The 455,099-nt window shown below is 42.1% G+C and overlaps 3 protein-coding genes across 11 annotated transcripts; 1 reads left to right on the plus strand and 2 right to left on the minus strand.

The window, feature by feature from the left end:
* The first annotated feature begins 58,440 nt into the window (after positions 1–58,440).
* Positions 58,441–341,541, plus strand: myrf (myelin regulatory factor). 7 transcript variants are annotated; one of them, XM_072272390.1, is made up of 27 exons: positions 58,441–58,885; positions 67,194–67,256; positions 190,626–190,713; positions 207,778–208,113; positions 239,554–239,615; positions 258,356–258,626; positions 259,707–259,807; positions 267,913–268,036; positions 278,893–279,088; positions 282,120–282,196; positions 283,878–283,988; positions 289,940–290,030; positions 303,595–303,795; positions 305,772–305,880; positions 306,414–306,523; positions 312,234–312,394; positions 318,303–318,375; positions 319,135–319,223; positions 320,946–321,011; positions 324,600–324,694; positions 325,874–326,059; positions 326,162–326,431; positions 328,069–328,156; positions 328,986–329,060; positions 332,246–332,348; positions 337,501–337,575; positions 340,397–341,541. In XM_072272390.1, exons 1-27 carry the CDS (start codon positions 58,840–58,842, stop codon positions 340,481–340,483), a joined length of 3,354 nt encoding a protein of 1,117 aa, XP_072128491.1. In that variant the 5' UTR covers positions 58,441–58,839; the 3' UTR covers positions 340,484–341,541. The 7 variants fall into 7 exon arrangements, with proteins under 7 accessions (XP_072128491.1, XP_072128492.1, XP_072128497.1 ...); XM_072272391.1 differs by having other exon boundaries at positions 258,359–258,626; XM_072272393.1 differs by lacking the exon at positions 58,441–58,885 and adding an exon at positions 127,162–127,212 and having other exon boundaries at positions 67,208–67,256.
* A 10,761-nt stretch (positions 341,542–352,302) lies between these two features.
* tmem258 (transmembrane protein 258) lies at positions 352,303–356,914 on the minus strand. Its single transcript, XM_072272400.1, has 4 exons — positions 356,836–356,914; positions 354,604–354,713; positions 352,959–353,109; positions 352,303–352,476 (listed from the first exon to the last, which is right to left on the minus strand). The coding sequence occupies exons 1-3, from the start codon at positions 356,836–356,838 to the stop codon at positions 352,983–352,985; spliced, it is 240 nt and encodes a 79-aa protein (XP_072128501.1). The 5' UTR covers positions 356,839–356,914; the 3' UTR covers positions 352,303–352,476; positions 352,959–352,982.
* On the minus strand, positions 356,840–425,042 carry LOC140205142 (acyl-CoA (8-3)-desaturase-like). Of its 3 annotated transcripts, XR_011887762.1 has the most exons (13): positions 424,683–425,042; positions 402,610–402,720; positions 399,991–400,188; positions 399,440–399,541; positions 396,909–397,037; positions 394,937–394,997; positions 388,320–388,396; positions 386,754–386,851; positions 380,743–380,839; positions 377,063–377,142; positions 374,849–374,974; positions 360,821–361,059; positions 356,840–356,923 (listed from the first exon to the last, which is right to left on the minus strand). XR_011887762.1 is itself a non-coding variant. In XM_072272398.1 (12 exons), exons 1-12 carry the CDS (start codon positions 424,863–424,865, stop codon positions 360,987–360,989), a joined length of 1,335 nt encoding a protein of 444 aa, XP_072128499.1. In that variant the 5' UTR covers positions 424,866–425,042; the 3' UTR covers positions 360,413–360,986. The 3 variants fall into 3 exon arrangements, 2 of the variants coding, with proteins under 2 accessions (XP_072128499.1, XP_072128500.1); XM_072272398.1 differs by lacking the exon at positions 356,840–356,923 and having other exon boundaries at positions 360,413–361,059; XM_072272399.1 differs by lacking the exons at positions 356,840–356,923; positions 360,821–361,059 and adding an exon at positions 362,713–366,307.
* Positions 425,043–455,099: the final 30,057 nt, after the last annotated feature.

A 455,099-nucleotide genomic window follows, 5' to 3' on the forward strand; every position in this document is an offset into this window, starting at 1 on the left:
AGAGATATCTCAGCCCGAAACATCGACTGTACTTCTTCCTATAGATGCAGCCTGGCCTGCGGCGTTCCACCAGCATTTTGTATGTGTTGCTTGAATTTCCAGCATCTGCCGTTTTCCTCGTGATGGGAGAGAGGTCTTGACTTTTGGATCACTGGGACTATATCTGGGGAAGTTTTTAACTTGCATGGGCTGCTGTGGAACTGAAACATACCCAGCGTCTGTATGGGGGGATTTGGGGAGGCATGCAGTTAAATATAAAAGGAAAACAAAAGAGCATAAAGACAATAAAGAACACGGGAAGAATGTCTGAGGGTAGATGAATATTAGGAATGGGGGATTTCAAGTTTACCAACGTTAACTGAGATTGTGTTCGTTTGAAAGGCGCAGAGGGCGTGGAATTTCAAAGTACATTCATGTATTTTAGGAGGACTTGTACGGGTAGGACAGACACAATGGACTCTGGGGAATATTGAGGGATGTAATTGCACTGGAGAGGAATGAGAGGAAATTCACCCCCAATGCTGCCAGTGAGCATTTCAGTTGTGAAGACAGATCGAGCAGGTTGGGTTTATTTTCCTTGATACTGAGGTGGGGGGGGGGGCTGAATTGTGAGTGGCATACATAGTAGGAGACCTTTCCCCATAGGCAGAGATGCTTAGACCCAAGATAAGGGGTAGGAGGTTATAAAAAAATGTACGTTTTTTTACATTCAGAGGGTGGCTGGACCACATAGAATGGAGCAGAATTAGATCATTTGACCCATTGAGTTTGATCCACCATTCCATCATGGCCCTCAGCCACACTCTCCTGCCTTCATCCTGTAACCTTCGACGCCCTCACTAATCAAAAACTGTTTTATCAACCTCTGTTTTAAATATATCCAATGACTTGCCATCCACTTGGCCTCCTCTGTGGCAACGAACGCCACATATCGCCATCCTCTGGCTAAAGAAGTTCCTCATTTCTATTCTAAAGGGACATCCCTATATTCGGAAGCTGTGCCCTCTGGTCTTAGACTACCCCACTACAAGAAAATCCTCTCCACATTCTCTCTATCGAGGCCTTTCAATATTCAATAAGTTTCAATGAGATCCCTCTTCAATCTTCTAAACTCCAGTGTGTACAGGCCCAGAGCCGTCAAAACGCTCCTCATATGTTAACCCTGGGATCATTCTCATGAACCTCCTTTGGACCCTGTCCAATGCCAGTACATTGTTTCTAAGTTAATGGACTCCTCACAATACTCCAAGTGCAATCTGACCAATGTCTTATTAAATCTCAGCATACATCCTTGGTTTTATATTCTCGTCCTCTTGAAATGAATGCTAACATTGCATTTGCTTTCCTTACCACCATGTCAACCTGCAATTAACTTTCATGAAATCCTGTATGAGGACTCCCAAGTCCCTTTGCACATGTAATTTCTGAATTTGCCCCCTGTTTAGAAAATAGTTTATACCTTTATTCCTTCTACTAAAGTGCATGACCATACAATTCCCCACTTTGTATTTCATCTGCCACTTCTTTGCCCTAATCTGCCGAAGTCCTGTGGCAGACTCCCTACTTCCAGAGCAGTCCCTGCCCCTCCACCTAGCTTTGTATCATCTGCAAACCTGGCCTCAAAGCCATCAATTCCATCATCCAAACCATTGATATAGAATATAATGTGAAAAGAAATGGTCCCAACACCGAACCCTGTAGAACTCCACTAATCACCGGCAGCCAGCCAAAAGAGTCTCCCTTTACCCAGGACACACTGCTGGCATAGTTGTTTAAATTACTTGCTTCAAGGAACTGGGCACAATTAATATATTGCTTTGACATATACACCTTAGACTGATAAGGAATTGAAGACTATGGACCAAGAGCTGGGGAATGGCACTTGTACAGGTGGTACCATTGGTCGACATGGAGACGATAGGAGGAAAGGCCTGTTTCCATCCTGTAGGACTCTATGGTTTTTCATGACACTTGAGGTGAGCTTGGTGGTTGCTGGGAAGGTCACAGTGGATCAATTGTGCCCGCTTTTTGCAAAAACATCACCCTCAGAGAACAAAGGTTCATGGTGAGACCCTACAAATGTGAACCACATTCCATATCTGGGGATTCACCTCTCAGGAAAAGCGGAAGTTGATGATGAAATTCATCACTGCCTTGGGAGAACCAGCACAGGATTTGATTGATTGGAGTAAAGAGTTCATTGAAAATGAAGACCTTGGCCTGCAATAAAACTCGAGGTCTAGCTGATCCCTGCCATCCTCTACGCTTCTGAGACACAGCAGGTGTCTCATAGCAATAGAAAAGCACCAGCGATGGTGTCTTCACAACATCCTCCAAAGGTCAAGAGAACCAATGTCAGCATCTTCTTCTGGAATAATATCTCCACGGTGAGGTTCGAATGGTACTCAGTCATCCAATGGAAAGATTACCAGAAGGGCAGAGAAAACAGTCAAAGGATGTGCTGGATTCCTCTTAAGAAAACGAAACATCTCCAGACTCCTCAGAATCCCTACCCCATAACTACTCAACATGGAGAAGCTGCATTCAAGATGGTATTGAGAACCTATAGAGAGCACACAACATTGCAAACAAACCGACTACTATCTTATCAGGCACCTCCTGCCTCTCTGAGTAGGAGTCTAATGTTTCCCACATTATCTTTAGCAGCCTTACCCACAAAACTGGAGTAGAAGCAAGTTACCCTCAGTCCTGAGGGGCTCTCTGTAAAGAATGACAGAGAACTGTAGAAAGGTTTGCCCTGGAGCTTCAGGCTTATGTTTCACACAGGTCATGACCACAGCTCTGCATTCCAAGTTGACTGTTGGTTTAAGAAGGTGACAACCACCCTGCCCTATATTAGATTAGATTATGAGGACATGCAGTCCTCTTTTATTGTCATTTAGTAATGCATGCATCAAAAAATGATACAATTTGTTCCTCCAGAATGATATCACAGAAACACAAGACAAACCAAGACAGAAAAAACTGACAAAAACCCCCCACATAATTATAACATTTAGTTACGACAGTGCAAGCAATACTGTAATTTGATAGAAGAACAGACCATGGGTACGGTAAAAAGTCTCAAAGTCTCTCGAAAGTCCCATCATCTCACGCAGACGGTAGAAGAGAGAAACTCTCCCTGCCTTGAGCTTCCAGCGCCGCAAACTTGCCGATGCAGCATCTTGGAAGCACCCGACCACAGTCCGACTCCGAGTCCATCCGAAAACTTCAAGCCTCCGACCAGCTCTCCGACACCGAGCACCGAGCACCATCTCTGCCAAGCGCTTTTACCCTGGCCCTGGCAACAGGCAATAGGCAAAGCCAAGGATTTGGGGCCTTCCCCTCCGGAGATTCTCGATCGCACAGTAGCAGCGGCAGTGAAGCAGGCATTTCAGAAGTTTATCCAGATGTTCCTCTGTGCTTCTCACGTCCGTCTCCATCAAATCAGGATTGTGCACGGCATCCTAGTTCACAAATACGATATCATTTGGAGCGGCCGCGCGCACTGCGTCGTGCAGCCATCTTCTCCTCCCCCTTGAAACAATATCAACAATTACCACAAAGCCGCTCAGTGTTGCTGGTACAGGGGGAGTTGGAACTTACAAACTAGAAATCCTACTTCCCACATTGCCTCCACTACACCTCGTTTTTCCTATTTCACTCCTGGCCAGGATTTAACACACAGAATTATCTCCTGTTGGCCGGGCCTGCTTTGAACAGGAACAATTTTTGACGTGAAAATCAAGCCTGCAACCACAGATGGTATTGGGCAGGAACACCTCAGCAGTCACTTATGCAGCCTGCCTCTCCTTTTACCGAACCCACACAAAAAGAACTGCATAGGTGCAGTGGGAACAGCAAATTGGAGAAATTCTAATCTGCTGGCTGAAGGCATATGACTGTTTGACCAATTCTTGTGTCTCATAGCTAATTGAACAGAATTTTAACACACCAACAGACTGTTCACACTACTTGATCTCTGCTTGTGTTCAATGCAGATTTCTTTCCAAACCTCGTTCATCTACTCCTATCTCCACATCATCCTGCATAATAAAGATATGGAAGTGACTTGTGAGAACATACTGAATATTGTGAAGGTTGTTCACATATACAGGAGGCTGCCTGAAATATGAGATATAAAGGGAAGATGCCAGCGGCAGAGTTATTCTCCTGACATGCTGTTTATTTTTCTTTGCTTTTCTCTCCGACTCAAATGCCAACTCTTGGGGCTAGCTACCAGACATCTGCTGATAACTTGCCCAGTGATTATTGCTCAAATGTGAGCTTGAAGAGAGCATTAGCTATCTGTTTGCCTACGTGCGGTTAGGTAACAATACAAATATTCAATATCAAAACTGTTTAACTAGTGACTTATTGCAACACACTCACTGTAATATTGTTCTGGAAGGAAAGAAAAAGCCCTTGTTTTCTCTAGTAGCAACTCTTGCTTAGAAATTGGATCACAATTTTACCCAAAGTAAATCAAATTAAAAGTGAAATTTAACTGGGATGCACATCAGCTCTGGTAGAGTTTGCAGGCCATTACTTGCTACAAGGTGAAACCTAACACCAGGAATGGCTGTGATACACCCTCTCCCAAAAGGGATCAACACCTGTTACGCACAATTTGAAAGGGAGAATACAACAACACCTGTGTAAGCCCCTGCAGCACCTGCTGACCCTGTGATCTCTGTCTCAGGGGCTGATGTCAGAAATCTTTCAAGAGGGTGAACCCTCACAAGGTGTCAAGGCCTGATGGTGAACCTGGTAGAGAACTGAAGACCTGTGCCAATCAACTGGTGGGAATATTCAAGGACATCTTCAATCTCTCACTGCTGCTGTCAGAGTTTCCCACCTGTTTCAAGAGGACAACAATCACAATGCCAGTGCTCAAGAAAAGCAGGGCAAGTTGCCTCAATGGCTATTACCCAGTTGCACTCAGATTTACCATGATTAAGTGCTTTGAGAGGTTGGTCACGGCCAGAATCAACTCCTGTCTAAGCAAGGATCTGGACCAGATGGAATGTACTTATCAGAATAATAGGTCTACAGCAAGTACAACCTCACTGGCTCTCCCCACGGCCTTGGATAACCTGGACTATAGCAATGCCTATGTCAGGCTGCTGTTTATTGATTACAGCTCACTGTTCAACACCATCATACCCTCAGTACTAATCAACAAGCTTCAAAACCTGGGCCTGTGTACCTCCCTCTGCAACTGAATCCTTAACTTCCTCATTGGGAGACCACAGTCATTGAGTTTTGGAAATAACATCTCCTCCTCACTGACATTCACACTGGAGCACCTCAAGGATGTGTGCTTAGCCCACTGCTCCTCTCTCTCTACACTCACGACTGTGTGGCTAGGCACAGCTCAAGTGCCATCTGTAGATTTGCTGATGACACAGCAGAACTGCAGAACTGGCAGAATTTCAGATGGTGAAGGAGATTTTCAGAAGAGAGATTGGCTGGTTAAATGGTGTCGCAACAACAACCTTGCACTCAACGTCAGTAAGAGCAAGGAATTGTTTGTGGACTTGAGGAACATACACCAGTCCTCAATGAGGAATCAGCAGTGGAAAGAGAAAACAGTTTCACGTTCCTGGGTGTCAATGCCTCTGAAGATCTGGGCCCAATGATTACAAAGAAGGTTCGACGGTGCCTATGTTTCATTTGAGGAAACTTGATATGTCACCAAAGACTCTCGCAAATTTCTACAGGTGTACAGTGGAGAGCATTCTAACTGGTAGCATCACTTCTGGTATGGATGGGCCACACCACAGGATGAGAAAAAGTTGCAGAACGTTGTAAACTCAGCCAGCCTGACCATGGGCACTACCCTCCCAACAGCAAGAACATCTTCAAAAGGCGATGCCTCAGAAAGACAGTATCAATCATTAACACCCAGATACTATCAAGGTCAAGGTACAGGAGCCTAAATCACACACTGGACAATTCAGGAACAGCTTCTTTCCCTCCGCCATCAGATTTCTGAATGGACAATGACCTCAGTGTCAGAATCAGGTTTGATATCACTAACACATGTCGTGAAATGTACACCATCTCACTATTTTGTTTTCTTTTTTGATCTCCTTTCATACAACTTATTTAATTTATTTTTTATATACATTTCTTATTGCAATCTATAGCTTTTAAATTATTATTTATTGCAATGTACTGCCGCCGTAAAACAACAAATTTCACGGCATATGCCAGTTGTATTAAACCTAATTCTGATTTTGATTCTGAAGATACTACAGGTTTCCTCAAAGTCAGACTCTGAGGTCCAAGGGTGTCATTTCATACACTAGAGGGAGATGGGAAGACTTCAAAGTGGAGCAAACTGATGACAGCAGCTGTTTCAGAAGAAGAGTGGCTAGGTTACCTGGAGCCTAAGGGTCCTGAAGTGAGTCCTGAAGATCAGTGGGAGCAAGAAGAAGAATGTTACTAGGGAGATGTCCCTGCTCAACATGCACAGCCTTATCTCCCAACTGAGCAGAGGAAACAGCTTTGGTCCACACTGGATATCTCCTCAGGAGTCTACAAACTCATACTTCGTGATACAAACAAAGTGCCACTTTCCACACTTGAATTGTAGTACACCAGTTCAAAGCTCAAAGTAAAATTATCATCAAAGTATATAAATGTCACTATCTACAACCCTGAGATTAATTTTCTTGTGGACATATTCAATATATGAGGTGTATATATTTCAATGTTAGGAGTATTGCGGGGAAGGCGGATGAGTTGAGGGCGTGGATTGACGTGGAATTATGACATTGTAGCAATTAGTGAAACTTGGCTACAGGAGGGGCAGGACTGGCAGCTTAATATTCCAGGGTTCCGATGTTTCAGATGTGATGGAGGCAGAGGAATGAAAGGTGGGGGAGTGGCATTGCTTGTTAGGGAAAATATTACAGCAGTGCTCAGGCAGGACAGATTAGAGGGCTTGTCTACTGAGTCCTTATGGGTGGAGCTGAGAAACAGGAAAGGTATGGCCACATTAGTGGGATTGTATTACAGACCACCCAATAGTCAACGAGACTTGGAAGAGCAAATCTGCAGAGAGATAGCAGACAACTGCAGGAAACATAAAGTTGTGGTGGTAGGGGATTTTAATTTTCCATATATTGATTGGGTCTCCCATACTGTTAGGGGTCTAGATGGCTTAGAGTTTGTAAAATGTGTTCAGGAAAGTTTTCTAAATCAATATATAGAGGGACCAACTAGATGGGATGCAATATTGGATCTCCTGTTAGGAAACGAGTTAGGACAAGTGACAGAAGTCTGTGTAGGGGAGCACTTTGGTTCCAGTGATCATAACACCATTAGTTTCAACTTGATCATGGACAAGGATAGATCTGGTCCTAGGGTTGAGGTTCTTAACTGGAAGAAGGCCAAATTTGAAGAAATGAGAAAGGATCTAAAAAGCGTGGATTGGGATAGGTTGTTCTCTAGCATGGATGTGATCGGTAGTTGGGAAGCCTTCAAAGCAGAAATTTTGAGAGTGCAGAATTTGTATGTTCCTGTCAGGATTAAAGGCAAGGTGAATAGGAATAAGGAACCTTGGTTCTCAAGGGATATTGCAACTCTGATAAAGAAGAGGGAGTTGTATGACATATATCGGAAGCAGGGAGTAAATAAGGTGCTTGAGGAGTATAAGAAGTGCAAGAAAGTACTTAAGAAAGAAATCAGGAGGGCTAAAAGAAGACATGAGGTTGCCTTGGCAGTCAAAGTGAAGGATAATCCAAAGATATATTAAGAGCAAAAGGATTGTAAGGGAAAAAATTGGTCCTCTTGAAGATCAGAGTGGTCGGCTATGTGTGGAACCAAAGGAAATGGGGGAGATCTTAAATAGGTTTTTTGCGTCTGTGTTTACTAAGGAAACTGGCATGAAGTCTATGGAATTAAGGGACACAAGTAGTGAGATCATGGAAACTGTACAGATCGAAAAGGAGGAGGTCCTTGCTGTCTTGAGGAAAATTAAAGTGGATAAATCCCCGGGACCTGACAGGGTGTTCCCTCAGACCTTAAAGAAGACTGGTGTTGAAATTGCAGGGGCCCTGGCAGAAATATTTAAAATGTCGCTGTCTACAGGTGAGGTGCCGGAGGATTGGAGAGTGTCTCATGTTGTTCCGTTGTTTAAAAAAGGATCGAAAAGTAATCTGGGAAATTATAGGCCAGTAAGTTTAACGTCGGTAGTAGGTAAGTTATTGGAGGGAGTACTAAGAGACAGAATCTACAAGCATTTGGATAGACTGGGACTTATTAGGGAGGTCAACATGGCTTTGTGCATGGTAGGTCATGTTTGACCAATCTATTGGAGTTTTTCGAGGAGGTTACCAGGAAAGTGGATGAAGGGAAGGCAGTGGATATTGTCTACATGGATTTCAGTAAGGCCTTTGACAAGGTCCCGCATGGGAGATTAGTTAGGAAAATTCAGTCACTAGATATACATGGAGAGGTGGTAAATTGGATTAGACATTGGCTCGATGGAAGAAGCCAGAGAGCAGTGGTAGAGAATTGCTTCTCTGAGTGGAGGCCTGTGACTAGTGGTGTGCCACAGGGATCAGTGCTGGGTCCATTTTTATTTGTCATCTATATCAATGATCTGGATGATAATGTGGTAAATTGGATCAGCAAGTTTGCTGATGATACAAAGATTGGAGGTGTAGTAGACAGTGAGGAAGGTTTTCAGAGCCTGCAGAAGGACTTGGACCAGCTGGAAAAATGGGCTAAAAAATGGCAGATGGAGTTTAATACAGACAAGTGTGAGGTATTGCATGTTGGAAGGACAAACCAACGTAGAACATACAGGGTTAATGGTAAGGCACTGAGGAGTGCAGTGGAACAAAGGGATCTGGGAATACAGATACAAAATTCCCTAAAAGTGGCGTCACAGGTAGATAGGGTCATAAAGAGAGCTTTTGGTACATTAGCCTTTATTAATCAAAGTATTGAGTATAAGAGCTGGAATGTTATGATGAGGTTGTATAAGGCATTGGTGAGGCTGAATCTGGAGTATTGTGTTCAGTTTTGGTCACCAAATTACAGGAAGGATATAAATAAGGTTGAAAGAGTGCAGAGAAGGTTTACAAGAATGTTGCCGGGACTTGAGAAACTCAGTTACAGAGAAAAGTTGAATAGGTTGGGACTTTATTCCCTGGAGCGTAGAAGAATGAGGGGAGATTTGATAGAGGTATATAAAATTATGATGGGTATAGATAGAGTGAATGCAAGCAGGCTTTTTCCACTGAGGCAAGGGGAGAAAAAAACCAGAGGACATGGGTTTAGGGTGAGGGGGGAGAAGTTTAAAGGGAACATTGGGGGGGGCTTCTTCACACAGAGAGTGGTGGGAGTATGGAATGAGCTGCCAGACAAGGTGGTAAATGTGGGTTCTTTTTTAACATTTAAGAATAAATTGGACAGATACATGGATGGGAGGTGTATGGAGGGATATGGTCCGTGTGCAGGTCAGTGGGACTAGGCAGAAAATGGTTCGGCACAGCCAAGAAGGGCCAAAAGGCCTGTTTCTGTGTTGTAGTTTCTATGGTTTCTATGGTTATGTCTATCAAATAAAAACCATAAGAGAATCAGTGAAAGACGCCCAACTACAATGTTCAACCAGAGTGCAGAAGACAACAAACTGTGCAAATAGAAAAAGAAAGAAATAATAATAAATATTGAGAACATAAAATAAGCTGAATGGTTTTCATGGGTTCACCATTCTGATGGCTGCTCACCTGTTGGCCTCAGAGACAAAAACCATAAGATCATTAAGGGATTTGGTAGGCTGAGAAATAACATTTTCTCACATGCTGCTTTGTAAGTCCACCTACACTGAATACGGTACATGAATAGATGATCCAATTACTTAAATATATTGTTACAATAAATCAGTATTTCCTGAATGGCGTGTTGCTCTAAGAATTCTGAGTTCAACTCAGGATTCACTTCTCTCAAAGGACCTCCGTTCTCCAGGTGTAACCGGTGGTCAAAACAAGTCAACATCAATAATGGTTATTTGACAATGGAGTCAATGTGTATGAAGATGCATCTGAATCACTGGAGCAGAGTCTCTTGCAGTGCATTGGGAAATGGATTGAAGGGATAACATTTCTCTCTCTCTCTCTCTCTGTCTCTCCCCAGCACCCATTTTTCCAACACAGCCATAGAGTGCCTTACTGCTCTCTAACTGCCATGTGGTTTTTGACATCGATGCCCATTTGAGATTGCTGGGCTGCAAAGTTTAACCTGCTCCCACTGGAAAATGTTCTGGTCTTGTCCATTCTATCTTTATTGGTGTTAAACACCCTGAACACTATTCTAGACTTGATTTTTTTTAGATTATGAAGACACATAGTCCCCTTTTATTGTCATTTAGTAATGCATGCATTAAGAAATGATACATTATTTCCTCTGGTGTGATATCACAAAACACAGGACAAACCAAGACTGAAAAAAACTGACAAAACCACATAATTATACATATAGTTACAACAGTGCAACAATACCATAACTTGATGAAGAAGTCCATGAGCACAGTAAAGTTCAAAGTTTCTCAAATGTCCCACATCTCACACAGACAGGAGAGGGAGGAAAAACTCTCCCTACCATGCCGACCACAGTCGGGCTCTGAGTCACCCGAAAACTTCGAGCTCTGATCAGCTCTCCGACACTGAGTACTGAGTGCCATCTCTGTCCGAGTGATTTGACCTCTTTCTCAGTCACCAAAAGCAGGCAAGGCTGGGGATTTTGAGGCCTACCCTCCGAAAGATTCCCGACCACACAGTAACGACAGCAGCGAATGGGCGTTTCAGAAATTTCTCCAGATGTTCCTCTATGGTTTCACGTCCATTCTCCATCAAATCAGAATTGCCCACAGCCTCTATTTAGCGGATATGATATCATTTTCACTGGAGAGCTGCGCACGCGCGGTGTGCTGCCATCTTCTCCTCCCGCCTTTTGGTCAATTGTATATTTTTTCAATAGGGCATCCAACTTATAAAGCCAAATAAAGCGATCAAATACAGTCTCTTCAAATCACCTTCATCACACCCTCAATGAACCATATATCTTTAGGTTTTAAAACATGATAGTAAGGTACTAAACCTCTCTTAACCTCACCTTTCCCCTCCTATTTACTTCATACAACGCCCAGAGCTCTCCTGTAATTCTGACCTCTAACACATTCCTTTGTCCCCCATTGATCGTATTGGCAGCAGACATAAGTACCTTGGAATTTTCTTTCCAAACACCTTGGCCTCACGTATATCTTAAGATCCTTCTTTAAAAATTACCCAACTATTTGCTGTCAATTGGGCATTTTTTTTAAAATGGGGCACCCAATTTAGAAACACAAATAAAGAGATCAAATACAACCTCTGGGCACCTCTCTTCAAATCTCCCTCATCAGCCTCTCAATGAACTATAAGTCACAAAATCTTAAAGCATATATAGTAAGGTACAAAACCTCTCTTAACTGCACCCTTACCATGATAGCACAACGCTATTACAGCTCAGAGCACTGAGGAGTTTAATTCCGTAAGGCATCTCAGTACGTCCTTCCTGTGAAATGCTTGGGTTTTCCATGGGTGCTCCAGTTTCCTCCCACAGTCCAAAGACCTGCTAGGTTAATTGGTATTGTAAATTGATCCATGATTAGGTTGGGGTTAATCGTGGTTGTGGGGTTGCTGGGGCTACCTGGCTGTAAGGCAGGGGGAAGGACCTACTCCATGGTAAATGGTGAAATAAATAAATAATATTTCCCACCAAGAATAGTTGATTGTTGCTGTATCATCAAGAGTAGTTGATTGTCTGAAAAGTCAACAATAAGCCCAGCGAAAAAACAGACTAGCCTCCGAGGCATTTTGAAGTTTATTGCACCACATCTTTTCTTCACCCACTAGCCCTCCTGCCCCTTCTGAAAATAAAATCTCATTAACCTTTGGATGAGCTGGGTGAGTCATATTGTTTTAATCGATGAGAATATTTTTGGATGAACATTAATACAAGCTCAAAATTCCAGCAACTCCTACCTGACAGTTCTCGGCAAGCATTCACATTTTTGATAGAGCACTGATATATATATATATATATATAAAATGAGATGAATGCTTTGAATAAATTATGTTAGAATAGACAGAAACCATGTCTAAACTATATACAAGGCTATAGACAGTAAAACATAGCATGAAGTAAGTCTATCGAGAAGGTGAAAATTAGTTCATAATTTTATTTTGCTTTGTTTTCCTCAAGGTGTCAAGTGATGCAGGGATTCAGTGCTTTATATCTGCTGTAGTTTGGTTAAGGCACCATCAGACAGGTTCAATGGTGAATGGCAACAGCTTAGTCAACTGTAGCAGATATCAAAGCCAGAGTTAACTCTCATGTCTATGCCATATCATCTGACATACTCACACACAGTCGCTCACTTGTGGCAAGACTCCCATGCATGTGCTTCACTCTTCCCCAGCCACACATAATTTTTTCTGGTATGGACACACACCATGTTCTCTTCCCACCTACACACACACACACACACACACACACACACACACACACCTACACACACACACACACACACACACACACACACACCTACACGCACACACACACATACACACACACACACACACACACACCTACACGCACGCACACACACACACACACACACACCTACACGCACACACACACATACACACACACATACACACACACACACACACACACCTACACGCACACACACACACACACCTACACGCACACACACACACACACATACACACACACGCACACACACACTCTTTGACCACAAACTTTCCTTGTATGTATGATCACTCACTTGCTCAGTCCTTTACGCACAATTCAGTGGAAATCATCTGACACTAATCTGGAACCTGGAATCTGGCAAAATGACGTACGCTGATTTATTGAAACAGTTTGATTAATTATGACCAATAGTCACTGTTTAAAATGAGCCAATCTAAGCATCTTACAGAGATTCAACCTTTGTGCCCATTATAACTGGCTCAGTATTATTTCCTAAAGCTTTTTCTGAAAATCGATTTGCAGAACTATGATGTTAGGATGTGCAGAGTACAAAGGTGTAGAAATTAAGGTTTCAACACAATAGTACATTTTGGTAGTTACATCCACTGACAAGACTAAAGTATTTCTTGCACAAATTCTTTGGTTGAGGTAGAAGTGGTGATTAATAGCATTTATAGAAATTCAGGAAAGTGGTGAACCTGGGATCTGCAGACTGTTGTGATACTAGGAATATTTATGAAGGAATTAAATAGAGTGCGGCCTGGACATATTGTCAGGCTGTCACTTTGTCTTTAAAATATCCTTCTGGTTCACCCTAACACAATATGTAAAAGAGACAAACAGGAACTTCAATTGCAAAGTTCACGGATCATTTTTGGTAGGTTTCCCCTATAACTCCATGCCGAAGCTGATATTAGCTTCTGGCTACATGGAATGTGGATATTGTATGAATGGATACTGCAATGATAGATGGGAACTGCAGAGTGATTCCAGGGTGGCTGGAAGTACCTGTACTAACTGACAAAGGAGGTATGTTCTTTTGTAAGCTCTCCAAAGCCACAGACAGGTGCTCCTGTCAGGATGATGCCAGGGAGAGCTAAGTTAGTTCTTAACATTAGAAATTAATATCTGCACTTAGGGAAAACTTACAATGCAAGCAAAACTCTGTGTCCTTATTGCCTGCTTTTGTGGGCTGAGGGAAAGGCAGATGAAATTTCCTGAACTTAATTCTGGATCATGAGTGCAACCTCCCTCATGCAGCAGTGAGTAGCAAACTGCGAGAGGTAGCACAATCAGCAGCAGACTGTAATGGTTCTGAGGACAAAACATCGAGAGTGGGCAAGATCTCTGGAGGCTTATAAGGCATACATGAGGTTGCAACTGAAGACCTCAAAGGTCACAGATCTCATTGAGGACAAACAAGGCACTGAATGGTGGTCCCTTAAATAGCATATTTTCAGGGGAAACATGATTAATTAAAGTAGGTTGTTCTGAGGATAAATAATTGTCATTTTTCGGAACAGTGGAGTTGAAGATCTCACAGTAGATGAATTTTGCATTTTGCATACCCGAGACTGCAAGGGAACAATTTTCCTACAGGAAACAGCAGGTAACAGTACCTGCTAAGGTACCCAGAAATAAGTATAATTGTTCTCTACCTTGGGTTAAGCTGATTTTTGAATATATTTTCTTTGGAGTTGTTTGATGGAATTTATCATCCTCTGTGTTCAGGCATTTATCTGTAATATGTTCCTTCCTTAATTTGACTTTGAGTTTGTAGCTCCAAATCCCCTCTTCACATGAAGTAGATTCAATGTACGCTTCTACCTGCATTTCATCAACTTTTGGGAGCCTGGACTGATGAACACTCTGAAAGTTAAGGTGTTATAACTCAACAAAATCAAAAAACACAGGATACGATGTTAATATCCCTCGTGCCAATGGGTCATGAGCACTTGCTTGAGACTGCCTTGATGTTGGGACTGGCACAGGGTTGACACATAGGTGTTTTCAAGTGGGCACCCTACTTACTCGATGTTTCGTCAATTAACCCACTACATCCCCGGAAGGCTTGACGATGACTTCTGGTGTCCCAGAGTCACCCCCCTGTTGTGTCTTCCCACTTCCCTGATGCTATCTTGGAGCCCAGGAGTGTCTTTTTGCTTGATCCAAGGCCATTGACTGCTTCTTTCTGCTGTCTCTGATGTGGCTCTGATGGTTTGCCGTAGAGTCTGACCATGGATCCCTAGCTTCTTCAGCAATTTGATGGTGGATGTGGCTATAATTCCCCCATAGCCCACTTCCATGGGACAAACTTTGTTTTCCAGCCCTGTTACTGAGCTTCAACTGCTAGATCTACATAGCATGTCTTCTTATGCTCATATGCTTCAGCCACTGAATCCCCCCACGGGACTGTGAGTTCCATGATGTAGACGATCTGTAATGAATTGGACAAGAGAACCAGGTCTGGCCCAAGGTTGGTGGTAGCAATTTCTGGTGGATGTTCATCTGTCCTGTTTCAGATTTAGGAGTGAGATTTGTTGGTCTTTTCGCTCTCTCCCAGACAAATGCTGCTGGTGTCAGAGTGTTGGTCGTTCTGGGGGCAAGGAGGTGGTTGCTGTCCTCTTGGTCTTGATTGCCACTGCTAGACTTTTCAAGACCTGGTTGTGACGCCATATGTATCTACCTTGTGTGAGGCTGGTTTTTCAGCTTGCCAGGATATGCTGGAGGGTTGCCAGAATTGCACACAGGGCACAAGTTAGTTCCTCAAGAAACCACTGGTGGAGGTTTCTTTGTGAGGGAAGCACATCATATGTAACTCTGATGAGAAAGCTAAGTCTGTTTGCTTCCATCTCCCATATGTCCTTCCAGCTGATTTTCTTCCTCTCCGTGTTTTCTCTCACATCCATTGGCCCTGCTTTCCATCAGCTTCTGGGAGCAGGGACTCTGTTAAGGAGAGGTGAGTTATAAACCAACATAGTTATTTTACATGTAATAAGTGAATAAGTAGAGTAATATTTACAGTGAGTGTTAATCTTCCTACTACATGGATTGTAAAAGAATCTATTCATTCTGCCTGTTGGTGGACTGAATCCAGAACTCTGACAGTCATGGAGCAAGAATGGCTGCCATAGATGTGGAGCAAATGTACAACACTGGTACAAATTTTTGATGCATGTCTAGTCGCTACCCTGTCTGCCTTCACAGTTCAAGCTCCATGCTAGAAGTGGGCAAGTTCCATTGCTAATTTCATTGGAAGAGATTTCAATATGTACATCTATGGTTCAAAATATTGTCAGAATGCAATGAGTAATAGAACTCTGAGGATTTGTTGAGCTGGGGGTATCAGCTGTAGAGAACTGTGGAAAAGTGAGCACCCTAGAAGTCTCCTCTCTTTGATCATCAGTTGCTTGGCTATTTTGTGAATTTTTAAAACCACTTCTAGTCCACACCTCTGTAAGTAAATGTAGAGATGGGCTCTTCACACCGGATATGTGCTTGATATGAAGCAAAGTTCAGATGCATTAATGCAAATTGCATCATTAGGCCATTTTCCTGATGGCTATTAATTCAGAAGTGATGATTCATGCAAACTAATATATGTGAAATGGTTTTACATGCAAATTGCCCATAAAAACATGCAAATAGATCCACTTGTGGATGGATGGACTAGGCAGCTTGACAAGTAATCCATCAGTCACTGCATCATGCATTTCTACACAGCCTTCACCTGCATTTGTCTTCCAAGGCAGTAAAATTGAGGTTACTGATAACTATCTTAGCAAAGGCCAAATAAATCTTCCTTGAGCAGGATGCAACTGCCTGCTGCTGCCAGATGTGATAATAATTAAGGTTTTTCCAAGAGATGGAAGGAATTGAGTCTGTCTGTTCACTTTGTTAATTGGATCGTGCTTTCTTTGACCTTGACCTTACAGCTCCTCCCCTCTCAGCTGCTCATGACCTTCTGCAAGTTGCTGATGTTACTGCTACTCGTGATCTATTGTATCCTTATTTGTGGTCTAATCGAAAGGAATTATGGTGGTAAATATCTTAATGCTTAGCATATCAGTCTGATTGCTCTCAACCAAATCTTCCCAGTGGGAGACCAGAAAGAAACTATATATTTACTGATGTTCATAATTCTGATTAATTGTTATACAGTGCAAACAAGTTTTCTTCATTTTAGTGGGAACTATCAGGAAATTAGGGAAAGCATATATATGATATTAAATTTAAATGCCGATCAATATTTCTTGAAATTGCTTCATTCAGATAGTATGAGCAACGATCCGCCCCAGTGAAGGTGGAATTACATGCACATGATGAAATGCAGAGAGATTATGCATAGATAACAAAATGCCCCTGACTCATATGTGAAAGTCGATAGACAACATTTGTTGCTGTCATTGTAAGCTTATTTATTCAAGCCAGCTCTGGGGAGTACTACCATTTCCCTCAACTGAATCCCAACCTCTTCTCGTAAAATTACTTCAACAGTGTCTGAATTTTTGTCATATTTCTGCAGAGTATTTTCTTTGATGGATTTAACTCCTTTCCCCACTATTAGTGTCCAAGAATTCAGCTGATGAACCACAAAGAACTAAGCTTCAGTCAAGTACACCTGCTAACATATTAATACCTGAGTATTTACTGGAGGATCTTAATGGACTTTCATTGCCTTGAGCTGCTGTAATGTATTGGAAACACAATCCTGGGCAACCTAACCACCTCCCCGAAAGATTTCTGTGTTCACAATTTTCCCACTTTAGTTTGCTGAATTTAGACAGGATTTGAAATTTCACTTATGTGGAATAAATCTCAAAATGCAAAGTGATACATTCTAGATTCTAAATTCAAGTTTATTTATCACATGTACATCAAGACGTACAGTAGATGAAATGCATTGTTTGCATTAACAACCAACGCACCCAGGGGTGTGCTGGAGGCATCCCACAGGTGTCCCCACACTTTTCAGCAGCAACATAGAATGTCCACAATGCAGAGCAGAATACAGCAAGCAACAAAACAACAACAGCAAAACGAGTTCTATTCCTCCCTCCCACCTGTGCAGATACACAGTCCTCTAACTCTAAGTCTTCTTTGGTATCCAGCCCAGAATTCAGACTCAGATTTCATACGTTTATAATATCCCAGTTCAAGCTGGGCGACTGAAGTACAAACATACAGATTCAAAACAGAAATAAGACACAGCACCTCAAGCCTGTTCTGTCACTTAATAAACCATGGCCAATCTGACGACAGTGCCAACTATCCATGCCGTTATAAGACTATTGAACGGTCCCCTATTACGATGAGATGGACACCTGCTCCCACAGTTCACCTTGCCATGGCCCCCATTGTCTGCCTGCACTGCAACCTCCCTGCAGATGCAACACTCCACTCCGCATTGCCATTGTCTTCCCCTGAGCTATCTGAAAGCACTGTTGTAATGAGGTGATCTGTATGGATGCCATACAAAGCAATGCTCTCCTGTGTATCTCAGTACATGTGACAATAGCAAATCAATTTACCAACTTACCCCTTTCCTTACCAGGAATCTTTCTACTTCTGTCATAATACTATCCAAGACTGTATCCACTGCTCATTCAGGAAGAGAGTGGCAAAAATTTGCAAACCTCTGAAAAACCCAAAACATCCACCATTCACCCCCCCTCCACAGATGCCACCCGACCTGTTGAGCTCCTCCTGCACCCCGACTGGGCTGCTCTTGAGCCAGAGCATCCACAGAGTCTCCCGTGAATTTTTACCATAAGAACTTTACTGATGGTTGACAGCTTTCTATCAAATTACAAATTCACAATCGCTAGTAACTGCATTTAGCTGTCAAAGTAATTTCACATTCGACCCTTTCATTCATGGGTAAATTCAATACCCAGGATTCCAAAATCAATAGTAATGCTAAAACCAAATGAGAAACCCAATCACAATTATTTTATTTTTCTCAGTAAATCATTAACTCCAAAAATAGTTGTATTGTACAAGAGTGAACTTTTTTGTAGCCCAAGAAATCAAGTGGGAGATCACCAAATATACCAGAACATTGTCTGAAGAGTTCATGTGCAAATTTTGTAAGAGTTTCATTTAAGTGATGAGCCAAATACAAATCAATGCAACTGCAACTTTATAGAAGTTTTCACTGGGAAATCCCTCTGCACTCAGTTTGTCAGCCGTGATATAGATGATAAAGGATACTTGTGCACTAGTCTTTCAGCAAGTCACTACTTAAAGTTGTATTCTTTATTGTTACTACCTAATTTCTGAATATGGATATTGTCATAGGAAGAGTAAACAAAAAAAATATCAAAGATGTGCTCAAAACTCACTAAAAAGATGCAATGCCCCAGTTGAACACAAGGAAACTCAAGCCCATGGCTAAGTGAGGGAAGCAGCATTTGGAATTGTACTGAGATTCTCACCCATGCATTAGGAACACGAAAGGGCCGTGTATAGGCAGGGGATAGAACGATGAGTTCTCAACTACTCAGCTGGTGCTCCCCTCAGTCTGTGATAAACTCCACATTGCCCTCATCAATCACCTTAGTTCCCATGGAACTAGGGCCAAGGCTGGTCATCCTTGAGATCAAGGGACAATGTAAGAAGGAGAAGGTGACAATCAGGATGGGAAGATGGGAAAATTAAAATGGCGTACAAATTGAAGAATAGAAACCAGAGATGGGGAAAATTTGGTTTTGTTAGTAGCTGATGCTATCTCGCTGAAATTCTACCAAGAGTTGATAGTAACACTTGGGTCCTCTCTAACCAATACTAATAAAAATAAGTTCCTGATAGTCTACGTGTAACTGATTGTAATGTCTTGGTAACTTTCCTGTAATTAATCTCATCGTACAATAAATGATGTTCACCATATAACTAAACCCAGAGCAGTTGACAGGTCAAAACCGTTAAATAGACATCATCTTTTAGCACAGGGGTCCCCAACCTTTTTTGCACCGCAGACCAGTTTAATATTGACAATATTCTTGCGGACCGGCCGACCGGTGTGGGTGGCGGCGGGGGGGGGGGGGGTTGTTAATCACGACCAGAATATAGGTGATAAGTCAACTATAAGTCACTTGTAAGTGGCAAATACACTCGATACACTCAATTTCATTCCTAAAAGGGTTTATCTAATGAATTTAATATTAAACACACAGCACATATTTTCCCCGTATGAACATATAAAATCATTGCAACACACCAATATCGCTGAATCAGTGGGAGCCCTGGGCTTGTTTTCCTGCAACAAGACGGTCCCATCAAAGGGTGATGGGAGACAGCGATACTCGAAGGGGGTTCCTTGTGTCCAGTCTATTCTGCAATTTAATTTTCGTTGCATTCATTGCAGAAAACTCCGCTTCACAGCGATATGATTTTGGAAATGGAAGCAATGTTTTCCGTGCTTTCATGGCTATCTTAGGATACTAAGCCTTGACTTTGATCCAGAATGCCGACAGAGATGTTATGTCAAACATGTTTTTCAGCTCACCGTCATTTGCAAGCTCAAGGAGTTGATCTTCCTCCTGTGCTGACATGGATGATTCACCGGGGACATTCACAAATGGGTCACGGACCCACTCCTTTGCATGTCTTGGGTCACTGATGGCTTCACGTGCGTTCAAGTTCAACAGTGGGCGTGACAGGGAATGAGGAAAGGTGCAGCTGATTCATATCATTTCATATCGCCAAATCATATCATTTCCTCGCTGCCCAGTACTGGTCCACGGCTCAGTAGTTGGGGATTACTGTTTTAGCACATCTGCTTAGAGTTATGGACTTAAGAATGAAGATAACTCTAGCTGTATTTGGAATTTGCATGTCAAAATTATGAAAAATCAATGGGGAGACAACACAAAAACTAGTAAACTCAGTGTTAAGAGACTGGTCATCATCTTTCCTAAAAATCTACCTGGAAATTGCAGTAGGGAAGCCATATAATTGTATGTGCAGATGCCCTCTCACATAAAATACTCTGTTTTATATTTGCCCACTTCAGAAATCAATTCCACTTCTCACTGTTATCTTCTAACACAGTGTCAAAGATCGGAGAATCCAGTTAGAATCTTTGGAGTTTCCAACCAGACTATAGTAAACAGAACAGAGGCACCAGGGTACAAGGGAAAAGGTGATATTCGCAAGAACAGTGGGTGATGCATGAGGTGGTGGCATTCCATCTTTGTCCTTTTTATGTGATAGAAGTTACATAGTTCGGAAATGCTGTTAGAGAAGCCTTAGCAGTGCATTTTGTACATGGTATACACTGGTGGGGAAAGAAATAAATGTTCAAGTCTGAGGACAGTGTGGTCATCAAGAGTGCCACTTTACACTGTATAGGTTTAAGTTTATTTAAAAAATAATCAGGACCAGTATATTATGTCACACTACTGATCTTCTCCTCGCAGGTGATGGGAAGGTGATTCCAGAGCTACAGGATAGCCCAACTCTGATTTGCTCTTGCGGCTGTGGCATGGGTGTGTCTGGCTCAGTCAAGTTTCCAATCAGTGGTAATTCTCAGGATACTGATGGCAGGAAATTGGGTGATGATACTGCTATTGAGAGTAAAGGGTAGGTGATTGGGTGCTCTTTTAACAGAGGTGGTCATTGTCCAGATGATGATCCATTATGTAATCTGGGTCTTGCCATGATCAAAAGTAGGCAGCCTCGTTATCTGAGGAACTGCAAAAAGGAATTGAAATATGTCCAGTCTACAGCAGGTGAGCACAATTCTGACCTTGTCATGGTGGGAAGTTAATTAATGAAGGAGATGGAAATAATTGGGATTAGGACTACCCTGTAATTACCTTCAGTAATTTCATGGGACTGAGATGAGCAAACTGTCAGGAAATACAGAGGAGGCTTGACCCAAAAGCAGAGCAGTGGAGATGATTTAGCAGTAATTGATATTTTACTAATAAACTGTAAAATAACAAGCTGGCAGGGCCACAAAACAAGAGAGAACAGATACTAAGTATGACAAGGCTACAGGGTAACTGAAGGCACGGAGGCTGGCTGGTTCGATGAGTGAACAAAGGGCAGTGGATGAGAGCTGGGTTTAAATAGGCTGCAGGTGATGAGATGGAAACAAGTGTCAGGTGATTCCTGTTAGTTGTGTGGAGAATGGGATGTGCCTGCCTGTGCAGGCCTGACAGGACTCCCCCCCACCTCCCCAAAGACAAGCAGTCGACGGCCCAGGACAAGCTGGATGGGTCTGGTGGAACTCCTCGATGAGCAATGGATCCAAGATGAAACTGGATGGCACCAAAGGCCTTTCCTCTGAGCCCTATCCTTTTCAATCGACCAGATACTGCACACCCTGTCCACGACAACGCAAATCCATCAACCCACGAGCCATGTACACTGGGTCACCCTACACGAACCTTGGTTGCAGACGTGCAGGCTCAGGTGGGTTAAATGGTCTATCAGCAATGGGCTTGAGGTAGGACATATCAAAGGTAGGTGCAATCTATCTGGATAGTGGCAGCTGGAGATATTAAATGGCTGGGTTGATATGATGCGTAGTCTTCAAAGGACAAGTAAATGGGGGCAAGAACTTGTGGGAGTTGGTGCACAGAAGCATTCCAAAATCGGTGAACCATGGCCCAGGTGGATGGGACCTCCATTTTTGGCTCCTCACTGGGGAACAATGGAGGATAGTAGCCATGAAGCTCTTCAAAGGGAGATATACTTGTTGCAAAGAGGTGTGTAGGTTGTAGGACAGTTTGACTGAGAGCAGATCTTCTTCCATGTGGAAAGGGCAGGGGCAGATACTTCTTCACTGGCTGATTGACTTTCTCATTGACTGTTGGTCTGCAGGTGGTGGCCCAGAGGAAAAGCTCACTGAAGTGTGGAGGAGGGAGCAGGAGGCTCACCAGAAGCGAGAGACAAGGAGGAATATTGCGGGTCCGGGTCTGACACAATGACGGGGGAAACTGTGGAGGTGAACTACATGTCAGAGAAACAGATCCACCGTCTCAGTGGCTGACGTAAATTTATGGAGGACAATGAAGTGGGCTGCCTTGGAGAACTGGTCCACCACTGTTATGATCACTGAGGCCCCACCGGAAAGAGGCAAATGTGATGATGAACTCCATAGTGATGTGAGACCACAGATGTTGAGGGACTGGTAGGGACTCCAGAAGCCCAGAGGGTCTCCTGAGGAAGGAACTGGACTGGGCACATTGAGGGCAGGCATCTACAAACTGATGTGTATCTGTGATCATGGTGGGCCACCATAACCAATGTCGCAGAAAAACCAGTCCATTGTGTGCCTGGATGGCTGGCCGGAGAGGGCCCTCAGAGTGCCTCTGAGTATATGGCCGCTGGCATGTACGTGCAGTTGTCAGGCATATCGGTAGGAGCAGACTTGTACTTTAGGACCTGATTCTCAAGATCCCAGACAATCAGAGCAAGGATGGAGTGACGGGCTGAGGGTCAAGCTCTGTTTCAGCTGGGTCAAACTGTTGTGTAAAGCATCCGCCTTAGTGTTCTTGGAGCCGGGTCGGTGGGAGAATGTGAAGTTGAATTGCTGGAAGATGGCTCTGTGAGCCTGATGTGGGTTGAGTTGGTTGGTCTGTTGTATGGATATGAGGTTCTGGTAGTCAGACCAAATCAAAAAGGTTCGGTATTTCCCATCAGCCAATGTCTCCGTTCCTCCGTCCCATTTAATGGCGAGTAGCTTCCTATCTCCTACTCCAGTACGCCACTGTGTAGAATTAAACGTGTGAGAAAGTGGCATGAGGGGGCATTTCCCATCTGGTCCATGCTGGGAGAGGATGGCCTTAGCACCAACCTCAGATGCGTTCAACTCTACTACAAAAGGTCTGGAGGAGTTTGAATGGTGGAGAATGGGAGCAGGGGTGAAGTGTCTCTTGAGCTCCTTGAAAGTGTGGTCCACGGCTGTGCATCAGGTTGTCCGTGACGCAGGTGATTTGGTGAGGGAGGTGAGAGGAGTGGCAATTCTGCTGTAGTTCCTGATGAAACAGTGGTAGAAGTTGGAGAAGCCCAAGAACGGCTGTAGCTGTTTGAGGGAGTGCAGTCGGGGCCATTCAAATATGGCACGCACTTCCTCTGGGTCCATGGCTATACCTTGGGGTGAAAGGACATAACACAGAAAAGAAACATCTGGGGTTTGGAACTAGCATTTTGCTAACTTACAGTACAGATAGTTTCAGAGGAGACGCTAAGGACTGAATGGATGTGACAGACATCGTCTTGGGGATCCTTGGAGAAGATGAGGATGTCATTGAGGTAGACAAACATATACTTAAGTAACATGCCTTGAAGGATCTCATTGATGAAGGCTTGGAAAACAGCAGGACCTTTGGAAGTTCCGAGAGGCATCACCAAGTATTCATAGTGGCCAGTGGGTATTATGAATGCCATCTTCCACTTGTCTCTTTGGTGGATGAACATCAGGTTCGTGCACTCAGCAGATCCAGTTTGGTGAAGATCTGGGCCCTGTAAAGTGTTTCAAATGTGCCATCCATCAAGGGCAGAGGATACCAGTTCCAATGGTGATTTTGTTGAGTCCACAGTAGTCAATGCAGTGATGAAGAAGCCCATCTTCTGGGTGCTACCAAAGATTTGTGACAGCTTACTGGTAAACCATTAGGCAAGAGAATTGACTAAAAATTACTTCTAAGATCTTTCATGAAGAAAATTGTGGATGAACTATCACTGCAGACAATAAGGAGCCTGCTGGGACTTTGCGAGGTGCAACGTGTTTGAGCCGCCAGGTTTGCAGACAGCGGTCGTATCGCTACCGGAGATGGAGAGATTTGGGGAGGAGTTTCGATGCCCATTCGTCTAATCTGAATGCGAGATTGGATCACTCCAAGCACCGAGCTGATTTGGTGAGATCAAGAACAGCTTTGGGGCATCAGGATCCAGGTCCTAGAATGTGGCACTCTCCGGTGCTTGGCTAATTTAAATGCCGGCCCAGATAGACTGGAAGCCCGAGCGTCGGGTACGGAGGCGAGCGTCAGGCTGATTTCGTTTACTCTCCCATGAGTATTAGTTCCTTTCTCTGCAGCTGTGAACTGATCCATCTGCCGTGCATTTCTGCCCCACTGGTGTGAAAACTGGGGACCAAGGCTTGGCTCGGGCCCACTCCGGCTGCTCCGGGATTGGATATGGGACTCAGTCTGGTTCGGGATGCTGTTGGCTTGCTTCTATTGTTTGCATGATTTTTTCTCTTTCTCTTTCTCTGTGCAGTGGTCCTTCGGTCTTTTTTAATTGAGTTACTCGAGTTTCTTGCCTATAAGCAGGCACATTTCAAGGTGTAAAATTTATACATTCTTTGATAATAAATATGCTTTGAAACTTTGGACCTTTCATTTTGGCAAAGAAGAATCCTGCTCCAGCTGCGAATTGGGATGGTGGAATGAAGCTGTTCTGTAACACTTAGATGATGAAGTCATTCATGGCTTGGGTCATTGGAGGGGAGAGGGAGAGGTTGTGCCTGGGAGGAGGTAGTTTGTGCAGTCATGTGCTCTGTGAGGCAGCAGAGTGCTGGCTTCCCTTTTACAGAAGGTGACGGTTAAGTCATAGTATTGCTGTGGGAGTTTGGTGAGGTTGAGGGCTTCCTCCGTCTTCAGGGTGAAGGTTGCAGGCAGGTGGGCCCCCAGCTCGGCAGTGAACTAGGTGACTGGGCAAAGAGAGGATCATTAGTGAAGAGCCAGGGGTAACGCAAGGCGAGAGGAGTGTTGGGTGATAAGAGGGAACTGGATGTATTCATGGTGCTGATGAGCACAAGCTGCGTGCGTGCTCTGACCATGCCAGACCCCAAGGGATGGCCATCGATGGCCGTGAGGTAGAAGTGGTGAGAGGTAGGCTTGGTAAAGTGTCCAAGTTGCACACATGGAATCCACCAGAGCCATTGGGTAGAGCCATTGGGGCGTGGAAGACGACAGCGACTGAGTCAGGGTATTGTGCTGGAATGAGAAGCCGGGGGGGGCCGGGGGGAAGCATACCAAATAAAAAGCTCATTGTTTCTACCTGGTGGTCCCATTTTCCCAGATGCAGTGGGTATTTGATGTGTGGGTGATTGGAAGCTCTGCAGCAAGCACTCAAATTGTTTCTACACCAACACTCATGCTCCGCGGGGGCTGCTAAGAGAGCTTGATGATAAGGGCCCTAAAATGGTTCTGCAAACAGAACTGGGGTGCTGACTGATGATCTGGAGAGTTGTTCCATAAAACGCTTATCAATTCGGAGGTTTTCGAAATCGGTGGGCATCTTCCAGGTGCACAGCTTGGTCTTTCGATGTCTCCGAGACGCCATGATGGTAATGGGCCAACAGTCACAGTCAGCCGCGGGGGTCCTGAATTCCTTGGTGTAATCCAATACAGAGTGTGAGCCTTGATGCAGTATGTGATCCGCTACCCCCTTTCCACTTCCCGGATGGTCGAAAACTCAGTGCATCTCAGTGGTGAATTCCTCACATTTATTGCGAAATGGTGGTTTTATTCTCCCAGTTAGTGCCGGCCCAGGTCAGAGCTTGCTCAGTCAGGAGGGAGACAACGAAGGCAATTTTGGTTCAGTTTGTAGAATGCAGAGAAGACTACAGCTCGAAGTGTAAGACACACTGAGACAGGAAGTTGCAGCGTTGAGTTGGGGATCCATTGAAGCATTCAGACATTGGAATTGGGGCTCAGAGGGAGGAGGCTGGTTGGCTGGGATTGCTGTATCGTGATGGAGAGTTGGTTGAGAGTGGTGAGCAGATGGCCAATGGTTTCCTGCTGCTTTGGGATCATATGCTCCTGTCGACGGATGACTTCATTTTGAACTCTGCGAGGTCAATCGTTGGTTCACCCATCCTGTCAGGAAACGTGGAGGAGGCTTGACTCAAAAGCAGAGTGGTGTAGAAGACTTAGTAGTAACTAATGTTTTACCTATGATCTGCAAAATAACAAGTCACGAGGGGCCACGAAACAAGGGAGAACAGATACTTAACACAACAAAGTAACGGAAGCCTAGGAACAACTGGTTGGGGTTGGCAGGTTCGATGGGTGAACAAAGAATGTGAATGAGAGATGGGTTCAACTAGGCTGCAATGATGAGCTGGACACCAGTGCCTTGCCTGTGCAGGCCTGACACAAACAGAGCCATCGTCCTTAAAATCACACTTAACTCAAACCATTGGAGGGTCTTCTTTTTCATGCTTTTCTTAGCATATGGGATAAACTGTGACGGACCCCCTCTTAAGTTTTCCACGACTAGAGACTGAAACATTTATTTCTATGTTAGTCTGATTTTAAAGCGATATGAAGAAAATTAATATTTTATCAAAAAAATTGCTAGGTAAATTGATGATTGTTAAAAAGAATAACTGAGGTACACTTCAGGTAACTAGAAGTTATGTTAGTTTCGCTGTGGAAATGTTGTGCAATCTGCTAAAACTGTGACCTGCTCTGGTCCAGAGGCCAAATACCACCTACCTTAGAGGAAAGTGTAGATCAAAAGTACTGCTCCCACATGGAGCTCAGAGGAATGGCATGCAAACTGAAGACAAAATTACTCTTGCATTCATGGACATGTCTGTTATGTGGGAAGAATTGGGAGAAAAATGATACCAAGAGCAGTAAGAAATCAAACAAAAATTATACCTAGCTGTGAGATTTGAGCCCCTTTCTATCTGTCAGTCAGAACAATAAATTGTAAATTAAATTACCATTAAAAATACGCGTTTTGTTTGAAGTAGCTTGACTTTTAAAGTGACATTTTTGAATAGAATCCAAGAAATTCATTGTAAATAATTTATATGAAAAGATTTAGGAGAAGGCATTCTGAACTGGCTCACCCTTGATTAAACAGAATTTTTCTGGCATCTGGTTTGTGTTTTCAGAGCGAGAAGGTGTGTCAGATAGTCAAGGACTGCGAGAAACAGTCCTATGTCTAATAGAAAGCCTCTCTTCACATCACAGTGTGCTGGCTCCTCATAATGAGTTATGGTTTTAAAATATTTTCAGTATGATTAGTGTAGTTGCTGTGAAAGTTACTCCATGGATGGAAGTTCACTTTAATCACCCTTGACAACAATGATTTGTCAAAGTAGTAAATATATCCTAAATCCAACATTATCTAAATAAGTGGACTATTTGCATGGATTATTTTCCACCTGGAAGTGATTTGTTTGATGTCACCTGATCTGTAGTCACTTGGGAGGGGGGTCAAAAGCATTATTCTGTCTATCCTTTTTAAAACCATATGTGCTTGTTTAGTGCATCTGTTAAATTCCATGCAGTTGTCTCTTTATCCCCCCTCATCTAGAAGTGTGTGGTCATTGTGGAACATGTTAGTAACCCTTCTGGTAACCTCAAGTGCCTTTATTTTTGAGATTAGTCTAATCAATGATGAGGGGCTCTTCAATTTAATCCCAATCCATTTGTTTCATGTGCTTATACATGGGTTCAGGAAAAGGCCATTTAGATCCTTGAACCTGTACTGTCATTTGGTAAGATTTTGTTTTGTTAATAAACTCATACAGTTACCTGCAATTACCATATATCCCTTAATAACTTTGATTTGGAAGCTCAGAATTGACCTAGGACTAAGTCCCATTTACAGTAAATAATTTCAACTGTTATTAACTTTTTCTAAAACTCTTCCAAACCTTCTTGTAAATTTTAGTCACAAACAAGAGAGGGTATGCAGATGCTGGAAATCCAAGCAACACACACAAAATGTGAGTTACCTGTAAATTTTAGTCTTTGCTCCCATTTCAACTAATAGAAAATCTCTCAATTTTTCCAACAGCTTGAAAGCTCCAATAAAAATCAAAAAAATGCAGATCCTGTAAATCTGAAAAAAATGGAAAATTCTTGAAATACTCAGCAGCTTCGACAAATTTGTAGTGACATATAAGTGAGTTAATGTTTAAGGTCAAAGGGTCTTTGGTCAGAATTTAACATGAAATATTAAAACTATTTCTCTTTCTGCAGATGCGATATGACATGCTGACTATCCCAAGATTCATATTTTAAGATTTTTGACTAATTCCCTCCTCAGATTTAAAAACTACAGATTGCACAACTGTGTAAACTCTTTATAATTTATCCTTTCTGTGCACAAGTAATATTCTGGTAAATCCACAATATCATTCCAGCAAGAACCTTTCCAAGGTGACATGGGGAGAAATGCACACAGTATGTTATTTATTTATGTTATTTACCAATGAGCAGTTTCAGGTCTGATTTCTTTCAATCAGCTGATATTTCAATGCAGTAACGAGGAATGAACTGCAGAAGGTGAGCTGCATTTGTTGAGAGATTAAATCAAATGTTTTCTTCCATACTACAGTGGTTCCAGTGCACTTATAGCTCACTGAATAATCACAAAGAGCATGAAAATCTCCTGGTCTGACCTTACTTCATTGAAGCCATTTAAACCAGACTAACTGGCTTACATCTCCTTGGTGTTTAAGGGGAAAATACCCACTACGTTCATTCTTTAATTCGGTTTTTATATTAGTTTACTAAACATCTATTATATTGTCAATAAAAATTAAACTATAAATGCTTTAGAATCCCACTAAAAGTAGTCCTTTTATAATTTGATCAGCCAATGCGCAGCCAGATTTGGAACTGAGCCACTCTACTATTACCTGTGAGTTATTCTCTCACTGGCAGTTTACCATCTCAGTGCAGTCACCAACAGGGAGGATGCAGAACGAACGGGATTACTTTCAGAAGATAGCAAATTTGAAAATTTTCCAAACAATCACCACTGCTGTAGGAACATTATAACATCAAAGTTCAAAGTAAATTTATCATCAAAGTATGCATATGTCACCACATAATACCTTAAGTTTTGTTCTCTTGCAGACATTTATAGACAAATAAAGTACAATTGAATTCATGAAAGTCTATAGATAGCAAAGCCAAACAACCAATGTGCAAAAGGAGACAAATTGCGCAAATAATAAAAAGGCGATTTCTGAGCAGAGCAGGATGAATTACATGAAATGTAGTTGCAGTTAGAAGATCAGCCTCACTGCCAAGGTATCATCTTTCCAGAGGCTACTCAAAGGTGTGGTTGGATGGTGTATTACACCCAGCCTGCTGGTCGGCACAATTATATGGTATCATTGAGGAGGATTAAATTTAATAATGGCATATTACTTTTAAAATTCACTCTTATGCTCATATTATGAACACCATGTGGTGGTGCATTCGCTTGTGGAAACTAAAGACAGATTATGACTATAGTTCCTCATCTATGCCTTGCAGTTGATTTCAGTGAGGGTGGTGGAGGAGTTGCTGCAACCAACCTCAGTATTACTGGGTTAGGTTGGGGATTAAAGTTTTTTATTCAGATTTCTGTACAGTCCAGCTTGCTTTGTACACTGAGGGTGAGGAGAGGATTCTGCTCAGCCGTGAGGTCTTTCAACTGTTCATGTCGTTGGAATTAAAACCCAGAACTGGTATTTAAGATAAGAAAAAGAAATGACAGTAAAAAATAATTCTAGTTTATGCTTCAATGGAGTGGGTTATGTCTAACAAACAGTATACAGTAGGGAGGATGCTGTATTCATTAATTAAAATTTCAATACAGATATTGGACATAAAATTGTTTAAGATTTGCTCTACTGGTTAATGACTTAATCTGAAGCCAGCCATTGTTTTCAGATCTGTGTTTCCCTCCCTGGTATTCAATTCCCTTTATATATGATACACCATTAGCTTAGATAGATGCTTGTTAGGTCAGGGCAAAGACTGAGTTCATGCAGAAGGGGGCACCTAGTAAAACCTTCACATAAAAATAAAAGGTAAAGGTGATGCCTGTAAAATTATAATCGAGGAACAGTCAGCATCTTAAAGAGCCTTGTTGCTTATGCAAGCTAGTTGTAAGTTCAAAGTTTAAAATAAATTAGATTATGAGAACACTCAGTCCTCTTTTATTGTCATTTAGAAATGCATGCATGCATTAAGAAATGATACAATGTTTCTCCGGAGTGATATCACAGAAAACAGGACAAACCAAAGACTAACACTGACAGAACTGGTAACTTATTATCAGAATACATATTTGTCTCCATATACAACCTTGAGATTCATTTTCTTGTGGGCGTACAATCAATGTGCAAAAGACAACAAACAGTGCAAATATAAAAAGAAAGAAATGATAATAATACCCATATTAATCTATTTTGCCACAATATCTTGGTCTAAAACTGATCTGGAAAATTTACAAAGAAAAATAAGAACTGAAATGACAAATTTTAGAAATCACTATGTACACTCAAATGTGCTTAGATTAACACTACCTGGGGCAGAAGAAGAAAGAGGAGTAACAGAATTTTTTTAAAAAATTAAGCACTGATCAGATAAAACTTCCAAGGATATATTTTCATCAACAAAAACAGGATTCAGTACTCCACATGAGCATATGCAATTCTGATAAGAAATGCACATCACTAAACTTAAATGTAAGCACAGTCCAGAAAAATAAAGAGATTATCACTATAGAAGAAAAAGTTAACCAGTGAAGGAGTATGACCCTCCATGGATAACATCCCCACAATCTGAACAGACTAGATGTTGACAAGGAAGTGTCAAACACCTTATTCCCAGAAACAGAAGTGTCCCTTGTGGCAATGCAGGACCAGGTGGTTAAAATAAAAACTTATCAAAAATACATAATAAAAAACCAGCACATTGGAGTACCGTGCTCAATTCTGGTCGCCTCACTACAGGAAGGACATGGAAACCACAGAAAGGATGCAGAGGAGATTTACAAGGATGTTGCCTGGACTGTCTGGATGTTGCATGCCTTATGAGAATAGGTTGAGTGAACATGGCCTTTTCTCCTTGGAGCGACAGAGGATGAGAGGTGACCTGATAGAATGTACAAGATGATGAGAGGCATTGATTGTGTGGATAGTCAGAGGCTTTTTTCCAGAGCTGAAATGGTTCGCACAAGAGGGCATATTTTTAAGGTGCTTGGAAGTAGGTAGAGAGGAGATGTCGAAGTAATTTTTTTATGCAGAGAGTGTTGAGTGCGTGGAATGGGCTGCCGGCAGCAGTGGTGGAGGCAGAAATAATAGGGTCTTTTAAGAGACTCCTGGATGGATCCATGGAGCTTAGAAAAATAAAGGGCTATGGGTAAACCTAGGTAGTTCTAAGGTAAGGACATGTTCGGCACAGTTTTGTGGGCCGAAGGTCCTGTATTCTGCTGTAGGTTTTCTATGTTTCTATGAAGTTGATAAATGCAGATAATGCCAAGGAAAGCCAGAATCAATCCAACACATTACAGGATCCTGTAGCAGTTTAACTCAATCTGATTACATACTCATATACAATCACATGACAAACATCATTCACCAAAATCTTTCTTTAAAATACAAACTCATAAAAGAAACCATACCCCTTACTATAAATACAAGCCTGATCCAGTCTTAGAGCCAGAGTTCCACAAATTATATTACAATAAGTCCATTATTACAGATAGAACAATCCATAACTGTCCAGATATAATAATACAGGATAAACAAACAAGAACAATTTACTTAATAGATATAGCCATTCCAAACACACATAGCATACAGAAATGAATACGTGGAAAGCACCAAAATATGCTGAATCAAAAGAGGAAATTGAAAGACTATGGGAAATGAACAGTGTAGACATTGTCCCAATAGTAATATCTACAATTGGTATTATCGCAAACTAACTACACAATAGCCTTCAGCAATCAGGGTTACATAGTAATATGCAAATCTCCACAAAGCCACAACACTAAACACCATTAGAATGTCGGAAAGATCCTAGCAATTGAGAAATGAGAGTGCTTGGCTATGCCAATGCTCAGGTTTTACCAACTTGAGCTGAGAAAAAAAAGCAATAAATATTGAGAAAATGAGATGAAGGGCCCTTGAAAGTGGTTCCACTTGCCCCATCATTGAAAGTGAGTAGTTTCAATGATAGGGCAAGTGAAGTTATCCCCTTTGTTTCAAGAGCCTGATGGTTGAGGGGTAGTAACTGTTCCTGAATCTGGTAAAATCAGTCCTGAGGCTCCTGTATCTTCTTCGTGTTGGCAGCAGCGAGAAGAAAGTATTACCTGGGTGGTGGTGATTCCTGATGATAGATACTGCTTTCCTGTGACAATGCTCCATGTAGATATGCTCAATGGTGGAGAGGGCTTTACCTGTTATGTTTCTAGACTGTATCCACTACTTTTTGTAGGATTTTCCAATCAAGGGCATTGGTGTTTCCATACCTGGCTGTGATGCAGCCAGCCAATATACTCTCCACTACATGTCTGTGGAAGTTTTCTCAAAGTTTTAGATGTCATGCTAAATCTTTGCAAACTCCTCAGGAAGTAGAGGTGCTGCCATGCTTCCTTTGTAATTACACATGTTCCAGTCCAAGGATAGGTGCTCTGAAATGATATAGTTGAGGCAGGAGTGATGATATCATCATTGAGGAATTTAGCAGCAACAATTGTGCTAAGAGAGGTGAAGTTTGAGCTTAGCTTGGGATGAAGCATGACATGAAGCTACATGAAGTATATAGCTGAACTGAGCTACCAGAATGTGTGGGTCTAGGCTTATTCTGGACAGTAACAATAATCCTAGTCAATGACAGACATTTCTTCTGATATCCTTCTGCTGTTATTGCCACCCCAACCTCTGATGTTGATTGTGCAGAGCCCTTGAATTATTTGCACAATTGTCCGCTGCTGATACCTACCATCAGCAAAACCAATTTTCAACAATTTGATTAATTCCTCACGAGGGCTCTGGATGTTGTAAAGTTGATGATCGCCATCAGCATCCAGATTGTATTTTGGAAAATATGTTCGCCACAGAAATTACAGCAGAATTGTTCCTGTAAAGAAACAAAAGCTGAGAGATGATGGAAAACTTCAGCAAATTGGGCAGCATCTCTAGAAAGGGAAACAGTCAATATTTCAGGTCTGTGATCCTTTGTCAGAGCCCTTTGTTTCAGTATGCCTACATGTGGACTCGGCATGCCTGGGAAATATCCAGGAAAAGTGAAGACTTGTCGGATTAGTCTAGTCCTCATATGTGGGGAAAATCCCATACGGACAAATACTGTCAGCTAGATATTGGGGGTGCTGTGATTGTGCCTACTCAGACATATGGGTAACCTGAGGTAATTTTTATAGTAAGGACATATTCTGCATAGCTTTGTGGGCTGAAGGACCTGTATTGTGCTGTAGGCTTTCTATGTTTCTATATTGTAGTTGTTGATGTTTAGCTTGGTTTCAACATGATTTTGCTGCCATGTACTCCATTACAGTCACAAATATTTTTTAAAAGGTTGTTTTCCTGAGGCAAGGTGAGGGTGTCTGCTCTTGACTTCAAAGAAGCATTTCACTGAATACGACATCAAGGAATCCTGGTGAAACAGAAGCAAGTGGAAAATAAAAGGACACATTTCCACTGTTTGGAGCCCTAGGATAGTACTGCAGGAGTTCCTTATGCTCAGAGAGTTTTAGTGGTTTCATCAAAGTCATTTCCCCTGTTAAAGAGTTTGAGAGTAGAGGTGTTTGCTGAACAACAATCAATTCCATTTGCCTCTTCTCAGAATCTGAAAGCAGCCCATGCCTGCACACAGTAAAACCTGGGCAACATTTGGGCACAGGCTGTACATTCTGACGTTTGTCACACTTCATTTCCACCATTGTTTGCTGACAACTCGCTCCCACTTAAAGCAGGCTGAGATATCTGGAGCCACGGAGTCGTGGAGTAGTACCGTATAGCACAGAAACAGGCCCTTCAACACATCTAGTCTGTGCCAAACTGTTAACCTGCCTGGTCCCATTGAGCCACACCTGGATGATAGCCCTAACCTTGAAAAAAGTCCTAACCTATTCAACCTTTCCCTGTCACTCAGATCCTTAAGTCCCAGCATCGTCCTTGTAATGTTCTCCGTACTCTTTCAATCTTATTAGTAGGTAGGTGACCAGAATGGCACACAATGTACATTGTGTATTTATTGTGAAATTTGATGAACCACACACAGAATTTCAAGAGCCATTTTGATTTTACTCCCAATGCTTTTTTTGGGGGGGGGGGTGCGACTTTTCCTCTGACGTTGCAGACAGGTGCATGCCTGCAGTTTCATCAGGGCTGATGGATTTTTGCTTCATTACATTATAAAATGATTTTGGTAAACAGTTGCTGTGATGTTTATTTGATTTCATCTTTCCAGGGCACCAGCTCTACTAGTACAGTTTAATGAAGATAACACAAAGTAAATTGGGTCATTGTTTTTGGCAGGTCAGGTACTAACTGTGGAAAAAAGTAGAGTTCACATTAGCTATATTTCTCCTTCCACAGATGCTGCCTGGCCTACCGAGTACCTCCAGCATTTTCTGTTTATAGTTCAGATTTCCAGTATCTGAAGTTCTAGATTTTTATTCTAGCTATTGTTTGCAATTGTAAATTTATCCTTCCCCAGCTTCAATCTCTGTCACATTGTTCTGCAGACTAGAATGTTCAGAAGTATTACTTGCTTTCTCTATGATCTAATCTCCACTGGAGTCTTGTACTTTGTCAAGCTGTTACTCTTCGCTGCTGTTTATAATATTGGTTGTTAATTCTCAGGATCACAGTCACAATCAGGATCAGAATCAGCTTCAATATCACTGGCATATGTCATGAAATTTGTTGTTCAGCGGCAGCAGTACATCGCAATGCATAATAATAAAAATTATAAATTTCAATAAATGTATGTAAAAAAGAAAATTAAATTAAATAAGTCGTGCAAAGGAAAGAGAAAAGTAGTGAGGTATTATTCATGGATTCATTGTTCAGTCAGAAATCTAATGGCGGAGGGACGAATGTTCCTTAAATTTTGAGTGTGTGTCTTTAGGCTACTGTACCTCCTCTTTGATGGTAGCAATAATAAGAGGCATGTCCTGGGTGATGGGGGTTCTTTATAGTAATAGATGCCGCCATTTTGAGACATTGTCTTTTGAAGGTGTCCTTTATGCTGGGGAGGCTAGTGCCCATGATGCCGAGAGGAGAGCCAGTGAGATTGCATCTGCTATAGATCTATAGAGGCGAGAGGCAAATTGCAGTAGGTCCAGGTCCTTGCTTAGGTGGGAGTTGATTCTAGCCATGACCAACCTCTCAAAGCATTTCATCACAGTGGGTGTGAGTGCCACTGGCCGATAGTCATTGAGGCAGCTCACCCTGCTCTTCTTGGGCACTGGTATGATTGTCGCCCTTTTGAAGCAGGTGGGAACTTCCGACTGTGGCAGTGAGAGATTGAAGATGTCCTTGAACACTCCCATCAGTGTTCAGAGCCTCATCAGGTATACCATCAGGGTCTGGCGCCATGCTAGAATTCACAACTTGGAAGATGTTCTGTCATCAGCCCCTGAACCAGTGATCACAGGGTCACCAGATGCTGCAGGGATTGGCATAGGTGTAGTTTTATACTCCCTTCAGAGTTTTGACCAGTGGCCAATCCAGACGTCAGAAGTTTGGAGAGGAGGGGACTTCAACCAGGGGTTCACTGCCTGTGGATGAAAGACAGGAGGGGGTCACGGCAGCATAATATGACCATTGGCCAATCGGCATTCGGGATTGATTAGTAAGAGCAAATTCCGGATTGATTAGTAAGAGCAAATTAAACTGGTTGACAGTCAGGGGCAAGTGCTGCAGTTGTCGTCTGAGTGGGCATAGTCAGAGTGGTGATCTTAAGACTTTAGCTCTTTGAGGCATCTGTGAAGAGAGGCTTCATTCAGAGAAAGCAAAGGAAAGAAAGCTCAAATTCTTTCCTCCTCTTCTTTATATCTGCTCAGCTAGGACAGGCAGGATAATGCAATGCTCCTCTTGCCGGACGTGGCAAGGTAGGGAGACCTCCAGTGTCCCTGACCACTACAACTGCGAGAAGCACACCCAGCTGCAGCTTCTAACAAACCGCATTACTGTTGGAACTGGATGAACTCTGGATCATTTGGGAGGCTGGGACGGCGGGCGGGGGGGGTGTTGGTGGTGGTGATAGATGGACATATAGAGAGGGAGTTACACCCAAGGTGCAGGACACAGGAATCTGGGTGACAGTCAGGAAGGGAAAGGGGTTAAGGAGCCAGTGCAGAGTATCCTGTGACCTTCCCCCTCAATAACAGGTATATCACTTTGTATACTGTCAGAGGGGGTGGGGGGGGGGGATGATCTAACTGAGGAAAGTCACAGCAGTCAGGTCTCTGGCACTGAATCTACCTTTGTGACTCAGAAGAGAAGGAGGAAGAAAAGGCACGTTGTGGTGATAGGGGATTCGTTAGTTAGGGGAACAGACAGGAGGTTCTGTGGACAAGAACGAGATTCCCGGATGGTATGCTGCCTCCGTGCGCCAGGATCTGGGATATCTCGGACTGACTCCTCAGCATTCTTAAGTGGGAGGGTGAACAGCCAGAAGTCAGGGTCCATGTAGGTACCAATGACATGGGTAGGACGAGTGACAAGGTTCTGCACAGGGAGTTCAGGGAGTTAGGTGCTAAGTTAAAGGGCAGGGCTTCCAGGGTTGTGATCTCAGGATTGCTATCCGTGCCGTGTGCAGGTGAGGCTAGCACTAGTAAGATTACATGCGTGGCTAAGGAGTTGGAGTAGGAGGGAAGACAAAAGATTTTTGGATCATTGGGCTCTCTTCCAGGGAAAGTTGGACCTATACAGAAGGGACAGTTTGCAACTGAACTGGAAGGATATCCCAGAGGGAAGGTTTGTCAATGCTGCATGGTGGGGTTTAAACTAGAGTTGCAGGGGATGGGAACCAGAGTGCCAGAACAGTTAGTGGAGAGGTTGTGGCGGCAGATGTTGGTAAGGCCTCGGACAAAGTTAGGAATCAAAGCATTGAGCACGTTGTGACAAAATCATAAGGGGGAATACAGGTCTGAAGGTAATGTATCTGAATGTGTGCAGTGTACGGAATAAGGTAGATGAACTTGCAGCACAGTTGCAGATTGGCAGGTATGATGTTGTATCACTGAATCATAGTGGAAAGATTATAGCTGGGAGCTTGAAGTCCAAGGGTAAATATTGTTGTAAAGGGTAGGCAGGAAGATGCGGGGGGGGGGGGGGGGTTGTTGCTCTATTAGTAAGAAAGGAAATCAAATCATTAGAAACAGGTGACATGGGGTCCAAAGGTGTTGAATTATTGTGGATAAAGAACAAGGGTAAAAAGACCCTGATGGGAGTTGTTTACAGACCTCCAAACAGTCATAAGGATGTGGCCTGCAAATTACAATGGGAGTTAGAAAATGCCACAATGTTACAATAGTCATGGTGGACTTCAATATGCAGGTAGACTGGGAAAATCAGGTTGGTGATGGATTACAGGAGGGGAGACTCTTAGAGTGCCTACAATATTTTTAGAACAGTTCGTGGTTGAGCCCACTAGAGGATCAGCTATTCTGGATTGGGTGTTAGGAAATGAACCAGAATTGATTAGAGAGCTTAAGGTAAAAGAACCCTTAGGGGAAAGTGATCATAATATGATTGAATTTTCCCTGAAATTTAAAACAAAGAAGTTAAGGTCAGATGTGTCAGTATTATAGTGGAGCAAAGGGAAATACAGAGGCATGAGAGGAGTTGGCCAGAATTGACTGGGAAAAAACACTGGCAGGGATGACGGCAAAGCAGCAATGGCTGAAATATCTGGAAGCAATTCAGAAGGCACAGGATATATACATCCTAAAGATATATATATCCCAAAAAAGTATTCTAATGGAAAGATGACACAATGGTGGCTAACAAGAGAAGTCAAAGCCAATGTTAAAGCCAAAGAGAGGGCATATAATAGAGGAAAATTTAGTGGGAAGTTAGAGGATTGGGAAGCTTTTAAAAACCAACAGAAGGCAAGTAAGGAAGTCATTAAGGAGGTAAAGATTGAATACGAAAGAGGATACCAGAAGTTACTTCAGATACATAAAGTACAAAAGAGAGGCAGAGTGGATATCAGACTGTGGGAAAATGATGCTGGAGAGGTAGTAATGGGGGACAATGAAATGGCAGATGAACTGAATAAATATTTTGCAACAGTCTTCACTGTAAAAGACACTAGCAGCATGGTGGAAGTTCCAGGTGTCGGGGGCATGAAGTGTATGGAGATACCATAACTGGAGTAAAGGTTTTTGAAAAACAGATGGGTTTGAAGGGATATAAGTCACCTGGACCAGATGATGTACACCCCAGTGTTCTGAAAGAGGTGGCAGAAGAGACTGTAGAAGCATTAGTAGTGATCTTTCAACAGTCACTAGATTCTGGAATGGGTCCTGAAGACTGGAAAATTGCAAATGTCACTTCACTCTTCAAAAAAGGACAGAGGCAGAAGGATGGAAACTATAGGCCAGTTAGTCTGACCTCAGTGGTTAGGAAGGTGTTGGAGTCGATTATTAAGGATGTGGTTTCAGGGTACTTTGAGGTACATGATAAAATAGGTCATGATCAGCATGGTTTCCTCAAAAAACTTGCCTGACAAATCTTTTGGAATGCTTTGAAGAAATAAAAAGTAGGATAGACAAAGAAGAATCGCTTGATGTTGTGTACTTGGATCTTCAGAAGGCCTTTGACAAAGTGCCACTCATGAGGCTGTTTAGCAAGCTATGAGACCATGGTATTACAGGAAAGATTCTAGCATGGATAAAGCAGTGACTAATTGGCAGGAGGCCAAGAGTGGGAATTAAGGAAGCATTTTCTGGTTAGCTGCCAGTGAGTAGTGGTGTTCCACAGGGGTCTGTGTTGGGAATAATTATTTTTATGTTACATATCAATGATTTGTATGATGGAATTGATTATTTTGTTGCAAAGTTTGCAGAAGACATGAAGATAAGTGGAGGGGCAGGTAGATTTTAGGAAGTAGAGAGGCTACAGAAGGAATTAGACAGATTAGGAGAATGGGCAAAGTGATGGCAGATGGAATACAGTGTTGGGAAGTGCATGGTCATGCACTTTGGTAGAAAAATGAAAGATGTTGACAATTTCCTAAACGGAGAGAAAATACAAAACACTGACGTGTAAAGGGACTTGGGAGTCTGTATGCAGGACTAATTTGTAGGCTGAGTCTGTGGTGAGGAAGGCAGATGCAATGTTAGCATTCATTTCAAGAGGACTAGAATATAAAGGCAAAGATGTAATTTTGAGAGCTTATAAACCACTGGTGAGGCCTCACTTTGTCACAATGGCGCGGGGCATAGGGAGCAAGGGTGGACCCAAATGCAAGACACATCTTGTGAGGTTAATTAAATTTAGTTTATTGTTTGATATCAGGAGAGCTAGGCAGGAGCAGGAGTAGTGAACTGGACAAAGACTGAGGACTACGACTAGGCTGGGACCAAGGGTCTGGGCTAGGACTTGGAATCAGCTCCCAGAACTAGAGAAGACATGAAGAGGCTCGGGTATGGACTCCGAGCCTGAGACTGGGCAAGGACCCAGTACCTGGGTCTTGCCTCGGGCTCGGACCCCAGAACCAGGCATGGACATGGCATGGGCTAGGGAGAGGAGGAACATGGGAACACAAAGCCTCGGTCTCGGGGAGCAGGTACATGGAACCATGGACACATACACAGAACACAGAGTCGGGACCCCTCCTTGGGTACAGGACATAGGGCTGGGACTCATGATTCTCCGCGGGGCAACGGCAAGACGGCCTGACTTTCCCCACGGAGGCGAGGACAGGACAAGACATGACTCCCCGTGGGGCAACGGCAAGACGGCCAGACTTACCCCCACGGAGGCGAGGACCAGACAAGACAAAACATGACCTCCCACGGAGCAACTGCAAGACGGCCTGACTTACCCCATGGAGGCGAGGACAAGACAAGACAAGACCAACACGAATGAACACCAGACAGTATCTATCTAGCTCCGGCGATGGAACTAGACCGAAGTGCAGACAAGGGCTGCAGACGAGGGCTAAAGGTGAGAGGGGCAGAGAAGGGATTCAGACAAGGGGGTAGGACAGGAATCACAGGCCGCCAGGGCCAAGACTTGACTCAAAACTGGGAAGCCGCCAGGGCCAAGACTTGACTTAGTGCTTGAATGTCGCCAGGGCCAGGACTTGACTTGGTGCTAGAATGCTGCCAGGACCAGGACTTGACTTGGTGCTTGAATGCCACCAGGGCCAGGAGTTGACTTGGAGCTTGAATGCTGCTAGGAAAAGGACTTGACTTGGTGCTTGAACGCCGCCAGGGACAGGACTTGACTTGGTGCTTGAATGCCGCCAGGGACAGGACTTGACTTGGAGCCTCTGGGTAGTGGCGAGCTCTCGACTCGGCCCAGGAACAGTAGACAGTGGTTCTTGATTCCCTCCGGCAGGTTAACTGTCGGACCCACCTCGGTGAGGAAACTTTGCAGGCTCGCTTGGGCGAGGTAACTGGACAGGGTTGCTCCAGTGAGGAAGGGCGAATTACCGGCCCTCGCTTCGGCAGAGACTAGGCTTGCTCTGGCCAGATGACATCGGCACACTGTACCTTAGATGACTTTGCAGACGCTCCCGTGCCAAACGGCTGAAAGCTGGAGACTATAAACTACTGGTTCAGCCGAGTGTTAATTGCCTCTAATCACCAAAGTCGAGGGACACGGGAAAACAGGGAATCAATAGTCTGGATTGTAACATAAACAAGGTAAACTTAAAGGGACCCCGATCTGGACCATGACACACTTGGAGTATTGTAAGCAGATTTGGTCCCCTTATCTTAGAAAGGATGTGCTGAAACTGGAAAGGGATCAATGGAGATTTATGAAAACAATTCCATGATTGAATGGTTTGTCATATGAAGAGTGTTTGGTAGCTCTAGGCCTGTATTCATTAGAATTCAGAAGAATGAGGCATTACCTAATTGAAAGCTATCGAATGGCAAAAGGTCTTGATAGACTGGATGTGGAGAGGATATTTCCTATGGTGGGAGAATCTAAGACCAGTGGACACAACTTCAGAATAGAGGGGCATCCTTTTAGAATGGAGATGAGGAGGAATTTCTTTAGCCAGAGTGTGATGAGTCTGTGGAATTCTTTGCCACAGGCCACTGTGGAGGCCAAGTCCTTATGTATAGTTAAGGCAGAGGTTGATAGATTCTTGATTGGTCAGTGCACGAAGGGATACAGGGAGAAGGCAGGAGATTGGGGCTGAGAGGAAACATGGATCAGCCATGATGAAATGGTAGAGCAGATACGATGGCCAAATGGCATAATTCTGCTCCTCTATCTTATGGTTTTATGGTCTTTAAAAGCATGCATAAAAAGTGTTGAGCTCATCTGGGAATGAAGTATTACAACCATTCATGATGTTAGGTTTTGCTTTGTGGGAAGTAATGGCCTGCAAACCCTACCAGAGCTTATGTGCATCCGATTCCATACCTAATCTCAATCAGAATTGTTTTATTGCCCTTAAAATAGCCATCCATAGGTTGTATCTGGATTTCATGTACAGTTCTGGATCACTGGTCTTGAATACCACAGATCTAGCCCTCAGCAGACTACAAATGACCAGGTCTCTGGCACTGAGTCTTGGGCTTTGGCTCAGAAGAGCAGAGAGGTGAAGAGAACTGTAGTGCAGATAGGAGGTTCCTTAGTCAGAGGAACAGAGATGAGGTCCTGTGAGCGCCATAGTCACATTCGGATGGTATGTTACCTCTTTGGTGCTAAGATCAGGTATGTCTCGGATTGTGTACATGCCATTCTCAAGGGTAAGGATGAGCAACTAGAAGTCTTGGTGTATATTGACAACAATGACATAGGTAGACAAGGTGATGAGGTCCTGAGGGGAGGTTTTAGGGAGCTCGGTAGAAAGCAGAGAAAGGAACTCCAGTGTCGTGATCTTTGGATTGCTGCTTGTGCCACATGCCTGTGCGGATAAGAATAGGATGATTTGGCAGGTGAATGCGTGGCTGAGGAACTGGTGCAGGGGACAGATTTTCAGATTTATGGATCATTGGGATTCCTTCTGGGGATGGTGTGACCTGTACAAAAGGGAATGGTTACACATGAACTCGATGGGATCCAATATCTTTGCGGATAGTTTGGCTAAAGTTGCTTGGGTGGGTTTAAACTAATTTGGCAGGGAGGATGGGAAATGGAGTGATGGTACTGAAGATGAGGTAGCTGGTTTACAAACAGAGGTAATGTATAGAGACTCCTAGCGAGGAGAAGCTGATGACAGAGCACAACTGCAGTTAAGAGGATGAGTTGCAATGTAAAAGGGGGACAAAATCGAAAAAGGTGAATACAGGGCTAAAGGTGTTATATTTGGATGTACACTATACATTATAAAGTCAATGAACTTGATAGAAAATGCATGCCAAAAGGGCAATGTTACAATAGTCATGGGAGATTTCAATATGCAGGTAGATTGGGAAAATCAGTTTGGTGTAGGATTCCAAGAGGGAGTATTTCTAGAATGCCTACAAGATGGTTGAGCCCACTAGGAGATCAACTATTCTGGATTGGGTGTTGTGCAATGAACTGGAATTGATTGGAGAGCTTAACGTAAAAGAACCCTTTGGGGAAGGTCATCATAATGCAATCAAATTCATCCTGAAATTTGAGGAGAAGCTAAAGTCAAATGTATCAGTATTACCGTGGAATAAATTAAATTACAGAGGCATGAGAAAGGAGTTGACCAGAATTGATTGGAAAAAAACACTGGCAGGGATGATGGCATAACAGCAATGGCTGGAATTTCTGGAAGCAATTTGAAAGGCACAGGATATATACATTCAAAAGAGGAAGAAGTATCCTAAAGGCAAGGTGACACAATCGTGGCTAACAAGATAAGTCAAAGCCAACATAAAAGCCAAAGAGAGCACATATAACAGAGGAAAAATTAGTGGTTAGTTCAAGGATTGGGATGCTTTTTAAATACCAACAAAAGGCAACTAAAAGGTCTTTAAGAAGGTAAAGGTGGAATACGAAAGTAAGCTAGCCAATAATATTAAAAAGGATACAAAGGGTTACTTCATATACATAAAGTGTAAAAGAGAGGCAAAAGTGGATATCAGACCACTGGAAAATTATGCCTGAGACAAGGAAATGGCAGATTAATTGAATAAGTATTTTGCATCAGTCTTCACTGTGGAAGACACTAGCAGTATGGTGGAAGTTCCTGCTGTCAGGGGGCATGAAGTGTGTGAAGTTACCATTACTAGAGAGAAGGTTCTTGGGAAACTGAAAGGTCTGAAGGTAGATAAATCATCTGGACCAGATGGTGTACACTCCAAAGTTCTGAAAGAGGTGGCTGAAGAGATCACGAAGGCATTAGTGGTGATTTTTCAAGAATCACTACATTCTGAATGGTTCCGGAAGACTGGAAAATTGTAAATGTCACTCCACTATTCAGGAATGTAGAGAGGCAGGAGAAGGGAAATTATAGACCAGTTAGTCTGACCTCAGTAGTTAGGAAGCTTCTGGAGTCGATTGTCAAGTATGTTGTTTCGGGGTACTTGGAGGTCGATGATAAATTATACCATAATCAGAATGGTTTCCTCAAGGGAAAATCTTGCCTGTCAAATCTGTTGGAATTCTTTGAAGAAATAACAGGTAGGATAGACAAAGCAGAATCGCTTGATGTTGTGTACTTGAATTTTCAGAAGACCTTTGACAAATGCTACACATGAGGCTACTTAACAAGCTACGGGCCCATGGTATTACGGGAAAGAATAAAGCAATGGCCGATTGGCAGGAGGCAAAAAGTGGGAATAAAGGAATCCATTTCTGGTTGGCTGCCGGTTCCACAAGGGTTTGCGTTGGAAATGATTCTATTTATGTTATATGTCAATGATTTGGATGATGGTATTGATGGATTTGGTGCAAAGTTTGCAGATGATACAAACATGGGTGGAGGGGCAGGTTGGTGTTGAGGAAATAGAGAGGCTGCACAAGGATATAGACAGGTTAGGAGAATAGACAAAGAAGAGGCAGATAGAATACAATGTCAGGTAGTGTATGGTCATGCACTTGGGTAGAAGAAATGAAAGGGTTAACAATTTCCTAAGTGGAGCGTAAATAGAAAAATCTCAGGGTTTGGGAATTCTTGTGCAGGTAGTCTGTGGTGAAGAAGGCAAATGCTATGTTAGCATTCATTTTAAGTTGATTGGAATATAAAAGCAAGGATGTAATGTTGAAACTTTACACTGATGAGGCCTCACTTGGAGTATTGTGAGCAGTTTTGAGCCCCTCATCTTAGAAACTGAAGAGGGTTCAAGGCAGGTTCACGAAATTGATTCAAGTATTGAACAGCTTGTCATATGAAGAGTGTTTGATGGCACTGGCCCTATATTCCATGGAATTCAGAAGAATGAGAGGTGTTCTGATTGAAACTTATCGAATGGCAAAAGGCCTTGATAGAGTGGATGTGGAGAGGATGGTGGGAGAGTCTAAGACCAGAGGACACAGCCTCAGAATAAAGGGGCGTTCTTTTAGAATGGAGATGAGGAAGAATTCCTTTAGCCAGAGTGTGGTGAGTCTGTGGAATTCTTTGCCACAGGCAGCTGTGGAGGCCAAGTCTTTATCTACACTTAAGGCTGGGGTTGATAGATTCTTGACTGGAGGAGAAGATAGGAGATTGGGGCTGAGAGGAAAACTGATCAGCCATGATGGGATGATGCAGCAGACACAATGGGCCAAATGACCTGATTCTGCCCCTGTATCTTATGGTCTTATGGAGTCTCCTGGTTCATCCATGGCTTTTGGTTTGGGTATGTGCAGTATGTTCTGGAAGATACACACTCATCCACACAGGACTTGGTAAAGTCGGTAACAACTGTGGCATATCCATTCAGATTAGAATATGAAACCCTGAACATTGTTCAATCTGCCAACTCAAAACAATCCGGTAAGTTCCATTGACCATACCTTCCTGGTTCTTACCACTGACACTATGGTCTTCAGTCTCTGCCTGTACAATGGGAGTACAAGTACAGCCAGATGTTCGGACATTTCGAACTGTGGGCCTGGCATGACATAGAAAGTGTCGTTGATAGCGGTATAACGGTGGTCAAGTGTATTGGTTCCACTGCAATGTTCCCTCCAATTTGTAATGACCAGTGTGCACAAAACCTTGTGCTGTGCAATATTTTGCCCAATGACAGCAACATGTGCACACTGAATAATTTCTTCAATAAAAAAATTATAAACGAGCCTGTTATAAAACCTACAGACAAATTAACACAAGCTCCATGTTGTCAACACTGTTCACATCAGAAACTGGAAAAGGAAATGTGATTGTGTATGATCATGAAATATACTTACCATACCAATTGGGTAGAGGGTGATGACTTTTTGAGCTTAGTTTAAATACCCTTGTGCGCTGGTAGCAAAAGATGTGTGCACGCAGATGCGCAGACGTTAGAGGGGCTACTGTTCCTTTGGTTCCACAGTTGATATGTTGGTGGTAGTTGTTCAGAGATTTCTTCAAACTGGACTGGTTGAAATCTCTCACCATGATAGGGATGGCATCGTTTGTGCTGTTTTGTGCCTGCAGATTATGTTGCTAAACTCCTCCAGTGCCTGCCTGACATTGGCCTGAGGTGGAATGTACACCACTACCAGGATGATGGTGGAAAACTCCCTCACCATGTCGATAAGCAGGATTGAGAGAGAACTGCCAAGTTTGTGCACCATGATGAGTTAATCATAAAGATACTCCACATCCTTTGCCTTGAAACGGTTTGGCTGTCCTGTCTTTGCAGAGAATCATGAATCCATTGAGCTGCAGTGCTGCAGGGCATAGCCATGTTTCCCTGAAGCAAAGTACACATCAGTACCTGATATCCCTCTGGTTGTCACGGTCCAGTCCGTGAAGTCCGTATTCCGGTTCACGGTCTGGTCCATAGACCCTTGCTCCAGGTTTTCCTATCTACCCTGTTTCTGTTCTTGTTGAGCAAATTGAAGCAGCTGATGCTCGTTGGGGCTGGCTGCATAAATACCTTCAGAGACCCAGATGTGGCTGCTGGATTGTTCTTGTCCTTACTCTTTGTATCCCTTCCCCTGCCTTCTGTTTCCTTGCCTGAAGCCCTGCCTTGTCTTGCCGGTAACTCTCGCCTCACCTGAAGTTCTCATCTCGTCTTGCTTTGCTAGAAGCCTTGCCTTGTCTTGCTGGTAACTCTCACCTCGTCTCGCCTGCAGTCTTGCCCTGGAGCCTAGCTCCCTTCCTGTCCCTTGCCTCCATCGGGTAAGCCAGGCCGTCTCGCCTTTACCTGCAGTTGGTTCTGGCCCTTCCTGTTCCATGCCTCCATCGGGTGGTGATCCACACCCTGCCCAGGTGAACCGCACACCGCCCCGGAGGAGCCTGCCTAGCCTCAAGCCTGAAGACTCCATTCTCCTGCCTAGCCTCAAGCCTGAAGACTGCAGCCTCCTGCCTAGCCTCAAGCCTGAAGACTGAAGCCTCCTGCCTAGCCTCAAGCCTGAAGACTCCAGCCTCCAGCCTCGCCTTGAGTCTCCAGCCTCACCTCGAGTCTCCTGCCTCCAGCCTCCAGCCTTGCCTTGCCTCAAGTCTCCCGTCTCCTGCCAAGCCTCACCTCAACTCTCCTGCCTCCTTTCAAGCCTTGCCTCAAGTCTCTAGCCTCCTGCCTCGCCTCGCCTCGTCTCCAGCCTCCTGCCTCACTTCGCCTCAAGTCTCCAGCCTCCTGCCTCACCTCACCTCATCTCCTGCCTCCTGCCTCACCTCACCTCAAGTCTCCTGCCTCCTGCTAGGCCAAGTCTCTAGCCTCCTGCCTCAAGCCTGAAGACTCCAGCCTCCTGCCGAGCCTCGCCTCAAGTCTCTAGCCTCTAGCCTCAAGCCTGAAGACTCCAGCCTCCTGCCTCCTGCCAAGCCTTGCCTCTAGCCTCAAGCCTGAAGACCCCAGCCTCCTGCCCCCTGCCAAGCCTTGCCTCTAGCCACTAGCCTGAAGACTCCAGCCTCCTGCATTCTGCCAAGCCTCGCCTCTAGCCTCAAGCCTCGAGCCTGAAAACTCTAGCCTTCTGCCTCCTGTCAAGCCTCGCCTCTAGCTTCAAGCCTGAAGACTCCAGCCTCGTCCTGCCTGCCTGCCAAGCCTCGTCCTTGCCTAGTTCTGGGGTCCGAGCCAGAGGCAAGACCCAGGTACTGGGTCCTTGTCCAGTCTCTGGCTTGGAGTCCAAGCCCAGGCTCCTAGCTCTCTTGTTCAGTCTTGTTCCAGGTACCTGGTTTTCCTGTCCATGTCCTTGCCATCGTCCTCTATCCTAGTCCTGTCCCTAGTACTTCAGTGTCTGTGTCTTGCACTTGGGTCCGTTCCCAGCCACCGCCTTATGACACTGGTACAGCAATCTTGCTCTGAGGTCTTCAGTTTTGTTTTTTAGAGATGGTACATTCGCCAGCAGGATAGTCTATGCCATCTGAGGCTCATCAGTTTTGAACGTTAATAGGTTTTTTGATTAAATATCTTAAAACAATGATGCTTACTGAAGTACCCATGGCTGTGACTGTGGATTTCAGATGTAGTAGTCCAAAATGGGACTATTTGATGATTCCCATTGGAGCTGCACAAAGTCGTCCCTTAACGGTACCATCTTAATCTTGCTAATTTCAGACTGGAGTCCCATATTTTGTCAAACTGTTACTCTTCACTGTTGTTTATAACATTGGTTGTTAATTCTTCTATATACTGCTATGAGGACCTAGATGCCAAATGGATTACAGTGAAGAGAATATTCAGCTGACCTTCTACGTTGACTGACTATGTTGGGGTATATTCCTGAAGGGCTTTCCTTGTATAATTGTTTGTCATATGGTGATCAACTTCCACAAGTTTATTCTTACATTATCAAGTTATTCCAAAATATACAACATGTGCAAGTCTGCATGACGAGGATCTAAATACTTGGGAGAACAGTATGTCAGGAGCATGTACGTTGTAGAACCAAATACATCTACTCCTATCTTCTATCCCTTTGAGATTACTTTACCTATCACTTTATTACTTGCTTTCCTCTCCCAACCAATTTATGTTCTCATATCTTGATGGACACTTTAAACTATTCACTTTACTATTTGTTGTAAATATATAATTATTTCTGTCTCTGTGCCATTTAAGTTCATTTGCATATAATTTAGCGAGCTGAATACCCACTATAGATAATATCTATAGTTGCTCTTCATATGTATACCTTGCTCACCCTAGGAATTAACTATGTGAATCTCTTTTAGATTGCTTCCAACATCTTAAATAAGGGGACCAACATTGTGCTCAATACTCAAAGTTAGCCTCAGTAGTATTTTTCCTCAAAGTTTAATATTTCAATACTCATTTTAACAACTCTCAATGATCTAGTATTCGGAGAACTTCTATTTGAAACTATATCTCCCAACATTGTGACTTGCATCATACTCAGACTCTTCTTCTTCACCTGTCCTTTCAAATTCAAGAGCTCAAGCTCAGCCGGTCTGCAATCATTGACACACAAACATCTCAGCCCAGGAATAGGGATTGTACAGTATGATAAGATGAACTCTTGACTTTATAATCTCCTTCAGTATGACCTTCCACTTATTGTCTATTGCACTGTAGTTTCCCTGTTATTGTAGCACTTTATTCTGTACTCTGTTATTGCTATTCCTGTTGTAATAAGTTGATCTGTATGAATGGTATAAAAAATTAGTTTTGCACTGTACCTTGATACATATGACAATAATTAACCAATTTACCAATTTATGTAGAATAAATAAAGCCAGCAAGTGAATTATGGACTGCGTAGACCTTCATCATTGCTGTCTCCACAATCTTCAGCAAGATTCCATTGGAGTGTAGGGAGGTGACAAACTGCGGGCAGTCTGATCTGCAGATCAGTATTGGAAACTAGTTCCTCAGGAAAAGATTAAATTGTAAAAATAGACTTCAAGATCTCAGGATCCTTTAAATCCTATTAACGAGCAGGAGGAAGTGTTTGGTCCACAGTTGAAAAAAATCAACACCTGCACACTGGAAGGTATGAGATTACCATCTCCGTGATCGTAATGGATCAATGGACAACTGTAGTCTGCAGTCCTAATACCCCAGTTGGACATCACCAGATCTTTAGTGTGTCAATCCATCCCAGGCTGGTACCCATAGCTCCTGGCCTCCACAAACAATTGCCATATGTTGCACGTAGACAGTCTTCAGTATAGATGTCTACCCCAAAGAAGTTTAAAAAAGACAAAAGGTCTCAGCTCAAAACATTGGTTGTTTACTCTTTTCCATAGATACTGCCTGGCCTACTACATTCCCCCAGCATTTTGTGTGTGTTGCTTGGATTTCCAGCATCTGCAGACTGCTTTTCAAATGTTTGTGTCTTTACAGGTGGGCCTGATGAGCTTATTAACTCTCTCCAGAAAACCATCAACAATGTGAAACTGAAAAATGTCCCATTCCAGGTTAGTATTTTAAAATTCACTCGACACATAACAGTGGATCTGCTGCAGTATTCTGCATGATATGCAATCCTTATTAGAACAGACCAGGTTTAACAACCATCCAGCAGTACATTCCTGGTACTGCCTTTATCTGCTTGCCTCCAGAAGAGCACTGAAAATAACTGCTTCACATTCACAACGACTGGTTTCACAGTGGCAGCCACATTCAAATGTCAAGCTCTCTGTATTGAAAAGTTTCACCTGAGCTCTCTCATCAGTCAGTCTACAAGCTAAATAATCCCAAACAGGCCGATGTAAAAAAAGTCTGGAAATTGGAGTACTGCTAGGATCTCATAACTAACCACACGTTCAACAACAATTTCCTCTGTTCTTTGTTTATAAGTGCCAAACTTGTAGCTCTAAAATTACCAAAAATGTCAGATTAAAAAGTTGCTTCACTTTGCCCTCATCTATACAACCATCATGATAGCTCATTCAACAATCAGTGTCGCTCGTCCTCTTACCAGTAACGATCATAAACAAGAGAAAAGCTACAGATGCTGGAAATCCAAGCAACACACACAAAATGCTGGGGGATCTCAGCAGGCCAGGCAGCATCTAAGGAAAACAGCATAGCCAACATTTTGGGCCGAGACCCTTCATCAGGACTGCAGAACAAAAGATGAGGAGTCAGAGTTAGAAGGTGGGGGAGGGGAGGAAGAAACACAAGGCGATAGGTGAAACTGGGGTTGGGGGAAGAGGTGAAGTAAAGAGCAGGGAAGTTGATCGGTGAGAGAGATACAGGGCTGGAGAACGGGGAATCTGATAGGAGAGGACAGAAGGCCATGGAAGAAAGAAAAGGGGTAGGAGCATCAAAGGGAGGTGATGGACAAGTAAGGGGATAAGGTGAGAGAGGGAATTGGGGACGGTGAAGGGCGGGAGCACTACCAGAAGTTTGAGAAATCAATGTTCATGCCATCAGGTTGGAAGCTACCTAGATGGAATAGAAGCTGTTGTTCCTCCAACCTGAGCGTGGCCTCATCTCAGCAGTAAAGGAGGCCATGGATTGACATGTCAGAACTGAAATGGGTGGCCACAAACAAGAGAAAATCTGCAGGTGCTGGAAATCAAAGTAATACACCCATCTCTTTTTCCAGTCCTGATGAAGGCTGTTTACTCTTTTCCATAGATGCTGCCTGGGCTACTGAGATCCTCCAGCATTTTGTGTGTAAGACTTAGTTTAAACTCTCTTGAGTTTAGAAGAATGAATTGAAACATACACAATTCTCACGAGGACAGGCAAGGAAAGTGCAAGGATTTTTGTCCTGTGGTGTCTAGAACCAAAAGTCACAGGCTCAGCTTTGGAGGATGTCCAGTCAGAGGAGAGTTAAGAAGAAAGTTATTCATGAAAAGGGTAATGAATGCTAGGAATTCTGTATTTTGCACGCCATCCAGAGAGGTTATTCCAAACATAGGCATGTTGAGGTAGTTCGAAAGGAAAAACAATCACAGCATTCAGAATATAGTGTTACAGTTACAGAGAAAGTGCAATGAAGGTAGTCAATTAAATACCAAGTACTGGTTCAAAGAACCCAAAGATTGCTAGCATGGTAATTCTAACAGTGAGACTGACTCCTTTATTATCTGGTTGTCAATCTGACCCGGCTGTGGTAAAGACTGCTCAAAATTCCCTAATCAGAGGACTACATCAGACATCCAATAGCAATGCTGCCTTCTAGGGATGCTGGTGGATGTTAAAAGGTAACCTTTCCTGATTCAGTCAATCTTGGGATAGCTGTGGGAGAATGCCGAGTGGTGGTGATGGTGGAGAGTTGAATTACATTCGTTATAGCATTTTTTTCTTTCTAAAATCATTTATTAATCCTAGAGACTTTCATTCCAAGAGCTTTTTATTCTAAGACATTTTCCAGCCTATGCTAATGTTCTCTATAACATAAACAAGAACTTTGCTCACATTCTGCTTTAAAAAAAATTGCAAATCAACATGACCTTGGATAATAGGGAAACCACCAAGTTTATGTGGCAAACTCAGGCCAGAATTCAACCAGCAGGGACAATTGCAACTGTTGTGTATAATTTGGAAGCAAACATAAAAAAGGGGGATGAAAAATAGAAAATCCTCAAAGGAAAGACTGTAAGAACAGAGTTTTATATTGTGGATTGTGATTCAATCTGAGCTTGTTTGAATTGGTTTAAAAAGATTAACCAAGGTCAACTGGTTATTTAAAGCTCTGAGGTGCAAGGGTAATGTAAGTGGAAACAAATTATTGGAGAGTAAACAAGGAACTGGGGATCAAGTGCAAATTGAAAGATCCTCAAATGAGCTGAAGGTTAGAAGAAACGTTGCTTCCGTAAGTAGGACGGTTTACAGATATTTAAAGCGGCTCAGCCTAGGAAATGGATCCACGCATTTGCGCTAAGTTTTACTCCAATGGCAAAGTGGGAGGCAAAATAGTCACTAAATTGGGATATCTTTGCTTTAAATATCTTTCGCAAGCAGTATTGCTGAGAGGTGGCTTGTGCCATTAAACAGTACTTCCCATGGCAACTCATGACCTTGGCATGGAGGTGAAAGAAACAAGGAAGGAAACAGAAAAGAAACTGGGAATCCAAGACATCACCCAGGATGTGCCCTATTGTCATTGTTACCATTAAGGAGGAGGAAATGCACTCAACATTTCAGGAACAGATTCATCGCCTGCCCCCCCTCCCCGCCCCCACCATCATCAGATTTCTGAATTAACAATCAACCTGTGAACAATACCTCAGTATACTTTTCCTCCCTTTTGGCACTACTTATTTAATTTAATACATTGTAATTTATAGTTTTATTATTATTCATTACAATGTACTGCTGCTGCAAAACAACATATTTCATGGCAGAGGCCAGTGATATTAGACCTGATTCTGATTCTGAACAAAAAGGAAGCAGGGGAATTAGGAAAGGTGGGGAAATTATGGAGAAGTCAGGACAGTGAAGGGGCTCCTATGCAATGTGATAGGGGTATGGCTCGTGAGCGTAAGGGATAACAGTGCAAAGCAACTTACTAAAGCAAAGTTTCTTCTAACCATCTTGCACAAAGTTGCGCAATACACAGAAGCTGTGATCTCTCACAGTGTGTGTAGAAGGACAAAATACCACCATCAGTGTACTGAACAGATGAGAATTAATGTAGGAAACAGAAGGTAAAATCCATGCTCCACTTGGGGATCTTTCCATAGTATTTGGTTCTTAACTTGTGTCATTTGTCCCTTGTGAACAATATATGTTCTGAGTCAGAATGCCTTGATCCAATACATATTGGTTGATACTTACAGATCTAGGACTGGTTGACTCTTTAGGTAAGGGTCAGGTTTTCAGATAAAATCAGGAAACAAAGATTGGCTTTCTTGCTTGTTAAAGTTATTTTTGCAGTTTGGACATTGATATATTTCCTAAACTGCCGACCGACATCTTTCAAAACACTATCAATTCTCACAGTTATCTTGACTATACCTGTTCTCACCCTGTCTCTTGTAAAAATGCTGTATTTTCCCAAACTGCATTTATATTGTCTATCAGTGGTGTCAACAGGATCCCCTTTACATGTCTCAGCACTCATCCTATTTTTTAAAGCAATTCCTCTGTTCCCACTCACTCTACGTTTTAATTGTCATGGAATCATGACATTACAAATTTGGTCTATCAAGACTTTGTTGGCTCCAAGTAGAATATTCTGTCAGTCTCACCGAACCATGCTTTTTCTACAGCCTGCAAATTACCTACCGCACATTTGATAACTGATTCATCTCCTGGCTCCTACATATAATTCTCCGTAACTTCCGCCACCTCCAACGGGATCCACCACTAAGCACACCTTTTCCTCCCCCCCCCCACTTTCCACAGGGATCGCTCCCTACGCGACTCCCTTGTCCATTCGTCCTCCCCATCCCTCCCCACTGATCTCCCTCCTGGCACTTATCCTTGTAAGCAGAACAAGTGCTAGACATGCCCTTACACTTCCTCCCTCACCACCCCAGGGCCCCAGACAGTCCTTCCAGGTGAGGCGACACTTCACCTGTGAGTCGGCTGGGGTGATATACTGCGTCCGGTGCTCCCGATGCGGCCTTTTATATATTGGCGAGACCCGACGCAGACTGGGAGATCGTTTCGCTGAACACCTACGCTCTGTCCGCCAGAGAAAGCAGGACCTCCCAGTGGCCACACATTTTAATTCCACGTCCCATTCCCATTCTGATATGTCTATCCACGGCCTCCTCTACTGTCAAGATGAAGCCACACTCAGGTTGGAGGAACAATACCTTATATTCCGTCTGGGTAGCCTCCAACCTGATGGCATGAACATTGACTTCTCAAACTTCCGCTAATGCCCCACATCCCGCCCCCCATACCCTATCCGTTATTTATTTATATACGCACATTCTTTCTCTTTCTCCTTTTTCTCCCTCTGTCCCTTTTACTATACCCCTTGCCCATCCTCTGGGCTCCCCGCCCCCTTTTCTTTCTCCCTGGGCCTCCTGTCCCATGATCCTCTCATATCCCTTTTGCCAATCACCTGTCCAGCTCTTGGCTCCAACCTTCCCCCTCCTGTCGTCTCCTATCATTTTGGATCTCCCCCTCCCCCTCCCACTTTCAAATCTCTTACTAGCTCTTCTTTCAGTTAGCCCTGACGAAGGGTCTCGGCCCGAAACATCAACTGTACCTCTTCCTAGAGATGCTGCCTGGCCAGCTGCGTTCACCAGCAACTTTTATGTGTGTTGCTTGAAATTCCAACATCTGTAGATTTCCTCGTGTTTGCATCCTACAATCTTTGTTTTCTCCACAAGGAACAATTCAGGAGTGTGATGGATATCTTGCACTTGCCTGAATAAATACAAGACCAACAACACTCAAGAAGCTCCATGACATTCAGGGAAAAGCCACCTGCTTGATCAAAACACAAACCATTTCCTTAAATACTAATTTTCTCCATTAGCACTGCAGTGTGCACCATCTATAAAATGCATTGCAGCCACATACCAAAGTTTCTTTCAAAAATAGCTCTTATGCTTTCAACCTTTATTTTCTAATAGGGCAATAGGGTTACTGAGTAGGAAGCCCTAGGATTTTCATCATTAGGGTTTGATGAAGATCCTGCATCTGCCTACTCAATAGCCCTGCAGGAGCATCTTCAAGAAAGCAGCTCAGATTGCCTCATGGAAAACAATAAATGTAGAGCAATCAGTAAAACCTTGGCATATGCACAGAACTTAACAAAACGAATTCCTGACGACATTCAGTGCATAGTTTAACAGCAGTATTGTTAGCTTTGGTACAGTGTTCCCAAGCATGACATGCTTCAAACTATAAATTTTACTTTATAGGGACTATGGTTCATTAAAGGAAAATGCAATGTATTGTGATGAGAAGAAAACAAAGAAAGAAATCATCAGCATGAATCATGACAGTGGTCTTTCAGGTAATTTGACTATAAATGTCTCAGCTTTACATTGGAACTAAGAACTCACACAAATCATTACTGAATTTTCCCATTGGTTCAACTGGTAAATATCCTGCCCAGAGTAATGCAGACCGGGAGTCACTTGATTTCATCTGCTCATGAAGATACAATTGGCTTTTCTGCTCCTTAGTTACAGATGTGAAAATAGACTGTACTGATAACCGCAAATCTTTACCAGAACTTCATAGCGGGGCAACAAGATGAGGCACTGCATAACGTGCATATAACTAAACATCTGCCAGTGATTAATATTCATGAAAATCATTATTGTTTGAATAAGGGACCAGAAGTTTTGTGTACATGGAACTATGCTGGTTTAAAAACAATCTCCTAGCTCAGGAAAGGTAAAGAGATTTTTTTTTAAAAATAAAGGCTCAATAAAGGTAATATAATAATGGTTGAAATTAACTGAAAAGTGTTCATCAATACATTCAAGAAGAAAAGCCGAATTTCTTTGAAAATAGCCCAGCAGCAAAGTTCCAGGCAAAGAAACAGGGAACCACCAGATGGAGTAATATAGTAAGAGCTCAGATGAGAACCAGATAAACACAAATCTTTGTTACAACATGGAAGTCAAGGGAATTTCTCAGATTCTGAGCGTAAAAGGGTAAGTTCTTATTCCGAAATTCCGACACAGCATTTACGTCTGTGACCACTCCAGGGTGATAAAAGAAGTTCTTATTATCTTCTGGCATGACATTGCTCAGAACCAACATAAATAAGTAAGTCTATCCTGGGAACTTGAGTGAAGATGTTTGGTCCATGATGTTCAAACAGCCATCCTCTGCCACCTAAGCACAGGAATCAACAGAGGAGTAATTCCTAAGGAAAATATTTTAAGAGTATCTGTTATCTTCCACAGTATCTTTTATTTATGATTCTTTGTCTACCTAATTCTTCCACATAACTTTGTTCAAATCTGTCTAAGCTACATCAATTATCTTGCCTCTGAGGTTAGACAATTAAGCACAGCAAGGTTTTCTGCTCTCTTTTCAAATTAAACAAAACTCCAGGGCATTTATCCAGTTAATTGACCATAATACTTACTTGTTACTGAACATTATGCTGCTGCCATTTAGGGCAGTAATGAAGGTTTTCCACCTCTGCTGGTGTTCAAGGCTTCATTCATCGTGACAGTAGCTTCCTCTTGGTTTTCACTACTGCCAGTCACGCAAGTCCAGGGTGAAGACTCCGGAATACCATTGCACTTTGAAGAAGAATTATTCATTGCTGTTTCTGTTACAGTTTTGTGTTACTAGTTAGGTCTTGTTAGCTCCGAGCTGAACTCCCAAACTTGGAGGACCGGTGGAACACTCTTAGTCTGACCTCCAACCCTTAAACCTGTTTGGCATGGGTGACCCTACCGAGAGCCAAAGCATAAAGCCCTGACCCCAGCCAACATAGCTCTCTGGGTCATTGAGGTATGCAAGGTTGTGGTCCTCTAGGAAGGTTGACCAGAATATTCAACAGTTTCTCTTCCAGTAATTAAAAATTGTTCTTAAAGACAAACTTGGCCATTGGTGTTTATCTATATCAATCTTTCTCTGTGTTGAACAAGTTCCACTTTAAAGGAATCAATTCAATAGATAGTGCTTTGTTTCAATGGGAACTGATTCTAGATTCAGTATCTTGCTGTGAACAAAGTAGGTGACAATAGATTGAAATGTTAATAATGTCTGAGTAGATTTTATCACAAAGGTAATAAAGATTGAAAATGAACCTCAAACATTTTGTCACACTTATGTTTAGGGGAAGAAAGGCAATATCTTATTTCTTAATTTCATAGAAATATTTAATTATTTTCAACTCATTAATATTGTACATGTGAAGTTAAAGGGAATACTGTATATTTATTCAGTAACTTAGACATACATATAAGTAGAACTTCTTGCATTAAAAGACAATTCACAGATAAATAATTAGACAAAAATTAACTGGAAGCCAAACAGAATTTAATTGAAGTGGTGAATAAATATTTAGTCAAGCACACAGGTTTAGAAACATGCTCTGAAGGAAGCTGGTTTAGGCCTTCAGAGTACAAGTACACTTCCTAGTGGTTAGGAAAAGGAGAGGGATTAGATCTGTAGGGATGAACAGGTGAGAGTGGGGGTAAGGATAGTGTGGAATTTGGGAAGGTATCGGGGATAGGGCAAGAATAAGTTCTTAAAGTAATTCATCATAATTAATGCAAAAATATTTCTTTCAACTTGTACTCTTGATATTTCCTATATTGAAGGAATTATACAAGTGATCTTCATTCAATTTGTTTAGTTTGATTGTTCCATTATGTGTGCATACTACTGAAAAAAGATCAATATTTTTTTAGGGAAATTGCAATGATTGACTGAACCTCTGGTCCAGGATAGGTAAGGCTGATAACAGTAAAGAGGAAAGGAAGTTATGCACTATTACTTTGAGGACTCCATTACAATGTTTATAAATTTTATGCTGAGGGACAGTTGAGACAGGAGAGGAGTTCTGAGATCTAAGAAAAAAGCAGAACCACACGAATTACATTGTGATTTCAAAATATCATCAATTTGCTCTTTCAACTGGTATTGTAGCCCATTGTGCTTCATTGTAAGACACCTGACCAAATAAATAGATAGATGACTAACATAAAAAATATATAAAGTAAGACTATGTAGGTGAGCTATATAGGGCGCTAAAAGTGGCGAGGAGCACCAGTCTTTGTCTACCGAAGAAACTGGATCAACAAGGAAGTGCTTCAGAGGTTACAGGTTTGAGAAATCCATCACCCGTCTGACCTGAGGCTTTCTTCAACAAACGAAATGACCTTTGACTCATTTTGGACAAACACCGCAAAGCTAATCCCCCCCAACTTTCTGCGCCCAGCATTTCCCGGTAAAGTAATTGCTCCTTCGCAGTTTACTGTGAAGCTCGTCGACGAATGAGTGACGTTATGCTCCAGCTGACATCATATCGGGCAGCAGAGCGATAAGTGGAGAGAGAGAGAGAGAGAAAAAAATCCCATCGGACGGGGAGGGTGGGCTGGGGAAGCAAGAGGGGAAGGAATCTGAACCGGGAATCCTGGCTTTCGTACGTTTGTTTTATTAAAGGAGAAACGTTTCTCTTTATCCTCTTGAACTCATGAAGAAGTGAGAGGTACAAATCCCTACGTTTTCGGTGCTGAAGTTTTAGCCAAATCAAAATAAAGATAAGGTTTGGTTTGAAACTAATCAGAGGAGTTGGCAGCACGACACTGAGTCGTGAAACTGACCTCCCGCAGGTACACTGAGGAGGTGCGAGATCGCGGATTCGCTGGCAGGGGCTCCAGACTTTTCCCCTTCTCGGCCAATCTTCGCTTGTGTCACTTGTTGTTGTGGGAATTCCCTGATGTTTTGAAGTTCTAGAAGCGAGCGAACTCTTTACATGGATGTGTCGGGGAGGAGTCGTTAGCTGATAGAGAAATGGAAGTGGTTGACGAGACTGAAGCTTTACAGCGCTTTTTTGAAGGTAAAAAGAAAATGGGGACGCTCCTCGGATTTGCAAAAAATAACCTAATAAACATCGATCAGTTATTTATTCATGTCGAAAATGGCAGTGATCTGCGGGAAAACGAGACGACAAAAGTAAGGCACAAAGGGTTACAGGGTCGTAGGTAGGACGCGAGCAGCCTATTCTGGGTGTTCTGCACAATGCGTGATTCTGATGACTGTTTAAAATATAACAAAACATTTTCAGAATAGTCTGGAGCTGAATATTTGCCTGACTTCATTCATTCAACTGTGCGCGCAACTCGATAGAAGTATTTGTGCGCACTTCTGTAGTTTTGTAGCACTGAATATATATTTTAAAGCACAAAATATCCCGTGAACATTTTTGGTAAATTTTATAAAAAATTATAATAAGAAGCAGGGAACATTGAGAAAAACATTTCTATAAGTTTAGACAAAGTTTACATAATTTATAATTACAAACCCATTGTATAAATGTGTGACGGAGATCGAGTTTGATTGTATTTGTGTTTTCATGAAAAATGGTTATTTTCGTGAAAAGAAGTCGATTATTTTTCAGAGACTTTGTGGATCTTTTTGTCCAATTCCTTGATGTAGAGTGCTTCTAAAAACCGACGATCTGGTGGTCCGCGTTCACTATTTCGCCCTGATATTCTTGCTGTGTTCTTGCGAAGAAGGAGAATTGTTCGCTTTAAAGCAGGAATTAAGTTTGAGATTTTCTCGTGTGTTTATTTAAATTAATCTGCTTTGGGAGATTGCGATCGCCCGTTTGTCCGAGCTGGTACAGAGCAAGCATATGACTGCGATTCCGTCTCTCGCGCGCACACACACTGTAATCCCCTTCTAAATCCCTGCGTCTCTCGGACAGTGCATCAAACTGCAAATGGTCGGTGGAGTTTGAACTCGCGGCGAGAGATCCTTTAGTCTTAAAGTGGCAGTGGTTGAGGTGGGAAAGAGGGAAAGAATATCGCAGACAGGTGATGCGCATAATTTATTTCATTTCATTCTAATGCAGAATGTTAAGGAGTGTGTGGTTAATTGATATATAATAAAAGGATTAAGTTTACTAAAATTAATTAGTAATAATTTTCTATATTCTGTACAGGTGCGAAGAAAGGCATTTCAACATATTTACCTTCGCTTATTTAAAATGACATTGGTTACTAATTGTAAGGGATCGTTTGTTTGTTCCTGGGATTAATGAAAGACATTTTAAGGGAGTTTTGATAGTTACAGGCCTTTTCTGAGACAATTACTTCTGGCGGTACCCACAGTGCACACTGTAGCCATGCTTTGGGATGATGTGACTTAATTTATGGGTATTCCACTCCTGCGACAGATTTCTGTGTTGGAAGTGTTCGGATGGGAGGAAAACATAATGCCCTTTGGTAAGTGCATGATCAGAAGGCGAGAAATTGCCGAGGAAGAAGCAGCAAGCTTGAGTTGTTAGACCGAGGAGGAGATGAGTGAGGGAAATGAGTTACCTAGTTTTGAAGCGCAGGTAAATAATAAGTCATGGTTGCCCATTTGAAAATGAATATTTACAACGTAACCTGACAAGGTGCCCTGATAGATCTCCTGAGCACAAAGTGGAAGAGAAAAGGAAAGGGGAGGAGAGGTCGGGATGCGAGGGTGAGCAAGGATACGATCATACGAAAAAAAACTACCTCAAGTGGTAAAGGGTGATTCAACAATAACTTTGAAATGGAACTGATACTTAAAATAAGAAGGTAGGGTTGAAGGGCAGGACAAGGACCTTAGGGAATCGGGTGGGCCAAAGGTCGAATGGCTTCCTTCATTGTTCATAATAGGATGAGTTGGATTTGGACTTTTCACAGAGTACAACTTGCCCTCTGGAGGTTGTCCGATTTTAGACTGGCAACAGTAAGTTTCTGCAAGACCATCTCGCCATCGACTGTTGCAGAATTGAAGGAATCCCTGGGGCCACATGTAGAGATGGTTTCTGGTGGTTTTCTGCCGGTATTATGACGAATGATGGGAGAGGGCTTGAGGAACTTTCTTGCGACGGTTTGGCAACGTGAGAACGAATGTTGCCGACGCGCGCTTGGAGAATTTGTGACAGGCGCTCTAACATATAATGACGACTCAGGCCTAACTCTACCGCTGATGGAGGAATCGGTGGGAATGTATTCTTGTACTGAGCGTAGCAGAGGAAAGACAGATCAGACAGCGTGAGGAGTATTGGTCAATATGTACTGTAATTACTTCTCCTTAACCCCGGCAAAACAACTACTTACACACATCGTTACCAGTACGGTATTACAGTCCAGCTAGTCAGCATCCGGAGAAATGAAACATCCTTAACATCTCGCTAGATCCAATTTATTAGTAACAGAAATTGATTGGTGTAAAAGGTGCTTTGATCTTAGAATGTAGTGAAACATCCATTTCTCAAAAGCTCTATTTAGACTTTTTTAAAAATTTGGATGGGCTGTAGAGAAAGATACAACTTTTATTTCAGGTGTTTTTTCAACATTTCTCTTTTTCTGAGTCCCAACATTCATCGTTTTTTTTAAATGAAGAACTAATAGATAGATTTGAGCTTAAAAAAACGATAACTTTAACTGAAATCTGTTACAAAGTACTTCTGTCCTCGACCTTTCTATTTCCGGACCAACCAAACCAATTTCATTTTTAAAGTGAATATTTACGATGGGAATGATTTCAGATGTGCATTAAGATGCAAGCGGCAGTTATTGGTTATCTGTCTCCCAGTCAAAATATAGGCCCTGGCAAGAACTTCCAAATTTGGAGTGAAGACCTCTTAGCCTAAGGTCCAGTGTTTAACGTGAATATTAAAGTTCCTGTGGTATCACTTGAAGGGGATCTGAATTTTTTTTTGCTGTAGGAGCCAATATTCCTCCAACCACCAAACACCACCAAAAACCAACCAACTGTTCAATCATCCGATAGTATGGGTGTGTGGCATTCATTACTCCTGAACCTCCTTCTCCTGTGCCAGTCCCCACACTCCACACACATTTCATTTTATGAGACGCTTTAAGGTAGCTCACACAGCTACTTCTTTCTGGTATGCAAAGGGCAGTTTAAACCCATATCAGAACATTAATGCTCAGGTAGTACTTAAGGGACCTTTAGTACTTATAATATTCTATTAACATTAGATAGATTATAAATTATTTTATAGCAATAAAGTTTTTAGCCAATAGATTATCTCTGTCACTTCATGCTGTTAAGAGTCTAGTCGTTGTGTGGAATAAGTTTGCACACAAGCCTAGTTCACATCAGAAGATTTTATTTGTTGCTAGTCAGAAGGCAACTTGTGCCTAGCTGGGTCGTTTTGATTTGAGATCTGCAAGTCAGTCTCTACACTTATCTGTTGGATGCTAAGAGTAAGATCATCGCAGCTCAGAAGAAATTTTGGTTGTTAACAGTATTTTAAAGCATCATAAATAATTGTTGGAGCTTTCTCTCCAATGCAGATAAACCAGCCCCCACCTTGCCTGTTCTGGCACACACATTTATTTGCCATTCTCCTCAGCTTCCTGATAGTATCATGGAAATTGTGGCTGATAGATTTGTAAATTATCAATGAATGATGACAAGGTTTCTCAGTAATTACTTAGTGATTACTGAAACATAATTATAATATTTCTGTTTCACAATACATGGAGCCCACATTCCAAACTGGCAATCAATGAGGAGTGTTTTGTATTTTGTGTACTGTTATTTCCTTTATTTGTGGATATTAAATATTTCCTGTGTTTTTATAAAGAGGATTTTGACAGTTAGTACTAAAAAGGGATTGTTGAATTTTTTTCTTCTTTTTCTGCTCTTTTATTACACTGTTTGTTCTGTTTCATTCTGTTATATTTCATTTTGTCTTTCAAGCATCTTCATTCTTTCTGTTTTATTCTTGAACTCATTCATTTCCCTTTCTAATATGATCTCAATTTATCCTCTACTCACTCTCTGAAATACCCTTTCTCTCTCTTACTGTTCACTTTCACACAGAATATCACATATATAAAGTTTCTTCTTTAGCATATTCCATCATATTACCTGTCACACACATTTCTTAAATCTCCTCAATTTCTCCCAAATATGTACAGGCTCATATTCACAGAATTAAGATGAAATTGCCTGATATGATAGAAGATGTTGGGAGCACACAGTTGGTTATCCAAAGTGCAAATGGGCAAGATAACTTGTCTTTATTCTGTTAGTGAATGACAGGATGCATGCTTCTGATATTGAAACTTCTGGATTTTTAGTATTCCAATTTTTTCAGTCTAATTATCTTCAAAAACCTGGCTTCATCATTATTAGAACGCAGAATAGTTCACCATGGGAACAGGTCTTTGGCTGGTCATCTGCACCAACATGAAGGTAATCTAAAATAATCCCATCTGCCTGTACGTGGTCCATATCCCTCTGTCACCTGCATGATTGTGTGTCTGTCTAAAAGCCTCTTAAATGTTGCCAGTATACCTGCTTCTACCAATCCCCCGGCAGAGAGTTCCAAAGACTTACCACCTTTAAACCTTTCCTCTTTCACCTCAAAACTATATCCTATATTATTTGATAATTCCAATCTGCAAAAATAAAGATTCTGACTATTTACCTTATCAACGTCTTTCATCATTATATATACTTATATCAGATCACTCCTCAGCCTCTGATGCTCCAGAGAAAAGCAATCAAAGTTTATTTGACCTCGCCTTATAGCTGATATACTCCAGTCCAGGCAACAACCTGGTAAACCTGGAGACAAAAGAGTCTAGGAGTTGGAATCTGGAACAAAAAACAGATCGCTGGAAGAACTCAACAGGTCAGTCTGAATCTGTGAAAGTGAAGAGAAGTCAATGGTTTGGATCAAGACTCTTTATTGGTCCTAAAACATTACCAGTCTTTCACTTCTAGACTACTGAGTTCTTTGAGTGGTTTGGTTTTTGCTCCTTGTGAATTTCTTCTGTACCCTCTCTATAACCATGACATTCCTTCCTAGCATCCAGAAATCCACACAACACTCCAAGTGTGGTCTGACCAGTTGTTTATTTATTTGTTTGGAGCTATAGCATGGCAACAGGCCCTCCCAGGCAACAAGCCTGCACCACCCAATTACTCCCATGTGACCCATTTACCCACTAACCCATATGTCCTTGGAGTATGGGAGGAAACCACAGCACCCAGAGGAAACACATGCGATCACGAAGAGAAGGTACAAATTCATTACATAGTGGTGGAACTGAACCCAAGCCCCTAGCACTGTAAGAGTGTTATGCAAACCACTATGCTGCTGTGCTGCTGCAAAAAGGAATGGAGAGTACAAATATTGACCCCACTATGTCTCGCATGCCAAGCAAGTGCTCTACCGTCTTAGCTAATTCCCCAGCACATTGTAGCCAGCAAAGGACTTCCCAATGTTTTATTCACTTTGCCCTGATTGGCGAAGGCAAGTGTGCCATATGCCTTGAGTTGCCACCTGCAGGGAGATATGGACCCCAAGATCTCTCTGTACATCAATGCTCCAAAGGGTTTGTACTGCATTCGCTGCATACTTTTCTCTTGCAATTTATAAAAGTGCTACAATCACATTTTAAACAGGAACCCATGTAATATTATTTTCAAAAATACCATCTCTGCTTAAACAGTGATTCCAACAAAAATTTTTTTTGTATTAATCCCTTTAGAATTAACTTTTAAAAAGAGAAGGTGACCCATAAATAGGTTATATGAAGACAATTTTGTAAATCTTGTTATTTCTTATTTGTTAAACAATAAATTAGCCAAGCACGACTTTTACCAATTTGGCCGTGAGTAATGGGAAGTTGTATGTCAACCCTGTTTATTTACATCCTTGATGTGTTTGCAAATGAACGATTGAAGATTTGCCAAAAGCTCTTCTAAAGTGGGCTTAAAATTGAGTTCAAGTGTTGACCTCCTAGGAACATTCCAAAAATGTTACTTTTTTAGATTCTTGTTGTCTTCTTTGGGAAAATGTTGATAAAACAGAGAATATGGAATCACTTGTATCGAAAATTTACAACACTAGTCATCCACTCCTTGTTTTCTGTGCCAGTTGATAGATAGGTACCAGCTTATTCTCTCCTTCCAACTTTAGCTACTTGAGCAGGTGGCAGCATTTGAAGTGCACATCCAAGTATTGAGGGTTAAATGTATTGAGGGTTTTAACTCTTCCACCCTTTCAGGCAGTGAGCTTCAGATCCCTGTGTTTTTCTGAAAAAAAATTTCCTTATATTCCCTCTAATCTTTCAACTAATTACTTTAAATCTAAGACGTTTCTGCCGTCAGAGAATGATTCTTCCTATTTCTTAGCCTCCTCAAGATTTTATAGAGAAATAAAGCTTCCTTTAACTGTTAGGAAAAGAATAATCCTAGCTAACCTATCTTGCTGATATCCGCTATTTCCAGACCTAGCCGTGTCCTTTTACATATTCTCTGAAGTCTCCTTACTGCAAACACGTATTTTCTGTAATTCAGTGACTTGAACTGCGTACAGTACTCAAGCTGTGTTCCAATAAATTTTGTACACAACTCTAAATTAGCCTTCCTGCTTTTTAACTATTGATGATGAGAGGTGTTGATCATGTGGATAGTCAGAGGCTTTTTCCCAGAGCTGAAATAGCTAACACGAGAGGGCACAGTTTTAAGGTGCTTGGAATTAAGTACAGTACAGAGGAGATGTCAGGGGTAAGTTTTTTATGCAGAGAGTGGTGAGTGTGTGGAATGGGCTGCTGGCAACGGTGGTGGAGGCGGATACGATAGGGTCTTTTAAGAGACTCCTGGATAGGGGCACGGAGCTTAGAAATATAGAGGGTTATGGGTAATCTTAGGTAATTTCTAAGTAAGTACATGTTTGGCACAGCATTGTGGGCCCAAGAGCCTGTATTGTGCTGTACGTTTTCTATGTTTCTATGTTAACCATCATGTTGAGCTATTGTTCAGGATCTGTGGACATTCACTCAAAGGTGCTTTTGTGCCTCCACATTGGTCAATAGCTTCCTACTAATTGCACGTCTCCTTGCCTTGTTGTACCTTCCCACATGTACTACCTCACACTTTTCTAGATTAATGTCAATATTCCATTTTTCTGCCCAACTCTCCATCTCTATCTTTATGGAGTATAAAGATTCTCTCTCCCCACTGAGCAAACAGTCTTTCAGTCGTCAATCAGCTCGGAAACTCTTGCCATGCCCCCATAATTTAAATCCAGACTATTAATATGTATCACAAAAAGCAAGGTCCCAGATGCAGGTTCACATGGAATCCCACAGGTAGCAGCCTTCCACTCACAATGGCATCTAATCTTACTTGCTAATAATCAATGTTGAATTCAATTTCAAAGTTGCTGGTGAACGCATCCAAAATCTCCCCCTCCCCCTCCCACTTTCAAATCTCTTACTCACTCTTCCTTCAGTTAGTCCTGACGAAGGGTCTCGGCCTGAAACGTCGACTGTACCTCTTCCTAGAGATGCTGCCTGGCCTGCTGCGTTCACCAGCAACTTTGATGTGTGTTGCTTGAATTTCCAGCATCTGCAGAATTCCTGTTGTTTGAATTCAATTTGATCATCTTGTTTGGATCCAATGAAATTTACTTTCTTGACCATCCCATTAATACAGAACTTCATTAAAAGTCTTGCTAAAGTCCAGAAGGGCTACACCAAAGACACTACCCTCATTCTCACTCATTGTTACTTCCACAAAAAAATCCATCATCAGTCAGACTCAACCTTCCCTTAACAAATCCATGCTGATTGTTCCTAAATGAGTGTTTAGATTGTCCCTCAGAATTAATTTCAGTAACTTGCCAATTACTGTGTATAACACAGGTAGTTTCTCCAGCTATCCTTTTTTTTAAATAACAGCACTGCCTCATTAACAGTCCCTATTTCCCTCGCACTGCTTCAGTAGGGAAAACTAAAATTCTTCAAAGGCTCATCTGAATCAGTAGGAGAGATTGAATTGGAAAGTTACTTGCATCTCTTGATTTTCTTTTCACTCATTATGAGATCAGGATGTAACTTGAGATGGTGTTGAATTATCTGCTCCTGGTCAGAGCAGCAAGATTCCCAATGCAATTGGCTTCAGTATACCCAGGGTAATGGGCCAAAACTTAATCCCAAATTCTATCTATTAGTTTCTGCAGTAAAATGCTCCTGTGAATGTTGAAAAAGGTGGGATCAGGATCTTTTCAAGACCTGGAAGAGGCAATGCTTTTAGGTAGCAGAAACTGAAATGGAATTAAGAAGAAGCATGAAAATTGATACATTTGTTTATGATCTATTCTCACTTGTACACAGACCAAGAGGTAGCGCAGTCCAGAATGGCTTATGCAGATGGCCCCTTCAGACATTACAACACAGGTCAGCATTCTGTATATACTTTAACACTGTTTATCCTGTACAACTAATGCTTAATTTAAAACAAAAGTACAACTTGTTAACAATACATAACAGGCCCCTCAGCATCAGACCATCAGGCTCCATGTGCAAAATATCCACATATCATTTTACTTTCTGATGCTGACTGACCTTCCGTGTATTTTTACTGTTTCCCTTCTGCCTCTACTGTTTGAATGTGGATTGTAGGTGTTCTGTAGCTCGTACCATTTTCATAGCACTGAGTTTATTTTAGCAATGAATCTATTTTGTGGAATCTTTGAAGGCAAGACTTCCACACTAAATTTATCACTATGTGACAGTGAGGAAGGATATTGTAGCATGGAGCAGGATCCGGAACAGCTGAAAAATGGTAGAGGGAGTTTAATGTAGACAGATGTGACGTATTGCACTTCGGTGGGACCAGCCAGGGTAGGTCTTACACAGTGAATGATAGGGCACTGAGGAGTGTGGCAGAGCAAAGGGATCTGGGATTACAGCTTCATAATTTATTGAAAGTATCGTTACAGGTAGATAGGGTCGGAAAGAAGGTTTTGACACATTGGCCTTCAAAAGCCAAAGTTTTTATTTATTTATTTACTGAGATACAGCATGGAGAAACCCTTCTGATTCTTCTAGCTGTGCCGCCCAGCAATCCACCAATTTAACCCTAGCTTAATCAGAGAACAATTTACAATGACCAATTCACCTACCAACAGGTACATCACTGGACCGTGGGGGCACCCAGAGGAAACCCACCCAGTCACACGGTGAACATACAAACTCCTTACAGGCAGGGTCAGGGGTGGGAATTGAACCCAGGTTATTGGTACTGTAAGGCGTTGTGCTAACCACTGTGCTATCTTGCTGTCCCCTTATAGAATATAGGAGATGGGATGTTATGTTGAAATTATATAAGACGTTATTGAGGCCTAATTTGGGGTATTGTATGCAGTTTTGATCACCTACCTACAGGAAAGATGTAAATAAGGTTGAAAGTGTACAGAGAAAATTTACAAGGATGTTTGCCAGGACTGGAGGACCTGAGTTATAATGAAATATTAAATAGTTTAGGACTTTATTCCTTGGAACATAAAAGATTGAGAGGATATTCGATGGAGGCATACAAAATTATGAGGGATATAGATAGGGTAAATGCGAGCAGCTTTTTCCACTGAGGTTAGGTGGTCATGGGTTAAGAGTGAAAGGTGAAAAGTTTAAGGGGAACATGAGGAGAAATTCCTTCACCTAGAGAAGTTTCTAGAGGGTCATGAGAGTATGGAATGAGCTGCCGGCACAAGTGGTGCATTCGAGTTTGATTTCAACGTTTAAGGGAAGTTGGGATAGGTACATGGATGAGAGGAATGTAGATGATGTAATGCTGAGTATTGGACAAAGCATTGATTTTCTGCAGAGTTTCTCTTCCCTACAAAGCTGCAGTCTTTGGGAATAACGTACCTTGAATGGATTATGCCGGGCACTGGAAAAGAATACTCACAGGAATGTCTCTACACCAGGGGTTCCCAACCTGGGGTCCATGGACCCCTCGGTTAATGGTAGGGGGCCATGGCATAAAAAAGTTAGGAACCGCTGCTCTACACAACGTTACCGATCTGAGAAACAGCTGAGCTTAAAACATTCAAAAAGAGCATGGATCTTGGTTCCACAAAGGTTTATTGGTTAAAATTCTGTCCATTGTATTATTGAACCCTACTGATCAGGAAATCCTCATTGTCTCTGCACCTATACTAACTTAACACATATGAACAAATATGCCAGTTTAAGCATTGAAGTTCATTTGTCTCTGTTCATTAACTTCAGAATTCAGAGAGGGAGATATGAAATAACTCTTAAAAAGAGAGAAAAGTCAGATGAGTATTGCAGGGTTTGTTCGTACTGATGGACTGATGTGTGCTATTGGTAAGATGTGCTAATGGTTTAAGATATTAATTCTGCTCCTTGTGTTGAGGAAGGTTATTGAGGAAGGACTGTATTCTCTCCAATCACTGTGCTGTTGGAATTAATGTTCAATTTTGAAGTAAATGTTTCTATTCTATAATGCATTTTTGTTCTGATTGTATCTTCTGCACCATTGCTGATCACACTATCAATAAGAAACTGGAATCTCACAGTTGAAAATGCAATGCACTTCAATTTCTATCCTGTTGCCCCATTATTTCTACCTTTACTGTATTCCTCATTACTTCCAAAAGAAAATTCAGAGACCTTGCACATCAAAGGCCTCTCTAAATAATGACGTTGTGATAGCTATCCGGATGTAAATGGATTTGTAGATGAAAGGAGCCTGTCAGAAGAAAGCAGCATCCATGATCAAGGACCCCCACCATCTAGGCTATGATCGCTTCTTGTTACTTCCATCAGGAAAGAGGTACAAGAGCCTTAGGTTCCACACCACCAAGTTCAGGAACGGTTATTACCCTTCAACCTTCAGGCTCCTGAACCAGCATGGATAACTTCACTCACCCCTCTGAAATGATTCCACAACCAACTCATTTTCAGCAGTTCTACAAGTCGTGTTCTCAGTATTATTTATTTATATTTTTACTTGCACAATGTGTCTCCTTTCGTAGATTGGTTGCTTTGTATAGTTTTATGTAATTTCTATTGTATTTCCTTATTTTCCTGTAAATGTCTGCAAGAAAGTGAATCTCAGTGCATTTGGTGACATATAGAGTACATACCTTATTTACTTTAAAATTTACTATAATAAGTTTTATTTGATTTTGACTTCTACTTTGAGATTTTGTGAATGCAAATGTTACCTGGATGAAGGTGAAATTATTGTATTTTAGTCACAAAGCACTTCCAAGAATGGATACTACTAATACGAAAGTTCTAATATTGAAATTTGTGTTTCTTTATTAATGAGAGATACTTGTGGGAATATTTTATATTTAAAAATTCAAGATATTACTAGTGAAAGGGAAGCTGCAGTTATTGCCCTTTCATTGCTTAAGAACGGATCACTTCCACAAACTACTGCTGTCCTTCTTATGACAGTGATTGTTGATGGTATCTATAGGGCACTTGAAGGTATTGGCTTAGTGGTTACTAAGGAATCCAGGCAAGCATGGAGCACAATGAGGAGCTTGGAGCTGTTGATGTATACCTTTTACGTTATTGTTGTATCATCGATTACGGAATGGTTACTGTACACAAGGGCATTCAGCCCGTCACAGTCACACCAACTCTTTACCAGAGCACATCACACATTCCACCCTCTTGATCCTCTCCTTACTTTTGCAGATTTTTCTTCACCATTTGCTTGTTCAATGTGTTCTTGGCCACAGTGGAAACTTCTCTCCACCATATCTGCAGGCAGTGCAGGTGCCAACCAACCACTGCATAGAAAGGTCTTCTTTCACGTCTTTTGCAGTTCTCTTCTCCTTCCATTGTGGCCAGTAGTTCCCCAACAAGAAAAGCCTCCCACTTAGTCCAGATCCATCATCAATTTATATATGGCTATCAAATCTGCTGTCATTCCTTTCTTATTAAAGAAAACAATTCCATCTTCTCTAATCTATCAGATTGGAAAATTAGTTTAGTATTGTCACAGGTGCCAAGGTACAGTGAAAAGCTTGTCTTGGTACAGATCAATTCATTACAAAAGTGCATTGAGATAGTACAAGGTAAAAACAACTACAGAGTGCAAAAAATATTGTTACAGTCACAGAGAAAGTGCAGTGCAGGTAGACCATAATGTTTATGGTCATAACAAAGTAGATTGTGAGGTTTCAAGTCCATTTTATCATACATAGAAATATAGTCTTATAAGAGTAGGATAGAAGCTGTCCTTTTCCCAGATGAAGTGTCCTTTCAAGTTTATGTATCTCCTGTTCGATGGGAGTGAGGAGAAGAGAGAATGTCTGGACTGGTTATGGTCTTTGATTATAGAGGCAGCAAGAAAGTAGACAAGCTCCATGGGGAGGGGGTGGTTTCTGTGATGTTCTGAGCTGTTGGTAACTATAGTTGCTATTCCAGCAACCATGCTCACAGATGTTTGCCGACCCTCTCTAATTCCTTCATATTCTTCCAATTCTAACTAGAATACCTCAGTTGGGGCTATAACTCAACTTTTAAATTAGTTCTGTATGAGTTACCTGCTTTTATCCTCTATGCCTTTATTGATAAAGTTCAGTTTATTTGGTGGTTTAGCACAGAAAATGGAGGTTCGTTTGAAGAACGATTAGTAGGGTGTATCCTAAGGAATGTATATACCAAACAGTATTACTTATTTACTTACTCATTTTTTGGAATACGACAGCATTTGTTGCCTAACCCTATTTGCTCTTGGGCCATCAGGAGTAGATAATCAGCTCTGGGCCACCCAGTCTCCAACCCTCTCCTGCAGCCACTGGATCTATGTAGCAGGTCCAGTCCAGTTTTGGTCAGTGATTATTTCCACGATTTTGATAATGGGGGATGTGGCAACGGGCATGGTCTTTTTGGAGATGGTCCTTGCCTGGCATTTCTCAATCATGCCAGAATGTTCTTAAGGCTTTCCTGCTGGCAGGCACAGTGTGCTTCGTTTGCCAAGCAGCGACAAATTAATTTGAACATTCTGTAATCATCAGCAAGCATTCCTACTTCTATAAGTATCACCTGCTACCTTGTACTTCTTCCTCCCCTCCTCCCACCTTCTTACTCTGACTTCTCATCTCTTTTTTCCAGTCCTGATGAAGGGTCTTGGCCTGAAACATCAACTGTTTACTCTTTTCCATAGATGCTGCCTGTTCTGCTGAGTTCCTCCAGCAATTTTGTGTATATTCCTACTTCTGAGCTACTTCATTAATGTAAGCCTGATTGGACCGCTAATGAATTCCTGCTTGAAGTCCTGGAACTGTGATGAATGAATTCTGATATTGGAAGATGTAATCAGTCAGAATGTTACAGCTGATGAAAACTGTAAAAAAAACAACTGCAGATACTGGAAATCTTTGCATGAGGTATAACTTCAATCCGTGAAGTTCTTTCCTCTCTTTGTGTATTAAATGTTACCAGACTTCTTGGTGTACACTCATCCAAAAGATGTCGAGTCAAAAGCCACCTTGAAGCTAAGGATTGTACCCTTTGCCTCATGTCTGAAATTTGGCTGTTTGGTTCATGTTTAAATCAAGGCTACAATGAGATCTTGAAGCAAAGTGGTCCTGGTGAAGTTCATATTGGGTATGAATGAACAGGTTATTGGTGCATAAATATCCCTTGATGGCATTGTTGACAAAAGATTCCAAGCTTTAATTGATGGTATACAGCAGACTAATTAGGCTGATTGGAGTTGTTTTGCTTTCAGGGATCAGGGCAGCTTTTCATATTGATGGATAGATAGATACCTGTGTTGTAAATGTACTGGAACCATTGGGCTAGAAATGCTGAGTATATGGTATTGTGGCTGAGATGTTATCCAGTCCTATAGTCCTTGTGTACTCGGAACTCTTGCCCACATGGAGTGAGTCAAATTGGCCAAAGGCTGGCTTCCACAATGGTGGGGATTTCAGGAAGAGGCTGAGGTGAGTCCCCTGCTTGGCATTTCTGACTCAACATCTAGTGAACATCAGTGCACTGTTATTGCAAGACGATGGATAAACAGTATGGCATTACGGATACTGTTGAGACTCACCCAAGCTAGTTGTGAGTATGCCATTGCCTTCTAACTGAGCCTATAGATGGTGCCTAGACTTTGAGAGATGAGGTGATAAGATACTCACCAGTGAATACCCGATTTCTTGAATGGCTAAAGCAGTTATGGCTTTATTGAACGATGACTCTCTATATAGAATGAGAAAGGAATAGCGAATACCTAATATCATGGGGTACATTAGAAAATTGGGAATGAGAAGGATGTTGCAACATCTTCATATAAAATGTATTAGACCAATGGAATCCAAGATTACAGAATGAGAAAGGGTTATGGCATATGGTTAGAAGAGGATACCTGATTTTGATTTTTTAGAAAAGGAGCAAAATTAGCTTTGCTTAAGAAAATAAAACAAATACATGTTCTCTATTTTGGACTGAGGTTTTATTTTAAGAAGTATCACAGTTAGAATAATTAGTATCTATATTTTTTTTAGCTTCAAACTGTGGATGCTTAGCTTTTAAGTGCACCTTGTGGCTGGGATCAACCCCTAAGGGAAGTGGGAGTTATGGAAGTCAGTTGGGAAGGTGGATAAGACCCAGGATCAGTGATGATTTTATCAAATCGAAGAACTTCAGGTGCCTTATGCCCTACTCCTGCTACTAGTTGTTATATTCTTACTTATTTTAATATTGTTTTTTCTGTCTTTGTCATGTTGTCCCTCCATGCTTCAATATGCTGTTTTGAAGTCCAGGCACAGGACTGTGAAACCCTTATTGCTAATGTGCCTATTTCATATAGTTTAGCTGTTGGAAGGAGCAAGTGAAATCAAATTTCCAGATTCATTAACTTTTCCAGTGAGTTGACATTTTATAATCACCGGTCACTCAGTGAATTCTTCAGCTTTACATTTGATCTGCAGTGTCTGGTAACACCTGTACATCAAAAAGATGTGATTACTGTATCAATCCAAGGCATACCAGCAGTTTCACCCTTGGTCTCCATTTACATCACCTTCATTCTCTGCCCTCTGCATTTTCTCAGCATCCTCTGTTTTTTTTTTATATGGAAGCTTGCAGTTTTGCTATTCATGTTTATTCACAGGTTTGATTCCTAAAATGGCAGATTGTTGCATATGAACCGAGATGAAGCAGGCTGGGCCAATACTGTCCAGATTTCAGAAGAATGTGAGGTGATTGATCACACTGAAGTATACAAAACTGGTACAGGGCTTGAAAGGGCAGGTATAGGGATATTATTTTCTCTGGCTGAGTTATTTGGAACCAGGACACATAGTCTCAAAATAAAAGTGTGGGCATTCAGAGCAGAGGAGAGTAAACATTTCTTCAGCCAGATGGTAATGAACTGTTGGGATTCTCCACCCAAGGTGCTTGTGAATGAAAATTTACTGAATATATTTAAGGCAGGGATCAATAAATATGTGGAAGTTAAGTGAATAAAGGATACTACGTGAAGCAACAAAGCATTACTGAGGCAAAGAAGCTAAATGGTCTATGTTAGAGAATATTCTGGAGTGATGTCAATCTTGCTGGTATTAATTTAAGCAAGGACCAGTCTGGTTCTGAATGTATATTATAAATTGCAAGCAGTAAATTGAAGTAAAAAGCACACCTTTGCACAATCTGTGGAGAAGGGGTTGGCCCGGAGATATGGTTTGCAAAATGGTAACAATGAGGCTTTCTCATATGCATCAGCCAAATGTTATGACAATGGGGTTGTGCTAATTGGCCTGCATAAAACCAGGCAACTGTGGGTTTAAGTCATTTGCACCATTGTAAACAAGTTCAAGGAAGCTGGCAGTTCCGGCTGATGTTGTTTCACTATGTGTGCATACTGTACCTCAGTGTGTCCCTATCTGTGTAAATGCATGATCTTTCCATTCCTCTATCTGTTTCCAGCCTCCAATTTCAGTTGCCAAGTTGCAGCTGTTAATATAAACAAATTATTTTGTGACTGATCTGCCAGTAAGTGGGTGTACTGCTTTTGTATCTTGGAACTAGATTCCCAAACTGAGACAATCTGGTTTAATCAGGAGTGATTAGAATGAACGAATTTGTACAATTGATGGGATGACTGCAAAAGGAATGTTTTAAATTAGTTCCCGTTTCCTTTTCCACCTGTATGTTAATGTTTGATGCATTGTTCTGTGACCAAGCAGTGTAAATATGTTGTGATTAAACAGTTTATGATATCATAAGCAGTCAGATATAAAAATGTTTCCAAGGCTACCAGCCTTCCCATGTTCGTACTGCTTAAAAAGGTGTGTGTGTGTGTGTAGCCTCCATCAGTCGTCGGCCATGGGTACTGCACCTCTGGTAGCCACTGGTTTGTCGAGCAGCGTCGACTGTGGCTATTGAGGCTGATCCTGGAACGCTAGGCTCTGCCACAGTTGCTGCATGTGTAGGGCATTGTGGAATTGTTGTCCGCTGTCCGCTGTGCTCTCCGTTTAGCTCCCCACTCCTCAAACTGACTCAGGATCACTCTTTCACCTTGCTCCTGGTGTTGCTGAAGAGTAGCTCGCCATTTGTTGCGGTCATCTGCTGTATCCTCCCAGCACTCTGTGTTGATTTTTAAGGCTTTCATGTCGCTCTTGCAGAGGTCCTAAAAAGGTGATAGGACCAATAACTTTACTGTATTTGCTGCTAAGCAGCTTATAAGTAAAATAGGGTGGGGAGCTGAGTGGGGAGGAGTGGGATTTCCAATTAACAGCCATCCTTTTTTTTAACCTGAAAATTGCCAACCAATTGGGAACATTGAGTCGAATCTTACATATCCATTTGCTTGTACAGTTTTCTGAAGTAGTTAACTGTAAAAGTTAACTATGTTAGTTGTAGGGCCCTGATTACAATTTTCCTGTTGCAAACTAAGTTACACTTTTTTTCCATTCAGTGGGATAAAGTCCTTAAAGAGGTTTCTGGACTCCCCCCATCCCAAACAAAAAGTTGAAGCCCCTTCTAGCCCCCCCCCAATCTAGACTTCTGCTAACCAGCTTTCACACCATTCCCAACCAGACCATTTGGTTCTACTGGTCAGCCAGTCAGCATTGTGAAGAAGCAAGAGGTGATGGGTGACCATTTGGCTTCTGCAGCTTATCGGCAAATTTGCCTGCAGATTTGCATCATGACTGTGGGCTGTCACTATAAACACTGTGCCCATTTTTGGACCTCAGGTATCTTGAGTATGGATCTAAAGTTGCCTAGTTTGGCTGGTTAAATGTAAAGCCAATCATGACATCACTGGTTGATTTGGTTTCCATGGAGAAATGATTGGCCGATCAGGCTCATTTTGTGTTTTATTGTCTGTAACTCTGAGCAATGTTGCTTATGTGGAACAACGCAATAAACTAAGATAAATTTCAGCTCAGCATGCTGTCAGTAGCATTTTGTCATAACTAATGTTGAAGTTTCAGCTATTTTATTAATGGGATCAGGTGTAGTATATCCAACATTGCAGATGATACAAAGCTTAGTGAGAAAGTGAATAAGATGGAAAAAAGGTTCAGGGGATATCATCAAGACATAAGATCATAAGACATGGGAACAGAATTCAGTCATTTGGTCCATCAAGTCTGCTCCGCCATTCAATCAAGGCTGATTTATTGTCCCTTTCAACCCCATTCCCCTGCCTTTTTCCTGTAGCTTGTAACACCCTTGCTAAAAACTATTAAACTCCGCTTTAAATATACCCAATGACTTTGCCTCCATAGCCAAACGTGGCAAGAGGGATGAGAAGAACAGTTGGTTAGAAGAAATAGTCAGATGATTTCAATACATAATTCCTTGTTCCCTAAGAATTAGGATAAAACTGTTACATTTTGTATCTTGATTCCATTTATAGATATAAAACTCTTTTGAACACTGTTGTCACACCTCGCGATCAGGTGTGGGTAGGTGTGCCCCATGAGGGTCACCATTTGGAAAATAAATGGTAAGCTGCAACAGCACATTAGTGCAAGCAAGGGGTTTTATTTAATGCCAGATGAAAAAAGTGCAAAAGCTGCCCAAAAATATTTACAAATAGACAAATGAAAACATTTTGTATGTAAATTTACCAATATCCAGAGCCTTTTTCCAAGACACAATTTTTCTTCAACTTTCCAACAGAACTATTCTCCAACCATCAACTCCAACCTCCACCCCTTTCTAGCAAAGCCAGGCTGAGGGTTTAAATCCTCAGATGGACCAGGAAGTTCTGCTGTTGGTCAGGAGTGGATGGTAATCATATGACCAGACCATAATAAGTATTTCAAATGCAGAATTGGAACATTTTAATCAGAAATTCTAACATCCTACAGTTTTATTCCACAACAAACGCCTTAGTTAAACCCATAGATCAGTGTCCCCATGCTCAGGTGAATATAAAAGAATAATGTCTCCCCACCAGTGTTGTTGCTTGTGTAGGGTATAGTGCGCCTGCTCACACTAACCCAGGCATTATTTTAGGACGCCCCAAACTGTCCAATGGGTCCTTGGGGGCCATTCTGCTGTCTACAAACTGATGTAATGGTGTGAGTGAAAATAGATGAAAGCCTGTGTCTAGAAGCCTTATTTTTATGAGTTATAAACCAGTAGGGCATGTTAACCGAAGGGATTGTTTTGGTCAACCGAGCTCGCAATTGTTTTACAATCGGGAGAATTAGCATCGGCAACCTCTTCTGTCACGTTACCCGCACCACCCCCCCCCCCACCTCCTCTGGATTACACAAGGTGGGCGATTGGGAGAGGATGTACTGTCCTGCCTTATGACAGATGTTGAAATGGAACACTTGTAGAGCCAGCTTCCATCTCAAGATGCGAGTATTTGGTCTTTCATGGAGTGGATCCAGGCGAGTGCTTTGTGGTTCATCTCCAGAACAAATTCTCTGCCTAGCAGGCAATACCGGAGGCTCTACAAAGCCCATTTTATGGCAAGAGCTTCCTTCTCAACAGTAGAATACATTGTCTCTGTGGTAGCAACTTACGACTAAGGTTGTTTTCCATCTTTCCCCTGGGCCAGGACTTCTCCAATCCCCACTGCTGAGGCATTGACTTTGATGGTGAATGGCTTGGTGAAGTCTGGGCTGATGAGGACCAGTCAAGAACACAAGGCCTCCTTCAGAGTTACAAAAACTACCTTCACCAGACTGGATTCTTTGTGGACTTCAGAGTCAGTTCTATTAGTGGGACTGCCAAGGTGGCAAACTGAGGGATAAAACGGCGAGAACACCCCATTAAGCCCAGGAAGGACCAGACCTGTTTCTTTGTGCAGGGCCCAGGACTATTTCCGATGGCCTTGACCTTGTCGACCAGTGGCTGAACTAATCCTCGCCTTAGCTGGTAGCCCAGGCACTGTGTCTCAGCGTGGGCCCACTCGCACTTCTGGATGTTCAGCATCGAGCCAGCGGCTGCAGGTTCCTTCAGGACATCCTCCAGGTGGTCCTCCCAGCTGGTACTGAGGATGACTACATCATCCAGGTAGGCTATACAATGCTTCTCGCTCGCATCACACGTGGTCAGTCAGCCATTGGAAGGTCCCTGGGGCCCCATGCCACCTGAACGACATGACAGTGAAATGAAAGAAGCCAAGGGGAGGGCTGAAAACAGTGCACTCACCAGAATCCTTTACCAGCAGAATCTGTCAATAACTCTTGCAAAGGTCGAGGATGGTTATAAACTTGGCATGGCCCAACCTTTCCAGCAGCTCATCAATCTGTGACATGGGGTAGGCACTGAACTGGGAGACGGTGTTGGTTTTTCAGAAGTCAATGCAAACCCTCAGGGTCCCATCAGGTGTAGGCACACTGACCCCAGGGCTATACATTCACTCTCAGAGGGCTCGATCACTCCCAGGTCCAACATGGTGCGGATCTCAGCCTTGAGGCGTTCCACCAACCTTTCTGGGACTCGATAAGGTCACTGCCGGAAGGAAGTGTTGTCCCTCAAGCGAATGGTTTACGCTGCCACTGTTGTTCGGACAGGGCGAGACTGGACGAGAGAGGGGTATTGCTGGAAGACGTGGTTCAGCCCCTCCTGTTGTTGAAGGGTCAGATGGCCCAGATTGGGCTTTGGAGAAGCACTCCAAGTCTGCAGGTCTTTTGTCATCTGTCCCCCGTCTTCCTCCACCTGTTGGACCACCCAGGAAAGCTTCCGACCCTCTCCTTCCTTCCACTCCCTCAGCAGGTTGACATGACATATCTGAGAAGCCTTTCCTTTCTCTGGATGGAGCACTTCATTGGTGACTGGACCTTGCTTCCTTTGGACTTAAGAGGCCCCTGTCACCTGGCCAAGAGCTTGTTGGTGGAAGTGGGAAGTAATAGAAGGACCTTGTGACCAGTGGTGAACTCACCTTACGGTCATACCAACTCTTCTGGTTCTGCTGGTCCGGCTCCAGATTGTAGCGAGCCTCCTCTCTGTAGGCCTCCAGGTGATCCCTCATTTGTTAGACTTGGGAGACAATGCCCTCACCCCTGCTGTCTTGGCACTTGTCCTCCCACTGGAGGTGGAGAAAATCGAGGGGTCCCTGAACAACAGGAGCTCAAACGGGGAGAAGCTGGTCGATGCCTGGGGAACCTCCCAATATGCTAAAAGGAGGAAGGACAGCTACTTCTCCCAGTCTCTCCCTGTGTCAGACACAAACATCCTCAGCGTGCTCTTGGGGGTCTGATTAAACCTTTCGACAAGGCTGTCAGTTGAGGGTGGTAGGGTGTGGTGCAGATACTTGAAATACCAGCTGATGATGTAATTGAGACACAAGACATGAGGTGAAATTGGTGCCCTGGTCAGTTAAAATTTCTTCAGGGAAATCCACACGGGAGAAGAGTTGTACTACGGCAGCAATGATTTTAGAGTTGGTGATGGAATGCAGAGGGAAGGCCTCAGGGAACTGGGTAGAATAGTCACAAATGTAACAGAAACCAGAGCTGCTTTTCTCTAGAGGTCCTACAATGTCCGTAGCAATACTTTCGAATGACGTGGTTATAATGGACAAAGGCTGCAGAGAGGCTCTGTCAGTGTGTTGGATGTGGTGGGTCTTTTGGCACTCAGGGCAGGAAGTACAATACTGCTTGACATCAGCATACACTGATGGCCAATAGAAGCTGTAGCTTACTATTGGGTAGGTTTTCTGCTGACCCAAATGGCTGGACCAGGGGATGGTGTGAGCAAGATGTAAAATGAGGGGCCTGCATCAGATAGGTGTTACCAATCGGTTGTCAGGACTACTTGCCAGATATAAAATATAATTTTCCAGCATGTAACTATTTTTACAGCTGTAGGAGCCTTGTCATCCTCCCCCTTCACCTGAGAATACAGAGGAGCCAGAGAATGACCTCCTCGCTGAAGGGCAGCTAGGTTTGTGGGGACCTGTCGTTGATCTGTGGGAACCTGCCACTGATCTGTGTAAGGTTTGTGGTGTTCGGTGGGTGGTCAGGTGTACCTAATGCTTTCTCCAGGTGCAGCTTCTGACATGATTTAAGTGGGCCTTTCTTACCCCCTCAAATAGGTTATCAGACATTTTTGGCAGTGGCTTCACCCCAGCTTTGGTTTGGGACTGTGTCAACACAGGGCAAAACAAGATTGCAGCGGAGTCAACATTACCGAGTAAATTTACTAAGGCCAGTAAATCTCTACCAATGACCACATCTTTTGGCAGGTCATCAACCATGCCCACCCACAGTAGGTATACATTGTCCGACACCCCAAGAGTAACATCAGCGGTAGGGTACCTTTTAATATCCCCATGTACACATTAACTCATAGTATGTTTGCAGAAATCAACAAGATTAGGTGGTACAAATTCTGTTCTGACCCAGGTATCCGTACTTCCTGTATCCAAGAGAGCATGCAACATCTGCCCATTCACCAAGACTGGTATTTCAGCAGAACATTTTACCTGGTTCTCGCCCCTTGCAAGGTTAACAGCCACCCCTGCCTCTAGCAATGAGTCATCCCCTTCCTAAGGACATAATAGCTGGACAGTTTAGGGTTTTTTTTAAAAAAAGAGGACAAACAGAAGGTTTGTGACCAGCTTGTTGACAGTAATAGCAAGTTAGGGGAGCTCTAGGTTTTACATTGTCTTCGGTGTCTCTGATTTGTGGACCAGAGTTACCTGCAAGTGTTTGCCACTCCGGTGACTGAGCAGGAGATGATAGGGGTTCTCCTCTCTGGGCGTTGGTGTACCGCTGGGCCAGCTGCACCACAACCAGTCCATTGGAGGGCTCGTGTTCTTGGACCCAGGTACGAACACTCCGCAGCAAGACCTACAGCAGCTGCTCGAGGATGATGAATTCCCCGATCTCTTCCTTGCCATGGACCTCTGGCCTTATCCAGTGCTGGTAGAGTCCTTTCGGGTGGTGGTAGGCCTCTGTTGGAGACCCTCCAGCTGGCACAGACCTACTCTGGAACCTCAGTTGATAGATCTCTGGTGTTATGTTGAATTTTGCCTCCTTCGGCTCAGGGTAACAGTTGGACTTTTTCTCATCCATGGCTTCCAACGTTCTAGCAGTCAGGAGAGGGATGAGTCAACATGCCCACTCCTCCAGGGGCCACCCCCAAGTCTCGGCCAGCCGTTCGCAGGAGATAATTCTCGATATCCTCTCCCTCTTGGGTTCTGGCCAGTAAGCAAAGGCTTGGCTCAAGTGCAGGAGAGGGTGAAGGCACCGGTTGCTGGGAAGGTACCTGTGGTAGCTGTGAGGGCCGGTCTTGCATACCCAAAGGCCCAGATAACAGAGAGCGCCGGGAAGCTGGTGGTGGAAGCAGCATTCTTGGGCTTCTGCTCTCCGAAGGGACTGGAGACGCTATGAACCTTGGAATCCCTGATGTGGTGGGTGCTCCCGGGTCAACACTTGTCTGGTGGTGGAGCTCTGCTCAGGCTGGTTCGTAGCTCTCAGAACTCCTGCAGAAATATTTCTTCCCAGGCCTGCTGCATGGCAATGAACTGCCAAGAAGAGCTGCCAGTTCCGACATAACCACAGACTTCCCCGGCTCCTTAGAAGGACCCCAATGTGTCTTGGGCCATGCACCTTGGGCCACGTACTCTTTTTCAGACCCCATCATGTCCCACTGTGTGTTCTCATGAGACTCCGTCCCCGGAGCATCTGGCTTAACTCTGGTCTTCCGTGAGTGCAGACCAGCTCTTTTTGACATCCTCACCCCTTTTTAGCTTCCACTCCCACCGCTGCCACCATCTGTCACATCTCACTATCACAAGGGTCACCAGTTGGGAAAAAACAGATGGTAAACCATAACAGCTCGTTCGTGCAAGGGGTTTTATTTAGTGCTAGATGAAAAACAAGTGCATAAGTGGCCCAAAAGTTGTGAAGAGAAAAAGTATTTACAAATAGACAAATGGAAACAAACATGTATATACATAAATTTACCAATATCCAGAGGCTTTCTCCTAGACACACTTTATCTTTTAACTTTCCAATATAACTCTTCAACAACTGTCAAATCCAACCTTTACTCCTCTCTAGCAAAGCCATGCTGAGGGTTTAAATCTGCCTCCACCTGGCCTACAAGGAACAGGAAATTCTGTTGGTCGGGTTGGATGGTAATCATATGACCAGACCATAATAATTATTTCAGGTGCAGAATTGGAACATTTTAAACAGGGATTCTAACATCCTACAGTTTTATTCCGCAACAAGTCCATGGTTAAACCCATAGATCAGTGTCCACATGCTCAGATGATTGTAAAAGAATAATGCCTCCCCACCAGTGGTGTTGTCTGTGTAGGGTGTGGTGTGCCTGCTCCCACTAACCCAGGCATTATTTTATGATGCCCTAAACTGTCCCTAGGGTCTTTTGGGGCCGTTCTGCTGTCTACAAACCGATATAACAGTGTGAGTGAAAATAAATAAAACAGTTTGGAATCCTGGGCCTAGAATCCCCATTTTTATGAGTGATAAGCCAGTAGAGCACATCAACTGAAGGGGTTGTTTGGATCATCCAAGCTAGTGATTGTTTTACTGTTGGGGTGTGTAAATGGTGATCTTCCAAGAACTGCAGAATGGGAGGGCAAAGTTTGTGAACTACAGGGAAACCAGACCAGGAACAGAATGAGGAGGAGTGATTAACCGGACAAAGGGGCAAGGTTAGTGGGAGAATTAGCATTGCCAACCTGTTCTGCAACAACTGTATTCCATCTGCCACATCCTTGCCCATTCTCCTAATCTGTCCAAGTCCTTCCAAAGACTCCTTATTTCCTCAACATTACCTGCCCCTCTACCTATCTGTGTATCACCCACTCACCTGGCCACAAAGCCATCAATTCTGTCACCCAAATCATTGACAAATAAGCGGTCCCAACATTGACCTTTGTGGAATACCACAAGTCACTGGAAGCCATCCAGAAACAGATCTCTTTATTCCCGCTGTTTGCCTGCTGCCAGTCAGTCAATCTTCTATCCATGCTATTATCTTTCCTGGAATAATACCATGGCTCTTATCTTGTGTAGCCACCTCATGTGCAGCACCTTGTCAAAGGCCTTCTGAAAATCTAAGTAATATGGATAGATAATGATTGATCTTTCCAAATGAGTTAGCGTGACAAGTATGCATACTTTGTTTTTTAATGTTTTTCATGGGCTGCGTGATAGCGCTCCCTCTATGACCCAGGCTGTGGATCGGAACTCTATTCCAGGACTGCCCCATATAATCTAGACTGTCACTTCAGTGCAGACCCAAAGGAGTGCTGATTGTCAGAATAGCTGCATTTGAGATAAGATATTAAACTGCTGATTTATCTGCTCCTTTAACTGGATGGAAAACTTCCTGTGATGTTCTTCAGAGAGGAGTGCAGATTTATCTTGTTGTCTCAATCAACAGTTATCTCTCAAAATCCTGTGTGCAAAAGAGATCGTAGTTACTTTATTCACTTCAATTTGTGGACTTATTCAAGACACAACATGAATATTCTGCTAGCACCCTGTCTGAAATTTCCAACTCAACAAAAACTATTGCCAGTAGTGTAACTCATTCTTGTTGATCTGTGCCTGTATCTTCCGTGTCTAGATATCGAACAGGAGCAATCCTTTGACTGTGATTATCTTGGAATTTTATGGCAGAAAATATATTATTAAATCAGACTCTTCTGTCAAAGGTCCAGGGACCTCTGGTGAAGGTCTGTAGTCGTTGTCGTCGTGGCTATCCCTCGAGGTTGAGGATGATGGTTTTCATTCTGAAGAAGAAGTGGCCCACAGAGGGAAGACGCCTGTGCGTGTATTTGTTTAACGTGTACTTGATGTTGCACTCCAAGAAGCACACGATACTTCACAAATCAACCAACTGATTCCAATGGCATGGAAACCATGACGATTGGAGCTGCTGGATTTGTTGCAGCCTTCATCTGCCTTCACTGCCATTGAGTTTGAAGTAACCTCGTCCGCCTGGTCCACTGTTGAAGTCTTGGTTGGATTGTTCTTTGTCAGGGACCTCACCCTCGACCTTACTGCCATGGGTGACCCCACCAGGAGCATAGTTCCAGATGGCGTTGCTCTCAGGATCACAGGATCACACAAGCTTCTCCACCATGACAAGGTGACAATCCACGGAGAAGAGGTCTGTAGTACAGCTATGCCAAGTAAATTATGGAACAGCCAAGATTGGCTCAATATAATATATAATGTTAAATTCAAAATTGGTGTTTTTGCAAGTCCAGGCTGTCCTAAGCAGAAGGAATGGAGAATTTACACAGATTCAACTTGTGCAGGTGCAAGACAGGACCATACAGAGCTGTGGAGATATCCAATTTAAACTGTACAGGGAGACTATCTACTCAATTTTACTGATTCTACCATCACTCCCACACAAGGGCTCTTACTGGGGCTCATTCAACAAAAATCAGAACTGAAAACTCAACATCATCCGGAGCTGGTGTGTCTAGATATGGTTCTGAAAACTCCCTGACTGGGATCTGTCGTCTTGACATTAACCCTTTCAGTGCTGCTTCCTTGATTTTCTTTGAGATTTTGTTCTTGATTTAGAAAGAACAGTAACTTCACTTCAACATAATGCAGTACTGTGTGAGGTGTTACCAGGTCATGTATAACTCAGATGTACCACTCCATCCAGCAAAACAGGAGTTTTAATTCAGAAGCAAACTTGGCTTTACACAGTCCAATCAAGCACAACCCAGGAGCTAACACTGATTCCAGTGTTACTGTAACCATCACTTAAATCCTTTGTATTGAGGATTTCAATATTTGTCAAATGCTGTGGATTGGTCTTTACTCAGAGACTATGCACAGCTTCATAATTAATGACTAGCTTCACTGTTTATTGCAAATATCATTCAGTTCCCTGGATGATTAGACAAACCAGAACAGTATGATTTTGATTCCATCTCTCAATATGACAAAATGGGGTTGTTAAATATTAGCTGATGGTGTGTGATAATCAGAAATGAATAGGGCAGATATGTTTCTCCTCATTATGTTAGAGAGCGGCTTTGTTTTGCCACAAGTCTCTGCTGTGCTATTTCCACATACTCCTTCGATGGACCTTTAGCACATTTTTATGTCAGTGTGTTATGCGCTTAAAGCTGATGTTAGGACTGCCAGTCTAAATCATATGACATTCATAGAACATAAAATAGATGGAAAAGAAGACAACGTATGGAAGCATGAGGAGCTTAAACAATGTTATTGGAGTTTAAAAAGATAAAGGGACTCGTCAATTTGATAAGTGACTATATACCTCTTACATTGATTAGGGTTTTTCATTTGTTGCTGCTGATTACGAATTGGATGCTGTAACATTGCCAATGATAAGCATCATGATTGTCATTGAAATGAGGAAAGAAGTATAGTGATAGTGAACCTCTCACCGATTTAAAATTGGTTCCTGCAGAAAGGTACAGATTCCAGCAGTTCTAGAACATCAAGGGCAAATTATCCCAGCTGCTGCTGTTAATACATAAGGATATTCCTTTTCACCTGCAGTTGGATGCCACTGTATGCGACTCCTAGGCTCAATTGCATGCGGTGAGTGCCTACCCACCATTACAAAAACTGGCCAAGCTCCCTGATGGCTTCAGTGATTTGTACTACCTCGATTAACAAAGCATTCTGTGCTCAAATGAAATAAGACCTAGAGCAATCCAGGCTTGTGCTTTCAAGTGGTAGGTAACACTTGCATCATACAACAATGAAGAAAGACTCTTATGAGCTCCCCAGGATACCAATGGCACCATCATGGTTACCTTGGAGGTTATTGTTATCAAAAATCAATGAGCCAGCCTTAAACATTATAGCTACTGGAATAGATCAAAGGCTAGAATTCTGCATGACTGATCCAATTCTTTATTCCCTATATTTCTTCACCTGAAAGCACAAATCATATGTATGATCGTATACAATCAACACTACTGCAATCACTGCTGAACCACTGCAGCTGAAGTCCGCTCTGTGCTTGTTAACCCAACTGTCACCCCTTTCCTAAACCACGACCAAATTATAACTGCAGCAGTCCTGAGTTGCAGAGAAGGTAGGGGTTGGTATTTCTTAAATGTTTTAAAGGTATTAGTACCTTAATGGTATATATTACCTAAATTCTATACAAGCACACAGTTTCATTTACACTGTTGACCTAATGATAGTGGCAAAAGCAGGGGGGCATACCAAGGCATATGTTGAACACAGCAAGAGATTTGCATTAGTCCTTCAGCACTGATGTTATCAAACCAATCATGGTGATGGGCATTCTGCTCTGCACCCTTGTTACTTTCCAAATGATATTAAACATGGATGATTCATCAGTGGATGGTTGGTGCTAACTAGAAGTTTCTTTTTTATATATTTCATTCAACACAATGATACCTCATGGAATCTGAGGTCAATGTTGAGGGCCTCCTGGACAATGGATTACTTAGTACAAAGTGTGACCCTGAGCAGTAATTGAACATTAACAGGAGATTGTAAAAGCACCTTCACACTATCTAACACCAACTCATCATCGACTGTGTCACAGAGCTTCATACAAGCAACACACATCAAAGTTGCTGGTGAACGCAGCAGGTCAGGCAGCATCTCTAGGAAGAGGTACAGTCGACGTTTTGGGCCGAGACCCTTCGTCAGGACTAACTGAAAGAAGAGCTAGTAAGAGATTTGAAAGTGGGAGGGGGAGGGGGAGGGGGAGATCCAAAATGATAGAAGACAGGAGGGGGAGGGATAGAGCCAAGAACTGGACAGCTGATTGGCGAAAGGGATATGAGAGGATCATGGGACAGGAGGCCCAGGGAGAAAGAAAAGGGGGAGGGGGGGAAAACCCAGAGGTTGGGCAAGGGGTATAGTGAGAGGAACAGAGGGAGAAAAAGGGGAGAGAGAGAAAGAATGTATGTATATAAATAAATAATGGATGGGGTACGGGGGGGGAGGTGGGGCATTAGCGGAAGTTAGAGAAGTCAATGTTTATGCCATCAGGTTGGATGCTATCCAGACGGAATATAAGGTGTTGTTCCTCCAACCTGAGTGTGGCTTCATCTTTACAGTAGAGGAGGCATACAATCTGGTTTTATCTTAGATAGGTTTTCACATTGGCTGTTTCTGCCATTTGGAGATCTTGGCAAAGAACATAATACCTTAAGATGTAGGAGCAGGATTAGGCCATTGGGCCCATCAAATCTGCTCCACCATTTCATCGTGTCTGGTCCATTTTTCCCTCTCAGCCCCTCTCTGGCTAAAGAAATTCCTCCTCATCTCCGTTCTAAAAGGACACTCCTCTATTCAGAGGCTGTTTCCTTGGGTCTTAGCCTCTCCCACCATAGGAAACATCCTCTTCACTTCCACTCTGTTGAGGCCTTTCAATATTTGATAGGCTTGAGTGAGGTCACCCTTCAAAGGGTACTGTGCTACAGATGAATTATATAAATAAGTTGATGCTATTAATGAGCGAGTATAAAAAGCTGACAAATGTCATTAAGAGATTTTCCAGAGTAGCTACATTGTAGGAGAAAGCATAAATCAGAACTAATAGAGGCTGCAATAATCAAGAGCAATTTTAATCATTGAATGAAACAAATTGCAAGGTAAATCAGCAAATATTAATATTGTATAGCCATAAAGCAATTCATTTTGCATATTGAAGACTGGATCTCTGCTTTGCTACGACTACGCGACTCAGGCCTAGGGGACCGGCGACGGGCACTTTGACCACTGCTAATACAGTCAGAAGTTAAAGTAGCTTTAGCAACAATGAATTCTTAAGCTCCTTTCCCACTTATATTTCAATTCTGTTTATTCTTTAAAATTTATTTCAAATATTAGTCTATGCACTAATTCTTCAGGATCAACTGTGAGGATCATTGCAGACTGGTTCATTTGGAAGTGTATCAGCCTTCATTCATCATCACTTTATCTAAATCCTGGAACTCCTAACCCAACAGCATTATAGAATTCCCCCTACCAGAAGGGCTGTAGTGATTTAAGATGATGGCTCACCCACCACCTTTTCCAGGGCAATTATTGCCGAACAATAAATGTTCCAACTAAAAGAACTATGAATAATTCCCTACAGGATCTGCACCACAGCTAACCATAAGATTGATGGCATTCTTGTAGCTTCCAAGAAATGCAATAGGATTTATCTGGAGTCTGTACTGTAGAACAAATGCAAGCCAAGTTATTTACAGAAAACTTTATCTGTCTCCCCACACCAACATAACTCGCACCAATGTTTTTGCTCTTAGTTCAAACCATTGTGGTAGTCCCACCACAAGCTTTGCCAGATTCAAAAATGAGACAGCTTGTCCCTAATCTCTCCAGGATTTAATGCCCTGGGCTTTCTCCTAACTAGTGATTACTGAAAATGTCTATTGATTGCTTAGACTATATATTTTTCTTCAGCACCTTGGACTACAAGTTTTCAACATGTATTCATTTTGCGAGGACTAGGTGTAAGAGGTGGAACAGGCACATAATTGCTTGAAATCAATCTTCATGTATGTTGGATATGTTTAGAAGGCCTGTTGCAGAGTATGCTGATAGGCCATTGCAGTTAATATGCTAAAAAACTGCCCTTGGACTTTGAGCTGGTTACATCAATACTCAAGCTAGAACCCTGCAATAGTGGTTGTATAATGATTAACCTTGTATTTGTTTATAACAGATGAGGATTTTACTCCTCCTCGCAGTGTTCTTTAAGTAAAAAATGATTTTGTAGAACTTAGCTTTATTGGGGCTTGAGAGGTTAGGCTGTTTACTTAACAATGTGGAACCCATTGGTTCTGCAATTACCTTACAATGGCAGAGAACAGAGATGAGGGGACAGACTATAGCATTAAGAAAGAGTGACAGGGTTTTAATGAATCAGAATTATTTTCATTTTCACTGACATATGTTGTGAAATCTTTTTTTGCAGCAACAATACAGTGCAGTATGAATTACAAAAACATATATACTGTGTGTGTGTGTGTGTGTGTGTGTGTGTATACATATATAGTGTTCAAAGTTAAAAGTTCAAAGTAAATTTATTATCAAAGTACATGTACAGCCCTGAGATTCATTTTCTTGCGGGGGGGGGCATACTCAATAAATCCATAATAGAATAATAATCATAATAGAATCAATGGAAGACCAAACCAACCTGGATGTTCAACCTCTCTGCAAAAGACACAAACTGTGCAAATACATAAGTAAAGAAATAATAATAAATAAGAATGCAATAAATATCGAGCATGAGATGAAGAGTCCTTGAAAGTGAGTCCATAGGTTGTGGGAACATTTCAATAATGAAGTGAAGTTGAATGAAGTTATTCCCTTTGGTTTAAGAACCCGATGTTTGAGGGATAATAATTCCTGAACCTGGTGGTGTTAGTCCTGAGACTCCTGTACCTTCTTCCTGATGGCAGCGGTGAGAACTGGCCTGGCTGATGAGAGTCCCTGATGTTGGATACTGCTTTCCAGTGACAATGTTTCATGTAGATGTGGTCAATGGTGGAAAGGGCTTTACTTGTGATGTAGTGGGCTGTATCCACTACTTTTTGTAGGATTTTTCTTTCAAGGACATCAGTGTTTCCATACTAGACTGTGATGCAGACAGTCAATATTCTCTCCACTACACATCTACAGAAGTTTGTCTAAGTTTTAAGTGTCTTGCCGAATCTTTGTAAACTTTTGAAGAAACCTGATTCTGATTCTGGAAGTTGTGGTGCTGCGAACTTCCTTCGTAATTGCACTTTCGTGCTGGGCCCGGGAGAGGTCCTCCAAAATAATAACACTGAGGAATTTAAAGTTGCTGACTCTCTCTACCTCTGATCCTTCGATGAGGACTGGCTCATGGACCACCGTTTTCCTCCTCCTGAAGTCAATAATCAGCTCCTTGGTCTTGCTGACAGTGACTATGTGGTGGTTATTGTTGTCGTGGTACGACTCTTCAGGTTTTCAATCTCCCTCCTATGTGCTGATTTGTCACCACCTTTGATTTGGCCAACAACAGTGTTGTCGTCAGCAAACATGAAAATGGCATTGGAGCTGTGTTTAGCCTCACAGTCATAAGTGTAAAGTGAAATTTATATATATACAACTCAGTCTGAGATAGGCAAACAAATAACTTACTGTGCTGGGACAAGCCCTTTCTTCATACCTTTTCAAATATTGGAGATGTTCCGGTATTTCCACTTGTGGTGTAGAAAAGCCAAGGCAGTTTTTATTTTGTTTTGTTACATCAGTAGAAGAAACTAAAAATGAAGAAGAATGGAGAGAATGTAAAGATCATTAAACAAAAAGCTTAGAAGTAGAAAGAGTGGAAACGTGTACTGGGGCGGGGGTTGGGGGTGATGCAACAAATGGGCGTGAAAAAGATACTATTTGGGACTCCATCAGAGTTTAGATCAGCGTCTAGTGGTGTAGTAGATTAAGGAAAATGGTTAGAAAGCAAGAGATGAACTGGGGAAAGAAGGTCGACTGAGCCATGTTCACAGAAACAGCCTCCTCTGTGTAGCAATCTACATACCAGTCATAAGAGCTATTGATCCTAACCAGTACATCCACTTCTATTCAGGATGCCTCACCAACATTTCTAACTTAAATTCACTGCAGAAGCCAGGGCTAAACAATCTGCCTTGACCCCATGGCCTGCCTGAATCCACAAGCAGTCGGTCAAGGACGGGGACTGTTCAGACTTAAATTATTCTGTTTTTCTGAGTCATGTAAAGAAATTAACATTTCTAAAGCCGATGTAATTCCACAGTTAAAATAAGAAGACCTTGTAAAGTACTGATTTGAAAATGTTCTTAATCTTAAATTAGTGTTATAAGATATTTAAAACAATGTCATAAAATGGAAATGTACATTCTGGAGAACCAGATAAAAATTAAACTAATTAGATTTGCTTTTGATTGGACAGGACACAAAACATTTACACTATGTTTCTATGAAGAAATGTGGTGAGGTTTCACATAGTCTGTCTGATATGATAGCTCATATCTGTTTAGACAAAGGCTCACAGACATCCCATCCTGCAAAAACTCATTTCAGGGAGGTATCACCACCATTTCAAGCAGGTAGCACCCCCACCCCTCCGCAACCCCATATTCCTCTCCCCCTTCCACCCCCCGTCGACCTCCAAGGGTGCATGTAATACTTTGTTTAGTGATTTTGTCTAATCTGTTAAGTTGGGTACATGCAGAAAATGTGACATTAAAACATGTACTTATATTATCATGTTTATTCTATTACAACTTTAAGCAAGTCTACAGGGAGTTTGGCCTCATCATGTAGGACATCAGTAGCGTAGCTCCTTAGCAGCTGGCCAGCTAGTTTAAATAACGTTGGCTATGCTAATGAACAAATGACACCTGTTAAACTCACCTCAACATGTCTTTTACATTTTAACCCACCATGGGCAATAGAAAAGTCACTGTTGCAAACAGTGCAGCGAGCAGCACCGTCATTATTTTTGAGGTCGACTGTAAAGCCCGCCCACAGAGAAAACTGATAGGTCTACTTAGCAGGGGTCCCCAACAATTTTTGCACCGCAGACTGGTTTAATATTGACAACATTCTTGCGGACCGGCTGACCGGGGACGGGGTGGGGGAGTGATAATCATGACCGGAATATAGGTGATAGGTCAATTATTAGTCAATAGCATCATAACATTTTAAGTAACGTTTGAATATTAAACACACAGCGCATATTTTCCCCGTATGAACATATAAAATCATTGCAACACACCAATATCGCTGAATCAGTGGGAGCCCTGGGCTTGTTTCCCTGCAACAAGACAGTCCCATCGAGGGGCGATGGGAGACAGCGATACACGAAGGGGATTCCTTATGTTCAGTCTATTCCGCAATTTAGTTTTCGTTGCATTCATTGCAGAAAACTCCGCTTCGCAGCGATATGATGTTGGAAATGGAAGCAACGTTTTCAGTGCTTACATGGCTATCTCAGAATATTTAGCCTTGACTTTGATCCAGAATGCCAGCAGAAATGTTATGTCAAACATACTTGTCAGCCCGTCGTCATTTGCAAGCTCGAGGAGTTGATCTTCTTCCCGCACTGACATGGATGATGCACGGGTAATGACCTCGCATGCGTCCCAAGCTCAACAGTGCCCGTGACAGGGAATGAGGAAAGGTATCACTGACTCATATCGCCAAATCATATTGTTTCCTCGCGGACCGGTGGTTCGGGACTACTCTTAGCATGAAGAGAGACCAATCAGGATGCTTGCTCTCCCTCTCCCTCTCTTTCTCAAAAAAATCTATTTCCAGGATATTGTATATAATTTCCGGGTGTCAGGGAGCCACTATCGACATGCGGGAGACTCCCGGAACTTCCAGGAGAGGTGGGATATCTGGGCTCATGACAAACTGAAAAGCCTGCTCATCTATGGCTGCCATCTCTATACCATTTGTAAAGTTCCTCACTCAGATGTTGTGATGAACTGTTACATTCTGTAAGAATAACCATCACTCTCAGAGTTAGTGAACTCTGTAAAGAAAACACACAGGGACTCAACAGGCCAGGCAGCATCTAGGAAAAGAGTAAACAGTCAACGTTTCGGGCTGAGACCCTTAATCAGGACTTGAAGAAAAGAGATGAGAAGTTAGAGCAAGAAGGTGGGGGGAGGGGAGGAAGAAGTACAAGGTGGTAGGTGATAGGTGAAATGGGGAGGGGGGGAGGAGTGAAGTATAGAGCCAGTAAGTTGATTGGTGAAAGTGATAAAGAGCTGGAGAAGGGAGAATCTGATAGGAGAGTGTTGAAAACCATGGAAGGGGGAAGAGCAACAGAGGGAGATGATGGGCAGGTAAGGAGATGAGATGAAAGAGGGAACTGAGAAGACAGGGGATGGTGAAGGGGGGCAATTACTGGAAGTTCAAGAAGTTGATCTTCATGCCATAGACTGGGGTCTTTCCAGATGGAATACAAGGTATTGCTCCTCTAAACTGAGAATGGCCTCTTTGCGGCAGTGAGGAGCCCATGGACTGACATGTTGGAATGGGAATGGGAAGTAGAAATGGTGGTGACCAGGAGATCCTGCGTGTTCTAGCAGACACCCCAGCCCTCTCCCGCTTTCACCTATCACCTTCCACGTTGACTTCCTCCCACCTTCTTCCTCTACCTTCTCATCTTTTTTCCAGACTTGATTAAGGTTCTCAGCCCGAAACGTCAACTGTTTACTCTTGATGCTGCCTGCCCTGCTGAGTTCCTCCAGCATTTTGTGAGTGTTGCTTGGATTTCCAGCATCTGCAGGTTTCGTATCAGTGCAGAACTTTAGTCATACCTCTCCAATTAGGCTTGAGCAGATAGCAGGTAATTACATGCCGACTTTGACTACCAAAAGATCCCGTTTAGGAAGGCTGATAATCGATTCTGATTCTTTACGATTCTGAAGCACTGCTCACTTCTGGAATTTTCTTTTTAAATACAAATGTAAGAGGAAGTCAACATGGAGCCTGCATTTAAAAAATAATAATTCCACGAAAATAATAAAAGGTTCTTCTGACAAGTGTGTAGAGTCTGAACTTTCCAGCCCTCGAAAAGGGGTTGTGAACCATGATCAACTCTAGAAAATACATTGAAGATGTACATCACTGTGGAGTACAAATTTCATTTATGAAGCTGCCACCATCACTTGGTTCTGCAGATTTTTAGCTGGCTCTTTGCTTTTCTCGCTGGCAGGACTATTTGGTAGTACTTCTGTGGGAACTTCTGGATGTTCAATTTCTTCCTGAGTTATGGCATCTAACTCTGCCAGAATCGCATCCTCGTCCTCTTGAGACAAACCACCAGCTAAAATTTCATCAATTTTCTGCTGGTATTCAACAGCTTCCTGGTTCTACTTCTTCAATAGACATCACCTCATGCATGTTCTTCAGACAATCATTTCAGATTTTCAGACCTTCTATAACTTTCATTTCTAAATTCAATGTTCAAGATTACTAATGTGAACTTCAGTTTTATCAAGAAGTTGCTCCTGGTATCGTTTTCGTTTCTCGTCTTTGAACTCTGTCAGAAGTTTGTATGCTCTCCCCATGAGAGCGTGGGTTTCCCCTGGGTGCTGTGGTTTCCTTCCGCCTTCCAAAGGCTTGCGGGTTAGTAGGTTGATTCATCACGTGGGTGTAATTGGGTGGCATAGGCTCACTGGGCCGGAAGGACTTCTTACCATGCTGCATCTCTGAATAGTCATAGTCATAGTCATAGTCATAGTCATACTTTATTGATCCCAGGGGGAAATTGGTTTTTGTTACAGATGCACCATAAATAATAAATAGTAATAGAAATAGTAATAGAACCATAAATAGTTAAATAGTAATATGTAAGTTATGCCAGTAAATTATGAAATAAGTCCAGGACCAGCCTATCGGCAAAGGGTGTCTGACCCTCCAAGGGAGGAGTTGTAAAGTTTGATGGCCACAGGCAGGAATGACTTCCTATGATGCTCTGTGCTGCATCTTGGAGGAATGAATCTCTGGCTGAATGTACTCCTGTGCCCACCCAGTACATTATGTAGTGGATGGGAGACATTGACCAAGATGGCATGCAACTTAGACAGCATCCTCTTTTCAGACACCACCGTGAGAGAGTCCAGTTCCATCCCCACAACATCACTGGCCTTACGAATAGATTTGTTGATTCTGTTGGTGTCTGCTACCCTCAGCCTGCTGCCCCAGCACACAACAGCAAACATGATAGCACTGGCCACCACAGACTCGTAGAACATCCTCAGCATCGTCTCGCAGATGTTAAAGGACCTCAGTCTCCTCAGGAAATAGAGACGGCTCTGACCCTTCTTGTAGACAGCCTCAGTGTTCTTTGACCAGTCCAGTTTATTGTCAGTTCGTATCCCCAGGTATTTGTAATCCTCCAACATGTCCACACTGACCCCCTCGATGAAAACAGGGGTCACCGGTGCCCCCTGGAAAATACATTATATTTTCCTAGGTTCAACATTAACATTGGCTTTTAAGAGAGTTCGTTGCTTAGGAGCTACTTGACATGAATTGGCCAGTGGACTGACAGTGAAATTCTGTAACGGAGTGTTCTGATTAAACAAGAATATTATTGAGAATATTCTAGCAAGTGAATCCAGATAATTGCTTTTCTCATACTCATAGAAAATGGGCAGAGCAAGAGGTCAAGTGAACCCTTGCCCAGTATAATGATGATCCCAGCATTCAGCTAAATCCTGGAAAGAAGGCATCTTGTGATCTGGGAGCCTAGGACTGTAGTTAAACTTTCCCGGAGAAGCTGTAAGAAGAGCAATGCCCCACGTCCCCCTCGTACCCCATCCGTTATTTATTTTTTTATATACACACATTCTTTTTCTCTCTTTCTCCCTCTGTCCCTCGCACTATACCCCTTGCCCATTCTCTGGGCTTCCCCCCCTCCCTTTCTTTCTCCCTAGGCCTCCTGTCCCATGATCCTCTCATATCCCTTTTGCCAATCACCTGTCCAGCTCTTGGCTCCATCCCTCCCCCTCCTGTCTTCTTCTATCATTTTGGATCTCCCCCTCCCCCTCCCACTTTCAAATCTCTTACTAGCTCTTCTTTCAGTTAGTCCTGACGAAGGGTCTCGGCCCGAAATGTCAACTGTACCTCTTCCTAGAGATGCTGCCTGGCCTATTGCGTTCACCAGCAACTTTTACATGTGTTGCTTGAAATTCCAGTATCTGCAAATTTCCTCGCAATGGCAATAAATATGTGTGTAGGAGTTGGAAATTCAGCCCTACTCCACCATTCAATGTGAACATGGTCCACCATCTTTAGTATCCTGTTCTGACCTTCTTCCCTTTACCTTTGATACCTCTCGCACAAGTAATACATATACCTTCTTCTTGAACAACCCAGTAATTTATTTTGCAAACAACAGGAATTCTGCAGATGCTGGAAATTCAAGCAACACACATCAAAGTTGCCGGTGAACACAGCAGGCCAGGCAGCATCTCTAGGAAGAGGTGCAGTCGACGTTTCAGGCCGAGACCCTTCGTCAGGACTAACTGAAGGAAGAGTGAGTAAGGGATTTGAAAGTTGGAGGGGGAGGGGGGGATCCAAAATGATAGGAGAAGACAGGAGGGAGAGGGATGGAGCCAAGAGCTGGACAGGTGATTGGCAAAGGGGATACGAGAGGATCATGGGACAGGAGATCCGGGAAGAAAGACAAGGTGGGGGGGAACCAGAGGATGGTCAAGGGGTATAGTCAGAGGGACAGAGGGAGAAAAAGGAGAGTGAGAGAAAGAATGTATGTATATAAATAAATAACAGATGGGGTACGAGGGGGAGGTGGGGCATTAGCAGAAGTTAGAGAAGTCGATGTTCATGCCATCAGGTTGGAGGCTACCCAGACGGAATATAAGGTGTTGTTCCTCCAACCTGAGTATGGCTTGATCTTTACAGTAGAGAATTTATTTTGCATTTCTTTTCATTCTGGCTACTCTTCCCTGCCTTTTATTGGTGGAAAAGCCATAACCATCCTTAGGGCTATCATGGTGAGAGGAGTCCTTGTCACCTATTCAGCATTTTGGGTTAACAGACTGTGACTCTGGAGCGGGATGCTGAGGGTCTCCAATTTAAGTTGCTCACCCTTTAGGCTGCAATCTGTATCATTGCTTTACCTCAGAATCTGATGTTTATACTCACCATTTTCAAAGACCTGTGGACTTGCTCTTGAGACTTTTATTCTTGTGATCTTAATGCCAGCATCTGTTTACGGTTGGCAAAGTAGTTTATTATGATCTGGTCACTGCTTAATGATTTGGAAAAAGTATGTTGTATCTATAACCTTTACTGGAGCACTGCTGCAGACCAGGGATTCCTTGGAGTAAAAAAAAAGGAAGCAATGTTCGGGTTAATCAGTCTGTCTCAGTCCATTAATGGCTCTACCTGTAGTGCCTTGCATTTAACCCAGCAGAAGTCATGGAGCCGTCCATTCTCACAGAACACCCACTGGCTCTAGGTTGCTCCAACACACTTAGAATGACAAATCCCTCATCACCCTTTCTCTGCTTTCCATTTCAAGTACCAAGGTTGGCCAAATCATCCATTCCTAAGGATATCAAATCCAATCAAAAGTGTCAGATCAATAATTTTGAGGCACCAAAGTAAGCTAGAAATCTTTAGTGATTTTATTTCAGGTAGGGTGAGAGAATTTAATCTGAATAAGTTGGATAACAAAGGTATTAGTAAATGACATTGGCCTGGCCTTAGGACATTTCATCTGTGAAAAAGTACTGAATCATCATTTAGTTTTCCTGAAAACGTTCAGCTAAACTTTGTTCATGTTGTTTGATTCTAAAGATCTTTGTATAACACTTCATTATCTGTAGGCCTAATGGATTTGAAAATTCAAACTTTTCTCTCCAAAGGGCACCTGTTCTGACATTTCCCTTAAAGATTTGAGAAAGTTGATCATAACTCATTTTATTAATAATGTTCTCAGCTCACCTGGTCTAATTTAGGTAATAAGAATGATCTTTGACACATTATTAGTTTGAAACGACGTATATTTATACAGACGATTTCATGAACTAGGTACAGAAAAAAAGCCATATCTATGTGGATAATACTGAATGCAGAACTGCAGAACAAATACCAGGAGTGATAATGGTATATGAAATAGGCACCGGGCACCATTTGGAAAGTTGTCATGCTATGATTATTGGTTTGTAAATCTAACTTGGAAAATGACACTAGAGGGGCAGTAATGGGAGGGGGAGGGAAAGAAATGTCAGACGAACTGAAAAACTGTTTTGCGTCAGTCCATTATTAAGAATGAAGTTTCAGGGTACCATGCCAGAGATGCGAGAGTGTCAGGGGGCAGAAGTGAGTGTCATTTCTATTACTAAGGAGAAGCTGCTTGTGAAGTTGAAAAGTCTGAAGGTAGATGAGTCATCCGGACCAGATGGACTACACACCAGGTTTCTGAAAGAAGTAGCTGAAGAAATTGTGGAGACATAAGTAGTGATCTTTCAAGAATCACTAGGTTCCAGAGGACTGGAAATTTTTAAATGTCACTCAGCTCTTTAAGAAGGGAAGGAGGCAGAAGAAAGGAAATTATAGGCCAGTTAGTCTGACTTCAGTGATTGGAAAGATGTTGGGAGTCAATTATTAAGGATGAGGCTTTGGGATACTTGAAGACACAGGAAAAGTAAGCCAAAATCAGTGTGGTTTCCTTAAGGGGAAATCTTGCTTGACAAATCTGTGGAATTCTTTGAGAAAATAACAGGCTGGACAGGCAAAGGAGAGTGAGTGGATGAAGTTGATTTGGATTTCCAGAAGCCCTTTGACAAGGTGCCACACGTGCGGTTGCTTAACAAGATAAGAGCCCATGGTATTACAGGAAAGACACTAGCATGGAGAGAAGATGGGCTGATTGGCGGGCAGCAAAGAAATACTATTTCTTTGGACTATTTTCAGGTAAAGTGGGCCTTTTCTGGTTGGCTGCCAGTGACTAGTTGTATGCTGCAGGGGTCGGTGCTGGGACCAATTCTTTTCAGATTGATTTGGATGAAGGATTGATGGCTTTGTGTTCAGGTTTGTGGATGATACAAAGATAGGTGGAGAGGCAGGTAGTGTTGAGGAAGCAGAGAGGCTACAGAAGGACTTAGGCAGATTGGAAGAATGGACAGAGAAGTGGCAGATGGAATATGGTGTAGGGAAGTGCATAGTCATGCACTTTGGTAGAACGTATGGGCTATTTCCAAAATGGGGAGAAATTTTGAAAATCAGAGGTGCAAAGGACTTGAGGCCTTCATGTAGGATTCCCTGAAGGTTAGCTTACAGGTTGAGTCAGTGGTAAGGAAGGCAGTTGCAATGTCAGCATTCATTTCAAGGTGAATAAAAAACAAAAGCAAGGATGTAACGCTGAGGCATTGGTCAGATTGCACTTGGAGTCTGTGAGCAGTGTGGGGCCCCTTGTCAAGGAAAAGATGTGCTGACATTGGAGAGGATCCAGAGGAGGTTTATGAAAATGATCCTAGGAATGAAAGGGTTAACATCTAAGGTGACGATGATGGCTATGGGCCTCCACTCACCAGAGTTTAGAAGAATGGGAGGGACCCTATCTGAAACCTATCGAATATTGAAAGGCTTAGATAGTGTGGATGTGGAAAGGATGTTTCCTATAGTTAGGTGGGTCTAGGACCAGAGGGCACAGCCTCAGAACAGAGAGATATCTATTTAGAAAAGAAATGAGGAAAAATGTCTTTACCTAGAGAGTGATGAATCTGTGGAATTCATTTCCACAGGTGGCTGTGCAGGCCAAGTCATTGGGTATATTTAAAGTGGAGGTTTATAAGTTCTTAATTAATCAGGCTGTCAAAGGTTATGGGCAGAAGGCGGGAGAATGGAGAGTGGAGGGATAATAAACCAGTAATGATGGAATGGCAGAGAAGAGTCGATAGGCTGAATGACCTAATTCTGTGCCTGTATCTTATGGTCTAACTAATTAAATTGCGATACATTTATATGGCAACTATGCTGTTGTTATCTATATCGTTGTGAGCCTGAAGCCTCTGCACATTAATTTAAAACTCCTAAGGCAGTGAGAGATTTTAGTCTCCTAAAATCACAATCACAGGAATCCCCACAGGAGTGACGAGTAGTAAACAGAGTCAAGCTTTCAGGATCATATTTAAACTAAGTTGCTAGAAGATTGTACACTTACCAGAAGGATGCATACGGAAGCAAAAACATGTTGACTTATACTAAGATTGCAAGAGAATTGATGGGACTAGGGAGTTAAGAAGTGGAAACTGCTTCAGGTCATGTGGGTAATAGTCTGAGCTAATGCACAGGTCATGCGTTGCTTGGCCTCTGACTACTTTGGGTGGGAGTGGCAAGTAGCCATCGCTTGAGGTCTACAGATAATAAACTATTCTGGCAGTTTAAAATAGCATTGCAAACTTTAAGGATGAGTGTTCAGGACCGATCTCTGTTTAGAAACTCCCAGAGTGAATATTAATTTCAGTTCATAGAACCATAGAACCATAGAACACTACAGCACAGAAAACAGGCCATTCGGCCCTTCTAGTCTGTGCCAAAACTTTATTCCGCTTGTCCCATTGACCTGCACCCAGGCCGTAACCCTCATGATTCCAACTTTCACAAGACTCTTCTATACTGTTATTTCAGAGCAAGAGCCCATGAATAGCAGAAGTAGAGTGTGGTGTTCTGGGCTAGCTGCCTCTCCTCCTGGCATCATCCACTCTCTCCTTCCTTCCCCTCCCCACCTGCTGTAGTTTTCTCTCTTCTCAGTGTGTTGCTGAGACATGGTAGTAAGAACCCTCTGCTGCTATCTATGCTTGAGAATGTTTCATCACCTACAATTAGGGAAGATGGTTGCAGCAGCGAGGGTGAAAACTGTGTGGCCAAGACAACAGGTTCAAACCCAACATTTAGTATGAAGGAGCCCTTACACAAATACAAGTGATTAAGAAGAATCTGAGTTATTACTTCATGTCTTTATTGATCACTGCTGTTTCTGTTGCTCCACAACATTGCCTGTGTCAGGATGTTTCTGGAGTCTTTTGCTAGAAGGAAAACCTCTTACAGGATATCTTTCTTTTCACATTGTTGCTTCAATGTCAGCTATCTTAGCCTTTTAAAGGATGACACTGAATGGAATATAAATTTTGGATATGCAGTGATCTGTATGACAAAGTAATACTTATAGTGATACTCTTTGACTTGCTGCTGTCAGCAGGAAGGAGGAGGTACAGGAGCCTCAGGACCTACACCGCCAGGTTCAGGAACAGTTATTACCGCTCAACCCTCAGGCTCCGGAATCAGAGGGGATAACCCTTCAACTTCACTCACCCCATCACTCAACTGTTCCCACAATCTATAGACCCATTCTTCATATCATGTTCTCAATATTTATTACTTATTTATTATTATTTTTTTCCCAACTCAAGCTGGTAAAACCTGAGGTACGGGCATAGCCAAGCACGCTAATTTCTCGGTTGTTAGGAACTTTCAGACTATTCTAGTATTGTGGCTTTCTGAAGAGTTACGTAGATATTGCTGTAAAGCTCTAATTGTTTAATACTATAGTGTAGTGCCTTTGGGCCAATTCCAGTTGCAGATATTACTATCAGGACAATTATTATTATTTATTTCTTCATTCTTTTTGTCTTTGAAGAGCTTGCTGTCTTTTGCACATCCATCCTGTTGGGTGCAGTCTTTTGCACATCCATCCTGTTGGGTGCAGTCTTTTATTGATTCTGCTGTGTTTCTTGGATTTACTGTGAATGCCTGCAAGAAATTGAATCTCAGGGTGATGATGTATATGTACTTTAAACTTTGAACTTTATAGTGTCTTGCACAATGTTGCAACTTAACATCAGTGCCTACTCCAGGAGAGACTGAAAAAGCTGGAATCAGAAACCCTCTAAAAGTGCGTATTTGTAATAATTTGGAAAAAATAGTGCGATTGAACTACATACTGCTCAGTACATCGATTTAGTCACCTATCATAACTGCTGGCATGATTGTATGATCACTCTGCTGGGATGTGGCAGGGAATGGACAGTGCTGCCCAATTCTAGCTTATCTGATTTGAGTTATTATTCTTGCAATGTACTCCCTTCCATTTTATTGCACCATTTAATCATTTCATTTCTTTCTTCATTTACACAATTTTCTTATTTTGTTAAATGAATCAGAATCATAGGTAATTTTACTTTTCACTGACCTACCTTGTGTTGACAGAAATTCCTGGACTAGTGATCGTATAGATATTGCACTTTGAAGCCTGCCTGTACCACCTGCCTCAGATCTTCCAAATGCTGTACAGTACAGGATTCCTGTTTTCCTGTTTACATCTGGCAGACGGGAAGGTAAAATTAGACGCAGAGGAAAGGCAGCATGCAGCCACCACTAACAATGGAAAAAATTCAACCCTCTCCACCCCCCTCCCCCCCCCCCCCACCTGACTATGCATTTGCCATTACACAAATCAGGCCCACCCCTGCAGGTTAATAACTAACATCTTTCTAATGACTGTCAGTAGCATTGCTGCAAAATTCCCTTAATAGTTTCTTGTGCTAAATTAAAGAATTATTCTTTAGCATTAATTCAGTTTGCCCCACTGAAATAACTTACAAACTTGAAATGAACTTTGCCCCAATACTTCTCACAACAGAAATTTTCCCTGGTGCTATTTTCTTTCTGTCTAGCTTACAGCCATTAAATTTATCTCTTTTTCTCTCGGCAGCCCCACCCCCAACCAACTCTTGACCTTAGCCAACCAAGTAAACTGTCTAGAAAATAAAAAAAATGCCATTACTGCTTTTCTGTAAGAGAAGGCCTAGGTGATATCACTATGGTAACAAGCTTTTACAGGATAAGTGGCAAAGAGCTGTTGCAAACCCATGGGCACATTTGATTTTAAGTGAATTTTACATCACAAATCTCTGCTGTGTGACAATCTTTCAAGTGAAAGATTTTACTCCACTTCACCCAGCAAAGGGCAGCTATAAAACTGCACAAACACCTGTATTCTGTTTATTTACAGTTTGCCATTGATTCTGCCCTCAGATATACTGTAAATGTGGGTGATCAAGAACTCTAAGGTCATTGGTTCACATTGGACTTGGGTCTCATTCTGGTTTTGGGGTGTCAGAACTGGGAAGAGGATTTTATATAAATTTGAACCAGCTTCTAAATTCCAGTTTGGGAACAATATGCATTTCATTTTCATTGTTCCCTTACCACTGTGCTGCGCACACCCTTGCACATCAAGGAGCTGTAGAATTTCTTCAAGGAATCCACCTTTCAAAGATCGCTCCTCACAAGATGTGGCATTGACTCCTCTGATGCCTTCCCATTTTCTTTACTAAAAATGAGTGAAGGTTAAATCTTGGTAAAAATTATCTCTCGGGGACCTTGGCAGGACTCTTCGTTGCCTCAGGTGGACAGAACTCTCCTGTCGCACTGTTCCCTGAGCCTTCAACAAATTATTTCCACAGCAGGCAGATAATGCAAAATGCTTGAAGTTAAGGAGTTTGAAATGTGGTTCGGAATGTTACAATGCCTCTAGAATGGAGAATGAGGCGATGTTTTCAATGTGTGTGCAAAGCCTCATGATAACAGTGCAGTAGGCAGCAGATTGGGAGAAATGTAAGTGAAGCACCCACTGAAGTTTTATTTTATCTTTAACACATATTATGTGATTTTTCTTGCATCATTTTTCTTGCAAGTAGTCACATCAGGGCTTCGGGAGACAGATAAGTGGGTAACAGTCAGTCGGGAGAGGAGTCCAAGGCTAGAGAGCACTGCTGTGGCCTGTGGCTGTTCCCCTTACCAATAAGTACTGTTGGGGGGATGACCTACCTGGGGTAAGCAACAGTGGTCACACCTCTGACGCAGAGTCTGGTCCTGTGGCTCAGAAGGGTCGGGAAAGGAAGAGGATGTCAGCAGTGATAGGGAACTGTATAGTTAGGGGGTCAGACAGGCGATTCTGTGGACACAGGGAAAAAACACAGATGGTAGTTTGCCTCCCAAGTGCCAAGGACCGGGATGTTTCTGATCGCGTCCACGATATCCTGAAGTGGGAAGGAGAACAGCTAGAGGTCGTGGTACATATTGGTACCAATGACTTAAGTAGGAAAAGGGAGGAGGTGCTGAAAACAAACTACAGGGACTTAGGAAGCAAATTGAGAAGCAGGACCACAAAGTTAGTAATCTCAGGATTACTGCCTGTGCCACGTGACGGTGAGTATAGGAATAGAGTGAGGTGGAGGATAAATGTGTGGCTGAGGGATTGGAGCAGGGGGCAGGGATTCAGATTTCTGGATCATTGGGACCTCTTTTGGGGCAGGAGTGACCTGTAGAAAAAGGACAGGTTGCACTTGATCCCCAGGGGGCCAATATCCTGGCCGGGAGGTTTACAAAGGATATTGAGAAGAGCTTAAACTAGAAATGCTGGTGGGTGGGAACCAAACTGAAGAGACTGGGGAAGAGGCGGTTGGCTCACAAATAGAGAAAACTTGGAGACAGTGTGAGGGAGGATAGGCAGGTGATAGAGAAGGGATACGCTCAGACTGATGGTTTGAGATGTGTCTATTTTAATGCAAGGAGTATTGTGAACAAAGCAGATGAGCTTAGAGCGTGGATCAGTACTTGGAGCTATGATGTTGTGGCCATTACAGAGACTTGGATGGCTCAGGGGCAGGAATGGTTACTTCAAGTGCCAGGCTTTAGATGTTTCAGAAAGGACAAGGAGGGAGCAAAAGAGGTGGGGGCGTGGCACTGCTGATCAGAGATAGTGTCACGGCTGCGGAAAAGGAGGAAGTCATGGAGGGATTGTCTACGGAGTCTCTGCAGGTGGAAGTTAGGAACAGGAAGGGGTCAATAACTCTACTGGGTGTTTTTTATAGACCACCCAATAGTAACGGGGACATCGAGGAGCAGATAGGGAGATAGATTCTGAAAAGGTGATAGGTAGATCTGTTGTGGTGGGAAATTTTAATTTCCCAAATATCGATTGGTATGTCCCTAGAGTGAGGGGTTTAGATGAGGTGGAGTTTGTTAGGTGTGTTCAGGAAGGTTTCCTGACACAATATGGAGATAAGCCTACAAGAGAAGAGGTCGTACTTGATCTGGTATTGGGAAATGAACTTGGTCAGGTGTCAGATCTCTCAGTGGGAGAGTATTTTGAAGATAGTGATCACAATTCTATCTCCTTTACCATAGAATTGGAGAGGGATAGGAACAGATAAGTTAGGAAAGCATATAATTGGAGTAAGGGGAAATATGAAGCTATCAGGCAGGAACTTGGAAGCATAAATTGGAAACAGATGTTCTCAGGGAAACATATGGAAGAAATATGGCAAATATTCAGGGGATATTTGCGTGGAGTTCTGCATAGGTATGTTCCAATGAGACAGGGAAAGGATGGTAGGGTGCAGGAACCGTGGTGTACAAAGGCTGTCGTAAGTCCAGTCAAGAAGAAAAGAAGAGCTTATGAAAGGTTCAAAATACTAGGTAATGATGGAGATCTAGAAGATTATAAGGCTAGCAGGAAGGAGCTTAAGAATGAGATTAGGAGAGCCAGAAGGGGCCATGAGAAGGCCTTGGTGAACAAGATTAAGGAAAACCCCAAGGCATTCTACAGGTATGTGAAGAGGAAGAGGGTAATACATGAGAGAAAGAACCAATCAAGAGTGACAGTGGAAAAGTGTGTATGGAACCGGAGGAGATAGCAGAGGTACTTAAGAATTTACTTTGCTTCAGTATTCACTATTGGAAAGGATCTTGGCAATTGTAGGGATGACTTACAGCAGACTAAGCTTGATCATGTAGCTATTAAGGAAGAGGATGTGCTAGAGCTTTTGGAAAGCATCAAGTTGGATAAGTCACCAGGACCAGACAAGATATACCCTAGGCTCCTGTAGGAGGTGAGGAAGGAGATTGCTGTGCCTCTGGTGATCTTTGCATCATCAATGGGGATGGGAGAGGTTCCAGAGGATTGGAGGGTTGCGGATATTGTTCCCTTATTCAAGAAAGGGAGTAGATATAGCCCAGGAAATTATAGACCAGTGAGTCTTACTTCAGTGGTTGGCAAATTGGTGGAGAAGATCCTGAGAGGCAGGATTTATGAACATTTGGAGAGGCATAATATGATTAGGATAAGTCAGCATGGCTTTGTCAAAGGCAGGTCATGCCTTACGAGCCTGATTGAATTTTTTGAGGATGTGACTAAATACATTGATGAAGGTAGAGCAGTAGATGTAGTGTATATGGGTTTTAGCAAGGCACTTGATAAGGTACCCTGTGCAAGGCTTATTGAGAAAGTGAGGAGGCATGGGATCCAAGGTGACCTTGCTTTGTGGATCCAGAAATGGCTTGCCCACAGAAGGCAAAGAGTGGTTGTAGACAGGTCATATTCTGCTTGGAGGCTGGTGACCAGTGGTGTGCCTTGGGGATCTGTTCTGGGACCCCTATTCTTCGTGATTTTTATAAGTGACACGGATGAGGAAGTGGAGAGGTGGGTTAGTAAATTTGCTGAGAACACAAAGATTGGGGGTGTTGTGGATAGTGTGGAAAGCTGTCAGAGGTTACAGTGGGACATTGATAGGATGCAAAACTGGGCTAAGAAGTGGCAGGTGGAGCTCAACCCAGATAAGTGTGAGATGGTTCATTTTGGTAGGTCAAATATGATGCAGAATATAGTATTAATGGTAAGACTCTTGGCAGTGTGGAGGATCAGAGGGATCTTGGGGTCTGAGTCCATAGTACACTCAAAGCTGCTGCACAGGTTGACTCTGTGGTTAAGAAGGCATACAGTGCATTGGTCTTCATCAATTGTGGGATTGAGTTTAAGAGCTGAGAGGTAATGTTGCAGCTATATAGGACCCTGGTCAAACCCCACTTGGAGTACTGTGATTTTGCCTGGATTGGGGAGCATACCTTATGAGAATAAGTTGAGTGGACTTGGCCTTTTCTCCTTGGAGTGATGGAGGGTGAGAGGTGACCTGATAGAGGTGTATAAGATGATGAGAAGCATTGATCATGTGGATAGTCAGAGGCTTTTTCCCGGGGCTGAAATGGCTAGCATGAGAGGGAACAGTTTTAAGGTGCTTGGAAGGAGGTACAGAGGAGATGTCAGGGATAAGTTTTTTATGCAGAGCATGGTCAGTGTGTGGAATGGGCTGCTGGCGATGGTGGTGGAGGCGGATACGATAGAGTCTTTTAAGAGACTCCTGGATAGGTACATGGAGCTTAGTAAAATAGAGGGCTATGGGTAACCCTAGGTAATTTCTAAGGTAAGGACATGTTCGGCATTGTTTTGTGGGCCAAGGGCCTGTATTGTGCTGTAGGTTTTCTATGTTTCTATGCTTCTATCACAGCACCTTTTCACATTTCTTTCACGGCTGTGCATGGTTGCTGTTAAAGCAAACAGAAATGTAGCCACCAATTGCAAATGCCATCACATGCTGGCAATGAAAACACTGACCAACATTTAGTAATATTGGCTGAGGAGTAAAATTGGAGAGGCCAGCTCATCTCTGAATGGTCTCAAATTGGTGTAAGTTTCACCTCAGTTCATGCTTCAATTAAAAGTCTGGTCTAAAAGGCATTCTAATAATGCTGTGGTTATTGATGTGTGACTGGAGAGCCCTTGAAATCATATTGCGTAAAGCAGAGCATATTTCCATAATGGAGGTGAACTTTTCATTTTAACTTCTCTGGACCCTGATGTCAGTAGTAAGCATCATTTGTCAATGTGATATTTTCTATTTGCCCTATCAGGTTCTTGTGGACTTCGTGCATGAAATTCCTATTTTAACACCGATTCTTCTCTGAGTATATCAGAGAGGTCTTGTGCTGTCAGTTTAGATATACATGTAGGTGCATAGATGGAGAGCTGGAGTCCATATGTATCAATGTTGACTTTTGGTTTGAAGTCCTCAGTGGCTGATTAACTTACCTGCTTTATTGTACCTGTGATATGGCTGCTGCATTAAGGATGTGGGAAGACAAAACTGAGAGAAGGTGAATCCCAGGCTCAGATACAGTACATCAGTACTGTTTCAGTGATGCACTGTTTGTGATTAACAAATGATGATGATGGTGGCAGGTTCTTCACTGGCGAAGATCAGGAGGGAGTATCTCCATCGCTGTGGGACTTTTCTTTCCGCCTGTGCCGTGCAGGTTTGTAGTGAGGATCGGTGTGCGTGGACCGATTCCACTCTTTAGGCACAACAGCACAACAGCGAGCTGTGACGACTGCAGCCATCACAAGGCTATAGGTTGAGTATCAGAGTTTTCCTTCTCTTAGACACCCTGCCTGGCAAGGCTAACGAGTCCCATCTAGCCAGGTTTGGAATCGGAGTTGTCCTTCTCCTGGGCTGGCTGCCAACCAAGGCTGATGAGCCCAACATGCCTACCCAGTTATACTGCTGGACCCTTGGTCACGCCTTGACATAGCAAACTCAGAAGAACAGGGACGCCATGTGAAAGTGTTGCTATGGGCACAGGAGTGCAGGAGAAGCCATAAGCAAGTGACTTCCTGCATGGCAAGCCACAGTGGTCCTGCGGAGATCACTACACATGGAAAGGAGAGGCTATGGAAGACGCTTCACCTTCCTTATGTGCGCAGGACGTCCAGCCCAGGACTCGCCTGTCCCCAATTAACAAATAGCACATTTAAGAATACCTAGAAGACCATAGGTTGGAAATGTTGCCTTCCCTTTGGAATATACTGTAGCATGTCGGGCCGCTGGGTGTTCAGAGTGATGTCAAGCAATGCTCATTTGATATCATGTCAGAATTTGGTTATGTCTACAACCAAGTGGATTTGAACACTGAAGTGGATTTAAACTTGACAGTTGAGTGTACTTCAGCATTAGTTAATGTCTATACTTTACCTGGATTGTTTTCGGAGAGCCTGTGGAGTCTACCTTAAGAACACAAAAAGAAACAGAAGCAGGGTCAGGCATTGTGGCTTCTTGAATGTGAATCATTGTTCATTCTAGACCTCAGAACCACTTACCCATCTAATACCCAAATGTTCTTTTACCCGTTAATGTTTAAATCTGTCAGTTACAGTGCTGAATGTACTCAATCCCTGAGCAACCACGGCCCTTTGAGACAGTACTGTAAAGAGAAACATATAGGGAAATTTTACTTCACCTCTGTTTTAAATGGCTGAACTTGTATTCTAAGTCAACATATCTGCTGCAGCTTGGGGAAATGGCCTGTGAGTCCCTGTCTGAAGGCTGTATGTCTCAATGAGGTCACCTCTTGTACTTCAAAACACCAGTGAGCATAGGCCAACTTTATTCTATCTTTATTCAGAGTACAATCCTTAAATCCCAGGAATCAACCTCTTGACTCAATGCTACATTAACTCCAAGTTAAGTATATATTTTATGTGTGGAAAACAAATTTTTATGCAATGCAAGTGCTTCAAATGCATTTATACTCTGTTCACTCATGGTAGAACTCCCTGATTTGTACGTACCAAGCCCCAGTTTAAACATCTGCCTCCCCAGTTGTCATCTGTACCTGAGGTTACGTTCTGTGCCTCATGAACTAGTACACCCAGGTTCCTCAGTAAACCAGCATTTACTGGTTTCTCAATCTGTAATGAGTATTGTGTTTCTTTTCTCACATTATGTTGTACCTGCCAACTTTCTGCTTTTTAGCATAACACATCTTTATCTGATTGGGGAATCTCTGCATTTTTTTCACAGTTTGTTTTCTCTCTTTGAAGCTTCAGATTATCAATAAAATTGAGCTGTCTTTTCAGAGGTGAAATTTTTAAATTGCTGGCCAATTGGAATTATAATGAAGCTCATTTCACTTTATAATATTTTCTTGGGGTGCTATCACTTTACTTGTGAGAGCACTTGCGCAATTTATTTAAACTTGTTTTTCCTAGTCATGGTAATCCAAGATTAAAGAAAGACAAAAACTCTTTTAGGATTTTGAAACATTATGTTCTAGTGCTGGGCAATTCAAACTTGCTGGTTCAAGCTGAATTAGCTGATCACACCTGGGTGAAGAATGGGACAGCAGTTCATTTCATTTTCATTATGAGTGGGTGGCTGAACTAGGAAGAGTGGCTCAAATAACCATGTAAAATCATGATTAGAGTTGGCAGGAGTATACTCTCAGATTAGGCAGGTACCCCTGTATGGTTACGGGGCGCCTTAGTTGAAGTAGGTCAGGACTGAAGGTTATCCTAACAGAATGGTCAGTTGTGGCAAAAGGAAGATATTTAAAATAATCACAGGGAATCTACAGTGAGGAAAGACAATGTTCCCATTTGTTTTCTCCCCATCAGTTCCCAAGTGTGCAGTCGGTCAACATCCACAAGACAAGCATTGTTCAGAAAGCCATCATTCTTCTGAATACAATTTCAGCTGTTAAAACATATCTCTAGGACAATTTTTCTAACAACATGCATTAAAGGCCAGAAAAGTTAGCAGGCAACAAATTCCATTTCAGTTTGTCTGTCTATCTGGGGTAAAAGGAAGGAGATAAGCCATATTGGTTCATGATTTCTATTTATCCAGAGCTCAGTTTTATTCAATGTAATTGTGTGTAAAGTACTTTGAGATATTTCAAACTTAGTCCAAAGACAACTTCATGTAGAATGAGGCTCATTATTTTCATATTGCTTATGTGTCTATAATTTGTGAGACTGAAAACAGTTTTGGTATCTCCTTGATGACCTACTTCTTGAAAAATTCCTTGAGTTATCATAATAAATTAAGTTTGAATGCCAAGAGGTAATTTTGGTACAATGAGAAGGACAGGGTCAGCTCTGGTGTCTCAGTTTGTTATTGGCCCGCAAAGTGAATTTAAATCATACAGAAATACCCCACACTGTACATCTGCTGTACTGTACACTCAGAATGTAATGCTCTCTGCATTCTGATATATCCTGAAGGTTGTAGCAATAAGGAATCCCAACAAGTACAGCAGTTGCATGCACAGAGTTAAAGATTAATGCAAAGTTTTTTTTCAGACTGACAGTCAATCATAATAAATAACTAATGGATATCTGCCACAGTTAAACGTTCAGAACTGGGGCTTCAGATATGCCCAATGAGTGTCCTGAGTGAGAGGAGCTTGCTTCATCTGCGCTTCTAGGTTTTAACCTTGATGATGTTCAGTCCTCTGCCCCGTTAACCTAGTTTTCACATTGTTGAGATAAAGTGACAGGAATAATAGTTATCCACTTCAATGTAGGGCTCTGATTTAGAATATATAAGACACAGGAGCAGAATTAGGCCATTCTGCCCATCGAGCTTTCTCTGCCATTCCATCATGGCTGATAATATTATCCCTTTCAACCCCATTCTCCTGCCTTCTCCCTATAACCTTTGACACCCATATTAACCAAAAAATCTATCAACTTTTGCCTTAGATATACCTAATTCTATTAATGGTTATTGGCTACAATGCCTGCAAGAAAATGAATCTCAGAGTTGAATCTGATGACATAATGTACTTTGATAATAAATTTACTATGAACTTTGAACTTTGAATGGCTTGGCCTGCATAGCCATCTCTGGCAAAGGATTCCACAGATTCATCACCCTCTGGCTAAAGAAATTTTTCCTCATCTCTGTTCTAAATGAATGTCGCTATTTTCTGAGGCTGTGCTCTCTGGTCCTAGGCTCACCCACTATAGGAAACAGATTTGTCAGGCAAGATTTTCCCTTAAAGAAATCATGCTGCCTTTGGCCTATTTTGTCATGTGCCTCCAAGTACCGTGAAACCTCATCCTCAATAAATCACTCCAACATCTTCCCACCCACTGAAGTTGGGCTAACTGGCTTATAATTTCCTTCCTTCTGCCTCCGCCCCCCCTTCCTGAAAAGCATTTGCAATGTTCCAGCAATTTTCCTCTGGAACTATTCCAGAATCTAGTGATTCTTGAACAATCATTACTAATGTCTCCACAATTTCTTCAGCCACCTATTTCAGAACTCTGGGCTGCAGTCCATCTGGTCCAGGTGACTTATCTGTCTTCAGACATTTCAACTTTCTAGGCACATTCTCTTCAGTAAAAGCAAGGTCACTGACTTCTGCCTCTGGACACCATTGCATTTCTGCCATTCTGCTGAAGTGAAGCCTGGCAGTGAAGAGTGACGCAAAGCCTCCTCCACCATTTCTTTCCAGCATTATCTTCCAGAATTCCAAGGTCCACGCTGATCTCTCTTTTACTATTTATACAGAAAGCCAATGATATTAAACCTGATTCTGATTCTGATTCTGATTCTGGAGGACCTGATCTTCAGCTTTCTACCTAACTCCCTATATTCTGTCTTCAGGACCTCCTCTCCTTTTCTACCTATGTTGGTACCAATATGTACCATGACTTCTAGCTGTTCATCCTCCCCCTTTGGAATGCTGTGTCAGTCTAGGCAGTGGAGCTGGAGGGGAGCAGCCCCATTTTCGAATTTATTGTTGATAATTTTCTAATTTAGAAACAGTTAATGATTTAAAATATTGCACTGAATTTTAACTTTTCATCAGCAAAGGAACCTGTGACCATCCTAAATTACAGTCAAACAAGAGCTTAAATTCCATTACATAGTATCTGACTAAATTTGTGAAGAAAACAGGTGGCAATAGTGGAAACTCCCAGTGGAAACTTCTTGATAGCCAATAAAACTTATCAGTTCTAGTGGTATGAATTTTGGGGGAGAGAGAGAGAGCGAGTGTGTGTGTGTGTGTGTGTGTTTGTTTATATTGTGATCTATTTTGTCATTTTTCTTCACAAATTTAGTCAGATACTATGTAATGGAATCTAAGCTCTTGTTTGACTGTAATTTAGGATGGTCACAGGTTCCTTTGCTGATGAGAAGTTAAAATTCAGTGCAATATTTAAAATTATTAACTGCTTCTAGATTAGAAAATTATCAACAATAAATTAGAAAATGGGGTGTTCAAAGAAAACAGAAAAATACACTTTTATAAGAGGCTCTAATTTCTCTGCAGCATTGCTATTAATAATGTCTTGGAGTAATCTTGAATTTGCTGAGCCTCTGAACCAATACGGGGGTTGGTAAGACCATAATCAATTTTTATTGTTCCTTACGTAGGTAGATGGAAGCAGAAAGAAGGGGTTTAATGGGCATGTATTAAGTGAGGCAGTGGGATTGACGGGATTGCTCTGGGAGCCAGCATGGTCTGGATTGGCTGAATGGCCTCCTCAGTGCCTTAAGGAAATCTGACCATGACCATACTTGCTCCTGTCAAATTACCATCAGCATGACACTGCTACAGCTCTTTCTAAGTTTGCTGTGAATGCTTTCTCACAAACCAGCCGTATTCTTTGGTCTCACTCTCCTTTAGTCTTAGCATTAATTCCACCAATCTTTAGTTCACACACAACATCATAAATCTGTTTTCTCTTTTGCTGGAGGGCTTTCCTTCCTCCACCATCAATGCTGCCACTAAGAAAATGACCTCCTTCTTCAAAGAAAGGGGCTCCTCTTCCTCCACCATCAACAACATTGCCCTTAACCGCATCTCTTCCATTTTGCGCACATCTGCCCTCACCCCATCCTCCCTCCTCCCCACCAACTATAGGGTTCCTCTTGTCCTCACCTACCAACCCATCAGCCTCCGCGTCCAGCACATACTGTGATTCTCCCTAAATTCTGCCTTCTCCTACGGGATCCCACCACCAAGCACATCTTTCCATCCTCCCTACTTTCTGCTTTCCTCAGGGACCACTCCCCAGGTGACTCCCTTGTCCATTCATCCCCACACCCCCCAATAATCTCCCTCCTGGGAGACTAGTGGGGAGGGACAGAGTCAAATGTCAGGAGCAAAGCATTGACCAGTTCGCCTGCTAGGTCAGCCTGACCAAAGCCTTCAAGACTGTTTGCAGAAAGGGTCTGTGGAAGATCATGGTGAAGTATTGATGCCCAAGGAAGTTCATCACCATGGTGTAGCAATTCCCTGACGCTCGCAAGCCAGAGTTCCGGACGATGACGAGACATCCGAGCCCTTCCCCATCTCAAACAGGGTCATGAGGGCCGTGTCTTGGTGCCAATACTATTCCGTCCGGTGTTTTCTGCTATGTTGACTGATGCCTAAAGGTTCACGAACTTGGCAGCACACTATCCCAGTAGGTCACAAGGATCGCCAAAGTAAGTGCTATCTTTGTCAGACACATGGGAGTATATCACCCAGGATCGGGCTGAGCGCTCCTCCCATCATAAGGATACAGTGACAAATGAAGAGGAAAGAACAATTGCAGCAGGGAGACATAGGCTGGCCAGGCAAGACTAAGCCAACCCAACATGGCTGCCATCTCTTGTCCATACTGACAAGGAACTTTTCAAGTGTAGATCGGCCTCTCCAGCCATCTGTGTACCCACAGACCAGTCCAGCCCCTACAAATTACAGATGACTAGAGTGGTTATAATCGTTGCATGTGGACAAATTAATTATCCTCTCGCAATGCCATTCTCCTGCCTTTTCCCCATAATCTTTAAAGCCCTAACTAATCAAGAACCTATCCATCTCCATCTTAATTATACCAAATGGCTTGGCCTCCACAGCCGTCTGTGGCAATGAATTCCATAGATTCCCTACCCTTTGGCCAAAGAAATTCCTCCTCATCTCTGTTCCAAATGGGCATCACTCTATTCTGAGGCTGTCCCCTCTTGTCCTAGACTCACTCACTATAGGAAACATCTACTTCACTCACTCCATCGAGACCTTTCAATATTCAATAGGTTTCAATGAGATCCCCCCTTATTCTTCTAAACTCCACTGAATACAGGCCCAGAGCCATCAACCGCTTCTCATACATTAGCCCTTTCATTCATAGAATCATTCTTGTGAACCTCCTCTGGACTCCCTCCAGTGCCAGCACATCCTTTCTTAGATGAGGGGCCCAAAGCTGCTCACAATACTCAAGTGCAGCCTGATCAATGCATTATAAAGCCTCAGCATTACATCCTTGCTGTTATATACTAGTCCTCTTGAACTGAATGTTAACATTGCATTTGCCTTCTTACCATCGATTCAACCTGCAAATTAGGGAATCCTGCATAAAGACTCTCAAGTCCCTTTTGCATGCCTGATTTTTGATTTCTCTCCCCATTTAGAGAATAGTCTATGCCTTTATCCCTTCTACCAAAGTGCATGACCATGCACTTTCCTACACTATATTCCATCTGCCCATTCTCCCAATCTGTCTAAATCCTTCTGCAGACTCCCTGCTTCCTCAAGACTACCTGCCCCTCCACCTGTCTTTGTATTGTCTGCAAACTTTGCCCTAATGATCCAAATTATTGACATATGACATTAAAAGAAGCAGTCCCAGCAATGAACCTTGCGGAACACCAGTAGTCACTCGCAAGCAGCCAGCAAACGTCCCCTTTATTCAGACTCGTTGCCTCCTGCCTGTCAGCCAATCTTCTATCCGTGCTAGTATTCCTCCTGTAATACCATGGGCTCTTATCTTGTTAAGCAGTCTCATGTTGGCACCTTGTAAAAGGCCTTCTGAAAATCCAAGGAAGCAACATCCACCAATTCTCCTTTGTCTATCCTGCTTGTTACTTCCTCAAAGAATTCCAACAGATTTGTCAGGCAGCATTTCCCTTTAAGGAAACTATGCTGACTTTCGTTTATTTAATTATGTACTTCCAAATGCCCCAGAACCCCATCCTTGTAATGGACTCCAACATCTTCCCAACCACTGAAGTCAGGCTGACTGGCCTGTAATTTCCTTTCCTCTGCCTGCTTCCTTTCTTAAATAGTGGAGTGACATTTTCAATTTTCCAGTCCTCTGCAACTATTCCAGAATCTAGTGGTTCTTTAAAGATTTTTACTAATTGCTTCCAGATTCTCTTCAGCTACCTCTTTCTGAATGATGGGGTGTAGTCCATCTGGTCCAGGTGACTTATCTACCTTCAGACCTTTCAGCTTCCAAAGCACCTTCACTTTAGTTATAACAAATATTCACTTCTGCTCTCAGATGCTCTTGAATTTCTGGCAAACTACTGTGAGTGTCTTCCATAGTGAAGACTAATGCAAAATAGTTATTAAGTTTGTCTGCTATTGCTTTATCCCCCATTACTATCTCTTCAGTGTCATTCTCCAGTGGTACAATATCCACTCTCACCTCTCTTGTACTCTTTATATATCTGGAAAAACTTCTGGTATCCTCTTTTATTTTATTGGTTATCGTTCCTTCATATTGTATCTTTTCTCTCCCTTATGGCTTTTCACTTGCCTTTTGTTGGTTCTTAAAAGCTTCCCAATTCTCTAGTTTCCCACTAATTTTTTTTTGTTATATCATATGCCTTCTCTTTTCCTTTTATGCTGTCTTTGACTTCCCTTCTACCACGGTCTTTATCCTCCCTTTAGAACACCTCTTCATCCTTGGGATGTATCTATCCTGTGCCTTCCGAATTGCTCCCAGAAACTCCAGCAATTGCTGTTCTGCTGTCATGCCTGCTAATGTCCCCTTCCAATCAACTTTGGCTAGCTCCTCTCTCATGCCTCTGTATTTCCCTTTACTCCACTGGAATACTGATACGTTTGATTTTATCTTCTCCCTCTCTCCTTATCTTGAGGTACCAGAGAGAGGACAGTGCTCATAGACAGCGGACGACATCAAGGGAAACATTTTAAAAGTACTTATTGTTGTCAGTGATGATAATTTCTTATGGTCTTAGGGTGTATCTTTTAAACAGTTGTTTTTCTGAACATTTCAGGCTTTCTTACAGGTGGAGCTGAATGAAAAACCAGGAACCACAACTTTGGATCATTCTTGGGGTTCATCCAAAAGTAGCAGATCCCTGGGAATCAATCTGCCTGCTGCCCAAAGCCACACAACCTTCCTCAAATGAGTGTACACTGCTGTTTATGCAGGACACCAAATAAGATGTCTCATACAAAAGGATGTGATTTTATTGCCCACCTGTTCCCCATGCAGAAAAGTTCCACACTCCAGTCTGTCCTGCACTTAATCAATGTGGTTGTCCTTTGCCATCCCTTGCATTATCTCTGCCCCTGTACTTCAAATGACCAAGCCACGTTAAACGTTAAACAGAATGAGCATCCAGTTGGTTCAAGGTTTGGTCTTTCTGGAGGCAGGGAGGGGGATGGTGCTGATGTGCAGCAGGCAGTGGTAACGTTGACACTTGTTTGTTTGGTACTGATAATGGTGCAATTTTTCCTCATTCACAAGTGGTGTATTGACACAATGTCAGAGTGACTAGAAAATTCAGCAAGCAGACAAAAGGCCTGTGTGCCTACCAGGACAGAGCATGAGTGAGTAACAATAGGGCAACTCAAGCCAGAACAGCCAGGTGTCAGCAGGCTTGGGGGAGGGGGAATCAAATTAAGATGGCTTTGCACATCAGTGATTTTAACTATTTGAGATCCACGGCCATTAACTCCTAATTATCACATAGGTGGCTATTTTAATTCCTAATTGCTTTGGGCATGTGTTGTGAAATCATCGTTTGGTGGCAGTAGTACTGTGCAAAACATAAAATTACTACCATAAATTACAAAAAAATAAATAAATAGTGCAAGGTAGGGTTCATGGGTCCGTGAACCATTAATCTGATGGCAGAGGGGAAGAAGCAGTTCCTAAAGTGTAGATCTTCAGGCTGCTGTGCTTTCTCCATGCTGATAGTATTGGGAAGTGGGTGTGTCCTGATTGGTCTTTAATGACGTATGCCACCCTCTTGAGTTTTTGAAGATGTCCTTAATATTAGGAGGACTGTGATAGAATTGATTTAGTCTAAAGCCCTCTGCAGCCTACTTTGATCCTGTGCATTGGAGCCTCCACACTAGACAATGCAACTAGTCAGAATGCTCTCCACAGTATATGTGTAGAAATTTGCTAGAGTCTTTGGTGACATATCAAATCTCCTCAATCTCCTAATGAAATATAGCTGCTGGCATGGCTTTGTTATGACTGCTTCAATGTGTTGCGCTCTGGAATTTGAAGCTGTTCACCATTGACCTCTCAAAGTTCAAAGTACATTTATTATCGAAGTATGTTTACTTTCTACAACCTTGAGATTCATCTCCTTACAGGCAGCTACAAAACAAAGAAATCCAAAAGCAAGCGAGAAAAAATATGTGCAATAAAAGTAAGCAGATAGCATTTAGAACAAAAGTGAAGCCTGAAGCTGCCAGAACAGGCCGCAGCCGCAGCCTCAGTTTTGCACATACCAAAGAAAACACAGTGGAGCACAGAGCATGGAGCAGGCAATAGGGACTGGTGTGAGTTCTCTCAACCTCCACTTCCTGAAGCCCACAATCAATTATTGACCATGAGTGCTAGATTGTTGTTGCTACACCTCTCAACTAGCCTATCTATCTCACTCCTGTATGCCTCCTCATTACCATTTGGGATTCTGCCAGCAACAGTGGTGTCATCGGTCAATTTGTTGATGGTGATTGAGCCGTGCATAGCCACACAGTCATGAGCGTAGACAGAAAGTAGAACAGTGAGCTAAGCGCATGTCCTTGAAGTGTGCCTGCGTTGATTGTCAGCGAAGAAGAGAAGTTATTTTATTTATTGAGATATAGCACGGAATAGGCCACAGCACCTATCAGTCACCTAGCTTAATCATGGTACAATTTACAACCGGTACGTTTTTGAATGTGGGAGGAAAACAGAGCACCCAGACTAAACCTACATGGTCACGGGGAGAACGTACAAACTCCTTACAGGCGGTGTCGGGAATTGAACCCGGGTCGCTGGTACTGGAAATCGTTGTGCTAACCACTGTGCTACCGTGCCGCCCTGTGTTCTAAACGATCCGCACTAATTGTGATCTCCCAATGAGAAAGTCAAGCGTCCAGTTGCAAAAGGAGTATAGAGGCCCAGGGTTTGAAGATTATTGATTAGTACTGAGGGGATGGTGGTGTTGTATGTCAAGCTGTAATCAATGTAGCCTGATGTGTGTATTGCTGTTGTCCAGGAGCCCCTCAGCCAAGTGGAGAGTAGACTTGTTGTGGCCACTCTAACCACTCCAATATTTAACTAGCTCTTCAAACTCCATTTGGGTTCCAATAGTAATGATTGGTCACTACATTACATACAGCAGATGGGATAAATACAATGGCAGGGCCACCATTCAATCTGAACAGTGTTAACATATTTTTCTTTGGGTGCAGAAGTCCATCTATGTATTATATACCCCTTAATAATCTTGATTTGAGGCTTTTAGATAATAGGGAAAAGTTGAAGTGTCAGGAACTAATTGCAGAGTTTGCATTATTAGTTCAAGTTCAGGCTTATTTGTCATTCAACCAATCATGAATACCCATGAATGCACCCAAATGAAACAAATTTACTCTGAACCAAGGGACAAAGCACAGTATTAATAGTGATACGTAGCAGAAGGCAGATATAAGATAATAGACACAGATAAGATAACAGTAAGATATAGTCACACAAACAAAATATTGTCTAAGTCCCTGAGTCCATGAATATTGCAGCAGTCTGCAGTTGAACATGATATGGCTTGACTTCTGCCAAGCAAACACTGGGGAGCAGCACTGACTCCAGCATGTATGCAATGCCACACTGCCTCAGGCACTCAGATAGAGTAGCCAACTCTGATACCTCCCCTTGGGGGGCTGAAAACAGGTGACATGGCGGTTTGAGGCCTAGTCCTGCTACAACCAAGGCCATTCAACTCCCCGCCATTCACCAAAAAAAAGATAATTGGACTTCCAGAATTTCATACCACGAATGTCCAAAAAGGTCTTGCGATCACAAGAAAAGCGACTAAGATGATCACTGGCTGTTAGACTGCACACCTTCTTCGTGCACCTACACCTCTCTGTCGCAGGCAGCATCATGGTTCACCCCTTCAGTTTCTCTGGCAACGAGCAACTCACCGATGGGCTAGACCAGCAGTACTTAAGTCCTAAATGTCCAGCAGGATCCTACAATCATTAAAAAATACATTTAAAATAGACAATGACACCTTTGGGCTGCATCTGAGCCTGTCATCATCAATCTGGAAGGTTTGCTCTTGTAGGCCCAGTGACAGTTAGTATCATTGCTCTGCTTGGTGGGAATAGAAAGAAGTCACCTGTCAGAGACAGAGAACATGCAACGTGGACTTGACTGGACTTCTCTTGATCAAGCTGGTCAGTTCTATATATTTAAGATTCAAGATTCAAAATCGTTTAATGTCATTTCTTGTACACAAGCGTAAAGGAAAACAATATAATTGTTACTCTGGATCCAATGCAGCACAAAAAAACCCGCAAAAGATATAAATACGTAAGATAGCTTACATACATATTGTATGTCCACAAAGTGACACGAGGCTGTACGTAAGGTGACTGTTAGGAAATACTAAAGTAGTGGTGGAGTTAGTGGGTGGAGGTGTTGCTCAGCCTTGTAGTTTGGGAAAAGTAGCTGCTTTTGAGTCTGGTGTTCCTGCTGTAGATATTATGCAGTCTCTTCCCTGACAGGAGTAGGAAAAATATTCCATGAGCAGGGTGGATGGGATCGTTCATGATGTTACTGGACCTTTTCTGTATATATGTCTTTGATAGCAGGAAGGCTGGTGAAGGTGATGCACTGGGCAGTTATCAAGTTGCGCATCTGTAGAATGACGCGATTATGGATGTGCAAAATCCAGCTCCCTTCAGCCTCCTCAGAAGCTAGAGGTCTTGGTGAGCTTTCTTGACTGTGTCGGATGTGTTCTAGGACCATGAGAGATGCATGTAATGTGCAGTTCCAGGAGATTGAAACTGCTTGCAGTTTCCACTGCTGTGCCACAGATGTAAAAGGGGGTGTGAGTGGTATGAATTCTCCTCAACTTGATAACCATCTCCTTTGTCTTGTTGATGTAAAGAAGAGGATACAAGCACCAGGCCTTGAGCTGTTCCACCTCCTCTCTGGCGGCTGTCTCATCATTGTTGATGATGAGCTCCACTACTGTCACTTCGTAGGGGTGAACTTGACAGCGTGATTGCTCGGTGTTTGGCTGTGCAGGTGTGTGTGAGCAGAGTGTATGGCAGTGGGCTCAGCACGCAGCCCGTGGTGGGGGGGGGCACCAGTGTAGAGGATAACGAGGAGGGAGGAGCGGTCATGCATCCCGACTTTCTGAGGTCTATTCATTAGGAAATCCAACACCCAATTGCATAGCGGTGTACTAAGACCAAGGAGTAGAGTTAGTCACTAAGGTCTGTGGGAAAATAGTGTTGAACGCCAAACTGAAATCCAGTAACAGCATTCTGTCATCATTGCCCTTGTTTTCTAGGTGTGTTAGGGCCAGGTGAATGACAGGTGCTATGGCATCTATTGTAGAGTGGTTCTGTTGGTAAGAATATTGGTGAGTATCCAGTGTGGTAGGAATGGAGTATTTGATATGTGCCATTCCCAACCATTCAAAGCGCTTCATGGTGATTGGCATCAGTGCCACCGGGCAGTAGTCATTTATTTCTAAATGCATAGACTTCTTAGGTACAGGATGATGGTGTCTGATTTGGTGTCGTGTGGGGACAGCAGCCTGGATGAGTGAAGTGTTGAAGATGTTCATGAAGGTGTCAGTGAGCTGCTGTGCACACTGAGTACTCAGCCTGAGATGTTGTCTGGCACGGCCTCCTTACAGGAATCGACTCTCTGCAGAGTCCTTCTCACATCTGCTGCTGTTACAGACAGTGGCTGCTCACCTGCGGGGGGGGGGGGGCGCGGGGGTAGCTTTCGAGCACATTGTGGATGTAGGGGTGTATAATTGTGGGTTGTACGTATTTCTTTCTGACTGTCAGCTTATCTAGATATTGACCAGATCCTAATGACAGTAAATAAAGTGAAAGTTTTTGTGCCTCTTCCTGAGCATGTTGTCATAGTCATAGTCGTACTTTATTGATCCTGGGGGAAATTGGTTTTCGTTACAGTTGCATCATAAATAATAAATAGTAATAAAACCATAAATAGTTAAATAGTAATATGTAAATTGTGCCAAGAAATAAGTGCAGGACCAGCCTATTGGCTCAGGGTGTCTGACCCTCCAAGGGAGGAGTTGTAAAGTTTGATGGCCACAGGCAGGAATGACTTCCTATGACGCTCTGTGTTGCATCTCGGTGGAATGAGTCTCTGGCTGAATGTACTCCTGTGCCCAACCAGTACATTATGTAGTGGATGGGACACATTGTCCAAGATGGCATGCAACTTGGACAGCATCCTCTTTTCAGACACCACCGTGAGGGAGTCCAGTTCCATCCCCACAACATCACTGGCCTTACGAATGAGTTTGTTGATTCTGTTGGTGTCTGCTACCCTCAGCCTGCTGCCCCAGCACACAACAGCAAACATGATAGCACTGGCCACCACAGACTCCTAGAACATCCTCAGCATCGTCGGGCAGATGTTAAAGGACCTCAGGTTCCTCAGGAAATGGAGACGGCTCTGACCCTTCTTGTAGACAGCCCTCTTGTGGATGTAAGGGTGCATAATAACCAAGACTGCTTGCTGTTGAGGCAGAAGCCCGAAGCAGTGGTAATTAGCACCTGAGAGTGAGACCACGTTCCCTTGTGTACCTCTGCTAGTCAGAAGACTTTAGTATGAAGATTTGGGCCAACAATCCCCTGCAACAGTGAAGGAGAATTGTACTACTTTTCCAATGAGGTATTAAACAAGGACTACTTGCTGTCTGGGGCAGATGTGAAATAGCTACCAACTGAAGTCTAATAAGGGAGTTTCGCTGGAGACCAGACCAGTATCAGAGAATCCCCTCACTATCACATTTCAGATTGGGTAGCCTCCAACCTGATGGCACGAACATCAATTTCTCCAACTTCCAGTAATGCCCTCCCCTTCACAATTCCCCATCCCCTTTTCCCTCTCTCACCTTATCTCCTTGCCTATGCATCGCCTCCCTCTGGTGCTCCTCCCTTTTCTTTCTTCCATGACCTTCTGTCCTCTCCTATCAGACTCTCCCTTCTCCAGCCCCAGATCACTTTCACCAGACAATTTACCAGCTCTCTACTTCATCCCTCCCCCTCCCGATTTCACCTGTCACCTTCTGTTTCTCTCTCCCCTCCCACCACATTTTAAATCTACTCCTCATCTATTTTCCCCCAGTCCTGCCAAAGGGTCTCGGCCTGAAGTGTTGGCTGTACCCTTTTCCATAGATGCTGCCTGGCCTGCAGAGATCGTCCAGTATTTTGTGTCTGTTGCTCAGATGGTGACAACCCACTGGGTAAAAATCAGCTGTTGTTGTTCCTATGCTACAGCAATGAATATGCTTAAAAAGTACTCCACTGGCTCTCAGGTGCTTGGATACTCCTAAAGAGACCATGAATTAAGTTATTTAAATTGAGATCCTTTTCCCTATTTTTCTTTGATCAGCTTGTGTTGTGTTGGGGGGACCCTTGGAATTTTATGGAACAGATCTTTGAAGTCAAGGGCAATTAAAATCCCTTCCTTTGTTACTCAGCTCTTCACCATATCAGAAACAAGGATGCAGCTGGCAGGTTCTGGCAAAACCAGAATTCAGAGATAGATCTCATCCTTGCTGTGCAGCTGTTAGCTGACAGCACGACTCAGGATACCTCATCAGTGATTGGGAGACTTTGTGGAGAGGTGTTTTCTTCTCCTAGACATGTTTCCCTTTTTTTAAGCTTTGGGTAAGGAATGCCTGGGCTTTTTTTTCAACTGGTATGTGGATATCAGTGTCACTAAAATTTGCTTAAGGAAACAATTTAGTTCTGGTTATAGGTCACAAAAATGCCAGGTAAATCCCAGAGGTTTTGCTTATCAGTGGAAGTTAAACTCTATTACTTCTGCTTGCTGCACATGCAGCCTGAGTCCTGGTGAGGACGTTTGCTCAAGTACAGTTGTTTTGTTAGTTTAGCTCCTACTACTTAAACAATTCCTTCCACTGCTTCTGCCCAGCACTGTTCCTCTTCTGTGGAGTCCATTAGAATAATTTCTCCTCCTCTCTCCCTATTACACACTTCGTGAATCTATAAGGTCCTACAACATGAGAGCAGGCTTTTTAGCCCACTACATCCATGGCAACCATCCGTTTTCCCCAACTAATCATCATCAGTTCTCTCCCCAGCCCCAGCATCTCGATTCTTCTACCACCAACCTACACTAAGGGCAATTTACAATAACCAATTACATGGTATGGTCGTGTATTATCTTCATTTAAATAATTATCTGCCTTTAGATTCTTCTTATCAATATACATAACCTCACACTTTTCCACCTAAAATGCCATTTGACAAAATTTCAGCAACTCATTCGACCTATCTATATCCAGTTTCAGAGCCTTAATATTTTCATCACAGCATGTCCTCCTGCCTACTTTTGTGGCATTGGCAATTTGGGTGACACTCCGCTTCTTCCTCTAGGTCATTAATGCAAATTGCAGACATCCCACCCTGCAAAATCTCATTTCAGGGAGGACTCAACCTCATTTCAGGGAGGTCTCAACCGGAAGTCTCAACCTCATAGCAGTCTGTGTCGATGAATTTGTTAATTTTGCAAGACGTCAGATTCACAAGTGTTTTGTGAGACAGCTGACTTCTGGATTGTGTCTTAATGTGCCATGTTCACAGTAGCTGCTGTCTTGGTTGATGAGCAGACATAGTTTTTTTTGCTATCTCTGAATCAGAAAACATTACCTGTGTGCTTACACACCTGGAATGGCAGCTTATGCTCAACGATGAAACATGTAAAGTACATCTCAGCTCTAGTGACCTTCTCTGTCAGACTTTGGTTTTCTGCTGAAAAGAACTGTAAAATACTTGAGCAGCCTTCCCTGATACGTTGTGGTCCCTTAAAGAAATAAAAACATAAGGTGTATCCTTATTACAGGTGTGCGCCGCTTAACGTCCATTCGGACAACGTCCGATCGCATATACGTCCGTAGTCTCACACTCAGACAGACAGACAGACACTCAGGCAGACAGACACACACACACACACACACACACACACACACACAGACTCGGGACTTCTTGGTGGATTGTCACTTTGTCGCGGTGTTGAGGCTTGTGTGGTCTTGAGATCCGGAGAGCAATGCCATCTGGAGCTATGCTCCTGGTAGGGTCACCCATGGCAGTAAGGTCGAGGGTGAGGTCCCTGACAAAGAACGATTCAACCAAGATCTCAACGTTGGGCCAGGCGGACAAAGTTACTTCGAACTCAACGGCTGGGAAGGCGGATGAAGGTTGCAACAAATCCATCGGCTCCGATCGTCGTGGTTTCCATGCCATTGGAATCAGTTGGTTGATTTGTGATCGTGTGCTTCTTGGAGTGTAACATCAAGTACACGTTAAACAAATACACGTACAGGTGTCTTCGCTCTGTGGACCACTTCTTATAGATCAACAGAACGAAGGCCATCATCCTCGACCTCGAGGGATAACCACGACGACGACGAATAGTTGGGATCAGAACTTACTTTCTTACATCAAAATGGGGGATTTTAAATGAGTTCTGTACCTTCAAGTTCAAGGTTATTGTCATCTGGCTGATTGTCCACAAACGAAACAGCCTCTGTCCGGACCACGGTGTAGCCACAATCCATATATCACGCACACCACATAAAACAATATATTACCATATTATTTAATAAAGTGTAATTCAAAATGCATATAAAGTGCACAGCACAGGTAAAGAGTTCGCTGTCCTAATGACGAGACCTCGGTGGGGGCCGGGTATTTATTAAAATTGTTTTTTCTTCTGAAAAGGGCTGCGCTTAAACCCAGCCCATCGCAGGCTTCGATGTACCTGTAAGTGGAAGTGTTTCAGGAAAAAAACACAAAGAATTTGCTTGCTGTGAGCGCGTTTTTAAAGATGTCTTAGCGGACGATTTTGGAATTTCGCTCCAATTTAAACCCCGCTCTAATCCTCTTTAAGACGCCAACGCACCCTGCCCGTATAGAACAGCCTCGCGTAGTCAAGTTGTCATCGCCAGCCTTGGGAATTTCTTCACCAGGCTTTTGTATTTCATCACCAACAGTTGTCCGGATGATTTCAGCGTCATTACAGACGGCAGTAACTGAACTGATGGAATATGGAAGAGAGAAAGAGGTCGACTGTAAAACCCGCTCACAGAGAAAACTGATAGGTCTACTTAGCACAAAGAGAGATCAAGCAGGATTCATTCATTTCCTTTCTTTCTTTTTTTCCCTCTCCCTCTCTAAAAAATCTATTTCCGGGATATTGTATATAACTTGCGGGCATCAGCGAGCCGCTGTCGATATGCGGGAGACTCCCGCAACTCCCAGGAGAGGTGGGATGTCTGAAATTGTAAATAATTGAGGGCTAAGAACCGGTCCTTGTGGCACTTGTTACACCATTCCAGCCTGAAAAAGCTCATTTATTTTGTCTCTCTGTCTCTCTCAGCTTAGGCTAAAATAGGCCCCCTAATACCATGAGCTCTTAATTTGGGAACCCATCTTTTATATGATAACTTGTCAAGTGTTTTCTGAAGATCTAAATACACCACATGTACAGGTCAGATTCTCATTCTCTTTCAACTCTTGTTTACTCTTTACTCAGTGAATTCTAGCAGATTTGTCAAATGCCATTTCCTTTTCAGAAAACTATGTTGACTTGGCTGGACTACACTGTTTTCTAAATGACCAGCTATTTCTTCCTTGATTATAGACTCTAGCATATTGCCAATAATAGGTGATAACATAACCTATAAATATTCACTTTGCCTTCCTCCCTCCTTGAACAATAGAGTGAAATTTTCCAGTCCACTGGTACCTTCCTAGAATTCAATGAATTTTGAACAATCTCAACCAATAGCCCCACTATCTCTGTAACCAATTGCATTAAAATCCTAGGTGCAGTCCGTCAGGATCTGGTGACATGTCTGGCTTTTGTCCCATCAGTTTTGCTAATTTCTTGACCTTTATGATAGTGATTGTGACTAGTTCTTCCATAATGTGTAAAATTAACTCATTAAAAATCTTAGGGAAGTTTGCTGTTGCCTTCCTCCTTATTAACTTGTTAGTCTATCAGTACAGGTTCTTGTAAAAATCCCGGTCCCCTGGGCCACCACTAGTCCCAGTCTTTGATTTAATATTTTTCATGACCTCCTTTGTTAACCATGGATGGTTCATTTTTCTCCTGGGAATTTCCTAATTGGGATATCTTGAAAAATGATTAAATTAAAAAAGAGAACTTTATTTTCCTTTGTAATGCCCGCTCCCTTTTTTGCTTTTGGCTTTGATGTACTCTTCTCCCTCCCCCCACCTCATGTCTCAACTCCATTTCAATAGCCCTTACATCTTTACTCATTTTCCCTTCCCCACTTCATTCTCTGCTTCTCAAAGTTCAAAGTTCGAAGTTAATTTATTATCAAAGTATGTATATGTCACTGTATACTACCCTGGGATTTATTCTCTTGCAGGCATTCACAATAGATAAATGGAAACTACACAAAGACGGACAAACAACCAAGGTACAAAAGATGACAAACTGTGCAAATACAAAAAGAAAAACAAATAATAAATAAATAAATGATATTGAGGAGATGGGCTGTAGAGTCCTTGAGAGTGAGTCTATAGGTTGTGGAATGGGTTCAGTGTTGAGGTGAATGACATTAGCTACTCTGGTTCAGGAACCTAATGGTTGAGGTGTAATAACTGTTCCTGAACCTGGTGGTGCGGGACCTAAGGCTCCTGTACCTCCTTCCTTAGATCATGCACTACCAGGTTCAAGAACAGTTTCTCTTTTCTTCAACTTTCATTTTCATTTCTTCTCTCTCTTTCTCCATCTCTCTCCCTCCCTCTCTCTTGCTCTCGCTCTTTCTCTCCCTCCCTCTCTCTTCCCCTTCCCCCCCTTCTCTGTCAGCTTATCATTGCCTTTCCCATTGCTATTTCTCTTTTTGCTGTGTTGCCATGGAAACCACTTTCTATACCTCACTTTTTTTTGCCAACCTCCATTCCTCTCTTATTCTCATATTTTTCCCTTCCACTTTGTCCAACTCACTCTGACAATCTTCCTATAAATAAAGAATTTTAGAGCATTGAACATAGAACAGTTATTTGGTCCACAATGCGTGTGACAACCATCCAAACTAAACCCCCATCTGCCAGCACATGGCCTGTGTCTCTCCAGTCCTTGATTGTTCATGTGCCTATCTAAATGCCTTTTAGACATTGCTGTTGTACCTGTTGCCACAACTTCTCCTGACAGCATGTTCCAGGCTCTGTGTAAAAAGAAAATTGCCTTCAAAATCGCCTTTAAACTATCCCCCTTACCTGAATGCTTTACCCTATAGTAATGACATTACAGTTTGGGAAAAGTTCCTGTCTCCCCTATCAATGCCTCTCATAAGTTTATACACTTCAGTCAGGTCATCTCTCAGCCTCTTGATGCTCCAGAGAAAACAATCCAGGTTGGTTCTCCCTGGGGCTCTGATCTCGGCAACATCTTGATGAATTTCCCTTGTTATTTCTTGGAGTTTAAGCATTAGACATGCGGTGATATTACTGTGGCAAATTCCATAGAAGTACTGTATGTTGCTCTACTGTTCAGGAGAAGTGTGGAAGCTATTCTTTGCAATGTAAACCTTGTGTAGTTCTAAATGTGGTACCCTAGCAAAAGAAATTCAGTAGCTGGCCAGTGCTGGTTTTATATTCTTGTTGTTTTATGCTGTGGTAATGGTGGGGGAAGGAGTTGAGACGAGTCCACGGAGCAGGCTGTCATTTGTCTGAGTACATGGTCCAGGACAGCTTCCAGTCAGTGGTCACAGTGAATGGGATTACCATGCAGTAATCAGAAATGTGCTGAGTTTGTAGGAAGGCCCAAGTTCAGGTTGTGTTTGTCTGTCTGTGTATGTATCCAGAATGCTTAAGGAGCCAAGCAAACCCAGCCCGAATACAGGCTGCAAATGAGTTTTACCGTCAGACTGTTTTGCACTTGAATACGAGGCGAGTAGGAGCTAAAAGAGTTTGAAACCTTTTTTTGAACTTACCTGCCATTTTATTAAAGTGACTGACTTGCTAATGCATTCAGACTCACTTGTCCCAGTTATTTTTCTCCAGATTTATCTCCACTTACTTCTCGTTCTTTTAGCTGGGGCATTTCAATCTGCTTCTACTTTCTCCTCCCCTTGTGATCTCCATCCTGTGTCCAGGCCCTCGCAGCTTCTCGCCCTTCCTCCGAGCTCCCTGTCCCATGTGTCTTTCTCCCTGCCCAGTTCCTGACAGCATCTGACAACTGATAACTCAATGTGAACTGATCTGGCCTGGATGAATTGGAATCAAAGGTTAGCAGGCAAAACCATAAATGGGCAGTTTTAAGAGGAGATGATTTAGTGACTCAATAATTCCCACTAGGGGAAAAGTTAGGGTAATTTCTCTGGGTAGTAAAAGAGCAAAGAATAAAATAAAGTTTAAAAAAACATGCATATGACTTTATATTCTTGCTGTTTTATGCTGTGGTAATGGTGGGGGAAGGGGTTGAGAAACAGCCTGAATAAAATGAAGTACAAATGTATTCACACAGTCTGAAAGAAGTAATGTCATGCTGTTGAAAACCTGAGGCACTTTTTTTGTTGTTTAAGAGTCCCATTGGAAAATCTACTTTGTTTTTTTTTGGGTGAGGTTTTCATTCTCTACCCCTTTGATTTTGATGTGGAACTGCCCCAAATAATGTAGAATTCACTTAACATACAAAGTTTGTCTGCTGTGGGATATTCAATCGCTGTGTTGTAGAAAATATAATGTCATTTACCCATAGAGTAGCCAGTTTTAAGTGAAGTAGCACATTACTGCCGTAACACAGCCCAAACAAATCTTTCAAATCTCTTACTATTTCTTCTTTCAGTTAGTCCTGACGAAGGTTCTCGGCCCAAAACATCGACTGTACCTCTTCCTATAGATGCTGCCTGGCCTGCTGCGTTCACCAGCAACTTTTAAGCTTGGGAGGACGTGGTTCATAGGCACAAAGAAGAGGATTCTCATTCCTCACCAGCCTTCATGGTCCCTCTGACTCCCTAGAGCGTGCTTCTAGCCCATGTCCTATCATAACATATTTATTCAGTTGTAATGCTGGTGTTCTGATATGCCTCTTGAAGAGTTGCTGCCAGGATCAATTGCACTTGCTGGGCTACCTGCTGAGAACTACGAGAACTCGCAATGCCTCTTTCAGGCGTGCTGTGCTGAAATTGACACCATGAAAAGGTAGCACATGTGTAGAGGCAGAGTCATGTCTGAAATTAAACTTTTATCCAGTAAGGGATGCTGCCAATGTCTCAGTAAAATGGGAACAGTGAAGGGAGTAAAAATTGATAAGGATTGGTACTAGAAAGCTGCCAGTGCTGAAACTAAACATCACCAAGTCTGATGAGATGGTGCATCCTAGATTGCTGAGATAAATGCAGATGAAAGCTGAGGAGTTACTGAATATAATTTTCCAATCCTTTTTCAATAAAAAGGTGGTGTCAGAGGAGTGGAGAATTGAAAACATTTGTTCAACAAGAGGTGCAAGGACAAAACCATGTTTGATAGTTGAACCCCAATGATTGGGAAGCAATTACTGTGGAGGATTATTTGATCATTAATTAGTTTGTGGGATGCAATGTCATTGGTAAGACTGGCAATGCTGTCACGCTATTTTAGAGAACCATTGAAAGTCAACTGCATTGGTGTGTCTGGAGCGACATTTTCTCCAGCAGGGGTAAGATAGTTAGCTGTGGCAGATAATATGTGTTTGGGTTTGCAGAAGACTTTTGATAAAGTCCCACACAAAAGACTGGTTGTTGTGCTTGCAACCCAGTAAATAGAAAGTCTGTTTGATAAGCAGTGTATGGATAAAAAGCAGAGAACTGCAGGAAACTATGGCTTTTAATTCAGAGACATTTCAGTCAAATTGTGTTTAATTAATGATCTCATTCTAAAGGCATCCCAAGGTAGCATTAATCAGTGTATGACACTTTCAGTGGGAGGGAGAGAGGAATAGATCTAAGGCAAGAATTTTAAACTTAAATAAGGGCAACTATAGATGCATGAAAGACAGTGCAGAAAGTGAACTGGCAAAATTAGATTAAACAAGTGAACAGACTTGATGCAATGGCATTTGTTTGTGAGGATATTTCAGAATACACAGAAGAGATACATTTTAAGGGAAAAAGAAATTCCAAGAGGAGAACCTATGGTCTGTGATTAACTAAAGAACGCTAAAAATAGTGTCAAACTATGTTTGTAAATGGTGAAAGATTGCAGAGCACTGAGAGCAGAGAGATCTGCCTGCTTCACAAGAGGGTAGTATGTAGGTACAGTACTGCAACAATTTGGAAAGATATCAGATTGACATTGTTTATTGTCAGTGAAATTAAAAGAAAAGTTGAGAGTTTATGCCTCAGCTGTACAGGGTACACCTGTCTAGATGGGGCCATATCTAGAGTTCTTTGAACAGAGTTGGACTCTATACTTAAGGAATAATATATGTATGTTGAAAGTAGTTCAAGAAAGAACAAGAGGTATGGTAAACCATGTATATATGTTGTAACTCGGTTACCTGTCTGGACACACCCCTCTGCTGACTGCCCCTGTGGCTCCTCCCACAGAGTCCTGTATAAAGGTGTCGCCTTGCCCTTCCCCCTCAGTCCGGGGGCAGACACTCACTGTGGAGGTCGAATTGTACAGCGAATAAAAGCCTTTCAGTATTTTACCAAACCTCAGTCTTTTGGAGTAATTGAAGGTGCTTCAAGAGGGGAATTTGATTGAATGATGTAAGGTTCTCCGAGGTATTGACAGGATGTATGTGGAGAAGATATTTTCTCCCAAACAAGAGAAAATCTGCAGATGCTGCAAATCGGAGCAACACACACAAAATGCTGGAGGAACTCAACAGGCCAGGTAGCAAATATTGTATGGAAGTTGATACCCCTGCCTGAAACATCGACTGTACTTTTTTCCAAAGATGCTGCATGGCCTGCTGAGTTCCTCCAGCATTTTGAGTGTTATAATAAGATATTTTCTCCTGTGTGTAATCAGGAACCAGGAATCACTGTTTAAAAATTAGGGACAGCATTACGAATTTTTAGAACTTCCTCTCAAAACTTGGTGGAAACAAAAGCTTTGAATATTGTAAGACACTTGTTGATAGATATTGAATAAACAAAGAAGAGAAATGTTACAATAGGAAGATGGGAATAATAAGTCATAACAGATAAGCTATAATTTACTTAAATGTCTTGAGTTCAGATGATCTATTCTCACTCCTAATTTCTATCTATGTTTTAATGTGAAGGATTGATTCTAGAACTTTTTTTTGGTTGATTTAAATACTAATGACAGACATGGCCAGGCAGAGAAAAATGTCCTCAATTTGTTTATGAGTGAGGAGAGTAGTTTTAGCTTCAGGAAGGTGGACTGAGGGAGTGGGCAAACATGTGGCAGATGCAACTTAATGGAGAGAAGTGTGATTTGGGAGTTTAGGGAGATCTGGTAAGACACCAAAAACTCTAGTAAATTTATACATGTGTACCGTGGAGAGCATTCTGACTGACTGCATCTCGTCTGATATGGAAGTGCCAAGGCACCAGATTGGAAAAAGCTGCAAATGATTATAACCTCAGCCACCTCCATCATGGGCACTAGCCTCCCCGCCACTGAGGATGGCCCATGTCTGTATTGTCATACTAAATGACAATAAAAGAGGTCTGCGTGTCCTCATAATCATAATCTAATCTAATCTAATCTAGTGTATTCAACAGGTGATGCTCTAAGAAGGCAGCATCCATCATTAAGGACACTCACCACCCAGGACATGCCCTATTCTCATTACTAGCATCAGGGAGGAGAAACAGGAGCCTGGACATGCACACTCACCATTTTAGAAACAGTTTCTTCCCCTCCTCCAGCAGATTGCTGAATGAACAGCGAACCCATGAACACGACCATTTACTCAGGCAACACACACCAGATGCTGGAGCAACTCAGCAGGCCAGGCAGCATCTATGGAAAAGAGTAAACAGTTGGCGTTTCGGGCCGTCGCCTGTTCATTCATTTCCATAAATGCTGCCTGGCCTGCTGAGTTCCTCCGGCATCTGCAGATTTCCTCTTGTTTGCACCAGCACTTGCTCTCTTTTTTGCACTTATTATTTATTTTTTATAAGTTATTGTAATTTTTTATGCATTGCACTGAGCAGCTGCCACAAAACAATAGATTTCATGACAGTGGTAATAAGCCAGATCCCTATTCTGATTCTGCTGTAACAAATAAATGAGAGACTAATGGTACCGGACTAAAGGAACAGGGACACAGGTGTAAATCCTCAGAGGTGGCAAGAAACACTGAGAAAGTGGTTATTAAAGCATATGTCTTTACAGAGACATGGTTTACAAAACCACGTAAGTTACATCCAATTCTGGTCATTACACTCTAGGAAGAATGTATTTAGCAGAATAGCTCTGGAGTTAGGGATTTCAATCACAAGGATAATTTCTGGGATTATTCTCCTTGGAGCTGGTACAAGCGTGTAATGGATTTAGAGTGAATAGAAAGATGCGTTTTCCTGTACAGAAGGGCTGAAGAAGTAGGTTTACAGGAATTTTCACAGTTGGGATAGCACCTCCCAAGAGCAAATAATCATATAAAAAAACAGATAATAGTGCAATGGTTTATTGTTCCCCTTCAAATGCAATCAAACTGAATTCCTTGCACATCACTGGTGATGAGTGAAAGATCATTTTGCATTTTGATTTGGAAAATGCTGTTTCAAGATCTGGTGGTGTAGAGGCAGTTGTTTTATATATGATATATAGAACATAGAACATAGAATAGTACAGCACAGTACAGGCCCTTCGGCCCACAATGTTGTGCCGACCCTCAAACCCTACCTCCCATATAAGCCCCCACCTTAGATTCCTCCATCTACCTGTCTAGTAGTCTCTTAAACTTCATGAGTGTATCTGCCTCCACCACTGACTCAGGCAGTCATTCCACACACCAACCACTCTCTGAGTAAAAAACCTTCCTCTAATATCCCCCTTGAACTTCCCACCCCTTACTTTAAAGCCATGTCCTCTTGTATTGAACAGTGGTGCCCTGGGGAAGAGGTGCTGGCTATCCACTCTATCTATTCTTCTTATTATCTTGTACATCTCTATCATGTCTCCTGTCATCCTCCTTCTCTCCAAAGAGTGAAGGCATAGCTCCCTTAATCTCTGATCATAATGCATACTCTCTAAACCAGGCAGCATCCTGGTAAATCTCCTCTGTACCCTTTCCAATGCTTCCACATCCTTCCTATAGTGAGGTGACCAGAACTGGACACAGTACTCCAAGTGTGGCCTAACCAGAGTTTTATAGAGCTGCATCATTACATCACGACTCTTAAACTCTATCCCTCGACTTATGAAAGCTAACACCCCATAAGCTTTCTTAACTACCCCATCCACCTGTGAGGCAACTTTCAGGGATCTGTGGACATGTACCCCGAGATCCCTCTGCTCCTCCACACTACCAAGTATCCTGCCATTTACTTTGTACTCTGCCTTGGAGTTTCTCCTTCCAAAGTGTACCACCTCATACTTCTCCGGGTTGAATTCCATCTGCCACTTCTCAGCCCACTTCTGCATCCTATCAATGTCTCTCTGCAATCTTTGACAATCCTCTACACTATCTATAGCATCACCAACCTTTGTGTCGTCTGCAAACTTGCCAACTCAGCCTTCTACCCCAACATCCAGGTCGCTAATACAAATCATGAAAAGTGGAGATCCCAGAACAGATCCTTGTGGGACACCACTAGTCACAATCCTCCAATCTGAATGTACTCCCTCCACCACATCCCTCTGCCTTCTGTAGGCAAGGCAATTCTGAATCCATCTGGCCAAACTTCCCTGGATCCCATGCCTTCTGATTTTCTGAATAAGCCTACCGTGTGGAACCTTGTCAAATGCCTTACTAAAATCCATATAGATCACATCCACTGCACTACCCTCATCTATATGCCTGGTCACCTCCTCAAAGAACTCTATCAGGCTTGTTAGACACGATCTGCCCTTCACAAAGCCATGCTGACTGTCCCTGATCAGACCATGATTCTCTAAATGCCCATAGATCCTATCTCTAAGAATCTTTTCCAACAGCTTTCCCACCACAGACATAATGCTCACCGGTCTATAATTACTTGGACTATCCCTACTACCTTTTTTGAATAAGGGGACAACATTCACCTCCCTCCAATCCTTCAGCACCATTCCCGTGGACAACGAGGACATAAATATCCTAGCCAGAGGCTCAGCAATCTCTTCCCTTGCCTCGTGGAGCAGCCTGGGGAATATTCTGTCAGGCCCCGGGGACTTATCCGTCCTAATGTATTTTAACAATTCCAACACCTCCTCTCCCTTAATATCAACATGCTCCAGAACATCAACCTCACTCATATTGTCCTCACTGTCATCAAGTTCCCTCTCATTGGTGAATACCGAAGAGAAGTATTCATTGAGGACCTCGCTCACTTCCACAGCCTCCAGGCACATCTTCCCACCTCCCACCTTTATCTCTAATCAGTCCTACCTTTACTCCTGTCATCCTTTTTTTCTTCACATAATTGAAGAATGCCTTGGGGTTTTCCTTTACCCTACTCGCCAAAGCCTTTTCATGCCCCCTTCTTGCTCTTCTCAGCCCCTTCTTAAGCTCCTTTCTTGCTTCCCTATATTCCTCAATAGACCCATCTGATCTTTGCTTCCTAAACCTCACGTATGCTGCCTTCTTCCACCTGACTAGATTTTCCACCTCACTTGTCACCCATGGTTCCTTCACCCTACCATTTCTTACCTTCCTCACCGGGACAAATTTATCCCTAACGTCCTGCAAAAGATTTCTAAACATCGACCACATGTCCATAGTACATTTCCCTGCAAAAACATCATCCCAATTCAGACCCGCAAGTTCTAGCCTTATAGCCCCATAACTTGCCCTTCCCCAATGAAAAATTTTCTGTCCTCTCTGATTCTATCCTTTTCCATGATAATGCTAAAGGCCAGGGAGCGGTGGTCACTGTCGCCCAGATGCTCACCCACTGAGAGATCTGTGACCTGACCCAGTACATTACCTAGTACTAGATCTAGTATGGCATTCCCTCTAGTCGGCCTGTCCACATACTGTGACAGGAATCCGTCCTGGACACACTTAACAAACTCTGCCCCATCTAAACCCTTGGAACTAATCAGGTGCCAATCAATATTAGGGAAGTTAAAGTCACCCATGATAACAGCCCTGTTATTTTTGCACCTTTCCAAAATCTGCCTCCCAATCTGCTCCTCTGTATCTCTGCTGCTACCAGGGGGCCTATAGAATACTCCCAACAGAGTAACTGCTCCTTTCCTGTTCCTGAGTTCCACCCATACTGACTCAAAAGAGGATCCTGCTACATTACCCACCCTTTCTGTAGCTGTAATAGTATCCCTGACCAATAATGCCACCCCTCCTCCCCTTTTTCCGCCCTTTCTATCCCTTTTAAAGCACTGAAATCCAGGAACATTGAGAATCCATTCCTGCCCTGGTGCCAGTCAAGTCTCTGGAATGGCCACTACATCATAATTCCACGTATGTATCCAAGCTCTCAGTTCATCACCTTTGTTCCTGATGCTTCTTGCATTGAGGTACACACACTTCAGCCCCTCTACCTTACTATCTTTACACCATTTATTCTGCTTCTCTTTCCTCAAAGCCTCTCTATATGTTAGATCTGGCTTTACTCCATACACTTCTTTCACTGCTCTATTGCTCTGGGTCCCATCCCCCTTGCAAATTAGTTTAATCCCTCCCGAACCATACTAGCAAACCTACCTGTAAGGATATTTCTCCCCCTCGAGTTCAGGTGCAACCCATCCAATCTGTACAGGTCCCACCTTCCCCAGAAGAGATCTCAATGATCCAAAAATCTAAAACCCTGCTCCCTGCACCAACTCCTCAGCCACGCATTCAACTGCCATCTCCTCCAATTCTTACCATCACTGTCACGTAGCACTGGCAGCAATCCTGAGAACACCACCCTTGAGATCCTGTTCTTTAGCCTTCTGCCTAGTTCCCCAAACTCACACTTCAGGACCTCATCCCTCTTCCTGCCTATGTCGTTGGTACCAACATGTATCATGACTTCTGGTTGCTTTCCCTCTCGTACCAGGATGTCGTGCACCCGGTCAGAGACATCCTGGACCCTGGCACCCGGGAAGCAACAAACCATGCGGGTGTCCTTCTCACGTCCACAAAATCTCCTGTCTGCTCCCCTGACTATAGACTCTCCAATGACGACAGCTCTCCTCTTCTCCGTCCCACCCTTCTGCACCACAGGGTCAGACTCAGTGCCGGAGGCCCTGTCTTCGTGGCTCACACCTGGTCGGTCGTCCCCGCCAACAGTATCCAGGACGGTAAACTTATTATTCAGGAGAATGGCTACAGGGGTGCTCTACACTACCTGCCTGCTCACCTTCGCTTTCCTCCCTCTGACTGTCACTCAACGACCTGCTTCCAACAGCCTAGGTGTGACTACCTCCTTGTAGCTCTCATCTATGACTGCCTCATTCTCCCTTATGAGTCGAAGGTCATCCAGCTGCTGCTCCAGATTCCTTACACGGTGTTCCAGATATATTTTTGAAGGTGGCCAACTCAAATGTTGGTTACATTTGAACCATTACAGCAAATGGCTTTGAATTAAAATATAGGTGGCTGTCAGGGCTGCTGGAGTTATATTGCTTTCTTTGGTATTTGAAAGAAGAGAAGAACATCTATTGGCAGAAGTCCTATTCTGACTCAAAGCCATTAGGGCAGTCAGATTAACTCAGATGATCTTTGAAAGAGCCTTTGCAGAACAGACATGGCTTCTTGTACTGTGATTCAAAGGTTTCAAGCACTTGGGAATCAAAACGCTGTCTGCAATCTGTAGCAATATCCTGTTTGCAACATTGGTCAGAAACACGTCACTTCTAACCAGTTTTGCAACTATTACATGTCTCTTTCTTTCAATGTTCCCAAATCTGAATATTAAGAAGAGGGATGGCATTGGAGGAGTGATGACAGTGGTAGTGTGGTCCTTAGAGCCATGAGATTGGGCAATATTATTTCAATATTCAAGATTCTAGATGGTTTAATGTCATTTCCAGTATACAGTAAAGGAGAACAAAATAATTGTTCCTCTGCATCGGATGCTACACAAAAAAAAATCACACAATAAGATAAAGAACACAATAACAATTTAGAAACACAATGATAACTTATATACATACATAGATCGAATGTATGTCCATAAAGTGATGCTAGGCACAGGTGTGTTTGTACATCAGGTGACTGGAAGGAAATGATAAAGTAGTGGTGACTGGGGTGTAGAGGGGTGGGTTACTGGGTGCAGTTGTTGATCAGCCTTACTGTTTGGGGAAATTAACTGGCTTGAATCTGATGATCCTGGTGTGGATGCCTTGTAGCCTCCTCCCTGATGGGAGTAGGACAAACAGTGGGTAGATGGGATCTTTCATGATGTTACTGGCCATTTTCTGGCACCTTTCTTTATATATGTCATTGATGGTTGGTTGGCGGGTTCTGGTGATACATTGAGAAGTTTAGACTATGGTTTGTAGAGCCTCATGCCCGCTGCAGGGCAGTTTCCATACCATGCAGTGCATGATAGTTAGGATGTTCCCTACTGTGCATCTGTAGAATGATGTGAGCATCAATGTGCAAATTCAGCTCTCTTCAGGAAGTAGAGGTATTGGTGAGCTTTCCTGATTGTGTAGAATGTGGCCTGGGACCATGACAGGTTGCGCAAGATGTGTACTCCTAGGAGCTTGAAGCTGCTCGCCATTTCCACTGCTGTGCCACAGATGTAATGGAGAGTGTGAGTGGTGCGAGTTCTCCTGAGGTTGATAACCATCTCCTTTGTCTTGTTGACGTTGAGGAAGAACTTATTTGCCTGGCACCAGGCCTCAAGCTGTTCCACGTTCTCTCTGTAGGCCACCTCATCATTATTCGTGATGAGCCCCACCACTTTCGTATCATCAGCAAACCTGACAATGTGACTATTTGGGTATTTGGTCACGCAGTCATGTGTGAGCAGGTTGAACAGCAATGGGCTCAGCATGCCAATGTTGAGGATGATGGGGAGAGAGGAGCGGTTGGGCAACCAGACAGTCTAACGTCTGTCAGTTAGGAAGACAGTCTAATGTCTGTCCGTTAGGAAGTCCAACACCCAGCTGCGCAGTGGTGTACTTAGACTGAAGGGTACGAGTTTGTTCACCAAGGTCTGTGGGCCAATAGTGCTGAATGTCAAACTGAAATCCAGACACTGCATTCTGACATTAGTGCCCTTGTTTTCTATGTGTGTTAGGGCCAGGTGCATGACAGATGCTATGGTATCTGTCGTAGAGTGGTTCTGTCGACAAGAATTTTAGTGAGAGTCTAGTGTAGCAGGAGTGAAGTTTTTGACATGTGCCATTACCAGCCATTCGAAGCACTTCTTGATGATGGGCACCAGTATCACTGGGCGGTGGTCGTTTAGTTCTGAACGTGTAGAGGTCTTCGGTACAGCTCAAAATTCAAAGTAAACTTATTATCAAAGTACATATGTATCACTTTATACAACCCTGAGATTCATTTTCTTGCAGGCATACGCAGTAAATACAAGAAAGACAATAGAATCAATGAAGGACCACACCTAACAGGATGAACAAGCAACCAATGAACAGAGAACACCAAACTGTGCAAATACAAAAGAATAATAAATAAATAAATAAATAAATAAATAAGCAATGAATCTCGAGAGCATGAGATGAAGCCCTTGAAAGTGAGTTCATGGATCGTGAGACCGTTTCAGTGATGAGGTTTGTGAAGTTATTCCCTCTGGTTCAAGGGTAATAACTGTTCCTGCACCTGGTTGTGTGGGTCCCTGTGATCAGGGATGATGGTGGCTGACTTGAAGCATGGGTGAGTGATGTGCTGAAGATGTCTGTGCGGACATTAGTGAGCTGGTGTGTACTCGGCCTGACTTGTTGCCCAGCCAGGCCATCTTACAGGGGTTGCCTCTCTGTGCTATTACAGACAGTGGCTGCTCATCTGAGAGAGGGATAGCTTTCCTGGCCAGTGTTGTGTTGCATGCCTCCAGGCATGTATAAAGGTTGTTCTGAGCGACAGGAAGGGAGGCGTCATTGCCATGGTCAATGCTGTTTTCCCTTGCGTGGTCAGTAATGCCCCTGATGCCCAGTCACAAACGCCAGGCATTGTTATCAGACAGGTGTTCCTGAATTTTTTGAGCATAGGTGGCCTTTGCCCTCGCAATGCCTATGATAAGACTTGGCCTGGCTGTTCTGTGACCAGACTAGAAGGCAGTATCCCAGGCTTTCATTAAGGAGCATGCCTCAGCCACCAGCCAGGGCTTCTGGTTGAACCGTGAGAAGTCCGTTCTTGAGTTTCCAATGTTGTCTACACACTTACTGGAGACAGATGAGGCATATTCCTCAAGGTCTGTGTCTTCTCCATTTGTGGCGGCCTTTTTGAACATCTGCGATTCAAAATAGTCCCGAAGCATGGAGATGCAAGTGCTTCCATTTACAATATCAAATGGGAGGTGTGGACCATGTACAAATCTAGCTGTGATTCCCGTGAACGTGTCATTCAGCACACAGCTAGTTAAGTTCTCAGACCCCGGGGTCTGGCTGCTGACTCCTGACCTATAACCTCTCCCTGTGTCAGTGGGCTGAGGATCTATCACTTTCAAACATCTGTAAGTTTTTAGTGAGGATCTCAGGAACTAAGCTGTTAGCCGATTCCTCCTCCTAACCCCAATGACATTTGTTAATAAGGCAGTGCGAGGTGAGATATCAGACATCTTGCAGAGAGAGAGAATTCTAATAATGGAAGGCTTCTGTGACAACCCACTCTCATGTTACAGCTGCTCAACTGCATGGTCTCAACGTTATCCCAAGGGTTCTTCCAGCAGTTCTTATTAATCCAGTACGTGAATTCAGAGCTCCCTTCACTGAGCTGAAGTCTTTTTGTTGTTGTCCCTGTTACTATTAATCAATGTTTCCAATCTTGGAAAGTTTGTACTGCATTAGTTTAGGCTAATCTGAGGAGATTGTTCTCTGATTGAATGATTCATATTCTTTCGGTTCCCTTTTTTGAAACTTTTCATTTAAATTAGCTTCTCTCCTGTGATTTCATGATGTATTCCTGCCATCACTGTTAGGCTGGATCGTCAGATCCAATAGCGGGCTGCTAAAGTGACTTCTTTTCTTCCCTGCTCAGAGGGTGGCCAGAACTGCAGCGTGGTCTGCTGATCACTGAGCTAACCTCCTTTCTGACTGGCTGCCTGCCTGGGGTTAGAATCCCCTGGCCTTTGCATTGAAGGACACCCACAGTAATTCAGCCATCCAGCTCTGCCTGTGTAGCTGAATGATTAGATGGCTCTGGCTGAGTGAGATCCAAACCATTCCCATGGCCCCGGGCTCTGTTTGTGACCCCTGGGGTGAGAGAATGTTTGTGTGGTTGGGGAGCAAATTAGCTTTGCCTATATTGTGGGCTTCTGTCGTCGTTTGCCCAAAATATTAGCCAACAAAGTAGAGGTAATGGATGTGTGTTGGGAAATCATTAAAATGAAAATAGAAGTTGGCCTTCATATATTTTAAAGATCTTTCTAATGCCTGCATCCCCCTTGATGATTGATGGGAAAACTATGCAACATACACAAAAATTGCTAGTGGACGCAGCAGGCCAGGCAGCATCTATAGGAAGAGGTACAGTCGACGTTTCGGGCTGAGACCTTTCATCAGGACTAACTGAAAGAAGAGATAGTAAGAGATTGGCTTCTCCCACTTCCTCCAAACTAAAGGTGTAGCCATGGGCACCCGTATGGGTCCCAGCAATGCCTGAATTTTTGTTGGCTTTGTGGAACAATCCATGTTCCAAGCCTATAATGGCACCTGTCTCCCACTTTTCCTTTGCTACATCAACGACTGCATTGGCACTGCTTCCTGCACGCATGCTGAGCTCGTTGACTTCATTAACTTTGCCTCTAACTTTCACCCTGCCCTCAAGTTTACCTGATCCATTTCCAACACCTCCCTCCCCTTTCTAGATCTTTCTGTCTCTGTCTCTGGAGACAGCTTATCTACTAATGTGTACTATAAGCCCATGGACTCTCACAGCTACCTGGACTATTCCTCTTCCCACCCTGTCTCTTGCAAAAATGCCATCCCCTTCTCGCAATTCCTCCGTCTCTGCCGCATCTGCTCTCAGGGTGAGGCTTTTCGTTCCAGGATGAAGGAGATGTCCTCCTTTTTTAGAGAAAGGGGCTTCCCTTCCTCCACCATCAACCCTGCTCTCAAACGCGTCTCTCCCATTTCACGCACATCTGCTCTCACACCATCCTCCCGCCACCCCACTAGGAATAGGGTTCCACTTGTCCTCACCTACCACCCCACCAGCCTCCAGGTCCAACATATAATTCTCTGTAACTTCTGCCACCTCCAACGGGATCCCACCACTAAGCACATCTTTCCCTCCCCCCTCTTTCTGCTTTCCGCAGGGATCGCTCCCTATGCGACTCCCTTGTTCATTCGTACCCCCCCATCCCTTCCCACCGATCTCCCTCCTGGCACTTATCCTTGTAAGCAGAACAAGTGCTACACATGCCCTTACACTTCCTCCCTTACCACCATTCAGGGCCCCAGACAGTCTTTCCAGGTCAGGCGACACTTCACCTGTGAGTCGGCTGGGGTGATATACTGCATCCGGTGCTCCCGATGGGGCCTTCTATGTATTGGCGAGACCCGACGCAGGCTGGGAGACCGTTTCACTGAACACCTATGCTCTGTCCACCAGAGAAATCAGGATCTCCCAGTGGCCACACATTTTAATTCCACGTCCCATTCCCATTCTGATATGTCTATCCACGGCCTCCTCTACTGTCAAGATGAAGCCACACTCAGGTTGAAGGAACAACACCTTATATTCTATCTGGGTAGCCTTCAACCTGATGGCATGAACATTGACTTCTCTAACTTCCGTTAATGCCCCACCTCCCCTTCATACCCCATTCCTTATTTATTTATTTTCCCTTTCTTCTCTCTCTCTCTTTATTCTCCCTCTGTTCCTGTCACTATAACTCCTTGCCCATCCTCTGGGCTCCCCTCCCACTTTCTTTCTCCCTAGGCCTCCTGTCCCATGATCCTCTCCCTTCTCCAGCTTCGTATCCCTTTTGCCAATCAACTTTCCAGCTCTTAGCTCCATCCCTCCCCCTCCAGTCTTCTCCTATCATTTCAGATCTCCCCCTCCCCCTCCCACTTTCAACTCTCTTACTATCTCTTCTTTCAGTTAGTCCTGACAAAGGGTCTCGGCCCGAAACATCGACTGTACCTCTTCCTATAGATGCAGCCTCACCTGCTGCGTTCACCAGCATTTTGTGTGTGTTGCTTGAATTTCCAGCATCTGCAGATTTCCTCGTGACGGGAAAAGTATGGTGCATTTTTCATAGTGGTGAGAGATGGGTGAGACGCTACAAAGGACAGAGCTGAGGAGGTCACTGTCCTGCACCCTTCTCCTTCCGGATCTGATGAAAGTGGGATGGAGTGTTGCTGGGACTCATTCAGGTGTTTGGTGGGTTTTTGACAATGGGCAATACGTGTCATGGCCACACACAACTGGGAAGTCATTCAGACAGTCTGTCTTATCAAAATGCTTAAACATCACGGTGTCCAAGTTATGTTTCAGTAACCTTTCCACTAATGAAGGCTGAGGTGCTCATGTATGCACATTTAAAAAAAATAGAAGTTGCACATGATACAAAATTGGAGGAAAAATCAATATTGAAGATGACTAATTACAGGAGAGCTTGAATTTACATAGAATGGGCAAATAATTGTACAGGAATTTCAACATTGAAAGGTGCAAGGTACTGTAGTACATTTTGACAGAAAGAATAGGAAGTCGATTTAATACCTGTAAAGTACAAGTTTAAGGAGAGAAAAAGAACAAAGTGATCCAGGAATGCAAATGTATCATTATCAAGAGTTGTGTCACCAGGTGAGCAATATCACAAAAGAAACAAACCAAACTCTTCTATTCTATTTAAATGGATAGAATCGAAAACTTGGTGAATTCTGCTACATTTGCCACCATTGTATAGTCCATTATTTGTAAAGCTTTGGCCATCATTTGCTGCCACAATGACCACATTTTAGAAATACTTTGGGATGGCCCAGATTGTGACTGCCATTTTACAAATGTGTTTCTCTTTTACAATTATCTGATGGTTTTCATGGTATTTTCTTGGTGTCATCCAAGAATTACATATTTAGTCTCAAAGCTATTATGGTTTGAACTAATTTCTCTTAGATTGCAAATTCAGTTCATTGCCATTACAATAAATGTACCATCTTTTCACAAGCTATTGTTTTAAATAGAATGAAAGCTTGCTGCTTTCTATCCAGTTGGAACAGGAAATCCTGTGAAAATTGCTTTCTGTTTTCAAGCATGTAAAGATTGAGGAGCACATAACCTTTAAGCAAGAAGACTGGTTGGCTTAAAGTCTGGGGCCTAGATCCAGGTGAAGTCACTTACCCAATAAGCAGCGCCCTGAAAGTGCAATGGCTGCATGTGTGGCCAATGTGTAGGGTGTGGAGTTGGTTGGGTGACAGATTGCTGTGAAGGGGTATGGTTCTCCTGTTCTTCCTCCTTTCATGAGGATTCAAATAATTTTTTGGTGACAGCAACTGAAGTAGATCTTTTGCTCTTACTCTGCATCAGAACGTCCAGTTTAGTAGAGGCAGAAAGACTAGGTCTCGACTTCCTTATTTTTGTATGCAAAGTACTTAATAGCTGCTTTAATTATTGACAGCTTCGAAGCTTGTCTGGAGAATAGCTTGTCTAAATGTTGGCCAAGGTTGTACTGAATATCTTATAGGCTTCCTTTAAGTGTGGGAACTTGGCTTCTAAAATTGATGGATGGAGCATTCATAAAAGATAATGATTTCACATATTATTGTGAAACATGGGTGTGAACAGCAGGACAAATGTGTAGAAAATCCAGATCTATTTTGTCTATTTTAAACTGTCTGTGGTGTGTTAAGGGTTTAGGGCTGTTAGTGATCAGGAGCGAAGAACAATTGCCTCTATAGATAGATGATCAGAGAGACTGTTTAGATGAATTAAGAAGACAATCATTAGCATTGTAATCTCAGATCTGGAAAGTTTCAGCCATAGCCAAAGGAGCAGCGTGACAATGTGATAGTTTGTAAAAGATTTCATTACATTTATTCCATATTTCCTTACATCACAAAAAAGGCAGTTTGGCTTATCAAGTCCGCACTGATTCACAGAACAATCCCATTCTCTCCCTTATTTTTCCTGTAAACTATTCTCCCTACAATCCCATCAACTCCTCCCAGATTTTTTCCCTACCCCACATAATTTGCTGTAGCCAATTAGCCAACTAAGCTGATGTCTTTGGGATGGAGGAGGAAACTGAGGCCCGACAAGCAAATCATGTGGTCTCAGGGACATCATGCAAACTGCACACAGATGGCACCAGAGATCAGGAATGAACCCTGGTCAGTGGTGTACGACAGCTTCTCTATTAATTGTCCCAATGTGCCGCAACCGTTTCTATCTCTGTCTTAGACTTATTTTTCTACTTTTTGTCCACTGACTGTCCTTTAATCATGTTGGGAAGGCCAGCATTTGCTGCTTTGTCCCTGAAAGTTCTTCAAGAGGTAGTGATACTCTGCTCTCCCAAACCACTGCAGTCACCATCGTTTCACTTTGATAAACCAGGATATCTTCAGGGACGTTTAAGGAGAAATTTTGGACCTTGATGCAATCATCCTCATGGGATCATAGCTCAAGGTCAGAGTATTACTTAAGTAATCTGAAGGGCAGATCTCCCAGTTCAGCTATGTCCCAACATGTTCATAAGGAGCATTTTGCTGAAGTGACTGGATCTTTCTCATGTTCATTATTGGGTTGGTAAAGGCTAGCTGCTCAGTTCCGCTTTCTTTTTCTGTACATCTTTTTTGTAATAGTTGTTAGTTAATTTGGCTATTTCAAAGGGCAACTAAGGATCAATTCATGTGGTTTTAATAAGTCCTTTAGAGTTAGCAATCAGTCATCCTTATTGATCAAGCCTGTAAATGACTCCAGACCAATATTTGTGTTATTACCATTTTTCCACCAGTCTCCCAGATTGCTTATTGTATATAACTGCTGTAAATCCAGAGACCCCTTTGATGTTATCTTAAACACTGGCCAAACTGCTCTGTTGTGTCCCCCTTTCTCTATAACTTCTCCTTTACTTACTATGTTGAGATAAACTAATTACTGTGGCCGTGGTGATCCAATTCTTGTGGGACAATGAATGAGAACTGGTGGGAACAAGAATGCTACTATTGAAGTCATGTGCTAAAGGAATGCTAAATTGCATCGAAACAGCAGTAAACTGTTAAAAATTGAATGCATTAGTTGCAAGTTATATTTGACAGGTCAAAACAACAGGTAAGATGAAACTTTCAACCCAGCTTTGCAACTTTCAATGCCATTCTGAGTGGCAGATGCGTTGAAGCTTTTTACTGATTTATCAACTCTCAAGTTGCTGGCAAGAAGCTGCTTCTGGGTATGACATAATGCCAGCTCATTTTTCTTTTTACTCCGTAACCCTCGACTGAACACTGACTTAACAATTAACAATCAGAACAATGACTTTACTGAAAACAGAGTGCAGATAAATGTGTCATTTCCAGGTTAGCGAGCTGTAACTTGTGGGGTGCCACAGGAATTGGCGCTAAGGCCTCAGCTATTTACTATTTATATTCATGACTGGATTGAGGAATGGATTGTGTATTTCATTCTAGTTTGTTGATGTTGCAAAATGGAAAAGTTATTAGGAAGACACAGAATCTGGAAAAGGGTAGAGACAGATGACGTGATTGGGCAAGATTTTAATGTGAGAAAGCAGCAGAAAGAATGAAAGAGCATAATATTATTTAAATGGCGTGAGACTAACAAGTGCGGAATCAAAAGCAAAATGCTGTAGATTGTGGAAGCCTGAAATGAAAACAAAACTCTGGAAGCATTTAGCATCTATGGGTAGAGAACCAGAGTTAGTGTTTCAGGTTAATTGCTCTTTACATACAAGTTATATGATCTGCTGAATATTTCCAGCATGTTCTGACTTCATTGAACATTTGGCAAGGTGTTTGTGCTCCCATACAATAAACATAAAGTTAGCATTCAGAAACAACTAGTAATTGGGAAGAGAAATGGTCTGTTGATCTTTACTGCAACAGGAAAGGAACAGAAAAGTAGAGAAGTCCTACTACATCTGTGTGATGTAAAACAGCTTTTCATTCTTCATAGTTTCTTTAGAGCTGAGGATCATCCACAACTGTTAATAATTATACCTCAACCAACTTGACTAATAAAGATAATGAATTTTTGATATCATATTACTGATATCAGTTTTTAAAAATATGTAGCTGCTGGATTATAACAATGACCATGCTTGAATAGCACTTTTTTGGCTGTGAAATGCTTAGTGTGTCCTGTCCTGCTGTCATGAAGGGTGCTGTATATAAATGCAGGTCTTTCCCTGCTGAAGGGAATATCTGCTGAGAAATGAATCACTGCTGTTGGCAAACCTCTGATAGTTAAAGTGGAAGGAGATGTCAGAGCACTCAAAGCTATGGATTGATGACAAACAAGAGGTTAATTCAGTGTGCCTTGAACAGACTGAAATAATGTCTAGCTGGATTGCCAGTGTCCATATATTTCAGCAAGATATGTGTATAACAGCATACAGTGAACTGCAGTATTGGAGGTTTGGAGAGGGAGAAATGACACATGGAGGTAAGGAAGATTGGAATCAGAGGACTTGGACTAATGGGATAGAAATATGCCAATGTGCCAATCTCAGAATCCCATGTGTACATTTTTGGTGAAAGAATTTCTTTCAAGAGAAGATATATTTTCTCTGATTTTTATTGTTTCTGTAACTGTAACTTTGTGCAGAGAAGAATGGGCACGTTATGATTCATTCTGGTGATAGTATTATAACATACGAACATGTAAATGTGGATCTCAGTGAAAGTGAAATGGACATGCCATAAAGAAGACAAGAGAAGACTTACCCTGTGGCCTGTCAGGAAGAATGTTGTTTACTGGGTAGAAAGAGTGCAAGTAAACTGCTCATTCAGTTTTCTTACTAACGGAGTGAATGACAACACCCAATTCCTCTGCTCCCACCATCAGGCTTCCTTGATAATTGAAGGTCTCTAAAAGGCAATAACTGTTGAATGATTAATGGGATTGAGTCAATGATCTGTACAGCCTGGTATGCCCAGTTTCATCCATATTTACAGTGTCACCTGGAACTAATTCAAAGCTCCTTAAGGCATTGGGGAATCCCTGAAACTGTATTCCATTAACATCCCCAAACGCTTCATTATTTACAGAGTCTAGAAGTTTCAAGAGAAAGCCAGAAAGATTTAATATAAACAGTGGGATTCCTGGAATTTTTGAACAGAGTGGTGCTATGTGAAAGCTAGGTGAATGATCCTCGAGAAAAGGGTTGATATGAACGGCATCCCCTTCCTGAGTTATAATAAGTGAATCTGACCTGGGAAAAATAAACAAAATAAAAGATTCACAGCTTTAGGGTTAGGGTTAAAGCAAGTTTGTTTTGCTTTATCTGAAGCCTTAAATATTGCTGTAAGGACTCTGCTTGTAGCTTAATGGAGTTACATCTCCCCCATCTAATAAGCTGTTAAATATAAAAAATCTAAGTTTTCAGCTTTGGAAAGTGTGAATTTGAATCTGTTTTCATTTACCTCCTTAGCAGTAGGCCAGAACTTAACCTGCAGAAATTACATCCTTGAGAGTGAATGGGCTAAGGAGAGAGAACTTGGCTATCTGAAACTGGAATTAAGTATTAATGTAAGTGGTGTGTGAATGAGTGCATGTCCTTCAAACACAAACAAGATTAGTACAGAACTTTGATAAGGATTCAGGTGGCAATAAAACAAACAGAGGAGAACAATGGTGATTTTATCTAACACATAATGGTGGTTAAAATAAGAGCATTATCAATATGAGGTTACAGACGTATTAACGTAACTGTCCTTTTTTATTTGAATGACTTGTAACAAGAGATATAATTAATTCCTTTAATCATTTCTTTTTTCATTAGTTGAGGGGTCTCCTGCATTACCCCTGTGCTCTCAGTTTGCTTGTTACCAGTGTGAGAATGCTCACCAGATTAATCTTGCTCTAGCTATTTTGCTCGTTTCACAGGGAATGCCTCCAGAAGACACAGTACAGTACATCATTAAAGACCCCTCACACCCTCTCCATGAACTGTTTGTTCTTCTACCATCAGGCAAACTTTACAGGAGCATCAAAACTAAAACCACAAGGCTACTAAACAGCTTCCTCCCACAGGCAGTCAGACTGCTAAATAGCTGCTCTACCTGACTCTGCTTTGGACACTTTTAACTTGCACTGGACATTTATAACTTGATTTTAACTGACATGTGGCTGTTGTGTTTTACTATATATTGTTATGTTTATTATTTAGTGTTGTGTTTGTTATGTTATGATTGCACTGCTCCTGAGAAACGCTGTCTCATTCTGCCCTGCAGAGCTGATGTACGGTTAGAATGACAATAAAGTTTTTTGAATCTTTGAATGAGAAATCACCACCTGGACCCACACTCTGTGGCACTCTGTTACTTAGCTCTGCAACTCTTTCCTCCAACAATTAACTCCCCACTTTTCTAATTCACATCGCTAAATTTCCTCTCCTTATGGTCTTATGTTTATTCTGTGTTCCTGGTTGCTTTGTGGAGCTTGTCAAAGGATGGATAGGATTGACGTGTCTGAGAAGACTGTTGATTGGAGGCCATTCTGCAAAAACTTTGTACTGAAGCTAAAATGATCAGTCACCCTTCATTCCTTGGGTAGGCTTTTCCACTTTTAATTGATCCTTTCTGGCTCTCAGTTTTGCACATCAGATACATGCCTGTATCAAAAGTACGGTTGAAAACGTTTTGATATGTCATTCCCTTATAATTTCCTTAATTTATTAGCCTGTCTGGTATTCAAAAACGGACCAAAGTATGACTACACAGGACCGAAATGTACAGTGAAGAAGTGTGAGATGTTTTCATCTAAAATTTTGAACAGTGTAATTCAGCAGAAGAATTTGTTCTACAAATTTTAATAGAATCCCATGATTTAAGGACATGATTTGTTTTCTTCTCAAATCTCACTTCTCCATCCCAACGTTCACTCTTTTGAAGGTGCTGGCATGCCAGCAGTTTCTGGCATTGCCTCCAGAGTAATTGCCAATGCAAACCTTTTTAAAATAGGGCTTAAACTGAGCTGCCACTTCAATCTGTTGTGTCAGGATACTGCTGAAGGGTCTCGGCCCGAAACGTCGACTGTACTCTTTTCCATAGATGCTGTCTGGCCGGCAGAGTTCCTCTAGCATTTTGTGTGTATTGCCTGGATTTCCAGCATCTGCAGATTTGCCATGACATCAATCTATTGCCCGTTTTGCATACTCAAGGTTAAAGTGTCTTTTAAATTCCAGTGCCAAAGCAGTTAACGATGGTAAGCTGCACCCATAGTCTAAAGCTTATTTTCTTCTTTTCATTTTGCTTCATCTTGTTCTCTCTTTTGCACCCCGTGGCCTTGTAATTCGGCAGTGCTTTCACTTTGCTCTCCTGTGTGGGTCATGTTAGAATTCCTGCTACATCTGGAGTGATATTAAGATCTCGAGGAGGCAGAGACGCCAATCATAATTTCGCAGGTGGCTCTGCAGCTAAGTGTAATAGTTGAAAAATTGCAATTTTGTTTTCCCCAACATGACACCTTTAACAAACGAAGATAGCGGCACGACACAGCATGTGCGGGCGTTCCGAATGATATCGATATGTGTAACTAGGGGTGCCGTGCACAATCCGGATTTGGTGGAGACAGCCGTGAGAAGTGCAGAGGAACGTCTGGAGTAACTTCTGAAATTCCTGCTTCGCTGCCGCTGCTACTGTGCGATCGAGAATCTCCGGAGATGAAGGCTCCAAATCCTCGGCTTTGCTTATCCCCGGTTGCTGGGGCTGGGGTCGAAACACTCGGCAGAGATGGTGCTCGGTGCTCGGTGTTGAAGAGGTGGTCGGAGGCTCGGAGTTTTCGGACAGACTCGGAGTCAGAGTGTGGTCGGATGCTTCCGGGATGCTGCACCGGCAAGTTGGTGGCGCTGGTGGTTTACCATCTGTGTGAGATGATGGGACTTTCGAGAGACTTTGAGACTTTTACTGTGCCATGGCCTGTTATTAAATTACGGTATTGCTTTGCACTGTTGTAACTATATGTTATAATTATGCGGTTTTTGTCTGTTTTTAAGTCGGTTTTCGTGATATCATTCTGGAAAAACATTTAATCATTTCTTAATGCATGCATTACTAAATGACAATAAAAGGGGACTGTGTGTCCTCATAATCATAATCATAAATCATATAATCAAACACACACGCACGCGCGTGCACGGTGAATTGTTCGTCTGCCTGAAATTCTGTTTGTGGTGAAAAAGTAATTAACTTGTAGAACAAGTCCTCCATTGGACTGAAGCTGAACTTTACTGGCCATCCCTTGTCAGCATGAATTCTGCCTCTGAAAATTCTTCCACACTTCTGCACACACTCCTCCCCACACTCAGTTTGGTCCAGCCTCATACAATGCCAGTAAAGTGCTGGAATGAGACGTTAAATGGAATCATGCTGGGAATACTGTGTGAGCTGCCACTCCTGGGAGAACTTGCCTTCGTGGGAGTTCTGTTGTTTACCTTTGGCCTGGCTGTCTGAGCTGGGCTGAGATGCCAGTTGCTTTGTACCCTAATCTTATTGACCCTGTTCCAATACTGATCCTCTCTGTGTCACTAGTTGTACCTGGTCAGGAGACACGTGACACTCAAACAAATGTTAAGTACTTAATCGCCTAGTTAACCCCATGATCGACAGACAAATTCTAATTCTCTTTTACCCTGCTGCTTCTCTCCTGAGTATGCAAGATTCTTGCATGGAGACATTTCTATGTTCATGAATGAATTATCAGCTGAGCACGGTTCCTTCAAAGTGCAATTATTTAGTGGAAGAATTTAACTAAACTTCACGCTGAGCAGGCAGGAATCTCACTAAGAAAGTAATTGCAATTTCAAGAGGCTTTAATTTGACAGGGACCCTGAATTATGAGTAAGTAAATCAGAGTCAAGATCAGGTGAATATCACTGACATATATCGTGAAATTTGTTAACTTTGTGGCAGCAGTACAACGCAATTCATGGTAATGTAGGAAAAATGGTGAACTACATTAAGTATATGTATATATAATAGTTAAATTATGCAGGAAACAGAATTAAAAAAAGTAGCGAGATGGTGTTCATGGTTTCAATATCCATTCAGAAATTGTATGGCAGAGGGAAGAAGCTGTTAATAAATGGCTGAGTGTGTGCCTTCAGGTTTCTGTACCTCCTCCCCAATGGTAACAGTGAGAAGAGGGCATGTCCTGGGAGGTGGGCTCCTTAATGATGCACCTTCTTAAGGCTCCTCTCCTTGGATACAAGATGGAGCTGACTGCACAATACTTGCCCATAATTGAAGGTCACTGGTCAAAGCCAGTAAACAGAACTTATTGATTATTTTTACAAAGGAGAGTGAGTGGGTGTTGTTTACATGGAAACTCAGAAGGTTTTTGACAAGGTGCCACACATGAGGCTGCTTAACAAGATGAGAGCCCAAGATCTTACAGGAAAGATACTAGCTTGGATAGAGCATTGGCTAATTGGCAGGAGGCAAAGAATGGGGATAAAGGGGGCTTTTTCTCGTTGGCTGCTGGAGAGTAGTGGTGTTCCACAGGGGGTCAGTGTTGGGACCACTTCTTTTCACATTATACGTCAATGATTTCAGTGACAGAATTGATGGCTTTGTGGCCAGGTTTGAGGATGATACGAAGATAGGTGGAGAGCCAGGTATTCTGTAGAAGGACTGAGACAGATTGGGGGAATGGGCCAAAAAAGTGGCAGATGGAACGTAGTGTAGGGAAATGGACGGTCATGCACTTTGATAGAAGGAATAAATGTATAGACTATTTTCTAACAGGGAGAAAGTTAAAAAATCAGGAGTGCAAAGGGATCTGGGATTCCTTGTGCAGGATTCCCTACAGGTTAACTTGCAGACTGAGTCGGTGGTGAAGAAGGCAAATGCAATGTTAGTATTCATTTCGAGAGGACAAGAATATAAGAGCAGGGACGTGAAGCCGAGCCTTTATAAGGCATTGGTCAAATCACACTGAGCAGTTTTGGGCCCCTTATCCAAGCAAGAGTGCGCTGGCATTGGCAAGGGTCCAGAGGAGGTTCATGAGAATGATGTGGGAATGGAAGGTTTAACATTTCAGGAGTGTTTGATGGTTCTGGGCCTCTACTCACTGGAGTTTAGAATGGGGGGAGGGAATCTCATTGAAACCTATTGGATATTGAAAGGCTGGGATAGAGTGGATGTAGCGAGGATGAAACCTACAGTGGGTGAGTCCAGGACCGGAGTGCACAGCCTTATAATTGTGGGACATCCATTTAGAATAGATATGAGGAGGAATTTCTTTAGCCAGAGGGTAGGGAATCTGTGGAATTCATTGCCACGGACGGCTGTGAAGGCCGAGCCATTTGGTATAATTAAGACAGTTTGATAGGTTCTTGATTAGTTAGGGCATCAAAGATTCAGGGGAAAAGGCAGGAGAATGGGATTGAGAGGGATAATTCAGTTGTTCACCATGCAACGATAACAACCACTCTAGTCATCCGTAATTTGTAGGGGCTGGACTGGTCTCTGGGTACACAGATGGCTGGCCAATCCGTGCTTGAAAAGTTCTTTGTCAGTGTGGACAAGAGATGGCAGCCATGTTGGGTTGGCGGTTGCTGGCTTGGTCTTTCCTGGCCAGGCTATGTCTCTCTGCTGCAATTGTTCTTCCCTCCTCCTGTGTCACTACACTGGTATGGTGGGAGGAGTACTCAGCCCGATCCTGGGTGATATACTCCCATGTGTCTGCATTGATGCCAAAAGCTTCTAGTGAAATCTTTAAGCTGTCTTTACAGTATTTCATTTCAGTAGTTTGCCATAAAGCAGTCTCTCAGGCAGCTGATGGTCTGGCAAATGAGTTATGTACCCTGTCCAGTGTAACTGGGACTATATCAGGATGGTGTAGATACAGAGCAGGCCAGCCTTGGTTAGTACTTCAGTGTCAGGGATTCTGTCCTGCCACTTAATGTTGAGGAGCATTCTGAGGCAAACTGTGTGGAAATAGTTCAGTTGCTTAGGATACCATTGATATACTGTCCATGTTTCACAGGCGTAAAGCAGAGTGGGGAATACTATGGCCCTTTACATCTTAAGTTTTGTCCATAGACTTGCACCTCTTCTGTTCTAGATGTTGTATAAAGTCTGACAAAGATAACACTTGCTTTGGCAATCCTGGTGATCTACTGTATGACGACGTGTGCTGCCAAGATATGTGAACCTTTAGGCATCAGTCAACATAGCAGAAAACACCGGACGGAATAGCATTGGCACCAAGGCACAACCCTCACGACCCTGTTTGAGATGGGGAAGGGCTCGGATGTCTCATCATCGTCCGGAACTCTGGCTTGCGAGGGTCAGGGAATTGCTACACCATGGTGTTGAACTTCCTTGGGCATCGATACTTCACCATGATCTTCCACAGGCCCTCTCTGCTAACAGCGTCAAAGGCTTTGGTCAGGCTGACCTAGCAGGCGAACTGGTGAATGTTCTGCTCCTGACATTTCACTTGCAGCAAACACCACGTCAATAATCCCATGCACTTTCCCAAATCCACACTGGCTCGCGGGTAGAGTACACGGTCAAGGTGTGATGTGCGATGGTTGAGAAGAAGCCTGGTGAAGATCTTGCCTGTGATAGGTAGCAAGAATATTCTCCGATAGTTGTCACAGGAGTGTTGGTTTCTCTTTCGCGTATACAGGTGGATGATGGATGCATCTTTAAATTCCTGAGGGATAGTTTCTTGCTGCCACGTGAGTTGGAAAATTTGATGGAGCTTTTCAGTAAGCGCTGCACCACTTTCCTGGTAGGTCTCAGCTGATATTGTGTCTGATGCAGACACTTTGCCACTAGAGAACCGACATATCGCTTTCAGGCTCTCAGCTAAGGTCGGTGAACACCCAGTGCTCCATTGGCAATGCACTAGGGGCAGGCAATCAGTGGGTTCCCTGCCAGCCTCAGTAAACTGGGCAGGGGAAGAACAGAGCAGGCAATGTGTGGGCCACTTCCTCATATCGTGGAGCTGAGCAGAGCATTCCTGGAAAGGGCTGCTCAGTCGCTCGGATGGCTGCCGAGAGCCACTCTGCCCCATGTCAGTGGATGACCACCCTAAGACTGTGTGCGGTTTGCGGCCAGGGCTGCCAGTGCACCCACGCCTGTAACCACAGGACACAGGGTAGTTTGAGAGGGGAGGGATGGATAACAAGGGTAAATTGCACAAAGGTTTAGCTTGAAGTGAGGAAGAGTTACGCAGGGTTGACCTCACTCACTCATCTGTATCCAGTAGCAAGACAGAGTCAAATACAGTGGATGACCCTTAGTGCCTCGTCACACTCTTAAAGTGCTCCACAGCCTACCTTCCTGCCCGTTGAGCCAAACCAGTGGTTGCCTCTGTGCAGTCTGCCAGGTCCAGTATTCACCAGGTTGGGTAGGCAAGCCCGAACACACTGACGGTTTTAGACCCATCGGTTATCCTCACCTGGTTTAGCCCACTCGTCGAAGCGAATGTGGCCACTATCGCAAGCAAACAGCTGAGACCTGAGTACCAAGAGGGGACCAAAGGTGGACGAGCTACTCCCAAGAGAGCTACACCCCATCAGAGGTACTACCCCTCCCTGACACTCATACACCCTGATAATAAACACAAAATAACCTGCAGATGCTGGGGTCAAAGCAACACTCACAACACGCTGGAGGAACTCAGCAGGTCGGGCAGCATCCATGGAAAAGATCGGTCGACGTTTCGGGCCGGAACCCTTTGTCAGGACTGTAGGGGGAAGGGGCAGAGGCCCTATAAAGAAGGTGGGGGGAGGGTGGGAAGGAGAAAGCTGGTAGGTTCCAGGTGAAGAACCAGTAAGGGGAAAGATAAAGGGGTGGGGGAGGGGAAGCAGGGAGGTGATAGGCAGGAAAGGTGAAGAAAGAATAGGGGAAAACACAATGAGTAGTAGAAGGAGGCGGAACCAAGAGGGAGGTGGTAGGCAGCTGGGGGAGGTGGCAGAGTGACATAGGGATAGGGGAAGGGAATTACTGGAAGTTGGAGAATTCTATGTTCATACCAAGGGGCTGGAGATTACCTAGACCATACCAAGGGGCTAGAGACTACCTAGACAGGAACAGACAGGATCTCCCAGTAGCCCCGTCTGCCAAAACAGACAGGATCTCCCAGTAGCCACCCACTTCAACTCTGCTTCCCACTCCCATTCAGATATGTCCATACATGGCCTCCTCTACTGCCATGTCAGGTTGGAGGAGCAACACCTCATATACCGTCTAGGTAGTCTCCAGCCCCTTGGTATGAACATAGAATTCTCCAACTTCCGGTAATTCCCTTCCTCTATCCCTATGTCACTCTGCCCCCTCCCCCAGCTGCCTACCACCTCCCTCTTGGTTCTGCCTCCTTTTACTACTCATTGTGTTTTCCCCTATTCTTTCTTCACCTTTCCTGCCTATCACCTCCCTGCTTCCCCTCACCCACCCCTTTATCTTTCCCCTTACTGGTTCTTCACCTGGAACTGACCAGCCTTCTCCTTCCCACCTTCCCCGTACCTTCGTAATAGGGCCTCTGCCCCTTCCCCCTACAGTCCTGACGAAGGGTTCTGGCCCGAAACGTTGACTGGTCGTTTCCACGGATGTTGCCCGACCTGCTGAGTTCCTCCAGCGTGTTGTGAGTGTCATCCTGATAATAAATCAGTCGTGATGGAATGCGAAGAAGCCTGGATGGGCCGAATGGCTTACTTCTGCTCCCATATCTTGACATCTTATGGCTCAATTTTAGAACAATCCAATAAAAGCTTGTATGCAGCCATGCAAACATCTTACCAGACCAGAGCTTTTCAGTGCGTTCATGGAGAATTTTGCATAAATGGGAATGGCCATTAGCCACCATTGATCAACAGTCATTCAGAGTGGATTGAAATGACACACGTTGGTTCATATTCTAAATGTGCATGGATATGTTAAGAACTACACGTGCACGTCGTAGTTTATCTGATGAGCTTAACTATGACAACAGGCCCCAGTTTTAATCTACAAACTTTATAAAACAATAATATCAAACAAACTCCTGTTCATTTCTATCATCCATCTTCAAATGGGAAAGTTGAGAGATCATCCAGAATACTCACAGACACTTTCAAGAATGAAATACGTTCCTTCTTCAGTGTTTTCACTAAGTACACAGTGATCATGCACAGTACAGTGGGCATATTCTGTAAAATTATTGATGAAGATTGAGAATGTGCTTGACACTAATGTGAATGGATACAATTTCAAGCAAAATAAGTACAGTACATTTGTGTTCTTACCCCACCTTTGGTTCCTATCTCCCTCTATATAAGACAGAATCTAAGATGTTCATGTAGATCAGATGATGAGATGAAGCAAGTCTAGATGTAGAACTACTTGATCATGAGTTTGTGTTCAAGCTGAATCCAGTGCTGAAGTCAGGAAGTAAAGAGTCAAATCGAAGCAAGTCTGATTTTTAAAAAATCTTCTATGAGCTCAAATTCATAACCAAGCAATATGAAAGTTGAATTAAAACAGTTACATTTCACATTTGAAAGTGTAAAAGAGGGTTATAGGGAAATACTTCTGTCTCTTCTTTGGTGATATCTGTACCTGTTGATCTATATGCACCTGAAGACAGAAGCTTCTTCTGGTTTGCGTACTTTACTGCAAAGTCACAGTCACTTGGTTTACGGCAGCAATTAGATGGCTTGAGATGTGAATAGCTACATGTAATTGGTTGGCAAATAAACCTTCACTCTGTTGATCTACACATATTGTGCCTTAAAACTTTACAATGAAGAACAGCAATTCTTGGCCAATTAACTTTATTTTGCACTTTTCAGAAATAAATTCTTCCAACATGTAATATCAAGCCAATCATCAAACATTTCCTTCATTCCCTAATTATTTCCTAAAGTCATTCAATATTAGCAGCTTTTCTTGTAGGTTCATGCAGTTAAAATCCAATGCAAAGAGAAGAAATAGATTTTTGTTTTCCTGCTTGTGAGATTAACTAACACAATGGTTAGAACACTAATCTTTCACCTCTGAAACCTGGGTTAAAGTTCAGACCAGCAGCAGGGATGAAGGATGTGTTTCTTTGTTTGCTCCCAGCCTCACTGGTTTAAAAATAATTCTGGCCATGACTTTAAACTCGATTTATTGCAGGCATTGACAGGTGGCACAGTTTGCCATGTCCAACTGGCACGGAAAGAGGAGAGAAGGACCGTTAGCTGAGCCCATCGGCTGTAATATAGTGTGGGAAACCCCAACCATCTTTTTGTTGAAATGTGGAGCAGCCTGTGCAAGAAGACAAGCAGGAATGGAATGTTAATGGAAGGCCCCACTCCGTGTGAGTCAAACACGATTCATATGAATGTCACTTCAGTGAGCAGCGGTAGCCTGAGTGTTTAATCTGGACAGCGAGGCTATAATTCACTAACGCACTGCAGTTGCACTTTGCGGGCTCCTTCTTCATGCACATTCCTGCCAGTTATTAGCTTTTAAGTTCTGTGTGCACACTCACACGTACACACACACACACACTCACTCACTCACTGCACAGAGTAACAGATAGGAGGGATTTGTTATCCTAAACTCAGTCTAAATTGTGTACATGGACCAGCTATCATGCATGTAAAAAAGAATGAGAAAATCCACACGATTTTTAACAAAGCAAGGGTCACCCAAAATTGTCACGTTGTTTGTGATGCATGATTAGTCAACACACATTCTGTGGAATTTAGGCAGAAAGCCACTTTGAGCTGCCTGCTAATTATAATGAATCCAGTGTTTAGCCAGCATTAATCAACTCTGTTCGTTGGTTGGAAGTTTCAGCAAGAGGCCAATATTGCAAGTAGCAAGCACCATTTAAAATCTAAAACTCACTTTAAAATTAATCTCTAACTGTCAAAGGGCTTGTGGTTTGCAGCTGAAGTAGGTGGTGGTATGTGTTGTATAACTGAAGCTAACCTGGAAAAGAGTAGGGCATTGCACACAAGATGCTGGAGGAACTCAGCAGATCAGGCAGCATCTCTAGAAATGAATTGACACTAGACGTTTTGGGCCAAGACCCTTCATCAGGACTGAGAAGGGGAAAGGTGACAGAATAAAAATGTTGGGAGAAGGGGAGGAGGCTAGCTAGAAGGTGATAGGTGAAGCCAGGTGGGTGGGAAAGGTCAAGGCCTGACGAAGAAGGAATCTGATAGGAAGGAGAGTGGACCATAGAAGAAATGGAAGGAGGAGGGGACCCAAGTGGAAGTAATAGAGAGGTGAGAAGTGAAAGGTCGGAGTGGAGATTGGGGGTGGGGGGAGCAGGGGAGAATTTGTTTACCAGAAATAGAAATCAATTTTCGTGCCATCAAGTTGGAGGCTACCCAGATAGAATATATGGTTTTGCTCCTCCACCCTGAGGGTGGCCTCATCTTGGCACAAAAGGAGGCCATGGATTGACACATCAAAATGGGAATGGGAATCAGAATTGAAATGTTTGTAAAAAGTAAAGTATGATCTGATACAGGAAAAGGCTCCCAAGTATTTATGTAAACTCTGGAAGCCTTGGCAGAAAGGTGGATGAGAGAAGTATCTTGTATCTGCAGATACCCTCCAGACCTATGCTTGAGGCAATGAGAGTAGATATCATTTGAGACCATTGCCAGAAGCCATGTCCCAGAGACATGCTGTAATGCTGCAAAAATTTCAATGACATTGAACTGATGGTCAAGTTCAGTATTGCCATCCTCAAGTGCCAGATCCTATCGTCACAGTGTACTGTATGTATGTTCCATTCATTACACATCACTATTTTTGTCAACAAGAACACATGCAAAATGTAATATGTGTCAATTCATCTTCAGACTTGTAACATTTCTACAGGATTCATATCAAGGCACGGAGCTTGCACGCAGTATCAGCTAGTAAATGCATGCAACAGTCAAATAGATTTCAAGACACTGGCTGATGTACCTCCATTTTCCTTGCAGGATAAGATGATGCACAAATGGACACTGCAGCAATTAACCAGAGGGAGTTCAGTGCTCTGCATGTCCTTCCCTACACTCCCTCCCCTATGGAAGAGAAGATCCTGGTGCATATTGAGTCACCCATTTCTGAGGCCATTTTTAGTAGCAGGCCACTAAACATGGAAATTTATCACCGCGCCAAATTTAATTCACTGACACCTACATTGTGCAACTTGATTGCACGTTTGGTGTCTGCGCCTCAGGTACATGAAATTTATAGGACAGCGCAGTGGAAGGATCTGTACTAAGAGGGACAATGGACAGCAGTGTTATGCAATTGAGGAAGGTGTTATCAATTGCTCATAAACTCTGCTTCACAGGAGCCAAATTATGACTTTGAAAGCTGAAGGGCATGCCGAAATACTTGGTTATTAGGAAAATTCTACTTCAAATGCACACAAACGTAAGAAGCTGTAGAGAATATTGGACTCTCCGCAGTAGGTCTCGGGGCCATACCTCCCCTCCATGGATGGAATCTGCAGGAGATACAAGGAGAACTGGAATTAGAATTTGTTTATTCTCATCCCATGTACTAAGATACAGTGAAGAGCTCGTCTTATATACTGTTCATACAGATCAAATGATTGCACAGTGCACTGAGGTAGAACAAGATAAGGTAGAATAAAGTGTAGCAGCTAAAGAGAAAGTGCAGGGTAGGTAGACAGTAAGGTGCAGGATCATAATAAGGTAGACTGTGAGATCAAGAGTCCATCTTATTGCACTATGTAATTATTTAATAGTCTTATAACAGCTGGATAGAAGCTCTCCTTGGGCCTGTTGGTATGTGCTTTCAGAATTTTATATCTTCTACATGATGGAAGAGCGGAGAAGAGAAAATGTCTGGGGTGAGTGGAGTCTTTGATTATGCTGGCTGCTTTACTGACGCAGCAAGAAGTATAGACAGAGTCCGTGGAGTGAAGACTAGTTTCCATGGTGGGCTGAGCTGTGACCACAACTCTCTCTGCAGTTTCTTAGGGTCGTGTGCCAAACAGTTGCCATACCAAGCCATTATGAATGTAGTTAAGATGCTTCCTGTGGTGCATCAATAAAAACTGGTAAGAGTTGATCGGGACATGCCAAATTTCTTTAGCCTCCTGAAGAGGTAGAGACATTGGTGAGCTTTCCTGACTCATTAATAAAGATGCCTATCATCTTTTTGCAGCTTCCATCAGGCAGGAACTACGGGAGCCTCAAGTCCCACACCTCCAGGTTCAGGAGCAGCTACGGTCGTTTAGTTCTTGAACCAACAAGCATAACCCAAATCAATTGTGTTTAGCAACACTATGATCACTTTCATCACATTAAGTTAAAATAGGCACTTTTTGTTCTTCCTTGTGAAAGTTTAAATTTATTTTAAGTCTATGTTTTTCTCAAGAATGATGCATTTATGATACCATGTGCCTGTGATGCTGCTGCATGCAAGGTTTTCATTGCTGTTGTGTGCATTTGTACTTGCACATATGACGATAAACTCACCTTTGACTTTGAAATAACTAGAAAGTTATTTAGTGTCTAGAACTTTGAAGAATGTAGCACTGTCCATCAGGTGGTGCTTGAAGCCCATCCATTCTTGTCTGGCCATCTCAGTTTGGACCCATCGGGATCTAACATCTGATAGGCAGTGTTATAGCTCCCCCTGCACCACAAGTGCCAGCTGAGTGCTGTCAGACAAACCTGGGCTTCACCTGTCATGACGGTGGATTATGGTATGCAAATAAGCCTGCAATGTTTCACAGCATTTTAACAATCTGCCATTCAACAGATCATTGCAGTTGCTGAGGCCAACCCTGGGACAGAAGCTGTAGCTCTGTGGAATATCAATCTGGCCTTCTCTCATAGGAAGAAAGCATCCATTCCCCCTGTTCTGCACCTTTACCAGTACCCTTGCTATCGCTTCTCAATCTGTCTGCTCTGCCACTGGCTCCTCAGCTGAAGTGATGCATACTGTCACAGTTAAGGAGCTAATTTAACCCTACTAGTCAACCATACCTTCTTAATTCCGCTGAGGGTTTTCTGTCTCAATTTCACACTACACTTTAATGTGGAGTTTTGGCCAAGGGATGATCATTAATCTTCTGATCTATCTGAACCATCCTGCTGAAAGCCATTAGCCTTTTAGCAGCTTTATTGTGACTACCAGGATAGTCAAAAGTGCAGAGAGGATGGGCGCTGAGTAAATGTGCAGAGAGGATGGGCACTGAGTAAATGTGCAGAGGGATGGGCACTGAGTAATTGCGCAGAGAGGATGGGCACTGAGTAATTGTGCAGAGAGGATGGGCACTGAGTAAATGTGCAGAGAGGATGGGCACTGAGTAAATGTGCAGAGGGATGGGCACTGAGTAAATGTGCAAGGGTGGTTAGTTGTCCTTTAATTGGGACATGCCATGGATTCTTCATGAATTTGTTGGTGACTATTTTGAAGGTCAGTGGCAGGGTGGAGAACAGTTGCTGAACTGGGAATTGGCGTTGCAGTTACTGGAGTGAACTCTGACGAGTTTTCCACATACAGCTAGCCAGAATGGTTTGGCTTGCTGCTCCCTTTTCTCCCCTGCTTCTGCCTCTCTTCACCGTGACAAAACCTGCAGCCCAAGCCTTGTGCTCTTTATATCACCGGTTGCTGGTAAGAATGAGTAAAATGGCCTTTTTGGATAATGGGCACCAGAGGCCATCTGGCACAAAACTGAAAAGTTGCAAAAAGTGGAGCTATATGAAACTGCAAATGCTTGAATCGGTCTGCTGGTGAGGCTCAGTGGCTTGAGCGGATCTGTGGGGCACAAAGACTGATTCACAATTCCTTTACAGAACGTTTGTTGCTCAGGTTGCAAATATTTCTCTCTCCAGAAGGTAAGAATAACTGAAAAAGTAAAAGTGCTATGGTTACTGGCAAAGTTCTATTTGCCCTGATCTAAGTTTAAAGTAGTGCCTAACCATAGTAGATTTCAGTGAGGACGCACTACTGGTGCTAAAATATCATCTACTCGGAGATCCAGGCAAGAGAAACACTTCTCAAAAACTCTGGCGGTAAGACCTCCTGCTAAGAACAAAGCTTCTCTTCCTTGGAATTTAGCAACTTTTAAGCTCACTAACTTCTCTCCTACAATTTTTTGATCTGAGCCCTTTGAACCACGTTTTTAATGGACCCTCGATTCCCTAACATGTCTGACAGCTTTTTTGTGCCCTTTCTTTGAAGGTAGATACGAAGTAATTTTTTGCTCCAATGTAATTGCCTTTCTCCCACATTATAAGTTCTCCCATCTCTGTCTGTAAAACACTCATACTTTCCCTGACAATGTGTTCCTTATTATATACTAATAATGACTCTTACAGTTGTGTTTTTTTATCAAACTACACTAATATTCCATCTTGCCTTTTTTTTATCAATTTCTCGGTTCTTCTCAGGGAGCATAACATTGTTCAACAATCTTCATGCCTGTTATTTCCAGTAACTTTATAAGCGTCTTCTTTTTATTTGATACTATCTGTAATTTCTTTGGCTACCCATAGACGAATCAATTCTCATTCCAGCCTACCTTTTGATAGTATATTATCAGCAAGTAGGGGGCATTAAAAGTTGCTCTTTTGATAGCTTATGTTCCGCAACTATGGTTATTAATGTAAAAGTACACATAAAGTAGGGAAGAGGAATAGAAAAATTCTAGTGGTCTCTCTGCTTCAGTCACTTTGACAGATGCACTTTGCTCCTTAGACCAGTGAATGCAATGGTTCATAAATTCTGAACCTTAGCCTGGCTTGGTTTAAAATCCAAGCTAATATTCAACATAAGGAAAAGCATCAGGTGCTCAGCTCATCTCCATCCCAGCAGCAGTTGTTATTCTTTAGTTTGAAAGATGACAAATATCACAGCAGTTTATTTAGAGACAACTGTGTTTTTTGAAAGTGGGCCAGAAGCATTGCTACAGAGAGCCTATGGAACTCAAATCAGAAAATCCATTTCATGGTAACTGGGGAATCTGGAAAACACTTTCCAACCTTTTTTCCCTAGTGCTTGTATGTCACATTTCTAATGTTACAGTGCACTCAGTTCAGGAAAAATTATCCAGCACTTAATTCCCACAATCACTGACTTTTAATTCCCCAAGTGTCAGGCATCTGGAATGTAAAGGGAATCGGGTCCACCAGGAAAAGATAAAGAATTGAATGTAAATTACAAAATATGTATTTGCTATTATTGTTTGTGGTCCAGTCAGATTGGAATTAATTATCAGCGTGATACCAGTGTCACAAGTAAAAGAGATGGAAGGGAAATGATTAATTCATTTGGTGCAAAGTCACATAATTGATTATAATCATAGGAAGAACAATTGTACTTAAGGGTAGATAATAGAAGTGGTCTTTATGTATGGGCTGCAGTGGTGTGGCTGGTGGGCTAGGTACTCAAACTCTGACAGTATGGTGAAGAAAAGGTATTACTTTTGGTTCAGTCAGACTGAGTTTGTGATTATCTCAGAGGCAACAGGTTTTGTTCCAATTTTACTTTTAAATAGGAAACGTATTAACTATTCCCCGGCATAAATCATTCGTACATAGTCCTTCCTCTGCTTTCTCTTCGGCTACGTTTCAAAATGTACGGATGCAAGGTTACCTTTTATCACAAGATTTAAAAATATCTATTATTTCCCCTTTCTCTCTTAAACTAATCTTCATTAATCTCTTTTAACTTACTGTTTACCATGGCAGGATAGGGTAATTAGTAAATATCACCTGTACACACTCCATTATATATGAACTGTAGCCACTTCATTAGGTACACCTGAATATCTCATCAATATAAATATCTAATCAGCCAATCATGTGGCAGCAACTCAATACATAAAAGCATGTAGACATGGTCAAGAGGTTCATTTGTTATTCAGACCAAACATCAGAAGAAAGAAATATGATCTAAGTGGTTTTGATTGTGCAATGATTGTTGGTGCTAGATAGGGTGGTTTGAGAATCTCAGAAACTGCTGATCTCCTGGGATTTTCACACATAACAGCCTCTAGAGTTTACAGAGAATGGTGTGAAAAACAAAGAAGCATCCAATGAGTGGCAATTCTGTGAGGATGCAATATCATAGTGAGAAAATCCCCCTCAGAAACTTTAAAAAGATTAGGTAACATCTCATTCTTGTATGTTCATTTTCATTCTGTTCAACTTTTTTTCATACATCGATCCTTCCATCTCAAGAATCAACCATAAGAAACCTTCTCACAAGGGGTTAAACTTGATGATCCTACTAATCCTTCTCACTCAAAGCTATATGCATTGGGTCTATGCTCTTTGGGGTTTAGAAGAACAAAGGTCACTATTTTATATGTATACCACTCATGCTTTCTTTTTAGCTTCAGTGATATTTTCAAAGTTTAAAAGTTCACAATAAATTTATTATCAAAATGCATATATGTCATCACATATGACCCTGAGATTCATTTTCTTGCGGGCATAATCAGTAATTCCAATAGCCATAATAGAATCAATGAAAGAATGCACCAACAGGGCAGACAAACAGCGTGCAAAAGACAAAAAAAAACTATGCAAGTATAAAAAGAAAGTTAAAAAATAGAAATAATAATAAATACAGAAATAAATATTGAGAACATGAGATGAAGAGTCCTTGAAAGTAACTCCATAGGTTGTGGGAACGTTTCAACGATGGGGTAAGTGAAGATGAGTGAAGTTATCCCCTCTGGTTCAAGAGCCTGATGGTTGAAGGGTAATAACTGTTCCTGAACCTGGTGTGTGACTCGTGAGGCTCCTATACCTTCTTTATGATGGCAGTAGCAAGAAGAGAGGAGGACCTTGGTGGTGGTGGTGGGGTCCCTGTTGATGGATGCTATTTTCCTGCAACAATGCTTCATGTGGAAGTACTCAAATGGTGGGGAGGGCTTTACCCATGACGGACTGGGCCGTATTCACTACTTTTTGTAGGATTTTCCATTCAAGGGCCATAGCAGGCTGTGATGCAGCCAGTCAATATACCCTCCACTACTTACATCCAGCGGTGCAGTGGTAGCCAGAGCGCTCTGAAACGCGTTCCGCACCTCTTTAAGGAAAAAGCTGAAATAAACAAGCTAATTAATTAGGTGCCACCCAGAGTGATTTGCGTCTCTCAGAAACTGCTGATCTCCTGGGATTTTTACGCACAATATACTCTGGAGTTTACAAAGGATGGTGCCAAAAACAAAGAAAAATCCAGCAAATGGATTTAACAAGATGTTTTCGCTCACGGAACAGCCACAGTGTTAATGGTTCAGGTAGATCCATAATCAGCTCAGACTTACGGTCAGCAATCTGCAACATTCACTCTACTTCTTTCTCCATAGATGCTGCCTGACCAGCATTTTCTGTTTTGTTTCAGATTACAAGATCTGCAGTTACTTTTTACTTTTGTATTCCCTGTATGCCCTTCAGTAGTTCTTCATCCCATCTTACAAGGGAATAAGGGAGTAGTTAAATTTGTTATTTAACTTGATATATTTGCTTTTATTTATTTTGTCACTTTTTTCTACAATTTGGTTGTTGTTTGAAACACTCATTGCTTTATCAAAATAGATGCTCTTTCTATTCATCTGTTGTGTCAGTCTCTGTCTCCCACTCTTAATAGACACACACATACACACAAACACACATACCCTCACTCACTCACACTCCTAATTTCTCAGTGATTGAGAAGTCAGGGAAATACAAAGAGATTTTAGGAAAGAATAACTCAGAGCAAAATTCTGCTGGAACAGTATGCAGCTTCAGGAGCCAGATATTTATCTCCTCAAAGCAAATCTTGTTAATAGCACTCTCCACACTTTCTTCATGTGCTGTTATTTTCCCTTCCATCATCTTTTTTTTCCTCTTTGCATTAAGCTTTTCAGACTGTAAAACACATCATTTAGAGGGGACTTAAAGTGGCACCATCTTGAGCTCTGTGAAATTGGATCTTCTTGGATCTACGAATAAGTTCCATCCAAATAATATTAATGGTTCATTAAGTCCGATGCAGTTAGGCTGCTGTGCTGGTCTTCTGAATAAAGAAACTGCCTAGCGTGACACAGAGCCATAAAATCTTAGCGTAAATTCTTAATCTGTTGTACTGGTGAATGGAAATATTGGGCTTCTTTTGTCTAACAATCCTTCATTTCATCCAGTTTTTTTCATGTGTAGTATTTTCTGGACGACACAAAAGCACAGTAGAATAGTTCTTTGTTCTATGATCATTTTTTAAAGAGTGGCCCAGGAGTGTAAATTTTCTAAGTGAAATTATGAGCAAGAGATGACTAAGAAAAGCTTTAAAATTGTGGAGAAGTTTAACAGGATGCATGCAGAGAATATATTTATCTGTGGGCAATGGTAAAATATATGCAGTTAGGAATCCAGGGTAACTACATGGACAGTGGTTAGAATGTGGATCCACTTGGCTGAGGTGATGCATAGATACTTTTAAGGGGCAGCTAGAAGAGTACATGAGGGTAAAAATATTGTATTATTTGCAAATAAGATTCAATAAACGGTGGTAGTGGTAGCCTTACATAGAAAATACTGATATAGATGACAAATAGTCTACTTAAGCAATGAAATATTATATAATTCTGAACTGTACAGCAATGGTGACATTATTGGCTTATTTATGGCAAGCTATTATCATCAAAGAGTTTACAGCAAACTCAAAAAAAGCAAGCATCCATTGATGGAAAGCTTTGGTAGCCATTGATGTAATTCTACCAGAGGTAAACTGCTCTCTCATATATTGAATGGCAAATTATTATCTTTTAAAATGAATTTAACTTGCATTAATCTGTACAACATATTTCTTTCATTGCCTTGGAAACTCTTGTGTAGGTATTTATCTGAAATGAGGCCCATTGTTTGTCAGGGTCAACCATGGATAATGCGTCCTAGTTGTCCATGCGATACGCAAACCAAGGCAGTACAACATGGAGAAGAAGCTGTTGCCCATGCAGCAGGCTTCCCCTCTCCACACAGCTGTTAAATTCAAAGGAACGGCAGAAACCGTTTCAGTTTGGCATCAGTGGCGTTGCAAGAGTTGTCAGCATTAAACTCAATGTAGAACTGCCTTAGATTTTATCTTAGGGTTTACTCCCAAAGCCTTCCCCATGAGTGGGTATAGTTACAGGGCAGCAGAGATTTGAGATTAGAGTTTTCCATCTAGATGAGTTGCCAAGCCCCATGCTCCCAAAGTGACTGGTCTTAAAGGCACCAGTAACCTGCCTTTGCCTCTTCTCCCGCCAGTAGAAACGGTTTCACCAGGCTTAGTAGATGAGCCACAAGTGAAGGCCAGGAGTTGGTTGTCACAGGCTACATGAAGTGCACACCATTGGAAGCATTTAATAGATAGTGGAAGCTTGCCCCCACTACCTCCCCCAGCTACCGTATGACAATCTTTAGAAACCTGTCTGAAATAATGTTTCTATACGCAATGAACATCTTCAAGCTTCTCTTTCTCTTCTGTATACAAGGCAAAATATCTTGCTGTATTCTATGTCAGCTACAGGAATACAGGACCAGAAATAAGAATAGGAACACTCTTGACACCAAGTCACTATCTCTGCTCATAGGAGCATCATTCCCAAAAGCGGAGAGGCTAGTCTTGTTGTTTCACCTTGGGAAATGACCAATGTGGGGTATTAGAGTTGACATTGGCTTCTTCTCTGTAGCATAATTCATTGGTTTTCAGATAGAAACATAGAAACATAGAAAACAAATGCAGGAGTAGGCCATTCGGCCTGTCGAGCCTGCACCGCCATTCAGTATGATCATGGCTGATCATCCACTCAGAACCCTGTACCAGCCTTCCCTCCATGCCCCCTGATCCCTTTAGCCACAAGGGCCATGTCTAACTCCCTCTTAAATATAGCCAATGAACTGGCCTCAACCGTTTCCTGTGGCAGAGAATTCCACAGATTCACCACTCTCTGTGTGAAGAAGTTTTTCCTAATCTCGGTCCTAAAAGGCTTCCCCTTTATCCTCAAACTGTGATCCCTCGTTCTGGACTTCCCCAACATCGGGAACAATCTTCCTGCATCTAGCCTGTCCAATCCCTTTAGGATTTTATATGTTTCAATAAGATCCCCCCTAAATCTTCTAAATTCCAACGAATATAAGCCTAGTCGATCCAGCCTTTCATCATATGAAAGTCCTGCCATCCCAGGAATCAATCTGGTGAAGCTTCTTTGTACTCCCTCTATGGCAAGGATGTCTTTCCTCAGATTAGGGGACCAAAACTGCACACAATACTCCAGGTGTGGTCTCACCAAGGCCTTGTACAACTGCAGTAGTACCTCCCTGCTCCTGTACTCAAATCCTCTCGCTATAAATGCCAGCATACCATTCGCCTTTTTCACCGCCTGCTGTACCCTTGAGGCATTGACCATTTTTAAGCAGTCTTCTGACATGATCAAGCTACCACCAACCTGTGTTGACTAATGTTGCAACAAACCTTGCTGGTGTGAAGATTGATAAAAGAACCTATGCAGGTCTTTATGTCAATGGAGGAGTTTTGATGTTGCCAAAACCCTTATGGGATTCATCAACCAATGGGTGAAACAAGTCTTTACCTACTTTAGTAAAATTCTTATTAATAGCACCCCAGATAAACAGGTAATATGAGGTAGACTTCGTTCTCATATAATTGCTTCTGTTGTTTGATTCTACTAATCCATGATTTTAGATTTGCCACAAGAATTTTCTGCCAGTGAGAAACCTTTTAACAGCTGAAGTCTTACACAGAGGAGTAAGCATCTTGTGACTGCTCTCTTAGCATTACTCGTCCTACAGATGTTGGCCTGTAGCCCCAAGCTGACACTTGGGAAATGATGGAAAGAAAGTAAGTGGGAATTGGTGACTTTGGTTTTCCTCATCACAGAGTTTCTGTAATTAAGCTGCATGAGATTTCTCTGATTTAGTTTAACTGACCATTCCATTGCTGTAAACATCAGCCCTTGCTCACTTCTGCTCCAGAACTCCAGTAACCTTACCGGGTGAGTTGGATTTAGGGTACTGCGATTAGTATTCTTCACCAGTCCAAACTCAATTTTACCTGGTGTTTTCAGCTTGGATTCCTAGTTGGACGCCTCTATCACTAAGAATGACTGTTGTCCAGTAGCACATACATCAGAATGAGAATCAGGTTTATTGTCACCGGCATGTGTTGTGAAATTTGTTGACTTAGCACCAGCAGTTCAATGCAATACATAATATAGAAGAGAAAAATATAAATAAAATAAAAATAATAAAAAACAAATCAATTACAGTATACGTATATTGAATAAATTAAAAAATGTGTAAAAACAGAAATACTGCATATTAAAAAAGTGAGTTAGTGTCCAAAGGTTCAATGTCCAGTTAGGAATCGGATGGCAGAGGGGAAGAAGCTGTTCCTGAATTGCTGAGAGTGTGCCTTCAGGCTTCTGTACCTCCTAACTGATGGTAACAGTGAGAAAAGGGCATGCTCTGGGTGCTGGAGGTCCTTAATAATGGACACTGCCTTTCTGAGACACCACTCCTTGAAGACGTCCTGGGCACTTTGTAGGCTAGTACCCAAGATGGAGCCAGGTAAATTTACAACCCTCTGCGGCTTTTTTCGGTCTCATACAGTAGCCCCGCCCCTTCGCCATATCAGACAGTGTGATGCAGCCTGTCAGAATGCTCCCCACGGTACATCTATAGAGGTTTTTGACTGTATTTGTTGACATACCAAAACTCTTCAAACTCCTAATGAAGTATAGTCGCTGCCTTGCCTTCTTTATAACTGCATCAATATGTTGGGATCAGGTTTGGTCCTCAGAGATCTTGACAGCCAGGAACTAGAAACTGCTCACTCTCTCCACTTCTAATCCATCTCTGAGGATTGGTGTGTGTTCCTTCGTCTTACCCTTCCTGAAGTCCACAATCAGCTCTTTCATCTTACTGACATTTAGTACAAGGTTGTTGCTGTGACACCACTCCACTAGTGCTTTGAGAGATTGGTGATGAAACCTATGAACTCCTGCCTGAGAAGTGACTTGGACACACTCCAATTTGCTTACTGTCACAACAGGTCAACAACAAATGCCATTTCATTGGCCGTTTTCTCAATCCTGGAACATCTGGACAACAAAGATGCATACATCAGAATTTTCTTTATCGACTACAGCTCAATATTCAATAGGATCATCTCCTCAAAACTAATCAATCAGCTCCAAGACCTAGTGTAACACCTGTGTAGCACCAGTCTTACCGTCTGTGACTAGTACTGTAGACGCCCCAGAAGAATCCAGGTGTCGGAAGGAGGCAGTGAATAGAAACCACACACACTTCTAGAAATAATGTTTACAAGAAAAGAACAATATATACAGAATACTTACATGAGCAAGAACAATTCAAAATTCAAACATTCTGTTTAGGCTCCAAATCTTAGATATCAACAAAAACCAAATTCCTGATTAGTTAAAATCAGTGATATTCATTAGACTAACCATTGTTACTCCAACTTCTCTAACTAATTAGATCTAATGTTATTCCTCACTTAAAAGTTTACAGACTAAACTTCCCTTTTTACTTATCCCTACTTAGTTAGTTAACCAAATATAATTCCTGTTCTCAAGTATTATAGTTAACTTCAGTTTCAGTTCCAGGCAGTATATCTACAGGTTTAAATTCAAATTCAAAAATTATATATACACAGTTTTAACTTCTTTCACAACAATACTCCAACTTCACAACTCTTAAACAAAGTAAATCTCATTCAATAATTCATCAAAGTCTGTACAAAAATAATCAATTCTCACAGAAAATCAAATATGGATTCTTCGTTTGAAAATAAAGTTATACATCCAACCATATTAAATCCTCTGCATCATTACACCTTTCGTTACCGCACTGGTTCTTCATCTTCGGTGGCTTGCCATCTTGGTTCGTTGGATGAGATAGTTGATCATCCACAGTAAGCCAATTCACAAACTTGTACAAAACTTGACCAAATGCGTTGGTACAATTTTGCAGAATTAATTCCTGACTATATGGTAGGGATTTTGAACAATGGTCTCTGCTGATATTGTCTTGTTATAGCTGTAGATTCAATAAACCTTTTACTTAAGTTTACTGACAAACACCAATGTCACTGGCCGAATCAAAGGTGGTGGCAGATCAGCAAATAGGAGGGAGATTGAAAATCTGGCTGAGTGGGACCACAACAGCAACCTCTCACTCAATGTCAGCAAGAATAAGGAGATGATTATTAACTTCAGGAGGAGGAAATCAGAGGCCCATGAGCCAATCCTCATTGGGACATCAGAGGTGGGGAGGGTCAACAACTTTAAATTCCTGGGTGTTGTCATTTCAGAGGACCTGTCCTGGGTCCAGTACTTAAGTGCCATTACAAAGAAAGCACAGAAAGCATCTCTACTTCCTTAGATGTTTGCAAAAATTCAGTATGTCATCTAAAACTTTGACAGATTTCTATAGATGTGTGCTGGACAGTATATTGATTGGTTGTGTCACAGCCTGGTACAGAAACGCCAATGTCCTTAAGCAGAAAGTCCTAAAAAAAAGTAGTGGATATGGCTTAGTCCATCATGGGTTAAACCCTCTCCACCAATGAGCACATCTAGATGTAGCACCATCACTTCATTAGGGACCCTTGCGATCAAGACCATTCTCTGTCCTTGCTGGTGCCATCAGGAAGGAGGACAGAAAGTTTAGGACCACAAAAGTAGGTTCAGGAACAGTTATTACCCTTCAACCATCAGGCTGTTCAGCCAGTGGGGATAACCTCACTCAATTTCACTGGCCTCACCACTGAACTGTTCCCATAACCTATGGACTCACTTTCAAGGACTCTTCATTTAATATTCTCGATACTTTTTGCTTATTTATTTATTTATTATTATTATTTGTTGTTTTTTTCTTTTTCTTTTTGATTTTGCACAGTTTGTTGTTCTTTTGCACATTGGTTACTGTCCATCCTGTTGGGTACAGTCTTTTATTGATTCTATTGTGCTTCTTGTATCTACTGCGTCTGCCCACAAGAAAACGAATCTCAGGGTTGTATTTGGTGACATATATGTACTTTGATGATAAGTTTACTTTGGCCTTTGAATTTTGAGTGAATGTGAAATGAAATGCAATCTTATCCTTCACCCCAGCTGCAATCAGCTAATTCACCTCAAATCAGCATTTGCTTTACTGAGTTGTCAAATAGAATCTTTCATAACCTAACGAATTATTCCTTTGTTCAGTCTGGACTAATAATGAGTCATGAAAACAGATAGAAAATGAAGACTGCCCTGCTATCTTTACTTAGGCATGACAGTCCCAGATCAAGTGAGAAGATTTGAGAAATTAAATATTTTTCAATAATCATGGTACATTCTGAGTCAAAGTAGAGAGTACCAGCATTCTACACTGACTCGTACTAACGAACAGCAATAGCAATTCAGATAAGTGACCTCAAACGTTAACTTAATTTCTTTCTCCACAGATGTCTCCTGAGTGTTTCTTTTAGCATCTTCTGTTTTCATTTTAAATCTACAGCTTTTGCATGCTTTAATTTTCACTTTTTTTAATTTTACTTTCTCCTATACGTTAGCCTCCTTGTGGCATTGATTAAAACTACTCCAGAAAGTTAGGGAGCCTTCAGTGATCTTGTGGCTAAAGATGGTTAGCTTTATGGGAGTGAAGTTTTAGGTAACCTTTCTTTGGTTTTGATTGGGCTGCAAAAGACATGGGAGTGCTTCTTGAGATAGTCAGATTGGCTTTTTAATACATCTACCTGATCTGGGAACGCAGGATATTAACTTTGACAGTTGAGAATCTAAAAGATGATACTTGCCTATTTTGTGTTGCAGAAAGTCTGGGAAGAGATAGTTCATCTGGCCATTCACACCATCATAAATGAGGAGACACCATCAATGGATATATGTAAATGACTGAAATATTGTAGACTTCCATGTGTGGGATTATTTTGTAAGTGTAAAATGGGGATAGTACCTAATGAAAAGATTGTGTGTGACATATTCAAGTCACTTATTCTTCTTAGGTAGCTCCTCAGGGTTAAGGCTAACCTGTACTCATTTCAGCTCTGAAATGTTTGAGGAGGCCCATGTGGGATCTACCGATTCTGTGACAAGTAGTGCCAGATGTTCTTGTTGGGGTGAGAAAATGGTTAGTAAGGACTGAGGTGGGCACCTTCTGCTGTTTTTGATTTGCTCTTTCCAGTCTTTGAATGGTTATGAGCCAAAGGTTCCAACTAGGACATAGAAAAGTTGTACTATTCTGAGAAAGCTTTGAGAACATCATACAATCATTTCCTCATCCTGGGAATCTCTTAATGTGAAAGAGCTGGAACAGCGCTTGTTTCAGAGACTGCTATTGGGCATACAAATGACATTACCTACTCTCTAAGTACAGTAGAGGATATTGGCACTGACGTTGCTTCTTTTATCCTGCAGGTGGACTTGGACACAGTGGTGTGGCACCTGTTCAGTGACCTGATGTGTCTGCTGTAGGTTGTCGGTGTCTTAAAAGCATGTAGGAGGTCGAGGATCAGCTACACCCAGTAGACTATGATTTTAGAATATTCTTTTTCTCAGATGTCTGGTGTACTGGAATTGACGGTGAATTTCATCATCAAAGTTTGCCTTCTCTGATAGATGGTGTGATATAGAAAGTGCACTTTAGAATCTTGTCATCCTGTTATGCAGAGGGAGCAGGTTGAGCAGAGCAACACACACAAGATGCTGGAGGAACTCAGCAGGTCAGGCAGCACCTACGGAAAAGAGTAAACAGTCGCTATTTCTTCTTGAGTCCTGAAGAAGGGTTTCGGCCTGAAACACCAACTACTTACTCTTTTGCGTCTGTTGCTTTGGATTTCCAGCATCCACAAATTTTCTTGAAGTTGAGTAGATGTTACATGTAAGAGCAATTCTCCCACACACATGAGTCATTGCTACCATGGAGCTTGGCCTCTTAATTGGCAGACACCCAGACTTTATCTCCCTACTAAGGTGAGGGTGACCTTGGTCGCAGAGTGGAGGTGACATGGGTTGAATAATTTCCCAATTGTCTTGTAGCTGAGTTCCACTCAAACAATAAACTTTCTGCAGGGGTTGCAATATCATGGTGAGAAAAGTCCCCCTCACAATCTTAAATAAGATTAGGTAACATCTCATTCTTGTATGTTCATTTTTATTCTGCTCAACTTTTCTTCATATGTCGATCCTTCCACCTCAGAGATCAACCAAAAGAACCTTCTCACGAGGTTAAACCTGATGATCCTAATGAACCTTCTCACTCGAAGCTAAGTGCATTGGGTCTGTGCTCTGGGGTTTAGAAGAACGAAGGACAATCTTATTGATACATATGAGGGAGCATGACAGGGTAGAAATCGAGATCTTTTCATTAGTGGGATCGAGGGAATATAGTTACAAGATAAAGAGCCAGTCAATTAAAAGTGGAGTGTGTAGAAACTTAATCTCACAGAGGATGGTGTATCTCTGGAATTCTCTATCAGAGCTGTGCAGAGAAGTTCATTGTGGTACTTAAACAAAAATAGATAGATGTTTGATAGATCAGCAATTGAAGATGATAGGAATTGAGTACAAAGGAAGATTTGAGGCCTGGAGTAGATCATCCACGTCATATTGAATGGTGGGACAGTTCTAAGGAGACAGGTGACATATTTTTGCTTCTAGTTTCCTTGCTTTTTGTGTGCTTTGTACTCTCTGTTCTTAAGTATGAACACCACGCAGTGTACCCAATAATCCAGCAGCAGGCTCAGCCATGTCCAATAGAATTGCATCAAAAACTTTACATTTTTATAATCTATACCTCTTGCAATAAGGCCAATATTCCATTGGCTTTCCTGACTGCATGCAAGTTGCATGTTAATCAGTTGTATATCATATATTTTTATCATCAGATCCTTTTTATATGGCAGCATTCTGAAGTTTCTCTCTGTTAAATTATTTTTCATTCTTCCTCCAAAGTAAGTTAAAAACATAAAACAATAGTTTTCTCCTAGCTCTCCCTTCTCAGTGGAGCTTACCGCTTGAGTGAAAGCTGAAGCTTTCAGTTAGCTGACAGTACAGTTTAGTTTCTACACTCAGTGGACACTTTACTAGATGCCCCTGAACACCTTATGAATGCAAATATCTAATCAGGCAATCATGTGACAGAAACTCGATGCATAAAAGCATGCAGGCAGAGTCAAGCGGTTCAGCTGCTGTTTAGACCAAGTACCAGAAAGGTGAAGAAATGTGACTTTGATGGTGGAATGTTTGTTGGTGCCAGACAAGGTGGTTTGAGTATCTCAGAAACTGCTGATCTCCAGGGATTTTCATGCACATAATCTCTGCAATTTAAAGATAGCGTTGCGGAAAAATATCCAGTGAGCAGCACTTCTATGGGTGAAAATGCCTTGTTGATGAGAGAGGTCAGAAGGGAATTGCCAGACTGGTTAAAGCTGACAGGAAGACAGCAGTAACTCAAATATCACATGTTACAACAGTGGTGTGCAGAAGAACATCTCTGAATGCACAGCATGTCAAACCTTGAAGTGGATGGGCCACAGCAGCAGAAGATGACCAATTATACACTCAGTGGTACAGGAGGGACCCAATGAAGTGGCTACTGAGTGTATGTGTACACTCTTAAAGGCAAGATCTTTCTTTTAAGCATTTCTTTATGTTAGTATGCTGTAGAGCTTGTGTATTTGTGTATATATTGTCATGGTCCGGTCCGTGAAGTCCGCATTCCAGTTCACAGTCCGGTCCATGGATTCAGGACTCTGGGTCTTCCAGCTGTCCCTTGTTTGGTTGAGTTAATCATAGGCACCTGATTCCCATCTTGGGGCTTGGAATATAAGTAGCCTTGGGGTTGAGTGTAGGCTGCTGGTTTGTCTTGTCAAGATCCCCTGGGAGCAACCTGCCAGTGGAAGGCTAGAGTTGCCACTTGCCATCTTTAGGCCGTGTTGGGGAATCATCCCCTCATAGAGCCTTGCTGTCAGTAGTCGGAGCTGTCTTTGCGATATGGATTCGGCTGTTTCCCGGGCCAGCTGAGTGGCTGCCAGCCACTCCGAGCTAGGTAGGGATACGGCTGTTTCCATAGCCAGCTGAGGTTGCTGGCCGAACTGAGACTCGGAGCAACCCCGATGCAGAGATGGAACTGTCTGTTGTTCTTTGGTGTTTGTCTCTTCTTGTCCTCGCCTCTGTGGGGTAAGTCAGGCTGTTCTGCCATTGCCCTGTGGGGGGATCTGTCTATTCCTCACCTCTGTGGGGTAAGTCAGGCTCTTCTGCTGTTGCCCTGCGGGGGGATCTCTCTTGTCCTCGCCTCCGTGGGGTAAGTCAGGCTGTTCTGCCGTTGCCCTGCAGGGGGATCTGTCTATTCCTCACCTCTGTGGGGTAAGTCTGGCCATTCTGCTGTCACCCAGCAGATGGACCTGTCCCACCTTGGTGTGGAGATAAAGTTGAGTCCCGTCTTGTTTAAGGATGGTCCTGGCTCTATGTCTATGTACTGTCCAGTCTCGTGTTAGTGTCGAGTTAAAGATGAGTCCTGGCTTTTCGAAGGATAAGTCCCAGCTCTATGTTGATGTTCAGTTCCAAGTCTGTCTCCAAGCTCCAGCCTCCAAGTTATCAGCCTCTGCATTCCAAGACCCCAGCTCCTAGCCTGCAGCCTCAAGCCTCAAGACCCCAAGCCTGTCTCCAAGGCTCAAGCCTCAAGACCCCAAGCCTGTCTCCAAGGCTCAAGCCTCAAGACCCCAAGCCTGTCTCCAAGGCTCAAGCCTCAAGACCCCAAGCCTGTCTCCAAGGCTCAAGCCTCAAGACCCCAAGCCTGTCTCCAAGGCTCAAGCCTCAAGACCCCAAGCCTGTCTCCAAGGCTCAAGCCTCAAGACCCCAAGCCTGTCTCCAAGGCTCAAGCCTCAAGACCCCAAGCCTGTCTCCAAGGCTCAAGCCTCAAGACCCCAAGCCTGTCTCCAAGGCTCAAGCCTCAAGACCCCAAGCCTGTCTCCAAGGCTCAAGCCTCAAGACCCCAAGCCTGTCTCCAAGGCTCAAGCCTCAAGACCCCAAGCCTGTCTCCAAGGCTCAGGCCTCAAGACCCCAGCCATGTCCTGTCCTGAAGCCATGTCATGTCCTTGCCTGGTTCTGGGGTCTGAGCCCCAGGCAAGACCCAGAACCTGGGTCCCTGTCCAGTCTGTGGCTCAGAGTCCAAGCCTTGTCTCCTAGTCCATGGTTTCTAGTCCAGGTCCTGCTCTCCCTAGCCCAGGCTCCTAGTTCTTAGTTCCTTATCCAGGTTCCCTGTCTAGTCCATGTCCTAGTGCAAGTCTGCGATCTTGGACCTGCTCCTTGTCTGTATCCTGTTACGTCCCTACTCTAGTCAAGTCCTGTTCCTTGTACTTCAGTGTCTGTGTCTTGCATTTGGGTCCGCTTCCAATGTGACATATATATACACACCAATATTGCAAAGACCTTGTGGATTTCTTTTACTTGCGACTTTGGATTGCGCTGAACAAAAAATTATATTATCTCTTTGTATTATAATCAAAAAGTTTGCAATTGCATTATGAATCATGCCATGAAACATTACCATGAACGTCCTGATAAAATATCCAGAATTCTAGAATACGTTTGAGAAACCCTGTGACATGAGAAGTAACTCCCACCCACCAATCATAAGTCAGTGCAGGAATCTTTAATTCCCTCTTCTTAGGAAAATCAAGGAAATTGATTGTATGATAATGCTGTTTATTAAAGGTTAGCTGATTCATGTTGCAGGTGTTGATGCTATGTGTCTAAGTTCACCGTCTAGCCCATTTCTGGGGATTTTATGTAACAACAGCGGAGGGTTGATTTTCTCAGATCCTTTGAAAAAGTGACAAAAGATATTGGAAAAGGTTGTCAAACCATCATAAGTTCACTCCAGTAAATACTGGCCTGTTGCCTGGATGGTGCCAAGTTCAGCAAACCGTCAGCCAAGCACAGCCATTCACAATTAAAATTGACCCCAGTGGATGTCAGTGGAGAGGAGAATTCTGCCTTTGTTATTAAAGCAAAGAGTTTGTAACTCTGCACCATGATGTTTGCTAAAGGTGATGAGAGCTCCAATGGAATTAGAAATACTAGCTGGGCTTCAGACAGACTGCCAGATGTTGTGACCTCCAGCAGATTAAGCTCACTGTGTCGCCACTTAAGCACCATGCTTGCAGGCAAAGAAACATATTTTGCTGTAGAGTCATTTTTCTTTCTCCTTTTAGTTTCCTCAGATGCAAATATTTGTAAGTGTGACTGGGAGTTAGGTCTCAGCATTAACAGGCAAAACTGGAGTACAGTACTAACCGTAGTTTATTAAGAATGTAAGGTGCAGGTTTTGATGCTATGCTGAAGATTTGCTTCAGGATGGTTTTTATTCTTGATAGCCATGGTGTAATCATTTAGTTCAACAGGGTCATTATTCAGAGTGGCACTTTTATACACAATGATGGAGTTGACCTGCTTTGCATGAGAAGTATTGATAACTATAATTTAAATGGATTACAAGAGTACATGAACCCTGGCCACCTTTTACAGACTAATGATCAAATTGAGGACTGAAAGCTGTTCTCAAGTGAATGTTAATAAAACTGGATGATAACTAGATGGGTAATTCCTTTGAAAGATAGGGGATGCGGCAGTTTTGGGAGAATGAAGCAAAGCTCAACATTTTCTAGCCTGAGATAGGACAAAAAGAAGAAAAGCATTGAATCTCAATGCCCAATTACATTCTCTCAAACTGTAAGCAATGATGTATCTTCAGAATTTCCTCATATTAGGTAGTTCATATTCACATCTTAATTAATAGATAACTCCTTTGAATGATAAACACCTTGGCAGATTACTCTCTTTTCTAAGTAGCGTCCAAGTGGACATCAAGGACAAAAGAAAAGCAAACTAATGCCTCTACTTCTCAGAAGGTCAATGAAATTAAGCATGTCTCCAATGATTTACCAATTTTTCTCGATGCATCAAAAAAAGCACCTAATCCAGTTGCAACACAGCTCTGTACGATATCTGCTTTGCCCAAAATAGCAAGCAATTTGAGCTGTGAATTCAACCCAGTCCATCATACAAACCAGCCTCCCATCTATTGTCTTCCCATTGCATCAGGAAAGAAGCTAAGATAGACCATAAGACATAGGGGCAGAATTAGGCCATCTGGCCCATCGAGTCTGCTCCACCATTCAATCATAGCTGATCATTTTTCTTCTTCTCCTCAACACCAGTTCCCGTCCTTCTCTCCGAACCTTTGATGCCATGTCCAATCAAGAACCTATCAATCTCTGCCTTAAATACATCCAACGACCTGGCCTCCACAGCTGCCTGTGGCAACAAATTCCACAAATTCACCACCCTTTGGTGAAAAAAATTTCTCCACGTCTCTGCTTTGAAAGGGCACCCCTCTATCCTGAAGTGTGCCCTCTTTCCCAAACTCTCCCACCATAGGAAGCATCCTTTCCAAATCTACTCTGTCTCGGCCTTTCAACATTTGAAAGGATTCAATGAGATCTCCCCCTCATCCTTCTGAATTCCAGCGAGTATAGACCCAGAGCCATCAAATGTCTGGATGTAGGGTGTAAGTTGAATCAAGAGATAAAATTGGCATGTCGCAAAGGTAATGATGCAGTTGTTATGGGGGACTTCAACATGCAAGTAGACTGGAGGAATCAGGTTGGTACTGGACCCCAAGAAAGGGAGTTTGTGGAGTCCCTTTGAGATGGATCCTTAGAACAGCTTGTACTGGAGCCTACCAGAGAGAAGCAATTCTAGATTTAGTGTTGTGCAATGAACCGGATTTGATCAGGGACCTCGAGGTAAAGGAGCCATTGGGAGGTAGTGACCATAATGTTTTAAGTTTTAATCTACAGTTTGAGAGGGAGAAGTGAAACTCGGAAGTGTCAGTAATACAGTTGAACAAAGGGAACTATGGTGCTATGGGGGAGGAGCTGGCCAAAGTTCAATGGAACAATACCCTAGTAGGGATGACAGTGGAACAGCAATGGCAAGTGTTTCTGGGAATAATGCAGAAGGTGCAGGATCAGTTCATTCCAAAGAGGAAGAAAGATCCTAAGGGGAGTAAGGGGAGGGCGTGGCTGACAAGAAAAGTAATGGACAGTATAAAAATAAAAAAAGAGAAGTATAACATAGCAAAGAAGAGTGGGACACCGGAGGATTGGGAAACTTTTAAAGAGCAACAGAAGATAACTAAAAAGGTAATACGCGGAGAAAAAATGAGGTACGAAGGTAAACTAGCCAAGAATATAAAGGAGGATAGTAAAAGCTTCTTTTACTAGAGGAGGATAGTGAAAAGAAAAAAAATAGTTAAGACCAAAATTGGGCCCTTCAAGACAGAAGCGGGTGGATTTATTATGGGGAACAAGGAAATGGCAGACGAGTTGAACAGGTACTTTGGATCTGTCTTCACTAGGGAAGACACAAACAATCTCCAAGATGTAATAGTGGCCAAAGGACCTAAGGTAATGGATGAATTGAAGGAAATTTATATTAGGCAGAAAATGGTATTGGATAGGCTTTTGGATCTGAAGGCTGTTAAGTCCCCGGGACCTGATGGTCTGCATCCCAGGGTACTTAAGGAGGTGGCTTTAGAAATCGTGGACACATTGGTAATTATTTTCCAATGTTTTATAGATTCAGGATCAGTTCCTGTGGATTGGAGGGTGGCTTATGTTGTCCCTCTCTTCAAGAAGGGAGGAAGAGCGAAAACAGGGAATTATAGACCGGTTAGCCTGACGTTGATGGTGGGAAAGATGCTGGAGTCAATTATAAAAGATGAAATTACGACACATCTGGATAGTAGTAACAGGATCGGTCTGAGTCAGCATGGATTTACAAAGGGGAAATCGTGCTTGACGAATCTTCTGGAATTTTCTGAGGATGTAACTATGAAAATGGACAAGGGAGAGCCAGTGGATGTAGTGTACCTGGACTTTCAGAAAGCCTTTGATAAAGTCCCCGATAGGAGATTAGTGGGCAAAATTAGGGCACATGGTATTGGGGGCAGAGTACTGACATGGATTGAAAATTGGCTGGCTGACAGAAAACAAAGAGTAGCGGTTAACGGTTCCCTTTTGGAATGGCAGGCGGTGACCAGTGGGGTACCACAGGGTTCAGTGCTGGGACCGCAGCTGTTTACAATATATATTAATGATTTATATGAGGGAATTAAAAGCAACATTAGCAAATTTGCCGATGATACAAAGCTGGGTGGCAGTGTGAAATGTGAGGAGGATGTTGTGAGAATGCAGGGTGACTTGGACAGGCTGGGTGAGTGTGCAGATGCATGGCAGATGCAGTTTAATGTGGATAAATGTGAGGTTATCCACTTTGGTGGTAAGAACGGGAAGGCAGATTATTATCTAAATGGAGTCAAGTTAGGAAAAGGGGAAGCACAACGAGATCTAGGTGTTCTTGTACATCAGTCACTGAAAGCAAGCATGCAAGTACAGCAGGCGGTGAAAAAAGCTAATGGCATGCTGCCCTTCATAACAAGGGGAATTGAGTATAAGAGCAAAGAGGTCCTTCTGCAGCTGTACAGGACCCTGGTGAGACCACACCTGGAGTACTGTGTGCAGTTTTGGTCTCCGAATTTGAGGAAGGACATTCTTGCTATTGAGAGAGTGCAGCGTAGGTTCACAAGGTTAATTCCCGGGATGGCTGGATTGTCATATGTCGAAAGATTGGAGCGACTGGGCTTGTATACTCTGGAATTTAGAAGGCTGAAAGGGGATCTTATTGAAACATATAAGACTATTAAGGGATTGGACACGTTGGAGGCAGGAAGCATGTTCCCGCTGATGGGTGAGTCCAGAACCAGAGGCTTTAAGAATTAGGGGTAGGCCATTTAGAACAGAGTTGCGGAAAAACTTTTTCACCCAGAGAGTGGTGGATATATGGAATGCTGTGCCCCAGAAGGCTGTGGAGGCCAAGTCTCTGGATGCTTTCAAAAAAGAAATGGATAGAACTCTTAAAGATAGCGGAATCAAAGGTTATGGGGATAAGACAGGAACTGGATACTGATTGTGGATGATCAGCCATGATCACGGTGAATGGCGGTGCTGGCTCGAAGGGCCGAATGGCCTACTCCTGCACCTATTGTCTATAAATGTTCCTTGTATGATAAATCTTTCATTCCTGGAATCATCCTTGTGAACCTCCTCTGGACCAATGCCAGCACATCTTTTCTAAGATGAGGGGCCCTAAACTGTTCACAATACTCAAGGTGAAGCCTGCCCAGTACCTTATAAACCCTAAGCGTCACATCTTTGCTCTTGTATTCTAGACCTCTTGAAATGAATGCTAACATGGCATTTGCCTTCCTCACCACAGGCTCAACCTGCAAGTTAACCTTTAAGGTATTCTGCACTAGGAATCCCAAGTCCCCTTGCATCTCAGATATTTGGATTTTCTCCCCATTTAGAAAATAGTCCACACATTTATTTCTACTTCGAAAGTGCATGACTGCAATCAAGGGTCCCTCCCATCCCAGTCATCCTCTCTCAAAGCAAGAACGATTTTTTTTTGGGGGGTGGGGAATACCACCCGCTTAAAATTAAATTTGTAATTCAATTTTACATCTTTGCTTTAGAAAAAAAGCAAATAAACCATCAAATCCCAGAGGATAAAGGGGCACATCCTTGAACACCTGTTGTTATAAGTTGCATCCTGGGGAATTCTGCAAACAATTTATCCCTGGACTGAAAGCTTGTAAAATCAAAATAGCTACTTGTATCCTGTTCTACTGAGTTAGATGAAAGTCTTTATTAAAACTTAAATGGAACTATTGAAGGATGCACTTCAGTGGCCAATTTGAAAATTACAGAACTTATTTTAAAATTGGATGTTGACATTACAGACATTGGGAACAATAGGACAGGTAGCTATATTCAGTTTGAAAATTGTTTTACTTTAAGTTGTGTCAGTTATGCTCCTCTGCAAACTACAGTATATCTTGAGAAACATACTTCTTGTCTTAAGTGTTTATACTGAGATTTTAGTGTTAAAAGTTACGTACAAATATGACACAGGAGATGTTAGGGATGGCAGATGGTGGCTGCAGAGTCAGGGTGACGGGTGCAGTCCTGATGCAGGGTTTTGACCAGAAACATCAACACTTGCTTTCTTCCCTCAGATGCTACTCAACACAGTGAGTTTCTACAGCAGATTGTTGCCGCTTCCGGGTTTACTCTGAACATTCTTAAAAGGGATATGAACCCCAAAATGTAAACATTACCCTTAAAATCCGCTGTCCTTAGCAGGTCAGGAACAGCTTCTTCCCCTCTGCTGTCTGATTTTTAAATGGACATTGAACCCATGAACACAACATCAGTACATTTATTTATTTCTGGGATTTTTTTCACTACCTATTTTAACCTAACTATTTAATAGATATATATACTTACTGTAATTCAGTTTTTTTTCTCTATATTTACCTATCATCGATTTCATTGTACTGCTGCTGTAAAGTTCACAAATTTCACGACATATACTGGTGATGCTAAACCTGATTCTGATACAAATTAGCTTAATAATGTTTATATTTTGTTAGCCCTGTTTCTATATTAAACATTTTATGGGATAATAAAGCATATCCTCTGACTCACCATGAGTAATGCCATGGAAAATGTGCTAATACTTAAAATAAAGTCACGCATTTAGTAATTCTTCACAATTCAAGATTCAGGGTATGAAGATAGCAGGACAAATTTATTTGTATTTGTTTTCTGTTTAACCTTGAACTAGAATTTATGAACCCCACCTACATGAATGTTATGTTCGCTAATTGACCTGAGAACAAGGTCATATCTGACACAATAATACCATAGGAGCTAAATTGCATGCTGCAATATAATTAGACTGCTGTTAGACATTAGATCTTCAATCTTGCTATTGCCAGTGCTATGGGGGATAGTTAAAATGATTCATAATTATCTTGCATTAAAACAGAGCAGGTAAATTGAACTGACTGGACCATAAGCAATTATGTTTCTAATTATTTGACACAAGATTTGTATTTCTTTATTATTTCCTCTTGTTTATGTGCTAATGATATTCAGTGATAATATTAGAGTTATTTTCAATTGTAGGTGATCCCTTTTTGTTTATTTTTATTGAATTCATTTCTCCTGCTTTTGTCCAAATCAAAGGTTGCAGCCAATAGGTGAATGGCTTTGCCCTGTTCTCAGACGCTATCAATGATACTGGTGTCATCCATCAAAAGGTACTAATAAAGATCTAGAACAGATTTTTCCCTAAAATCTGTCCTCGCTGGTTGAAGACTGTATTGCTTCTGTTGCTACATTCCTACTTAAAATGGCTTAAAAGCTCGGGTGAAGGATGGCACCGACTAATGCAATTGAGTCGAGTTTATCGTCACATGCATATGTATATGTGTGCACAGGTACAGGTGCACAGGTACCTGTAGCAGCAGCATCATGACACGTGGCATCATCTAAGCCTTACAGGGGTGGCCATTCTCTTACATTCCATGCGTCAATTTTTTCACGCAGAAGTTCAGATGCGATTTTTTTTCATGCACGAGTTCTATATTAATATATTTTTACAAGAGTTGAATGGGGGCTCAAGAGTTGTATGGCGCATCTGAGCTCGTGAGTGAAAAAATTGACGCATGGAATGTAAAAGGTTGGCAGCATTCACAAGAAAATTAAACAAGTTTTACAAGAAAGAACACAATTTTTACAAACAATAAAGTCCACACCATTCTCACTTTATTTACCTGAATAATAATTTCATAATGATCTTTATTAGTGTTAATTGTATTTTTAATAAGTTGTGTTAGAATTCAGTATTTAGAATTTATGTACATCTTACATCCATCCCACAACATGAGAGAGTAAAAATCTTTGCATTATAATTCTGTTGCAATGTACAGACATGTGAATTTAAAAGTCTAATGGCTTGTAGAAAGAAGCTGTCCCATAGCCTGTTGGTTCTGGCTTTATTGCTGCGGTACCGTTTGCCAGACGGAAGCAGCTGAAACAGTTTATGGTTGGGGTGACTGGTGTCCCTGATGATCCTCCAGCCCTTCTTTCTGCACCTGCTGCTGTAAATGCCTCCAATGGAGGGAAGTTCACATCCACAGATGCGCTGGGCTATCTGTACCACTCTCTGCAGTGCCCAGCGATCAAGGTTGGTGCAGTTCCCGTACCAGGCAGTGACAGAGCCAGTCAAGATGCTCTCAATAGTGTCCCTGTAGATGGTCTTGAGGATTTGGGGGCTCATGCCAAATTCCTTCAGTCGCCTGAGGTGGAAGAGACACTGTTGTGCTTTTTTGCCACAAAGCTGGTGTGTAGAGTCTAGGTGAGATTTTCAGTGATGTGTATACAGGTTCCCCCCGCCATCCGAAGGTAGAGCGTTCCTATGAAACGGTTTGTAAACCAAAATGTCGTAAAGTGAAGAAGCAATTACCATTTATTTATATGGGAAAATTTTGTGAGCGTTCGCAGACCCAAAAATAACCTACCAAGTCATGCCAAATAACACATAAAACCTAAAATAACAATAACATATAGTAAAAACAGGAATGATATGATAAATACACAGCCTATATAAAGTAGAAATACTTTTTCACAATCATTACTGAACTGTTCTCCGTAGCGAAAATCTCACGCAGGCGTCATCGGCAGAAAATCTCACGCAAGCGCCGTTGGCAAGAAAACTCTCTCCAGTAACCTTTAAACTATGAAGCTGCCAAATCATACCAAATAACACGTAAAAATACACAGCCTATATAAAGTAGAAATAATGTATGTACAGTGTAGTATCACTTACGAGAATCAGGAAGCTAGCTTGCTGAGCACACTGATGATGGTGTGTTAGACTGAGTTGTTGCAGGTTGGGTGGTGCAGTGGCCCCCACCCTCCAGGCCGCCGACAGATACCGATCCGCGAAGCACGCAGGGTCCAGCGGTAGCCAGGAGGCATCCAGCACATCTTTAAGAAAAAAGCCGAAATAAACATGCTAATTAATTAGGTGCTGCCGACACGTAATTGTCGGCCCAGATCAGAGGTGATGCAATCGGCAATTGGCACTGATCTGGGCCAACAATTACGTGCTGGGCGGCACCTAATTAATTAGCATGTTTATTTCGGCTTTTTTCTTAAAGGTGTGCTGTGTGCCTCCCGGATACTGCTGCATTCTCTGCGAATCGGTATCTGTCCGTGGCCTGAGGGTTGGGGTGGTGGGACACTGGGGTGTCATCTCATCATTGTCTGTTTCCATTAGAGCAAGCAGCTCATCTTCTTCTATCTCTGCCCGCCTGGATGTCGAAGGTCGAGGTTCGTCGTCTGCTGTGGCTGATGTGGAAGGCTTTGCTTGACTGCTCAGCCTGGTGCATTTTTCTATCACACAGTTTTTTAATAAGGGCTCAAACCATCCTGCAAATATCCCCTAAACCAACGTACCCTTTCAAAATTAAAGTCGTACTTTATCATTACTCATTCAGTTTCGATTGTTATCCTTTTTTCTTCCAATTGCATCAGCTCTTCATCTGTCAGTTCTTGGTGATGGGATGCCAAAACCTCTTCAATATCATGTTCGTCAGCTTCCACAAGCCAAACTCACTTTGTCCTTACTTCGTTCACCAGGATCAAAACGCTTAATTATGTCTAGTTTTACCGTAAGTGTAACACCCTTACGAGCTCTTTCAGGCTTTTCCGATACCATAGAACTCATCTTGCAAATGACTGCTCACAGGCATGTGTTTAAGCAATACCGGCAAGAATGCAGTTCCGAATACGGGGGAAAGCGGCTGCTCTGCCTTTTATCGCATGCTGATTTTTTTTCTTAACAGTGAAAACACCTTCTGAAAGTGAAAACAGGGTACTAATGTCGGTTTTTCGTAACAGTGAGGTTTCGTAAAGCGAACGTTCAAAAAGCAGGGGACACCTGCACCGAGGAACTTGTATATTAGAATGGAAATTAGCATGTTATCTTGTTCTTAGCAGTTGACCTTCATGGATCTGTTATTCTTGTGTCATTTTGTCATTTGACTTGTGAGATTAGATAACCGATTATCTATAGTAATAGCTGCAAATATTTGTAACGGTAATAGGAAAGAGAAGCACATAGTCAGGAGGATATTCTGCTCAATTAACGTTTTAGCAAATGTTCAGAAATATCTACTGGTTTTTAATTGTTTTAATTCCTCCATTGGTTTGGGAATTTATGAGATAACCTGCGGTGTCCAGCACCTAGTGCCATCGTTCAAGCCTGAATCCTGACTATTTCCAAAACATTGCAGGCTGGTCAGAGGGAAGGGGAGTGGTGATAGAATAATGGGAGAGGAAAATAAGTCTGTAAATTTCTCCCAGTTGGAGATAGTTTTAAGTGTATTCCCAACCTGCTGGTCCTTGACCAACCACTTTTAAGGCAGATGTCACTGTACTAAAACCTTTAAGAGCATGATGCCTATTTTTGTTTATGTTCCTGTGAAGGTTCTTGGTGTATGTTCCTATATTTAAGGTACGTTGCAGTTGATGTACATCAGGAGAACAGAATATCATATCTATCTATTAATAGAATTCACTAATGCAACAATTTAGAGATTAAAATGAGCTCTATTTTGTGAACTGTTCTGATGTAACCCTTTCTGATAAATTTTCAGTGATAACAAACTATCTGACATTGTCACATCAAGAGTACTCTTCACCTTTTTGAAGTGATGGCATTAGACACATTAAACATGTGTTGTGTTAGGACCAATCTGTGCCTTTTAAATAGGCCATGGATAATCTGATCGCTGACCTCAACTCCATTTTCCTTGCATGATCCCCATAACTTTTAATTCCCCTGTAGGGCTATCTGTCTCATCTTTGAATATTATCTCCTAACCCCCAGTTGCTCTCCGTGGTAAAGATTTCAAAAGATTTCACAACTCCGAGAGAAGTAAATCCTCCACCTTTCTTATCTTCACCTTCAAGCCAAAGGATGAAGCAACCCTGGTGGAATGTCATAGATTTATTGTTTACACTGTGCTTGTGCTTGTATTGTTGTGAATTAACCCTGTGTCATTGGCATCAATCAAACTTTTATTTAACTGTTCAAAGTGTTCTTGAACTTGTGATTGGGGGTAGTTTTGGTTCAGAAAATGTCATTGTGTACTGAGTGGGTGTCCGCAAACAGGAAACACCTTCATCAAGTATAATAAAGCTTGTCTCTGTGGAATTGAAAGAAACAGGAACAGTGAGAAGTTGTCATTGACTGGGATTGTGTCCATTGCAGGAGATAGAGGAAGAGTGCCTCTACAAACTAGGTGTCACTGTGTTTGGAGGAAAAAGTGTTGGCTAGCTCAATGTCCAAATATGAAGGATTGAGAGAAAAGGAATACTATTCACAGAGTTGTAAGGAAATAAGCAAAGAAAAAATCGGTCCTGAAGGCAGCCACAGACTGTAATTATTCACTGGGACTTTCTCATATTCTGGGGTATTAGAACTGCAATAGTTTAAAGGGGTTTTAAAAGTATTCATTTTCCCCTCTTTTATAGCTGGCTGCACTTATTCCAACAGGGGATCTTCAATTAGAAATAACAACTCTTGTTTTTCTCCCTACAGATACGATCTGACCTGCTAAGTATTTTTAGTATCTGTAGTTTTTTGTGTATATATACATGCACTTAATGTACATTTGATAGTTTTAAAAAAATCATGTTTGGGTGCTTGAGGTCTCTTTATAAGCCACAATAAATATCTGTATTCATGCTATTGGATTAAACATTTCCGGTGTATCAGAAGCAGGCAGTGGCTCAGATCAGTGGTTTGAAAATCCAGTTTGTCACAGATCTGTAAAAAAAAGACACATGCAGAAGCTTTCCATCATTGTCAAGGTCCAAGTAGCAAAATAGGGGTCTTGGAGGGGTTGTGAAAGTGCAGAAAGCTTGTTTAAACATACAGTCCATTGCAGGCATTTTTTTTTAAAAATTGAAGTAATTATCTATAGATTATTACTCATAAAAGAGGGACAGAGACAACAAGAGAGAACAGAATGGTGGAAAGGATGATACTAAAGTGGGCCAGCAATCCTTGATAAAAAATGGAGGGCGGAAAGTAAGGAACGCTGAGTTTACTTTGCAGCAGACATATGGATTTGCAGAACCTTTAAATAACTGATGACTTCAGTGCTTGATTTACTGAATAGACTTCACTCATTCCTTAAATTCCAATTGTTAAAATCATCATTCTTCTTCTTTCCGAACCTAGTTTGAAATCCTCCCCGGATCAAGTAGATAAAATTCTCATTGCTTAATTACATAAGCAAAATAAATTTTATCTCTTTCCTGTCGGCATAATTTCAGATAATATTATCAGTAGTTACAGCTGGGTTATTCAGAAATAAAATGCATGCCTTAGATCTGAGATGGACGTTGTTCATGAACAGCAAGAGACTGTCCTGCTTCTCTGGGTTGCCCTCGTTATCCCTTTCCAATAACAATATTTCCTTTTCTTTTTAAGGGCATGAAATCAATGGAGCTCTTGATACGTCCAACATTGATACAAGTATTCTGGAGGAGTATATCAGTAAGGAAGACTCCACTGAAATGTAAGTCCAAACAGTGATGTAGTGGTATAATGAGCATGGGTCAATGTCACATTGGGTGCTGCCTTATTAAACATCATTGGCTATGGTGCATCTATAATTGTATAGGCTCTTACCTTTATTTAATTGGCCTGAAATAAACACCCTTTTATGAACATTATTTTCTTTGGCAGTCCCTCAGGGTGACTTGCTTCCATTCCAGTTTTGTAGGTTCTGAAGTGGATGATGGGGCTAACGTGGGAAGTGGGAAGTGCCGATTCTACCATAGGTGGGGCAGAAGTTGCCTGATGGGCCAGGAGGCTAGGCACTTTCTAAAGTCATGCACTCTTCCTCTTGCTCTTAAAAGCTGCCTGATGCATGGTTTTGAGGTTTTCACTAGTATTCATCCTTCATGGGCAAGATTCCTTCAAGGAGGCTTTGAATATGTCCTTGAATCTTTTCCTCAGTCCACCTGGTGAAATCTTCCAGTGACAGAGTTGAGAGCATCTGTTCCAGGAGCTTGGTGTTGATCATGCAAATAATGTGACCCTACTTGACAACTCTGACCTGCACGTAATTAGGGTCAATACAATAGTTTGATAGATATTCCCAAATTTGTCAGCTTGGTAAAATACAGTACCAACAAAGAACTTTGATGTAAAGGACAGATGGTCCAAAAATATTTTTCCTTCTATATTGAGCTTAGCCAACACTTGGAGTCCCAAAATGGATTTGATAACTAGGCAGTGGGTAATTAAAACAAAAGGAAACAGTAGTCAACTGTTTTGATATATCAGTGCTAGGTGAGGTAAGTGAGGATACTTTTAGGGTTGCCTTATGATCTTTCTGAAAATGGAATGGTCTGCAGGGCTTGTGGAATTGTGCCCTTGGCCTGATTTGGATCTTTCAAACCTTTAGTAGACAAAAGAGGGAGTTGCGTAATTCCCCCTTCCCGACATCCAATGTTCATTTAGAATCAAACCCAACAGAAAATATTCATGGTAGTTCCATGTGGTCCAACTAAATCCTTTATCCTTGCACTGTTTGAAATAATTGAACATTAAAGAAACACGTATTGGTAAACTTTGTTTTTTTAAGGGTGCATTATGTTCAAAATCTACTAGAAGGGAAATAATCTATTGTCAAGCATTTAACATTTTATCGTGCTTCTCATAAAGAAAGGCATTACTTATGCTTTCCTGTACTATATCATTGTTTCCTTAATTGCCACTGAAACCCCCTCCTCCATCTCCTCACTGGTGATTTTATGAGTTGCAAAGTGTAGTATTAATACATTGACAGTGTTTTACAAAGAATGACCTTGTGGAAGTTTTACAGCTGTCCCTCCCTTTGTCTCTGCTTTAATCACTGCCTCACCCTTTCAACATGAGCTGATCCCGTGAGGCAGCACAGCAGTCATTTCTCATTCTATCTACATTGCAGAGTAGCCGATCTCTGACTGAAAATGTAGGTCAAGTTGTTCTCATTTTGTCTCATTTGGTCAGCCAGCCCACATGTTTCAAAACTTCAGGTGGGAGCACAGATATCACATCAGAAATGTTAAAGATAATATGATTAATTTTTCAGCTATCTGCATCATCGCAAATTTAATGAAGCAACTGGAGAATTTATCAGAATCAAAATCAAGTTTAATACCACTGGCATATGTCATGGACTTAGTTAACTTTACAGCGGCAGTGCAATGAAATACATGATAAATAAATATAGAGGAAATAAGCCTGAGTTACATTAAGTATATACATATCTGTATTAAATAGTGAAGTTAAAATAAGTAGTGCAAAAAAAAGCAGTAATAAAAAAGTAATGAGGTAGTGTTCATGGGTTCAATGTCCAATTAGAAATATGGATGGCAGGGAGGAAGAGGCTGTTCCTGAATCATGGAGTCTGTGCCTTCAGGCTTCTGTACCTCCTTCCTGATGATAACGATGAGAAGAGGGCCTGTCCTGGATGGTAGGGCCCTTGATGTTGGATGACAGTTGGCACCCAGCTGAATGGTGCATTACCACCACCAACACCCATATTCACCAAGAACAAAATGGATGAGACAACTCAAATCCAGCTGTTGACATTTTAGAGGACCCTTACCCTGGTTGGGGAGATTCTATTGTATTTAGTATATTAAATATTAAATAGTGCTGTTATTTTGTCCAGATTTACAGAGATAAATGTTTTTTGGATAGATGCCTGAAGTACTCTTAACTGGAATTCTGCAGCTCTTACACTTACAATCGCCACTGAGATTATTGAGAAAGTAAAGAGGCGTGGGATCCAAGGGGACATTGCTTTGTGGATCCAGAACTGGCTTGCTGACAGAAGGCAAAGAGTAGTTGTAGACGGGTCATATTCTGCATGGAGGTCGGTCACCAGTGGGGTGCCTCAGGGATCGGTTCTGGGACCGCTACTCTTCATGATTTTTATAAATGATCTGGATGAGGAAGTGAAAGGTTGGGTTAGTAAATTTGCTGATGATGAGAGGTAATGTTGCAGCTATATGGGGCCCTGGTCAGACCCCACTTGGAGTACTGTGCTCAATTCTGGTTGCCTCACTATAGGAAGGATGTGGAAACCATAGAAAGGGTGCAGAGGAGATTTATAAGGATGTTGCCCGGATTGGGGAGCATGCCTTTTGAGAATAGAAACATAGAAACATAGAAAATAGGTGTAGGAGTAGGCCATTCGGCCCTTCGAGCCTGCACCACCATTCAATATGGTCATGGCTGATCATCCAACTCAGAACCCTGTACCAGCCTTCCCTCCATACCCCCTGATCCCTTTAGCCACAAGGGCCATGTCTAACTCCCTCTTAAATATAGCCAATGAACTGGCCTCAACTGTTTCCTGTGGCAGAGAATTCCACAGATTCACCACTCTCTTTGTGAAGAAGTTTTTCCTAATCTCGGTCCTAAAAGGCTTCTCCTTTATCCTCAAACTGTGACCCCTCATTCTGGACTTCCCCAACATCGGGAACAATCTTCCTGCATCCAACCTGTCCAATCCCTTTAGGATTTTATATGTTTCAATCAGATCCCTCCTCAATCTTCTAAATTCCAACGAGTATAAGCCTAGTTCATCCAGTCTTTCATCATATGAAAGTCCTGCCATCCCAGGAATCAATCTGGTGAAGCTTCTTTGTACTCCCTCTATGGCAAGGATGTCTTTCCTCAGATTAGGGGACCAAAACTGCACACAATACTCCAGGTGTGGTCTCACCAAGGCCTTGTACAACTGCAGTAGTACCTCCCTGCTCCTGTACTCGAATCCTCTTGCTATAAATGCCGGCATACCATTCGCCTTTTTCACCGCCTGCTGTACCTGCATGCCCACTTTCAATGACTGGTGTATAATGACACCCAGGTCTCGTTGCACCTCCCCTTTTCCTAATCGGCCACCATTCAGATAATAATCTGTTTTCCTGTTTTTGCCACCAAGGTGGATAACTTCACATTTATCCACATTAAATTGCATCTGCCATGAATTTGCCCAATCACCTCACCTATCCAAGTCACCCTGCATCCTCTTTGCATCCTCCTCACAGCTAACACTGCCGCCCAGCTTCGTGTCATCCGTAAACTTGGAGATGCTGCATTTAATTCCCTCATCCAAGTCATTAATATATATTGTAAACAACTGGGGTCCCAGCACTGAGCCTTGCAGTACCCCACTAGTCACTGCCTGCCATTCTGAAAAGGTCCCGTTTATTCCCACTCTTTGCTTCCTGTCTGCCAACCAATTCTCTATCCACATCAATACCTTACCCCCAATACCGTGTCCTTTAAGTTTGCACACTAATCTCCTGTGTGGGACCTTGTCAAAAGCCTTTTGAAAATCCAAATATACCACATCCACTGGTTCTCCCCTATCCACTCTACTAGTTACATCCTCAAAAAATTCTATGAGATTGGTCAGACATGATTTTCCTTTCACAAATCATGCTGACTTTGTCCGATGATTTCACCGCTTTCCAAATGTGCTGTTATCACATCTTTGATAACTGACTCTAGCAGTTTCCCCACCACTGATGTTAGGCTAACCGGTCTATAATTCCCTGGTTTCTCTCTCCCTCCTTTTTTAAAAAGTGGGGTTACATTAGCCGCCCTCCAATCCTCAGGAACTAGTCCAGAATCTAAAGAGTTTTGAAAAATTATCACTGATGCATCCACTATTTCTTGGGCTACTTCCTTAAGCACTCTGGGATGCAGACCATCTGGCCCTGGGGATTTATCTGCCTTTAATCCCTTCAATTTACCTAACACCACTTCCCTACTAACATGTATTTCCCTCAGTTCCTCCATCTCACTGGACCCTCTGTCCCCTACTATTTCCGGAAGGTTATTTATGTCCTCCTTAGTGAAGACAGAACCAAAGTAGTTATTCAATTGGTCTGCCATATCCTTGCTCCCCATAATCAATTCATCTGTTTCTGTCTGTAGGGGACCTACATTTGTCTTAACCAATCTTTTTCTTTTTACATACCTATAAAAGCTTTTACAGTCAGTTTTCATGTTCCCTGCCAGTTTTCTCTCATAATCTTTTTTTCCCCTTCCTAATTAAGCCCTTTGTCCTCCTCTGCTGAACTCTGAATTTCTCCCAGTCCTCAGGTGAGCCACTTTTTCTGGCTAATTTGTATGCTTCTTCTATGGAATTGATACTATCCCTAATTTCCCTTGTCAGCCACGGGTGCATTACCTTCCTTGATTTATTCTTTTGCCAAACTGGGATGAACAATTGTCGTAGTTCATCCATGCGATCTTTAAATGTTTGCCATTGCATATCCACCGTCAACCCTTTAAGTGTAATAGGTTGAGTGAACTCGTCCTTTTCTCCTTGGAGCGACGGAGGATGAGAGGTGACCTGATAGAGGTGTATAAGGTGATGAGAGGCATTGATCGTGTGGATAGTCAGAGGCTTTTCCCCAGGGCTGAATTGGCTAGCACGAGAGGGCATAGTTTTAAGGAGATGTCAAGGGTACGTTTTTTATGCAGAGAGTGCGTGGAATGGGCTGCTGGCGGCGGCGGTGGAGGCGGAAACGATAGGGTCTTTTAAGAGACTCCTGGATGGCTACATGGAGCTTAGAAAAATAGAGGGCTATGGGTAAAGCCTGGTAGTTCTAAGGTAGGAACATGTTCGGCACAGCTTTGTGGGCCGAAGGGCCTGTATTGTGCTGTAGGTTTTCTATGTTTCTATCTTTCTGTGTTTCTTCTTGACATCTATCTTCTATCCTCTAACATTCTGCATTCATTCTCAGGACTTGTGAGGTTGAATTTTTTTTTGTGTGTGCCATACTCTGCCAGAGCCTCGGTGACCACTTTCTGTTCTCTCAAGTGGTTGTCTTGGAGGAAAGATTCTGTGAGTGGACCCCCACGTCCTTCTCACAACACAGTTTTTTTTACGAGGCGGGGTTGCAAGCTCAACACTCAACCTGGCACAGATGGAAAGAGTGCCCGGGAACGACCCAACTGGGTTTGAACTCGGGAACCTCCGCTCCGGAATCCAGTGCTGATGTCACTGCGCCACCAGCCGGCGAGGTTGGAAATAGGAATGCTGATAAATTCATCCCAACTGTGCTCCAAAGGTGGCAATGGTCCTTTACTTTGTAATGACACCAGCATTCAAGTAGGAGGGAACATACAACACCAGCTAAACTTTAAACATTGCAGCAGCTTTGAAGTTCTATTATCCCAATCCAAGTGGACCGCATCTACTTCGAATCATGTCGATATGTGCCATAAATTTACAGGGTCTAGGCTAAGTGTCCAGTGCTAGGATCATATACCTGTCATATAGACTGATTTTGGCTCCATTTCTTTGCCATGACTCCTTAATCTTTAAAGTACCCACATGGCCAACCCGGATGTGACGTGACCCCCTTCACTCTCTAGAACTTTATGTTATCTAGCATGCATCGAGCTCCACTAAGAGACCAAGGCCTGGATTACCAGAGCAATGATGGTAATTCCTCCCTCTGACTAACTGATACTACTGTCTAGAATTTGCTTACGGACAGTTAAATGCTGATTGTGGAAGGGGCTGATGAAAATGCCCGGCTTCTCCACAAGTTGAAAGGACTAGATAAGGTGGATGTAGAGAGGATGTTTCCTATGGTGGGGGAATCTAGAACTAGAGGGCACAGACTCAGATCTGAGGGACTACCTTTTACGACAGAGACAAGGAGGAATATTTTTAGCCAGTGCGTGGTGAATCTGTGGAATGCTCTGCCACAGACTGTGGTGGATGCAGTTGATAAGGCGGACGTTGATGGTTTCCTGATTGGTCAGGGCATCAAAGGATATAGCGGGAAGGCAGGTATAATGGGGTTGAGTGGGATCCAGAATCAGCCATGATGGAATGGCGGAGCAGACTCGATGGGCTGAATGGCCTAAATCTGCTCCTATGTCCTATAGTCTTATGGTTTTATAAACTGCATTCAGTGCCTCTGGACAACCAACCAACAGCAAACAACTGATTTCACATGTACTGATGGGGGGATTAATTTTTAATTAAAAACCTTATTATCTGGGGTGTAATTTATATTTTTAATGACATAGTAAAACTCGATTACCATTCAAAAAATTGATGTATTGACTCCAATAAACACAGAAAAGCATGTTAAAACTTCTCAAACCTGGAAGGGTACATGAGTATGGTGCGAAGGGTTCGCTGTTGCTGAGCACTAGGCCTCGGGCAGCATGCCCTCACGTACACGTGCGAGAGATTTGTTCACACTACTACGGGTGAAGGTGTCATCCAGTTGAAAATCACCTTAACCTGCAGAAGAACAATTTTATGCAGATTCCTTGGTGTCATACCAGCCACTGGGAAATTTATCTTCTGTTACACCAGGAATTTATGCTCTTTGATACTTTTGTTCCTACATTAAGCTTCCCCAAGTGTACTAACTACCATGGAATGTGCAAAATTTCTCAGCAGTGAGGATTTCAACCTCAATGGTGTGAAAACTGGCAGAGAAGCCTACAAATATGTCTTTAGAATGAGGGAGCAGACTGGAGCATGTGGAATTCTTGTCAAAAGCATCTTACACGCAAAGTGGAAAATCCGGAGCAAACTTGGATCAATAAAGGATGCTCAACAGTCATGGCAGGACTTAAATGCTGTTACCTCTTACAAAGTGGAACCAAGTGACAGAGGTGACAACAAGGCATTGCTCCCAGATGAGCACAATGTCTTATATGCTTAATTTGACTGTTAAAACATGGACGAAACTTCTCGAACAACCACTGCTCCCGATAACCCTGCGATTTCAGTCTCTGAGGTTGATGTGAGAGTATCCTTCAGGAGACTGAGCCCATGGAAAGCACCCATTCCAGCTGGGGTACCAGGCTGAGTACTGAAGACCGGTACTGATCAACTGGCTGGAGTGTTCGCTGAGATCTTTAACCTCTTGCTTCAGCAGTTTGAGGTACCCCACCTGCTTCAAGCCGACTTCGCTTACACTGGTTCCCAAGAAGAATGTGGTAACCTGTCTCAGTGACTATCATCCAGTAGCACTCCCATCCACTGTGATGAAGTGTTCTGGGAGGGTGGTGATGAAACATCAACTCCTGTCTGAGAAGTGACTTAGATCTGCACCAATTTGCCTACGGGAGCAACAAGTTCACTGCGGGCGCCATTTTATTGGTTCTTTACGCAACCCTGAAACATCTGGACAGCAAAGATGCTCTTTATTGATTACAACACAGCATTCAATACTATAATTTCCTCCAAACTAATCAATAAGTTTCAAGACCTGGGCCTCACTACCTCCTCCTGGAATTGGATCCACGATTTCCTCACTCGCAAACTTCAGTCAGTTTGGATTGGCAGCAAGATCTCCTACACAATCTCATTCGTACAGGTGTACCACAAGGCTATATGCTAACTTACTTTACATTTATGACTGTGAGGCTAAGCACAGCTCCAGTGCCATATTCAAGTCGGCTGATGACACCACTGTTGGATGAATCAAAGGTGGTGATGAATCAGCATTTAGGTGGGAGATTGGAAATCTAGTTCAGTGGTCTCACAACAGCCTCTCACTCAATGTCAGCAAGACCAGGGAGAGGATTATTGGCTTCAGGAGGACGAAACCAGACGTCCAAGAGCCAGTTTTCATTGGGGGTGGGGGGTCAGAGGTGGAGAGGGTAAGCAACTTTAAATTCCTCGGTATTATCATTTCTGAGGACCTGTCCTGGGCCCAGCACGTAAGTGCTATTACGAAGAAAGCCTCTACTTCCTCGTAAGTTTGCAAAGATTTGGCATGACAAATTCTGTAGATATGTGGTGGAAAGTATATTGACTGGTTGAGTCTCAGTCTGGTATGTAAACACAAATGTCCTTGTACAGAAAATCCTACAAAAAGTAGTGGATACGGCCCAGTCCATCACAGTAAAGCCCTCCCACCACTGAGCACATCTACACATAGAGCTCTCGCAGGAAAGCAGAATCCACCATCAAAGACCCCCACCATTCAGGCCATGCTGTCTTTGTGCTGGTGCCATCAGGAAAAAGGTGCAGGAGCCTCAGGATCCACACCACTATGTTCAGGAACAGTTATTACCCCTCTGCCTCTCGAACCGGAAGGGATAACTTCACTTCATTCCACTCACTCAATCACAGAACTGTTCCCACAACCTATGCACTTACAAACGTACTTCCAAGGACTCGTCATCTCGTGTTCTCAATATTTATTGCTTTTTTTTTCCTCTTTCGCATTTACATTTTGTTTTCCCTATGCTCATTGGTTGTTTGTCCCCCCTGCTGAATGCAGCCTTTCATGGATTCTATTGTGTTTCTTGGATTTACTGAGTATGCCCGTTAGAAAACGAATCTCGGGGTTGTATATGGTGACATAGATGTGCTTTGATAATAAATTTACTTTGAACGTTGAAAGCATGGAAACTCTGGATTGCACCTAGGTCACTGGTGCTTTCGGACAGTGGCACTAACCACTGCAGCACTGTGCCGTGATTTCACTACCTTTTCACACATATGGCAATGTTGCTCTGTTAGTGTCTTCACTCAGGAGGTCAGATTGTCCGGAGCTCCTCCATCCATTTCATGTTCAGAGCTGACGGAGTGAACACTCTCGCTTTTCCAGCACCCCAATATATCTCCTACGTCTCTGGTTTGCTACCTAGTGTTAACTGTTACGCCTCCATGCTACCCTTATGCTCTCATGTGTATCCCTGGAGCCCTTGGACTGTGTATGGCTTTCACTATTGAAGTTTTTGTTCTCTATGTGACATTCACAAACAACATTAGGTAACCTGTTGCAACCTTTTAATGACAAAGAGTTTGTGGAGCTATTTCTAGGCTTGTACATTCAATACTTAGAAATTAGTGCACTTGTGTACTAGATGTTCCATGGTCCTTCTCTGATCAAATTTTAACCCCATCACCATGCTTGTCTCACAATGTAAAAGCCTAGTGTTCCCTGGCAGATCAGAATTGCTTTAGCCATTGCTTCTTATGAACATTGTATGGGAGTGGTATCTGGACAGATATACAAGGATATGCAGTGATGATGGCTGTCTTGAAGATATTTCTATTGGCATCCATTAGTCTTGTGAGACCATGGATCTGCGCCTGGAAAGTCTTCACTCTCCAGGGCGCAGGCCTGGGCAAGGTTGTATGGAAGACCAGCAGTTGTCCATGCTGCAAGTCTCCCCTCTCCACAACACCAATGTTGTCCAAGGGAAGGGCATTAGGACCCATACAGCTTGGCATCAGTGTTGTCGCAGAGCAATGTGCCTTGCTCAAGGACACAACACGTTCCCTCGGCTGGGGCTCGAACTCACCACCTTCAGGTCGCTAGTCCAATGCCTTAACCACTTGGCCACATCCACATTTCTATTGGAGTGTATAGTAAAAACAATCTGTGTTCATGCAAGACCCAGTACTCTGCTACTGCCCTTGTGGCGCAGTGCACTAGATAGGGAAGGAAGTAGTGTTACATGAACTTTTGCAATGCATTAACCTTTGGCTTTGTTGGGATGTCCACTTATCAAAATAGACCTTAAGGGTATATGCACTGCTGACCCTTGTTTACATGCAGCAATGTACAGATGTAACATTCTACTGATATTTGAAGGCTTCATTGAGGATGCTTGAAACTGAGTCCACTTGATTAATGGTGTGGTCCCCTTAAGTAACATTACCTGAACCGATGAATGAAGTTCTGCTGAGGCACGTGGCAGATCTCAAAGAAACTGTATTTCAATTGCTGCCTGGGGCTCACTGAACATCTATCAGGTCCAGTGCTATCTCCTCCCAGTGGCTTCAGCTTGCTTTCTTTCCCAATACAAGCTTTCTTTGATCTGTTCTGCCAACTACTTGTCCCTTATGACCTTCGCCTGCAGCACAAAATGGCTGGGAGGAGGTGCTGGTGTTGTGACCTCATTGGACAATGGGATTGGGTGGAAGTATTGGACAAAGTACTGCTGAGTCAGTAGAGACAATGAAGAACTGTTACATTTATGCAAATGTTGTTAGTTTGTGTGCTTGACACAACGTGTAAGCCAATGTGTCAGAAGCTTGAGTGTGTAAATGACAAGACGAGGGATGAGAGACAGATCTGAGACAGGAGGAGGATGAGTTGATTTGTCAATAGAAGTTTGAGAAGTGAGCTTGTATTGTGGAATCTTAACTTTACCACTGCTACAGGAGAATTTCCTATTTTAGCTCTTCACCGCCCTGCCTAATGAGCCTCCAGTTCTGGCCTCTGCAGTATCTCCTCCCCCAGCTCTGTGCTGTGGAAACATCCCACCGTGGGCTTCCATCCCTCAGTTGTATTCCTGTGAGTGGTGTGTTGTTTATGGCATGGCACAAGTACCTTTGTTAGAAGGGCTGTAGCTGTGGCATGCGAAGGTCCCGGTGCCTCACAGTCAACAGCAAGCCCAGGAACAGAGGTGTGCAAGAGTGACGTGGAAAGGGAGTATAAGTGTGAGTGTGTTGAGGTGAGGTTCCTATCGGGCAGAGGGATACAATGAGCAACAGGGCAGGGAGAATGCAGGTGAGGCATGCTGAACAGGATGGCTGTGAAATGGGAGAAGGACACAGGAAAAGCAACAAGGAAGGGAGAGATGGGCAGAGTGGTATAAAATGAAAGAAATGCTAAGGTAAACAAAGAGAGAGAGAGATGGGGAAGTAGCTGAGTAGGTGAGTGAGTGTTTTACAGAAATATATTAGCAGTGTGAGTGGAGGCAAAGGCAAGAACTGTAAATTTATTGAAGAACTTTTAAGTTGTGAGGAATCGCCATGATCATCCTTGTGAAGTTATGTTTGTTTCCTAATACTGGTCAGCACTATGGGCAGTGTTGCGCCTCAACGACTTCCTGTAAATAACACTGGAGAGTCTCCACAGGCCCCTTGTGCCTAGTACTTTCCTTCTGCAGGTAATGCAATTGGCCAGCCTCATGATTTTCTCCCACTGGCCTACAATATACTGCTTTCCCTTGTTAAGCACTGGTAAATCTCTTGATAAGAAAACAGCACTATCCAAGAGCTGGAAGGATGTCGATGATGTTGTGGATGTGTGTCTTTAAGGACTGGCAAATGTGGTCTCAGCTGGACAAGAAATTGAACAAGACATTTTCTGCAAAGCACACTGTTCCTGAAACAACATGGTCTTGCACAGAGAAACATTAAGCCACAAGTGTTTAAATTGCATGGTGTATCAATTGCCATCTTAAAAGTTTTTTAAAACATAGTTCATTGAAGGAAATTGAGGATGTGTAAGAAGCTGGAATTCAAGGAATGGGGAATTCTAAAGTCAGTAGGAATGAAGAGGGTTAGAAAAAACAGGAATGGAACTTCAGAAGGAGAGGAGAACTGTGAATTTAAAAATAAGTATTCAAAGGCTATTAAATTAAAGTGCCTTTCATTGAAAATAAAGTCCTATTCTGATTAATATCACAATTATTTGTACTTACTCATTAGCCCAATGAAAATTGATTAATGCTTTATTTTATTTCTATGTTTGCTCTAAATCAGAATTTTTTTCTGATTAGTTTCTTGGCTTGCTTGATGATGTCACTTACTGGTTATCTGCTACAGATGAAAACCTGATACCAGGTTGCAGTTGAATAGGGGAAATCCACACAAATATTTAATCCTTGTAATCACATCTGAAGGTCAGTTGCATGCGTCACTGATGACTAGAAAATTTGAACACTTTGCTTTCCTTTGCTGCTATTTAAAACAATCATTACCATGCTACAAATTCTACATAATCTCTCACTGGCCACAGAATAAAATCTCTACTTTGACTCAAGATATTATACCAGCCTTTCCTTGACAAAGTACATTCAGTGTCCACCTGTACACCTGCTCATTAATGCAAATATCTAATCAGCCAATCATGCGGCAGCAACTCACTGCATAAGAGCATGCAGACATGGTCAAGAGATTCAGTTGTTTTTCAGACCGAACATCAGAATGAGGTGGAAATGTGATCTAAATGACTTTCACCTGGACCGATTGTTCTGTGAGCAAAAGTCCTTTGTTAGTGAGAGAGGTGAGAGGAGAATGGCCAGACTGGTTCAAGCTGACAGGAAGGTGACAGTAACTCAAATAACCACGCGTTACAACAGTGGTTTGCTGAAGAGCATCTCTGAATGGACAACACATCGAATTTTGAAGTGGATGGGTTACAGCAGCAGGAGACCATGAACATACACTCAAGAGGCCACTTCATTAGGTACCTCCTGTAACTAATAAAGTGGCTACTGAGTGTATATGAGTTACTATCCCATCATCACGGTCTCTGTTAACCTGCTCTTGGATACTTAAACCATAATGATCAGTATGCTCCCTTATGTAAACTATGTATTCTATGTAAGATAATGATAAAATTAAACTTGTATACTTATTGGATTGGAGCATTGGGCGTGCCTTTGTGAAATTAGTGAATCCAAATAATGATTTTCCTTCCAGCCCCACATATATTTCCCACTTCCTGTTCTGAAGCTGAATGCCACAAGCCAGATGGCAGTTATTTCTGTCAGCCCTCCCAGATATTGTGCACTTCCAGTTCTGACTTCCTGAATTTTCCTGATTTTAATACTCCACAATGCCTGCATTTACCTCAAAGTTCAGCTATCATACTCCCACCCAAACCTCTCATACCCATTGTCCACTTCCCGACTCCACCTTCTTCCGAAGATCTCCAAACAGAGCTGCTAGGTGGCTGCATCATATTGTTTTCTTTCCCCATCCCAAAGTTGTAGTGTCTCCCTTGTCGAATCTCTTTTCATTTACATCTGCGGATCTTCAGATGCCCTGCACCATTTTAACAGACTCCTGGATCTAACCTTGCGTTCACCATCCTGTATGACCAATCACTTTGTGCGTCTATTCCCTGCATGGACAACCTAAGTATTCACTGGTCCACAGCTGAGTGGAGCCTGAACCAGAACTAGCCATCCTCTGTCTGGTTGAAAGTGTCCCCTGTTGACAACTTCTCTCTCAACCCCATTAATTTCCTCCAAAATAATAATACACGAACATAAACCAAAGTTGTTCTTTTGTGTGTTATATGGAACTTTTTGTGGTTTCAGTCTTGTTCTGGTCCCATTATATTTGCTTCTTTTCCCCAGTGCCAGAGAATTGACATTTCTGATGTTTTCTGCTCTTAGTCTACTGGAAATTTTCTTCAGCTTTGCTTCCAATGTTCACATTTCTCTCATTCTGTGGTTGGTGACTCCTTTATTTTCGAGATGAACCAGTAACAAATATCAGCTATAAACTTTCTGATTTCCAGAGGTACTCTGCACGAAGTAGACAAGGAGGAAGTGTAGGCAAAGATCACATTCCATTCTCTGTACAAATGACTGGTCTTCCTTTCTACCATACATGCCTATCAATCATGCACATTCTACACTTCTATTCTTATCCTTTCTTTTTTCCCCTAAACATGAGATTCTTCTTGCTTTTTATCCCACCAGCTTCCACAATGACAGAGAACTATTCTCTGTCAATCCTGCCATCTTCAATCTGATCCATGTTATCTTTCGTCCCCCTTGTTTCCAGCATGCTAAAGGATTACTTCATTCCTGACACTCTTCTATTCATCAATCACTGCCAACACCACAGCCCCTTCCCATGGCAACCTCCCCTCTCATCACAGAATAGAACAGTGACTTTCTCTTCCTCACCTTCCACCATTCTCTCTAAGTGAAGCAGCTGTTTACTTGCAATTCTTTAAATATAGTATGCTGTATTTGATGTTTTGGGAAATTAAGTGCAAAGCTGATAGCCACTTCTTTAATACCTCTGTATAGTCTTTGTACCGTGCCACAAGCTTCCAGTTGTCACTTTCATTGTGTCCACCTAGCTTCTACTTTCTCCTTGGACTAATGAATTGTTTCAATGAAGCTAAAAATAAGCAACGAAAGTACCTCAGATTTTGATTGGGAGGCACTTCTGGGGTGGACATGGAGTTTAACAATTTCAGATCATACCTATTATCTCATATTATTAAGTCATTGTTGATAATGGTTTTTGTTCTTTGCACTTACTTTTTCTCTAAATCTATTTTAACTTCCTTTATTTGTCCCATTTCATCTCTCTTTGCTTTAACCTCATCCGATTCTTCACTATATCTTTTTCATAACCTTTCCATGATATTTCCTCCCTTCCCCACTTATCTGGATCATAAAAACTGTTATAGCTCCACATTACCTTGTAAAGATGATGACAGGTCAATGACCTGAAACTGTTTATTTCTCCACAAATTCTGTTGACCTGCCAAATATTCCGCCTCTCATGAGGTATCCCAAGATGTCTGTACACAGTCAGGTACTCATATTTAGTCTTTGAATGAATATAATACTAATTAATATATTTAGGAGCCGAGCCATAAATGTCATGGGGGGGAGATGTGGTGGGGTGAGAAGTGGTAACAGTGCTCATTGTTGGCAATGTAACAATGGTTCACCTGCACCAGAATATTAAGCAATATGTGAACAGAAATTATCTCAATCTGTAACCAAGGCTGCTGCAACGTTTTTTTAAAAAAAGCTGGAAAAAGGTTAATCATCCACCACATTATTGTACCTGGCCATCATTACAACTTGCGCCATTCAATTTCTTAAATCGCTGTTTCACTTCAGTTCACCGATGTCACAAAGCAGAGATCTGAAGGAAAAGGGACAACGTAAATTTGATGACCTGCTGTATTTGTAGCAGTGAGGATGTCCTAATTGAAGTGCAGATATTTCACACCTCGTTCCTCCAATACCTTCCAGTATTATTGCGTCTTCAGCATTCAGTTACATGTCCTTCTTCTTGAAATTTCCTCATTTGTGTGCCCTCTACTTCTCTCTAAATTGTCTCACTGTACTGCTAGGAATGGATGTCTATTCAACACTCATTAATTTGTTTGTACCCTTCAGGACAATCAATGGGCTATTCTATGCAACCTATCAGCGCCTATCTATACTAATCCGATGTGTGGACTTGCAACATGGCTCCACGCATCGATTACTATTTGGTTCCTAGGTACTCTCATGCTCCTAACATCCTTAAATAATGACTTCAGGTTGTTCTTAATCAATATACTAAGGATAGATGGCCCCTTTTTGCCCTCCTAACTTCTTCCTTGAGTTTTCTCCCACACCCCTTATATAATTCAAAGGACTCACTTGGTTGTAGATGGATTTACTTATTGCATGCTTCCCTTTATTCTCAATCAAACCTTCAACATCCTATGTAAATCTGGGCTCCCTGACCATACCATCTCTACCTTTTACCCTTGTAGGAATATGCTGGCCCTGAACTCTTACTATTACACTTTTTAGAGTCTCCCTGAAGCACCTGCTCCCAGTCTACATTGTTAGGTCCATTCCCTCTCTTAACTTGTTGAAATCAGTCTTCCCCCAATTTATGGGCTTAACTTGAGGATTATTTTTATCTTTTTCCATAACTATCTTGCAACTCACAGGATTAAAGTTGCCATCCTCAAATTTCGAATTTAATTATCATTCAACCATACATGAATACCCATGGATACAGCCAAGTGAATCAATGTTCCTCAGTGTTCATCCTTAAAGAAGATGGCAGAGTTTGTCATCGAAACATTGGTTATAATTAATACCCGAACCTGGCTGGAAGCCCGAGGAGAGTTTATTTGTCATACACGGTGAGAAAGCACTAGATCCTTTTCCAGAGTTCCTCACTACCCACTGAGACTTCCACCACCTACCCAGATTTATTTTCTAAGAATATGTTAAGCAGAGCCCTAGATATGTCAAACAGCTCCATACACATGGTAGTAATGGCTAAAAAGGTCAAGGAATCTGGGGAGAGGACAGAAACACTCAATTTGGCTGATTGGCTGTGATCGCACTGAATAGCAGAGCAGGCTCAAGGATTTGAATGACTCACTCCCGGAGCTAATGTTAATATTTCTCGATTGGTGTGGCTTGTTTTGAGCAATTAGAAAAACTGAAGATTATTTTTTTAGGAAGTCCTTTCAAGTTCACTTCCCATTTAAATAACATCCTCTCAAACTTGAAGGCTGGGTGGACAATGAACCTCAGGGTTGTATATGGTGATATACTGTATGTGTATTTTGATAATAAATTTGCTTTGAACTTTGACAAATTAATATCTAACTTCTTCGATCATCTCCAACCCTCCCAGTGTTGGTTCTGGGCTGATTTTTCAATTTCCCGGGGAAGAGATGTGCAATTAAAACAGTGCAAGCAAACAAACTTAAGTGCAGCAGACTAAATACATTATGTTCAACCTCCAAAGTATACTTTCTTAAATTGGCTTACTTGCTGTTTTTCAATGGTTTGATTTTCAAAAGCATTCATTACAACCTGATGTGACGTTTGTCAAGGACATATTATCAGCCAAAAACTTTCCATGGCAGTAATTAATAGCTGTTTTACTGTTGGTAACCTCCACAGCATCTCTGACTAACTCCTCAGATAAGGAATTGGCTGCTAATCATCAGAAATCCTATGTGGTTATTGGCTGAATAATTGTGTATTTTGCTCAATTTAATTCATACTTTTGACTTTTTAGAATAATAGTGTAATATTTCTCGTGGTCCTCTCTCTGCAGCTGTTTCCCAGAGCTCCCAGTCTCAGTAAGTTATTCCAGCTCTCAAGCATCTGGCTGTGGTTCTATTCCCAGTGCCATTGTGAACACAGGACACCTGAACAGCCCTTCCACGAGTGGAGTCAGCCACCTTTGTCACGTCGCTGCTGGCTCAATTCCAATTGCAACTAGGCATGGAAGTCACATGCCTAACCCCGCGTCATGTGGCCCAAGCCTCAGTGGTCATGTGAACTGTACTGGCAACAATGGAATGATAGTAAAAAGCTACCCCGCCAACATCTGCATGAACAGCAACACTACTGCTATTAAAGTGGAGCCAAAGCCTTCCTATGCACCTGGGTAAGTGAAAATAAGGAACTATCTCAATACTTGAAAGTTTTGTTTCCATTTTCCAGTATTAAATGTTCAGGCATACCTGCACCCTTTCCTTCTTACTGTACAAATAATACAAAGATTCAATTATTTTAGTCGCATTGCAGTGTTTCTTCACGGCCCAAGAGCCAGTGCTTAAGATATAGGAGAGAACTTGCTGGTAAATCTTGGCAGTTCTGCATGTGACTGGTTGCATTTCCCTGTGTAAGTGCCAGGAAGTTCAGGATTTGCACACAAGTCTCAAACTTACTGACAGCTGTTCGCCAGCATTTCTTCCACAGTTCTCCGCCAATGGAATCTTCATGGAGTGCAGCGTGGGAGCTTGCAGCTGGAGAGGTTTCCCAATGCTCACAGCTCAAGCTGACTGAACTGAATGCAGGGATTAAGGTGTTAGCATTTTTTAAGATTTAAAAAAAATTGAGTTCATTTTAAATGTTTTAGTTTTTATATTTCCTAAATCATTTAATTTGTCCACCTGTTTTAATGGTTTGATGCACTCTTTTATAGTTTTACAATGATTTTACATGTTTATGACTATTGGAACCATTAATGCTTGTTAACAGCTGGTTTAGCTAAAGGTCAAGCTTAGCTGCTTAGAGGGTGGGACTTTTCAGCTCCTGTGGCCACCCAGACACTGGAATTATCACACACAGAAGGCCCTGCTGCTGCACTACGTCTCAGGGCTGGGGACCCGGCCAGCTTTCTCTAAGAATTGTCAGGTATGAGATGGGAGAAAGGTCATTGCAAAGTTAGCTTACAGTTCAACAGTGAATGCTGACTGTAAAGCCAGGCTGTAATATGAAGTAAGATTTTAAATATGATTATATTCAAGTCAAGTCAAGTTTCTTGTGTCTTAACTACATACGTGTATATAATCATTTAATGTGTCTAGAAATGAGACATTTCTCTGAAGCAGGGTGTAAAGCACAGTAGTACACATAATACATGGTAATTTATGAAGGTAAGGATAAAATCTACACATAAGTAACCAACTAAGGTACATAAATATTAAATATTATAAGATACAGAATAGATTAACCAATGACACTTCAAATACGATGTGGCCAGGAGTTTGGAAGCCTAATGGCCTGGGGAAAGAAACTATTTCTCATCCTGACCGTTCTTGTTTTTAATGCACCGTAGTCTCCTGCCTGATGGTAGAAAGTCAAAGAGGATGCTGAATGGATGGGTGGAATCCTTAATACTACTGAGGGCCCTGCGTAAGTAGCAATCCTGATAAATGTTCCCCGATGGACAGTAGGGAGTCCCCCTATGATCCTCTCAGCTGTTCTCACAATCCTTTGTAGGGACTTCTGGTCTGATGCTCGACTGCTCTCACACCAGATGGAGATGCAACTTGTCAGGACACTCTCGACGGTGCTCCTGTAAAACGCAGTTACAATGGGGGGGTGAGATCCTCAAACTTCTTAGGAAGTGGAGCTATGCTGTGCCTTCTTGTTCAGGGAGGTGATACTCAGGGACCAGGTGCGATCGTGATAACATAACTAATTTTATCAATTAAAATGTCTGATTTTCTTCCTAAGATCTGCGGTTGGGTGAGACCTGGAAGGGGTGGGGTTTGGAAATGAAGGACTCAATGTCATTGTGAGTGAGAGTCAGTGCCTTGGAGATTAAGATATAAACAGAATATGGCTTTTAGGAAGAAATGTACATTTTGGAGACTTGCTTTGGTACTGCTGTGCAACTCTAGGAGCATTACTTGTCACTAGAGTTACTTGTCACATTACTTGTCACTGGCCAGGGAAGTTTGGCCAGGTGGATTCAGAATTGGCTTGCCTGCAGAAGGCAGGGGGTCGTGGCGGAGGGAGTACATACAGAATGGAGGATTGTGACTAGTGGTGTCCCACAAGGATCTGTTCTGGGACCTCTACTTTTTGTGATTTTTATTAAAGACCTGGATGTCGGGGTAGAAGGGTGGGTTGGCAAGTTTGCAGACGACACAAAGGTTGGTGGTGTTTTAGATAGTGTAGAGAATTGTCGAAGATTGCAGAGAGACATTGATAGGATGCAGAAGTGGGCTGAGAAGTGGCAGATGGAGTTCAACCCGGAGAAGTGTGAGGTGGTACACTTTGGAAGGACAAACTCCAAGGCAGAGTACAAAGTAAATGGCAGGATACTTGGTAGTGTGGAGGAGCAGAGGGATCTGGGGGCACATGTCCACAGATCCCTGAAAGTTGCCTCACAGGTAGATAGGGTAGTTAAGAAAGCTTATGGGGTGTTAGCTTTCATAAGTCGAGGGATAGAGTTTAAGAGTCGCGATGTAATGGTGCAGCTCTATAAAACTCTGGTTAGGCCACACTTGGAGTACTGTGTCCAGTTCTGGTCGCCTCACTATAGGAAGGATGTGGAAGCATTGGAAAGGGTACAGAGGAGATTTACCAGGATGCTGCCTGGTTTAGAGAGTATGCATTATGATCAAAGATTAAGGGAGCTAGGGCTTTACTCTTTGGAGAGAAGGAGGATGAGAGGAGACATGATAGAGATGTACAAGATACTAAGAGGAATAGATAGAGTGGATAGCCAACGCCTCTTCCCCAGGGCACCACTGCTCAATACAAGAGGATATGGCTTTAAGGTAAGGGGTGGGAAGTTCAAGGGGGATATTAGAGGAAGGTTTTTTACTCAGAGAGTGGTTGGTGCGTGGAATGCACTGCCCGAGTCAGTGGTGGAGGCAGATACACAAGTGAAGTTTAAGAAACTACTAGACAGGTATATGGAGGAATTTAAGGTGGAGGGTTATATGGGAGGCAGGGTTTGAGGGTCGGCACAACATTGTGGGCCGAAGTACTATTCTATGTTCTATGTTCTACTAAGATCTTCCTGCCAATCTGTTCCTAGGAGTCCAGCACTGTAGCCTTAGAGTGTCTCTGTGGGACCCTCCAGAGGAAATCCTTCTGCTGGTATCGTTCTCGGTCAGTCTTTCTGTTGAATCTCTATTCACCACAGAGCTATTCAGGAAATAACACCCTCGCCAAGTTGCAACTGTGCCACTTGTAGTGTGCTTATGACCTTTTAAAGACCGGTCCCTGAAGCTGCAAGCACTGATAAGTATGCAATGTAAAGCATAGCAGTTGGCTGGCATGTACCAAAGGTGAAACAGCATGCTGGGGAACATGATAGTGACACTGAATAGAGATTTAATCTGAAGATTCTGATCTTAAAACCGCTGCTGAAAGCAGTTACTGCACTACCGAAGCAAAAAGCAAACTGCTGGAAGAGCTTAGTGGGTCAAACACCCATGGTGTCAGCATCTTGCGTTGACTGGTATGGGGTCTCAACTTGAAATGTCAGCCATCTCTTCGCCTTCACAGATGCTGCTTTACCATTTATCCAGCAGGCTGCTCTTCACTCCAGATCCCAACAGCTACCAACTCTGTGTCTTCATGGCATCACAGAACTTTGTTTTGGCATACCTAAAACATAGAAAATGAAATTATATGCCATGGATCATTGATCTGGGCTTTAAAAAAAAAACTGTTAGCTATGTTGTGTTTTACTTTACAAAATAGTACTTTATTGTATTGCAAATGTTGTGAATGTAGTACATTTGTCTGTCATCATCACAGTTCTGAGTGTATCATTACATTCACTTTGTTTTACATGATGTAAAATTGTATCAATTGTTCATTACAAAACATCCTATCCAATCAGTGATAAATTTGAGAAGTTATTGCCTGGGACCCATCTCTCACTGTATCCAGTGTGGGAAGACCCCAAACCATGGCCTTTCCTCGTGGTATGTTTACTGTAACTGCTTTATGTACTGGTGCACAGTCTTGGAGAGTACTTTAGTCCTCAGTGTTACTTAACTGGAAACTGAGCTGATTGATGTATCTCCATCAATAAAGGTAATGGTGGTCACTTTTTGCAAAGTTTGTCAGGTTATAGAGTGTTGTGGGGCCTAATGGGAGGTATCACAATCTGAGCATTTGTATAGACCAAAGGGAACTGGGCAATTACCTTCCCACATCTAAATGTTGCTGTGGACAGCCCTACTTCCTACATAATGGCTTGCCAAGGGCCTGATCCTCTCTGCCTCTGGATCATTTTTGAAATTGGTGAATGATGCATGTAATTTACAAGAGGGAGTTTATTTTCCTCTCCTTTGTCTCTTCCGACAAAGTTTAAGCTATTCATTGAAATCAAAATAAAGGCCAAAAATGCTCTATGAAGATTTTGAAATAACAAAATATCGTGTCTTTTTTGAGAATGTTTTTGAATAGTTTTATAAATCCTCAGGTAATAAATACTTTATTCTTAAGTTCTGTCTGACTGCCATGACCTGTTTATAAATGATGAAAGGAAATAAATTTAAGAAACATTAATACATTCTGCATTGTGGAACTACTTTACAATCCATTTGATCACACGACAAGCAATATGTATGTTTGTTAATGTTCTCTCCCTCTCCCTCTGCCTCTCCCTCTCTCCCTCTTTCCCTCTCCCTCTCTCTCTCTACCTCTTTCCCTCTCCTTCTCTGCCTCTTCCCCTCTCTTTCTCCCTCTCTGCCTCTTCCCCTCTCCCTCTCCCTCTCTGCCTCTTCCCCTCTCCCTCTCTGCCTCTTCCCCTCTCCCTCTCTCCCTCTTTCCCTCTCCCTCTCTCTCTCTACCTCTTTCCCTCTCCCTCTCTGCCTCTTCCCCTCTCTTTCTCCCTCTCTACCTCTTCCCCTCTTCTTCTCTCCCTCTTTCCCTCTCCCTCTCTACCTCTTTCCCTCTCCCTCTCCCTCTCTGCCTCTTCCCCTCTCCCTCTCTCCCTCTTTCCCTCTCCCTCTCTCTCTCTACCTCTTTCCCTCTCCCTCTACCTCTTTCCCTCTCCCTCTCTGCCTCTTCCCCTCTCTTTCTCCCTCTCTACCTCTTCCCCTTCTTCCCTCCCTCTTTCCCTCTCCCTCTCTCTCTTTCCCTCTCCCTCTCCCTCTCTGCCTCTTCCCATCTCCTTCTCCCTCTGTACCTCTTTCCCTCTCCCTCTCTGCCTCTTTCTCTCTCCCTCTCTACCTCTTCCCCTCTTCTTCTCTGCCTCTTTCCCTCTCCCTCTCTGCCTCTTTTCCTCTCCCTCTTCCTCTCCCTCGCTGCATGTTTCCCTCTCTCTTTCTCGCTCTCTCTTTCTCTCTCTCTCTCTCTCTCTGTCTATCTCTCTCTCTTTCTCTCTCTCTTTATCTGTCTATCTCTCTATCTCTGTCTCTCTGTCTCGCTCTCTTTCTCTCTATCTCTCTATCAGAGCATTGATCATGACAGCAACACTGGCCCTACCCTATCAGAGATATTCCTTTTGTCCTATCCACTTCTCCTTCAACATGTCTGCAAGTTGAAACTAACTTGTTTTCTCTCCTTGCCAGTTCTGTCAGAGATTTTCAACCTAAAACGGTAAATGTTTGTCTTTCCACAAATGTTGCCTAACTTACTGATTGCTTCCACTGTTTTCTGTTGATTATAAGATTGTACATTGGCTTGAATTTGTGCTTACCGCTGACCTGTGAGAAATGTCTGCACTTGCCTTGTAGTTCTCCTCGGGTCAACAAGAAGCAGATTCATTCTTCAGTTGAGAGGTTCTGTGTAGCAGCAAGATCTTCTGGGCACAAAGCCATTACTGAGTTTGTAGGTGGGAATGGGTTAGGAGCAATTCTGGCAAATGAAAAGGCTAAAAGGAAACATTTGTCAGTTCTGTGTCATGCTCTGTCTAAGCTGGTTTCTAAATCATTTTGAATGTTTCAAAAAGACATTTCACAACTATTAACTTCCTTTAAATTTCAAAGTTCTAAGTGAATTTATTCTCAAACGACATATTAGATTAGATTATGAGGACACGCAGTCCTCTTTTATTGTCATTTAGTAATGCATGCATTAAGAAATGATGCAATATTCCTCCAGTGTGATATCATAGAAACACAGGACAGACCAAGACTGAAAAACTAAAAAAAAAACACATAATTATAACATATAGTTACAACAGTGCAACAATACCATAACTTGATGAAGAACAGGCCATGGCACAGTAAAAAAGTTCAAAGTCTCTTGAAAGTCCTACATCTCACGCAGACAGGAGAAGGAAGAAAACTCTCCCTGCCATGCCTGACCACAGTCCCGCTCTGAGTTGTCCAAAAACTTCGAGCTCCGACACCGAGTACCGAGCACCATCTCTGCCGAATGCTTCGACCCTAGCGTCGGTCGCCAGCAGCAGGCAAAGCCGGGGATTTTGGGGCCTTCCCTCCGGAGATTCCCGATCGCACAGTAGCAGCGGCAGCGAACCAGGCATTTCAGAAATTTCTCCAGATGTTCCTCTGTGCTTTCACGTCTGTCTCCATCAAATCAGAATTGCCCACCATATACAAACCTGAGACTCGTTTTCCTGTGAGCATTCACAGAAAGTACAAGAGACACAATGGAATCAGGGAAAGACCACACCCAACAAGACAAACAATCAGCCAATGAGCAACAGACAACAAACTGTGCAAATACAAAAAAGTTAAAAAAATAATAATAATGAAAATAAGCAATAGATATCAAAACTCAAAACTCTGAGATTCTTCTTCTCCAGATAGCCATGAGACCAAGAACAGCAGCACAATCATCAACCCCAAACCCCCCCCACATGAAATGCAACAAGAACATTAGCCCCCAAATACCCTTCATTCTGTACAAAAAAATGAACAAAAATACAACAAAAACAATCGTCTCCCAACTCCCCTCCCCCCATATGAAATGCAAAAAGAACATTGACCTCCAAATCCCCCTCCCCTTCACAAAGAAACTAACAAAAAAAGAGGCAACAAAAACATTGACCCAAGACCCCCCTCCTCCCTTGCAAAATACCACAAGAATATTGACCCCTAAATTCCCCTCCCTGCACAAAAAAAACAAGAAAAAGCAGGTGAGAACACAGAATATAAAATCCATATCCATTTGCAAAACACAGAGAACCTCGGCGGTAAGATCCTCTGAGCACAGTGGCAGGCCACACACACTCCCTCTCCGGCAGCACAGTGATCCCACGAGTGATCAAAAGGCAGACAGCTGGTGTTCATCTTCTGCATTCACCTTGATGTTTCAATCTCCCTCGTCACTTTATCAGCAAGACGGAGTCAAACCTCAGTTCCCACCCCTGCAGCCTCCTCGCATGAGGCCCATGCTCGCTGCCTCCTGGGATCCTCTCGGAGACAGTAAACCATTGGATCACCCAAACGATCTCCAAACTGCAAATCACAGGGTCCAGCAGTTCCAGAAACACATTCAAGATGAAAAACAGACATAAAAGGCAAAAAAGAAGTGAAATAACTAGTTTTGTGATCTATCCAGAAGAGTGTCAACTGTTGGAGCATTGTATACAGGCGCCATCTTGACCATATACAGGTGTCCCCTGCTTTTCGAACGTTCGCTTTACGAAACCTTACTATCACGAAAGACCTACATTAGTACCCTGTTTTCGCTTTCAGAAGGTGTTTTCACTGTTATGAAAAAAATCACCACGCGAAAAAATCAGCGTGCGATAAAAGGCAGCGCATGCCCCGAGCAGCCGCTCTCCCCCGGCATTGCTTAAACACGTTGTATTGAGCAGCCGTTAGCAAGATGAGTTCTAAGGTGCCGGAAAAACCTGAAAGAGCTCGTAAGGGTGTTACACTTAGCATAAAACTAGACATAATTAAGCATTTCGATCGTGGTGAACGAAGCAAGGACAAACTGAGTTTGGCTTGTGGAAGCTGACGAAGATGATGTTGAAGAGGTTTTGGCATCCCATGACCAAGAACTGCTAGATGAAGAGCTGATGCAATTGGAAGAGGAAAAGATAACAATTGAAACCGAATGCAGTAGCGAACGTGAAGCAACTGCGTGAGATTTTCGCTGCAGTGATAAAGTACGACTTTAATTTTGAAAGGGTATGTAGGTTTAGGGGATATTTGCAGGATGGTTTGAGTGCTTACAAAGAACTGTATGATAGAAAAATGTGCGAGGCTCAGCAGTCAAGCAAGCCTTCCACATCAGCCACAGCAGACAACGAATCTCGACCTTCAACATCGAGGCAGGCAGTCATAGGAGAAGATGAGCTGCCTGCCCTGATCGACGATGAAATGACACCCCCATGTCTCACGACCCCAACCCCCAGACCCCGGACAGATACAGTACCGATTTGTGTAGAATGCAGCAGTAGCCGGGAGGCACACAGCACATCTTTAAGAAAAAAGCCGAAATAAACATGCTAATTAATTAGATGCCACCTAGCACCTAATTGTCGGCCCAGATCAGAGACGATCTGATCTGCGCTGACATTTACGTGTCAGGCAGCACCTAATTAATTAGCATGTTTATTTCGGCTTTTTTCTTAAAGATGTGCTGTGTGCTTCCCGGCTACCGCTGCGTTCTTCGCAGCAATGTAACAGGTCGGCAGCCCGGAGGGTGGGGGCCACTGCACCACCCCAACCTGCGACGACTCAGTCTAACACACCATCATCAGTGTGCTCGGCGCTGTTTTCCCAATTCCGGTAAGTGATACTACACTGTACTGTACATACATTATTTCTACTTTCTATAGGCTGTGTACTTTTACGTGTTATTTGGTATGATTTGGCAGCTTCATAGTTTAAAGGTTAATGGAGGGCGTGTTTATGCCAATAGCGCTTGCGTGAGATTTTCTGCTGAGAGCACTTGCATGAGATTTTCGCTACGGAGATCTGTGCAGGCAATCGTTGTAGAGAAGTATTTCTACTTTATATAGGCTGTGTATTTATCATATTGCTTTTACTATATGTTGCTGTTATTTTAGGTTTTATGTGTTATTTGGCATGATTTGGTAGGTTATTTTTGGGTCTGCGAACGCTCACAAAATTTTCCCATATAAATAAATGGTAATTGCTTCTTCACTTTTCGACATACCGGCTTACGAATCGTTTCATAGGAACGCTGTACCTTCAGATGGCAGGGGAAACCTGTATCGAGAACATCAGATGAAAAGTCCTTGAAAATGAGTCCATAGGTTGTGGGAACAGTTCAGTAATGGGATGAGTGAAGCTGAGTAAAGTTATCCCCAAGAGCCTGATGGTTGAGGGGTAATAACTATTCCGGAACTTGGTGGTCTGGGTTCTGAGGCTCCTGTACCTCCTTCCTGATAGCATGACCTTGATGATGGATGCTGCTTTTCTGCGACAGTGCTCTATGTATTTGTGCTCACTGGTGGGAAGAACTTTACCTGTGGTGGACTAGGCTGTATCCACTACTTTCTGTAGGCTTTTCTGTTCAAGGCGATTTGTGTTTCCATACCGACTGTGATGCAGCCAGTCAATATACTGTCCACTGCACATTGATAGAAATTTTTTCAGAGTTTTAGTTGACATGCCAAACCTTCACAAACTCCTAGGTAAGTAGATGGAGGTGCTGCTGTGCTTTTTTTGCAATGGCACTTATGTGCTGGGCCTGGGACAGATCCCCTGAAATGATAAAACTGAGGAATTTAAAGTTGCTGACCCTCTCCACCTCAGATCCCCCGAGGACTACTCATAGACCTGTGGTCTCCTCCTCCTGAAGTCAATAATCAGCTGCTTGGCTTGCCAACATTGAGTGAGAGGTTATTATTGTGGCACTGTTCAGCCAAATTTTCAATCTCTCTCCTACATGCTGATTCACCACCTTTGATTCAGCCAATGACAGTGGTGCTGTCAGCAAACTTAAACATGGAATTGGAGCTGTTTTTAGCCTCATAGTCACAAGTATAAAGCGAGTCATGCAGGGGGCTAATCACGCAGCCTTGTGGTGCGCCCTTGCTGATGGAGATTGTGGAGGAGATGTTGTCGCCAATCCGAACTGACTGTGAGGTAACTGAGGCCAAGGTCTTGAAGCTTATTGATTACTTTTGAGTCAATGATAGTATTGAATGCCAAGCAATAGTCAATGAAAAGCATCCTGCTCTGTGCATCTACACTGTCCCAGATGCTCCGGTGTTGAGTGAATTCATTCAGATTCTAAGAGTCCTTGACCATGGCTCAGTCCGCTGACTTGAAGCAATCCGGTAGCTACTCCTTTGCCTCCCACGACCACCTCTTCATTGTCCTTAATTCTGGAATCTTGCTGTTCAGCTTCTGCCTGGATGCAGGTAAGTGGAAGACAGCAAAATTATCATATTTTCCAAGATATGGTTTGAGAATCGAACAGCACACATTCCTTATGGTAGTATAGCAGTGGTCAAGTGTGTTGGGACTCCTGGTGCTGCAAGTGATATGTTGATGATAAAGGGGCAGAGATTTCTTCAAACAAGCCTAACTGAAGTCCCCGTCAATGATTTAAAAGGCTTGGGAGTAGGCTATTTCTTGCTTGATGATGACAACACCTGGGAGCATGAATGCCTGCTTAACATCGACCTTTAGCAGTATGTAAACTGTGTTCAGGATTACGATAAGTAGAATGGTCGGCACTTAATCACTGGATGTTCCAGGTGACTGCTCTCTCTAAGCACCACAGAGAGTTTATCATGAAACATAGATTCCCACCTTCTGTCTTCACTGAATCAGCAGTCCAGTCCATCTGCTATATCAAGAAACACTCATGTTTGACTGCCAAATCCATTGTGTCTTGAGTTAGCCATGTCTCCTTGAAACACAGAATGCAGCAATCCCTCAATTCCCTCCAGTACAGCAATCTTGCTCTTAGTTCCTCATTTTTGCTCTCCAGTTACTGTACAAGATACTGGGTAGAGGAAGTTTCATACCCCACCAGTTTAGTCTGGCTTGGAGTCCTCCCCTCCTCCCTCTGCATATAATCAATTTCAAAAATATTGCAAAGCTAAAACAGTTATAAATGAAACAGTTAAATGAAATTGTAAATTGCTAAAATGTACTCTGGTCTTTTATAACTCCTTCCATTCATTTAAATGAATGACATTGCTGTACCTGTGCTCGGCCTAATCAGATTGAGGTGGTTCAGCTGGATTTACTGGCATGTTTATTGGAGAATTGCCCTTGCTTTTCAAGATGGCGCTGAGTTGTAATCTTTCTTGAGGTCGCAGCTCAAACTTTGTTATTTTTTAGTTTGTTGTCAGGTTCCTGGTTTGTGAGGATGATTTTAGGGAAAAAGAGGGAAGTTATGGGTCAGGTTAAGGTTTAGGGACAGGGATGTGAGGAAATCAGAGGACACGCCAGACTCTAAAGCCTGATTTATACTTGTGCATATGGGCTACGCCGTAGGCCTGATTTATACTTCTGCGTAGCCGTACGCCGTAGCAAGAATGCGTTGTGTCTGTGTTGCTCTACAATTCACCGCCAAAACGCTAGTTGGCAGTGGGGTTTCTATGCCACTGTGTTGAGTTTCTTCACGAGAGACATGGACGAGGAAATGCATTTCAAATATTTTCGGATGTCGGCAGGTAGATTTGACAATTTGGTTCATTGTCTCCAACCATTTATTTGGCATCAGTGTACAGACATGGCAGAGAAAAGCAACTGAGAATGCGTAGGAGGAAATACGATGCTACCAAGCGGACCAATCACAGTTGTTGCAGTCTGCGTCGCCGTGACATGTGAGTTACTTTTACAGGGAGGTGCACGTCACCCTATGGCGTAGGGTATGTGGTACCTATGGTGTACTTTTGACGTAGAAATATAAATCAGGCTTAAGCCTCCACTCTGCATTCAAACTCCAGCAATGAGAGTATAGTTGGATGTCAGGCTAGCATGTTCAGCGTCCTGTTATCAACGAGGCCGGAGCTTGAGATCTAGTTTCTGGGGTCCCATCATCAGCGAGTCAACCATTCGAGACTTGGGAGTTTGGGCCCTTATCCAGTCGTCATTGTGTCCTGGATCAATACCGAAGATCAAAACCCAAGGGTCAACTGGAAGTCTGAATCAAAGCCTGAAGGTTGATCAGAGGTCCAGATCGAAGCCAGATGGTTAATTGGAGGCCTGAATGGAAATCTGTTGGCCAATCGGAAGTTGAGATTGAAGCCAAATGTCTGATTGAAGGTCTGGATTGAACACCAATGGCTGATTGGAGGTCTGGAGCAAAACCTGATGACTATCAGAGGTCTGGACTGAAGCCCAAAGGCTGATTGGAAGTCCAGGCGAGGCCCAATAGCTGGATACTGCGTTCATGTCCACTGGAGACCGAAGGAGACAACCTGTCCTGAGGCTGGAGGACTGAGTATGTGTGCGGATGGGTGAGGCGTAGGGAAAGTGGTACGTGACTTGCTTTGCTGTTGTTGCTTGGTATGGTATGGTATGTTCTGTTCTGTTGATCTGTCAAACATTGTGGGCCTACTATGTCGGCGCTAATTGCAGGCTGCCCCTAGCACGTACTTAGTGCGTTAGTTGTTAATGCAAACAACATATTACACTCTGTATGTTTTGATATACATGTGATCAATAAATCTGAATCTGAATTGCCAGGTAATCCAGTGCCCGATAATAGTTAGAACAACATTGGTGAGTGCGTGCTGTCAACAAGTTCGTGGCTTCTGTGCTGATGCACACACATCCTAGAATCCCAAATTGTTGATATTGTTATTGCATTGATGTAGGGGAATTCTCTCTCTAACTCAGTCGTGCTGTGTTTCAGAGAGAGTCACATGTTAGATTAACTGCTTGAAATTGGTCTGTGGTTAGGGACAGGAAGGTGTGACAGTGAGTGAGATAGGTAGGAGATCCAAGCCATGGGGCTGCATGAACCTCAGCCCACTTTGTTCCCTGAGTGGCGACAGTAGGAAGGATGAGTAAGCAAGCCATGACACCATGATTCAGCGAACCATTCAAGGGGGATGGAAGCCTTGAGCACTTGGAATGCTACTGTGACGTTGTAATTTCCCTTGGAATCAACAGAGTATCTATCTGTCTAACATGCTGTTCGAGAAAACTCTCACAGGTGCATTTTATAAAATCCTCATCACACTGCTGTGTCCAACTTCATTGGGACAACCTACGTGCAAATAGAAGTCCTCCATGAAAACTGTCATTCCATTCGTACATGCATTCTTACGTATATCTAAATAGTAACCAGGATATAGGTGAACGAGCAACTGGATGTAAGGGAGTGTTACAGTAGTCACTGGGGACGTCAGTATGCATGTAGACTGGGAAATCAGGTTGGCACTGGATCCCAAGAGAAGGAATTCGTAGAATGCCTGCAAGATGGCTTTTTACAGCAGCTTGTGATCGGGCCCACTACGGAACATATAATTCTGAATTTGGTGTTGTGCAATGAACCAGATTTCATTAAGCAGCTTAAAGTAAAGGAACACTCTGGAGGCAGAGGTCATGATTTGATAGAATATGTCCTGCAACTTGAGAGGAGATGCTAAAGTCGGATGTATCGATGTTGAGTTGAATAAAGGTTAATTACAGAGCCACGAAAGAGGAGCTGGTCAGAGTTAATTGAAAGGGGATACTAGCAGGGATGACGGCAGAGCAGCAGGGTCTGGAAATTCTGGGAATAATTTGGAAAGCACAAGATCATTTCATCACAAAGTAAAAGAAGCATTCTAAAGGAGGATGAGGCAACCGTGAATGAAAAGGAAAGTCAATGATAGCATAAATGAAAAAGATTGGGCATATAATATTGCAAAAATTAGTGAGAAGCTAGAGGATTCGGGAGTTCAAAAAACTAACAGAACTGAAAACTGAAAAGCAATAAGTGGAAAATAGATGAAGTAAGGAGGTAAGCCAGCCAATAACATAAAAGAGAATACCAAAAGTTTGTTTAGATGGAGACATCAAGCACTACAGCTCAGAAACTTACCCTTCAGCCCATTTAGTCTGTGCCAAATTATTATTCTGCCTAGTCTCATTGACTCATACCTGGACCATAGCCCTCCTGTCCAAACCTCTCTTGATTTTATGACTGGAATGACTGTAAAACTATTAGCATTGAATAAATTAAACTGTAATCTATGTATTGTATACCTATCCATTTGAATTTGTAAATAGTGAGCTTGCAGTCGGTGGCCCTCCACAGGGAATGTTGTTTACAACTTTTCCCCAATGTAATCTTCAGAAATTAATTAGCTGACAAGATATTAGGTTTTTGTATACAGCTATTACTTGAAAAAAATCTGTGAAAGTGCTATCCCTTGTTTTATGAGATGTGAATGAGTTTCTATTAAGATTCTGAGGCCATAATTACTGACCCCAAAAGCTAGTTTTATATATTTTAGTGGTCATTTCAGCAGATAAATATTTCCGTATTTTGATTAAGTTAACGAAGTAACACAAAAGTTAATGTTATTTGAGCATCTACCGCAATCTTAGGAATATTTACAATTTGGTATTATGTTTAATATTACAATTGCTGGTTTAAAAAAAATAGTGTTGTTTACATCCTGGTTTGTTGGGAGTGAGAATTCTGTGATGTGATTGGTTATGTTGCCAGCGTGGCATGCCGGTTGCTGAAGGTCAAAGATCCACTAGAGCAGAGGCCTGTTATAATCAACATCAGCAATGGAAAATCAAAATCAGATTTATTGTCCCTGACACATCATGAAATTTGTTGTTTCATGGCCACAATGCAGTGCCAGCCTAACAAATTACTATAAATTGCAGGAAATATAAGTCATGAAAAGAGGAGTTGCAACATAGTGTTCATGGATTCATGCACTGTGCAGAAATCTGATGGTAGAATTGTTCCTAAAATGTTGAGCTTATGTCTTTAGGCTCCTGCAAATCCTCCCTGATTGTAGTAATGAGAAGAAACCGTATCCTAGATGGTTAGGGTCCTAAATGATAGATATCACCTTCTTGAAGCATCGCCTGTTAAAAAACGTCCTCGATGGTGGGGAGGCTTGTGTCTGTGATGGAGCTGGCTGAGTCTACAAGCCTGTTAGAATCTCATGCATTAGTGTCTCCATACCAGATAGTGATGCAACCAATCAGAACACTGTACATCTGTAGAAATTTACTAGTCTTTGGTGGCATATCCTCCTCAAACTCCTGATGTTGTGCCTTCATCGTGATTGCATCATCATGGAGAGTCTAGGATAGATTTTCTGAGATATTGACACCCAGAAACGTGAAACAGCTCACCCTGTGCACCGCTGCCCCTCTAATGAACATTGGTGTGTTCAACTTCCCCTTCCTGAAGCCTACAATAAATTCCTTGGTCTTGCAAGATTGTTGTTGTGACATCACTTGACCAGCTGATCTATTTCATTCCTATATGCCTCTTTGTCCCCACCTGAATTCTGCCAGTAACAGTGGTGTCATCGGCAAACTTATAGATTGTGTTTGAGCTGTGCCTAGCCACACAGTTCTGAGTGTAGAGGGAGTAGAGCAGTGGGCTAAGTACACTGTGTTGATGGTCAGTAAGGAGGAGGTCTGACCGACTGTGGTCTCACAATGAGGAAGTGAAGAATCCAGTTGCGGAGGGAGGTACAGAGGTCCATCTTTTGAAGCTTGTTGTTGAGTACAGAGGGGATGATGGTGTTGAATGCTGAGTATAATCGATATACAGCAGTCTGTTTAGTAGGTATTGCTGTTATCTAGATGGTCCAAAATCCACTGAAGAGACAGTGAGTTTGTATCCACTGTAGAGCTGTGCCTATTGTCTTGTTTATTATTTATTGTAATGCCTGCACTGTTCTGTGTACTTTATGCAGTCCTGGGTAGGTCTGTAGTCTAGTGTAGTTTTTGTGTTGTTTTATGTAGTTCAATGTAGATTTTGTATTGTTTCATGTAGCAGCATGGTCCTGAAAAACGTTGTCTCGTTTTTACTGTGTACTGTACCAGCAGTTATGGTCGAAATGACAATAAAAAGTGACGACTTGACTTGACTTGAGCTGTTAGGTGGTGTGCAAATTGCAGAGGGTCCAGGTCCTTGTAGAGGCAGGCATTATTTCTAGTCATGACCAATCTCTCAAAGCACTTCATCACATTGGGCATGGGTACTGGGTGATGGTCATTGAGACAGCTCATCCTGCTCTTCTTGGGCACCAGTATGATTGATGTGTTTGTGAAGCAGGCGGGGACCTCCGATGCAGTAGAGAGAGGTTGAAGATGTTCTTGAACACTCCAACCAGATGACCAGCGCAGGTTTTCAGTACCCAGTTAGGTACACCTTTGGGGCCTGACACCTTGCGAGGATTCACCCTCTTGAAGGATCTTCTGATGTTTGCCTCTGAGTCAGAGATCGTAGTGTCACCAGGTACTGTGAGGATTCACCCAGGTGCAGTTTTATTCCTTCTTTCAAAGTGTGCTTAAAAGGCAGTGAGCTCATCGAGGAATGAAGCATCACTCTCAACGATGCTTCGCTTATAGGAGATAATGGCATGCAAACCCTGCTACGGCTGCCATGCTAAAACATATAGGACAAGTATTGTACAGATTGTTATTTTAACCTGATATAACCTGGACCTGTACCATCCACCTTGCATCTATAAACAAGAGTCTATAATGAGGGTGATATAACTACAGGGCTACCCAGCAACTGTTCTTGGATCCATTGGGGTGGCTTTGGAAGAATTGCAGTTTTATCTTGTCCCATTTTTATCTTCAGTTTGCTTCCTGCTTACCTTGCTGTATTCTCATCTCTCTGGTGGTGTCTCTTCTCGCCAGTGATACTTGCAGTCGGCTGGTGAACTCAAGGCATTCGTTTGATGGATGAACAAGAGACTTTGTCATTGCCATGGCAATGGTTCATTGGCCTGTTCCTCAGGAGGCTAAATAAATTTGTCATGTCTCCTTTGACCCTTACCGTTTCTTTTTCAGTGCATCATAGACAGCATCCTACCTGGGTGCATCACAGCTTGGTCTGGCAACTGCTCAGCCCATGGCTGCAAGAAACTGCAGAGTTGTGTACATAGCTCAACACATTATGGAATCCAGCCTCCCCTCTTTGGATTCTGTCTATACTTATTACCACCTCAGTACAGCAGGCAGCATAATCACAGAGCCTGCCCACCCTGGACATCCTCTCTTCTTCCTTTCCCCTTGCGTAGAAGATCCAAGAGTCCTGAAAGCACATACCACCAAGCTCAAGGACATCTTCTACCCTGCTGTTGTAACACTTTTAAGTAGTTCCTTAGTCAGACTCTTAACCTCACAGTCTACCTCATTGTGACCTTTCACCTTCCTGTCTACCTGCACAGCACTTTCTTTGTACTGTAACACTTTATTCTGCACTCCTGTTATTGTTTTAGCTCAATGCACTGTGTAATGAATTGATCTGTATGGGCAGTGAACAAGACGAGCTTTTTGCTGGACCTCGGTGTATGATAATAACAAACCAATTTACCAGAAATCTATACTGTATAAAACATTTGCATCTGGTGCTAGTGTTCCCTTTCCCTTTTGAGATCTGGGAAGTTGCAAGGTTGGTGTGGAGGAATATCAGATCTAACCTTCCCAATGACCTCATATTCGAATATTCTTTTCGAGCCCAAACATTGGTTATCATAGGGTCACAAATGTTATTGTTCTGCCAGGATTGGGACAGTGCCTCCTTTGCTGAGCCTAGTTATGAATAAACTGGCCTTGGGCAGCTCAAGTAACACTTCAGATGCCACGTTGTTCACTCTCACCATCCCGTTCCTTCCTGGAATGATGTTCTCTAGTCTTGTAGTCATGAGCATTGAACACTTTTCCATTGATGGCTGAAGTTTTTATTTACACGGGAATATAAGAAAAGGGTGGAGAAAGCTATTTTGTCTCTCAGAGGAACTCTTGCTTAACTATTAATGGATCCATAGCCAGCAGGTGTCTGCTGATGTAGCGTCCCATACATGTGCCACTGTAATGCTGCTTGTCAGGTACACCTGAGAAACTGCAATCCCTGGTTTCAGGCTTCCCTGTGCTTGGCTGCAATCTCCTTTCTCCACTGCTGACATAACTTACTTTGTACAAGCCAGACAGAAATTTGTTAAGGACGGAAGTCTGTTTCTATTGAACAGCATTGCCAGAAGTACTGTAAGCAGTGGAACACACAAACAGGTTTTGTTGATTTAATTGGGAGTTTTACTATCTTCTTGCTTAAGTTAGAGTGGGAAAATAACAGAGCACTTGAGGAATATCAAGACCACTGGGTTTCTAGTCTTCTAGTAACTATACTTGAGAATACATTTCTGCGATCGTCTTGCTGTTTTATGCAGTTGTAGCTTTACTCTTTGAACTTGGATGTATACAGTAAAGACATGGTACACTTAAAGGAGGTCTCCCATCCCCCCACTGGCTGAGGTATGTAGATTAGCACTATTTTTTTCCAGCCTGGTACGGACTAGCTCCCAATGTTTAACTTGTATCCATCATGCAAACATTGCTTCAAAACAAAACTTATATTTGATAAACCTTTACATTAAGAAACACGAATGAAAACAGCCGGTATGGTCTGACTGCAATTAGTAAAGTAGGTGTTTATTTTTAATGTGGATATCTTTAACCCTCAAAGCACCAGCAAAGTTATTGACCTGATTCTAAACAGAGTTTGTTCTAAGGTCAGACATTTTAGCAGACATTACAGAGCAGATTTCCCTCCAACTCTGACTTGGGAAGGAGAGGAGAAACGGCAATAGCAAATAGATGAACTCTCTTACCCCTCCACAGATGGACTAAGTCTGGTCTAGAACTCAGACAAACCTGAGGGTACTGCAACTTTGACATTAAATCCCTGTGAGCTATCTGAATGATTAAAATTAAACAGAATCAGAATCAGGTTTATTATCACGGCGTGTGTCGTGAAATTTGTTAAGTTAGCAGCAGCAGTTCAATGCAATACATAATATAGAAGGGAAAAATAATAATAAATACATAAATCAATTACATATTTTGAAACAATTAAAAATCATGCAAAAAACACAAATAATATATATTTAATAAGTGAGGTAGTGTTCAAGGGTTCAATGTCCATTTCGGAATCAGATGGCAGAGGGGAAGAAGCTGTTCCTGAATCACTGAGTGTGTGCCTTCAGGCTTCTGTACCTCCTACCTGATGGTAACAGTGAGAAACAGGCATGCTCTGGGTGCTGGGGGTCCTTAATAATGGACACTGCCTTTCTGAGACACCGCTCCTTGAAGATGTCCTGGGTACTTCGTAGAATAGTACTCAAAATAGAGCCAACTAAATTTACAACTCTCTGCAGCTTCTTTCAGTCCTGTGCAGTAAGTAACCCCCTCCCATACCAGACAGAGATACAGCCTGTCAGAATGCTGTCCATGTTTTTGAGTGTTTTTGTTGACATACCAAATCTCTTCAAACACCTAATGAAGTGAACAGAGAAGATGATTAGTTCAGAGGCTTTTGACTGGTGAAGAAAGCCTGAAATGAATGATGTGTTTGATGTTGTTCAGGGTGTTATAAAGGCCGTGAAAATAAAATCCCTCCAACGTCAATTTAAAAGGATGCCGAAAAGAAAAGGGTAATAGTCAGAGAAGTACAGGGAGATCCCAAAGTCCCAAATGACATTCACCACGAATGCGATATAGCTACTCTACTCTTATCCTTTCAAACCATTTGCTACTTTTGACACAGGTGACCACACAAATTCTCCATCATTGCTTCTTCGCTGTTGTCCAGCTAGGTGAGATTTTGCTCTCTCATGTCTATGTTTTTAGAATGCTATCATAGTTAGGGCATCGCTTGCAACTGGTTCCCATCTTACCTCTCTCATATGTATTAAGGATCTATCTTTTGGCACAACCTAATTCCATCTGTACACTCGCCCTTGACAACATGATGTAAAAACAGCGTTGGTTTCAATGTGCATTCTGTCTACATGAGCATGCTTTATTTTACTTCATTGTCACTCTGATACTTCCAATGCATATCTAATGTCCAATAAAATGACCTGGGCCAGAAAAAATTTCCTCCAAATAAGTTCTCATCTCAGAGCCGATCACAGAATTCCTTCACCAACTTAGCATCTGTCTGTAACTGACCTCACTGTTGTAACTTTGAAAAAAGCCAAATGCCACACACATATCCATGGCGTCACTCTCCTAACATCATCCAGCTTTCCACTTGCCCCTGCTGATCTGCTGCTGAAATCCCCATCAATGCCTTTGTTACCTCTAGATGTGAGTTTCCAGCACACATTACCCTTCGTGGCCTAATCATTACCCAAATCTTTGCTGCTCATAGTAACACACTCAAATTACTTGAGGAACTCAGCAGGCCAGGCAGCACCTGTGGAAAGGAACAAAGAACAATCTTTTGGGCCGAGACCCTTCAACAGGACTGTCCATTTCAACTCCATCCATTCATCCTTTACCATGCTGTTTCTCTTTGCTCCTGGAAAAGCAACACTTCCATTTAAAGTTCCCACCTTTGTTTTCAGATATCTTTGTGGTACAGTCAGCCCTATCTGAATTGAACTGTGCTGTATTGTTCTATGTTCTATCTCTATAATCTAATCAAGAATTAGGAAATTCTACAAACATTGTTACCACAAAATCACTGGAACAATAAGTGAACCATCACCAGAATACTTCCCAGGCCAACATCACCAGCATCAAAGCCCTGGTTATACTCAAATGGCTTGGTAGGCCACATGAAACATTGGTTTAGAAAAGCAGCATCCATCATCAAAGATCCCAGCACCCAGGCCATGCTCTTTTCTCGCTGCTGCCATCAGGTAAAAGGTACAAGTGCCTCAGGACTCACACCACCAGGTTCAAGAACAGTTACTACCCCTCAACCATCAGGCTCTTGGAACAAAAGGGGATAGCTACACTCATTTAAGGACTCCGTTGTATTGATGTATGTTATATTGTTATTTATTGCTATTTATTTATATCTGCATTTGCACTGTTTGTTTACAGTTTACAGTTACTGTTCTATAGACTTTCTGGGTATGTTTGCAGAAAAAGGATCTCAGAGTTAAATGTAGTGACATGTATGTACTCTGATAATAAATTTTACTTTGAACTTTGAAAATTACTTGCATGTTTGACACTAGACTGAGCTTTGTCAGAGGAAGAGATTACTAAGTGAACAGAGGGAGAGGTTTAAGGATGTGCTCCAAGTCTCCATGAAGGAATGCAACATGACAACTGACTCCTGGGAATCTTTGGCTCAAGGCCACTGAAACTGGAGAGGCACAGCTCATACACCACCTATAAATTCACAAATGCCATAATTGTTTTTGGCAGAAACTCAGGTAGCAACAAGGAAGCTTACAGAAGTGAGATAGATTGGCTGGTTGAGGGGTATTGCAACAACATTGCACTCAATGTCAGCATGGCCAAATAATTAATTATGAACTTCAGGAAGAAGAAGTTGGGAGAGCACGTACTAGCCCTCGTTGAGGGGTTAACAGTGGAAAGTGTGAGCAGCTTCAAGTTGTGCGCATCAACATTTCAGATGTTGTCTTGGGCCCAACACATTCATGCAGTCACAAAGAAGGAATGCCAGTGGCTGTACTCCATTAGGAGTTTGAGGAGATTTGGTACGTCACCAAAGATTCTAGTGAATTTCTACAGATGCGAAGAGCATTCTGACTGTCTGCATCACCACTTGGTAAGGAGCCTCCGATGCACAGGATCGCGAGAGGCTGCAGCGGGTTGTAGACACAACCATTTTCATCATGAACACAGCACTTCCTGCCGTTGAGGACATCCTCAACACGTGGTGCCTCAAGAAGGCATCATTAAGGAACACGGCCTATTTGTTTTACTACCATCGGGGAGGGAAGAATACTGAAGACCCACATCCAATATTCTAGAAACTGCTTCCTACCCTCCACCATCAAGATTTCTGAATGCCACCTAATTCTGACACGTGAACGCTACCTAGTTCTTTGTTTTCTGCACTATATATTCATTTCCATAATTTGTAATAATGTTTATGTTTTGCACTGTGCCACTGCCACGAAACAAGCAAATTTCCTGACATACGTCAGTGATAATAAGCCTGATTCTGATTTTGGTTCTGACTATTCAGGATGGCTTTGAGGACTGGGATCTATGCTTTGACTGCACAAGCCCAGCATTTGGCAGGAGCAGAGCACCTGACAAGCTGTCCACTACCTTGGCTCCTCCACTCCCATCTCTGGTTCCCACATTACCTTTGTCAGTCAGTTTGGAGTCCACAACACCAGTAAAAGCTTCCGTGGTGCAGTGCAGAAATTCCCATACCCAAAAGCTGTTTACACGACAAGTCTAATTTCATTCAGTTTTCGACGGGGCTTGGCAATGAAAGCTAGTTCTTTTCAGTTCCCACTCAGCTTGCCACCAATTTGATTGGGACCTTTACAAAGAGAGCTCAGGCATATCTCTTTATAGGAGGCACATCATTATTTATTAATTTTCCATATCTGGCATTGCTGCCAAAGCCACCATTTATTTCCCATTGCTAACTGCTCTTGAGAAGGTGGCCGTGAGACTTTCTTGAAGGTACTTCCACAAAGGGGATCCTTTCTTGAAGGACCTTTTTGGTGAAGGTACTTACACAAAGCTGCAAGAGAGGAAGTTTAGGTTCAAGGCTTTGGATCCAGTGACAATGAATGAATGACAATACGAGATGGCACCCCCACATTACTGCATTATGGGGGGGGGGGAGAAGGGTTGTATGTTACTAGAAAACACTTCACATTGCTATTCTTCATAATATGTATCTGCATCACAACCCATTTGAAGAAAGGAATTTTGTCTTTTTTATTTACCTTTTTTCACACAGAATTTGCAACAAGGAATTTTATTCTGCATCTCGAATTTGGAATTGGAATTGGTTTATTGTAGTCATGTGTATCGACATACAGTTAAAAACCTGGCATGTATACCGCTCATTCAGATCAGATCATTACATACTGCATTGAGGTAGAACAAATTTTTAAAAATCAGAATGCAGTATAAAGTGTAACAGGTACAGAGAAAGTGCAGTGTAGGTAGATGATAAGGTGTAAGGACATTACAAGTTGGATTGTGAGGTGAAGAGCCTATCTTATTGTATTAGAGAACCATTCAATAGCGCTACAACTCTCCTTGATCCTGGTGGTATGTACTTTCATGCTATTGTATCTTCTGCCTGATGGGCAAGGGAGAAGAGAATGTCTGGGGTGGGTGGGGTCTTTCATTATGCTGGCTGCTTTACTGAGGCAGCGAGAAGTACAGACAAAGCCCATTGAGGGGAAGCTGGTTTCCATAATGTGCTGAGCTGTGTCCACAACTCTGTAGTTCCTTGTAGTGATGGCATACCGAGCTGTGGTGCTTCCAGAGAGGGTGCTTTCTGGGGTGCCTCAGTAAAAATTGATAAAGTGCTGACAAGGACATTCCAGAGTTCTTTAACTTCCTGGGAAAGTAGAGTCTTTGGTGAGCTTTCTTGTCCACAGCATTTGCGTGGTTGGACCAGGACAGCTCTTTACTGATGCTCACTCCAAAGGACAACATACCCCTCTCAATCTCAGCCTGAAGCATGTGCCCCACCCACTTTCTGAGGTCAGTGACCAGCTCTTTCATATTGCTGACACTTAGGGAAAGGTCTTGACACCACATCAGTAAAATCACCATCTTCTTCATCATTATTTGAGATAGGTCAACGACAGTGGTATTATCTGCAAACTTATAGATGGAGCTAGAGCCTAACCAGGCCTCATGGTCATGAGTGTACAGGCAGTATAGTGAAGGGCTGAGGATGCAGCAGTGCTGAGAGTAATCTTGGTGGAGGTGTTACAGCCTATCCCTACTGATGGTGATATGTTGGTCAGAAAGTGGAGGATCAGTTGCAGAGGGCTATGTTGACTCCCAGGTCCTGGAGAAGAGTGATGAATTTGCTTAGAATTATTGAATTGAAGGCAGGGCCATGGACAATAAACAATAGTGTAATTTTACTGTCCAGATTCTCCAGAGATGAGTGTAGAGCCTGGAATACCATAAATCTGTTTTTGATGGTAGGCACATTGCAGTGGATGGAGGCTGGAGTTAATGCCTACCATGATGAGCCTGCTGAAACTCTTCATGATGGTGGATACTTGAGTCACAGGCAGTAGTCATCAAGGCAGATTACCTTGTTTTTTTAGGTACAGGAAAAATAGTGGTCTTCTTAAAGCAGATATGAATCTCAGATTGAAGCAAGCACCACCACTAGCTGACCTGCACAGGATTTAAGGACGTGGCCAGGAGCACCATCCGGGACAGATACTTTCCAGTGGTTCACTCTCTGGAAGATTGTTCTTATATCTGGAATAGTGGCTGTGGATTCAAGTGCACTGGAGACTGTCATATCCCTTCTGGTCAAAATTGGGAGGGTGTGCTGTTGTCGGTGATGCTGCCCGACTTTTATAGCATTTGAAAATTCTGAAAAAGCAAATTTCTATCATCTGAACTGTGGGGGTCAACAATGTATTTATGTCCAGTCAAAACTGTGTGCCTTTTGGAGGTTAACATGTATGTGGAAGTTTTCCCAGGCATCCAAAGCCCTTGTCTGCTTGGATGGTAGATACCATGGATTTTGGCAGTTACTGCTGGAGCAAGCTTGGAGATTAACTGCAGGACATTTTATAGATGGAACACGCTACAGCCACTGTGTGATGCTGATGGAAGAAAGCAACGTTTAGGGTAGTGGATATGGTGTCAATCAAGAAAGTTACATTATCCTGGTTGGTATGGTGCTGCTTGGGTGTTGTTCGAGCTGCACTCACCCAAATATGAAAAGTACCTAAATTCCATAGTATTCCATCAAGTTTGTGCAAACGTGCTCCATATAGATGGTGGAAAAGCTTTGGTATGAAAGAAGGTGTGTCACATGCCTCAGAATACGCATTGATGGAAAGCAGACTTGGTCATGAAATTAAATGCTTAGACTCCTTTGATTGAGATGGTCATTTTCCAGCTTTTTTATGTTGTGACTGTAACTTGCTGCCTATCAGCCTATGTCTGAGTGTTATCTATGTCTTGATACATAGAGGCATGGGCTGCTCCCTTCCTAAGGCTTGCAATGAAATGGAATGTCATACAGGCATCAGTGACATCACACTTCTGAAGTTTATGATGGAAGGAAGAGTTCTGATGAAGCAGAGAAGAGAAAGACATTGTCATGAGGACCTCCCACGTAGGAGGTTCTTGGGGGCAATATATATCCTAGATCTGGAATGATTAATCTCTGATAAACACGTCATCTTCCTTTCCTTTCAAGGGCAGCCATTCTCACTTCACCTCTGGAATTCACTTCTATGTTTGGGCCAAGGCAGCATTAAGTATCAAGTGCCTTGGTGAAGTCCAAGCTGAGCATGTCATTGTACAATTGTTGACACCTTCCATCCCTTTAATGATGATTGGGAGCAGACAGAATGGATGGTAGATCAATGGATTGGAACTTAGCTTCTTTTTGTGAATAGGATTTAACTTGGCTATTGGTGGATAGATGCAACAGTTGTAAATGTGCTAGTACAGCCGGTTATGCAGCATGTCTTCAGTCCTGCAGGCATGAAGTTGTCTTGTTGCATATCTCATACTGCATTCGGTGATATCATGTGGAGTGAATAGAAACGGCTGAAGAGTGACTCCTGTGATGCTGGAGTCCTTAGGAATAAACCAAATCATTCTCTGTCGCTCCTGGCTGAATGTGGTACAACTGCTTCAGCCTAATCTTCAGCAATCTCATGCCAGACCCCACATCACAGAGGATGGAAATTTTCTTGAGTCCTCTTCCTCTGTTAGTTGTTTAATTATCCATCAGCCTGCATGCCTAGATGTTAGTGCACTGCAGAATCTCGGTGTGATCGGCGCCTTCGACTTGGATGGGCAGCCTCTGACCCGAGTCAGCACGTTCAGCCCAGATCGGCAGTGTTTGAACCCAGGTTGGCAGTCACTCTTTACAAAAGGACTGAGTTCATGTGACTGCTCTCCTCATATGCAGTGGAAAAGACATATCCCATATTCTGAGATTTGTGTGATTATTGGACTGCACTTTATATTACTTTCCTTCAGTCTTTCGGTGTTTTCTTTCTTGTGGCCAATTGGTGGGTGGGTGATCTGTTAATTTTTGTGTGTAAAGTGGGATTGGGGTTTAGTGCTACTGTCATTGCTGTTTTCTGCGAGTTCGGGAATTGTTATGTGTAGGGTGTCAGTGGTTGTTGTTGTTTTTGTTATCGTGGGAGGGGGAATTTTGTGGTCTGCGAGTGTTGTTTGTTTTCATTTTCATGTGAGGGGGAGTTAATGTTTTTTCTTTCATTGACACCCATGGTCTTTCTGTATTTAATGGCTACCTGGAGAAGACAAATATCAGAGCTGTATCGTACATGACAATGAAATAAACCGTTGAACCTTTGACCCATTGGTTATGAGATCCTCCTTGCATCTATTGCATGCTGCTTTTGCAATTGTAGTTTTTCACCCTTTGAAAATTTTTTGGAGCTGTTCATATTGTGCTTTCTGCACTCTTCACTGACTCATCTGATCTGATATTAATGATTAAGAGAGGGATATGTTAAATCATGAGGTTACAGGTCATGGTGATGTGCATTTCTGTTGCTGACGGTGTCAGTGCCTCGTATATGCTCAGTTTAAAGCTGCCCAGTCATTTCTGTGACTATCCAATTAAACACATTCCCATTCAGCATGATTCAAAGCATCAGTAGAATTTCAGGATTATCCTTTTCCCAGAACCACTGGGGTTGTGCAAAGATTGGATGATCATAGAGTTGACGTGGATAGACTTTTTCCATTGAGAGTGGGGGAGATTCAAACAAGAGGACATGAGTTGAGAGTTAAAGGGCAAAAGTTTAAGGGTAACTTGAGGGGGAACTTCTTTACTCAGAGAGTGGTAGCTGTGTGGAATGAGCTTCCAGCAGAAGTGGTTCAGGCAGTTTCGATGTTGCCGTTTGAAGTTAAATTAGATAGACATATGGACAGGAAAGGAATGGAGGGTTATGGGGTGAGTGCAGGTCGGTGGGATTAGGTGAGAGTAAGAGTTCGGCACGGACTAGAAAGGCCGAGGTGGCCTGTTTCCGTGCTGTAATTGTTATATGGTTATATCCATTATTAAAAGGGGCACACAACTGTAAAGACAAAGTAAATTGCTTTGTGGTGATATTGCGGACATGGACATCAAAGGATTGATAGCACAGCAAGTTCCAGAACCTTTTGGATATGAAATTTATTAGCTGCTGCATTCTGGGTGTAGAAGAGGAACAGCTCCAAACGGGGAGTCTCCCATCTTCATTTGGAAGTACACAGAGAAAGAGGACTGCCAGAAAGAGGAGACACCAGATTATCAGGACAGTGCCACCTACAAGCACTGCAGTGCACCCTTCTTGTGTTGCCTGATGTGCTGAAAGTCATTGTGACCCTCAGTCTGTTCCGCTTTGAAATGGTTCTGGTATGTATCAGCTGATAGCTGCCATATTGCTCAGTTTGCAGACTTTGCTTGCATCAAGCACACTAACATGTTAGATTCCTCATGGACAGCAGGACCAAATCAAGAAAAATGCTATGGAATTGCACACACAATGATGGGCTGCACGTGCACTGATTCTCGAGTTATATGGCACCAAGAATCTGCGAGGACTTCTTTCTTTTATCTGGATGAGGGAGGGCAGTTCACCTCTTCACCAAGTGCTTTTTCCACAAAAGCTGCATGATCTGCTGAGTTTTTCCAGCATTTTGTTTTAATTTCAGATTTCCAACATATCTGCAGTTTTTGATTTTCATTTACTGCTGAACTCCATCCTATAATACAGAAATAAAGATGAAAGATTAGCTTTATTTGTCACATGTACATCAAAACATTGAAACACACAGTGAAACCCACCCATATGCTTCCTGACAGAAACACTCCATGACAGATGTCTTAGTGTCTGTCATGTACCTGGCCCCAACACACCAAGAAAACAAGGACACTTGAGTCAGGATGCTGTATCTGGATTTCAACATTATTGTCCCACAGACCTTGGTGAACAAACTCCTACTCCTCGGTCTAAATACATCACTGTGTAACTGGGCATTGGACTTCCAAACCAGCAGACCTCAGGTAGTAAGGATACACAACCACTCCTCCTTCTCCATCACTCTCTACATGGGTGCCCCCCGGGACTGTGTGCTGAGCTCACTACTGTACACTCTGCTCACATTGGCAAATTTCCAAGTAATCACGTTGTCAAATCACAGACAAGAGAAAATCTGCAGATGCTGAAAATCCGAGCAACACACACCAAATGCTGGAGGAACTCAGCTGGCCAAGCACCATCTGTGGAAAAGAGTGCAGCTTATGTTTCCCTAGATGCTGCCTGGCCTGCTGAGTTCCTCCCGCATTTTGTGCATGTTAATCACGTTGTCAAGTTCACTAATGACACAGCAGTGGTGAGTCTCTTCACCAGCAACGATAAGATGGCCTCCAGAAATGAAAGAGTTCAAGGCCTGGTGCCAGGCAAACGACCTCTTCCTCAATGTCGACAAGACAAAGGAGATGATTATTGACTTCAGGGGAACTCGTACCACTCACACCTGCCTTCTCATCTGTGGTGCAGCAGTGGAAACTGCAAGCAGTTTGAAACTCCTGGGAGTGCACATCTCACACAACCTCTCATGGTCCCAGAACACATTATACACAATCAAGAAAGCTCACCAGTGTGTCTACCTTCTGAGAAAGCTGAAGAGAGCTGGACTATGCCTATCTATACTTGTGTCATTCTGCAGATGCACAGCAGGGAGCACCCTAACAAGCTGCATCATGGCAGGGTACAGACACTGCACTACAGTGAACACGAAGGCTCTACAATGGGCAGTCAAGATTGCCCAAAGCATCATCTACACCAGTTTACCCACCATCACGACTTATATACAGAAAGGTGCTGGATAAGGGCCAGCGGAGAATCCCACCAACCCAGCTCATGGACTGTTTATTCCGCTCCCACCAGGGAGGAAGGTACATAGTATCCACACCAGGATCATCAGATTCAAACCAGCTACCTTCCCCAAGCAGCAAGGCTGATCAACATCTCCACCCTCTAACCTGTCCTCTGCCCCCCTAACCACCACTACTTTATTATTTCCTGTCAGTTACTGTACATACAGACACTCCTGTACCTAGCATCACTTTATGTATGTACAATCTATCTATGTTATGTATGTATAATCTATGTATATAAGCTACCTTATGTACATAAATTTATTTTTTACTTTTAAAATGATTATTGTGTTCTTTGTCATATTGTGTTTTTTTATGCTGCATCGGAGCAGGGGTAACAATTATTTTGTTCTCCTTTACACTTATGTACTAGAAATGACATTAAACAACCTTGCATTGAATTGAATTGAAAATTGTTGTTTGCATCAAATCAAATCAGCAAAGATTGCCTGAGCAGCCTGTAAGCATCACCATGTTTCTGGGACTGACAGAGCATGCTCACAACTCACTAACCCCAACTCGTACGTCTCTAGACTGCGGGAAGAAACTGGCGCACCCAGAGGAAGCCCACACAGTGACAGGGAGAACGTACACACTCCTTACAGACAGTGGTGGGAATCGAACCCCACTCCTACAACTGGCACTGTAAATTATCACGCCGTTAACATTAGGAGTCTGTGTCATGGTGTGAAATGTATTCTGACAGAAGGCCATGCCAAGAGGAAGAAGCAGCAATTTGTGAGCAGCTCAAACATAAGAAAGTGGTTATGGTGTGGGAAAACAATCAGCACAGAGGCCTGAAATACGTTCTAGTTGCCATCAGCCAAAAGCTGCAAACTGTGCCAGCTATGATGTACACAGGTAAGGGTGTAGTTGGAATAAAAGAGAGCTTTGTGTAAAATCATTAAATGATTGGGTAACAAATAGGGAGGGTGGGGGAGGACATGTTTCTGCTCTGCCTACTGCAGCAGAACTGAGATAGCAGAGCAAAATTCTTCCCCTTGCTGGTCCAGTATGTTGCTGGAATCTTTGGAGGCACTGAACACACATACTGGAGTGGTTCCCCCAGCATTTCTATTCTCCGCTAACTCCTTCAAGTCTGTCGCACTCTGGCTTAAACCAGAGTGCAGTGAGACTATGGAGCGTTCTGTTGAAGTAAAGCTCAATAAGCAGTAGAAGTGTGGAGGGCTGTAATGGACTAAGTGGCTGTTTCTAGCTCTCTGACCTGCTAGTCAAAGACCTCTAGCGTGAAGCTGCTGAACCTGAAGCTCTGGAATTGCTCCAAATCTAGGATGTGATAAATATTTCAGTGAAGTAACAGTTCATTTTTAAGAGGCTGAAAACATTTTTTTTAACGGTGCTAGGATTGCCAGAAATCCCATTCAATGAGCTACACCTCACAACAGAAACATCCACCAAATTATTTAGCTGAATTGTTCTCAAATGACATCAAAAGAGCGCTGGTTGACTCCAGCAGTTATTCACTTAAAAGTACACAAACTCATAAGCGGCTCCAGTAAAACTAACTGGCTATTGGCAGCACATTATAACAAAAATTAATTAGACCACATATGCATTTGTAATTCTCACAAATGAGAGAAGCTCAAATTTGTATCTGTTCTTGTGTTCATAAAATTAACATCTGAAGAGAAAGGAGAAAATTGTCGCTTTGGTTCTGAAGGAATGCATGGGTCTGTGACTGCTTTAGGAAATTTTAGTAATGCTTCTAGTGTTTGTCTTTCGATGCTTGATTCTGCTTTTAATAATTGATCTGGTTGTTTCAGTAATTCTTTGTGCTCACTCTGTGTTTGTTTTATTGGAATTCCTCTGAGCAGGTCAGCTCTGTATTGATGTTGCCTGTGGTTTCTCTCCTAACCTTGCTGCTGGGTACAGCAGTAAAACATAAACAATTTTACTTTTGTTGCTCAAGAACAAGTAAATAGAGCCAGTTTATGGGGAGCTGTGTGGTATATATTCCTTCTCAATGTGTGATTGTGGGATTAATCTGAGAAATAGGAATCCGAGGATGCACACTGTCAAAGCTTACCGCAATATAATTTGACCTTTGACTCATCCCATTTTCTCTTCTCTACCACCATTTTAAATGCAGCTTCCAACTGCTGTTTGTATCTCTGTAGCTCCTGATCAAAAAGGAAGGCTGGCAACTTGTTGTTAAGTTTGATCACTGTCAAACCAGCCATCATCTAGGATGCACAAGATGAATTATCGCAGCCCCAAACTCTGCCCAGCTGTTTGCTCTGGACCCCCTAGTTACTGTCCTGTACTGTGCCTCTTGAGACTTCCTTGTGTTGGGGACTTTGTAAGCCAACTGCTCTGCAGACAGCATGGGCCTTACCCGCAAATAGTTGCTTGAGAGGTTTGAAAAAGCCACAAGGCAAGAAATTTTACAATTTTGTTATTAAAGTGGGGAAAATAATTTAAAGAAAGCACAGCAATACTTTTTCTTTTAAGAGTTTGTGACATTCTAAGTCTATACTCATAGCCTTTGGAGTGCAATTTCAATGCGCCAATGGCTCGAGAAAGTATCATGTGTTTGATATTGTTATCATTTTAATCTGTCTTTCAAGTGTGGCTTTGAGTTGTTCTGTCATTTAATACCTGTAACCTTTAACTATTATACCCCCTTTTTTTTCCTCAGTACTTTACCTGAATCTCCACCTGATTCTGGATCTGAGCCGTACTCCCCTCCACAGGTGAATGGTAAGCCCCATAACTTCCTATTTTGGATTGGTTTGCTCTAGGCTCTACCAAGCTTCTATCTGAATAAAGGTGTGACTGCATGCCTGAATTATCAGTGAAAGCAGCCATTTATAAATATTATCAAAGCTCCCAGCTTTTGTTTTGAGCTGCACTTCACTGAAAGGCTTGCCAAGCTAAAATTAGTGAGTAAACAATGCTGGTAAAAGAGAAAAGCTGCCGTAAGGAACAGCAGAAACGTGTAGGGCAGAGGACGACTACTCAAGTGGAGTCTCTGAAATGATGTGCTGAGGAGAAATCAAAATTAGTTCATGGGAAGGCTCTGGATGATGAGCAAGAGTTACGGTTGTTGCAAGTACCTTCCACTGACTCTTAACTGCTGTAACGAGCTTTGCCTGGCACCTTGTTCAGTGAAGCCTGCTCAACCTTTGTGCTGTGCCTTGTCGGGTGTTCCCTTTGTCAGGGATCCAGAGAACTCAAAGTTGTTGGCAAGTTATTCAACTCCTTTACTTGTGGATTTTGTTTCAGATATTTAAGTGCTGGCGAGAGAAGGATGGTGTGGGTGGTAAAGATGAGAAAAGATGGCGCAGTGTAAAATCAGAAATGAAAGATATTACAGCAGAAGAAAGTTGGAAAAAAAACATTAGAATGAGGGGAGAAAGGTTCGGGAAAGTAAGTGAGAAAGGAGGCACAAGGAGCTCGGATTAGGATTTTTAAAAAGTAGAAGGAGATGTAGACCAAACTCCCAGACATTAAATGGAAAGAACGTACCGGCTGATAGAACGTAGAGTTTCCTTGTGTCACTCGTGAGCTTTTGTGGAGGAGTTTTATAATTTAGCATTTGTGTAAGCATGGTGCTGTAGTTGTAGGAGATGCATTTTGGAGAATAGGGAGGAGAAAGTTGGAGGAATTGTGTATTCTGTAGGGAATGTGAGTCATTGTAAGCCAGTTGTTGCACTCTATGTCAAATTGTTACAAGTAATTTGTATCCAGGTTCCAGTCCTAATGAGGCAGTTGGGAAATGCAGGATTCTGAAATGACTATGAGACTCCCCAAAGGATGAACTAGTGGTGGACGAAGTTAATTGCCTTGGTCAGATAGTTGCAGGGAGAATTGCAGTGTGGAATATGCAGTGTGCCTGTATCCTTGAGATTATATTTGGTCTGAGAGTGCAGCTTTAACACTCAAGAAATTGGGTGAATGCAGATGTATTAGGAAATAAAGACTTGGATGTTGTTGCATATCCTCACATCAGTGACACTCATTTCAAAGCACTTTCATGTGATCATTGTTTTTCAAGCAAGTGTAACAGCAGAGCCAGATTCCACAAGTGATAATTGAATGTTCATTTTGTTTTTGTGATTGAGAATCTTTTTTGAGGGTGTCATGAAATGTTTAATGCCTGTCTGAGTGGGTCAGCAGATTCTCTGTCTATGATTTGCAGACTGACCTCTCTGGCCTTACAGCATTTATTTGGTGCTGCATTGGAGAGGCATCCAAGGTGTTTCAGAACTTCCACAGAACTTTATCTCAGAAGTGCACGACCTGCAGATACTTCCAGTGGAGCTTTAGTCAACTGAAATGAATAACATAATACAAGGACAGTGTTCATTTCCTGGAGGTGGTTCAGAGATGATCCAACCTGCAGATCTACAGTGACATAGATTTAGAAAATAGCTTTCCAGCCTTTAAAGAAGAGGTCTGTAAATGAGGCATAGAAGATGAGATTCAGAAAATGATTGCAACGAGCCATTGGTTAGGTTGACAAAAGGCAGTTGCAGGGGTAGATGCAGGATATTTTTCACAGAAAGATGTGTAATGAAATGAAAATCTGGGCAGAGTAGAGGAAGAGGAAACTATTGAATCTTTAGAAAGATAATTGAATATGGTAGTGAGGTAACCAAGGGGAAAAAATAGAATAAATGATGTGACCTTCCTTGGTTGTATTTATATTAATACCTCATGGAGTATGCTTATAGCTGTGTAAAGTTGATCTTCTGTTAAGTAGTGCGAAATGTTTAAAAGGGACCTGGGTGTACATTGAAAGCCAACATGCTGATTCAGCTATTAGTCAGGAGGGAAAATGGTACGTTGGCCTCTTTTGAGAGATTTGATTACAGGAGTGAGGAAGTTGTGTGCATTTATGTAAGGCATTGGTGAATCTGCACCTGGAATATTGCTCACAGGTTTGATCCCTTACCCGAAGAAGGATGTACGTGCCGTAGAGGAGTGCCACAGAGGTCACTGGACTGATCCCATGGGTAGTAGTTTATCGTATGAGGAGATCTCATTGAAACTTTAGCGCTTGATGGACTAAATGCAAGAGGGCAGGTTTGGGGTGTTTTTTTTGAGAATGTTTTCCTGATAGAGACCGGGGACATGGTTTGAGAATGGGCTTGCAGATTGTTTGGGATGGTAAATTGTTGAGGATGAACACTTTCATTTAGAGGGCTGTAAATCTTTAGAACTCTTTACCCTGGATGGTGTTGGAAGCTCCATTATCTTCAATGAAAACAGAGATTGATAGATTAATCAATTTCTGGGAATTGAATCAATAGATGTGGCGATGGAAAATAGTATTTGTGTAGACATTAACAGGAAAATGATGCTGAGGTGGAAGATTTTTTGCGCCTCACATGAATAAATTTAATGAGAAACCTCAGTGATAAACGTGATTGAGTAGTTGCTGTGCTTTCAGCTTTTAAACCTGTGACCTATTGATGCACAGAGGCTCCTACACATGCCAAAAATCATGAAATGACATGCAATGCATCTTTTGAGATTACTCTGGCAAATTTCATTTATACATATCCAGTACATAGACAACATTTGTAGACGCCCATCTGTACAGAAACTGGACAAACAAGGCAGCTGAAGTTGCTTCTGGGCAACACAAAGGGAAGCAGTTTGACAGAGTTTCCTTCATAGTTTATTCTTGCCGTCTTTTGCCCATTTCTCTCCCCACACTCCTTCTTTGGTCTGTATATTGCTTGTGTTGTCCTCCACCACTCTTGCCAGGGTTGTAACCCTAAGTTCCCACTTTAGCCAATGGTTTTCTTCCAATGGCTTGACCAGACTGAACTTCCTTTCATCCTGCACCGGTCTTTTATACTTCTTCATCCTCTCTGCCTCTCACTCTCTCCCAAATCCCATGAGATGTGATATGCAAGCTATCCAAGTTGGTTCGATGAGCAGAGACAAGACAGGGATGTAACGCTGAGGCTTTATAAGTTATTGGTCAAACCACACTTGCCTGTTTTGGCAGTTTTGGGCCCCTTATCTAAGAAAGGATTTTGGAGAGGGTCCAAAGGAGATTCACGAGAATGATTCCGAGATTGAAAGGGTTAACATATGAGAAGCCTTTGATGGCTCAGGCCCTGTACATGCTGGTGTTAAGAAGAATGAGGGGTGATCTCATTGAAACCTATCGAATATTGAAAGGCATAAGTAGAGTAGATGTAGAGAGGGTGTGGAGGAATCTAGGAGCAGATGACACAGCCTCAGAATACAAGGATGTCCCTTTAGAACCAAGATGAGGAGGAGTTTCTTTAGCCGGAGGGTGGTGAATTTGTGGCATTTGTTGCCACAGGTGGCTGTGAAGGTCAAGTCATTGGGTACATTTAAAGTGGCGGTTGATAGGTTATTGATTAGTAAGGGTGTCAAAGGTTACAGGGAGAAGGCAGGGGAATGGGGTTGGAGGGATAATAATAAATCAGCCATGATGGAATGGTGGGCCAAATGGACAAACTCTGCTCCCTTATCTTATGGACTTCTGGTTTGTAAATGTTTTCCATCTGTGTACTGCGCACATTGCTAAATTTACTTCTCACAATGCCTTGGTTTCATGGGCAATGTGACCTTGCAGTAAGTGGTCGAGGCAGAAACCTGGTGCAGATTCTTGCACACTGCTTGCTTACTGGCGCAGTACAATTTCTAGGTCATTGCCTTTATTGCTTGGATGCAACACAGAGACAAGCTCTGTGTGAAAAGCGGCACACATCATTTATAGAAAATGGAGGATTTTCATTAAATGAAATTGAAGGAAAAGTAGCCAGAACTGAATTTTTTTGCCATTTCCTGATGATGGCTTGGTTGGATATCAGATAGACATATAGCTCAGATAAACATTTTAGTTGGCATGGACAGCATGGGCTGGAAAGCCAATTTTGTCGCTGTATGTCTATGTGTTCTATGAGTGTATTCACTCATATAGTTCTATACTGAATAAAGAGGCTTCTTAGTGTACGTTTGTGGCCTTCTGCTGCTGTAGTCCATCCACTTCAAGGTTTGACACATTGTACATTAGGAGATACTCTCCGCACACCACATAATGATTTGTTATATGAGTTACTCTCACCTTCCTGTCAACTTGAACCAATATGGCTACTCTTCTCTGACCTCTTTCATTAACAAGGCATTTTCACCCAGGGAACTGCTGCTCCCTGGATACTTTTTGTTTCTTGCACCATTTTCTGTAAACTCTAGGGACTGTCATGCATGAAAATCTCGGGAGATCAGTTGTTTCTGAGATACTCAAATCATTCCATCTGGCAGCAGCAATCATTCCACGGTCAAAGTCACTTAGATATTAGAGGAAGGTTTTTTACTCAGAGAGTGGTTGGTGCGTGGAATGCACTGCCTGAGTCAGTGGTGGAGGCAGATACACTAGTGAAATTTAAGAGACTGCTAGACAGGTATATGGAGGAACTTAAGGTGGGGGTTAAATGGGAGGTAGGGTTTTTAAGGGTCGGCACAACATTGTGGGCCGTAGGGCCTGTACTGTGCTGTACTTTTCTATGTTCTATCACATTTCTTCCCCATTCTGATGTTTGGTCTAAACAATTGAACCCCCTGAGCATTCTTGCCTGCATGGAGTTGCTGCACATGGTTGAATGATTAGATATTTATATTAACAAGCTTGTGTACCTAATAAAGTGGCCACTGTATGTAATAGAATGGAATGACTGTAACTTGGAAGAAGGGTAGTAACTGTAACTCAAAGGATTCAAATGGTGCTCTCTCTCTCTCTGTACTGCTTTGGTGACTCTTCTTGAGAAATGGCACAGTTCCTCATGGTGGTGGCATTGGTGTGTTAATAACATCATGGAAACTGGACATGAAGTACCTTGTACAGTAAATTATTAGCATTTTTAACCGAGGTACTCAATAGAACATAGAACCACATCATGAAATGACTCTTGGCCTGACATAAATCGAGACATTGTGGCTGATTTTTAATTTCTCAGGGATACAGTTTAGGGTGTATTGCTATGCAAAAGTTGTTGGAGAGCCAAGAGTTCAAAATAGATGGCTTATCCTACACCACCATCACATAGGGCGCTTGTTCACCTTCGCAAAAAGAAGTCCGCCAATCCGAGAGAGAAATGTTTTGAGAGGATTTGATACTGGGACACTAGGGAGACCTTGAGAAGTGGAAGAGGTATTTTCCCCTGGAGCCCAGAAGGTGCATTTTTACTGGCGCCATTAAAAACAGATTTGTATTCTGCCTTCTTAACTACATTTGTGTCCCAATTACTTTGGCAGGTGTGGTGGCTGCCGGACAAATCCTTCTCACCAGTTAGTCGGATAATATTGGGATTCCATTAATGTCTGCTATTAATAGGGCCCTGCCAGAATTCTGCAAGATTCTCATTTACAATTAAGACCAAGGTCATTCCAACAACAAAAGGTCTAGAACAATGTGAAAATTGAACCTCTCCTGTTTACCTTTTTTTCCCATTCACTTGAATAGGTCAGGGCTAGTTGAGATGGAAAATCACTGTCTATTAACATTATCTCCACATCCACAGTATAGGTGTATGTATTTGTAGATCTAGCTTGATATATCAATTTAGAGTGATCAGCATGGGAAAATTTTCAAAGAGTTTTACTCATTACCAGTGTTATACACTCTGAATTCTACTGTGTCTTTGCATATGTTTAGATAAAGAATATAATCCCCACTAATTGCCCATCAATTATTCCCAGATAAGGCCCTGGTTAAATTGTCCATATTATGCAAACAACATTGTAACCCACCAAGAGTCTTCAACTCAAGACCAAATGTAACTATTCTGAGGCTCCTCTCCATCCAATTGATAATAATCATGGATTTGTGTTGAGGTTTGGCTTAGTTTATTCACATTCTGCTTGTTTGTTATGTGCCATGTCATGTGATGTGGATGAAGATAGTCTTTCCAGGACCATGATTGTTCTTGGCAATATTTTTTACAAAAATATTTTAGCATTGCCTTCTGAGCAATGTCTTTGGAAGAAGGGAGACCCCAGCCATTATCAATACTCCTCAGAGATTGTCTGCCTGGCACTTTGCAAAATAAACACTTAAATCACAACTACAAATTATAAAGAGTTTTGTGGCTCATTTGTGATATTAATTTCACTCGGACTGTGACCTTTCGTTGTAGCTTTTTTCTAATAGAAACTGTCCCAACTTTCTTAAAGGGAGGTAAGATGTCCTTCACAACACCCTGGCACAAAATCAGTCAAGACTGCTGCATGTATTGATATGGGAAGTCTCAATCCATTTTCTAATGACACTTAGTGAGTACTGATAGGTTATTGTGTTGAGAGACCCAGCAGAATTTAGGAGAATAAGAAAAGAGTCATTCCATTTCACTAGAAATGTGATGATGAACTTCAATAAAAAAATAAATTACAAAAAAAAAAGAAATGTGACATAAGTACATTGGGAATGGTGGGGGAGCATTATTCTGAACTTCCAACACTGCTGTTTCTCGGGAGTGGCAAATCTTTTGTCTTTATTTTCCACAGCTATGTAGCATGAAGCCTCGTAGAAAGTGAGCATGTTCCTGTTTATCTTCCTATGTTAGAAGTTAGCATTTAATGATCCAGGCGATAAAAACACTAAAAGCACCTTTCTCTGAATTTCCAGTTTCACACAAAAGAATGAGTAGATTACAAGTGCAACAAGATAGTTTTGTTTGAGCCCACTGTTTGACTGAAATTCCTGGACTTAGGCCTTTGTTTGCCAGAAACTATGCAGTACTACTGTAGGTGACCTGGGAATGCTTGATATTGAGTTCCCAGTAGTCATCAAGGAATAGCTCTCACTGTAATGGACAGAATTCATTTAGAGGTGAGTTGGATAATGTATCAAAAATGACATGTTCTGAGAATCTGAAATGATTCCTTCCATTTATTTAGCTAATTATTTTTGTGATAAAGGTTTTTTGTTATCAAAATTAGAGAAGCAATTTATACCAACTGTTTGTTTAGCAAACTGTATTTTTATAAGTTAGAGAGTTATTCAGAATGATAAGAAACAGTGCACCTTGTAATGTGTTAATGTCACAGAAAAACTCCCTCCCTCCATTAGATTGGCAGAAAGCCAGGGCAAATACAATAAAAGCTGAGATAGTACAAACTTCTTAGCAGCTTCCACACAAAGAACTCCAGCTCTTTCGTAATGACTGTATATCTTCTTCCATGTGGGTGAGATGCAGAAGGATAATTTAATTTGCAATCAGCGATGATTCTAAAAATATGTCCTTCCTTGTTCTGAAGCGACTAAATCTTTGGGATTTTACTTTTAGTACCTCAGCTAAATAGCAATTTTTTTTTCACAATTTGAAAGGGAGCAACCCAGCCAAATATTCTCCTGCCCTCAGTCAGTGTCTACCTTTACCTCCCACCTTCCACCTCACCTGGCTTCACCTATCATCTGCCAGCTTGTGCTGCTTCCACTCCCCCATCGTCCTATTTTGGCTTCTTTCCCCTTTCTTTCCAGTCCCGATGAAGGGTCTCGGGCAACACTGTCCTTTGTCTGTTCCCCTTCTGCAGATGGTTCCTGACCTGCTGAGTTCCTCCGGCAGTTTCTGTCTTACTTTTCACTTGAGGTTGTTTGCCAACACCTTAATGGGAACAGATCAATTAAAAAGCAGGGGCATATGTGTGACGCCTCTGCTTCCATCTTCCAGGGTCACTGAAACCAAACAGCATACCAGCCCAGATAAGAACTAAATGTGGATTTAATCAGAGATCTCTGTTCTATATGGTGCAGTTACAAAACTGGCTATTACAATCCCATATTTAACATAATCACCATTAAAGAGGATCCAGGAATATTTTGAATAGGTAAGTATATAACCTGTATATCATTTTTCTTGTTGTCACCTATTGTATAGGATAAAATTAAGATTTTTGCTGTAAATTGCTTTGCACCATGTTTACTCTCCTTCATCTTCATATGTTCTACCGATCTGATGTTGCCAGTACAACCTTCTATGCAGTGATGTGCTGGGGCAATGGCAGCTACATGGGTAATGTCAACAGCCTCAATAAACTGAGTAGAAAGGCTGGCTCTGATATAGGAGTCAAACTGGACACACTGGAGGCTGTGGTAGAACAAAGGACCCTATGGAAACTTCTGGCAATTCTGGACAGTGTTTCTCACCCTCAGTGTGCCACCTTGGCTGAAGAGAGAAGCATTTTCAGTAATAGACTAAGACTACTGCGCTGCTCCAAAGAGTCTGTATGAGGTCATTCTTACTCTCGGCCTTTAGGTTCTATAATGAGTCAACCTATAGCTGGGGAAGTGATGACCCCCCCCCCCCGTTAGACTGTTTGAGGTAACTGATTTTTTATTCTTTCTACTTCTCTTCTAATATTTATATCTGTACACTTGTAATGCTACTGTGACACTGTAATTTCTTTTTGGGATCAATAAAATATCTGTCTGTCTATATCTACAAAAATATAGAGATGGTCTGTTTAAACATTCCAGATTTATATTCTGTTCTTTTTATACTGGGCACTCATTTTTCATTGAAAAGCATTATTTTCCGTGTAATGCTTTTTGATTTTCATGGCTAACTGTTAAAATTGCAACATCGGATATATATTAAACACAAAGGATGCTGTGGATGCCGGAAATCTTCAGCAACACACATGAAATGCTGGAGAGGAATACACAGTCGACGTTTCTGGCCAAGCCCTTCGTTAGCACAGGAAGCTATGAATATGCTATTTAATTTTATTTATTAAGTACTTTGCTGTAGTTTCAGGCCTTGGCCACAGGATGAGTGAGCTACTCCTCGAAGCAACATCTTGAATGTAATAGAAACTCACTGCATTCAAATTATTAACATTCTGACCACTGTTGCTGTGAAGATGCTTGGGACTTCCAACGTAAGCATGCAGGAAATTGAAATTCCCATACCTATCAACACCACTTTACTCCAGCATTAGTTGGAGTCCAGAAGAGCAAAAGACACAGGAGTACAATTAGGCCGTTAGGCCCATTGAGTCTGCTCTGCCATTCCATCACGGCTGATTTTTTTCCCTTTTCAACCCCATTCTCCTGCCTTTGCCCTGTAATGTTTGATGCCCTGACTAAACAAGAACTTCTGCTTTATATATGCTCAATGACTTGGCCATGGTAATGAACTCCACAGATTCACCACCCTCTGGCTAAAAAAAAAAATTCCTCCTCATTTCTATTCTAAATAGATGTCCTCTATTCTGAGCCTGTGCTCTCTGATCCTAGACTCATTGACTATAGGAAACATTCTCTCAACATCCACTCTATGTAGACCGTTCAATATTCGATAGATTTCGATGAGATCTCTCCTCATTATTTTAAACTTCAGCGAGTACAGGCCCAGAGCCATCAAACAGGGAGAAATTTCTCCCAGTTTGGAAATAGTCTATGCCTTTATTCTTTCTACCAAAATGCATAACCACACACTTCCCTAGTATATTTCATCAACCACCTCTTTGCCGATTCTCCTAACCTGTAGACTCTTCTGTAATTCTTCTGCAGACACCCTGCTTCCTCAACACTACCCACCCCTCCACCTATCTTAATATCGTCTGGAAACTTGGCCATAAAGTCATCAATTCCATCATCCAAATTATTGACAAATAACGTGAAAAGATACAGTGCCAACACCAACCCCTGCGGAACAACACTAGTCACCGGCAGCCAACCTGAAAGTGCCCCTTTTATTCCCGCTCTGTTCCTCCTGCCAGTCAGCCAATCTTCTACCCATGCTAGAATCTTCCCTGCAATACTTATGGGCTCTTGTTAAGCAGCCTCATTTGTGGCACCTTGTCAAAGGCCTTCTAAAAATGCAGGTAAACAACATCCCCAGTCTTCCCTTTAACTACCCTACCTGTAATTTCCTCAAAGTATTCCAACAGATTTGTCAGGCAAGATTTCCCCGTAAGGAAACCGTGCAAACTTTGGTCTAGTTTACCACGTGCTTCCAAATATTCTGAAACTTCATCCTTGATAATGGACTCCAATATCTTCCTAACCACTGAATTCAGGCTAACTGGCCTATAACTTCCTTTCTTCTCTCTCATTTGCAATTTTCCAGTCCTCCAGGACCATTCCAGGATCTAGTGATTCTTGAAAGATCATTATTAATGTCTTCTAAATAGGATAAAATGGATCAGCTCATGATAAAATGGCGGAGCAGACTCGATGGGCCTACTTCTGCTCCTTTGTCTTATGGTCTTATGGTCTTCACCATCTCTTGTGGGGAGCAGATGATGCATTGTTTAATTATTTCATGTATTTCAATGCACAGGAGAAAATGGAAGAGGCAATTGATACTATGAGTTAATTTAAATTTATTTAGTTGATTTTCAATGTTTTCAAATAAGTGTTTTAAGTTCTTGTTTATTTAACAATATTTTATAGTTTAAAATTTTTAAGGATGTCTCAATTTGGACAGTTTTTGGATATGAGCTGAGCCTGGAGATGTATGGGTTAGCTGATTTTCAATACATTTCTTTGGGATGTAGAATCAGAAGGCCTTGCAAGGCCTCCCCATTAAGGTCAGAGCAGACCACTCAAGAAATTCTTTCCAGAGAGCCTGTTCAAGATACAAGTGAATTTTACAGCTTTACAGAAATCTCAGAATCTTCAAGCTGTGTACAGATACACACATCCTGTCAAATACATGAAAATACATATTCCTTACATAGAATTTCTATCATTTTAGTGCCTTCCTGCTCTTCAAACATCTCTGTCATGTTTTTGTATTATAGTCAAAACTACGTTTATCGTACTTGCCTCAGATTTAGACTTCTCGAATAGATTGTGGTGCTGTTTATGTATCTTATTATTGGAGGTATTCTTGACACAAAGTCAGAGGACGAAGGGCAGAGGAATGGTGGATGAAATTGAGTATTGAAAAATGTGAAGTGGATAAATAAGTTTCGGATATATACATGGTGAGTGGTAGCCCTCACGGAAGTCCTGAGGAACATAGGGACCTTGGTGTACATGTGAAGGGTCTTTGAACTTAGCAACACGGCTAAATAAAGTGGTTAAGGAGGCATACAGGATTCTTACCTTCATTAGCTAGGCCTTAGAATATGGAATGGTCTTATGATACAATTAAAACAAGACGAAAAAATGCTGGAGGAACTCAGCAGGTCAGGCAGCATCTATGGACATGAAAAAGCAGTCACGCTTTGGGCCGAGACCCTTCTTCGTGACTGGAAAGAAAGGGAGAAGACAACATAATAAAAAGGTGGGAGGAAGGGATGGCTAGAAGGTGATAGGTGAAGCCAGGTGGGTAGGAAAGGTAAAAGGCTGAGAGGAAGGAATCTGATAGGAGAGGAGAGTAGACCATAGGAGAAAGAGAAGGAGGAGGGACCCAGGGGGAGGTGAGAAGAGGTAAGAGGCCAGAATGGGAAATAGAAAAAGAGGGGAAGGGAATTTTTTTTTAAACCGAAGAAGAAATGGATTTTCATGCCATCAGGTTGGAGACTACACAGACGGAATATAAGGTGTTGCTCCTCCACCCTGAAGGAGACCTCATCATGGCACGAGAGGAGTCCATGGGCCGACATGTCAGAATGGGAATGGAAATCAGAATTGAAATGCTTTTGACCACTGGGAAGTTCCACTTTTGGTGGATGGATCAGAGGTGCTCGACGACGTGGTTCCCCCAATTTACAATGGGTCTCATCAATATTGAGGAAGCCACATCAGGAGCACCGGACACAAAAGGTGACCCGAGCAGATCTGCAGGTGAAGTGTTGCCTCACCTGGAAGGACTGCTTAGGGCCCTGAATGGAGGTGAGGGAGGAGATGAATAGGCAAATGCAGTACTACGGCCACTTGTAGGGATAAGTGCTGGGAGGGAGATTAGTGAGCACAGGTGAATAGATGAGGGAATTTCAGAGAGAGCCTCTAAGCAAAAGTGTATATATTTAAGGGGCTGTGGAGGCTCTTGTGACTGAGTTGCCTGTCATTGTTTAATAGTTTTTAATGAGATGTTCCAGATTGTGAATCAGCACCTTAAGCAATAAATTGGGTGAGGATCAGACTGAGAGGTAAAATATAACATGCCTCGAGAAAAGAACCCTTGGAGTGGCTCCGCTTCAGGTTTCAGCACAAGGCCTCAGGACAGAGGTACCACCACAGTACATTTTTGAATGCCCATGATTACCTCTTTATTCGCTGCTTCAATACAGTCAAATTGGAAATTGTGATTTTTGCCAAGATAGTTCTTCAAAGTCAACAACAGGCTGTTGGACATTGAAAGATTTATAAATGGGCTCAAGCTTTCTGCAACATACTAGATACAGTAAAGGAGCCTAACTTCCAACTCTCCTAACTGTGGAGAAGCTTGGCCGGGTCTCAGCCTGCAATTGTAACTGAGCTGCTGGTGTGCAGGGTGGGGGCAGGTTGCTGTCTGTATAACTGGTGTCCAGTGTCGTTGCTGCAAAGATGTCTGTTTGCAAATGCCAGATGATGAGCTTTGTGTGATTTACATAGAAAATAAGAAACAGAAACAGGAATAGAGTATTCAGCCATTCAAGACTGCTCTGCTGCTCAATAAAACCATGATCAATATGTCTTGACCTCAGAATCACTTCACAGTCTCTTCCCATACCCATTCACTCGCTTGTAGCTCAAACGTCTCTGGAGCAGAGAGCTCCAAAGTTGAGTTTATCGTCATATGCACAAGTTCAGTGAAAAACTTACTTGCAGCAGCACCACAAGCACATAATTAGCATTTACAAGAAAAAAAAATGAACTAAATTTATATTAAACATAATTTTTACAAGAAAGAACACAAGTTCAACAAAAAAGACTAAGTCCATTTTAGTGCAAAGTGGTCATAATGTTGCTAAACTCTAGTGATTAGGTTTGTGCCGGTTGGTTCAAGACTGAAATAATTGAAGGGAAATACCTGTTCTTGAACCTGGTAATGTTGGATTTCAGGCTTCTAAAGATTCACAGCACTGAGTGAAGGAATTTCTCGTCTCTGAAAAGAAACTATGACAGAAAAGAAGGCCATTTGGCCCATCAAGCCTTTGCCAGTACTAAGGAAAGCAATTCCATCAGTCCCGTTCCTCCTCTTCTTCTTGCATCATGGCCTTGTAAAATTATCTTCCCTGATACATCTGTTCAGTCTGCTATGGTTATCTTGCCATTTATCATATGGAATAATTTACTGTAGCCAGCAAATCTCAGCAGCAACCTTTTGAGCAGCATCAAAACTTTCCCATCAGCCTCTTTAATTACTCACTGTACCCGCGTGCTAACTTGTGTCTTTCCTATATCACACCACTTTGTAGTGTAATTCTATTTAAATAATAACTTACATCTTTCCAACATGAATATCACATATTCCCATATCATATTCCATCTACCAGTTTCTTGTCCACTATTTATTCTGCCTATTTCTCCATACTGGCTCTTTGTGTCCTTCTCACAAGTTGTAACCCACCCTTCATATAGGTTATCAGAGCAGATTGAAATTAAATATGGAAGCCCCAGCACTGATCCCTGTTGTAGAACAGTAGTTATAAATTGTCAATCCAAAAATGATCCACTTATCCCAACTCTTTTTTCTACCAATTAACCACTCCCTGTGCATATTACCCAATCTCATCCATGGTTATCTTGTGCAATATCCTTTTATGTGGCACCTTATCAAATGCCTCCTGGAAATTCAACACTACATCCTCTGTTTCCTCTTTATACACCTTGGCTTGTTACATTTTCAAAGGACACTTCCAATATTCAAATGTTTGTTCGATATTTGAGGGTTATTTATTTAAGATTATAACACTGTGGACATCTGTACAGGCAATCAGTGCCTTCAAAAAGCTGAGCTGAATGCACTTTTCAATACTTGGGATATTTTTCTCTAATGTTCACACACCTATGTTACCCAGAGAAACACCCCTGTGAATGCCTTCAGATATATGTCGGTGGGTTGATCTTAAACTAGTTCAAAGATGTCCTCTAGTGTCCTGGTCTAGAAATCAGAGTCAGATTGCACTTGCTATCTGGGTTAAGACTTGAATGGTGTACTGTATGTCTGGGGATGTCAGCTGTGAAAAGGATTGAGCTTGGTTGTGATGATCAGTACATGTGTTTGGCTGATTCTGATCTGTCTCTCTCTCAGCTTCATACTAGCTTGTGTATGTGGCTCAGTACAACCTTTGAACTGTTGCATTTTAATCAAGCAATTAGCAAACTGCCCTCAATGTGCTAGAAATTTATGTGATTCTATAAACTGCTATAACGCTGGACAACATAAATTATCTATCTATCATTTTCAGTCAGGCAGCACTGAAGGAACTGTTGGGGTAACTAAACTCAGCCAAGACCCCTGAAATATCAAACCCAATTTAGATAAATAACTTATGGGACAGTGCAATTGATATTTTATATCAAACCTGTTAAGTTAATGATGTTTCTACTATGAATTATAATACTGCCAGGAAATTGTATCCATGCAAGTCTTATGCGGGTAGGTTGAGTGAACAAGGGCTTTTCTTTTTTCTAGATGGCTCTGAGCCTGTACTTGCTGGAGTTTAGAAGAATGGGGGAGGAGGAATTTCACTGAAACCTATCAAATATTGGAAGACGTAAATAGAGTGAATGTGGAAGATATTTCCTGTAGAGGGGGAATCTAGGACCAAAGGGTACAACCTCAAAATAGAAGTACAATCTTTAGAACAGCAATGAGGAACAATTTCTATAGCCAGAGGGTTGTGAATCGAGGGAATTCATTGGCACAAACAGCTGTGGAAACTGTTATTGGGCATATTTAAAGTGGAGGTTGATAGTGTTATGTTTTGTAATTCCAAAACATACAGTAAAAGCCAATTGAAAGGAAAATAAGGGGGCCCAGGAGTTAACTCATATATGCTCATTTTTACTTTTAAGCGAGGCACTCACATATGATGTGGCGGTGTAATGACATATGCCATTTACTTACTTTTACATATAACCCACAATGCAGTATGTAAAGAAAGAATGCTCAATCAAACAATATATTTACCATATTAGTCAAATATTACTGAAATATTAAATGGCAACACTCCTCCATGCTTAGCTATAAACTCCAACACAATATACAATGCATCTCAACTTACATGCACAGTATATTATATAATACAACTACTCGGCAGATATCCACAGCATAGTACATTTTAAATTACCACATTCAGGCCCAAAGATTTAAGCACTGTGGAGATTTTTTGACTCTTGTGGGATAACATCTTGCCTAATGGGGGGAGTCATTCTGCTTGCCAGGTGAGACTTATGGCTGTGAAACGATCTCAGGTTCTGGGGCTTGTGGAATAATCTCAGGCTCTGGGGCCTGTGGAATAATCTCAGGCTCTGGGGCCTGTGAAACAATCTCAGGTTCTGGGGCCTGTGAAACAATCTCAGGTTCTGGGGCCTGTGGAATAATCTCAGGCTCTGGGGCCTGTGAAACAATCTCAGGTTCTGGGGCCTGTGAAACAATGTCAGGTTCTGGGGCTTGTGAAACAATGTCAGGTTCTGAGGCCTGTGAAACAATGTCAGGTTCTGGGGCCTGTGAAACAATTTCAGGTTCTGGGGCCTGTGAAACAATTTCTGGTTCTGGGACCTGTGAAACAATCTCAGATTCTGGGACCGTGAGGCAACCTCAGGTTCTGGGGCCTCCTCCATGGGTGTAGGAGTTGAATCTGACTGCAGGAAGTGGTTCTGATTGCTCTGGATATCTGGATGTGCTGGCATCCTGAACAATGCATGGCAAACTCTGGACAATGTGGTTCATAATTTGTGAATACAGTGTCTGACATCAACATTTCCTTTATTTTTTCAAAAACCAACTCACATTGCTTGTCCATTGCTATTTCATCCTGATCTGTAGTAAAGAGTTTAGGGGGTGGAACACAATAGCCAGATTTGCCAAGAACCTGCTGTAGTAGTTGACAAATGCTGAGAAGGACTGCAACTGTGACATGTCCTTTGGCCTTGGGGCATCCAGCCCTGTATGAATTTTCTCAACACACCTGTGTAATCCTTGTGCGTCAGTAGTGTGACCGCAGTAAGGAATGCTTGGTTTAAAGAATTCATACTCATTGTGCCCATAACCTTCTAATCTTTTTAACACGGTCTTCAGATTTTGGAGATGTTCCTTGTCATTCTTGCCAGTACCAAACATGTCATCCAGGTAACACAGAGTGCCTGGACTGCCTCGAAACACCTGGCCCACAGCTTTCTGCCAGAGTGCAGGACAGATGCCTATTATAACAATAAAGCCCTTTGTGAGTGCTTTTGCTTAGAAGCACTTTGGACTTTTCTTCCATCTCCATCTGTAGATAGGCCTCATCTGTCCACTTTGCTGAAGTGTTTTCCTCCAGAAAGGTTTGCAAATATAGGCTGTACCCTGAGTAGAGGATATTGATATACTTTCAATACTGGGTTGATGATGACCTTAAAATCACCACAGATGCTGACAGACCCAAGCTTCTTGGCTGCTAGGACCACTGGCCTTGCCCATGGGTGCCACTCAAGTCAGACTTCCATGCAATCCAACTCACTGGCTACTTTATTACAGTTGGTATAAGGAGCTGGACAGGCTTTGCAAAACTTGGGTGTAGCATTTTCATTTAGCACTGTTTTACCCTTGATATGTCTGAGTATTCCAATGCCATCCTTGAACACTGCTGTGACATCATCCAGTAACTTTCTTAATTCGCTTTCAGTTGATTCTGTTGCAGGGGATGTGGCATGTAAATGATGGATGGATCTCCAATCAAGTTGTAAGTGTTTCGGCTAATCATGATCCCATAATGCTGGCCTCCTGCTTTTACCACATACAAGCCCAATGTGGCTTGATGGTTGTTGCATTTCACTGATATGATTGTCATTCATACAGGAATGACCTTTTCTACAGTATAAATTCATAGCTGGATACCTGCAGGCTTCAGTTTAGTGTCTTTGAAATGTCATTCAGACTTATTTTGTGGAATGACTGAAACAGCCAAGCCAGTATCCAATTCTATTTTAATTAAGTTACTGTTCAGTTCTGGGGTAAGCCATATTGCTTGTCTATTGTTAGTTTTCACATTGTAAATCTCAAGGCTACTCAATCCCTTTGTCATTCGCATCATTATCATCAACAGCTCTTTTTTTAAAACTGTATTGACTTTCTATCTTTCTTTCTTCTCTATGCAGTCCAATTATTTTTGTCTGCCTAGCATGCTTTTTGTTCTACATTGTTGCATTTTCTGTAAGTTTCGCCTTTAAACCTGCAGTGGTATGTAAACCTCTTCCATAATCATAACACAATTTGTTTGGCCAGGCTGATCTGTGTTTAGATGCTGCAGTTTTTTTCATCCTCACCTTCACTGCTGACTGCATCTCTGTCTGCTGTTTCCATTGATACCACTGTTTCATCTGCTCTTTTAAATGTAAATTGGCTTCAGTTAGGAGCTATTTTTGAATGTTTCTTGTAAAATTCCACAAATGAGATAATCTGTCAGTGCATCATTAAGCCCATTATTGAACTGACAATACTCAGACAATCTCTTCAATTCAGTGACATATGCTGAGATGGATTCCACTTATGAAACCTAAAGCATTCTGCAATCAACAATGGTTTAGGTTCTAAATGTCCCTGCATTACTTTCACGATACCTGCAAAACTGAATTTGGCTGTTTTGTTTGGAGCAGTCAAGCTCTGAAGCAAACTGTATGCCTTTAAACCCAATGCAGTCTGCAAAACTGGCACTCACTTCTCAACGTACTGCTCATCAATTTGTTCTGTTTATATATTCCATACACACACATTTGATGTGGCAGCATAATAACGTATGCCATTTACGTACTTTTACCTAAACAACCAAGAATGCTTAATCAAACAGTACATTTACAATATTACTGAAATATTAAATAGTACACAATAGATAGGTTCTGGATTAGTAGGGGAATCAAAGGTCACGAGGAGAAAGCAGGAGAATGGTGTTGAGAGAGATAATAAATCAGCCACGCTGGAATGAATGGGCCAAACAGCCTAATTCTAGTCCTATGTCTAATGGTCTTCACTTTGTAGAGAAGGAGGATGAGAGGTGAATTGATAGAGGTATCCAAGATAAGAGTATAGTGTAGGTGGAGCAGACAGTCGAAGACATTTTTAGACAGAGTTGCCGGAGGGTGGAATGTGTTGCAAGTGCTGTTCGTAGAGTCTGATATATTAGGGGCATTTTAAGGGACCCTTAGATAGGCATACAGATGAAAGAAAATTAGGGGGCTACATGGGAGCCAAGGGTTAGATTGACCTTGGATTAGGTTAAAAGGTCAGCACAACTTTGTGGGTCAAAGGGCCTGTACTGTGTTGTACTGTTCTATGACCTATGCGAGTGGTGTTCATAGATTGACACACGGTATGAAGGGAAGCTGCTGGATTTTTCCAGTCTGCAATGTATTTAAACTTCCTTATCTCTTCCAGCAGAGTCCCACCTGCTCCGCACCATGACACCAGAGCACCTCTGTCATATGGCACCCCCTTCTCGTCTGGAACACCCTGCACAAACACACCTGCAACCACCACACCCTCATCAGCCGCCCAACCCACACTATTCCAATGTGCCACGGGAGATGTACATGAAGCCTGAGCCAATGATGTCCCAGTATCCAGTATCAGGAATATCACCAAATGAGCTCCATCATGTCCAGCAGTCACAAATGCTTCATCAGCTTCTACAGCATCATGGACCAGAGTAAGATGCAGTAGACTTTAGTTTTAGTGTGTGTGTGTGTGTGTGTGTGTGTGTGTGTGTGTGTGTGTGTGTGTGTGTTTCTTACTGCATGATTTGTTTATACACATCCAGAGCATTGCTGTTCAAATAGACCACTCTAAAGGAAGCATTTCCACTCCACCTGCCACAAGTGGAACTTCCCGGTGGCCAAACATTTTAATTCCCATTCCCATTCCCTGTCCGACGTGGGCTCCTTGTGCCAAGATGAGGCCACCCTCAGGGTGGAGGAGCAACACCTTGTATTCTATCTGGGTAGCCTCCAACCTGATAGCATGAATAACGATTTATCCTTCCGGTAAAAAAAATCTCCCCCTCTTCCTATATTCCCCACTCTTCTCACCTGCTCTCACTTCCCCTGGGTCTCCTCCTTCCTAGGGTCCACTTTCCTCTCCTATCAGATCCCTTCTTCTCTAGCCCTTGACCTTTCCCTCTCATTTGGCTTCACCTATCATCTTCCAACTGCCCTCCTTCCCCTCCCCCCAACTTTTATTCTGGTGTCTTCCCCTTTCCTTTCCAGTCCTAAAGAAGGGTCACAGCCTGAAACTTCGAGTGTTTATTCATTTTCATAGATGCTGCCTGACCTGCTGAGTTCCTCCAGCATTTTGTGTGTGTCACTCTAATACAATCCTTTCATCTGTGAAAGATACTTTTCTTCAATCTCTCAATCTTCATACTTTTAAATTCTTGATACTGAATGAATTCGGAATCCATTTGTTCCCAATGTTAAAAGAGAGGTAGAAAGAATGTGTGTGTTTGTGTGAGTGTGTGCTATTTGGCTGTTTGTAGAAGCACTCAGTTCACTAAATGTCCACTCTGTTTGCATTTTTGCTCCAGCTGAGGTAGTTAAAACCCATCCATTTGTGACTAATTTGTACTGAATTATTCCCAAGTATCTGGGTAGTTGCCCATGACTAGTCACCGAACAGCCTAAATTAGCTGAACCCATGAGATAGAAAGATGTGAATAAAGATTGTCTTTCAAATTCTCTTGGTCCCAATCCCTCCTTCAGTCTGGCCTCCATAATTTCTCATATCTTTGCAGAGGTATTCCTGTGCATCCAGCCAAGAAACGGAAACATTCAGACTCCCCGCCAAACACTTTAAACACTCAGATGTTGAATGGAATGATTAAACAGGAGCCAGGTAGGAATATTTGATTTAAGTTCTTCTGCACCTACTTAAATGCTCCTTCAGAGTGATAATTGTCAGACTGTTTTACTTTCCAGGACAGTGAAGGAGGATTGATTTGCCGCTGACAGACAGATGCTTCAGTGGTTTTGTTGATAAATGTCCTGACCAAGCATCAGCTGAGCAGTCTTCTGAGCAGAGATATTTCCTTGGTCCTATCCATGTGTTCCCACTTTTTCTGCAACTTAAACAAACCCGCGTTCCCTCTTTTCGAGTTCTGCAGAGAATTTTAGATCTGAAACATTAACAGATCTACAGATGCTGACTGACCTGCTGAGTGCTTCCAGCATTTTCTGTTTGCATTTCAGCCGGCAGTCCCAGGTTCAACCTGTGCAGAGTTAGTTGACCAGCGGATAGTGTTACACTTGACCCTTCCCAGTTCTATTTTGTTCCACATGGTTGGGAAGTGCCCTCCAGTTCCATCAATGACTCTTACCCAATGTTCCCTGATGAGGTGGGTATGTGTAGATGTTGGATGATAATTAACAAGGCTAATTCCTCAAGTTTGTATCAGGCTTGACCTTGCTGACAATCACTCTGGGATGCTCTTGTTTATGGTAAATTTGACATGGTAAACGGGGTAATGCATCTTATGGGTCCTGTGTAAATCTGCCAAAGAAATCCTGCTACTAAATTCTCACTTTATTAGAACACACAATTCCCTTCTGTCCCAATCAGACCTATTTCACCCATTTTCAGGATTCATTTACAAAAATATACATTTTTAAAATCTGAAGTTTTTTGCTCCTTACAGCAGAAGATAGTGAGGGGAGACTTGATGAACTTGTGCTTTGACAGTTTTATGTGGGATATGTAGAGAGAAACTGTGCCCGTTAGTGGATGGGTGAAGAACCAGATAAAATGCACTTGAATTGACTGTCAGATATCGGGAGAGACACAATAGAAGATCATTCTTAACCACTGATCTGGAGCTTATTGTCGATACTGGTTGAATTGTGGCATTCAAAAGGGCATCGGATAAATATTTGAATGTTTATCAAAATGCTAAGGCTATGGAGAAAACACAAGTTCAAGTTCAAAGTAAATCTATTATCAAAGTGCACACATGTCACCATATACTGCCTTGAGATTCATTTTCTTGCAGGCATTCACAGTAGAACAAAGTAATACGATAGAATGAATGAAAAAAAACTACACACAAAGACTGACAAACAATCGTCGTGCAAAAGAAGACAATCTCTGCAAAACAAACAAATAAATCAATAATACTGAGTAGATGAGTTGTAGAGCCTTCAAAAGTGAGTCCATGGATTGTGGAGTCAGTTCAGAGTTGAGATGAGTGAACTTATCCACACGGGTAATAACTCTTCCTGATCCAGGAGGGGTGGGGCCCAAGGCCCTTGTACCTCCTTCCCAATGGCAGTAGCAAGAAGAGAGCATGGCATGAATGGTGTACGTCCTTGATGATGAATGCTACTTTTGTGTGGCAGCTCTTCTTGTAGATGTGCCTAATGAAGGGGAGGATTTTTCCTATAATGGACTGGTCTGTATCCAGAACTTTCTGTAAGCATTTCCATTCCTGGACATTGGTATTTCCGTACTGGGCTGTGATGCAGCCAGTCAGAACACTCCCTGCTGTGCATCTATAAGACTCTGCCTTGGACAGTCCCAAACCCATCTGTGAAAGGAGGAGGGCTGGGAATGGGGCTAGCAACCCCATCCCGTAGAAACCCAGTGCTAAAGGGAGAGAAAGGATCTTCGCTGAGAAGATATATGAAGTCGGATGGTGAAAGCTGAAAGTCTGTGGAAGCCGCGGGGTCGATCAATCTTTTATCATCCAGGGCCACCACCTGAGTGGTCCAGGACAGAGGATTCTGGCGGGCTGCTGCCCCCCTAGGGATGACATGGCTGAAGAAGAAGAAGTTTGTTAAAGTTTTAGATGACACACTGAATCTGTGCAAACTTCTAACAAAATAGAGGTGGTGTCATGCATCCTTTGTAATGGTACTTTCTGTACATGCTGGTCCCAAAACAGATCCTCTGATATGATAATGCCGAGGAAGTTAAAGTTACTGACCCTCTCCTATCTCATAATGAGGACTGGCTCCAGGACCTTTTTTCAAATTTGAGCCAGATTTTCATTCTCCCTCCTATATGCTGATTCATCATCGCCTTTGATTCAGCCAACAATAGTGGTGTCACCTGCAAACTCAAATATGGCATTGGAGCTGTGCTTAGACTCACAGTCATAAGTATGAAGTGAATAGAGCAGGTGCTAAGCTCACAGGCTTGTAGTGCTCCTGTGCCGAGGGAGATTGAGAAGGAGATGTTGCTAATCGGAACTGACTGGGGTCTGCAAGTGAGGAAAGTGAGGATCCAGTTGTACAAAGAGGTATTGAGGCCTAGGATTTGGAGCTTATTGATTAGTTTGAGGGGATGGTAGTGCTGAATGATGAGCTGTGGTGGATGAAGAGCGTCCTGATGTATGCATCTTCGCTATCCAGTTATTCCAGAGCTGAGCGGAGAGCAAATATCTGTTGTTGACCTGGAGTGAAAGTAGGCAAATGGTAGTGAACCCTTGTCACTCCTCAGGCAGGAGTTGATATGCTTCTTGACCAGCATCTGGTAGCACTTCATCACGGTGGATGCAAGAGCTACTGGACAATAAACGTTGGGTCAGTGTACCATGTTCTTCTTGGGCACCAGTATGACTGAAGGCTGCTTGAAGCAAATGAGTACCTCTGACTGCCAACGTGAGAGGTTAAATAAGTAAAAGGGTTGGAATGATGATAGTCTTCTATAAAATGGTAGTACAATGGCTGAATGGTGTCTCCTGACATTTAAAAATTGAATAGGTCATGGAATTGAGGCAATATCCCTCTTTTCTCAACAAACTAACTTGCACCCCAGCTCTATCAGCCAATCCATTAATTACCATCATGAAACTAGTGCTAAAAAGACCTGCCAAAGCACAGTCAGAAAATGTTTTGTGCGTTATTATTGCATGTTGATGTTTTGTGCCCACAAGGTGTTGAGTACCTTTGGAATCAGAGCTTCTGTTGCTACTCTGGTCAGCTCTAAAAGATGTACTATTTTGTAGTCAAACGTTTAATACTGTGAATCTTTCAGTACCTTTTGTTAGAAAATACCATGGGAATAATTCTGCCATTCCTTTGAAATGTTCACGACTGAAATGTTGTCATGCAATAGATGGCTGGGTGGGGAGCCTTGAGATATATCCCAGGGTATCTGGCAATGTCCTGTCAGTTCTTTGGGGCTGCCGGAATTCCACATGAAATAGACGTTCCAGAACTATTCCTCTTTTTAGGATTAGTCCCTTAGATGAAGCACTTTAGGCTCCTCAAGAGACCCCATTTGTTTTTCTTCCTCCATTCCAGAGCAGTGTCCTCCCTCTATTTCTCTCACCACTCGGCATTTTTGTGAACTCGTGCACAATGATTCACACATCATTCCAGCACTCATTCCTCCTGGCTTGCTGTCTTTGGTAATGTACTGTACATGGCTGGGTTTGGGTAAAAGTGCTCGACAGCTGTGGGTCAGCAAGGGTTCAAGAAGTCAACAGGTAGGCAGGCCTTTTTTCTGTCCCCATGGCAGCTTCTGTGATGTGAGAGACACAAGACCTCAATAGCTTTGCAATCTGCAAGATTTAGCGGCAATGTAGTACTTTAATTTACAAGCGTGTAGCACGCAAGGCACATGAAGAAGAAGAAGTAATACTTTGAGGAAGAACAGCAAAGTAGGTTCTGTACCGATGGTGAGTCTTGCTCCAGATTTGGACAAGGCAGTCAATGTAATGGCAGTCAGTAATTTCAGTGATCAACTGTGGCATGTACAATTTCATTTGCAATTCTACAGATAATGAAACAGTCCATACCCATGTACAGCAACAGCTGGGTAACATCTAGGACAACATCTGGTAACTTATACCAAACAGTGAACATCTCCAACTAGAGAGAGTCTTACTAGCTCCTATTAAATTAAAACTCTATTGTCATCACCTAACTTCCCACAACCAGTAACCTTGCAATTGCCACCGACCAGAGACTTGGCTGGAACAGCATAATGAAAGGTCTGGCTGCATAGGCAGATCTGATGAATGTTCCTGTGACTTTTACATCCAGAACCAAGATGGTGCCTGGTGTCACCCTACTCCAAGTGGATATTTTGTACTGAGTTTTTAAGCTTGCAGAATATTTTTCCATATAACATTCAGCAGGCTCAACATCAATCATAACAAAGTAGTTCACATGATCAGCACGTCATCCATGCGTACTCCCTCTACCATCGCCACGTTGTCTGCGATGTAAACCATCTAAACAGTGCAACTAACAGCAAACAAGAGAAAATCTGTAGATGCTGGAAATCCGAGCAATACACACAAAATGCTGGAGGAACTCAGCAGGCCAGGCAGCATCTATGGAAAAAAGTACAGTCGACGTTTCAGGCCAAAACCCTTCGGCAAGACTATCAAGGGTTCTTTAGCACAATATGCTGCACATTTGCATCCTCCACTGCCTTGAAGGATAAAGACAACAGGTTCATGGGAGCATCACCATCTCTCCACATTACACACCTTGCTGGTCAAGAAGCTCCTCAAGAGTCACAAGTCACTTCGACCTGAACAGGTGGTAACATTCTTTCTTTGTCTTTGGGTCAAAATGTGCAAACTCCATATCCGGTAGCATGTTCAGAGCACCTTAACCATACAGACAATGGTGTTCCAAAAGGTGGCCCACCAGCACTTACTCATGGCCAGATAACACTAATGCAGGGTAGTCTACATTCCTTGAATAGCTAAGTGTTCAACAGTGTTTTAAATCTATAAGTGGCAACAAGGCACTAAATATAAACAATTTTATCCTAATAAGCAATTAAGTATCAAGGTCTTCTGATTATTTCTTCTGATCAGCTGTTCTTCCCATCCCTCCGAAGGGTTTTGGCCTGAAACATCGACTGGACTTTTTTCCATAGATGCTGCCTGACCTGCTGAGTTCCTCCAGCACATTGGATCTTCCTATTCCTCTTGCCATGTTTGGCTGTGGAGGCCAAGCCCAATAAAGCAGAGTTGGTGGGCTCTTGATTAGTAACGCCATCAAAGGTTATGGGGAGAAGCAGGACAATGGGATTCAAAGTAAATTTATTATCAAAGTACGTAAAAGTCACCATATACAATCCTGAGATACATTTTCTTGCGGGCATTCACAGTAAACATAAAGAAATGCAATAGAATCAATGAAACACCACACACAACAAAGCAGACAAACATCCAATGTGCAAAAGACAGCAAACTGTGCAAATACAAAAAGAAAATAAAAACAAAATGAAAAGAAAAATAATAATAATAATAGATAAATAAGCAATAAATATCAAAAACATGAAATAAAGAGTCCTTGAACATGAGTCCATTGGTTGTGGGAACTACTCAGTGTTGGGATGAGTGAAGTTGAGTGAAGTATCCCTTCTGGTTCAAGAGCCTGATGGTTGAGAGGTAATAACTGTTCCTGACCCTGGTGGTGTAGCCTGAGGCTGCTGTACCTCCTTGCTGATGGAAGCATTGCCTGGATGGTGGAGGTCCTTGATGATGGATGCTGCTTTCCTGCAGCAGCATTCCATGTAGATATGCTCAATGATGGGTAGGGCTCTACCTGTGATGAATGGGCCTTTTGTAGCCTTTTCTGTTCAAAGGTATTAGTGGTTCCATACCAGGCCATGATACAACCAGTCAAGAAACTTTCCACTGCACATGTAGAGACATCTGTTAAAGTTTCAGATGATATGCCAGATCTTTGCAAACTTCTAAGAAAGTAGAGGCATTAGCATGCTTATTTTGTAATGGAACTTGCATGCTGGAGCCAGGACCGATCTTCAGAAACAATAACACCAAGGAATTTTAAGCTGCTGACCCTCTTCACCTCTGATCTGCTGATGAGGACTGGCTCATAGACCTCAGGTTTCCTCTACCTGGAGTAAATAATCAGCCCCTTGGTCCTGCTGATACTGAGTGAGAGGTTGGTGTTGTGCCACCAGTCAGCCAGAATTTCAATTTCCTACCTATACGCTGATACATCACCAACTTTGATTCCGTGAAAGACATTGGTGTCATCAGCAAACTTAAATATGGCATTGGAGTTGTGCTTAGCTCACAGTCAGAAGTATGAAGTGAATGGAGCAGGGAGCTAAACACACAGCCCTGTGGTGCAGCTGTGCTGATGGAGATTGTGGAGGAGATGATGTTGCCAGTCCGAACTGACTGGGGTCTGCAAGTGAGAAAATCGAGGATCCAATTGCACAAGGAGGTATTGAGTCCTAGGTCTTGGAGCTTATTGAGTAGTTTGGACAGGATGATAGTCTGTAGTCAATGAAGAGCATCCAGATGTATACTTCGTCATCACTGTTCAGATATTCCAGGGTTGAGTGAAGAGCCAATGAAATGGTGTCTGCTATTGAGCTGTTGTGACAGTAGGCAAATTGGAGTGGAGCCAAGCCACTTCTCAGGCAGGAGTTGATATGTTTCATCACCAACCTCTCAAAGCACTTGATTGCAGTGGATGTAAGTGCTGCTGGATGACAGCCATTGAGGCAGGTTATCACATTCTTCTTGGGCACTGGTATAATTGAAGCCTGCTTCAGGCAACTGGGTACCTCAGACTGCCGAAGTGGGAGGTTAAAGATCTCAGTGAACACTCCAGCCAGTTGATCAGCACACTTACTCAGCCCAATACCCCATCTGGGCCAAACGCTTTCTATGGGTTCTCCGTCCTGAAGGATCTTTCACATCAGCCTCAGAAACTGAAATCACAGGGTCATTAGGGGTTGTGGCAGTTTGTGAAGGTGCCTCCATATTTTGACAGTCAAAGAGAGCATAGAAAGCATTGAGCTCATCTGGCAATGAAACTTCGTTGTCATCTCTGTTGGTTGGTTTCACTTTGTAGGAGGTGATGGTATTGAAGCGGGATAATAAGTCAGCCATCGTTGAACGGCAGAGCAGGCTTGTTGGGCCACATGGCCTAATCCTGCTGCTATGCCTTACAGACTCTTAAGGCATTTCTTTGAACATTCCCAAATCTATGTGGTATTCGTTGTCCATGGCATCATTCCTCCTAGGCTAATTCGGGCAGTTTAACCCTTGCAATGACATGTTTCAAATGTTTTTCTTCCAAACACTTTTTAGCAACATTCTACCGATCACAGTTTACATGGTAGTAATCCAGTTTAGGAATACACTTCCTGATGACCTATCTGTCTATGATAAAGTCACCAGTGCATCGTCCTATTAAACTGATTTCCTCTGCTTTTTGTGGTTGGGAGGGTACATGATTTCTCCTGCTGTATACTCTTTTTGCCCTAAAAAAAAGGAAATGATACAAGTCTCTCCCACATATAATTTCCAACAGAATTGTCATCGAAATCTCAAAATGCACAGATGCCTTGTCCCTCTTCTCAAAAGAACATCCTTGATAACCAGTGAAGATACTTGTAGAAAAACAATGCTGACAGAATGGTTCCATGAAGATACAAACGTGTTTGGAACATTTGGTTTCATCAAAAATGAATATCCTAAACACTTAGATACAGAGAGGAGCAAAAACGAATATGATAGGAACCAAGCTGAGTAAAACTGTATATACCTTTTTTATGCCATGGACCAACACCATTAAGCAAGGGGTCCATTGGGAACCCCTGCTTGAGAGAATCCATTATTGTGTCCCTGCCAATCAGAGTACCAGCTTTGGCCACTGTCTTTTACTCGCAGCATCTCTTTGGATGTTTGGGGAATTGAGCATGGGTGGGAGGAGTGGTCCAGGGACGTCCAGAGTTATTGATCCTTGCATCACCTTGCTAATGTTGCCGATTGACTGCTTGTTCCTTTTCTTCTGGATATTGATGGATTGGCCAATGGGAGTACTGGTAGTCAATGCCTCTGTGCACGTGGTAGCTGACTGTGTACCATTGGGAGAAGGTTTGAGTCTCACTGTCTAGGACTTTCATCTTTGGAGAGCAGGGTTCAGTGATTTAAGAGAACATTTTCATCTTGGCTGAGGCTCACACCAATGCTCTTTCTCCCCATTGGCTCTCAGGGTTAATGCAAGACAACGACAGCCTGAATGGCTCTTATCTGGATCCCAACTACCAGTGTATAAAATGGCAGCCACACCAGCAGAACAAATGGACCACTCTCTGTGATGCCAACTGCAAAGATCTGTGAGTATTAGCCAATGTGAGAATTGGCATTGTAATCCTATTGCAACCAATAACTCATCGGGTGCGTCAGAATACTGATTTACTAGCACATATTATAATCTCACAAATATTACCACTTTTCTTTAAGAAAACAAGGCTGAACTAAATATTATGGTGTTTTCGATTGTAGCTTTTCACATTGAGACCGAGTTTAAACTCTGCCAGAATGAATGAAAGGTTCCTCTTAAGACTGACTGTAGGTCACTAATGCAAATATCTAATCAGCCAATCATGGTGGCAGCAACTCAATGCATAGAAGTATACAGACATGAGGTTCAGTTGTTGTTCAGACCTAACACCATAGTGGGGAAACAAATGTGATTTAAGTGACTTTGACTGAGGAATGATTGTTGGTGTCCGATGGGATGGTTTGAGTATCTCAGAAACTGCTGACCTCCTGGGATTTTCATGCACAACAGTCTCTAGAGTTTACAGAGAATGGTGCGAGAAACAAAAATCACCAGTAGTTCTGTGGGTGAAAATGCCTTGTTAATGAGAGGTCAGAGGAGAATGGTTGGTTTGGTTCAAGCTGACAGGAAGGCGCAGTAACTCAGATAACCACGCTTTACGACAGTGGTGTGCAGACGAGCATCTCTGAACACGCAACACATTGAGCCTTGCAATGGGTGGGTGACAGCAGTAGAAGACCACGAATGTACAGAGATACACACTGTACCTAATAGAGTGGCCACTGACTGTAAACTGGACTGTCTCAATCTGAGCACTTTGGCATGAAAAAGCAGTTGTCTCTAATTCAGGATTAATTTGTATCGGACTGGCATTTCAGCTGAGAGAAGCCACAGGATTGCTGGTGAGAGGAACAGAAACAATTCTCACACAGTAACAGTGTTCGATTATCTAAGAGTATTTGCAGGAATTGTGTGAAAAAGGGAGTTTGATGCTCTTCTAATCCTGAATTCTATGTGATCTGGTGGTCCTGAAGCTGATATTGAGTGGAAAATAAGAAATTCTAGTTTCAAGCACTTTGACTAATCAAAAAATGACACATTCTGAGATTAAGTTAGGAAGTTCTCTGAAAGCTGGAGACAGTGTCTAGAAATGATGAATGAAAAGGAATTGGCAGTGAGCAATCAGCAGATCCCAAGGAGTGGCTTCACCCTGCAACTCCTTAAATTCCTGAGGATTAGTTAGGGGACAGGGAAGGTGAGGGGTGGGGGTGGAGCAGAATTAAACCCTTGCTGACTGCACAGTTCCACAATGAACAATTGCAAAGAGTCTGCAAGTGACATAATTCTGGCAGTGCTCTTTGCTTCTGACCAATAACTTTAATCACAGTGATTATTATAACAGGTTGTTTTAAAAATGTTTGACCAAACCTTGTTCTGTTGCTTAGAAATATGCAGCTACATTTACTGTTTTGGCCGTGCTTCTTCATGTCACATTAGGCTGCAACGACAGTGATAAAAATTACTCTTGCTCTTTTACCTTTTCAAAGAGAAATTAAATTCCAGAAGTTTACAGAGACAATAGCACATTAAGGTACCACAATTTATTAAAGGAGTGAGGTCTTACTTGGGCAGTTCCAAATTCAACAAACGGGATTATTTGTATGCACTCTCTGAGTTGCATATGATCCAATTTTTTTAACTTCTCAATTTGGACAATAAACAGGCAGGCATAAAATAATGGGGGGATATTCCAGAACTCTTAACCTCTAGTGTGGGAGATTCTTGACATAAAGGCAGCAGTATTTCAGAAAGGAAGCTTGTTTTCAAGGACAAGTGGCAAGGCAGAGGGGGAGGGGTTGTGACACTAAATGTCCATACGCCATATAATGAAAGATATGGAGGAATGGGTTAGACTGTGATCTCCGAGATGGGACAGTTTATAAAGAAAATAAATGAAATGTGAGTTAGTGATAGAATCTAACAGAATAGTTTATACAACATCACTAAAGGAAACTGTTGAGTTTGTTTATTATACATTTTATTTGAACCACAGAACTCAGTTTCTCTCTTTTCATCATCTCCTGGTCCCTTCAATTGAAGCCATGGTTACCACAGTGCTCGTCTTCCAAACCTGTTTTTGTTTTGCACTACGTTATTTGTCCACCGATGACGTCAATTGTCCAGCTCAGTGAAACTCTGTTGATTCCTTGAGGTGGCATGGTAGTGTAGTGTTTAGCATAAGGCTTTACAGTACAGGTGACCTGGGTTCAATTCCCACCACTGCCTGTAAGGAGCTTGTACGTTGTCCCCGTGACCGCGTGGATTTCCTCCAGGTGCTCCAGTTTCTCCCACAGTCCAAAGACGTACTAGTTGGTAGGTTAATTGGTCATTGTAAATTGTCCTATGATTAGGCTAGGATTAAACTGGGGGACACTGGATGACATGGCTTGAGGGACCTATTCTGCATTATACATCGATTAAAATTTTTAGAAAAATAAAAAACTTTTTAAAAACTAACTGTTCATAAGCAGGACACCTTCAATGTGGGTTCTCTTCTCATTACCCCTACACCATTACTTCTGGACAGAGACTCCCAAAGATCTGTCTTTGGGAGTTCACAGGTAGGGCTAACTTTCTGTTGCCTGCAGCTCACTGTGTTTCAAAGGACAGCTGGGTTGAAACACTGGCAGCACCTGAGGGGCAACAGGGCCCCGAAAATTCAGAGGCAGCCCCAGTGTGGACAGTAGTCAGAAAATGTGGGCCAGATTCAGCACACTTCTGCACCATGTTTTCAAGGAATGCGCAGCATCATATTTGGGTAGCCAACAAAAGTTCTGAAAGACAGTAAAAATTATCAATATTCAAAAAGCCCACAAAGCTGCTATTAGTTAATGGAACACATAAATACATTTTTAAAATTTGAGAAATAAGGAAAACAAGATGAGTTGGCCTTAACCTTTCAGAGTAATGTTGGCAACCCTATTGGAATAAATGGGGATGATACTGACTATGCCAGCTTTGCTGAGGGACTAGGTGGAGTGTACCTAGTCCATTGGCAGGGCTGTTTATGGAATGACATTGGATGCAGTGTTGAATCCAGGGTAATAGTGAAAGGTCAGATGTCTCTGTGGGTAAAGTTTATTAAAATGTATTATCATCAGCTTTACTACTTGTTACTGCAGATACCCCTGCTGATTGAAGCAAAACTGATTGTTAATAACTTCCTTCATTCTTGCTCTCTATCTTTCAACCTTTATTTTTCTACCACTAATATCTCTCTTTATCTGTTGTCTCTCATCTTTTTCTCCTATCCTTTGTTTATACTGTCCTTTTTTCCTTTCTTCCTCCTTTTATTTCTCCTTTCTCTGCCTCTCCACCTTTCTTGTTCAGTATAAGAGTTCCTCGGTCTTAGACCCCAGCACGGTAAGGATTGAATGATCTTGTTGAAATTGTTGCTCAGAGGTTCCATGCAGCTGCTCTTTGTTGCTGTCAGAGACATTGATTGAAGTTTACTACACACAAAAGATTTACACACAAAACGCTGGAGGAGCTCAGCAGACCAGTCAGCATCAACGGAAAAGAGTTAACAGTTGATGCTTTGGGCCGAGACCCCTCATCAGGAGTAGGAAAAAGGGGTGAGAATTCTGAGTAAGAAGGTGGGAGGGGAGGAAGAAGTACAAGGTAGTAGGGGATAGGTGAAACTGGGAGGGGGGAGAAAGTAAAGGGCTGGAGAAGGGGGAATCTGAGAGGAGAGGACAGAAAGCCATGGAAGAAAGGGAAGGGGGTGGAGCACCAGAGGGAGGTGTTGGTCAGCTAAGTAGATAAGGTAAGAGAGGGAAATGGGAATGGTGAAGGAGAAGGGAGGGGGCATTTACTGGGTGCGAGAAATCGATATTCATGCCATCAGGTTAGAGGCTTCCCAGACAGAATATATGGTGTTGCTCCTCCAACCTGAGTGTGGCTCATCACAGCAGTAGAGGAAGCCATGATCAGATACGTTGGGATGAGAATGAGAAGTAGAATTAAAATGGGTGGCCACCAGGAGATCATGCTTTTTTTGGCGGACAAAGCGTAGGTGCTCGGCGAAATAGTCCCCCAAACTACGTTGGGTCTCACCGATACAGGTGTCCCCTGCTTTTCGAACGTTCGCTTTACGAAACCTCACTGTTACGAAAGACCTACATTAGTACCCTGTTTTCGCTTTCAGAAGGTGTTTTCACTGTTACGAGAAAAAAGTAGCGCGCGGGAAAAATCAGCACGCGAAAAAATTAGCATGCAATAAAAGGCAGCGCGCACCCCGAGCAGCTGCTCTCCCCCGGATTCGGAACGGCATTCTAGCCAGCATTGCTTAAACACGTTGCACTGAGCAGCCATTAGCAAGGTGAGTTCTAACGTATCAGAAAAGCCAAAAAGAGCTCGTGAGGGTGTTATACTTAGCGTAAAACTAGATATAATTAAGCATTTCAGTCGTGGTGAACGAAGTAAGGACTCGGTGAGTTTGGCTTGTGGAAGCTGACGAACATGATGTTGAAGAGGTTTTGGCATCCCATGACCAAGAACTGATAGATGAAGAGCTGATGCAATTGGAAGAGGAAAGGATAAGAATTGAAACTGAATGCAGTAGTGAATGGACCGAAAGTGAAGTCGTCCAGGAACTGAACGTGAAGCAACTGCGTGAGATTTTCACTGCAATGATAAAGTACGACTTTAATTTTGAAAGGGTACATAGGTTTAGGGGATATTTGCAGGATGGTTTGAGACCTTACAAAGAACTGTATGATAGAAAAATGCGCGAGGCTCAGCAGTCAAGCAAGCCTTCCGCATCAGCCACAGCAGATGACGAACCTCGACCTTCGACATCAAGGCAGGCAGTCATAGGAGAAGATGAGCTGCCTGTTCTAATGGAAACAGACGACGGGATGACACCCCAGTATCCCACCACCCCGCAATTCGCGGAGAATGCAGTGGTAGCCAGGAGGCACACAGCACATCTTTAAGAAAAAAGCCGAAATAAACATGCTAATTAATTAGGTGCCGGGCGGCACCTAATTAATTAGCATGTTTATTTTGGCTTTTTTCTTCAAGATGTGATGGATGCCTCCCGGCTACCGCTGGACCCCTGCATGCTTCGCGGATCGGTATCTGTCGGCGGCCTGGAGGGTGGGGTCCACTGCACCACCCAACCTGCGATGACTCAGTCTAACACACCATCATCAGTGTGCTCGGCGCTGAACCAATTGCGGTAAGTGATACTACACTGTACATACATTATTTCTACTTTATATAGGCTGTGTATTTTTACGTGTTACTTAGTATAATTTGGCAGCTTCATAGCTTAAAGGTTACCAGAGAGAGTGTTTTTGCCAACAGCGCTTGCGTGAGACTTTCTGCTGACGGCGCTTGCACGAGATTTTCGCTACGAAGAACAGTGCGGTAGTGATTGTGGAAAAGTATTTCTACTTCATATAGGCTGTGTATTTATCATAGCATTCCTGCTTTTACTATATGTTACTTTATTTTAGGTTTTATGTGTAATTTGGCATGATTTGGTAGGTTGTTTTTGGGTGTGCGAACGCTCACAAATTTTTCCCATATAAATAAATGGTAATTGCTTCTTCGCTTTACGACATTTCGGCTTACGAACCGTTTCACAGGAACAGTCTACCTTCGGATGGTGGGGAAACCTGTATACAGGCCATATCGGGAGCACTGTACACAGTACATGACCCCAATGGATTCACAGGTGAAGTGTCGCCTCACCTGGAAGGACTCTTTGGGGCCCTGAATGGTAGTGAGGGAGTAGGTGTCGGGGCAGATGTGGCCCTTGTTCTGCTTGCAAGGACAAGTATCGAGAAGGAGTTCGGTGGGGAGGGATGAATGGACAAGGGAGTTGCATAGGGAGTGATCCATGCAGAAAGTGAAAAGTTGGGGGGGGAGGGAAAGATGTGCTTGGTGGTGGGATCCCACTGGAGATGGCAGAAGTCACGGAGAATTATGTGCTGAACACAGAGTCTGGTGGGATGGTAGGTGAGGAAAGAGGAACCCTGTCCTTGGTGGGGTGGTGGGTGGATGGGGTGAGGGCAGACTTGTGTAAAATGGAGGAGATGCAGATGAGGGCAGAGTTACTAGTGGAGGAAGGGAAACCCCTTTCTTTGAAAAAGAAAGACATCTTCATTCTAGAATGAAAAGCCTCATCCTGAGAGCAGATGCGGAGGAGACAGAGGTTTTCAGAGAAGGGGATGGCATTTTTATGAGTGACAGGGTGGGAAGAGGTATAGTCCAGGTAGCTATGAGAATTGGTGGGTTTATAAAAGATATCAGTGGAAAAATTTTCTCCAGAGATAGAAACAGAGAGATGGAGAAAGGGGAGGGAGTGTCGGAAATGGACCTGGTAAATTTAAGGAAAGGGTGGAAATTGTGCGTTGATTTCCAGCATCTGCAGATTTTCAAACAACACACACAAAATGCTGGAGGAATTCACCAAGCTGGGCAGCATCTGTGGAAAAGAGTAAACAGTCAACGTTTCAGGCCAAGACCCTTCATCAGGACTGGGAAGAAAGATGAGAAGTTAGAGTAAGAAGAATTTCCAGCATCTGCAGATTTTCTCTTGTTTGTGACTCAGCAAAAGATGATTGAGAAAGATTTTTTTCACCAGAAGTACAACAGTTTTCTGTGCTATGGCTGAACTGATGGAACGTTTGCAATAGCATCAAGGCTGAGAGAATGCTTGGGTCAGGCTGACAGTTCACTTGCTGCTTTAAACACGCTCACTGTGTTCATGCATGAAGATATAACAAAGCCATATAATGCTGGAGTAGAGGAAACTGAATTCTTTCCTTAGAGCTGTGTGCACAGAACATGCACAGGAGCTGATCTGAAGATGCAGGCAAGCTGCACAAAACCTCAATAGGTTTCAATAGGTACATTTAATGTCAGAGAAATGTATACAATATACATCCTGAAATTCTTTTTCTTTGCAAACATCCATGAAAACAGAGGAGTGCCCCAAAGAATGAATGACAGTTAAAATGTTAGAACCCCAAAGCCCCCCCAAATTTTTCCTCCCCCTCACAAGCAGCAACAAGACAATGACACACCATCCCCAACCCCACCAGCAAAAGAAAGCATAGGCACCCCCCACCGAGCAGTCAGGTGTGCAGCAAAGCATTAATAAAGACACAGACTTGCAGTACCCCAGAAACTACTCATTCACCCAGTAAGTCAACGTACCACAGGCCCTCGCCCTAATAAGGGGAAAAGAGATGTCCCCATTTCACAGCGAGAGGGGAGACATGACAAACAACTCACTGATTTAGGATGTAAAGCGTCTGTTGCGTCGCTTTTTCCCAGCTCTGCGCCCAGGGAGTTGGTCCCAGAAAGGCGCAGCTCTCTGGACACACATCCACCGGCAGCTAACCCGCTGCTGCTGATGTTCCATGATCTCCCGCGACACTTCCGTCAGCGGAACCGGACTAGAATCAGCACGTCCCCGGAGCCACGATGATCCAGCACCCTGAAGGCGAGCTAGTCCCCCTTGGGATATTGAAAAGCAGCCAGTCGTGAAGCCCTGAGAGCAGGTCCCATTCCCACAAAGAACCGAAGTCAGAATGTAACTCCAGGTCAGGGTCTTCAAAAGAACCTTGAAAAGGAAAAGAAGTGATATCAAAGGTAGAAATAAGGCTGTTTCCAAAGATGCAAGCAGAAGAGTTGCTGTTTAGCACCATCTTGACTTTGCTCTGCCTCCAAAGGTCTGGTAACCAGAATTTATTTATTTATTTGTTGAGATACAATGCAGAGTAGTCTCTTCCATCCCTTTGAACTGCGCGACGTAGTAACCCCAATTTAGCCCTAGCCTAATCACCGGACAGTTGTTACAATGACCAATTAACCTACCAACAAATATGTCTTTGGAATGTGGGAGGAAACCAGAGCACCCGGAGGAAACCCACACGGTCACGAGGAGAACGTACAAACTCCTTAGAGACAGCGGCGGGAATTGAATCTGAGTTGCTGGTACTGTAAAGCGTTGTGCTAACCACTACACTACCATGCCACTGGATTGCCAGAAACAGCCACAGGCCTTCAGCAGCAGCCACACAAACTCAGGATAATCTAATTCTGCTCAGGGTCAGGATGAATTTTAAGAAGATTCTGAGTTGAAGGGTTGAAAGCTGCAATCAGTATTGAAATAAGACGAAGAGAAAGCCATTCATAGAGTGAATGGAAATATCCAGTATGACAAATGGGTGAATGTAAATTCCTGGGTGTGGGTCAGTGCTGAATGTGGCCCCTTCCAGGGAACTATTTGATGACCTAGCTGTATTTTTCTAGGGGTTGGAATTCTGTTCTGTTGCTGATTGACAGAAAACACATGCTCAGAGCTGTCTGTTGCTGACGTGTGTTTAAATGTGAGTTTAAACATTCCCATTGGAGTTGTGATCTCTTGGCTAATGTGGGGAATATTGAGTTTAGTTTCCTAGCAACTAGTCATGAACCTGCTGTAGTTACATTCCTTGCATTTTTGTGGGTGTTGTATCACTCTCAATAGTATTGTCAATTACTCTATATATGGTTTATTCACAAACTGACAAGCAATTGCATCTTAATTATTTTAACTCTTCTACTTTAAGCAATTCCTCACCTCTGTCCATTACCACTCTCCTACCCAAAACTGAGAGTGGACCTCAAAGTCATAGCATTAAGCTCCAATCTTTAACTCAAACTTGTGAGTGTTTCTCCTTGTATAAGACATGTGCTTGGTTTATGCTGGATGTGAAACGGATTTGGCTGGTCAGGAATAGAATTGACCGTTCATTCAGATTGCTCATAGATGATTGGTAGTGGCAAGGTTAGGGTTTTCTCTAGTGAAAGTAATGAAGCTTTGGGGTGACTGCTTTAGAGGATGCAGCATCAAAGGAGATTCATGTCCGGAGATTTGAGGTTACATTCCCATTTCACTTTAGTGCATAAACAGCAGGAAAGAATACCACAAAATTACACAGAATAAGGTAAAAAGATCCATCTATTAATTTGGCAGCTGCTCATTGTGAAACTGCACAGGGGCATCTTAGAGCCTTTCTAATTTACTGTAACCCATACATCACTGAATGTCACCAAAGACTGCTTTTGATCTGCACAACATCTGCCAGTAAAACTGGATATCTTTATAATACAGTTTTGACTTAAAGACTGAGCCATGGTGATCCATAAAGCTCATCTTGGTCACAGGATCCTCAAGCTCAGCAAGAGGAAGGAAACTAGATCCTGATTACTTACTCACGTTGACTCAGAGATATCATTTATGGTTTACAAAGGTCAGGACTCTAGATCTTTTAAAGATGGCATTCATTTGTGCAGTCAATCCAATACTATTTCAGAGCAGGCACTGTGCCTTGCTTCCACGTCGGTTTCAACGATCTTTAGTGGAAAAGTACAAATCAAGAGCCAGGAATTTACGCACAGACACTTCATCGAGATTCTGGGCTAAACTGGATATATTGCTAAAAGAGAGACAGACAAAAATCATAAACATGAAAAATTCTGCAGACGTTGGAAATCCAAAGGAACACACACAAAATGCTGGAGGAATTCAGCAGCAGGTCAGGCAACATCTCTGGAAATGAATTAACAGTCGACGTTTTTGGGCTGAGACCCTTCATCAGGACTGAAATGGAAAGGGGAAAGAGCGAGAGTAAAAAGGTGGGGGTGATGAAGGAGGCTAGCTATAAGAGACAAGGATCATTGTGCTGGTGAGAAGCTGTGAGTAAATTATAAGTCTTTTCTTCCACATTATTTTCATGCAGTAGGTGTACTTCAGCTTGCTGCCCAGTTGTAAATCTGGTTTCGTAGATCAGCCTCTTACTGAAACTAGAAAAATTTTGTTTAATCTGATATGAAGCACCATTTACTAACTCACACATCAAATTAGTGAGAGACATGTTCTGAGTTGCTATTCACAAAGAAGGGTAGGTTACACATCAGAACTTTAAAAATTCATTAGCTGGTGTATGGAGCATGGGCCTTCAGTTATTATATCCAGGACATATTAGTAAATAATTGGCAGAAAAGGATGCACCCGGAACTTGAGAGATTTAATTCTCACCAGCTGGAAGGACTGATAATGGTGAAGCATTGCAATATCGAATGCAAATCCCACAAATAACTTTTACATCCTTTTGTTAATTTGACCATTTCTCCATAACCTTTGAAACCTCTCAGTTGTTTAAAACTGTGGTTGGTTTAGGTATACAATAAGACTTGAGCTAATCCCAACAATTGTAATTTTTCCCCCCGATTGATCAGATGCAGAGAACCCATGTCAAAATACAAAACTGACTGCTCTAAGCTGGATAAGGAAATGAGTTTGGACAACATGAACACAACCCACCTGATTTGAGCTAAATATTCTGGCAAAGTTAAAACCCAATATTCCTATATAATTGGCTATTGTCAGATAGTCATGCATTAGTGCAGATCTCAGAGTCTTAATGATTTTGTTCGGTTTGCCACAGCCCTAGAGCGATTCCTATTGTCATGGTGCATTGAATGAATCATCTCTGCCTTATCTTCATACAGCTCCCATAGTCTTGCCTTCCTCTGATACTGAATTGAGTTCCCTCTTTGGTCATCTAAATCTCTCTAGATATATCTCCCTCACAATTAGTCTTGTGTCCTCTTCCTCCATAACTCCCTTTGAATTTGAACATCCGTCTACCATTGTGTAGCTTTTTGAAAATCCACTGCTTGACAAAACTTTGAGGTCTCTTCTAATTCATACAGTACAGAAAGTGCAAATTTCAGTCCTTTTTTTGGAAAATAGATTTTATAATGGAAATCATGATTAAATGCCTGTGATTGCATATAAGCTGATAGTAGTTTCTCTTCTGAATTTTATCCCTTCTTTTACAGACCCAATCCTAGCTACAGAGTAGATGCTGACAAAGGCTTTAACTTCTCTGTGCCTGATGATGCTTTTGTTTGCCAAAAGAAGAACCACTTCCAGGTCACTGTTTATGTCGGCATGATGGGTGACCCCAAATATGTGAAAACTCCTGAGGGGCTCAAACCAATTGATTTCTTCTTCCTGAAGTTGCACGGAGTTAAGGTTGGTGAGACTTGATGCTGAGGGTGGAGTGGAGTAGGCTGGCTTTTGTACCAGCTATGTTTTAGTCCTTGGATGTATCTTTTTCTCCTTTGCCAATTTTACCAATGTATGGAAGAAAAATTAGCTTCGATATGTAGTCGCCCAGATTTGGTAACGGTCCAGTCAAGTATACTTTTCATGACAGAGGAGTTGCTAGCTGGCTACTGTTGAATATTATGAGCTTAGCAATTAAATGAAAATAAAGCAAGATGGCATCTAATTAAAGACCAGATGGTGGGAGGTTTGTAATATCCACCTTCCAGCTACTTCTGCACTTTCACTAAATCAATGTGATATCATTCTATTGCCCACATAGGTACCTTTTCTTGTTTGTTCGATCTGGATGCCATCAAGAAGGCCTAGCATTTATTGCATATCCTTCGAAAGGTGGTGGTGAGCCACCCATTGAATGATTGCCCTCCACATACTGAAGGGTCTTGCACAAAGTAGTCATGCGGGAAGTTACATGACTTTGTCCCATTGAGAATGATAAATGGTAACATCTTTCTCCCATGTACCTGCTGCAATTACATATTTACATGCTAGCGGATTTAGAAGATGCGTTCTTAGAAACCTAGATAAGCAGTGTGCTTTGTACACGAGAGAGTGCAACTATAGTGCACCAGTTGTGGAGCAAATCAAATGTTTAAGGAAGAGCTGAGAGAAAATTGAGATTTCAAATTTAACTGGAGAAGTTTAACTAAAGTAGGCCATTACAACTGGCAGAGTACTCTCCTCAGTCTGGAACAGACTTGAACTGGATCCTGGCTACCTAACGTCAGGCTAATGGAAGCCAAATACACCTGTAAGGTTTAGCTCAAAGTTAGTTATTATAAAAACATAGAAACATAGAAAACCTACAGCAAAATACAGGCCTTTCGGCCCACAAAGCTGTGCCGAACATGTCCTTACCTTAGAAATTACCTAGGGTTACCCATAGCCCTCCGCTTTTCTGTGCTCCATGTATCTGTCCAGGAGTCTCTTAAAAGACCCTATTGTATCCGCCTCCACCACCGTTGCCGGCAGCCCATTCCACGCCGTCACCACTCTCTGTGTAAAAAACTTACCCCGACATCCCCTCTGTACCTACTTCCAAGCACCTTAAAGCTTTGCCCTCTCGTGCTAGCCATTTCAGCCCTGGGAAAAAGCCTCTGACTATCCACATGATCAATGCCTCTCATCATCTTATACACCTCTATCAGGTCGCCTCGCCTCCTCTTTTGCTCCAAGGAAAAAAGGCCAAGTTCACTCAACCTATTCTCATAAGGCATGCTTCTCAATCCAGGCAACATCCTTGTAAATCTCCTCTGCACCCTTTCTATTGTTTCCACATCCTTCCTGTAGTGAGGCGACCAGAACTGAGCACAGTACTTCAAGTGGGGTCTGAGCAGAGTCCTATATAGCTGTAACATTACCTCTCGACTCCTAAACTCAATCCCACGGTTGATGAAGGCCAATGCACCATATGCTTTCTTAACCACAGAGTCAACCTGCACAGCAGCCTTGAGTGCCCTATGGACTCGGACCCCAAGATCCCTCTGATCCTCCACATTGCCAAGAGTCTTACCATTAATACTATATTCTGCCATCATATTTGACCTACCAAAATGAACCACCTCACACTTATCTGGGTTGAACTCCATCTACCACTTCTCAGCCCAGTTTTGCATTCTACCAATGTCCTGCTGTAACCTCTGACAGCCTTCCACACTATCCACAACACCCCCAACCTTTGTATCATCAGCAAACTTACCAACCCATCCCTCCACTTCCTCATCCAGGTCATTTATAAAAGTCACAAAGAGTAGGGGTCCCAGAACAGATCCCTGAGGCACACCACTGGTGACTGACCTCCATGCAGAATATGACCCATCTACAACCGCTCTTTACCTTCTGTGGGCAAGCCAGTTCCAGATCCACAAAGCAAGATCCCCTTGGATCCCATGCCTCCTTACTTTCTCAATAAGCCTTGCATGGGGTACCTTATCAAATGCCTTGCTGAAATCCATATACACTATATCTACTGCTCTACCTTCATCAATGTGTTTAGTCACATCCTCAAAAAATTGAATCAGGCTCGTAAGGCACGACCAGCCTTTAACAGAGCCATGCTGACTATTCCTAATCATATTATACCTCTCCAAATGTTCATAAATCCTGCCTCTTAGGATCTTCTCCATCAACTTATTACTGACACATGTCGTGAACTTTGTTGTATGGTGTAAAAACAAAATTCTGTAAGTTACAAAAATAAGTAAATAATGCCAAAAAATTTGAAGAGTTACTGTTCATAGATTCATGGACCGCTCAGAAATCTGATGACGGAGGGGAAGAAGCTGCTTCTAAATCATTGAGGATTGGAGAATAAAAAATTTCTATGTTCTCAGGCTGAGGTTGTGATGATGCTGGACTGGCTTTCTCATAAATAAATACAATAAGGTTCAGAACTGTGGGCAGCGATGTAGCTGATTGCCTGCAAATAGCTTGAAGAATGCAAGTTGCACTGGAAGAGCTTCCTCAATCTGAGTGTATGGCTTCATTGTACAAACTGGCCACCTGATCTGAGCTCCACAGCATCCAAGTGTATGTGTGTTAGGTTAGATGTAGATGTCAAAAAATATGCCCTGTCTTCAGGCACAAGGCAGATGTTTTTATGTTTTCAGTTGATATCAAATGAGTCCTCTAATTTCAATTCATTCTCAGGAAACAGAGGTAATTGTGCTACTCATTGGCCATTGCAAACTGCCTTAATTGTTTCTTATGAAAAATGAAAGATAGACTATTAATAATTTTACAAATCAACCTTTAGGAATCCTATTGGAACCATTTCTCCTTGAAGGCAAAGAGGACAGTCATCTTGGCACCTTTTCAAATACATTTCTGACTTTACACTCTGAGTGGAATTGTGATGTATTTCAGAGAACAGTAAAATTATAACAAGAGTAGGGAATGCCCTTTATTTTGCTGATCTTTTTATTCTTTTATTTGGTAGTTGGAGGCAATGAACCAGAGCATCAATATTGAGCAGTCACAGTCAGACCGCAGCAAGAGGCCCTTCAATCCTGTCACGTGAGTACAATCCATACAGGTGTTATTGTGTTCCTTAGGAATCAAACCACGCAGTCACTGGAGGCCGCTTTCATGTATACTTCAAGACATCCGTTTACTCAGTCACAGTATTTGGCTATCAAGCCCAATACAAAACTTTTAGCTCACCATATGTTTAAGCTGTACCTAAAAGTTGTATCTTTTGCATGAACTGTTGATGAAATTGGAACTATTTGAATACAAGTGGTAAATTCTCCTGGTTCTTTCATCAAGCATTGTACTTGGAATGTTGATATGTGTGTGTGTGTGTGTATATGTGTATATATATATATATGTACGGGGTCTTTCTTTTGTTACATTTAAAATGGCGATTTTTGTTATGTTAATCTGTGGAATGCGGCTTTGTTGTGTTTTAACGCTGCAGAGAGTTTGCGCTAGCAGTTTATTGTGGTTCAGAGGGTGATAAGAGGGTGCTATTAGCCAATGGGTGGTTATGTATCGTTTTGTTTTCGGATGCTATGCTGTATGATATGACTGTGGACTGAGTTTTGGCGGGGAGTTGGGAGGAGAGACGAGGAGGACGGCGGATGTGCGGAGAGGCTCCGGTCGATCACTTCGGGTGGTCCCGAGCCGTGGGTCGACGGAATTCGGGTGGTCGTCTGACGTCGAACTTGAGCTCCAACGGTAGCGCGCGAAGAACTTGGACTTTGAATAAGTGTTGGCGCCTTTTTTTTTCATTACTTTCCTCTCTGTATCAAATGTATATTAATGCCCTAGAATTAGTAATATCTATAAAGTGTATGTGTTAAAATTTACTGGGTGTGCTGGCTGATGATTGATGTTTGTGATTGATTCGGGCGACGATTGACCCTGAGGGGACTGCTGAAGCAGGTGCTGGGCGGGATTTCCCCTAGACATACACGAGCCAAAATAACGGAACGTTACATATATATATATAAATATATATATATATATATATATATAGAGAGAGAGAGAGAGAGAGAGAGAGAGAGAGAGAGAGAGAGACGTGTGTGTGTGTGTGTGTGTGGGAGGGATAAGGAGCAAAGAAAGTCCAAGCCTTTTCTTTAGTTGTATTCTGTCCATCACTGACTATGGGCTTCTTAAGTTTATTCAGGTAAGTATGAAAATTTGGAAAGAAATTAAGTGCAAGCAGTAATAACTTGGCTTGTTTTCTGTAAATATGAAGGTGGTGTAAGGGACACAAGGTGTATGTTAAAGTCCAATAGCAAAATGTCACAGATGCCAGAAGTAGAAGTAAAAACAAAAAAATGCTGGAAATTCTAATCAGGTTTGGCAACAACTGTGGAGTGAGAAATAGAGTTAATTGTTCAAGTTGATACTGTTTAACTTGCTGACTATTTCCAGCATTTTGAATTCGGTGTAATAAATTGGGTGACAAATAGTAAGATAAAGGTATCATATTTAAATAGCAATTGTAAAACTTATATATGGTTCAGTGAACTTGAAAGATAGACAGGGAAATGAGTTCATTAAAAATGTACAGCAAAGTTAATGGCTACTTAAGACTTTTGAGAGGTACAGATTGTGGGATATATGCAGACATTGTAAGATTCTATATAAGAGACTGAATTTGTACTTAGCTGAAAATATAGTGTTACTGATAGGTACTGAAGGATGATGTGTGATAGAGAAAGTTGATAAATATCTTTGGTTCCTACAGAATTAACATCCCTTCTGATCAGGTCACAAAAGTCACAGTTGGAAGGTTACATTTCAGCGAAACAACAGCCAACAACATGAGAAAGAAGGGCAAACCCAATCCAGACCAAAGGTGAGGACAGTTACTATGTCCTATTGTACCCCTGAAAACTTTAATAGGCTACCATCTTTTACTAACGATTTGGTTCGGGTCTACGTATTCAAATTTTGGTGCAGTATCACCATTCTACAAGACAAAATAGCATACTTATTCCTATGCCTGATCACTATCCAGGGATTGTGTGGTGAGTGAAAGGAAATTCAATCTTGTCTGTGATGATTATCATGAAGGAATGCTAAAGTTAAACTCACTCACAGATGAACAAAGAGCTTTAATTTACATGTACACTCAGTGGCCACTTTATTAGGTATCTACTGTACCTAATAAACTTGCCACCATGTGTATGTTTGTGGTCTTCTGCTGCTATAGCCCATCCATATCAAAGTTCGAAACTTTTTGCATTCAGAGATGTTCTTCTGCACACCACTGTTGTAACACACGTTTATTTGAGTTACTGTCACCTTCCTGTCAGCTTGAACCACTCTGGCCATTCTCCTCGGACCTCTCTCATTAGCAAGGCATTTTTGCCCACAGAACTGTCCCTCACTGGATGGTTTCATTTTTTTTTTACACCGTGCTGGAGATTGTGTTGAAAATCCCAGGAGGTCAGCAGTTTCTAAGATATTCCAACCACCCCGTCTGCCACCAACAATCATTCTATGGTCAAAGTCACTTGGATCACTCTTCTTCCCCATTCGGATATTTGATCTAAACAATAAATGAAGCTCTTGACCATGTCTGCATGCTTTAATGCATTGAGTTGCTGCTACATGATTGGCTGATTAGATATTACAAGCAAGTCTTTAGGTGTACCTAATAAAGTGGCCACTGATCATATCTTTAATATTCTCATGAAGTCCGAAGTACAACCAACCTATTGATTTCTTCACAACTTTCAACTATATAAACTTAATCTCAAGGCACAAATGGAAACAATTTCTCCTAATTTACCCTATGTAAATTAGCTGTGATTTTCTATATATCTATAAATTTTCTCTGAACTTCTCAGTGGATTCAGCTTTATGGCTGAAATTGTGGAACTAATATAGTGAATCTCTTCTTTACTGTCCCGCTTTTGAACTCAAAGCCTCAATTTATGAAGCCCTTTTGTTGTTTTAATCACTTTCTCAATATGTGTTTCCAGCTTCATAGATTTACTTTCACCTGCTCAAATCGAACCACTGCTCTCCAGTTTGTCCTGTCCCACCTGGAAAATGGGGTCTCGTATGCCAGGTTGCTGTTTATGGACCTTAGTTTGGTGTTCAACACTGTCATACCCGTCCTCGCTGGGTCTCATCACCTCCCTCTGTGACTGGATCCTGGACTTCTAACAGAAAGGTCACAGTCAGTCCATGTGGGCAGCAAAGTTTCTAGTCCCATAACGCTGAGCACTGGCGCTCCTTGGACTGCGCGCCAAGGCTGCTGCTGTTCACACAGCTGACATGTAACTGTGTCCCAAGATTCAGTTCAAATTGTATCATCAAGCTTGCAGGTGACACAACAATGGTTGGCCTCATCAACAACAATGATGAGTCCGAGTACAGGGAGGAGGTGGAGTGGCTGCTGGACTTTGGTAAGAACAACAAACTAAGTCTGAACATGGACAAAACCAAAGAAATGATGTGGATTTTAGAAAGGTGTATACGAACCATCCCCCTCTGCGCATACATGGCTCCTCCATAAAAAGAGTTAAGTGCACGAAATTCCTGGGAGTTCACATCACAGACGATCTTACCTGGTCCCTCAATATCACCTCCATGAATAAGAAGGCACAGCAGCACCTCCACTGAGGAGATTGAGGCAAGCGAGGCCCCCCCATCTTAACTGAAATTTAGAGGAACAGCATTGAGAGCATCTTGACAGGCTGTATCTCCATCTGGTACGGGGGCATGAGTATCGGACTGGAAGTATCTACAAAGGACTGTGAGAATGGCCAAGGGGATCATAGGGGTCTCCCTACCATCCATCGGGGTCATTTATCAGGAGCGCTACATACGCAGGGCCCTTAGTATTATCAAGGACCCCACCTATCCTGTTTGACATTCTACCATCAGGCAGGAGACTCCGATGCATAAAGACAAGAATGGTCAGGATGGGAAGCAGTTTCTTCCCTCAGGCTATTTGGCTTCTGAGCTCCTTGCTGCATCGCAATTGAAGTGTTACTGCATAACTTGTATTATACTCTACTATATTTAACTTATGCACTTTACTTATCTATGTATAATTCAATTGTAGATTTACTCCTTACTTTCCTAAGTTATACATGTATTATGTGTATTACTGCGCTTTACACCCTGGTCTGAGGAAACGTTGTCTCGTTTGGTGGTATACATGTATGTAGTTAAATGACAATAAACTTGATTTGAATTGATGTACATACAGTTCCTTGTTTCTGCACACTTGTTAGAAATGTGCTGAACCTTCAGACTAAATTGTCTTTCCTCGTTCCTTCTGTCAAAGTGGATCATTTCATATTTCATTGCATTCAATCTCAACTGCCACTTACCTGCCATATATGCCAGCCCATCTACATATGTCCTTTACCTGTGTATGAGTATCTTCTTTACAACTTCCTTACAAACTGCCAAATATGGTGTCCTGTGTAAATTTTGACATTTTTCCCTGAACACCCATATCCAAATCACCAATTAATATTAAAGCTACATAGGTAAATCCAGTGGCCTCCAGAGAACACACTGTCCACTCTCCTGTAGGATTTAAAAAAACCCTGCTCTTGTGTCCGTTTCTTATCATGTTGCCATGGAGCCCACCCCTCCCTCCATCTGTTCACTAGGCCGCAACTTTTGAAAGCATCTTTTTATTTGTAGCCTTCTCAAGTGCTTTCTGAAAATTCTACAAACAAAATAACCTGCGTTCTCTGAAACTACTCCGTTACTCTCAAAAGAAATACCTTCAATTAGACAGGCAGAAAGCTCCTTTATAACAAAACCTCTTAATTAAATCTTTTCCATTAATTGATTGCATTTTGCAGGAAAGAAACTGTTGTGTATTTAAGTACTCTTGTAAATATTTTGTTTGTTTAAGCATACTTAGTTGTTTATACAATTCACTATGGTTATATGTAAAAATACATGAATTGCTTATGTCATGATGCCACTACTTGATATGTGCGGGCCTTGCTTAAAGTAAACATGAAATTAGAATTACATTTTGGATTCCCATGTCTTCCTTGGAATTAGTTCAATGTTACAAAACACAGCAATGGAACTAGGTATTTTTAAAATGAATCCAAGACAGCTACAGACCTGTTGAAGTGCAGCGAGGAACGTCGAGTTAAAAAAAAAGCAGCACAGCATTTCTTCTTCAGAAGGGAAAACACAATCAAGTTTTAATAAAGGCAGTAAACAGGATTCGTAGGTTCATAAACAGTGAGTACCAGGTGATAGTAGTCATATATAAAAGCAGAAATAGCTGGCTACATCAAAAAGATTGATGCATTTGATTACACAATGGGTAACTGGCTCATGTATACAGCGCTAATTCAACAGTTGAGGCAATGAGAAATGAAAACCAATTTTGCTGAGTGCATTTGGTTTAAAGGCATACAGTTTGCTTTGAAGTTCGACTGCTCCAAACAAACCAGCAGAAATGAGCTTTGCTTATATTATGATAGTAATGCAGGAATATTTAGAACTGATGCCATTGTTGATTGCAGAACACTTTAGGTTTCATAAGTGGAATCAAAAGAAAGGGGAGTTCATTTCAGCATATATGGCTGATTTGAAGGGATTGTCTGAGCATTGTCAGTTCAGAAATGGGCTTAATGATGCACTGAGAGATCATTTGGTTTGTAGAATCTTACAAGAAAGCATTCAAAAATGGCTCCTAACTGAAGCACACATTTAAAGGAGCAGTTGAAATAGCTGTATCAATGGAAACAACAGACAGATGCAATTGAGTTGCAGTCAGGAATGAAAGAGATAGTGAACAAAATGACAGCATCTAAACAGAAACTGGTCTGGCTGAATAGATGGTGTTGTGGCAAGGGCTCACATACACCAGACCAATGCAGATTTAAAGGCGAAACTTGCAAAAAATGCAACAAAGTAGGACACATACAAAGAACATGTCAAGCAGACAAAAATAAATGGACTTCACAAAAAAAGAGAGAAAGATGAAAAGTCAAGTTGCAGTTTCAAAAAGAGCACCACTCTGCACACTGTTGATGAAAATCTGATAATGATGAGAGTGACACAGGACTGCGTAGCCTTGAGATTTATGGTATGAAAATTAACAATAGACAAGCAATATGGCCTATGCCAGGAGTGAACAGCAAATTAATTAAAATGGAATTGGACACTGGCTTGTCTGTTTCAGTCATTCCACAAAATGAGTTTGAATAGCATTTCAAAGAAACCTAACTGAAGCCTGCAGATATTCAACTGAGAACTTATACTGGAGAAAAACTAACTCCTGCGGAAGTGACATTTGTAACAGTGAAATACAACAACCAACAAGCCACATTGGGCTTGTATGTGGTAAAAGCAGGAGGGCCAGCATTGTGGAGTCATGACTGGCTGAGGCAACTACAACTTGATTGGAGATTCATCCAGTATTTGCATGCCATATCCCCAGCAATGGAGTCAACTGGATGATGCCACAACCGTCTCCATGCTGTACACCATGAACTGTTGTCCAACAGAGGGCAAGTAGATATTGGTTACTTCCTCTTTGCCTCTGGTTGGAAAGCATATTGGACCAAAGAAGGAACTTGCTGCTTAGAGAAATTGTGAAAGTGACGAAAGGAGTGATCTAAACTACACTAGTTTTTGGAGACGACATATCAAAAAAAGCTGCTGATATGTTAATTAGGCAGTTACTTGTGAATTGTGGCTTGGTTTTAAGCTGGAAGAGAGTTCAAGGAGTTTCAGGAAAGTTACAAGCATTCGGTTTTTGTGAGTATAAAGAACCAGAATCTACTCTGCATGTATTCAGGTTATTGCATGAACTTCAAGTGGGAGACAAAAAGCTGCTTGTAAAAATAGATGCAAAGACCAAAGTCCAGCTGGACGAATGGAAGACCAAAAAGAAAGGAGTCAATGGAGATATGAAAACAGAGGATTCATTAGATGACGTTGTGGATGAGAAAACCAAGAGGAGGGATCAGATCGTAAAGGGAGCAATAGAACGATTGATAAGGGAGTACTCCACTGAACTAAATTCACCTCCCTAAGATCACGATGCACAAGGTAGATGAAGAAAGAGGAAGCAGAGTGTTCCCCCTGGTCAGGAAAGGCGTTATCCCATAAGAATAAGAAATCCTTCACGGCGATTAAATCTTTAGGCTTGAATGGGACAATTTAAAATCTACTCTGCCGTGGATGCCAGTATATAGCAGTTGTATTTTACAGTATATGGTGTATATAGTTGAATTGCATTCTCAATTAAGTTTATAGCTAAGCAGGGAGCAGTGCTGTATGTATTTAAAATTTCAGTAATATTTGAATAATATTGTAAATCTATTGTTTGATTAAGCATTCTTTGTTGTTTATATAATTCATTATGGCTATATGTAAAAATTTGTGAATTGCATACGTCATGAAACTACCTTGTGATATGTGCACAACAGGATTAAAGTAAACATGAAGTGAGATCACATTTCAGACTCCCGTGCCTTCCTTTGAATTAGTTTAAAGTTACAAAATGTAACAGAAACATTTAACTGGGAAATAATACTGTGCAATGCTACTGCTGTACATGTTGTACTTATTGTTTATTAATTCTTCATTTGTTGGTCTTTTCTCATTCACTTTTATCCTCCATCAACTTTTTGTCTAACCCTCTTTCACTTTGGCCTTCACCTTTTCATTTCTAAACGTTTCTCTCCTTCATTTCTTGACCTCTTTATCAAACTGTTCTGTCCATGCCTCTGACAATCTCCTTTCCCTCTTGCTCTCAACCATCTCTCCCTCTCCCTGAATTCCTCCCACAATCCCTGGCAGGTACTTCATGCTGGTGGTCGCCCTTCAAGTTCAGACCCAGAATCAGAACCACCTTGTGGCTGCACAGATCTCAGAAAGAATTATTGTCCGGGTAAGGCCAGTACTAACTTTTTCTATCTGCGGTGTCTGTTATTTTTAACATTTCAATCCAGTAATGTAATTATTACCAGCAATGAATGGGACATTAGGTAGATAATCTTGGATTATTATTGGCTATGTGTAGAGACTGTTCACAAATGTCTCTAGCTGTCTCTGATTCCTCTGTTCTTCATTCACAGAACACGGCACAGGTGAGACATTTTAATGCTTAAAACACTCAGAGCCTAGGTACAGTGGAGCCCTTTATTATCAGTAAATAAAGAGAACTGTACAGGAAGGAGGTAAGTTTAAGAACTAAGGATCAAAAATATTGCTCAACAGGTGAGAAAAACAGGCAAATTTCTTTGCGCCTGTCAGAGAATGGCTGGAAAGTTTCATTGGACAATAGAGTGCTTTGCACCAAGGTGGCTTACTGAACAGCTGTAAACAAAGATGTCTAGTTCAATAATTCCGTGGCAATAGAACAATATTGGTTTAGTGCCCTAAAAAAATGTCATGGAATATTAAGGAATGATAATAAACAGGCTCCACTGTATCGGTTAACATTGTACTGAAGGCATTTTGTTCAAAGTTGCTGGGCAAGCCTCAGGGTTAACATGGCAATGGTACCATAAAGCATATCTACTGCTTGCTATAGCCCTTGCCCACTGTTTGCATGATAAAATTTAACACACGTCTGGCACCTAGAATTGTGTTTAAATCTGGTAATACCAAATAAATATTTCAATATGCGGCATTCAGATTGTCTTTCAGAAACAAAGGGTACACACCTTCCAGCTGTATTTCTTTAGGTACAGCAGAACTATAAAGTTGCCTTGCATTTAATAGTCCCCCTTCCTCTCTCCCTCCCCATCCGCCTCTCCTTCCCCTTCCCTCACCCCTCTGCTGTTTTCTGGTTCTCTCTGTCTTTACTTTCTCCTTGTCATGATTTCTCATTTTCTTGTCCATCTCTCCAGTTCTCCCATGTCTATGGCCCTCTCTTATGTATCTGCTTTTTCCTCTGTTTTTCAGTTTGTAACAGTCTAAAGGTCTGTCTCAGTCTCAAAAAGAACTGTTTTTCTCTCTACAAGTGCTGCATGATTTGCTGTGAATTTCAAACATTTTATTTTATGCATCTGTCTCTTTAATTTTACTTTTGCCCTTCTCCCGTCTTTTTTCTTAATCACTTTCTCTAATCTCCCTTCAATTTCTCTGTCCTCTGAGTTTTGTCCTTTTTTTAATTTCCCTTCGTTTTGTCCATTTGCCTCAATGTTTCTGCATTTCAATCTGGTTTTCTTCCTCTCTGTTTGTCCCTAATCCAATCTTTCCTTGTTTTTCCTCTCTCAGCTTTCTCCCTCTATCACTTCCTGTCTCCTGGCCACACCCTCACTGCCTTTGTGTTTGCATTGCTGGAACAGAAGTCAGCAAGTTGTACAACCAAGGATTTTCCAATTTTTCACTGGAGATTTACACAAATCCTTCCATCATTGACATATTCTGTAATTAATTATCACAAAGATCCATCTCCAGTTCATCTGCTCCCATTGCTATTTTTCTTGGATGGTCTAACTGATTTTAGAGGGTAAATGTTGGGAAATTTTATTTTGAACCTTTAAGATTAAGATTTGAGTTTTTAAGATGTGAAACCTTGAGATCTGTGCTTCCTGTTGCTCATAGGGCCTATTGTCTTCCCATGTTTAGGCGTGGAGGAGCAGATTCTGTAATGCAGGGGTCCCCAACCTTTTTTGCACTACGGACTGGTTTTATATTGACAATATTCTTGCAGACCGGCCGACCGGAGGGGGGGTGGGGGGGCGGTTAGGGTTGCCAACGGACAAGAGTAGCAGTCAAATACGTTGTGTTTACCCCGGGAAAGACTACAATGGCCATGAAGCCTTGCGCGGGCACCTGTGTGCACATGCATGTACATGCCAATTTTTTTCTACAAATCGTTTTTTGGCGATCTGTTCGGTTGGGGGGGAGAGGAGGGAAGGGGAGGGTGTTAATAACAACCGGAATATAGGTGACAAGTGGCTAATACACTCAATTTCATTTCTAAAAGGGTTTATTTAACAAATTTAATATTAAACACACAGCGCATAATTTCCTCGCATGAATATAGTGATGTCAGTTATTAGGGGAGGACAGGGGAGCTTGAAGTAAGTGTTGAGTGAACTTCCAGTCGAAGTGGTAGAGGTAGGTTTGATATTATCATTTAAAGAAAAATTGGATAGGTACATGGACAGGAAAGGAATGGCGGGTTATGGGCTGAGTGCAGGTCGGTGGGACTAGGTGAGAGTAGCATTCGGCATGGACTAGGAGGGCAGAGATCACCTGTTTCCGTGCTATGTCACTTATAAGTCAATAGCATCATAATATTTTAAGTAACGTTTGGATATTAAACACACAGCACATACTTTCCCCGTATGAACATATAAAATCATTGTAACACACCAATATCGCTGAATCAGTGGGAGCCCTGAGCTTGTTTCCCTGCAACATCGAGGGGTGATGGGAGACAGCGATACTCGAAGGGGGTTCCTTATGTCCAGTCTATTCTGCAATTTAGTTTTCGTTGCTTTCACTGCAGAGGTATGTTGGAAATGGAAGCAAAGTTTTCAGTGCTTTCGTGGCTATCTCAGGATATTTAGCCTTGACTTTGATCCAGAATTCCGGCAGAGGTGTTATGTTAAACATACTTTTTAGCCCGCCATCATTTGCAAGCTCGAGAAGTTGATCTCTTTCCCACGCTGACATGGATGACGCACGGGTAATGACTCAACAGTGGCCCTGACAGGGAATGAGGGAAGGTGCAGCTGGCTCTTGTTTCCTCGTGGCCCGGTAGCACATGCTTTGCGGCCCAGTACCGGTCCGCGGCCTGGTGGTTGGGGACCGCAGCTGTAATGTGCCTCTTCCTTACTGGGTACAATCAAGGTTATAGGGCAGCTCCCATGTATTCACATTTGACCAAATACTGTTTGGCATGTGCAACGAGCTGACCCAGACAGTGTGTGCCCCCCCCCCACCCTCACGCCTCACCACCAGTGCGTGTGGTGAATGGACTGTGCACTAAACACCAGCTGGCTGTTAGAATTTGGTGAGGTAGTTGATCAGAGTCACAGTAACAATTGAGAGAAAAGTCAGCTGCAATTGTATGATGGTGTGTATGTTTGAACAGGAAGTGAGGACAGAACCAGCTGAGCTGTAATGCTTCCTCAAGCTGATTTCACCAATGGCTTCAACTATCCAAGCTCTCACAAATAAGAAAAGCTGAGTTCAGCTAACATAACAGAATACAGTTCTGTATGAAGCATGAATCATTAAGAAAGGCTTTTTTTCCCCAATGTCTAGATATTGAATCACCCCAGACTTTGTACATTGAGGAAAATTATTCAGTAGGCATTGCAATAGTGAATCAGACAGATATTCCTGTCTTTCAATTTAAGTGGATTAGGTGAATAATCAATGTGATTTTCCATGGCAGTATGTCTTTGTTATATCCAGGTAGTCCAAATGCAAGAATGGGAAATGATGTGAGGAGATGAATTGAGACAATGGGGGGGGGGGGTGAGGGGGAAAGAGGCTGAGAGACTTCAGGTTCAGGGAGAATTTGTGTTTCAAGTAGGGAACTTCATAAATGGGAAGATATCAGAGAGTTGCTGCCAAGGGAATGACAGACTGTACATTACAGAAGGAATTCCTCTTGAATCAGCTCCAGATCAAGAAAATAGATGGAATATTCGCAGCCAGAAATGAATCCTTAATAAATCCCAAACAATACATGCACACTTGTGTTCTTGGTTATGTTAAACTCACAGACAAATTATGGTCATTAATAATTAGAAGCTGTCTGAGCTAGAGGAGGGAAACTCTTGTATTCTGGCAGCAATGCAAAGCTCTCTTGGACCAAAAAGTTTGAACTTGTGTAGGAATTCTCTTTATATTCACATTTCCTAAACATGCTTTCTAGGATTGGAAATGGAACTGGATTTTAAGTAAATGTTTGGAAAGAGATTTCATGAGGCAGTAGCAGTGGGATTTGGCTCCCTTCTGCAATAGAGACCTTTCCCTGATCTGTTATAGACTTTTTCCGACTCCACTGTTGCATCTCTGCTCCCTCCTGTCAAGCAGAATGTGCTATTTATTGTAATAATCTTTCTAATAAAACTGCTTTAGAGATTTTGACCAATTTTAAGCATACTCTTCAAATACTTCAATAAGAAATGTGGATATGATGTTGTTTGTTCTTTCGTAAGCTTTTTTTCCATTGTTATGCGGGTTGTCCATAAACTCTGCCCCTCTGGCCTTCCTTTCTTGATCTTCCCACCTGTTTCCATCACTGACAGAGTATCAAGAATCACCATATTTTTATCAGTTCTAATTTACTCCTCCTGGCCCATGAAATTACAGCATTCCTCACTCTTCCCTCCACTCTGCAGACAACCTCTTGTCACTACCTTCTGATTTCAAATAATTCTCTCTACTCTGCAAATCCTGGGTGGCCTTTTGCTTTGGCTTTCTGACATCTGCCTTTGCTCAATAATAATTTATGACAGTGACATATAGTGAAAGACATTACAGTCTTGATGTTAGCTTCCTTTACTGTATTTTCCCTTCTTTTCTGAGTAGAATAAATGATTGTTTAGAGCTTTGGGGTATTTTATTCAATCTGGACTAGAACTTAAGAAGCTCAACAACAACAGAGCATTAATTTTATGCTGTTATCAATTACTTTCACATCCCTTGCCTAATGCCAGTAGCAATAAAGGGACCGATTTCACAATGTGAAGCTAGATTGTAACTACATGCCGTTCAAGAAAATATGTTCCCCAGTATTGGAAATTAAGGCCACTTCTTCAGCCATGGCCAGACGTATCTGAACATTTTCCAGGACATGAGAAAGATATGGTACCCATTCATACAGTGGGTAGTAACTTAATATTCTAGCGTATTGCATGACTTGGAGTACTGCACAAACTATTCTCTCTTGACCTCTGGGTACGGACTGGGGTACTGCACAACGTGCAATAGTGCTTACAGCAAAGCCTCTCTATAGAAGCCTATAGAATAGGTTGAGCATGCGTTCATTGCTGTCTTGTATTTCTGAAGTATTCTTGGGCTTCTCTCCTTAAGTGCTAAATATTTGGTTGAATTGGGTGTTCGTTCCTCCTTTGCCACAGTTTACAAAGTCTATCAACAATTTTTTTTTGCCTATTGTTTGTATTTTTCATTGAACTTCTTCCTGTCTCATCTCACCGTTCCTACCACAATACAGAGTGCTAGTTTAGAGGTTTCGGAAATGAAGAGGTAGGTTTCAAAGATTATTTTAAAGAAGGTTAAGAAAGACAAAGAGGTTCCTCTATGCTTGTTAAAAACTACTGACGGATTTTCAGAACCTGATAGCCGAAGTCTTAGCCACCAATGAAGGTGGGATTAATTTCAGGAGGAATCAAGGAGCTAGAATTTGAGTATTAGTAACTCAAGAGTGTTTAAGAACAGGAGGAGCTTAAAGATGGGGAGAGGCAGTGCCATGGATAAGAATTTAAAAGATGAACCAATTTTTATCGTGAGACAACAGCACAGGAATCATTAGTATATGGGATTTAGTGTCAGGGCATGACTAACAGAGCTTTGCATCATTTACTGAGGGTTGAATTTGAAAGGCTGGCCGGGGCTGAATTCAAGTAGTCAAGTCTGGAGGCAATAAGTTTCAGCGATAGGGTAAGGAAGAGTCAGGTGATGTTACAGAGGTAGAAGGTAAGTATTTGTAATAACACTGATATGTAATTGAAAGTACCACCACGCTTTAGAGCAGTGTGGTTCTCAGACTAATGTACTTGTTTTTGGTGTTTGAGTGACCTAACTGTGTGCAAATTAACTGCCATGTTTGCCTGCATAGCCATAGCAACCACAAAAACGAATTCTCTGTGTAGGTTGTGATATTTCTGTAGGCTGTGATAAGACTTTATGTAAATGGAAGCCTTTCTTTATTGTTAATATGTTAAACCAAGGACCAACGCCATGCTTTAGGACATTGCCAAGGTTGAACAGAGTTACATGGAAAGTAGAGCAAACAAGGAAGTAGTGATTAGATAAAAACAGCATTAGTTTTTAAAACAGTTTAGTTACATGAAGAGTGAAGTGCTGAGAAAGGTAAAGAATTTCATAGTTTACAAGTCTTGAGAAAAAATAAATTAGAGTGGGAGATTATTTAATAGTAAAGAAGAGCATCTGTGATTTACCTAATAATATTAACAAAGAAATCTTATCCCTCTGGTTCAGGAATAAATGAAGGTCATTCTTTTATTTTTGAAGTATAGCTGGGAAAGTAATCCTGAAAAATATTAAATGCTACTGAGATAAATTCTAGAATTATTCTGGGACATGAAGCGGCTTTATCCCCTGAAATTAATTGCCATTGGCAGGATGTGGCTTGTTGAGCTGCTGCTGCTACAATAAGCTTGGCACCATTTTTATTGTGAAGGTCAGTTTTAAGTTAGAGGACTGGTCCAACTCATTTCAAACCTCCATTGCAGCAACTACCACCCAATGTTTCGATGTGCTGACAGCTAAGTAAATGAGTAAGTGCAGTTCGTTGACCGGGTGGGAAAGCTTGCATTCAGTTAATCCTTTGGTCTTGCAAAACTTTTTCTAGCACTGTGGTCTCAAAGGTACAAGAATCTCCTCCATCTGGATTTTGAACTTATTTTCTCATGTCCTTCTTTAGACAACTGTATTACGCTGACCTTTCCTCATCATTACCATTTTGAAACACCCATTACATCTTCCCTGCAGCAATTCCCTTCACTCCTCCAAGTAGGATGTCAAGTTGCATTGATCTTTGAGATTGGTGTTTGAAGTGGATAACCAAAGAAAAAGCAGAACTTAATCGAGATGGTGGTCCCCATTGTAAACATTTTATGTATGGTTTCCACTTTGCCCCAAATAATTTCATTTGTGGAGCATTCTTTTTAAACAGCCTTCAAACCCAGAACAGCTCACTCTCTGTTCTGATGGCTGTGTCTTCCTGCTGATCAGTTGAAGCACCGACTGCCAACTGCAAACTCTCGGAATTCCTGCCACATTAGACCCTATTTTGAGAGACTTCTCCCCGAGTGGAGATGAAATGTCATAATGAATAAATCATTGAAATTCTGAGAATATTAAAAACTTGGTAGCCAAATAAAAAAGGAGTGAATTTCTAAAAATACAACCAGCATCGCCTTCTTGCTGCCTGTTGTTGGAGATGTTGAAATCATGTTTTTGTCTGCCATAGGTGCTTCTAAGATGGTGAGACTTTGCCTATGTGTCTAAATGTTTTTAACCTAGAAGGAATGAAGATGTCTTCCTCCTAATCTCTAGAACAGGGCTTCCCAACCTGGGTCCACGGTCCCCTTGCTTGATAGTATTGGTCCATTGTATAAAAACAGTTGGAAACCCCTGCTCTAGAGGAAAAAGGATCTATTGCTTTCCTGGCATATGTGATGTATAAACTCTTCTTGGGCTTTCAGCAGGCTACTGGTATCAATTTTAACCAACATTTCAATGACAAACTCTGCCATCTCCATCAGGGATGATGCCTGGGCAAAGATAAAGATCTCGCTCTAAGTAAGAACAAGGTGGCACAGTGGAAACCTGATTGGATGAGGACTAACCAATCAGGAGGAAAGGACGACAGGGGTATAAATACCACCGGATTAGACATGCCCAGGCATCATCCCTGATGTGGATGGCAGAGCTTGTCATCAAAACGTTGGTTAAAATCGATACCTGTGTCCAGCTGGAAGCTCGAGAAGAGCTTATTCCCCTGCACTAGATGTTGCGGTAGGCATCCGACCGTGCCAGCTCCCAGGGTTTAGAAGCTCCGATTCTCAAGAGTATGGATAGCCGGTATGATCCCGTTCAAGATTCAGGCCGGCTCCGCTAATTGGCGGCCATGTTTTGGCACCGGGATTTTAATATTTAAAGAGCACCTGAACTGAGGTTCGGTGCTCAATCGTCAGCTCAACCTCAGTTCAATTTGCAGTTGCGTTTTTGGATTTCTGTCTTGTTTGAATTCTCGTTTAGCATCTAATCAAGAACCCTGTCTCATTTCAATCTCGAAATTATGTCTCGGGTCTAGTCTCAGATACGACAGCACTTGGGGTCCTTTCCATTCTTGCCTAAGCCTCTCGGAACACTAGGGGGAGTCATTGGCAAATCCTCTGCCCACCTACTTAGACATGGATGGAAGTATGGACCAAGAAGAACTAATATGGGAAAGGAAAAGGAATGCCTTACTGTTTGTATAGAGTTGCAGTGAAATTAAATAATTACATTATCCTTAGCTGCCATTATTTGGTGTCGCGATAATAGCAGAATAAACACTAAAACACAAAATGGGGACTGACTATGAAGGCTTTCTAAGACACGGTATAATCTATCCCAATCTTCTGAATCCTCGCAGACTCCTCTAACAAAGGGATAATCGCACGGAAGACTAGATTCTGAATAGTCATCTAAAAGCTGTCACCTTAGTTTTCAAATCGGGATTCACAGCTTTCTTCCACATTACACAGGTCCTTGCCAGCATTCCAGGAACAGCTATGTTCTACTGTGGATGGCACCTGATTCTGTCCTGCTTTCAATCCATTCTTATTCTTGATTCCAACCAGAGATTATCTGCACCTTTATGAAGATGTTAGGGCCTGAGTTTGTTCAACTATCAATAATTCTGCCTCTTTTGTAATGAATAAACACCACTCACTTTTTTATAAAAGGTTCTTGTTTGCTGGGTAATAAACAGGTTTTACATGTGTAGGCTGATTGGTTGACATGCCAGATGTCACAGATAAAATTCATCTCGCTAAACAAAATACACATCTTTCTGGTTTATTTATTAACAGATCTCCTGGCATGTTTTTAGGTCATGTTCTATAAGTGCAATAGAGAAATCCCAACAGAAGAATCCTAATTCTCCACTCCCTTACACTTCATGGGATTAACACCACTGCAGCCAGCTTGGGCTCCATAACCACACTGATAAACCTTTCAAGACAGTTTCACATCATAAAGATGCACATCTACAGAAACCTTTGTGAGATGTAGCTCTGGAGAGTTTCATGCCACAGATAAAGGGTTTTATAGGAGCAGGGGGTTAATTGTTGGCTGATGAGGGTGGGGACTTTTAAAACATTAGAATAAATGCTTGTATTTTGATACAAGAGAAAGCAGACAGGGAATTGCAGATGGTAAATAGTTGTATCATGTGCTTCACACAAGCATAGATCAGTTAATATGTGACTCCTTGTCATCTTTCTCATTTGTATATGTGTGTGTGTGTCTGTATTATTACAAATCTAACTAATTTACTTGAGTACATATTGAGCTTGAACAAAATGCCTTCAGAGGAATGTTTATCCTACATCTCTGTCATGAGCCAGTCTTGAATTCCTGTTACTGTGGCCTGTTAATTGTGACGTATTGGGCATCCCAAAAGACTCTTTGATCATAATGACCAAGCAGTACTGATGTCTGCAGCTGCTTAAAGAGACCTAATGGATTCAGGAAAGGGCATTTGGGAAAACATCATTTTGTGATTTTATGCTGGCAAGTAGTTAAAAGCAAAGCATTTCATTGTTTCCATGCATTATTGAATTTCAGCACTTTGAATTTAAAAGTAAACTTATACAATGAAAAGAGCAGTTGTTAAAAGTGGGAAAGGGGCAGGGGGATGATGGGGTTTGGGGGCATGTATTTGTTGCAAAGGGAACCGCCCTTCTCCTCAGTGCTCTGGGGGGAGTCCTGGGATTTGTCTGAATTCTCTAATGATTTAGAAACTTCTGTAACCCTGTCTGTTTGTTGAGTATCGATATTACGACTGGTCTCTCCTGCTTCTCAGACTCCACCTGCTAGTCAGGGATGCCAGATTTAAGTCTGCAGAAAAGTGTTCAGCAAGAGTCTATCACCATCAGCATTATCACAGGCTGGGGCAGCACTGACAATGGGTGTAAGTCTGGCAATTCCTCGTGTTAGTACTTCTAAATCCTGGAACACAAGATTCCTGCATACCAGAGACCAGGGAAGGCTCCACAGGAATAGAACCAATAGTTCTGTTTCTCCCAATGGAAATAATAAATTAGTATTAGATTCATCTTTTCTTGGCTGTTTTGAAAGAGTGAATTGCCTGCTGACTCACTTCCTGCTCTGCTTTTCAACTTATGGGATGTTTCCAACCTTTACAACTCCAGGATCAAAAGATTTTTCCTAGATCTGTCTAAACAATGCTTAAGGATCTGTATAGATTTTTGCAAAGTAGGAGAATTAAGGGTTGTGGGGAAAAGACAGGTAGGTGGAGATGAGTCCATGACCAGATCAGCCATGATCTTTTTGAATGGCGGAGCAGGTCGACGGCCCAGATGGCCTACTCCTGCTCCTATTTCTTATGTAAACAGAAGCACTGATACTTCTAAGCATGCCCTCACAGATACCCAACACAAACTGCATTCAGCCTATACAGCAGAAAATGATCCACCTGATTTGGATGCTGGTAATTTGGCAGTAGAATGTGATCTTATTGCCTGGGTTCATTGTCTTGTTGTGGGCCCTGGTATGTAAATGGATGAGCTTGTTGTGGATGCATACAGTTTACCATGAAGCCAGCCCAGTCATAACCCTGTTAGTGCAGGGATGTAAGTTCTAGTATCTCCTTCCTCCTCTTCTGGAAGGGCTGACTCTTGCCTGATTATCATTCCCTCGCCGTTGACTGTGCTCTGGTGCCTCTCCCAGATTTGCATCTGAGTCAAGGTAGTGGACATGATAGGCTGCAGGAGGGCTCTTAATCTCTTGTCTAACTCTTTTCAATTGATCCATTCTGTGTGCCTTTCCCAACATGAGCTATTTGCTGGTAACTAGGAGTGGGAGCTTTGGTTCATTTTTTCTGTTAATGTTATCATATTACATAAAATAATTTTATATTATTATTTTCTGCCATTATCCTGGTAATGGTGTACATTCCACCTCAGGCATCAAGCAGGCTCAGGAGGAGCTAAGCTCCATAAAGAACAGCCACAAATCAGCGCACACTGATGCCTTCCCTATCGCTATAGGGGATTTCACCCAGGCCAGCTTGAAGTCTCTGAACAACTATTACCAACAAATCACCCATGGAACCAGAGGATCCTACGTACCTGACCACTGTTATACCTCTATGAAGAATGATTACTGTGCCGACCCATGCCCACATTTTGGAAAGTCCGATGGCCTGGTGGCACTTCTACTTCCAGCGTATAGGCAGAGTCTAAAGACCACACAGCATCAGTAGTGAGGACCTAGAAGGTTTGGTCAAGGAAGGTGGAGGAGTGATTACAGGACTGCTTTGAGTTAGTGGACTGGACAATGTTCAGTGATTCATCTTTAAATCTGAATAGGTGTGCCACAGTTGTCACCAACTTAATCAAAGCCTGTGTGGATGAGTTTGTGCCTTTGAGAGCCTACCGGACTACCCAAATCAAAGCCATGAATGAACCAGGAGATTTGTAGCTTGCTGAGGGCTAGATCTGTGGCATTCAAGACCGATGACCACAACTATACAAGAAATTCAGTTACAACCTACGGAAGGCTATCTTAAGAGCAATTAAAATCAATTCCAATTGAGGCTAGAGATAGAATCGGATGCACACCAGCTCTGGCAGGGTTTGCAGTCTATCACTTCCTACAAAGCAAAACCTAACATCCTGAATAGCTGTGATACCTCAGTCCCAGATAAGCTCAATGCCTTTTATGCACATGCAGAAAGGGAGAATAAAGCTCCATCTGTGCAAATCCCCATAGCATCTGTGACCCTGCGATCTCTGTCTTGGAAGCCGATGTCAGAACATCTTTCAAGAGGATGAACCTTTGCAAGGTATCAGGACCGGATGGTGTACCTGGTAGTGCGCTGAAAACCTGTGCCAACCAACTGGACAGGAGTGTTCAAGGACATCTTCAATTTCTCACTGCTGCAGTCGGAGGTTCCCACCTGCTTCAGAACATCAACAATCACACCGGCGCCCAAGACAAGCAGGGCAAGCTGCCTCAATGACTATTGGCCAGTGACACTCACATCTACTGTGATGAAGTGTTTTGGGAGGTTGGTCAAGGCTGGAATCAACTCCTGTCTAAGCAAAGACCTGGAATTTTCACTGCAATTTTCCCATTGCCACAATAGGTCTACAGTAGATGAAATCTCACTGGATCTCCACTCTGCCTTGCATCAACAGCATACCTATGTCAGGCTGGGGTTTATTGATTACAGTTCAGTGTTTACCACAATCATACACTCAGTTCTATTCAACAAGCTCCAAACGTGTGCCTCTATCCCTTCTTCTGAAAATGGATCCTTGACTTCCTCACCGGGAGATCACAATCTGTGGGGATTGGAAATAACATGTCTTCCTCGGTGACAATCAACACTAGCGCACCTCAGGGATGCGTGCTTAGCCTATTGTTCTACCCTCTCCCATGACTGTGGGTAGGCACAGCTATTGCTGGCAGAATTTCAAAAGGTGATGAGGTGGCGTACAGGAGGGAGATAGATCAGCTGGCTGAGTGGTGTTGTAACAACAACCTTGCACTCAATGTCAGTAAGACCAAAGGAATTGATTGTGGGCTTCAGGAAGAGTATGTTGAGGGAACACACACCAGCCAGGGGATCAGAGTGGAAAGGGTGAGCAGTTTCAAGTTCCTAGGTGTCAGCATCTCTGAGGATCTATCCTGGGCCCAACATATTGATGCGGCTACAAAGAAGGCACGTCAGCAGCTATATTTCATTAGGAGTTTATGAAGAATTGTTATGTCACCAAAGCCACTCACAGATTTCTATAGATGTACCATAGAGAGCATTCTAACTGGCTGCATCACTATCTGGTATGCTGGGGCCACTGTCGAGATCAGAAAAAGCTGCAGAAAGTTATAACTCAGCTAGCTCTATCATGGGCACTAGCCTTCCCAGCTCTAGGACTCCCATTTTCAAAAAGCAATGCCTCAAAAAGGCGACATCCATCGTTAAGGACCCCCATCACCCAGAACATGCACTCTTCTCATTGCTACCATCAAGGAGGAGGCACAGGAGCCTGAAGACACACACTCAATGTTTTAGGAACAGCTTCTCCCCCTCCACCATCAGTTCCTGAGCGCACATTGAACCCATGAACACTACCTCCCGGGTATTTCCCCCCTCACTTTTTGCACTGCTTGTTTAACTCACTTTATACATATAATTACTGGAATTAATAGTTTTATTACTGTGAATTGCAATGTAATGCTGTCACCAAACAACAAATTGCCGGTGATATTAAACCTAATTCTGATTCTGATTCTGAGCTAATTTCTTTGTTTGATAAAACCAAGTGTGGTTTGATCTACAAGTGAAATCATAGTTTAAGTAATTCTCCATAATTAAGTGAACCTAGAAGCAGCTCATTTCCACAGATTTATCTAATTGAAGGCATTGAAATGTAAAAATGCAATAGAATTATAAATATGTATAGAAATTTGAAATGAAAGTTTTTGCGGTTACTTTGTCGCTACCTTGTAAACTCTGTCTCCAATCCCTACAGGCATCAAACCCTGGGCAGTTTGAGAGCGACACAGATGTCCTGTGGCAACGTGGTCAACTTCCTGACACGGTCTTTCACCACGGTCGAGTTGGCATCAACACAGACCGTCCTGACGAAGCGCTGGTTGTCCATGGGAACGTGAAGGTCATGGGCTCATTAATGCATCCGTCAGATGCTCGGGCAAAGGAGAACATCCAGGAGGTGAGTGGAGATTAACTTTTCTAGAAGTGATTGAGTAAAGGTATGATGGATTAAGTTTTTCAAGCTGAAGTAAAGAATATCCTCTAAGATTTTACTTAGATTTATCTGAGACACTGCCATCTACTCCCCTGCCAGAACTGGACTATTGAAAACTGACTACTGGAAAATCTCTAAACCTCTTCAAATAGCTTTTTTTTAGATCTCCATCTATCTTTAATTGTTCATTTTAGGCGTATACCTTTATCAAAATGTTCTCTTTACTCTTTGATATCTAACTTATTCTTTTCTTTGGGGAAATGTCTCCTTGTGTCTGATTATATTCAAGATGTTTCTGTCAGCATGAATTCTGTGAATCTTGGTAGAACGGTTCATCACATCACAAGTGCTACATAAGTATGAATTATTTTGGTTGTACAGGTAAAGGAGAATCTTTGTTTGAAAAAAAACAAAATGAATAAAAGTTTAAAAAAGTATTTTACATGTTGTAATGAACCTAACTAATGCATACACAATTGCACGAGTAAACACAACCGATAAAACACAAAAGATTGCTTACAGCTGAAAGAAAGGGAACGATGAATGGAAAGGGAAGAAAGAAGCACCTTTGAGCAGGAGAACAGGAATTAATGGATGATTTACTTGCTAGTGAGTTGACTGTATTGCTATGTTAAATAATTTGTCAAAGTGAGGGAAAAACCAGTTGACAACAATACGTTGTCAACTGATCAAATTTTCTTCTTAAAAATATGTTGTCCTGCCAAAGGGTGTCAGCCGGAAACGTCGACTGTACTCTTTTCCATCGATGCAGCCTGGCCCACTGGCCTCCTCCGACATTTTGTGTGCGTTGCTTGGATTTCCAGTATCTGCCGATTTTCTCTTGTTTATGTAGATGTTGTTGGCTTTTCATGTCCTTGTTTGAAATCTTATTTATCTTCCTTTCCCACTTCAGGGGCCTGCTAGAGCATTATTTTGTGATATGAAGAACAGTTAGGAAGCTTGTATTTGTACAAACAAATTTATACAAATTTCTATTTGTAAAAAAACTGTAAGTGCTCAAAGAGAAAATGTTTAAAGATAGTTCTCCGGCGGTGGATACAGCAGTAAATGCAGAAAGTGGATCTCCCAATCACAATGAATGATTGAATGAAGTTTATAAATGTATAGAGAACGCTAAATGAATGAAAAGATTAATGGCTGTCGTTGATAGATGAAGAAAGATGGAAGAGAGAGTTTGAGTGGAATATTAATTATGTCTTGGTCTCAGACGATGCTGAGGATGCTCTACAAGTCTGTGGTGACCAGTGCGACCATGTTTGCTGTTGTGTGCTGGGGCAGCAGGCTGAGGGTAGCAGACACCAACAGAATCAACAACCTCATTCGTAAGGCCAGTGATGTTGTGGGGATGGAACTGGACTCTCTCACGGTGGTGTCTGAAAAGAGGATGCTGTCCAAGTTGCATGCCATCTTGGACAATGTCTCCCATCCACTACATAATGTACTGGCTGGGCACAGGAGTACATTCAGCCAGAGACTCATTCCACCGAGATGCAACACAGAGCGTCATAGGAAGTCATTCCTGCCTGTGGCTATCAAACTTTACAACTCCTCCCTTGGAAGGTCAGATACACTGAGCCAATAGGCTGGTCCTGGACTTATTTCCATCTGGCCTAATTTACATATTATTATTTAATTGTTTGTGGCTTTATATTGCTATATTTTTACTCTATTCTTGTTTGGTGCAACTGTAACGAAACCCAATTTCCCTTGGGATCAATAAAGTACGTCTATCTATCTATGTCTAATCTCGGTTTTGTATACGCGATGGCATTCTCTGATATTTGTTTTTCCGCTTGTCTAATAATGGTGTACGTGTATTTTTAAAATTCTGTCATTCCTTTAGTCTGATTGGAGTTAGACATCACTTCCAGAAACGAAAGGCCAGACGACATCCTTAACCTGTTTTTCTGCTGTTGCAGGTAGATACCACGGAGCAGCTGAGGAGGATCACTCAGATGCGACTGGTCCATTACCAGTACAAGCCAGAGTTTGCTGCCACAGCAGGCCTCGAGGATGCTTCAGAGACAGGTACACTCTAAGTGGCTGGAAGATGGATGAGAATTCATGGGCTGGAGATGACCTGAAAGATGACTGTTCCACAGTTCCTTATGTACCTGACATTCCAGTCTGGTCATCACCAGCCCTCTCTTTCGTTCCCAGCTTCTAACACTAGGAAGCAGATCACCTCAGTCACGGACTGATAAGGGAACTCTGAAGGGTAACAATGGATTCCTTAGATGGCTCTGTAAATCCTGAATCTTATGAAGTGATATGGAAGTGAATCCTCAGACTGAGCCATAACTCAAGCTAAGATTGGTAACTTAACAAGGAGAAAGGGGAAATGTGGGAGTTGTGGTGATAGATAATGTGTTAAGTGCAACAACTTGATTCTGATGCATTTGATTCTGGATAAACCTTTACAATGATTAATTGCCAACACAGTTCCTAATTTTGCCCATTCAACCCCTCTTTAGAGATAACAAAATCCTTTTAAGTTGGTCATTGTGACCTTATTTTACCTCTGCTACCTTTGTAATATTGACCATACAATTTCCCATTAGGTGTTATCGCACAAGAAGTGAAGGAGATTCTGCCTGAGGCCGTGAAGGAGTCAGGGGACGTGGTGTGTGCCAACGGAGAGACTATCGAGAATTTCTTGGTGGTTAACAAGGTAGAGATCGCCCTCTATTGGCTGGAATGGAAATGATCAGGAATCCTGTTCTCATCTCCACACCTGCAGTCTCCGGAAGCAATGTTACCAATTAATGAAAAGGGGCAGTGCTGGAAAGGCAGATAGATGCCCAGTTACAGGAAAAGAAATGTCATTAAACGTAGAACAGTACAGCACAGTATATTAACCTGCTCTACAATAAATCTAATTCATTCCTCTACACAGACTATAGCCCTCCATATTTCTTACCTCCATGTGCCTATCTAAGAGTATTTTAAATATTGCTCTTACATCAGCCTCTACCACCACGTTGGGCAGTGCGCTCCAGGCACTCACCACTCTCTGAGTAACTGGCATCTCCCCTAACCTTTCTTCCGCTCACCTTATTTTTTGCTCCGGGAAATTTGTTCTAGATTTCCACCAATATTTAAAGGCCGTTTATAGGAATTGACATTCCATAGAATACCTGGGGCAGCAGGAAATTCACCACAGGTTTGTCGGGACTGGACTGTGATACCCATGGTTTTACTGAACTACTTTTAATGCAAAGCATACTTTGAAATGTTTCCTCGGGAGATTTTATAGATCAATGCAAAATCTGTGATGACATAGCTTGATCTTAATGTTCATATACGTTTATAGAGTCATAGAAAAGTAAAGCACCGAAACAGGCCCTTTGGCCCGTCTAGTCCATGCTGAACCATTTAAACTGACTACTCCCATCAACCTACGCCAGGACCAGAGCCCTCCGTACACCTGCCGTGCATGCACCCATCTAAACTTCTTTTAAAAGTTGAAATTGAGCTCACATGCACCACTTGCGCTCGTTCCAAACTTTCACAGCCCTTTGAGTAAAGAAGTTTACTCTCACGTTCCCTTTAAACTTTTCACTTTTTACCCTTAACCCGTGACCTCTAGTTGTAGTTCCACCTAACTTCAGTGGAAAAAGCCTGCTTGCATTTACCCTATCAATACCCCTCATAATTTTGAATACCTCTATCAAATCTCCTCTCAATCTTCTACATTCCAAGGAATAAAGTCTTAAACTGTTCAATCTTTCCTTATAACTAAGGTCTTCCAGTCCCAGCAACATCCTTGTAAATTTTCTGTGTACTCCTTCAACTTTATTTACGTCTTTCCTGGAGATAGGTGACCAAAACTACATACAATACTCAAAATTCAACTTCAACGTAACATTCCATCTCCTGTACTCAGTACTTTGATTTATGAAGCACAATGTGCCGGAAGCTTTCTTTATGACCTAATCTACATGTGCTACCACTCTTAATGAGTTATGGACCTTGTTTTCCCAGATCCTTTTGTTCTTCCAGACTCTTCAATGCCCTACTATTCACTGTGACAGAGCTACCCTTGTTAGTCCTACCGAAGTACAACACCTCACACTTGTCTGCATTAAATTTCATCTGCCATTTTTCCAGCTGGTCTAGATCCTAATGCAGGCTTTGATAGCCCTTCGTGCTGTCCACTACTCCACCAATCTTGGTGTCATATGCAAATTTGTTGATCCAGTTAACCACATTATCATCCAGATCATTGTGAGACTGTAGACGACAAACAAGAACAGACCCAGCACTGATCCCTGCGGCACTCCGCTGGTCACAGGCTTCCAGTCGGAGAGGCGAGCATCTACTATGGCTCTCTGGCTTCTCCCACAAAGTCAATGTCTAATCTAGTTTACTACCTCATCTTGAATGTCAAGCAACTGAACCTTCTTGACCAACCTCTCATATGGTACTTGGTCAAAGGCCTTGCTAAAGTCCATGTAAACAACATCCACTGCTTTGCCTTCATCAACTTTCCTGGTAACTTCCTCGAAAAACTCTATAACATTGGTTAGACATGACCTACCACGCACAAAGCTATGCTGACTATCCCTAATCAGTGCATGCCTATCTCAATACTCATACATTCAGCCCCTTAGAATAGCTTCCAGTAACTTTCCCACTACTGATGTCAGGCTCACCGGCCTATAACTTCCTGGTTTATTTTTAGAGCCTTTCTTAAACAGCAGAATAACATTAGCTATCTTCCAATCCTCCGGATGATTCAAGTATTGCTGCTAGGTTCCCGGCAATTTCTGCACACCTCCCGCAGTGTCTGAGGGAACACTTTGTCAGGCCCTGGGGATTTATCCACCATAATTTGCCTCAGGAGAGCAAACACCTCCTCCTATGTAATCTGTACAGGGTCCATGACTTCTCTGCTGCTTTGCCTCACTTCTATAGACTCTGTGCCCCAAGTTAATACAGATGCAAAATATTCATTTAACATCTCCTCCATCTCTTCTGGCTCCACAAATGGATTACCATTCCGATCCTTCAGAGGACCAATTTTGTCCCTTTTGCTCTGAATGTATCTGTAGAATCCCTTACGATTCTCCTCATGCCTTCTTTTAGCCCTCCTGATTTCTTTACTAAGGATTCTCTTGCATTTTTATACTCCATAAGCACCTCATTTGTTCCTCCCTGCCCGTACCTGCTATACATCTTTTTTTTTAAAAACTAGGGCCTCAATATCTCTTGAAAACCAAAGTTCCCTGCATCTGTTATCTTTACCTTTTATTCTGACAGGCTCAACTCAGACTTTGTACTCTCAAAATTTCGCTTTTGAAAGCCTCCTACTTACCCAGTACCTTTGCCAATAAACAACCTATCCCAATCCACACTTGCCAGATCCTTCCTGATATCATCAGAATTGGCCTTTCTCCAATTTAGAATCTCAGCCTAGGGACCAGACCTATTTTTTTCCATATTTACTTTGAAACTAATGGCATTATGATCACTAGATGCAAAGTGTTCCTCTACACAAACTTCTGTAACCTGCCCTGTCTCATTCTTTAAAGAAGATCAAGCATCGCACACTCTCTCATGTTGGGGCTTTTATGTCCTGATTAAAGAAACATTCCTGAACACATTTGACAAACTCTATCCCATCTAGTCCTTTTAAATTATGGGAGTCCCAGTCAATATATGGAAAGTTAAAATCACTTCTATAATGGGGGCCATTGCTTTGCTGCTGCTTGTGAGTGGGAGGGGTGAGTGGGGGGGTTCTTTGGATTTCTAACGGTTTTACTGTCACTCATCCTTTCGAGCTCTCTTTTCTTTTCATGGATGTCTGTGAAGAACAAGAATTTCAGGATGTATATTGCATTCATTTCTCTGATATTAATTGGAACTATTAAAACTATTGATAACCTTATGTTTCTGTCTGTGATCTCTCTACAGATTTGATCCTCTAAATCCCATAGACTGTTGGGTTGTCTATAATATAGCCCCAATAATGTGATCATACATTTCTTATTCCTCAGTTCCAACCATAAAACCTTACTAGACAAGTTCTCAGTCTGTCCTGACTGAGCACTGTTGTGACATTTTCCCTGATGAGTAACCCCCTTTAATCCCTCACAGTCTGTTGTGTCTCAAACAATGGAACCCCAGAATATTGTGCTGCCTGTCCTGCCCCTCCTGCAACCAAATTTCACTAATGGCTACAATATCATAACTCCATGTGTTGATCCATGCCTTTCCTACAGTACTTATTGCATTGGAATATACACAGCTTAGAACATTAGTTGTACCATGTTCAACCATTTGATTCCTGACTTTGAGGTCTTACCAACATCTGTATACACAACCTCTCCACTGTCTGTTCTGGATCTCTGCTTCCCATCCCTCATCCACTCTAATTTAAACCCTTCCATGCAATACTAGCTGAACTTCCCTCTAGGATATTAGTCCCCCTCCAGTTCAGGTGCAAACCATCTCTTCTGTACAGGTCCCACCTTCCCTTGAAGAGAGCCCAATAATCCAAACATCTAACACCTCCCTCCTACACAAACTCCATAGCCACATGATAAACTGTATGATCTATCTATTTGTGGCCTCACTAGCACATAGCATGGCTAGCAATCCTAAGATCACAACCCTAGAGGTCTTAAAAGTTGCTGGTGAACGCAGCAGGCCAGGCAGCATCTCTAAGAAGAGGTACAGTCGACGTTTCGGTCCAAGACCCTTCGTCAGGACTAACTGAAAGAAGAGATAGTAAGAGATTTGAAAGTGGGAGGGGGAGGGATGAAGCCAAGAGCTTCATCTCTCTCTTTTTCTCCCTCTGTCCCTCGCACTATACCCCTTGCCCATCCTCTGGGATTCCTCCCTCCCCCTTTCTTTCTCCCCCTTTCTTTCTCCCTAGGCCTCCCGTCCCATGATCCTCTCGTATCCCTTTTGCCTATCAACTGTCCAGCTCTTGGCTCCATCTCTCCCCCTCCTGTCTTCTACTATCATTTTGGATCTCCCCCTCCCCCTCCCACTTTCAAATCTTTTACTATCTCTTCTTTCAGTTAGTCCTGACGAAGGGCCTCGGCCCGAAATGTCGACTGTACCTCTTCCTAGAGATGCTGCCTGGCCTGCTGCATTCACCAGCAACTTTTAAGTGTGTTGCTTGAAATTCCAGCATCTGCAGATTTCCTCATGTTTGCCGAGAAGTCTTGTCCTTTAACTTAACACCAAACTCCCTGAACTCACTTTGCAGAAACTCGTCACTCTTCTTACCTATGTACCTATATGGATCACTACCTCTGACTGTTCACCCTCCCTCTTAAGAATGCTGAGGACCTGATCCGAGCTGTCCTGGACTCTGGCACCAGGGAGGCAACATACCATCCGGGAATCACATTCTCGTCCACAGAACCTCCTTTCTGTTCCCCTAACGAACAAATCCCCTATCACCACAGCTCACCTCTTCACTCCACTTCCCTTCTGAGTCACAATGCCAGACCCAGTGCCAGTGACCTGACCACTGTGACTTTCATCTGCTAGGTCACCACACACCCCACCCAACAGTATTCTAAGTGGTATACCTGTTGTTGAGGGAATTGCCACAGAGGTGTGCTGCACTGTCAGTTTAGCCCCTTTCTTTTTCTGACTTTCACCCAGTTTCCTGTGCCCTGCACGTTGAGTGTAACTATCTCCCCATATGTTCTACCTATCACCCCACAACCTCCCGAATGATCCAGAGTTCATCCAGTTCCAGCTCCAACTCCTTAACATGGAGTGTTAGAAGCTGCAGCTGGATGCACTTCTTGTAGGGACACTGGAGGTCTCCCTGCTTCACCACATCCCACAAGAGGAGCATTTGATAATACTGCCTGGCATCCCTACTGTTCTAGCTGAGCAAATATGAAAAAGGAAAACAGTAAATAAATGGGGGGGGGGGGGGCGGGGGGCTCTACCTACAGCTTTTTCACCTTTTCTAAACTTAAGTCTCTTCCTTCTGAAGCCTCAAAAATCTAAAGATGCAAATAACTACTCTATCACTGTCCATTCCAACAATAGCCACTCCACTTGTCCCTGCCTTATTTTTATTTGTTCTTGCCAATCAATCCTGATCACTGATTGGCCATGGTTCAAATACCAAACTGCCTTATGTATTCAGTCACCGAACCTGAGTGAACTATGTCTTCTCATGCTTCCAATCACTAATGGGCTGCTGTTCATACACCAAACTGCCATTAATCGATGCCTATTGACTCAATCGGCAAACCTGAGTGAGCTACACCTTCTCACGTTTCCGTTAGCTGATTGGCCGCTGTTCGAAGCAGCGCAATACCATTATACTTGTTATAGTCTAATGCATGAGATATTTAATCTTACACTTGTTCTTTTGCTCTTCTGTTTCCATTTCTGGTGTGTAGGAGCGGATTTTCATGGAGAACGTGGGAGCTGTCAAGGAGCTTTGCAAACTAACTGACAACCTTGAGACACGGATTAACGAGCTGGAGACATGGAGCCGGAAGCTGGCCAAGTTAAAGCGGCTGGACAGCATGAAGTCCACTGTCAGCGGAGGGACACTAAGGTACAAGAACGTAGCCAAGGCACTGGGAGATGACCGACATTGTGGGTCCTTTGGCCTGACTGCAGTGTTACTGAGCTGTCTGCTTTTCCAGGTTTTCATTGTATTTGCTTTGGCTGGCTGTTTGTTAGAAACCAATAGCTATATCCTCTCTGCAGGTCTTCATAATTTTCGTACCAATGCACTGCAGCACAGAAGTGATAAAGATACTGGGGTCAGATGCTGGCACATTTAACCACTCAACGGACCCACAGCTGAATCCCAGGGGCTTTTCTGGATTGGTCATAGCTGAGGGGTGCTGCCATACAACACACAATGATAACATCTCTGCGCCAGTCAGACATGTCAGGAAGCAGGATGTATTTCCTCCCTGTCCATCTATAATCACTGCGCAGCCTCATCTGGGAGTTCCTCAAATTCACATATATTTGTCCGCCTCTGATAAGAAATAAGTGCGAGGTAGAGGAGGTGAAAACTAATTTAAAGAATCTTCCAGCCCATCGTACATGCACCAGATGTCAGTTTCAGTTGGTCTCACTGAGAGGTCTGTACTCATCAATACGCTACTACAGAGTTATACTGTGACAGATACAAAGCCACAAGCATCGTATCCACATAGAGATAGGAATAGGCCTCTTGTCACTACTGTTATCAGTAAGTTCCAGGTTAATATTTTTTCTTAGTACCATATCTCGTAATTCACTAAAGATTTAAAAATCTGCCAATCTCTGTTTTGAATTTACTCAGTGACTGAGCCTCTAAACCCCTCCTGTGTAGAGAATTCCAAAGATTTGCTACCCTCAAGATGAAGAAATTTCTGCTCACCTCCAACTGGCTCATTTTGAGATCATAGCTTCTGGTGCCTAGAAGAATCATGATCTTCATATCCGGCCTTTGGATCCACAAGAATTATGTTAGATCCAATGAAATTCTTCAACACAAGAGGGTCCAGTTCATTTAATCAATCCTCGTAAAATGGATTGACTATCCCAAGAAATAACTTTTGGGCATCTAAGGCACTATGCTAGCATAGCAGTTAGTTCAGGGCATTGGAGTTCGGAGTTCATTGCTGGTACCATCTGTAAGGAGTTTGTATGTTCTCGCTTTGACTGTGTGGATCTCCTCTGGGGGACCAATATCCTTTCAGGGAGGTTTGTTAGTGCTATTGGGGAGGCTTTAAACTAGATTTGCAGGGGGATGGGAACCAGAGTGCCAGAGCTGACAGTGTGGCTGGGGTGAAAATAAATGATATTGAAAGTTTAAGCAAATCTGCTGATAGAAAAGTTGTGAGTGGTGGTAAAAATCTTCTGAGGTGTATATATTTCAATGCTAGGAGTATTGCGGGGAAGGCGGATGAGTTGAGGGCGTGGATTGACACGTGGAATTATGATGTTGTAGCAATTAGTGAAACTTGGCTACAGGAGGGGCAGGACTGGCAGCTTAATATCCCAGGGTTCCGATGTTTCAGATGTGATCGAGGCAGAGGAATGAAAGGTGGGGGAGTAGCATTGCTTGTTAGGGAAAATATTACAGTAGTGCTCAGGCAGGACAGATTAGAGGGCTTGTCTACTGAGTCCTTATGGGTGGAGCTGAGAAACAGGAAAGGTATGGCCACATTAGTGGGATTGTATTACAGACTACCCAATAGTCAACGAGACTTGGAAGAGCAAATCTGCAGAGAGATAGCAGGCAACTGCAGGAAACATAAAGTTGTGGTGGTAGGGGATTTTAATTTTCCATACATTGATTGGGTCTCCCATACTGTTAGGGGTCTAGATGGTTTAGAGTTTGTAAAATGTGTTCAGGAAAGTTTTCTAAATCAGTATATAAAGTGACCAACTAGTGGGGATGCAATATTGGATCTCCTGTTAGGAAACGAATTAGGGCAAGGGACGGAAGTCTGTGTAGGGGAGCACTTTGGTTGCAGTGATCATAACACCATTAGTTTCAATTTGATCATGGACAAGGATAGATCTGGTCCTAGGGTTGAGGTTCTGTACTGGAAGAAGGCCAAATTTGAAGAAATGAGAAAGGATCTAAAAAGCGTGGATTGGGATAGGTTGTTCTCTGGCAAAGATGTGATTGGTAGGTGGGAAGCCTTCAAAGGGGAAATTTTGAGAGTGCAGAGTTTGTATGTTCCTGTCAGGATTAAAGGCAAATTGAATAGGAATAAGGAACCTTGGTTCTCAAGGGATATTGCAACTCTGATAAAGAAGAAGAGGGAGTTGTATGAAATGTATAGGAAACAGGGGGTAAATCAGGTGCTTGAGGAGTATAAGAAGTGCAAGAAAATACTTAAGAAAGAAATCAGGAGGGCTAAAAGAAGACATGAGGTTGCCTTGGCAGTCAAAGTGAAGGATAATCCAAAGAGTTTTTACAGGTATATTAAGAGCAAAAGGATTGTAAGGAATAAAATTGGTCCTCTTGAAGATCAGAGTGGTCGGCTTTGTGCGGAACCAAAGGAAATGGGGGAGATCTTAAATAGGTTTTTTGCGTCTGTATTTACTAAGGAAGCTGGCATGAAATCTGTGGAATTGAGGGAATCAAGTAGTGAGACCATGGAAACTGTACAGATTGAAAAGGAGGAGGTGCTTGCTGTCTTGAGGAAAATTAAAGTGGATAAATCCCCAGGACCTGACAGAGTGTTCCCTCGGACCTTGAAGGAGACTAGTGCTGAAATTGCGGGGGCCCTGGCAGAAATATTTAAAATGTCGCTGTCTACGGGTGAAGTGCCGGAGGATTGGAGAGTGGCTCATGTTGTTCCGTTGTTTAAAAAAGGATCGAAAAGTAATCTGGGAAATTATAGGCCGGTGAGTTTAACGTCAGTAGTAGGTAAGTTATTGGAGGGAGTACTAAGAGACAGAATCTACAAGCATTTGGATAGACAGGGGCTTATTAGGGAGAGTCAACATGGCTTTGTGCGTGGTAGGTCATGTTTGACGAATCTGTTGGAGTTTTTTGAGGAGGTTACCAGGAAAGTGGATGAAGGGAAGGCAGTGGATATTGTCTACATGGACTTCAGTAAGGCCTTTGACAAGGTCCCGCATGGGAGGTTAGTTAGGAAAATTCAGTCGCTACGTATACAGGGAGAGGTGGTAAATTGGATTAGACATTTGCTCGATGGAAGAAGCCAGAGAGTGGTGGTAGAGAATTGCTTCTCTGAGTGGAGGCCTGTGACTAGTGGTGTGCCACAGGGATCAGTGCTGGGTCCATTGTTATTTGTCATCTATATCAATGATCTGGATGATAATGTGGTAAATCGGATCAGCAAGTTTGCTGATGATACAAAGATTGGAGGTGTAGTAGACAGTGAGGAAGGTTTTCAGAGCCTGCAGAGGGACTTGGACCATCTGGAAAAATGGGCTGAAAAATGGCAGATGGAGTTTAATACTGACAAGTGTGAGGTATTGCACGTTGGAAGGACAAACCAGGGTAGAACATACAGGGTTAATGGTAAGGCACTGAGGAGTGCAGTGGAACAGAGGGATCTGGGAATACAGATACAAAATTCCCTAAAAGTGTCGTCACAGGCAGATAGGGTCGTAAAGAGAGCTTTTGGTACATTGGCCTTTATTAATCGAAGTATTGAGTATAAGAGCTGGAATGTTATGATGAGGTTGTATAAGGCATTGGTGAGGCCGAATCTGGAGTATTGTGTTCAGTTTTGGTCATCAAATTACAGGAAGGATATAAATAAGGTTGAAAGAGTGCAGAGAAGGTTTACAAGGATGTTGCCGGGACTTGAGAAACTCAGTTACAGAGAAAGGTTGAACAGGTTAGGACTTTATTCCCTGGAGCATAGAAGAATGAGGGGAGATTTGATAGAGGTATATAAGATTATGATGGGTATAGATAAAGTGAATGCAAGCAGGCTTTTTCCACTGAGGCAAGGGGAGAAAAAAACCAGAGGACATGGGTTAAGGGTGAGGGGGGAAAAGTTTAAAGGGAACATTAGTGGGGGCTTCTTCACACAGAGAGTGGTGGGAGTATGGAATGAGCTGCCAGACGAGGTGGTAAATGCGGGTTCTTTTTTAACATTTAAGAATAAATTGGACAGATACATGGATGGGAGGTGTATGGAGGGATATGGTCCGTGTGCAGGTCAGTGGGACTAGGCAGAAAATGGTTCGGCACAGCCAAGAAGGGCCAAAGGGCCTGTTTCTGTGCTGTAGTTTCTATGGTTCTATGGGTGCTCTGATTTCCTCCCATAGTTTCAAGACATACCAGTTAGTAGGTTAATTGGTTATTATAAAGTTGTCCTGTGATTAGGCTGGTGTTAAATAGGTGGGTTGCTAGACAATGTGGCTCATTGGGCTGGAAAGGCCTGTTCCACACTGTATCTCTAAATAAAATGGGAAAAAAATTGGTAAGCTTTTACTGGCCTATCTCTAAAGCAGGTATATTCTTATTTAGGTCGAGAGACCAGACCTGTACTCAATAATCCACGTATGATCTGAGAGGGTGCTGTATAACTGGAGCAGGAAATCACTACTCTTCTAGCCAAATCCACGTGCAATAAAAATAAACATATGATTTGCCTTTATAATTGCTTATTCTACCTGCATATTAACACCTTTCAATTTCTCATCTGAAAAAATACTTAACCTTCTTTCTTTTTCCACCAAAGTGAGTGGGCTCATATTTTTCTCCATTTTATTCTATCTGTCATGTCCTTGGCCTGTCTGTATTCCCCAAAGCCTCTCCGCAACCACCTCACAGCCCAACTTTATGTCAACAGCAAACTCAGATATATCATATTTGATCAGCTTCTTAAAATCGTTGATGTAGATTGTGAGTTACTGTCGAATCAGCATTGATTCCTGCCAACATCCCATCAATAACAGTCTGCCAACCTGAACATTATGCACTCTTTCCTTCTCTTTGTTTTTTGCATTAAGCAGTTCTTAGTTCAGGCCATTGTCTTATCTGCAGTACAGCTATGCCTAATCATCCTTTCTGTGGCACCTTATCAAAGGCCTTCTGAAACTTCAGATGTGTTTCATCTGGTTTTCCTTTATCTATTGGATACATACAATTTCTGTTGTTACTGATGCTGATAATGAAATCCTGGCTGTGCGTCAGAATAGGTGCCCAACTACACCTGAATGTTTCCTATAGCATGAGCAAAGGCCACTAGGGAGTGAATTTGGTTTTAATTTTGCAAGTTGTAAATGTGTAAGCTGGGACACATTTAACAAAGGAACCCTAGGGATAGAAGGTTATGTGGTGCCTGGTGAAAGCATACACGAAAAACCCAGATCGGATCCTCCTTCAAAGTTTAAGATTAATCTATTGTTTTATGCACAAATGCACGTATACATAGGTGTAGTGGAAAACTTACTTGAGCATATAGCATCAGACCAGCAGCATTCATCATGAAGATATAAGTTGTATACAGTGTTTACTAGAAAGAACACAATTAGAAATAAAACAACGTCAATTTTATGCAAAGTGATCATAGCATTGCTAAACTGAATTGATTACCGTTTGCTGATTAGTTCAAGAACTGAGTCATTGAAGGGAAGTAGCTGGTTTTGAACCTGGTGGTGTTGGACTTCAGGCTTCTGTACCTGCTGCCCAACGTTAGTTGCAAGATGGCATGGTCTGGATGGTGGGGATTTTAATGATGGATGTCTTCTAGAGGCAGTGCTTTCTGTAGATACTAGCGATCATAGTAATGCTTATGATATGGAAGAGCTCTAACCTGAATTTATCAATGTTATGTGGACTCCCAGCGTTGAATGCCCTGCTATTGCATTGCAAAGTGCTTGACACATCAGACGCAAGGGAGCCTGAGGCTTTTACATGCAGTTATGTCAACTCTTGATGCACCCAATACACTGAAGAAGAAACATTCTGGAAGAGTCCACTTGGAGCTCTGAATTTAGGAAACCCTTCTCTGTCTTTACAGCCAAACTGGTAGCCATTTTAGTCGGGCTGGAAGTGGGCAGCATAAGAAAAGGCACCCAAAAGTTGGCAATAAGGTATGAATATCGAACATTGGTAAGGAATTACATTTTAAATTAAACTCCAGTCTCTATGTTTTGGTATTTTTACTACATCCATATTTGTATCTGTTCACATCCTGCAACAGTAATTAGAGGAATTGAATTCAGTTAAAATATGGAGACTTAAAACAATGAATTTTGTTGGACTGTCATTAAATATCAACTGGTTGACAAGTATTCTTTAGAGAAGAAAACCACCCATGCTTTCCCATTCTTATCCTCTATGAGACTCTATTAACACAACAGCATGTTTGCCTCTAACTATCCCTTGAAATGATTGTATCAACTAGATACTAGATATAAAGCAAATGAAAGAGGGTAATAAATCCTGGCCATGGTATGTTCTGATTAGAACATATTAAAAAGAAATTTTTGCTTCTCTACTATCAGTATCTTAACTGAGTCTAATTTTGTTACCTTTACCTTAGTGAATTATATCTTGATCTACTTCTGTTTAATTGAGTTAACCTACTTACTATTTTTCATTGCAAATCTAGCCTGAGGTTAAAATAATTCATTTCTTAAACTGACCCTAAATATACTGTAACTAATGAAATTCTGATGATAAACCCATATGTAAAGCAGAGTTAACACCTTCAGGAGAGATTTGGATAGAAGTTTCTGAGTGCTGACTAACTCCACGACTTTAAAACCATCTGCAATTATTATTTAGATATTAGTATGGTATAAGGTAAGCTATCTTTAGAAGATAACCATGTATGCTTCCATTTCCAGACACCTCCCAACCCAACAGAGCAAGGTTGCCTTAGCCAGAAGTTCCTCCAAGGCACCATCATAGCTCTTGTTATCATCATGGCATTCAGGTAAGAATTAAGGCCTTGCACATGCAGCCTAGTGCATGCAGCCTAGTGCATGAAAGAGGCTGATAAATTACTTGATAATGCATCTTTAGCAGTTGAGAACGTAGAACATAACAACATAGTACAGACCATTTGGCCCACGATGTTATGCCAACTGTTTATTCTACTGTAAGATCAATCTAACCCTTCCCTCCTACATAGCCCTCAATTTCTAGGGACTACATAGTCCCTACCTAAGAGTTTCTTAAATGCCCCAAATGTATCTGCCTCTATCATCACCCCAGGCAGGACATTTCACACACCCATTACTCTCTTGTGTTAAGAACATCCTCCAATCACCTAAAATGACACCCTTTGTATTAGCCATTTCTGCCCTGAGTAAAGAGTCTCAGGCTGTGCACTCTATCTATGCCTCTTATCATTTTGTACACCTTTATCAAGTCACCTTTCATCCTGTTTTGCTCCAAAGAGAATATCCCTAGCTTGCTCAACCTATTCCTATAAGACGTGCTCTCTGGTCCAGGAGCATCCTGGTAAATCTCCCTGCAACCTCTCTAAAGCTGCCACATCCTTCCTATAATGTGGATATCAGAACTGAACACAATATTCCAAGTATGGTCTAACCATAGATCTGCAACATTGCCTTGTGGATTTGGAACTCAGTGCCCAGAATACTGAAGGCCAATGGACCATACACCTTCTTAATGTATGTTCCTCTACACTGACAAGAATCCCACCACTAACCCTGTATTCTACCTTCAAATATGACCTTCCAAAGTGAACCACTTCACATTTCTCTGGTTTGAACTCTCTTAGCCATTTTCAGCCCAGCTCTGCATCCTGTCAATGACCCAGTGCAACCTACAACAACCATCCACATTATCCATAACTCCACCAACCTTTGTGTCATCTGAAAACTTACTAACCCACCCTTCCACTTCCTCATCCAAGTCATTTATAAAGCTGACAAAGAGTGGGAGTCCCAGAACAGATCCTCGTAGAACACCATTGTTTGGTGACCTCCAGGCAGAAAATGTTCCAAATATAACTACCCTCTACCTTCTATGGGTAAGCCAGTTCTGTATCCGTATGCCTAGTTTCCCTGGATCACGCCTTCTGACTTTCTGAATGAACCTATCACAGGGAATCTTATCAAATGTCTTACTAAAATCTATACACAGCACATCCATTGCTCTACCCTTGTTAATACTAAGGAGACCTTGAAGAATTTACTGAGAATTTTTTTCCAACATTGCCCAGCCTGCCTTACAAAACCAATGAGACATTGCTCCAGTCCTTCCCCTGCACAGGGTAACACTTATATTGGGCAGAATACGTTCTTTTATATTCACAAACTAAAAGCCAGACATCATCTGCTAATTATGAATCACCTCTTATAGCCCATGGTTCCATATTCCAATCAAAATATCTTGGAGTGTTATTAACCCTAATAGTATTCTCCAGGATATTGTGATTCAAACATGGAAGCTCATTGGATAGTAGAGTCTACAGCATTCCCTAATCCTGTTAAGATTTGCCATTATGTTCCTGTCTCAGCCCTGATGTCCAACAAGATTCCACATCCAAGCCTTGATATATTTTCAGTATCTGCTGTAAGATCTTGAAACATGCTAGACACTCAGTTGCTAGAGTAATTAACTTTAGCCCTAAGTGAGTCTCCATTAACTTGTGCCTTGAATAAGCGGCTGTCTTTTTCCTCCTCAGTGTAATATCGATGTCCACCCTTTATGTGTTGAACTTGCGAAATGATGATGGCACAGATGCTGATGGGTAGGTGGATCGACTTTAGACATCCTAATCAGGATAATTTGGGCAGAAATTCCCTGAGTGACCAAATAGTGTTCCTCTATGTTAATGACATGTTTCTTGGAAGGGACTAATTCAAGGCCATTGGTATAAAAATTTGGATCACAATTGATGTCAATTTAACACTCTACATTGTACTTGTATACATTATGCATTCCTGCACACATAAACACACACACACACACGTACTCCATTATTGAGTAAAATCATGGCTAATCCTTCACCTTATCCAATTTTCTGTCGGATCCTCTGTCCTTGAGACTAAAAATCTAAGATTTTTAACCTTGAATGTACTCAGTAGCTGATCACCTTGGTTCAGAAGGCTTATAAACCTCTGAGTCAGGTAGACCTTATCATTTTCTAAATGTTCAAACTGTTTTCCTCAAAGTTCTGGATTCTTCAGCCTCAGTATCTACCTTGTCACAATCTATAAAATCATCTCTCATTCTTCTAAACTCAAATGATTAAAGGCCAATCTTCCTCCATGTTTCTTTATAGGGTAGCCCCTCGTTCTAGGAATCAATCTAGGGACTCGGTGCTGTAAGATATACTTCTTATGTATGAAGACTGAAGCTGCACACAGTACTCCAGGGGTGATCTCAGTAAAGCCCTTTCCTGTTCTTAAGACCAGCATATCATTTTCCTTCCTGCGTGCTGCAGGTTCATGCTAATTTTACAGATATTATGACTAATGCATCAGAATCTTTCCCTCTGTCACCATTTAGTTGTTTCTCACCAGACAAAAACATCTTTATTATTCCTGCTGCATTTCTCACATATTATTTCACCTGCCACCTTTTCATTCATTGGTTTAATCAGACCTTATTCTTTCATTCATTTTCCTGAATGTGGGAGTCAATGGTAGAGCGAGAATTATTTATTGTCCTTGAGGAGGTAGTCGTAGGGCATTTTCTTAAACTGTTACAGTTCTGGTGAAAGTACAGCGTTGAGAAAGGTTGCTAGGAATTAAATGCAGTACCTCCTGTGGGTTCAGTATCTACCTGAACTGATACTGATAGATGCCTTTGAAGTATCTGGATTTCAGAGAGCCCTCCTGTACTGTTGGCCAACATTTCACCAGCTAATACCATCCAAACTGGGGTCATTCCAACTTGCTCACTATATCATAATCATGGAGGATTCTGCTGTGTATTAAACGACTGCTATGTTATAGCAATAGAAGAAGAATTTAAGAATTAGGGGTAGGCCATTTAGAACGGAGTTGAGGAAAAACTTTTTCACCCAGAGAGTGGAGGATATATGGAATGCTCTGCCCCAGAAGGCTGTGGAGGCCAAGTCTCTGGATGCTTCCAAAAAAGAGATGGATAGAGCTCTTAAAGATAGCGGAATCAAAGGTTATGGGGATAAGGCAGGAACTGGATACTGATAGTGGATGATCAGCCATGATCACAGTGAATGGCGGTGCTGGCTCGAAGGGCCAAATGGCCTACTCCCGCACCTATTGTCTATTGTCTATTGTTATAATAGGTAAAAAACTTTCCACTAAAACATAATTTGTTGAGTAGATAAAATAGAAATAGAAATCTTTCCAGCTTTCAGTCTCCCAAAATAATTGATAAACAAGAAGGGAAACTGTAGAAGGGCTCGTTCTCTATATAATAGAATTAATTCTGGGATGAATTCTAATTACCTTCAGATACCATCTATCTCTATCTATCTGTCTCTCTCTCTCCCCCTCTCTCTCCCTCTCCCTCTCCCCCTTCCCTCTCCCTCTCCACCCCCTCCCTCTCTATCCCTCTCTCTCTCTCTCACTCTCTCTCTCTCTCCCCCCTCCCCTCCCCCTCCCTCTCTCTCACTCACTCTCACTCTCCCTCCCTCCCTCCCTTCCTACAGGAGCTCATTGACATTACTTTCACATTAGATTATGAGGACACGCAGTCCTCTTTTATTGTCATTTAATAATGCATGCATTAAGGAATGATACAATGTTTCTCCAGAATGATATCACAGAAACACATGACAAACCGACTGAAAAACTGACAAAAACCACATAATTATAACATATAGTTACAACAGTGCAAAGCAGTACCATAATTTGATAAGAACAGACCACGGGCACGGTAAAAAATCTCAAAGTCTCTCGAAAGTCCCATCATCTCACACAGACGATGAACCTCCAGCACCACAAACTTGCCGATGCAGCATCCTGGAAGCATCTGACCACAGTCTGACTCAGAGTTCGTCCGAAAACTCCGAGCCTCCGACCAACTCTCCGACACCGAGCACCATCTCTGCCGAGCGCTTCGACCCTGGCCCCAGCAACAGGCAATAGGCAAAGCCGAGGATTTGGGGCCTTCCCCTCCAGAGATTCTCGATTGCACAGTAGCAGCGGTAGCGAAGCAGGAATTTCAGAAGTTACTCCAGATGTTCCTCCGTGCTTCTCATGGCTGTCTCCATCAAATCCGGATTGTGCACGGCCCCCTAGTTAACACATACGATATAATTTGGAACGGCCGTGCGCACTGCGTTGCGCCGCCATCTTCTCCTCTCTCCTACTATGAGACAATTACTGATGGGATGCTTTAAGGTGATATTTTGTTGGATTTGATAGGTTTGATAATGGAGGCTATATATTTCTAGCATTGTCCTATATTATCAATTGTAGCAATATAATTAAGCTAAGAAAACCATTCAGCAGCTATCCAGATTATACTGTAAATGACCTGACACATGGAAACTTTATGCAAATGTTCCCATATATTTTAAAGCAGTTTTCAATCCGGTAGTACTAATAACATGATACAGTATATACTTCACTACTTTTAGCTATGGGTAATCATGGGGTGACTATGATAGCTGCAGAGGGTTGTAAATTTACCTGGCTCCATCTTGGGTACTAGCCTACAAAGTACCCGGGACATCTTCAGGGAGTGGTGTCTCAGAAAGGCAGCGTCCATTATTAAGGACCTCCAGCACCCAGGGCATGCCCTTTTCTCACTGTTACCATCAGGTAGGAGGTACAGAAGCCTGAAGGCACTCACTCAGTGATTCAGGAACAGCTTCTCCCCCTCTGCCATCCAATTCCTAAATGGACATTGAACCCGTGAACGCTACCTCACTTTTTTAATATATATTATTGCTGGGTTTTGCACAATTTTTAATCTATTCAATATACGTACACTGTAATTGATTCACTTATTGTATTTATTATTATTTTTTCTTGTGTATTATGTATTACATTGAACTGCTGCTGCTAAGTTAACAAGTTTCATGACACATACCAGTGATAATAAACCTGATTCTGATTCTGATTCTATTGAATAAAATGAAGGAATGATAGCAAGTACATGCAGATCAATAAGATATGGGTTACTGTAGAAAATGGACCTTTGTGATTTAGTTCCTAGGAATGGAACTGTCCTGTACTGGAAAATCTCAGTTCATTCTGAGCACTCATTTTTTAAATTAAAATTATCTCATTAATCAACAGCCAGATGATGAAAGTAGAGTTAGTTGAGGATCTACTATGTTAGGCTTGCCAGATTCATTTGGTTACATATGCAAATATGACTGATTTTGTTTCACATGCAGACCATTTGGAAACGCCAACCCAGACTCCACCTCAACAGAAAACCATTGGTCCACGCCTCTAGACTCACACGACATGATTGGAGCTCAACAACCAGGTAGGCTAAAACTATCTGGACTAGCTGAAGTTCCCACTGGAGTCTGGGACGGAGTAGGGCTGAACTTCTGAATGCACATTGTTAGAGCCAGAAACTTGCAGGCATGAGCTGATAACTTTATGTTGAAGTATGTCTGGATGGAAATCCATGCATGATTTCTGACAGTTGGGAGCAATGTAAACAGTAATTGAAAAATTGTGGATATCCATTCACCTTGAAGCTCGTGGGTCAAGTGCATGCACAACTTGTTTGCTGCATCATAATTTCAACACAGTGGGCAATCACACTTGGGAGGTTGAGTTGGATGTGAACGGCAAGCATACACACAGCAGACTGAAGGAGCCCGAAAACAGTCACATCTGGCTGGAATATTAAGAGGCTGTTTTAAGAATTTCTCCTGATGTTTGCCATTAATCCAACATTGTAAACTTACCAATTTACCCAGCTTCCAATATAAAGCTTCTACAAAGACAAAGCACTGAGCATTCAGGAAATATGAAAGACTACTCCTGTTGCCTCAGTTCAGATGTTATCTTTCCCACCACTAAAGACTGGTCTATCTTTGCCATGCCTGTCCTTCTAAGCAATCCCATCAAATCTTGGCTCACCTACCTTACTCCATGTTCCAGCCTTCATGACTTTGAGAAGTGAGCTCAAAACTGTATTTTTCACTTTCAAATGCCTGTACCTAGGCATCCAAAACCTGGACCCACAAAGATGTAGCATGTGGTGGAATGGTTTTATTTGTTCCAAGACCATTTCAGAACACTACTAAATATCTGGCAGTGACACCATACACATTGGCCCACAGCTCAGTGATTGTTTAAACCATAGGATATAGGAGCAGAATTAGGCCATTTGGCCCATCGATCCTGCCCTGTCATTAGTTATGCTGACCACAGTATGAGCCACATTTGTTGCACTAATAGATATATTACATAATTTCCTTTTATCTGATGTATGTTCCATTGGAGATGACAACTAGACTCTCAAAAGCTCTACAGTTAACTTATTTGTATTGTTTGGAGAAATCCTTGTATATCTGCTTCTGTGAAGCACACACTAGCAGAGTATAAAAGTTGTATTTTACAAATCTAATCAATGGAATTGTGTCAATAGAGTTTGGTGTTTCTATACTTGAATCACTTTTTATGTTGCAAACACTTTTTCTTTTTGCAGTTGGTATGTCTTCACCTGCTTCTCCTGTGTCCCACTCCCCTCGTCCACTTAGTTTATGCTACTCCTCTCCATGTGAAGTATTATGCTGCCTCCTTAACTCTACAAATCCACCCAGCAGTAGCATCCTGCCAGTGACTACCATCCCATTGACCCCTTCTTCAGCTAGCACTAACCATCCCACTGCTGGTAAGTGCAATTCCCATTTCACCTTCAGGAATGCGCTGTTTATTTTGCTTTGCCCTTTAAACGCCACTGATGTTCTCTGTTTCATATTTCCGGCAATTTCAGATCAACCTGGCACATCTGCCACCAGCAACATCAAAGCCAAGTCTTCTGTAAATGAGAATCAGAATGAATATAACATCAGGCGGATGTCTCCCAGAGACGGGATCAGCAGCTCAAACAATTACAGTCCTTCACCACCACAGATCCTAAATATCCATGGCAAATCACAGTTTCCTCCTCACTTTACCAGCATGCAGAATAAACTGCCTGGCCTGCAGGCGAGAAGGCAAAGAAGCGCCGAGCAGACAGACTCGACTGACAGCGACACAGGCTGTGAGTTCCAGCCACGTTCATATGCATTTTTCTGGCTACTTTTGATGTATCCAACTCTGTTTCTCAGTGGGATCCTGTTAATGTCAGAGAACCGTTGCCAAGTCGGGCGTACTTTTTAACATTTCTACCACCTTGCTTTTTCACCACACGTTTGGACCATTTTAATTCCGTTTCTTGGGTCACAGGCTGAAAATGCTTGTTATCAGCACTGATTGGCAGCAATCAGCAGTTGGACAATTTCGCTGCTGTGGGGGAAATAAAGAAATGTCACATCTGTGCAAGAAACTGAGGTTGGGACTATAGTGGCTTGTTGGGACAGAGTAGAAATAACTTTGCTTTACAGCTGTACCTGAGCTGCCAACAATCAGAGAGGGCTCCATTCACTCAAAGTATGTTTACAAAGTGACTAAAGTAGCTGTATATTTCTCTCGATGTCAGTTTTTTATTTTACCTCTTACAATAATGATGCAAATAGAAACATAGAAAAAAGGATCAAGGGAAAGTTGTTTAGTCCTTTGGCTCTGCTATATGACTGATCATCAGCTTCAGCGCCCTGTTCCCTCCTCCTCCTCCCCATATTCCTTAAATTCTTTGGCATGAAGAAATACAATCTACCTCCTCCTTGAATAACTTAATGACTTGTCTCCAGTACTTTCAGGTTCTCCACTCCCTGGGTGAAGAAACATCTTGCAATCACTCGTTAAGTTAAACATTTAGCGTGTGATGGCATTGACAAAAAAAAATGTTGCATTCATTTGCGACCCAGCCCCACAGAGCTAAAATACTTGTTCTTAACATTTTCATGCATGGACATTACTCTAAGGGAGTTTCAAATAGTTTGGACTCAAATCGCAAATTTTAGAAACCAAATACTTTTGAATATTCTATTAAACACTTTGGTTTTAAAAGGACTGGGGATTTTTTTGTTTAACTTCCTTAAACAGGAACATAACATGTGCGTGAATTTCAGAAGAGCATGGATCTGTTCAGATAGTCTATTTATTACATTGCAGAAACCCATGACATTGAATTTTGAATGAACACCCTTCTTAACAAGCAGAAGGTTTATCACTGGAAAAACTTTCACAAGGGAGCCAGACTTATACAAGTTTGGGAATGGGACCAATGTGAGGACATAATCAAATTATTGAAACGGTTGAGGAACATAATGCTTTCTGTGCTGCTGCAGGCAATGTAGCTCAGAGCTGACAGTGGTTGTGGTAAATCAGGGATAGGTTGGATTGTACCTGCCGTGGAAGGACCAGCCTTATTTTCAAGTTTTAGGCTTCCTTATCAATATAACAATAGATGATTGTGGGGAAGGATTGATGAGATGTGAAGCAAAGTAAAGTTTAGATTTTTTCCATGATTTCCTGTGTTTTTATTTCATTTTATACTTTGGATACACAGATATGGAAATTTTACTTGTGTCTTTGCAATACTCAGCATACACACTACGTTACCATAATAAATATATTAATATAATACCCTATATTAACATAATAAATAAATACTACAGACGGAAAGTATCAGATTTACCCTACCACATGCAAATACTACAACACTATCTGTCATGTGCACATGCGTGTTTCTCGATGAGTAGATTGTAATCATTCCTATTTTTCTCCTCCCTAAAGGGCAGAACACCACCTTAACTTCTACCCAAATTGTCGAGGATGGTCTGGAAATCACGGAGCAGTACTGTCTGACACAAGGATCCTGCAGGTGAGAAATATCAGCAGGATGTATTGACTGAAATGGAGTGAAACATCAGAGCTGGGGAAAAAGAATGAGGAGGATGCATTTGACAGTGTTGATAATCAACTAAATACTATACATTTTGTACTGGATAGATCCAGTTTCTATTGACTAAGATAGCTCCAGTTTCCTGGTCAGTAGAATACCAGGAGTAACAACAGTATTTCCCACATAAAACAACTCCTGTACATAATAATTACTCGGTATAGTTTGAACAAAAAGGCCTCCGCTGGAGCACAGTGGCTTGATGACTATGCTTCCAAACCAGTAATCCCATGGTCAAGTCTGATGATCATGGGACATAAATCTGATCTAACCACTGCAATAAGGAGATGTAAAGTCAGTTTTTAAAAATCCTGAAATAGAAAACTGATAACCATAATGGTAACCATAAAACTGCCAGGTTGTCTTGAGGTTCACCAATGTCTTGAAGAGAAAGAAAACAAAGGAACCTTTATGATGAACTACACAGGAAAGATACAATCTACAGTACATCCAGACAAAATCTGAGAACATTATTTAAAATATAAAACATTGAATGAAGAGCTGACCCAGATATTATACTCCAATATATTTTACATGGTTTGTTCCTCCTCACCTTGAGTATGAGGCAAGGAGAACAAAGTAAGATGTTCAATTTCCATGCTAATAGTTGTATTCTATATTTGCATATGGTGCTAGATTGATAAATAGAAAGCCTAAAAAACTGTTGAAAACTCTGATTGTTGTTGAGATTGTGGCATTTGGAGTGGATGTCATCCGATCTCGTGAAAATGCTGTTTGTTTTTCTTTGTAGCTCAGGGAATTACACCTACTCAATCCCAGTCAGCAAGACCACATCCATCGATGTCACCATCACCTTGCAAATGAAGTAAGCTATTTGCTTTCTTACGAGTAGAACCACTAATGTTATATCTCTTCAAGTTGTGAACAAAAATCTTTAGTTTTTCATGAGTGAACCACCCTGACAATCAACTCTGGAGCACCACAGGGATGTGTGCTTAGCTCACTGCTCTACTCTCTCTACACCCATGACTGTGTGACTTGACACAGCTCAAATGCCACCTATAAATTCTGACAATGCATCTATTGTTGGCAGAATTTCAGATGGTGACGAGAGGGCATACAGGACTGAGATATACTAGCTAGTTACAGCTACAAAGAACGCATGACAGCAGCTATATTTCATTAGGAGTTTGGGGAGATTTGGTATGTCACCAAAGACGCTCACAAATTTCTACAGATGTACTGTGGAGAGCATTCTAACTGGCTGCACCACCATCTGGTATTGGGGGAGCGGGGTTGTGGCTACTGCACAGGACTGAAATAAGCTGCAGAGAGCTGTAAGCTTAGTCAGCTCCATCATGGGCGCCAGCCTCTATTATCCAGGACAACGTCAAGGACTGATGCCTCAAAAAGGCGGCATCCATCATTCAGGACCCCCACCACCCAGGTCATGCCTTGTTCTCATTGCCACCATCAAGAAGGAGGTATAGAAACCTGAAGGCACACACTCAGTGATTCAGGAACAGCTTCTTTCTCTTTGCTAGCCTATTTCTGATTGGATATTGAACCCATGAAGACTATCTCACTACTTTTTTTATTTCTATTTTGGCACTTCTTCCTCCAAGCTTGTCATGGTTTGGAGGCTTGCATGTCTCAATTACCCAGAGAGCCATGCTGCTGGAGTCAGGTCTTTATGCTTTGGGCCTTGGTAAGGGTCACCTATGCCAAACATATCAAAGGGTAGAGGCCAAGCTAAGTGGTCCACCAGTCCTTCAAGTTCCAAGGTTTAGCTCAGGGCTAACAACCCTGAATGGTAAAAGCAAAATTGCTGTGGAAACAGCACTGAGGAATCCTTCTGCATCTGAGTATTCCTGAGTCTCTACCCGGGACTTGCATGACTGATAGTAGTGAAAACCAAGCTGCTGATACGTTGAAGGAAGCCCTGAACAATGCCAGAGATGCAAGACCTTCATTACTGCTCTAAATACCAATGGCATAATGGGCAGTAAGCTTTTCACTACTTACTGAATTTAACTATTATAAACATAGATATTTTTTTCTGGAATGTACATTTTTTTCTATTATTATGTATTGCATTGTACTGCTACTGCAAAGACAACAAATTTCACAACGTATGCCAGTGAAACTAAACCTGATTCTGATTCTGAGTGAAATAGGTCCAAGCTGCCATTCATCATAGAAGAACTTCAGTGTTTGGGTTTGTTAGGATAATGAACTGAATGTCAAAAGTCTAGTCTCATCCACACCCATAATGCTTACATGTGCGCCAGCCAGCAGGAGGCGGTGCTGGCCAAATCCTTTCCTTGCTCCCAGGTTATTGACCTATATGACCTGATTGATGTGATCTATCTCAGTAAGTAGTTAATAGCTATCAGGGGTAGTTTTGTTGACAAGAGTAAGGGAGAGATTCATAAGCCATTGACAACCTTTATGAAGAATGAGCGACGCATCAGTAGATTGCAATTCAAAATAAAAAAAACAACCACAAACACTTCATTCCATTTAAATAACAATTGTGATTGAAGAGTCCATTAAAAAAAACTTCAGCAGTAAAAACACTTCAGCAGTTGACTACGGATTAGTAAGGCAATGTCCTACCTAGCCAGTCACTTCAAGTAGAAGAGACTGTCTAAACCTTGGTGTCCTCGGTGACACGGTGTATACTAGCCTTCAAAAACAATTTTACAAAGTTCCATTGACATTAAAGGTAAGCCATGGGAATGGATTACAAATAGTTTGGAAGATGGAGAGAGTTTGAAGAGTCATGATGGCAGGGCTTGTGGGGGAGAGCACTATATAATCACATGCTTCTGGGCTCAGTCCTGACTCCACCACAGCTACAATTTGCATTAATCATTTGGGAGTCAAAGTACCAAACTAGGTAAACACTAAAAATGGAAGAGGGAACTTAGAAATTATAGTTTAAGTTGGACAGGGTAAGTGGAATGAAAAATAGCTGATGAAGTTTGTACCGGAAAACAGAAAAACAAAATAATTTGGACCTCCTGGTTTCTATGCCTTTTCATGTTGTGAACAAAATTCTTCAGTTTTTCAGAATTAAAAAAACAGTGCAAAGTGTAAAAAAGATAAAGTTGAAACAGACATGGGACTTAATACTAAACCTTTCCAGACCATGCAAAGCATCAATCTCATTCACATCCAGAAGTAATGACTGCAATAAGTCGTTGTTCTCATGAAATATTTGCAACATTTTACTTACTTACAGACCCTAGATCCTTTTCAGGAAGAATCACGAAAATTTTCAAAAAACCCAGTCTTGTATTCCCTTAGTACAAAAGGTTAACTGAAGATCAGGTGGATAAATAGTAGATTCACAAGAAAAGGTAAATCTATTTAGTGCCCTGAACTTTTTCTACCATTCTTGCTGATCTGTAACTATCTATTTTCCTCTTTACACCATATCTCTTGAAACAAACTTCCCAGACTCATACTGAAAATTAACAATGAATACAGGAGCAATTACTATTTTCAAAAGAGTGTTCCAAATTAACTTTACACTTGGCAGACCCAATGTAATTTTAGACTCTCTGGCTCTAACCAAGGGAAATATTTTTATCTACCTTATTGTTTCCCTCAATATATTGAAAATTTAGATCAAATCAACTATTTTATTTTTGTAAATTCTAGGTTCCAAAGCCATGGTTTGTATAATGTAATGGTGTCCTAGTATATTTCTGTTAAACCTACACTATACCCTTCCCAAGGTGAATATATGTGTAAATGCATATTTCTTTTTATTTGGTAATTAGAACTGTTTGTTGCATGTTTGACCTAGTATTTGTATTCCTATGCGAAAACCTCTCAACCACTTTGTATTCTTCCCTTATGTGTACAATGAGAACTGATTGGGAATGCTTCAGAATGGATTCATGTCAAGCCTTGAGAGCAACACGGAAAGATTTTCTGCATTCTGGATTCAATTCAGAACCTAGAAGTGAAATCCATTCATTATTCATGTCTTGTAGTTAAATTTGTGCATTTCTTAATTTTTCTCCTCTCTGTTTTTAGGACTGCCTTGCCTCTGGTTGTTTATCTGTGTAGTGTTAATTATGGCAACTTATGCGGGACTATATCGAATACTGGCTTGAAGATGGAAACTTCACCAACCCAGGTAAAGGCTTAAAACAACAGTGGTCAATATTTTTGCATCTTTTCTGTCACTTCAAAACACTGCTGTTCATTCAGATTTTACTATAAAGCTATTCCAGAGTTTAGGAGTTCCTTATTAATCTGGGATGATAAGCAATTTATTTTAAGCAACATTAGATAGGAAGTTATCAAAGGCTTTTGAGCTCCTCTCTGTGAATTTATTGTAAAAACCTAAACCTTCCTGGGAAAGTGGCATCCTGTATCCTTACTGAGGCCTATTTCAGCAAAGGTTTCTAAATAAGGATGTGAATGACTCCGTCTCTGGACTACCACCGAGGAGACAGGTTGGACATCATCTTCTGCAGAAGTAACCAAATCCCACGCGGCATTTTTTAGTTAATGGATCTGGCTCCATATTCCTGGGATTTTGCATCCTAGAATGGAGGAACATTATTCTACCTGTTTATTCTGGCATCTTCCCCCTTCCTTTCCAGTCCTGAAGAAAGGTCTCGGCCCAAAGCATCGACTGTTTATTTATTTCCATAGATGCTGTCTGACCTGTTGAGTTCCTCCAGCATTCTGTGTGTGTCGTTCATCATTCCAAAATGTTCCGTTATCATCTGGGATCTCCACTCATTGTGTTTCACCCAGGATTCAGGCTGTGGTCTGTCGCTACTATATTCTTCTCCAAGTTTAATGTTTTCTATCTGTCCTGTGAAGAAGCGCTATCCCCTTATTAGACTGTAATCATTAATAATATTGAAGAAACATAGAAACACAGAAACATGGAAAACCTACAGCGCAATACAGGACCTTTGGCCCACAAAGCCATGCCGAAAATGTACTTACTTTAGAAATTACTAGGGTTACCCATAGCCTCTATTTTTCTAAGCTCCATGTACCTATCCAGGAGCCTCATGAAAGACTCTATTGTATCCGCCTCCACCACCGTTGCCAGCAGCCCATTCCACGCCCTCACCACATTCTGCAAAAAAAAACTTACCCCTGATATCCCCTCTGTACCTACTTCCAAGCACCTTAAAACTATGCCCTCTCATGTTAGCCATTTCAGCACTGGGAAAAAGCCTCTGACTATCCACATGATCAATGCCTCTCATCATCTTATACACCTCTATCAGGTCACCTCTCATCCTCCGTCACTCCAAGGAGAAAAGGCCAAGTTCACTCAACCTATTCTTGTAAGGCATGCTCCCCAATCCAGGCAACATCCTTGTAAATCTCCTCTGCACCCTTTATATAGTTTCCACATCCTTCCTATAGTGAGGTGATCAGAACTGAGCACAGTACTCCAAGTGTGGTCTGACCAGGGTCCTATACAGTTGTAACATTACCTCTTGGCTCTTCAACTCAATCCCATGGTTGATGAAGGCCAATACACCATATGCCTTCTTCACCACACAGTCAGCCTGCACAGCAGCTTTCAGTGTCCTATGGACTCGGACTCCATGATCCCTCTGATCCTCTGCACTGCCAAGAGTCTTACCATTTATACATATTCTGCTATTATATTTGACCTACCAAAATGAACCACCTCACACTTATCTGGGTTGAGCTCCATCTGCCACTTCTCAGCCCAGTTTTGCACCCTATCAATGTCCCACTGTAACCTCTGACAGTGCTCCACACTACCCATAACACTCCCAACCTTTGTGTCATCAGCAGATTTACTAACCCATTCCTCCACTTCATTCAGGTCATTTATAAAAATCACAAAGAGAAGAGGTCCTAGAACAGATTCCTGAGGCACACCACTGGTTACTGACCTCCATGCCGAATATGACCTGTCTACAACCACACTTTGCCTTCTGTGGGCAAGCCAATTCTGGATCCACAAAGCAAGGTCCCCTTGGATCCCATACCTCGATTCTTTCTCAATAAGCCTTGCATGGGTACCTTATCAAATGTCTTGCTGAAATCCATATACCCTACATCTATGGCTCTACCTTTATCAATGTGTTTAATCACATCCTCAAAAAATTCAGTCAGGCTCATAAGGCACGACCTGCCTTTGACAAAGCCATGCTGACTATTCCTAATCATATTATACCTCTCCAAATGTTCATAAATCCTGCCTCTCAGGATCTTCTCCATCAACTTACCAACCACTGAAGTAAGACTCACTGGTCCATAATTTCCTGAGCTATCTCTACTCCCTTTCTTGAATAAGGGAACAACATCTGCAACCCTCCAATCCTCCGGAACCTCTCCCATCCCCATTGATGATTCAAAGATCATGGCCAGAGGCTCAGCAATCTCCTCCCTTACCTCCCACAGTAGCCTAGGGTATATCTCGTCCGGTCCCAGTGACTTATCCAACTTGATGCTTTCCAAAAGCTCCAGCACATCCTTTTTCTTAATGTCTATATACTCAAGCTTTTCGGTCCACTGTAAGTCTCCCTACAATCAGCAAGGTCCTTTTCTGTAGTGAATACTGAAGCAAAGTATTCATTAAGTACCTGTGCTATCTCCTCCGGTTCCATACACATTTTACCACTGTCACACTTGATTGGTCCTATTCTCTCTGTCTTTTCCTCTTGCTCTTCACATACTTGTAGAATGCCTTGGGGTTTACCTTAATCCTGCTCGCTAAGGCCTTTTCATGGCCCTTCTGGCTCTCCGAATTTCATTCTTAAGCTCCTTCCTGCTAGCCTTATAATTTTCTAGATCTCTATCATTACCTAGTTTTTTTGAACCTTTAGTAAGCTATTCTTCTTAACTAGATTTTCAACAGCCTCTGTACACCATCATTCCTATACCCTACCATCCTTTTCCTGTCTCATTGGAACATACCTATGCAGAACACCACACAAATATCCCCTGAACATTTGCCACATTTCTGCCGTACATTTCCCTGAGAACATTTTTTCCCAATTTATGTTTCCAAGTTCCTGCCTGATAGCTTCATATTTCCCCTTACTCCAATTAATCACTTTCCTAACTTGTCTGTTCCTATCCCTCTCCAATGCAATGGTAAAGGAGATAGAATTGTGATCACTATCTCCAAAATGCTCTCCCACTGAGAGACCTGACACCTGACCAGGTTCACTTCCCAATACCAGATCAAGTAGAGCCTCTCCTCTTGTAGGCTTATCTACATATTGTGTCAAGAAACCTTCCTGAACACACCTAACAAACTCTAACCTATCTAAACCCCTTGCTCTAGGGAGATCCCAATCAATATTGGGGAAATTTAAATCTCCCACCACGACAACCTATTATTATTACACCTTTCCAGAATCTGTCTCCCTATCTGCTCCTTGATTTCCCTGTTACTATTGGGTGGTCTATAAAAAATGCCCAGTGGAGTTATTGACCCCTTTCTTTTCCTGAATTCCACCCACAGAGACTCACTAAACAACCCATCCATGAATTCCTCCTTTTCTGCAGCTGTGACACTATCTCTGATCAGCAGTGCCATGCCCCCACCTCTTTTACCTCCCTCCCTGCCCGTTCTGAAACATCTAAAGCCTGGCACTCTAAGTAGCCATTTCTGCCCCTGAGCCAACCAAGTCTCTGTAATGGCCACAACATCATAGCTCCAAGTACTAATTCACGCTGTAAGCTCATCCGCTTTGTTCATGATACTCCTTGCATTAAGACAGACATATCTCAAACCATCAGTCTGAGCACGCCCCTTCTCTATCACCTGCCTATCCTCCCTCTCGCACTGTCTCCAAGCTTTCTCTATTTGTGAGCCAACAGCCCCTTTCTCTGTCTCTTCAGTTTGGTTTCCACTCCACAGCAATTCTAATTTAAACTCTCCCTAACAGCCTTAGCAAACCTCCCTGCCAGGATATTGGTCCCCCTCAGATTCAAGTGCAACCTGTCCTTTTTGTACAGGTCACTCCTGCCCCAAAAGAGGTCCCAATGATGCAGAAATCTGAATCCTTGCCCTCTGCTCCAATCCCACAGACACATATTTATCCTCCACCTCACTCTATTCCTATACTCACTGTCGCATGGCACAGGCAATAATCCTGAGATTACTATCTTTGTGGTCCTGCTTCTCAGCTTCCTTCCTAACTGCCTGTAGTCTGCTCTCAGGACCTCCTCCCTTTTCCTATGTCATTGGTACTAATGTGTACCACAACCTCTGTCTGTTCACCTTCCCACTTCAGGATATCGTGGACGCGATCAGAAACACCTCGGACCCTGGCACCTGGGAGACAAACTACCCATCCACATTTCTTTCCTGCGTCCACAGAATCGCCTGTCTGACCTCCTAACTATAGAGTCCCCTATCACTGCTGCCTTCTTCCTTTCCCTACCCTTCTGAGCCACAGGGCCAGACTCTGCGCCAGAGGCACGGCTATTGTTGCTTCCCCCAGGTTGGTTGTCCCCCACAACAGTACTCAAACAGAAGTACTTATTGTTAAGGGGGCCACAGGGGTACTCTCTAGTATCTGACTCTTGCCCTTCCCTCTCCTGACTGTTACCCAGTTATCTGTCTCTGGAGGCCCTGGTGTGACTACCTACCTATAGCTCCTCTCTATCACCTCCTCTCTTTCCCTGAGCAGGCGAAAATCATTGAGCTGCACCTCCAGTTCCCTAAACCGGTCCCTAAGGAGATGCAGCTCGATGCACCTGGCACAGATGTGGCCGTCCAGGAGGCTGGGAGTCTCACAGACATCCCACATCTGACACCCAGTACAGAACACCGGCCTCACAGACATACTTCCTATTCCTATCCTTCCCAAGTAACTTACATCGCCTTGACCCGTTATCGCCAAAGTCCCATTGAGCCAAACCCCTTCTACTTTGTCTCCCTCTAGTACGTCACCCCCTCCTCCTATGCCCACTCTATAAAGCTGTCTTCTTTTTACACTCTTCCCACCGGTCTAACTCACTGATGTCCACACACCTGCACAGTCATTCATCAATTTAGACAGATTACTCATGTGGAATGTGCGGGAGTACAGTCTGGATTTTCTTGGAATTTTAATGCTAATAACACAGATTGCTTACAAGTTTGGATCTTCCAACAGTTTTCATTAGATAATATTATTTCATAGTCAAAAAAATGTTCCTACCAATTATAGTTCCATAATTTGGTCAACAAACACCAAACATGACACTGAAGAGACAAACTGAGTATGAAGATATACTAAGATTAATATTGCATTTACCATTTCTTTCTGTTCTTTCCACCACAGGGAACAACACATAACTGGCAACTGGTAGTTGGTCCATACTATGACATCACCTATCACTTTCGAGTGGCCATTCCAGTGAGTACCTAGTGTATCTGACATTAAAATAGTTTCAGAGATGTTTACTACCTTCGATCTAATTGAAAGGAACTATTGGTCATGTTACTAACGTCTGCATTTTGTATTTATTGGTTGTGACATGTTTTCAAAAGTTAAAAGAGCTAACAACTATAAATTTGCCTAGTCATAATTTGGACATAATTTCCTTCAGACCTTTGAGAATAAGTTGAGAACCAACTCGGAAGAACTAATAGCTCTCTTTCCAGTCTCTTGTTTTCCCTCTGCCATGGAGATGCTGTTGATCACCAGTCAATAACTTGACTAAGAGAAGAGACTTGCATATATTAGGGATTATTGCATGAAAGTCAATGGATAAAAGCTTTTGCTGATCGCAACAGATTGCTCTGGTAATTTTCTTGTTCCAAAAGCAATTTTTTTTCTCAGTTCTCATTGTTAAAAATAAAACATTGATCCCACAGAAAATGTAATTTCTGATCAATGCCAGAACTCACAGGTAACTTCCATGGGAGCTCGTAGCAACCTAGCTTCCCAATATCAAATGGTACGTGTGAATTATTATCATTTAAAAATACAGCACTCATAAAATAATGTGGATATCTCTACCACCCTCTTATCCTTTCTATGGTTCCTATCACTTTCTGGACCTTGGGGCCTCTGTACAAAGCCACCATTGTTAACAGAGCTGTTTTTCAGAGCAATCCTCAATGACCAACAAGAGATGACAAAAGAATGCTGATATGAGGATCTATTTTTAGAAAGTTAAAAAATGCCACTAAAATACTATTGAAACTGACTAGATTGCTTCCTTCTTAAAATGCCCTCTACTTCATAGCACCCGTAATGACGAGATCATAAGTTAGGAGTTCAGTACAAAACGTCCATTTATGCACACTTCACACATGTATAGTTTCTTCTGTATACCTCAAATTCAGTTCTATTACCTGTGGCTGACATATTCCCACTTTTCCTATGTTTAACATACTTTCTTAACATTTAATCCATTTTTATAACGCAAGCCTAGCTCAGTGTTATATTATTTTCTGTTGCACCAAATACAAATGACGTGGTATGTCATTTACCATTCTACTACGGGTGTACGATATTAGCAAAAGCCTGTTACCCCTATATGGCAAAGGTACACCCAGTCCACCACACTCACTTATAAATAAAAAGCAAAGGCCTGCAATGCTAAATATTTAATAAAATAACACAGGTTAACCAGACATCCATTAAGAAAGAAGTACAGTTAATGTTAGAAAATCTTTATAAATGATATCAAAACTTCTGATAACACGAAATATGAAACTCTTGCATAGTTATAATATGAAAGCAAAATATTACAGATCTGAAATAAAAACAGAAAATGATTGAAACTCTCAGCATATCAGGTATAAATTGTAGACAGAGATATAAAATAAGTGTTTCTGGTCAATGATCATTTATCAAAACTGAAATAAAATAACATATAAACGGAGAAATGGGGTGTTAATGATGGAAATAATGCAGGAATTGATAATAGGAATGGTAGTACAAGACAAATGTAGTTCAAGTTTAATCATCGTTATTAATTAACCATACATGAATGCACATGAATAGAGTTTACTGAAACAGCGTTACTCTGGGGCCAAGATGCAGAACGTAGTGCCAAGAGTCATACACAGCACAAGGTGCATATAGCACATACAGGATCGCAAGCGTATATAAGATGGCAAGAACAGATAAGATAGCAATAGCGGTGGGGGGCAACATGGGTGCTGTGCCACACCGTCTCCTGCACTCTGGTGGAGCAGCCAACTCGGACACCTCCCCCTGGGCAGCTGCAAACAGGCAACACCAGGGCTTGAGGCCTTGTCCCTGCTATGACCGAGGCCACGCGGCTTTTCCGCTGTTTACCAAAAGACCGCTGAATTGGACTTGTGTCGTTCCACACCACCAATGTCCAACAGGGTCCTGGGATCACAAGAAAAGCAACTAAAACAATCGCTCACTGTTAGACTGCACAGCTCCTTCATGCACTCACACTGATGTCTCTCTGACCCAGGCAGCAGCATGATCCATACCAAGTCCAGCTCCTTCAGTATCTCTGCCCACGAGCAACTCGCTGATGGAGTAGACCTGCATTACTTAAAGCTCTTAATGTCCAACAGGGTCTTGTCATCATAAAAAATACATTTAAAAAAGAATAGCGCCTTTGGTTGACCCCATTGAAGACGCTGCATCGGAGCGCGCCGCCATCTTACCGGAAATGTAGGAAAACAAAATCCATAAGGTGGATGAGACGTATACGGGAGTAGAGCAATCTTTAAATTGAAATGGTAAAACACAGTACTGAGCCTGAAAAGCTGTACCGTGTCGTGTCGGAAAAGGAGCTCTTGTTCCTCAAGCTCATCTATACTTAGCTGGAGTATATTGGAGCCTTAAGTTAGTGGGAATGAGAATGGAATTGACAACTAAAATGACAGGGTCACACTTACAACAGGAATGAAAATCTATAAAACAGTAAAACCAATTTGCTCTTGGTCTCCTGAACGTAGAGGGGTCTAAATCATCAGCAGTGAATGCTAACCAGAAATTAAATATATGACAGTTTCACCTGAAAAGAATATTTGAACCTTTGGAGAACTTTGTGTCTCCTGGCATTGCATGGGAAAGTACAGGAGAACCTCGTCAGGCACAATTCAAGCTCCATGTCACTCCATGCACAACAGATTCCCTGCAGTCTGTCAGTAACCTCGCAACTGCGGTCCTGTATTTCTTACATATTTTTGCAATTGTATGGTGTAGACTGGGGTACAGGATTATTCTCTCCTCTTTACAGAGCCAGGCAACGTGCAACAGTGACAGCACATCTGCGGGAGATACCTTCACACAATACAGCTTCCATTTCTACCGAGTCTGCAATTGAACAGGAAGGTGCTCCGTGGTGAGACAGACCACTAGCTTTCCTCTACAAAAGCTTCATCGTCAACGAGGAATCTTCCTGGTCCAGGACAATGCAGCCACTCAGAATGACCAAAGGAGACACTGGTGTGACTGAGAAGTTCTACACACCACACACATGCAGCCTGCACTTACAACTTCCTGCTGGGACAGGAACTTTTACACTTTGAGTGAGGGACTGGGGCTGGGGGACGGGATAGAGAGAGGGGGAAAGGAAATTTTTCCCTTTCCTAGAAATAAATTTTGGGATGGGATTTTCTGTACAGCACAGGCTATTGTAAAAGGCACCATTCAGTAAGATATTCAGAAAACGATGGCTCAGACCAAATGAACCTTAGAACCTGTATAGGTTGAGTTTAGGATTAGGGTTGCAGCATTAAAACCGATTTTGCCCAGCTATGCAATAGATATATTATTAACATTGTTAAGATTCTGTAACCAGAAGATGTCCCAATTAACATTCCTCAGTTCAACAATCACATAAAATTTAGACACACCCCACTTTGTCAGTAAGAATGGTTCCTACTGCTGATTTCTGCCATAACTGCATGTGGGACGTTGTAATTAGTTCAGTGCCCCGCTCAAGGGAAGGAGAAAACAAACCGGTCTAATTTTGCTGATGCTGCTCACTGTTCAATGACTTCTGTTCCAATGTCTATTTATGTTCAGAATCAGAATGAGTTGCAAAGATTTCTGCAGTAAACATGCTTTCATATGAAAAAGCATCACTTAACTACAGTACTGGAAGGGTTATTGGCTCCTGGAGAAGTATATTTCAACAATAATCAGTAGTTGGAACATGGACAAGAGTATAGTATTATGTTGGGAAAAGCAATGGAGAGAAGTGATTGGTTCTGGTCATCAGTAAACTGGTGCATTTTTACAATACTGAGTGATAATCTTACACCTGTCTGGGAACTTAGTTAATGGAGAAACTGAAAGATGCCAATACAAATGCTAATCTATTCCTCAGGAAGAAGTAATACCTTTTGTTACAAAGGAATAAAGGTGAAATTACTTAAATACTTTCATGCTTGCATATAGCACGTCGACCACTGCCGCATACCCATCTCTGAAGGTGCTGGCACACTGCAATAATTTAGAACATTCTGCAAAATTGATTAACTTATGTTACCATTGCAATGCATTCATTCTGTGGTGTATATTGTGAGCATTGGCCACCAGGGTTGTCATGGATTACATCACTCATATGAGTATGCAATTGCACATATAATTATTTCTAGTGTATATTGCCTTAAAAATACAGCAGAAACCTAATTGTACAAATTCATAGATAGAAACCCACTTCAAATTTATGGATCAAGAATGTTGTGAGAATCAGCAAGGAATGCACATCTTAACAAACATCACACAGAGCACTTTGCTAATATTTTGGGCATGGATAACAAAAAATTAAACTAATGTATTTTGCCTCCAGAAACCAGATCCAAACTATTGAAATTAGTCTTAATCTGCTGGCTGGAACAGTTCTACTTAAAACAAGATTGGGCAATTTCAATGTAAGGGTAGGATGGTCAACACATGACTGCCCAAATCATCACTTAAACGCTTGCAGGATGATTAGACTGGGTAAATATATACACTACTCTGCTTGCAGAAATCACTCCCAAGGGTAAGGCTGAAGTGTCTTGTTGAGCAGGTTTATTCTGCACTTACCTCAAATATTCCTCTTCTTGATAACACTTATAGTCTAAAAAGACTCCAAAAATGTCTAATATTTCAAACGTGCAAATATCTCTCAACCACCTTAGCTTTGAGGATAGAGAAGGATTCAGCTGTTGAAATTCACGCCTCTGAGCTTAGTATGTGAGAATTCTGACATATCCTAACCTTATCTGAGACATCGATTTATTCTGACCTGATTACACTCTAGCTCTTGCTAATAAAGATAAGTCTGAAATTACCCATGTTCCACCTTGGTTGCTTCCCACTACATTCCTTAGGCAGTATCATTGTATCCATACTTCATGCCTCTCCCTTCAACACCTCATCCCCTCTGTGGTGCTTCAGCCGAGACAAATATGAACATAGAACAGTGCAGGACTGTCAGCCCATGATGCTGTGGCGCTTCTTTAACATACTCCAAGATCAATCTAACCCTTTCTTCCCACATAGCCCTCCATTTTTCATTTGCCTATTGTCAGTACCTCTAGTTGAACTCTGTCTTTTTGTGTGTTTCCTCCTGGCTGTCAGTCTGTGGTTTTGTATTGCCATGTGTTCCTGTCCCCACTCCTGCTCTACTCCGGCCCCTGTATTACTGAGTACCGTCTCTCACCTGTTTCTCGTTAGTACCTGTATTGCTGCCACCTGTGTCACGTTGTGCTCCACCTATCATCTGCCTCTCTGTTTATTGCTCAGTGTATTTCAGTCCCGTGTTTTCACTTGTTTGTTACCAGATAGTGCTAGTGAATTTTCCTGAGCCTTTTCAGCATTTGTATCTGTACTCAGTCCGTCTGAATATCGACCCTGCCTGTTTCTGGATTCTGGTTTTTGGATTTCTCTGGATGTTTTGCTCTCTGCCTGAACTTTGATGCCGACTTTGTTTGCACCTCAGGATTTATTACTCAATTAATATCACTGTGTGCACAGTATTGGGTCTGTGATTGGATCCCTGCTCCAGTGTCCTGATACTTATGTGCCAATCCAAGAGTCTCTTAAATGTCCCTAATGTATCCTCCTCCACCACCAACCCTGGCAATGCATTTTTACTCTGTATTTAAAAAAATAACACTTCTGATATCCCCCCTATACTTTTCTCTAAATACCTTAACATTATGCCCCCTTGTATTAGCTATTTCCACCCTGGGAAAAAGTCTCTGGCTGTCCACTCGACCTATGTTTCTTATTATCTTGTCCACCTCTATCAAGTCACCTCTCAGCCTCTCCAAAGTGAAAAGCCCTAGTTCTATCAGCCTGACCTCATATGACATCCAGCATCCTGGTAAATCTTGTCTGCATGGGTAATTTTTCCTGGCAGTATCATAATACATTGTAGTAAGATCATTAACCTAACATGTTTGGTATAATATATAAAATATAAATTATACTGCTCCATAAGTAATTTATCTAGAATGGATCTGGGTTGAGTTTAATTTGCCCAACTGTTTCTTCAGAACTGCCTTACTAAAAAATTATTTATAATGAATTTAGGTTAGCCAGCAGTTTATAGAATCTAATTACTTGATTAAAGTGTAAGTTTGAAGATTGTTCTGGGCCACCTACACAGTCTAGTTCAGCCGTACTTAAAGGATGTCCAGAGCCTTTAAGATAGATAGACGATTTGTGAAGTCCTCTAATTGCAGAAGAAATGTAACAACCTCTAGTGTCCTGGTCTAAAAGTCAGACAGTCAGATTGAGCTATCTATCTGTGTTAAGACTTGATAATGGTGTACTGTATTGTTTGGGGATGTCAGCTGTGAAAGGGATTGAGCTTGGTTGTGATGATCCCTGCGTGCACACTTGGAATACGACAGAAATATATCCATTAAAAAGTCAAGAGACACAGGTATAATGTTCAGTATATTCCCCCCAACCCCAACCCCACAAGCAACAGTTATATTCTTGCCCAACAAAAATTCCCCTGAAATTTAACATAGTAATGAGAATGTGAAACTTAGATGCAACCAGACGGGGCGATTTGAGGCAAGAGCATGTTTAAATAACTATTTTAAAGAATTTAGTTGATAGGGCTTAATGTGTTGTAAGATAGTTGTATCATGTGCCAAAATAGGGACTGTATAATGGCCCCTTTCTCACGAATGAGCGGAAGCCGTTTAACTGTAGGCTGTGATGGTTCTATGTGCAATGTGTCTGGAAAGGACATGGTCTCGGGACACCCGGGGGAGAACCCGCCCAAAGGCCACACTTCGTCTGCAGGAGGTGCTCTTTAGAGAATGATGTATGAAGTATATTGCTATAGCTATCTAGAGGGATTTTGCTTTAGTCCATAACCTGGTGTGCTGCTACTGACCGAAGGAATCGTTCCCGGCAATCAAATTCCGAATTCCGAATCCTTGCACCGATCTCCGTCGCAACAATAGGTCCTAAAGGTACCTATTGGAGGAAAGTTGAGAACGGATCTTTCACTTAACCTGCATGACTACTGAACCCCTTGAGGGAGGAATCTTCCTGTAAAGCCCAAACTGCTTCCCTACGTACCACGTCTTGTCCGGGCGAATGGACTTCCACCGCCCTTCCCGGAAATCTGGGATAAATGTCATCGAAACACTGTCTGGAGCGGTTGCTGTAAATATTCTCTCATGTAAATGGTATTTTAAACGCAAGGTCACGTCAGTTATTAGGATCACAATAACTCGCGAGATACTAAACCCACTTAATGTAATGTGACTGTTACAGAATCAGAGTGGACTGTTTTTATGTGTAACAAGGAATGTATTAATCCTTATTTTAAAAGTCTTACATAGGATGTAGCAATCTGGTTGAGTGTAAGAACATTCTGGTTGAACGTTGCTCTGGATTTCCAGCACCTGCAGGAAATCTTGGTTCATGAGTGTGATAAACTAAGGTACGCCCTGCTCAGCAATAACCATACACTGATTGACTCACGGAAGGTAATCAGACAAGGATGCAGCTCCTGGCTGTCATCAGCCAGTGATTCTGCTTATGTTTCTGTGTAGACAACAGTTGAAGAGAGGATCAGATTTTAGATCCAATGCGTCTCATGGGAATCAGCCGAAGAAGTGGAACTAAGGTCAATCGTCTAACCGGCTGGTTCCATTGAATGGCAGGGCAGAGGGTCCGTGCGTCCTCCTCCTGTTCTTATTTTTTGTCGTTACGTGGCCTCGTCCAAGATCACCACCTACTTTGACCAGGTGTTAGAGGATAGCTGGGGGCAGTGTAACTGGATCGTTATTCCAGGTGAGAGAGACACATTGTGCCTGTTGCCACACATCACGAAATCTGTTCCACAATCCCTCCATCACTTAAAGATCCGGTGGTTTTAATTGACGGTCTTTGGGCTTCTGCATGAGCCACTTTGCTTCAGCCCTGAATCAACCTTCAGCAGAGGAATAAAACTGGAGAGGAAACACTAATAATAAATTAACATTAGAGGTGTTGATACTTAAGAAAAGGAAACTGGACTGTATCAAGCATGTGGTCAATTGCCTCCCGAGGTCAGGCCACGTGGTACCGAGATTAACGCCGGCAGGGGGCGCTGCGCTCACTGCTTAAACTTAATAACTGTATCTTAAAAATATCAATTGCTAAATAAAAATAGCTCAAAGCTCCCTGTAAATATTATGTATTTTAATTGCTATTGCAATCATTTCGTAAAGCACTAATTCTTGTTTTATTTTTACAATCACATGTTAATCGTTGTACGTAATTAGCTTTTTTACGTGTTAAAATTTTGTTTTTTTTATTCAGCTGTGGGTTTTGTGTAAGATAGACTTAGAAATTACGTTTCTGCTAGTTTTATGTTTAGCTTCAGTGTACTTGAGTTTCATTGTGTTATTGAAAATATATTTATTGTTCTGTATTAATGTCTGGACAGCTGACTCATTTTGTGTGTCCAGTTACAGACTGTGTGAAGCCGTAGCAGCAGGGATGAAATAACACACAGCCAATTCTTATTGCAGGATACCAGAACAGCCTTTCTGTTTCCTACTGCGCTCTGGGCGAGGCAATCGTCTTAATGTTAATTTATGACTTTGGAAATCTCTTAAAAAGCACAGTCCTTGTGTTATTATTTTTGCAAATTTGATATGTAATATCGTCCCCCATCACCCCTCCCCCCCAACCAGGTTTAATACCGCAAACTCAAGTCTGAAAACTCCATTTTTGAAGGAAGAAAACAAAAAAAAAGTAATTTTGCCACCCATCTGACTAATGGATAATGTTAGAGGATGCATAACGTGGCTGATTATTTAATCTCTTCTGTGGCGAAGTTGGGAATCGTTTGACGAAACGTATTATGACCGTTGAATATGTTCATCTCTTACCAAATAGTACTGCAGCTGTCGATATGCAATAAATATTGTTAACTAAAACATTCCTGTGGTTCATGGTACATGCAGCTGTCAACCGTTGAAATAACACAACACTAAAGTGTTTTTCTACATCGCTTGTTGAAAAGAAAGATTAATTTCAAACGTTAATTGCCAAATCGATTTGTATATTTTTTTTACCTAGCATTTAACAATAAAGATTATTATCCAAGTTCCTCCCCGCTGTTCATTTACTTGAAAATGAAGACCCTTTAAATCGGCCGGCAAAAAGCTACAAGATTCACTCACACCGGCCAGATTCTTGCACTTAACATGGTTAGTGAGAATATTCCCAGTTCAGCTACAACCCTAAAACTATCGCACAGAAACTAGATGACCAACTCGGGCATTCAATGAAATGGTCCATAATATTTGCTAGAAATACTAAGACGTCCAATGATCTACCTGAAAATAAGCTGCATCTCAGAATCCACGGCGCTTTTAGGAAAGCTCCGACCAAACTTAGCTCTGACTGGTGCCAGTTTGGAATTGAAATGGTTTCAGTATCTACACCATTAACCCTTCTCAGACATCAAGGTATACATCACAACTCGGGAATTGAGTAGTGAACAATTACTACATTATCTGTGAGGTATCGCATTAGGAAGAGATCGAAATTACACACAATACTCCAGGTACAGTTTTAACAGTCCATAAAATAGCAGCAGTATTTCTTGATGAAGAGTCCTTGCCTTTGTCGACTGTTCACTCCTCTCCATAGATGCTGCCTGACTCGATGAGATCTCCAGCCTTTTGTGCGTGTTCCTCAAGTTTTCCAGCATCTGCAGAGTCGCTCTGTGTATATCGGCAAGATTTACATATCCCTTGCAATAAAGGCCCCCATACTTTGACCCTCCCCGCCACTCCCACCTCCCAATTACTACTTGTAGCTGCTATTTTTGTATCTCTCCAAGCATCACGCCCCGATCCACATCCTCCGATTCCACAATCTGTGGATTCTCTTCCAAGGACTCTATAATTCATGTTCTCACTACTTACTATTTATATTTATTATTAATTTTTGGACTTGCACAATTTGTTGCGTTTTGCACATTGGTTGTTTGTCCGTCTCTACAGTTTTTCTTTGATTCTATTGTGTTTCTTTGTATTTAATGTGAATGCCTGCAAGAAAATGAATTTCAGGATAGTATATGGTGACGTGTACTTTGATAATAAATTTACGTTGAGCTATCTTTTAGTGAAACAATATTTGCTAGTGTTTCACTTCCGAAGTAGTGTTTAGTGTTGTTCCTGCGTTTTCTCACATTTGCCCACCAGCTGCCACCTTTTCACAGAGAATCTCTCCATATCCCTTTGCAGATACCTCAGTCATCTACGTTCTTTCCTGCATTAAATAACACACGCATTTCTCATTAACTCGCTATCCTAGTGATATTTTTTTAATCCTCCTCTCAACATGGGTTAGCTGCTGCTTTATTAAGCAGTGGTATCTCAAAAGCAACTTACTGGAAAGCTGAGAGCATTACTGGAGCTATTCATCAGGACAAATAACAACTTGGGAGAAACAAGACTAATGATTTCAGTTGAGACCTTGCACCGGAACTGATAAAGATCAGTTTTTAAGAGACGGAAAAGGGGAAAGATAGAAAAAAGGTAAGGTTTATAATGAACCAATTTAACAAAGGAAGGACTTACCTCCTAGAAGTGCACATGAAATTCTGAAATTGTAAGAGAATATTGTGAAGGCTTGAAATGCGAAATAGCATAAATTGATGGCTTTTTGACCAAGTTTGTGGACGATATCTTAAGGCGTGTTTATGTTCTCTCTATGAGTGTCTGGATTTCCTCTGTGCTCTGGTACCAGTTACTAGGCTGATTGGCCATTGTAAATTGTCCTGTGATTAGGTGAGTGTTAAATAAGCGGGTTGCTGGGCGCTGTGGCTCATTGGGTGGGAAGAGCTGTTCTGTACTGTATCTTTAAACAAATTAAGATAGGTGGAGATGCAGGCAGTGTCGAGGAAGCAGGAAGCCTGCAGAAGTACTCAGATAAGGAGAATGGGCAAAGTGGCAGATGGAATACGGGATAGGGAAGTATATGTTCAAGCACTTCGCTAGAAGGAATAAAAGTGTACACTATTTTCTAAATGGGGAGCAAAATCAGATATCAAAGGTGCAAAGGGACTTGGGAATCCTCATGCAGTATTCCGGAAAGATTAACTTGCAGGTTAAGTCCGTGGTCAGAAATGCAAAATTAGCTTTCATTTCAAGAGGACTAGAATATAATAGAATAGGAAGGATGTAATGTTGAGGACTTATAAGGCATTGGTCAGACCACACTTGGCATATTTTGAAGAGATCTGGGCTCCTTAAGGAACTGGAGAGAGTCCAGAGTAGGTTCATGCGAATGATCCTGGGACTGAAACGATTAACATATGAAGAGTGTTTGATGGTTCTAGGCCTCTAAACTTGAAGTTTAGAAGAATGATGTGTGGGGGATGTGGATCTCATTGAAATGAATCGAATATTGAAAGGCAGTGGGTGAGACTAGGACCTGAGAACACGGCCTCAGAATAAAGGACGTCTTTTTAGAACGTCTTTCTTTAGCCAGAGTAGTAAATCTATGGAATTCATTGCCAGAGATGGCTGCGGAGTCCAAGTCATTGGGTATAAAGCAGAGGTTGATAGGTTCTTGATTATCAGGGCATTAAAGGTTACCAGAAGGCAGGAAAATAGGATTCAGAGGGATTCTTGGACCATGGAACCCTCACTTATCGGTAGGGGTCCAATGCAAAAAATGGTCGGGAACCCCTAAGCTAAGGCAAAACACCCCACTCCATTGGTATACCACTCACCACCCTATCAGCAAACCGTGGCTACAGCCCATGTCACATACAAAATTTAGATGTTAATTTGACCAACAGTAACTCACAAACCTGAAATTTCTACCATCAAAGTGTTCTGATGTGGAAATATGTTGCTGTTCACGCACCATTAAAACTGCAGTACTTCAAGAAAGTGGCTCATCACCAATACAAGGGTATTAAGGGTTGTCATAGAAAAGAACAGCATAGAAACAGGGCCTTTGGCCCAACTAGTCCACACCGAACCATTTACATTGCCTAGTCCCATTCACCTGCACCTGGACTGTAGTCCCCCTGCCATCTATGTACCTATCCAAACTTCTCTTAAATGTTGAAATCAAGCTCATATGCTCTTGTGCTGGCAGCTCATTCCACACTCTCACCACCCTCTGAGTGAAGAAGTTCCCCATAAACGTCTCACTTCTCACCTTTAACCTATCACTTCTAGTTGTAGTTCCACCCAACCTCAGTGGAAAAAGCCTGCTTGCATTTACCCATCTATACCCCTCATAAATATGTATCTCTATCACTCTCCCTTCAATCTTCTGTCCAAGGAACAAAGTCCTAAACTATTCAATCTTTCCTTATAACACAGGTCCTCCAGTCCTGGCAACATCCTTGTAAATTTTCTCTGTACTCCTTCAATATTATTTACATCTTTCCTGTAAGTAGCTGACCAAAACAGCACACAATACTCTGAATTAGGCCACACCAATGTCTTATACAACTTCAACTTAACAGCCCATCTCCTGTACGCAATACCTTGATTTATGAAGGCCAATGTGCCAAAAGCTTTCTTTATAACCCTATCAACCTGCCCACCACATTCAATGAATTATGGGCCTATATTCCCAGATCCCTTTGTACTACCACACTGCTCAGTGTCCTACCATTCACTACGCAAGACCAACCCTGGTTGGTCCTACCAAAGTGCAATACCTTTTACTTGCCTGCATTAAATTCCATCTGCCATTTTGCCAGCTAGTCCGGATCTCACTGCAAGCTCTGATAGTCTTCCCTACTGTTCACTATACTCCTAATCTTGGTGTTATCCACAAATTTGCTGATCCAGTTAACCACATTATCATCCAGACCATTGATATAGGTGACAAACAGACCCAGCACCAATCTGCAGCACTCTATTAGTCACAGGCTTCCAGTCAGAGGAGCAAGTATCTACTACCACTCTCTAGCTCTTCCCACAAAACCAATGTCTAATCCAATTTACTACCTCACCCTGAATGCCAAGCAACTGAACTTTCTTGACCAACCTCCCGTGCGGGACCTTGTCCAATGCCTTGCTAAAGTTCATGTAGGAAACATCCACTGCCTTGTCTTCATCAACTTTCCTGGTAAATTCCTCAAAAAACTCTTTGACATGACCTACTATTCACAAAGCTGTGCTGACTACCTTATCAGCCCATGTCTATCCAAATACTCATATATCCGGTCCCTTATATTACCTTCCATTAACTTTCCCACCACTATGTTCTGGTTTATTTTTAGAGCTTTTCTTAAACAGCAGAACACATTAACTATCTTCCAATCCTCTGGTACCTCACCTGTTACTAAGGATGATTTCAATATCTCTGCTAGGGCCTCTGCATTTTCTGCACTTACCTTCCATAGGGTCCAAGGGAACACCTTGTCAGGCCCTGGGGATTTTTCCACCCTATTTCACCTCAAGACAGCAAACACCTCCTCCTCTGTAATCTGTAAAGGGTCCATGATCTCGCTGCTGCTTTACCTCACTTCTATAGACTCTGTTTCCATTTCCTGAGTAAATACAGATGCAACAAGATCCATTTAAGATCTCCCCCACCTATTTTGGCTCCATAGATTACAATTCTGATCTTCCAAATGACCAATTTTGTTCTTTGCAATCCTTTCGCAGTTAACATATCTGTAGAATCCCTAGGTATCTCATTTGTTCCTACCTGCCTATATCTGCTACGCACCTCTCTTTCTTCTTAACCACGACCTCTATCTCTTGAAAACCAAGGTTCCCTAAACCTGTTATCCTAACCTTTTATTCTGACAGGCACATACAAGCTTTGTACTCTTGAAATTTCACTTTTGAAAGCCTCCCACTTACCAAGTACAAGTTTGCCAGAAAACAGCCTGTCCCAATCCATGTTTGCCAGATCCTTTCTCCAATTTAGAATCTCAACCTGTGGACCAGACCTATCTTTTTCCATATTTCCTTTGGAACTAATGGTATTATGATCACTATATGCAAAGTGTTCCCCTACACAAACTTCTGTCACCTGTCGTCTCATTCTCTAATGGGAAATCAAGTATCACACACTCTCTCGTTGGGACTTCTATATACTGATTAAGGAAACCTTACTGAACATATTTGACAAACTCTATCCTATCTAATCCTTTTACAATATGGGAGTCTGTCAATACATGGAAAGTTAAAATCACCTACTATCACAACCTTATGTTTCTCGCAACAGTCTGCGATCTCTCCACAGATGTGTTCTTCTAATCCTGAGGACTGTTATGTGGTCTATAATGTAGCCCCATTAACAAGGTTATACCTTTCTCATCCTCAGTTCCACCCAGAAAGCCTCAGTAAATGAGTTCTCCAGTCTGTTCTGACTGAGCATGGTCATGATATTTTCCCTGACTGGTAACACCACACCCTCCCCCCGTTAATCCCTCCCGCTCTGTCGCGTCAAAAACAACTGAACTCCGGAATACTGAGCTGCCAGATTGTTTTAATCAAGTTGGCTGAGTGTCACATATCAGTCATGGAGAAATCCCCTACTCAACTACAATCAACAGTGTGAGAGTTTTCTGTTCACCTGAGAGGAGATACAGAAGATTCTACCCCACTGACATTACACCCAAAGACAAAGCATACCAGCCACAACAGGCAAGAACATTTAAGAACAATTTTGTAAACTTAAAAGTAAAAATCAAAGTGTGAACAAAGATGTTTTTATTTTTTTGTTAGTACAATAGGCTCTGATAAAAAAAAATCCAGGTGCTACTCAGTAGATCTTGAAGGCCTCTTGCTTCTGTGACATCCAGAGGCATCGAGACGACAACCAAGCCAGTGTGAAAGCAGCATATCCTGAAGGAATGGTCTCACGTTTCTGTTCAGGATAAAAAATAAGTCAAAAAACAGATTCACAGTGTGCTTTTAGTTTAGAAAATCATATCCAAGATGCTTTAGAAGAAGACAGCAAAAAGCCTAAGAGGTAGCCAAAAGCTTGTTTATTGTGAAGTTTTAAATATGAAAGGGAAACAGTAGTATAATGAATGGAGTAGCTTGCAACAACGTCTTATCATCAATAATCAGGTTAAGGATGGTTAAGTGAGGCTATTGAAGATATAAACACATCAAAATATAGTGAGCTATTAGTACAGTTAAAAAAAATCCATTATATTCCAGGTAACAAAATTGTTAGTAATGGAAATACATTTGTCTCCATTACCCCCATCCGAATTTTCCCTTGTTGACTTTGATATTAATGAAAGGCCTCACAACAACCCAAGGCACATGTGCTGTAAGACACTGGATTAGCACATTGCTAACAAGGGTTAAATGTTTTCATATCCAGCAGCTGTTTCTCACCTCTCCACGCACACCCTGCTCCAGTCATACATAGATCCCGACCCAGAGGAGGAGGAAAAGTACTCCAAACCCCATAAAAAGAGAAGCTACTAGAGAAATCAGCAGCTCTTTGTAGATATCCCTTGTGTATTTGGTGGAAGTTACCTCATATCTAAAGGAATGATTGAGGAAAAATGATTTTACAGTTGCATTTGATTTAAACAGTTCTCTTGAAGTGTACCTGCTCACACCGTTAGAATTTCTTACATGCACAAGGACAGCCATCACCCCAGTACCTTAGAGATGATCCCGATTTTACATGTCTTCATAAAATCCAGTGACTCTGCTGCTCAAGGATGGAGTAATAACCTGACCTGTGCCTTTGCCATGTAATCCTAATATGATTAAGTGATTCTGGAATAAGATCCAAATGCAAACTGCCACCTCTCTAGTCATGATAGTACAAGTCAGCAATAACTGGTTTTGAAATGGGCGTTACGTGAACCTGACCAATAAAGGATTACAATCCAAAATATTCACCATCCTTTGTCTTCCCAAATGCTACTCGATGCACTGAGTCCTTTACTGTCAACATTTTTTGATAGAGAAGCAGTTGCTATTATAAATAACAAAAAAAAGTCTGCAACCAATCTAAGGCAGAAAGATCCAAGGAGGAAAGTTTAGAGCTTTGGACCTCAGCAAATGGAAGCTGATGGAATACTTACAGAAAACAAGTATCTTGAGCAGGGGTTCCCAACCTTCCATAATAGTATTGGTCCATGGCATAAAAAAGATTAGGAATCCTTGGTCTAGAGTCGGAGGACTGCTGATATCTCCAGCATGTGGGGCTGGAGATGATTTCAGAGGCAAGCAGGCAAGAGCCAAGGGAAAGATTTCAAAGACAGAATTTGAACATCTAAATGTCGCTCAAACAGCAACCAACACAGGATGGGTGAGACACAGTGCAAGTCAGTGCACAGTCTGCTGAGTTTCAGATTAACCTGTTTTCAAAGGTGGAATGCCAAGCTCAGTGACAGAGCTGTGAATCAAGGTATTCCACAGATGGACTGAGATGAAGGTGAAAGTAGATGGTCACCTGTTCACACAGACATGCAGTCTGAAGGTCACTTGGGGCAGGGATGGTCAAGTGCTGCAGAGAGGAATCAAGCAAAGGAATCTTACTGTTGATCTCCACCATACTGCCTCTATAGACAAAGCTCCCTAACATCACTAAGCCTTTCCAATAAGCCACATTTTTCAAATGTTACTATGTCAAACACAATTCCAAACTGCTCTAACACCTGCAACTATAATGATAATTATTGAAGATTAAGCACCTCCAGCATGATACAGCATTGATCCATTGCAGAATATAGTTTTCCCAGGAGCTAACAACAATTAATCCAAATCATCCTCTGAACATGTAGAAGCTGGCGCCAAGCAGCAATGAAAAGGAGACATTAGCAGACTCAGTTTCAGGTAAGAGGGCCTTGAACGCTGCACTGACCTAAAACTGAATCATTAAAGGGACATGTCATCGCTGGAAACGCAAAGCCCTTCAGGCTGACCACAATGAACAGAAAGGATCACAAATCCCAGCATTAAAGGTACATGTCATCGCTGGAAACGCAAAGCCCTTCAGGCTGACCACAATGTGAAAGGATACACGAAAAACCAGGCGGTGAAGAACATTCCGATTGCAAGAAGGACCACTGTCAAATGTGGGAAGACAGCTGGATTGACCGGGCTGGTGTATCTGGTCATCGCCTCCAGCTCCTGAAGAAAACAAACAAGTCTAAACAATTAATAACACACAACAGAGACGCACAACGCACGCTGGAGCTGCTGCTTATGAGTATTTCATTATCTTGTGATAGAATGCAGAGTAGACTCTTCTGGCCTTTCGAGCTACGCTACCCTAGCAGCCCCACAACCTCGATTAGCCCTAACCTAGTCACAGGGCAATTTACACTGGTTATTTAACCTACCCAGTATATCTTCAGACTGTGGGAGTAAACTGGAGCACCCGGGGAAAACCCACACACTACACGTGGAGGACGTGCAAAGGCTCCTTACAGAATGGTGCCGGAATTGAACTCCGAACTCCGGAACGTCTGAGCTGAAATGGCGTCACGCTAACTGCTATGCTTACCGTGGCGCCCGAAATACATAGTACCGTGAAGCACCACATATTAAAGTAAAATATCAACCATACAAAAAGTTATGCATCATCCTCAGTTCATCAAGCAGTAGTAATTCAAGGCAACTGGACTTGCCATCTTGTCCAGATGTTTCACCACCCATCTGAGAGGCTTCTTCAGTTCTGATTCACGCTGGGTAGTTAACCCGCTTACAAACTTGTTTAAAGATATAGCAATCACATGAGCATCGTTAAGCATCACAGAGCTAATGAGAGAGTTGTTAGTCTTATCTTTGCATGAATGTTGAGGAGACGCCAGGGTAGAGATGTCAGGACTGCATAATAAGTAACTGATAGGTGGTGTCGTACCCCAGCCCCTCTCTGTTCAGGGATGTCCAGTTGCCTTGATTTACTACTGCTTGATATACAATGACCTGGATGGCTGAGAACCTTCATAGACATATCATCCTCAGTTAATTAAATTCCTGACTTGCATTTGGGTCTTCTCCCTGCCTCTGAATCCTGGCTTTATTTTAATCAAAGAGCCTGTGTGAAAGACGATGCTTTGCATTAAGAGTTGCTAATGACATATTTCCTCCCAAAGTTAATAAAGGCTGAACACATTATTCCATAGCCGAATGTCTGACATTACATAGGATTTCAGTAAAACACAACTCAGAATGTAGTTGGGTTCCTTTCAAAAATATTTTAAGGCAAGCTTACAAAGAAATCACAAATGGATTTCAAGAAGCAGGACAAGATTACCGGTAAACAGATTAAAGAACTAATTTACAACACAAACATTGGAAGAACTCAACCAGCCAGGCACCTTGAGTTGAAAGGGAAACCAGTCAGCATTTCTGGTTCACGTCCTCCATTCATAAAGTTAAGAGTTTTCTCTTTCCTCAGATGCTGTGTGATGAGATGAGTTCTCCTAGCACTTCTGCTTTGTTTCAGATTCTAGTATCTGCAGTTTTACTTATTTTTAATCACATTTTATATATACAAAGAAGGACAAGAAAATCCAATTGGTGGATTATCATTGAAACACTACATTCATTGAATATATTAATCTGGGTCGACTCTGGACGAGCTTTTCCTGTGTGTAAGGTCAGGCACAGGTACAATGATAAAACTTGCCTGCAACAGCACAGGCACATAAGGTGCATACAGTACAAAATTAAGGATCATGACAGAACAATCAATGGGCAAAAACAGGAAACCCCAAGTCAAGGATAAGAGAGCAATTTTTAAAAGTGACTTCAGTAAGAAAGAAGTACCTTGAGCAGCAGAACACGTTCGTTTCAAGAGCACAGATCTTGGCAAAACTCAAAACAATATACAACCCAAACTAACGGTGAACTTGGCGAAATAAGACAATAATCGGTTACATTGCCGTTGCTTCCTCATATACACCCACTGGAACATGCTCTTTAACACCATCCCTCATCCAACACCCGAGTCTCGCTCTACGTTGCCTCCAGGACCCCGCCACTACCACCGTCTGTCATTCTCCCATCCATCCAGGGACAGCAACCCACAACTGTTCCCCCTCCCCCTCAGAAACACTATCTCACCTCTAGCCAGTCTCCCCAACCTTATCGCCGCCATATCTGCCCCAGTAACAAGTAGCCCGAGAGCCAAACTCCGCCGCCGCCACCCTCCGGTCCTGTCCCTGTCACTACCTTCCACCCCACCGTGCGTCCTCAGTCCCGTCCCCGCCCTCCCTCAACACCTTAACCTACGATCCCCACTCACCATCTTTATTCTTTAGGGCCACGTCTCCACAGAGGAAATTCCGTCACTCCTCCACTGCCTTCTGGATGTTGTAGTCTCTAAGCATCACCTATTTTTTTTTATATTCGGAATGCAAATATCCCAATTATTTACATTTTCAAGATGTCTACGTTAGTCAAAGCTCAAATTTTGTCAGCAAAATATTTCATCTCAATCTGTCTCTCTCTCTCTTTTCTTGCTCCGTCTCTGCTAAACTACATCTCCCATGAGCCAACGCGGCGACTCCGCATGCGTATTCGACGGAGTTATTGGGAATGGTGGGAGTTCACGTTGGATCAGGCCCGCAGACTGTCAGCTGTCATTATGGAATCCGCCAGCACCCCCGCAGTCATTCTCCCCTCCCTTCACCACAGCTAAGCAGTCTTTTAAAAGCAAAATACTGCAGGTGCTGGAAAACTAAAATAAGCTACAACATTAGAAAAAGTAAACAAAAACTTGAGTTTCCAGGGCATGGATGATCGACGTATATAAGCTAATCTTATGTACTGTATTTATGTTTATGGTGTTGTTTATCCTTATTGTGGAATTTTTAATGTTGCATCGGATTTGGAGTAAAATTTATGTTCTTTACCCTTGTACATAGAACATAGAAAATCTACAGCACTTTACAGGCCCTTCGGCCCGTAATATTGTGCCGACCATGTAACCTACTCTAGAAGCTGCCTAGAATTTCCCTAGCACATAGCCCTTTATTTTTCTAAGCTCCACGAGTCTTTTAAAAACCCTATTGTATTCGCTTCCACCGCCGCTGCCAGCAGTGCATTCCACGCACCCACCACTCTCTGTGTGAAAAACTTACCTCTGACAGTCCCTTGGTTCCAAGCACCTTAAACCTGTGTCCTCTTGTGGCAACCATTTCAGCTCCGGGAAAAAGCCTCTGGCTATCCACACAATCAATGCCTCTCATCATCTTAGACACTCTATCAGGTCACCTCTTATCCTGCGTCACTCCAAGGAGGAAAGGCCAAGTTTACTTAACCTATTCTCATAAGGCATGCTCTCCAGTTCTGGCAACATCCTTGTAAATCTCCTCTGCACTCCCTCTATAGTATCCACATCCTTCCTATAATGAGGTGACCAGAGCTGAACACAGTACTTCAAGTGGTGTCTAACTAAGGTCTTGTATAGCTGTAACATTATCTCACGACTCTGGATTTCAATCCCATGGTTGACGAAGGCCAACACACCATACGCCTTCTTAACAACACTGTCAACCTGCGCAGCAACTTTGAGCGTCCTGTGGACATGGACCCCAAGATCTTATTGATCCTCCACACTGCCAAGAATTTTACTATTAATGTTCTATGTTCTATTATATTCTGTCTTCAAATTTGACCTACCAAAATGAACCACTTCACACTGATCTGGGTTGAACTCCATCTGCCACTTCTCAGCCCAGTTCTGCATCCTATCGATGTCCCGTTGTAACCTCTGACAACCCTTTTGACTATCCACAACACCCCCAATTTTTGTATCATCAGCAAACTTGCTAACCCACCCTTCTACTTCCTCATCCAGGTCATTTATAAAAATCACCAGGAGGAGACGTTCCAGAACAGATCCTTGCGGAACACCACTGGTCACCGTTCTCCATGCAGGATACAAATCATCCACAACTACCCTTTGCCTTCTGTTGGCAAGCCAATTCTGGATCCACAAAGCAAGGTCTCCTTGGATCCCATGCTCCTTACTTTCTGAATGTGCCTCACATGGGGAACCTTATCAAATGCCTTACTGAAATCCATCCACTGCTCTACCTTCATCAATGAAGAATCCTCAAAGAATTCAATCAGGTTTGTAAGGTACGACCTGCCCTTGAAAAGCCAATGCTGACTATCCCTAATCAAATTACATCTCTCCAAATGCTCATAAGTCCTGCCTTGCAGGATCTTCTCCAACAACTTGCCCACCACTGAAGTAAGACTCACTGGTCTATAATTTCCTTGGTTATCTCTACTCACTTTGTGTACTGATGAATGACAATAAACAATCTTGAAAAAAAAATATATATGTAATGTGGTTAGATGGGATTAGTATAGATGCAAGGGTTAGTCGACCAGAGGGCCAGATTCTGTGCTGTATGAATCTATGACTCTAAAAGCAGAAAATGTTGCAGACACCAAACAGGGACCAGACGAAGGAAGTTAACTATAATCAGAATGGGGTGAATGAACATTTACAATACTTACAATGAAAACATTGCAGTGACTGAATTCCTAATGGATTAAATGCTCTTTGGACCTCCCAGAGGAGACAACCTGAAATGCTGACTGGTTTCTCTTTCAGCTCCAGGTGCCTGACTGGTTTAACAATACCAGTGTTTGTGAATCTGAAGGCACATAACAGTGGTATTCCTAAACTCACCTCTAAACTTGCTTAACACCTATTTGATTTGAGAGCATTGTACCGCAGTGTGGGTAGTTAACCAAACTGTGTAGCTTTTTATCACAGCAGATACAATGTGTACTATATCACGTGGTGAACCTAACCAGTGGGAGTCCTGGCTGTGTCTTGTAGCAATGGACACCATACCGCAGCTGGTCTGGGGACTCTGTCAGTGATACCCTGATAGTGATGGATGGATGTGCTGTATCAGAATGGAGTCTAGGTTGTAACAGGAGTCCTAGGGTGGGCACTACTTGCATCAGATGGCACAGTGCCAGTCTGATGGTACAGGACTTCACTATGAGAACTGAATTATTGGGATGCATAGGTTAGGAATTAATTCCCTAGAGGGGAGATTTAATAGAGGTATACAACACTTTGAAGGGTACAGTGGGTGAGACTACAACTAGAGGTCATAGGTTAAGGTGAAAGATCAAAAGTTTAAGGCAACTGGGAACTGCTTCAGTCAGAGGGTAGTGAGAAGGTAGAACAAGCTGCCAGTACAAGCGGTGGATATGGAGTTTGGATAGGTACACGGATAGGTATGGTCCGGGTGCAGGTTGACCGGACTAGGCAGATTAATGGCTTGGCATGGACAAGATTGGCCAAAGGGCCTATTTCTGTGCTGTAGTGTTCCGTGACTCTGAATTGGATGTAAGTACGTGACGCAGGGTGTAGTTATGGGCAGTGGGTGAGAGATAATAGTGTTTAAGCATTTCACACCGACTGGGAACAGATTGTGCAAGGTGTTAGTATTTCACGTCTGGATGCCGAAAGGTGCCATGCAGCGTAGCGCTTTGCGCTGCTCGGGGCGACAGAGTTTAATCCCGGCGTCCGTTGTAAGGAGACTGTACGTCTTCCCCGTGGAAGGTGTGGGCTTTCCCCGGTGTCCACCCACAGCCCAAAGACGGTTATATCGGCGGTTGCTGGGCGGCATGGCTCGGGAGGCCCGTATCGCTAAACAAATAAAAATCAGTGCGGCCACCAGTCGCCCCGATTTAGACACTGGACGGTGACTCCTGTACGATGTGGATGAACCCTGCGGTGTTGCTTGGTCTCGCTGACGGTAATAACATAGACTGTAACTTTACTAACTGACAGGAATCTGAACATTATAGATCAGACCAGACGCTCTTTATAGAAACGGACGGATTTTAATTGCTCTCTGGTGTAATGCATCAAAGCAAACACTAAGCGGCAGTGCATAATCGGCGATACGTTATAAAACAATCATTGCAGATGGAAATGTTTCATAAACTATTCGGTACTTCGTTCAGGACGAATGGCAAAATATGAGCTTGAAGGGATCACGGGGGTACTAATACGCAATATTGAGAAGGAGAGTTTCCATCTAATATTAATTACAAATTAAAGCTGGAAAAACTCACAAATCAGATTTACATCGATGGGAAGCGTGTAAAAAGCAAATAAACTGAATGTTCAGGATGGATTTCAAACATAAAACTAATTCTTGACCAATATTATTGAATTCTTTGAAACAAATCATATGAAAAGTAGGTAAGTATATACAGTAAGCATTAACGAGGCAGTGCATACTGACTGGGGGCCTGTGGTCGGAGCATGTGGATTCAGAGAACAGCACCAGATGGGCAGAGATCTTCTGCAAAACAGAATAATACTGATGGCTGGCATTCTGACTGGCAAAAGATGAGTAATGGTTATACACAAGAATGGATATGTGGCTCCCATTGTTCTGTAGGTCACATTCAATTCCTAATGGCATTAGGAATTGAATGTGACATTTCATTTCCCCACTTCGAATTTCTGCATGACCCAGTGCTGTAAGAAAAACAAATGCAAAGTATTCATAAATATACAGGAAAAATATATTAAAATATATTTTAAAGTTTTAGTATAAAGAATGAAGAGGCTTTATCATCCTCAAATAGGAAATCTAAACTAATTTTTGGGATAGCTCTCACTTCTCTATTGGCCGCCCCCTGAACCTCAGTTGCTCCTTTACCGGACCCAGTTCCCAGGATTTCCACCTTGCCCTTCTGTTGTTCCAGTACTTGTCGTCTGTCCACACAATCCCAGGTTCCAGACCCACCCATTCCTGCTGCCTACATAAAGCAAACCAACCACAGCCCTGGAAACTGGGAAAATCAACCACCATTCACCAAAGGAAGTAATGAAAGATCAAAAATGAGCTACTGACTGTTAAGACCCTCCACAGACATGAATTGAACACATAGTCAATAGATCTGCTTTGCTTTGAGTTACAGTGCACTACTTCTCTGCTTATCCCATTTTAGCTGTAAGCAATGAAGACGCAGTCCTTCCACTTCTCCGACAGTACATGGCAAAACCATGACCGGCTGAAATTGCAACAACTACTAAATATGTTAAATATGCAAAGGAAACATTCAAAACATGCGAAGAAAAAGGAAAATCGTTCTGTATAACGTACAACATAATGTTAGGCAAATCAGAAATGGTGTGCTAATGCTAATTTAAAACCATATAACGTGTTAAAATAAGCTGGACGGTGGTGTCACGGCATCAGCACTGGACTTTGAGGTAAATAGTTCTGAGTTAGAATCCGGCCGGCCCCTTGTACACTTTCCATCTATGCTGGGTTGAATGTTGAGCTAGCAATTTGGCTCGTAAAGAACAGTCAAATGCCACAGAAATGGCAAAAATGCCTCCCAAGGCACCACGAGGCACGGAAAGGAACAAAACAATATGTTAAAAAGTATTCATGTACTGTAGCTGTATTTGACAGATAAACAAAACTGATTTTGGAAATTACTTGTCATTAGGCTAAAATATTGTTTTTCTGTTTTTGCACAAAAATGTTCATAAGAAATAATAAGATAAAAAATATTTTTTAAATATATACATTTCTCTAGTAAGCAGTTTACCTCCCAGAAATATGCTTATTAGTATGCTTACTTACTAATGTAATTAAATAATATTCTTCCAAAATTTTGTTGGACCTGTCCACATTACAGCCAGAATGATTTGAAATTCATCTCACAATTTATGTAAGACCTTAGTTATTGTGCAATGGAGAAGTTTAGATCAGTAACAAGGTTAGATTGAAAAGGAAAATGGGTAAACATAGAAACATAGAAAATAGGTGCAGGAGTAGGCCATTCGGCCCTTCGAGCCTGCACCGCCATTTATTATGATCATGGCTGATCATCCAACTCAGAACCCCGCCGCAGCCTTCCCTCCACACCCCCTGACCCCCGTAGCCACAAGGGCAGGAAGAAGAAATAGAAGAGAAAGAAGATAGGATTTGATGAACAAGTTTTGTTTGTTTAGAGCGGAATGGGTCAAATGATCTGCTTCTGAGCTGGATCCCAGCTTTTTAAAACCAGCTGAAGTACTTGTAGTAACAAACCATAAATGAAGCATGAATCAAACCAGACACCTTGTGGTCAAAACAAACACTTGCATATGCACAGAATCACACACACATCCATATATTCTGGTTAAGTATACTGATGTTCAATTGCTTTATTTAACATAAAAGATATGAACATTGAGTGAAGAACAATAGAGCAAACCAATCAAATTGTTTCTAATCAGAAAGCTCCATAAACAAAATCCCCGCCCGGGAACATTGGCATTGTTGGTGTAATTGTAATGTTGTTGGAATGTCATTTAAGGGCAGTTGATTTCTGTCAGCAATACGAGTGGAAAACCAAGTTCATAGCATCAATAATATTAGCACAATCAATTAACAGATGGTCTGGTGATTAAATGCAACAATAGCCATTTGACTGGGCAGCAGTCGAATGTTCCAGGTTTGACCCCTATGATCTGTGGCTGGATATGGTCACTGACTTGTGAACATTACATTTGAAATAACAAGTGCTAGACAGGCTGGATTGCTTATATTGCCACTGCATGATTCATCAATAACCACCAGTATTTATTATCAAAGCTTATGCCAGACTTGTGGCACCTTCAATAGTGACAACGCACGATCTGGAGTTAAATGGCATGTCATCATTTCAATAATAACCTCACCTCAACTTTATCCTGCCCTGATAAAGTTTAAAAAAACATAACCTTTTGTAACAATACACTAAGCACAGTAATACGTGAATTTACAATACGTTTTATCAAGATGATTAGTAAGTATGGAGTTCAATAGTTAAGAAATTTGTCTTTGAATGGGTTAGTTGTTCATCAGCTGTCATCTGGATTGTTGTATTAACTAAACTGTATTAAACCTGGGTATCTGAGACAGTAGCTCCAGACTAAACTCAAATAAGTCTCTAAGCTACATTTCAATGCACAAGAGCTAAACATTTACATTTCTTTCCAATGCAGAAGGGCCCATTGGGCTGATTAAGTCTCAGCCCTATTAGATCAGTCCCATCGATCGCATTTCTGTACATTTTCTTGTGACACTCATTAATACTCCACTGATTCTCCCACTAGGCAGCATGACAGGGGTAATTTTTCAGTAGAAGACTATCCTCAAATCCAGCATGTCTTTGGGATGTGAGAGGAAACCCAAGCACCCAGAGAAAACCCATAGGACCTCAAGAAAATGTGTAAACTCCACTCAGGCACACCAGAGGTCAGATATAACACAGGGCATCAGATCAGTGAGGCCCCCCCCCATGGAAAATGAACATCAGGCCCTATCGGTGTAGACTGAGCAGAGCGAATAAACCCAGCTCTGGGTGGGAAGGCCTAGTCTCAACTACGTACACGAGCCATTTCACATCAGAGGATCAGAGGTGGACAGGGTCAGTAACTAAATTTCTCTGTGTCACTATCTCAGAGGACCTGTCCTGGACCTATCCTATAAATGTAATAGTAAAGAAAGCACAATAGCACCTCTACTTCCTCAGGAGTCTGCAGGGATTCGGTGTGATATCAAAAACCTTGACAAGCTTCTATAGATGGGTAGTGGAGTGTGTATTGATTGGCTGCATTAAGACCTGGTAGGGGAACACCAATGCTGAGTGGAAAATTCTACAAAAGATAGTGGGTTCTGCCCAGTACATCACGGGTAAAGCCCTCCCAACTATTGAGCACATCTATATGAAACGTTCTCGTAGGAAAGCAGCATCCATCAAAGATCTTCACCACCCAGGCTATACTCTTTTCTCACTGCTCCCTTCAAGTAGAAGGTACAAGTGCCTCAGGACTCAGTCCACCAGGTTCAAGAACCCCTCAATCATCAGGCTCATCTATTGAGATGTTCCTACAACTAATTATCTCACCCTAAGGATTCTTTATCTTGTTATTTCATGCCCTCGTTATTTTTTGCTATTTATATTTGTATTTGCATAGTTTGTTGTCTTCTATGCTCTTGTTCTTTCATTGATCCTGTTTATAGTTACTATTCTCTAGATTTGCTGAGTATGCCCACAAAAAGAATCTCAGCATTGTATGTGGTGACATGTATGTACTCTGATAATAAATCTTACTCTCAACTTTCAACAATTGAATGAGTCTGAAAGTGGATCTGAATGCACAATGATCTCTTCAGGCACCAACCACAGATGGAGAAACTCTGTATTTCTCTCGCCACAGATACTGCAGGGTGTTTCCCGCATTCTTGTTTTGGTTCAACAATAATTCTGACCTGCATTTCACATGTTAACAAGTCCTGTCTTTATTTTCTTTCTTTCTATTTCCCTTGTTAATTCAAGTTAGTTATGGAAAAAAATTAAGGTTGGTGCTTGAGTTAAGGTCTTGAGCTGGGAGAAGGCTGGCATCAGCTGCCTAAGAGAGGACCTGGCAAAGTAAATGTGTGGGAATAAAAGAGCCCTGCAGGGAAAATTATTTCCTTGCAGCAGATTGAGAGGCGTAAAGACAAGAGGGCGTAGTTTAAGCCAAAAGGAAGGTTTAAAGTAGATTTACGGGTAAGATTTTTTCAAAACACAAAGGGTGGTTAATTATATGGAACATATTGCCGGAGGTGGTGGAGTCCAATGCATTAACAAAATACAATTTACTATGTTTAAGAGATATTCAATCAGCACTGAAATAGGCAGGATTAGAAAGATACAGACTAAATACGGACAAGTAAGGTCAGCATAGTTGGGCAAAAATATCACGTCAAAGGACCATTTCTGTACAACATCAGGGCTCCAGTTAACAGATTGGTAAGCATTTGTAGAGAGAGAAATAGTTAATGTTTCAAAAGAATGACATTTCAAAACAACAGGGAGAAGATCACTGCTTTGAAAGGTTAACTAGCTCTCCCTCTATAGGCGCTGCCTAACCTGCTGAATATTTACAGCACTTTCTGTTTTATTCCCCATTTAATTATTTAGTGTCTGTGTGCACCATTGATGCCTAGGTTTTGGACCTGGGCATCAATGGAGTATGTAAATACTGAATAATCAAATTATACTTAAGCATACAAGTCTGTTGTAACTAGCACATTGGTCACAGAACAAAAAAAAAACCCTCCATAAACCACTGTCATGGAAAGTTCTGCCCACAGTTGGTGCAGCATTAACCAGTTTAAAATAAGCAGGACAAAAGAGAGACAGATGTCTATCTTTCAGCATTCATGAGGTGTCATTATAATAACGCACCGTTTAAATACTTCGCCGAATTCACAGAGAGAATGTGGGATCGACAGTCTCCCACTGTTGGCGGTCATGCATCAAAGCCAAGTTGCAGGCACGATTTGGAGAGCATGGATTTGCAGTACTGAATTGCCAACTAGGTTTGTAGGGCATTGGCAAAAGGCAGAAGCTGGAGGAAGGACTGCTATCATGAGATCAGGATTTATGCAGTGTTGGAAGTAGAATGATCACTGCCTTTCTGGTTATGTTGTAGCTGGTAGTGACAATGGGGGAGCGGTGATGTGAAAGAAGGTGACACCATTTATCAGTAATAGTTCAAAACAGATTCCCAAACTGTATTTATGTTTAGAAAGAATTGCTGCTGTCTTCTCAATGATTTGGCTTCTTTAACTCAAATTATATCCCATGAGTTAACAAAATGCAGAATAACCCCCCCATTTTCAAGGTGGCAGCACCAAAATGATCACTTGTGCAGGTACGCATCCAACCAGAGCTCACCGGACTCCTTCAAGGAGCTGCAAGAGAACACAAAAAGCATAAATCCCCAGTGCCTCTCCACATCTGGGGAGCAATTATTGTCCTTTGCAAAGAACCAACCACTCCGCTTGAACTGAGCACTGACTTCTTAAAAAGTGTTATTGCATAGAGTAGTTGACTGATCAATGGGATGGAAGTTATATTACTAGAAGAAAACAATGAAAAGGAATGCTGAGAGGGTTAGACCTGTGATGATGATGATAAACGCTGACAATGACATTATTTACTTGGATTTCCAGAAAGCGTTCGATAAAGTGCCACATAAAAGACTTATCCGTAAGATAAGGATGCATAGAGTTGGGGGTGATGTGTTAGCATGGATAGAGGATTAGTTAACCAACAGAAAGCAGAGAGTTGGGATACATGGGTGTTTCTCTGATTGGCAATCAGTAGTGAGTACTGTGCTGCAGGGGTCAGTGCTGGGCCTCCAACTGTTCACGGTATACATTAATGATCTGGAAGAGGGGACTGAGTGTAGTGTATCCAAGTTGTGATGACACTAAATTGAGTGGAAAAGCAACTTGTGCAGAGGATACGGAGAGTCTGCAGAGAGATATAGATAGGTTAAGTGAGTGGGCAAGGGTCTGGCAGATGGAGTACAATGTTGGTAAATGTGAAGTCATCCACTTTGGAAGGCAAAACAGAGGAACGGATTGTTATTTAAATGTTAAAAGGTTGCAGCATGCTGCTGTGCAGAAGGACTTGAGAGTGCTTGTGCATGAATCCCAAAAGGTTGGTTTGCAGGTGCAGTAGGCTATTAAGAAGGCAAATGGGATAGAAACATAGAAAACCTACAGCACAATGCAGGCCCTTCGGCCCACAAAGTTGTGCCGAACATGTCCCTACCTTAGAAATTACTAGGCTTACCTATAGCCCTCTATTTTAATAAGCTCCATGTACCTATCTAAAAGCCTCTTAAAAGACCCTATCGTATCCGTCTCCACCACCGTTGCTGGCAGCCCATTCCACGCACTCACAACTCTCTGAGTAAAAAAACTTACCCCTGACATCCCCTCTGTACCTACTCCCCAGCACCTTAAACCTGTGTCCTCTTGTGGCAATTATTTGAGCCCTGGGAAAAAGCCTCTGACTATCCACACGATCAATGCCTCTCATCATCTTATACACCTCTATCAGGTCACCTCTCATCCTCCATCGCTCCAAGGAGAAACGGCCGAGTTCAATCAACCTATTCTCATAAGGCATGCTCCCCAATCCAGGCAACATCCTTGTAAATCTCCTCTGCACCCTTTCTATGGCTTCCACATCCTTCCTGTAGTGAGGCAACCAGAACTGAGCACAGTACTCCAAGTGGGGTCTGAGCAGGGTCCTATATAGCTGCAACATTACCTCTCGGCTCCTAAATTCAATTCCATGATTGATGAAGGACAATACATCGTACGCCTTCTTAACCACAGAGTCAACCTGCGCAGTTGCTTTGAGTGTCCTATGGACTCGGACCCCAAGATCCCTCTGATCCTCCACACTGCCAAGAGTCTCACCATTAATACTATATTCTGCCATCATATTTGACTTACCAAAATGAACCACTTCACACTTATCTGGGTTGAACTCCATCTGCCACTTCTCAGCCCAGTTTTGCATCTTATCAATGTCCCACTGTAACATCTGACAGCCCTCCACACTATCCACACCTCCAACCTTTGTGTGGTCAGCAAACTTAATAGCCCATCCCTCCACTTCCTCATCCAAGTCATTTATAAAAATCATGAAGAGTAAGGGTCCCAGAACAGATCCCTGAGGCGCTCCACCGGTGACTGACCTCCATGCAGAATATGACCTGTCTACAACCACTCTTTGCCTTCTGTCGGCAAGCCAATTCTGGATCCACAAAGCAATGTCTCCTTGGACCCCATGACTCATTACTTTCTCAATAAGCCTTGCATGGGGTACATTATCAAACGCCAAGCTTTTCAGTCTGCTACAAGTCATCATTACAATCACTAAGATCCTTTTCCATAGTGAATACTGAAGTAAAGCATTCATTAAGTACCTCTGCTATTTCCCACTGTCACACTTGGGATGTTGGCCTTCATTTCTAGGGGGATTGAATTTAGGACAGAGATGAGAAGGAACTGCTTTTCCCAAAGAGTGGTGAATCTGTGGAATTCTCTGCCCAATGAAGCGGTGGAGGCTACCTCAGTAAATATATTTAAGACCAGGCTGGATAGATTTTTGCATAGTAGGGGAGTTAAGAGTTACGGGAAAAGGCAGGAAAGTGGAGGTGAATCCATGGTCAGATCAGCCATGATCTTATTGAATGGCGGAGCAGGCTCGACAGTATAGATGGCCTACTCCTGCTCCTATTTCTTCTGTTCTTATGAGTATAGCTTCCAGCTATGCACTGGTATACTGGAAAAGAAGCCAGCCCTAAGCCTAAGCAGTTTATTATAATGTCAGTGGTTTGCCCAGTTCCACACACTCTTGGGCAGAAGCCAACCTAAGCACAGAGGAAATGTTGGGGTGATGGAAAAAGGCCGGGGAAAATATTACTTTTCAATTTTTCATCCATTCATTCCATTTTCTGTAATGAAAGCACCAGAGGTTCACAAGAGTGGGTATCTCAGACTCACTGGTAAGAAGCTGCAGAAAGCAGCAGATTCAGCCCAGGACATTCACAGGCATATCCCTTCCCACCATCACTGTAGTATAGACAGGAGGTGCTGTCTCAGGAAGGCAACACCATCAACAAAGATCCCCACCATCCAGACCATGCCATCTTGCAGCTACCAATGGGCAGGAGGTACAGAAGCCCGAAGTCCCGCACCACCAGCTTTAAGATTATAGGTTGCCACGTATGATGATGTGGCCATCACTGAATCGTGGCTGAAGGATGGTTGCAGTTGGGAGCTGAATGTCCAAGGTTACTCATTGTATCGGAGGGATAGGAAGGTAGGCAGAGGGGAAGGCGTGGCTCTACTGGTAAAGAATGGCATCAAATCAGTAGAAAGATGTGACATAGGATCAGAAGATGTTGAATCCTTGTGGGTTGAGTTAAGAAACTGCAAGGGTAAAAGGACCCTGATGCTGGGAGGTGGACCACAGATTACAACAGGAAATAGAAAAGGCGTGTCAAAGGGGCAATGTTACAATAGTCATAGGAGATTTTAACATGCAGGTTGATTGGGAAAATCAGGTTGATAATGGACCTCAAGAGAGTGAGTTTGTTGAAAGCCTACAAGATGGCTTTTTAGAGGAGTTTGTCATTGAGCCTACTAGGAGATCAGCTATACTGGATTGGGTGTTATGTAATGAACTGGAGGCGATTAGGGAGCTTAAGGTAAAAGAACCCTTAGGAACCAGTGATCACAATATGATTAAGTTCAACTTGAAATTTGGTAGGTAGAAAGCAAAGTGTGACATAGCAGTGTTTCAGTGGAGTAAGGAAAATTGCAGTGGTAAAAGAGAGGAGTTGGCCAAAGTAACTTAGAAGGAGCTGCTGGCAGGGATGTCAGCAGAGCAGCAATGGTGTGCATTTCTGGGAAAAATGAGGAAAGTGCAGGACATGTGTATTGCAAAAATGAAGAAATATTCAAAAGGCAAAATAGTATAACTGTGGCTAACAAGGCAAGTCAAAGCTGATGTAAAAACAAAAGAGATGGCATACACAAAGCAAAAATTAGTGGGTAGATAGAGGGTAGGGAAGTTTTTAAAAACCTATGGACAGCAACTAAAAGAATCATTAGAAGGGAAAAGATGAAATATGAAAGCAAGCTAGCAAATAATATCAAAGTGGATAGTAAAAGCTTTTTCAAGTATGTAAAAAATAAAAGAGAGATGAGGGTGGACATAGGACCACTGGAAATGGGGGACAAGGAGATGGCAGATGAACTAAATGAGTATTTTGCATCAGTCTTCACTGTGGAAGACACTAGCAGTGAGCCAGATGTTGTAGTGTGTGAAGGAAGAGAAGTGAGTGCAGTTACTATTACAATGGATAAGATGCTCAAAAGGTTGAAAGATCTAAAAGTACGTAAGTCACCCGGACCAGATGACTTAGGGTTCTGAAGGAAGTCGTGTTAGAGATTGTGGTGGCATTGGAAATATCTTCCAAAAATCATTGGACTCTGGCATGGTGCCAGAGGACTGGAAAATTGCAAATACCACTTCACTCTTTAAGGAGGAAGACAGCAGAAAGGAAATTATAGACCAGTTAGCCTGACCTCAGTGATTGGTAAGATGTTAGAGTCAATTTTTAAGGACGAGGTGATGGAGTACTTGGTGACACAGGACAAGATAGGACAAAGTCAGCATAGCTTTTTAAGGGAAAATCCTGCCTGACAAACCTGTTGGAATTCTTTGAGGAGATTACAAGTGGGATAGATAAAGGGGATGCAGTGGATGTTATATATTTGGACTTCAGAAGGCCTTTGACACGGTGCCACACACAAGTCTGCTTACCAAGTTGAGAGCCCATGGTGTTACAGGAAAGTTACTAACATGGTAGAGCATTGGCTGATTGGAAGAAGGCAGTGAGTGGGAACAAAAGAATCCTTTTCTGGTTGGCTGCCAGTGACGAGTGGTGTTCCGCAGGGGTTGGTTTTGGGACCACTTCTTTCTATGCTGTATATAAATGATTTAGATGACAAAATAGATGGCTTTGTTGCCAAGTTTGCAGATGACATGAAGATTGGTGGAGGGGCAGGTAGTGTTGAGGAAACAGTTAGGATGCAGAAGGACTTGACAGATTAGGAGAATGGGCAAGAAAGTGCCAACTGAAATTTAATGTTGGAAAATGCACGGTCATGCACTTTGGTAGTAGAAATAAATGTGCGGACTATGAGATGCAAAGGGATTTGGGAGTCCTTGTGCAGAACGTCCTAAAGGTTAACTTGAAAGGATGAAATATCTTTATTGTCATTGCATAGTACAATTTGTCATGCACCAATACAGCGAAAATGAGTTTGCAACTCTCATACTCAATGCTATAAAACAACAAATAAAATAAATAAACAATAAATAAAATCAACTTGCAGATTGAGTCGGTGGTGAGGAAGGCAAATGCAATGTTAGCATTCATTTCATGAGGTCTAGAATACAAGAACAGGGATGTAATGCTGAGGCTTTATAAGGCACTGGTGAGGCCTCACCTTGAGTATTGTGAACAATTTTGGGCTCATCTTAGAAGAGATGTGCTGGCATTGGAGAGGGTCCAGAGGATGTTTCCAGGAATGAAAGGGTTATCATACAAGGAACGTTTGATGGCTCTGGTTATGTACTCGCTGGAATTCAGAAGGATGAAGGAGGATCTCATTGAACCAGTTTGAATGTGGAAAGGACTAGACAGAGTAGATGTGGAAAGGATGTTACTCATGGTGGGAGAGTCTAGCACAGCCTCTGGATAGAGAGGCATCCATTCAAAACAGAGATGCGGAAAAATTTCTCTAGCCAGAGGGTGGTGAATTTGTGGAATTTCTTGCCGTGTGCAGCTGTAGAGGCCAGGTCATTGCATGTATTTAAGGCAGAGATTGATAGGTTCTTGATTGAACATGGCATCAAAGGTTATGGGGAGAAAGCTGGGAAATGGGGTTGATGAGGAGAAGAAAAAAGGATCAGTCATGATTGAATGGTGGAGCAGACTCGATGGGCCAAATGGCCTAATTTTGCTCCTATAGCTTATGGTCTTATTAAAAACTTCTCTTCAACCATTTGGTTCATGAACCAACTAGAATAATCCTAATCACTGAAGTTTAGCAACACTATGACCAATTTGATCACTTTGCACTAAAATAGACTTCGGTTGTTTTAGTTCTAATTGTGTTTTCTCTTTTGCAAAAACTGTGTATACTTTATGATTGATGTCTGTTTTTCTCATGAATGTTGCCTATGTGATGATATGTGGCTGCGATGTTGCTCAAATAAGATTTTCACTGCACTTGCGCATACATTCACTTAGATAATAAACGATTTTATCTTATATATAACCATATATCAATTACAGCACTGAAACAGGCCATCTCGGCCCTTCTAGTCCGTGCCGAACTCTTACTCTCACCTAGTCCCACCGACCTGCACTCAGCCCATAACCCTCCATTCCTTTCCTGTCCATATATCTATCCAATTTAACTTTAAACGACAACATCGAACCTGCCTCAACCACTTCTGCTGGAAGCTCATTCCACACAGCTACCACTCTTTGAGTAAAGAGGTTCCCCCTCATGTTACCCCTAAACTTTTGCCCTTTAACTCTCAACTCATGTCCTCTTGTTTGAATCTCCCCCACTCTCAAAGGAAAAAGCCTATCCACGTCAACTCTATCTATCCCCTCATAAAATTTTAAATACCTCTATCAAGTTCCCCCTCAAACTTCTACGCTCCAAAGAATAAAGACCCAACTTGTTCAACCTTTCTTTGTAACTTAGGAAATGAAACCCAGGCAACATTCTAGTAAATCTAAATGTGACTTCTATATGTGAGAACTCAGATTATTAACAGCAGCTGAATATTTGAACTCCAGACACATCACAGCCAGGTCAAAACTTGTTCTTAGTCAACATTCACTGCTTCAGTTGCTCCCTGTCTGTGAGCGGAGTCCCAGCTGACTCACAACACTGCTGAACATAATGTTGTGTGGTGTAATAACAACAGCCTCTCGCTCAATGTCAATAAGACCAAGGAACTGATTGTAGACTTCAGGAGGGGGAAACCAGAGGTCCATGATCAGAGGATCAGTAATTTTATATTCCTGGGTGTCACTATCTCAGAGGACCTGTCCTGGACCCATCACATAAATATAATTGCAAAGAAAACAAGACAGTCCCTGTACTTCCTCATAAGTCTGTGGAGATTCAGCATGTCATCAAACTTCAACAGGTGTGTGGTGGAGCGTGTGCTGACTGGCCTCATTATGGCCTGGTATGGGAACACCAATGCCTTTGAGTGGAAAATCGTATAAAAGGTAGTGGATTCGGCCCAGTACATCATAGGTAAAACCCCCCCAACCACTGAAACGTTGTTGTAGAAAATCAGCATCCATCATCACCCAGGCCATGCTCTTTTCTTGCTGCTGCCATCAGGTAGAAGGTACAAGTTCCTCAGGACTCACACCGCCAGGTTCAAAAACAGTCACTACTCCTCAACCATCAGGCTCTTGAACAAAAGGGGATAACTACACTGATTCTATTTTTGGTATTCTCACAACTGATGGTCTCACTTTAAGAACTCTTTATCTTGTAATTCATGCTTGTTATTTATTGCTATTTATTTATTATCTGCATTTACATAGTTTGTTTACAGTTTACAGATCCCATTTACAGTTACTATTCTATAGATTTGCTAAGTTTTCCCACAGAAAAAGAATCTCAGGATTGTATGTGGTGACATGTATGTACTCTGATAATAAATTTTTCTTTGAACTTTGAGCTCACATTCCAACGAACTCCATTAGCTAAAAGTCTCTCCAAAAATAAAAACACTCTCCAAATATTTTCTCAAGAACCTTGAAGCTCAAAGGTTTACTGGGATAGACACACCTGCCTGGCCAGAAGTCGAGATGACCGCTATTTTTTGTTATCTTGTCATTACACTGTAGCTCTATGTATTTGTTAGCGAGCTTCCTTCACAATTCTTCCCCACATTTGTAAAGATTTTCAATCTTTCTTCCAGCCTTATACTATGAAAGGACTAGATAATGTTACTGAGGTCAACTGACTTCTTTTAAGTTTTCAACCCTATTATGCTTCACTCTCTGGATAACAACCAAACAGTAGCTCTTCATTCAATAATTCCTACCTCACTTCTATGCTCCAACCTCCGAATCACAACATTTATTTTATAATCAAATCAACATGCTTTTCCAATTGTGTTGAAAACACAAGCTTCAGTTTAGATTCTCCATTTTATTCTTTCCAGGAATAAAACTTTGGAATTCCTTTTAAGTCCTCAGTCTGATTCTCTCATCATAGTGGTTCACATGTCCTCCATTATCCTCTCCGGGACATCACTTTCCCTCACATTACAGGGAGTTGAAATACAATCCTACATTAGTATTACTGATCCCCAGAAATATTTGTCGGTTAACTGGGATTTCCCCATCTCTTGCCAGCTCACTACAAGCAGTTCTTTCACAAACATGAAAAAGTTTGCAGATGCTGGAAATCCAAGGCAACGCACACAAAATGCTGGAGGAACTCAGCAGATCAGGCAGCATCTACAGAAATGAATGAACGATCAATGTTTCAGGCCAAGACTCTTCATCAGTATTGGATAAAAACATTTTCCTGTCCTGATGAAAGATCTTGGCTCAAAACGTCAACCGTTCATTCATTTCCATAGATGCTGCCTCATCTGTTGAGCTCCTCCAACATTTTGTGTATGTTGCCCTACAGACAGCTCTTGTTAGGGAATTAGTAATAATCTGAGGGCTTCCATGATTTTCAAGGTCCTGGGCAGGAATGTTGGAGATGAGACCACTGGAATTCACAGCTGTGCAGAGAAGAATGAATGCGCAGGAAAGAGGTATTAACAGCTTAGATCTGCTGCTGTTGGTCTCTACTTACTGGACTATGTCTGCAAAGGCTGTGAGTAGAGCCTTGGACTGGTATTCCAGACCATGTTTGGCACAGAGGGACCTCACAAGTGGTGCCACCTTGTGGTAGTTGTGCCTTGGCATTGTGGGGAAAAGGCTGCAAAGGAAGAATGCAAATTAAATGTCAGAGTTAAAATGCAAACTCAATGAAATTGCTGCCTGTTTTAGGCACCACTAATTCTTCTTTTCCTTCTGAAGTCACTGTCCATTTTCTCTGAGATTGAATTTAGCTGCATGAATCATTAATATTTATTTCATATTCTGCTGCTCGCTAACATCAGTGTCATTCTGTACAAAGAAATGGTAATGAGAATACAACCTCAGCTCAGCAAGCTTAAAACTACATTGTTGCTGAGCTCTGCATTCTAAATCCACCATTCTCATACACTCAACGATCACTTTATTAGGCACAGGTGTGGAACCTGGTTCAGTCTTCGCTGCTGTAGCCCATGTACTTCAAGGGTTGATGCGTTGTGCATTCAGATGCTGTTCTGCACATCACTGTTGTAGCATGCTTTTCTGAGTTACTGTTGCCTTCCTGTCAGCTTGAACCAGCCTGGCCATTCTCTTCTGACCTCTCTTATTAATAAGGCATTTTCATCCTCAGAACTGCCACTCACTGCTTGTTTTTTGATTATTGCACCATTTTCTGTAAACTCTAGAGATTTATGTATGAATATACTAGGAGATCAGCAGTTTCTAAGATGCTCAATCCACCCCATCTGGCACCAACGATCAAAGTCACTTAGATAACATTTCTACATCATTCTGATATATGGCCTGAACAACAATTGATTCCCATGACCATGTCTGCATGCTTTTATGCATTGAGTTGGTGCCACATGATTAGCTAATTAGATATTTGCACTAACAAGCAGGTATACCTAATGAAGTAGCCACTGATTGTATAGCTGCTAACACCTGTTGGACTCACTATCGGCTTATTAATGAGGCAGCCAAAACTATTTTTTTTTAAGAAGCACAACATCAGCTTTCAATAGAAGCTGTAGATGGAGCCTCTTTCCCCAGTAACTCTCTGGCCAACAGGCAACATGACAGGTTAGAAAACTGTTCGTTTCTCCTCCACCTGGCCCTGCCCATCCCCAAAACAGGTGCAATATTATGTTCTTTTGTTAACTGACTGCATCAATTTTCTGCAAACAAGCTAGATGTATCGTCTTGCTTTGAGTGAGCATAGAATCATCTTAATCTGACACATATGGGCAAACATAATTATTTAAAATAGTTTCTGGCCTCCCTTCAAGTTGCACACCATCCCCGATTTGGAAATAGATAATTGCTCCTACATCTGTTGCTGGGTCTGAATCATGGTACTTCCTTTCCATCCACTGTGGGAGGACAGAAACAGCCAGAGCAACAGCTCATCACCGCATTCTCAGAGGCGGTGGGCTAGGAGGGGGTGGGGCTCGGGACAATAAACGCTGCATTGCCAATCACAAATGAGAGAAAATCTGCAGATGCTGGAAATCCGAGCAACACACAAAATGCTGGAGGAACTCAGCAGGCCAGGCAGCATCTAATGAGAAGAGTACAGTCAACGTTTCCAGCACAGACCCTTCAGCAGGACTGGAGCAGAGAAAAGAGAGGAGTAGTAGGTCTGCAGAAGGGTCTTGGCCCGAAACGTTGACTGTACTCTTTTCCATAGACGCTGCCTGGCCTGTGTGTTACTTGGCCTTGCCAATGATGACTGTCTTTCAAAAAAAAAAAAGAATAAATAAAAAAAAAGAGCAAATTTTACTTGAGCAGAAATGAAGCATGTTTAGAGTTTGTGGGTGGAAAGCAATGTTGAGGAAAGTAGAGGGCTATCACTGTATTCAACTGATCAGACTACCCAGCAGTTTAACATCTAACTGAACCAAGGATCTGAATATGAGTGCAAGTCAAAATTAGGAAGAATGTTACTGAAAGTTCACCATTTCACTGATAATAATTCACTTTACTCATGGTCTTTATTTTGCTTATTCGTATACTTGTATTCATCCAGCTGAATTCATAGATAGAACATACTTCAACAAGAACTTCGTAGCTATTTTCAAACAAACCACTTTTCACATTACCCCTATCTGATTCATAAATTTGCACCTGTACTCCACTGCCACTATAAAACCATGAGAGGAACATACTCCCCTCATATAAAATGCCTGAGGTTGAGACCAATACTTACTGATGCTCAATCTGGAAGTTGAGGTGACCTGTGAACCAGTCATTGAAGAAAGACTGATGAACGTTACAAGTGGCATGCAACTGTAAGAGAAAGCAAATAGAGCAAATGATATAAATATCAAATATCATAAACTGTAGGATGCAGAATTTAAATATAGTGAATTCTCTTTTTCCTACCAGAACAATGGTGAATCACTACAGCAGAAGAATTGATACAATACCCATGATTATTGGATATAGACATTAATGTATGGCGCAGAGAAAGGAACAGGAGTGTATACTCAGAGACAGCCATTAAACCTATGGGGATAAGGTCTAAAACTAGATACCAATATATCCCATCAAAATAAATTTGAGACCCACACAGTCCTGTCTTCAGAGAATGTGATCATGATACTAAACTGCAATTAATTAAAAATCTCTGAATAATAGGTCATACAAATGTAGAACATCCATCTAAGATTGGCTGTTGGGGAACAATACATTAGATTTCTTCTGCATCCAGCTATGCTGTACCAGATCTAGGATCAGAGTGATGCTTACACTAAGGGCTGAAATGAAAAGATTTCCTTTCTCCAGGAGGGAGAAAATACCAACACCTTTAAAATGTTGAGATCTTCTCCTAGAATTCCTTTGAATTAACTCTCATAGAATTGCATCTTTAATGATTGGAAGTTTGGTTCCTTGCCGAGCTTGGCCGAATGTTTGCAGACTTTTCAGCTCCAATGGAGTAGCCACATCTGTGCACAGCTGAGGCTGTTGTCTTCTTGGAATGCTGGCTTATATACTCCTCCAGGGTCTGAATGGATATTGATTTGTGTTCTTGCTTGAGTAAAGAATTTGGCTGTCTTCCAGCTGAAATGGTGTTCTTCTTCTTCATGAGCTAATACTAGTGAGAGTGGGCTGTTGCATTGCCGAAGCAGTCTTGCTGTCATTTCCAAGACGTTCTTTATGTACAGCAATACATTTTGCCAATTTGTTTATTCGTCGTTCGTGTAATTGTATATTCAGGTTTCTGACCTTGAGGCACCTTCGGATGAAGCTTCTTGGATATCCATTCTGTTGAAAGGTCTTGAAGAGGCACTTTTCTTCTTCCAGTTTTGTATCTGTAGTGTTGCAATGGGACTCAGTCCTCTTGAATAAGGTCCTCACACAGCTTTACTTGTGACACTTTGGGTGATTGCTATTGAAGTTCAGAATTTGACCGGTGTGTGTTGCCTTCCTGTAATTGACTTGTGATAGCTCTCTTGATAAGAACATCCAAGAATGCGAGATGGCTTTCCTTTTCAATTTCCATTGTAAACTTGATGTCATTAAAGACATTGGTTAGCAGTTGCTGTGTTCTTTACACATAGTTTTCCTTGATAATCACAAGGGTGTCATCCACACAGCACGCCCAGCATTTGGGTTTGATTTCTGGTACAATTGTATTTTGTAATTTCTGCATTATGACTTCCACAACTAGGCCAGAGACAGGAGATGCCATTGGTGCACTTTTCATCGGTTTGTACATTTCTCTGTCAAACTTGAAGTAGGTTGACAAGCAGAGATCAAGAAGTTCACATATGCCTTCTTTCGTGAGTGCCCCGTTTATTGATTGTTCTCCATTCAAAAGTTCTGCAACTGTTTTGATCAAACGACTTTAGGGAGAAAAGAGGAATTATGCTGTCAACAATTAATGAATTGCCAGTAATCTCGGGATCTGCACAGTGAAGCAAACACTTCCGACGGACCTCCCTCGAAGCTAGCCAATCAGAATCTTTCTACCTCTAAACTAAATCAGCCAACTAGATCACGACATCTAATCAATATCCATTTGGATCCTGGAAGAGCTTATAACCCGGCATTCTGAGGAGACAACATCCTCAACTCCGCACTGATGATGGTTTCTCGATTGGAGCCGAACCGTCTACAAACATTTTGCCAAGCTTGGCGATCAACCAAACTTACAAATAGCCCGCCCCAGCTACCAATATTCCACAATATTTCAAAAAATCTTTAAAGTTTGGGCTTTTATAATTCCTTTGTTACTTTGGACTGCTTTGTTGAGCACCTTTGCTCTATCTGCAATAAGCAGAATTTCCCAGTGGACAACCATTTTAACTGCAATTCCCATTCTGGCATATTGCTCCATGGCTTCCTCTACTGCCGTGATGAGCTCATTCTCAGTTAGGAGGCGCATCACCTTATGTTCCGGGTAGCCTCCAACCTGATGGCATGAACATCAATTTCTCTAACTTCTGGTAAATTTTTCCCCTCTCGCTTCCCCTTCCCTCTTCTTCCATCCCCCTCTCTGGCTTCCCTATTACCTCTTTTCTTCTCCTCACCTGCCTATCATCTACCCTTGGTGCCCCTCCTCCTTCCCTTTCTCCCATGGTCCACTCTTCTCTCCTATCAGGTTCCTTCTTCTTCAGTCCCTTGCCTTTTCCACCTATCAGATCCCAGCTTTTCAGTTCATTCTCACTCTCCCACCTACCTTGCTTCACCTATCACCTTCTAGCATGTACTCTTTCCCTCCCGCCACCTTCTTACTCTGGCCTCTTCCCTACCTTCCCAGTCGCAATGAAGGGCCTCGGCCTGAAATGTCGACTGTTTATAGCTTTCCTCAGATGCTGCCTGACCTACTGAGTTCCTCCAGCATTTTGTGTGTGTGTTACTCTTGGTTTCTTCTTATTCTGTTCAAACGATTGAGTGAAGGAATATGGAGCTATCATATTTAAGAAATTTCTATCAATTGCAGTATTCTCTGTGGAAACTGAGACAGTGTGAGAAAATCAACATACAGTGTACATTAGGTATGCTGTGCTTAACTGCTCACTTTTATCACAGTAACAAGCTCTTGGTTAATATGGAATTGATTACTGGTCAGTGGTTACAAATCCCAGTCTTGTCTTCAATTCAGCATTGCTGCATTCCACGACAGTATAGGGCTTGTGCTTGAGAGCAGCAGATTCAGGAGAATGAAGAAGTACAATGGCTACACAGGTATGATTCACCTTTTGCAGAAACAGCACTGGCCTATTAAATCTCTTCTCATTTCTCCTAATCTCTATTTCATTAGCGCACTCTCTGAACTAATCACCGTGGAACCTGATGCTACAAGTGCAGCTTGTTGTTTGCTGTCCTTCGTGCTTTCCTCAGCGTGATAGGAGGGCGGGTGGCTTATTGATGGAAAAATTCCCAAAAGTGTGGGTTAGTTGGCCACTGTGCGTTGCCGCGAGTCTGCAGACAGGTGGTCGAATCCGCAGGGGAGTTGTTGATGGGAACATTAAGGTAGGTTAGGGAATGATTGGAGTAAAACAGAATGTTTAATAGTCCGCATGGATTTGATGGACTGCAGAGCCTATTTCACTTCCCTCAAGCAATTTCTACATTATCTTTAGAAAACAAAACTAGCCTTTTGACTTTTTTAACTGGAGAAGGCTCATCACACAGAGAACGCGCCCACCCTCCCACACACCTCCTGCCCCATCTGTGGAAGGGTCTGCACATCCACAGTGCCCCCATGAGCCACCCCAGAACCCACAAAGCTCAGGCAAGTCACCTTCATCCTGGGCGTCTGTCTGTCTGAGAAGAAGAGCAGAGGACAGCATTTTTACCCCAAAACATGACACAGTGCAAAGGATCCTAACTGACAGGAGTCCTCACTTAGATCAGTATCCAGTGACTTTTGCTTCTCACCTGCATAGTCAGCCATTCCTCATTCTGATCATGATCAATTGTCATGGGAATGTGGTTCATCTGGGTCACCCACACAAACCAATTACTCTCCACAAACCTGCAGACATGAACTATGGAATCAATCATCTGAGAGGAAAAATATGCTTTAAACAAGCATCAATACATTTTTAAAAGACTTAAGTTTTTCAGAATTACAGTGAAAACAATACAGAATCCTTCCATTGCACTTTGTCCTAAAATATTTTCTCAAGGAACAGCACATCTAACTATTCGGTATTTTTCAATCTCCGAGTTTCAGATCACAGCTACTTCTCGGTTATCTAAAGTATAGCTCCTTCATTCTCTACAAACATTGCCTGACCTGCTCAGCATTTCATCTTCAGTTTATAATATAGAAGCTACAAACTTACATGGTGAGAAAAACTGGCTTTTAGATGATCCTTAGAACAAGCATAGTCCATTCAGCAGTGTCTATTTATTCAAGTAAATCACAGGTCACTATACCCTGGCTCCATTTAACCACATTTACTGCAAATCCTACATTACTTGCGACTCACAAAAATTAATCATTTTCATCCTGAAAATAACTAGGGACTGAATTTCAATGCCCCAACTGCTGTGATGAGATTGGAACAGATGGACAGCTACTCTAATAACTATGTACAAGGACACTGTAATGAAAATATTTTAAAATTCATCCAGTGTTCTTTTCTGATTCAGTAGCAAGAGGATTCTGCAAACAAAGGAGACTCTATATGCATATTCAAGGTTATAAGAAATTACTTTATTATTATAATATAAAGAATAAATGCAAAAAAAAAGTTAATGAAATTCAACTGAACAACCAATCACTAAGCCAACACTATACAGTACGTCAACTGAGGGAACCACAAATTGCTGAAAGCTTTACCAATCTCAATCAATCAATCAATATCAATCTCTCTCTCTCTCTCTCATTCATTTATTCAATCACATGTACATTGAAACATACAATGAAGTATGTTGCTTACATTAACAACCAACACAACGGAAGGATGCACTGGGGGCAGCCTGCACGTGTCACCACATATCCAGCACCAAAATAGAATGCCCACGGTCTGTCTGTCTCTCTCTCTTGCGCGCGTACACACACACACGCACACTTTCTTGATGTCTTTGTCTCTATCTCAAAGCTCTAAATAAATTTATTATCAAAGTACATATACAGTATGCCATCAAATACAACCCTGAGATTCACTTTCTTGCAGGCATACTCAGCAAATCCAGGAACTGCAATAGAATCAGTGGGAGACCACACCCAACAGGACGCACAAGCAATGAATGCGAAAAAGCCAACATTCTGGGTGAATACAAAAGAAAATAAAAGAAATAAAAATAATAAATAATAAATAAACAATATCAAGAATGTGAGATGAAAAGTCTTTGAAAGTGGGTTGTGGGAACAGTTCAGTGATATGGCAAGTGAAGTTGAATGAAGTGATCCCACTGTTTCAACAGCCTGATTGTTGAAGGGTAACAGATGTTCCTGAACCTGGTGATGTGAGTCCTGAGGCTTCTATACCTTCTTCCTGATGGCAGAAGAGAGCATGACCTGGGTGGAAGGGGTCGCTGATGATCAATGCTGCTTTCCTGCAACAGCGCTCCATGTAGATGTGCTTAATGGTTGGGAGGGCTTTACCTGTGACGGACTAGGCTGTATCCACTACTTTTTGTAGGATTTTCCATTCAAGGTCATTGGTGTTTCCATACCAGGCAGTGATGCAACTAATCAAATTGCTCTCTACCACACTTCTATAGAAATCTGTCAAAGTTTGAGAGGACATGCCGAATCTTCAAAACATCTAAGGAAGTAGAGGCTCTGCTGTGCTTTCTTCATAATTTTAACATCATAAATCAGCAAGTTGTTTGTTATGTCTCCCCTCTCGCTGTGAAACGGAAACACCACTTTCTCCATTATTAGGGGGAGAGAGAGAGGCAGAGCCTGTGGTATGTCGAATACCAGGTGAACAAGTAGTCTTTGGGGTACTGCAAGTCTGCGTCTTTGCTGCACGCTTGAGTGCTTGGTGGTGGGTGCCAATGCTTTTTTTTTGCTAGTGCAGGAAGGGGGAATCGTTGCTTTGCTGCTGCTTACATTCGGGAAGGGGGAGCTGGGGGGGCACTTTGGGGTTCTAACATTTAACTGTCAATTCATTCTTTAGAGGCACTCCTCTGTCTTTGTGGATGGTTGCAAAGAAAAAACATTTCAGGATGTATATTGCATACATTTCTCTGACATTAAATGTACTTTTGAAACCTTTAATTGCATTTACGTGCAGGGCCCAGGATAGATCCCCAGAAATTTATAACATGAAGGAATTTAAAGATGCTGACCCTCTCCACCTCTGATCTCCCGATGAGGACTGGCTCATGGACTTCGAATTTCCTCATCCTGAAGTCAATAATCAACTCCTTGATCTTGCTGACATTGAGTGAGAGGTTGTTGTTATGGCACCACTCAGCCAGATTTTCAATCTCCCTCCTATGTGTTGATTCGTCCTCTCCTATATGCTGATTTGTCACCTCCTTTGATTCAGCTAGCACTTAGCACCAGTTGTGACCCAGCAACTGGAGAAGATTCTAATTTGCACAAAGAAATTGCTCCTTTTTAAACCCTTCAGAACCCCTACCCTAGTACTTACCCATGGGACGGTTCTAGGCAGTATCTGTACCAGCAGAATCACCTTCCCCTTCCCAGACAAATATGTTTCCCATCATTATCTACTCTCAGAGCTGTAGACTGGTACTCACACCAAATTCTCAAAATATCGTCATGAACCGTTTTCCTTGTACCTTCTCAAAATCGCCCCACATTCGAAACTAACACCACTTTGTCTCCCAAACTTCCATTTTGTGTTACACATTTTAGCATATGCCAAAGAATCAAATTTAACTCTTTTCTTACAGACATAAAAATCCCTTGTTTCATCACAGTAAGAAAATCTTCAAGTATGTCTTTCTTGAAATGTTTGTGGATTCCCTAACATTGATCTACAAAAACAAGAATTTTTGATAATTACAGCCCATGTACCCTTGTAACCTTTTCCTCCCATCTACTGTTCACAGGATTAAAAGAAGAAAACAGACACAAGAGAACTGAATTACTCTCCTGACTCTGACAAAGCAAATAAGCTTCTGGTCACTATCCCAGCTTGTCAGTGGTGGGTTTGGCAAGCACTTGTGGTGCTTGGGACCACTGCAGGCCACTCTAATCCTTGGACAATAGTATACACTCATCTCCCACCCCCTAAAGCCCAAGCCTCAATGCTGGTAGTTAGAGACTTAGAGACATTGACATAGAACATTACAGCACTGTACAAGTTCTTCAGCCCACAATGTTGTACCAGACTTTTAACCTACTCTAAAAAGAATCTAACCTTTACCTCCCACATAGCACCCCATTTTCCTTTCATCCATATGGCTATCTAAGAGTCTCTTAAGTGCCCCTAATTTATGTGCCTCTGCTACAACCCCTGGCAGCTTGTTCCATGCACCTACCATTCTCCGTGCAAAGAAGATACCTCTGGCATTCCCCTCCCCCCATATTTTTTCCTCCAATCACTTTAAATTAACCTGGAAAAAGTGTCTGGTCGTACACTCCATCTATGCCTCAATTTATCATCTTGTACACCTCTATGAAGTCACCTCTCAGCCTTCTTTGCTCCGAAGAGAAAAGCCCTAGCTCTCTCAACCTATCCTCATAAGAAATTCTGTCCAATCCAGGCAGCAACCCAGTAAATCTCTCCTGCACCCTCTCTAAAGCTTCCATGTCCTTCCTATAGTGAAGTGACCAGAACCGAACACAATGTTCCAAGTGTAGCCTAAACAGGATTTTATAGAGCTGCAACATTACCTTGCAGTGCTTGAACTTAATCCCCTGACTAATGAAGGCCAACATACTAGACACCTTCCTAACAACCCTATCAACTTGCATGACAACCTTGAGGGATCTACAATGTAGACCGCAAGATCCGTCTGTTCCTCTACAGCGCTTAGAATCCTGCCATCAACTGCGTATACTGCCTTCAAATTCAACCTTCCAAAGTGAATCACTTCACACTGTTATGGGTTGAACTTTATCTGCCACTTCTCAGCCCAACCCTGCATCCTATCAATATTCAGTTGTAACCCTCGATAACCTTCTAAACTATCCACAACACCATCAACCTGCAGACATACTGGCCCACCCTTCCATCAGAGTCATTTATAAAAAAAAAATCACAAAGATCAGTGATCGCTGTGGAACACCACTGGTCACACTGCATCTACAACCAACCTCTACCTCCTATAGGCAAGCCAATTCTGATTCCCCACAGTCATGTTTCCCTGGATCCCATGCCTTCTGACATTTCTGAATGAGCCAACCATGGGGAACTTTTATCAAATGCCTTACTAAAATCCATATACACCACATTCCACTGCTCTACCTTCATCATAGTGCTTTGTCACATACTCAAATAATTCAATCAGGCTCTGAGGAATGACCCGCCTTCACAAAGCCATGCTGACTATCCATAATGAGACTATTTTCTCCATATGCTCATAAATCAGGTCTCTAAGAATCTTTTCCAATAATTTGTCCACCATTGAAGTCCATTTCTGGTCTATAATTCCCAGGGCTATCACTACTTCCTTTCTTGAGCATTTGCCATCATTTGGCCATCTTGTACTACTTCTGTGGTCAGTGAGGACTCAGAGATCTCCACCAAAGGTGCAGCAATTACTTCTCACACTTCCTGTAGAAATGTGGATATATCCTGTCTGTCCCTGGGGAATTCTCTATCTTAATGTTTTTTCAGTGGGTGGCTGGGTGGAGATGCATCTCTACCAAAGGAAATATAAGGCACTCCTTTCCTTCACAGGTCAACTTTGGGCAAGGTGTAGCACTTGCATAGCCCACCCTCCCTCCCTCAAGCAGGATCACGTGAAGCCATGGGAGCAGCTGGTGGATGGTCGTATGAGCGGCTGGTGCATATCACAAGTCCTGATTATGCGACCACTGACACCAGGGAACAGACTCCGAAGAGTATTGATAATGGCTGGGGTCACCAGTCTTGTGAAGACACTGCCCAGAAGGCGGCAATGGCAAACCACTTCTGTGGAAAAATCTGCCAAGTACAATCATGGTCATGGAAAGACCATGATTGCTCACATCATGTGACACAACACTTGATGTAGGAACGTCAAATGTTTTTCAAAAGTTTTAGCACTTCCTCTTTCTTAATGTCAACATGTTTGTATCAGCCTGTTTTACATTGTTCTTACAAACACCCTCTCATTAGTGAATACTGAAGCAAAGTATTAATTAAATTAATCTGGCCCCTCTGTCCCAGACTGGCTGCAGGCTGCTTCCATAGGAGTTGTTGTCCAAGTAAATGTAAATGAGTGTCTGAATAATCGCGGAAACACAAGCAGTGAGGAAGAAATAAATATCTGTTTTAGGTACACATTAGTGCAAGTGCCTTTTGTGTGGAGGGAGTGCTGAATAAATTTACGGTGAAATGTCTGCATTACGCATAAAGACTAATGACTGCATTCTCAGTAGAGAGATGGAGCAGCTGTTATAACGTTACATCAGCTGCCGTGACCTAAACATGTGCTGCATAGACAGTCTGACTGGAGTGGAAGAATTAAGCTATTCAGTGGTTTTAGATACAGGCTATGTGAGGAGATGGAAGAGAAATAAACAAACAGCAAGGCAGAAATAAATGCCAGCAACGAAGGGCACTGGAGACAGAAAAGTAAATAGTATAGGCAGTGGAATGGGGAAAAAAGGCTTCATTATTTCTTGAGCCTATTTACGCATATTAAATCAGGTGCAGATAAAATAAACCATAAATGCCATTTGTTTTCACAAATCCACATCTCTAGCAGTTACTGGCTACACTCACAATTCAAGGAACAATTCTAGTAATTGCTGCTGCAGACAACGAACCCTAACCAATGCGAGCAGTGCTACGACATGCCAGCCCTACCTCACAAGGAAGAACATGGCCAGGAGTCCTCGAATTCCGAGCAGTGGAATGTATGTCAGGCCGATACGGATGTAGAAGGACACCATCCAAGCCAGGTCCTGTAAAAGGCAGAAACATTTTTTTTTTAAACTTTATTTCATTCTAGTTCATATTTCCCCTCTGTGGTGGGGAACGACAGGCTATCTATGATGCACATTACTTTACCTGTGACAGGACAGTGGTTATCAGCTGGCCACTGAAGCACTGAGGGGTGGGAGTGGAGCCACTGCTGATCATCCACTCCACCCGGAAAAATAGGATCACGGGAATTCTTGCCCAGGACCACCAGTGGCCACCTGTCCACCCTTTCCATAGCTGACGCACACGCAATTTACAGGGCAGAAGCGAAGCACTCAACACTGCAGATGTGCTGGAGAGGGAGCTTTGATCTGGATCAAACTAAAGTGAATATTTAAAAGACTATTGATGGTAATGGGAGGAACTTTTAATAAAGGGCAAACATATTGCACCAGAAGGAATTTGACAATGAAAAATACCTTCCTTTGGATTCATATCAGATCCAGCAGCATTAACTGTGAATAGGTGACACTGGAACCTCTGGAGTTTCATGAAGTCTCTATCATAAAACTAATGGAAATAGCAGGAGTACTTACCCCACAAGTGATAATCGGGGAAATGAAATCCCACTGTGTTGCTGGTTCTCAGTAAGCAGGCGTGCTATCTGTGATGTGCATTACTTGCATAAAATAACTCAAACAATCAGGGAACCGACTGAGAACTGCCGGTAGATACATCAGTGCAAGCATAAATAATCCTTGGAAGAATGTATGAGTACAGAATGAGTCCAAAAAGGTTTTCAGCCTGAAAGTGTCCCTTTCTTCCTGTTACTAATGAAATGGTTTTACTAAAAGAATAAAGTGGCTGTGGGTGTGGGTCATGGAAATGAGTGTCTGAACACAACTCACTGTCCATAGCAGTTATACTTTATAGAAAATTATTTTCTTTACCCAACGTATACCTGAACTGGCTATCAAAATAAAGTTGTATTACATGTCCCCATGTGTACACATTATTGAATATAACTGTGTTCTCTTTGTACAGTGTTGATATTGAAGTACCTAAATACTTGACATTTACTAAATATCCTAATATCTACCACACAGCACTGTAGTACATACAATTAAACACTCCCACTAGTAATACTCACTTAACAGATATATCAGTATATTATTAAATACAGGTGTACCAGTTAAAACCCAATACCTCCGACTAACATCATTAGCCACAGTCATTTGAAAGCATTCTGGAGCAAAATCCAAGCCTGTTTTTCGCTGCTCTGTAACCCAGTAGCAGAGAGGGGGATATAGCACACTTCTGTGTAGACTGTGTCCGAATGAGATCGGCTATCTTCAATCAGGAAAGGAGCCTGGATTTGCCTGAAGGGCCCAGTGTATATCACATGGCCATTAGGTCATCGAGGGAGTAATGATTAAATCACAAGTAACAAGTTGAGGGAATTGAAGCCAATGCTAATGCAACATCCTGGAGGCTGCTGTAAATACTCACCGCCCACTGCTTGCGAGTCACAGCGAAGTAAAAGATGTACCACTGGAAGTAGAGAGGCAGCAGTGCTGGAGGCCCAACTGTGGCAGAGAGAAAAGAAAAGCCACAATTGTTGCACTTTTTCTTCTTTTTTGTACATTTTTAAAGATCATGAATGAAGAGTAGCTTTGAAAAAAAGGAACTCTAGCAAAATACTGGCATACAATGGAGTCAATGGTAATGAACCATTCCTGCCTCTATCACCATGCAAGCTCTTGATAGCCTATTTCTCCATTTAGCCAATGCACAAGAGGGAAAAAAAAAACATACACTCGTTTAGAAGTTGGGTTGCATCCATCTGGGTGCATTAGGTTGTCTATATTGTATTTACTCATGACATAGGAGGCCATTCAGCCCATTAAGTCTATAACAACTCTCAAGCATATTTCCATCCATTCTCTCTTTGCCTGCAACCTATTCTTTCTCACATGCCTATCAACACCATCCTGATTCTTCAACCACTCCCCTACACTGGGGTAATAGTTGGTGGCCGATTATCATACTAACCAGTGTGTCTTTGGGATGTGGACGAAAATGGAGAATTATATCTGGGTTGGAACAAAGTCATAGGCTAAATGGGCCCATACTGTGCTGTACTGTTCTATGTTCTGTGTTCTGTGTTCTGTAACTCCATGCAGGAAGCAATTGAGGTCAGTATTGAATCCAGGTCTATGTAGTTTCGAGGTAGCTGCTCTACCTGTGGCACCCAAGGTCAAATCAGCTGCTAACAAATAAAGAAAATGCAAAATTGGGGACATCCTGGCTTTTAAGGAATTTTAACGTTGTTTATTTCCTTTAAGCGGAATTAAAACCTGTCTGGTCTGACAAAGCAGTCATACATATCAAATAAATGCTGACAAAGAACCCTTTCCTTGGGCAAAGATAGACTGCCATAGAAACACGGGAGGACCGGGGGGGGGGGGGGGGGAGGCGGAGTGAGAGGAGGTAAAAAAAATCACAGCAAACTTCAAACGGATCATAGATAACCCAGGGAGATGATGGGGGCAATGCTTGGGTTCCTTATTACTTCAAGATATGGAGAGAGTCCTGTGCTGTGGGTGGAACAGGGCCATAGACTGTGTACTGAAGTTATCAGTGTTACAATCAAAATGTTAAAACATTTAAATGATTGATAAGTACCCACACAGTACAAAACCTAACTCCAAGAGGCACCGATTTAAAATTGTTCACAATTCACTGCTTTCAATCTGATGTATCACAGAGAATTAAAAGCAAACAGTGCATCAATATGTCATGGACTATTTCAGATGCTGAGCAAATAATGGACACTTTGCACACAGAGATGACATTAGAAGGGGAAATGACATCTGCATTAGGGCAGCTTTGTCTTTCATTTGCCCATTAATGTGTCAAATCCAACTCTCATCACTACATATCATCTTGCACTCTTTTCAGAAATACAATTCCGTGGCAGAAAGAATTACATGCAGGATAGACAGAAAACAATTGAGGCATTAGGTGGAGCTTGAAGCTTACAAAGACAGGATCTGATCATACAAAGCAGCAGTGATGTGATTGTCATGAGTTGTGAAGATCTGAGTAATGCTAGGATGACCATGCATTTTGATCACCTGAAATGAGTACCCATGGAAATGGCAGTAAAGTGAGTACTCCATTTTCGTCCCACATCCCAAAGCAAGGGATGGGCTGTACTATAGGAAAACTCTCTAAAACCAACAAGAGTTCAAAGGCAAGCTCGAAAGGATAGAGTTAGCCCCTACTGAAACAATAACTGAGAGCAGTAAAATGTCTGTCTTGTTCAATTTTATATAAATATGCTTGAATATTGGCAAGAGATGAAATGAGGAATAGGGAATACTTTACATTGAAGAAACCCTCAAATACTCTGAGGCCATTGCAAACATTTCCATAGTTATACTGTTTTATAGTACAGTGTGAATAAATACCATTTCCAATTCAGTTACGCCACCAAGACCCAACTATATAAATTTCACCAATCTTCAACTGCAATTATTGGCACGATCTTGGAAGTAAAAGTGGAGGCGTGGTTTCCACTGGCTTCTCATCAATGTACAATAGAGACCCTTCACAGCTCTGTTCACATGGCTTGGAGGGCCGGAACTACAACCAGAGCCTTACTAGACCATACAAAGAGTGAAGTCTCCTTGTGTTAGGACCTTTGTAGATTGTATCTGGATCACAGAGGTGAAAAAATATCAGGTTTCCATCAGAGTTTCTTAAAGACTTAAGTCTCCAATAGTTTAGCAGCTAGTTGGGTATGACAGCTTGTAGGCCCATCGCCGAGCACAGAATTAATGCATACAAGCTCACAGACTCAATTCTGTGCTAACTTTAGGTACACTAAGGACAAAAATTCAACTCATAAAGTTGGCCACAAAGGATAAATCCTGATAAGTTCCCCTCCTCCTCAGTGACCTCCCATGGGAAAGGGTACACGAGGAATCAGCAGTTAAAAGTATGCTCACACCCTTCTGTTACCACTGATCATAGCCCGGCAACTCTACTTTAGCTGACAACTGCATTGACTGCTAGGGGATGAACCACAAGCTGCCAGCACCCAGAGAATAAAAATCACTGTATTCAGAGAGGGGAGGAAAGGGGAGTAATTGTAGGAAGTTTATACAAGTTCGCATTTAATCCTAAAAATCATAAACACTTCAGCTGGAAGCACTGAGCTTCTGACTGCAGACATATGCTCATTGCAACAATTAGCTTTTTAAGTTCCTTACATTCCCAGCATCCCACACACACCTTCGATCCACAGTAACCGTGTCTCAGCAAATTTAACACTCTTCACGGACTACTGGCTGTATGAGGTAAACACAGGATATCCACTCTCTGCATACCGGCTTTATGGGGAAGTCAGGAGAGAGAGCTGGCCAGTCAATGTAAAGGAAAATGTATCGCACCACAGCAAGATAAGTCAGGAGACTTGGAATAACAGAGACAAAGTGTCAGACAACAGGGGTGGAAAGGCCACTGAGAAACACCAGTTTTACATAATTCTCTCATTTCAAATATATTTCCACTCACATTTTGTACGTAGCCTCCCAGACGTACTCAATTTCTCCCCCCCCCACCCAACAGCTCTCAAAAGCTATTCCTCAATTTAATCTCAATTAATCAATCCATTGCCCATAAAGGATCATTTCTATCCTTACTTGTGGCATGTATTCAACCAATGAATGTTGCAGTCTCTCAGTGATGGAAAGAGGGAACAATCACAAGACAAGGAGCAGAAGTAGGCCATTCGGCCCATCGAGTCTGCTCTGCCACTCCACCATCAGCTAAACTGTTCTCCCATCTAGTTCCAATTTCTGGCTTTTTCCCCATATCCCTTGATACCCTAATTAGATACCTATCAATCTCCTCCTTAAACACCCTCAATGATCGGGCCTCCACAGTTGTATGTGGCAATGAATTCCATAAATCCACGACCCTCTGGCTAAAAAAAATTCTCCTCATCTCTGTTTTAAATGGGCATCCTCTAATTCTAAGACTGTGGCCATAACCTCTAATTATAAGACTGTGGCCTCTAATTCTAAGACTGTGGCCAATCACTACCCAATCTGTGGAGGGATGGGACTGTTCTGCTCAGCCAACAGAAGAGCATGGTATGACCATTGCACAACTAAAAAAAGGATTCCAGTTATTAAGGAACATGTATCCTCTCCCTACAGATTCCTGCACTTTCTCTACCTCTCGTCAATTTGTTAATATGCATGTCATCTGTAAAATTAAATTCCTGTCTTTAAATGTTGCAAGGTGGAATCATTTTACATCCTTGGCTACGTTCACTGTCAATGGTATCTCCTCTATAGGTTGCATATTAAAACTTTTCCCATAAAGCATGTTGGAATGAGATTATTTTTGGAGTACAATTAATGATGCTTGTTTACTCCAGGTATTGTATAGGTTTGTTGTTCTCACAGATCAGTGAAAAGCACATTACTGCCAGGTTATATTTCTTGGGCTAAAATTAGGGGCCTGATTCAATATTCAGTAAATATTCTCAAAGGTTATAGACCCAAATATTACTTGCACAGATCCAGCCCATGGATCAAGTATTGCCAGCACTTTGCCAGATTTTTAGTGGTTACAAAACATTTTATTGCAGAATTCACGAGTCCCTGAATTAGGAAATGAGGTTAAGTGGAAAACGACAGACCTGGCACACATCCTGAAAGAGTTCATTTCAGATGACACCAAGCATTTAATTTAAAATTTACATTAACCTTAACTTAAAATTTTGCTCAAAGTCTACAATACAGAGATATTTGTGAGACCTCCTGTAGTGAGAGTATAAAGTGGGGAATCTGTCCAACCAAATGTAAACCCATCATTACTTATAAATTTATGGCATTAATAAACCTGCAAGTCAGCAAGTAATATGTAAATGAACAGAAGAATAATACTGGAAATTCAAATTAAAAATAAAGAGAAAATGCTGGAAACACTCAGTAAATCAAATAGTGTCTATGTAAAATGTTTATGATCTCTTGTCACAACTAAAAAATAAGTACAAAGGACAATAGAGGGGAGCAGAGAACAATACTATCATTTCAAGCAAACTCATCAACAAACTCTGAGCCTGGGAATCAGTGTTTCTCTCTGCAATGGGATCCTTGATTTCCTGACCAAAAGACCACAAGCAATAAGGATAGCCAACAACGCCTCTGCTATGATTATTCTAAACACTGGGTCTTCACAAGGCTGCATCCTCAGCCCTCTACTGAACTCCCTGTAAACTCAGGACTGTGTAGCCAGATTCTGCTCTAACTCCATCTACAAGTTTGCAGATGACACCACCACAGTGGTCAAGGTACAGGGAGATAAGAGAGCTTAGTAACATGCTGTGATGACCATAACCTTTCAATCAATGTTGGCAAAACAAAAGAGCTGGTCATTAACTTTAGGAAGTGGTGCAGTGCACAAGCTCCTTACTACAAAGGTGCTAAGGTTGAGAAGGTAGAGAGCTTCAGGCCCCTAAGAGAGAACATCACCAATAGCCTGTCCTGGGCTAACCATGTAGATACCAGGACCAAGAAAGCTCATCAACACCTCTACTTACTCAGGAAGCTAAAGAAATTTGGCATGTCCCCATTGATCCTTACCAATTTGTATCAACATACAGAACAATAGTAAACATTCTGTTTGGATGCATAGCAGCTTGGCATGGCAACTGCTCTTCCTATGATACAAAAAGAAGCTTCAGAGAGTTATGGGCAAAGCCTCCTCTCCATGGATTCTGTCTGTACTTCTCACAGCCTCAATAAAGCATCCACAAGCATAATCAAAGACCCCAATCACCTTGGACATCCTCTCTCCTCCCCTCTTCCATCAGGCACAAGAAACAAAAGCCTGAAATCATATACTACCAGGCTCACTGACAGCTACTACCTCACTGTTATTAGATTATTGAATGATTCCCTAGTACGATGAGATAGACTCCCGACCTCACAATCTACAGTACCTCATTATGATCTTGCACCTTATTGTTTACCTGCACTGCACTTTCTCTATAGCTGTTACGCTTTATTCTGCAGTTATTGTTTTACCTTGCTCTACCTCAATGCACCGTGTAATGATTTGATCTGTATGAACAGTCTGTAAGACGAGCTTTTCACTGTATCTTAGTAGATGTGGCAATAGCAAAGCAATTCCAATTCCGAAGGAGAAGATCTGTGATAAGGTTGAAAATGGGGAGGGTAAATAAAGGGGGTGGCTGTGCAAGGTAGAAAAAAGGGGCAATAAAGAGAACACAGTTCAGTCCAAAGGGATGGTATAGATGGGCAGTGGGAAGGGTTAACACAGAATAGTTATTACACATTACAATGAGAAACAATTGTGAATGCTGAAAACCTGAAGTGCAACTGCTGATAATCCTGAGTTCAACTATTTTACGTGGAGCCCAGAAGGCTGTAATATGCAGTGCTATGCCTCAAACTTACACTCACGGAAAAGGAGAAGGTAGAGAGAGTAAAAGAGAATCAGAGAATTAAAGTGACAATGACTGGAAACTCTGGGTAATGCTTGCAGACTGCATGGAGATATTGGACAAAGCAATTGCCCTCTCTGAACTCAATTTCAGCTGAGGACCTGAGGACGCACGAGCAGTGAATATAGACTAAATACACTGAACAGGAACACCAGCAAGTAAATCATTGCTGCATCTGGAGACAAGAGTTTCTGGAAAGTGGGGAAGGAGGAGGTAAAAGAGCAGGATTTTCATCTGCTGTAGTTGTGTAAGGATGTGCCGTGGGAAGGAAATTTGTGAAGATTGAAGAATGAACTGGACAGGTGATTTAATCGATTTCAAGTTTAACAAAAAAATTAGCAGAACCTGAGTGTGGAGAGAGACTGGAAAATATTGAAAAGGAATTGTTGAGACAAATGGCATAAATGGATGCAAGGTTCATCCAATTTCGTGCAAGCTAAACACGAGAAGTGGAAATGATGAGGTGCAGAAGGTGAGCACGAACTCTTGGCACAGTCCAGTCAGGTTGAATACTTCATTTCTGTGCTGTACATTCTATGTAAATACAGTGATATGTTTACAAAATGCTATCAGGACTTACTCAGGAAGAAATACTTGTGCTGGTATTGGTATGGCATAAACTTCTTCTTCTGTTTTCCCACCTAGATTAGAGAGTATTAATATTAACTTTATGCATATTTATGAAAATAACAGCGAGACTTGTGGAGTGCCTTTTATGAATTAGTACTGAATGTAGTGTCTTGAGCAAATGGAGTCCATGTTGAAATCCCAGAAACAGAAGTCTGGACATCCCTATGACTTTAAATGTTCTGGGCCCCTTACGTTAGTCTACTCAAATTCCTAATTTATGAAAATCTAAAATAAATGCAGATGCTAGAAGTCTGAAATAAAAATGGAAAATGCTGGAAACACTCAGCAGGTCAGGCAGCGTCTGTGGAAAGAGAAACGAAGGCAACGCTTCAGGTCCAAGACTCCTCCAGAAGCATTCCCTCTGTTTCTCTTTCCACAGATGCTGTCCAACCTTCAGAGTATTTCCTTTTTTTTGGCGTGTGCCTGTGTGCGTCTGTACGTGTGCGTTTGCGTCCGCGTGCGTGCATCCGTGATGATGGATTTTTCATGGCTTTTTACAAGGCGCGGAGCTAGAGAGCGACTGCGCGGCGTGCCACTTGTCACACAGACATTTTCGCAGTATTTTTCTCTTTATTTTACGAGGTCGAGTTGCGATCTCGACAATCAACCTGGCATGGATGGAAAGCGTACTTGGGAGCGAACCCAACTAGTTTTGAACCCAGGAACCTCCACTCCCGGGTCCGGCACCGATGTCATTGCGCCACCAGCCCGCCCCCCTTCAGAGTATTTCCAGAATGTTTTTGCTTTCATTCCTAATTTGTAGAGCTGTTGCTCAATACTTTATAAAATCCATCCTTCTTTGCTTAATCTATTTTCCCATCCAGCTGTTTCATGAGCTCTACATACCTCGTCGTTTGCCCAAATGGGAACATATAAAATCCTTGGATCCACCAACCACACATGTACCCTCACCCTAAAGATCTCCAAATTCATAACTCTTTCATTTATTGTTGGGATGTGGACATCATTGGCAAAGCTGCCGTTGATAATCTATTTTTAATTGCTTGAGAAAATGGTGGACTCGTTGGACCTTTGCAATCTGTTTGAGGAAGCAACACCCATGTTGCTTTTAGAGGTAGTAGGTTCCAAGATTATAGCACAAGGAATATGAGGAAAAAAGAGATTATTTCCAGGTTAGGACCAATGCGTAACTAGGGAAGAAACTGTGGGAGGTGATGGTACTCCAATGTACCAGCTGTCCTCGGCTTTCTAAGTAGGGAAGGAAGCAGGTTTGGAAAGTAGCAGCAAAGCTTTTACTGACAGTTAATGCACTATAATGACCGCTGCTGAATACTTACACACATGTAAGCACAGTTATCTGTGATATGACGTCATTTGATCTTATCTTGAAGTGTTAAGAATAACTTTTCTACCCATCTGTTTCCCCCTCCTCCATCCTCTCTCCTGCCAAGTCCTAGCAAGGCAAATACTGTAAACAACAGCAACATGGACCATGAAAAGCAGAATTCTGCTCTTTTCAGACTGAAATACTAGTCCTGAAATTTTATTCAAGACTACCACTAGGTAGGAATATCAGGCCCATTTGAAGCCCTAAAGCCAGAGCTAGTAAGTTTTTAAAAGGTCCTGTTCTCCAGTTCTCAATGAAGCCAGCCCTCCCCCAGACCAAGGCACCTCTGCAACACTGTCCATGCTTATCTTCTCCAAGACCTCATTTGGGCTCCTATTGGTACCTCAGCTGAGATCCTGGACAACACTCACAGTCAGTCTTCTCCATTTCAAATCCTGTCTATCCCTTGTACTGTGCCTAACAACTAGAATTCCATAACCTATTAAATAGCTGCACTAACTAGTGTTCCAAATCATTTAGCTGGATCCAGGCTACTCCAGCAGTCTCTCAAAGTCCTGGTGGCAGGAGCAGTACAGAGGAAATAATGTGATTGAGATATCCATGCCTTACTTACCTCAATTGGAAGCTTCGTTCCCAAGACAAAGAAGATGGGATGCATATTAATGTCAGGGTCCTTGCGATAGCAGTTGGGTTTGGCATGGTGCTGAAAATGGAGGTGGTTCCACCAGCTTGCTGGGGCACCCTGTACCAGAGGAGAAAGAGTCATTGTTGGTTTGCAATAATATCTAACTTCTCCCTCTGTGTGGCCACTAACCACCCCTATACTGTACACCAAACATCGTCAAGCTCCCAACAAACAGCCACTAGCTGAATATACTGCATTTATTTTCTTTTGAGTGTAAGCTACAAAGGATGCATTTTATAACTAGCAAGAAACAAACTGAGCAGGTGAAAGTCTCTGGCTGAGACCTGCATCAAACAAGTTTTTCTTTATTGCTGATTTCAGCATCTTACTGCTTTCTGCTAAGATGGAGGCACACTCAGACACAGCAGCCTCTCAGGGTCCAAACATAGGTGCAATTGTTTGCCCTTTATGTCTTTTTGTATGATCACAAGACTCCGTGGGTTATTAAAAATATCAAGTGCAGCAGGTTACCCCACTAGCAAGTTGCTGGATAGCGGTGAAGCTGGACTTGTTGCATCCTGCTACAGCCATCCAGAAGGAAGAAGGAGTCAGAGGTGGTGTGCGCAGGCCGTGTGCGATGCAACAGGTTATTGGCTTGGGTGTTTTCATTGTGATCGCAAGACCCTGCTGGACAATGGTAATATAGAATATTGTGAGTCCAACTCACTGGTTCATTGGTGACACAGATGGTTGAAGAGCTGCTTTGCCTTGGTTGTTACGTGAACCAGCCCCTTATGCCGAGGAGTCGCCTGTTGCAGCTCCTGGCGAAGGAAACAGTGGAGCTGGCTGCGTGCTACTGGATTCTGTACAGGCTTAGAGGTTGCCCCCTCCTGTCAGTGATGACCTCCAGTATTCAATCATGGGAAGGCATGCTGGATTGCTTTTATCTGTGGCTGCACTGGCAAAATGGGGAACTGCTGCGGCTTGACCTTGCAGAAACATAGCTCCAGGACAACATCTGTGCACCATCAGTCTGCAGGCCATGACACTCAAGCAGTTGGGCTATCATATTATCTTTTGTGATTGTATGTTTTTCTGCTTTCATAACTATACGTGCTCTATGTGTTGTGTCAGACTGCTGGTAGTGTGCTTTGCACCATGATCCCAGGTGAGTGCTGTTTTGTTTGGCTGAATTCCTGTGTATGGTTGTATGACAATTAATCTTGAACTGGTAGTCTCCTGTGTCTCCATGTCTTATCACTATCTTGGGAATCAGTGAAATTGACCAACTTCTTTTCCCTGATGGTGTTAATCAACATGCAGAATGATCATTAAGATTCGCAAGCATAAGCAGTGATGTTCAGCAAACTATTTAATCTCAGGGGCATTGCCACCAGAACGGATGTCCTCCTTACACAACATTTCCAGCGGGTATTTCTGGATTGAGTTTGGGGTCAATATAATCTGCTACAATAGAACTGTAGAGGTTAAAGCAAAATAACCCCACGTGCAGTAAGACCCACCTTCAAGTGACCAGTAATAATCTTGTGGAAAAGATGACTCCACATGGATTTGCTGAACATGGAGAGATGTCCAAAGAGATGTCCTTTTCCACTCACCAGATACATGCACGTCACAGCACCATTCAAGTTGCTGGGTCATTTAATTCCTGCAGTTCAGCATGCATAGACCAATTTATGAAGAATTCTAACTGTGTCGATGAGCAGTTACAGAAACATATAGGATGAAGTCACACGGTGTTACATGCTGAGGAATTCTAACGTAAACTATAAGGGAGTCAGTGCACAGCAGTGGGAGGGATCAATGGTAAGAAATATGCAGCAAGTCAAAAACAATATACACACCAAAGTTGAGAAACCCAAGGCAAGTTATGAAGAAGACTTGGAGATGCTCAGAGACAGGATAGAAAAGACCTAGAAGAGATAGAGAGCAACAGAGAAATAGGCACAAAGACAGTTGAATATATTTGAGGGAGAAGCCGGCACAGGGGCATGGAGGACACAAGCCCAACAAGAAGAGAGAAAGGTAATAAAGCTCACTTTGAGGAATCACATACAACTGAGTTGGGGAGTTGTGCACTGACCAGTGGTTACAATAGTCCAGTGACAGGTGACAGAGCAGTTAACCCTGCTGCCTGATAGCTTCAGGGACTCCATTCGATTTTGGCTTCAAGTGTTGTTTGTGTGGAATTTGCATGTTATCCCTGTGCCTGTATGGTTTTCCAACCAAGTGATTTCAAAATCTCTCACATCACAGTCAAGCTGACAGGTTAATTTGCTCCTGTAAATGACCCTTTGGTGAAGATAAGAGACAATGAATCTGAGGGATTTGAGGGAGAATAGGTCACTGGATTTCAGGGACATAAGGAGGGCTGATGGGTCTGATAGGATTGCTCTTTTAGGAGCCAGCATGCAGCTGATAGGCTGAATTGCTCTTTCCTGTGGTGTAATATGAAGAATCAAGACAGTGAAGCCCCCGTAATGCGCAGTGTGACCCACCTTCAGGTGACCAATAATAAACTTGTGGACGAGATGGTTCCACTTGGATTTGCTGAAAACAGAGAGATGTCCGAAGTCATGCTGTAACCAACCACTCTGCGCCTGCAAGCAAACCAAAGCAGGATGTTACAGTTAGGTACCAAACACACTGAACAACAACTCTATTTACCTTGGCTTGTCAGTAATAGTGGTATATGATTAATTTGGCATTTCATCGATGCAGAGAACCTAAAATATCTCACATTTCTAGTCTAGATTCCTAAATCTGCTAGCTAGAATGACCCAATGTTATTAAGAGAAAATACATGCTGTATTGAGAAACCACTAATTTTCTGGTTTAAGGGAGTAAGGTGTAGTTTTTATAGATGTCTGCTCAGTAATTCAGGTCAACATGAACCATGGCCACTTATGCTCTATAAATATTAAATTGCATGCATGGGTCTGATGAGTAACATATTCCATTTTAAGTAATCCGTGCTCCTGCTAATTTGCTAAATAGATGTACGCTGGAAAGATTCATCTAGCTGAGCAACTCCTAAGTGTAAACCTACCTGCACAGTACTCAGAAGGAGTGAGCTGATCAGAAAGGGGAAGAGGGAGGCTCCAAAGTACCAAAGGTTGAGCCAGGCCGCGGCTTCAAGAAGCAGAATGTGAGCCAGGAGTCCAGCGAAGAACAGCTTATTTGGCTGGAGGAGGTCTGTCCTTTCCAAAGTGGCGCGCAGCTCCCTGAAATCTTCTGTCACCTCTTTCTGAAAGGAAAGGTGCAAAAGTTGATGAAAGTCAAAACATACACTAACAAGTCTAAAATATAAGCAGAAAAGGCTGGAAAAATGTAGCAGTATTGGACAGGGCAACTAAATTAATGTTTGCATTGTGACTCAGAAAAGGGAGATGGTCAGGGTGGAAAAAGTTACTTAACAGTGTAGATGGAATCTCACTTTACAAGATGATCATATTTAGTTAGCTAAGTCCATCACCCCTAATGGGGCAAGGGCCACCAACAGCAGTTTTCCAGGGCCCTCAGTCCTGGGCCAGTCTTTCAATTGTCCCTGGGTTTAGCCCGTTTTCGAAGATCCTTTCTCTCCCAGGGATGAGGTCTTTGGATCTTCTGTTGGTGTCTCTGTAGCTTTGGTTTTTTTACAGGATAGGACTGCTAGCCCCATGCCCAACCCTCCTGCTTTTGCAGCGAGGCTTGGGACTGTCCATGGCAAAGTTACAAGATGATCATCCATCTTCAATATTGTTGAGACTATATTTAAATAAGTTATATAAACATACATTAAGTAGCCACCTTATTAGGTACACCTGCTCTTTAAAGCAAATGTCTAATCAGCCAATCATGTGGCAGCAACTCAATGCATAAAGGCACGCCGACATGGTCAAGGTGTTCACTTGTTGTTCAGACCAAACATCAGAATGGGGGCAGTGATGTAATTTAGGTAACGTTGACTGTGAAATATTTGTTGGTGCCAAGTGGGGTGATTTGAGTACCTCAGAAAGTCTCCTTGAATTTTCACACACAACAGTCTCTGGAGCTTACAGAGAATGGTATGAAAAGCAAAAAGAAACCATCCAGTGAGTGGTAATCTGTGAGTGAAGATGCCTTTATTAATGAGAGATGTCAGAGGAGAATGGCCAGACTGTTTCAAGCTGACAGCAAGGCGACAGTAACTCAATTAACCACACATGACAGAAATGATGTAATGTGGTGTGTAGAAAAGCATCTCTGAATGCATAACACATCAAACCTTGAAGTGGATGGGCTACAGCAACAGAAGACCACGAACATTCACTCAGTGGCCACAAAAGTACACATTTGCTTCTAAATGTTGGAAAAAAATACACCCTATGGCCACAAAGTGTATTTTTTTCCAACATTTAGAAGCAAATGTGTATTTCCTTTACAGAACACCCTAACCCAAGCATTCACAGCAACATCGGCATCTGCCTATGTTCAAGGTAGACCCCTGGAAATTGGCTGCCACCTGTAAAGTTGAGTTTATTTATTTACAGCTCAGAACAGGCCCTTCCTGTCCTTAGAGCCGCACTGCCCAGCAACCCCCGATTTAACCCTAGCCTCATCACGGGATAATGTACAGTGACCAATTAACCTACTAACTGGTACATCTCTGGACTGTTGGAGGAGGCCGGAGAACCGGAGAAAACACACGCATTCCACGGGGAGGATGTGCAGACTGTTATGGAAGGCGTTGGAATTGAACTCTAAACTCCGATGTGCCGAGCTGTAATATCGTCACGCTAACCGCTATGCTGCTGTTCATCACTAAACTCAGAGCAGGCCAATGAATGTCTACCTAAGGGCCCACTCTGCAAAATCCAGAGGTGCACAACTCCTAAGAGCAATGGAGAAAATAAGGTAAATCCAGAACTGGGTCAAGGTTGGGTTTGGCAGAATAAGGGCATAGTGCCAATCATTAAATAGAGGGGTCAGAGTAAACATTGGTGGATGCCGGCTGTCAGAGCAAAGGTCAGTTGCCAGTCATTAGGGAGGGGTGGGACGGATTGGCAGGCATGGGATGGTATCAGTAGTTGCCTGGATTAGACGGTCAGAGGAAATGAGTCAGTACAGAAAGTTGTTTTAGAGGCTGGGTTGCTTAATAGGTCAGTGTTGAGGATTGGACAAAGAACGTGACCATTAGCTGGGGGCGTGCAAATGCTGGAGTAAAATCTGTACAGGTTTCAACATTGGAGCCTCCTGTTTAGCAACAAAGAAGGATATGAAGCCATGATTCTACCTGAGTGTCACTCCAAGACCATCAGCTCCCATCCAACTACCCTTAAATGCTCTAGGCAGACCATGACAAACATCTATGAATACATGTCATCTTAGCAATTTATAGGCATGCATTGCATTTGTGAATGCCACTGTGCCTGTCTGACCTCATGCATATGTCAGTGCTCCACACACAAGGAAAATCCATTGGAAAATCATCGATTGATTTTGAATCATAAAGTAAATCCCCAATTTTCAATTACATTTAATTTTTCACTGAAATTGAATTGTACAGCAGTTAAATCCATGGTACTGTTACAGTTTCTTTCGCAATATACTGAAGGCAGCCAATTTGCATAAGGTCCAACAGATAGTAATGTGTGATCATTGTAAACTGGGATCCACTTACAGAATGGTAACTAAAGAAAGTACTCACACTTTTCCATGATTCTAAGCTGGGCTGGTCAGGTGCAAGCTCCCCAATCAACAGAGAGTTAAGGTACTTGTTCACCAGTGTCTTATCAATATGAAAGGCAGTAAATGGGTCCTAAAAGGAAGAGACTGATTGTTATCATAATTAATTTAAAAGTTTTTTTTTTTTACAGACAATGTGGTACTCGCAGCAAACTAATATTTTTAAAAATTGTCAAAGGCTTATAGTTTGTAAATAGAGAAACTGAGGTTTGATCTTATAAACTGCACCCATGGGTAAAATAAAAGCAGTTGAAGTTATTCGATTCTAAACTGGAGTTCATAACCCTTCAAATCACAGGATCACAGACAATAGACAAGGCATTTGAGCAGAACGTCAGATCGTGGTAAAATAAATGAATTATCAGGCTGTGCAGGATCAGACATGTAAAACTCACGCAATGTTGTAGAGCAGTGGAAGAACAATTATTGTAATTATACTAGTGGAAATCAGAATCGAAAAGTCCTGATTGCGAAAGAAAATGTTTGAAGTGGAGAAGCGAGAGCGTGATCACCCTCATACTCAGCATGGACTAGATGGGCCAAAGGGCCAGTTTCTGTGCTGTACTTTTCTATGGCTCTATGAATAAGAAGGCTTCCCTTTGAACTTGTCTGTATGTTGGAGAGGTGCAAGTGGCAGGGCTGAATTAATCAAATTGGTAGCCGTGGTTCTGTGTTCTGGGCTGGCACTCTCAGCACCATTTTAAAGCAGGGTATGCCTTTAATTGTTTTGACAGAGTTAGAGAGAATATATTGGGTGGGTCTGTGAGGTTTTCCAATAAACAGCATAGGCAATGGAACTATACAAATGTTGCATACTTAAAAGATTAGAATAAAACAGATCTAGTTTATTTTGAAGGACTGAGTTGATAACTTTTGCTTAGGTAGCACCTAGGGTGTTTCAGATTGTAAACTGATTGCTGAGACTGCAGTGAAAAGTGAACTCCATCACCACACTTCTGCCATTTCAATGATAATAAATTCTTTGGTTTAATTTGTAAATGCGGAAGGAGGCTTTTCAAAAATGGTTTAGACACCATAAATATTTTAATTGCTCTGCAAGAGATTTGAGAAGAGCCAACCCCAGGCAGAAAAAGAGGAACTTCTGCCCCAAATCAAAAGACAGCACACAGAGCGATGGTGTCTAAACTTGCCCCTGATTTACAATGTGTATAGTGACTCTGTCTAATTAATCATTGGATCGGGTTGATCAGTTCTAATCCGGGGGAGGATTGGGAGGGGAGAGACACAGAGAGAGCTTTGTGGGTTGATTTTAAATGTCTAAATATGAAAACTACTTAATAGTTTAATTATATATAGTAACAGTTGCCTAATAAACTAAATGTTTAGCACAGAACTTTTAAAATTAGCATAATTATAAGGATCCTCAAACAGCTGCAATAGGTAGAAATTCAACATCCTCTGTATTGCAGTAACCCATTTTGTGGGTGGAACTGGTTTAGGACAAAACTTTTTTTTTACATAGAAAGTTGATTTGTACTTGACATAATTTAAGCAGAAGTTTTTGAAAACTTTTGCACTGTTTTAGCTAATTTTATCTGGATACTGTTAAAACTTGATAAAACTAGTGCTATCGTCAAAGAAACCATAGCCTTTGTGTAGAGCATGGGCCTCACTTATCTGAAGAAGTTTACATAATTGCAAAATATGCAAATTTATTGCATGTTCAGAAGAAACGAGTATCAAATACGCATGAAAGACAAATAAGCTCAACGTTTCAATTTCTACTATCTTATTGATCAGGATTATCTGTGTTTGCAAGTTATTTTGATATTGAAAAATTAGCTCTGTAGTAACTACTGTGATTACCAATTATGAATTACTGAGGTCAGCGAAATCATTTCATGAGTTAAGTCAGTCTTTTTGTTGATCAGCAAACTGACTTTTGATCAATATTCTCTAGAACTGTCATCAGAAACTTTCAGTAATTTCTGGTCTTTATCAATCACTCTAATTACTGATCTGCATCTTGCGTCCTGCTTCGTTGGTAATTAATTGTCCATTGCGTCTGATCACTGCTAAGATTACAACTAAGTAATTGATCATTAACCTCTAAATGCAGAACACTAGTCTTTTGACTATTTCTCACTAATCATGGTCATTTCTGGTCTCGCACTGATTATCTTTTGGTGATCTCAAAGATTCAAAGTACATTTATTGTCAAAGTACGTATGCAGTATACAACCCTGAGATTTGTGTTCCCCATGGACAGCCATGAAACAAAGAAAACCATGGACTCTGCTCAAAGGAAAACACCATACTGCCCCCAACACACACAAACGGCAACAATAAAAAGACTGGAAAAACACTGAATATAAAGTACAAAATTGAAAGAATCCTTCTGTGCATTGATCTGTCCACAATTAACTGTGAAAAACAAATCAGAAATAATTCATTGTTAAGCTAATTATTGTCTTGTAATTTCTCCAGGTTTGCATTTTGGAATATGCTGATGATCAGCAATCTCTCTATTTATTGTTGTAATCAATGTCTAATTATTGATCAAGGTTCGATCACGGGCAGACCTCCTGTGCTCGGTTGGATCAAAAGACTAAGCCTGCTGCTGGGAGTTGCTCTCTAGCAGCAAGGGCGTGTAGAGATGGAAGGAAGTGATGGAGAAGACAGAGGGAGCTGATATTGGGTAATAGGAGTTGTATGGAGGAAAGTGAATGACAGGTTTCTGGGAAATGGTAAAATAAGCAGCGGACTGAGGATTGTAGTGGCTTATCATCCAGTGATGAAGGCAGTAGACAGGATTGAAATTTAAAGGAGGAAGAAGTTTAAGGTTTTGTCGAGTTTTGAATGTGGTCCTGTTTCTGATATCAATCCAACTAAGGATTTGAAAAAAGTATTAGGAGATATTGTGGGCACAAAGCTGTTAAGAGATGCGGCATTCTTAGCATTTTGTAAATATAGTAAGCAAAATAAGAAAACTTGGGATTAAAAGCTGAGGGAGGAAGGAAAGTAACAACAAGGAATTATAGTGAATGATAGTGGCTTTGGGAAGTAATCTCCAGAGTACCTTGATGTGTCCATGGACCAAGTTAAAATTAATTTATCTGGGGGGAAAGTTGTGGATGCTAAATGTTTAAAAGGGTTTTCTGATGGAGTAAGAACAGATAGATTATTAGCATTGATTAAATTTGATGGGGGAAAAGGTTGTTGGATAGAGTTAACTTGGGTTATATGAGTTATATCATTCGAGTCTGTATGCCTCCCCCTCTGAGATGTTTTCAATGCCAGAAGTTTGGTCATGTAGCAGCTGTGTGTAAGCGTAAAAAGTGGTGTAGTAGATCTGGTGGAGAACATTATGGCAATTGTGGAGAAGGCATAAAGCTAAAATGTGGACACTGTGGATGAGAAAATATCTCTGCTTATGCAGATGTGTTTGGGTGGAAATGGGCATTTCATATGCAGACACTTTGCAGGAAGTACAGAAGACAGTGTCAATGGGCCCTATCAAATCTAGAATACAGATACATTAAAGACAGTGCGTAAAGTGCAAGATTGTAGAACAAAGGATTCTCTGATCGTTGATATTCTAAAGTTTGTCACTGTCATGGCAGATGTGGTAAATTGTACAGCACAAACTAAAAGCAGGACAGAAAATAAATAAAGTAATATTAAAAGCTGTAGAAAAACATCTATGGATAAAAGACTTAACTCTAGAATTTATTAATGATGCCTTACAAGTAGACTTCAAAGGAGGGTTATTAATGTTTTTCTAATCTTTCAATGGAACGCTAGAAGCCTGTTAGCTAATGGTCATGAATTTAAGAAATTTATTGAAGATTTACCAAATAAACCTGATGCTACAGGAAGCCTGGTTGAAATCTTGTCTAAGTTTTAAGATACAAAGTTATGCTGATACAAGGCACAATCAGAAAATGGGCAATGGAGAAGAGTGGCTATCTTTGTCAAAAATGGGATAGCAAATTGAGCTTTCGAGACTGGAGCTGTTTATGAATGAATTGTGGTTGAAATCTGGGGGGAAATAGTAAAGTACAGATAATAATTTTTATGACTTGTGAAAACTTAACACCTGATATATTGGAAAGTGAGTGGAAAAGGGAAAAATAAGGTCATATGGTTTGGGGATTTTAATGCTCATGTACTATGTGGGATTGTAGTGACACAAATGTGAATGGGATGGTGGTGGAAGACTTTCTGGAAGAGGAGTTTGGTGTGCTTGAATGATGGTAGGAGTATAGGGATAAATATATTTAACAATTCTGTTTCTGCTATAAACCTTCAGCTGGTATCTGACAATATAGCAAGGGTGTGTAATAGGGAAGTGTGTAATGATACAACAGAGGGAATGATCATTTCCCCATTATCTGTACAATGGGAATAGATGTGTATCAGAGGAAAGGTTCTCATATCTCCAAATGGAATTTAAAAAGGCAAATTGGGATTATCTGATGATTTATGTGAAAGTAGATTTCCTGATCATTTAATTTTGGAGGATATAAAGTTGAGTATCTTGTACTCTATTTTCAACTCAATAGCTAAGGAATCAATTCCCAGATCATTGGTAGATAATAAATGGATAGATGTTCCCTGGTAGACAGATGAATGTAAAAGAGCTGTGAAGAAGCAGAATAAAGCTTTTAGGAAAGTTAGGCAGTGTTACTCCAATTCATCTTTTACACAGCTTCAAGGAGCTCAAGCCATAGTTAGAAAAATAGTGACAAGGGCAAAGACAATGCATCGGAGAATCCACTGATGGCACTGGGAAAGCAATTCAAGTCAGGGAAGTCAGAAAACGGGAGTTAGAAAACTTGATGCATTACCAGTTTTGTATGGTGGGAAGAAGGTTGCAGTTATTACAAAAAGCAGAATCATTATTAAAAAAAAAATAGTATACATAGTTCAGCCTATTTAAGTAAAGGAGAGAGGTCTTATAGAGAAACAGTTTTGGCAAGTAATCCTCAGATTGCTGAGAAGAAAAGAAAGTTCCAGTTCCTATTTGGATGTCGAATTTACATTGTATAGACTTAAAAGGGTAATTAACTGTTATGCTTTGTAACTCCAAAACATAAAAACTAATTGAAAATAAAACACAGAGTCAGGAATAACATGCCTACATCGTTCTTTACTTTTAGTGAGGTGTACACATATGATGTGGTGACACAATGATGTACGGCATTCACATACTTTTACATATAACCTGTAATGAATAACGCAAACAACAACAAATGCTTACTCAAATATATTTACAATATTACTGAAATATTACATACATAACACTCCCCCCCAGCTTAGCTATAAACTCCAACTCAATATAGAATGCATCTGAACTTGTGTGTGTGTGTGTATATATATATATATATATATATAGACACACACACACACACTTGTGACTTGTGTGCGTGTCTCCTCATAATCTTATATTTTATTTATATATATATATATATATATATATATATATATACGCACACATATACATATACACACACACACACAGTATACTAAATAATACAACCACTATATAGACATCCACAGCTGAGTAAATTCTAAATTGGCCCATTCAGGCTTAAAGATTTAATCACTGTGGAGGATTTCTTGCCCTTGTGGGATAATGTCTTTCCTGATGGGGGGTGGTCACTCTGCTTGGCAGTTGAGACTTGCGGCTGTGAAACAATCTCAAGTTCTCGGGCTTCCACCGTGGTGGTTGTAAGAGTTGGCTCTGGGACTGCAGGAAGTGGTTCTGACAGCTCTGGACACCTTTCTTCTGAACATGTTGGCTTCTGAACAGTGCACGGCAAGCTGCTCGATCTAATGATCTATACCAGGCCATCAAATCTTGGTTTCACTTTCATTTTGACCATGCCTAGATGACCGGCATGGAGCTCCTCCAAAATTTTAGCCTTCAGCTTGGATGGTGCAATAATCCCACATAAAACAAACACGTCAAGGGCAAGTTCATTCCTGTGCTGGTAAAAATGGGGAAATTGGGATTTCTGATGCACTTACCAGTCATTTTGTGTAGCCATATAGACCTGAGACAGTGTAAGGCCTTTTCTGGTTTCCCCTTGAATCACCTCTGCTGCTTGAATTTTCTCAGCACACTTGTGCATCAATAGCGTGACCACAGTGATTCTCGGTTTGAAAAGTTCATACTTGTTGCGTCGTGCTTGGAGCCCATTATCTTCAAACATTTTTTGAGATTTTGGAGATGTTCCTTGTTATCCTTACTGTAACAATGATGTTATTCAGGTAACACTGAGTGCCCAGACAGCCTTGCAGCACTGGTCCATAGAGTGCAGGTGCAGATGCTACTCCAAAAATAAGCCTATTGTAGCGATAAAGCCCTTTGTGAGTGTTTATGGTGAGAAACACTTTGGACTCTTTTCCTATCTCCATCTGTAGGTAGGCCTCAGCTAAGCCTACTTTGCTGAAGTGTTTCTCTACAAAAGAGTTTCCAAAGGTATTCTCTATCCTGGACAGAGTGTTATTGATGTACTTTCAGTACTGGGTTGATGGTGACCGTAAAATCATCACAGAAGCTGGCAGACCCATCCTTTCTTGTCTACTGGGACCACTGGTGTTGCCCATGGTGTCCACTTTGGAAATAGTTCCTACAGCCTCCATGTGTTCTAGCTCAGTGACTACTTTATCATGGATGGTATAAGGAAACAGATGGACTTTGTACAACTTGGGTGAGGCATTTTCATTTAACGCTATTTTTCTCTTGATACGTTCGAGTTTTCCAATGCCATCCTTGAACACTGCTGTGGCATCATCCAGAACCTTCTTTAATTCACTTTCAGTTGACTCTATTGCAGGGGATGTGTCAATGCAATTGGTAGATAGACCTTCAAACAAGTTGTAGTTGTCTCAGCCAGTCACGTTCCCTCAACGCTGGTCCTCCTGTTTTTACCACATGTCATTCCCACATGAGTTATCTTTTCTCCAGCGTAACTTCTTAGTTGGATATCTGCAGGCTTCAGTTCAGTGTCTTTGAACTGCTGTTCAGGCTCATTTTATGGAATGACTAAAACAGCCAAGCCAGTGTCCAATTCCATTTTAATTAATTTACCATTCATTTCTGGTGTAAGCTATATTGCTTGTCTCTTGATAGTTTTCACATTGTAAATCTCAAGGCTACTAAGTCTTGTGTTACTCTAATCATTATCAGATTTTTTTAAAAAATCAGCAGCATGTAGAGTAGTGTTGTTTTTGAAACTGCAATTTGACTTTTAATATTTTTCTCTTCCCTGTGCAGTCCATTTATTTTTATCTGCCAAACATTCTCCTTATATATGTCCTACTTTGTTGCAATTTCTGCAAGTTTCACTTTTAAACATGCATTGGTCTTGCGTATGTGAACCCGTGCCACAACAGTGACACAATTTGTTCAGCTAGGCTGATTGCTGTTTAGGCATTGCAATTTTGTTCGCGGTAATTTTCATTCCTGACTACAATTCAATTGCATCTCTGACTGCTGTTTCCTTTGATACAGTGATTTCAACTGCTCTTTTTGTCAAAAAGGTGGGTGCTGGGAGCAAGGGTGGACCCAAATGCAAGACACATCTTGTGAGGTTAACTTAAATTAAGTTTATTACTCGTTACAAGGAGAGCAAAACAGAAGCAGGAATAGCGTACTGGACAAGGACTCAGGCCTTGGACTAGGCTGGGACTAAGGGTCTGGGCCAGGACTCGGAATCACGAGCCGCTGGGGCCAGGACTCGGGGACTTGGAGCCGCCAGGGCCAGGACTCTTCTTATTCATGGGACAGACTCAGACACAGGACATAAAACATAGAGCCGGGAATCCTCCTTAGACACAGGACAATGTCGAGAGTCTTCTTATTCATTGGACAGACTAGACACAGTACGTAAAACATCGAGCCGGGAATCCTCCTTAGACACAGGACGGAGTCGGGACTCTTCTTGACACAGGGTCAGGACCCTTCCAGGGTACAGGGCTGGGACCCCTTTTAGATGCACAACATGGATACGGAGACCACACAACGATGGACAGAACTATAACTGGGCTCAAGTACGCTCCAAGCCGCGGCGAGCTCTTGACTCACCCCCAGAGGGTTAACTTTGACTGACCCGTACTGACAAGGGAAGGCGGCTTGCTGGCACTTGCTTCGGGAGGAGACTAGACTTGCTCCAGCCAGATGACATTGGCTCACAATACCTACGGTGACTTTGTTAACTCTCTTGCACCGAACGGCTGAAAGCCGGAGACTATAAACTGCCGGTTCAGCCGAGAGTAAATTGCCTCTAATCACCAAGCCCGAGGGACACGGGAAAACAGGGAACCAAAGGGAAACAGGGAGTCGACGGTCCGGATCGTAACATAAACAAAGTAAATTTAAAGGGACCCCGATCCAGACCATGACACTTTTAAATGTAAGTTGTGCTTCAGTTCAGAACTGTTTTTGAATGCTTTCTTGTAAGGGTCCACAAACTAAACAATCCCTCAATGCATCAATAAGCCCATCACTGAACTGACGATGCTCGGACAATTTCTTCAGTTCAGCCCTGTCAGCTGAAATGCACTCCCCTTCCTTTTGACTCTACTTATGAAATCTTAAGAGTTCTGCAATCAACAACAATTCTGGTTCTAAATATTCCTGCATTATGTTCATGATATCAGCAAAGGTAATTTTGGCTGGTTTGGTTGCAGAAGTTAAACTTCTAAGCAAACTGTATGTTTTTCCACCTAGTGTGCTCAGTAACAGTGGAACTCACTTTTCACAGACTATTCCATTTGTTTCAAAATACTGCTCAAATCATTCAGTTATCTTCGAATCTGGATGAGTATGCTGCAGTTGTTACCAACTTCATTAAAACCTGAGTGGGCTTCCTACAAAGTGAATCCCAATAGCATGAATGGCAGCAATGCTTCACTACCAGATGAACTCAACGCCTTCTATGACCGGTTTGAAAGGGAGTATATAACTACAGCTGTGAAGATCCCTGCTGCACCCGGTGACCCTGCGATCTCTCTCTCAGAGGCTGATATTAGGCTGTCCTTAAAGAGCGTGAACCCTTGCAAGGCGGAAGGTCCCGATGGAGTACCTGGTAAGGCTCTGAAAACTTGTGCCAACCAACTGGCGGGAGTATTCAAGGACATTTTCAACCTCTCACTGCTATGGACGGAAGTTCCCATTTGCTTCAAAAAGGCAACAATTATACCAATGCCTAAGAAGAATAATGTGAGCTGCCTTAATGACCATCACCCGGTAGCATTCACATCTACAGAGATGAAATACTTTGAGAGATTGGTCATGACTAGACTGAACTCCCGCCTCAGCAAGGACCTGGACCCACTGCAATTTGCCTAATAGGTCAATGGCAGACACAATCTCAATGGCTCTTCACATGGCCTTAGACCACCTGAACAATGCAAAAACCTATGTCAGGTTGCTGTTCATCAACTATAGCTCAGCATTTAACATCATTAACATCAATTGCATCCTTCTCACTGACGATCAACACTGATACACCTCAGGAGTGTGTGCTTAGCCCACTGCTCTACTCTCTCTATACCCATGACTATGTGGCTAGGCATAGCTCAAATACCATCTATAAATCTGCTGATGATACAAACATTGTTGATAGAATCTCAGATGGAGATAAGAGGGCTTACAGGAGTGAGATATCTCATGGGTTGGAGTCGCAACAACAACCTTGCACTCAACGTCAATAAGATGAAAGAGCTGATTGTGGACTTCAGGAAGAGTAAGACGAAGGAATACATACCAATCCTCAGACGGATCAGAAGTGGAGAGAGTGGGCAGTTTCTAGTTCCTGGGTGTCAAGATCTCTGTGGACCTAACCTGGTCCCAACATATTGATGTAGTTATAAAGAAGGCAAGACAGCAACTATACTTCATTAGGAGTTTGAAGTGATTTGGTATCTCAACAAATACACTCAAAAACTTCTATAGATGTACTGTGGGAAGCATTCTGACAGGCTGCATCACTGTCAGGTATGGGGTGGGGGCACTACTGCACAGGACCAAGAGAAGCTGAAAGGTTGTAAATTTAGTCAATTCCATCTTGGGTACTAGCCTACCAAGTACCCAGGACATCTCCAAGCAGCAGTGTCTCAGAAAGGCAGTGTCCATTATTAAAGACCTCCAGTACCCAGGGTATGCCCGTTTCTCATTGTTACCATCAGGTAGGAGGTACAGAAGCCTGAAGGCACACACTCAGCGATTCAGAAACAGCTTCTTCCCCTCTGACATCCGATTCCTAAATGGACATTGAACCTGTGAAGACTACCTCACTTTTTAAATATATTTTATTTTTGTTTTTTGCATGCTTTTAAATCTATTCAATATATGTCTACTGTAATTGATCTACTTATTTATTTTTTATTATTTGATTTTTTTCTTCTTCTTCTTCTATATTATGTATTGCATTGAACTGCTGCTGCTAAGTTAACAAATTTCATGACACATACTAGTGATAATAGACCTGATTCTGATTATCTGTTGTGCAATTGAACATGTCTATCTTTCCAATGTAGCCAGCCATTTTGCTTATTTTTTATTTATTATTATTATTGTTGTTGTTACCTAGTACTTTTTGTTTATGAACCCATAAATTTCATCTTTTTCTGCCTTTTTTTTTTAAAAACTCATCTTTCTCTCCTCTTGTGAAAAAAAAGTGAGGGCATTTATTTAAACTGGAACATCTCGCTGGACGTCAACAGGTGGATAGTTGACTCAGGTTCATTTAAAACTTCCTCGTCGCCACTGGTATGTTTTATAACTCCGAAAACTAATTGAAAGAAAAACATGGGAGAGCTGGGGTTAACTCACGCATGCTTCATTTTTACTTTTAGTGAGGCATGCACATATGACGTGGCGGTGTGGTGACACACACATATGATTTGGTGATGTAATGACGTGTGCCAATCACATACTTTTACAAATAACCTGTGAATTATGTAAACAACAAAGAATGCTTTATCAAACAATAGATTTGCAATATTAATGGAATATTAAATACATAACTCAGACATTACCTGGGAAAGTTGATATTTGTTATAATATGTTTACATGGTTATCGGATTTAAAACTTAGGTTTGTTTTGAAATTCTTCAATATAATATGGTTGAAGGGTGACTTCCTCCTTCCTGGAAATTAGTGGTTGTTATCCCTATATTGAAACCTGGTAAAGAGCAATTAGATCCTTCCAGTTATTTCACTAACTTCATATGCACGTAGATAATGGAATGAGTTTCTTATTTTAGGGAAAGTAGAGGGAAATTAGTTGTATACCAGTCTTGATTTCATAAAGGGAGAATGACCAGGGACTCAGTCGTAACAGTGTTCTCTGATGCAGAGAAAGCTTATGACTTGTTATGGGCACAAGGGTTGTGGTTTAAACTGAAAAAGATGGGAATATGTGGTAGAATGTTCAATGGGATTCCTGGTTTTTTTTTACGTAATAGGAAGATACAAGTTAGGGTGGGAACAACATTCTCTAAGGCAGTGGTCCCCAACCTCTGGGCCGCGAAGAATGCAGTGGTGCAGCGGTAGTTGGAATGCACACAGCACATCTCTAAGAAAAAGCTGAAATAAACAAGCTAATTAATTAGTTTCTAGGTATGTGGATGGACACAAGGCTAACATGGAAGGTGTATGTGAATAAAATTCTAGAGAATTGTAAAAAAGCTCTTATTGTGCTCAGTGCTTAGTCGGATGCGATTCGATCTTCCATGGTTTTTCTCTTTTGCCTACGCTTGATTTGGGCCTTCAGGAAAGGACCAAGATAAGGAGAGATTGTATAACTGCGGCACAGGAAGTTCAGCAATATATGCAAGGCAGATACTATGGCTTCTTGTATATCTACACAGATGGCTGAAAAGATCCAGTGACAGGTCATACAGGTGTTTCGGTTTATGTTCCAAAGTTTCAGGTGACTATTAAGAAAAAATTATCAGATACTTTGATCTGAGATGGTTGCTATCATTTTAGCCTTGGAATGGGTTGAAGAAGTACGCCCTGATCATGTATTTCTGTGCTCTGACTAGTTGTCATTTTTGACATCTATTAAAATTTCAGATTGTTGAGGTTGCAGGATCTAGGCTTGTGCACAAATATCTTGCGGGTCCCTGCCCATGTTGGGGTTGAAGGAAACAAGCTGGCAGACATTCTAGCCAAGCAATCACGTAAATTCAAGGACATAAATGTAGTGCTGCCTTTACATAAAGGGAGACTGATAGCCATAAAAGGGAACTGAAAGCCACAGCTCTATAAAACTCTGGTTGGACTGCACTTGGAATATTGTAACACACATCAAAGTTGCTGGTGAATGCAGCAGGCCAGGCAGTATCTCTAGAAAGAGGTGCAGTCGACGTTTCAGGCCGAGACCCTTCGTCGGGACTAACTGAAGGAAGAGTGAGTAAGGGATTTGAAAGTTGGAGGGGGAGGGGAAGATCCAAAATGATAGGAGAAGACAGGAGGGGGAGGGATAGAGCCAAGAGCTGGACAGGTGATAGGCAAAAGGGGATATGAGAGGATCATGGGACAGGAGGTCTGGGAAGAAAGACAAGGTGGGGGGGGGGATGCAGAGGATGGGCAAGAGGTATATTCAGAGGGACAGAGGGAGAAAAAGGAGAGTGAGAGAAAGAATGTGTGCATAAAGATAAGTAACAGATGGGGTACGAGGGGGAGGTGGGGCCTTAGCAGAAGTTAGAGAAGTCGATGTTCATGCCATCAGGTTGGAGGCTACCCAGACGGAATACAAGGTGTTGTTCCTCCAACCTGAGTGTGGCTTCATCTTTACAGTAGAGGAGGCCATGGATAGACATGTCAGAATGGGAATGGGATGTGGAATTAAAATGTGTGGCCACTGGGAGATCCTGCTTTCTCTGGCGGACAGAGCGTAGATGTTCAGCAAAGCAGTCTCCCAGTCTGCGTCGGGTCTCGCCAATATATAAAAGGCCACATCGGGAGCACCGGACGCAGTATATCACCCCAGTCGACTCACAGGTGAAGTGTTGCCTCACCTGGAAGGACTGTTTGGGGCCCTGAATGGTGGTAAGGGAGGAAGTGTAAGGGCATGTGTAGCACTTGTTCCGCTTACATGGATAAGTGCCAGGAGGGAGATCAGTGGGGAGGGATGGGGGGGACGAATTGACAAGGGAGTTGCGTAGGGAACAATCCCTGCAGAATGCAGAGGGGGGGGGGAGGGAAAGATGTGCTTAGTGGTGGGATCCCGTTGGAGGTGGCGGAAGTTACGGAGAATAATATGTTGGACCCGGAGGCTGGTGGGGTGGTAGGTGAGGACCAGGGGAACCCTATTCCTAGTGGGGTGGCGGGAGGATGGAGTGAGAGTAGATGTACGTGAAATGGGGGAGATGCGTTTAAGAGCAGAGTTGATAGTGGAGGAAGGGAAGCCCCTTTCTTCAAAAAAGGAAGACATCTCCCTCGTCCTAGAATGAAAAGCCTCATCCTGAGAGCAGATGCGGCGGAGACGGAGGAATTGCGAGAAGGGGATGGCGTTTTTGCAAGAGACAGGGTGAGAAGAGGAATAGTCCAGATAGCTGTGAGTAGGCTTATAGTAGACATCAGTGGATAAGCTGTCTCCAGAGACAGAGACAGAAAGATCTAGAAAGGGGAGGGAGGTGTCGGAAATGGACCAGGTAAACTTGAGGGCAGGGTGAAAGTTGGAGGCAAAGTTAATAAAGTCAACGAGTTCTGCATGCGTGCAGGAAGCAGCGCCAATGCAGTCGTCGATGTAGCGAAGGAAAAGTGGGGGACAGATACCAGAATAGGCACAGAACATAGATTGTTCCACAAAGCCAACAAAAAGGCAGGCATAGCTAGGACCCATACGGGTGCCCATAGCTACATCTTTAGTTTGGAGGAAGTGGGAGGAGCCAAAGGAGAAATTATTAAGAGTGAGGACTAATTTCGCTAGACGGAGCAGAGTGATGGTAGACGGGAACTGATTAGGTCTGAAATCCAAAAAGAAGCGTAGAGCTTTGAGACCATCCTGATGGGGGATGGAAGTATATAAGGACTGGACATCCAGAATATTGTATTCAGTTTTGGTTGTCTTATTATGGGCATGATGTGGAAGGTTTGAGAGGATACAGGAGAGATTTACCAGGATGCAGCCTGCATTGAAATGCATGTCCCATGAGGATACAGTAGATAATCAAGTGAGGATGTGAAGTGACGTGATAGATGTGTACAAGAATGTAAGAGGCATAGATCAAGTGGGTAGCCAGACTCTTATCCAGAGCAGAAATAGCTAATCTGAGGGGCATAACTTTAAGGTGATTTGTGCAAAGTACAGGGGGAATGTCAGAGATTTTCTCACAGAGAGAGTGATGGAATGTGCTGGTAGAGGAAGATACATTTGGGACATTTAAGAGACTCTTAGATAGGCACATTGATGATCGCAAAATAGAGGGTTCTGTGGGAGAGAAGGGTTTAAATTTATCTTAGAGTAGGTTAAAAGGTCAACGCAACATAGTGAACGAAGGGGAATTTTCTCTGCTATAATGTTCTGTATTCTCCCCAACTGAACCAACTGGCTCCGATTATTCATCAATTAAATAATAGAGAGTAAAATGAAACATAACAAGGGACAAATAAATATGTTAGAAGATAATGTGTGAGACAATGAAAAATGAGATAAAAAAATCAGTGGGAAATAGAAAAGCAAGAAAACAATGAGACCTGACTGGCAACTATCATGAAATAGAATGATAGAGCATGTATTAGACAAGGAAGCAATTCCACAATTGTACTAGACTATTGGCAAAGCGACACTTGGAATTCTATCAAGCAAGGTTGCTGCATCTGCAGTGAGACCAGTTCAAGAAAAGTTCACCACATTAATCTGACAATGAAGAGGTTATTGTATAACAAATGATTAATTTGGTTGGGCTGTATTCATTGGAGTTTAGAAGAATGAGAGGTAATCTTATTAAAATGTAACATTGTTAAGTATGCCTGACAGGATAGAATTTGAGAGGGTGTTTTTTTTTCCCTTGTGGGGAGTCTAGAACAGAAATATATTTTCAGAATAAGCGTTCTTATTAAGACAGAAGAGGTGAAATTTCTTCTCGCAGAGGGTTGTGGATCATTGGATTTCCCTACATCAGATTTCTAGAGGCTGAGTTGTTAACGAGATGGATTTTTGGTCTATAGGAAGCTGAAGATTATAAGAAACATGAGCTGAGACTATATCAGTAATTATCTTATTGAATGGACGATCAGGCTTGATGTGTGAAATAGTCTACGCTTGCGTGTTATTTCTTATTTTCAATGACCAAGTCTAGTCAGGATGCTGAAGGATATTTGTAAGCTGATGCTGAGCTGAACTTGCAAGTGAAAACATACTTACAGTGCCAACAACATTAGGACAATTTACTATAGTTGACACATCTTTGAGATGTGGGAGGGAATCACAGCACCGAGGGGAAACCCATGTGGTCACAGGGAGAATGTGCAAACTCCACCCAGACAGCTTTGGAGGTTGGGAATGAACTCAGTTCACTGGAGCTGGAAGGCAGGAGCTTTATCAGTTATACCACTGTGCCACCAAGGATATGTAAAACTTCTGCAGTGCAGTTGGAGTTGCACTCATCCAGGAAAGAATAGAGTTTAGCCAATACACTGCTGATGTGCTTTGTAGATGGTGGAAGGATTTTGGGGAGTTAAAATGTGTTTCACTCAAAGTGATGGGCACATACCAAATGTCTTTAGCTTCCTGAGCAAGTAGAGGCATTGGTGACCTTTCCTGGCCTTGGCATCCACTGGATGGACTAGGGATAGGCTATTACTGATGTTCTAGGATCTTGAAGTTCTCAACCCTCTTGATCTCAGCACCATTTATGTAGACAGGAGCATGTGCACCCTCCCTGAATTTAATGACCAGCTCTTATGTTTTACTGACATTGAGGGAAAGACTGTTGTCATCACAGTATGTTACTAAGCTCTCTGTCTTCTTCCTGTTATTTGAGATATGGCCCACTATAATGATATCATCAACCTATATGGAGTTAAAGCAGAATTTGGCCATACATTCAGTCGGGGTCTAAGGACACAGCCATGTGGGATACAGTAGTCTAAAGTAGGTATTTCTACTGTCCAAATATTGCAAAGGTGTGTAGGGCCTGGGAAATGGTATCTGCCGTAGACCTGTTTTGGCAATAGGTGAATTACAATGGGTTGAGATTGTCTGGAAGACTGGAGTTAATGTGTGTCATGACCAGCTTATCAAAGCACTTCATGATGATGGATGTCAGAGCCACCTGCAGGTAGTCATTAAGGCATGTTACCTTGTTTTTCTTAAATATGAAGATGCTAGTGGTCTTCTTAAAGCAGATTGGAACCCAAGATTGAAGCAGGGAGAGGTTCAAAATGTCTGCAAGCATCCCCGCCAGATGATCTTTCCAGGTTCACTCTCTGTTAGACAATTCTTACGTCTGCAATAGTGGCACAGGATCTAAGGACATAGCCAGGGACACCATTCAGGCCTGATGCTTTCCCGGGGTTCACTTTCCAGAAGTTTGATCTTACATCCACACCAGTGGCTATAGGTTCAGGAGAATTGGAGGCTGTTCAGGGGTTAGAGATATTCCAATCCCTTCTGTTCAAAATGTGCATAGAATAAGGGATGTGCTGTTGTCAGCAAAGCTGCCTGACTTCGTGTTGTAGACTGTTATAGCATGTAAGCCCTGTACAACTGGCAAACGTTCAGGACTCAATTTTAGACTGGTATTGGTTCTTGGCATGTCTGATAGCTTTATACAGGCCCCATCTCAACTTCTTGTGAAGATCAGTCAACTGATTTAAACACTGCAGTCCTAGACTTCATTAGGGGATGGATCTTCCAGTTCATCCATAATTTCAAGCTTGGGAACATCCAGATTGTCCTCGTTTGGACATAGTTTTCAAAACAATTACTGATAAAGTCCGTAAAGGTAGTGACATGCTTATCTAGGGTGGTAGCTAAGTCTTTGGACATGAATCAATGTATCAACTCAAAGCAGTCAATAAAGAACCTCATCTGTTTCCTCAGACTAGCACTATATGACTGTCTGGACTAGATCCTCAAGTTTCAGTTGCTGTTTGTATACAGGGAGTAGGAGCATAGCCTCGTGGTCTGATTTAACAAAGAGTGGATGTGTGTTGGGGAGGTAGGTGACTCGACAGACATTTTTGATGGTTGTGTAGCAATGATTGAGGGTGTTTAGGCCCCTGGCGGGACACGAGATGTGCTTGTAGAATTTTGGTAACACACTCAAGGTTGGCTTCAGCAACGAGGAAGAGGGCCTCAGGACAACCCAATCGAAGGCTGTTGACCACAGAGCATAGTTCATTGAGCGCAGGCTTCGTGTGTGTCTGGGTTGACATGTACACCGCCACTATGAGAGCTGAAATGAGCTCTCATGGCAACTAATGTGGATGGCACTTCACTGTTAGATATTTCAGGCTGGGTAACCAGGAACTCACCAGCAATGTCATATGCAAGGACCGCGGGAAGCTGAACCCCTCTGTTTCTAACTTTGCCCAAGTACTCTGTACGGTCCATCTGGTGAATTGGGAATCCCTCAGGTTGTGTGGCATAGTCAGATGAAACAAGTGAATTCCATGTTTCAGTGAGACATGTCACATTGCACCCCTCAGTACCCTTTATGAGGTTGATCTGGTTAAGGGAGATTTCCATTTTCCTCCCATGTCCCACAAACCCAAGGGTTGATAGGTTAATAACCTCTAATTTGTAGGTAGTTGTAGAATTTGCAGGGAGTTGATGGGAATGTAGGGAGAATAAAATGGATTAAGCTGGAAGTATGGTAAATGGGTGCCTAATGGATTCAGGAAAACCCTAAGGCATTCTACATGTACGTGATGAACAGGAGGTTGACTAGAGTGAGGACAGAACCACTCGGGGATAAAGAGGAAGTGGTTGGAGAAGTCCTTAAGGAATACTTTGCTTCAATGTTCATCGGGGAGAGGGACTTTGATGAATTCAAGGTCAGCATAGAACAGGCTAATGCATTGGAGCATGTTGAGGTTAAGAAAGAGGTGGTGTTGAATCTTCTGACAAACATTACGATATATAAATCCCTTCAGCCAGATGGTACACGTAACACACACAAAATGCTGGAGGAACTCAGCAATCTAGTCAGCATCTACGGAAAATAGTAATCAGTCGACGGGTCTTGGACCTAAACATCAGCTGTTTACTCCTTTCCATAGATGCTACCTGGCCTGCTGAGTTGCTCCAGCATTTTGTGTGTGTTGCTTGGATTTTCAGCATCTGCAGATTTTCTCTTGTTTGAGATGGCTCATGTGCCAGTTTACTACGGGAGGCAAGGGAAGAGACTGCTGGGGCATTCTTTGCACCTTCCCTGGCCACAGGAGTAGTACCAGAAGATTGGAATACGGCAAATGTTGCTCTGTTCTTTAAGAAAGGTGATAGAGATAATCCTGGGAATTATAGAATGGTGAGTCTTAGGTTAGTAGTGGGATATTGGAGAGGTTTCTCGGAGATAGTATTTACAAGCATTTGGAGGTAGTCAGCATGACTTTGCGAGGGTTAGGTCACGCCTCATGAGCCTGATTGAGTTTATCAAGGAGGTGCTAGAACAGATGAATCTAGGTGATAAAACAGGATGTAGTGTATATAGATTTTAATATGGTGTCTGACATCCAGAAAGTCGCGAGGCATGGGACACATGGAAACTTGTATTCAGAAATGACTTGCCCATAGAAGACAAAAGCTAGTAGTATATGGAGTGCATCTGCCTAAGATCAGTAACTAGTGGTGTTCCACAGGGATCTGTTAACCATATAACAATTACAGCACGGAAACAGGCCAACTCGGCCCTTCTAGTCCGTGCCGAACTCTTACTCTCACCTAGTCCCACTGACCTGCACTCAGCCCATAACCCTCCATTCCTTTCCTGTCCATATAGCTATCCAATTTAACTTTAAATGACAACACCAAACCTGCCTCAACCACTTCTGCTGGAAGCTCGTTCCACACAGCTACCACTCACTGAGTAAAGAAGTTCCCCCTCATGTTACCCCTAAACTTTTGCCCTTTAACTCTCAACTCATGTCCTCTTGTTTGAATCTCCCCCACTCTCAATGGAAAAAGCCTATCCACATCAACTCTATCTATACCCCTCATAATTTTAAATACCTCTATCAAGTCCCCCCTCAACCTTCTATGCTCCAAAGAATAAAGACCCAACTTGTTCAACCTTTCCTCTGTAACTTAGGAGGTGAAACCCAGGCAACATTCTAGTAAATCACCTCTGTAGTCTCTCAATTGTATTGACATCTTTCCTATAATTCGGTGAGCAGAACTGTACACAATACTGCAAATTTGGCCTTACCAATAACTTATACAATTTCAACATTACATCCCAACTCCTATACTCAATGCTCCGATTTAAAAAGGCCAGCATACCAAAAGCTTTCTTCACCACCCTATCCACATGAGGTTCCATCTTCAGGGAACTATGCACCATTATTCCTAGATCCCTCTGTTCTACTGCATTCTTCAATGCCCTACCATTTACCATGTATGTCCTATTTTGATTAGTCCTACCAAAATGTAGCACCTCACATTTTTCAGCATTAAACTCCATCTGCCATCTTTCAGCCCTTTCTTCTAATTGGTCTAAATTCATTACCCACAACTCCACCTATCTTAGTATCATCTGCATACTTACTAATCCAATTTAGCACCCCATCATCCAGATCATTAATATATATGACAAACAATATTGGACCCAGTACAGATCCCTGAGGCACACCGCTACACACCATCCTCCAATCTGACACACAGTTATCCACCTCTACTCGCTGGCGTTTCCCATCCAGCCACTGCTGAATCCATTTCAGGGATCCATGTTCTGGGATCCATTCTCTTTGTGACTTTTATAAATGACGAATGAGGAAGTGGAAGGAAAGGTTAGTAAGTTTGCAGATGACATGAAGATTGATGGTGTTGTGGATTGTGTAGAATATTGTTGTAGGTTACAATTAAATACAGACAAAATGCAGAGCTGGACAGAGAATTGACAGATGGAGTTCAGTCTGGCAAAATGTGAAGTGATGCTCTTTGGAAAATTAAACTTGAGGACAGAGTACATGGTTAATAAGAGGATTCTTGGTAATATTGAGGATCAGAGGATTTTGGAGTCTACTTCCAAAGTTCCCTGAAAGTTGCTATGTAAGTGGCTAGGGTGGTTAAGAAGGCCTATGGTATTTTAGCTTTCACTTGTCACAGGATTAAGTTCAATAGTCTTGAGGTAATGTTGCAGGTCTATAAAAGTCTGCTTAGACAACACGTGAAGTATTTCATTCATTTCTGCTCACCTCATTTTAAGAAGAACGTGGAAGCTTTAGAGAGGGTGCAGAGGAGATATACCTGGAAACTGTCTGGATTAGAGAACAAGAAAAAATCTGCACATGCTGGAAATTCAAGCGGCACACACAAAAAGCTGGAGGAACTCAGCAGGCCAGGCAGCATCTATGGACAAAAGTACAGTTGACATTTCGGACCGAAATCCTTCTGCAGGACTGGATTAGAGAACATGTCTTACGAAGAAAGGTTGAGCTAGCTAGTGCTTTTCTCTTTGAAGTGAAGGAGGATGAGAGGCAACTTGATAGAGGTGTATAAGATTATAGAGTGGACAGCTAATGTCTTTTTCCTCAGAATGACAATGGCCAATACTAGTGAACATCCATTTAAGGTGAGTGGAGGAAAGCTTACGGGAGTTTTTGGATAAATGTTTGTTTATTTTTACACATAGAGTGACAGGTGCCTGAATGCCCTGTTGGTAGAGGCTGATAAAATAAGGGCATTTAAGAAACACTTAGATAGGCACATGGATGTAGGAAAAATGAGTTACATAGAAGGAAAGGATTAGATTGGTTGTGCAGTAGATTCGAATAGGTTCGCACAATATTGTGGACCAAATGGTCTGTACTGTGCTGAGTTCTAATAGTCTGGTGGAACCATTGGCCTGTTTCCATTCTGTATCTCCCTATGACACATCACTCCATGTTTTTGTTGGGAAACTTTTGGTCAAAAATCAGAGGGAGCTGGTCAATTTCAGTTGCTGGTAATGACAATTACTGATATTTGTGCAATTTGAATACTATTTATCAGTCCATGCCTTGTTGCATATAAGAATATGTGTCTTCATTTGTTGTGTTGGGAATATAATTGAACATCATACAAATAGCAGAAATTCTCCACTCTGATAATAGTAGAGGGAAAGCCATGATTGAAGCCGCAGGTGAAGTTGCTTGGATGAAACTTATAATGTCCATAACATTCGTGATTTCTGTTGAAACACCAGGTCCCATTTCAAACTGTTGATATTGCTTATTGTGATTTGATCTATTACCCAGTCTTTTTGATTGCAATCAATAATTTTCAGTTCCAATTATTTTGCAATTTCTCTCTTATTGTTATAATCGATCATCTTTCTGATTATTGACACTAAGGACTCTTTATTGACTAACCTTCCACTTCTTATTTGTAATCACTTCACCTCTACAACAACTTATCTATACTGTAACAATAACCACTAGCCCATCCTATTAACTGTCGAGCTGTAATTGTTCCAGTTATTCATCAGGGAATGTTAATCATCAAATCCCTTCAATCAACAATGGGATGAAACTCGAAGTGATTACTGATTTCCGTTGTTGCTACCCTGGAAGTTCATTAGTGATCTTACTCGAATTATCAAACACTAATATTTGAAATATTCAGCAAGGTGGTGAGCTTCCTACGTGAGCTTCAAATGGCAAAGTAATTTCACTGTCACTATCTTATTGTTAAACCTGGAACACATACACACTCAATATTTTGTGATAATAAATTACAAAAGTTAACCTGCTTGCAAGTTCAGCATAGCCCAGTCTGTAACAACACTGTTACTGCTGCTCAGCGGTGACTGGCTGTTTTTTTTTTCCTTCTCTCCCTATCACTCTCTCTTTCATGATGGAATAACCCCAACTCGGGACTTGCCCAGAAATGAGACGACTCTTACCGTCGCGTCTTGCCCCGCGTAGTGCCCGATCACTCGGGCGCCTCCTGGATGCTTTTTGCTGAACTCGCTGATATCGTAGACCTTCCTGTTAATCACCAGCCAACGGTCGCTGCGGGTGCAATGTTTCTGCACTTCATTCCAGGTAAAGAATCGGTGCCGACCACAATCTGTACTCGAGCCCATTATATTTGGAGGACGGACGGTAACTCACTTCACCTGGACTGTGCCTCACGCCTCTCCTCACCTCCGACCCGGGCTTCACGCTCTTCTCTTCATCTCCTAGCTTTCCGCTTGAATTTTCGACCATTCCCTCCTCCCTCTCCTTCTTCCCAACTTCAGTACCACGTCCAGCGGCAGACGGCAAGTTGCCGCCCCTGAAAGCTGAAGATAATTGCTATTGGATGGTTTCTCCATCCGCCGCCACTTTCTACGGTGATTAGTCAATGGAACCATCAATCATTCATTCAGCTCCCTATTGGCGGATAGTTCAAAGATTAATCTGAAAAACTTCTTGTATTATTGGTTGATAGATTCTTCAATTCTTAATTTCTATTGGTCTAGTAATATCAACTACTCTCACGCGGTTTCGAGCTTGCCTTTCATTGGCGGCTAAATGGACATCAGATTTTCTCAAAGAGGCAGAGGATGAAGGAAATGACCTGTTTCGCTGGTGTTTGACGAAACTAGTTTTATTATCGGGTTAAATCAGATTTGCTACATTCACACACACACGAGGAATTCTGCAGGTGCTGGAAATTCAAGCAAGACACGTCAAAGTTGCTGGTGAACGCAGCAGATGCTGCCTGGCCTGCTGCGTTCACCAGCAACTTTGATGTGTGTTGTTTGCTACATTCAGTCAGGTTGCGAGGAAATGGGGGCGGGACAAAGCGTGCCGCGAAGAAGAGTACGCTGACGATTCAGGCTGCATTTCAAGGCTGCACTGTTCATGAAAAAGACGAGAAAGGGTCTGGTTGCAGGTCTTTCACAGTCTTTGCAGGAGAGATCTATTCCTATAAACCAAATACTCCTTATATTCGCAAACGTAGCAGAATGCTTCATCTAGAATCGATTAGTCTAAAGGAGAAGTCTGTGCCTTCAGATACGTCACCCATCTTGTAACAAAACCTCGACCGAAATGGGAGCATTTAAGCCAAATAGGGAAACAAGAAAAACTGAAAATCGTCCCAACCGAAAGCATATGAACGAACAACAGCCTGGTTATAAACGATCATTGTGCTGCCGAAATAGAGAACGCAAGAGTAGATATAAATACAAGATGTTAGAAAGACAAAAAATCGCGAAAAATACCACAGTTAACATGTCAGATGGGTGTCCTTAAACATATAGACTAAAGAAGAAGGCTAAAAGGACATTCCGAAAAGGAACGAATATAAGCAGCTGCTGCTCCTTACAACACGTGTTTGGGAAGTGGAGCTGCAGCCGGATGACCTTCCGCTCGTACTGGAGCATGAGGAGGTGATAAATAGGAGTACCAGGAAGGTAGACACTCCTAAACTGCAGGAGGCAGGTAGCTGGGTGACTGTCAGTAGAGGGAAAGGAGATAGGCCGATAGCGCAGAGTACCCCTGTGGCCGTTCGTTTCCCTGAGTGATAAGTATACAGTACCGTTTTGGATAATGTTGGTGGGGTTCGACCTGTCAGGGGAAAGCCGCAGAGACCGGATTTCTTCTTCTTTTTCAATATTTTTATTGATTTCTTACATAAAAGAATACAGAGTACAGTAAGATATATAATATATATCGATTACAATATATTGGAATCACAAATATAGTTTCATTATCCCATGTCCATATACATTAAGTTTAAACATAATATTGAAAATATATACTTCTATTATACAAAAAAAATCTAGACCCACCACCAGAAAAAAAACAGCTGTTTGGTTAAAAAAAGAAAAAGAAAAAATCCTTATCATATAATAAAACATATTGTTAGCCAACGTCTGTGCTTAATAGCAAATCAAAGATTTTGAAAATAATTCAAAAAAGGTCCCCACAACGTCAAAAAATCTCGTCTAGGTTCAGAAATTGAACAGCAAATCTTCTCTAAGTTTAAGCATGACATAACATCATGTAACCAATGAGTATGAGCAGGCGGAGTGGCATCCTTCCACTTCAGCAACAATGCCCTCCTGGCTGTAAGAGACATAAAGGCCAAAATATGCAAATCATGTGTCTCCAAAATAATATCATTTCCTCCAACAATACCAAATGAGGCAGTCAAAGCATTAGGTTTAAAATTTACTTTAAAAAGCACCGAAAACGTTTGGAACACTTCCTTCCAATATTTTTCAAGACTCGGACAAGTCCAAAACATATGAATTAGTGAAGCTTCTCCATTGTTACATCTATAACAATAGGGAGCTATATCCAAATAAAAGCAAGAGAGCTTACCTTTAGTCATGTGGGTCCTATGAACCACTTTAAATTGTAGAAGGGAATGACGGGCACATAGCGATGAGGTATTAACCAGTTTAAAAATTTCATTCCAAGTATCCTCAGAAATTGGAATCTGTAAATCTTGTTCCCAGAGATTTTTAATTTTGTTTAAAGGAATACTTCTCATTCCCAACAACATACCATAACTATTAGATATTGATCCATTATGGAAGAGTTTCAGGTTGAAAATTGTATCAAGTAAATTCTTATCTGGACTTTTAGGAAATGTATGTGCTTGAGATCACAAAAAAAATCTCTAATTTGTAAATACTTTATACTTTATACTTTATTGTCGCCAAACAATTGATACTAGAATGTACAATCACCACAGTGATATTTGATTCTGCGCTTCCTGCTCCCTGGATTACAAATATTAAATATTAAAAATATTGAAAAATAGTAAAAATTAGTAAATATAAAAATTTAGATTATAAATCATGAATAGAAAATAGAAAAATGGAAAGTAAGGTAGTGCAAAAAAACCGAGAGGCAGGTCTGGATATTTGGAGGGTACAGCCCAGATCCTAGTCAGGATCCGTTCAGCAGTTTTATCACAGTTGGAAAGAAGCTGTTCCCAAATCTGGCTGTACGAGTCTTCAAGCTCCTGAGCCTTCTCCCGGAGGGAAGAAGGACGAAAAGTGTGTTGGCTGGGTGGGTCGTGTCCTTGATTATCCTGGCAGCACAGCAGCGTGCGGTGTAAAGTGAGTCCAAGGAAGGAACGTTGGTTTGTGTGATGTGCTGTGCCGTGTCCACGATCTTCTGCAGCTTCTTTCAGTCTTCGACAGGACAACCTCCATACCAGGTTGTGATGCACCCTAGAAGAATGCTTTCTACGGTGCATCTATAAAAATTAGTGAGGGTTTTAGGGGACAGGCCACACTTCTTTAGTTTTCTCAGGAAGTAAAGGCGCTGGTGGGCCTTCTTGGCAGTGAACTCTGCTTGGTTGGACCAAGTCAGGTCATTTGTGATATTGACCCCGAAAAACTGAAAGCTTTTGACCATGTTCTACTTGTGCACCACCGATGTAAATTGGGTCATGCGGTCCGCTACTCCTTCTGAAGTCAACAACCAATTCCTTCGTCTTGCTGACGTTGAGGGATAGGTTATTGTCTTCGCACCATGCCAACAGGTTCTTAATTTCCTCTCTGTACTCAAACTCATCATTACCTGACATACGGCCTACAATTGTTATGTCATCAGCAAACTTATATATTGAGCTTGATGGAAACTTGGCTACACAATCATGGGTGTACGGTGAGTACAGCAGGGGGCTGAGTACACAGCCTTGTGGGGCACCAGTGCTCAGAGTGATTGTAGAGGAGAGCTTGTCCCCTGTTTTTACAGCCTGAGTCCTGTCTGTGAGGAAGTTGAAGATCCAGCTGCAAATCTGAGTGCTAAGGCCCAGGTTCTGGAGCTTAGGAATCAGTTTATTTGGAATGATGGTATTAAAGGCAGAGCTGTAGTCAATGAAAAGGAGCCTTACGTATGCGTCTTTATTCCCCAGGTGTTCTAAGGAGGAATGTAGGGCCAGAGAGATGGCATCTGCCATTGACCTGTCGCTCTGGTAGGCGAATTGCAAAGCGTCGAGGTTGACCAGTAGGCTGTGCTTGATGTGTGCCACAATCAATCGCTTGAAGCACTTCATAGCAATTGATGTCAGAGCCACAGGTCCATAGTCATTCAGTAATGCCACCTTGCTCTTCTTCGGCACTGGGATTGTCGTTGCCTTCTTAAGACACGAGGGGATCTTAGACTGAAGCAAGGAGCAGTTGAAGATGTCAGCAAACACTCCAGCTAGCTTGCTTGCACAGGCCCGGAGAACCCGTCCTGGGACGCCATCTGGGCCCATCGCCTTCCTAGGATTTATCTTCAGGAAGGCCCTTCTAATGTCTTCCTCGGTGACGATATCGAAAGAAGTGGGTTTTGGGTAAGCTATACTTAGCTGACAATTGATCAAATGAAGAGAGACTATCTCCAACAAACAAATCCTGAAAACGTTTTATATCCAATCTATTCCACTCTTTAAAAATAACATCAGTTGTAGAAGGTTTAAAAAGATAGTTAGAAAAAATGGGATTTGAAAGTGATAAACTCAATAAAACAAAATATTTTCTAAATTGTACCCAAATCCTCAGGGTGTGTTTAACTACAAAATTATCAGTTAAATTACTTAAAGATAAAGGAATTGAGGATCAGAGAAGAGAAATGATAGAAAATTTATTAACACAATTAGCTTCTAAAGAAACCCAGACCGGACAGTCCTCTCGATTAATATAATATAACCAAAACGTAAGATTCCATATATTGACTGCCTAGTAATAAAACCTAAAACTGGGTAAAGCTAAACCTCCATTCTTTTTAGCTTTTTGAAGATGAACTTTATTTAATCGAGCAATTTTATTTTTCCATGCATACGAAGATATAATAGAATCCAGAGAATGAAAAAAAGGATTTAGGAATAAAAACAGGTATGACCTGAAATAAATATAAAAATTTAGGCAAAATATTCATTTTAATAGAATTAATTCGGCCAATCAATGATAAAGAGAGGGGTGACCAATTTGATAGTGCCTTCTTAACATAATTCAGGTGTAAAAAAATTGCCTTTAAAAAGGAATTTATAATTCCGAGTAATTGTTACGCCCAAGTAAGTAAACTGATTTCTTACCATTTTAAAAGGAAGGTTAGTGTTAACTAATACCAAATTATTCAAAGGAAAAAGTTCACTCTTATGAAAGTTAAGTTTATATCCTAAAAACTGACTAATGCAGGAAAGAAAAGGAAGTATGGAAGGTAAAGAAGACTTCACATTAGAAATGTAGAGCAAAAGGTCATCAGCATAAAGTGACACTTTGTGAGTAATACCCCTCCTTAATATACCAGTGATATCATTAGATTCCTGGAAAGCAATAGTTAAAGGTTCTAAGACCAAATCAAAAGGCAAAGGACTCAAAGGACAACCTTGTCTGGTTCCACGTTGAAGTTTAAATGGTTTAGAATTCTGAGAGTTAGTAAGAACCTGAACGGAGAGAGACAGATAAAGTAATTTAATCCATTGAATAAAATCGGGACCAAAGTTAAATTTTTCTGAAGCTTTAAATAAATAATTCCATTCAACCCGATCAAAGGCTTTCTCAGCAACTAAGGATATCATACATTCCGATATCTCTTTAGAAGGAGAATAAATAACATTCAATAAATGATGAATATTAAAGTGAGGGTATCGATTTTTGATAAATCCAGTCTGATCATCAGAAATAATAGATGGCAAAATATTTTCAATCCTACAAACCAAACGTTTAGATAAAATTTTAGTATCAACATTAAGTAAGGAAATTGGTCTATAAGAAGAACATTCAGTTGGATCCTTATTCTTTTTAAGAATAAGCGAAATAGAGGCTTCATAAAAAGATTGTGGCAACCTACCTAATTTAAAAGAGTCCAAAAGGACTGAGTATAAGTGAGGTATACGCAAAGAGGAAAAAGCCTTATAAAACTCTCCAGAAAATCCATCAGGACCTGGTGTCTTCCCCAAGTGCAAAGAGTAAACAACCTCAGCAATTTTCTCTTAAGAAATGGGTTGATCCAGCAATTTTCGATTATCATCAGAAAGTGTAGGAATGTTTAATTGATCTAAGAAATTATTCGTTACAGTATTATCTTTAGGAGGATCAGAACTATAAAGTTTAGAATAGAATTCTCTAAAAGTAGCATTTATTTCTAAATGATCAGATGTTTTATCACGTTTAGCTTTACAAATTTCTTTAATTTAGCTTTTAACTATAAAGGTCTTTAAATGGTTAGCCAACAGTTTACCTGTTTTATCTCTATGAACGTAAAACTGACTTTTATCTTTTAAAAGTTGAGTTTCAATTGGATAAGTTAAAAAGCAGATCGTATTTAGTTTTAATTTCAACATAATTTTATATAAAGCAGGATCTGGAACCAAAACATATTTTTGGTCTAATTGTTTCAACTGATTGACTAATTCAATTCTATCCTTATTAGCTTTTTTCTTAACACTTGCGGTAAAAGAAATAATTTGTCCTCTAATATAAGCCTTAAAAGCATCCCATAAAATAGGACTAGAAGTCTCTTCTAGTGTATTCTCTTCCAAAACGAGAATAATTTTTCTCTCCAAAAATTAAAAAAAATCCTTATCAGGTAACAGAGTTGGATTAAAACACCAGAATCTGTTTATCCTGGAGACACCCAGAAGATTTAAAGATCAAAACACAGGAGCATGACCTGAAACAGCTATTTCTTTATAGTCACAGGATCGAACTAATGGAATCAATTGGCTATCAACAAAAAAAAATCAATCCTGGAATACGTATGATGAACATGAGAAAAAAAATGAGTATGCTCTATCTGTTGGATGCAAGATGTGCCAAACATCAACTGATCTACTACATGTCAATCATTTAGAAGAAGAATGATATAAAACAGGATCTAAACAAAAGTTGAAGTCTCCTTGTAAAACCAAAGAATATAAACTTAAATCTGGTAAAAGTGAAAAAAAAAATTCAAAAAAGCCTGGATCAACTATATTCGGGGCATGCAAATTAGCAAAAACCATTAATTTATTATCTAATTTCTCTGAGACTATAACAAAACACCCATTGGTATCAGTCACTACATTATGTTGAATGAAAGAAACTGAATTGTTTATAAGAATCGAAACTCCTCTTGCCTTAGCCTGAAAGGAGGAATGGAAGGATAAACCCTTCCAATGGCTGAAAAGATGTAAATTATCACATTTATGAACATGTGCTTCTTGTAAAAAAAATAATTGAGACATTCAATTTCTTAATATAATTAAATAACTTATTACATTTCATAGGACGGTTTAATCCTTTCACACTAAAACTAAGTAAATTAAAATATGGTCCATTTTAAATATTGCTTAAAGGAGATGTTTGAATAAGAACCGCTGGAATATATATTAAATCCAAACAATGAGCTTTAAGAAAAAATAACCAAGCAACAAATGAAGCTAAGAGAACCAAACAGCTGATAGAGAAAAGAAAACCACCCCCACCCCCTGCCCAAAGAGGGAAAATCGACCAAAGGTCAGCCAACAGCTAAACCTACCATCCCTCCCAAAACAATCTACTGGCTGAGCTCCAAAGGAAAAATTTTCAAGACAAAAGTGCATTCCAACAAGACACAACAGAAAAACAGAGCAAAATCAAACATATTAAAAAACACATAAAAAATTATAGTATAAAAAATTAGAAAGAAATATGAACGTTCAACATACATTAACTTAGAAAGTATTAACTCAAAGAAAACTTACTAATATTAAATCCTTAATTTTCTAAACAAGGAAATAAAAGTACAAAAAATTTAGATACGAAGGTATATCAAAAGTAAAAAAAATTGTTCATAAGAGAAAGTAATGAACAGTTAACCTACTGATTCTAAAAAAAGGATCCATCAAGCAGACGCAACATAAATTTGTGTAAAGAGTTATTGAACAGTTAAACTTCTGAAATAGATTCGGGTTCAAGAAATCCTGCACCTCTTCGGTCGAGCGATTCTAAGACGAGCAGGATAACGAAAAGAGGGTTTAAAACCTTTATTATACAGCTCAGACATGACTTTTTTAAACATGAAGCATTAAACACCTCGGGTGAAAAACCTTCCACAATTCTGAACTTCTGGTCTTCATAATCAATCATACCTTTCCGACGAGATTCACGAATTAAAAGTTCCTTTGTTTGAAAGTCGTGAAGACAAATTATCACTGAGTGGGGTTGTCCTCCCAGAGGAGGTCTTGGTACAGGCGATCTGTGAGCTCGGTCTATTTTAGTTGGAGATTTTAAAATATTGGGAAATAAATTAGCCAAAAAGTTTGCAAAAAATTCCAAAAGCTGATTGCCTTCCAATGACTCTTTAAAACCCAGAATACGTAGATTATTTCTTCTGCTTCTATTTTCTAAGTTGATCATCTTCTGTCTTAATAATTCATTAACCTTTAACTGTTTATCACAGATCTGTTCCAGGTTGTCAATCTTAGAGTCTAATGTCATCAAAATGTCTTCGTTCTCTTTTATCCGTTTATTGTGTTCAGTTAAAGTTTTTTGAATAGCATCCAATTTTCCATCCATCCGTTTAAATTCAGCGCTGAGTTGCTGTAACTCCTCCGAAAGTTCATTTTTATGATGCCGAAGCGTCACCATAATGGATTCCCAAGTTACCGGAGGGTCCTCTTCTTTTTTAGTAGCTTTAGCTCGACTCATCATAAAGCAGTATTGCATTTAAAAGTAAGTTTTCAAAACAAGTTGGAAGCAGTAAATTAAAAAGAGTAGGAGCACCTATAAAAGCGCTGCTACTCCATCAACAGCCAGTAGGATCTGTGTCAGAGACCGAATTTCTGGCACTGAGTTGGGATCAGTGGCTCAGAAGAGAAGGATGAAGAAGAAGAGTGCAGTAGTGATAGGGCAGTGGTTCCCTTGACTTCCAAACCACATCTCTGTCCGGCCATTATATAAAAATTATAAAGAATTTTGATTTATGGTGCACAGTGAAAGAAAATAGGAACTGCAAATCAAAGCAGTGACAAATAATTACAAAATAAATCAAATCTATTTAAAGCTACAAATAAAATTATTTGTTTAATTACAGTAAAACAATTTTCATCAAGAATTTTAGAGCATATATTAGTGGTGCAACTACTTCATTGCTTTTAAATATAATGTTGTAAAGGCAATAAAGAACATCTTGAAATTTTTCCACAGTGCAGGATAGCGTTTAGAGATTTCTATCTGCAATCAAAAGACTTGAAATTATTATTTGAACCTCAGCTTCAGCTTAAAGTAATTTTGTAGCGAGATCAGTCCTTCCTCTATCCTTCCTGTTAATTCCTCATTACAAGTGTTCAGGAATGGATTTATTACCCAATCTGGAATTTGGATCAAGAGAAGATCCTTAAATCGGTCGGACATGTCTTTATACAGCTCCAGGTGGGCACAGTATGCCTGAAGATCATCAACTGATATTCTTTCCTTCTCTTTCAACTCAGAGAGGCTCAGAAATTGGAAAAGCTCACGATGGCCAATGCTGCACTTAAATAGTTAACTTGGACTGAAATGTGGAGATGACTGGTTTGACTCTGATAAGATTCACATCATTTTCCTTGCAAGTGAAGATTGATTTTATTAAATGTTGTGAACAATTCTGACAAATAAGCAATATAATGCCTAATATTCTTCAGTTGATTACTGAATGAAGCATACAAGTCTTCAAAGAATTTTATCACAGTTTCAAAAAGTGCATAAAAGTGTTTCAGGCAGTTTCCTTTTGAGAGCCATCTGACTTCTGTGTGCAATAGCAAGCATTCAAACTGTTCATCACTCTCAATACAAAGCTCTCAAAATAGTTGAGAATTGAGGGCACAGTTCTTGGTTTTATTTACCACTGTAATAACTGTGATAATGATTCGTGTGGATGATTGCTTATAAGATGTTGTCTGTGAATTACACACTGATTAGTAAATATGTTAGGTAAAGCTTTTTCCAAGAAAGTAATAACCCTGTGGTGTCCTGTCATTGATGGTGTTTCAACAGTTGCACAAACAGGAATGTTGTTGAATGTCCTTCTCTTTGAAAAAGTGCTCAACAATTTGAAATATTGAACCCCCCCCCCCCCAGTCCTGTATCTGTTTCTAGTCTCCTTGCAAAGACAACTCTTGAACCATGCTTTCATCTTTTATGAAGAAAACATAACGAAGAAGCAATGATTCATTGCCTGGCAAATTTGACTCATTCAACTGCAGAGAAACTCTGTTGTCCTTACTATGTTGCACAATGTGTCTTCTACATTCTCAGACTTCGAACAGAGTTGTCACTGAGTGGAATCGCTTTAATTATTTGGTCTGGTGACTTATGCAAAACCGTACTCAGAACCTCCCTTATTGCTGGCAGAGTCAGTTCTTCCCCAATTGCAGGGTGCTCTCCCGATGTAGCAATAAGCAATGAAATGTTGTACAAAGCACGCAAAGCATCACTGTTTTGTTGTGAAGTGTTGGCAAACATGTTTTCAAGAGTTTTCCATTTCTGAAATTTTTCACAGTGACTGAAAATAAGCCGAGTTATTGTTTGTTTTATCAGAGTGTATTCTCTTCAAATGCTCAAGGAACCTAGATGGTTTCTTTGCCCCATTTGAAAAAACTTTTTCACACAACAGCCACATTGGCTGTTGTTGGTTGTTTGGTGCTGGTATAAATCTATATTTCAGATACTCCACGCTATACTGTCTACACGTCTTTTTGTTTGGTCTGCCTCTGCTAATCCACTTTCATTATGGATTAACGTGGATTATCGACCACAACCAATCACTTGTTGTTTAAGTCCAAACTCAAGCGCTGCGATTAATGAATGGGAAAGTTATGACATCATTATAACTCAGGCAAAACCTGACTCTCTGCCTAAAGGTATATAAAGTGGATTAGTGATATCTCGGTTGGGCTGGGGGCTAGAGAAATGTGGGCAAGACCATTTGAAAGAGCAGATTCTGAACTTTACTCCGTTGAATGCCATACCCTAACTTACATGAAATATGTTACAGTGTGATTAGAGTATGAGAATTGAACTAGCTAACAAGATTCAAGCAAAGTCTAAGACGACGGTGTGTTAGCCAGAGGTGAGGTGGTTACATGACCATTGTAGCCAATTATGAGGCACAGAGGCTCAAATGCTTATAATAAGTAATTTATTTCTTAAGTTAAGCCTGTAATCCCTGCTGGATCTCTGTTTATTTTCTGATACTTGGGGTTCTTCCGGGAGTCAGGATGATGAGCAGTCTTAATTCTAATGATGTTTATTTTTGTTTGTTTGTACAAACAAACACACAAATATGAAGTAAACTAAATAAAGAACTGAGGAAGGATGCTGAGAGGTAAATGAATGGCTAAGAGTGTGAAAACAAGAAGAATAATGATGGTGCATGTGAAAAACACATCACTTTTATAATCGAGATAAGAGAAATTACTTAGATTGAAATAAACTGGTTAATAGGCAATATAATTAACACAATTATTACACATTAATATTGTGCTAATACTTAGCCAATGGAAATTGAGAAAGATAATAAACCATTAGGTTAACTGCTGTACCACTTTCTGCCTGTAAGTGGGGATGAGCCACCACATACCGTGAGAAATACATGACAAATCTTATAATCAAAATTAGAATCAGGTTTCGTATCACCAGCATATGATGTGAAATTTGTTAACTTTGTAGCAGCAGTACCTTTGGTCATTTCTTTGGTCTGACTGACATTGGGTGCAAGGTTGTTGCTGCGACACCACTCAACTAGCTGGTATATCTCGCTCCTGTACAGCCTCTCATCTTCACCCGAGATTCTGCCAACAATGGTTGTATCGTAAGCAAACTTAGAGATGGCATTTGAACTGTGTCTAGCAACACAGTAATGCGTGCAGAGAGAGTAGAACAGTGTGATAAGCAGTGTTGATGGTCAGTGAGGTGGAGAAGTTATTTCCAATCCGCAAAGAATGTGGACTTCTGGTTAGGAAGTCAATTATCCAGTTGCAGAGGGAGGTACAGAGGCCCAGTTTTTGGAGCTTTTCAATCAGAACTGTAGGAATGATGGTGTTAAATGCTGAGCTGTGGTCAAAAAACAGCATCCTGACATAGGTATTTATATTGTCCAAGTAATCCAAGGTCGCGTGGAGAGCCAATTAGATTGCATCCGCTGTAGACCTATTATGGCATGAGGCAAATTGCTGTGGGTCCAGGTCCTGCTGAGGCAGGAGCTGGTTCTAGCCATAACCAACCTCTCAAAGCACTTCATCACCATAGATGTGAGTGCTATTGTATGAAAATCATTAAAGCATCTCACCCTGCTCTTCTTGGGCACTGGTATGATTGTTGCCCTTTTGAAGCAGGTGGCAATTTCTGACCGTAGCAATGAGAGATGGAAAATGTCTTTGAACACACCCACCAGATGGTTGACACAGGTTTTCAGAACCTTACCAGGTACTCCATCAGGGCCTGTCACCTAGCGACGGTTCACCCTCTCGAACAACAGCCTGACATCGGTTTCCGAGGCAGAGATCACAGGGTCACTGGGTGCTGCAGGGATCCTCATAGCTGTAGTTTTATTCAGGGTTTATTCTGGACACGACCCATCCAGCCAACACACTTTTCGTCCCTCTTCCCTCCAGGAGAAGGCTCAGGAGCTTGAAGACTCGTACGGCCAGATTTGGGAACAGCTTCTTTCCAACTGTGATAAGACTGCTGAATGGATTCTGACCCGGATCTGGGCCGTACCCTCCAAATATCCCGACCTGGCTCTCGGTTTTTTTGCACTACCTTACTTTCCATTTTTCTACTATCTACTTATGATTTATAATTTAAATTTTTAATATTTACTATCGATTTGTAATCCAGGGAGCGGGAAGCGCAGAATCAAATATCGCTGTGATGATTGTATGGTCTAGTATCAATTGTTTGGTGACAATAAAGTATAAAGTAAGTAAGCATAGAAGGTGTTGAGCTCATCTAGGAGTGAAGAATCACTGCTATTCATGCTGCTGGGTCTTGCAACCCTGTATGAGTTGACACACATTCAATGGTGCCACAACTTCACTCGGAATTGTTTCTTTGCTCTTGAAATAGCCCTCCACAAGTCATACCTGGTTTTCTTGTATAGACCTGTGTCGCCAGACTTGAATGCCATAGACCTCAAAAAATGTAAGGAAAAAATGAAGTCCACTTACCTCGCCGATGCCCGAATGAGTCAAAGCCCTACCACTTTGACTCAGACCATAGAATATCATCGGCAGAGTGGTCTTAACCATTCGGCCGATTGAGTCTGCTCTGCCATTCAATCGTGGGCTGATCTAATTCTTCCAGTCATCCCCACTCCCCTGCCTTCTCCCCATACCATTTGATGCCCTGGCTAATCAAGAGCCTATCTATCTCTGCCTTAAATGCACCAAATGACTTGGCCTCCACAGCCACTTGTGGCAACAAATTCCACAGAATTACCACCTCTGACTAAAGTAATTTCTCCACATCTCTGTTCTAAATGGACGTCCTTCAATCCGGATGTCATGCCCTCTTGTTCTAGACTTCCCTACCATGGGAAATTACTTTGCCATATCTAATCTGTTCAGGCCTTTTGACATTCGGAATATTTCAATGAGATTCCCCCTCATTCTCCTGAACTCCAGGGAATACAGCCCAGGAGCTACCAGGTGTTCCTCATACAGTAACCCTTTCATTCCTGGAATCATTCTCGTGAATCTTCTCTGAACCTTCTCCAATATCAGTATATCCTTTCTAAAATAAGGAGCCCAAAACTGCACACAATACTCCAAGTGTGGTCTCATGAGTGCCTTATAGAGCCTCAACAACACATCTCTGCTCTTATATTCTATACCTCTGGAAATGAATGCCAACATTGCATTCGCCTCTTCACCACTGACTCAACCATGAGGTTAACCTTCAGGGTATCCTGCACCAGGAGTCCCAAGTCCTTTTGCATCTCTGCATTTTGAATTCTCTCCCCATCTAAATAATAGTCTGCCCATTTATTTCTTCTACCAAAGTGCATGACCATACACTTTCCAACATTGTATTTCATTTGCCACTTCTTTGTCCATTCCCCTAAACTATCTTAGTCTCTCTGCAGGCTCTCTGTTTCCTTGACACTACCTGCTCCTCCACCTATCTTTGTATCATCAGCAAATTTAGCCACAAATCCCTTAATACCGTAGTCCAAATCATTGACATATATAGTAAAAAGCAGCGGTCCCAACACCAACCACTGTGGAACTCCACTGGTAACCGGCAGCCAGCCAGAATAGGATCCCTTTATTCCCACTCTCTGTTTTCTGCCGATCAACCAATGTTCCACCCATGCTAGTAACTTACCTGTAATTCCATGGGCTCTTATCTTGCGAAGCAGCCTCATGTGTGACACTTTGTAAAAGGCCGTCTGGAAATCCAAGTACACCACATCCACTGTATCTCCTTTGTCTACCCTGCTTGTAATTTCCTCAAAAAACTGCAGTAGGTTAGTCAGGCAGGATTTTTCTTTCAGGAAACCATGCAGGCTTTGGCCCATCTTGTCATATTTCTCCAGGTACTCCGTAATCTCAACCCGAACAATTGATTCCAACAACTTCCCAACCACTGATGTCAGACTAACAGGTCTATAGTTTCCTTTGTGCTGCCTCCCACCCTTCTTAAATAGCAGAGTAACATTTGCAGTTTTCCAGTCATCCAGTACAATGCCAGAATCTATCGATTCTTGAAGTATCATTGTTAATGCCTCCACAATCTCTCCAACTGTTTCTTTCAGAACCTAAGGGTGCTCTTGGTGTTCACCTGGCGGAGAATCTCACCTGGTCCCTCAACACCAGCTCCATAGCAAAGAAAGCCCAGCAGCATCTCTGATTTCTGCGAAGGCTGAGAAAAATCCATCTCCCAGCCCTCATCCCCACCACATTCTACAGAGGTTGTTTTGAGAGCATCCTGAGCAGCAGCATCACGGGCTGGCTCGGAAATTGCACCATCTTGGATTGCAAGACCCTGCAGTGGATAGTGAGGTCAGCTGAGAAGATCATCGGGGTCTCTCTTCCCGCCATCACAGACATTTACACCACATGCTGCATCTGCAAAGCAAACAGCATTATGAAGGACCCCACGCACCCCTCATATAAACTCTTCTCCCTCCTGCCATCTGGCAAAAGGCACCGAAGCATTCAGGCTGTCATGACCAGACTATGTAACAGTTTTTTCCCCCAAGCCATCAGACTTCTCAATACCAAGAGCCTGGCTTGACACCAAACTACTATACCCTCTACTGTGCCTACTGTCTTGTTTATTATTTATTATTATTTATTGTAGTGCCTGCACTGCTTTGTGCACTTTATGCAGTCCTGGATAGAACTGTAGTCTACCGTAGCTTTTGTGTTTTTTCTTACGTAGTTCAGTGTAGTTTTTGTATTGTTTCTTGTAGCACCATGACCCTGGAAAACATTGTCTCACTTTTACTATGTTCTGTACCAGCAGTTATGGTTGAAGTGACAATAAAAAGTGACTTGACTTGACTTGATTCCAGGAGAATTATCCTCCTTCAGATCATTAAGCTTCCTGAGCACCTTCTCAGACATAATTTTCATTGCACATACTTCACTTCCCTGACATTTTTGAATGTTCGGTATGCCACAGATGCCTTCCACTGTGAAGACTGATGCAAAATACGCGTTCAGTTCCTCTGCCATCTCTACATCTCTCATTACAATATCTCCAGCATCATTTTCTATTGGTCCTCTATCTACCCTCAGCTCTCTTTTAGCCCTTATATATTTATAAAAACTTTTAGTATCTTCTTTGATATTAGTCACCAGCTTCCTTTCATAATTCATCTTTTCCTTCCTAATGACCTTCTTAGTTTCCTTCTGCAAGTTTTTAAAAGCTTCTCAATCCTCCATCTTTCTACTAGCTTTGGCTTCCTTGTATGCCCTCTCTTTTGCTTTTACTTTGGCTCTGACTTCACTTCTCAGCCACGGCAGTATCCTTCTTCCCTTTGAAAATTTCTTCTTATTTGCTATATATCTGTCTTGCACTTCCCTCATTTTTCAAAGAAACTCCAGCCATTTCTGCTCTGCTGTTCCTTCTGCCAGTGTGCCTTTTCAGTCAACCTTGGCCAGTTCCCCTCTCATGCCATTGTAATTTCCTTTATTCCACTGAAATACCGACACATTGGAATTCAGTTTCTCTGTCTCAAATTTCAAGGTGAACTTGATCATATTGTGATCACTGTTCCCTAAGGATTCCTTAACTTTAAGCTCTCTTATCACCTCTGGATCATTGCACAACACCCAATCCAACACAGCTGATCTCCTAGTGGGCTCAACAACAAGCTGTTCCGAAAAAGCCACCCCTTAGACATTCTACAAATTCTCTCTCTTGAGGTCCAGTACTGGCCTGGTTTTCCCAATACACTTTCTTGTTAAAATCCCCAGTGATTGTCATGACATTGCGCTTCTGACATGCCTTTACTGTCTCCTGCTGTAAATTGTAATGCACATCCCAGCTGCTGTTTGGAGGCCTGTATACAACTGCCATCAGGGTCCTTTTACCCTTAACTAAACCCATAGAAACTCTACACCTTCCAATCCTATGTCATCCCTTTCGAATGATTCAATATTATTTTTTATACACAGGGCCACACCACCCCCTCTGCTTACTAACCTATCTTTCCGATGCACCGTATATCCTCGGACGTTCGGCTCCCAGTGGCAGCCATCCTTTAGCCAAGTTTCAGAGATGGCCACTACGTCATACTTGCCAATCTGTAGCTGAATTTCAAGATTGTGCATTTTATTTCTTATGCTGTGTGCATTCAAATATAACACTTTCAGTCCAGTATTTGTTGCTTTCTATTTTAACTGCACTACACCTCTATTGCCCTGTAACTCATCCCACTGGCTGCAATTATGCCTCATCTTCTGCCTGTCCTTTCTACCATCTCTGTTGCACGCTATCTTCGATTTATTTCTGTTTTCCCCTCCCTCAGCCCCATCACTGCAGTTCCCATCCCCCTGCCAAATTAGTTTAAACCCTCCCTAACAGCTCTATTGAATCTGCCTGCCAGGATATTGGACCCCTTTGGGTTCAGGTGTAATCTACCCTTTACGTACAGGGCATACCTCCCCCAGAAGAGGCCCCAGTGATCCAGGAATCTGAAGCCCTGCCCCCTACACTAGTCTCTCAGCCACGCATTAATGTGCCTGATCATGCTATTCTTGTGCTCGTTAGCATATGGCACAGGCAGCAGTCCTGAGATTACTACCCTGGAGGTCCTGCTTTTTAGCTTCCTACCTCACTCCCTGAATTCTCTCTTCAGGACCTCCTCCCTTTTTCTACCTATGTCATTGGTACCAATGTGTACCAAGACTTCTGGCTGTTCACCCTCCCCCTTCAGAATACCCTGCACCCAATCCGAGACATCCCGTACCCTGGCACCTGGGAGGCAACACGTCATGCGGGTATCTTTATCAGGCTGACAGAATCTTTTGTCTGTCCCCCTCACTATGGAATCCCCTATGTCTACCTCATTCCTCATCTTCTTCTCTCCCTTCTGCACCACAGATCCAAGCTCAGTGCCAGACACCCAATCGCCGTGGTCGTCCTCTGTCAGGTCACCATTACAGAGGAGGATGGCCACAGGGATGCTCTCCACTATCTGAGCTCTTCCCTTCCCTTCTCTGACCGCCACCTATTTATCTAATTCCTGCAGCCTCGGGGTGACTAAGTCCCTGTAGCTCCTCTCTATCTCCTGCTCACTTTCCCTAATAAGCTGTAGGTCATCGAGCCGCAGCTCCAAATCCCTAACATGGTCTCTGAGGAGCTGCATCTCGGTACACCTGGAGCAGATGTAGCCAACTGGGAGACTGGAAGGTTCCCAGGATTCCTACATCTGACACCCAGAGCAAAGTACTAACCCTCTATTCCTCAAAAAAAAAGTAAGGAGCAAAAAACGAAGTCCACTTACCCACTTACCTCGCCGAGGCCCGAATGAGCCAAAGACCTACCACTCTGTCTCAGACCACTTCGTTGATGACCGCTCCGCTAGACAGTGTCTCCCTTTTATACCTGAACCTTCCCTGTTCTCCAGCTCACGATTGGTGCTCCGGTTATAGCCGAGTTCTCGCGAAGCTTTCCCCTTTTAAACTCCGCTCCTGGACCTGTGCGCTGCCTCCTCTCTCGTAACTCTCGGGTTATTGAGTTTTCTCCCATTTCTTCAATTTTCTTTATTTCTTCTTCAGCTGCCTCTTTTGCAGTTTTGTCTGCAAATACATTTCTACAGTTTTCCATTGTGGTCATTTTAGAGCAGGGTTTCTCAACTGGGTTCCATGACGGATTGTGATTAAAAAAAAAACATCTTTTTTGAACTTTGTGCAATGCGTAGTGCTAATGCTCGCAGTGGTGGGCAGTGACCGAGCAGCCCCATTAGTAATCTCGTTAGACATCTCTCAGCTCGGCATGGCCGTGTGCAGTAGGAACATATTTATTTGATTGAGTCCATTCTCAGTTTTTGATGCGAGATAGGGGAGGCGGTTGATAATTGGAGAGCTGATGAGGAGCGTGAAGTACAATTTCTGAGCATTGAATGGACTCACACAACTTGGGCTGTGATGTCTGCCTCTACCTTCCCCAACATCCCCTTATGCGCCACCGACTGACTTATGGGAGCGAACAAACTTCCGGTGTAGTAGAAAACTGGAGGGAAATTTTCATTCTAAAGACAGTCCAGTGTGGTGATTTTTGGAGAGGGGGATTCTAGGCCTGGGCCTATGGACAATTCTGATAAGGTTAATGATGAAGAATTACAATCTTATGAGTCATTTCACTGCAGTAGTGCAACAATGGATACAAAAATGTCTGTCTTTTTTTACAAGATTATGAAAGTTTACTTACACAATAAATATGCAAAGTACAAATAGTACATATCTACAAGATAGTGAATAAATTCAAATTATGTTTACTGTCTATAAAACAGTCAATTCCCCAAGGGACCCACCGCTGCCGGAAATCCCCACTGTACCCAATGTGACCACATGCTGCATCTCCGAGGACAGCCTGCCACGTAGGTATCCTCGGAAGAGGGGCTCTCTGTCAACCCTGGAATTTCCGCTGCCTAGAACTGTGAATGGCCATCTTGGCCAGGCCCAGGAGCAAGCCCACCAGTAGATCCTCATCGTGACTCACCCCCCCCCCCCCCCCCCGCAAGTACTGGGTGCCCATATACAAAGAGCGCAGGGCTGAAGTGCAGCCAGAACCTGAGCAGCAGCCCCTTCAGATATTCAAACAGGGGCTGCAACCTCTCACACTCCATATAAGCGTGGTACAGTGACTCCTCCCAGCCACACAATGGACAAGTGGACCCGGTGTCAGTCACTGTACTGCCCTGTGCAACACCTTCCACCCCAGGTCCCCAAAGTAGAGGGGAAAGACCCTGCATAAAGAGATTTCCACCGGGGACTATCTCTGGTGCCAGATGGTAGAACAGACCACCAAGGCGAGTCCAGTCGGCAGACGAAGGCAAGGAAGTGAAAGGTGTACAAGAGCACTCTGTACAAGAAATGCTCTGGAGCATCACGGAAGAACCCGGTGGGGATCCCCACGAGATGATTCACGTTATGTGAGACCCCCTCCTGCGTGGTATCCCGAGGCCTGGGTCCAACGAACACTTCCAGCCCTTCAGGTGTGGTGTTGCAGCCAGAACCCCTTCACTTCCCTGAGTCCCTTCGACACCCACCATGATCGGATGGATACCAGCCCCCTCACAGCTAGAGCACTGCCCCCCCCGACGCAGGTGCACTCTGTCTGGATGAGACTAGATCCCCTACCCTCGACAGCCCTTGGTAAAAGCAAGGCAGTTCCCTCAGAGTGGCACAACTGATGCTCTCCGCCGGAAGTCCCGTGCCCTCCTGCAGACAGTGTTGCCGGTGGAGAAGATGCGTTGCCAGTGCACTTTCAGGGGGTGGTCGCTATACAGGTATCTCCGCAGGGTCCTGAGGCGGAGAGCCGCCAAGTGCATACAAATGCACACTAATGACAGACCGCTCTCCACAATTAGAAGACTCAGGACCACAGCAGAGACCCAATGCCTCCTGCTGCCCCAGAAGTCCACCAGCCACTTCTGGGTCCTGGAGACAAAAACAGTGGGCGGGTCTAAAGTAATCAGCCGGTACCATATCTTTACAATGAAAGCTACTGATCAATGGGTTTTATATGGACGGTGATCCAAGTTGTCCTATTCCACTGTGCCTAGTCTGAGGCAAACAACTTACAAATGTAGCAATGGCTCCATCAAAATTGAAAAGACACTTAACATATGACATGTAGAAGTGCTGATTATTCTAAATGACTATTGGAATCTCAAAACAGACTAAAGCTTTTGAAAATAAAGTCACAGTCAGTAAAAAGATTCTGGAAGCAAATTATTTAGTAGCTTTAAGACCAGGTCATTCAAGAATGTTTAAAAACCTGTGTGAAAACCTGGACAAAGAGCACATCAATATCCTGCTACAATCAGAAATCTGGTGGCTTAGCAGAGGAAGAGTTCGCAACAGAGTGTTTGAGCTGAAAGGTGAATTGCAGGAGTACTTTCAAGAAAATAGTAGGCCAGATTTTGCTGAGTGTTTTGAAGATGAAGAATGGCTGCAGAAATTAGCCTACTTAGCAGACATTTTTCATCATATGAACCAGTTGAACAAGTCTCTGCAAGGTCCTGGAGAAAACATTTTGATTTCAAGTGACAAGATTCTTGGATTTAAATGGAAACCGAATCTTTCAAAAACCCATGCTATAATGTTTCCACTGCTGCTTGGGCTTGAGAGTGAGGAAGGATCAGAAAGTCTCGAGTCTTACTGAAAACCACCTGGAAAAATTGCAGAACAAAATTCCTCCCTTTCAAAACAAGTATATGATTGGTTCAGGGACCCTTTCTATGAATCTTCTGCTCAGCCTGAAAACTTGACTTTGAGATAAGAGGAAGAACTTTGTGAGCTGCACTCTGATTATGCACTCAAGATGAGTTTTACTGACCTGCCCCTGGACAAGTTCTGGATTTCTGTGAAAGAAGAACACCCTGTCATTCATAGGAAAGCCATGAACATTTTGTTGCAGTTGTCAACTTCTTACATATGTGAGCAAGTTTTTTCTTGTTTATCAAGCATTCTGAGCAAGGATAGAAATTGTCTCATTTCAGTTAAAGGTGAAATCCGTGTGTACTTATCTCAAGTTCGACCCAGAATTGAGAAGTTTGTTATGTTTACCTTATGAGTCTTTAAAATGTATGAAGGAGAAAGAAAGAGAAATTTCAAGAAAGGTAAGCTAAGCTTAATTATCGTTTTTTTCAAGAAAGGTTGGCTAAAAATTCATTCTCTACTCAAAAGAGCATCAATAATTGTTTTTGAATTGAATTGAATTGACTTTATTTCTTATATACCACATATATGAGGAATAAAAATCTTTACATTATGTCTCCATCTAAATGTGCAATGTGCAATCATAGTAATTTATAATAATTTATAATAAATAGAACAGTCAATGTAATATAGAGTACACTCAAATCAGCGTGAGTTCATCAGTCTGATGGCCTGGTGCAAGAAGCTGTCCCGGAGCCTGTTGGTCCTGGCTTTAATGCTGCGATACGGCTTCCCAGATGGTAGCAGCTAGAATAGATTGTGGTTGGGATGGCTTGGGTCCCCAGTGATTATTATATCTACAACTTACTGAAGACACTAACATTCTATGAGCTCTAGATATAATAATTTTTAGGCAGGGGTTGCCTGAGATCTGAAAGTTATTTCAAGGGCTTCTCCAGGGCAAAAAGGTTGAGAAAGGCTGGTTTGGAGTGATATTTACATTTAAAGCTGAAACTTCTTATAGTTCTTACATGACTTCTGGGGGATCGTATACAATTTTGCCATTCTTGATTGGAGTTCCCATGGCTGTAAGAAATCCACTTTGTCTCCATAAATTTCCAAAGTGACGAACAACTTTGAAAGCTTACTGAAAATCAGTGTAGATGTTAGCTGATCTTCCTACAGGTTTCAATTCAAGCTTTCAGCTGTGCAGGAGTACCAGGAGCCATTTCCTGAGGCTACCACTTCATTTCCTGGGACGACAGCCCAACCAGCCATTTGAATTCGTCACTCAATGGTTGAGAAGCCATTATACAGAATCAGATCTGGGTCCAATAAAGGCACTTCTTTATGACACTTTGCATCTTTTTGGCATGTTATTGTTCTTGCACAGTTAAGATCATCGTAGTCTTCTGTGTCCACTGACAACCGCATTTATAAGCTGTCTGATTTATGCTCTACCACTGCAGACGAAGACTGCAGGGCTGGTCATAATCATTTTCACAACTTTGACAACCTCTCCATTACATCTGAAATTGTGCCGTTGGTTCAACATTTTCCTTCTCTTGTGAGGTAAGGTGGAGAGCTCGCTGTTGAGGTTGTTGTTGACTTTCTGTTGAAGTTGATTTCTTATGCCAATAAGATCTCACCCAATGTCCTCTTCTACCACATAATTTGCATAGTCAATTCTGCTTGTTCTGTTGGTTAGCAGCTGGAGACTGTTGACCCATCTGTACTGATTTTATTTGGACGTTGATATCCCACTCTAATTGTTTGGCAGCTTGTACTAGTTCGTTGTGGGAATCAGCAGTTCCACTTCAATCAGCTTTTGTTAACTTCATCATTTTGGCAACATCTGGTGTCAAAATTGACATGAGAGAGCCATATAGAGTGCCTTTGATATTATCTTTGTTTATTCCTGGGACTCCTGAGTAACTGTGCCAAACTGTCCTATAGCGGTCTTCACATTCAGAAACATCCTCTGAAGGCTTTTGTTTGCAATCACTTTCTTCCAATCAGTCTGGTCTGGGCCCTTGCCCTCCAACCACGCATTAATTGTTTCCCAAACAGCTGGTAAATCCTGTTTATCCTCTCCGATACTATCTTTAATTCGCTGAGTTCACTGATTTATTTCCTTTGTTGTTAGCATGATAGCTAAAATCTGAATGCCGTCATATAGGTACAATTCATATAGTCTTAATTTGTTTAAGTTCAGCCCAAATCTTTAAGCTTCCTTTTTCAGGTTTGGACCATTTGTCATTTTTTCTGGATCTGGTGGTTGCTGACAAACCTCCTGTTTCCTTTCATACTCTCTATCATCAGTCTTACATGTTTTCACTTTCTTAGTTTTTACTGGGGCAAGTCTTTCCATGGCTGCCAGACCAATTACTATCATCATCACTTGAGCACTAGGGGTCTCCATTGAGTCAGTATCACTTTGCAGTTCCTTGGAGTTCCCAAGGTGATGCTGTTTCTGGGGACTAGTCAGTTTTGGCTGCCTTTCAATGTGATTGACATCACCGTTAACACTGCCCACTGGGTTGGCTGATGCCGCAGAGTGAAATGCTGATGTTTTTCAGCAGCATTGCAGCGCATAGATAAAAAATTATAATAATTTACATATATAAATAAATTGTGCAAAAGATGAAATAATGAGGTGGCGTTTGTAGGTTTCATGGACTATTCAGAAATCTGATGGCGGAGGAGAAGAAGTGTTTGAGTCTTCAGGCCTACCTCCTCCCAGATGATAGAAGCGTGAAGAGGGCATGTCCTGGATGTTGAGAGTCTTTAATGATGGAGGCCAGCTTCTTAAGAGGAGGTGAGGAAGCAAGCTATCACGAAGACTGACTGTTTCCCCTATCATCCTTAAATGCTGCACTAACCAGCTGTCTACAGCCTCCACAGACATGTTCAATTACTGTCTTAAACTATGCACCGTTCCAGCATGTTTCATGAATTCTGTCACTATTCCAGTCCCTCGAGTAAAATCAAAGATCACTGCATTCAATATCTACAGGCCAGTTGCACTCTCATTAGTCATGAGACTAATGAGAGACTTTTGAAAGGCTGGTCATGTCATTTCTCAAATCCATAACTCAAAATTTTCTCCATCTGCTGCAGTTCACCTTCAGTGGCAACAGATCTGTAGATGATGCAGTTAACTTCAGTCTTGAATTCATACTACAGCACCTCGACTCCCCTGGTTCATCCTTCAAAACCATCATCCCTGAGTTTCTGCAAGAGAACCTCTCCCAATTTAACATACCAGGTGTTATCTGCAGGTGAATCACAAACTCCCTCTTTGACAGGAGGTAGTATGTGAGCATCCTGCTCACTCAGCACTGATATGCCACAGGAGTGTGTTCTCTCCCCTCTCCTACTTTCTGTATACACTGACAGCTGCATCTCCAGGGTCCATCAGTTAAACTGATAAAGTTTCTAGATGACATCACTGTCATTGGACTAATCATCAGAGGCAACAATTCCAACTATCACCGGGAAGTAAACAAGCTAATGTCCTGGTGTAATCGTAACAACTTGGAGCTGAATGCCCTGAAAACCATGGAGATGCATACTGAATTCAGGAGAAATTCAATATGCACCTTGAGCAGCAATTTTGATCAGTGGCCAGTAGGGATCCGAAACGTGAGGAGGCATAGCTCACTCAGGTTTGTCAATTGAGTAGAAAGATCATTGACTTGCTGCAGTTTGGTGTGTTGAGCAGAGGCCAATCAGCGTTCAGGATTGACTGCCATAAGCAAATTAAAATAAGGCAGGGGAAAGTAGAGCAGCCATCTTTGGAGTGGGCAGTGCTAGACAGGTGTTTTTGAGGCTTCAGCGAGGAGAGGTTGGGTGAGAGAAAGGAAAAAACCGTAGGTAGATTTTCCCCCACAGTTTATTTATTGTTTTTCCTTCTTTGTATTTCCTGAGTTGGAACAGTAGGGATGCTGGTAGGGATAGTTGAATATTCATCTTGTGGGATGTGGGAAGACAAGGAGACCTCCAGAGTCCCTGACGACGACACGGATATTGCCAGAACAGGCGGACCTGAGTTATAAGGAAAGATAGAACAGGTAGGAACTTTATTCCTTGGAACTTACCAGACTGAGGGGAGATTTGATGGAGGTTTACAACATTATGAGGGGCATAGGTAGGGTAAATGCAAGCAGGCTTTTTCCACTGAGGTCATGGGTTAGGGGTGAAAGGTGAAAAGTTTACGGGGAAGTTGTGGGGAAACTTCTTCACTCAGAGGTACGTGAGAGTGTGGAACAAGTTGCTGGCACAAATGGTGCACATGAGCTTCAATTCAAAGTTTAAGACAAGTTTAGGTAAGTAAATGGATGTTAGGGGTTTGGAGGGCTATAGTCCTGTTGCAGCTCAATGAGCTAGGCAATTTAAATAGTTTGGCAGGGACTAGTTGGCTGAAGTGCCTGTTTCTGTGCTGTACTTTTCTATGACTTTTCTATGTTAAAGTTTCTGTATTTATATGGAAATAGAACACAGGCTTTTATATTTAGAATCTAATTATTTCTACTCCCCCTCCCATTTCTCATTCACACTTCTAACTATGTCATTGCTTTACAGTATAAGTTGTTGAAGACACAAAGTTATTATTATAATGACACTAAATAATTGTATTCTAGTTCCAGACAGAGGACAAGCCCAAACTGGAGCCAGTAAACATTTGCTATAATATTTAGATTTGGAACTCAATAAGATATAGTTTTAGATTATAGTATTTTAATTTTATGACAATCAGGTATCATTATATACCAATGAAAGACAGACTTAAAAATGTCCTTCCACTTAAACCTTCCATTTTAAAATTGTCTCCCTGAAAGAGAAATAAATTAAGGATAGAAAATAAAAGGTTGGACCACATATTTAACATGTTCTTATATTTAAGTTAATTATGCAATTCAGAACTGATAAAGGCTGGTGTAACTGAGCCATACAAAACAAAAAGTTTCAAGTTACCGGTTTAAACTGAATGGGTTGCTCAGTGACACGGTGACAATGCAGATATGACAATTTGACTGAGTGCTCCTGAGTAAAGGAGGAACAAGGGAAACAGACATTGATCTTGTTCCTGATTCTTATTCAGTGGGGTAAGGACAGAATTGGGCCTTGATAATGATTATCATCACAATTGCATAGTCTACTGGCAGTAATTGTCTGAGTATTACTCTGGAGATGGAAATGAAAAATAAAAGGACCCAAGATTGGAAAGGGTGCATTTTAAAGTGGAACTACTGGAGACAATATGAGATAACATGATATCAGACAGAATGGGAAAATACAGTGCCAACAATAATTTAAGAATGCCATCTTAAACTTCTTAGCGGGGACTTTAGTCACCAAACCTTGACTACAGCCTCCACCTGTTAGCAGAGTGGAGAGAGTCTTTACAGCAAGTTTGTATTTGAGGTGGGGGACTCCCTAAAGATGAAACATGGAAAGTATTCAGCCCATCGGGTCTGCTCTGCATTCAACAACATGTTCATGTACTTCACTATTCTGATTCCACCCTCCTCCTCCTCAATGTCCTCACTAATGATAATCAACACAGGTGCACCTCAAGGGTGTGTGCTAGTCCACTGCTCTACCCTCTCTACTCTGTGTGACTAGGCAGGCTCAGACACCATTTATAAATTCTCCAGTGTTGTTTGCAGGTGGCAATGAGGAGGTGTACAGGAGTGATGTAGAGTGGTTTCATAAAAACAATCTTGCACTGAACAACAGCAAAAAAGTTCAAAGTACATTATGTCACCACATACTATCCCAAGGCATTACAGGCATTCAACACCGAGTCATAGAGTTGTAAAGCATAGAAATGGGTCCTTTGGCTCACTATGCCCATACTGATATAATCCCATTTGTCTGCCCTAGATCTGCCTCTTTTTATGTCTATGTAAATAGTAATCAGTGGGCACATGGCCAAGTGGTTAAGGCATTGGACTAGCTACCTGAAGGTCGTGAGTTCGAGTCCCAGCCAAGAGAACATGTTGTGTCCTTGAGCAAGGCACTTAATCACACATTGCTCTGCAATGACACTGGTGCCAAGCTGTATGGGTCGTAATGCCCTTCCCTTGGACAACATTGGTGTTGTGGAGAGGGGAGACTTGCAGCATGGGCAACTGCTGGTCTTCCATACAACCTTGCCCAGGCCTGTGCCCTGGAGAGTGAAGACTTTCCAGGCGCAAATCGATGGTCTCGCAAGACTAACAGATGCCTTTAAAGAGGAATCGATACCATAATTTTCTAGTTTACATAATTTTTATTTTAAAACACCCTTTCCTAAAGCACCCACAAATGTGGCAAGAACACTCTACCTTGTATGTGAGAGAAAAATATTTGTCAAAAAAATTAATGTGATTAATGTTTCTGTAACGTAAGTCTCAATTGCTAGATCACCCTTTCTTTGACTTCAGAGATACAAGTTACATTTTAGCACTTTGTACAAATTCTCAAACTCAATTTCTGTCCTTGTTTTCACTTTATTAACATTGAGAGTTACACTTTAAACAATGTTTCTGTTTTCAGTTACATTATGTGATCCACCCAAGGAGTAACATTGTCATGCGATAAATTGCTGATTATCTGACAGAAGGCTGCATATTTCAGTTAAAGTATATGGTACTTCCCTCCTCCCCACTGCACCCCCACCCCCTGCTTCAAACTAAGGCTGAATCCATTGGATGAAATTCTGAAACATATTGCATTTTATGTTAGATTACATGGGACTGAAATTAATTCTGAATTCTTCAATACAAAATATCAAATAGACATATGAGGCGTTCGTTGGTTGGGATAGACCATGGTTATTGCATCCCAGCTGTCTAGATACACAAGCCAGGGCGGTGCAATATGGAGAGCAAGCTGTTGCCCAGTATGGAGAGCAGGCTCCCTCCTCCACACAGCTGATGAATCCAAAGAAATGGCAGAGGCTGATACAGTTACTGCCTTAGGAACATCAGCTTTGGAACTTCCCTCAGAGTTTACTCCCAAGACCTTCCCCAGGAGTGGGTATAGCTGCAAGGCAGTGAAGGTTTGAGAGCAGAGCTTTCCTTCTCCTAGGTGAGCTGCCAACCACGGCTGATGAGCCCCATCTGCCCAAAGTGACTGGCTTTAAGGCGACAGTAATCTGCCTTTGTCCTGTCAGTAGAAATAGCTCTGCCAGTCTGAGTAGCTAAGCCACACATGATGGCTGGGAGCTGGGCTTGGTTGGCAGAGGCTATTTCAGACACACAGCACTGGGAGCATTTAATAGTAGTGGGAGCGTAACCTCACACCCAGACCTCCACTCCCTAGTTACGAGAACTCTATACATAGCATGTAAAAAAAATGAAAAAGCTTTAAAAATATTAACCCATTTCTCCTTCCACAGCTGCCACCTGACCTAAACGTTTCTGGTATTTTCTGGTTTTATTTCATGTTTCCAGTGCCAGCAGTTTATCTGATTTGTGTGTTCAAATGAAAAGGGTAAATTATTATTATGGGAAACTTGAGAGTATAACCTTTGATTAAATCTGAGACCTGATAGATGACTTCATGGTTAGATAGAGTGAATGATTATCTTCATTGGTTACATGTGGTAATCATGATACAAACTGATAATAAAGCAGAAAGAATTAGAATTGGACTTAAACACCAAACAACTGTTGTAGCATCAAACATTTCTTTTCCTTAATCCACAAATTGCTTGAAGAGATGAATATTGCAAATAAGGAGCTTTTTCTAGAAGTGGAGATACACCAGTCCAGAACTAAGTTGTCTGGATCTATTTTGCATTATTTTATGGAAAGGGTCTAATTTTACAGCTGTCAAAATGTGAACCACTTTACTAAGATCGCTGGTTCCCATCAGGACCTGTTATCAGAAGCTGGAGAATTCTCTAAGACAAGTCCCTCCCTGATTTTTCTTTTCCTGAAGCTGAAATGATGGCACCCCAGATTGTTCCTCCTCCATCCACAATCACTATGTTGAATCAAGAATGCAAACACGAGGAAATCTGCAGATGCTGGAAATTCAAGCAACACATATAAAAGTTGCTGGTGAATGCAGCAGGCCAGGCAGCATCTCTAAGAAGAGATACACTCGACGTTTCGGGCTGAGACCCTTCATCAGGATCTCGGGCCGAAACGTCGACTGTACCTCTTCCAGTTGAATCAAGAATTTTATTTTGGTTCTGTATAAAATGTAAAGGAAATGGTGGTCCCAGGAGGTTTGTTATCAAACTGTGGGGTAAACAGTAGCCTAGGGGGAATGGTCAGGATGGATAAGTCTATATGGGAGAGGATATTGGCCATGGTAAAGATTAAATGCCCCTCTCTGTTGGATTGGGATTTAAAATCTTGAGAAGAGTTGAACACAGAGGAGGAGGGGACTAAAACTCTCCATCAGTGGGCCCTGATCACTGGGATTTATTGGGGGGGTGGGGTGACATGCCAGAGTATCAAGAGTTCACCATGGTAGGGTACCTGGTGAAATCAGCAGCCTCCTGCCTGAAGGGAGTAGTACTACTCTGATGGATCCCACTGTAGATAAAGAATTGAGTACTGTCATGCAACTCATAGACTGGTTAGAGCTTGTTTCCAAGATCTGGGAGGATGGCCGGGTGCATAAGATTGAGAAGGCTAAAAGGGGGGGGGGGTCACATCTATCACACAAAGAGAAGGCTGGAGGCTGGCCAAGGAACGGGTGGATGGTATAGCCACCTCCGCACTATACGCTGTTTGGAAAGAACATTGTACACCAGAGAACCCTGGAGACCCTCACGGGGGAAGAAAGGGACACCCTGCCCCCCAGTGAGAGAGATACCACTGTTGCTATCTATACCACCCCTAACTGATTTAGGACCTTGTGCCCAAAGGGTGTGTAGGATGGCAGGCCCCATCCCCACTCCTATGGGGGTCAGGGCTGGGCTCCCAGCAGAAATGCTCGGTGACCCTTTTCCAGCAAGGAGATCTGAGACCTCATGTTCCAATGGCCAATTAGTGGGGAAGGAGAAACAAGCATAGATGGTGTTGGTAGATACAGGAGCCAAGGACATGATCATACTAGGAGACCTCGATAAATGGGGGTCCACTGGGTAATGACTGAGGGTTTAGGGGGTTTACTTGTTCCTGCATGACAGGTGATAGTGAGAATGGTGATTGGGTCAGGGAAACCAGGGCAAATGCCGGTGTTGGTAGCCACATCTCACAAATGAATATTGAGAGGATTATCACTCAACACTAATTAGGGACACTTTGTCTTTGGGATAAGAGAGTGAACACTTTGGTTTAACAGGCCCTATAGAAGTCTTTAGTGATTCTCCCTTCTACCAAGGGTGGTTAAACACTAAACAGTACCGAGTTCCAGGAGGCATGAAGGAAATTGGGGAAACCATAGGCACCCTGTTGCAGGAGGCAGTGATCTGGCTAGCTACGCCCCTGTACAATAGTCCAGTAAGGCCGATATGAAAGGGAAATGGGACTTGTTGGATGACTATTAATTCCAGACAACTGAACAAATATGCTTCACTCCCTGACCGCTGCTGTCC

Source organism: Mobula birostris, chromosome 11 (assembly GCF_030028105.1).
Source record: "Mobula birostris isolate sMobBir1 chromosome 11, sMobBir1.hap1, whole genome shotgun sequence".
In the NCBI taxonomy this organism is placed as follows: Eukaryota; Metazoa; Chordata; class Chondrichthyes; order Myliobatiformes; family Myliobatidae; genus Mobula; species Mobula birostris.

What these genes read in the sequence shown, in the direction of transcription:
- myrf (XM_072272390.1), top strand. Translation starts at nt 58,840, where the DNA reads ATGGAAGTGGTTGACGAGACTGAAGCTTTACAGCGCTTTTTTGAAG. An exon ending in GACTGACAGCGACACAGGCT is followed by an intron (nt 326,432 to 328,068) that starts GTGAGTTCCAGC and finishes TCCTCCCTAAAG; the next exon opens with GGCAGAACACCACCTTAACT. An exon ending in TGGAAACTTCACCAACCCAG is followed by an intron (nt 332,349 to 337,500) that starts GTAAAGGCTTAA and finishes TTTCCACCACAG; the next exon opens with GGAACAACACATAACTGGCA.
- tmem258 (XM_072272400.1), bottom strand. An exon ending in TTCACCGCCTGGTTTTTCGT is followed by an intron (nt 353,110 to 354,603) that starts GTATCCTTTCAC and finishes TCATTCCTTTAG; the next exon opens with ATATGAGGTAACTTCCACCA.
- LOC140205142 (XM_072272398.1), bottom strand. Translation starts at nt 424,865, where the DNA reads ATGGGCTCGAGTACAGATTGTGGTCGGCACCGATTCTTTACCTGGAAT. An exon ending in TTATTATTGGTCACCTGAAG is followed by an intron (nt 397,038 to 399,439) that starts GTGGGTCACACT and finishes CCTCTGGTACAG; the next exon opens with GGTGCCCCAGCAAGCTGGTG. An exon ending in GCACAAGTATTTCTTCCTGA is followed by an intron (nt 388,397 to 394,936) that starts GTAAGTCCTGAT and finishes TCTCTGCCACAG; the next exon opens with TTGGGCCTCCAGCACTGCTG.